Source organism: Pinus tabuliformis, chromosome 4_1 (genome assembly GCF_031772625.1).
Source record: "Pinus tabuliformis cultivar Carrire ecotype Pingquan chromosome 4_1, CPIR1, whole genome shotgun sequence".
Classification (NCBI taxonomy): Eukaryota; Viridiplantae; Streptophyta; class Pinopsida; order Pinales; family Pinaceae; genus Pinus; species Pinus tabuliformis.
This window is the reverse complement of record NC_142303.1, coordinates 805,997,562-806,545,834: the sequence shown is the minus strand read 5'-3', so window position 1 is coordinate 806,545,834 and position 548,273 is coordinate 805,997,562. Positions and strand designations below refer to the sequence as shown.

The 548,273-nt window shown below is 38.7% G+C and overlaps 4 protein-coding genes and 1 long non-coding RNA gene across 6 annotated transcripts; 3 read left to right on the top strand and 2 right to left on the bottom strand.

Annotated features, from left to right (window-relative positions):
* Nucleotides 1–4,496: 4,496 nt before the first annotated feature.
* LOC149178673 (uncharacterized) lies at nt 4,497–5,634 on the top strand. The gene is made up of 2 exons (XM_089423692.1): nt 4,497–4,874; nt 5,269–5,634. Exons 1-2 carry the CDS (start codon nt 4,685–4,687, stop codon nt 5,538–5,540), a joined length of 462 nt encoding a protein of 153 aa, XP_089279818.1. The 5' UTR covers nt 4,497–4,684; the 3' UTR covers nt 5,541–5,634.
* Nucleotides 5,635–44,573: 38,939 nt separating this feature from the next.
* Nucleotides 44,574–45,955, top strand: LOC149178672 (uncharacterized). Of its 2 annotated transcripts, none has more exons than XM_089423691.1 (2): nt 44,574–45,003; nt 45,377–45,955. In XM_089423691.1, the coding sequence occupies exons 1-2, from the start codon at nt 44,814–44,816 to the stop codon at nt 45,637–45,639; spliced, it is 453 nt and encodes a 150-aa protein (XP_089279817.1). In that variant the 5' UTR covers nt 44,574–44,813; the 3' UTR covers nt 45,640–45,955. The 2 variants fall into 2 exon arrangements, with proteins under 2 accessions (XP_089279817.1, XP_089279816.1); XM_089423690.1 differs by having other exon boundaries at nt 45,374–45,952.
* A 28,464-nt stretch (nt 45,956–74,419) lies between these two features.
* LOC149178671 (uncharacterized) lies at nt 74,420–471,412 on the top strand. The gene is made up of 36 exons (XM_089422194.1): nt 74,420–74,495; nt 74,601–74,959; nt 91,564–91,908; nt 131,270–131,395; nt 163,790–163,875; nt 221,827–221,935; nt 238,882–238,977; nt 239,156–239,218; nt 239,356–239,415; nt 262,225–262,330; nt 262,614–262,726; nt 262,850–264,082; nt 264,497–265,492; nt 265,721–266,056; nt 266,269–266,527; nt 266,638–266,860; nt 266,964–267,357; nt 281,300–281,449; nt 281,604–281,825; nt 282,025–282,246; nt 283,511–284,185; nt 298,174–298,437; nt 298,547–298,909; nt 299,992–300,003; nt 306,487–306,872; nt 306,976–307,402; nt 307,561–308,862; nt 309,048–309,308; nt 309,431–309,721; nt 310,063–310,500; nt 421,848–422,279; nt 422,675–422,953; nt 469,694–470,096; nt 470,201–470,349; nt 470,496–470,699; nt 470,818–471,412. The coding sequence occupies exons 1-36, from the start codon at nt 74,420–74,422 to the stop codon at nt 470,935–470,937; spliced, it is 11,580 nt and encodes a 3,859-aa protein (XP_089278320.1). The 3' UTR covers nt 470,938–471,412.
* Nucleotides 471,413–519,496: 48,084 nt separating this feature from the next.
* Nucleotides 519,497–520,485, bottom strand: LOC149178670 (uncharacterized). The gene is made up of 3 exons (XR_016258866.1): nt 520,290–520,485; nt 519,836–520,169; nt 519,497–519,739 (listed from the first exon to the last, which is right to left on the bottom strand). It is a non-coding gene; the product is annotated as an uncharacterized LOC149178670 (long non-coding RNA).
* A 1,951-nt stretch (nt 520,486–522,436) lies between these two features.
* On the bottom strand, nt 522,437–525,477 carry LOC149178669 (small ribosomal subunit protein eS6-like). Its single transcript, XM_089423689.1, has 3 exons — nt 523,907–525,477; nt 523,201–523,786; nt 522,437–523,037 (listed from the first exon to the last, which is right to left on the bottom strand). The coding sequence occupies exons 2-3, from the start codon at nt 523,331–523,333 to the stop codon at nt 522,799–522,801; spliced, it is 372 nt and encodes a 123-aa protein (XP_089279815.1). The 5' UTR covers nt 523,334–523,786; nt 523,907–525,477; the 3' UTR covers nt 522,437–522,798.
* Between the last annotated feature and the right edge of the window lie 22,796 nt (nt 525,478–548,273).

Genomic DNA, 548,273 nt, shown 5'->3' with positions numbered 1-548,273 from the left:
ACATGTGTTAATATTGACGTTAACCATATTAGATTCATAACAAACAGACGAGATTAAATTACCTTTGTCTGCAAGCCATTTCTGAAATTTGGCGCATTCCTTCTTCATGTGTCCCTTCTTTTTACAGAAGAAACACTTGGAATCCTTTTTGATATCGGCTTGGGGAGGTATTTTACCTTTCCCTTTCCGATTGGCTTGAGATTTTCCCTTTCCACGCATTACCAGCATTGCACTCTCTCCCAGTTCCATCACCAGTCTCTCTTCCTCTTGAACACACATGGCCATGAGTTCATTAATTGACCATTTATCCTTATGTGTGTTGTATGAGATTTTGAAAGGTCCATATTGGTGCGGAAGGGTGTTCAGGATGTAGTGCACTAGGAAGGACTCTGATATATCAACCTCGAGTTTCTTCAATTGAGCCACAATGTCCCTCATCTGCATGATGTGCTCGCGCACGCCTTTCACACTCGTGAGCCTTAGGGATGAGAACTTCATGATTAGGGTGTTTGCTAGTGCCTTGTCTGAAGTGACGAATTGATCATCAATGGCCTTCAACAAGTCTCGAACCTTTTCATGCTGATCAACGGAACCACGAATACCAGCTGAAATTTTAGTCTTAATGAACATCATGCTTAGACGATTGGATCGCTCCCATCGTTCATAAAGCGTGATGTCCGCTGCAGTGCTGGTATTAGTGAGTGCCAATGGTTCATCTTTCCTAATAGCATAATCTATGTCCATCCACCCCAAATGAAGGAGAATCCTCTCCTTCCAAATCTTATAGTTATCTCCCTTAAGTTCGAGAATGTCACAATGAATTTCAAAGAAATTTGCAGGTTGTACAACTGCATCAAAATTAAAAATCAGATGCTTATGTTAAAATTGAGGCTTAGATAAAATTTCATGGTTTACCAATGTAATCATGCTCAAAATTGAATTTAATGACATAAAAATTGCCTGTGGGCTAAATTTTCAATTCAAACAGATTCAATAAAACTTTATGATAAAACTTATTAATTCATAACTCCTGTGGGTAGGTTATGAAATTTTATCCTAATTAATTGCATAAATATAATAATAATTCCTGTGGGATAAAATTTATTATATTTAGTCTAATTAATTACAATTTAATGCCTAAATAATATTTATGTGATTTAACCAATCAAAATATATAATTTTATTTAACTAAAGATGTTGTGGCTATTCTCTAATTAATTAAAATTATATGCATCACTAGACATTATTATTATTATTATTATTTTCTTTTACATAAATTGCATAAACAAAACTTAACTAGAGTAAAAATAATGTTTACTGAAAGGAGCAAGTCAAAATGACATTTTAAATAAACTCCATATAACTGTTTCTTGCAAAAAACCGCCATAAATGTCAGCATTACAGTAACAACAGTAATAATTCTTCACAAAATCAAAATTAAAGTTAAAGCAGTCAGCATTACCGTAAATGACTGCAAATTGATTGTTCAATTTTGCACTAATCAAACTCTTAAAAAAAAAAACTTCTTATAAAATTTCCACAAATATATGACCTAGTGGCCATTATTATCATATACCACATTTTTCACAACATATAAATGCATTTTCTTATATAGAATAACAGGTAATAGATTGTAACACAAATAAAGTCATGAAATTTTCTCTCAAAAAGCTCAGGTCCAGTCTTCTCTTCAGCTTGCAAACTCAATCGAGGATTCCATAACCAGTAAAAATACATCTCCTCAATCGAGGATTCCATAACCAGTAAAAATACATCTCCTGAATAATAGCTTGCAAATTCAATCTACAACATAATTATATGGATTCGCCCTCTATTAATGAGCTCTAGACTTTATGTAGCTTGTCAACTAAAACCCTGAATTACTTGAGGTTTGATTATTTCAATGTCTATGCAATGCCAAATAAAACCATTCTAAAATAGGCCACATGGTACAGATAATAAGCTACGTTTTGTTGAGTGCAGAATACTTTAAAATCTAGTCATGCATTATTTATTAAAATATGCACTCGTGTAACGTATTTCAAGAAATAATCCCCTTTGCCATTAGTCCACAAGCTCATGTCCAAGTTTTATTTATTTATTTTTTTTATATTCTGGTTAAAAATGAATAAGTCATAAATTTATAGATTGAAATCTTCACTCGCAGTGTAGTGTTAGATCACGCAATTAAAGGAAATAAAGCTATGGTAAATGGAGTCATCTTGGCAATTACAACAAGCCCCACTTGAAAACGTTTCCAGCCTGTGATATTGAACCCTGTATGGTATTTTCAGAGGTAGACAACATATGGAACGATCCATAGATAGCATAAAAAACTTTTAAAAGCTTGTTAGAACCAAAACGCAAGCAGGTAAGCCATATAAGCCCTGAAGAGCACCCGCAGCTAAAACCCTAACCCCAAATGGTCGTCTTCTCCAAAATACTCGCGTATAAATTTAAACTCCAAATGGGTGTTTATGGAATCACGCAGTATGCAGTGAAATCAAAAATCAAAAGCATTGATAAAAAATTAAAGCAAATGAAATGAAAATCTCCCTAGCCAAGGCGATGCCAAAACCCAATCACAATATCCCGAACTATATGCATACAAATAAAATAATACATACAATAACTCTGCAATAGATTTCCTGCCGATACAGGATGCAGCGAAGGAACAACGAATAAACAAGGACATGTAAAGATCCAAATAATGCATTTTGTAATGATATCTCGCTCGAGACTTTTATCAAACACTTTGCATATTGCCTTTCCATATAATCATTAACGCGCATAAAAATTACAAATACAAAACACTTCAAAGTATTCGAATCGCACAACAAGGCAGAGGTAAATTCAGCTCCGATACCAATTGTTAGCTTTTAACAGCGATTCTATATGCGGAAAAAATTTAAAGAATCGTAAAACTGGAATGAAGGTTTAATGCCCAGTAAAAATAAATTACATCCAGCGATTGATAACGCTCTTGCTGCAAACCAAAACCTTTCTATTACGCTTCCACAGTGCACTTGCGCTCCACTTGGATCCAAGCAAAAAGAAAAAAATACAGAAAGTCTGAATGCACTTCCAAGCTCTGTTCTCTCAGCTAGATGGTGTAAAAACTGAAGGGGATTGAGGTACAAGCTTGGGGACCAAACAGAGAAATTTATAGCCAAGCTTCCATCAAGCTTCTAATGGCTATGTGTCAGGTGTTCCACACATCAAGGTAGAGCACTCCAGATGGAGTAATGGACCACTTCAGTAGCTCCCAACAATAAATTAGGAAAAAATTATAATTTTCTTTTACAATGAAAAACTTTGGCACTTCATAGTAGTAGAGAAGTGCACAATTTTAATAAAAATACAAATAAAAATTCACTTTTAATTTATATAAATTAAAAAACATTTTTAATTTATATTTTTTAAATTTATGAGGGAATTTTTTTTTATAATTTTATTAAAATCTTATTTTAAATTTGTCTTGTGCTAAAAATTTCTATTGAAATAGTATCTTTAAATATATAAATAAATTAGATTTCAAAAAATTAATAAAATTAATAAATAAATATAATTTATAAAATACTAGAAAATTCATAAAATACTATATTAATAATTGAAAATTATAGTTCTAAAATTACTTTTGTTTGGCTAAAAGTTTGTATTCTTGGGAAGGTTATCTGCCCAATATCTATAGGCATCTAGCAGGGGTGAAGCAACGTGGAGGCTACCTGCCCAATACCCAGAGGCATCTAGCGCATCTAGCAAGGGTGAAGCAGGAATGAGGCCCTGTCCCCTTAAGGACCACCAACCAGTATTCCAAGTGGCTAAATTTTTCTTGAATAAAAATGATAACTTTCATTCTCATTACTGTCCTCACTGCTAATTTAACCATTAAATAAAAAACATCTAAAACGTATACTTTCATCTCATTTAATTAATTAGAAACTAAATTGAAATTTATTAATCGACATGAAAATACAAAGCACTACAGTTTTAAAAGCATTTAACGTAATAACTTCAAGATGAGAATCAATTGAAAAGATAGATGTAGAACATTCCATTATTTTTGGCCACATACAGTAAATATTATTCTAAAACATGCAAAGAATCAAATGCATTATAGAGAACGCCAGGAATCAGATTTACACATTGACTCTGACATACAACCTTTCTCGGGCACATTTAGTTTGTTGGAAGGAAAGGATGCTTCGTGCTTTCTTTATTTGTCTGGATATGTGTATGTGCTGATGATATATGCACCGAAAAAACCGGCGGTATCGGTTGGAACCCGCCGAAAAATATGCAACACCTTGCTTTAGGGTACCTTTTAATGCCCTGTAAGTTTAGGTTGCGCACCGTTGGATTTAAAATAACTTTAATCCGATGGTGCGCATCCTTGACTTACAAAGCCGTAAAAGCCTGCAACAGGGTGCTTCTTGCTACCCAGCATGGCCGCGATAGTTGGAAGGGTAAGCTCGCGTGCAGTACCTGTGTGGCTTCTTGCTACCCAGCATGGCCGCGATAGTTGGAAGGGTAAGCTCGCGTGCAGTACCTGTGTGGGGCTGCAGTTTCTTGTGCTTTCCTCGAAATCGGTTTGGGAGTCGGTCGATTCCATCACACGCCATCTGTGATATATATATTCATTCTCCGCAGCGTTTAACTTCACGGCAAAGTATTGATCGAGTCTATGGATGTAATGCCTGCTACTGCCATGGCAAAAGCCAGCGTGGCTGATCATGCTCTGGGCCGGTTATTGCCTCCCGATGCAAAGATTTTGAGATCAGTCGGTAAATCACGGGCTTCCCAAATTCACATGACAAAAAAAAGAGGTCCAATTAAAGCTGAGAGCTCAGGGAGCAGCAACCAATTTTGGTCAGGTACTTTCAATTATTCATTTCCAGCTTAATAGTTTTCATTTATAGATACAGAGCTAAGAAGGATTTTTGCAGGTTAGAGCCTCGCTCTCTCCTACATAATTTGACTGAATTTGGCGATGAAAATTATTGATTTCAAAAATGAAATAACAGTCTAATGTATTGATGAAGAATCGAGATTTAAAAATGAAATTCGGTAATTTCAAAATTCTAGATTTAGTCTCACTTTCAGTAGTAATAAAAATTAGAAATTCTCTTCCAAAATTTATAAAAGGATCCCTGATTCTGTAAGTTTCTGATTGCTACACAAATAGCCTATACCATTCTGCTAGAGTTTTGTCCGTGTCACGAAATTGAAAACAAAAATTGACGGTAATTTTTAAAAATGTGATTGCAGAAGGCGCAAGCAGCGTGGACGCAGAGTTGATAGTGTTGAGAAAACGGATGCACGAGCTGAGATTGCACGAAAGAAACTACTCTCCTCCGCAGCACTGGATGAAATGGGAGAAGGATTGGTCCCTTACTTATGCTTCAGATGTGTGTGAAGTCATGGGATTGTTGCAGAACAAGTTCATGAACACCAGACCTTGCATTGCCATGGCTTCTCTGGTCTTGATATCGTTAAGCGTCCCTGCATCTCTGTTGCTTCTCCTCTCTAGGCTCCTCTGAGCACATTTGGTGTCTAGTTTCTGACCAAAAACTTTACATGTCTAAGCTGTAAAACAGTTATCATCTTAAATAGATAATATTCTCTTAACCCTAATCCCGTAAAATTACAAAAAAAACACTCTTGTTAGCGTTACACGTATATTGTACAGCAGCTCGTTCCTTTTAAAAGAATGGAAAAGGAAATATTATAAAAGGGCAGTCAAATGCATGCTAACAAAAATTATCAGCATAAAATTATATCATAGTTTATGATCTAAATTTATGACAAGGATAAAGAAATTCTGCTTTACTGAATAAATTAGCATTATCCTACCCACCATTTGAGAATATTTGATTTTATGTAATGCGGTCTGCTTTTCTGAATAGATTAACATTATACTGATGCTAACTTCATATTTCAAAAACAATTGATGTACATCCAATTTCATACATTGGCATTACTTTTAACATTCAAACAACGTATTGAAGCAGATATAATGCGTTAGATTTATTGGCATTATATTTAACATTTGAAAAAATATATATATTGAAGTATATGTAATATACTAGATTCATTAACATTATATTAATTAAATGGTAGGTGAATTATTGGCATTATATTTAACATTTGAAAAAATATATATATTGAAGTATATGTAGTATACTAGATTCATTAACATTATATTAATTAAATGGTATGTGAAGTAATCTCAATGATGTTGAGTGGATTTATTATTTACTCAACATGCTTATTCATAATTGCAAGTGGAGTGGGGCTTTTTACTTTTTATATTTATTTTATCATTTTTTAATATTTTAGTTTAAATTTATCAGGATTTTCTTTTTTGGATTTATTTTAATATTTTAATTTAGATTTATCTAATTCCATATTTGTTATATGTCCAGAGAGATTCAATTAACATACAAATTTTTTCTTAAATTAAATTAATATTATTATTATTAATCATATTAATATTAATATTAGATTTAAATGATATTTTTTACATGTCATGTTAATAAATATTTAAGCCTTTGCTATGGTCCTCATGATGAACCACACTTGGTTCCAAAAGCATAAGCCAAAAATTTCACTTATGTGATTTCTACTAAAAGACTTGACTTATGTTAATAAGTATTTAAGCCTTTGCCATGGTCCTCATGATGAACCACACTTGGTTTCAAAAGCATAGGCCAAAAATTTCACTTATGTGATTTCTACTGAAAGACTTTGCTTAATTCATTATGGATCACAGAGCCTTGAATACAAAAAATTATAGTTTTAAATATTTATGTATTTTAATATATCCGTAGGATATGGTTTTTCTTTTTAAAAATTCATTTTACAAATATTTAATTAAAATAAATAGTAAAAGAATTTGGAGTAGTATTTTTTATTCCTTGTGTTGAATTATATTGTAGTTTCTTAATCTATATGGTTATTTTGACTTTTGTTTTGTATCAAAATTATTTTTTCTTAATAAATATTAAAAGAGTTTGGAATAGTATTTTTTATTCCTTGTATTAAATTGTATTATTGTTTTTTTACCTATATAGTTATTTTGACTTTTGGTTTGGACCCAAATTATTTTTTCTTATTTTTCTTATTATTTTATTTGAAATGTGACATAATGTCTCTCTACACAATCAAAGTGGAATTATAATGTACCTTTTTAATTTATTGAAGTGGAATGAGAATGGAATATTGAATAAATTTATTATCAATTAAAAGTTTTTTTTAATAATGATAATAATTTAAATTTATTATAAATACTTTTAAGTTGTTTATTATCAAATTTTTTTTAAATAATGATAATAATTTAAAACTGTTATAAATACTTTTCAGAGGTAATTTAAGGTATGTCAAAAATTAAAGATAAATTGAAAATAAATAAATGAATCATAATATTTAAAAAGAGAAAGAGAAAATGGAGTGCTTTGATTTGAAATATATTCTAGGAAGTATAATATTTTCTTACCCAAGCTTTTTTATAAAATGTTTTCCACCAATTTTTGAGTTAAGTTTTTTCATAACATTTTTTCCATGATTAATAAGGATGAACTACTTATTCAAGGAATGCATATCTAAAGGGAAAATAAATATCGATCAATGTTTATAGATAATTCTTTCATTCCTCATGGGGCATTATTCTCCAATTTTTCTTCTACATGGGTTATGGAAGACCATGTGTGATTCCCATCACTGTTATGCCCATAATTGTTATACAGAATTTTCACTATTGCAGACAAAAGTGAATTCCCTAGATGTAGTGGTCTGATCTAGAACAACAGAAGACAAAGAGATTCGATTTTTCCTTAGAGAGATTAGAAAATGGAAAAGAAACCTACATGGAATCTGTAGCAAGTCTTCCTTTCCTCCTTGCTTGTAAGCTCCAAATCTAGCTCCAAGTGTTATAATTAGAACTTGCATGCATGAATAAAACAAGAAAAAGAACCACAATCCACGTAGCATATTATAAAATATCTTTTCAATGAGTCAGCATGGTATTGAAATACATGAGTGTAAACATAACACAACAAATATAGGAAAACAAGATGCTCTTTGTATTAACAAATATAGGAGAGAGTTACAACCATGAATAAAAGTCAGACTTCGTAGATATCTCCCCAAGTTGACTTGTCCTTCCTTGTCACAAAGCACACTTCAACATAAACCCTAATGCATGAATATAGTGACTCCTTTAGGCTCAAAGCAGTAGCATGAGGGCAGTATCAATCTCCAAAATCCAACCCAAACCTTACGGGAGGCAGTAAATTTATAGGATGAATGTGATCATTTAGAATTTACCATTTGAGGCTTGAGATCCACATATGATGGGAGGATGAGCTCAATGGATAAGAGATAAGGTCTCCAAGGTAGGATCACATAGGAATTCAAGCTCCGTCGTAAATAGTTAAAACTACTTTGGAAGTTTTTGGAAGAGGAAGCTTCAAAGATTTTTTTATTTTTCCCAAACTTCTAGAATCAGTGCACCTGTAGAAGGGAGCAACATGTGTTGTTCGGCATTGGTTCTCAGATATGCAACATGTTTTGAGCGCAGGTGGATAAGCATGCAAGAAGAATTAGGGCTAAAAACAGTTTTTTTGAGCTAATTGTCCTAGAATCTCGGATTTTTTGGAGAAGTGATGCTTAGGGCTTTGTGAAGGGGTTATGACAAAGTGTTCCAGGATGTTGATTGATCTGGTTTGCAGGTATTTTGCACTGATGTGACAAAATGGCCCGTAACAGATTGCCCCCTAAAGTACAAAGTCAGAAGTAATGGCTGAGGACTAAAGCGCTTTACTTTATGACAAGTCCGAATAAAGAACAAGTTAGTCGAGATCATCATATATTACCCATGCTCAACATATAAGCCAATATTACATGTACAATGACAAAGAAGTATCATCCATTGATGACATAGTGTGGACCCGTGATTGGATGATTATCTGAATGATCATAGTCATCATACTTTGTAATATTGTATGAATCCTAAAATTTCAGTCTAGATGGATGGATCTAGATATGGGGTCTTCTATCTTGTTCACTTGATCGCTTGATAGTACAAGTCTAACCATGTGAATAAAAGACTTGGAGTCAAACATGGTAGACACCATATGATTATCGTCCCATGATATAAGTCGTTAACAGATGTGAGAGAAACCATTGATGATGTTAATGGCTCTCAAGGTACTATAGTACAATCTATGTGGTGTGAATAGATGATTTGAAGTAGAACACCACACAGAATCTTCTGGTTGAAGGCCAATGATGAGGACTTGTCGCTGAGAGTGAGTAAACTTGTCATTGATGTATGTAAGCTCCAAGGTACCAAAGGGAGTTTCTAATTCAACTTCCTAGATAATGAGTTGATGTCGACAGGAAGTGACCTGTCGCAAGAGGGGCTTGATGTATCCCCCATCAACGACATGAAACAGGTATCAAGATTAGAGATGGAATAATGATGTGAAACTGGTTTAGGAATGAAAGAAATGAGTGAAGGCTTAAAGGTATTATAACAAATGCCAATTAAAGAACTTGTCTTGAGCATATCAGTGGCACTTAATGGAGTTGGAAGCATTGACCCAAAACTGAATGGGGAGGACTTTTAACATGGTATGATGAACCAAAGAGGCAAGCAGATTTCCCAACCCAAGAGTCTCAGAGATGAAGTGAAGGAGTGTCATGTTCAAGAGCGACTCGCTACCATTAATAGGTCAAGAACCATGTTTTCCCAATTTCCCCAACAATTTATCCTCATTACCTCTTTATTTTTTACAAGCTTGAGGAAGATAATATATGCTAGTTCTATAAGATAATCCTTTAGATGAAGCCCTCTGATTATTTTTAAAAAACCATGAGAAGGAGTGGTTCAATCTCGTCATGTTCGACGAGTCCATCGTTATTGGTTTTTCTTACGAATCCAAAGAAGGTGAAACTCGACTTCTTTTTCATGTTTAGAGAGTTTGAAAAAGAGGCGAAAAGGAAAAATCCAAAGGTTCATTTTCAAAAATTTAGTCTCTTGAGTCTGAAAAGTCATAAAACAATACTTAGGAGAACCTTTTAGTAATGTTCGACTAAAGTATTCATTTTTCGTAAATAGTCTATACCAGTCTGAAAAAAGGATTAAACTTATACTGAGTAGACATCTTTTCATTTAATTTAACGAGTTCAAAAGGACAAGTGCTTGACAATATTTTCATGTTTTCAGAGCCCGAAAAGAGCTAAAAGATGACTCCTCCTAGAGGAACGAATGGTATAAAGGGTAGCAACTAGTTCCAGTCATGATGGAACTGCTCAAAACACGCAAAGGTCAAAAGGAAAGCTAATAATACCACTCATCACAGTGGTTCCTCGGGAAAGAGTAAAAACACCAAGTGAAAGCGTGTGATTGGCCAAGTAGATGGTGACGATAGAATGAGAAAACCAAGGCTCATCTGGCATAAATAGGGTGATAAAAATGGAAATCATGAAGGGTAGGATGAAAATGGTTTCATTTTTACACAAGATTGAAACATGTGGAAACTATGCTTGATAATACTTGAAGACGGTTTCATTTTTTCACAAGCTTGAAACATCAAAAAAACTATGCTTGAGAGTGGTTTCATTTTTACACAAGCTTGAAATAGAGAAAAACTATGCTTGAAATAAGTTTGCATGCCCCTAGCATAATGACTCAATTATAGGCACATGCCCCCCAAGCTTCATTTCATTCACCTAAGTAGACTACTAGTTACTAATAGGTGGATGGAATGAAGGTTCATTTATGAGATCAAGTAAAAGACTTGGCTGGGATTTACGAGATCTAATCAAAGACTCAAATTCGAAGGGGATCTGTTTCATTTTTTAGCGAGCTTGACACAAGAAGAGAAGTATGCTCATGACATCGTGTTTCATTTTTTAAGGAGCTTGACACAAGAAAAGATACTTTGCTCTGAGACCTTGATCATGGCCCCCACAAGGCCATGGCTTCGAAGAGGTTCTCATCAAATAGGATAACAATGCTCTTAGTGAGTGGGGTTTTCTTCACAGTCATCAAAGGGAGTGAAAATCACCACTAAGTTAAACTGGGGGCTAAATTCCAGGGGTTGCGGAAGAGGAGGAGCCTTGGGTGCCCACACAGTGGATACCTCTCTCACCAAAACACTTTCGCACATCGATTTCGAAATCGATGTCTTCAAGAAAGAGAAGATCACACTTGTTAGCCAATACGAGTATATTGTGAGAGGAGGGAGATATATGTTTGATTTGCCCCAAAGGCTGGTACAAATCCAAATGAGAGACAAGTATAAGGGAGATCACAAGGTGCAAATCTAGTTTCAGAGGATTTGTTTCAGGTTTTTATCAAAACCGTTACTAGAAAATCGATATTGTTAAAGGTTTGGGAAGAAAAGTGTCCAAAATATCATAGGTCTTCCTGCTTCATTACAAAGTTTGATTTTTTCCAGAAAAGTGTTGCAGGATCTGGTCCATTTGGAAGATTATGGTATTCAAAGAAAATTTACCATTATCCTGAATTTAAGACTACAAGTTGGTGCCCCAGGAGCAAGCATACCGCCTGGATCATCTTCGATTGACAAGGATCCAGCTTTGTTCAAGGATGCATTAAGAGGGAATGCTGTCACATAGCACACAAAAAATCCAAATCTGATAATCCCAGGTTTGTACATTATAGAGAAGATGGAGAAAGCCCCAGATCTACCCATAGAATTACCAGAAGTAAGTGGTATCTTCTCTACTTTGCAAGAAAAAGCTATCATATGTTGATTTAATGGTTTCTGGCCCAAATCTGAAGATCCAAGTGAGTGGATCTACCTCAATTGGACCAGAGATTGTGAAATTTATCTGTGTGCAAAAGGTTTTTTTGTGGTTCAGTTTGATACTCAAAAAGACTTTGATTATGTCATAAATGAAGGACCATGGTTTTGTGGAAGAGAGGGTCTCTTCATAACCCTATGGTTTCCTGGTTTTGATGCAAGCTCAATGGTGGTTACAAAATTATTGGTTTGGGTAAGGCTACATAATCTTTCACTCCCTTTTGACATAACCAGGTCCTAGAAGGCAATGGAAACTCTTTGGGAAGGTTCTTAAAGATGGATCGAGAAAGAATGGACAAAGATATCTTCACTTCTGTTCGTATATGTGTGGAGATAGATTTAAGAAAAGCCCTTCCGAATTGTATTCACCTGACATATCAAGACTACAAGTGGACATAGTGGTTAGATTTTGAAAACATTGCCTTTAGATGTCAGATCTACCATCAAACAGGGCACTTGTAGAATACATGCAAACAAGAAAAGAAAAGAACAAAGAAGAAACTGCAAAAGAAGAAAGGATGCCAATTCCCAGGCCCTCCTTTTCCAGATGATGAGGATGAAGAAATCGATGAGACCCAGCGACATCCAGAGACACAAAATCAACAAGGTTCTCAAAAGGAGGGAGAAGAGAAGCAGGAGGATCATAACAAACAAGCAGAGAATCCAAATAACTTAGCAGTGGTTCCGATCCTTGAGAAGACACAAAATCAACAAGGTTCTCAAAGGGAGGGAGAAGAGAAGCAGGAGGATCATAACAAACAAGTAGTGAATCCAAATAACTCTGTAGTGGTTCCGATCCTTGAGAACCAACACGAGGAAAAGAGAAACAATCAAGGCACAGGTGGAACTAAGTTATCTCATGTCTCTAAGAGCTCATATTCAGATAAAGAAACCCCAAACATTTCAAGAAATAATGAGTTGGAAATTGTTACTACTACTCCATCACCTGGGGTTTGGAAAAAGTCCAAAAGATAAAAGGCAAAAAATAAAAAACAAATTTATCTAGGTAAATGTAATTTTAATTTTTTTAATTTTTTATAGCCTCCCTATTATGAGTGCTTAAAGCAAATACAATTTATGAACGCATTTATGCATCTACTCTATGTAACTTTTTATTTTATTAATAAAAAGTTGTTTTTTCCTAAAAAAAAACATTTGCATTTCGGTTAAAAGTAATAAAAATAATAAAATTCAATTTGTTACATTGTAATTTTGTTTTTATTAATAAAATTATGAATAATTTTTAGATAAAAGAAATCCATATATATATATATATATATATATATATATATATATTACATTAAAATATATAACTTATAAGTAACAACAATAAATTAAGATACATTTTAAGTGATAAAATAGAGTAATGATTATTAATAAGCACATCAACACTTTTATACTTAAAATAAACTTACAATATAACAATATGTTTGTCATAGATATTATTATCTTGTAAATAGGCTTTGTTACAATACCATGGGGCAATACCATAGCTCATCAATACAATATGCCCATAAACCATTTGTCATTTCACAATCAAAATATTTTATTTGAATTTAATTTTATAACGTTATTTATTAAATCTAAAAGAAAAAAGTATATAATTACTTTTGAGATATATCTACACCTCTATCGCATTAATATAAATAGTAGCTAGAAATTAAGATCCATTTTACCATATGAATTAAAATAATAATTTTTAAACCATATTTAAATTTCTTTAATAAGCACATAAAAACTTAATACTTAAAATATAACAAGATTTTTTACCATGGATATTCACCCCCACTTTACCATGAATATAATTAACCATACCATACCATGGCCAATATGATGGCTCATCAATACCTAATCTGATATTCACCCTATGAGTGACATCAGTTAAAGATTTATGAATAAAGGTATTACAGACTGATGTGCTGGTGTGTGTTCTGTGTTATTGAAGAAACTGATCGATTAGATTGTCAATACACAGACAATTAAATGGAAAGACAGCAGAGAAATACAGTAAGCAAATACAAGAACAAAATAAATTAATAAGGAGTTCACCCTATTCTCCATGGCTGCATCTCCAATCTAGCTTTCAGTGGTGGCCTTGTTTTATTGTGCCTTTAAGCAGAGAATTACAATACAGGACTCAATATGACTTCTCCCGAAGCAGATTTGCTTAGCAGGGTGGTCCTTGGATTCCCCAAGCCACTTGAGTACACATACTTCTTCTTCCTACCAGCTCTGTGGTCTTCTGGTCTACAGTGGAAAGAGCCAAATGCGATGCTCAGTCCAGACAGATTCGTCTATGGGATGGCTTCAATCTTCAAGCTCTCTGGTGTTCGATGTTGTTGCTGGTCAGCTCGGCCCTCTGTCTCTTTCTGCTTTTGCTTCACTGCCTTCTTCTCTGGTTTCTGTCTCTCAGTTTTCAGTCCTCCTCTTGGGGTTCGCTCTAACTGACTTCAATTGTGTATTCTATCTCTGTCCATGGTTTTCACCCATTCGTTCTAATGCCTGTTCGGTTCCTCATCTGCCTCTGTTGATTCACCTTCTGCAGCTGCGCTTGGAGTTCCCTATTCGGCGTCATCATCAGCGCTCAAGGAGTGGCCACTTGTCCTCCTCTAAACGGCGCTAGCCTACTTCGTCGGTTCCTTTCTTTAGTTACATCGTGGATGTGTTCTTCCTCCATCGTGCCGGTCAAACGGATTCCACATCCCTCTAAAACGCGGCTTAATTCCCTGTCAGTTTCGCTTCCCCCATCGGGCGCAATCTCAGCCATCCGATCTAGGCCCTCCAGATCCGACGTCGTAGGCATGTTCCACGCATTTGACTTGCTCGACCGATAGCGTGCGATTAACGGCGGTTTTCTCTCTCCTCCGCCTGCCAAGCGTCGATCGGTGTATGGAATCACTCTGCTCTCGTCCAAAACCTCTTACCATTTAAGGGCGCCCCGATCAAAACCGTTGGTTTCCAAAGCGCGGGTCCCACCATTGTGTTTTAGTGCATTTTTCTTTTCCACACGGGGTCCTCCGGTTCCCCCACACGACCGAGTGCTCGGGCTTTTCCTTCACAACCCTGTTTGCCCAGCGATGCACAATTAGTGCTAATTGCGCATCAAAAACCTCCTTATTTTCCCGATTCGGGCCTCCCAGGGGTTATTTTGACCTCCCGTGTAGTCTCCATGGGCCTTGGTCAGCGCGCTTTGACTGAGGTCCTCGTCGTTCCACGTTGGCTGCCATTGCCACTGGTTCGGGGTGTTTTTGATTGCTGTTTTGGAATTTTTAGAGATTTGTCCCGACCTGATACAGTCATGGTTCTTTGACATTTCTTAATGGATCCAATTCGGATCACAACCTTCCCACTGAAAAGCTTTTGTACCACCAAAAGTTGGTTTTCTTTCAAGTATCGACTAAGTGAGGATACTGCTATCTCACTTGCCCAATCTCAATCCACTTTGCACTACTCAGCTTCGAACCTTTGAGTCCAATTCTGAGGTACTCAACATCTCCTCTGCGCATCGTCCTCACCTTCCTGTCCAAGACTATGTCTTCTTGCAATTCATTAAGATATTCAGGTAGCGGGTCATTAATAGAAGGCAATTGACTTTTCTCTTCAGGATCCTTAATCATTGAAGGTTCAAACAATCTCAAGCAATCTGCATTTATGACTGAGTAGATGTGCATGTAAGCTGGTAGATCAAGGCAAAAAGCATTTTCACCAATCTTCTCAAGTATCCTAAAAGGTCCATGCCTGATAGGCTTTAACTTTTTACCTTCACCTTGCATCTTGTCCTTACTGATATATAGCCAGCCCGGTCTCCAACTTGAAAACTATGCTCCATCTGATGCTTGTCATGCCTAGCCTTGTATTTGGCTTTGCTCTTTTCTAGCTATTCCTGTACTACCTGGTGGATCTCCTAGATCTGTTCAATGAACCTAGTTTCCTTGTCCACATCACTGTGTCCATCAACCATGGTATCTTTACCAAAGACAAAATCTAAAGGAGACCTTGGTGTGAAACCAAAACAATTCTCAAAAGGAGATCTCTGTGTAGAAGAGTGTTTGGCTTTGTTGTAAGCATGCTGCACATAACACAAATGTTCATCCCAAAGCTTAGGATGTTTGCTGCAATATCCCATGAGTAACTGGATCACTATCCTGTTAACTACTTTTGTCTGGCCATCGGTTTGTGGATGAAAAGTTGTGCTTTTCTTCAGTTGGGTGTCCATCAGTTCCCACAGACTTGACCAAAACTTCCCCAAAAATCGGGTGTCTCGATTAGATACAATAGAAGTGGGTAATCCAAAACGAACCCATACATGTTCAAAGAATAATTTTGCAGTTTCTTCAACTGTAATCTGTTTATTACAAGGTACCAAAATACACATTTTGCTGAACCTATCCACAACCACATATAGATAATCATGACCTTTCCTAGATTTAGGTAGTCCTCCAACAAAATCCATGGAAACACTGTCCCAAGGGTGAGAAGGAACTAGTAAAGGAGTGTACAAGCCTAGTTTTCTATTGATGGGCTTGCTTTTAGCACACATAGTACACCCTCTTACATATCTAGAAACTGTCTCATTCATTTTCGGCCAATAACAAAATCTCTGCAGTTGTGCAACTGTTTTACTTACCCCAAAGTGACCTGATATCAAAGAAGTGTGTGCCTCTCTAATTATCTTTACTCTCTCGGTTTGTGGAATGCAGAGTTTCCCACAATGATATAAGAGTCGGTCCTTCACATGATAATCCAATTCTTCCACCTTTTTGCCTTGACTCAAAGTTGCATATACATCCTTAAAATCCATATCCTTAGCATATTGTTCTATGTAGCTTTCATGTAGCACAGAATTATGCTTAAGTATGGTAGATGCATTTATAATGGGTCTAGATAACATGTCTGCAACCTTGTTATGTATGCCCTTTTTATATCTGATGACTAAGTGAAACTATTGTAGAAAACCCATCCATCTGTAATGTCTTGATTGTTGCAATTTAGTTTGGGAGTGTAGATATTGAAGTGGTTGATGATCAGTATGTATTACTGTCTCTTTGCCCATTAAGTAATGTTTCCACTTTTTCACATTCTGGACTAATGCATACAATTCTTTATCATATGTAGGATAGTTAACTACTGCGGGATTAAAAGTCTCAAAATGGTAACATATGGGTTTACCGTGCTGTGTCAACACTGCTCCTATGGCATAGTCACTGGCCTCTGTTTGGATTTCAAATGGTCTTTGTAGATCAGGCAGTGCTAGTACAGATGTTGTACTAATCTTTTCTTTCAAGGTGTCGAAGGCTTTCTAATGTTTGCCTCCCCACTGAAACACCTTGTTCAATCCTGTCAAAGCATGTAAGGGGGCTGCAATTAAGGAAAATTAGAAATGAACTTCCTCAAATATTGTGTTTCTCCTAAGAAGCTTCTCACTTCTGTAGCAGACTTGGGTTTAGGCCAGTTTACAATGACTGCCACTTTAGAGGGATCTATTTTCAATTCACCACCCCCTACTATATGACCCAAATAATTTAGAGATGTTTTGCCAAATTCAAATTTTGAGAGTTTAACATAATTTTTTTCTCTTTTCAAAACATCTAATGTCTGCTTAACATGCTTTAAGTGTTCTTCCCACGTTTTACTAAAAATCAGAATGTCATCCAGATACACAATAACAAAATCATCAAGAAAAGGCCTGAGTACATCATTCATTAATCTCATGAAAGTAGCAGGGGCACTAGTCAAGCCAAAAGGCATAACTAGCCACTCATACAATCCCTACTTTGTTTTGAAAGAAGTCTTCCATGCATCTTTCTCTGCAACTCTAACGTGATGGTATCCACTTTGCAAATCCAGCTTGGTGAAATAAACAGCTTCCTTCAATTGATCTAAAAGATCATCTATGCGAGGAAGGGGATAATGATTTTTTATTGTTATCTTATTCGGCGCTCGGTAGTCAATGCACATTCTCCATGAGCCATCTTTCTTTCTCACTAAAACGATTGGTGACCCACATGGTGATGTGCTAGGCCTGATAAATCCCTTCTCGAGCAACCCCTGCACCTGCTTATTGATTTCAACATTCTCTAAAGCAGACAACCTGTACATCCCAATGTTAGACAATGGAACATCTTGCTGCAAAATAATATCATGTACTATTGCCTTTTTGGGTGGCAGACCTTTAGGTTCTTGAAATAGGACATCATACTCTGAAACAATGTTTTCTATATCAGCTTGCTGCTGAGCATTACAGCCCTCAAATACATTGGTTTTATCAGGTTTCTTTTCCTTTACAACCATTAGTAAGAATTGTTTGCATGAATTTATCGTTCTTTTCATCTACCCAGAATTTATGAGAGTATAATTATTCTTGAGCTTGTGAGCTCTTACAAAGTATTTGATTCCATCTTTAACAAGTAGATACTTGTTCTCGGCTCTATAGAAAATAGCCTTTCTATCATACAAGTAAGGACTTCCTAAAACAATTCCACATATATCCAAAGGAATTATGTCTAACTGAACCTCATCTACAAATGCTGAACCAAAAGAAAATTTGAGTTTGCACTGTCTAGCCACTTGTATTTGTGCTTTATCATTCAACCATCCTAATGGGTATGGTTTCTTGTGAGGTGTAGTTGCTAATCCCAATTTCTTTACAATTGCTTCAGAAATCAAATTTACTTGTGAGCCACCATCAAACAAAGTATCAATCTTTTGATGTTTGGAAATAACTCGAATATGAAAAAGCTCATGTCTTTTTCTCTCATGTTCTTAATCAATAATAGTTTGAGCAGAATTACTAGTAGATGCTTCAGAATTCTTACCTTTTATACCTGTGGCTGCAATGATTGTTTCATCTCCTGTGTCTGACCCCAAATCTTTCTGAATAGCTGCAGCAGTCTTCTTCTTCTTGCCCTTGGAGTTCTTAGGTCTCAGCTCTCGATGCTGAATCTAATAATGCTCATCATCGTGACCCTCCTTTTTACAGTGAGTGGATGAAGCTTTGCTTTTCTGTGCAGTGTTAACCTTCCTTGCTTTCCACTTTTGCTTTCTTTTCTCCTTGCTCTTGCTTGTAGTGGGTTGGGATGGTCCCCCAACTTCTGGATTTCCATTCTTTCCTCTAGCTTCTAAATGAGTAGCTTGTATAGATACCTCATCTATACTAGTGGGATTAAACATGAGGATTGTATGCCTCATGTAGCTGTGTAGACCACCAATGTACTTCAAAAGAGTCTCTGGTGAGTCTAGTGAGATACCCAACATCAATGCTCTCTTTTTGAATTCTTGAGTATACCCTTGCACACTTTGCCCTTTCAACTGCCGAAGAGTTTTCCAACTCATCATGGCTTGTTGCATGTAGGCCAATGGATAGAACTGCTTCTTAATCGTAGAAGCAAAGTCACTCCAGACAGAGATAGTCTCACCATGTCTCTTTATGTCAGCTTGGGTTCTGCCTTCCCACCAAATCAAGGCAGTGCCTCCTAGGCGTAGGCTTGCCAGCTAAATTTTGCTCTTGTCTAAGTCGATGTTTTGCACTCTACAATACACATCAATTTGTCTAATCCAATTGTCCAACTTTTCAGCATTTAGTTCTCCATCATATATAGGCAAATCGAATTTAACATCTAGCTTAATCAAAGATGCTTTCTTATTATGCACAGGGCTATTAGGAGGTGTGAAAAAGCTTTCCTCTTTCCCTTTTCCTTTTGAGTGGTCATGGGAATGAGACTCATCTTCTTCTTTATCTTGTTTAGAACCTGATGAATCTTCGTCCTTATGCTTTCTAAAGTCCCTATACATTTCTTCTACCATAGACTTTATAGCTAGGAAAATTTCTATGAATTGAGGGTCTGGCCCCATAGAACCTTCCTCTGACATTGTCTTTCGAGGATAGACTCTCCTAATTTTAGGATTAGTTTCGACCAACTCTCCTTCTCCTAATTTGAGCTTTGATCTAGTGAGCATTCAATAGCTAAACCAACACAAGCTTGTCTAATCTTACAACCTAGAGCTCTGATACCACTTGATTTGATATTCACCCTATGAGTGAAATCAGTTAAAGATTTATGAATAAAGGTATTACAGACTCATGTGCTAGTGTGTGTTATGTGTTATTGAAGCAACGAATCGATCAGATTGCCAATACACAGACAATTAAATGGAAAGACAGCAGAGAAATACAGTAAGAAAATACAAGAACAGAAGAAATTAATAAGGAGTTCACCCTATTCTCCAGGGCTACATCTCCTGTCAAGCTTTCAGTGGTGGCCTTTTTTTATTGTGCCTTTAAGCAGAGAATTACAATACAGGGACTCAATATGAGTTCTCCTAAAGCAGATTTGCTTGGCAGGGTGGTCCTTGGATTCCCCAAGCCACTTGAGTACACAAACTTCTTCTTCCTACCATCCCTGTGGCCTTCTGGTCTACAATTGAAAGAGCCAAATGTGATGCTCAGTCCAGACAGATTTCTCTATGGGATGGATTGAATCTTCAAGCTCTCTGGTGCTCGATGCTGTTGCTGGTCAGCTCGACCCTCAGTCTCTTTCTGCTTTTGCTTTACTGCCTTCTTCTCTGGTTTCTGTCTCTTAGTGTTCAGTCCTCCTCTCGGGGTTCGCTCTAACTGACTTCAACTGTGTATTCTGTCTCTATCCATGGTTTTCACCCATTCGTTCCAATGCCTGTTCGGTTCCTCGTCCACCTCTGTCGATTCACCTTCTGTAGTTGCGCTTGGAGTTCCCTGTTCGGCGTCATCATCAGCACTCAGGGAGTGGCCACTTGTCCTCCTCTAAATGGGGCCAGCATGCTTCGTCGGTTCATTTCTTCAGTTACATCGTGGATGCGTTCTTCCTCCATTGTGGCAGTCAAACGGATTCCAAATCCCTCTAAAACGTGGCTTAATTCCCTGTTGGTTCCGCTTCCTCCATCGGGCACGATCTCAGCTGTCCGATCTGGGCCCTCCAGATCTAACGTCGTACGCACGTTCCGCGCGATTGACTTGCTCGATCGATAGTGCACGATCAACAGAGGTTTTATCTCACCTCCGCCTGCCACGCGTCGATCGATGTATGGAATCGCTCCACTCTTGTCCAAAACCTCTTACCATTTAAGGGCGCCTCGATCAAAACCGCTGGTTTCCAGAGTGTTAGTGTCAGTCTTTCCAGCCTTCCTACAGTGATCAAACATGCTCTTACAAAGTGATTTTGAAGTGTCAAGGTCAAATTTTGTCATTTCAGTGAGTCTTCAAGCAAAATTTGGTCACTAGGCATTAGGTCTAGGGTTTGCCCAAATGTCAGTCCATGTCATTATTCAGCTGAGTTTATCATCATTCAGAGGGTTGTCATTATCATGTCAGTGTCTAATGAGTCATTTCACACCTTGTTCATGCTTCAGTTGCCACCCAGGCAAGGTCATTTCCCTCTCCTAGGGTTTTGAAGGCAATTTCTCTTGGATGGTCAAATCACTGGCAAAACTTGTTTCCTGATGTTCATACACCTTCCCCTATCCTTAAAGTACCTTATCAAACACTTCCCATCCCTTAGATCCGCCAAATTCCTCATTTTTGCACAAACCCTAGTTTCTAGCTACAACCTGGCAATTTTCTAGGTTTGGCCTGTGTTTTGTCCTTTTCGACCCCTTCCCCTCACTCAATCTCTGAGATTCCACTTTCCCTTGCTTCCTAACATCCCTCCCTACTTCCAAAAATTTCCCCAAGAATTTATAAGCCCCCTATCCCCTTCATTTCGCTCCATTTCGACAAAATCCCTTGTTTCACACATCGGGACAAGTTTCACTCAATGATGTTCCAGAGCAATCAAAGGTGAATTTTGCAAAACTGAGAGAGGTTTTTGTCCATAACATGCCAAAGAAGAAAAACCTCCTTCACTTTTTTCACAGGTGTCATGGTTTTAGAGAAATGTCAAAAATACCGGCGAGAACGAAGGTGCTCCAAGGACGGTTGGCCAAAGCACAAAAACGAAGGAAAACGCCCGATCCACTCCAAATTTTGGCCAAAGCCTCTTTGACTGAGCATGGTACTTGATTGGGGACTCCCAGCCCAAATTTCAAGAAATTTGGAGAAAATTTTGTCATTTGTGAATTTTTTGGGCAATTTACAGGTTTTGGCCATTGGAGTGGTCTCACCCCGCGCGCGACCACTCGTGGGGACTGCTCAGAATCACAAAAAGTTGACATTTTTGGAAAGGGCATGCAAAAACTAGAATTACCTATACTTGGGGTCAACTTGATTTTGAGATTTGGGCCTCCAAAAGCTCAAAATACATCAAAATTTTGACTTTCTGCCCACTTTTTGAGTTGCAAAAAGTGACCTTGGGAGAATTGACTTTTGAGGGGTCAAATCAACTCCAAATCCAGAAATTCCACTTGGGATGGAAAGTAGACACACAGAGCTTTCCAATGAGCCATCTTGCACTTGATTTGGACAACTGGAACCCACTCAAAAAGTGCTGCAAAGGGGCGCGACCACTCGAGCAGGGGGCGCGACCACTCGAGCTAAAATTACCAGTTTTGACTTTTCAGGCCTGCAAACTCTGTTTTTTACCTTGGTTGATCATTTGTACTTGTAAATGATGGATGTATGGATAATTTTCATGGCACATTGATAGATTTAATCTCTCTTAACCCTTCTAGAAGCTTCCTTGATGTAAATAGTGAATATTTAATGCATGGATGAGTTAGCTAAGTTTTAGAGGCAAGTTGTTTTGACTGCCTATTATCTAGTGCTAAGTTTAGAATTAGTTCAAACTGCTCCTAGGAAGCTGAGCTCGACCCCTAGAGGTGGGGAAAGGAGTTAGATGGTCTATATTATGCCTTCTCTTGCTCATTTTCATGGTTGGACTCTTGTGGGAGAAGCATTATTGTATATTGTACATCTATTACTGCAATTTAAGGAAAAGGAAGGCCAGGGTTTTGCAAACATCGTTGTGGATTCTTGTGGATTGTTGTGTTGATGGTGTGTTCTCTACATGTTATTGTAAGTGTGTTTATGTGTTCCATCTCTTTCTTTGTTGCTAATTGAACAAGATGAAGTGATCAAGTTTGAATTCATGCATGCCATGCTCAGCTTTTAATTTTGTTCAATATCTATGTTTTCCACTGTCTAAAGAGGATTCAAAGTTGTTGTTTGCCCTCTTTAGCTCCTCCTCTATCATTCCTGATCATCCATATTAGATTAAGGCATCAGCACTCCCTCCTACCTTGCCCCAAAGATCCACCTGCAAAAACTGAGCTTAATCCCCGCACCCTCAATTGCACTCCCTCCAATTGCCGCCAAAAAACCCCAAAAATCTTTAAATCAACCCCCCCTTATCAATTTACTAGCCTAAAATCTTTATTCCTAATTGGTCAGCTTATCATATTGAAAGATCTACCGAATCTGACCCGAGAGAGCCTTCTCATACCTCGTAGGGCTAGCTACGAGGTGAAATGGTTTGATGTAGCCTTGAGAGTTTGTCTATCTCAGCCTAGGTGAATTCCAAGCGCTAACATATTGGCGACCATACTGGGAAGAACAACTGATCGTTTTCTCATTGATGTGTTATTTCATAAGTCTTAGACGGAGCCTGAAGTTACGCCAGGTAGCCTTCGAAAACGCTCTTGTTTTACATCAGCGTTAGTAGATAAACGCTGCTTCAGTCAATCTCCGTGAGCTTGTGAACGTAGCGCTTCATTGGCATTTTACCCCAGTACATATATCAAGTTCAGATCTGATTGTTGATAGTGGACAACGATCAGACACTTGAAAGGCTGAAATCATTCACTTGGCGACTCCTTTCACTGAAAAATACAGCAACCTATGCTTCATGGTGACTTCACTGCAGAGAGATCAGTAGCTTTGAGCTTTTCAAGATGGATCGGATTGCAAGAAGATACGCTCCCTTGAGCCGAGATCACATTCCAGGTTTTCCGAATAAAATTCCGAAGGTAGATTGGTCAAGGAATTTGCCTATATTTAATGATGATGGTAAGAAAGATGCTGCTTTACATCTAGTTAGATTTCATATGCATATTCGCAAGTTGAAGGTTTATTTTCCTGAAGATTGCTTGATGAAGATATTCTTGGCCACTCTGGAAGGTAAAGCCCAATCGTGGTATGAAAGTTTGTCGCCTGCTTGTATTTACTGTTTAAAGGATTTTCATGCTATGTTCATTGAAAGATATAAGGACTCTTATCCATCATTGAATTTAGTTCAAGACTGTTGCAAGCATGCCTATAGCTTTATTGAAAGCCTTGAGAAGTTTTATGAAGATGATAATTTCATGGATGTTGAGATCATGGAGGCTTTGCATGAGAATCCATTTCAGCAGCATATAGAAATCTTAGAGGATACTTGTCAAGATCAGCAGGTTGAAGATGGCCATATGGCTGTAATTGATGAAAGAGAAGAGCTTTTTTCAGATCTGCCTACAGAAGAAGACAGCGTGCAAGATAGCCAAGATTCAATTCTAGAATGTCATGCAGTCAACTCAGCTATTTCAGATCAAAATTCAGATCATGGTGACCAAGAATACCTTGTGCTGAATCCTGAAAAGGAGGGTTTTGTTGTTGAGATCATAGAAAAGTTCTTGATCCAAATGTCCTTATGCCATCAGAACAGAGCCTGCATGAGGAGATAATTCAGCCAACTCATGAACAACAAGATGAGATCTTTGTTCAAGTAAGTGAAAACTCTTCTTTCAATCATAATTTGGATAGTTTGAATGCCTTGTCATATGAAGATAATTATTGTTTAAGCAAAAGAAACCAAAAGGCATTGTCTCCTTTGTCTGAAGAGGAGATAGATCAACTTTTGAAAGGTCTTGTTACAGCCCAAGCTACAGCAGATTTGCAATGCACACATAGTCAGGAAAGTGTTGGGGAAACTTCTCCCTCTATTGAAGAAGATGATTGTCTTGTAGATCAGTAAACAGATAATGATAATCCGGCTGTCATATCATATGAAGATCACCCACCATATTGTCTGACTACCGAAGATCATAGCATACAGGATTACCTTTCAGATTCTTCATATGTTTCATGTGCTGAAATGTTATTTCAAGAGGAGATCTGCTCATCTACTTGTTCAGAATTTTTTGAGGACCAGGAACATACTCTTTCCGAAGCACATGATGAAGGCATATCAAAATTTGAAACAAAGGGCACCTTGATCTTTCAGCAGGAGGTGGCAGTGGCAAATCTTCATGTTTTTCACGATCCTCTAGCAAGTTTGTTGCAGCCAGCAGTGATAGTGTTTATTGCAGTGTTCAGTGATGAAGGAGATCATGGTCAGCTATGTTTTTGGATGCCCGGTTACCAGTATCTATTGTTGATCATGAGATCTGATTGGGAGAATCAATCAAGAAGGCATCTGCTTGATTGGTTGCATTGGCATTTTGATATAGTTTGATGTATATTGTCTTGTAAGAAACACAGGTGGTTGTCATCATGATTTCAAATCTTGATGGACTTCTGCCCTTCAAAAAGCTTTGTAAGTTCTTGTTTTAGTTCAGTCAGTCATGAGTCATTTGTGTTTGGTCTGTTGAGTGAGTTTTTCAAGTTACTTCAGTTTGCCATTGGGTCAAGTTCCAATTAAGTTTCAGTCAGTTTTCAGTCAAGTTTTCATTCAATAAATTGTGTCAAAGTCTTGTGTCGTTTGCCGAAATAATGACTCCATCGCCCAATGGTTGCAAGCACTGGTCTGCTCTCCCAGATGTCTAAGGTTCTTGGCACCTCCAAGGAGCTACCATCCCCATTGGGGCCAATGTTAGTGTCAGACTTTCCAGCCTTCCTACAGTGATCAAACATGCTCTTACAAAGTGATTTTGAAGTGTCAAGGTCAAATTTTGTCATTTCAGTGAGTCTTCAAGCAAAATTTGGTCACTAGGCATTAGGTCTAGGGTTTGCCCAAATGTAATTCCATGTCATTATTCAGCTGAGTTTATCATCATTCAGAGGGTTGTCATTATCATGTCAGTGTCTAATGAGTCATTTCACACCTTGTTCATGCTTCAGTTGCCACCCAGGCAAGGTCATTTCCCTCTCTTAGGGTTTTGAAGGCAATTTCTCTTGGATGTTCAAATCACCGGCAAAACTTGTTTCCTGATGTTCATACACCTTCCCCTATCCTTAAAGTACCTTATAAAACACTTCCCATCCCTTAGATCCGCCAAATTCCTCATTTTTGCACAAACCCTAGTTTCTAGCTACAACCTGGCAATTTTCTAGGTTTGGCCTGTGTTTTGTCCTTTTTGACCCCTTCCCCTCACTCAATCTATGAGATTCCACTTTCCCCTGCTTCCTAACATCCCTCCCTACTTCCAAAAATTTCCCCAAGAATTTAGAAGCCCCCTATCCCCTTCATTTCGCTCCATTTCGACAAAATCCCTTGTTTCACACATCGGGACAAGTTTCACTCAATGATGTTCCAGAGCAATCAAAGGTGAATTTTGCAAAACTGAGAGAGGTTTTTGTCCATAACATGCCAAAGAAGAAAAACCTCCTTCACTTTTTGCACAGGTGTCATGGTTTGAGAGAAATGTCAAAAATACCGGCGAGAACGAAGGTGCTCCAAGGACGGTTGGCCAAAGCACAAAAACGAAGGAAAACGCCCGATCCACTCCAAATTTTGGCCAAAGCCTCTTTGATTGAGCATGGTACTTGATTGGGGACTCCCAGCCCAAATTTCAAGAAATTTGGAGAAAATTTTGTCATTTGTGAATTTTTTGGGCAATTTACAGGTTTTGGCCATTGGAGTGGTCTCACCCCGCGCGCGACCACTCGTGGGGACTGCTCAGAATCACAAAAAGTTGACATTTTTGGAAAGGGCATGTAAAAACTAGAATTACCTATACTTGGGGTCAACTTGATTTTGAGATTTGGGCCTCCAAAAGCTCAAAATACATCAAAATTTTGACTTTCTGCCCACTTTTTAAGTTACAGAAAGTGACCTTGGGAGAATTGACTTTTGAGGGGTCAAATCAACTCCAAATCCAGAAATTCCACTTGGGATGGAAAGTAGACACACATAGCTTTCCAATGAGCCATCTTGCACTTGATTTGGACAACTGGAACCCACTCAAAAAGTGCTGCAAAGGGGCGCGACCACTCAAGCAGGGGGCGCGACCACTCGAGCTAAAATTGCCAGTTTTGACTTTTCAGGCCTGCAAACTCTGTTTTTTACCTTGGTTGATCATTTGTACTTGTAAATGATGGATGTATGGATAATTTTCATGGCACATTGATAGATTTAATCTCTCTTAACCCTTCTAGAAGCTTCCTTGATGTAAATAGTGAATATTTAATGCATGGATGAGTTAGCTAAGTTTTAGAGGCAAGTTGTTTTGACTGCCTATTATCTAGTGCTAAGTTTAGAATTAGTTCAAACTGCTCCTAGGAAGCTGAGCTCGACCCCTAGAGGTGGGGAAAGGAGTTAGATGGTCTATATTATGCCTTCTCTTGCTCATTTTCATGGTTGGACTCTTGTGGGAGAAGCATTATTGTATATTGTACATCTATTACTGCAGTTTAAGGAAAAGGAAGGCCAGGGTTTTGCAGACATCATTGTGGATTCTTGTGGATTGTTGTGTTGATGGTGTGTTCTCTACATGTTATTGTAAGTGTGTTTATGTGTTCCATCTCTTTCTTTGCTGCTAATTGAACAAGATGAAGTGATAAAGTTTGAATTCATGCATGCCATGCTCAGCTTTTAATTTTGTTCAATATCTATGTTTTCCACTGTCTAAAGAGGATTCAAAGTTGTTGTTTGCCCTCTTTAGCTCCTCCTCTATCATTCCTGATCATCCATCTCAGATTAAGGCATCAGCACTCCCTCCTACCTTGCCCCAAAGATCCACCTGCAAAAACTGAGCTTAATCCCCGCACCCTCAATTGCACTCCCTCCAATTGCCGCCAAAAAACCCCAAAAATCTTTAAATCAACCCCCCCTTATCAATTTACTAGCCTAAAATCTTTATTCCTAATTGGTCAGCTTATCATATTGAAAGATCTACCGAATCTAACCCGAGAGAGCCTTCTCATACCTCGTAGGGCTAGCTACGAGGTGAAATGGTTTGATGTAGCCTTGAGAGTTTGTCTATCTCAGCCTAGGTGAATTCCAAGCGCTAACACAGAGCGCGGGTCTCGCCGTTGTGTTTTAGCGCTTTTTCCTTTTCCACCCGCGGTCCTCCGGTTCCCCCATGCGACCGAGTGCTTGGGCTTTTCCTTCACGGCCCTGTTCGCCAAACTTAGAGCGATTAACCGCGCATCAAAAACCTCCTTATTTTCCCGATTCGGGCCTCCCAGGGGCTATTTTGACCTCCCGCGCAGTCTCCATGGGCCTCGGTCAGCACGCTTTGACCGAGGTCCTCGTCATTCCACGCTGGTTGCCATTGCCACTGGTTCTGGGTGTTTTTTATCACTGTTTTGGAATTTTTAGAGATTTGTCCCAACCTAATACAGTCATGGTTCTTTGACAATTCTTGATGGATCCAATTCGGATCAATACCACATGCCCAAAAACCATCTCTTATTTCACAATCAAAATAATACTTACAATATAACAAGATTTTTATCCATGGATACTCACCCCACTTTACCATGGATATTATTGACCATACTATACCATGGCTCATCAATACCACACCTCTCATTTCACAATCAAAATATTTTGTAAATATGTATATTTTTTAATTTAATTTTATTACATTTTTGGGCCAGAAGTATGAAGAGATGTTGTGATGTCCTCTTAAATTATGTTATCTAAACATTTTGACCAAATCAAATTACATAAAAATAAAAATGAAAATAAATAATAAAATTATTAATTAGAACATTTTGACTTACTGAAATTATATAAAAATAAAAGTGGAACTAAAAAAATAAAATCAATAATTAAACATTTGGAAAGTGACTTTCTTTGTTTGTTAGGGTGATAATAACAACACATTGCAAATGTGGAATACTACCAGTCTTGATCCATCTTAACTCTGGATCTATCAAGTTGAGATGGATCAAATCTCAAGTGCAAACATAGTCCCTTGACCAGAGCATCAAGGACGGCTGACCTAGGGTTTTCACCTCTAGGGATTTGATCCCTTGACCAAAGCATCAAGGACGGTTGGCCTGGGGTTTGCACCTCAAGAGATTTGATCTACCAGTCTTGATCCATCTTAACTCTGGATCTATCAAGTGCTGAGATGGATCAAATCTCAAGTGCAAACCTATTCCCTTGACCAGAGCATCAAGAACGGCTGACCTGGGGTTTGCACCTCAAGGGATTTGATCTCTCTCAGAGCTTGATAAAGCTGGAGTTAAGAAGGAATCTAGACTAGTTTAATTATTAATTTTATTTCTTTAGCTAAATTTTATTTTTATGTAATTTCACTAAGTCAAAATGTTTTAATTAATAATTTTGTATTTTATTTTCATTTTTATTTTTATGTAATTTGAATGGGTCAAAATGTTTAGATAACATAATATACCAGGACATTACAATCTCTTTCATACTCAATTTTGATTGTGAAAGGAGAGATGGTTTTTGGGCATGTGGTATTGATGAGCCATGGTATTGGCCCATGGTATGGTGTGGTTAATAATACCCATGGTTAAGTGGGGTGAGTATCTATGGTTAAAAATCTTGTTATTGAGCCATGGTATTGGCTCATGGTATGGTATGGTTAATAATATCCATGGTAAAGTGGGGTGAGTATCCATGGTTAAAAATCTTGTTATATTGTAAGTATTATTTTGATTGTGAAATGAGAGATGGTTTTTGGGCATGTGGTATTGATGAGCCATCATATTGGCCCATGGTATGGTATGGTTAATAATATCCATGGTAAAGTGGAGGTGAATATCTATGGTTAAAAATCTTGTTATATTGTAAGTATTAAGTTTTTATGTGCTTATTAGTGAAATTTAAATATGGTTACAAAATTATTATTTTAATTTATATTGTAAAATAGATTTTAATTTATAGCTAATACTCATATCTTACATATTTTAATGTGATAGAGGTGTATATACATATCTTAAAAGTAATTATAATTTTTCTTTTCTAGATTTAATACAAAATATGTTATAAAATTAAATTCAAATAAAATATTTTGATTGTGAAATGAGAGATGGTTTATTCTCATGTTGTATTGATGAGCCATGGTATTGGCCCGTGGTATTATAGAAAAGCCTATTTACAAGTGAATAATATCTATGGCAAAGTGGATGTGAATATCCATGGTTAAACATATTGTTATATTATAATTTTATTGTAAGTATTAAAGTTTTTATGTGCTTACTAATTAAATTTAAATATGGTTACAGAATAATTATTCTATTTTATTTGTAAAATGGATCTTAACTTATTGTTGCTACTTATATGTTATATATTTTAATGTAATTTATATATTATGATTTTTTTTTTTTTTTCAAAGGTTGTTAGTAATTTTATTAATAAAAACAAACTTATAATGTAACAAATTGAATTTTATATTTTTATTAAGTACATTACAACATCTCCCCCACTTTATATTACTTTTAATTGACATGTAAATGTTAACCAATCCTTTATGTATTATAAAGTGAGACATATTAATATAAATGGAGATTCCAGATTTTAGACATTTGTGGTTCATTTCTTTTAAATTAAGTTTCGGAATATCCAAAGTAATAACCATATTTCGTCAATGTTTCAAATCCCAACAGGGATCCATCGTCATTCAAAATTTTCCTGATGATGGATCCCCCTTGGGGATTTGAAATGTTCCCGAAATATAGTTATTACTATACCCCAAAGCTTAACTCAAAATAAATTCAACATATTAAGCCGACATGTAAAAATGTTTCTTACATTACACCCAAACATCACCCCTATACTGGCCTATACTGGGTTGTAGAGCACCTCTGCAAAGAATGAAATTGGAAGTCAACATTAGATTCACGTTTGTCTATTTCCAATTCACATTTTGTAGTTTCTTAGCTAACTATCTTTTGTGGAGAACTACACATGCGGTATAATGAGTTGCTTCCATAGTATTACAAATTATTGTTACTAGTTTAGCAATGCAAAACTTTAATATTATATGTTTTTAACAAGGTTTTATATGTATCTTGTGGGGTAATTAAATGGGCATTATTGAATGTGGAGTTTCCAATGTTAATGACTCACGGCATTATTGAGTGCATAAGTAGTTGTGTGGAAAAAGTTGTGTGGCGGGAAAAGCATTCTCTAATAAATGTGGAATAATAAGAATGAAATGTTTGTTGATTTATGGTTTGGATTTAGCAGTTTCTTAGCTAACTATCTTGTGTGGAGAATTGCATATGCTCTGCACCTTCACACAATGAGTTCCTTCCATGGTATTATGAATTATTGTTATTAGTTTAGTAATGAAAAACTTTAATATTATTTGTTTTTAATGAGGTGTTATTTATAGCTTGTGCGGATAATCAAATGGGTGTTATTGAATGCAGAGCTTCCAATGTCAATGACTGAAGGCATTATTGAGTGCCGAAGTAGTTGTGTAGACAAAGTTGTGCGGAGGAAAAAGAATTTTGGAAAAAATACGGAATTTACTAAGATAATAAATATACAAATATCTTATTTAATTTTTATTTAGGAACTATTTCACAACCTATAATCATTAATTAATATAAGTTATGAAGCTAGTTGTTCAGAGGTATCGTATGCAGAGAGTTTCGAATGTAAATTAAGGGTGTTATTGAGTATAAAGGTTGTTGTGGGACGTATTTCACAATGTATAATCATTAATTAATATCAGTTTTGAATGTAAATTACTAAGGGCGTTATTGAGTGGGGAAATAATTGTGTGTACTAAGTTGTGTGGAGATGGTTATGTGTGTGCAGAGGTTATGTGGAACTAAATAAGAATTTATCTATTATTAATAACCAATAAAAATTACCACACTTCCGAACAAAAGATGAAACTGTATGGCGTACTAGGTGAGGACCTTTGGCAATTTAGTTTCTTAGCTAACTATCTTGTGCGGAGGACTACAGAGCTGCCTTTGGAAATTTATGATTCCTTTTTGTCAATTTCTTAGCTAACTATCTTATGCGGAGAACTACAAATGCTCCGCACCTCTGCACAATGAGTTTCTTCCATAGTATTATTATTATTAGTTTAGTAATGCAAAACTTTAATGTAATATTTTTGTAACGAGGTGTTATCTTTAACTTGTGCGGGTAATCGAATGGGCATTATTGAATGTGGAGCTTCCAATGTCAATGACTTGGCATTATTGGTTGTGGAAATAGTTGTGTGGACAAAGTTGTGTGGAGGGAAAATCATTCTCGAATAAGAATGAATTAAATAATGAATAAATGATAAAACACCTATGTAGAAGCAAAAAACAATGAACCATTGTTTAACCTTTTAAAAGATAGGGAAAATTTTTGGGACCTCAAAGAACAAATGTCTGCAGCCATGAGCAGGACGGAGAACATTTTTGACCGTCTGAGAGTCCACAGGATAGATTTCCTCCTCTGCACTAAATGCTTTGGATACGGAGACGATCCCCAATTGCGATATATCGAAAGCACGTATGAATTTGGGAGTATCATTGGAGCAGGACAAACGGGAAAAGTGCGCAGATGCATTTGCAGGAGCACGGGACAAGAAGTGGCCTGTAAGACAATGCGGGACACCCAGAATGGACATGCTGAGTTAATAATACTCCACGACTTGAACTCTGGCGGGGGCCATCCCGGAATCTTGAAGTTTTTAGATGGTATATGGACGGAGTCAAGGCATCCGCTTAGGGTCAAGTATATGCACGTAGTTACGGAGCTCTGCAATGGTGGAGATCTCAGTCACAAGGTAAAATCAGGCGAACTTCTTCCTGTGGTAATGATCGCCAGAATAATCATTGGAACCAAGAAGGATGCGGGGCAAATGTTTGACAAAATGCCCCTTCGAGATTTACTCCAAAACAGGGGCCTGATCTCTATCACAGCTCAAAAGGAATGTGCTGAAAAGGTTTTAGGTCTCCGGCATAACCCCAAAGACTCAGTGGAGGAATGGCCTAAGCATGGCCTTGCAGATCTAACAACCGTGAGTCTCAGGTGTGCTTCGTTCCCAGATAGATGTGCGTATACCAGTCTTCTCTGCCATCAGGGTTACAGCGGCAAGCAGAGAATAGCAATCTCAGAACCATTTCAGACTCTGAGTGTACTCACCTCCGGTAAAACAATGTTGCAATGGGTGAGATCTTCAGATCTAGGGCAACCAGATCTGAAAACCCCACGGGATGGACAAAATAAAAATAACAGGGGAGTGAGTTTTACTTTCCAGAAAACATCCAATCTACTGAAGCCCAGCCACAAAGAGGCCGAAACATTCTGCCAGGGTAAAGATTGGTTCCAAATCTTCATCAAACAAACAGGGGGCAGCCACCATTGCATGCGACTTAGCAAGAGTTTAAACATACAAGAGCTAAAAAAACAAAATACAAAACCAATTTGGAATACCTACAAGACACCAGAACCTGATATGGGCAGGTCGTAGCTTACAGGACCATCTTACTCTACAGGAATATGGGGTCTGTCAGGATACAACCATATATCTTAACCTAAGACTGCGTGGAGGCTGCAACGGATCTGGCTCAAAGACTCCAGGCTCCTTTCGTGATGCAGTAAAGGGGAAAGGAAAAATGCAGGACAAACCAATGTTACCACCAGAGCAACCTGGGCCACATATAGTAGAACAAAAACTGGAACATTCAAGGCTCCAAGTTACTATACCAGAGGTAACTGCACTACACTCTGACTTCTCAAAACATGCTGTAATATGTAGATTTAATGGTTTCTGGCCAAAATCCGATGCTTTACAGCAATGGATATATTCTCACTAGACACCAAAATGTAATATATACCTATGTTCAAAAGGTTTTTTTATTGTAAACTTCCACACAGAGGAAGAAAGGGATAGTATCATCAATGAGGGGCCTTGGTTTTGGGGTAATGCAGGTCTTTTTGTTACCCCTTGGTTTGCCGAATTCGACCCAAACACTACGAAAATCTCAACAACGCCTGTTTGGGTGAGGCTTCACAACCTCCCATTACATCTCTGGCATCCCATAGTATTATATGCCATTGGGAATTCCTTGGGGAAATTCCTAAAAGTTGATGAAGACAGATATAGCAGAGGGATTTATACTTTTGCCAGAATTTGCGTTGAAGTGGACTTGAGTCAGGGGCTGCCTGATCAAATTTCATTAAACTTCAACAACACTGAGTGGATACAACCCCTAGACTATGAAAACACAGCATTCAGATGCCGCAGCTGCCGGCAAACAGGACACCTTCAAAATTCTTGCCCACTGGCCAGAAAGAATACAAAAGGAAACAAGAAAAAGCAAAAAAAGCCAAATGGGTGGCAAAATACAGAACCGCTGGAAGAAGAGGACTTTCAGCCAGAGCATAAAGAGTATCAAGAGGAATCTGATATAAATATGGAACAGAATGGCACACATGAAGAAAAAGCACCAGACCCACAAAGGGAGGACCATGTTCGACAGCAGGAAATGCCACAGCCGAAAGTTAGTGGCAACAAAAGAACCCATGCATCAGAAGGATCAGAATCCGACAAAGAACCTCCAGTGAACACGCAGGAACACTCACAGGCCATCATTGTTCCCCCTTCCGACTCTCAGGGTTGGCGTAGGGTGGAGAAGAAGAAGGGCAGAAAAGTTTAGGTTTTGATGTAATTGTATTTTTTTTATATTTTTTTATAAGTGTTTTGTCCTATTCATGGACAGCTATCTGCATATGCTCTAAGCATCTACAAAATGTAATTTATTTCAATATGAATATAAATTACGACTTTTTCTACGGGAAAAAAAAAGCAGCAAAAAACAATGACATATTGCAAATGCAAAACAACGTTCTCTAATAATAATAAAATGCCGCACTAACGATAAAATGCATAATTAACTGTAAAGACAAGAACTATGTTGCATCGCAACTATTCTCCTTGTTGTAATACCATCCAAAAATGGTTTATGTATAGCTAAGGGAATTGGTAAAACCCTTAGAATATGTTGTGGATTTTCCCTTAATAGTCATTTCCAAAGTATTATTTGTAACAATAAAATAGAATATGATAAAGCAAAATCCTGTTCATTACCCATAAATGTATTAGTAAAGTTTAATAATAATCATGAACTTAGAGCTACTCCTTTCCTTAAGAAAAGCTTCCCTAAAAACCTTTTAGATCCCAAGGTATTATCTTTCAACCATTTCACAATGAGATTTCAAGGTTAGTCTTAAAAACATGTGACAACAAATTCAAAAGGAATATTTGATACTATTTTTGTTTAATAGTGTCTAGCACTAGTGATAAGATAGAGAACCCTTCAAAATAAAATATTTTTATTGAAGCTCTTTAAACATCCAATTATGACTAACTATCTAACCTTTTTATGGTAGGATTTTTCAATTTTTGGATTTTATTATAAAATTGGTTTATTTTTTCATATGATCTTGCTAGTAATCTCCTCCCCATATCCATGGAAAGTTTTTGTCAAATTCTCTTACTTTGATAAAATTATCCAGCATATTGGCTTCATGATGACCTTTAGATATTGGTGATGATTAACTTTGTTTAGATATTGGTGATGATTAACTTTGTTTCCAGTGAAATTTGATTAAAAACTCACCATCCTAATCTGATTAACAAAGATTTTCAGTATTTACCATCCTAATTTGATTAATAAAAATTTTCAGTTTTTACACAAACAACGAAGTCATACTAAATTAGCTAATCATGCCTTGTCAATTATATTGTGAAGGACACAGACGCTTTAAGAAAAATTAACAGAAGCAATACTAAATGAGCTAAGCATGCCTTGTCAATTATATTGTGAAAGACATCGTGGCTTTAAGAAAAATTAGTTGTTTGTCAATTATATTGTGAAGGACACAGACGCTTTAAGAAAAATTAACAGAAGCAATACTAAATGAGCTAAGCATGCCTTGTCAATAATATTGTGAAAGACATCGTGGCTTTAAGAAAAATTAGTTGTAGTCTAATCATGTTGTTTTTTTTGCTCGAAGATTATAGAAATTTGGGCAATATTTTGATAAAATATTGCATGAATTTTTGTAAATCCAGGTTATACAGTTGTTAAATTTCAATATTTTGGGTATCCAGAGTTCTTGAAACTTTTTTGCTCAAATTTCGGCCATTTTTGGTCATCAGAGCAATTCCTCAATCTAAATAACTTCAATATTTTGGATACCCAGAGGTTTTTTATGGTGTTGAATCCATTTCCACCATCAAAAACATGATTGAAACACTGCTACGACAAGATTTCTTGAATTTTTTTTTGCCCACATTCCAGCCACTTTTAACCATTTGAACACTTCCTCAACCTAAATAGACGACCCCGAAAAATTATACACATGTATGTGGTTTTGTGAAATCACTAACGCAATATAAAAATTACAAATGCACTATATACGCAGGCATTAGCAGTATAATGGAACATCTAAAACTTTGAAAATTTTAATTAGTGTCGAAGAGTTGGCGGACAGCAGGGATCCTCCAAGACATTGAGCAGCTTTTGCGTAGGATCGCATACATAACACCAAATCATGTACTACGCAATGGCAATCGGGCAGCCGATCTACTGGCTAATTGGGGTTGTGGGGGGCCGAATAGGAGCGTCGATTGTAGTTGGATGTCAGTGCAAGACGATCCAAGCTGGAATGATTTAAACACTATCTTACACCAAGATTATGACGATGCGACTGCTCCACAGAGGAACTTGCTGGAATGATTTAAACACTATCTTATACCAAGATCATGACGATGCGACCGCTCAGCAGAGGAATCATTAGACGACCTGGGATTATAATACGGTGGGGGAAGGATAGAGCACTTAATGCGAGATTACTCCATCCACTAGTCCGATATTATGTGATTAATGGTCTGAAGGCTGGCAGCACTCGACCCATGGGAAGGTTTAGCATACCAAGAGGAAATTCGGCCAAGGTACCGAGGAGACGTGATGGTTATGGCAGCGACGGACTCCTACCTTCCCATCATGGAGGTGTAACTGGAATGGACATTAATGATAGAGCCAGGCAGCGAAGTTTCACGATGGCAAGGTGGCAGCCTCACGGTTGTTTAAGTAATGCATGTAATAGCCCGAACCTCCATATGCAGTCGAATAGAGTGAAGCGCAAAGAGGAATTGCAGAAGCAGGGGGACTGTAAGATGGCGGAGCACCATGAACGGGGGGTAGGTAGGTGGACGCGGAGTAAAACAGCGACCCCAATGGAAAAAGGCAAGAGCACTGTTGCAGAAGCTATGCAGAGGGTTTATCTTGATATACAGGATGATTCGGAAAATGAATTTGATCTTCGGCAGTTCTTTGCAGAGGAGGAGTTTCAACGGGGAGTAAAAGGCAAAGCGGGCATGGGGAAGACCCAAGCGAGAACAGTGGAAGACAGTGAGGAGGAGAGTGCAGACCTCGAGAGGAATGACGACGATGAGGTGGAGGGACGAGGCCGAGGCAGAGGAGAGCGGGGTAGAGCGCAACAGAGAGGGAGAGGAAGATCTGCTGGGCGAGGGAGTCGAGGGACTAGAAATTCGAATCTGCGTTCGGAAATGGAGGAAGGGGCAGCCAGTGGGGTACGAGGAAGAAAGCGAGGGAAGAAGGATTTGAGGAGGCGATTGCAAGAAGCAGAGGCTGCATATGTTTTGGACACCAATCCCAATATCAGAAGGATGATAGAGCAGATGGAGGACGAAGTTTTGCAGGGATACTCAGAGCCAGAGATGGAGGATTGGGAACAATATCTCCCTGACCCTGGACATACGCGAGGTAGAATGTCATTATATAAACAGTCTTTACATGTCTACTGGGGTATGAAGCGTTTATTAGCTAAGGCTATGGAACAAGTAGCTTTAGAGATGGCTAAATTGCTTCAAGGTATTCCAACTATGAAAAAGGAGCTGAAAAACATTCAAGTGACTCTAATGATGCAAGACAAAAAAATGGATGATATCGTACACCTGCTCCAAGCAGGGGGATTGGGAATCAAGCTAGAGAAAGAACCAAAGGATGCACCGAAGCAGTAACAGGTTGCAGTTGAGGCGTCGAGGTTTTTATCTATGTAGCTGTTTTACTGTTTTTTGTTATATATATTTCGATGATACTATCTCAGAAAGAAAACTTTAAACTGTTAGTAAGGATAGATGTATATTTAGCATGGATAGATAGGTTGGTGACATACTGTTTTTGGATGGCTTTGAAACATTTCAGATGGTAACAAAGCCCGATTTCCCTTAAGGGCGGGTGGAGACCTGTCCAATTTTGTACTTTTCTTCTGGTTTTAGTAATGGAAAATAGAGTACCGCACTAGCTTACAAAAAAAAAGAAAATTTTAATTTATTAAAATTATAAATTTATGTTATTTAATAATCCACTACATGCATTACTGAACTCTAAATCTGATAAAAATGGTCTACTTCCCTAATCCGGCAACAAGCTTCACACTCAAAAGAAACATATTGGATAAAGAAATTTTTTATTTATTAAAATTATAAATTTATGTTATTTAGTAGTACACTAAATGCATTACTAAACTCTAAATCTAATGAAAGTGGTCTACTTCCCTAATCCCAGCAACAAGCTTCACACTCAAAAGAAACATATTTTATAAAGTGGTCTACTGCCCAACAACACCCTTGAGACTCAAAAGAGACATATTATGATAAAGGTCTCATGACGTAGTGACCAAATATTGTCTTTATTATTAAAAAGTTCTACGTTCATTATTAAAAATGAAAAAATATGGCAAAGAGATAATACTTCACATCTAGAACAAACCAGCAAAACAGTAACAACTTAAAATTGACAGTAGATATAATATTTATAAGATTCTAGAAGCTGACTAAGTCAGAATCTTTGCAAAATCAATACGCCTGGAACATGATAACCTCTGAAGATCAGCACATTATTTTTCCGACAACTCATCTCTGTGACAAATATATAACTTCGGTGAGTTCAAAACCTCTCATCATTTTTACCGTAAAAAAATATTTGGAAACTACTTCAGCATCTGGCCATCCAATATTTTTACCGTAAAAATATTTGGAAACTATTCTACACACTTTTTCTGCCACGAAAATATGGTACGAATCATTTTAGAAAACAGTAATTCTTGTGACACCAATTTGATCTCTTTTTTTAAGGTTTAAAGCAGATGGGATACATCTGAGATAAGTGCATATTTTCTTATTTAAATCCCTTATTCCAATCGCTGTATTATACACACTATGTTACACCGATCTAAAGAGGAGTTTGAAATGAGTTTGGAATAAATAATATTGAGAAGATAATGCTTAAAAATGTTTAACCGCAAATAATATCTTTCCTTTAAACATTAAACGTTAAATAGAGGAAATGATATATTTTTTATAATATTTTTTTTTTTATGATTTAAATTGTATTATTAAATATAAATAAATTTAACTTTAAAGTTATGGGCAACCTAAAATTCATAAGCAAAGAGTTCTTCTTAGTTTCATTGTTAGTGTTGTTAGAGCCTCCACCTATGCTTTGAGTCGATATTTAGCCATCAATCTTCAACAATTTATGGGTTCCACGTCTTTATATATCAAAGATTTTGTTGATTTCATTCTTAAAACTAAAAACATTTAGATTCACGAGAATGATTTGTTGGTCAGCTTTGACAGCGTTTCCATTTTCACCAAGATCTCGGTTCCTAAAGCTTTAAAACTAATCTCGCATTTAAATGATGTTGAAACCTTGAACCTAATCCTAGTTTGCCTCATTTTTATTTTCTTTTCTTTTAAAGGTACCATCTATGAGCAGACAGAATGTACAACTATGGGCTCCCCTCATTCTCCGGTAGTTGCTAACATCTTTTTGGAACACTTTGAAGCCAGAGCTTTCAACTCTTAGCATCTTAAACCCAAGTGTTGGTTCTAATTTGTTGACAACACATTTGTCATTTGACAACATGGTTAGTCTGTGCTCAATTGTTTTCATTCCCATCTTAAAAGTGTTTCCCCTTATATTCAATTCACTATGGAAATCGAATCAAATAAGTCCCTTCCTTTCCTTGATGTCCTCGTTACCCAGCTCCTCAATGGCGCCCTCTCCCATCACATTTATAGAAAAAGACTCGCACTAATCATTATACTTGCGCCCTTTCGCATCACTACCCAACCCATAAATCAATTGTTCTTATAACCCTCATTTTCTAGAGCTTTGAAAATCTCTTCCCCAAAGTTCCTTTCAGCTAAAAAATCTCATTTGTTCTAGGCTTTCAAAGCCAATGGATATTCCAATGCTCAAACCTTAAAATCCTTTCAAGATGTCTCTCACCCTAGATCCCCTAATCCTAATTCTTCTCCTTCTTATGGCCAAGTTAAGCTCTCGTACATTAAAGGAACCATGGATCTTATAGCAAATATATTGGCCAAGAAAAACATAAAACCCATATTAAAGCCCCATAAAACCTGCAAGCAATTACTATGATCGGCTAAAGACAAATTTGATCCCATGCAAGGATTGCGGGTCTATCAAATTCTTTGTTCATGTGGAAAATCATATATTGGCCAAACGAGTCTATCTATCAAAGTCTGCCATCGTGGAACACTCATTTAAGTCCAACCATTTGATTTGTTTTGATGAATCAAAGATCCTAGCCTATGTTCCATTTTATAAGTCTCGCATTATTCGAGAAGCCTTTGAAATCAACAAAAACCTAATAATTTCAATAGAGAAGATGGATATAAGCTTAGCCAATCTTGTAAGCCGGTCATCCACCTACTCTCCCATCCTCCTAGGCCTCACCCTTTCATTCCCTAAATTCGTTTTGATTTTTCCCACATCCTCTTCATTTCCTTATGATTCATTATCTATCATTTTTTTCTTCTTATAATCTCTAATTATATATATATATATATATATATATATATATATATATATATATAGTTTGATCTATGCCTTTCTTCTTTATTTCCAATTGGCATGTATTCTCTTTATTCCTTCTAGACTTCTAAATGTCATTTTTTTTCAAATTACTCCAATTTTTTTCTATTAAAAGACTATTTATTTCCAAGTTCCCTCTCTGTTCTTTAATGGAATTTGTATCAATTCTTCATAACTCTCATTTAAAATTTTTAATTTTTTTTAATCATTATCTACATTTTTTGAAATTATTTTAAAACTATCTAATTACTAATGTTTAATTAAAGTTTAATTTAATTTACTTTATCTCTTAATCTTTTAATTCTCAATTAAGAAGTTAGTCAATTTGACTAATTCTTATGTTATTTTTAGTTATTAATTTTGGTTTTAATCTTTCAATCATGTATTATTACATCACCCTAGATCCATTTTAACTCCCGATATATCAAGCACTGAGAGGGATCAAATATCTCGAGGTGCAAACCTCTTTTCTGGGTGCAAAACTTGAAGAAAGGGGTGCAAACCTTGAAGAAAGGGGTGCAAACCTCTCGAGGTGTAAACCTCTTTTCTGGGTGCAAAACTTGAAGAAAGGTTTGCACCTAGAGGAATTTAATTTAATTTTTTCATTTAATTTTTAATAATTTTATGCCCAGTATGGGGTAGATCTCACATAAAAAAGCCAGCTGAGGAGTAGATCTCAAATGTTTAACATTTAACATTTTTAATCTAATGTTGGCCCTATTTAAAAATCAATTTAATTATTATTATATATAAAAACAATATAAATTTAAAATATAAAGAGGTTCCGTGAGAGGATCAAATATCTTGATGTGCAAACCTTTTTGGGTGCAAAACTTGAAGAAAGGGGTGCAAACCTCTTTTCTGAGTGCAAAACTTGAAGAAAGGTTTGCACGTGTTGGTTTAATTATTAATTTTATTTTTTCCGTTTAATTTTTATTTGTATGTAATTTCACTAAGTCAAAATATTTTAATTAATAATTTTATTATTGGGCCTACAACCGAGTATGGGGTAGATCTCATATAAAAACGTAAATGTGTAAATGTAAATGTAAATATAAACGTAATGTTTAACATTTAACATTTTTAATCTAATGTTGACCCTATTTAAAAATCAATCTCATTATTATTATTTATAAACAAAATATAAATTTAAAATATAAAGAGGTTTACAAACAATCAAAAAATTATGGTAAATAAAAAAAATATAAATAAACCACATGTGTGGTAAATAAATAAATAAAAATTTATATTTACTCCATTGTAAATCAAGCTAGATCCATCCGAATCTAAAATAAATAAAACCCGTTTTTACATTTACTCCAAAGGTATAGTAAATTAGCCCAGATCCATCTTTACTTCGGATTTAAAATAAATCAAACCTTTTTTTATATTTCTTCCAGATATAGTAAGTAAATCAGCTAGATCCATCTAGATCCATCTTAACTGTGATCTAAAATAATATAAAACCTCTTTTTATATTTACTCCAGATGTATATTAAATAAACGAGCCTAGATCCATCTTTACTCTGGATCTAAAATAAATAAAACTTCTTTTATATTTACTCCAGAGGTATAGTAAATAAACCAGCCTAGATCCATCTTAACTTTTGATCTATCAAGCGCTAGATCCATCTTAACTCTTCATCTATCAAGTGTCAAGGGGATCAAATCTCTCTAAAGTGCAAAACTCTGTTTTGAGTGCAAAACTTGAGGAAAAGTTGCACATCTAGAGATTTGATCCATTTGCTTCATAGATCCGGAGTTAAGATGGATCTAGGCTGGTTTATTTTCATTTTTATTCTTATGTAATTTGATTGGATCAAAATGTTTAGATAACATAACATAACATGACATCACAACATCTCTTCCATACTCGGGTGGAGAGTGCCTTGGCCAAAAAATGTAATAAAATTAAATTAAGAAAATATAAATATTTACAAAATATTTTGATTGTGAAATAGAGGTATTTTTTCTGCATGTGGTATTAATGAGCCATGGTATTGGTCCATGGCATGTTATGGTTAATAATATCCATTGTAAAGTGGGATGAATATCCATGGTTAAAAAGTTTGTTATATTGTAAGTATTAAGTTTTTATGTGTTTATTAATGAAATTTAAATATAGCTACAAAATTATTATTTCAATTCATATGGTAAAATGGATCTTAATTTCTAGCTACTATTTATATCTGATATATATGTTAATATTAATTATAATTTTTTTTAGATTTAATCAAAAAAATGTTATAAAATAAATTCAAATAATTTATAGGCATATTGTATTGATGAGTAGTGGTATTAGCCCATGGTATTGTAACAAAGGCTATTTAGAAGTTAATAATATCTATGACAAACATGTTGTTATATTATAAGTTTATTTAAGTATCAAAGTTTTGATGTGTCTATTAATTAAATTTAAATATGACTCCATAATCTTTATTCTATTTTATAAGGTAAAATGGATCTTAATTTATTGTTGTTACTTATAAGTTATATATATTAATGTAACATATATACATATATATATATTATGATTTTCTTTTATCTTAAAAATTATTCATAATTTTATTAATAAAAGCAAAATTACAATGTAACAAAATGAATTTTATTATTTTTTACGGACACTACAACATCTTCTCTATACTGGACTCTATATTACTTGTAACGGACATGTAAATATTTACCAATCCTTTCTGTATTATAAATTAGACATATTAACATGTAAAATATTTAAACTTTTTACATTACACCTATCACTCTTATACTAATTACATTTAATTTATTTTGAAATAATTTTTATTTAATTCTTTTTTCAATTCAATTTAATATTATTTTAATTATTAAATATTATTTATTACTAACTTTTAATTCAAATTTATATTACTAATTCACAATTGTGAATTTGGTTAAATTCAAACTTAAACCGTTATTTTTAATTTATTTACTTAATTACTTTTATATATATATATATAATATTAAAAAAATTGTAAATTATTATATTAACCATTCAAATTTATAATTTCAATAAAATTTACCCTAACTCAAAAAAAAACGAAACAGTTTCTACTAAATAGATACTTTTAATACTTACGGAATAAAGCTGATCTATCCTTATTTTGAACGAAAATCAGAAACTAAATCAATTCAAAAGACAGATACTACGACATTCCATTATTTTTGGACGAATAGACTAAAGATTATTCTATAAAATGCAAAAAATGAAAGGAGTTGTCTATAATGCGATGAAAGGAGTTGTCTATAATGCGATTTTTTGGAGATTCCGGTGATGGAATCCGGTGGAAGAAATTGAGGTTAAATTTTGATTTGTTGCAATTAAAATGGTTTTTTAACTGCATATTTGGATTCAGCACCCTGAAAAACCCCGGGGACGCTTTTATTGTGCAGAAACTAGCTATCAAACTTGCGATTCCAATAAATTCCTGCCGGATTTCGACCGGAAAAACCCGCCGAAAAAACTTTCAAAAAGTCGCGTTATAGACAACTGCAAAATCAAATACAATGCAGAGATGTACAGATTGACTGTGACATACAACCTTTCTCGCACACATTTAGTTGGTTGGAAGGAGAGGATGCTTAGTGCCTTGTTTATTTGTCTAGATATGTGTGTGTGCTAATGATATATGCACCAAAAAACCGGGCAGTATCCGTGGGAACCCGCAGAAAAATAACCAACCACCCTGTTTAGGACACTTTTTAATGTACTGTTGCGCCCCGTTGGATCTAAAATAACTTTATTCCGATGGAGCGCAACCCTAGCTTACAGGGTGTTAAATGCCTGCAACAGGCTGCTTCTGGCTCCCCAGCACGGCCGTGATAGTTGGAAGGATAAGGTCTCGTGCAGTACCTGTGTGGGGCTGGAGTTTCTTGTGCCTTCCTCGACATCGGTTTGCCATGGGAGTCGGTGGATTCCATCACACGCAATCTCTTGCATATATACATTCTCCTCTGCAAAGTATTGAATCTTGATAGAGTCTATTGAAACCTTAATGGATGTAATGCCTGCTACTGCAATGGCAAAAGCTAGCGTGGCTGATCGTGCTCTGGGCGGGTTATTGCCTCTCGATACAAAGATTTTGAGATCAGTCCGTAAATCACAAATTTCCCAAATTCACTTGACGAAGAAAAGAGGCCCCATTAAAGCTGAGAGCTTTGGGGGCGGCAACCAATTTTGGTCAGGTACTTTAAATTGTTCATTTCCAGCTTTCTAGTTAGCAAGGATTTCTGCAGGTTAGAGTCTCCGTCTCTCATCAATAATTTGATTTAATTTAGCGATAAAAATCGTGATTTTAAAAATGAAATAACAATAAAATTTGATAAAGGATCCAGATTAAAAGAAATGAAATTCGGTAATTTCATAATTCTAGATTTAGTTTCACTTTCACTAGTAATCAGAATTAATAATTCTCTTCCCAAATTTATAAAAAGACCCCTGATTCTGTAAGTTTATGATGGCTACACCATTTGCATATACCAATCTGCTAGAGGTTTGTCTGTGGCACGAAATTCAATGAAATTTTAGCGTTAATTTTAAAAAATGTGACTGCAGAAGGCGCGAGCAGGGTGGATGCGGAGTTGATAGTGTTGAGAAAACGGATCCGCGATCTGAAATTGCAGGAAAGAAACTACGTTCCTCCCCAGCACTGGATGAAGTGGGAGAAGCAATGGTCTGTTACTTCAGATGTGTGTGAAGCAATGGGATTGTTGCAGAACAAGTTGATGAACACCAGACCATGCACTGCTATCGCTGCTTTGGCGATGATATCGATAATCGTTCCTGCATCTCTGTTGCTACTCCTCTCCCGTTTCCTCTGAACACATTTGCTCTGGAGTTTCTCACCAAAATTTTACATGTCTAATCTGGAGAACAATTATCGACATAAATCTGAGTCCTTTCTTGATTTTATTAACATAAGACTGACACCCCCGGCCCAAAAGAAAATTGCATTTCCTGTTTGCCTTACAGGTGTATTGTACAACACCTCCTTCCTTAGAAAAGATTGGAAATATCATATTTTACAATTATTATAGGGCATTTAAATGCATGAAGTGAAAACAAGATGCATCAACATAAAATTTTACATCATGATTTATGAGAAGAAAAAGGAATTATGCTCTATTGAACAAATTAGCATTATCCTACATACCATTTGAGAATATTTGGTCTTTATGTAATGGGGATCTGCTTTTTTTAATAAACTAGCATTATACTGCAGCTGACTTCACAATTGAAATAAATATTGAAGCACATTGGCATTATATTTAACACTACAACAAGGTATTGAAGCAGATATAATGCATTAGATTTATTTGGCATTATATTTAACCTTCGAAAAAAAACAGATAGAAGCAGATCTAGTGTACTAAATTCATCGACATTATATTAATTAAAATGGTTTCAAATACATGTTGAAGCACATCTGATTTCATTGGCATTACATTTAACATTCCAAAAAGGTATTGAAGCAGATATAGTGCGTTAGATTTATTGGCATTATATTTAACATTTGAGAAAATAGATTGAAGCATATCTAGTGTACTAGTTTAATTGACATTATGTTAATTAAATGGCCTGTCAAGTAATCTCAGATAATATAGTTTAATTGACATTATGTTAATTAAATGGCCTGTGAAGTAATCTCAGATAATAGATAGGACGTTGAGTGGATTTATCATCTACTCAGCATGCTTATTCATGGTTGCAAGTTCAGTTGGGCTTTTCAGTTGCAAGTGCAGTTGGGCTTTTCATTTTTTATATTTATCCCATCGCTCAAAGTGGAATACCAATCTTTTATATTTTTTAATCTATCAAAGTGGAATTACGCTGCACCTTTGATTTATCGAAGTGGAATGAGAATGGAATATTGAATAATTTTATCATCAATTAAAAGTATGTTTCTTATTCTAATAACGGTAAATATATTATAAATAATTTGAAGGTGTAGTTTAAGGTATATCAAATAATAGAGATAAATGGAAAAGAAATAAGGCAACTATCATATTTAGAAAACACTAAGAGAAAATGATGATGTGTGTGAGGGATTCATATATTTTGGGAAGTATAATAGTTTTTTCATGCTTTTCTTAGGAAGAGAAAATGATGTGTATTAGGGATTCACATATTTTGGGAAGTATAATAGTTTTTGTTATGTTTTTCTTATTATCATATTTTTACTTTAGTTTTTTAATAATATTTTTTCATGATTAATAAGGATGAATTATTTATATTTGGGTAGGGCATTATCTTGAATGCCAATGTTATTTAGAAGGGTGTACCATCCTCACAAGTGTCTCCTCCTCATGACAACGTGGCAGCACGTAGTTAATATATGTGTGTTAGATCTATGGTGGGATCACTATTTTAAATCTCCAGATATGGTGAGGGGTTGTATGAGGTATGAGTTTAATGTGAAAGGAAGCAAGGACATCTCCCCATCTTCCATTTCTTGTTTTTTTCTTGGTGGTGTGTCATCTTAATTTTCTCTTTCAGAGGTGGCTTTTTTTAATCCACTCTCATCTAGAATGTGTCTCTTTATCTCTTAGTGTTATGGTGAGTTTAAGTATGTTTGTCTTGGGCTTACAGTTCCATTTGTTGTTTCTAGGTCACCATGAATATGATGCAGCTGCTTTTTTATTTTGTTCGTCCACAGGGGCTTCACTGAATGGACCTATGACATATCACGTGTGATCATGGAATATTAAACAATACCCTTAATTTAAGTACATATTGGAAAATACCTCTAAAAATCACATTATTTAACCCCCTACCAATATAAACCCAATACACCTTCCCAATTTAAAAACCCCCTATTTTCACTAGATATTGTAGGTATCTATTTTTTCATTAACATTTTTTATACCCCTTTATATTTTTTCATTAACTTTGAGCTCCATTTTTTATACCTGTCAATATAAAAACCCTTTACCCCCTATATATTCCCCAATATATTATGTCATTTTTCCCCATTATATATCCCCCAATATGAACCCACGTGCTATGGTATTGATCCCGAAGTGAAGCCCCCATGTGTTCGTCTGGGTATTTAAGAGAAAATTCTCAGTTCACTATTTTTCTTGGGTCCTTGAGGAATTTTTCTCAGTCTCAGTGGGTAATTGTTGTTATTGGGGTGATTTTACAGTGTTTCGTTTCTATGTCTCAGAAGAATTCAGCATCTAAAGCTCTGGTTCTTAGAATATTGGATCCATTCCAGTTTGATCTAAGTGTCATGTCCCCTACCTCTACTGGTAGAATTAGGAGTTTAGGTCATTGTTATAGCATTTTTGTGTCAATTCTAGTTCTAAGGAATTCCCACTAGTTGTCTATGGGTTGTCAAATTGTTATGATGTGGTGAGCTTGAAAATTTGTTAGCTTTTAGACCTATAGTGTGCCATTTAGGTGATGATTCAATTGTCTTCAGATCTAGGGTTCAAGGCTCTGTGTCTTGTCCTTTTTCTAGTTTCATTGGTAGAGGTTCATTTAGTATTTATCCTCGGTGTTCATTTGCATCCCTTCTCATGCCTCCTAGGAAGAGAATGAGTTGTAGGAGGGGTGGTGGAGGTAATATAGGGCACAAAAGTGTTCGTCCATTTGCCTATGACTCTTTTACTACCTTCTTTGATGTGATGCCTCTGGAGATGAGGAAGAAAATCTTATTGTTGGAGATAAAAGAGACAGGGGATCGATCGTCTCACTTAGATTTAGAGTTGGTGGGGGAGGATAAGAAATGGGTTCCTAATCCTGTTAGATTCAGGAAAAGGCAATTCCATTTTATGAATTCTCTGGCTTTACATCAATAAATGGATACTCTATTGTGCCTTATTTCAAAGACAAACAAGTGGAGAATTATAATGTTTTCTCCTCATTGGAGGACATCAAATGCATGCTTTGCAACCAAAGATTATGCTTGGATAATGTGGACTCTCACTTGGCTCGTGTAGAAAGCTTCCTTGTGAGTGGTTCTGCCTCTGGTGACCTCACAGATCCTCTGAGTAATAGTGCCCAGACACCTACTCTACTTTCCTCTTATCACGACTAGAAATGGCAGTTTCAAGTGTTTTTGTCATACATTTTTGTATGTCCTTCAGGTCTAGATTCTTCTAGATGGTCCACATATATTTTGGTTCTAGAGTATATAACTATGGTATTTTTTTGTTTGTTATATTTCTCCACTCCTTTTGGATATCATAGTGTCAAAGTGGATCTGAATGTTGCTCTAGGGTTTCTTTGGAGGGTCTTTAGCCCTTATATTTGGTTTCTTTATAGTCACTCAAATTCATATATATGTAGTTATGGATATGATTGGTATGATGGTGAAATTGTTTTTTCATTTTGTGGTAAACTATGTTTATGGTTCTTATTGAAGAAACGGTTTCAAGGCTATTTGGTGCGACCGCCCTTTCTTTCAATTCTCATATATGTGTTATGTTGAGCATTTTTGGGTGCCTTATGGTTTACAAGAGCTTTGAGTAGTTTCATATCATGGGTCATTGGTACATAGACAAATCTTTGTCTTGGAGGTGGTTGTTGTTTAAAGTCTCCTCTTGGCACTAAAATTGTTGCAATTCCTGGGTTTTTCAACAACGTGTATTTTCTTATGTTTTTGTGCACCTTATGGATTCTTATGGATGATTTTTTGCACCTACTAGTTTTAGGAATTCTTATGGATGGTTTTGTGCACCCTCTAGTTTTTCATGGATGCTTATGGATGGTTTTGTGTGCCTTATGTATGCTTATGGTTTTTCTGTGTGTATCTTGTGCGCCTTAGTTGGTTATATGTTATGATGGTATAGATAGTCTAGTTCGATGTTTTGATGTTATAGATGGATTGTAATTTGATTGTAGTTTTGATCACTGTTAATCAGATGAACATATTTTGGCTCCAATGTCTATTCATTTGGGTGATACTAGTTTGTTGGGTTAACTTTGTTTTCATGTGGGTTTTAGAATGATAACAATGTAATATTTCCTTTGGATAATGAATACAAAATGCAACAATTTACAAAAAAGAAGGATGAACTACATGTGCAAGGAATGCATATCTATAGGGAAAATAATTATTGATCAATGTTTATGGATCATTATTCCATTGTTCATGGAGCATTCCTCTCCCATTTGAATATTGTTCTTCTACATGGGTTATGGAAGACCCTTTGTGAATCCCATCACTATTATGCCCATAATGACAAAGAGAATCCCATGTGCTTGTGGTTCGTAGGAATTTGTGAAAGTTGGAGAATTTTCTCTTGAGGTGATGAAAGGAAATGGGATGATTTTGAGAGTAAACCCATGGTTTGAATGTCCACCACAATTGAACCAAACACCATGCCCATTAATTATATAAGCCAAGTGTTTTCCCTCTAGGTTGTTTCTAGAAAGAAACTAATGGCCGTAGACTCTTTTTTCCTATATTGAAAAGGAAGATCCCTAGAGGATTACAAAGAGGAAATACCTCCCTTGTAATTTCAAAGTGAAAGAGTGCCATGGTGGATTAATTACTAGATGAGGGTCTTGACTACTTTGTAGTGATAAAATTGGCTATGCCATGAGATAAATGGGTTGGGTTGAGTGAGATTAGAACCTTATAGGAGCTTCCTTTTGCTCAATGCTATCATGGTCTTGCTCGGGAGTGCAATCAATAGTTGATTCCTATGATTATTCATTGAACCACTCCTTAGGAACTAGTTTGTTGAGATTTACATTGATTTATAATTTTAAGTAGCAATATGTTATGTCATGCCCTAAATTCAATGAGTAATGTATGAATTTCAAATATGCATGTTCATTTTCATTATAGTTTGTTTTAATTTCATAAGAATCTTATTATGTTGTTCTTATACTTTTAATTAAGCATAGCAATTGGATATTGGAGAAAGGAATTTTAATTCAGTACCTTGATGTCCAAAGGAGGTATATGGGTATGCTACAACACTTATCTCTCTTTTTCCTTTCCAAACACTATTTTCTCTTAACTTTCATTTGATTTTTTTATTTTTATGTGGAAGCATAACAATTACAACAATATGGGACAATAACTCAAGGGCAAACCTTTGAAACAAAGAGTGGAAAATTCCTTTCACTATATAAAGTCAAATATTAACAGACATAAACAAATAAAGAGGGACTAAAGGAATGGATAAGACATTTCAAGATGATGTGCTTGAGCTTAATATCTAATATTCAATTGCAAAACTTCAATTAAATTCAACAAAAGGAAAACTAAAATTAACTCAAAAATAGAGGAGAAAAAAATAACAATAGGGTACAAAACTTAGAGCAAGACTTAGAAGAAGCCAAACAAAATTTACATTGACATCCCACCAATCATGGAGAAAAGAACAAGTTTCTTGAACTTTTCAAGCACAAATTTTAGAAATGGGGTTTTAAACATTATCATAGCTAAGCTAGATGTGACAACATTCGAAGATGTTCTAACCAAGTTATTAAACATGCTTATATAAAACAAATAAATTAAAGACCCATAGATTTTGAAAGTAAAGAGAATTGGTAAAAATATTGAAGGTAAGAGGCATGCAATTCAAATGAAGATGGAACCAATAGTTTAAACGAAGTTTCCTAATAAAAGGAATTAGGTATATTTATAAATAAAAACCTTATTCCCCATGACCAAGCAATATTGAGAAAGGAAGTCCAAAATAACAATATTAGGAAAGTAGTGAAATGGGAAAGAATAAATAGAATAACACCAATAAAGGATAAATTTCAAATTAACAAATGGATATTTAGAAAAACTAGGGTTCTCGCATGGAATTTTCAAGGATTCCATCAGAGAAATAGTGCTAAGCTATGCTAACTTCAATTGATCTTATATTACTTGTTAGATCATGGGAACATGACGAAGCTTGGATCCTTGATTTAGATGGATATACCCTTTCCATAATTTGGAACAAAAAGTCCATGAATAGAGGATATATAGCATTTGTTTCTACATCATGAAGGAGCTTAATTCAAAGATTAAAGTGTACAGAAGTAATCTCTAAAACTAATATATATAGCTTAATATCACTTCCAAATATAAAGATATAATTTCCTTTGCTATTTGTTACTTTACCCCTTTCACTCTTCCTTTTGTAAGAACCCTAAGATATGTTAATACTAGAAGTAGAAGGGATTAATCCAATATTTTAACTCATAATTCTCATATCAACCCTTTATGGATTGAATGGGATGTTAACCTAACTCTCCAATTGAAAAGGGGCATTCAATATATTTAGGTGAATTCATATTGCATTGATATTCTTAAGATGTGATCTTACCATGATCTAATGATTTATAATGTGTTGGACCACTATCATGATTCTCACTTTATGACATGCATTCATAAGAATTTTAGAAGTGTTGTTAACAAGCACAAGGGTTTCACTAGGGGAGCAATATCATACCACGTGCGTTCATATTGGGGAATATCTGTTGAGAAAAAAATGGCATAATACATTGAGCATATAATAGGGGGTAAAGGGTTTTTATATTGGTGGGTATAAAAAATGTTAATGAAAAAAATACCTGCAATATCTAGTGAAAGCAAGGGTTTTTAAAATTGGGAAGGTGTATTAGGTTCGTATTGGTAGAGGGTTAATAATTTGATTTTTAGAGGTGTTTTCCAATATGTTGTCAAATTAAGGGTATTGTTTAGTATGACACGAACACACGTGATATGTCAGAGGTTTATTGAGTGAAGCTCCCGAGTTAACAAGGTTAGTTCACCTTGTTGACTAATATCAAGTATCATTTTCATATATAAAGGGAATTTTAAAATTGTGAAAAATAGGGTCAATATATTATAGCTATTTGGGGGTAAGCATGTAGAGTACTGAGGGCTTAAAGGTATTGGGGGATATAAAAGGGGGTGTTTGGTAGAAATAAGGGATACCTAGTAAAAATAAGGGCTTTTCTTATTGGAAATATGTATTGAGAAACAACATATCTTTGGAACTTATTTATTAATATCTATTGAAATTATAGGAATTCTTTAATATCCTACAAATGTTGGTGTTATGGCACCTGAGAAAACTACTTTGTATAGTACATCTGATCAACTTATTTTTTAAAATAGAAAAAAATTACATTTTGTTAAAACTTTACAAAAAAATTTAATTATGATAATATTAAAGATAAAATTAAAAATTTATATGAAAATATCACTTTGAATATATATTTGTTCTTTAGAAAGTATTCTTGAAAATTATGTATAAGAGGAAACCGACATTTGTAAACATCCCAATTGACTTAAAATATAAAATTGTGAGAAAATATAATAAAAACAAACTTAGATTAATAGAGATGGTGGATTAAATATTATAAGAACTTAATAAAAAGCAGAAAACATCAATATCTAACCAAAAATCAAGAGAGATTTATAGACTTATGTAGCAATAGATCCTAAAATATTGTAGTTCAAATTAAATCGTCGCCATGAGCAAAGTGGGGCTAGCTGATTTCATGTCAAGTTTTACATAAATATAGGGCTTTCCACCATAAATATTAGGGTTTATCCCATTCTTGGGATTTAACACTTCAGGGTCAAATGGAAGTTGGCAGCTACCATTTCAACTCCATTTTTCTAATTTAACTCATTGCAAAGGGCCTACTAGAAGATGGCAATTACCTCTACAACAATGACCGATCAAATAACATCCGCTTGTGATTTTGAAAGTCTCATTATTATTTTAAGATCTACATGAGCCTATATTGAAGTCATCACCCGCTATAATAACTTAGCGTTGTTCACCTATCCATAATATTGCCTGTTGTTTGGGTGGTGAGGGAGCTTTCCATCAACTTGGTTTTATTTCTTCATAAAACATTCATATCTAATGTGGTGGCATGTAACATATATGTTGCTCTAGTTATATTATCGGGGAGGTTGATATTGGATGATTCGTGATGCAGTGACATTTTTGGTTTGTATCTGGGTTTCTTAGTGATATTTCCCTATTTTTAATTTGGTTTGGAGTTAAGTGAGTCCTTTGGGAGGTTATTTTATTATACTCGGGGATATTTTCAAGGAATACTTGAGAACATTTTTTTCGAGTATTCGTGATGCGTATCTTTGGTGGTGGTAGTTATTATTTGATCTGTGGAGATTGATTAGTCTGAGTACATCTCTAGTCCATTATTACTTTTGTTTTTCTTTATCAACATACTTTGTGGTTTCTTGTCGGTATTTTTAATTTTCTTGTTTGTTGCCATTGTTTAGCTCTAGTTAGCCTTCACATTTATGGGTAAAATTAAGATTCTTTTGACTTTCTACTTGTTTATATTTTCAACATTTATTAACAACAACTATATTCGGAAGGTGACGGGAGTTTGTCATTACATACAAGTCTATTCATCTACTTTTGGGATCATGTACTCATGTGCATGTTTAATTTGAAGATAAGTGTCATCGAATGTGGTTATGTGAGGATAGGTGTCCATTTCAGGAGGATCAATGGACATATTTTGTTTTGGGTAAGGGGAAATTGAACGATACGGGTAGTCTTGATTTCATCGGCACTAAGGAGTTATTATGACTGACTGAGTTGGCAGAGATTAATTACAATTCGAAAAAAGAGAATGTGAGTGTTACTCTATCAACTATTGAACACCTTCGAAAATATCCCACTTCGTCTATTGAGGGTTTAGATTCACAACCCTACCAACTATCATATTCTCTAAAGAATCATCGTCATTCCAAGGGGAAACAAATTAAAGCTACTAAGGTTTGTCCAAGGATTGAAGAACTTATCTTTGGGAGGGACATTATGTTTGATAGGGATTCGAGATTGTACAAAAGGGCATCGGTTGGTAAATGGGATTTTGGGAGAGTGGAAATGAAGCAGATGAATATATGGGTGGCACAACAGTGGAAACCAATTCCAAAATATTGTCCAAAGGTTAGTATTTTGATGAATAATTGGTATGTGATTTATTTTTTTAAATATACAGATGTGGAGAAGATTCTGTAGAAAATATGGGTACGGGGTAGGTGTTATCTCTATCTTATCAGGTGGCATGTTGGCTTCAATCTTTTTTCAGAGGTATTGAGGAGGAAGGTAGTGTGGGTGAAGCTTCTTGACCTCCCCATCGACCTCTAGTCTAGAAAGGCTCTGGCCCATATTGGTAATAAGATAGGAACATTTATATTTGTGGATGGTCGTAGCTTGGTGGCGTCAGTTAATGAGTTGTATGGATACTAATGGATATTGATTTCTCAGGGGGTTTGAAGGTTGAATTGGCTCTCAAATGGGATGGAAATTCACAAGAAAGAGGCTAGATTATTGGAGGATTCCTTTCCATTATATGGGATGTCATGAAATGGGTCACCTCCTTAATACATGTCCTCAGAGATTTAAGTGGAAGCATATTAAGGAGTGGTCATTGGGTTATTGGAAACAAAATTGGGTTCATATTTCTCTGAGTAGGAAAAGTGAGTCTACCTCTCACCATTTGGATTTAACAAGTATTGATACTCAGCCTTCTTGAGAAATCTAGGGCATAACAATTAATTGATTTCTCTTATATTAGTAGCTGCTTGTGAATGATTTTTACTTCTTTAGATTAGGATCTTCTTTTACTTAACTTATTAGTGTTCTTATTAATCAAACAACTACCAATGCATAAACCATAAAGAGATAAGAGACACAAAATATAGGCTATCATCCAGGGCCAAAACCTCTCCTACTTGGTAGGAAAACTCAAATAAATTTTTCTTCTTCTAGAGATTCTAATTGACGTATACCAAGACCAAGACCCTTGACCTATTTGCTACTTGAAGACCAAGACACAAGATCCTTAGTCAATAATAGTCAACCTTCAGCTCCTTCTGACTTCTTGGTTTCTTCTTCAACCTTGACTTCCTTATGCTTTAGACCTTTGGCCTTCTTGACTAGCCCTTCTTCCACTTTTCTCTTCTTAGGAGGACTACACTTCTCCTCGGCTTCCACTGCTGCAACACACTTATCCTAGGCTTTTACTACTGCAACAGACTTAACATCGACTTTCACTGCTACAACAAACTTCTCCTTCACTGCTCCAACAAACTTCTTATTCACTTCTGCAACAAACTTCACATATAGAAGGTTTAAGTCCTTAAAGCAGTCCCAAGAACACCCTTAAGAACTTCACTCTTCTCTTTTGTTACTTCGTTGGTTGGGAGTCTCTTCCTTTTTACCCTTTCGCACTTCAAACTACATACTTGTACTTCTCTGAAATTTTGATGATTTGAACTGAGGTCGCGCTGCCTATATATAATGGTTTCCCCCTCAAATTATCTGACATGAAGAGGTGAGCTGATATGTCTATTGGAGGAGATAATTAATTCTATCTTGTAGCCCATATCAAGGAGAGGTCTTGTGCTTGTCTTGGAGGGATTTTCATACCTATTAAATGAATCATATAAAATGTAACATGCCCAAGAAGGGTCCTTATTACATGACATAGAATCAATTTGACTTTTATGACTAGATGACTTAATCCTAAAGGCTCACAATGGGAGCCATCACTAAAATAAAATTCACTTCTCATGAAACCCATGAGACAAGCATTAAAATAATAATTTTATTTTTCTTCTTTTCATCAATTACATAAAATCATAATTACACATGTCATTATGAAGATTGAACCTAGTTACACTTTTCAACGCTCCCTCTTTACTAGGGAGGTATTCATAATGGTACTTGGTCATTCTCAATCTGAAGAATTTTTCATAAGAAGAGTTAGATTGGTAACCCATCTATTTAGCATCATATCAACCAACATTTTCACATAGCAAGGTCTTGACTAACAACTCTATCTCTCCACGATATCTTAGCCCAATGCAGGCAATACCAATGATTATAGACACCCTTATCGTTGTCTCTCTTGGAACATACCCCACTTGGGTTCTCAAGGTGTGTTCCACCAGGACTATTCTTATCTTGGATTCCCAGTCCTTAAAGAATATCGATCCTCAACAACTACTCTTATCTTGGATGCCCTAATACATCCTCAAAGAGCATTGAATGCTAGATGTTTACCCAATCACCATTTTGTCTCCCCGCGTGAAGACAAGAATGATGTGTTTATCTCTCCCTCTTAATTAGGGAGGTCAATCTATTCCAATAAAGGAATGCACTCATTTCTATGGAAGGAATGTACCTAAGCTCCCTCTTGGTTTAGGAATTTCCAAGTTTCTTACAAGTAAGAAAATTGTTTCCAGGCTCCCTCTTAATTAGGGACATACAACAGCTCCTCAAGTGGAGATGATGGGACAACCAACTTCTTGAAGAAATCTTCTTCACAATGCCATGAATTTCTTTTCATTATCTAGGAGTCTTCATGTTTGGGACTTCTACATAGGGCACCGACCATCCATCACTTACATCCATGAGTCAACCATGTCATCATCAAAAAGTGATCCATTAGCCCATATATGGCCTTCCTTCATGCCTTGATGTTTTCTTCATGCCATGTTTACTTAAGGATCTTTCATCCTATTACATGTGCATTGGTGATGGAATATATCCATAGATCTTCCCTTGGCATCCCTCCATAAACCCATCCAGATATTTGTAAAAATAAAGGAATGAACATTAAAATCAACATTACCTTTGTGATGGTCTTTCATCATGAAATCTTCTAGTTTTCAACAACATCCTGCATACATATCAACACATCTCCCAAAGATATATATATTGTCAAGGGTCTCTTTCTTTTTCAGACTTCATCAGATTCTTCATATCTTCCATGGACATATCCTAGACAAATATTCTTGGTCTTTCAAATGTTGATTGCCTTTACCATGATTGCATGTTCCACAATCTCTTCCTTCCTTTCTTCACACATTTCATTCCCAAGAGATTCCAATCAGAGTTCCTCAATTATAGTCAATTCCCTCATAATTCATATGAAGACATATTATGTTGATTTCATCTAGTGAATGTGTGACCCATGCATTCTTGCATTCCTTTGAGGGAGAAGATCCTTTCTTTTGATCATTATCTTAAGATAGAGCATTGGTCCATGTTACCTGCAACCATATGACATGACTCTTTAATATAGGTTGTAAGCATACATACCTCATTTTCCTTTGGGTCATCCAAACTTCCTGCAGCAACTTCCTTGATTGAAAGAGCTTCAATCCCTTGATATGCCTCACTTTTATGTCATTATACCATCATCTCATGAATTCCACAAGTTTTAAATTCTTGATGAAACACTTACTTCCCCTCATGATCAATGAATCTTTTAATGAAGATTCCATAAGAGAATCTTGAGGATATAAAGTATCCCCATCAGCAGATGTTCCCATTTGATAGATGTATGATGAACCTTGTACTAGATTACCTTGCCACTTGTGTTTTCAATGAGATTCCCAAGAGTTATATCCTTGAATTCCATAGACTCTAATTGTTTTTCATGCTTCTCTATGATGATGTCTTGAGATCTTGCTTTTAATGCTTTTATGAAGCGTTGAGGCATTCCATTATTTTACTTAGTGAATCATGATGGTCATATCTTAGAAGACTTGGGAACCAGAAAATAACTTATATCAGGAAGACTATATCAATAGTGGATATCTATTACTTCCTCCTTCTTGGATTTCTTCTTTTTAGCTTCCTCCACTTCCTTGGTGATGTGGGATTCTTCTCTTCCTCTTTTGTTATTGTCCTTCTTGAGCTTAGGACAATCTATCCTATAGTTCCCATATTCTTGACACCCATAGCATTGTATTTTATCCATGTTCTTCTTATTTTTCTGAGGACCAAACTTTCTAATTTGTCCCTTTCTTTTTGTCATTGCAGCATAAGCTTGATTTTTCTCACTTGATACCACATTAGATTTGACCTTTAGTCTAGATTCTTCAATCTTGTACAATAACCATAGATCCTAGAATGGAGTAGCTTCTTTCTTCCCATAAATACTTGAAGTGAAGTTACCCCACTCCTCTGGTAATGCATTTAAAACAACTCTAGTGATTTCTTTATCAGACATGACTTCTCCCAAATCTTGTAATTGATCCAAAATCTCATATATCCTCATAAAGTATGAGGCTATTCCATCTTCTCTTGACATCTTCAACTTGTAAATTTCTTTCCTTAATGAGATGAATTCTCCAGTAGTGCTTACAGAATACAACTCTAGCAGTTTGTCATAGATTTATTTTGAAGTTTCGATTTTAGAAACATATGGGATGAGGGGATCCTTGATGGATTCTATGAGAATCATTTGAGACCTAGCTTCCCCTTTCATATAGTTGGCAAGATCTTGAGCATCTTCCTTTCTTAGTTTAGTGATGGAACCTTTGACATGTTCCATAACCTAATTTTCAATGAGATTTGGATCTGTCCTTTTCTTCCATGCAAGATAGTATGAAGCCCCAACCAATTTGTTGCTTTCCTTACAAAAAATACATTTTGACATATTCATATGTGGACATAAATATACTTACTTGATAGAATTCTCCCGCTTCTTATTTCTTCCTTGATGTTGATGATGATATAGAGGATGGAAAACCTCTTCTTGATGAAGGTATTTTTCTTCAAGAATGATCCTTGATCCCACAAAGAGTGAGATGACACTGCCTTTTGATCTAGCTTCCTTTGGATGAATAGTCTTCAAAACACTTTGACTTGAGTGGATGTAGGGTTTTGGCCTTCTCCCTCCTGATGATGATCCCAATAATTCGTTGTAGACTTCTTTGATCTAGGGTTATGATGATTCTTTTGAATTCAAGATGATCTTCGATTTGATGCCTTCCTTGCAATTTGATCCTTGAGTGTCCCTTGATAAGATAACCTTCCTTGACTTAGTCACCTTAGCACTGATACCATGTTGAGAAACCTAGGGCATAACAATTAAGTGATTTCTCTTCTATTAATAATTGCTTGTGAATGATTTTTACTTCTTTAGATTATGATCTTCTTTGACTTAGGTTATTATTGTTCTTCTTCATTAAACAGCTACCAATGTGTAAACCATAAAGAGACAAGAGACACATAATATAGGCTATCATCCAGGGCCAAAACCTCTCCTACTTGAGAGGAAGACCCAAACAAATTCTTCTTCTTATAGAGATTCCAATTGATGAATACCAAGACCAATACCTTTGACCTATTTTCCACTCCAAGACTAAGACACAAGATCCTTAGTTAATGATAGTCAACCTTCAGATCCTTCTTCCTTCTTGGCTTCTTCTTTAACCTTGAATTCCTTATGCTTTAGACCTTCAACCTTCTTGAATATCCCTTCTTCCACTTTCATCTTCTTAGGAGGACTACACTTCTCCTCGGATTTTACTACCGCAATAGACTTAACTTCGACCTTCACTATTGCAACAAACTTCTCCTTCACTTCTGCAACAAACTTCACGTATAGAAGGTTTATGTCATTAAAAAAATCCCAAGAACACCCTTAAGAACTTCACTCTTCTCTTTTGTTACTTCACTGGTTGGAAGGCTCTTCCTTTTTACCCTTTCACACTTCAAATTGCATACTTGTACTTCTTTGAAAGTTTCGGTGATCTGAACTGAGGTCGAGCTGCCTATATATAATGGTTTGCCCCTCAAATTAGCTGACATGAAGAGGGTGAGTTGACATGTTTATTGGAGGAGATAATTAATTCTATCTTGTAGCCAACATCAAGGAGAGGTCTTGTGCTTGTATTAGAGGGCTTTTCATACCTATTAAATGACTCATATAAAATGTGACATGCCCAAGAAGGGTCCTTCTTACATGACATAAATTCAATTTGACTTTTATGACTATATGACTTAATCCTAAAGGCTCAATATGGGATCCATCACTAAAATAAAATTCATTGCTCACGAAACCCATGAGACAAGAATTACAATAATAATTTTATTTTTCTTCTTTTCATCAATTACATAAAATCACATTTACACATGTCATTATGAAGGCCGAATCTAGTTACACTTTTCAACAAGTCTCTCTCTTTTATGCCTAATGTTGATATGGATTCATCCATTTTAAGAGATACATCCTTAAATGGTAATACTAAATATCCCACTAAGTTGGGGGAAAACATTAGGGATTTGGACCTTGTTAACTATAAAAAAACCTTTGATTAAATCAGGGTCTTTGGGTCACTCATCATTTTTTCAAACCAAACATCTCTTGAATTCTTGTCCACCCATTTTTCCTTCTCTTATTACGAGGACCGAGGAGATACCAGGCCCTAATATTTATCTGATGGTTGTGGTTCCTCTTTCGAATCAAACTTACTAGATACAAATTGGATTGTTCTTTTAGTCATTTATTCTATATTCTTTAACATTGTATTCTCCACAGTTGGTAGTTGACCTATCTATTTGATCTTCTCATTCAAATGTGGACTATCATTCAACCCTTGTTCCCCTGCCAATATATACTTATTCTTTTTCATCTCCTCCACTAGACCTCACTAAGAATGTGAATATCCATAAGAAGAAGAGAAATAAGAAGCGTGATGAACATTTGAATGTGTCAGACACTGGTATAACCCCTTCTATTTCTCCTCCATATTTTGTTGAGATCTCTCCTAGGGCTCTTAGATAATTTACCTTGCATTCTTTGTGCATATGATCATCATTTCTTTTAACATTCTTGGTTTGTAGAATGCCTCGAAGAAAAATTCCCTCAGACATCTTATTCAAAATCATAAGCCTTCGATGATCCTGATACAAGAGACCATGGTTTCGATGAACAAGGCTCATCCATATTTTTTAATATTATGTCTTGGATGGAATTTTTGTGGTGTTGACGCCCATGGCCTTTTTTGTGGTCTAGCTACTCGATGGGATATCGGAATTGCTAATTTTTTTTGCAAATAAATAATGTGTCAACATCTATATTTCAGGTCAAATATGGGGTATTTCTAGAGAACTATGTATCATTAATTGTTATGGGCCATACAAGGAGCAGCTAAGTGTTTGGAATCAACTGATACTGAGTGGGATATTATTAGTTGGTGATCTGATTTTGGGAGGGTCCTAAACCTAGTGAAGTTTAGGGTGGAAACAATTGCCTGGATCCTATGGTTGATTACTTTTTGAATTTATTTAGCTAGTATAACCTTTTAGATGTTGTCCTATCCTTGGTGCAACCTACCTGGAATAATGTCCAAATTGGGGTGGATGGTATTGCAAGATGAAATGATCATTTTCTGGTGAAGGTTTATATTTTAGAAGTTTTTGGAACCACTAGATCTTGCACTCAACATGTGGGTATCTCAGATCATAATACAATGTTCTTATAGTGGAAATATGATGTAAAACTATTATATCATCCTTTCAAATTCAATCATGATTGCATGGCAAAGGAGGACTTTCAATAGGTTGTAAGAACATGCTAGAAATATACATCTGTTAATCAAGTAGGATCACATATGGACTAGATATGCTATAGTTTATGAAGGCTGAAGAGAGTGGTTAAAAATTGGGAGAGGAGAAAAAAGAAGAAAAGTTCCCAGGAGTTACTGGAAACCGATATCAAGCTGGAGATACTTGATGATCCCAAACAACCTAGTTTTATATCAGAAAGAGTTAAAGAGGTAGCTCTAGAACTTGATAATCAAAAAAGATACATCCTTATACAAAAGGAAGAAGAATGGAATTTAAAGAGCAAGGCTATATGGGTCACTCTAGGGGATGAAAACACTAATTTTTTTCATAATTTTGCATCAAAAAGGCATAAGGAGAACACCATATGGGACTTGCAAGATGAAGCTAGAAATTCACTACATAATGGGATCAATTACAGACTAGAGTTGTTAGATATTTTGGACATTTATATTTTTCTATAGCATATACTGAGATTGATACGCAATTGAAGGTGAACAAATCATATCCCACCTTTTTCTCTCCTATGGATTCAAAAGACATTGGTAAGCTTGTCAACAAGGAAGAAGTGAAATCAATCCTGAAGACTTTTGCTAAAGACAAAAGTCTAGGTCTAGATGGTTGAATAGTGGAGATTTTTATCCACTTCTTTGATTTGATGGGGGAGGACTTGGTATAATTGGAGGAGGACTCTGGGAAGAACCGAGTGGTCTCAGGCTCTTTAAACTCAACATTTATTTCTCTTATTCCTAAGACCTCAAAGCCTATTACTTTTAAGGATTTTTGACCCATTTCTTTGTGTAATATTATATATAAATTGATTTCTAAGGTGATTTCCATTAGACTCAAAGATAAACTATCAGGCTCTATCTCACTGCAATAGTTTGGTTTTCTCAAGGGGAGGAAAATACATGATGTCATTGCAATCACACAAGAATGTTTACACATGAAAAAAAGAAAACATTTGAGTACCCTTATTTTGAAATTGGACCTTGTAAAGGCATATGATTGTATTGATTGGGGTTTTCTACCACATTGGCTCTCACTAGGATTGAGCTCTCATTTGGTGTTGTTCAATGAATTATGGGTTGTGTTATCTCCATTCAATTTGATGTCATCATTAATGGTGTCCCATCCAAGTTTTTTAAGGCGGCCATGGGACTACGCCAAGGGTTCTATTTCTCTCCCCTACTATTTATCATTGCCATAGAATGTCTAAGTCATCTTATTCTAGAGGAAAAAGGGATGGGCCATATTGTTGGCATTCAGGTTTCACAAAACATTTATGTCTCCCATTTACTTTTTGTAGATGATGTCCTACTATTTGGGATGGGAACACTCCTTGAATGGAGGTGATACTATATTATTATTGATGTTTTTAGCAAGGTGTTAGTCCTATTGCTCAACAATGATAAGTCATTTTTTATTGAGCATGAGGTCAACGAGGAGATTATTCAAGAAATATCTCATCTTTTTGTTTCCAAGGTGATTAAACATACGCGAGGTTTCACTTATTTGGAGTTTTTACTTAAACCAAATAAATATTTGGTCTAGGATTGGAGGTGGTTCATAGAGAAATTGAGTCATAAGCTGATGAATTAGGCAAATAAATGGTTGACAATTGGAGGTAGACTTACGTTGGTTAAGGTTTTTCTCCAGAATCTACCTGTCTAGTGGCTCCATATTGTTAAGATGCCTACTTCAATTTTCTAGAAAATTAATTCCATGATTTTTGGTTTTATTTGGGGTGGAAATACAAAGCATCATAAAATTCAATACATGGCTAAATTAGAGTATTTTTTAAGGCTAAAATCATATGGAGGTTAGGGGTTGAAAGACCTCGTTTGGTTTGGATGGGCATTGGCATCCAAATTGCTATGGAGGGATCTATTTGAAGCAGATTTCTGGAAATACATTTGCAAGAATAAGTATTTTTCTGAGATGACGATTAAGGACTGGATACGAGCTCCTAACATAGGCACTCATAATCCATCTTTGATTTGGTGATGTATGTTATCAATCATACATTGGATAGCTAGGAATATAAAATGGAAAATTGGAGATGGCTCGAGAGTTAGGATTAGAGAAGGCTTCATTAGATCCTCCTTTGCTACTTTGCCTCAACAGTTCACTCATCTCTTTTAGAATAATCATGTAAATTTTTTCTTGCGTCAACGTTGACACAATAAATTTTTTTTATGTGATTATTTCGAAAGAGATTTAACCAATCATTATGAATCACAGAAGTACGATTTTAGAGAACAAAAAAAATCATTAATCTCTTACGCAGTAGAAGTTATTACTATATTAATCATATTAAGAAGAATGATTTGGAGTACAATGCTAGCAGCACATGAAATATAAGAAAGATTAGTTCTAATTAATCATGGATTACAATTTGAAACTCAAATCAGGCATCCACTTCGAAGAAGTAAACTATGTTTGAAGACCTCATCAGATCCTGAATGCCCAAATTAACGACTTTATTCATTAGTCATTAAATCTTGATTATACATGCATGCATACTAAAATGAATCCATGGACTAGCATTCTGTGAAGATTTATGAAGAAAATTACTCTCATTAACACAACACTTATTGATTTCCTCATAAGGATAAAATATTACCCTGCACACTCATTGAGGTATTTTTACTCCTAATTTTCACCTTGTCACCTTTATAGACCATTACCAGAAACAAAACAATTTCCTTATGATAAATTCTGGTTAGTTTAGCATATTAGCTTACAAATTTCTTATTTTAACAACCATTTCAATATTCATACCTCTCATGGTTGCTTAATTGGTCTTTGTAGGTGAATTGGGAAAGAAAGGGAAGGCTAAGAAGATTAAGCCCATTATTAAGGAGTTGAAGGAAAAAACAATACTGGAAGAAATAAATGCATAAGATACAAACCCAAATGCAACATTCTATAATGATACTACTTATAGAATAACAATGTAGGGTGCCATGTCATGGGAAGAAATGTTCAATTCTTCAAAAAAGAAGAGAAAGCCCAATTGAGGGGTATACTTCAGAAGAAGATCCAAGCTCTAACACATACAATCATATCAATATTCAACAAACTAGGCTTCACAAGCTCACGACTAGACTTGTCATGCTCCCCTACTACGACATGGTACAATGGATAATTTATCACACTAATCATCAAATCTGTACCATTGTTAATTATGTTGGTAAAGTAGTTGGTTCTTGGATGTTAGAGACTTTACGAAAAATATATAAATTAGAAACACTTGAAGTTTGTCTCAATTTCAATTATCTAGCTTAATTTGAAAGTAAAGTGTTATTTAAACATAAAATGTGGCTAGCGTAGTGTATAAACAAGTGGATGGTTGACTCCAAAGGATTCAAAAAGAAAACAAATAAGATTTATCTCATTGGGAGATTCAAATCCCCACACTCCCTAGTGATAGTAATGATTTCTAGATTATATGGCCACCACAACCCAAATCATTTAAGAGGATAATGGGTTCCTTTGTTTCACAACATTGTCCAAAAGGCCATGATTTTCAACTAGGAAAATATCTTGTCCCATAATTTGACTAATGCAATTAAAGAAACACTGTCTTCTCCACCAAGATTGGTGTAATAATATTTGCAATCATGCATTAGATATTGTTGAAGATTACAATAGCCATATCTTGAAAATATTGAAAGGGCGCTACCTTTGATCATTTGCCTACAAGGTGTCGAGGAGCACAAAGAAAAATATAAGGAACATATTGAGGTGTTTTTTTAATAGTTTGTCATAGACATTCAGAAATATTTTTAAACTCCATATGAATGCATGTACTTCATTTTTTTTCTTCTTCTGAAATATTTATTAAAGAAAAAGTATGTATTGAAAAGAATTAGGTAATGTCAGATCAATTTGAGTAATATCAATCTTGTACACCTAACTCAGATTCCTAAGCTTTTCAATAATTAGACAAAATTATTCAGATGCAAAGACAATGAAATAGGCATGTCAAGGATTGGGACTAACCCGATTTAATTAGATGATGAATAACTAATGCAGGTGGATTCAACAACAACTCCAACAACAACTTTCTTTAGGAATTAAAATCCTATATGTTTTAATGAATTCTACTTTATTTTAGTTTCTATGTTTCATTTTAACTGAACAATTGTAGAGATTTGATTATTGTATTTAAAGACTTTTGTCTATATATATGACTGACTCTCCTTGAGCAAGGAGGGGAGATTATATCAGCCAGAAGCTCGTCAAACATAGGATTCTCCTATCAATTGAATTCTGATCATTTTTAAAGATTTGAATGAATTATCATTCCAATCTTGTTCTTGTGTAATGGATCCCTGTGGGTAATATATTATTATATGCGTCCATGTTTTTCCATTGAATGTGAGAATTGATTTTAATGAATTATTTCTTCATATGAATGTTAACATACTAGTTTTGATTTTACAAATGAAATGAGTATTCACGCTTAACGATTTATTTGAGTTTTGAATCATTTTTAAGTACTTAAATCAATCATCTTTCTGCGTAATATTCATGCTTCAAAATGGAATTTGTTATCAAAGCGTTCGTTGGTCTGATGAATTTGTATTCAAAAGAGACTATTATTCCTTATCAATAATTTTGATCAATTTTGGAAGTTCTACAAGCTTTTCATAGAGTCCATCTTATACAATGAAAATGTGTTTGTAGTATATTATTATATATAGTCATGCTTTTATTTGATGCAAGATACAAACTCGGTGGATAATTTCATGTTACGAATGTTAGAGTATTTATTTTGGTAATATATATATATATATATATATATATTTTTGTTTTTTCTCAATGTGTTTAAGTTTTAGATTATTTATGGGTTCCTAGATTAATTACCTTTTATTTGATAATCATGTAATTGTTTATAAACATACTCTAATTATAAGATAGATTATGCCATTCCTTGCATATTGGATTAGAATTGCATATAAATATATTTAAAATCACAAAACATATATTTTCCCTTAACTCTCTCAACCAACACATAAATTTCCTGGGTGGCTTAGCTGAGCCCACAGTTTAGCCACACATGATTGTCATCTCTAACATCAACAAGTCCAACACAAATCTACAATTTGGTAGTTCTATCCTTCCTTACTATTGATAACAACAAGCTTTCATTACATTAATAGTCAAAGAAATCTTAGGTAGCACTAGATATTTAGGTTAGTTAAATTATATTAGTATTAGTTTAGGCATTTAGATTATATTAGGTAGTTAGTATAGGTTAGTATAGGTATTGACAAAGGTACCCCTTGGGCATTTTTTGATGGTGCTGCCCAGCAGCAGGGGTGCGGGGGTGGTTTTATTTTATACATCAACGAACATCATTTCTATAAAGTCCGGATGGGTTTGGGGATTGGCTCAAACAATTTCGCTGAACTCATCACTCTTTGTCATCTCTTGCATTTCTCATTGGGTCATCATTGCATGAACATTCATATATTTGGAGATTCGAAGATCATCATAGATTGGTTCAACAATATTACTGTTTGTCACACACATACACTCAATAACATATTGGATGAAATATATATTATGAAGGCACAATTTATTGACATCACTTGCAATCATATCTACAGGGAACACAACAGCAGTGCCGACCAACTTTCCAAGGAGGCCATGTCACTTCCCCGAGGAGAGTGGATGATCCAGGAGCAGCACGGGTCAAATGCATACCAATACTGTCATCGACCTTATATAGACCCACATTACCATAGGTCGATCAACCCATGAGATACAATATCTGTCATTTTTGCTATCTTTGAACAACGTATTTTGTATATAGTGGACAGAAAACTTTTTTACAGAGCCCTGCATGGCAAATATGTACATATAAATAGAACAACTATAAATGAACATCCTGCGTGATGATTCTGGTTATATACTGATATTATAGATCACATCCTAAGCCCACAGAAGGCTGACTAACTCTATAGCATATGCATACTGCATCTACAACATGTAATTTTTCAAGATTAATGAAAGATTGTGATTTTTCCAGTGGAAAAAGGTTAGTATAGGTAGAGGCAACCAGGCCTTTGTACCGATGAGTACATACCAAGTGATTAAGGTTCTAATTGAGGCCCTCATGAGGTTGTATCTTCTTATTGATAGCAAGAATTTTCCTTCCCGTCAACATGTTTATATCTACAACTTATGCTTCCAATCACACAAACCTCCCTTTATGAGAACAAGAGGGTTATTCACAAATTCATTGGCCATGACTGGGGTTTTGTGAATTTCGGTTTAACTGATATAGATCCCAGATCTAAGATTTCGGGGAATGTTCATTAGTTTTTATTTATTTTCTGGATCCATCCCATTCAAGTTGATTTTTAAATCAATTTGAATGGGATGGATTCGGAAAATCAATTACAACTGATATTGATCCCCTGTAACTCCCAAAAATATACACAAATAAATCTCCTATGATACCAATATGATCCATAAACCGCCATGGATATTCCACTAAATAGTTTGTCACAATAGATCTGATAAAACTATACTTAAAAATACAAAATCTATACCATACAGATTAATTTTAATTAGACTTCTGAATTTATTAAGTTACAATTTCATGCATGCAATATGTAAAATGTGGGAAATAGATATCAGACAAAAATAAAATCACTCACAGCCATAAGAACACAAGATATGGCATGGGAAAACCCTTTCGAGAGAAAAACTACCTGGAAGGTGAGGCTGCTTTGCTCTCTTTATTTGAATGTAAAATGGCCACAAGTATAAAGAAGTAGGCCTTTGACCCATGGGTTGCTACAATGCAAAAATCATCTCTATTTACTATCTCCATATCCACTCTCGGCTACATTCTTACTTATGGAAAAAAATGCACTTGAATACAATGGAACCCTTTTTCTCCTAGTGATCTGATTATAACACAACCCGATAACTTACTAGTGGTTAGGTTTGACTCCTTCAAATCTTAACTAGAGTTACAATATTGACTCTTCTAGAGTATTCTTCATCATTGTCACATGGATAGCCCCTTTTCCATGAATAATGGGGGTTGACGTGACTTCCTCTTGAATTATGTGGTTAAAATAGAAAGGTCAAATTTCGAGTGGCATAAGTTTTACATACAAACTTTGATTGAGGTGATCATTGCACCGTTGGAAATATATCTTTGTAAAAAATAGGAACAAAAACGTTATTCATTAAAGAAGAAAATTTTATTCCCCCCCGCTAAAAAAAACCATTTAATGCCTCAATTTGATCTGAAAAGGTTTTAGACCCCAATTTTCCAAATTGGGTCTCATCGGTAAAAGTGTCATGTGAGATTATTCCTCCACTTTTTCCACTATGAAAGCATTGATATGAATGAAAAACAATATAATTATCCAATCCAGATCAAGGAAATCTTCTCATCTACATTATAGCTACATTCTACCAAGTTTCTTGAATCTGCTGTTAGTAAGTGTTTCTTCTTGGTATCCTTTATATAGTTCTTCAAATTCAACTATGGATGTGGCTTTCAAAACCCGTCTTTGGTGCATCTATCGATATTACATTAGTTCCAGTGGTATTTTGGATCCTTGCATTGATGTGCAACAATAATCATTTTCTAATCTTTAACTGTCCACTACTTCCCCTTCTTGGAAGCATCTTAATGGTCATTATATTCAATACTATTTGGCTATCCTTTGTTATTCCTTGTGTTATATAAGTATTTTTCTTGCATACAAGCCTCATTAGTGGTCCTTGGTTTGAAGAGCATCACTTGATTTCACAAATGACTATGTAGACCCTCCATATACTTGAGGAGTATGTTTGGGTTCTTGGGAGATATACCCAACATGGTTTTCATTCTCATAAGTTTATTGGTGTACCCTTGCACACTTTTTTCCTTACCTCTACTTGAAGTGACACCAATAGATCCACTGATCATCTATATATATATAATAGGGTAGAACTAGGATTTGATGAGGAATTTAAAAACCTCCCACTTTGTTATTAGTGGATTAGCCTCTAGTTTGTGCCTTAATGTGACTTCCACACCAGATTAGTGCATGCCCCTCTAGTTTCAATTGTGAAGATGATTTTTTTAACTTTTCATCTATATTATGGACACTTGAATACACTTCTAATTATTGCAACAAATGATTCAACTTAGCAACATCGATCTCACCTTGGCATGCCTTGATGAGCCACTTTTGCTTCCATTTTAAACAAAGGTTGAGAAGGAGTGAAAAAAATGGAACTTGGTTTCTCTTTCTTAGGATATTTTTTTAATTCATTTTTTGGGTCTTCACTATTTCTCATCTTCTCATCCAATACCACTTATAGGTCAAAGCCATCAACCTCTTTGAAAGGTTCACACTTTTTCACTAGAGCTACCATGAGGAGCGATATTGTGAGAGATATTAGTAACTTTTTCCTGCAGTCTTGTAAATCTTTCTTGTATAACATATTGAGGGCTTTTATGATTGGAATTATATGCCATTTTTTGGGTTCAATGACTTCCTACTTAGGTCAATTACCAGATCCCACAGTTTCCCAAAAAACCCCAAAGAAAACTACTTTGATATAAATATGATCTATAACATATCATGAATATTTCATTGGAGTAGTTCATTAAAAGAAGTCCTATATTATGCAAAAATATTTTTTGTGCATATTTACTTCCTTATATTTCAAATATATTATCACCAACTTAATGCTCAAATTTATGGAAATAACATTAAAATACAAAATAAAAGAATAAGCAAATGAACAAACCATCCATAGAAACAGACATAAGATGTATCTTGGGAAATGGGAGAAAACCCAATTAGAAGGTGAGTGTTGTGTTTTATCCTCTTTTCTTTAGTTATGGAATGCAACCATAAAGAAAGGGACACTCATTATGGAGTTACCTTTGACACTATGGCCTGAATGGTTACCATAAAAACTTATTCTTCCTCTATTATGCTCTGAAATCCCACTCCTAGATTCTCTTCTAAAATATGGAATAAGTACGGTACTAAAGAACAAAACCCCCTCTCCTCCTAGTGGTCCAATATTTAACAAAGCCTAAAATATGATTAAGGTTAGGGTTTTTGCATGCCTCAACCCTCATTTGCATTTTGAACCTTATGGAATCTTCTTGAAAGACCACATATGGGTAGCTCCTCATGTGTGAGTAACGGGGGCTAACATGACATCCACTCATACCATGGTGGTCAATTTGTGTGAGGAATAACTTCTACGCACGAGCTTTGATTGAGGTGATTTTTGCACCATTGGAATTTAGGTATCAATGTGTAGAATAACCTTTAGGGGATGGGAGTCAAGCTCACAAATTTTTGACCCCCAAAAGTGTCATTTGATGCCTCAAAATGACTTTGGAAGATTTTAGAACCCAAATCTCCAAACCAAGACCTACCACTAAAATGGGCCCTATAAGCCAATTCCTCAAAATTTTCCTCCTATAAAGTACCAAGGAAGATGAAAAATTATACAATGGTTCATTTTGAATCAAGTGCATTCAATTATCATGATTGGTGACTCTAGGATTATTACTAATCATATGGTTAAAAAATCAATAACTAGGGATAACTCTCTAGCCTTAGTTCTAAATCAATGCAAGATAACTAGGAGTATTCTTCACCAATATACAACTCCACCATGCCTTGGAAGAACATAACAAAGAGGATGATTGATGGGTAATGCTAGTTCATAACAAAAGAAGGGGGATATTATGGTTAATGGTGTCTATTATCCCACTAATTAATCCCCTAACCCATGCCTAGTACATTGACACATTTATTGTTGGTAATCTAGCATATGGTGAGTACCAACAAACTTTTAATATATCACATGTTATGTAGGTCTACATATCCCATTCAACCTTTGAACATTAATGTGAAGAGATAAGTTTCCTACATTTTCATACCATCAATTCTATTCTTGCATGCTTTTGTTCTACTTCTCCTTCTGCATTTGGATCACCATCTCCTTATGCATTTGGATCACCATGGGATAATGGTGTTTAAGTTTGAAAGACATAGGTGGTTTGTACACCTAAACCAAGTTTTGTTGATGTATATACTACCTATTGTTGTTAAAAGAGATTGCTTATTTTCCTTTTGGATGATATGATGTCAAAGGAGATAGGTTAAGTCTTGACCTACTTCTTTAGTGTATAAAATAAGTCTTAGTACAATGTTTATTGAGGATATTCTATAAAACACGGTACTTCTTTTGTGAAAGTGTGGTAAGCACATGAGGAATGAAAATTTCATTTTGATTATAAAGAGAAGTTATGATATTTGTTTATTTTTATTATTTTTTCTTTATGTGGAAAAAAATAATCCTCATGCAAAAAGCACATTATCTAACTCTAATCTACATCTAGAACAACAAACTAAAATAATTAAGATACTATATATACATGGACTTCTATCATAGTCTATAAGATTTGTTGTGTTTCTTTCTAGGGTCAATGTTGTTACCTACAACTATCTTTGTCACTCACATGAATCTTTTGTAGTTTTCCATATTTACTAAAGAAGATCAAGAAGTATTTACACTTTTTATCCAAAATTTCGAGATAAAATAGGAATCCAATAACCCCATATGTAACTAATAACCTGAAAGGATCTAATAAGATGTGATCATAAGGCCTAGAGTTAACCCTTGGGTCTATATATGTTCGTGTGTGCACTTCCCTTTTGTAACACATATTGTTCAACATGTAAGTGATGTGAAATGATCCTTTTGTATTTAAAAAAATACATATTGTAAATAACTTGTTACCTCAAGAATAACTATATTATTATTATCCAATTTTGGCCTAGAGTTAACCCTTGGGTATATATATGTTTGTGTGTGCACTTCCCTTTCGTAACACATATTGTTCAACATGTAAGTGATGTTAAATTATCCATTTGTATTTAAAAAAATACATATTGTAAATAACTTGTTACCTCAAGAATAACTATATTATTATTATCCAATTTTGGCCTAGAGTTAACCCTTGGGTATATATATGTTTGTGTGTGCACTTCCTTTTGTAACACATATTGTTCAACATGTAAGTGATGTTAAATCGTATAGCATTACCTCACGCTAGGGTTATGATCCACCAACCTGCTAGTTCCTATTATGACGGATCGACTGGACATTTTCATAACTAATCGAAACACGTAACGATGCTTCGCGATTACATAATCAGATGTTATATAGAAAGAACGGACCTCTTGAAGAATTGATCAAAGAATTAGATAGGTAATTCTGTAATGAATTATATATGTCATTACGTGATCAAATCCAAGCATTCATTCATTATATATGTCATTTGTATTTAAAAAAATACATATTGTAAATAACTTGTTACTTCAAAAATAACTATATTATTATTATCCAATTTTAAGGTCACTGCTAAGTCTACAAAGACATACATACTCTACCCCCCTCAAGGAGGAAACACATGCTCTTAACCATTAGGACCACTCAAGATATATATATATATAAGCTTGGTAAGACTGCATCTTCATCATGTCCAACTTTTCACCCCAAGCTGAGGCATAGCACAAGATTTGAACCCAAAATTTCCGGTTCAGTAAATTTTTTCCACAACCATTACCAATTACCTTAAACAAACAAAATATATATTTAATATATAATACTAATAAACTAAATTAAAAAAATATAAATAATAATAAATTAAAAAAATAACTATCTCAATAACAATAAAATAACCTAAATCCATCTCTATTCAATCTTTTAAGTATAAATCGGTGATTAATAAATAATAAGATAACCTCAATCCATCTCTATTCCATCTTTTAAGTATAAATCGGTAATTAATAAATAATAAAGTAATTACTTTCAATTTGGTCGGTGACATTTTCCTCTCCTTTCTCTTTATCTATAAATATATATTTTTAAATGATAATAATAGAAAAATAATCTAACCCACTGTCTTTTCCTTTATCTATGCATCTATCTATATAAATATTTAAACAACAAATTCACCTAACCTATTAAGATCTGATTAGATGAGGTAAAACTTGTACTGCGGAGATATTTCATATGGAACTGGTTGCTAAGAATCAACCCTAAATCAGTAGACTGCTCTGCTCGAGTCCATAGTGCAACGATAGCTCAGTTGAGCTGATGGGCTTTATACTGTGAAACACATATTTTGGAATAATTTTAACTTTGGCATCTGCAGTTGGATTTGCGAATCAATACATCACATTTTTTAAAACCAAACGGTCGGGAATAGTCCAAGAAAATGACACGTATTCAGAACCTGGAGAAAAATATGCACAGGTTATTGGAGCCAAAGTTGTGTATCCTTTTAAGATTTAGTTTATAATAAAATTTCCTTTCTCTTTCAATTTCAATTGCCTTTTATTTATTTTTCCCTTAGCATGCAAATGCAGCATTGCAAGAGATGTATGAGCTGGCCAAAGAAATGGCCAAGGAGCTGAGAGACATTTTAGAGGTGGTGTCCACTTCCCAGCACCCCAAGTTTCCGGACATTGTCTTGAATGTGTTTGCGAGAATTGTGGTATACCGAACGAAACCCCAGGAAACGAACAACGTTGAACACAAGCTGCGGAATGTTAGTTTAGAGATTCTGAGCAGGCTGTCCCACAGCAGGGTAGCTGGGCCTTTGGCCCAGAATATGGTGAAGCTAGCCAGGTACGTTTTGAAGACGGACAACGAAGAGAATGGCAGGGTTTGCTTGCGGATCATCTTGGACCTCCACCGCAAATTTACACCCGCACTTGAGCCAGAGGTTCAACCCTTTCTGGACTTCGTTCGCACTGTGAGTACTCACGAGCACAAATGTTATCATAATACAAGTTTTATTAAGCTGTACGTACTTCAAAAGGTGGTGCATTCCTTAATTTCATACCAGGGGTAATTTTCTACCGAAATTTCCCACTAAAAATTGAGTCGCAACACACCTTGCAGGAAATACCACTGCTCCTGCAAATCACCGAACATTGCAGTACCAAAACATTTCTCTCTGCCACCCGACAATTCCCAAATAAAACTAATCATGACAATGAACGTAACCACAACTTGTTAGAAGTTGTTGCATCGAGGTTTCTGGCTACTAGAAGCTTGATTTACAGTCTTTATATCATACCTTCTCGCATGGTCAACTCTGGTTAAAACCCATATTTGGCTGAACTTTGTGTGTCAATTGTCATTGAGGGTCAAAACAATCATATCTACAATGGCTATGATATGAAATCTAAGACGAAAGTAATTTAACTTGCTAAGTAAGGCTCTATTTGTGCATTTCTTCATTCCAGACATGTAAGAGTCTGCTTTGAGTATGACTTGGTTGAATAGAAAGTGATACCTCCTTTTCTGCACATCTTACCCACTAAAACCCCTGGTTTGCAAGGAGAAGACATTGCCGATTCTACTTGACTTTGATTGCTGAAAGTGTACGAGTTTTATTATGAACCAATAATTGCATACAGCTTCAAACCTTATAGCGTCGAATTATAAAATGCATTCATTATTATCATTTTACTATTATTTGGATTTCGTAAAGTTGCTTGGAGGTTTTATTATTATTATTATTATTTGGGTTTTTTTGGAGGTTGCTTTGACAAACACACTTCAAAGTTAGCGGCTGCACTGCATGGGACATACTTCCTTCCTGCGAAATTATAATGGGATGTGCATTCGATCTCATCCCTTTTTTGATATGCCATTTGGGTGGGCCAGAGAACAGCAAAAATGGAATTCTGGTGAATGGCTTAATACTTTGCCAACCTCACGATTGAACTAAGGCCCTATTGGCAGGTTTGACTTGGTTCTAATTTGATTGCCTAATTGTTCTTTTTTTCAATTGTGGTTAATGGACACTGAGTGGCCGCTACATCCACGGGGAATAATCTGGGCAAATCAACCCGAAAGGATCTACTTGCCGGCTTATCTGGTCGGGCCTAACCCCAAGGGCGTCGAGGAGATTTGACCCAGTGACCTCCCAACTGGCAAGGTATTTAGCAACGGAAACTCGACCAACTGAGCTATCCCTTGGGACTAATGTAATTGCTCTTATTTCATTCATCTTAGTCTATTTTTTCATATTTGCTCAGAACGTGGAAAAATATTTATATCATCCAATCACAGAAACATATTTCTGTCTCGCAATCAATATCTTGTCTATAGTTTGACTTTTTTCCTCATCAATTTGCTCACCTCTGATTACAATCTCCCACAATAGAAATAGAGTCTATTCTTTCCCTCTTCTTTCTGATAATATGGATAGGCATCTTTATTACTCCTTTAGCTTGAATCGATTGTAGAATGTAGCTCTCGTTTCAGGTAATAAACAACTTCACTAGTTTGCTGAAGTGTCCAGGACCCAGGCAGATGCAAGTTCAATAACACTTTCATTATTCATGAACTAGCGTCTATTACAAATGAAATTTCAAGTTATGACACTTGCAGGTTTTAGTTGAATGTAAGGCTGTTCATCATATGCAAGTTTAGGCCTTACAGAATTTCAAGCTGTGCCTTTTCTCATCCCATTGCATGGATTCAATAATGGTTATAATACTCTTTTATCAATTCAGTTTATTGATCCTGTATTCATTCTCCTTGCTAATAGCGTGTTTTCCTCATTCATTAGTGTTAATCACTTAAAATGGTTGTATCCTTAATGGAATGCTTACATTTTTGTGTGATTTTTAGTTTGATTCATATACACCTTCTGGTAGAGATGCATAGGCTTCCTCACCAAGGAGCTATGCTCTTTTTTAAATCTGTAGAGCACAGAACTGTTACTCAAACTTCTAGTTATACATTTTTTTAAACACACACACATATATATATATATATTTTCCATCAAATTGGCAATATAGTTTGACTTACTTTTTGGATTTAGTGCTATACTCTTCGAGGGTGGAGACTTGCCAAATATTGATATTTATAAACGTCTGCATGGTGCTTATTTTAAACAAATCATACTAAAATATTATCAGAAGCCTCATATAAATATTCTTATTTTATGAAAGAAAGGGTTGAAATTTTACTCTAGCTTTTTCCTGAAATCTAAGTTATGTTTTTAAAATATTATTGCATACTTCTGCTGCTTCTTTATTTTTTTTATCCAAAGAAATCCTCATGGGGAATCCAAGGTGTAGAAAATCCATGAAATTCTGCAACTGCTCTAATGAACGATCTGAATACTAGTTTCTTCTCATTAAGACACATAATTTCTCTACTTATTTTGCATCAGAATAGAACAGAATTAAAAACAGTCACACAATTAGCAGGACACAAAAATATCTAGGGAACCCAACTGGGAAAACCCTCTGCTTCTTTGAGAATTTTATTGATAGAAATTTGAGCAATAGATCTCTTACAGTACAACTGTTTCAATCAGAAAGCAATCTGGTTTTCTCTACTTGTACTAAGCTGAAACCCCTGCAAGACTCTCATCCCTGCTTCCCTATTTCCTTGTGCAAATCCCAAGGAAATTCTCCTATAATTCTGCACACAAGCCTCTCTTGGTACACTGATCCTCTCACAAGCTCACACACACAAACACAAATCTGTGTTCTCTACTGCCTTGTCTCACCAACTCGTGCTCACAAGACAATGAATAATTCTGTGCCTTGGTCCTCCTTATAAGCTTTTCAAATAGGCTAAATCTGGCAAGTTATATTTTTGGAACTCAAACTAGTGATTGATGAGTTAACCGAGTCTAACTGACTCATTTAACTCATGTTGCCTTAATTTAGAACTTGAGACTCACGCATGTCAATTTCCAAAACTAACTCGCACTAGGAGACAACAATTGAGCCTCCCACTCCAGTGCATTAGTCGAACTGCTTCATGAATTGTCCTAACTTATAGGAATTTGTCCTAAATTTTAAGATCTCGCCCTAACTTTTAGGTACTCGTGCATGCTAAGGAAAACTGCTTCTTGGTCTTTTTGACTAAGGCACAAGTCAAAGAAGGACCTTTCTCGTTACTATTTTTATTATTTAACACTCTCTTATAGCGAGGAAGGCTCTTCTGGAAGAACCTCGTCCACCTGGAACTGTCTCCAACACTACCATGTTCTCTATTCCTAAAACTGCTCCCTCTGTACTAGAAGATTCCTTGCTTTCTTCTGTGGAATCTGATCTAAAGAATTGTTCCTTCCCACCATTTTCTGCAAGTCCATTGTGAAAATTCCTAGACTCAAAGGAATCCCTACTGCAGCAAATCTGAATCTACTTCACTTACTTGATTTTTTAAATTACATTCATCAAGTTATTCTTTTGAATATTGAAGAAAATTACTTCTGCAACCTACACTAATTAAATATTTGATCTCATGAAAAAGAAAACAGAGCAAAGAACAAGATACATAAGACACTTATTTTTGGACACAATAGTCCCCGGAAAAACCCAATACGGGAAAGCCGGTGCAACAACACTGAGGGTTTATTATTATGCAGGAGAAATATTTGAATACAAATCTAGGATGCTCATCTAGAAATCCTTTACAGAGAAGATACTGGCGGAAAATCTGAGTGAGTTTTACCTCACTTCACCCGACATAATTCCTGCTGATCTGACACAAGGTTGGCTAACCCCAGCTCAATGTTGCACGAAGCGGGAGCGAAGCGGAAGCGTCATTTTCCAAAAATCTAGGAAGCGAAGCGTCCGCGGAAGCGTCTGCTATATATATATATTTTTTATATTTTTTTGCATTTATACTCAAAACAAACATCCCAAATACCAAATTAATTGTAGAAGACATGAAAACATGCATATTTTTGCATAAATCAAGATAGATATGGCATCCATGATTCCATTGTAGTTACTAGTATGTACAACAATCATCTATATTCTAGCTATTACAAACATACATCAAATTTTTAAGCATAGGGTAGATGTAGGTAAGCCTACGTTGTTGAGCGCATGTCAACCGGTATACGACAATCATGTTATTAAATTGAAAACAAGTACATTATACAATTGGAGCACCATGACACGATAATTCGAAGTTGACGTATACGTTAGCCTATTTATTTGTTATGATCTACTTGAAACTAAGGTTTAGCATTTGAAAATCATAAAAAAAAAATTAAAAAAATTGTATAGTACGAAAAAACTAAACTTTGGTGTTATCGCTATCACTGCCTACCATAGTGACATAATAATAGAAATAAAATTTAAATCGGTCAATCATGTTATGTTTAATCATGTTATGTTGATAGTGTATCTGTAAACAAGTTGGTGTATTTTGTAACATCAGTCAATATAGAAAATTATAATAGCCGTATAAAACTAATAGCACAACAACAATTCTATGTTGACATAGCCTATATGATGATTATGCTCTGTTGATTATTGTGTATTGAGTTGGACTTACTAATTATTTCACAGAGAAGCTACAACACCATAACTGATATGCGCAAGAAGATAACTATTCATTTCTGAGCCATGCTCCATTGCTCGATATAGGTCTCTCCGTTAGGGTATTGCATTTCTCTATATGAGAAACTTTGTGGCTGTCAATGAAAGATCATCATTACAGTTACCAATCATATTAAAACCCTTCAAACCCATAAAAATTGTAGTAAGGAATCAAGGTCCAATGTTGTGTCTTAAACACACCACATAAACAATTAAAATAATTATCAAATTTATTATCTGATGACAAGTTATGGATTAAACAATAATTTGCTACACACCGTGAAGTTTCAATAACTCGACGATGCATTGAATGTATGTAAAACATAGTGCGTATTCTTATAAATAACCTTTAGATTTTGAGAATTATAATTCATTACAGAACTCCTCATGGAGATGCTCGCATAACTCCACCACTATCGTAAGCGATCTGGAATCCAACGTGCAAACAACATGATTTTAATAGCGCTTCCGGAGGCAACGCAACCCACATTCCAGGAATCGATTTAAAAATTAGGAATCGCGCTTCGCCTGGAGGTTCTGGAACGCTTCCGTACGGGACGCGATTCCGGCCTAGGATCCGGGGGGGGGGGGCGATTCCTGCAACTCTGCCCCAGCTATTTCTGCGTTGGCTCTGCGTCAGCCTTGCATCACCTTTCACTGCCCTCTGCGTCAGCTCTTCCGGCTGTTCTGCAGTTCCCAACAATTTTAGTTGTTTTGACAGTTTCAGCTATTCCAACAATTCTAGATTCTGCGTGATAGGCAGCTTTTCTGCGTCATCTCTCTCGGTTATTGTGCTGCCTTTGCGTCAGCTCTCCAGGCAGTTTCGACAGTTTCGGTTGTTCCGGTAGTTTTGGATTTTGCGTGACAGACAACTTTTCTGCGTCAGCTCTCCCGGTTATTGCGTTGCCTCTCTGCAAGCTTTCTCCACCTCTTTGTTCTATATTTTCTAGAAAGTCCTCCCAGATTCTCTCTGCCTCTCAGCTGCAAGATCTCCCCAATCAATTTTCCTCTTGAGAACTTCTCACTTCAGAAAATCGATTTCCTTAATCTCTCTGTGTGTATTTCCAAATGAACCCCAAGCCTCCATTTTATACTTTTCTTGTTGAGTCTTCAACGATCGAGATTAAGTCTCTAATCAACGGCTAAGATTAAAACATGACTTGATCCACCTTCTAGATCATTCTCATCCATATTTTGATTAATACCCATTAATATTTTAACTTCCCTAAGTTTAGACTTGGGAACCCCATTAAAAATATTAATTATTTTAATAAAATACAATCTGGGTGGAATTTCACTAAACTGTTTTTGGGTTCTTTAGAACTCATGTGCCTTAGCCTCTCCACCAATTTTCAAGGCTAGAGCACTTTTGATGCTACCACAAACGAACATCCATCACTTTAGTCATAAGTGCCATGTACCCTGTGTACCTTTGTGGCTGTTTCCTTTGGCTAAAGTGCTATTGGAAGATTCAACTCTCTTGTGATCTCCCTTAACCAAATCCTTTGCCCCCTTGGCTCGAACTCTCCATTTACTGGGAGTCTCTGATTGAGTGGATGCCTCCACTTGTTCTGGGCCTCATCATCCTGTTGGTGAGCCCAATTGCCAACTAGCTTGGACTGAAACTAAGATATTGGCTGGGGCTCCATCTTGAGAGTTCTATCCTGCTCTCGCTCAACCACCACTTCTCTACTCTGAGCTCTCCCAGTCTTGTTGCTCAAGGCTGCACCTGTATCTACTTGCAACTTGTAGAGATTCTTCACCCTCACACCTATCTGCTTCTTACATCTAGAAGTTGTGCTGGAGGTATGCCTTACCTCTGTTGAAGATGATATCATAGTCCTTGTCCTCAAGTGTAGCTACCGTAACAAGATTCTACCTCAATCCTGGAACATAGAGAAGATCTCTGAGATGAAGAGGATTACCTAACTCCCTTTGAAAATTGATAGTACCAACTCCTCTAGCTACATACTGACCAACATCTCCTAGCTCAATCTGAAATTGCATGTCCTTCTCCTTTAGGTGGCTAAAACTCTTCTTGTTCCCGGTCATGTGGAAGGATGCTCTTTAATCAATATACCATATATTTCTATCTGTCGAGCTTGCCATGCAAGCAATCAATTAGAAGTCTTTGTCGAACTGGGCTGGAAATGCATCTACCTCTGTTGACGTAGCTACATGATCCTTACGAGACTCCTCCTTTTGCTTAGGTAACTTAGTGGCATAGTGTCCAAACTCATGGCAATGGAAGCACTTGAGCTTGCTTAGACCTTCTTTTTGCCGTTCTGACTGGATTCGACCTCTCCTTGGCTCTTCTCACCCTTGGCCTTGCCTACCAGGGCAAGGTTCCCCTCGCGCACTGTTGTAACTGATCTACCATCTCTAGTCCCTCTTCGAATCTCTTCTTGAATTCAGCCAGTCCAAAACCTTTCCCAATTGGGAAAATTCTCTGTACTGTTGACAACATCTTGGAAACCATACTAATACTTGTGAAGTCCTAGTAAGGCCAAACTCACAATCTCATGATCAGATATAATCACCCACACCACCCAGCTCATCTCGTACCTAAGTGAATATTGAAAATTATGTGACTGTGGGCTCATCCTTACTCATCCAGATACTCCTAAGCTTCTCCTTAAGAGTAAGCTTCCTGGTATCACTAGTACTCTGATATAGTTCTAATATAATTTTGAACAACTCATAAGTTGTCTTCTTCTCATGGATATGAGAAACTATATGATCTCTGACCCCTTCTAGAATAATCCTCCTTACCTTGATATCATTCTTAGTATGATGGGTCAACTTTTGGGGATCTTGTGGTGGTGGTATGGTCTGCTTCACAAATTCTCCCACCCCATTATCCTCCAAAATTATTGTGATCATCCCTTTCCATGGAACGAAGTTCGATGCTCCCTCTAAATAGTGATCTACTCTCAATCCTTATTACGCCATCCTGCTTTTCCAGAGAGCTCTCCAACACCTGCCCAATAACAGCCTTGTAGTCCTTCAAAAGAAGTTGTACTTAGGGCACTTCTTGCACCTCTCTAATAGTCCTTCAACCTGTACATGAACTGCCAACCAAATTTGTTTGAAAGGACCTCACCACCCAATAATACATCAACATGGAAGAACAATAAGCATAGCTCTGCAATGGATGACTTCCATTGCCTTAAATCTCCTCGGCCTGTGCACCTAATCTTGAGGTTTCGACCCTTTGGTTAGGGAACGTGTACATACACAACCCAGATCTCGGCCTCTAAACCTCCTTCAAAACTTGTGTAACCCTTCCTCTACAAGCATTCCTTCATTGCCCTGTAACTCGGCCTAATACATGTTGTTGTTCAAAGGTTATCTACCTTTGTCCAACTCCCATCTAGGGCTTCAACTTTCTTGTAACAAGCACAAAAATCCAATGTTCCACGGGGACTCGCCCCCACCCCTAGGGGTCTAGTTTCCTAGCTCCCCCGCACTCTGGGGACTTGGGGACGAGAAGGGGTCGTTTCCCCACACTCCCAAAAAACAGGGTATGTAGGGGGACGTGCCAGAGGGACGTTTCCTTGTGCTGAGGGGTTGTTTCCGAAAAGGGGGACATGGGGGGTCGAGGGACCCGATTTTTAAAATAAACTTTTGTTTATAATTAAAATTTAACATTAGTTTTAATACTTTAGGGTTTCAATTCGTTTTGTTATAAATTTAATTCATTATTCGCCCTAGCCCCTCACTCCATTCGCAAGATGCTCCTAGTTCCTCTGCAGCAGAGAGGAATTAGTCCACATATAGCTTCATCCACTCTATCAAGAGGAACAAGCTTACCTCTAAAAGAGTGGAGAAGTTAGTTGTTGTGCACAGTGCCCTATGTCTTGAGCATAGGAAGACACCCCAGTACTTGAAGGGACCAACAACACGATGGGATGTTGATCCAGAGGATGATGCACATGTAGATATGGAGGAGAGACTTGATGAGAGACAGATGGGGTTGGTTGGTGTGCCACTTAGCATGTTTCAGAATGCTAGTGATTCAGATTCAGATGGTGATATGGTTGATCCTTATTTATTCATGCAGTAGCTAGATCTAGAGACTAGCAAGGCATTACCTTGAGGCTTGAGCAAAATTATGCCCGTTTATCTTTCGATATGTTGATGTTCTTATGTTATTCTGACTCTATAAAATTTTGACTCTTGATGTATCAGACTTGACTTTTATAATTTTATTTCAATATTCACTGTTCAGTATTCAATGTTCATAGTAGGAAATGGAACATCAATATGGTTTAAACTTTAATCATAATGTGTGATGTATGATTATAAATTAGAATTTTAAATTTATATGATATTTGATAATGATATTCATATCAATGATCATGCTTTGCAGCTTTTCAATTCAAACCCAATTGTCATAGTGGACTCAATTTATAAATTATATTTTATATTTATAAGCTTTTAAGACCTTGACGTCCCCCATGTTTCCTAAAAATTGGCGGGGAGCTTTTGCATAGGCCGCTCCCGCTTATCCTCGCTCCCTCGCCCCCCCATCTCGGAACCTTGGTGGAACATTGCAAAAATCTGCGGCCTGATGCACAGAGAATTACACAACAAAAGTGAGCACAAAATTGCCCTCAACCTCACCACCAACTACCCAAACTCGGTCTGTACCAATCGCAGAAAAAAACACAAGAAAATCGACTCCTCCTTCCTTTGATAAGGATCCTAGAGGTTGCGGCTGATTCAAAAGTTCTTCTTCTCTGATGCTAGCACTCAACTTTGTTGGTCTTAATTCTATCCCACGCTCTGATACCATGTAGAAAATCCATGAAATTTTACAAATGCTCTAATGAACAATTTGAAAACTAGTTTCTTCTCATTAAGACACAAAATTTCTCTACTTATTTTGCAGCAAAAAAGAACACAAATTTTTTTCTAGGGAACCCAACTGGGAAAACCCTCTGCTTGTTTGAGGATTTTATTGACAGAAATTTGAGCAATAGATCTCTTACAATACAACTGTTTCTATTAGAAGACAATTTGGTTTTCTTTGCTTGTACTAAGTTGAAACACCTGCAAGACTCTGATCCCCGCTTCCCGATTTCCTTGCGCAAATCCCAAGGAAATTCTCCTATAAATCTTCGCACGAGCCTCTCTTGGTACAATGATCCTCTCACAAGCTCACACACACAAACACAAATCTGTGTTCTCTACTGCCTTGTCTCACCAACTCGTGCTCACAAGACAATGAATAATTATGTGCCTTGGTCCTCCTTATAAGCTTTTCAAATAGGCTAAATATGGTAAGATATATTTTTGGAACTCAACCTATTGATTGATCAGTTAACTGAGTCTAATTCATGTAACTTGTGTTGCCTCAATTTAGAACTTGAGACTTATGCATGTCAATTTCCAAAACTAACTCGCACTAGGAGACAACAACCGATCTTCCCACTTTAGTGCATTAGTCGAATTGCTTCATGAATTGTCCCAACTTATAGGAATTCTTCCAAGATTTTAGGAACTTGTGCATGCTAAGGAAAACTTCTTCTTGGTCTCTTTGACTAAGGCACAAGTCAAAGAAGGACCTTTCTCACTACTATTTTCAACACAAGGGATGCTTTCCCACATTTGTGGATGAAATGAACTCTAGTGGATGGTTTAACTAAGTTCCTATTGGCAGGTTTGACTTGTGTTCAATGACAATCTTTCTTATTTGATTGCTTAATTAATCTTGTTGATTGCATCTTAGCCTAAGTTCAGGCCATGTAATTTGTTTTTATCATCCGATCATCATCTTGTATAGTGTTTGACTTTTGCTCATCAATCTGTTCACCTCTGATTTCAAGTTCCCACAGTAAAAGCATAGCTTATACTTGCCCTATACTGTCTGATTCTATGGAAAGGCATTGCTGTTGCTCCTTCAGCTTGAATTAGTTGTAAGATGTAGCTCTCATTGTAGGTAATAAACAACTGCACTAGGTTGTGTAGTTCTCCATGGCCGGGGCAAATGCAAGCTCGATTATGCTTTCCCTCTTCTTGAACTAGTAAAAGACATGAGAGATTACAGTAGAAATGAAATTACTTGGCATGACACTGAGGAGGTTTTAGACACTGGAAAATCAAGGTATAAGTATGGTAATGTGTGTTTTAAACCTCATACATGATGATTTCAAGCGATGACCAAGTAATCAACATATGATATAGCAGGACTTCAATGCCATCTCCCAAGCCTCATAGATGTTGATGTTGTATGATATCATACTTCAATGGACCCAAATATTTGATGTCTGAGATGGTAATAACATGACTTGTTCTCAAATTGTCAAGGAAAATTGTGATGAGTGCTGCGATGATTGAAATGATCCCAACCTATGTGGTAATTTTGAAAAGAAAATGGATTCAAATAAGAATGGGAAACAAGTTGGCATAGATGAAAATGAGTAATTTACCTTGAACGGAATAATTTGCAAGCAAATAAATACTAATTTCTTGCATTTCTTAGTTACTGCAATCTAGTCTTAGTAGAGAGGTCCATTCTACTAGTGGCTTGTTGAATCCGAAGAAGTCAATATGCCAATCATCTGCCAAATTTGAAGATGTCTGGATGTTCGCTTACCTTAAGTTTAAAATGAAACGATCTTAATTTTTTTTATCAAATTACTAGTTTAATTCTAAGGTTTTGTTGAGTGCCTAGTTTCCTATAATATAATTTCTATGTCACATGGTTCGACGAATTTAAACCTTGAGGTTCGAAATTTGACAAACCTCAAAAAAATTGTTGGAATTTGTTTAAGTTTGCTCAGGTTTGTTTATACTAGGATGACACATTAGTGAAATTTCATTGAAGTTTAAAATGCCACATATTCACAAAGAAGTCACATAATTTCATAAAATTTTATCCAATCAATCCACAATCTACTATGACGAGATATTTGTACTAGTTTCCCAATATACAACCATCCAATCTATTATTTCTCTAGCTTCCACTCAAGGATGGAGCCTACATCAAATGGACGTTAAGACTGCTTTCTTGCATGGCTTGCTTAAGTAGGAAGTCTACTTGGAACAACCTCAGGTATTTGACGTACAAGATTGAAGGACACATGTATGCAAGTTGAAGAAAGCCCTCAATGGGTTGAAGCAAGCCCCTAGGGCTTGGTATGAGAGGATTGATAACTATCTAATGAAGCTGGGATTTACAAGGAGTGATGCTGATCCTAACCTATACTTCAAGGTTCAAAAGGACATGCCTCTCATTTTGGTCCTTTATGTAGATGATTTCTTTCTGACATGTGTAGGCCCTCTCATTTATCAATGCAAGAGGGAGTTGGTTTTCGAGTTTGAGATGAAGGACCTAGGACTGATGCACTACTGCCTAGGCCTGGAGGTCTAGCAAAAACTAGGTGAGATTTTCCTTTCTCAAGGAATACATTGTGAAGCTACTTGAGAGATGTGTGATGGTGGATCACAAGTCTATGTCTACTCTGATGAAACTCAACTTCAAGAAGTTATGTGGAAGTGCTGCTGGGCCTGAATTGGCAAACCCTTATGAATATAGACAACTTGTGGGGGCCCTGATGTTCTCGGTAAACTCTCGTCCGGACATATGGTACAACGAGGATCTATAAGGCTCCAACACATCAGGATTGATGAGCAGGTTGCAGACATCCTCACGAATCCCTTGGGGAAGGTCAAATTGTTAGCCTTCTAAGAGAGACTTGGAGTCGTGGAAAGACCCTCCCATGAGGGTCCTGCTTGAGTTGGATATTGAGCTTTGGTAGCTCCTAGGGGCTTGGGGTACATCTTGGAGCTATGAGCGACCATAGGGTGAGTGGTTCACTTTCCCCTATTGGTGCGCTGTGTATAGGGTGAGTGGTTCACCTTCCCCTACAATTGACATATGCATAAGATGAGTGGTTCACCTTCTCCTATGTCATATGAGTAGGTTGAGTGGTTCACCTTCTTTTGTTGATGCCCCAACATACATCCTACCCATGTAGTCTGAGACTCATGGGAAGTTCCTCTCATCTGGCCAATGAGTTGGGAAAAGTGGATAGGGACCATAGCACTATAGATGGACGCATCGTGTATAACCGTACTCCCTATGTCTAGGATGCATGGTGTTCGACAACTTGATCTGGGATCAAGTCTGATTGAGGTTCTACCTCTGGACTGACTTTTGTCAATGCAGAGTGGTAAGGTCTTGTGACTCACTCTCGATTGATTATTATTCTTCATTATTCATATCAGTGTTTAGTAGAGCAGAGATGAGATGAGATACATAGATGGTACATAATGACAAGATGGCATGATGATCGATGATGGATTGATAGGTGGAATTCTCCCTAGTTGAGAGGGAGTGTTAAAATTAGCAACTAGGGCCAAATTCCACTTTAGATAGCTCATTTGATGGAGATGATGATTGCATTAAATTCCTCTTTTCGAGAGGACCAAAATTGATATAAAGATATTCTAATTTAGACAAGCAGAAGTGTGTTTTGGAATTTATGACCACACATGTGCAAATTGTTTAGGTTGGCCACATCATCATGTAGGGTCATGAAGCCCAATGGATGTTTCACTTCACCCTCAATGATTTGTATAAATACAAGTGACCTCTCACCTCATTTGGCATCATCATCACTCACACATTCTTCTCTCTCCTTCTCTTGTTGGTTTGTACAACTATTGGGCATTCTCTTTCTCTCACATGTGTGGCAAGGAGGACAAATTTTTTGGGCAGATTGCAGGGCCGAATTTTAAGACTGTTGCAAGGGTTTGACTAGGGGCTGTTTGACCAAGTTTGATTGTGATTTTGGAGGGTTTGACTCTATTTGACCGCAAGGTTGACTTCAGGTTGACCAAGTTTGACTGCAGATCTTGATTGTTTTGCATTGACTTTGACAGTTGCTAGAGGCCGAGTTTGAGTGCCTTTGACTTGAGCTTCAAAGGAAAAGTTTCACTGTTGCGTTGAGCGTCTTTGACTTTGTGGTTAGGGTTGAGTTTGACTACAATTGACTACAAATTTGATAGGGTTGTTTTGGCTTTGATTTGGCAAGTCAACTAACTTTTTGTACTCTCTTTGTCTGCTGAACATTTGATATAATAAGAAGAAGAATTGATCAAAGGGTTTTCCCCACATTGGGGTTTTTCCCTGGCATCTGCCAAATCTAGTGTTCTCGTCTTGGCTTGTCTTCTGCGTTTTATTTTATGTTCTAGCTACGATTACTGTCAATGTGATTTATGGTTGATGTGATTGCTATTGGAAATTGTCATTGGGTTGCTTAAAGTACATTGAAGTAATTGTGCTAAGCATAGAACATACCATTGTCAACTAAATTTAACAGCGTCTCACACAATTCTCAGCTGTCACAACTGATCTTGGCCTGCCTTGATCACTACATGATCTCGGTTCCTACACAATTCTTCCTTTGTTGCCTCCTTGACTTCCTCTGCAAACCATGTTGTCTTGCTTCACTTGAGCCCCCTATTCCTTGCGCTAATCTCTATTTCCTAGTGCACTCGAAGCCCTCACTTGTGCCCTATTTCTTAGCACAGTTCAACCTCCTATTCTTTAGGACCTCGACTCCTCTCTTGTGCGCAACCAACTCCCAAATCCTAGTGCACTTGCGGCTCCTATTTCTTAGGACCCAATTCCTGTGCTCCACAATCAAGGTTGTCTCACAAACTCGTGAGCTCTGTCTTGTCACAAACCTTTGTCCATAAAACAATTGTAATTTACTTGTGCCTTCGTCCTCTTGTTATAGGTGAACTTCGATCCATGCAAGGAGGCCCAACTTAATTTAGAACTTGAGCTTCGATAGCGAGTTAATTGAGAGGGTTACCTACTCTCCTTCCAATCATCACTGGAGTTGTTAACTCATGCTCTCTCCAATTAACACTTATAACTCGCTTTTCCTTCAATCAAGACTGAAGACTAACTCGCTCTAATTGAATTGCTAACTGCCACCTTGTTTTGTAGTCAACCTGATGAAGACTCCACTTAACTGAAGCTACTACTCTATGCATGCTAACTTGATAATTATTCTAGTAAATTGGAAATAACTTAGCCTAAGTGAAGTCTAACTCATGAGGACAACTCAAGGTCTTCACTGGCTAAGGCACAAGCCATATGACCTTGCTTGCTACATTTTCAACAACAGGCCTGCAATTTGAGGTAGGAAAGTTGGGTCTGAGGCTGAGATTTTAGGCATATATAGCACTGAAATCGAGGAGATTCTTTGCACAAAATTCAAGGGGAATCTACTAGTACAGTTGATCGAAATTTGTGGAGAAATTTCTAGATTGACCGGCCTGAATTTTGAGGGATAGTAGCTAACCTGTAGCATGACATTCGAAGGAGAAAATAGCTGGCTGTGGCATGAATTTATGAGCTGATAAGGTTTGATAGTGGCACAAAAACTGAGTGTTAAATTATGGTATGTTCTATGCTTAGAGCAGTTTACTTCTTTTCTTCTTATTAGCCACATATTAGTAATCACATATACATTAAGTAAAGTGCAGATAGAACATTAAACGATCAACAGAAAACAAGCCAAGACACGAGACACAAGATGTGGTGGCTAGCCAGGGACAAACCCCAATGCGGGGAAACCCTTTGATCAAATCTTCTTTTATCTTCAATAGTTCAGCAAAGAGAAAATAGTACAAAATCAGAATTCTGTAATTTTATATCAGTAGCAGCAAACCCTAGATCAGCAGAATCAGACTTGGTCAAATGAGTTGAAATTGACTTCCAATATGCTTGGTCAATTTCCGGTCAACTAGCCCTCGAACAGCTTGAAGAAACAACCCTTGAACAACCCCAAAAACACAGTCAAATTGTTGTTGATTGAAGTCAACCTACTGCCCAAAACTAGGGTAGTTAACGCTAGTCAAACCTGTGGACGGATTGCCTCGATTTTTGTGCCAAAGTCTGCGGTCAGCTTAGGACAGGCAGCCACACCAAAACCGCACCCTTGATGAGTCAACGCTTGGTCAAAGAGAACTCCAACAGCTTCTGCGTCCTCCTTCTTCCCACGTGTGAGCTGCTTCTTGTATAACCCAAAGCTAAGGAGAGAGAGAGAAGAATGAGTGAAATGAGATGATGGCCAACCTTTAAACATATGCTCTTGACAAATGGGCGAGGGGGCATATGACTGACTCAGGGAACGGAGATCAACTGACACAATATATCGGCTACACTGGTGCCTGTTAGGGGCTGCCGGCTGAAAGCAAGTCTAGGAGAAAATTTCTTCTATGGAGTCACCCATTGGTGGTGGGTAATATGCCCAATTGTAACACAACTCAATATCTTACTAGTGGTTAAGTTTGACTTCTTAAATTCTTTACTAGAGTTACAATATTGACTCTTCTATAGTCTTCTTTATCATGGTCACGTGGCTAGCCCATTTTCCATCAATAATGGGGGCTGATGTGGCATCCTTTCGAATCGTGGTGGTCAAAAGAGGAAAGTCAACTTCTAGGTGGCATAACTTTTGCATACAAACTCCATCTGAGGTCTTTCTTGTGCCATTGGAAAGAAACCGACTGCAAATAGTGCTAGGTAGTGTGGCACTTAAACAACAAAGTTTTACCCCCTCAAAAAACTGCCATTTTATGCCTCAAACTGCTTTTGGAAGCTTTCAGACCCCATTTTGCCAAACTAGGACCTGCCAGTAAAAATGGTCTTCTGAGTTGATTCCTCCAATTTTTCCAAATAATATAATGATCCAATCTGACTCAATTATTATAGGCTTTTATCTATTATGAAAATGCTTTTTAATCTTTGGACTGTTGCTCATGGTTTTAAATTTGTGGATTCCTCTATGACATAAAGATGACACGGTATTTTGTATTGTGTGCTCAAATTTTGACTTCTTTAGAAAACAAAGAATAGAATCAGATACACATTTTACTAAAGCTTTTCTCAGTTTGTTTACGTTCTATTTGAGTGTACAAAATTGACTCTAATTGTCTTCAACTTTTTCCATTTGAGAAATTGCAGATTTATCAGAATTTCGAAGATACTGTTAAGTACTTTTTTGATGACTCAAGTGGAAATGAAAATCAGTTGGGAACTAGTCAACATTCCATGGGATATTTTGGTCCACACAGACCATATGTGGGGCTGACTCCTAGGAAGTTGAATCCAAGCACTCGGTCCTTCAGAATTGTTACAGAATTCCCTTTCATTGTGATGTTTCTTTTCAAAGTCTACGAGGGTCATGTTCACAAGAATATACCTGTTCTCTTTCCCTTGATGGTCAATGCCATATCAATTCCTGGCCCGCAGAATGCTCCACCCAACTTGAAAAATCATTATGTTGAAATGAAGCGTGCGCAAGTCAAGGTGAGGTTATCCATCAGTTATTGCCTTAGTAGTTTGTTGAGATCGAGCTTTAATTAACACTTCTCTATTGTATTCTTTTCCTTAAATGACAAGATAAACATATATGTGTGTTTGTGTGTGTATTCATATTAGATGTCAATTCATTTTATATATAAATCAAACCTGAGCTTGATTGCAATCTAACCCAAGCTCATCATTGAATGAAGTTTTACACAGGGAAGTATCCCACAGTGTCAGGGGTGCATCTCCCATATTTCCCATGACCCTAGGATAAGGAGTGCTTACTCCTTGATGCTCATTTGATGTTGAATTCTTATAGTTACTTTTATTTTCAATGTTCACAGGTTTAATTTTTGACTCTGGAAACTGATAACCTACTATTTAGCATTTACTTTTAGTATTTGAAGTTTGTTTAATAATTTTTAGAATGATTGATTTGAATCAATATATTTCATTTATGATTTTCTTATAAATTTTAAATTTCAAATTTGAAAATTTGATGTGCATGTATCTTTGATTCAATATGATATATGATATATCAATAACAATATGATAATAGCAATGGTCATTGGTGATTGAGGAATCATGTTTGTACCATCTAAAAATTTGAATTTAAAGGACGTCTCTGCATGTTCCCTGTGTGCGTCTCCCTGATTCTGTGCTCCCATGCCCTAGCAACTTGAGGAACATTGATTAAATGATCTATGACCAAATACCAAAATTCTTTAGACTAATTTTCTTTCGTCCTAGATATTGACCACACATAGTTCATATGCACAGTTACTGCAAAGCACATAGAATGTAGAAAATATATTCTGCTCATGAATAAACCAACCAAGGTTCTGATTCATAAAATCAAGATTGAAGGTCAACTGTTATATTAGTATTGTTCATTTCTTGGAAAATATGAACAATTTGAGCTTCTTAAATCACCTTTGCAGCCTTTCTATCTCTCTTACTGGGTCCTTGATGTCTGCATAAGCTACATCGTTATTGCTTCCAAGAGCTTCCACCACAATTTGAAATTTCCATGAATACTTAGACGGTTAAGTCCTCTTTTATTTGCAATTTTTAATCCCCTTATCAATTTTTCTGAATTCCTTGCGAGTGTTAGATGGCCTTAAAGAAAGAGAACCAGTTTTGGGACCTCAACTATATGCATATCCTTTTGGACCATTCTTGGTATCCACATTCTTTTAGAAGAATTCTACTTTGAATTTATTTAGCCATTTTAGAGCTCTAGCTTCTTTAAACTCAGATGTAGCTGCCTCTTCTTTAAAAATGTCTCTGAGTGAGGCATACTAATCTGAGGATAATCTGATGGAATGAGCACTAGAAATTGAAATAGAAGTTGAAGGTTATATTAAAGTCTACTAAAGACCATAATAGCTTATAGGGACTTATAGTAATTACAACCAGCAATAGTAGCCCAACCAAAACATATGGGTGTAAAGAACCCCCCTAAAGGTGTACTAAACCAACTTATGTATGTGTATTCCCTTTAGCCCAAATGGGTAATTGTTGTCGTCTCTGAGAATGAGTTTGTTAATAACAGCAGCTCCACAGAATAGATTGAGACATGGCTGAGTTAAAATTTGAGATCACAAACACACACACACACACACACATATATAAATTTATAGCCCTCTTTTGATCAGAGAAAATTTATAGATAATGTAGCCTTCTGTATGGCGTTGGCCTGTCACTGGGGAAACCAGAGCAGCTAGACCATAGATTGAAACTAATTGAGACTGAGCTTGATGATAAACATAACAGAGCCCATAAAATATCATGAAAATACTATGAGGAGGTGGAATCATCCACATCGATGGGCAACTGGTCACCTGGACTGTTCAGAGCAGGATCTTTGCCCTGCAGGATGACCTCTTCTATTTGGCCTAGTCTTTTGTCCATGGCTTTGGATTCTGCTTGAAGCTCATACATCTCACCCAAGATTTCGTCATAATTGCTTTAGGGCAAATAATGGCTCTCCAAGAGAGGCTTATGAGGATTCCTAGACCTATGAGGGATGGATATTCAATACAAGAGATACATCTAGTTCAAGGATTCCTAAGAGGATAAAGGACCTCTCTTAGGGTTTTGTGAGATAACAAACATATGAAGGTTTGGGACCACAAGAGAGACCTAGGAGGATCTAAGCGAGGCCTAGGGTTTATGAAATTTCAAGGACAATAAGATGCCTAGGTCAATCAAGGATGATAGAGGTCAAAGAAAGAATAACTTCCAATGAGTTTTTATGAGCAAATGACCCCAGGAATGCCGCTAGCTGAGAAGGTCTAAGGGAAAAAATGATGTTGGAACTAGGGCTCGAGGTTTCTCTCAATCTAGCCATCAGATTTGCTTCAAATTTTGAAGATGCCTAGAGGAAACCCCAACGTAGTAGCATACCAACTTGCTCTTCAAAATGACCTCCCTAATGCATTTCGCACTAGGCCCTAGTTGGCCTTCTAAGGTTAGGGTAGAAAATGGGAAAAGGTGAAAGAAAAAGGATGAGAGGAAGGGTGACCACGACGGGACTTGACTAGTGCCTAGACCATTGGGAGTATGGAGTCATGGGTGCTTATAGTAGGGTAAATTGACCTTCAAGGAGGCTAAAAGAGGAAGGCCTAGATAAGACCTCCATGTGCCAAGATGAAGAGGAGGGCTCTCATAATGATGACCAAGGGGGTGGCCCCTTGGTTTTCAAGAAAAACATGTGGTGCTCCCAAGTGGCTGTGGGGTACAGTGAATGGCCTCATAGGTCTCCAATTGGATCAAACAAGTCGAAGCTCCATCAACAAAGGCTAGAATGATGATACAAGCTGTCGCATGTCTCCCCGGGTGAGACAAAACACTGTTTGGGCTCTGGATCAGTTGCTAAGTGTATGGTGTAAGTATGTGGATGACTAGGCATTGTGGTCGAAGTGCATCATCATCTCTGTATGACTGGAGCATGAACAAGAAATACATGGTGCTGAAGAAGCCCATGGCATGGCAAATAATGCTCTGCGTGGAGGAGGCCCATGGATCTCAATGCTCATCCTACAAGTGCCATCATGGCCCTCTAGAGGGCTTGGATCCCGTATAGGGAGGTCAAGCCCAAGATGAAGATCCACATGCAACCTGTATAAGATCCAATACGTCTCCTCACCTTCCAGTACAACAATTCATTAGAATAATTGCGTAAATAAACTTGCAAATCAGGGGCCCAAGTGGACACTTCATAGTGGCATGGCCTTCCAAGTGGGCTTTAGAATGTACAAGTGTCCCCAAGCTCAAGAGGGAGGTTAATAAAGGACCCTATTAGGTGGTTTCAACCCTAAAGGGAGTGACAGGTCCATGGTACATCCGTCGAATGGCAGGTGTCATGTGAAATAATGGTGGAACGAAATAGGGTAGGAAGGAAGGCTCTGAGCCACATGCCATGGTACAAGGGCAACTATAATGAGGGAAGCCCACTCATGGGTGTGTAGATGTAGGAGGGAGGAATCGTGGTACATGAGTTACCCCGGCCTTTGTTTTTCCACTCTTCCTCATATTCCTTTTTCCTTTTATTAAGTTTTCTTTCTTTTAATTGCTCGAGGCTCTAGAGAATGAGAGCATGATGCGTATGATAAAGCAGTGAACACCCCCTTAAGGTTGGGCAGTTCATTGCCCATTAGAGGTTGGGACAATCATGGGTTCCTTAATGATGCAAGGGGCTCGCATAGGGGCCCTAGGAACTAGTGTGATGGCCATGATGATAGGGGGTAGAGCTCATGTTTGGCTTTTCCCCACACGCTAAATTTTTATGTCCTGTCCATATTTTGAATTTTATGGTACATTTCCTGTTGTAAGTGGCCAAATTATGCTTTTACCTTTCTTTTCATTTGTATCAACCTCCGGGGCATCGTTCCAAGCCCGACCCAAAGTGTGGACAAGGGGAGCAGGAGGCTAAATCCTTCTGGACCCAATGGACCAATGTAGACCCAGATGGGAGAAGTGTGAAAAAGGGTTATAATGAGCGGAGGGGAGTGATGTATATGGTGTTGGGAAGCGGGACCACGCAACCAAAATTAGGGTTTCTCATGTAGTGCCATTCCTAAAGCTTGTAGCCAATAAATGAGATCCCATAGGACTAGGATACAAGATTAACGACCAAGTTGTGACAAGGGAACAAGAGTACAAATCAAGCCCGTTCTTTTCGCCGAATCTCCCCACTAATCCATGTCCAAATGTGTCTAAGATAAGCAAGCAAAAACACCTAATTGCATAATAAAAATCCATACCTTCGGGGTTGGAAGACCGACGTTTGAACATATGATCATAACAGATGGACAAGGGCACATAACATCTGGCTCGGGTGGCAGAGAATGGTGGTGCATCGAGCTAACTGGTGGCTGCAAGGGGCTGCCGGCTAAAGACAACTAAGAGAAAATTTCTCCTATGGGTGTCACCCACTGGTGGTGGGTAACAAGTCACAAGATATGCATTGAACAATCAAGGAGTAAAGGCTTCCACCTACAGGTATTCTTCAACAGTTTGATTGCCACTTGGATTGTTCATCTTCTTTGGGATATTAGTCACCTACAACAATCTATTGCCAGTTGGGAATTTGTTGGAGCATTGAGATCCTCACCATCTTGCCGCTTGTTTGATGGATTCTCATTGGGTTTTTCTCCCTATTTCTTATAAATGTAGCCCATGAGCGCTCATTTTGTCATGGATGAAGCTCTGGCTTAGGCATACTCTGTTGAAATGATTCTTGCTTTAATTATATTGAAATTTTTTGGGGGTTATCTTGGCTTGTATGGTGGTGAATGCTCTTGGTGCATGAGGTGACTTTGTACATTTCTTAATGGTTTTGATGTTCTTATTTATATGGGCTTTTCCATCTTGCTTACATTTATTTGTATCTCACCCTGAAGGCAATACTGCCTAGGGAGGAGGAACTACAACTACTTGTAGTTCCTCTTAAAACTTGTCCATCTTCTAGACGAGATTTAGACTTGTGGATTCTTGTTTGAACCACAAGTCAAATCTAGTCATTAGAAGGGCAAGTGCTCTTGGTACTGATCATTGTATTGCAAGATTTGATTTGTTGTGTGCAGGCTACTGAATACTTGGAGTTTGGGGACGTTGTTGGCTAGACTAGCCAACTCCAAGTTAGCCAAGGAATCCCACGTACAAGTTGCCTTGATTTCACCCTTGGACCTTCAAGGGGATTACAAGAAAGGCTTAATAGCACCTACATTCCGTCTTCCTCCCATCCTCTGCAATTCGAAATTTCTTTGTTACTTATTAGGTGCAAGTAGTGAAAATTTGAGCAAGAGACTCCGTATCTAGACTGCCATCCCAAAAGTGGTCCTTTTGTCTCAAGAGGGACACATTCATTGGGTTTCCCTTGAGCATGTTAGAGTAGTTATTTTCATTTGTTTAGACTCAATATTTCTGCCAATTAATGGTAACACGCTGAGTTCAACACTTCCTTTTGTGAGTCTTCATTAGCTAATTGTTAACTTATTTCTTTGCTGTCTTTGGGCAGAGTTTTGAGGCAGCTAGAACCATCTTCGAGGCCTGTGTTTGAGTGTTCACTGAGGAAATTCGCTGATTCTTTGGACTGTTTGTGGGCAGCGAAATCCACCTCTTGGACAGTCTTTGGGGCAGAACTTATTGACAGACTTTGACTGTCCTAACCTGCTGATTGTGGACAGACCTTGATTGTCTTCTCCTCACTGATTTGTGCATGGATTGTAACAAGGATTAGGTGGTTTTGGTAGTGGATTTTTCCCCTTTGGATTTAACCAAAAGGGCCTTTGTAATCTCTTGGATCATTCCTAAATTCAAGAAAGCAAATTTTGCTCTCTTTCGACAAGGAGACTTATTGTAGTTTGTTGCTCTTCAAGTGGTTTGATTTCCTCTTTAGGGGTATAATTACTTGTAACTTTCTTGTTGTAACTCATAAAATATTTGGAGAAGGCATTTGTTCCCCCAGGGGACCTCATTGTAAGCCTTTCTCCGAGCTCACTCCTCATCTCTCATTAATAAGAGGGACTCTAACAAAATAATATTTTCTTTTGGGAGCTTGGGGATGTTAGTTTTTGTAGCATCAGAGGTGTTCTAGTCTCGAAATTTTGTGGAGAGGCTAAAACACAAGAGTTCACGATAACCCAGCAATCATTTATGGAAATTCCACCTTGAAGTGTCTCAATTAGACCGTTAGCCTATTTTTAAATGTTTCCTAAGTCTAAACTTAGGAAAACTGGTTAATTAATCAATATTAAATGAGATAAGGTGTGAATCATCTAGAAAGTCACACGAATCAATCAAGATATGATTTCCGCCATCGATTATGTTTTAATCTTAGCTGTTGGAGTCCCAACTAAAGATTATAAGAGGAGGTCGATGGGTAGATGGAGAACATCCCAGTGCAAACACTAAGTGATATAGGAAGATCGATTTTCCAGTAGGAGAGTGAGTCAACAAGAGGATTCAAGCCAGAGATCGAGTATCAGGTGGTAGAGGAGTGAGGCAGTATTCCGATGGAGGTTTCTAGTGCCGGAAGAGTCAGATTGAGTGCAAGTTTGCCCAGAGGGACTACGCAAGGACTGCGCAGGCAACAGTGATAGAGCAATTCGATCTAGATGGAGGAGCAATTGATTCAATAGCTGGTAGCCGGGACTTTGATCAGGAGGACCAGTGAATCATTTCAAGAGCCAAAGAGAAGCAGAGCTGTAGATTGAGGGAGTTACTAGAGGCAGTAGTAGCAAGGCCTGCACAAGCATTGCATAGAGGTTGACGCAGAAGGAAATGCAAATTGCTAAGGGGCCAGTTTCGGGAGCTGAAATTAGCTGTGGAGTGAGGAAAAATCCTCAAAATAATTTTGTTAGTGATTCTCTCAGATTGGGTTGCAAGTTTGGCATCCAAATTATTGTACTCATATTTGTTGCTGAAGAATAATAATAAAACCCTCATCTGCTGCACCGTTTTTCCTGCATTAGGTTTTTCCATGGACAATTGTCCAAAAAAGACAGTGCCAAAATTCTTGTGCGTGTACTAGAATTTCTTAGTTTCCATCATTTTATTTTTTGCAACATTTTTATGGTGAAAATTGCAGTTGTGATTTTATTCATTGTTTGTCGTAGCAAATAAACTGCATAATTAAATTTACAGTTATGATCCGTAAACTGCCATGGATATCCCATTGAACAGTTTGTCACAATAGATCTGATAATATTATATTAAAAATCTGAGATTCTACAATATTACTGTTTTATTTAATTTCTAGATCTATAAAATTAACTGTAATTAGTTCATGCATGTAAAAGTAAATCAAACATAAAAGTAGAGTGAAAAAATAAGCTCACACACACATAATACACAAGATATGTTCCCTGGGAAACCCTTTCGGGAGAAAACCCAGCTGGAAGGTGAGGCCGCTTCGCTCTCTTTCTCTGTCTGGAAATATGGCTGCAGATACAAAGAAGTAATGTCTGTGGCCCATGTGCTGCTACAGTGCACAAATCCTCTGTGTGCTCTACCTCCTATCTCTCTTAGTTATCTTTGCTCAACTATGGAACAAAATGCTCTCGAAAGAATGGAATGCTTCTTCCTCCTAGTGGCCTGGTTATAACACAACCCAATAGCCTACTAGTGGTTAAGTTTGATTACATCAACTCTTAACTAAAGTTACAAAATAGACTCTTTTAAAGACTTTTACATCACAAACACGTGGCTAGCCCCTTTCCATGAATAATGGGGGTTGACGCGGCATCCTCACGAACTATAGGTGTGAAAACAGGAAGGTCAACTTCTGAGTGGCATAAATTTTGCATACATATTCCGATTGACGCGATTCTTGCGCCATTGAAAACCTCTCTGTGTGTAGAATAACATGAAAAAGTGCATCGCTTATGCAGCAAAGTTTTGCCCTCAAAAAACGTCGTTTGATGCCTCAAAACGCTCCCGGAAGGTTTCAGGCCCGTTTCGCCAAAATGGGTCCCACTGGTAAAAACGGTCCCGTGAGTTGATTCCTCCACTTTTTCCACTTGAAATGCATCGAGATGGATGAAAAACAATATAATGATCCATTTCAGATCACACCTCTCCATGTTGAGAGGCTTTTGGTCCCCAAAAACTTTTACTGAATGAGGTGAGGAAATTTTTCCTCCACCTTCTCTAGGGTGTACCATTTAGCTTTGCCTGAAAGTTGCCCCTTCAACCCAATCTGCCAAAGGTCTTGTTTCCCTTGTCTTGTAGTCCTGGACCTCTTCTACAAAACTGTATCCTCTGCTAACTCTGCGTGAGCGTCTGGTGCCAAATCCTCTAGAGAAGTTAGGATCTGTTCCTGATCTAGCATGGAAGGCTCATAGAGTTTCAAATTCTCTACATTTACAACTAAGTAAATGCGCATATATGGTGTTAAAGTGAGTCGATATGCATTATCACCCACCTTTTCCAGTATCTCAAAGGGACCATACCTTAGAGCCTTGATTTTCTTACCAGGTCCCTGCAAGCTCTCCTTGTTCAACTGTAGCCATACTCTATCTCTCACCTTGAATGATTTCTATGTTCTGTGCTGATCATGCTGATGAGCCCCAAATTTGGTAACATTTTGGGCTCATTTGGCCTAACTACCCTTGCTCAATCCTTCATTTTTCATAACTTATGCATCATTATTTTAGTATGTTTATGTCATTTGTACGAATAAGGGTAGTCACTATTCCTAGGTGGCTAACACGTGCTCATTTCAGGATTTTTTGACACATGTTGGAGCAAAACCGAGCAGACAAGGGCTAGGAGACAGCCAAACTGGGGTTGAGGATTCATAGGGGGGTTGTCCACGGCATTAAATAGCCTTCCTCGAGATCTTCACCCCCAACTCCGAGCTCCAAAAGCCACCAAAACCGGATCTAGAAGGCAGCCAAACAGATTTTGTGGAAGCAGCTGTTCACTCCAGTTTGGTCAGCCAAGTCCCATAGATTTAGGAGGCCAGCTTGGGCCTCGTGATGTATAAATGATAAGGCTTCAGCCTTTGAGGGGGACTTTTGGAAAAACTTTTGCACATTCTGCACTACGAGCTGCCAGCTCTGTTTTGTTCTTTTGTAGCCATTATTGGCATAACGCTTGACTTATGATTATTATTTTTTAATGGGAAGCAGTCAGATTTGATCTCAGCTCTGAGTTTCTAAAGGAGCCATAGCTCTCGGGGTTGGGCCCAACCTGAGAGCCTAGGGCCTCCTTCTTTGTATTGATATCTTTCCTTTCAGCATTATGATTTTCCTTGTATGCATTTGAAACGCAGTTTGTTGAGTTGGATTTCATTGTGTGGTTAAGTAGGCCATTGTTGAAAAATAGAGTTGCTTCAGATGTCTAGAATAGAGTAATGAAATAAGAATTGATAAAAGCTCCAGAAAAGGGTTGCTTGCACTCTCATTTTCACCTCTTCCTAGGGGCTGGAATTGCAGACAATGCTGCCCAACAAAAACACTAGTTTGCTCACTCATGCAATCTCTGGTGAAATGTTTTCGTTTGTAGGAGTTAGTCATGCGTTCAGATCTTTTGGAATGTTTCTTTACTTAAGTGCTATACATGGTTCTCTTTAGGAATAAAGTTGTTGTTCATTGGTTTCATTAATAGTTAGGATAGATCAGTTAATGTTTTGATTGTGTGCAAGACGTGGTTGATTTGGTTAAGTATACACTGTACGGTGCATCTCCATCACTCTCTCGTCCATCTAAGCTTTGTCCAGGCCAACTGCTCCACCTCCAAGTTAGGTCCCTCGTCTCACAACTACTCTTTTGCCCACGTCACCCTACCTTCTTGGCCTTCCATTGCCTCTGCCCTCTTTAAGACAAGCTAGCTTTTCACACCCTCTCATCACTTCATCTCTCTGTCACTAAGTCATTGCAGACCCCTATCCTACCTCCCTATCCATTCATGCATCCTCTTTCACTCACCCATCATCCAAAATCCAATCGTACAACATCCTGTAGAAATTTCTGAACATCCTGTAGAAATTCTGAAACATCCTGTAGAACCCCTGCAGACTTCCTGTAGAAGCTCACAAATGAGGTTTCTTGATATCCAAACTTTGTGAAACTCTCTGGAAGGGTGTTAGGGACCCCTTAGACCCTCTCTGAACCTTCCCAACCTTTCCCAGGCATTTCTCCTCTTGATCTACCCCTGCACAGTAAAAAGCCAGTTCAGAGCACACGCATGATAATTCAAAAACTTATTCAAAAATACAAAAAGATGTGTTCTTCAGATAGAGATAGCATAGGCATGTGCATTTTGCCTTTGTAGAAGTAATGGCATCTTTTTCAATAGTTTGCATCCTTTCCTTTGCACCAGTAGGGTTAGTTGGTAGAATTAGGGTTTGCTAGGGTTTGCGTTACTTCTTGGCTTTCAGTTTCTTTCCGCTAGTAGATTAGCTTCCTTTGAGTTAGCTTTCATCCATCAGTTAACAAGCTTCTTCTAAAAACTCATAGAAGTTGGCTTAAGCCCCTAGCGGACTTGTGCCAGCTGACCAAGTGACAGCTGCGACAAGAGCTAGTACTTGTGCATACAGTACCGTCGCTTCCAAGTTTGTTACGAACTACCGGGTTGATAAAATTAAAGAAGGGAGTTCCAGGAGTTGTAGCATTATTGCTACAATACTGGAGCCCAGCACATGCCTGGCCTTATACTTCACCTGCGACTTCTGAAGTGTTTCCTGTACCTGTAGATGGATCTGTCTGATCTTCTCTATAAATTTTTCAGCCCTCAAAGCATCTCCTCTAATGTCTTCCTTCACTCCTTGCTGCCCATATGCAATATCCAAAGGTGAAGGTGAAAAATATCCAAAACAAGTTTCAAATGGGGACTTTCTTGTAGAAGTGTGGACCGCTCTGTAATAAGAATGTTGTATATATACGAGATTTTCATCCTAGGTCTTCGGATGTTTTTGGTTGTAACCTCTTAGAAGTTGCACCAAAATCCTGTTGACTACTTTTGTTTACCCATGTGTCTATGGATGGAATGTTGTAGATCTCTTCAACTTCGTGTCCATCTTCTCCCACAATGTAGTCCATAATGCACTGAGAAATCTTGTATCCCTGTCTGAAATAATGCTCCTTGGTATCCCAAAGTGTACCCAAACCTGTCCAAAGAACAAGTTTGCTGCTTCTTGTTCGTTGATGGTCTTTTTACATGGCATTAGAACACACATCTTGCTAAACCTGTCAACTACCACAAACAAGTAGTCATGTCCCTTTCTGGTTGTTGGTAAACCTCCCACAAAGTCCATGGAAATGCTTTCCCAAGGACAAGTAGGTACATGTAAGGGATGATATAGACCCTGTTTCATGTTGCTAGGCTTGCTAGTACGACAAAGCATGCATCCTCTTATCAACCTAGCTATTTGTTCTTGCATATTGGGCCAACATACCTCTGCAAGTTAGCCACGATCTTCCCTACACCAAAGTGCCCTACAACCTTGGAGGTGTGAGCCTCTCTAATCAGTTGCAAATGATCACCTTTAGGAACACATAGCTTATCCAGCCTGTAGAGTAACCCATCTTGGAGATGGTAGTCAATGGTGTCGTCGCCATCGTGCACGTGACTTTGACTCTACAACTGTTGATACACCTCCTTGAAGTCCTCATCTTCTAAATATGCCTCTCTGTATGCGTCATGGGTGAAAGGCTCCATGTGCATAAGAGTCCCGAAAGCCGTAATCTTTGATGTGGGTGGCCTTGAAAGCATATCAACCAACTTGTTTGTGCTACCCTTCTTATACTTGATCACCAAATGAAACTGCTGTAAAAACCCCATCCACTTGTAATGCCTGGTCTGTTGTAGCTTATTTTGGGCCTGCAAGTACTGTAACGACTTGTGATCAATGTGGATTATTGTCTCATTTCCCATTAGATAGTGCTTCCACCTATTCACAGCTTGCACCATGGCATAGAGCTCCTTATCGTAGGTAGGGTAGTTAAGAATTGCCCCATGAAATACTTCAGAATGATAGCAAACAAACCTTCCTCCTTGCATCCAGGAAACTCCCATAGCATACCCACTCGCATCTGTCTCCACTTCAAAGGTCATTGCAAGTTTGGTAATGCCAGAACTAGTGCTTCACTGATCTTCTTCTTTAACTCATCAAAAGCCTTTTGCTGCCCTTTTCCCCACTGGAAACTCTTGCCACTTGCTGTTATGGCGTGGAGCAGTGCTGCTACCGTTGAAAACGAGGCTATGAATTTCCTCAGGTACTATGTTGCTCCTCCTAACCTCAGTAACATTAGTAGGCACCGACCATTTCATGATGGCCTCCATCTTCAATTCTCCTCCACCAATCACATATCCCAAATACACCAAGGACTGTTGCGCGAACTCGCACTTCTTGAGATTTGTTAGCAGTTGGTGCTTCTTCAATGTTTCCAGCACCTATGTCAAATGTGAAATATGCTCCTCCCAGGTAGCACTATATACCTGTATATCATCCAAATAGACAATAACAAATGAATCTATAAAAGGATGCAGTACATCAATCATTAATCTCATAAAGTTAGTTGGTGCATTACATAGGCCAAATGGCATAACTAACCACTCATACAAACCTTGCCTAGTTTTGAAGGCAGTATTCCATGTATTTTCTTCTTTGACTCGAACTTGGTGATATCTAGACTTCAAGTCCAACTTGGTGAAATACTTTTCTTGCTGCAATTGATCTAGCAGATCGTCTATCTTGGGCAGGGGGTATCTGTTCTTCAGTGTGATTTTATTCAACGCCCTGTAATTTATACACATTCGCCAAGTTCCATCCTTCTTGGTCACAATGATGATGGGTGACCCACATGGTGATGTACTTGGTCGAATAACACCTTTTTCTAGCAGTACTGCAACTATTTCTTCACCTCACTTGCTTCTATAACAAATTGCATGTACAACCCAATATTTGGTAGTGGGGAGTCTGGCAATAGCTGGATCTCGTGCTTCATTGCTCTCTTAGGGGGTAGCCCTTTAGGCTCTCATAACACGTCCTTGTATGCCTATAACAACTCTTCCAATTGTTGTTTTTGTTTCTTAGTACACCCCTCTAGGGATGCCTTGCTTCTTATTGACTCCTCTACAGATTGATTTTTTCTTAAAAACAATAAAACATACTTCTTGCTGGAACCGGTGAAATTTTTGACTTGCCTTTGTGCGCGTTGATGATGAATGATTTTCCATCCTTCATGATTCAGTACTGGTTAGTTGTCGTCATGAATAATTGCATCACGCATGTACATGTATGTACTATGGACTCCCAAACACGACTCCACATACATCAAGGGGAACCATATCCAGATCTACTTCATTAATAAAATCAACACTGGTAACAAATCTAATTTTACACTGTTTTGTTACCTTCAGCTTTGCATCCTTATGTACCCATCTCAATGGATATGGGTTTGGATGTTCACGAACTTCCAACACCAAATTGTTGACTAGATTTGCTGCAATGAGATTTGCTTGTGATCCTGAGTCAAACAGAGCATCAATTTTCGTCTTCTTGACTTGTATCTTTACATGGAAGAGTTTGGTCATTTCTTTCTCTTCCGATTGCTAAAGGCTACTCAGATTCACCTCCTTCTGTACAAACGATCTTCTCATCCACGTCTGAGTTGCTTTTAACTTGGTTCCTCGAATCAGTGGCCATGAAATTCTTCTTCTTATTATCTTTCTCTTGTTCTTCGGGTTTAGCTTTGGATGCAACTTCTAACACTTATCCTCTGTATGGCCATCAATGTTGCAGTGGTTGTTAGGATCTTTGCACTGGTGTGTTGTGGCTGCCGTCTTTTTATCTTTTCCCCTTTTTGCTTCTTCTTCTCATCCTTGGAAGTGTCTTATTGCTCCTTTTGCTTCTATCCACTTGATTGCGCTCTTTTCAGGCCTATGTTCTCCAGGTACTGTGCCTGTACACAAGCCTCGTCCACCGTTTTGGGCTTGAACAACATCACTTTCTGAATTTTGTGGTACTCTTGCATGCTTTGGCCAAGCTTTTTCCTGAAGTAATGCCCTCAGATCCACTGGTCTTCCACGTACCCAATGGGATAACACTGTGACTTAATGAGGGTTTTGAAATCTTCCCACTTAGTCACGGGAGGTTCTCCCTCCAACCTCACGGTTTTCATGTGGCTCTCCCACCAAGTCAGTGCATGGCCCTCCAATTTCAGCCACGCGAATGAGATCTTCTGGCCTTCCTTGATCTGATGGACACTGAAATAAACTTCCAGTTGTTGCAACCAGTTGTTTGGCTTCAGAGTGTCAATCTCGCCGTGGTATGGCTTGATATCGACTTTTGCTTCCACTTTAAACAGGGATTGGTTCACGACACTCGAACTGGGTTGATCTTTTCCCGGTTCTTTCTTTGGTTGGTTATCTGCATCTTCTCGATCTCCCTTTCCCCCTTCTGATTGTCCTCTGCGTTCGAACCCCCTTCTCCAAATATCCACAGCTTATTGCTTAGGGCTGCCATGAGGAGGTTGACATTGCGGTTTATGTCCGCGACTTGTTCTTCGAGCCGCGAAAACCTCACCTTTGCAGGATCACGAGGTTCGTTTACAAATTCATCACCCATGATTAGGGTTTTACGATTTTCGGCCTTGCCGATCTAGATCCCTGCAATCTCCACAAAATACCCAAAGAAACCCGCTCTGTTATAGATCTAACCCGGAAATACTTGAAAATATAAATAAACCCAAGAATAACAAGATCAAAATAGATAGAAATGCTTCTTTATTGTCAAAACCCTTAAGGTAGGGCAACACCATACATTCACTCCTTAAGGAAGGAGAACACTCCACAAGCCATATGCTTGTTCATACAATAATCCTTCACTCTTCCTTGACATGGAGTCTCTAGCCTCTATATAGGCCTCATACATACAATACCATGGGTCATTACCATGGTTCCCTCATACCATCAAACTAATACCATGGGCCCATTACATTATTACTAACTACTTGTGGTCCCTTACATGATATGGGTTAACCATCTTATTTATTACTATGGCCCATCCCATTATTACATTATTACCTTGGGTACCTCCCTTGGTACCCCATATTATCCCCCCTAAGTATATAACATTCCACCCCCCTTAGCATGTTTCGTCCCCGAAACATGGGGAGAACACAAATAATAAGATCTACTCAAAAGAGTAGTCCACTGGTACCATGCACGTGCATCTAGCCATCCAAGAGAAAGGTGAACCCTCGGTCTCGCTAGTGCCTCGCTCGCTTGAGATGGAAGTTGACTGTGGTAGCTCTTCTGTGTTGATGTGTAGTAGGTGGACCTTCGCTCCTCTCTATATGTCCTGCGGGGGTTGTTGTCCTTGTGGCTAATTTGTTGCCATCTTGTTGGTTGTTTTCTTGCTGGGTGGTGTGGGTGGTGATATGCTGACTGTGTATCTTTCTTTAATTCACCACCTAATGGAGCCTGATTGGTATCTGGTACATGTTGTGGTGCCTGCTGTTGTTTCTTATCTTCTAATATTACCTCAACCACTGAGTCCTCATCCAATGTAACATTTTCTGCTTCAACCTCTTTGGACTCTACCTGTTTTTCTGGGACCTGATTTGATGTTTGTGTTTGGTTGTCGACCATCAATGGCTCATCATCTGATATGTCAGTCCCTGGAACATCTTCTGCTTCAACGTTCGTGGATTCTACCTGTTTATTGATGGAAATATCATGTAATATAATTTTCTTCTTTTTATACCAGAGCTTCAGGAATTTCTTCTGCACATTAATAGTGATAGTACCCACCTCTTCCATCCAAGGGTATCCCAAAACAACATCCACATTAGCCATATCTGAAGCATAAAAATTAGAATGCAATACATACTTGTCCATAGAAATCTTCAAATCTTTATAAACTTGAACATCCTCATTATCAATTTGTGCGGTTTCAATGTGTTTTGCTGGAACTTGCAATATTTTTTCCAAATTAACATTGATAAAATTATGCTTGCAACTAGGATTTATAGAAACCATGATCTTCTCCTTTTGAATCAATCCATGAACCTGTAATAAGGATATACCAGTAGGAAATAGCCCCACATGTTTCTCCTTATCTTGTTTTCTGGCATGAGACCATCTGTCTAAAAGTAATTTTTCAAATTCTTCATTGGGTAGGTTGGAACACTTCTTTTGGTTAAGTAATCCCCACCATGTGGCCGCCTCATCTCTAAATTGCTCCACTACCCACCATTTCCAACGGTTGTTCCATAACCACTTCTGTTTTTTATGTATTCTTCAATAGTAGGACCATTATCTTTTCCTGTAAATAATAGAACCTTGCTAGAAGCCATGAAGAGGGTTTTGAAAAAAATTGGTGAAAATTTGAATTTGTCACAATTCCGTCAATATTGCTCAGAATCCCTATTATGACTTGTTTTCAGAAATGGAACAATCATTCTGCATCTGCCCATGTGATAGAAATCTTGATCCAGGCACTTGGAATTTCAGATCTGTGCTGCAACTCTCCCGCTGTCACCAAAATTTCTGCAAAAAAGAGCTGATTTTAAATCAGCGATATCTCCCTCATCCGGACTCCGATTCAACTGATTTTTTTTTTTGAAATTGAGTGTTTTTTCACACAGAATCCAGATCTACAATTAGATTTTGCAGATCTTGCACCAAGACGTCCAGATCTGTGCCGCAAATTCGCTGCCCCGAAAAATTGTCTGCAACCCCACTGATTTTTAAATCAGCGATATCTCCATCTGGACTCCGATTCAACCGATTTTTTTTTGAAATCGGCTATTTTTTCACAAAGAATCCATATCTGCAATTAGATTTTGCAGATATTGCACCGAAATGTACAGATCTGATCTGCAACTCGCCGCCCTAGAAATCCTGCAAAAAATAATTTTTTTTTTCCACTTTTTTGCCCAAGAAAGAGCTCTAATACCACTTGTTATAGATCTAACCCGGAAATACTTGAAAATATAAATAAACCCAAGAATAACAAGATCAAAATAGATAGAAATGCTTCTTTATTGTCAAAACCCTTAAGGTAGGGCAACACCATACATTCACTCCTTAAGGAAGGAGAACACTCCACAAGCGATATGCCTGTTCATACAATAATCTTTCACTCTTCCTTGACATGGAGTCTCTAGCCTCTATATAGGCCTCATACATACAATACCATGGGTCATTACCATGGTTCCCTCATACCATCAAATTAATACCATGGGCCCATTACATTATTACTAACTACTTGTGGTCCCTTACATGATATGGGTTAACCACCTTATTTATTACTATGGCCCATCCCATTATTACATTATTACCTTGGGTACCTCCTTCGGTACCCCATATTATCCCCCCTAGGTATATAACACGCTCTAATACCAAATGATCCATAAACTGCCGTGGATATTCCACTGAACAGTTTGTCACAACACATCTAATAATATTATATTAAAAATTTGAGATTCTACATTATTACAAATTTATTTAATTTCTAGATCTGTAAAATTAACTGTAATTAGTGCAAGCATGTAAAAGTAAATCAAACAGAAAAGTAGAGAATGACCAAATAAGCTCACACATACATAATACACAAGATATGTTCTCTAGGAAACTCTTTCGGGAGAAAACCCAGTTGGAAGGTGAGGCCGCTTCGCTCTCTTTCTCTGTTTTGAAATATGGCTGCAGATACAAAGAAGTAATGTTTGTGGCCCATGGGCTGCTACAGTGCACAGATCATCTGTGTGTGCTCTACTTCCTATCTCTCTTGGCTATATTTTATCAACTATGGAACAAAATGCTCTCAAAAGAATGGAATGCCTCTTCTTTCTAATGGCCGATTATAACACAGCCCGAGAGCCTACTAGTGGTTAAGTTTGACTACATCAACTCTTAACTAGAGATACAAAATAGACTCTTCTAGAGTCTTTTACATCACAAACACGTGGCTAGCCCCTTTACCATGAATAATGGGGGTTGACACAACATCCTCCAGAACTATACGTGTGAAAACATGAAGATCAACTTCTGAGTGGCGTAATGTTTGCATACGGACTTCAATTGACGCGATTCTTGCACTGTTGGAAAGCTCTCTGTGTAGAATAGCATGAAAAGGCGCCGCACTTATGTGACAAAGTTTTACCCCCAAAAAATATCGTTTGATGCCTCAAAACGCTCCCGGAAGGTTTCAGACCCTATTTCTCCAAACTGGGTCCCGCTTGTAAAAACGGTCTTATGAGATGATTCCTCCACTTTTTCCACTCCAAATGCATTGAGATGGATGACAAGCAATATAATGATGCAATTCAGATAAAAACGCCACCGGAAGGTTTCATACCCTATTTCACCAAACTGGGTCCCGCTTGTAAAAACGGTCTTGTGAGATGATTCCTCCACTTTTTCCACTCCAAATGCATTGAGATGGATGACAAGCAATATAATGATGCAATTCAGATCAAGTTAGGAGAATAATTTCCAGTGACATCAATAGTTGAAATTTTCACATGGTATTAGGGCGTGTTTGGCAGACACGAATCTCAGAGGCGAAAGAAGAAAATTTCGTTGTTCAGAGGGAAAAACAGGCCAAAATTTTGTGGGGCTACATTGAGCCTCAAGAAATTAAATCGAATTGCTTGGGGAGCTCGATTTTTTAGTTGTAGACGATAGAAAAATTCGAGTTGTCCAAAAAAGCAATTCTAGCAGGCAACGGGAGCAACAACTCAGATTTTCACAGAGTAGACTCTCAGTCTTGGCACAGAGGGTTTGCAATTGCAAATTCAGTGCTGGGAGGATGAGGAATAGCACACTGAAGAATTCTCTAGTATGGCGATGGATCGATTTGATATTCAGCTATGTTGCCAAGAAACGTGGGTTTGGGGGCGAGGACGGGGATGGTTACATCATTTTCTGAAACAAGGTGTGTGGTTTGTCAGGCGTATATTATAATTTATATATATAATATATAAATATTATATTTTATAATTTATAATATAAAAATTTGTATATTTTTCAACTTTAAACAAGAAAACTAAAATATTTATGATTTAAACCAGTGTTGAAAATATCGGTATCGGCAAAATATCGGCGAGGGTCCAGAAAATATCTTATCGGCAATATCGGCGAAAATATCGGCAAATATCCAATGTTTCACCAAGGTTCCGGGACGAGGGGGTGAGGGAGCGAGGGGGCGCAGGAGCAGCCTATGCAAAAGCTCCCTACCATTTTTTAGGAAACGTGGGGGAGCGTCAGGGTCTTAAAAATTTATAAATATAAAATATAATTTATTAATTGAATCCACTATGACAATTTGGTTTGAATTGAAACGCTGCAAAGCATGATCATTGATATGAATATCATTTGACATTATCCAAATTTATAATATCATATAAAATAATAAATTTAAAATTCTAATTCAGCGTGGTCAAATTCTAATTTAGATTTTGGTCAGACAGAGGGAGAGCTTCAGCTTGATAAGGTAGCCACTGAATTCTGTGAAAAGGTAAATGAACAGATCAGGAACACTGCATTGGCAGTAGAAGGGGCAACTACAATGGGTTGTCCAGCTGTATTGGATCCAACAACTAGAAAGTTTGTTATATTATATATAATATAGACAGTACACCATATGCTGAAAGAAGAGTTTTAGTTCCAGGAGAGATGAGAAGATCACATGAAAGAGTTTCTGACAGTTTACTATCAAATGACATTGACTGCAGGATGACCATCCGCGAACCAACTTGGGTGACCAATGATGGCATGGATAATTTGTCTACCTTATTAGAGCAATGCCATGTAGTTCAAACTTCAAACTAGCAGTGTATTTCAGGGGTGAAAATAATTTTCAGACCTGAGAATTCAAGCTGAGCAACTGTGCTCTGTGTAAATTTTGTAACTGTATAAATTCATATATAACGACAATTCTTGAGATTTCTTGCTGCCCATAGTATTTTGTCATGCTTGCAGTAAACGCATGTTAGTCTATAGTCCACCCAATTATTTCCCACATGACATAGGTGCTGCTTCCATAGTTTGTATGTCAAATGTCATGCAAATTAAAAACACAAACTGAATGTCTCATATTCTTTGCCTGTCACTCCAATTATCTCCCCACTGTAATCCAGCCATCACTTGAGAAAAAAAGGAGAAGTTTTAAAAGGGAAAATTCATGTATGTGCTATATGGTCCAACAAATTTCCATGATATTGACCCTTTAAAATAACGCTTGTTGAAACCAAGAGACAACACAAGACGTTATCCCCATACAGAACATGAGTAGCTTTGTACCACTTTAGGTCTATTAAATCATAAATTATAAGCAAGGCCATTTTTTTGGGAGCGTGGGGAAACGTCCCCTCAGGGAAGGGAAACGTTTCCCTGGCACGTCCCCCTGAGTTTCCTCCATTTTGGGAGCGTGGGGAAACGTCCCCTACTCGTCCCCAAGTCCCCGGAGCGCGGGGGAGCGAGGAAACTAGACCCCTAGGAGGGGAGGCGAGTCCCCGTGGAACGCTGCAAATATCGACAAGCATAAAAAATAATTTTTTCAAATTTTTAAATATAGCCGATATTTTGCCGATATTTTCAAAATATCGCAATATTTTGCCGATATTTGCCGATATTTTGAAAATATCGCGATATTTTCTCGGCGATATATCGTTTTGCCGAAAATATCGCGATATTTCCGAATATCGCCGATATTATCAACAGTGATTTAAACTTTAAATATTTAAACATGCACATCATTGAACATTCAACATTCGCAATGAAATTTCAAAATTTCTAGTTTGATGTCAAGTGCAAATTGGAGTTTACCTATTAATAAGAATCATGATATATGTCCCTTGTCATACTACATTCAAAATTTGCCTTAAGGCATCTCCAAACAAAAACTAGGAAATTTTAAAATACTAAAATAAAAATAGCTAATTGTGAACAACGGCTTCCTCAAGCCATGTCATCAACATCACGTAAATCTTCAGTTAGCATGCTCACCAGGTAGGAATCTCTCTCATCTTGAGGCTCCTACTCATCCATAGCAACTGGAGGTAGCTCAATAAGGCCATCTGGTTGTATCTCCTCGTCCACACACATAGCATCATATGTGTATTGGTCCCATCTCTTGAAAGGACCCTCCTTGTACCCAGGGTCTTTTCGAGATATGAGACAAAGTGTGCTATGAATGTACACTAAGTTCTCTGCCTTCTTTGAGCCCAACCTATTTCTCTTTGTTGAATGGATAAAGGCATAAGTACTTCAATTCCTCTCGCAAGATGAAGAACTAGCTACTTGGAATATTAGGGAAAGCCCATTAAATTAATTAAAAATTAAAAAATAAAAACTAAAATGAGCCCCAAAGAACCCAATTTGGGGTTCCAAGTACCCATCAACAGGGTTCTTCGTACTCGTCAAGACAAAAGAACCCAATATTTTTTAATGGAGAACCTGGTTCTTCATAGAAGAACCAGGTTCTTATGGGTTCTTCTCAAAAGCACCCGTACCCGAATCCGGTACTTTGGGACGAGAACCTGGGATGGGTTTGAGAACCCCACCCCGGGGTTCGGGAACTTGTGCAACATAGATATTCAGGGAGTTTCAGAGTTGTCTTCTTGATTGAAGGATGAATTTGCTTTCTTATCATGCTTAGCTTCACAGGGTATATGGTATATAGATAGTGGAGCGTTAGCTCATATGACAGGGGTTAGATAGTATTTCTCTAGCTACAATGAGAGGTAGATGGATTTCTAGATTACGATGGGAAACAGAATGAAATGTACTCTAGTAAGGAGAGGTACCAACGATTTTCAGAGGGAGTCAGGAGCAAGTACTAGTGCTACAGATGTACTGCATGTCCTAGAATTGGGTTGAACCTGATTTCAGTATCCCAGCTACAAGATAAGGGATATGATGTCCACTTTGTAGGGAAAAAGGTGTTTGTCAAACACCCAAGCTGGAAGAGGATGAGATTGTTAATTTTTGCAACTGCGGTCAAATTCTTCCTTGGACAACTCAAATGACCGAGATGATGATTGCATTAGATTCCTCTTTTCACAAGGACCAAAATTGACCTAAAGATCACCCAATTTGGTCAAGCGGAAGTTGAGTTTTGAATTATTTTATTCATACATGTATTATGGAATGGGTCGGCCCTAACCACATGGGTAATTACTTAGGTTGGCCTTAACCCCAAGTGGAACTTCATGAAACCCTATAAATAGAAGATACTTCAAGCTCATTTGGACACATTCGATCAAGATATATTCTCTTCTCTTATTGTCTTGGTTCGCACAGGTTCGACGGAAGGAGTTCGCGCAAGGGTCCGAAATCACAGGTGTAAGGTTCACTCTGAATTAGGGTTTTCTGATCCCCAGATGCTGGCATAAAACTGGAAATTTTAGCCCCTAGACGCTGGCACACATGCTTATGGGAGTGTCCAGGGAGCCTTGGATGCTGGCATAGTGATTTATGGGAGCATCCAGGGCTTGAGGGTCAAATCGAGCTGTATTAGTCCCTGGACGCTTGCACAGAGTGGTCCTGAGAGCATCCAAGATGCCATAGACGCTCGCACAATAGCCTTATGAGAGCATCCAGGGCTTGAAGTAGGTTTTGGTATGTTTGACCCTAGATACCCTCATCCAATTCATCTGAGAGCATCCAGATCTGTTCTAGACGCAGTCATCCTGTGGTGCAGAGAGCGCCTAGATCTGTTATAGACGCTTACACAACTCCTTGCGTCTGGGACTCATAAATGAGATTTCCATATTCCAAAGATTCCGATCTGTGACAACAGTGTTCAGATCAGTGACAACAGTATCCAGTAGTTGTCTATAGTGAGTGACAACATATTACAGTCATCAAAATCAAGATTTTATTTTCAAGCATGATTAGATCTATTTCATGGATATCATAGTTGTTTTGTTGCATAGATAAAGTTATGGATCATTGTACTCTCTTTTGCTGAATCATTTGATGATAATCTAAGAAGAAGAAGATTTGCAAGGGATTTCCCCATAGTGGTTTTTTCCCTAGTCTCAGACCAATCCTGGTGTCTCTATGTGTTTGCATGCTTTTCTTCTACTGTTCCTTTATGTTCCACTACATTGATGATGGTGATGATGATGTTCTTTCTATATAATTGCATATGCTAATGGATATTGGTGTAGATCTGAATAATGAAATGACGATATGGGGTGAACTTAATGTATTAATGATGAAATACAATTATCAAAGCAAAGAACAATGTAGCCCTATGAAAAATGAACAGAGACAGATTGGAGTTCGAAGCAACGTGTTGTACAGGTTGCAGCTCGATTCTCCAATGGCACTGGTAGGTAGTGACAATAATAGTGGGAAGGAACTGAATGAAATGTGGCATAGGAGAATGGGACACTTACATCATGGAGCACTCAAGATGCTCAGGGAAATAATAACAGGGGTTTCAAAACTTGGCACAAAACATGATGATGTGTGCAGAGGGTGTGTGCTAGGGAAATATGCTAAGGCAACATTCCCAAGAAGTGACAACAGAGTAGATGGCGTGTTAGGATTTATACACTCAGTTATTTGTGGCCCGATGTCTACTAGAGCTCTTAGTGGGGCCGAATATTCGTTAACTTTATTGATGACCATTCCAGGAAAACATGGATCTACTTCTTGAAGACCAAGGATGAGGTCTTTGATCGTTTCAGAGAGTTTAAGGCTCTCGTGGAGAATGCAACAAGGAAAAAGATCAAGGTGCTTCGCTCAGATAATGGTGGAGAGTATATTGATAAAGACTTCACAGATTTTTGTGCGAAGGAAGACATCAGAAGAAAGTGGACAACTCCATACAATCCACAACAGAATGGAGTAGTGGAGCGGAAAAACAACACTATAGTCAGGGTTGCAAAAACAATGTTATATGACCAGGATTTGCCCAGGTTTCTATGGGCAGAGGCATGTAACACAACAGTGTATATCCAGAACAGGACTCTTCATAGAGCATTGGGGAAGAAAATGCCAGGAGTCTTCATAGGGAAGAAGCCAAAAGTTAGCCTCTTCAGGATCTTCGACAACATTGCTTATTGCCATGTGCCAGATGAGAGTGCACCAAATTGGATCAAACTACAGAAAAGGGGTTTCTCGTTGGGTATAGCGAAACCTCAAAGGCATATAGGATCTACATTTCTAGCAATAGGAAGATTGTAGTGAGATGGTAAGTAAAGCTCATGGAAGACCGAGGCTTCAAGAGATCTCGTGAGATGCTTGCAGGTAATCATAATCAGCTAGTAGAAGCTCCATTAGTTCAATAGCAGGGGCAACCATCGGGACCGCTAGTAGTATAGTGACTAGTAACAACATTTCCTCAGGTGCAAGAGATCTAGTGAGTTCACAATAGATGGAGCAACAAAGACGAGATGAGGAGGAGCTAGTTGAACCTCCCAACACTAGTGGTTGAGCCATCAAAGAGGTTTGTCAGACATTGAGAGATGCAGAGGAGTTTATTGGAGCTCTTAGGACAAACAAGAGAGCGCAAACAACCTGACAAGTGCCAAGCATTGGTGGCTCAAGTTGTAGAACCTTCCAGTTTCCAAGAAGCCGCGTAGCATTAGGTGTGGGTAGATGCCATGGTGGAAGAATGCAACTCTATCATGATGAATGATGTTTGGGAGGTGGTGCTAAGGCCTGAGGATAGGTCAGTTGTAGGTTTTCGTTGGATTTACAAGATTAAGTACGTTGCAGACGACAACGTGGAGAAGTTCAAGGTTAGATTCGTGGAAAAGGGGTACGCATAGAAAGAAGGGATAGATTACGAGAATACCTTTGCCCCAGTTGCCAGATACACTTCTATCTGGTCAATTATATCCCTAACAACTTAGATGGGATGGAAAATTCACCATATGGACGTCAAGACAACATTCTTGAATGAGGTGATAATGGAGGAAGTGTACATAGAACAACCAGAGGGCTTCAAGATTCATGAGAGGCACACTCATGTGTGTAGGCTAAAGAAAGCTCTATACGGGCTCAAGCAAGCTCCCGAGTCCCAAGGCATGGTATGGTTGAATTGTCAGCTACTTGCAGTAGATGGGATTCATCAAGAGTGACACAAATCCCAACCTTTACTATTTGATAGTAGAGGATGAGCCACTCATCCTAGTATTATATGTGGATGATCTCTTCCTCACAGGGTCATCATGGCTCATAGAGGACTAGAAGAGGAACCTGGCAGCGGAGTTTGATATGAAGGACTTGGGGTTTGTTACCCACCATTGCGTGGGTAATATCACTAGGAGAATTTTTTTTCTCCAAGATGGTCCTCAGCCGGTAGCCAACAGCCCCTTATAATCACAAACCAGCCCACTGTGCCATTTCTTCGCTACTTGAGCCAGCCATGTGGTCCCTCGCCCATATGCCATGATCATATGTTTGAAGGTGGGCCCTCTCGAACCTAAAATTATGCCTTGTCCTTTGGAAATTGAGTTTTGTAGTTTTCTTATCATAGACACTTTTGGGCATGGATTAATGGGGAGATTCGGCGGAAATAATGGTCTAGGTCTATGCTCTTGTCCCCTAGACCCCTTTTAGATATTAACCTTGGATTCTAGTCTCGTGGGATCTCTTTTACTAACCTTTTGGCTCTAGGGATGGTATTTCATGGGAAACTCCAATTTTGGTTGTGTGGTCCCTCTCCCTTATCCACTTATATTACCCTCTTTCCATTCATTATCACCCCATTCATCATTTCTCCCATTTGGGTCCACATAGGGTTAGCATGCCCCTTTCCCTTGCCCACACCTTGGGTCATGGTCTGGAATGAAGCCCAGAGGTTGATGCAACTAAAAAGAAAGATAAAAGCATATATGGCCACATTCAACAGGAAATGTACCACAAAATGCAAAAGATGGTCGGGACAAACACATTTAGCATGTGGAAAAAAGTCAATACATGAGCTCTAGCCCATCATCATGGCCATCATCTTGGTTCCTATAGCTTCCATGAACCTCATTCATCATATAGGAACACAAATTGTCCCAACCCTTGGTGGGCAATGAACCACCCCACTTTAAAAGGGGGTATTCACTGCTATATCTTATACATCATGCTTTTACCCCTTGAGCCTCGAGCAGTTAATCAAAGAAAATCATAAAAAGAAAAAGACATATAAAGAAGGGTGGAAAATCAAAGGCAGTGCACCTCATGTACCACGATTGCTCCCTCTTATACATCATAAACCGAAGTGTGGGCTTCCCTCTTATTAGCTACCCTTGTACCCTAGCATGTGACCCAGGGCTGTCCCCTCTCATCCCCTACTTCATTCACCCATCTGTCACATGCCACCACCTTTTAAGGGATGTACCTTGACTACATTATCCCTTTAGAAGTAGAAACCACCTAAGGATTATTGGTTAACACCATTTCGAGTTCAAGGGACATTGGCACATCTCGAAGCCCATTATGGAAGGGTAGGCCATTATGAAGTCCCCACTTGTAGTAGGCCATTTACTCGATTTCTCTACTCACTTGTTGTACTGGAAGACTAGGGGATGCATTCGATCTTATGCAAGATTGCAAATGGTCTCCATTTTGGGTTTGGTCTCCCTATACAGGGTTCTAGTCCTCCAAAGGGCTATATTGGCACATGTAGGGTGTGCGTTGAGAGCCATGGGCCTCCACAACAACAGACAACACTCCATGGATCCCCACATCCATTCATAGATTGCTTGTGGTTCACTTATTGGACGAGGAAGATGCACTTGATCCATTATGCCCAGCTGGCCCCAGATTTGCACCATACACTTGGTAGATGATCCAGGATTTGCATGATGATGTGGTATCACCTAGACCATCATCCTAGCCCTTGCAAGTGACCAACATGCATCTTCGATTTGTTTGGAGACCCATGAGGACACTTGTGTGCCCCCACATGTTATTAGGAGCACCACAGGTTATTACAAGGGCCAATCCCTTGTCCACTGCGTTTGAGGGCCCTATTCTTCATTGTGGAACCCATGGACCTCATTAGGTCTCTTAGAAGGCCCTATGACATACGTAGATTATTATTTGACCTCTTGAGAGGCTTACTCTTTCATTTATGAGCTAGTTTGGTGGGCTTGTCACCAAAAGTTGAATTATTAGAACATTATTTTATTTTTGGGGCTTATGTAGACCAAGGAGGCTAATTCAAACTCCTAATTTTTGTGTATAAATACAAGTGAGATAAGTTCATTTTCTCATCACTTTGGATTGGATCTCTTCTCCTCTTGAGAATTTCACACTTTTTCTAGAGGATGAATTGGAGCTTTATGGATGAATTTTGATGTGTGGATATTGGTCTATCTTACCTTGGAGCTTCTCTTTTGTAAATTGTGGATGGTTGGATATATAGTGTTACATGTAAGTACATGATTTTAATGTTATTCTTGTTTTACTTTGTCATATACATTGGATTGAGTTTTGCGCTATTTCTAGGTCTAATTGCTGCATGTATTTATTGCTTAAAATTGTGGAATTTTGTCTCTATTATATCATCTCTCAATGTATGGGCCATGTAATGTGAATGGAATATCCTAGGGGTAATTCTATCAAAGAATTTGACTTTGATAAGCCATCCCCTTTGCACATCGAAGTATAAAAGCTGCAAGATTGCTTCTCCTTGACCTAGAAGGCTAGTGTAGTGGTCTTGAGGCCCCTTTGACTAAGAATCAAGAATACTACTCTTCTTTCATCATAGACTCCATTCTTCTAAGACGAAGGCACTGATCTACCAAGAGGTGGTCACCAAAAATCACATCCTTTCACCCTCATTCAGATCTAGCCAAGTTGGGGCACCTAGGGCATCAATTTCTTGACAAGCTAACCCTCAAAAAAGTTTGATCTCTTAGGGTCTCTTGCGCTAGTGTTTCCTCAAGGTATCCTCTAATTTTGAAGCCATTCTGATGGTGGAGTTGGGAGAAAATCCAAGCCCTAACTCCGGGATCAAACTTTGCCGTAGCATCTCCAAGGCTAGTGCCTCATAGGATCAAATCAACACCTTCAAGTGAAATTTTTTTCTTTGATCCTTTTCCCACCTTGTCTAGGGAAGAACATCATTGGTTGCAATACTCATTCCTCCTATCCTAGACCGGGTCCACTTGGTCCTGTGTGGTCCTGTTCCTTTGAAAAGACAATTCTTCAAGAACCATCTGGGGCACCAATTACAATAAGGATTTAGGGATCGAGAAGTTCCCTCATAAGGCATATCCCATAAACCTAACCCTTAAATCCTCCCTCCCTTTCCCTAGAAGACATTGTACCTTGCTTAGAAATCAAGCAAGCCTTATCTTTCTAACTCTTCAAGGAAAGGGATTATTAGGGTCAGTCTACATCATTTCATTAACTTATTCATCATCGGTGACTCCATAATATACCGGGGCTCCTCCCATCGGTGAAAGTTCGTAAATAGAAGGAAGCCTTAGCTGAGATTACAATGGGCTAATTATCCATTTGTTGCCCTTGGCCTAACATTTACCCTTTAGGTTTCCCCTGCTAGTTTGAGTGGTAATAGGGTTGATGCATTATTTCCTAGGATTGGAAGTGTGGCAGAAGGACGACGGGATCTTCCTTGGTTAAGGGAGATGTGCTACAGATATTCTGAAGAGGTTCATAATGCAGGATTGTAGATCCATGTCTACACCCATGGTCACCAACCCGAAGACGATAGATGCGTTAGACGACAAGGATGTTGACCCCACCTTGTTTAGACAACTCATCGTTCTCTCATGTATCTGGTCAACATTAGGCCAGATATCTACTTCGCGATCAATACCCTTAGTCAGTTTATGGTGGAACCGAAGAGGGTACATTAGACAATAGCGAGGCACATTTTGAGGTATGTGTGTGGCACAATTGCGTATGGGTTGAGATATACCCGAGGAGATGACTTCAAACTGTGTGGGATCACATATGCATATTGGGTAGGCAATTTAGTGGACAGGAAAAGTACCTATGGGTATTGCTTCAACATTGGAAGGGATGGTCTCTTGGTGCAGCAAGACGAAGAAGTTAGTAGCACTGAGCTTTGCAGAAGCAGAGTATATGGCAGCGAGCACAACTACGTGTGAAGCTATATGGCTTCGAAAGCTGCTAGTAAGCTTGTTCAGGCAAAGAATGGAGGCAACTAGTGTCTACTGTGATAATCGAAATTGCATCAATCTCTCTGAGAATCCAGTGTTTCATGACTGGTTGAAACACATAGATATTCAATGTCATTTCATTCGAGATTGTGTGCAGCGTGGAGCAGTTCAGCTATAGTATGTTCCCACAGATGAGTAGGTTGCAGACATACTCACGAAAGCTCTAGGGAGATCTAAGTTTGTTAATTTCAAAGAATAGATGGGTATGATGGAGAACTCATTTCAGTAGCAGGGACAAAGTATTTTAGGATGCTTCTCAGTTGCATTTGCTGCAATAGCAACAACAACAGATGAGAGGGAGTTCCAGTGCAAATGCAGAGTTGACAGCAATACAACAGTAGCATAGATGTGACATCGGAGTTGCGCAGTGGTTGATGGGCAGTGACAGTAGCCAGACATCATCACCGTGACAGAGGGTGGTATAGGGACAGGTGTTGTGGCAGAATGTGCAACACTAGTTTTTGTAGCATCATAGGTGTTCTAGTCTCGAAACTTTGTGGAGAGGCTAAAACACAGGAGTTCTCCATAACTTAGAAATCATTTCTGGAAATTCCACCTATAAGTGTCTCAATTAGATTATTAGCGTATTTTTAAATGTTTCCTAAGTCTAAACTTAGGAAAACTGGTTAATTAATTAATATTAATTGAGATAAGGTGTGAATCATCTAGAAACTCACACAGATCGATCTAAATATGACCTCAACCATCGATTATGTTTGAACCTTGGCCGTGGGAGTCCCAACTGGAGATTATAAGAGGAGGTCGATGGGTATATGGAGAACACACCAGTGCAGACACTCAGTGATCTAAGCAGATCAATTTTCTAGTAGCAGAGTGATTCAACGAGAGGATTCGAGCCAGAGATCGAGTAGCAGGAGGCAGAGGAGTGTGGCAGTATTCCGGTGGAGGTTCCCATTGCCGAAAAAATCAAATTGAGGGAGTGCAACTTTGCCTAGAGGGATTGTGTAGGCAGCAGCAATGAAGCAGTTCGATCTAGCTGGAGGAGCAATCGATTCAGTAGATGGTAGTTGGGTCTTTGATTAGGAGGACTAGTGAATCAGTTCTAGAGCCAGAGAGAAGCAGAGCTGTAGATTTTAGGAGTTACTGGACACAGCAACAAACAAGGCCTGCGCAAAGGTCGACGTAGAAGGAAATGCGAATTTCTGAGGGGTTAGTTTTGGGTGTTGAAATTAACTGTGGGGTGAGGAAAAATCCTCACAATAATTTTTCTAGTGATTCTCTCATATTGGTTTGCAAGTTTGGAATCCAAATTATTGTACTCATATTTTCTACTGAAGAATAATAATAAAACCCTCATCTGTTGTACCGGTTTTCCTGCATTGGATTTTTTCGGGGACAATTGTCCAAAAATAACGGTGTCAAAATTCTTGTGTGTGCTAGAATTTCTCAGTTTCCAACATCTTATTTTCCACAACATTTTTATGGTGAAAATTGCAGTTGTGAGTTTATTCGTTGTTTGCGATAGCAAATAAACTGCGTAATTAAATTTATAGTTAGGAGAATAATTTCTAGTAACTGCAATAGTTGAAAATTTCACAGGGGACTTCTTCCCCTTGGCATCCCACTCCTCCCAATTTGGGGAAAACCTTCATGGTTTGATTGATTGGTTTGTTCATTGCTTCAACACTAGATTAATTAGATTAACATTAGTCACTTTTCAAATTTCATTTCATTTTTCTTTCATTTCATGCAAAGTAGTTCACATTTTCCAAACTTTACATGTTAAACAATTGGATGAGTTTTTTTGTGAACTAGTCTAATTTATTTCAAGCATTTTCTTTTTTCTAATAGTTACCTATTGCTCATAGATTGTTTCATTTGCAATTCCATTTGTTAATTTCCTCATAAGTTGTTATTTGTTCCTTTTCAAGGCATCTTTTGTTTATTGAGGCATTGTTATCACTAGGTTGGGCAATTGCAAACCATTTCTTTCCTTTGAACAATTGACTTGATTTAGTTTCTTAACTATCTAATCTTATTTAGATCTGAATTATTTTGCTTTTAGAGTAAAACTTACCTCCAACATAAGTTGGTTGTATTAGACGATAGGGACCCTCCACCCCTATTGACTCCTCACTCTGATATCAGGGCTCAGGCGAGGTTGAGGTCCGAGGACTAGAGTTGATTGAAGCTTGCTTTAGATTAGGATTAACGAAAATAAACCAAGAAACATTCCATCACATTCATTTTCCAGCACTTTATACTTTATTTATCTTGTGGGAAAATGGTTATTTCAATTTAAAGTGCATTTTATCTTCAAGGCATTTAATATTTCCAAGTACTTTCCTTTTGAGCAACTATCAATTACACTTTTGGCACTGGTATCCATATTCACATCCTTGTTCATTTTGTCAAGTATCTTATTCAAGTATTTACTCATTTTCTTATTATCATTTGTCTATGGTTCATGAATGGTTATGATGCTCAAGGATTAATACTTATTGTTGTCAATCTACATGCTTTGAAGTTCTTGATATATTCTTTGAATGGTGGATTGTTCCTTATAATTGAATTTAACTCCTAGAACTTATTTAGTGAAGAACTAACCAAGCCTTAGTTTCCTTTAGGGTCTAACCACCTTGGCTTTGATTAGGAGCAAACGTAGACGAAGGAGTTGGGAATTGGGTGACAACCCCAACTCACAGCGTGCCCCCAAGGCCACACCAAGTGAAGTTAGTGATTTTCTCCACGCTAACCTTAGGTGTGGATTTGGATGGCAACATTTTTGGCACCATTGTCGAGGATAAGTCCTCTTAAAAGTGAAATACGACTAACTTTGGTTTTAAGCTTTTGGAATTTTTAGAATTAGATTTCTGTCCAAATGGCAACTCCACTTGATCAATGTTCTGCAAGAATTTCTACTAGGAGAAATCCAAGTGGTTTGGTTTGTCCCACTCTTGATCTTGAAAGGGTTTATAGAGCGAGGTTAAACAAACTCTCTTCTTGTAGACTTCTTGCATAGCTTGGGCAGGAAGCTCTTTTTGAACAAGATGCCATGGACGACTTTTTTGCCTCTTGTGACTTTTCTAACATCAATGATTGCCCAAATAACATTCCAGATAAGGCCATTGAGAAATTGCCTTCTTTTCAAGGCAATAATGCAATAAGCGCCAAGACTCACTTGAGGAATTTCAACTTGTGTGTCAACAAATGGTGCAACAATGCCAAATTTGAAGATGTTAAAAATGAGGTTGTTTGTACTTTCGTTGGAGGAGGATGCACTTGATTGGTTTACTGAGAAACCTGCCAATGCATTTGATACTTTGAAGAAAATAATAACTGCTTTCACTGAGAAGTTTGGTGACAAGAAGGAAGAGAGGCATCTGCTCAATTCCATCAGCCATATCAAGAAATAAGAGAATGAAACAGTGGAAGAGTTCAATAAGCGATTCAATGATATAGTGAAATTTTTTCCTGATGATGTCAAGCCACAGGATAAATCTCTCTTTATATACTATATTGATGCTTTTAGTGTGGACACACCTTATGAATTGAGACAAAAAGAGCCAAATGACTTGAAGGATGCTCAAAATGACGCCATCAAGCTAGAAAAGCATAGGAAAACTTTTGGGAAATCTGAAATCCCAAGCTTCAATAGGGGTCATGTAAAATCGCACGAGTCTAAGAGAAAAGCTGAAGCTAAGGAAGTTGAAAATGATCCCTTCAAAGAATTGACTTAACGCATAAAGACCATGGAAGTAAATCACACCAATCAAATTTAATGCCATCCAAAATAAGTTGGTTGCCATGGAAAGATTTGAAGTAGGGAAATTTTAGAATAGAGGAAATGATAAGTGGCAAAAGAGAGGCCCTCCCCATGAGCATAGGCCACATAATCCTCTAGAGTCCTCAAATCTAGTTGATCAACCTCCTTTTTGTAGACCATGTGATGAACTTCATCATGAAGTAACTTATCCCATAGTGAGGAGGATTATTGAAGTGGAATAGTGGGAACAAGTAGCAAATAAACTTAGTTGGCAAAAAAAGTCAAAAAATTAGGATGCTCCCATCCTCATATAGTGTGAATAATTTGAATGAGTTGGATATGGTCACTGAATTGTATGGTGAAAAGCCTTCTCCAAATCAAATTTTGGAGATAGCCCAAGATAGGGGATTGACTTATCAAAGGAAAGGAAAGAATCAAGGAGGGACTCAAAGTGCCCCAAAGGTTTTTACTCCACCTACTTCAAGTTTGAATGTCGATTTAGGAGGATGGATAAATAATGCTAAGATCTTGGTACCAATAACTATGATCCTCAAGATTCCCTCCCAGAAGTCCAAATTGTTAAAATCTATTAAGGCCCCTCATGGAAAAGAGATTGAAAATTTTGCCAAGGATAGAATGGAAGATGCCCTATAATTTTGCAGAGCACATATATGGGTAATAAGGATAATCAACCTTGCTTTATCACCCTATTAATTAATGGTTTGTGTCTACATAATTGTATGTAGGATTCGGGAACTTTTTCTTGTCTTATGCCTAAGAAAGTCATGAATCAACTGAATTTGAGGCTATCCAGGCCTTACCATAACATTTGTTCCATGGATTCGAAGAGAATTGAAGTATGTGGTTTGATCAAGGATCTCCAAGTCCATTTAGCGGTACATCCAGATGTTATGATCACCATTGACATTGTAGTGATTGATGTACCTGATGCACGGGGAATGCTTTTATCAAGGAAATGGGCAGCTGATTTGGGTGGTAGCTTATAAATGAACTTAATCTATGCCACCATTTGTAACAGTGAGGGCACCATGGTAAGGTTAGACATAGAATGGGAAGGAACCCAAGGGAGTCCAATAATGAAATTATGTATGAATTAGATGGATTGGGGAACTATGCCATATTAGCTAACTCTATAACCCCATTAGAAGAAAAGGTTGAAAGTACAAGTAATTGGCTTTGGCACATGGATTTTGATGGAGCTCATTCTAAGTTTGGTAAAGGTGCGAGGATTGTCCTTACACCTCCCCTTGGTCATGTTTTCAATTTTTCCTATAGATTAGAATCTGACATTACCAACAATGTGGTGGGATATGAGGCTCTCTTGTTGGGTTTAGAATTGGTAAAGGATTTGAAGGTTAAATTTCTAAGTATCTAGGGTGACTCAGATTTGGTCATTCTTCAAGTAAAGAATCAGTTTGCTTGCAAGAACGATAGACTCAGAAAATATCAGAATGATGTACGGGATACTATGGAATTTTTTTGTGCATTGAACATTGCGGCAATGCCTCGAGAAAAGAATAATGATGTAGATGAGCTAGCAGTGTCAGCATCTACATTACAACTTGCAAAAAACTTGTTGCGGATAAAGTAAAAATGGAGGTAATTTTCAAGCCATCGGTTCCTGATAATATTGAGCATTGGCAAGTTTTCAATGATGAAAGTCAAGTGATTAGATTCCTCAATAAAATGAAAGAATTCTCAGATTTCCAAGCTAGCTACAAGGAGGAAGGATGTACTTATGTGGAGTGTGAAAGTGACAAGACAAATCCCACTCATAGGGGACTTGTAGCTTTGGAAATGCTTTTTTATAGGAACGATGTGTTGGAATTTCTAAGTCTAACACATTACAAACCCTTCATGCACTTTACTGATTTATTCCTACCTACTTGTTCTGTTAATTAACAAGTTATTTACCATGTAAATACTGGAAATAAATACAAGTACATGCTCAACACATTACAGATCATCAAACTGAAGGAAATAGAAACAAGCATACAAGTGACACCGTTGTTTTTGGACTAATGTCCCCGGAAAAACCCAATGCGGGAAAACCGATGTAGCTATATGAGGGTTTGATTTATTAAGCAGTTTCAGAATACAATCTGGGTGCCAAATCCGGCTCACCCAACAAAGAAAAATCTCGACAGTAGTACCTCTCTACTCAAAAGCAGATATTCTGGTTGAAACCTCGGATAAACACTCCGGCAGTGCCACAGCTCCAATCTGTCCCACGAAACCCCAACGTTAGCCTCTCTGGCCCAGCATTAGCCCATCGTCACTCTGTCTTGGCACGTGTCAGCTTCTGCGGCACTGCGTCAGTCCTCTGGCCCTCAGCGTCACCCATGTTGGCCCTATGAGGCACTGGGCAGCTCCTGGCTGGTTCTGCGTGAGCCCTGGCTGGCTCTGAGTGAACCCTTGGCTGCTTCTGCGTCCCTCTCTCCGACTACTATGCTAATCCTCCCGGTGCTATCTTTGCCTCTCTGCTTCTTTATTCACTGCCCCTCAGCTGCAACTCTAATCACTCTCTCAACTTTCTCAGCAAACCCAGCTCAAGAAAGTCGAAATCTTGATCTCTTGGTGTGTTCTCCAAGTGACCCTCAAGCCTCCCCTTATACTTTTCTCGTTGACAAATCAACGGTCGAGATTAAGTCCCTAATCAACAGCTAAGATTAGATTTGGTTTGATCCATGACTTTTGGACCATGCTAACACAATTTTATGTTTATTCATATTAATATTTTATTTTCCCTATGTTTAGACTTAGGGACTCCATTAAAAATATTAATTATTTTAATATCTCCCAAACTGTTTAGAATCTGCACAAACCCTTTCTAGATATTGGAGATCTCATGTGCCTTAGCCTCTTCACCAATTTTCGTGGCTAGAGCACATTCGATGCTACCCCAAAGCAACACTCCCTCTTAGCGAGGACTGTTCTCTAGCAATACTCCTCACTAAGCATCACCCTGATCATTCGACATCGGTCCCTGTGCTGATGCTAGACCTGCTGCCCAACATCCTCTGCACTGCTGCATCCTGTACTGCTACCTGTGGCCTTGCCACTGCGACTGCTGCATCCATACTGCAACTCCCTCTGCATCTGTGTTGTTGCCCATGGTCTTGCCACTGCCACTGTTGCATCTACACTGGAACCCCTCTCATCATGCTGCGTCGTGCTAGCCACAACACTACCATTGGTAACTACTGCACTGCAACCCAGTTATTGAGAAGTAAGTAACTGATCTCCCAACTTTGACATCTTCGTCAGGCTAGAAACACTCTTGACGCTGAAGCTCCCTCTGTCACTGACAAGTGCTCCCTCTCTACCTCTACGATGCTGCAACAACTCTGTGCATATCGCACCGTTGCACACCTCTCTATGCCATCGTGCACTGGTGAAACACTCTCCTGCTTCTCACACTGCTGCCTCACGCTGTCCTGGGAATTTTGCATTGTAGCTCCCTCTCTCACTCCATCTGCATCTGTCTCTACTGACATCCACTAGCACTGCTACTCCTCTTCGAGGCTCCCATAGCCAGGTATAATTCGAGAGGTTGGGTACCTCAAGGATCCAGCCCCTTATCACCTGTAGTCCGCTTGACTACAGCTCGATGTCTCCCCACTTCCGCTCAAGTAGCGTGTGTGCACTCATGGCATAGTCATCGTTTGTCTCCACTTCCTTCTCTGCCCTCGCTGGCGCAGCCTTGGTCTCGGAGGCCTCTCTCTTGCTCTTCTTCCTTAGACATTGGGTCGCATAATGACCCAACTCCCCACAGTGGAAGCATTTGACCTTGGAGAGGTCCTTCTTCTTCCGTTTCTCTTGCTTTCCCCAGATGCTAGGCCAGCATCCACCTCCTCCTCCTCCTTGATTTTGATCCCCTTGCTGCTGCTTCCCACCTTTCTCAGCCTTCTGATCTCTTCTTGGCGAAGAGAAGCCCACATTTCCTCCCAATCTGGAAGGGTCGCTCTGCCCACTATGCTTTGGACAAACACCTCCTAGTCTCTTGAGACTGCGTTCAGGGTTGTTCTCACCATCAATTCTTGATCCGGTGTGGCCCCTATGGAAGTCAGCTAATCCCGGATCTCCTTCAATTGATCGAGGAAGGGGTTGATATGTTCTCCCTTCTGCATCTGGTATGATCGCAATTGATTTTCTAGTAACATCCTTCTCTACATAGAAGTATGCTGGTACAATTTCTTTAGGGCCTCCCACACTCATTTGCTGTTTCCTTTTCGGCAATATGTGGTACTACATGGTCCTTGACCCCGTCAAGGATGATGCTCTTGGCCCTCGCCATTGCCTCCTCATACTTGTCGTTATCAGCCGGGTCAATTGGGATAGCTATCATCCTCAAGGCGAAGTGCTTGACATGATTCTTGTCTAGAACGGATAGGATTCTAACCTTCCAGACTACGAAGTTTGAGGCTTTGTCTAGTCTATCCTGGTCTCTTACCCCATTCACCGCCATCTCGCTGCTCCTCTACTTCCCTCCTAAAAGTTCTCGGTATGACCCCCTCTGAGCCTCGATTTCCCTCCTGGAAACCCTTCTGCCAATGTCGAGATGCCCCCACTCTGATCTTTAGTGTCGCTGCACCATTGATCCAGATTTCTTGGCTAGAAACCTTTGGTAGCAACTCCCTCCTCCTTGGTCTTGCCCTGTTAGGTACTGTTCTGACTACAGTACCACACAGTGACCAGCTCCACTCTGCAACTTACCCATAACCTCCTAAACCCCAGCAAATTGAAGATTAGAGCTCCTAGGCTCTGCGCAATCCTGGTACTAGCAAATCAGCCTCCTCAGCTAACTACATCAGCCCTCCTGGTTTCTGCGTGGCTCTGCATGAGCCTGCCTTTGCCTCCCTCAGCCTCTGCACTGCCTCTTCCTGGCTCAATCTTGATGACGTAGGCACTACATCACCCCTTCCTTGCTGCTACTTTGCTAGGAACAACTTTTGTCACTCGGGACAACTGTTTTCTGCTGTTGTTGCTCTGCTTGGCTGATGTCCTCAGTTCTCTTGTGATCTACAACCATGCTCTGATACCATGTTGGGATTTCTAAGTCTGACACATTAGAAACCCTTCATGCACTTTACTGATTTATTCCTACCTACTTGTTCTGTTAATTAACAAGTTATTTACCATGTAAATACTAGAAAGAAATACAAGTACATGCTCAACTCATTACAGATCATCAACCGAAGGAAATAGAAACAAGCACACAAGTGACACCGTTGTTTTTGGACTAATCTCTCAGGAAAAACCCAATGCGGGAAAACCGGTGCAACTATCTGAGTGTTTGATTTATTAAGCAGTTCCAGAATACAATCTGGGTGCCAAATCCAGCTCACCCAACAGAGAAAAATCTCGACAGTAGTACCTCTCTACTCGGAAGCAGATATTATGGCTAAAACCCGGGATAAACACTTCGGTAGCTCCATAGCTCCAATCTGCCCCACGAAACCCCAGCGTCAGCCTCTCTCTGGCCCAGCGTTAACCCATCGTCACTCTGTCTTGGCTTGCGTCAGCCTCTGCAGAACTACGTCAGTCCTCTGGCCCTCTGCGTCACCCATGCTGGCCCTTTGAGGCACTGGGCAGCTCCTGGCTGCCTTTGCGTGAGCCCTGGATGACTCTGCGTGAACCCTTGGTTGCTTCTGCATCCCTCTCTCCGGCTACTGCGCTGATCCTCTTGGTGCTATCTCTGCCTCTCTACTTCTATATTCACTGCCCCTCGACTGCAACTTTGATCACTCTCTCAACATTTTCAGCAAACCAAGCCCCAGAAAGTGGAAATCTTGATCTCTTGGTGTGTTCTCTAGGTGACCCTCAAGTCTCCTCTTATACTTTTCTTGTTGACAAATCAACGGCCGAGATTAAGTCCCTAATCAATAGCTAAGATTAGATCTGGCTTGATCCATGACTTTTGGACCATTCTAACACAATTTTATATTAATTCACATTAATATTTTATTTTCGCTAAGTTTAGACTTAGGGACGCCATTAAAAATATTAATTATTTTAATATCTCCCAAACTGTTTAGAATCTGCCCAAACCCTTTCTGGGTATTGGAGATCTCATGTGCCTTAGCCTCTTCACCAATTTTTGTGGCTAGAGCACATCCAATGCTACCCCAAATCAACACGATGCAAATAAAAAGAAAATGAAGGTAAAATTGATCCTGAGGTGGGGGTTAACTTGAAGTAAACATTGGCACAGATCAGGATCCTAAGATTGTAAAGATTGGCAAGGGCACTGGTTTGCTATAGTTTCCAGTTTTGTGTTTCTGATTCTCATGGATGTAAAAAGTTACTAACATATAAGAATTTAATAAAACTATATTTTCATTTTGTAGAAAATAAGAATAAATTTAAGAGAGTTATATTTTATCAAAATGTTATAAATTTTAAACCTCAGTGTTTACATTTAGATTCATCAGTCAGTACCAATTATTTGAAATTTGTACTAATGGCTTTCTTTTCTTGACTGCAGATTGTTTCCTTTCTAATGGCTTTACTCAAGAGCTGTGCTGATTCTATCCAAACGCATCAGGATAGTATATCAAAAAGCATTGTTAATTTACTTGATACTTGCCCAGATTCAATTCTGATTCACAAGGTATAATAATATATGGATTCTCATATTCTTTTTGCTTTTTGAAAAATGCAACTTATGTTACTTAAAATGGACGCTAGAGTTGCAACAGATGGACATGTTACATGAAGATCCTCTTAAGAAATCTAGGAAGGTGTTTGCTCCAACTGAAAAGGAGTATATATCCTTATCAACATATGAATTCTAGTTTTGACATGAATTGCTAAATCGTTTCTAAAAGCACTTGTTTCTCTCAATTGTATGTGGGACTTGTCTCCTTGAAAATTTGGTGTGCATATTCTTTTCCAAAGGAAAGCAATAACAAACAGTTGTATTGTGTGCCATAATTCAATGCAACAATTTTTGATATTCCAAGTGTCAATTAAGGGGGGACCTTGCCAAGGCATAGTCATTGTGAACTGGCAGGTGAATTTTGCTTGAAACGATAACTAAAAGGGCCTGGAAATTGGACACTTCCACAAGACATGCCTCATTAATTCTTCTTTTGACATCGAACACAAAACAGATCAAAGATATTTGCTTTATTGAGCCTCATTTTAAATGTTGGTGCTTTAGAAGCACCATCCACTCAAAATTTTGTATTCAAATGAACTGTTTGCATTAGAGAGAGTTTGCCATCTCTTTTGTGACCTCTTTTTGTTAATTTGTCATGATATGTTAAACAAATCTGCACTTACAAAATCAATTCCCATTTCCTACAACTAATACGTAAAGATCAGGAAACACCTGTCAAAACAATGGATTTGCTTAAAGAAAGTATAAGGAAAATTCAAGAGTGCACACACTGCATATCATGAGGCTAGATCAAATTGGTGGAAAACTGAAGATTATCTCTACATAAATAGCAATCTGGAAATTCAAGACAGCGCACTAGAAATCTGTAGCAGCAATCACATTCCTTGAAATTACACAGCTTGTTATCACACTTCTAACTCAAAAACAATACTATCACACACTAACAGAATCACTCTACTACCCTAACTCACTTTCTACCAGAATTCTTCCATGAACAGTAAATGAACTACAACATAGCTCCATGTCATTTGAAGGTCTAATATATATATATATGTGATGAACTCAGTAAGTACGTCAATATGCAGATCATCACATTCTCCTTTTGAATAAAGAGCCATAGAGATTTTGATTTGATATTACTCAGATTTGCCTAATATACCATGGAGATGAGGCACAAAGATTAAAGAGCTAGAAGCTTGATGAGGCTCAGACTTCCTCAGGTGAGAAAATTTCCATAGTGCAACAACTTCAGACAAGAAAGCTCACATATCATGCCATAGAAAGCCACACATTATAAGTGCCATAGAGAGATTAGAAATTCGGGCTTCATAGAATATATTTGGCTCCTTTTATGACTTAGGGATCTTAACTCTCAGAATTTGCACTTTTATTCACAAAGGTAGCTCGAATGATGTTTCATAATTCGGACTAGAGTTTAGTGTAATAAATTTCACATGATCTCAATAGAGATGGGAGCTCGCATATCATAGATAGGAGAACACACTACAAAATGGCTCACATATTGTAATGTTCCAAAAAGGAAATAATAGTGATAAACAAAGCGAAATACTATACAACATCGAAATATTTAAACAACAATCAAACACCCATAATTTACACTGGAACTGTGCCAAAATTCGGCCATTTTATTATATATGGAGAAGAGTACAATGCATGAAATGTGTGCACCTGGGATTTCCAAAGCAAGCTAAACAATCCCAGGTGAGAAAGATGCTACCCGAATGTAGAGGAAAGACTTCTCAATGTTCTGCACTGGGCTTGGAAATTCTACAACTTCTCGCTGGAAGAAACCCCTGTTTGAGCCTCCAAAAGTGCTTAGAAAATTCCACCAAATTAATCTTGAGATCTCCACCAAAAACCCAAAAAAACTCAAAAAGGATTTGGGAAACTTTTACTGATCACGTAGGACCCAAAATTTAAGCTCACTTTCCTAACCTAAGTCACCATGTTCGTGTTTGAGTTCGGTAACCTTGAAATTCGAGTAAAGTTCGACATCTAAAATTTTGTTGATAAATTTCGGCATAAAATTCGACATATAAAATTTGAAATATTATATACAATTTAAGTTTAAGCAGGCTGAAAAACACATTTAGCCATAGTTCTTCTCAAATAAATAATGTAGATTACCCCATAAAAAGCAAAAAATCACCACTAAGTTTCACTAAATCTATACAGACAATTACAAATTATTCTGCCGACAATACATCACAATGGAATTATATGCTGATTAATAGAACTATAAATTGACAAAAAAATAATTGTTGTTTTAGTTAGTGAATTCTATTAACTGAACTAGACAAAAATTCATTATTCATCCCGATGATTCAACCCTCTCAATGGGTTGGTTGACAGAAACATTAATGAAGAAGATTGATTATTGTTCCCATTAGAAAAGTCTGTCAATCGGATCAAAAACCTTTCTCATTTTTTCAATGATTCCAAATGCCCCAGTGGCCCAATGGCCTAGTTATCCAACTTCCCGGTGGCTAGTTATCCAACTCCCAAAGGCCCGATTATCTCAACGGTTGGTGGTGGAGTGAGCGAGTGTGACTGTGAGTGAGGTAGATTTTCGAGTGTCACCAAGCTTTAGCCTCAAGTTCATTAGGGTTACCAAACTTACCATAATTATAAATGATGAAAAAATGTTGAACCACAAAACCCTGAAATGAACTTCAACGAATTTTTGGCGAATTCCATCGAATTTTTTCGTGTTCGTGTTTGGCATAGAGTTCGTGTTCGTGTTTGGCATAGAGTTCGTGTTCGTGTTCAACATAAAGTTCGTGTTCGTGTTCGACATAAAATTCGGCGAACATAAATGAATTTGTTCGAGTTGTTTTGAGGTTCGACGAATTTTGCATTCGAAGGATTAAATTTGCCGAACCTGGTGACTTAGCTCTTAACTGGCTGCCAAATAATCCTATTGTTTTGGGGCACCAAAACTCCAAAAACTCTGCAAAATTAGGAGCAGATTTCCTGACCCCTAACTGACAAAACCCAAAAAGGAATTGGCCTAATTCCGACCTCCCAGAATTACCCAATTTTGGTGCTACACCCTTCCTCGCAGAAACTGTGTCCCTCACAATTCTGCTGCTAGATTTAGCACTTGGTTTTCCTCAATCTGCTGTAGAACAACCCTGGAAATTACCTCCAGAGAGATGAGTGGATTCCCTTCCTAAAAACCCACACAAGCATGAAGTATTAAACCCCACGAATTTTACCCAGTGTTACTGCTACTGTATTACGTAGGTCCTAGAGTGGCATATTTGGCTCTCACAAAAGTTGCAACTTCCAGTCCTAAAAATATCCACAAATGCTAGTCCAACTTGAGGGAAATTTTTGCTAAATTCTCAAGCCAAAATAACCCTTTTGTCGGCCCCAACTCAGTGTTACGATTTTGATTCTTGCGTCCTCCCTGGAAATCGAACTCACTGAGAAATGGGCTGAAAGGTACCACAATTTCTAGCAGATTTACCTCCCACTGAGATAAGAAATTCCTCCTTAGGGTGGTACTCGAAGTCCATTGAAACAGAGGTTGGAATTCCTACTTGGGAATTCCTTGTGCTAAGCAACACGGGTTGTCTTGGATAAACAACTCAAGAGAACTAGAGTTGATTTGTAAAAATGATCAAAGATGCCAAATGGAGGCCCCCAAGCTCTATTTATAATTGTTGGATCTCTCTCCCTTGGTGGTCCCCACCTTCCACTAATTCGCACCCCTCCATTTTCTCTCTCTTCTCACTAGTGCGAATTGCTACTTGGGTCTGGTCAAATTTCTCTCCTTGTGGTCCCCATTCTCCATTAAAGCTACGATTTCCCTTTTTCCTCCTAAGTCCTAATGCTGGAACTGCCTCCTCTTCCAAAAATCGTCTCTAATGCGGAAAATAAAAATTGGGGATATTACACATGAAATATATATATATATATATATAAAGAGAGAGAGAGATAGAGAGAGAATATTGCCACAAGACTCTAATTCTTTACCTTAAATAATATTGAATAGTGATTGGACTAGATTACTGCCTTCATAGCATTTCATTGAGTCACAAGATCACATAGTCTAGGGAATAGGCCTTTCTGGCATAGGAGCTCAAATATCACAGAGAGGTCTTGCATACAAAGCTTCAGATCATTGTCACAGAATTCAGATAGGACTCAACTCAATTGCAACAAACCTCAAATCAGACTTTGGATCAAATGGATTAGCCTCGAATCAATGAATTAGTCTTAGATCAAATGGATCATACCTTTGATTAGACCTCAGATCAAATGAATTTTCCTTGGATCATGTGGATCAGACCTTAAATCATTTAGATCAATGTCTTAGGGTTTAGGCCAAAGCAACAAACCTCAAACGTCACAACCTTCATTCAACCACAGATGATCACAGACATGTGCTACAGACTTCGTATAGGTGCCATAGAGTTTGGATCAAGCTTGCACAATATTCGAAACTATGCCACAAACTTCAAATAACAAGATGTTGTAGACTTCAACGAGAAAAGAGAGAAGAGACTTCTTGCTTAATTTGACCTTTATATGCTCCTTCAAAGACCTTTGCATGCTCAAACTTGTCTTGAATGTTGGAGAGAGTCGAATGCACTTGATGAAGGATGAATGAGGTCTATATAAAGTTTTTCATGTTATTTGAATGGCACCACAAAATTCGGCCAATCAAAATAGCCCTCTGAAATTACCCTCTGTGCCTTTTTAAGACAATTCGGCCTTGTATCCTTTGTTTTCACTTCGATCAAGTCACAAATTTGTCTTATGAACAAACCTTGCTCTTCAATGCCCCCCAACTCTCATACCATGTTAATTTTACTAAGGCAATTCTACAATAAATTTACTTATACAGATCACAACTTCATCCATTCATTATTAGCATTAATATTTTATATCATCAAGCAGTTATAAGAAAATTCATTCATAAGCATGAAAGAGCAGTAGTAAATCACAGTAGAAATAAAAGAAATAACCAAGAAACCATGAGACAAAAGACACAGAAATTAGGCTGGAGGCCAAGGCAAAACCCACAAGGGAAAAATGTAAAAATTCTTCCTTATGAGAGAGAGAGAGAGAGGGGAGAGTTCAAGATACATCAATACATCAGAAATACCATCAAACCAATGCCCAAGAATAACAAATATGCCAAGCCAAGTCCCATACTCCTTCCTCAGAATTTCAGCCTCCTTTTCTCCTCCTAAAATTCGTTGGATAAGAGATGCACAAGACAAATTTGATGTGCCAAATGAGGAGAACCATCTCATTTATATAAAATTCTAAGGGGGGTTGAATGGGTGCCTTTAGGAGCCCAACCGACTTGAGTTAATATGAGGTCAACTCGAGGATTTTGGAGGGAAAATTATAAATTCAAATTTGCAATTTTAATTTTCTTTTATTCCTTTAATTTTCATTGATGGAAATGCCGACCATGGATACAATTTTCAACACCTGAGTTGACCAACCATGCCTCACGATCTACATGTGTACTTGAAAAAGCCAAGTACACATACCCTCCATCTGAGGAGGTTTTTGCTTTTGTTGAAGGAGCATCTTCAAATCCCTTCCCTTTCTCAAGAATTTTAGATCCATAATTTTTCTTGTAATACCCTTCTTTTCCACATCTTTGACATACCTTTACAAACTTTCCTAGAGATTTAGATCTCCGACTCGAGGACTTATTTTTATTTCTGTCTTGGTTCTCTTACTAACAAGGCATCTCCATTTCATCTTGTTAGTTTTTGTAGCATCGAATGGTATACTAGTCTCAAACTTTGTGGAGAGGCTAAAACATATTAGTTTTCCAAAACCTAGAAATCGTTTATGGAAATTCCACCGAGAGATAACTCGATTAACATTAATTGATCAATAATTAGAAAATGCCTAAGTCGAACTTAGGGAAATCGATTAATTAATAGTAATTAATTGAAAAAGGTGAGAATTCTCTAGGAACTCACACAGATCGACTTATAGATGAAGTCAACCATCAATTGAGTTTTGATTGTGGTCATTGAAATCTCAACTGGAGATTATAAGAAGAGGTTGATGGGTAGAAGTTGCAGATACTTAGTGATCTAGATAGTTCGATTTCCCAGTGCAGGTGATTCAGTTGGAGAGCTCAAGTCAGAGGTCGAGTAGTAGGTGGCAGAGGGGCAACATGGTAGATTTCCGAAGGAGTTTCCAGTTCCGAAAGAGTCGATATAGGTATTAGGGGAGTTTTTAGGTCTAAAATGGTCCTCCTAAGGAAATTATAAAATAATAAAATAATAAAATAAGATTTGATTACATCATCAAATTTTAGAGGGAAAAAATAAAAAACTAATTTTTCAACTCGTATTTTCAACTTATCTTCCTATGGGTTTACTCAAGTTTCAAGCGGCAACACTCGTTGGATGCATAATTTGATTCCTCATCCAAGGATTACCCATGTTGCATACTTTCGATGGACCCTGCTAGACGAAAAATGAGAAATACATGAGAAAAATGAGAAATACTTTCGATTGTAATCACGCTTTTTCATGTTTTTCTCATTTTTCATGTAGCAGGGTCCATCGAAAGTATGCAAAGTGGGTACTCCTTGGATGAGGAATTAAATTTTTCATCCAACGAGTACTCCCGCTCGAAATTTGAGTAAAACCTTAGGGAGATAAATTTAAAATACGAGTTGAAAAAGTAGTTTTATTATTTTATTATTTTTTAATATTTTTACTCCAAAAATGGTGAATTGTCATCCATGGTTGACATCATCATCTTGAATCCTATTGGTTCTTATAAAGTTTATTTCAGTTGTACGTTTTTCTTAAGAGGCCCATTTTAGACCCCAAAAATCCCTTAATGAGGCTATACTATTTCTCCAGGAGGCTACATAGGGGCTGCGCAGAAGCCTCAAAGAGAGCATTCGATTTAGCTGGAGCAGTGGCAGTTTCAGGTGCTAGTGGTTGGGAAGATTTATAGAGGGCCAAGCTAGAGGCTTCCAAACCAACAACAGTCAGTCAATAGCTGATGCGAGCTAATTCCGAGCTAGCGGGATTCAGGCCTGCGTAGAGGTGACACAGAGGTAGTAGGAGAGCTAGTTCGAGTGGCTAGATTGAGCTGAGATTGCTCGTGTAGGAGGGAAAATTCCCTTAGATATTTTTTCGAGTATTTCTCTCAGATAGAAATGCCAGTTTGGCGTAATTTTATTGTACTCTGAATTTCTAATGCTGCATAATAATAAAACCCTCAACTGCTGCACCGGTTTTTCCGCATTGGGTTTTTCCGGGGACATTTGTCCAAAAATAATTGTGTCATTTTTATGTGTGTATGCTAGCATTTCTTAGTTCCTATCTTTTTTTCTTCTACAATATTTTTTATGGTGAAGAAATTGTAGTGTGAATAATTCGTTAGTTTTTTGTAAACAAAATAAACGATATAATTAATTTATTAGTTAGAAGAATTATTTCGAGTTGTTGCATTTCAAGGAATTTTCACATGGTATCAGAGAATATTTGATAGACAAGAGGCTCAAAGTTGAAGAGGAAAGATTTTACTGTTTAGAGGGAGCAACACGGTGATTTTTTCAAAGGTTGCACAATGCCTAGCCAAGCAATGCTAATCGATGGACAGAGTTCAATTTTCCAGTGACAGAAATCATGAAAATTTCATTTGTCTGGGGAAGTGATTCTAGCAGACAGAGGGAGTGTGAAAATTCCCCAACCAGAATCCTATTGCAGCAACTGGGAATTATTCTCCTAATTGTTCATTTTAGTTAACAATTTATTTGTTGTTTGCAACAAAAAATACTAGATAAATCACACTGCAGCCTACACAAATAAAACTGCGGAAGAATAAATGTTGGAAGAAATGCTAGCACACACATAGAATAACACAATTATAGTTGGACAAAAGTCCTCGGAAAAACCCAACTTGGGAAAATTGGTGCAGCAGCCGAGGGTTTTAATATTAAGAAACAGTGAAATAATCTGACTACAATTGGATGCCGAAACTGGCATTCCTACAGAGAAAAATTGACAAGAAAAATCTAGTGAGAATTTTTCCTTTAATATTAAGAAATAGTGAAATAATTTGACTACAACTGGATGCCGAAACTGGCAATCCTACAGAGAAAAACTGACAAGAAAAATCTAGTGAGAAATTTTCCTTACTCCACAGGCAAATCCAGGCTTTGACCTCAACTCAAATTGAGTCGTCCACAATGCACATTGGCTCTGCGCAGCTACTGCGTCACCTTGGTGGAGTCACTTTTGCACTTAGTTCGAACCATCTTATCCTCAAGTCGTCTGGTCTGCTGTTGTCTGGGAAAATGTCTCTCTTGGCCTCCGGAACCTCTGCTCAACTTTTGGCACTGAAACTGGTCTTTCCCCAGTAGAAACAAAACTGCCTCTAGAGGCTACTGTGTTGCTTTGTGTCAACCTGTGCGTGGTCCCTCTGCCTCTCTGCAAATGCACTCACCGGATCTGGAACCCTTACTTCGACTTCACTGTCTCTGCCCCTCTCACTGCTTCGATCTCACTGGCTCTCTCTCCGGCACCTAACTGTTGTTACTCTGGAAATCAATCTGCCAAAAAATTGAACTTCTCAAGTGTCTTCTCCAAGTAACTGGAAAAAACTTTGCACTAAGTATTTTATTCATAAAATAGGATCACATACACAAGCCTGGTTCCATCAATCGACCAACTAACCCCTTCTTCCTTGTCCATCACTATCTTAAATACATTTACATCATAAAGATATCTCATGAGTAGGTTCAATGTATTATCTATCCATTCAAAATGGATTGAACACACACAATTAGCAACCCATTGTTTTTTCATAAAAAAGTAGGTAAAGCAACATTAAAAAACATCTCTGTCTTTTAAAGAAAAACATAAAAAACTACTTTATACCTATGCTTTCAACCTATCTAGATAACAAACTTATCTCACAAGATCTTATCCTGACATTGAAATCTCGGACTGATGATGAAAATAGAAAAGGCAGCTTATGCTGTGCTGCGCAACAATTCCGTGTTGGCATGGTTTCTTGTGTGCTGGAGGACAACTTGGCGGATGGCTGGGTGCTGAGCAGACCTCTAAGTAGGCAATGAACCATTCCTTACATCGTATGACAACTAGCCATCTCAAAATATCCAATCCACCTATGTGCAGCGTTGTAAGGACCGTAAAACAAATGTAAATACAGTAAAGGGGTTTTTTATCATGAACCTGTAATTAATTTTTTGAAATCTTACAAAATTAACTAACAGAATTAATGAAGGTACCTGTGCACTTGCGGTTGCTGAAGTCTCCAGCTACTCTGCTTCGGTTACCAAAAGACTGAATCCACCCAGCCAAACTGAGCAGATCCTCGCTACTTAGTCCAGTGAGCTTCTTAGTTGAAGCAGACTATTCCCCCATTCCCAAAAACCTCAAAACAATCCGTGCTCTTCCTGTGGATAATTTCAGTTTGTGATGTTCTTCCTCCTTCAGTTTTCCTTTCCTCCGTTCTTTTCCTTCCTCCCGGCCCCTCTAAAATTCTGCTCGGTGGTTTTTATCTGGTTTCTTGGCGGTGGCCGCTCTTCCACCAACAGCCCACCGCTTAGCCTTCTGGTGACACCTTCCATGTCACGTATCATATATATCTTTGTTATGGTCACATATGTACTTATTTCATTTATAATTTAATTAATTATATTTCTTTATGATTTATTAAAGTACTTTTTAATATTAAGATTATAACATTATACTAAGTACCCTTTTAATTAATTTCTTATATATATTTTTAATCATTTTATTAATTTATTAATATAATTTTTATTAGTAATCTGAAGTATATAATTTATATAGCCCTCTTTTAGTATTTACTCATTAATCATGATACATTAAGCAATATGGGTGTTGATGGATGAGTAGAACCTCTATTCGAAGAAGTGTCATGATATTTAATACTTATAGTTAATTTAGTATATAAATACTAGTGCGGTGTATGCGACACATGCATATGTAGCTATCATATGCATGCATCGTATGCCTGCTATTATTCTTGTGTTCTCTATATTTATAGATAGGTCGTTACATACACTCCCCCTTCAGAAAACTTCGTCCCGAAGTTAGAGTTTTTATTTTATATGATTACTTATGATAGCAATTAGTACATTCTTCTTAGGATTGTAAATCGAGGTTAAATTCTTATTTAATGTAAGGATACTATAAAATTGGTGTTTTGAATACTTCTAGGTTTATAATTTTAATGGTCATGCCTTGCCCTAACCAGGTTCCCAAGCTATTCTAAAATCATCCTATCCTTCCTAATCTTTTTCGCTCCCATCTTATCCGTCCTCTACTGGAGTATGTCGTGGCTTCAGTTTTACTGACCTAACCATTCATAAACTCTAAGGTTGACAACGTCAGTTATACAAACCTGATTCCCAGTAGGCATCCGACAGTCATCATCACACGTCTAGGGGAGCATGATTCGCACAGTCCTCCCATGACTCCAGGGTTCGGAGGATAAACGGTGGGCAACACCTCCACCCCTCCCAATAGAATTAGGGTTAATACCCTATCATAGAATCTCTTTGAGCCTTAATTGTTCTGAGGTTTCTGTCATCACGTGGTCATTTTGGTAACAGATATTATCTGCAATCATAAACACTTGTCCATGCATTTATAAAATGTGCATTAACATATTCAAAAACAAATAACTTATGTATAATTCACACATGTCAACTACAGTATAACATATTTTGCCATATTCTATTCATGTTATTGACTTTCATATTAAAATGTAATTATTCTTTGATTTCTTTCTCATCAATCATATTGATATGCATAAATAAAACATAATTATAATATCTTAATTCCCGTCAGAAGCAAAATCACTTAAATATTTTAAATTTTACTTTGACAACTATAATTTAGCAAGATCAATAACATATTCCGTCTTGGTATCCATGTACCAGTGGAATTTAAATAGATATTATGTCATAAAAATTCACGTTTATATATGATCATTCAAAATGGTTCTGAGTCTCTGATTTGCAGTAAAGTAAATATATACAAAACATAGTTTAAAGTTCTTCAAAATTGACACAGATTAGGGTATTTTTGACATATGTTCTCTGTATCTTCCCAAGTAGCTGATCCAGGACTATACTTGTCCCACTGGACCTTAACTTGGTCTACTAGACGATTCTTGAGCTGTCGAACCCTACGTTCCAGTATACGTAATGGTTCGACTGATATGATTCCTTCGTCCGATACCTGCAGTTCTTTCCATTGAAGGTTATAAGATTGATCAGCTACATAATGTCTTAATACAGATACATGAAATACATTATGAATTTTATGCAAGTGAGGTGGCAGTGCAAGATGATAGGCGACAAGTCCAACTCTTTCCATGACTTTAAATGGTCCAATAAATCAGGGTGACAACTTTGTCTCTTTTCCGAATTGAATAGTACTTTTATTTGGTTTGATGCGGATGAAAACCTGATCCCATACTTCATATTTTCTATCAGTTCTGTGAGCATCAGCATAACTTTTTTGTCTATCTTGTGCTTTCTTTAACCGTTGTCTAATTTGTCTTACTTGCATTTCCATTTCTTGGATTAATTCTGGTCCTATTATCACTCGATCTTCTAACCTGTCCCAACTTAACGGTGTTCTGCAAGGTCCGCTGTATAATGCTTCAAATGAAGGCATTCCAATCGAACTGTGGTAACTATTATTGTATGCGAATTCGACTAAGGATAAGTACTTTTCCTAGTGTGATTGTTGATCCATAGCATACATTTTCAACATATCTTCAAGTACTTGATTTACCCTTTCTGTTTGCCCATCGGTTTCAGGATGATAAGTTGTGCTCAAATTTAGTTGAGTTCCTAAGGCTGACTGCATGCAAGTCTAGAATCTTGAAGTGAATCGTGAATCTCTATCAGATATAATCTTCTTAGGTACTCCATGAAATCTGATAATTTCATTTATGAATACTTGAGCTACGTCGACAACTTCGTAAGTGTCTCTTACGGGAATGAAATGTGTGCTTTTCATTAATTTATCCACTACTATCAGAATGGCATTGTGTCTTTGAGAAGTAAGAGGTAGTACAGTGATGAAATCCATATAAATGATCTTCCATTTGGTCATAGGAATGTCGTGAGGTTGTAAGAGACCCGCTGGATGACAATGATCTGCTTTTACTTGTTGACATTCCAAACATTTTGCAACAAATTGAACGATATCACGTTTCATGCCCGACCAGAAGAAGAGTTTCTTGGTATCCGCATACATTTTCTTTACTCCAGGATGTGCACAATACACTGCTCTGTGGGCTTCTTTAAGGATAGTGTCTCGAAGATCCCTATTATCAAGAATATACATCCTTCCATGGAATCATAAGATTCCATCATCTTCTAGTTCATACCCTTCAAACTTAGATTCTTTTGCCTTTTTACCCTCAAGACTAGATCTCACCTTTAAATACCAACTATTTTTTATGAGATATTCTAGTATTCGTTGCCTTAAGTCTACTTTGATAGGTATGAGAGAGAATATATGATATGACTTTGAGCATTTGCTACTACATTTTCTTTTCCCTTAATATATGATATTCCAAAGTCATATTCACTTATGAATTCACTTCATTGTCTTTGTCTAGCATTTAAGTCTTTTTGGGTGAACAAATATTGTAGACTTTGATGGTCGCTTTTAAGCGTAAAACTTCGCCCTACTAGATAATGTCTCCAAATCTTTAAAGCTAGTACTACAGCGGCTAACTCTAAATCGTGAGTAGCATAGAGTTCTTCATGAGGTTTTAACTTTCTGGAGGCATATGCTATTACTCGTCTATCCTGCATCAATACTGCACCCAGCCCTTGTTTGGATGCATCAGTACATACCGTAAAATCTTTGTCCATATCAGGGATTCTTAAGATTGGTGCATTGGTTAGTAGTCTTTTGAGTTTAGAGAATGCTTTATTACATTCCTCAATCCATTCATACTTAACAACTTTACGTTGAAGGGTTGTAATCAGCTTTGCAATTTTGGAGAATCCCTCCACAAATCTTCGGTAGTAACCGGCTAAACCCATAAAGCTTCGTACTTCATGTGCGTTTTTCGGTATTGGCCATTCCATGATTGCTTTTACCTTCTCAGGGTCTACTGAAATCCCTTCACCTGATATGATATGACCTAAGTAATGAATCTTTTCCTGAAAGAATGAACAATTGGATAATTTTCCATACAACTGATGTTTTCTAAGGCAGGACAATACTATCCGTAAATGATCTTCATGCTCTTTCTTATTCTTGGAATAGATGAGAATATCATCTAAAAAGACTTGTAAAAATTGATCAAGATATTCGCGGAAAACACCGTTCATAAGATTCATGAATACTGTTGGTGCATTTGTTAATCCAAATGGTACCACCGTAAATTCATAATGTCTAAAACGTGTTCGGAATGCAGTCTTAGAAATATCACTTTTAGAAATCCTTAGCTGATGATAGCCTGATCGAACATCAATTTTTGAAAAGACAGCAGCTCCTTTCATTTGATCGAAAAGATCATCGATTCGAGGCATATGATATCGATTCTTTACTATAGCTCGATTCAAGTCTTGATAATCTATGCATAATCTTAAGGATCCATCTTTCTTCTTGACAAAAATTACAGGAGCACCCCAAGGTGATATACTGGGTCGAATATGTCCTATATCCAATAGTTCCTTCAATTGAATTTGCAATTCTTGAAGTTCTGGAGCTGTCATTCTATAAGGTGTTTTAGAGATTGGTTGAGTACCAGGTTTCAATTCAATAGTGAGATCTAGCTCTCTTACAGGGGGTAATCCTGGTAGTTCCTTTAGAAATACATTCGGAAATTCGGCTAACACCGGATATTGTTTTAAGGATGGTATTTTTTCTTTACTTACTTCTTGAATTACATATGCCTGACAACCTTTTCTTAAGCAACGCTTCATTTTCATTGTGGATATGTAACGTAAAGATACTTTTCTCTTGATTCCTTGAATTTGGATCACTTCTCCTTCATCATTTATGCCTAGAATTCTTTTCCCATAACAATCTACCCAAGCTTGATGAGCTTCTAGCCAATCCATACCTATGACAAGATTATAAGTTCCTAAGGCTGTGACATAAACTTTCAGTTCAGTCGTACAAACCCCTAGGTCAATTTTGCGTTGATCCACACTTAAGTCTATGGATTGGAGTTCTCCTGAGGCCATTTCTACCTGTCTAAAATCATTTTGTCTGCGAGCTGCCAACCCACATTTGTTTAATGCATATGACGAAATGAAACTATTTGTGGCACCAGTATCAAATAAGATTTTGAGTTTTATACCATTAATAATATCTGAAGATTCCACTACAGTGGATTGATGTGTTGCTTGGTCGTTGTTGACTACTGCATGAATTCTATGATTACCTTGATTATTTGATATTGGTTCCTTTCCAGTTCTATGCAATATACTTGATGAAGCTTCTGGACAATCACGTTGAAAATGCGGTCCTCCGCATCCCCAACAATTAACCTGCGTTGATCCTTTTGAATCAGGACGTGAATTTCTAGATAAAGAGCTTCGTCCTCTCATGTTGCTTCCTCTCGAATTTCTTCCTCTATTGGTAGTTCCACGAGATGTCCGTGGACTGGTGTTTGATGATTCAGCGGCTATAGTATTAACTACCATGGGAACTCTTGTTCCTACATTTCTTGAGGTAAATCTATTACCATAAGGTGGCTTTGATCTATCGCCCCTAAAGAAATTTCGGGGAGTCTTTCCTGGAAATCTTGATTGTAAAGGTTCTGTTGGCCCTACATCCTTTTTGATTCCCCTAGGTGTTCTTCTGCATAACGACCACATTCTACTGCCTCAGCGACTGATGATGGTTTCCACATGCTCACCAAGGCCCTGATGCGAGGATTTAACCCAAATATGAAGCATTCATCTTGACGTTCATCAGAATCTAAGTACTGAATGTATTTTACAAGCTCCATAAACCTTATCCCATATTCTTCCACTATTTTATTACCCTGAACTAATGTATGGAAGGCTCTGGCTCGCTGTTGTTGAAAGTATGGAGGTAAATACTTTGCATGGAATCTTTCCTCGAACAATTCCCAAGGGACATTATCTGATGTAATGTGCAATTGTTTTTCCAGATTTCCCCACCAAATTAAGGCACTTTCCTTTAATTGAAATACAACAATTTTTGTTTTTGCAGAAGAAGAATATTCTCTTAATCTAAAACATCTGTTCATTCCTTCTAACCATGCCTCAGCACGTTCACCTGCTCGACCTCCTGAAAATTCTAGGAGTTTAATTTTCTGAAGCTCCCTAGAAAATAAACAATATAGTGCAGATTTTTTTTTTTGGAGCAGCCAAAAGGAGTCTTTAGGTTATAATCAAAATCTAAAATTATGAGTTTGCTGGTATAAGTTTCTAGATCTCAAACAACCAATGAATGGAAAATTTATGCCCCAAGGGATGAATTAATAATTCTGATTTATAAAATAAATTATTCCAAATTTCATTCCAACCAGGAATAAAGAAAAGTTTATGATTTGGTTCATGATTTTCATCAAGGGTTGGAAAGGAATACTGGTGCCTATCTAAGTCACCTGACACATCCCTTCGTAGGATTCGGGGATTCGAGTGTCGGATTCGAACACATTGACCCCTCGGAATAGGACACGTAGGATTCGTTATATATATATATATATAGATATATATATTAAAAATTAGATATTTCTTACACAAATTCTAATTAATGATACAAATTCATTGATTTCAAACATAGATCTTCATCTATAGCATGCATAGTACATACAAAATTCAAATACATGTCAGTGGTCACATAAATCATGATTCATAATTCATAAATGAAAGACAACTTACAACTACAAGATAGTAAGATAAACACACTGACAACTATAGTTTTCTCATTATGAGGAGCATATGCAAACATATCTTTGAGAGCAAAAAATTGTTATTAGATTATGGTAAAGAATTTGCTTTCCTTGAATTCAGTTATCTTGAACCAAAAGCAGAGGTATTTGATGATCATGAAGACATCATTCTTGACCTATCTCAAGATCCTACAGCAGCTTATTTGGAGATCTTCTTCAATTCAAATTCTCCACTATCATCTCGCTGCGAGTGTGATGACCCCATTGGAATTTGGATGGAGTCTTCTGTTTCAAGGGTTCCAAAAGTCAAAATTTCTAGCTTGCTATTAGTTTGTAGCAATAAGTATCAATTGCCCATGGAATTTTTTTGCATAGACTATGTTCTTTTAGTTTCTCAGAAGGCTGCATGCAACCAGGTTTGTCAAGCTATCACATGCTTACTTGATATCATTGGAAATTTGCTTACACATGAGCAAATCAATTGAATTTGCATCAACGTAGTGAATAAGGACCCCATAGCCCAATGGAGAAGTATGATATAGAGCAGTTTGTCTTCAGAAGTCTTGAAGTGTGTGTTTACTTTCTGCATGGTTGCTTTCAGTTGAGCAGAATAGGGTTACAACCTCAAACTATGCAAAATGAAATGAGAAATAAGGTGAATGAGAAAAAGAACAACGTGTTTTTAACCCGCGGAAGTCATATTTTTGGGATTCGAATCCCAGAATCGGGATTCGATGTGCCCGTACGGGATTCGTACGAATCCTGTACGGACACGTCGAATCCTGTTTTGGGATTCGAATTCCTGTCGAATCGTATCTGATTCGCAGGATTCGATTCGACAGGGGGTTTGGACGAATCCGGTTACATAGGTGCCTATATATCATTGGGCATGTGGCGTCTAAAAAAAGCAAGGTCAAAGTGAGCTTATTTCTCTGAATTTAGGTCATTTACAACAATATGAAGCATTCTAAAGCCAACTATTTGCTGCCTTTTACTCCAGATATTATATCTTTATCCTAATGATGGAAAATACATCAAGCTGAGAGAAGAAAACGTCTATAACTGAAAATAGTGAATGAAGGTTAATTTTCGTCGGTTTCATAGTTGTGTGCTGGAATTCTAAATAGATTCCAAAACGTTAACGATGGTGACAAAGACGTTACATACTGAAGAGGTAATGTCCACGTCAATTCCGTCTGGAGAAAATCATGGATTGTGAGATAAACTATAAATAAACTATTCTATTTCTATTTTATTATAATTATTATTATTTTTTTTGTTATTTTTGTTTTATTCATCTCTACTATAATAATAGACTAGTGTTTCTCAGCCTAAGTAATTAGTAAATACTCCGCACCATTATTGTTAGTAACTCTGAACCTTGAGTTGAGTTAAATATATGACGGGAGGTTTTTATTATTATTTGGATGCGTGATTTAATGAAAGAAATATTAAAAATCAATGGAAAGAATGGTACCGACAATATTGATACACATCGATTGATTAGTTTTCAAGGAATGAGTGGCCAACAAATAATGGAACTATGTGTCGGACTTGGCATCTACGCTGAGCTGACGTGGATTATTTTGGTACTAAGAATATTGATACACATCGATTGATTAGTTGTCAAGGAATGAGTGGCCAGCAAATAATGGAACTATGTGTCAGACTTGGCATATACGCTGAGCTGACTTGGATTATAGCAACCGTCAGCGCATTCAAGGGCGGTGGTATTTCATGTCGATTTTCATGCTGAAAGAGAAAGCGAGCTAGATAGTACCCAAGGCACTATGCGCCGTTGTATACAAATTACCACCACCGTATCTAACATCGTCGTTTTCCTGTGGATTCGAAGGTCGCAAATCAATATTTGATTATTATAATTAAAATTTATATGATTTAATTTATAATTAATTTATATAATGTTTTTCGGTGCGGATTGAACACGACACCCCCAGCTTCCAGCGCTACGACTTACATGCATACCCCGCAAGTTCAAACTGCTGATGCGTGTTGAGGCATAGTGCCACGGGTCCATACGTCGGGTGGCACCGAAGAGCAGGTCACCGCTGGTCGAGACTGTCCGCTGTGGTTTAACGGTTGAACGCTGCGTTGTTGTATGGTTTGTCGTGGGTTCGACCCACTAAAATACATATCAAAACTTTAAAATATATAAGATTTAATTTATATGATACAGTTTGGAAAGCCGGTCAAATGGCAATTTTAATGGTGAACGGAAGGCGAGAAATACGGACGGCAAGGGTTTATGGCGTCAGTGTGGCCCTGATTTAGCGGTAAGACACTGCGTTATTACAAAGGAAGTCTGCGGGTTCCATCGGCTACAAATATATCAGTTAACGACAGTCTGGGAGCTCAATTTCGAGCACTTGTAGCTCCGGAGTGGGCCATATACAAATATCACAATCTCGGTCCAAACAGGCGGAACCCCAGAAAATTCAACGAAATTGATAATATCACAGGGAAATCAACGTACAAACCCTTCGGACTGGACAAAGGAGCCAGAAAACTTTAGAACCCTAAGTGCTATGGAGGGGATTACAGGCGATGGCAGATGGAGAAATGTTTTCTCTCGGAGATTTCAATATTACCTGGACAAATCAACGCCACATCCTGTTGGGAGATGGCTTGGATCTCTTGCTGCGGCGATTGTATATATTTGCGGGTTTATTATGTGTAAATACCAATTTCCACGAACCAGTAAGGAATAACTTAAGTTTTATAAATCGAATACAGGCAGGGCAGGGCAGTGAAGGATTTACAACAGTAATACCATTGTATACCATTATTCAAGTCAAAATTCAGGAAAACGCAGGTGGGTGTAAGGCCTGTAAGGTCAAAGGGTTTTAACTTGGCTCTGATACCAAATCTAAGGACTGTAAAACAAATGTAAATATAGTAAAGGGGTTTTTTTATCATGAACCTATAATTAATTTTCTGAAATCTTACAAAATTAACTAACAGAATTAAAGAAGGTACTTACTTGTGCACTTGCGGTTGCTGATGTCTCCAGCTACTCTGCTTCGGTTACCAAAAGACTGAATCCACCCAGCCAAACTGAGCAGATCCTCACTACTCAGTCCAGTAAGCTTCTTAGTTGAAGCAGACTGTTCCCTCGTGCCCAGAAACCTCAGAACAATCCGCGCTCTTCCTGTGGATAATTTCAGTTTATGATGTTCTTCCTCCTTCAGTTTTCCTTTCCTCCGTTCTTTTCCTTCCTTCTGGCTCCCTCTAAAATTCTGCTCGGTGGTTTTTATCTGGTTTCTTGGCGGTGGCCGCTCTTCCACCAACAGCCCACCGCTTAGCCTTTTGGTGACACCTTCCATGTCACGTATCATATATATCTCTGTTATGGTCACGTATATATTTATTTCATTTATAATTTAATTAATTATATTTCTTTATGATTTATTAAAGTACTTTTTAATATTAAGATTATAACATTATACTAAGTACCCTTTTAATTAATTTCTTATATATATTTTTAATCATTTTATTAATTTATTAATATAATTTTTATTAATAATCTGAAGTATATAATTTATATAGCTCTCTTTTAGTATTTACCCATTAATCATGATACATTAAGCAATATGGGTGTTGATGGATGAGTAGAACCTCTATTCGAAGAAGTGTCATGATATTTAATACTTGTAGTTAATTTAGTATATAAATACTAGTGCGGTGTATGCGACACATGCATATGTAGCTATCATATGCATGCATCGTATGCCTGGTATTATTCTTGCATTCTCTATATTTATAGATAGGTCATTACAAGCATGTGCGCAGCAGCTACACAACACCTGTGTAGTGAAAATTTCAAAATTGTGTTTTGCTCTCTTGTCCCGCCTTCAGATCAAACAATATGGTTTCAGCTAATCATCTAAGGTTTTGTGATATACCAGCAACATCCAAAACTACAAGAATGTATGCATAATTCTCCTCATTCACAAACCGAATTCCAAAAATTGCAGAATTTTGTTAGCATAAATTGCGGAAAAGGGACTCCAAGCGACACCTGTAGCTCCCAAACAGTAACACCTGTGTGAAAATGGAGATACTTTTTTGTAGATGAACTTGTCTTAGAGAGAAACCTCTCTCAGTTTCTTCACATTCTTCCCAACTCCTCGGAAATGGTTCCCCAAAATCATGGCTAAAATAGGAAATTACACAGTCCAAAAAATAGGCCTTAAAGATGCATTCGAATATCCTGATCTATGACACCTGTGAAAAAACTGAAAGAGGTTATTGTTCTTTGGTCTATTCTTGAGAAAAACCTCTTTCAATTTTTTGAAATTTGGCTCCATGTGGTCGGAAACAACGTTTCAAAATGATGACTAAAACAAGGTATTTTGTGTAGTGACCAGGTTGGGTAGCACTTGTGCGCAACGAATTTTCCACAGTAAGTGCAACCTTTTTTCTTGTCAATTACTAACTGGGGATCAACATGTGGTCTTCTGAATTGATGGTAGATCAGCACAGAACTAGCATGAAGGTACTGTGCATAAGATTAAGGCGGCATTCTGATTTGAATTACCTCTTGTCTTGTCCTGTAGCACAATGATGATTTGAACTGATGAGTTAGAGCGCTCCACCTGATTTGGCATGAGCATAAAAGCATGGGAAATTGCATGTTATACATGAGGGTCGAGTCATATTATGAGTATGGGAAATGGTAGTGGTATTATGGGGAAATGGGTTGTAAAAATAGGGAAGCAAGGGTAGATAAGAATAGGGAATAAGATGTAGGATATTTTTAAGGACCATATCTCTTGACCATCAAAACTCTGACTGTAATAAAATCAATGGAACGTTTATGATAAATATACGACTAACACATAACCCTTTCGACTTGATTGTACAAGAATGTGCGACCATGACTCCCATCGACTTGACACCCTTTCATGCTTTTGGTGAACCCTTTATGACAGAAATTTGACGATGTCGGACAGTGACCTTTGAGGCTATGACAATAGTTGCGGTCATAGACTCGACTTATTCAAAAACTGAAAATTAAAGGATATGCAAAATACATTTGACGATGAAAATTAATGACCCTAACATTGGCTCCAATGGGGATGTCAACCTCCTAGTGAGGTGCCAAGAACAAAAACTGCAAACCAGTAGCCTATTAAAACCATTGGGCAATGGAGTCAAACATAAAAAGACTAAAACTCGACTGACTAACTAATAACAAAGCTGAAAACTTTAAAATAAATCAGAAATTTGACAACACATCACCAAAGTCTTAGGTCCTTCTCCATGGGCGTCAAACGTTGATGATGGTTGTCCACACCTGCTGAAAGTATATACACTAAGTGATCTCTTCTCTCCAATGTAGCCAATCAAGCAAATGGCTACTTGACTGAGTTTTGCTCATAGTTTCCTTGAGCAGACAAAAGAAGAAAGAGAGTGGCAACTCAAAATTCAACTGATTCTAAAAACCAACATCGATAAAGAGTACAAGCTTCCATAAATCTTGCAACAAACTAGCCATGGGATGACAAACCTCTTCTTTCAATGGTTCCAAGAGGCCAACAAAAGAATCTTCAAAAACATAATTGGTTACCTTCACCTGATGATCGGTAAGAGGACTCTGTTCTAGAGAAATGGGAACACTCAGTTCATTAATCTTGCCCTCTTCAATTGAGGCAACCACCTTATCCACAACAATAATGTGCACATCCATAGGATCCGGGACAACCTGCTCTTCTTCAGCAGACTCTTCATTTTCTGAACCTGGAGGCAGATCTTCATGTGCAAGAGGCTCTAAAACAACCCCTTCTTTTTCGTTGCTCTCCTCTTCTTGATCATTAACATTCTGCTGAATATGTTGATCAGGCTCAAGAGGACAAACCTGCTGCATTTCTTCATCGACCTCTGTCTGATCAGTTTCATCTTCAGCTGCAGAAATCGTTGCTTGCTAGGAATCTTCATGAATATCTGGGCAACAAACCTCTTCTATTTTCTGTTCTTGACATTGGGATGAAAATTCACAAAGGGCTTCTTTAATTTCATCATCCATACATTCTTCATCCCCATAAATATTTTCCAGATATTGGAAGAAATCTTCAAAACATGCACAACATTTTTCAGCTGGAGGCAGGGGAGGACAAAATTCCTTAAAATGCTCATAAAAGACTGTGTGAAAATATGTAAGAGAACACAAACTGGCAAGTGGCAAACCTTCATACTAGGATCTAGCTTTTTCTTCTAAGGTTTCCATGAACATTTTCATTAAACAATCCTTAGGAAACTTAACCCCAAGCTTATGTACATGCAAATGAAACTTGAACAAATGTAAAGCAACATCGTCTCCTTTTTTATCTTTAAATAATGGAAGATAGGTTAACCAATCAACACGAGGCATATGATTTGGAAAACCAAGAATACAAGATCTGTCCATAGGTGCATACCTGGCATTTGTTCTTGAACCCATATTGAAAACAGTCAACCAAAATTGATGACCTTTGACTAGTGGAGTCACCGTGAACGTTTGATCTTTTGGATCCTTTGAAATCAGAGTTGCAAGGTGAATGATTCAACCTTTCTATGTTTGTTTGTTTTTCATCATCAACAACCAGATTTGCAACTTGATAATCTTTCCCAAGGAAGATTAAAAATTTCGCTGGTTCTCGGCAATAGCGCCAATATGTTATCACTCTGTAAATCCATTTAGGCCGAGGAAGGGGCAATAGAGGTAACCACAAGCCTCTTTGAGCTAGAAATTGGTCCTTTCTAACGTGAGGGGGCTCCCTCACCAAAAATCTAAAGATAAAGAATATCGAAGCCCAGTGATTTTACAGAGACCAAATCTAAAAAAGACATTTAAAAGCTGATGAAAATTTGTTGAGAGATCTGAGGAAAGGATATTAGGGTATGAGATCAGAAATATCGCCAACTTAATACATCAGTGCATATATTAACCAACTATAGAGACAAAGACATCATAAGTACATCCTTCAAATTTATATCAATTGTAGTACAACGGGAAAGAGAAAAACACATGGCTATACTCATTCAAATGCAACAGAGCACATTAGAATTCTGTCACCAAATCTTATTATTGAGTATTTAGGAAAATGAGGTAGACAAAGGTATAATGAATTCCATATGAAACAAAAATACACAATTATTATAGAGCATCCATGATGAATTTTAGAAAAATTGTTCTAGTACACCTTTAAACAGGCTTGAAATAAAAGGGATTGAAATAACAATTACACAAGAGAAACACAGATTTAAAGGAAAGAACCACAAGAATCTCTGACAGTAACTTGCAAAAACTTTGCATTGAGTATTTTATTCATAAAATAGGATCACATAGACAAGCCTGGTTCCATCAATCGACCAATTAACCCCTTCTTCCTTGTCCATCACGATCTTAAATACATTTACATCATAAAGATATCTCATGACTAGGTTCAATGTACGATCTATCCATTCAAGTTGAATCGAAACACACACAATTAGCAACCCATTGTTTTTTCATAAAAAAATAGATAAAGCAGCCTTAAACAACATCTTTGTCTTTTAAAGAAAAAACATAAAAAACTACTTTATACCTATCCTTTCAACCTATCTAGATAACAAACTTATCTCGCAAGATCTTTTCCTGACATTGAAATCTCGGACTCATGATGAAAATAGAAAAGACAGCTTAGGTTGTGTTGCGCAACAGTCCCATGTTGGCATGGTTTCTTGTTTGTTGGAGGATAACTTGGATGATGGTTGGGCGCTGAGTAGACCTCTGAGTAGGCAATGAACCATTCCTTACATCGTATGACAATTGGCCATCTCAAAATATCCAATCCACCTATGTGTAGCATGTGCGCAGCAGCTACGCAACACCTGTGTAGTGAAAATTTCAAAATTGTGTTTTTCTGTCTTTTCCCGCCTTCAGATCAAACAATATGGTTTCAGCTAATCATCTAAGGTTCTGTGATATACCAACAACATCCAAAACTTCAAGAATGTATGCATAATTCTTCTCATTCACAAACCGAATTCCAAAAATTGCAGAATTTTGTTAGTAGAAATTGCGAAAAAGGGCCTCCAAGCAACACCTGTAGCTTCCAGACGGTAACACTTGCGTGAAAACTGAGATAGGTTTTTGTAGATGAACTTGTCTTAGAGAGCAACCTCTCTCAGTTTCTTGACATTCTTCCCCAACTCCTCGGAAACGGTTCCCCAAAATCATGACTAAAATAGGAAATTACACAGTCCAAAAATAGCCTTAAAGATGCATTCTAATATCCCGATCTATGACACCTGTGCAAAAATTGCAAGAAGTTATTATTATTTGGTCTACTCTTGAGAAAAACCCCTTTCAGTTTTTTGAAATTCGGTTCCATGTGGTCGGGAACAACATTTCAAAATGATGGCTAAAATAGGGCATCTTGCGTAGCGACCAGGTTGGGTAGCACTTGTGCGCAACGAATTTTCCACAGCGAGTGCAACCTTGTTTCTTGTTAATTACTAGTTGGGGATCAATGTGTGGTCTTCTAATTGATGGTAGATCAACTCAGAACTAGCATGAAGGTACTGTGTATAAGATTAAGGCGACATTTCGATTTGAATTACCTCCTGTCTTGTCCTGTACTGCAATGATGATTTGAACTGATGAGTTAGAGTGCTCCACCTCATTTGGCATGAGCTTAAAAACATGGTAAATCGCCTGTTATACATGAGGGTCGAGTCATATTATGAGTATGGGAAATGGTAGTGGTATTATGGGAAAATGGGTTGTAAAAATAGGGGAGAAAGGGTAGATAAGAATAGGGAATAAGATGTAGGATATTTTTTAGGACCATATCTCTTGACCATCAGAACTATGACTGTAATAAAACCAATTGAACGTTTATGATAGATAGACGACTAACACATAACCCTTTCGACTTGACTGTACAAAGATGTGCAACCATGACTCCCATCGACTTGACACTCTTTCATGCTTTTGGTGAACCCTTTATGACAAAAATTTGACGATGTCGGACAGTGACCTTTGAGGCTATGACAATAGTTGTGGTCATAGACTCGACTTATTCAAAAACTAAAAATTAAAGGATATGGAAAATACATTTGACGATGAAAACTAATGACCCTAACACTCACAATGACTGTTGATCTGTAAGGAAAATCGAACTTCTTGAAACTAGAAATTCCTCGAGGAAAATTTTCCCTCAGTGTGTGCTCTTCTTCCTTCCACCTGATGCTAGCTCTGCTTTAGAAAAATGTTGCAAAACTACTGCATCCAGCTAGAGATCTGCTCTACGAAAATACTGGGCTGCTCCCTCTGCCTCTGGAATCACTTGATCTGGAGAGATCGAATTTTTTTGTCCCTCCCTCACTCAGAAAAAATCGAATCTCCTCAAGTAACTCGACCTTCTGGCAAGGTAACTGTGCTATCCCTGGGAATTTTGATTTGCTGCTCACACTGAAGAATCAGATTCCTTCTCTTTTCGTCTCTGAGCTCTCGGGTTGATCAACCTGGCTGTGATACCATGTGAAATTTCCTCAACAGGAATCCAATTACAACAACTAGAAATTATTCTCCTTATTGTTAATTTTATTTAACAATTTATTTGTTGTTTGTTATGGCAAACACTAAATAAATCAAACTGCAATCTACACAAATAAAATTGCGGAAGAATAAACGCTGGAAGAAATGCTAGCACAAACATAAAATAACACAATTATTTTTGGACAAAAATCTCTTGAAAAACCCAACTTGGGAAAACCGGTGCAGCAGCTGAGGGTTTTAATATTAAGCAGTGGTGAATTAATTGGATATCGAAACTTGAAATCCTACAAAGGAAACTAGCAAGAAAAATATAGTGAGGAAATTTCCTCACTCCATAGGCAAATTTGGGCTTTGACCTCAGCTCAAATTCAGTCGTCCACAATGCACCTTGGTTCTGTGCAACTACTTTGTCACCCTAGTGCAGTCATTTTTGCCCTTAGTTCGAACCAGCTTATCCTCAAGCCGTTTGGTCTTTTGCTGTCTGGGAAATGTCTCTCTTGGCCTTCAAAACCTCTGCCCAGCTTCTGGCACTGAAACGCGTCTTTCCCCAACAGAATTGAAATCGCCTCTAGAGGCTACTGCATTGCTCTGCGTCAGCCTCTCTGTGGCTCCTCTACCTCTCTGCAAATGCACTCACTCGATCTGGAATCCTTCCTTAGGCTTCAATGTCTTTGCCCCTCTCACTGCTTCGATCTCACTGGATCTCTCTCTAGCAACTCACTGTTGCTGCTCTAGAAATTGATCTGCCAAAAATTCGAACCTCTCAAGTGTCTTCTCCAAGTGCCCATCGAATTCTTCCTATAATCCTCTGTTGGGATTCCAATGGCCAAAATTAAATCTAAATCGATGGCTATGATTAACATGAAGTCGATCCATGTGAGTTTCTAGATAATTCACACGTTGACTTAATTAATTTTGATTAATTAACCATATTCCCTAAGTTTAGACTTGGGAAATATTTAAAAAATGGTTAATAATCTAATTAAGTCATTTCTAGGTGGAATTTCTAGCAATGATTTCTGGGTTTTGGAGATCTCTTGTATTCTAGCCTCTCCACAAAATTTCAAGGCTACAACACACCCAATGCTACAAAAACTAACGGGGAGCAGCAAATCAATATTTTGCAGAGCAAATTTCTTGTCTTGGCACAACATGTTTGCAGTAGTTTGCTAGAGCAGATTTAGTGTCGCGTGGAAGAGAAATTGCACAGACAGAGGGAGATTTCTCTCAAGAGGTTTCTAGTTCAGAAATCAAAATTTCCAGTTGCAATAGGGAGATTTTCTCACTCCAGGAAGGAGTGCGAATAACATAGCTATCAACTAGGTAGGTGAAAGAGGGAGATTTATGTCCTAGGTATAGTTTTTGCAGAGATGGCTTCATTAGGACTCCGAGATCAAGATAGATTAGACGATGCATCGAACTATTGTATCTGGAAGGCCAGGATGTCCTTCCTGCTAGATGAATATGATCTGAAGACATATGTAGAAAGAGTTGTCGCAGACTGTAGTACCTATAGATGCGGACCAAGTAACAAATTACAATAAGGAGATGGCCAAGGTGAAGCAGTTGATTCTCGATGGAGTTCGATTTCATATTGTCTCATATGTGGCTGCTAAGAATACAACCAAAGAAATGTGGGACGCTAATGCCTCAGTATATCATAATCCTTCCAAGCAGTGGAAGATACTCCCGAAAGAGAAGGTAAGGAACGTTTGTATGTAAAAGGGTGAAGGCATCAGCCCCTTCCTCACCAGAATTTAGGATATCCGGGATGAACTTGGAGCTGTAGGAGAAGCGCCTCCAAATACGGAACTTGTGCGTTTATCCCTCAAGAGTGTCACCAAGGAATGGGAGAATTTCGTCCAAGACATTCTATGACGAGATCAACTTCCTGGGTGGGACCGGATATGGGTAGATCTCACACAAGAGGAGATGAGGCAAGCTCTAGTAAAGAGATCCATAAGTGGTAGTAGCAGCAGAGGATCGAAGGATGTGAAGGAGGAAGAAAATGTGGCCCTTGCATCGAAAGGGAAAACAAAAGGTCCCAGTCAGGGACAAGGCTCGCAGGGAGAGAAGAAGAAGAAGAAGGATCTATCCAAGATCAAGTGCTTCAGGTGTGGCGAGTTTGGCCACTATAATACTCAGTGTCTTCAAAGGAAGAAGGGAAAGAAGGAGAAGTAGGATCAAGCGATAACATTCATAGAGATAGACCAGGTTTCCTCCAAACTGGATGTTAATTTTTCATAGGGCTACATTGTTCTTTGCTTTGATAATTGCAATTCTTCATTAACACATTAAGTTCACCCCATAACATTATTCAGAGGTACATTATTATGCATCAACATATGCAACTATGTAGAAAGAACAATATCATTGTCATCTATGCAGCGGAATATAAAGGAACAATAGAAGAAAAGCATGCACACTGAGAGACACCAGGATTGGTCCGAGACCAGGGCAAAACCCACTATGGGGAAAACCCTTGCAAATTCTTCTTTGTAGACTGTCATCAAATGATTCAACAAAATAGAGTACATTGATCCATATGTTCATCTATGCAACTAACCAGTAAAACAACTATAACATCCATGAAATGAATCTAATCATGCTTATACTCAAAACCCTGATTTTGAGAACTATAATGCACTGTCATTGACTGTAGTCAACTATTGAATATCGCTGTCACTGAGCGGAATCTTTAGAATACTGATACTTCATCTTTTGGTCTTAGACGCATGCAAAGACTGTGTGCATGCGTCTAAGACAGATCTGGATGCTCTCTAGAGAACTGGATGTGAGCGTTTAGGGCAGATTTGGATGCTCTCTGGTGAACTGTATGCATGCGTTCGGGGATTAAACATACACAAATCTACCCCAAACCCTGGACGCTCCCTTCAGGCCTTTGTGGGAGCAGACTGGACGCTCGCTAGACCATTCTGTGCATGCGTCTGGGGACCAAACTAGATTGCGGGAACCCTAGCCTCCCAAACACACTCTGAGACACTTTGTGCAAACGTTTGAGACTTTCTAGATGCTCTCTTGACCATACTATGCCAACGTCCAGGGATGAAAAACCTTAGTTACGTGCGAGCATCCGAGACTTCCCAGATGCTCTCTTGACCATACTATGCCAACGTCCAGGGATGAAAAACCTTAGTTACGTGCGAGCATCCAAGACTTAGAAACCCTAGACACGTGTGAGCTTCGACCTTGTAGTTTTGGACCCTTTGCGCAAGCTTTCCACCGTCAAACCTGTGCGAACCAAACAATAGAAGAGAGAAGAGAGTGCTTGTTGATTATGTCCAAATGAGCTTGAGGTCTCTTCTATTTATAGGCTTTCATGAGGGTCCACTTGGGGTTGAGGCCGACCTGTCCAATTGTACATGTGCTTAGGGCCGACCTAATCCAATATACATGAGTAAATAAATAAATTCAAAAACCAACTTTTGCTTGTCCAAATAAGGTGATCTTTAGGTCGATTTTGGTCCTCTCAAAAAGGTGAATCTATTGCAATTATTATCTTCATCATATGAGTGGTCCAAAGTGGAATTTGACCGCAGTTGCATAATTTTAACACTAGAGGAACAATTCGCTTTATATGCAGCTATACCTCTAAGAGAGAGGTGGGGAGACATATAGTTCTGGACTCTAGACTTGCGCAGAGTTGGGCAGGGTCCATCAAGGTAAGCATCAAATGGTATTTTCTCTTGGATCATTTCCCTTACTACAGGGGTCCACATTATTCAGTAGAAGGAGGATTAATGTTAACTGGTGCAATTATCTCCAAAGTGACAGTTGCAGACTAGTAGTAGTCAGATGCTAAGAAGCGTAAAGCAGTGTCCGTAGTAGTGCAGGAGGCATAGTGTAGAGTCAACAACAATGCATATTTCCCAGTGGACAATGCAGAGTCTAGTAGCAGTTAGAAACTCAGAAGACAGTTACAATATAAAGACAATTGATTCAATATTCAATATTTTGGATGCTTCTCAGTTGCAGTAGTAGCAACAACAGTGAGAGGGAGTGTTAGTTGGGTTGCAATGCAGATGCAAAACTGGTAGTAGTACAGGTTATACAGTGCAGTGTCAGCAGAAACACAAATGCAACATGGTTTAGCTACAGTCAGTGGCAGATGAATCAGAGTTAGCGCAGATGAATCAGACAACTATAGTTGTCAGGCATTAGTAGCGTGGGAGGATGTTATGGAGACAGAGTTGGAGACATCTTCCTTGCTACGAGGGAGTGTTAGTTTTTAGCATCTGATGGTGTTCTAATCTCAAACTTTGTGGAGAGGCTAAAACACATGATTTCTCCAAAACCTAGAAATCGTTTCTGGAAATTCCACATAGAGACAACTCAATTAAATTAAGTGAGCGATACTTAAAAAATGCCTAAGTCTAACTTATGGAAATCGATTAATTAATAGTAATTAATTGAGAACAGTGAGAATTCTCTAGAAACCCACACTGATCGACTTAGAGATGATATCAACCATTGATTAAGTTTTAATCGTGGCCATTGAAGTCTCAACTGGAGATTATAAGAAGAGGTCGATGGGTAGATGGAGAACACACCAATGGCAGATACTTAATGATCTAGATAGTTCGATTTTCCAGTGTAGGTGATTCAGCAGGAGGGATCGAGGCAGAGGTCGAGTAGTAGGTGGCAAAGGAGCAATGTAATAGATTTCCAGAGGAGTTTCCACTTCCAGAAGAGTCAAGAGAGGAGGCCCTACTATTTCTCCAGGAGGCTGCATAGAAGCCTCAAAGGGGGCATTCGATTTAGCTAGAGCAATGGTAGTTTCAGGTGCTAGTGGCCGAGAACATTTCTAGAGGGCTAAGCGAGAGGCTTCTAGACCAGTGGCAATCAATCAATAGTTGATTTGAGGCAGTTCTGGGCTAGTGAGACTCGGGTCTGCGTAGAGGTGACGCAGAGGCAGTAGGAGAACCAGTTCGAGTGGTTAGATTGAGCTAAGATTGCTCATGGAGGGGGGAAAATTCCTTCAGATATTTTTTCCAGTATTTCTCTCAGATAGAAATGCCAGTTTGGCATAATTTTATTGTACCCAAAATCTTTTCTGCTGCATAATAATAAAACCCTCAACTATTGCACCGATTTTCTCGCATTAGGTTTTTCCGAGGAGATATGTCCAAAAATAGATGTGTCATTTTATGTGTGTGTGTTAGCATCTCTTAGTTCTTATCTTTTTTGCTTCCACAATATTTTTATGGTGAATAAATTGTAGTGTGAATAATTTGTTATTTTGCTGTAAACAAAGTAAACTGCATAATTAATTTATCAATTAGAAGAATTATTCCAGTGGCTGCATTTCAAGGAATTTTCATACATCTTTCCATACATCTTTCCATGTTTTTCCATCTCATCTCCTCTGATAACAAGGATGAGACTTGTTCATCGAAATTTAAAGTAGTTGCGTTACTGCTATGATAACAACCAGGCTATCCCATGAGTCTAGTAAATAATATAACAAATTGATGCACTTATCTTCATCTAAAACCTTAATATCAACAAATAATAGCTGACTTATCACAATATTGAAAGCATTTAGATGCACTGTCATTGAGTCTTCATCCTTCATCCTCAGGTTATACAACTTCGCCATAAACAATTTGTTCACTAGGGACTTAGACTAATGCAAAGCCCCTAACTTGTCCCACAAAGCCTTGTTGTAGCTTCCCCCGAAACATTTAGTAATACTGAATCTGAGAGATACAATCGTACTGTGCTCTTTGCCTTTCAATCCAATTCGGTCCAGTCTTCTGTTGACATCCTTGTTGGTGCAACACACAAATCCACAACGATCCACTAATCTTTGTTCACCAACAAATCTTCCATTTTGAGCTTCCACAACTCAAAACTCTGCCCATTGAATTTCTCGATCTCTATATTTGAAATGCTCACCATTTCCTTTGCAACAAAAGAATCACTTTTGCAGATCTCCCATTATAATATCGTCACGAAAGCGCCCCCTTGGAGCCAAAATAACTTTGATGCCAAAAGTAGGTTTTAACCTTGTACAATTAATTCTTGCAAACATATTCTTAATTAAAGCTGAAAAGATCCAATGGAAAACACACATTAACACAAAGATTTGATCCTGGAAACCCAAAATTGTGAAAATCAACAGGTTTTGGCCAATATATATTCTTCTGTATAGTATTACAATACAATATATATCCCGTGGCATCCATGAACTGTTAATCCATTTACCCTGGATTAGAATACAACTGTGGTTCGTTAACCAAAACTAGAAAACCATGGGCAAAATCACCATGTGCCACAAAACCACTTTTAGCAAAAAACTGTGCTGAAAACCGCCAATAATAGATGCTAAAAACTGCCCAAAATTATCCCGCCTTCCACCCCCTATGACCCCCCTGTTGTGTATTGCGCATTTTTTGAGCACATGGGGATAATCGTGCAAAGAATCTAACACATACCCAACATCCTATCCCACCAATTGTTCATCAATGTTCAGAAATGGAAACTAGTTATTTTGATTTCATGTAGTTGTAGCAAGTCAAGACAGATCAGAGATGAGTTTCCTAACACTCATTCTTTTGGTATCCCTAGAGGCTTCACTAACTAACATTGTAGGCTGTAGAGTTCTGCTTCATGCGCATCCTTTCTAAATCCCTTGCTTTAGGGTTGAAAAATTGTTAAAAAATCTTAATGTGATTGGGGACTGCAAAGGATAAGTGTGGATCTTCCATGCCATAGCTTATTTAATATATCATTATGTGAAAACTTTATAATTTATAATATGCTGAAGTGTTGGATTATCAAGAAATTTGCATTTCCTTGTACTTCTTGCTTGTTTATTTGGAACAATGAGGAAAAAACATTTTTCTTTTTGTAAACCTCAATATCAAGTAAACATGGTAACTGATATGCAGGAGTTACTCGTGGCCATAAAGCATGCCCTTGAAACTGACTTCAAGCAAAGATTTTTCCCATTGATCAATACTTTATTGAAAGAGAGGTATTTTGTTCTCTCTTTGGCTGTTATATTAGGCACATTAGCATAAATGTAAGTTCATATATTTTGGAAAAATATGGATTTTGAATAACGTTATTTTTTTTTGTCCAAAAGAAAAATTTGCAACTTTTTTTATCAAGTTGAAATCAAAAGTGAAATTTCATTGATGATCCTCCGCATCACATCAAAACACCGGAAAGAATAAGTCGATATAAATATGCCCTTCAAAAAATCTGGCCTATAGAAAGTCTGAAGAAGTATAATCATAGACTGTCTGCATTAGACTTGAAAGTCCTTTAAACATGAAAAAACTGGACGTTATCACCCTGACCATACATATTTACCTACTGTTCTAGCAAAAGCCTGAGTAATGTTTTACAACCTGTGGCCACCTTTGCCCACTCAATTACAAAATTGGAGTTCTCGAAAACTTTAATCTTAGAATGTCCCTTTTTAATAGGAATCTTGATCAGAATTAGAAGGGCATGAAGTTTGACCCGTTTGTTTGTAAATCCACCTAAACCCAGTTGTTTGAAGGTTGACCCTCACCCAACAAGCGAAAGGGTGTATAAGTCTCAAGTCAAAAGGAAAAAGGTCATTATTAGGCATCTGTGATGAAGAAGAGGTGCACTAGGGGTGAAGTGTCCCTCTTGGGATCTGTGTTAGTGTAGAAGGTTGCCATGTGTCTTCTGATTATGTATCAAGTAAGAGGAGGGGCTAATGAAAGAGACACCCTAGTTGAGGGTTGAAGGCTATAAATATGGTTGAAGATGTGCAAGGGGGTGTGAAAGAAGTGTGAAGAAGTCTCAAAGGCTTAGTTGAATATATAGCTGGAGCAAGCCAAGTCAAGGGTTTATTCTATGTGAGGTTCATCATCTTCTTGTGATCTATCATGGCTGAGAACTGTTGCTCAAGTTACCTCTATAAATCTGTTGTAAAAGCCTTTTGGAGAAGGGCTATTTTGGTTCATAAGGAGGGTTAAGGTTTAGGTTAAACCCTCCTTGTTCCTTGTTCTTGGTTACTGATCAATATATTGTTTTGCTTTGGTCATTTCTACAATATGAGAGGCTGCTGTTACCTTTACTAGTTGATGATCATGCATCATTATTGCTGACTTGTAATGGTTTGATGAGGTGCACCTTTGGAAGAGATCTTTTATTTTTGTTTTTTATTTTTTATTTTTGCATATTGAGGAAGGCTATTTGGTTAACTAATGCATGTTTTTAACAGCCTCATTAGTATCCATTCATTTTAAATTGCAATCTCTTGAATCTTACCCTAACTCTGTTTCTTAATTGGATTGACATTGGTATATTCTTTCACCTTTTTATATCAAATAATATCATAATCTTTCTTAGGGTTTCCTCTTTGGTAGAGGAGGGCCAGCCTGTTACAAACATAATATTAGTTAGTTGGATACAAAATTTAAAGGGAACTTTTGGAAAGAATTTTGCAAACAAACTGGAATATCCCTTAATATGAGTTTAGCTTACCATCTGCAAACAGATGGTCAAACAGAATTTGTAAATAAATGCTTGGAAACTTACCTCCATTGCTTTGCGACAGATACGAAGAGAAAATGGTCACAATGGTTGCATTTAGCTGAATGGTAGTATAATTCTACCTACCACACATCTGCCAAAATGACTCCCTTTGAAGCCTTATATGGTTATGAACCACAAAAATGGAAGGAATTTGCATTAGTTGACGCTAAGGTCCAAGTAGTAAAGAATCAACTTGATGAAGAACAAAAGATTACCAAAATATTAAAAGAAATTTTAGCAACAACTCAAAATAGAATGAAACAAGTAGACCAACATAGATAAGAAGAAGGCAATTGGGTGTTTGTAAAACTCCAACATTAGAAATAGTTATCCCTTAACAACAAGGAAAAGCAAATTAGCTCCAAAATTCTATGGGCCTTCTAAATCAACCAAAAAAGTTCGAAGAAGGCAATTGGGTGTTTGTAAAACTCCAGCCTTAGAAATAGTTATCCCTTAAACAAGAAGGAAAAACAAATTGGCTCCAAAATTCTATGGGCCTTTTAAATCAACCAAAAAAATTAGCGAGGTAGCCTAGGGGTTGTGTTATTTGCCAGATGTACCTAGCAAATAAAAGAGGAAGAAAATCAAGATTGGACAAGACAATTGTCATATTTTCAAGTGCAGAATTTTGCCCCTTCTTCTTCTCTCTCCTTTTCTCTTCTTTCTCTATGCATATTCTGTATCCCCAAGGTGAATTGTAAAAAATGTCACTAGCTTGGTGATTTTATGTAAAAGACTTAGCCCTTGGGACCTAATTACTAAGAAAGTAGCTCCAGAGTGGTTTTTTTTTACTTAATTAATTATATTTGCTTTTTAGCAATAAATAATTTATTGAGTTTTTTCACTCACATCCTCTAAAGCTGGAGCGCATTTTAATAACTAGGCCATGAGTGTCTTTTCTAAGTCTAGGGTCAATGTATATTACCATGCTAGGCATTATATTGAGTCTTGTGGAATTGCAATAGGTTTTAGTAGAATTTTTTAATGATTAAAATTTTCTTGAATAATGAGAATTTTTAATTAAAATTGATGTAACAAATAAAAAAGTGGTACTAGGAAGACTCATATGGCATGTAGGTACTCGTTTTCATGCTCAGAGTACTAACATTACCTTAGTACCCACTTTTGGGTGGAAAATATTAACTTTTCCTCATGAAAAATCATTTTTACTCAAAAAGGTGAGGAAAAAGACAAAAATCAAGATATTAAATAACTGGGAACATGTCAGAAACAAGTTTTCTAGTCAATTGAGGCTCTCAACCACTTGAGAGGAGTGCTGGGCCATTCACCCTTTGACATCAATGACAATTTCATCCAACACTTTTCTTCTAGGAGAAATTATTGCCAAAAATACAAAGTCAATGTTGGTCAATAGTCAAAATTTTGGCCTACAGTAAAGCTCGGTCCTGTGGTCAGATTTGTACTGCGGTCAACTCTAGTCAATAGTCAAACTCAGTCAAACTCAAATTTGGTCAACTCATTCAATTCGGCCTCTATTTGTTGACATGTGCGGCTGCTTTAGAAGAGAGAGGATGTGATGAATGAATGATGTGAATAAATGATCAAAGTGAAGTGTCACATCATGTTTATATACAAGTCGAATGGGTTGAATTTTGACTAAGGGTCACACCCTTTCATCGTAGGGTTGACTTGACAATTTGGGGCCTACATGATGCCCAAAACATTTTTTTATTATTTTAATTTCCATAATCCTTCTAGGATGAGTTAGAAGGCCTCTTGGAATGCGGGAATACCTCTCGATGCTACACAAATATCAATAGGTTACACTCTTGCAAATATTTAATTTCTTGAGATGAATTTTGTAGACACTTTTCACCTTTACCCATTTATACTTGACACACTCGCTTCTTACTTGTACTCGCTCGCCTGCACTAGTTCCCTTTATCACGCTTGCTTGCACTGGTTCCCTTGATCACACTCGCTTGATTTTTATGTCACCTGATGGTGTCGGGTACTACTGATAATACACCTTAAAGTGTGATTACAATGGTTGACTTTAGATGACTCACTTGATCTCCTTATTCAATTTCAGACAGGTCTTCATAGATCAAAAAATCTTTGTGATTGTCTATGGACTCAGTCTAACACAAAGATACCAATATATGAATTGTTACAACATTTCACTTCATATCATCATATACTGCAGGTGAGAATTGATGAGTTTGTGGAAGTTTGGAACTATTTGAAAACATGAGGAAGTATTTTATTTCTTAGTAGTAATCAAAATAAAATTAAGGGAATGTTCAATAGAAAGGATTGACAAAAGATTTGAGAAATTAAATAAGTATAGAAAATTTGATACCTCGTGTCTTAGTTTGTCCATATAACGCTGAAGATGTTGCCAGTTCAAAGAAATTCTACCTAAGTTGCAATTGGAGAGAAGCTACAACTGCATATAAATAGAAAATGTTTGAAAATTTATTACTATGATGACATTTGATGTGAAAATAACTTTAGCAGGAATAATCCTATTTGACGATGAAAGTAGAAGTAGCTTTTGTTTCATGTTCCTTTTGGCATTTGGCTCATGCCTTATTTGTAGAGCCCTTGGATGAGCTATAAATCTATAAACAAACTCTCTGAATAATTGAATGGATGATGCCGGATTATAGGATGTGAAATTTAGATCCATCCCACGACTATTACTTACGTATTGCAGATGTAGGTTCAATGAGAGAATGAAGATTTTGGAGTTCTCTTCCACTCTGAAGGAGAGTGTAGCCTATCACACACCAAAGTGGGTAACCCTATAGGAGAAAACATTTATCCTTTCTTGGACAACTAGCTAGCTAGAGGCCCTACACATTCGTAAGTGATGATTATATGCCACATTCCTCGGCCATTTGTGTGGGTCATTCACCTCCCACCATTCGACATTCCTCTTGAATGAAAGTGGGTTGCCATTTGGCAAGTGCTTTAACCATTTTGCAATCAAGTGCTTTTACTTAATGTTTTGGACATTTTAGGATTAATAAAAGGGTGATCTAGATGATTGACTAATTTTGATTATAAACTTGTTCTCTCACCTTACTAGGGGGGTTAGTCTTTAGCCCTAGTCCATTGGGACCTCCTCTAAAGCCTAGGGTTATAGGAGGGGCACTACATGGGAAACCTGGGTTGAAGTAGTGTGTCCATAACCATTCCATATTTAAAAACTTTCATCTTTCCCTCAATATGACATCCATCATTCGGATTAACTATTATTGGTTCATTGGGGTTTGGCACTCATACATCCACATCCTTGAGTAGGACTTGTTGCACACTTTTTGTCAAAGTTCCAAGGAAAGAAATATGCCAATTTTTTTTGAAAGGATCGGATCATCAATCACCAGTTTATTGAGTCCTTGTAAACCCATTCTGCAAATTTTTAATGTAAATGATGCTAGCAAGACTGTATATGTATGTAACAACTTAGGCAAGCCTATAATTTTGACAAGAGTTTCATTTTAGGAGGTTTTTCCTCTCGCTGACTCATTTGTGTTTCTAAACACGGATGGCTGACAAAGTTTTTCCCTCCAACCTCACCCCAAAGCTAGGGTGGAATTCTTTGTCAAAGTCTTAGGTGGGTCCTAGTGTTCTAGTTGAGTCTTATGTAAAAGTGATTTGAGAATAATTTAAGCTAATTGGCTAAATTATTTTATCACAAATCACTTGGTCTATTAGATCATATTGTGTCGCAGAATTGGGTGTGTAATTTGTGGGTCTATATTGAACGTGTGTCCCCCCTTTGAGGGTTGAATTTTAAAAATCTCATGTAAAAAATATTTTAGTGCATGGTCCCTCGTACTTAGACACCATGGCTAAAATATTAGAGGGTGGAAAAATTATTAATCCCCTCAAGTGTTAATTAATTAAATTTTCTGGCAAAAAATATATTAAAATCCTAAGCCAGAAATTTAATTAATTAGAGTCAAAATTAAATGTCTAGAGAAATTAAATTCTCCAAGTGGAAAAATTCGTGGGTCTTGAAGGAATTAATTTTTGGAGGTCCTCCACCAAGGGAATATTGGAAATTTCAAGAAAAATTGGACCCTTGGACCTTGGTGGTTAAGTCAAAATCAATTTTTTGAGGAAATTAGTTCAAAATAAAAAATGGGTTAAATGAGAAATTCGAAAATTCCTCAAAAATAATTATTTCAACGACAGAGATTAAAATTTGATCAAGGATTTATCGACGACCGATATTACTTTGACAATGATCAAGCCAACTAAACGTTATTTTTCCACTTGGAGGATTTATCTATATATAGAGAATCATTTGTGTGTAAAAGCAATCAGATGTTTCACTAAGGAAATTCTGCTGAAACATTGATATAACGCTACTGTCCCGTTGGAAACATTATTTGAATCATAATAAAGACTTTGGGGTGCAGTTCATGGTGTTTATTGTCTATTGATTTGTGGTATGCGCTGGGTACAAACATTTCTATATTGTGCTTAAATATTTTAAAGTTTGTTTTTCATTAGATGGGGATAAGATCATTCTATTGGTAGACTTTGGGTTTACTTAGGTGATTTGATTCACCATATGTCTAACAAGATTTCTTGAAGAAAATATATAGTGTTTTTTTATATGGTTTATTTAATTTCTCTAAGGTTGTAGCTTGCATTAATTCTTAGCAATAAACTTAGCCATTTATCAACAAATTTTCTAAAAAAAATTATTTCTCAAAATTTCTTTCAAAAAGCCTTGTATATTTGTACATTTGTAAATAATTTTGTAAGGTAATTTTGTAAATTATTTTTTCTAATTGGAGTTTTTAGAATTTTAAAATTTTTGTATATATTGGGGTTTTGGGCATTTGTGATTTTATTTTGTAGATGTGATCAAGCAAGAAGAGTTGGAATAGAGCTAGATCTAGACCTTTGAGGGTAAGATCCATAGTTTTAAGACTCCGACTCGGCCGAGGATCGACTCCGACTCCGACTCCGAAACGGTAATGACTCGGCCGGCTCGATTTCAATGACTCGGTCGTTGTTAAAAATACATTAAATATATATATATTTTTTTTATAAAAAAACATAATTTTAAAGATTTTCATTCATGTTTCCAAACACACAGCATTATGATATAGATGGAAGACAACATATGATCAAAGTAGGCTCATGAACCAATCCATTATATCAAAATGGTACCCAATGGCAATACATAGTCAACTGTCATACATGATCAAAGACTCAAAACAAAAAACACATAACCAAGGAGGCTAGAAATGGCCTCTACAACAAAAGTAAACTGTGACGGTGACCAGACTCTAGTACTAGTACTACAGTACTACTGGCTAGTAGCTACTGTCAGAGGAGCCAAGATCATGTCGATCAATCTCTGGATCATCATCATCAGAGTTAGACAGGGGGCCCCATGGCTCCTCCTCATAATCATAATCTCCAACTGCAACTGTAGAAGTGGTACCACTAGCAGGCTGTGCAACTGCCGCAGATGCAAGCTGAGATAGAGTAGATATGCGGCTGCGCTTCTGTCGTGGATGAGCAAAGGAAGCACCTACAACTGGAGTCCTTGCTGGCTGTGAGACTGAGGCTGGTGGATTGGGATCTGCATTCAACTGAATAGGCTGAAGTTGAACAACATGTTCAAGTTCAATTGATGTCTCCATATCTAAATCTACATCAAAATCCTCATCAGGATCAAACTCTGCTGGACGACTCTCCACTACCCAATCTGATGTTGGATCAATGTCTTCCAACACAATGGGATCTGAATCAGGTCTTTTGTTCAGCAAATGGTTTCGTCTGAGCCGAAGGTTGTATTGGACATAAACTAGATCATTTAACCATTTTTGATCCAAACGGTTTCTCTTCTTTGTGTGAATCCTCTCAAAGACAGACCAATTGCGCTCACACCCAGATGCACTGCAAGTTTGACTCAAAATATGAATTGCAAACCTTTGCAATTCAGGACAATGGCCACCAAAGGCCTCCCACCATTGTGCTGCAAAAAACATAGGAGTGTAATGAGTTAGCTCAACAAAATTACAAATTATATCTAACTTTCAAATTATAAACGATTTAACAAACTTTAAAAAAGAAGTAAAACTATTAAGAATTTGAAAATTGAAATTTTTGTTTACCTGGCTCATCTGCTTCTCTTGCAATCTTTGCTAGGTTCTTCCCAAAGGTACCTGCTGCATTGCTGAAGATATTGGCCTGTCGGTGTATCTCCAGCTGATCAGACTCCAATGGGATCATGCGTTCAATGCAATCAACCAGTCCATCTCTGACCTCCCCCCTCAAAGCTCCTGACTCCTTAGCTTTATAATGATACCGTGGGTTCAAAAAATACCCAGCTGCATGTATAGGGCGATGGAGTTGATTGTTCCATCTTTGATCAATGATTGCCCAAATGGGCCCATACTTTGCCACTCTATCCTTGTATACCGTCTTTATTTGCTCCTTTGCTTGATCCATAGCCTCATAAATGAAGCCCATAGCCAACCTTTCCCCATCCACCAACCGCAACACCTTAACTAGTGGCTCAACAAGCTTCACAATCTCTGCTGCCTTTCTCCAAAAAGTTCCTTCATGGACTTTCCTTTTCAATTCTTTGCCTTCTGGTTTGTTAGACCAATTGCTTTGATTCCATTCATCACTGGAAAACATCTTTTGCAAGTTTCTATGTTGGGAAAGCATAGATTGCAATGTCAAAAAATGTGTAGCAAATCTAGTGATGGCAGGCCTAATAATATCCTTGCCCCCAGTGTGTTTCCTCATGAGGCTTAAAACCAATGTATGATTGTAGATAAATTTTGTTATGCTTTTGGCATGATCTATAGTGTTTTTGACCCAATCTAATTTTCCAATATCCTCAAGCATGAGGTCTATGCAATGTGCAGCGCATGGGGTCCAAAAGATGGTCTTGTGTTTTTCCTCTAACAATTTACCAGCAAGAACATAGTTAGAGGCATTATCTGTGATGATTTGAACAACATTAGCCACCCCCACCTCCTCAACAACCTAATCCAATAGCTGAAACAACAAGTGGCCATCTTTTACCTTATCAGATGCATCAACTGATTTTAAAAACATGGTTCCCTGTGGGCAGAAGACAAGAAATTTTATGATGGTACGGTTTCTTTGATCAGTCCATCCATCTGACATGATGGTACACCCTGTTCTTGCCCATGAGTCCCTGAACGCTTGCAAATACTCATTATTAGATTGAATTTCTTTCTGCAAACGAAACCCCCTTAGCTCATGCATAGTAGGGCCTTTGAAGCCTTTTTCAGCAGCATGTATGGCATCAAACATAGGCTCATAATATGGTGAACGAGCAGCATTAAAGGGGATATCAGCATCATACCACCATCTAGCTATGTACTCACAAGCAGTCTCCCTCAATTCTTTCTTCCAATGGTCTTCTAAAGTGGGTTGTATTGAGTTTTACTAACTTCAGGACCATGTGCATCTGATGGAGAGGAGGGAGTGAAATAACTTTTGATAGTCACATCACCCTTTTTCATTCTACCCTTTCCCTTATCTTGAACAGAACCAAAAGAGGGAGGAACATATCGGAAAGGGTTGGATGTATCAGTTTGAGGGATAGAGGAAGAACCCTCAAAATCATAATGGGGGTTGGCAGCCATCATTTTTTGTATCTCCCTCTTCCTACCAATTTCAGCCTGTATGTCTCTTTGCCTAGCCTTATCTTCTTTAAATTTCTCAAAGCTGGCCAACAAATTCTTCCTAATCTCCCCAATTTCTGGTGAGGTACATGGGGTAATTTGGCGTCTAATCCCTGCCAAGTGTTGTTTCAGCCTATTAATGCCCCCAGGACCTTCCTTAATTTTCCTATGGCAAAATTTGCATTGCATTTGACTATCAACCATTTCAACATATGCCCAAGCAGGATCTCTTGCTCTAGGTGCCAATTTTGACTAGGAAATGAAAGCAAACAATCTGAAAATGAAAAAAAAAAACCTTGATTCAATGTTCATTTATTTGACAAAAAACGCTCTCTAAGATTTCTAGATATGCACCTAAAATTTACTAAGCAAAAACAGATTTATAGAGGCAAAAAAAAATACCTCCAGGCACAAACTGCCTCTTCAAGCTTGCTCCAAGAATCAGCTCTTCAATGCTGCTCCAAATGGCTACCCAAGAAGCTCCTCACTCCAGCTACAATGCTCTTCCAAGACTTCTCACTGCTGCTCCAAAACAAGCTCAAGAACTGCTCACTAACTCTCAAAGAAGACTCTCACTCAAATGCATAAGACTGCTGTGAGTGAATGAGAGCACTTGGGTGTGTTAAATAGGGTTTGGGGGGGGGCGAAATGGACCCCAAAAATCATTTAGCAAATTCATATACCTATTTGGAGTCCAAACCAACCAAAAAACCATTTAAAAATCCATTAAACTTTTATAAATCCGCTGTAATACGTGTTGCTGGGCGGTTTGCTGTGACTCGGCCGAGTCGTAACGGAAACGGCCGAGTTGGCCGAGTCAGCCATGACTCGGCCAGCCGGACCGTTCCAAAGGCCGTTTCATAGTTGGAGGCTGTGGCTAGGATCAACCCGGCCGTTTCGGTTTCGAAACGGCCGTTTCTTAAAACAGTGGTAAGATCAGGCCTCTAAAACTTTTGCAAGGCCAACCATTGAAGAATTTGCAGCAAAATTGCAGATCTGAAGCAAATAAATTTTACAGAGCTAGGGTTTCAAGTTTTAAGCCCGGATCTGCCTCCTCCAAGGCCAGTGTCCTCCTTCACCCTAACCCTCTAGCCTTCCTAGCCTATCCGCAGGCCAGATCTGGCCTTCTCTTCCTTACTGCAAGCTCTAGGCCTCTCGGCCTTCCCTTTCTGGCCCAACGTTGAGGATTTAAGGCCCTTTTAGGCCTGGCTGTGGACCCCATTAGCCCCAACATTAGCGTTTAAGACCTTTCCAGGCCTTGCTGCAACCTCTAGGCCTCTCGGCCTTCCCTTTTTGGCCCAATGTTGAAGGTTTAAGGCCTTTTTAGGCCTGGCCGTGGGCCCAGAAGGCCTTGTCCTGCCTCCCTTACCCTAGATGACAACCTTTTAGGCTAGCCATGGGACTTCCAAGTCCTTCCCTTGCTTCGACCTCCCTCTTTTCTGCCTCGACCTCCTCCTCTGCCCTTCGCTCTCCCTCTTGCCCCTTTCGTTGGCCCTTTTCAACCCTCCTTTAGCGTCAAATCCTCGCTTCTATTCCTTAGAGGACTTTTCTAGACTAATGCTAGCCTTAGTGGGCCTAGCGTTGCCCTCGTTTGACCCTTGTTTGACCTCTACCCATCTTTGGAATTTTTTTGGACTGAATACCCGATGTGTTTTGCATAAATAATTGGCTCAAAACTTGTGTTTTCAGGTGCCAAGTAGGTTGGAAAAATTTTGACACACTGGGCAAGTTCTCTACAAGGCCTTGGGCTTAGGGTTTTCTCTCTAAACCCTCATTCTAACTCTGTTTTACTACAACTGTAATCAATTCTTCATAACAGTGATATACATGCCCTAAAATATCATCGAAAGAGTCTAAACACACTAAAAATTTTATGATAAAATTTTACTTGTGTTTTGGTTACTTGGGCATTGTTCATTAGACCTAGATCTATTCATTTGCTTGCTGGAATTTTTTTGCATAATCATTGGATCAGATCTGATATTTTTTGAATATCACATCTTAAAGGGCTTAAAAAATCTAATTTTTCAATTTGCAAACTTACTCTAGCATTTGGCAATTTTGGGCACATGTTATTGCATCAATAGCTCACTGTTTTCTTAATTTCTTCACTGCTGTAATAAGAGTTATTCAAATCTGATATATACTGAATATTGCATCATAAGTGGGCGAAAAATCATAAATTTACATTGCCAAGTCATTAGGCAGCTCATTGGTCATTTTATGTTTCTTATTGTTTGGCAATTTTTTGGTTTGAAGTGTTTTGTTCACTGCTTTCCTAAAGGTTAATAAGTGCTAATAATTCTGAAGTGCTACTGCAATTATTGTTTATTTGGAATCTAACATTTATTTGTCTTGTGTTAGCTATAAGAATTATCAAAGTTTGCACTTAAATCACTCACATATCTAAGCTCTAAATCCTCTAATCTTTCTGAAATTGTTTAAGTCACTTTGGCATTAAGATCTAATTGACATTGTGGTTGAAATCATTATTGAATAAATGCTCTCTGTTAAGTTCATAATTTTCTGATCTCTCATAATCGTAAGAAGCTTGGGTAATATGATTGTTTGGCATCTCAAGTTTTATTTTTATTAACCATCCTTCAATATTGGCATTGTCTAAGAGCATAATTGTGGTTTAAGATTGTTAATTGAATACTTTCCCTTGTGGTTTATTAACCATCCTTCAATATTGGCATTGTCTAAGAGCACTTTAATTGGCACTTTCCTAGTTGTAAGATTGCATTTGATTTATAAGTATTCTTGTCTTTAAAGAATCATCATGACTTAAAGTACGTAGCAAATCTTAAACTAAGAATTTATCTCATAACCACTACATTAACATTCTAGGCTTGACTTGCACTAATAATTTACCTCCAAGCATAAGCTTGGTTGATAAATCCCTAGGGCCACCTTTTCTCACTAAGCTTGAGGGATTCAACACCTTTCTAGTGGTTAACACAGTGACCTTGCAGTGGTTAGAGCCACAATCTCTGCAGCACCAAAGGCACTGGGTGGTTGGAACACAGGGGAAGGTATCATTAATCAAAACTCTGCTTGCTTTCTGTTGATTTCCATCTCACAACCTACTCTAAACACTAGTCGCAATACAATTAAGAGGGAGGTTCCATTTAGACTAGGCATATAATCTAAAAATAACCAAGATCCTTGCATTACACGTTGATCTTAGGATTACACCCTTGCATTACACCTAGATTTGGTCTTGAATACATAACTGATCAGTTAAGAGCTGTGGGACTTAGACTTGCCTACATATGGAACAAATGGCATGAACGATCAAGCAAAAACTGTTAGAAAAATTAATTTCTAATTGCTGATTGATTTATGAAAAATACATAGAAGTTTTTGTAGTATATTTAATTGATTGATAATATTTGAATGATGATTACAAGGCTAAGGCGGTGCTCCTTTAATAGGAGTTGACTGGCCATGCCTGATGAGAGGGACTTGTCCTTTGGGACTAATGTATCTTCTTTTTTGCTAATGCAAGAGTCGTGCCTTCTATTCAAAATGTTCAAAGGGTAATATTACATAAAATACAACCAACCGCAGGCTAAACCTTTTAGCACTAGGTAAAAGCCTCACCAAAATACAAATCCACGAACTAGGTCCTAAAGACCCAAACAACAGACTCGTAGTAACTCAAATCTTAAATAAACAATTCGTAAAAGGTCAAAAGACTCGGACCCACCGACATGCACAATAAAAGACCTGGACCAACCAACATGCACGCTTTTATCTGACCGTTGAATCTCCTCGCCTGATCCAACAGCGGAGGATAATATCGCATGAACTAAAAGCTCAGAGAATTACCGTGCGATAAACGACTTGGACCCACCAACATGCACGCTTTTCCTAGACCGTTGATTCTCCTCACCTGATCCAACGACGGAGGATCATATCGCATGAGCCAAAAGCACAGAGAATTACCGCGCAATGAGGGCGGTATTCTCTCCCCAACCTTGGCCACGTGTTGCGTGGTGAGTGGAATCGCTCCCAACTCCGAAAAACCGCTCCCTGCTTTAAGGGCATCTGATAAACCAGAAACCACCCTGAGGGCAGTATTGACACCACAGTAAGTAGGGTTTTGAGTCTGCTGAGAAAGCTTGAAATCCATCCCCTTGCACCATCCCATCTCCTCAGGCGCATGAACCAAAGGAAGATGAAAATCTTCTTACCATTCTTGCTGTTCTCCATCCGTCCATCCGAGAAACACGTCTACTGAGCAACTTCCACCTGAGACTTTTGGGTTTGCGCTTACCTGGGTTGAGGAGGCAGACAGAGACCTGCATCCCAAATATGACATCACTTCTGAAATAACACTTCATAATGAATCCAAATCAACTAGACCCCGTCTTTGTGGCTCTGTTTCGAAATAACGTTTTGTCCTCATCTGCCTGATCGAGACAATGCTCCCTCAATCTATTCTGAGGCATCTCTTGCCAACTCAACTTGACCCTGCTTTTGGTACAGAGCACCCCTTGATTGGCTAGAATGTCCGCCAATTTATTTGCCGTCCTTCGCACATGAGTAAAACTCATGGTTCGTAAGCACAGAAGGTGAAACTGAATCCTTTGAAAGACCTGAAGCAGCCTCCAGTGTCTTGAGACTTTTTCCGGCTCTATGCCACAACAGATTCTCTTGACTGAGTTAATGATTAACTCAGAATCAGCTTCAATTATTATATTCTAGAGATTATCTTGCTTCAGGATTTCTAAACATTGCTCAAGTGCCATTAATTCCACCATATTGTTTGTAGCTCTTCCCAAATGGAAATGAAAAATAAAAAGGATGTAGCCATTTTCATCCCTTAACACCCCTCCAAAACCAGCAATACCCGGGTTGCCTTTTGAGGCCCCATCAATGTTGCATTTCAAAAAACCTTGAGGGGGAGGATGCCAGTAATCTGGCTTATTGTCCAGTTTCTTCACCTTCCTGTCCATGCCCTGTGGTATAAGCCCCTGCATACCCAACTGAAGAAGTATCTGCATTTCAGCTTCTGAAGGTGGATTCTTTGGGGAAGTTCGCACTAAAGTACCTATTGTCTCCTTAAGCTGTCTTAAGATCTGCTCAATAATGCGTTGGGAGGAACTTTTTTCATTTTTGAAGATTCTATTGTTCCTTTCTTTCCAGACATTCCATATTATGAAGCTTGGAGTTAAAGCCCAAGCTGAGCGAAGAAATTCATAATCAGAGAAGTTTCGTCTCCAGTTATTAAGGGTATTGATAATGCTTCCTTTGTCCCTGTCTGTCTGTTGGAAAATTGTGGCAAAAGTATCCCACAACCTGGAGGTGAAAATGTAATTATTGAGAAGGTGCTCCATTGTTTCCTCTTGGGCTTCACAGAGCTGGCATCTGGAAGGTCCCAGAACACCCCTCTTCCGAATGTTTTCCCAAGTCAGAATTTTCTTATGATGTACCAACCACATGAAGAGTTTGATTTTCATCCATCCTTGATGCCTCCATAGGTTCTGCCAAACCCTGTCCGATTCATTGGAACCCAACTCTAGAATTATGCACTTTGCCTCCTTAAGATTGAAGGTACCTTCATTATTGTTGCCCCATCTAAGTTGGTCATGCCCCTCTAAAACTAGAATTTTCCTTTGGTCCAACATTGTCAGAAGTGCATCAGCTTTTGCTTTCAAGGGGCTATCATCCTTGTATTCTATATTCTTCCAGGTTCTCCATTTTCCTTCACTATTGGTTTGATCCCAAAAATCTTTTACCCTAAGTAACCCTTTGGTATCAGTTTCTTTCTTGAGGTCCAAAAAGTCCACTTTTAATAGTGTAGGTTCTTGTTGCTGTTTATCTTCCCAAAACAAAGCAAGATCTCCCTCTCTGATTTCCCAGAAGCTATTTTTTTGCATAAGCCTCTATTTTCCCAGGCTTTATTCCAAATGTAAGAGCCTTTTATGATGCTAGTCATCCTTATGTGATCATTATCTTGCCAAGTGTTGGCGTATTTTTCTTTCCAAATACGAGCCCACTGAGCCTTTGGATCTTTTACCCAACGCCACCATAATTTTGCCCCTAAGACTTTGCTTAGTACCAATGTTACTTGGGAGTGGGAGTGGGAGCGAAAACATGAGCGATTTTTTAAAAATATATACATATATTTTTATATTTTTTAATTTTTGATACATATATGTCAACAAAAACATGTAGAATGATGGATTAGATATAAAAAACATAAAAAAACATAGATTGATCATTGAACCATATCACAACAATCATCTAGAAATTATAATCTTCATCAACCATGTCCACAAGTTAGTAAAATACATATTACAATTGCAACATATTGAGTCTCGTGAATTATGATTCATCAAATTCAATCTTAAAGTTTCAACTTCAAGCTTTCAAAATTGAAAGTTCAATATATAACATTTATCATCATTGATCACCAAAGTTGTACTTGTAAGCTAAGTTTAACCATTACAAGAAGTAATATCTTAGATATTTCTAAGTCCTAACTTCTAACTGTTAACATGAAATGAAATGTTATAAAATGAAACATGAATCATGAAATGAAATGAAATGAAACAACTTTAGCCTTTCACGAAGCATCATATTCATAATTCACAATCATTACCAATGAGTTATAATTGTCAACTTCAAACTTCAAATTTTCATTGTCACAGTCATATATTGTTTACAAAAAATATCATTATGATATGAAAGAGTTAAGAGTCAAGAGTCAAGGACTCAAAACTCAATAGTTATGAAAACTAATAGAAACTAGAAAAGACAAGTAAACTGTAAATCTACATGTGGCCCTTGCCACGAGAGTCTCCAGGAGTATAAGCAGGTCGTGGTGGTCTTCTAGGAGTCTCCCGCACAGACCGACGACCAGAACTAGAAGGCACATGCCCTCCACGTGAGGGTGTAGATGGAGGTGGCGACAACAAAGGAACAAGACTCGGACCTCGAGCACTGCTACTGGATGGTGGAGGTGGAGGTGCATGGCTGCTGCAACTGCAGCTGCTTCATCTTCATCCCTTATAAGTTCTTCTTCCAGTTCTTCAAGATGCACTATACCATCCTCCAAATTGTCATCCTCTGGGTGATTGTCCCAAATTTTATATGTGGGATCCTCATAAGGTCGATCACAGTAATGACCCAACAACCTCAAGTTGTAGTGCACATAAACCAAGCTTTCTGCTCGGTTTTCATTGAGTCTGTTTCTTTTCACATTGTGTATGAAGCTGTAGGTGCTCCAACACCTCTCTGCAAAAGAAGTATTCACAACCTGTGATAGAATTTTTTTTGCTAATTTTGGCAAAAGTCCATGGCCGCCATATGTTTCCCACCATGTGAGAGCATCAAATCTGTCTCTGTCTTCCATTGCATGGCAGGTACCAAACAAACCAGTGCCATTGAAGTATTTGCCTATTTCAAGGCGCACTGCTGCACATTCCTCCCTATCAGGTATCAACTTTTCTAATGCTTGCAAATATCCACTAATTACCTCTGCATCTAAATGGGGTTTGGTTCTAATCCCACCCCCTGGTGCAGGTTGGCCCAACCAAGATGTAGAGTAGTATTTTGGCATAAGGATATACGCTAAGCAATGTAGTGGAAGATTAAGTCTATTCCACCGTTCACACACACAATCGTGAATCAGTTTGTACAAGTTGGGATCTCTGTTATGAACAATATCTTTTATTTGCCCCAACATGGTATCCATTTGCTCATACACCTCGCCAATCACTGGTTTGTCTGTATCTGCAAACCGAATCATGTGATAAATGGGCTTGGTGAAATCTAATACTTGCCTCACACTTGTCCAAAACTGACCATCAAGAGCGGCCTCCTCCACCAGTTCAAAACCTTGCCTGTCAACTGCATTTGTAGCCCTTTACTTTAATACTTGCCAATGTGGACTTGATACCATGCTAGCCAATGACTCTCTTACCTTCAAAAGGTGCCTGAAGGTGAGGTAATAGCTACCAAATCTGGTCTTTGCAATATTCAACAACTCTAATCTCGAGTGACTGTGGAAAAGGCCATGGGTATTGCTATGATTTGTAATAAATTTTATCATTTGTTTGCCTTTCTTGTACGAATCACCAATCCATTTGTATTGTGCATTTTTGTTCTTGACAACATCATGCATCAGAAGGTTCAATGTGTGAACCAAACATCCAGACCAAAATATGTTGGGGTATTTATCCTCAATAATTGCTCTCGCTGCCTTACAATTAGGAGCATTATCAATGATGACTTGGATGACATTGTATGGCCCAATACGGTCAATTGTTTCAAGTAATGCTTCTGCAATGTTGATGGCAGTCCTGAACTTGTCTGAGTAATCATGTGCAGTTAGAAAGATGGCACCACTAACAGACACAGCAAGAACACTTATCAATGGCTTGCCTTTTACATTTGTCCATCCATCAGATACAATGGACACCCCATGGTCAGTCCAAGAACTTGTCATTCTATTCAAAGAATGTGATATTTTTGCTTTTTCATGATAAAGTCCAACGGTTCTTGCCTTGTCATACCCAAGGCTCTTGTATCCTTTAGGGGCATCATTTATGGTAGAAACCATTTCGTGCCAATAAGGTGAGCGAAGAACATTGAATGGTATCCCACATGCATAGAGAAACCTGTAAACCTTTGAATCCACATCATTCCTACACCCCTCATCAAGGAAATCTGATATGGTTCTACGCCTTAAAGCTGATGACCCTGTGCCTCCATATCCACTCTCTTGGGAGGATGCAGAAGGAGTTCTTTGTGCTTGTGATTGTGAGCTTGGTTCAAAGAAACCCCTTGATTTTTTTGATTTGCATTGGGCTTCCTCCTCTTCCCTTATGTATTTGGCTCTATCCGCTGCTGACACCGCTGGACAAATTTTGATTCCTATTTGTTTGTCTCCATCCCATGGCCTTTTCCCGCAGAGGTGTTTTTTGGCACGGGTGTATGAACCTGTGTAATCATTGTTGCAATGGGGGCAATGAAATTTAGTGGTTCCACCCCCTCTCCCTGCTAGGCCTGTTAACATATTTCCACAATGGGGTTTGGTCTTGTTTAGTTTTTTGAGAGCCATGTTCACCCTCTTCCAGCTCCTTCTCACCGGGGTTTTCATCAAATCCACTTTCTCCAGCTTCTTCATCCCCCTCTTCATTTTGGCCCCTCCGTTTCCTACTCTCCAGCACCATAATAACCATAAAAGGGACCAAGAAGAGGAAAATGCCAAGAAATATAGCCAGGTCCATGATGTTTGATATTTGTAGGCTTTTGAATTTGCAAATTAATTTAATTTATTTAGATTAATTAATTTAATTTATTAATTTAATTTAGATTCATGATTTTTTTACTAAATATAGTTAATAAACTAAATTAAACTAACTAAATTACTACCTAACTAAATTAAACTAACTAAACTAACTAAATTACTAAGTTACTTACCTCTTTGCAGGCTTGCTCCTTGCTCCTCGCTTCTCCTCGCTCCCTTTCTCTTGCTCTCCTTTGCTCTTTCTCTCATTCAAGTGATAATGAAATTTTTGTTTGCCCCATTGAGTTTTTAAAACATAATTTTTTTAAAAAATTTGATTTTTTTTGCGTCCACGACTTTTTTTCCTCCCAGATTGCTCTCGGGGTGAAAATTTAACGCTCGGGAGCGATCGCTCCCTGATCACCCCCGAGCTGTAATTATTTCTCCAGGAGCGACGCTCCCGTTGTTGCTCCCGAAATTGGCAGGGAGCGCAAATTTTTTTATCAGGAGCGCGCTCCCGACCCGCTCCCGCCCGGAGCGCGGATTGGGAGCGGGAGCGAGGGGGGGAGGAGCGCTCCCCCGCAACTTTGCTTAGTACTTTCGGATCATCCAATCCAAGACCTCCATGGTTTTTAGGTTTGCAAATCTTATCCCAGGCTACCAAGGCCCATTTCTTTCTCTCCTCCCCCTTACCCCAAAGAAAGTCTCTTTGAATGGTTCTAAATTGTTGCAAAACTCCTTTTGGAGCTGGAAGGGCTAAAAGCATGAAGACGGAGACTGATTGAAGTACAACTTTTGTAATCACTAACCGGCCTGCCAAGTTTAAAGATCTAATAGTCCATTTTCGGGTTTTATCTTGCATCTTATTAATCACCGGCTCCCAAATGCTCTTGTGCAAAGGTTTATCAGTTAGAGGAACTCCCAAGTATTTGGAAGGAAGGACATCCCTTTGAAAGCCCAGAATTCTGGAGATATTCCTCTGGATAGCGATATTAGTATTAAAGAAAAAAATCTTAGATTTGGAGAGATTTACCTCCATACCTGTAGCCATGGCAAAGTCACACAGGATTTGTTTATAAGCTAGTGCTTCTTTGACCGTGGGGATACCCTGTAGCATAGTGTCATCAACAAATTGTTGATGGGTCAAAGCCTGTCCAGTCTCAGAGAGTTGGAGACCCTTGATGTTACCCACTTCTTTCGCATGCTTGATAGACCGACCAAGTCCTTCCATCATGAGGATAAAGAGAAAGGGAGAGAGCGGATCTCCCTGCCTGAGGCCTCTTGAAGGAGTAAAAGTCTTGGAAGGAGAACCATTAACCAGAATTGAAAAGCTGGAAGAAGTTACCAGGGCCATAACCCATCTTACCCAGTTATGGTCAAATCCAAAGGCTAGAAGGACCTTCTTGCTATAGGTCCAATTCACCTTATCATAAGCTTTGGCAGGTCCAATTGCATAATCATTCCCGCCTTCCTATTGCTAACAATGAATGAACCACCTCATGCGCTTGAATGATGTTATTGAGAATTTGTATACCCTCCACATAACCTGATTGCTCTACAGAAACTAGAGTAGGAAGAAGGGGTTTGAGTCTATTGGCAATAACTTTGGATATTATCTTGTACACCACATTGCACAAAGCTATGGGTCTAAATCTGTCTGGAGTCTGAGCATTGTCCTGTTTGGGGATCAAAGAGATGAAGGAAGTATTGAGCACCTTCAAAATGGTTCTATTCATCCTGGAGTCCTCCACTACATTCAGAATATCTTGTTTAACAATGTTCCAGCAAGCTTTAAAGAAATCCACATTGAAACCATTAGGGCCTGGCGCTTTACCATTCTGCATTTCTTTGATGACCTCACTAACCTCCTCTTCAGTCACTAGCCTATTGAGATTGAAATTATCCTCTCTTGTTACTAGCTTAGGTATATGCCTTGTTAAGTCCCTGATAAAATGAGCTTTGTTTGAAATGGTCTCCTCTGCTATACCTCGAAAGTGCTAAACTAACACAGTTCATGGGTATTGAGTAGTTGACCTCCAATGTCCTTGATCGAAGAGATCCTATTATGAGATCTGTTCGCCATGGTGGATTTGTGGAAAAATCTAGTGTTTCGCTCCCCTTCTTTTAGCCATTGAACTCTAGATTTTTGTCTCCAAAATATTTCCTCTTGTTTACATAAGTTCTCCTAATCTTGATGATGTTTGGTGACTTGATCATTTCTGACTCTATCAAAGCCATCCGTGATAAGGGCTTGATTGAGTTCCTGCATTTTATCTTCAACAGCTTTTTTCGCTTCAAAAATATTACCAAATTCTTTCTTGTTCCAATCTTTGAGTCTGAGCTTGATGTGTTTTAGTCTTTTGTGTAGTAGAAACATTCTTGTACCCTGAATATGCAGATCTTTTGTCCACCATTTTGTAATGTTGTTGATAAAATCTGGGTGGGTGAGCCAAATATTCTAAAATCTAAAAGGTCTGTTCTTGGGGGTGCCAATGCCTTGAACCTCAAGTTGTACAGGCCAATGGTCCGAGCCTCCAAAGGGGATAATTCTCACTATCATTTCTTTGTTGGTGAGCATAAGATCTTCTGAGATTATGAATCTGTCTAACTTTGAGGCTACTTGAGACTCTCCTTCTCTCTTATTGTTCCATGTAAAGAGGCCATTACTCATATCAGTGTCAACTAGCTTCATATTGTCTATAAAAGTTTGAAATGCTATAGAGTCTTTGCTTAAAGTTCTGGTTCGCCCTTTTTTTTCCGAAAGTGATTTGATCATGTTGAAGTCCCCACCTATGATCCATGGTACTCCTGCATGTCTATCTCTTAGTTCCACAAGCGAATCTAGAAACCTGAGTTTATCATCCGGTCTTTGGGGGCCATAAACATTTGTAACTAGATAAGTCTCCCTATCTCCCATAGGCTGAATAGCCACTGATAAATAATACCTAGATGCCTCAGCATCTATTATGCCGATCTTTTGGGGGTTCTAAAGAGTAAGTATGCCTCCTGCTGTTTTATTTGCTTTGACTTCTAGAAACTCATATTTATTGAGCCATTTGCTGTGTATTTCTTTTATTTTTTGAATGGAACATTTAGTTTCCTGGATAAAGATCATATTCGGAGCTTCTTGTTTCATTCTATTGCTAAGTATTCTTTGTTTTCTTTTACTACCTAGACCTTTGATATTCCAAGATGTGAACTTCATTATGAAAGATTTGTAAAGGAGTAGCTGGTTAGGTCTTTCATCTTACCTGAATCTATCATTAGCTTTCCACATTCCATCAATAACTCATTCTGCTTTTTTCTGCCTCTTTTCCTTCCTGGATTTCTAGGAGCTAATCCTGGTGTGGTTTTCATAGTTTTCACACCTTCGTTGCCCTGCCTTTCATTGTTTCTTTGCCTTTCCAGCCCTTTAGCCTGAGTTTTCCATAGGAACAATTGTTGTACTCTGTTGAACTCTTCTTGAGGTAGTGAGTCTACCCCTCCCATGGTCCCCTGTTTCAAGAACCCTTCCAGATCTAGGTGTTCTCTATCAAGAATATCCTGCAGTTCATGATCCTCCATTTCCAGCTCACTTTGGGTCATTTCTTGGTCCATTTCCAGTTCTTCATCACTTAGCGTAGTCTCTTTCTGTTTATTAATATCCTGTGTTTGCCCACTATTTTCTTCTTTCTCCTTCTCCCCTGGGTTGCCTTCCATTACCTGATCTACCTTTGTTGTCTCTTCCTCTTCTTCTAGTACTTGGAACCTATTCAGACTGGCTTGTTGCCCTTCTGTTTGATGTTTCTTTGGCCCCCTTTTGCCCCCTTTTCCTCTATATCCCACTTTGTGAAAGTTTTCAGTGTCTTTCACTATGGTAGCTTTACTTTTGTTCTCTATTTTACTGAGAGGGCAGTCTCTAAATAGGTGCCCATGCTCATGGCACCTGCGACATCTGAAAGGAATATGTTCATAATCTACTGTTTACACCCATTCTTCATCAAAAACTTCCAAGATGACCTCATCTAGTAGAGCTCCAGAGAGATCCATCTCCACACATATTTGTGCGAAGGAAGTATATTTTCCCCTTCTAGTGGCCTCAAATGCTTTGACAAAACGCCCTAATTTGTTTCCTATGGCAGATAACGATTCAGTTTGCCAGTAATCTAGAGGTAGGGAATAGAGTCTTACCCAGACCAGGACTGAAGTGAAAGTCTCTCGCTCCGGGACACAATTCATCATAAAAGGCTGCATGTAGAGGCCTGCAGCTGCATAGAAGTAGGGCCCTCCTTCAAACATCCTGTCTTTGTCCTCAATATTTGTAAAGACCACAGTGAAGAAACCCTTTGACCCAAGATGTAGGTCTATGCCTCCTTTTGGTTTCCAGTGGTATTTAATCCACGCTTGTAGTGCCTTTTCTATGGGCCATAATCCCATGAATTTACAAATGATAGCATAGGTCCGCATGTGGTCCCTGTGCGCCTGCAGAGCAGGATCATTTAAAACTACTCTGGGTGTGACCTCAGCCTTGGGTTTACATGGCCCCTTTTGCGTTTTGTTTTTTGAATTTATGTTTCTTGTCTTCTTCCTCATTTTCTTTTGTTCTATTGTCCTCCCTTGTTTTGGTTAAATCCTGTTCCTCTTCAATGTTCCTTTTCCCTTCTCTTGAAGGACCTCTGGCAGTTTCTATCGGTTTCTTACCTCAGTTGGCGACGACCTGACTACAGGAGGGAGTGGAGCTCCCCCCTTTGCACCCCTCCATGGAGTTCAACGCTTGCAGAAGCTTGAAACCCTAACTCTTCGTCCTCAATCCTTCACCTCTGAAAATCAAAATCTTAACTAATGTCTGGGATTAATGTATCTTCATTTAACTAACTAATTATTAATTAATTGATTACAGTTAATCATTTAATTATTTGGGTAATATTTTAACGTTTTAATAATTTTATGAATTTAAATTCATAACATTGCCTTCCCTTTAAGATGCTTTTGTCCTCAAAGCATAGGTAGGTTTGGGTGTTGATGAAGAAAACGGTCAAATTCCCAAGACGAGTCTTCCTCGGGTAACCTCTTCCATTTGATGAGGTATTCCTTTATTGTTTTGGATCATAAAACCTTTTCTTGGGTAGCGAGTATACCTTCAGGTTCGAGGACTATTTTTCCTTCTTCATCGGTCTCTAGTATTTCTGTTTGTGCTATTTGGTTTTTCCCTAATACTCTCTTGAGACTTGATACATGAAAGGTATTATGGATTTGAAAATTGTGAGGTAAGTTTAATCCATAAGCTACGCTACTTATCTTTTTGATTATTTGATACGACCCATAATATTTAGATGATAATTTATTCTTCCCCTATTGTTTTAGTGATAATTGCTTATACCCAAAGACCCAATCTCCCTCCTTGAACTCTCTTTCAGAGTGGTGTTGGTCAGCTTGTTGTTTCATTCTATTACGAGCCATGGTTAAATTTTCTTTTAGTAAGTTTATGATCCTCTGACTTTCTTCTAGGTGGTCTTTAACTGCTGGTACCCTGGAATCAAGGAGTGCAAAGTCTTTCCACCTGGGTGGCTCGTACCCATATAAGGCTTGGAAAGGTGTCATCTTAGCTTAAGTGTGGTAGATGGTATTATAACACCATTCTGCCAGGTGTAGCCACTGGGTCCATTTGTTTTGTTTATCTGTAACGGAACGATGAAGATATGTTTCCAAGCATTTATTAACGATTTCGGTTTGTCCATTTGTTTTGGGGTGATAGGCCGAACTCATGTTGAGGGATATTCCTGCTTGGTGGTAGAATTCCTTCCAAAATTTTCCCTTAAACCTTACATCTCTATCGCTAACGATGACCTTAGGAAACCCGTGTAGTTTGTAAATATTATTACAAAACACATCAACGATTTGTTTAGTGGTGTCAGTCTTTTAATAGCCATAAAATGGGCATATTTAGTGAGCTTGTCGACTACTAAAAATATTTTATCCTTTCCGTCAAATGCAGGTAGTCCTTCAATAAAGTCCATCGAAATCTCTTCCTACTTTTGATTTGGAATGTGTAATGGATGTAGCAACCCTGGAGTTGGAACATATTTGCCCTTGTTCCTTTGACAAATATTACATTCTGCAACATAATTCTGAATTTCCTTGCTCATACCCTTCCAATAGAATCACTGTCGAATGTTGTAGTAAGTCTTGTAGAGTTCGACATGTCCGGCTACAAGCGAATTGTGAGACTCTTTTAGTATTCTCACCTTAAATTTGGATGCGGGTGTTAGGTAAATTCTACCCTTGTACCATAATATATCATTCTTCCACTCGAAGTTGGTATGTTCACTGATATTCTTAATCATGGAATCACAACCCTCATCCTTGGCATACTCTGCTCGTATTTTGTCCAACCATTCTGGAACAACTATCATGGCGGCACATGTTGTGTTGTTGTCGTCCTTACGTGAGAGTGCATTAGCTACAAGATTCTCCTTCCTTTTCTTGTGCAATATTTCTATGTCGAAAGTTGACAATTTCTCCATCCACTTCTGTTGTTCTGTTGATAATGTCTTTTGCTGAATTAAGAGTTGAAGATTGTTGTGGTTGGTTCGGATTGAAAATTTACTCCCAAGCAAGTATTCGTGCCATTTCATTAAAGCATGTATGATGGAAAGCATCTCCTTTTAGTATGTTGATTTTAAGCCTTCTTGTTTATTAAGTTTCCTGCTTTCAAATGCTATAGGGTGGTTGTCGTGCATTAATACAACTCCAATTCCGAATCCAGAAGCATCACTTTCTACTACGAATGGTTTGGAGAAGTCAGGAGTTGCTAGCACTAGTGTGGTTGACATTAATTTCTTTAAATTCTCGAAGCACTTGTTTGCTTGGTCATTACACTGAAAAACGTTCTTCTTTAACAAATTGGTCAGGGGTGCTGTTAGATTTGCATACTTTTTATAAATCTTCTGTAATACCTGGTTAGAACTAAAAATCCTCTTAGATTGGATACATTTTTGGGTTTGGGCCATTCTTTGATTGCCTTGATTTTGTGGGGATCCACTTGGACTCCTTCCCTAGATATAACATGTCCTTGGACACTTTGATAGCTTGGCGTAGAACTAGTTCTTCTCCAATACAGACAATGCTTCTTCCAGATGCTTGAGATGTTCCTTCCATGTCTTGACTCTTACTGTAGACCAGAATATCATCGAAGAAAACTAATACAAACTTCCGCAAATATGGGTGAAAAAGTTCATTCATGGTTGCTTGGAAGGTGGTTGGCGCATTTGTTAATCCAAATGGCATAACTTTAAACTCATAATGCCCTTCATGAGTCCTGAATGCTGTCTTTTCGAGGTCTTCTAGTCTTACTTGTATTTGGCAGTAGCCTGATCTTAGATCTAATTTGGAGAAATATTCTGCACTGTGTAGTTCATTTAGCATTTCATCAATGAACAGAGTCGGAAACTTATGTTTGATAGTGATTTTGTTTAGATCTCTGTAATCTATACATAATCGGAAGGATCCATCCTTCTTTCTGACCAACACTACGGGTGCAGCGTATGGACTTCTGCTTTTCGTAATGATTCCTTGCTTCAACAAGTCTTGTATTAATCATTCTATTTCTGTCTTGTTGTGATGGGGATAATAATATGGCTTAACGTTTACTGGTGTTGAGTCTGGTTTGACTTCGATAATGTGTTCAATTTGCCTTTCGGGGTAATTTCATTGGTAGATCTTGAAAAACCTTCTCGTATTTTTGAATCAAGGATGAAATTTCTGATTTCTGGTGAGTCCCTTCTATCGATAGTAAGTCCACCTGCTGACATTTTGTGACAAACGTTGGTGCCCCCTTGCGAATAAGTTTCTTCATCTGTTTTGTTGCCGCCATTTTGTTTTGTTTTTTTCCTTGAAGACCTATATTGTTTTTTTTTTTAAATAATAATATGTATATATATATATATATATATATATATAATTTTTTTTTTTCAATTAAATAACAATTATAATTTATAATTATAAATTTATAATACAAATATTGTGAAAATGTTAATTAATCCTTACCGACGGATTGGTCGTGTAGGTTGACTGTAGTCACAACTGCTGACTGTGGTCACGTCCGTGGCTATAGTTGGCTTTTTCTGCGGCGATTACCTTGTGCGGAAATGGCCTGCAGAGACAGCCAATGTCACGTTCGTCGATACATTGACCATGGCTAGACGTTTGCGTCTTCGATGGCTCCCGTAACCTACACCACTGCAGTGTAACCACGCAATACCGCCACGCAACCAGCAATACTACTCGCACCGGCAATGCTAGGCATAGACAGTCAGAGGTACAATGATGCGAACACAGTTGAAGCTGTGGACGAGGTGCGGTGCTGAGAAGACGTGGGGAATAGGGTGGATGACGGCGAAGGTGGACATAGTGGAGATTTGGAGGGAAAGGGGGGCACAGGGACTGGTAGATGGGAGGCCCTCCAGGCCTGACAGTCCACAGGGAGACGTGGGGGGGTGTCACCAGATGCTGTTGGCTCTGATACCACTGTTAGAAAAATTAATTTCTAATTGCTAAATGATTTATGAAAAATATGCAGAAGTTTCTGTAATATATTTAATTGATTGATAATATTCAAATGATGATTACAAGGCTAAGACAGTGCTCCTTTAATAGGAGTTCACTGGCCATCTCTGATTAGAGAGACATGTCCTTTGGGACTAATGTCTCTTCATTTAACTAATTAATTGTTAATTAATTAATTAGAATTAATCATTTAGATAATATTTTAGCATTTTAATGATTTTATGAATTTAAATTCATAGCAAAAACACTGTGTGTTGAGTGCTATTGTAATTCAATGAAAGAGACTACTAATGTATGTGATGCGGGCATTTTTGTTTGGAATCTTGGTGCGATGGTTAAATGTACATGTGCACATTGATTGATGGAAGATCTAAGTTATGTATGTTGCATATGGAATGATGCATGATTGACCCTATTGGATTGATGGTTGAGTGAATTACTGTATATCTACACATTGTTGAAGATTTAGTAGCTGATGATGCATTTGTATTGCAACTATCTTGAGATGTGGCTGTGCATTTGAAAGATCGATAAGATTCATATTGATATCATATTCTTTGTATTGTTGCTGTTGCCATGTAAATATGTTGTTCAGTATGCTTGTTGGCCCTGTAATCAGTCATTTATATATGTTGCTGGAAGTATTGTACTGTTGAGGCTAAGGTTTGTTATGAGAGTTAGTATTATAGTTGACGATGATTTATATTTGATAGAAATGCCATGAACCTTGTTTATGCTGGTGATGCATATGTTACTACTAGGGTTCATATATATTTACCGATATCATTAAGGTATTGATAGTAGAACGCAGTTACCATTGTGTGGTGACAAAGTTGGTTAATGTTGATTACTGCTAGGGTTTGAAGTGCATAGTGAAGGTTTGTTGAGTAGTGCTACTAGGGTTTCACTATGAGAAGTATTGTACTTCAGAAATCATATTGGTTAACGACTATTGGATAGAAGCAGAAGTAAAGGCAGTGCAATAGTGGTAGTTGACAGAGATATGTGTATGTCTTCAACAGAGTTGTTAAGACAGGGATGCATTTGACAAAGCTATTTATGCAAGAGATGTTGTCACTGAGTTGTTGAGCTAGGGTTTGATCATTTGAGAAGAAGTTGTTTTTGTTGATGACCTTGTGCCAGTATTGCAGATTGTCAAAGTCAACAGAGTGTCTTAACATTATTTATTTTGTATTGATTTGAGCATAAGTGGATGTAGTATGAAAATATATGAAATGTGGTCCGCTTGTTAAATAGAGTGGCAAGGTGGTGCTAAGGCAGTTTGGAGCCTGCGTAGGGCGTTGGAACGTCCTTCCAGTCGAAGTTGGTAAATTAGGGAGTTGGAGCTTCCTTTAGGTTGGAGCCTGTAAAATAGTGAGTTGGAGCGCCCTTCCATTCGGAGCTAGTAAATTAGGGAGTTGGAGCTTCGTTTAGGTTGGAGCCTGTAAATCAGGGTGTTTGAGTGTCCTTCCTGTCCAGTTGGTAAACATGGTGTTGGAGCATCCTTTCAATTGGAGTTGATAAACCAAGGGGTTGGAGCCTCCTTCATTTGATGTTGAAAATCTTGGAAGTTTGAGCTTCCTAATTGTTGTAATATTTTGAAGACCTATATTAAGAAGTGTTCAATGGTTTTTCTCCAGGAAGGGTTTCCAACTAAAAATCTTGTGTATTGTCTTGATGTCGTGCATTGTTGAATGATGCTTTTTACTGTTCATGTGATGTGATGTTGATTTATGTTTGATATAATGCTAATGTGAATTTAATGCTCTGAAAATTAAAAATTAACTAATTGGAAGGAAATATTGATTTGCCGCCCTTAGTATTTCCAATAACCTTTACAGACAAAATATGTGCCAGGGAGAAGTTTTCGGACTAGGAGCGATTATGGGGTGATTGTGTCCAAAAAGAACTTCACAGACATGCTCAGTCAGGGTGTTTCACCAAGACCAAAGATGAAGGGAACTTTTCCCTAGCCAGTAAAGGGGCCATGTGGAAGGGCAAGAAGAACATTAGTGGTGGTAAGCCAAGCTTCAAGGGTGAAAAGAAGAAGAAATATCTCAACAAGATAAAGTGTTTTTTGTGCCACCAGTTTGGGCACTATGCTACTAAGTGCCCTAACCAGAAGGGTTCAAGAAGGACCATGTAGCAGCCTTTGCAGAGATAGACGAGTTCTCTTCTCATTTTGAGAATGAGTTCTCACTTATTGCTTGCATGGAAAGCTTCATGGCTACCAGCTTATGGTACATAGATAGTGGTGTATCTTGTTATATGACAGGGAACAAGAACTACTTTAGCTAATTGAAAAAGAAGTGTTGAGAAATCTACGAGGCAACAAGTATAGGTGATTTCTCTTACTTTGATCACTGCTTGTGATGTATTTTTACATTACTTGATTAACTTCATCTTTCCTTTATTATTATTAGTGTTCTCTATCATCAAACAACTACCAAATCATAAAGAACAATGATACAGTAGGACACAAGATATAGGCGATCAACCAGGGCCAAAACCTCTCTAACTGAGAGGAAAACGCACTAGAATCCTTCGCTTCTTATAAAACTTCAATTGACGAATTCCAAGACCTATATCCCTTGACCAAGTCCCTCCAAGACCAAGTCATCCTTCCTTCTTGATGAGGTTTCTTTCCAGCAACAAACTTCGACCTTCCAGCAACTTCGACCCCAACAATAATTTTTGCAACTTCGACCTAGTAGCTTCAGCAACTTCGACCTAGCAGCTTCACAACTTCGATCTAGCAGCTTCACAACTTCGACCTTGATGCAATTTCAACAACTTCGACCTAACAACTTCACAACTTCGATCTAGAGGCAGTTTCACAGCTTCGACCTTGCAGCTTCACAACTTCGACCTTGTAGCTTCACAACTTCGACCTTGCAGCTTCATTGCTTCGATGCAACTTCACAGCTTCGACCTTGCAGCTTCACAACTTCGATTCAACTTCAGAATTTTGTCTAACCTAGAAACTGTAGAAACCCTAACGAAAACGCGCGAGAGAGAGAGGCCCAAAAACTTCGATCTTGATCTTGATCTTCTTCTTCTTCATCCTTTTCCAGCTTTTATCTTGAGGAGATCGAACTTGCTTGAGTGAGTGAGAAAATGAGGTCTAATTCCTTCTTATTTATAGGCTTTAGAGGGGTACAAATTGCTACCTTGACGCCGACTTGTGCCTTCATGTAGGTCGAGTTGATATTTGTGCTATGACGAGGTCTTGGAGGGTCTTTTGACTCTATTTTGTCTCAATAAATTTTTATTTACAATATGTTATTAGAATATTCCTATTTAGTATTTAATGCTCATTCCTTTTAGCTGTTGCTATTTTTATTCTTTTAGCAGTTTCTTAGATGAAACTGAGTGTTTCCATATTCTACATAGAAACCTGATGTTTCTATTATTGTAAATATCTCTGTATTATCATTGAGCTGTTTGCTCATTCTGAATTAATTCATTCAAACATTCTTTTATGGTATCGGAGCCAGAAAAAGAGAGTTCTTGAACAGTTATTCTCTTTGCATCCTAATCTCTTGAGTTCTTGTTCATTCCTTTCTAAGGTCGAGCCCTCTGTAAGCCAGGTAGCCTTCACTGAGTCTTAGCCTCGGCTTTGCTCACTGTGATAAAAGCTTACAGTCGTCCATCTCGATATAGAAATGGTTGTCTAAGAAGCTCATATGGTTCAAAGTTTCTTTTTGAGGAATTAGAGATTTAAGAAACTCTTGGATCTGGTTTAAAAAACAAAAATACCGATTCTGTTTGGATAATCGCAGTCGGTTCTTCTGTGTGTTCTCTGTCGATCCAGTCAAGGAACCTGTAATGCCCCGAGTTTCTTAGTTTCCAGCAATTGTATGCAATAAAATTCAAAAAGTGGACGATACTGCCTCATTGAAGGCTCCTGAATTCCATTGGTCGGGGATCGAACCCTCCTATCATCGCAAGTGCAGCGGCGGCGTCCCTCTTCTTGACAGCGAAAGGCGAGATCAACTAATTCTAAGTGGCCAGCTATATCCCGGCGTCCACGATTGGGATCGACACCACTCTGGAACTCTGCAAAAGATCTTTGCGCAGGCTGCGTTTTTAAATCGAGATTTGCTCTTCGAGAAATTCCGCAGAGGCCTGCGAGTCGCCCGTCTGTCCGAAGCGGGATCGTGGTCAACTGTAAGCGGTGTAGACGTGTCAGATTTTTTTTATATATCGGTTTCGAAATCTAAACCTGCTCTTCGAGAAATTCCGCAGAGGGCTGAGCTTCGTCCGTCTGTCCAAAGCGGGATCGTGGTCAATCGGAGGCGGTGGTGTGGCTGACGTGTCGGAATTTTTTTTTATCGACCTCACTTTCGTATTTTCTGCATATCAGGTATTATTCAAATCATCGATTTGTTTGGGTTTTCGCTCTGCGGAGTGAATAAACTGGCACTGTCGACTTGGGCTCAGCGGCAGTCATTATTATCAGCGTTTTTTTTTCTCCAGAACTGATATTTGAATTTCCCGTAGAGCAGCGACAGTCATTAATTTCATTGTGAGTACAGGGAACTCAGGGATTCGAGAAGCGGCAGCAGCAAGAAAAAGATAGCAGCAGTGTGTATGTGCTACTGTCCTCACGCTGCCCCTGTATTAGTTTGTCGTTGCAGAGAAATGAGGCCGACTGATATATAGATTGCGGCCACACTAAAACAGAAAGGTTTGCAATTTTCTGTGGAGATTTTCTGCTGGGTAGATATATATATATTTTTTTTCTTAAACCTGTCTCCCAGAACAAATTCTGTTTTTTAAGCGAGCAGCTACATTAAAATTTGTGTCAGACTTCTGTTTTGAAAATGGCCACGCTCACCAATCTGATGTTAGAAGGAAATCAACGCTTTAATGGCAGCAACTATAACATTTGGAAACAAAGAATGTTGACCATTTTTGAATACAGGCGTCTTGATCAGCTCATTTTGGGCAAAGAGCTTAGTCCCGGTACAGCTGGTACCGATCAAGATAAATTTGATGATTGAAATCGAGAGGCTGTTATGCTTCTCAAGCTCTCTGTCGCTGATGATCAGTTACCACAGATTCCTTCTGGCAAGACAGCTGCCGAGATCTGGCAACAGTTGAAAGAACTGCACGAAACATCTGACAAAAGCAGAGCTTTTTTCCTCAAAAATCAGTTGTTCTCCATCATGATGGACGAACATATGTCTTTACAGGAACATCTCAACAAAATTAAAGACATTCGAGATCAGCTCGAAGCTATTGGTAGGACCATGGAGGAAGAAGATATGGTAGTCATTACTTTGAAAAGTCTACCGAAATCTTATGAACATTTCATAGAAACTCTCAACATTACCACCACAAATGTTGATCTGAAGTTTCCAGAGCTATGCACCAAACTCCTGCAGCAGGATCGGTGGAAACAGCAGTTTGGTAGTGGTGCCTCATCAGTGTCTTCGGAACATGCATTTGCTGCAAAATATCAGTCCTCTCAGTCCTTTCAGCAGAAAGGCTCTTCTCAGCCTTTTGATCCTGCTAGGAAGAAAAGTGTGCAGTGTAATTACTGTCACAGGTTCGGTCACATGAAGAAAGATTGCCGATAGAGGATTGCTTCTGAACAGAAGAAACAGGGAGGGCCCCATCAGACAACAAATGTTGCAGAACATTCCGAGCAGACAGATTTTGCCTTTTACGCCTTTACGGCTAAAAGGTCTTCAGATCATGTTCCTTCCTCTGCATGGTACATTGATTCTGGTGCATCACGCCACTTCTCTCACAGGCGTGACTGGTTTATTGACTTCTCACCTTTCAGTGATTCCGTGGTATTTGGTGGAGGTGAAAAGTACACAGTAGTTGGCAGAGGTACAGTTCAAATTCAGTCTGGTGGGCGCACACTCCTATTCCTGAATGTACACTATGTTCCTGGTATGGAAATTAATCTGCTATCTGTCAGCTAGATTATGAGGAATTCTCCTCAGCTTGATGTAGTGTTCAGTGCCCACAAGTGCTCCATTATTGACAGGGAGACTAGTTTAACAGTTGCTGTTGGCCTATAGGACCATGGTCTATACAGGCTACTTGACACCGGTGACTCTCCAGAAGTGGATCTAGCAGCACGTATCTCTCCTATCAGCACTCTATGGCATCAGCGATATGGGCATCTAAATATGCAGTATCTCTCTCAGCTCTCTCGGGAGGGACTTGTGTCAGGATTACCTGATATTCAGACTCAGCAGTTGGGGGTATGCAGCGCCTGTCAAGCGGGAAAGCAACATCAGTCTTCATTCAAAAATGGAGAATCTTGGCGCGCATCTAAGGTACTTCAGTTACTTCATGCTGATATTTGCGGTCCTATGAATACAACTTCTATCACTGCTTGCAAATATTTTTTACTTATTCTAGATGATTTCAGTAGAAAGATGTGGGTGTATTTTTTAAAAAATAAATCTGATGCTCTTAGTACCTTTCAGAAGTTTAAAACCTTAGTGGAAAAAGAATCTAGTTGTAACATCATGACCCTTAGGACCGACAATGGGGGGGAATTTTGTTCTTCAGCGTTTGCCAACTTCTGTGATATTCATGGCATCAAACGTCAATTAACCACACCTTACACTCCTCAGCAGAACATTGTTGTCGAGTGTCGCAATCGCACGGTTGTTGAAATGGCCCGTTCCATGCTACAACACAGGAGTGTTCCAAACAAATTCTGGGCTGAAGCAGTATTTACTGCTGTTTATCTTCTTAACCGATCACCCACTCAGGCTGTTACAGGGAAGACTCCTGAAGAGGTTTGGTCTGGCCGTAAGCCTAAGATCAGTCATCTCAAAGTATTTGGCTCAGTTGCATATGTTTGGATTCCAGCTGCTAAGCGCTCTAAGTTGGATTCCAAAAGCCAGAAACTCATGATGACAGGGTACAGTGATCATCACAAGGCCTATAGGCTGATAGATATAGCCACTGGTCGTCTTAGCTTCAGTCGGGATGTAGTATTTGATGAAGACAGAGGATTCTTTCAGTCTTCTTCTTCTGAGCAGTGTTCTGAGGATCAGCCTCACAGTGTTCTTCTTCCGGTCGGTCCACCTGATGGGAGGGATGATGTAGCATCAGTATTTGATAATACTCTATCTGAGCTTCCTCCAGAAAAAAACCCTCCTCTTGCGGCCCCTATTGCTCTTGAGTCTTCTCCACCTCCTCCTGATATTGGTTTCTCTACTCCTGATATTGGTTCTTCTACTCTTCGGCCTAAATGGTGGGCTAAAACCATTGGTGATCTCCGGGATGATGAGCTCCTTGAAGGTAGAACTTCTAGACATAAGAACAGACAACCGTCTACAGTCAATTTTGCTCTTATGGCTAACCTACACAGTATTTTTGAGCCTCAAACCTATTCAGAGGCTAAGGGTACATCTGAGTGGGAACAGGCTATGGAAGCCGAATTCCAGAGTCTTCAGAAGAATCACACATGGACACTTTCTGATCTTCCTGCAGAAAAAAAACCCATAGGCTGCAAATGGGTGTATAAAGTGAAATACAAAGCTGATGGAACCATAGACAAGTATAAAGCTCGTCTTGTGGCTCGAGGGTTCTCACAGAAGGAAGGCATTGACTATGAGGAGACTTTTGCTCCTACAGCCAAGATGAGTACCATAAGGCTTATGCTTGCCCTAGCAGCTCAGTTCAATTGGAAAGTTCATCAGATGAATGTAAAGAGTGCTTTCCTAAATGGTGATCTCCAAGAAGAAGTCTACATGACGCAGCCTCCAGGATTCAAGGTTGCTGGTCAAGAACAAAAAGTGTGTCGGTTAGCTAAAGCAATCTATGGATTGAAACAAGCTCCTCGGGCTTGGTACATGAAAATTGATCAGTACGTGACAGATCAGGGTTTTCAGCGGAGTCCATCTGATGCAAACCTGTATATCAAGCATACTGGTGATGATATCTTGTTTGTGGTTGTCTATGTGGATGACCTTATCATTACTGGCAGCTCTGCACATTTGATCCATGGGATCAAACAAGATTTATGCAAAACTTTTGAGATGACAGACTTGGGACTTCTTCATTACTATCTGGGGGTTGAAGTTTGGCAGACTGAAAATCAGATCTTTCTCTCTCAGTCCAAGTATGCCAAAAATCTTGTGGACAGGTTCAGAATGCAGGATTGCAAACCGGCCACGACTCCTATGGAACCAGGGCTCAAACTTTCAGCACAGTCATCCTCTCCCCTTGTGGATGAAACTTTATTCAGGCAATTAGTGGGCAGTCTTATCTATCTTACTGCTACCAGACCTGACATCAGTTTTGCAGTAAGCTACATTTCCCGCTTCATGTCAGCTCCTAAAGCTGATCATTGGCAAGTAGCAAAGCGTGTGCTACGATATGTGCGTGGCACTTCTGATTATGGTCTCCTATACACTCGAAGTTCCAAACCTATACTCCGTGGTTACACTGATTCTGACTGGGCCGGTTCGGTTGATGACCGTAAATCTACAGCTGGGTATGTGTTTAATCTAGGATCTGGTGCTGTTACTTGGACTAGTAAGAAGCAACTGGCAGTGGCTCTCTCCTCAACAGAAACAGAGTATCGGGGAGCAGTTAAGGCATCCTGTGAGGCAGTTTGGCTTCGACATATGCTTGCAGATATGCATGTTTCCAGACAGGGCCTACTTCTTTGTTTTGTGATAATCAGGGAGTGCTCAAACTTGCCAAGAATCCAGTCTTTCATGAACGAACAAAGCATGTGGAAACTCATTGCCACTACATTTGCCAGCTTGTTGAAGACGGCTCAGTTCAGTTGCAATATGTTCCCACAACAGAGCACCCCGCCGACATTTTCACCAAGCCTCTTGGTCCTGATAAATTTGTAAAATTCAGAGGGTCTATTGGTGTTGTAAATAGATTGAGCATTAAGGGAGGGTATTAGAATATTCCTATTTAGTATTTAATGCTCATTCCTTTTAGCTGTTGCTATTTTTATTCTTTTAGCAGTTTCTTAAATGAAACTGAGTGTTTCCATATTCTACATAGAAACCTGATGTTTCTATTATTGTAAATATCTCTGTATTATCATTGAGCTGTTTGCTCATTCTGAATTAATTCATTCAAACATTCTTTTATATGTAACATGCCCAAATGGGTCTTCAATACATGACAATGACTCAATTGACTTTATGACAAACCTAGAAGCACTCAATGGGTGCTTGACCTAAAAATAATTTTTTCTTAAGCATAAAACCCATGCTTCAAGAACACAAATAATAACTTTATTTTTCTCTTTTCATTAAATACATAAAATCATGATTACATATGCCATTATGAAGACCGAACCTAGTTACATATTTCAACAAGAAGGACATGCAATTCCATATTGAGATGGGAGATTGTTAATATTGACAACTAGGGCCAAACTCCATGTGGGTCACCTCATTTATGGCAGCTGATATTTTTCTTGGATTCCTCTCATCGAGAGGTGTAGGATTAATCTAACAATCATCCGATTCCGACATGTATTCATGGAGATATGGATTTATTTGTATTTCTTGACAATTTGTAAGGGTCAGCTAGCAAGCAAAATAGTGTTTTGTACCCCTAGCTTATCCTCAATGTGGCATATAAGAGGAGGAGACCTTGAAGCATTATGACACTCATCTCATCTTCTCATCTCTTCCCTCTCCTAGCTTGCTTGGGTATGCGTAGGAGGAGCCTTTCTCTCTCACGTGGGAAGGAGGACGCAGTTCTGTTTTGGCAGCGTTGACTTGAGTTGATTGAGGTGCTGGAGGTCTGTTTCAGCTGCATTGACCAGCATAAGGGTACCTTTGATTGCGGATTAGTGTGGGGAGCCTCTACCATGCAAGCCGCAATTCGGATCAGCTAACGTTGACCTCTGTTTGACCACAGATTTGACCAGCGTTGACTAGTTAGGGCTGACCGCAAAGCTGCAGTTGCGTTGATTGCTGTTTGACCATATTTTGAGGACTGTTTTGGGTTGCACATCATTTTTGTTGGAGACGGAGTTCTCCTAGGTTGACTTGAGGACATTCTTGAGCTGTTTGACCAACATTGTCATTGCTGGCTATGGTTTTATTGCTATTGTTGTAAAATCACGGATTTGTGATATTGTACTATCTCTCTCTGTGCTGAATTATTGAAGAATATAGAAGAATTGATCAAAGGGTTTCCCCGCATTGGGGTTTGTCCCTGGCTGGTGCCACATCTTGTGTCTCTTGCCTTGGCTTGTCTTTTGTTGTTTACATTTATGTTCTATCTGCATTTTACTATCATGTTATTATGATTTCTATAGTGGAAATTGACATTGGGCTAATAAGAACATACCATAAATTAACAGAGATGACGGGAAGCACAGAGCTGAGGGCACTTGTATAGTAAGATTTGAGAGGGAGTTAGGAAACCCTTTGTTTCTCAGAGATGTCCTTTACGTTCTAGGGCTCAAGAAGAACCTCATTTCAATTTTAGCATTGGAGGATAAGGGGTACGAGATAACCTTTAGACATTGTACGGTGTTTATAAAACCCTCAAACTCTAAAGTGGCCAAGCAAATTGGGGTCAGACTTAGGAGCTTGTACAGATTGTAGTTTGAGATAGTCGCAGTATTGACCAGTGGAAGGAGATGTGACTCAGGAAGGGAGCTTGGAGAGTTATGGCATAGGTGTATGGGACATCTGCACCATGGTGCGCTGAAAATTCTTAAGGAGATAGGGACGGGGCTACTATAGTGTAGCGTGGACTAACATGAGGTGTGCAAGGGTTGCACACTTGGTAAACATGCCAAAACCTTTTTTCCTAGTAGAGACAACATGGCCAAGGGCATCTTGGACCTTGTTCATTTAGATGTTTGTTGTCCCATCTCTTTAGTATCCTGCAGGGGTACAAGTATTATGTCACCTTCTTAGATGTTCGCTCGAGAAAGACTTGGATAATCTTCATGAAGCAAAGGACAAAGTCTTCTCAAAGTTACAGGAGTTTAAGGCCTTGGTTGAGAAACAAATTGATAAGAAAATCAAGGCGCTGAGGTTAGATAACGGTGGGGATTACACCTCAAATGCATTCAAGGAGTTTTGTGCAAAGGAGGGTATGAGGAGGGAGCTAACCACACCATATAATCCTCAACAAAGTGGGTTGCATAGTGCAAAAGTGGGGCCATAATTGGAGCGACCAAAGCCATGTTGCATGACCAGGGGTTGCCACATGACCAGGGGTTGCCAAAGTTTTCCTTTGGCTTGGGTATGCAATACAGAATTGGAGCCCACACAGTGTTGGGGGCCGGGGCGAGTTACACCAGAGGAGGCTTTTATAGGCAAGAGAGCGGATGCTTCGGCATCTTGGTGTACTTCCATGTACTAGTAGAGAAAAGGTCGAAATTGGAGCCCACAACGGAGAAAGGCATCTTCGCGGGCTATACCGAGACAACCAAGGCATACATGGTATATGTACTAGCACTTAGTGAGACAAACATCAAGAGACATGTGAAGTTTGAGGAAGTCCTTAGAGTGTCAGTTGGCTATAGTTTAGGAGGAGGATCAGTAGGATCCCAAGCAGGAGGCTCAACCAACACCTCAGACTACAACTATACACATTGATGTGCAGGTCGAGCAACATGGGGACAATGTTGCACATAGTTGGAGTAGAGAACAACACCCACTTAGTCCATGACACCTTAGACAAGGAGAAGGAGAGCAAGATGGGTAGAGAAGTTGATCTAAGAGGCTCGGGAGTGAGTTGGTGCACCTAGTACATTAGTTCGACGAGCATACAACCACAATCCAAGTGAAGTACCCCTCTTTCCTCTAAATCCTTCTATGTCCCTCTGTGTCAATTTTCCCACACTGGCCTAACATCTAGCTACCCATGCAGTCCTTGCATCAACTTGCCTCTGCGTTGCCTCTTTCTGCGTCACCCTGTTCTTGCTCTGCATCTTGCTGTCTTGCACTCTCAATTGATGCTGTTGCCTTCTCTCCCTTTCTCATCTGCAACTCTACCTCTGATTCAATTTTCTCTTGCCGAACTTCGACCAGTGAGAAAATCAAACTTACTCAGGTAATTGAGTATCTGCCTCTGGTGTATTCTCCAAGTGCCCATCAAGTCTCTTCTTATAATCCCCTCGTTGATCAACCAACGACCCAAATTAGATTCTAATCAATGGCTAGGATCACATTGACTTGATCACCGCCTTCTTCTAGAATTTTCACCCACATTTTAGATTAATACCCATTAATTATTTTAATTTCTTAAGTTTAGACTTAGGGTCCCATTAAAAATAATTAATTATTTTAATAAAATTGTTTCTGGGTGGAATGTCCCAAAACGATTTCTGGGTATTGGAGAATGCACGTGTCTAATCCTCCTTGCGAAATTTGAGACTTAGAGGACATCCAATGTTACCAGAAATCAACAATCCCTCTTAGCGAGAAATGTGTAATATTTCTAATTAGCCATGGCTAATTGGAATATTTGATTTTGCTCAATTTTGCCTTCTATAGTTATTTGTAAATAAAAAGGTGAGGAAAAGGGGACATAACTCACTTTTAGAATAAAAGTCACTTCCTAGTAGCACAACGTTGTAACTTAAAGGGGAGCCAAGGGGGCCAAAGGATCACGTAGAGATGGGGCCCATGCAGACACTTGGAGGGATTGCGCAGATGGGAAAAGGAACACATGGCAAGAGGAGATTACGTTGGAGGAGGTGAGCCTTGGGATTAAGAGAAGCCAATGCTATAAAGGAGAGAGGAGCCTCATCATTTTGGCATTCAGTTATGAGCATTTGAGCTAGTCACTTCGACTTGGAGCACGTTGGCTGTTTAGCCTGTCTGCAGCACTGTTTAGTGCACTGAGTGTCTCCGTTCGGAGATCTCACCCTTAGCCCCGGGGGACTTCGAGTGCCTACTCGGGTAAGGTAGTTTCAACAGTGTTTTTGCAGTAGTCTTGATCTTTGGCATTGAGGTGGAGCTGAGCATTGGAGGACTGCGCAATCTTGAGAGAGAGGGACGCAGTTCTTCTGGGGGCAGTTCCGGATTGGGGGTTTGTGGAGGAGTTGAGCTGGGAGATTGAGCAAGAGATCAACTCTTGCATATTGGAGGGGTTTGGCAGAGTTTCAGGCAGTATTTTGGAGGATTATACTCAGTGGCAGCGCAGAGCCTTGAGGGATTGCGTGATTCTCCAAGGGGGTGAATTTTGAGGGTCGGCCATTTCAGAAAAACTTTCAGGGTTTTTCTGGGTAGAGTAGCTGATTCCAGAGTTTCAGCATTTTCTGAGGAGGGGAATAGCCTCAAATCCTCATTTGATTTCCAGTAGTAGCAACAACACGGCAGTTTCCCAGTAGCATCCACACAGTTCAGAGAGAGGCCATTCCTTTGCTATTCTGAGTGTATTTCTTCACCTGCCTGGTGCAAGTCGAGGTGCCATCTTTCTGATCACCTCCTGTACTCATTCCATTGCTCAGTATAATAAAATGGCTTAGCATTTCTCTCTGCATTTCTCGAGTCTCTACTTATATTTCATGTTTACATTATTATATGCTGCACCATTGTTATTTTTATCATTTTGAGCTTCCCGGTTATTATATCATTTGTGCGTATTTGGTTGGAGTTTACTGGGGTTTTGGCGAATATCTCTGAAACGGGATATTACAATGGTATCAGAGCATAGATCTGGCTTAGCCTGTGGAGCTAGCAATCTATGACACCAGGGGAAAAACCCTACATCTGTTACAAAGGTAGGAGATACAGAGACACTGGGCGTAGGTTGGAGAACACCTACGGAGAGGGAGATTGTGTTTCGGTGGTGGACGCAGAACAGGAGGAGCCTGTGGTGGATGCAAAACAGGAGGAGTCGAGGGTGGACGCAGAGTAGGAGGATCCGATGGCAGATGAGGATGGGAAGACATTTGCGGACATGCTCCTCAAATCAATGCAGGATTTGTCAAGGCAGATCGAGGTGATGGGGCAGAGATTCACGGTAGTGGAGGCTAGACAACGTGAGAACCCACGGGTTTTCCACGTTGGTGAGGGATCGGGCACATCCCACCATTTTCCAGAGCAGGGTGCCGCTCAGCATGATATTACTCCGTAGATGGCCTCACATGCCTCTACATGCTCTACCATGCCCACTTTCCTAGGAGTAGACACGGGGGCCAGAGCCCGGCAGGAGGCAGAGCCCGGTCATATGGGCGATTATTTTGCAGAGTACCAGGCCTATGGGCAGGAGTTCAGGGATGCTCTCTCATTCAGAGACTTTGTTCAGCTCCAGTGGGATAGTAGACCCCGCGACCATCATAGAGGACATCGGCATTATCACGATGGAGACACCCACCGCACAGCTAGTAGGTTCCACTTGCCTACGTTTGATGGTTCATCAAACAGTTCGGCAAGGTCTTGGGTGGAGAAGCTGGACATCTATTTCCAGCTTAACCAGATGTCGAAGGCAGAGGCCATCAAGGTGGCAACATTACATTTGGATGGTGAGGCCCAGGATTGGTGGTTCCATGGGATGGTTACACTCGGACACTCCTCAGTGACGACATATGCCGAGTTCACCAGGAGATTGATGGAGAGGTTTGACCGGAGGGATCCGGAACAACACTTTGTTGAGCTGACGAGGCTCAAACAGACGGGGAGCCCAGAGACCTACATTGCAGACTTCCTGAGGATTTCAGTGATGGTACCAGATCTATCCACGACACGGAGGATCTACATGTTTGTTGAGGGGTTAGTAGAGCCACTTTGGGGTCTAGTGAGATCCACTAGACTAGCCACACTCCAGGATGCTATTAGCAGGACCCGGGACTTACAGGATGCCTTACCCAGGACCCGGACACCTTACCCCCAGAGACAGGCTTTCCAGCCTAAGGGGAAGGATGTGAGGATTCCGCCTCCAAAGGGGAATCCAGGACAAGCACAAATTGATGACGATGCCAGGAGGGAGTTGAAGAAGAAGCACTTGTGCTTTCCCTACCAGGAGCCGTGGGCACCAGGACATAGATGTGCCGCTGGCAAAGCACATTTTATTGAGGTCTTCTTCGAGAGTAGTGGGGAGGAGGATGAGGAGGATGACATGGAGGCAGGAGATAGTCATGCTGTGCAGGGTCCCTTGCCACCTCCACCACCAGCAGCAGGTGGTGCAGCTTTTGCACCTACCGAAGGAGCCCTTACAACATTGCGAGGAGTTCCCAAGTATTTGACGCTGCTGTATAGGGGACAGTACATGGCCAACGAGTATCAGTTTTGGTTGATAGTGGGGCCACCCACAACTTCATCGATGCACAGATGGTTGAGCGGAGAGGTATACAGACAGAGAGCTTCGATGGATTCTCAGTTTTGGTCCCAGGCGATCAGACCATGGCGTGTGCTCGTTATGTTCCAGAGTTATCAGTAACGATGGGCACCTACACACTGACTGACCACTTCTTCGTGGTCAATATTCCGGACACCAACATAATACTGGGTGTTCAGTGGATTATCACTCTAGGGAAGGTCACTACAAATTGGAAGGCCCTAGAGATGGAGTGGGATGATGAGAAGACAAGGAGGCATGAGAAGATACAGGGACAGCATACATATCCGCCTCAGACTGTTTCGGCTCATCGGATGGAGGCAATCTTCCAAAAGGGAGACATAGAGTGGGCAGTGGAGCTGTGTGCATCAGAGGCAGGGACTACAGGGAAGACAGTGCACCCGGGGATACAGTCCATCCTTGACCGGTATGCCACAGTATTTGGGGAGATTTCGCCAGGACAGCCATCGGACCGGGGGTTTGAGCACACCATTGAGCTTGAGTAGGACATATAGACAGTGATTACTACCCTCTATAGGCATCCCAAGGCCTATCGAGATGAGATTGAGCGGGCCCTTCAGGAGTTGCTGGCTCTTGGGCACATTCTGCCGAGCACGAGTCCTTTTGCTTCTTCCGTGGTGTTGGTGATTGAGGATGTGCATTGACTACAGGGCCCTGAACAAGAAGACACTGAAGAACAGGTAACCCATACCCAGGATCGATGAGTTGATGGATGAGTTGAGAGGAGCACGGTTCTTCTCGAAGATTGATTTGAGATCTGGGTACCATCAGATTCGTGTGAGGGAACAGGACATTCCCAAGACCGCCTTCAGCTGTCACCATGGGCACTTTGAGTTTTTGGTGATGCCCTTCGGGCTAACCAACGCCCCAGCTACATTCCAGTCTTGCATGAATCACATCTTCCGCAGTCACTTAAGGAAGTTTGTGTTGGTGTTCTTTGATGATATCCTCATTTACAGCAAGACTTGGGAGGAGCATCTCTAACACATTGAGACAGTGTTGCGCATCTTGGAGGAGCAGCAGTTCTATGCCAAGCTCTCCAAGTGTGAGTTTGGGTTGACGAAGATGTTATACTTGGGACACATCATAGGGGTGGACGGGGTGAGGGTCCACGAGGAGAAGATCAGGGCCATCAGAGATTGGCTGGAGCCGAGAAACGTGATAGAACTTCGAAGATTCATTGGAATTTGCACTTACTAACGGAAGTTCGTCAAGGGTTTCTCACAGCTTGTTGCACCCTTGACAGATTTGACGAGAAAGGCGGCATTCAGTTGGTCGGATATAGCGCAGCGAGCCTTTGACTGGCTCAAGGAGGTTATGAGCAGCTGCCCAATGCTTGCATTGCCGGATTTTACACAGCCATTTGTTTTGGAGTGTGATGCGTCGGGAGAGGGGATCGGCGTAGTGTTGATGCAGGGAGGTTACCCTATAGCCTTTGAGAGCCGGAAGCTCCTTTCGCACGAGAAGTTGTATTCTATATACGACAAGGAGATGCTGGCCATCATGCATGCATTGGCCAAGTACCGACAGTATTTGGTGGGTAACAGGTTCAGGGTGAGGATTGATCACAACAACCTCAAGTTCTTTTTGGAGCAGAAGCAGCAGAAGTGGATCAGTAAGATCTAAGCGTATGACTTTGACATTGAGTATGTCAAGGGTAAGAACAACATGGTAGCAGATGCCCTTTCACGTAGACTAGTCACGTTGTCTCTTATGATCTTGGACGCAGACTAGAGGGCTTGACTCCTAGTAGAGTACTCCAAGGATAGATTTTCATGTGAGGTTCTGGATGGGCAGGTGGTGGATGACAGGTACAGGGTGGTTGATGAGATCATCTACTACAGGGACCAGATCTTCTTGACTGAGGGATCTCAGCTCAAGAAGAAGATACTTTAGGCGTCACATGATTCACCATTGGCAGGTCATAAGGGGTTTACCAAAACCTACAGGGCCATTAGAGAGAGGTTCTCATGGAAGGGCCTCAAGGAGGACGTACTCCAGCATGTCCGAGAGTGTGATGTTTGCTAGAGGAACAAGGGGGAGATGAACCATCCAACAGGACTATTGCAGCCTATTCCTATTCTGGAGGGGAACTGGGAGTGTATTTCGATGGACTTCATCACAGGGTTGCCCATGGTACAGGGCAAGGATTGCATCTTTGTCGTCGTTGATTGGCTGATAAAGTACTCACACTTTTTCGCCATATCTGCACACTACATAGCAGCGTAGGTGGCTGAATTATTCTTCAGAGAGATTTTCAGGTTACATGGTCTTCCTAAGACCATCCCCAGTGACAGGGACAGCCGCTTCATGGGCGGATTTTGGTAGGAGCTTTTCCAGTTGGTGGGGACAGAGTTGACACCGTGTACTAGTTATCACCCACTAACGGACGGGCAGACAGGGATAGTTAACAAGTGGCTAGAGGGCTACTTGCGTAACTATGTTAGTGGGTAGCAGCGAGCATGGCTGAAATGGCTGCATCTGGCGGAGTGCTGCTACAACACTACACATCACATGTCCATTGGTATGTCACTATTTTATGCTTTGTATGGATATTAGCCCTTATCTTTTGCTGACGTTTTGTTTGGTGCTAGCAAGGCTCCAAGAGCCAAGATTTTGATCCAAGAGAGTCAGGATATTCTCGAAGCTCTCAAGGATAATATGGCTACAACACAGAACCAGCAAAAGCTGTATGCTGACAGGGGTCGGGTTGAGAGATAGTTTGAGGTAGGGGACTTGGTATACTTATGATTATAGCCATACTGACAGTCGTCATTGAAGCAGAAGGGGGCTGAGAAGCTCAAGCCCCGCTTTTATGGGCCATACATGGTGGTATGCAGGATTGGACAGGTTGCGTATGAGTTGGAGCTGCCCCAAGGCAGCAAGATTCATAACGTCTTTCATGTATCATGCCTGAAGAAGGCATTGGGGTAGCATGTGACAGTGACAGATGAGCTACTATCCACGGATGATGAGGGGCATTTGGTGTCGCAGCTAGAGGCTATTATCGATACTAGGGAGAGGCAGCTACGAAACAGGACAATTCGAGAATTCTTGGTGAGGTGGAAGAATTTGCCGGATGAGGATGTCATTTGGGAGAGTGAGAAAATTTTGTAGCATCCATCACTTCAGTTGCGTGAGGACAACCAACATTTTGCTGGGGGAGACTATAATATTCCTAATTAGCCATGGCTAATTGGAATATTCAATTTTGCTCAATTTTGTTTTCTATAGTTATTTGTAAATAAAAAGGTGAGGAAAAGGGGACATAACTCACTTTTAGAATAAAAGTCACTTCCTAGTAGCACAACGTTGTGACTTAAAGGGGAGCCAAGGGGGCCAAAGGACCACGTAGAGATGGGGCCCATGTAGACACTTGGAGGGACTGCGCAGATGGGAAAAGGAACACGTGGCAAGAGGAGATTACGTTGGAGGAGGTGAGCCTTGGGATTAAGAGAGGCCAATGCTATAAAGGAGAGAGGAGCCTCCTCATTTTGGCATTCAGTTATGAGCATTTGAGCTAGTCACTTCGACTTGGAGCACGCTGGCTGTTTAGCTTGTCTGCAGCACTATTTAGTGGATTGAGTGTCTCCGTTCGGAGATCTCACCCTTAGCCCCGGGGGACTTCGAGTGCCTACTCGGGTAAGGTAGTTTCAGCAGTCTTTTTGCAATAGTCTTGATCTTTGGCATTGAGGTGGAGCTGAGCATTGGAGGACTACGCAGTCTTGAGAGAGAGGGACGCAGTTCTTCTGGGGGCAGTTTCGGATTGGGGGTTTGTGGAGGAGTTGAGCTGGGAGATTGAGCAAGAGATCAACTCTTGCATATTGGAGGAGTTTGGCAGAGTTTCAGGCAGTATTTTGGAGGATTCTCCTCAGTGGTAGCGCAGAGCCTTGAGGGATTGTGTGATTCCCTAAGGGGGCGACTTTCGGGGGTCGGCCATTTCAGAAAAGCTTTCTGGGTTTTCTGGGTTTTATGAGTAGAGGCTGATTCCAGAGTTTCAGCATTTTCTAAGTAATAGCCCCAAATCCTCATTTGATTTCCAGTAGTAGCAACAACACGACAGTTTCTTAGCATCATCCACGCAGTTCAGAGAGAGGCCATTCCTTTGCTATTCTAAGTGTATTTCTTCACTTGCCTGGTGCATGTCGAGGTGCCATCTTTTTGATCACCTCTTGTACTCATTCTATTACTCAATATAATAAAATGGCTTAGCAATTCTCTCTGCATTTCTTGAGTCTTTGCTTATAGTTCATGTTTACATTATTATATGCTGCACCACTATTATTTTTATCATTTTGAGCTTCTCGGTTATTATATCATTTGTGCGTATTTGGTTGGAGTTTATTGGGGTTTTGGGGAATATCTCTGAACGGGATATTACAGAATGTGCTTTAGTAATGCAACCTGCTGAAGCATCACCCTGTTCTGTAACATCTCACTCTGCACTGCTGATGTCTGACATGTTTTCCACCAACCACTGCGCAAATGCTGCATGTGTACTGTTGTTGACCCTGTCACTGTCAACACTGCATCCGTACTGCAACTCCCTTTGTCACTGTAAATGAGAAGTCATTTGTTTCTGCTACTGCAACAGATTTTCTAGCATACCCATCTTCTCTCTGAACTGAATGAACTTAGCTCTTCCTAGATCCTTTGTGAGTATGTCTACTACTTGATCTCATGTGGGGACATACTGCAGCTGTACTGCCCCACGCTAAACATAGTCTCTGATAAAGTGACATCTGATATCAATGTGTTTTGACCGATCATGAAATACTGGATTCTCAGAGAGTTTGATACAACTCTGATTATCACAGTACACCCTGGTCGCTTCTAAGCCATATAGCTTCGCACATAGCTGTGCTGGCTACCATATATTCTACTTCTGCTGAGCTCAAAACTACCGACTTCTGCTTCCTGCTGCACCAACATATCATCCTTGATCCGACACTGAAGCAGTTTCTCGAGGTACTTTTTCTATCTACTGAACTACCTGCCCAATTTGCATCTGTGAACCCATTCAATCTAACATCCTCCCCTCGGGAGTATTTCAACCCATATTCGACTCTTTCACACACATATCTAAGAATGTGTCTAGCTGCCGCCCAATGCACCTTTTTTGGTTCTACCATGAATTGACGAAGAGTGTTTACAACAAAGCAAATGTTTGGCCTAGTGTTGACCAGATACATAAGCGACCTAATGAGCTGTCTGTACAAGGTGGGGTCCACTTCTTTGTCTCATGATGCATCTATTTTCTTCTGGTTGGTGATCATGGGAGTAGCCATGGGTCGACAGTTCTGCATTCTGAATCTATTCAGAATCTCTGTAGCATATCTTCTTTGCCCAAGGAAGATCTCCCCATTTTTTTGCCCAACATCCAATCCCAGAAGATAATGTATCAACCCAATATCCTTCATGTCGAATTCAGCTTCAAGATTCTTCTTACAATCCTGTATGAGCCTGGATGATCCTGTCAAAAACAAATCATCCACATATAATCCTAGAATAAGTGGCTCATTCTCTACCATCAAATAGTAGAGATTGGGATCAACATCACTTTTGACAAATCCCAACTGCTGCTGTTTAGTCAATTTAGTGTCCTAAATTGCTTGCCTAAATTACCAACCGAGGTTTGTAAACTGATGAAGTGCTATGCACTATATGTGCTTAGTTAACCTTTCTCTCACTTCGTTGTTTTGTATTTTATGTTTGTTTTGGGGGTTTCTGTTCTTTGATGTCTAAGAATGTACAACCTATGAGAAAATTTAAATGAATCTAATGAATTTTAAAGGAAAGGAAAGATTCCTAAGTTAATCTAATTTCCTAAAATTGGACCAAGAACTGTTGATTAGTGAGATCCTAATAAGAAAATAGAGTATCTATCCTATCTTATCATTAGTCCTAATCCATGGATCTAATTCTTAAAACCAAGAGTGATATTGATGCAGAAGGTAACTCAATAATTGCATTCATTAAACATTCAACCATTCAATTTTGGAATATGATTAAATCAATCTCCTTGAAATGATTTTTTGGAATATCAGTGATGCAAGTAAGGATCTAAAAGCAAAAAAGTAAAAGCATTTAAAACTAATAATGCACTGAGTAAATTCAATCACTGTATGAATTAGACAATTAACCATTTAGTTTAGGATCATCATCATCTTGAAATGGTTTTTGAAAACATCCATTAATACAGTTAATTGACAATTCTGTTCTAAGAGAATGAATGAGAAAATAGTAAGAAAGCTAAGCAACTGCGTATTCTTATTACTTCAATCTTCATTTAGTTTGGAAACAAAGTAATTTTTCTCCATGAAATATCTTAGAAGAACAAGGCTGCACAATTGTGGTTTTATCCTTACACTATTGGTTAAAAACTGAAATGAAATATCATTCTAAATTAAAAAACAAAGTTGTTGAAAACAGAGTAATATAAACTAAACTGAAAACAACAAATGAAAAACCTCCTTCAGTGCAGGGGCCCTCTGCAACTGATGTGGATGGAATGCTAGCTAGTTAAGGATGCACTTTACACCATCATTGACAAAACGAAGTTTGTATTATGAACAAAACGAAGTCTGAATACAGAGTATCAACAAAAAGCCTGAGCGTAATTCCCTCTAACTTGGAACTACTTCTCGGTTCCATGCAACCGAGATTTATAGGAAAATAACATAATTGTTATGAGAAAAAACTTGCTACATGTGGCTAATTCGAATTAAATCTAACATCACTGTTTATGAGAAAAACTTGCTACAGGTGGTTTAATTTGAATTGTAATAGGAATGTTTAAACTTTAGATCAGCTACAGGTGGCTAATTCGAATTAAATCTTCAACAGAACTGTTAGACTCTTGATTAGCTATGAAAGAGAAAATCAAGAGTCCTACTGCTTCTAGATAACGTATTTTGACTTCATCTTTGACCATGACCTTAGGCTTACTTTTCTGTCGATCTAGACTGAGTGAATAGGATAGAATCCATGTGAAGATGATTCTGGAAATGCCCATGTGGCCCAGTTCTTCATTTGACACCTGTAACCTGCCAAACCATGAGAGTAGCTATGGAATCCACAGTTAGCTGCAGAATAGGCTGTGTTCTGTAGCTAATTTGCAAAAATCTATTAAAATAGCAAGAACATGAAAATATAATATGGTTATCATTTTAATGCTTTTCCTAAGACAAAACCTAGCATTTATCATTGATTGGGTCTGTAGTCTTATGAGAAAATGAGAGAAAAAGGTGAGAAAAATGTCAAGGAGAGGGTAATTTTGAGGTTCAACAACTGTAAGTAACTATCAATCCGACCATACCATGCTCTGGGTGCCTGCTTGAGCCCATACAAGGTTTTCTTTAATTTGCAAACATGAGTTCTCTTCTCATGAGTTTCGAAGCCTTCGGGTTGTTCTATATACACCTCCTCGTCTATCACCCCATTCAAGAATGTTGTCATGACATCCATCTGGTGAATCTCCCATCCCATTTGAGCTTCTAGGGATATAACAGGTCTGGTAAAGGTGTAACGGGCAATTGGGGCGAAGGTCTCTTCATAGTCTATTCCTTCTTTCTCAACGTACCCCTTTGCCATGAACCTAGCCTTGTACTTTTCTATACTCCCATCTGCAGCATACTTGATCTTGTAGATCCATCTTGATCCTACAACTCATCTCTCTTCTGGTCTAGGTACTATTTCCCAGACATCATTCGTCATGATGGAGTTGTACTCCTCTACCATGGCATCCACCCATACATGGTGTTGAACAACTTCATGAAAGCTAGTTGGTTCTCCAACCTGAGCTACCAATGCCTGGTATCTTTCAGGTTGTCTAGGTTGCCTTTTGTCAGTTCTAGTAGCTCCAACAAACTCCTCTGTGTCCCTTAGTGTCTACCATACTTCTCTGCTAGTTCTACCACTAGTGGTGGGAGGCTCAACCAACTCCTCCTGATCCTGTTGTTTCATCTACTGAGAACTATCTAGAATTCCTCCTCCTAAGGAGATACTGGTACTGGTCACTGTACTCGATCCAAGTGTCTGTCCAACTTGGTGCCCCTACTGCTCCTGGACTGTTGGAACATCTCTTGACTGATCTTCTGTTGGCATCTCACAAGATTTCCTCAAAGTTCTATCCTCCATGAATTTTGCATCCCTTCTCACTACAATCTTCCTGCTGCTAGGAATGTAGATTCTGTATGCTTTTGAGGTCTCGTTGTATCCTACGAGATACTCCTTTTCTGCAGTCTGATCTAGTTTACCATGCTTCTTGTTTGGAATGTGACAATATGCCACGCTTCCGAATATCCTGAGATGACTGATTTCCGGCTTCTTCCCTGTGAAGACCCCTTCGGCGTTTTCTTCACCAATGCTCTATGGGGAGTTCTATTCTAGATATATATTGTTGTGTTGCAAGCTTTTACTAGTGGAACATCTCTTCACTGATCTTCTGTTGGCATCTCACAAGATTTCCTCAAAGCTCTATCCTCCATGAATTTTGCATCCCTTCTCACTACAATCTTCCTGCTGCTAGGAATGTAGATTCAGTATGCTTTTGAGGTCTCGTTGTATCATATGAGATACCCCTTTTCTGCAGTCTGATCTAGTTTACCATGCTTCTTGTTTGGAATGTGACAATATGCCACGCTTTCGAATATCCTGAGATGACTGACTTCCAGCTTCTTCCCTGTGAAGACCCCTTCGGGCGTTTTCTTCACCAATGCTCTATGGGGAGTTCTATTCTAGATATATATTGTTGTGTTGCAAGCTTTTGCCCATAAATACTTAGGTATATCCTGATCATACAACATAGCTTTGGTTGCCCCAACAATAGTTCTATTTTTCCATTTAGCTACTCCATTCTGTTCCGGATTATATGGAGTTGTCCACTCTCTTTTGATGCCCTCCTTTGCATAAAAATCCGTGAAGTCTTTGTTCGTATATTCTCCACCATTATCTTATCGCAATGCCTTTATCTTTTTCCTTGTCATATTTTCAACGAGAGCCTTAAACACTCTAAACCCATCAAAGACCTCATCCTTGGTCTTTAAGAAATAGATCCAGGTTTTTCTAGAGTGATCATTAATAAAAGTGACGAGTATTTGCCATCATTAAGAGCTCTTGTGGACATTGGACCACAGATATTTGAGTGTATCAATCCCAATACACATTTTGCTCTATTGTTACTTCTAGAAAAAGCTGCTTTAGCATACTTACCTAGCACGCATCCTCAACATAAGTCATGATGCTCACTACTAAGGGTTGGTACTCCTATAACAGTGTCTCTGAGCATCCTCAGTGGCGTGGTGTAAGTGTCCCATTTTCCTGTGCCATAATTCATTTCGTTCCTTCTCACCATTATAATTGTTGCTTATTAGTGCCATTGGTGACTCAAACTGCAACCTATACAATTTGTTGCTTCAAATCTCATTTTTCCTTTTCTTCTCCCAGCTTGGATGCTTGACGTATACTTTATTTCCTATGAAGTATACGTTGTATCCCTTGTCTTGTAATTGGGACATGGAAATCAAGTTCATTCCTAATCCTGGCACATGCAGAACATTGGTGGCTTGGACGCTGGTCCTTACTTCCGCCTGAAATGCTATGGTGCCTCTCCCTACTGAAGTACATTTCGTTCTGTTTCCCATAGTAATTTGGAAGTCCATTTGTTCTTCTTGATAGCTCGAGAAATGTTCTTGTACTCCTGTCATATGAGCTAAAGCCCCGCTATCAAAGTATCAAACATCTGCTGACACTGAATTTGCTAAGCATGCAAATTCTTATTCTAATCTGGTAGATAATTCTTAGACACTTTGAGTATCCATCTTCTGCCAATTTCTGATGCTATCCTGCCCCAGCAACTGCTGCAGGAAAAAATGCATCTCACCTGGGATAACCCCTCTCGTTGAATCTTCTGCTGCACTGTTCCTTCCTCCGCTGACAGATTTTGATTAGGAAGACTTACCCCTCTGTCTACTCACTCAGAGAGAGTTTTACCACGAAATCTAATCCTCTTGGCTTGAACTGTGCAAACCCCTTGGAATTTTGAATAACTGTCCCTGCAGGAATTTCAAATTCCTTCCTTCCTTCAACGCTGGGTCTTCCAACTTATTTCTTCTTCTTTACCTCAGCTTTGATGCCATGTGGAAATTTCTAAATAGAAATCTTACTGCAATTATTAATATTATTTCTTCTACTTATTATCTCAGAAATAAGTTATTCACAGTGTTCTTACGACAAATATCGAAATATATTCTACTGCAGCCTTCACATTTAAAATATTGCTGTAAGTAAATGCAAGGAAAAATACTGGTACAAATATAATCACAATGACAATTATTTTTGGAAAATCATCCTTGAAAAAACCGAACATGGGAAAACCGGTGCAACAGATGAGGGTTTCTTTATTATTCTTCAACAAAATCTCATGTACAAATTACAACCAACAAAACAGGAGTGAGAAAATTTACAAACGCTTCCTGACAAATTTATGATCCAAGTGAAGTACCCCTCTTTCCTTTGAATCCTTTTGCATCCCTCTGTGTCAATTTTCCCACACTGGCCTAACGTCTAGCTGCCCACGCAGTCCCTGCGTCAACCTGCCTCTGCGTTGCCTCTTTCTGCATCAACCTGTTCCTGCTTTGCATCTTGCTGTCTTGCACTCTTGAATGATGCTGATGCCCTCTCTCCCTTTCTCACCTGCAACTCTCCCTCTGATTTGATTTTCTCTTGCCGAACTTCGACCAGTGAGAAAATCGATCTTACTTGGGTAACTGAGTATCTGCCTTTGGTGTATTCTCCAAGTGCCCATCAAGTCTCTTCTTATAATCCTCTCGTTGATCAATCAACAACCCAGATTAGATTCTAATCAATGGCTAGGATGATATTGACTTGATCTTTGCCTTCTTCCAGAAGTTTCACCCACAGTTTAGATTAGTACCCATTAATTATTTTAATCTCCTAAGTTTAGACTTAGGGTCCCATTAAAATTAATTAATTATTAGATATCATTTTTGGGATTCAACTGTGAGCATCACCCGATGCAATGAGTGCTAAGTGAACTATTCAAATCATGAGAAATTAGTCACTTACGACTACCTCTCATGGAAATGGTCATACGTGAATGACTTACTTAACGCAGTTGAATCCCAAAAATGATATCTAATATAATGCACTGCGTAAACCCCCTATACTTAAATTCAAAAAGAGTGAAGGGATCTCTACTTGAATGGTTCATGAGGCACAATACTTGCTAAGGTTTTGCAAATGGGGTAGCAAGCTAAGTGGGCTTGATTGTGGGGAAAAACTCCACAGTTAAGCGCGCTTGAGCCAAAGGAGATCTGGGATGGGTGACCTCCCAGGAAATCCTGGTTACCGGGTGCAAGCCCCGGAAGTGATGATTGACGCTATGTGATTTATTTCACCAGTTTCAATCCCACTTCTTCACCCCTGTGAGCATCATCCGATGCAATGAGTGCTAAGTGAACTATTCAAATCATGAGAAATTAGTCACTTACGACTACCTCTCATGGAAATGGTCATACGTGAATGACTTACTTAACGCAGTTGAATCCCAAAAATGATATCTAATATAATGCACTGCGTAAACCCCCTATACTTAAATTCAAAAAGAGTGAAGGGATCTCTACTTGAATGGTTCCTGAGGCACAATACTTGCTAAGGTTTTGCAAATGGGGTAGCAAGCTAAGTGGGCTTGATTGTGGGGAAAAACTCCACAGTTAAGCACGCTTGAGCCAGAGGAGATCTGGGATGGGTGACCTCCCGGGAAGTCCTGGTTACCGGGTGCAAGCCCCGGAAGTGATGATTGACGCTATGTGATTTATTTCACCAGTTTCAATCCCACTTCTTCACCCCTGTGAGCATCACCCGATGCAATGAGTGCTAAGTGAACTATTCAAATCATGAGAAATTAGTCACTTACGACTACCTCTCATGGAAATGGTCATACGTGAATGACTTACTTAACGCAGTTGAATCCCAAAAATGATATCTAATATAATGCACTGCGTAAACCCCCTATACTTAAATTAATTATTCTAATAAAATTGTTTCTAGGTGGAATTTACCAAAACGATTTCTGGGTATTGGAGAATGCATGTGTCTAAGCCTCTGCAAAATTTGAGACTTAGAGCACATCCGATGCTACCAGAAATGAACTCTTAGCAGGTGTGGAGAGAAGCCACGGTGGAGAAGTATGCCTCCATCATGAAAAATGATGTATAGGAAGTGGTACCGAGACCCAAGGGAAAATCCATGGTGGGCTCTTGCTAGGTCTACAAGATCAAGCATGAGGCTGATGGGAGCATTGAGAAATACAAAGCAAGATTTGTGGCCAAGGGTTTCTCGCAAGTAGAGAGCATCGACTATGATGAGATATTTGCCCCTATGGCTAGATATTCATTTGTGAGGACCATTATAGCCATTGCTGCCTAGATGGGGTGGAAGACCCACCAGATGGACGTTAAAGCAACCTTGCTCAATGGGGTCGTTGAGGAGGAGATTTATATTGAGCAAGCAGAAGGGTTTGAGACCTGTGACAGGGGGACTCATGTATACAGACTCAAGGGAGCCTTCTATGGGAAACAGGATCCATGGGCATGGTATTCTCGTTGACAGTTACCTTCAAGGATTGGGCTTCACTAAGAGTGGAGCGGATCCCAACCTCTACCACATTGTTGTTGGAGGTGAGTTGCTCATTCTAGTGTTGTATGTGGACGATCTAATTTTGACAGGCATAGATAACTTCATCTAGGAGTGTAAGAGAGATCTTGCAAGCAAGTTTGAGATGAAGGATATGGGGTTGATGCATTATTTCCTTGGATTGGAGGTTTGGCAGGGAGATGGGGAGATCTTCTTGGGACAAGGCAATTACATTGTGAAGATTTTGAGGATTTTCCACATGCAGGATTGGAGGCCCATGACCATGCCTCTAGTCACAAATTGGAGGAAGGTGGACACGTCAAGATCAGAGTGAGTAGACCCCGCACTTTATCGACAATTGATTAGGTCACTAATGTACTTGGTGAACACGTGGCCAAATATGTGTTTTGCATTAATTGTTTGAGCCAGTTCATGGTTGAGCCAACTAGAGTACGTTGGGTTGCTGCCAAGCACATATTGAGGTATCTTAAGGGGACAATAGAGTATGGATTGTGATATAGATAGGTTGATGGGGTGAGGCTTGAGGGTTTCACTGATGCAGATTGGGTAGGGAGTTCCACAGACAGGAAGAGCACATTGGGTTGCATATTCATTGTTGGATCAATTGTTGTTTCATGGTTCAACCAAAAGAAAAGATCTATTGTATTGAGCGCAGTAGAGGCCAAGTACATGGCTGCCAGTTTGGTAGCATTCAAAGCCATCTGGTTAAGGAAGCTTCTCATGGGCTTGTTTGGATAGGAGCTAGAGCCCACCTTGATCCATTGTAGTCTGTAACAATTAGAGATGTATCAAACTCTTTGAAAATCTATTGTTTCACGATCTCTCAAAACACATTGGGATACACTATCATCACATCAGGGACATTGTTCAAGAGGTACAATTAGACTCCGGTATATACCAACAGAGAAGCAAACAACAAATATTTTGATCGAGGCTTTGCAAGGAGAAGATTTGATTACCTCAGTGACAGGTTGGGTGTAGTGCATAGCACCTTTCTCTCTAAGAGGGAGTGTTGATTGGAGTAGAGAACCAAGGGTTCTGCTTGCCTAGGTGCTAACTTGCAAAAGCTAGCAGAGGGATCCACAAGATGCCACTTTGCAAATATTAATTTATTTAACTGTTTTCTAAAATTTGACATAGGAAAAATCAAAATCCCTAAGTTAGCATATGATTTAATCTCAACACTTCATCAAGATTTAATCTCATCCATTTAGAGTGATGGTGGGGCCCAGGTCAAATTATCAGGGGAAATAGGGAGCAGAAGTGGCAGTTTGATTTGGCATAGGCAGTGTGTGTTAGCTCAACAAGAGAAAAACTAGGGTTTCAACAATCAACAGAAGATTAATGACCAAGAGGGGGAGAAAGAGAGCTCTGAACAACCTCTAAGTCGCCTAGCTTTAACGTGTCTGTACAGTGTGTAGTGGACGCGCGTACTGTGCGTTTGTACAGTTTGTATATGTGCGCAAAGAGGCCATACTATGCGACCGTACAACAACACAAGTGCGCAGGTGCTGATTCAAAGTTTCTTAGAGCTGTTCATTGGATTCTTCTGTTGTAAAAGGGAATTGTTCCCTTGCTATAATTTTTTTCTGAAGATAACTCTTGCTGAAGATAATAAAAGAAACACACATAGTATGTAGGTTTTCCCCGGAGTTGGGGTTTCCTGCGTATATTTGGTGTGTAATGTGTTGCATGTGTTTGTCTTCAGCTTTATTTATTTCCGCTGTGCATGCTATAGCTAGAAAACTTAGAGTATTTGTACTTTAAGTTATCAAAACAACAATTTAGTTGTTTCTGGTTACATACTTATAAAATCATATATTAGTTGGTGGGTTTTAAAGGAAAACTAATAGTGGTCAAAATTTACCAACGCGTTTATCTTCTCCTTTTTCTACCTTCCTAAGCTCTTTAAGGCAAGCCACTAGGGCTATGGCAAGGGCCGAATTTAGTTCCCAGTTTTGGGGCCAATAGGTTCAATCACCGGTCTGGTTCTCATAACATTGATTCATTGTCCATTGTTCATTTTTAGTTTTTAACTTTTGAATCTTGATTCTAGATACTGCTGACATTAGACCAACTTCTTGACTCTGTCACTTTTTGCTATTTTTGAGTTTGAGTAATTTCAATTTTCTATTCCAGTCATCAGACTTTAATCTACCACTTTGCTTAGCACTAATCAGATTTTAGAATAATGAATGATGAATTTAAATCAATGCATACAATATTTTACTATTTCTATTTCATTGAATCATTTACTATTTCCCTAAAATTTAGGAGTGCCCCACCTGTCCCCCCTGTGTGTCTCCCGGTTTCAGCATCCCTCCATCCAGGAAACTTGGTAGAAGATTACATAAATTCAGGAATGATATAGTATGGGAATATTTTTGAAACAAAACCAATATCTTGGCCAATGATGCGTGTATATTTTACAAATTGTAGTGGGATTATACACCAAATCTCGAGAAATAAAAGCATATTCCAAATTCTGCACAATTTTTATTTTGCTGATTTCAATAACTTTTTGAAGAATTTCTCATAGACCAACCGGTCATATTAAATGTTCAATTTCCTTATTTTCCACGATTTTGTATTCTCTTTTTTATGTACTCTCAGGAGTTTGGCCATATATGGTGTAATGGTAGAAGGAAAGAGGTATTTTGTCAGAGAGATTTTATAAAAAGTGAATGTTTTCCTTATTTTTTCATCTTTCAGTTGATTCATTTCTATCTAGTAAAATAACAAAGATAGCTGTGTTTTTGAAAACCTAATGATGTTATTTGGACATGCTTTATAGTCACATTAAACGTTTTTGATGATAATCTATGCTGGATTGTTATCGATCCAATCATAGGCAAGTTATGATATATAATTCATGCAATGATGATAAGTTATGCAGGTTTGTTGGGAGCTCATCTAGAATTATTGTCTTAGTCCACTGTTCTTAAATTTTGTTGTTAACAATGTGATTAGACTACTTATGGTACAAAGCTTCTTTCAGGGTTTTAGTGCAGACTGGTCGGGCTTGTTTTGAAAGATTAATGCCATTGGAATATAGTGTTCTTGAAGATCTTATTGCACATTTTCAAGAGGAGCTTTCTCTTAAGCAGGTTACATATTTCTTTTCATTAGAATTTCATTTTCTTATATGATAGTGGTAATACTTGTTCTTCGTGCTTTGAGTTTGTTGATGTTTGTTGTCTTTTTATAAACTTTATATTGCTTCATTATTGATATTTCTTATTATTTTACATTAGAAGACCTTATAGAGGATCTAAATTGGGCAACAAAAACGGTTTGTCCATCTTGTGTTTTCCCACGTTAACATTATGAAAGCTTTTTGAATCTTCTGTAGTCTTCAAGTGATTTTAAAATTGAGTTGTTTCTGAAATTTGAGAGTGCATGTGTATTGGAAGTTGCCAAAAATTTATATAGGCAAGGAGTTTGAACAGTTGATATATGCTTGTTTTGAATGCCTCCAAATAAGAAACTTGATTAGGTAGTTATAATATCATTCTTTAGTGGTTTGTTTTTTAACATTAAATAACAAGTTTCAGAGTTTAATGTTTAGCTACCAAAATAGGGATGGTCATTGAAATGCATTTAGATTAGGACATTCTTATGGGGGTATGGGACACCTTTTAATACAACTTGATTACAATAGATAGGGTTCCAAATGACTGAAGTGGCCCATAAGGCCAAATTCATAGTATCTGCCAAGAAATGTAGAGTCAAAATTGTTCCTTTGTTAACAGGGTTCTTGATATTGTATTCTAGTGAGGGTATGGGTCATTAGGAAAATTCTAAAGAAATTTATGTTCTCCTTTGAAAACTTTTGATAGGGATGGATTGGACGGTTGATTAATTAAACTTTCCAAATGACAGTTGCAACTATTGGGTAAACTTAGGAAATTCTTTAATAAGTTTTGAGGTTAGAGCTTAGGAGATATTGAGTGGAATGCCTTTGAACAGTAGATTTGTCATAGAAATTTGTTGGCAAGAGTATTGTTGATTGAAAAATGTATGGTAGATTATTTTCATTGTCTATGATTTTTTATAGGTTAAAAAATGTCTTATTGAAATTTACATTATTATGTTGAGAGAAATGAAACACTTCACATCATAGGTAGGAGATGTGTTTTGGATTTGGGACATGGGTTTCGCTAGTGTTTGACAATGTGTGATGACAACCTTGAACTAGTCAGAGTATCATGAGGTGATGTGCCCATCGGATCATGGTGAGTAGTTGAATGAGTACTATTGCCACACAATCTAGCAAGGGACCTAGGAGGGGTACCTAAAGGACAACTACTAGGCTGAATGACAACAATGGGACAAAGACCCACTATCACCTCAGTCAATGTTCCTTGCTCTTTATGGACTTTCATCGATGGGAGGAGTCCCGGTATGAAGGAAATCACCCAAAATGATAGGATCAATGACAAGGTATGAACTTATTTCTAAGGCCCATTCAATGAGAGGCTCAATTAGGGCTCAATGCTTCAAGAGAAGCTAAAAGCTCTCCAAGAAATACCTAAGAGGAGAGTCAAGACCTAGGGTTTAGGAATGTTCAATAATGATGAGTATATCTATGGTCAAGACCCTCAATATAATATAGGACCTCTCAAGAAGCTTTGAAAGATGATTATATACCTTCAAGTAGGCTTTTACTATTCTTGAGAAACCTAGTTAGGGCTTACACTAGACCTAGGGTTTTTAGGATAATCATGGGAGGAAATTCCTCCAAAGCACTTTCTAGGTCAAGGTAAGACAAAGGAAAGGGGTTCTTATGATTTATTCAAATGAATACTAGGCTCATACTACCCTCAAGAAAGCCACCTTGTCAACGAAGGACTACTTAGGTTACCTTTTTAGGGCAACTGCTAGGGCATCAAATATCTTGAGATTCCACTATGATAATTGCTTCAAAATTTGAGATCCTCTAGAGAAAACATCAATACAGATCCCTATCTAGACAGATTTGAAAAATATGCCCTCCAAAGGATTTTGCAGGGTGCCCTAGCTAGTCTTCTAGGAAAAGGGGGCCAAAATTTTGAGAAGAGAAAAAGAAAGGGAAAGGAGAGGGTGATCAACAAATTTCTTGGATCAGTGCCTAGTCCTTGGGCTATGGAGTTTATGTGATTTAAAATTTGGCAGAATTTATCTTCAAGGAGGCTAAAAAGTGATGCCTTAGCACCTACTTTTCAACAATTACCCACCTAAGATCTATGGACTTTTATGGAAGAAAATCAGGTTTAAATCCAGTAGGAACATTCATATACTTGTTATTCAATGAGTAACATGCACAATTTTGCAATCTAAATTTTTTCTCAATGATTTTCACTAATTAGGGCACAAGAAGAGCTAGCTGGTTGTAAAATTCCCACACAACAAACATTATTACATGGAAAAATCTTCAACAAATTCACTTACAAAATAACAAGATATATATCCAATCCAAGATCAAGATAGTGGCTCCAAGAGATAATAAGACTTCAACTTCCAAATATATTGAAATGCATCAAAAGAGCTCTAGTAGACATCTAAAGAAAAGTGCAAAATTCTCAAGAGAGATCTCCAAGTGTGATGATGATGTTTGACACAAATGAGCTTAGCTTTATTTATATGAGCCTCTTCTAATTCGAATTAGCCTAAGATGCCCCTAAAAATATTTAATGTGAAAAATAATATGACTTTGGTGACAAGTCCAGCAAATAGCTCATAAAGTGTAGAATAAGCCATCCAAAATGAAGCCATAAGAGGGAAACAATGGTGTAGGAGGGTCGTTGGAAGGTCTAATCAAGTCCTCAAGGTTCCATGATTAAGAAGAGGGCTCCATGAATGATGGTCAAGGGTGTGGCCCCTTGATCTTTAAGCAAAACATCATGGGGTGCTCTGAAGTGGCTCTGGGGCTCAAGTAGTGGTCTCATGGGTCTCCTAGTGTAAAAAAGCCTATAGACTGCTCCAAATGAGGGCACGAAAGATGGTTTTTTCTGTACCATGTGTCATGGATGAGACAAACCTCCTCTAGGCCTTAGATTAGTTGCCAAACCCTATATACAATGCCAAGGCGGCTGGGGGCACTACTGGTCGAAATGCATCATCTTGCGTATAATGTGGGGAAATAAACAAGTTGTTGAAGGTGCTAAGGTTGCCCATGGCATGAGATAATGCTTTTTCACATGGTGGAAATCCATGGCTCAACGCATCCCCTACAAGGGGCGATATGATCCTCTAGTGGGCTTGGTCCCTAGTTAGTTGCCTAGCCCATGATGAAACCACCTGCCAATCTGTAATGTCCCAAATGAAATAAATTTGGAACATTCCCTTCACATAAAATTTCTACTCATAAACAAAAGATTGTCATGTAAAATATAACATATAAAATGCATGCAAGTTGATAATACGATAAGTAGAAACAATCCGAGCTTTATTATAATATAAGAAATGGGGTTTTACATGCTGGAAAAATAGTTGAGATAGTTGGCCTCAATAGATCTGCAATAATTCCATAATGGGCCTTCCAAAACAAACTGAAAAACAATACATTGCGAGCTGTGAACCCTGAATGGATCCACCAAGGTAAGAGATGGGTGCTCGCCCACTCTCACTGAATCACCCGACAGGTTTCGATTGGCCCCTCAACTGCACATTTGATGCCACGAATACGTACTTTCAGTTCAATCTCGATGAATCAATGCCCCAAACACCCGTAAAGGGCATACGAAGGAATGAAGTTGATAAGCTAATCAAATTGAGCTATGCAAGCATCTACAGGACTCAAATTATCAATAGGTTCTCCAAGAACATTGAAAATTCATCCGTCCCGGGGCTACTAATATAGTAGAGAATCGGGTTCTCAACCTCTCATAGAAGAAACGATAGTCAATCCAAGATGTCCTCCAATGGCCTTCTCCTCCTCTTTTATAGATCTGATGGACCCCTCTAGAATCTTCTATTTTATTATTATTTTAATCATGGAGCTCTTTTCCCTCTTTTATTTTAATTAAAATATTTTTTTTTAATGCGGGAAAAGGGTAAATTGGCTACCATGTTTCACCAGGTCATTGAAACTCCCATCCAAAAGTCCCATCATGTAGATCTTCTTGTTCTGGCTCCGACGAGTTATTACACTGAGGTGTTCCATCGATTAATCTCCTCGAAATGCCACCTTGAGCAATTAATTAAGTTATGCCCAATAATATTGCTGATTTTTGAAAGTTGTCGAAATGCAACCGAACGAAAGGCAAATTGTGCTGATGATGGAATATGCCAAGAGGATGCCATCAAATCCCATAAAAACTCCTCAAAACTCCATTGGGATCCCTGATGACATAAACCTGCTCCACTGACCTGGTCATCCCTTGTCCTGGAAATCCAACCTGGTTGTACTATGAAGAAGAAAAAAATGGGGACGTGACACAATCCTGTATATGGTTTAATGCGTCTCCTCACCTTGGATACAATAATTCATTAGCGCAGTTGAGTGAATAAGCTTGTTAATGGGTTTCCCTTCCAATTTTGGGGCTTTGAGCATGCAATGGTGTTACCTCCCTAGGTAGGAGTGGTTAAGGAACAACCCTATGGACACCCTTAAGGTGGTAGGTGTCATGTGGATAATGATGAGGTGGATTGGGACACAGGGGTCTCAAGGCCAAATGCCATGGGCTTAAGGGTGGTAATGGTGAGGGATGTCCACATATTTGGGTGTATTAAAGTAAGAGGGAGAAATCGTGGTAGATGCGTTACCCCGACCTTTGTTTTTCCACCCTTCTTCATTTTCCTTTTGTCGTTTATTGATTTTTCTTTTATTATATTGCTAAGGGATCCAGGGGATGAGAGCATGATGTGTATGATGTAGCAGTGACTACCCCCTTAAGGTGCGGAAGTTCATTGCCCACCAGGGGTTCAGACATACATGGGTTCCTTAATGATGTAATGGGTGTTGGAAAAGTAACTAGGTTCGGTCTTCATATTTATCTTTGTACTTGTAACAAAAGCAAAAAGAAGAAAAATATTTATATTATTATTATTTCTTTAGTTAAGCATGTTCTTCATGCTTCTAGGTTTTGATTGAGTCAAAGAATTAAATTTGAGTCCATTTGGACTCTTTGTAAGAAAAAAGAACATAATTTTTGTTTAGTAAAAAAGAGTCCAATTTACCTCCATAAGACCAAGTCGAACCTCTAGGTGGTCAGGTCGGCTTGCGGAACATATGTGATTCTTCATAGTGACGAACAACTATATATTGGTGTGAATCCTCCACCAAAATAGATGAATTTTGTGTGTGTATTGAAGCAAGATATGCGAGTTTTTGAGGTAGGATTTGTGAATTTCTTTGGAGCAAAACATGAGAGTTTTCTGTGTCATATAATCTAGGAAAAGAGGCTAATTCGTAATGCTGAAAGAATGCAAAGCTCTTGAAATTTGAAGTCTGTAAAAAGTATGCAACTAACAAAGGCTATTCCTGAGTAGCGTGATGACCTAAAGAAGAACCACTTCCATGATGAAATGTGAGTTAAAGAAGGACAATAATGTGTGCCACAAAAGAACTATAATAACTGTATTATGCGAGCTAGAGAAGTATCTTGAGGTTTGTGAAGAACAAGATATAGGGATGGCGAATTTCTCTGTGAGACAAAGGCATGTAAAGGATAGGCCCATGAAAATTATTGGAGGGTTGACTTGGATATCTTACTGAGGTATTGTCTTGGTCTAGGTCTTGGAAATCTCATTTGATCTGATTCTATAAGAAGAGGGTTGTTCGTGTTCTCCCCAGTTGTGGGGTTTTTCCCTTGTGTGGAGCCTATATCTTGTGTTTATTGTCTCTTTTGATCATCATGCTTATATTTTTGTAATTGCTTGATGAAGAAAGAGAACACAAAGAATTTAATAAAAAGCCAACAAAATTCACTAGTAATTATCAAGTAAGGAAAATCAACCTTCATCTACAATTTCCTTGATTTTCCAACAAGTGGCACTCATACGGGCCCTAGGAACTAGGGTGATGGCCTTAATGATATGGGGTAGAGCTCATGTTTGACTTTTGCCCATATGCTAAATTTTATTGTCTCAGCTATCTGTTACATTTTGTGGTATTATTTCCTTTTGTATGTGGCCATATTATGCTTTTATCTTTTTTTAGATGCATCAACCTCTGGGGCAACGTTCTAGGCCCGACCTAGACATGTATACAAGGGGAGGGGGAGTACCAGATCCTTGTGGACCTAGTGGTCATGTGGACCCAGAGAAGGAAGATGATGAAACAGGGTCTATAATGTGTAGAGGGGAGTGAAAATTGTGAAACGGAAAACGAGAACACCAACCAAAATTAGGGTTTCCCAAATAGTGCCCATCCACGGGACTAGGGTTGAGGATTAACCCCCTAGTTAAGGTAAGAGAACAAGACTACAGTCAAAACCATTCCTCCTTCCAAGTCACCCAATAATCCATACCCATGTGTGCCCAAGAAAAACAAGCATAAACACCTAATTGCATAATGAAAAATCATACCTTTAGGATTGGATGGCCCACCTTCAAACGTACGATCTTGAAAGATGGGGCGAGGGGTCATATGATTGGCTCAGGGAGGAGAGACATCTAGCACAACATTGACTACACTAGTGGCTGTCAGGGTCGCTGGTTACCGACTGAAGAAAAATCTAGGAGAAAATTTCTCCTATGGGGTCACCCACTGTGTGAAAATTTACAAGTCTAATTGTAGCAACTGAAAATTTATTCTTCTAACTATGTATATTTTCTACGAAAAATATCAAATGAATCACACTGCAATTTTTCACAATAAAAATTCCGCGAAAGTAAAACACTGGAAACTGAGAAATATGCTAGCGCACACATAAAAATGACAATTATTTTTGGACGATTGTCCTCGAAAAACCGAATGTGGGAAAACCGATGCATTAGTTGAGGGTTTTATTATTTTGCAGTAGTGAAATTATGAGTACAATTTGGATGTTGAAAGTAGCAATCCAATCTGAGAGAAATATTGGTTGAATCAAACTGCCTCTTGAGGCTACTGTGCAATCCCTGCGTAGCCTCCTGGAGAAATAATACGACCTCCTCTCTTGACTCTCCAGAACTGAATTCCTCCTCTGGAATCACTGTCTCTACCCCTCGCTGTCTCTACGTCCTCTCTCTAGCTTGAACTTTTCTTTGTTGAATCATTGCAGCTGGGAAACTCGATCTTTGCTAAGGAATTCACTCTCCAAGTGTGTTGTCCATCAAACCCATCGACCTCCTCTTATAATCTCTAGTTGAGACTTCAACGACCAAGATTAATCAATGACTGAGATCATCTCTAAGTCAATCCATGTGAGTTTCTAGAGAATTCTCGCCTTTCTCAATTGATTCCTATTAATTAATTGATTTCCCTAAGTTAGACTTAGGCATTTTTAATTATCGATCAGTTAATTTAATTGAGCTGTCTCTAGGTGGAATTTCCAGAAACGATTTTTGGGTTTTGAAGTTCTCTTGTGTTTTAGCCTGTCCACAAGGTTTGAGACTAGAATACCATCCAATACAAAAAATAACACTCCCTCTTCGCAAGGAAGGCGTTCTAATGTTGCACTGCTCCCTGTCTCTGCATCATCTTCCCATACATGTTTTTGATGTTTGACAACTATAGCTGCCTGCCACTGTCCATCAACCACTGCACTAACTTTGGTTCATCTACTACTATGAGGAGTTCTATTCTGGATATACATCGTCGTGCTGCAAGCTTCTGCCCATAAGAACCTAGGTAGATCCTGATCATACAACATAGCTTTTGTCGCTCCAACAATAGTTCTATTCATGTGCTCTGCAGCTCCATTTTGCTCTGAATTATAGGGAGTTGTCCATTCTCTTTTGATGCCCTCCTTTGCGCAGAAATCTGTGAAGTCTTTGTTTGTATATTCTCCACCATTATTTGAACGCAAGACCTTTATCTTTTTCCCTATCATGTTATCAACGAGAGCCTTAAACTCTCTGAACCGATCGAAGACCTCATCTTTGGTCTTTAAGAAATAGATCCAGGTTTTTTTGGAGTGATCATCAATAAAAGTGATGAAGTATTTGCCACCGCTAATGATAATGATTCCATAACCATATTTAAATTTAATTAATAAGTACATAAAAATTTAATATTTACAATATAACAAGATTCTTAACCATGAGTATTCATCCCCATTTTATTGTGGATATTATTAACTTCTAGATAGGCTTCCTTACAAAACCATGGGCCAATACCATGGTTTGCCAATACGACATACCACATACCAAAAACCATCACTCTTTTCAAAATTTAAAAAAAGATTATATATATTTTATTTTAATTTAATTTTATAACATCTTGAAAATTAAAACTTAATACTTACTATAAACATACAATATAACAAGATTCTTAACCATGGATATTCACCCCCATTTTACCATAAATATTATTAACTTGTAAATATGCTTTGTTTACGGTAACAAGGGCCAATACGATGGCTTATTAATGCCACTCGCCCAAAAACCATAACTCATTTCAAAATCAAAATATTTTATAAATTTTTTTATTTTAATTTCAGTTTATAACATTTTTAAAATTAAATCTAAAAGCAAAAAGCTATGAGGAGATGTTGTAGTAGTGTAAATGCTTGTATTTGTAAACATTTACATATGGGCTCATTTAAAAAATAATAAAAGGTTAAAAGTAATTGCCTAGAGAGGTGCTCTTAAGCCTAGTATGTAGCAGTGTTGCGAACATCTTGATAACATCCCAATTTTATCTCTAAATCACAATTTTTTGGCTGAGCCGATGTTTGCTGATTTTTAAAGATATTTTTATGGTATCTTAATTTTTCCGTTGTTTGCCGATTTCTACCAATATTTTCCCGATTTTCCTGATTTTTTGTTTTCCAGACCCTTGCTGATTTTATCCCGATATCGATAATGTAGAGATGTTGAAATGTCCTGTAAACATTCTGACTTGGTGAAAATAAAATAAAAATAAAAAAAAATTATAAAATAAAAAAAATTAATAATGATAATTATCAATAAAACATTTTGACTTGGCCAAATCACATAACAGTAAAAGTAAAACTAAAATAAATAATTATATTATAACTATCATTAATAATAAAACCAACCTAGATCCATCTTAACACCGGATCTACCAAGTGCCGAGAGGGGTCAAATCTCTTGAGATGTAAATCTCTTTTAGAGTGAAAGGAAAGTTGATCCCTCTTGGCGCTTGGTAGGTCCGGAGTTAAGATGGATCTAGATTCTAGGCTGGTCATAGAAAAAAACATGTTCTTTAGGAAGAAGGCTTTGCCCTTGTTTGATTTTTCATGCAATTCTTTCAAATGTTTCCAGATCACTGAGAAAGCCTTAATTGTTTGGACCTTTTGATGCATCTCATTTGTCAAAGACAATTTAAACAGCATCACAACTTCTTTGGCTTCCTCATTAAACTTATCCTGGTGTTTACCCACACTTTTAGGCCAGGTAACCTTATGAAGCACAATATTTGCTAGGCACTTGTACTAAAAATGGTCATCATTTGCTTCTGTGTTGTAGTTCTTACCTGTGAACCTTTGACTCCCTTCCAATGTGATGTTGGATAAAGATGCCATACGTGAAGGTTAAAACTAACCCAATAACACAGTAATCAAATGAAAAGGTTGTGGATTTATGATAAATTTGCCCACAAACAGCCCAAAAAGATGCAGATCTAGCGAATCTGCTCACCGCCAGCCAGGTAAGACTCAGATCTGCTTTCAAGTAGCTGAAAAATACATAAGAAATAGCAACCAAACAGTAAATTCCTCTTTGGATTTGCTAATAAATAACAAATCAGTAAAAAGAACTTACCGATTTGCACATCTGGGCCATAAATTGATTTATATGACACTTGCTTGGGCAATTTCATACAATTCCATACAACTATATGGAGTACTGCTGTACTGTATGGCTGTTCTATACATTGAGTGGGAATGGGGAATGAAAACAGCGGCTGAAGATTCCGTGGCTGTAGTTTCACATCAAGCACATAAAGAAACCAAGATAACTTGAGAGAGGTCTCTGTATTGTGTTGCTTATTGAGAAGGCGAAAGCTTTCTTATATAGGATTATGTTGACACCTAATCCTTGTGATTGGGTGAATTTATGTAAATAAATAAGTTAGAAATATGAACAGTCATCGGGAGATGAATTGAACAGTCTCTCCCTCATGTATATAATGAAGATCTATCTTGTGGAATAAGATACGAATCGGGTTTTGCTTTGTGGAGTTACTGCCTGTCCTAATATGGTATCAGAGCCAAGTTCCCAAAATAGTTGTAACTCCCTTCTGGCTACTGCTCTCTGTCCTCTGCCCCTTTGGAGTCTGCCTACTGAGCACTCTGTCCACTGTGTACTATGCTCTCTGTCCTCTCTGACTACTGCGCAGTCTATCTACTCTTCTTCCTGCCTAAATTCAGAAAGCGTCGAGAGAGGGACGGCTTCAGCACAGGAATATTGTCTGAAGAAGTTTCGGTGGAATATTGTCATGCTGCGTTGAACAGTTGATTTGTGCACTGCTCCTGTTTTGTAAGAAACGCAGGTATTCTAAATTTGTACGCTGCTCCTGTTTTGTAAAAAAACGTTGGTCTGAAGTTTATTTTGGCACATAACCATGTGATGAATTGTTACGCTGCTCAGACTTTACTGTCTGTTGGAATAACCTCGGCGATACGCAGTTTGAGCCAGCGGCATGCCGTCCATTGCCTCGACTCTTCATCTTGTATATATACCACGCGATCTCATTTGTAACAGCGCTCAGCCTTACCGTTGCAGCAAGTCTCAGAACTTCATCCTGTATATATACTCTTGGAATCAGAGCTAACGACAAAGAACACTTAGGCGGCGTGAGATCAGCAGGCTTCTTCAACAACTAGCTGGAGATCTTTAGCTGGGGAGCGGGGTTAATGTAAGGAATTACTTTCTGTCTTGTCATCAAACAAAACCAGCGGTTTTCATTTGCTTCGCCCATTCTCACCATCAACTCGTCCATCCACTACCTTCCCTCGCTCACAATACGCATTTGTGTCGCCCCCATTTCATAGTCTTTGTCATTTTCACATAATTTTTTTGTGACATTCATTTGTAAATCATAGAACAGTCGCCGAGATTGCCATTGATGTTGCAAAGGATGTAGGAAAAGATAGCGCATACAACGTTGTGTTTTATGTAGATTTATGTATTTGACATATAAATGAATAGGGCGAGTATGAGTTTTTGTGTATGCGTTATTTCCTCTATTCATATGATCCGTTCCTTCGTGGGTTGTCATCTTATTCCATCGATAAGCCTTTCTTGGTGCTCACTTTTCCAAATTCAATTATATTCTATCCAGATGAATGTAAATTGACATTTGATTTTGCTGTCTAGTCACATCAGAAGTATATTTTTTTTAAGAGTAAAAGTTTTGCAGCAGAATTTTTTTTGCTACAATATGCATTCAATCATATTCATGGTGGGAATAGTTCTCACTGGCAAGGAGAACTATCCTGAATGGTCCCGGATGATAAAACACACCCTCATTTTCAATGAGTTGTGGAAAGGAGTGTGTGTTGGAGACGGAGACAATGAACCAGTATAGCCTACCTCAGACAAAGAGCTCGTCATTTGGGAAAACAAGAACAACAAAGCTTATGCATTAATCGCAGCATCTGTAAATGAAGAGGTGAGTCGCCATATTTCGTCATATTCAACTGCCTTTGAAGCCTTACAAAAGCTGAAAGAACTCTATGACTCACATTTTGCACTTGAAGTTGTTCAACTCATGATTAAACTCTTCACTCTTGAACTGCAAAATAATGATTCTCTTGCTCTTGCATCTGAAGTAAAGTCTATAATGCATGATATCAAATCCACTAAGGTTGAATTGGATATTCCTCTTATCGCTTTTCTCAAGGCACTTTATCCTACTTCAATTTTCTTGAGTCATCGCAATCAAATGGAAATCTCAAAGATATAACCTTTGACTCTCTTGTGAAAAAGTTTGCTGAAAGAGAGAAAGCTTTTGGAAAGAAGACAACCCCTGAATCTTCTGAAGAGGCTGTGTGCCTTGCTCATAAAGAAAAGCATCTTGCTCAAGATTCTACAAGAGGAAGAGGTGGACGAAGAGGAAGAGGAAGATACTTCAGAGGCGGGGCGGCAGACATTCTCAAGGAGAAAAGGCAGATTTGCACTGCATACGCTGCAAAAGAAATGGATCACATGATGCCTCTACATGCAAGCTACCATGGGACAAAATTGAGCAGAAAAAAAACCAACAGAAAGGTAAAACTGATGATACAGACAAAGGTAAAGCACCTGAATCCGCTCACTATGTTGTGGCACAATGTAACATTGGAGTAAATGAAGATTTATTTAATGCTTCACTTGCTTCTTGGAAAAATGATTGGTTGCTTGATTCAGGAGCAACCTGCCACATGACTCATAGAAAAGATTTTTTTAAAGATTTCATTGACAATGTTGATGGAGCAGTATACTTTGCAGATCAATCAAAAATCAAGCCATCAGGGCTTGGCACAATCAGGCTTAAACTGCCTGGTCTTCCAGAATTTCTTCTGGATCATGTTCTATATCTCCCACAGCTCAAGAGAAACTTGCTGTCCTTGGTCCACATCCACCAGCAAGGTCACTCCATTCATATGTTTGATGGCAAGCTTGAGGTAAGAAAAGCATCTGACCACTTACTTGTCATGAGGGGAATAGAAGAAGAAAGGCTTATCAAGCTGCAAGGAACCTCTGCTCATGCACAACATTTCTCATACAATTCTCATCATGAAGAAGGTACACTTCCATCAAGTTTATTATGGCATGCTAGATTTGGACATTTGAACTATGACAGTCTCCGCTTGTTGAAGAAAAATGGTGTTGCTGGTTTGCCTACAATTCCTAGGAAACTTAAGCAATGTGATGCTTGCATTCTAGGAAAGCATAGAAAACAGTCTTTTCATGATTCACATTCAAGAGCACATAGGAAACTTGAACTCATTGATTTAGATTTATGTGGTCCAATGCCTGTTCCTTCTGCAAATGGAAATAAATATATCATGACATTTATTGATGACTACACCAGAATGTGTTGGGTTTATTTATTGAAAACAAATCTGATGCTTTTCAAACATTTAAGAATTTTCATAAATGGATTGAAAATGATGCACAATCTCATATTGGGTCTATTCGCACTGATAATGGAAAAGAATACACATCAACGCCAACATGGGATCAAACATCAAACAACTGTGCCTTATAATCCCCAACACAATGTTGTAGCTGAAAGAATGAATAGGAAAATCTTAAATATGGTATGATCCATGCTCTTCTTCAAAAATGTAAAGATAATGTTTTGGGTTGATGCTGTTCTATGTGCTGCATATATAAAGAATAGATGTTCATCTAATGCTATAAGAAACAACACTCCATATGAAATGTGGTATGGACATGTTCCTTCGGTAAAGCATCTCAGGGTCTTTGGTTCCACCTGTTATGCCTTGATACCAAAGGTACATAGAAACAAACTTGGTGCTAGAAGTCGTAAGTGTATCTTTCTGGGGTATTCAAACACCTCCAAAGCATACCGTCTCTATGATGAAGTAAATGAAAAGTTTGTTGTATCTAGAGATGTAATTTTTCTTGAATCATCCAAAACTGACAATGTTGTTGAGCGGCAACTTGATCGCTTGGATAGATTCGCAAAAGCAAAATCATTTCAAGAATTTGATAATAAGATTCCACATCTTGAAGGGGGGATTCCTATACTAGATCAACATGTGGAATCTTCTTCTAAATAACACTCTCCCCCGCATGAAACTCCAACAATGGATGACGCTTTAAGTGATGTAATTGATAGAATTGGGAGACTCAATCTTGATTCAGTCCCAACTCAATCAACAGAGCAGCCTGGACCATCTAAAAAGGTCCCCCAAAATGGGTGACAAAGACACTTGAAAGTGTTCATCCTGATGAAGTTGGAAAGACAGGAACCAGAAATTCAAACCGGCAAAATGGAGGTGATGTAGATGACTCTAATTCACTTGTTGATATGGATGTTTCTTATGATTGTGAATTGAACTTGTCTACAAATTTTGAACCAACTTCCTTCAAAGAAGTTGCTTCTCATGATGAATGGAAAGAAGCGACGCAAAAGGAGTATGATGCCCTCATAAAGAACAACACTTGGAAGTTGGTTGATCCCCCATTAGGAACCAAACCATTTGGCTACAAGTGGGTCTACAAGAACAAGTATAAAGCTGATGGCTCACTTGACAAGCACAAAGCTAGGCTTGTGGCAAAAGGTTTTGCACAGAAGGAAGGGGTTGATTATGAGGATACTTTTGCCCCCACAGCAAAATCGGCTACCATCCGGACACTCTTTGCACTAGCAGCTCAGAACGGTTGGAAAGTCCATCAAATGGATGTAAAAACTGCTTTCTTGAATGGAGATCTAAAAGAGAATGTTTTTATGTCCCAGCCTTAAGGATTTGCTGTGAAAGGACATGAACATAAAGTATGCAAACTTGTGAAATCCTTGTATGGCCTCAAATAAGCACTGCGAGCCTGGTATGAAAAACTAATTGAGCATCTTCTGAAACTCAATTTCAAACATTATGATCTTGATGATGCAACTTTATTTGTCAAGAAAGTTGGCAAAACAATTGTATATCTTGTGGTATATGTAGATGATCTTTTGATGACAGGGAACAATGAAAACTACATTGCATCCATAAAGAAGGAATTGGGGAAAAGTTTTGAAATGACTGATTTGGGCTATGTTCATTACTATCTTGGTATTGAAGTAACTCAACATCCAAAGTCCATATTTATTTCTCAAAAGAAGTACATTGGAGATCTATTGAACAAGTTTGGCATGACAGAATGCAATCCTCTTACTACTCCAATGGAACAAAACTTAAAGCTCACATCTATTGAAGGAAAAGAATTTGAGGATGCAACAAAGTATAGACAACTTGTAGGAAGTCTCAACTACCTAACTACTACTAGACCAGACATTTTGTTTGCTGTTGGAATCCTCTCCAGGTTTATGCAAAAGCCTTGTGAGGGACATTGGTCTGCTGCAAAAAGAGTTCTAAGGTACTCGAAGGGAACTCAAGACTTTGGAATCAAGTATACACGGGTGGACAACTTCAGCTTGATTGGATACTCTGATTCAGACTTCGATGGAGACAAAGAAACTGGGGTATCTACTTCAGGATATGCTATGAGTCTTGGATCAGGAGCTGTCTCCTGGAGATCACGCAAACAATCGATTCCAGCAGATTCCACAACAGAAGCAGAATACGTGGCAGCAGCTGAAGCAACAAAAGAAATTGTGTGGCTCAGGAAAATTCTTGAAGATTTGCAGGTAAAACAAGTACAATCAACTCCACTCATGATTGACAATACCTCTGCAATAAAGTTGGCCAAGAACCCAAAGTTCCATGATCGAACGAAGCACATCAATGCTAAATATCATCTGATTCGACATCATGTTGAGGCCAAAACAATCCATCTCCGTCATTGTTCCACAAATGAGCAAATTGCAGACATCTTCACCAAAGCGCTTGGAAGAGAAAAGCTTGAACGATTCAGAATGATGCTTGGACTCACCAACATCCCTTCAAATTAAGGGGGGAATGTTGACACCTAATCCTTGTGATTGGGTGAATTTATGTAAATAAATAAATTAGAAATATGAACAGTCATCGGGAGATGAACTGAACAGTCTCTCCCTCATGTATATAATGAAGACCTACCTTGTGGAATAAGATACGAATCAGTTTTTGCTTTGTGGAGTTCTTGTCTGGCCTGACAGATTACAAGCAAGTTGAGTCAATCCATTTTATGAGTGTGGGATAGACCAAAAAACACAATAATTTGAAATAGGACATAAAAGTATAAAATAACTTTAAGTTGAATTGACTTTATTAATGCATAATTCTAATATTTAATTGACCATTATAAGCTAATATTTTCTTTAATGAAGTAATTAATATAAGTTGTCTACATGATATAATGCCTATAATAAAGAAATTAATATTAATTATAAGCATAATATTATATACAATCAAAGCCTTTAATTTTCATAAGGATATTTCATAAAGTATATTTACAATTGGCTATACTCATTGTAGTTATTTTATCATATAAATCAATGATTGAATATATTATTTTATATTATATAGAAAATATTGTTTGCATTATGTATGAACACGTTTATGCTTATTATATCAACATCGAAACCACTAATTCATATATATAACTATCATTCCCCATTATTCTTGACCTTGATTTATGGATGTGGATCAAGATATCAGAGTAAGAGGAAACGAAATGGAACCTGCGATGGGAATGAGAGGAAGGGAACTGAGAGGAAGGGAATGTGTACTTGATAATCATGCCTTGGGTGATAGGCATAATTTATAATTAGTTGATCTTTGATTGAGAACATAGGAAAGTGAGTTGTGGCATTGACCAAGAGGCTATTTCCTGACATAAGTTTATGAATGCAATTATGCTGTTGCTTTAGTACATGCGCTTGTCAGTAAAAACTGAAGTAATTGTGGAAACACAGTATACCAGCAATTCTTGTAACCAATATTCATTATTGGTCAGAGGTAAACGTAATCGAGCTTCTTTCTATGCTATGTACATTCTCATATCATCCTGTAGTTCTCAACTTGGTTCTATATTTTTCTATTGTTTCTTGTGTCCATTTATATGTCTACTACTTTCTCATCTTTTCTCATGATTGGAGCTGCTTGATTTCTCTGCTAGTTGAATTTAAATAAAAATATACTTTTTGTATGCCGCTGTTTTCTTTTTCCTTGAAAATGTGTATATGTGGATTCTTGACTTTTTGTTTCACTAGGGATAGCTTCTACTTCCATTTGTTTTAAGCATCCATTGTTGATGCAAGTGACACCCTTTTCATAACAAATTTCTCTCTTTTGGTCTGTTGCACACAAATCTAATCTTTGAGACTGGTCTTTTGTACTAATACAGAGGAGTTTATCTTCTGCAGTTATCTCAAATTATATACTTATTTTCAAGAAATATGCATGAACCATTGCTGCCACTCAGCGTGCAGACGACTTGTGCAAAATTGATGCTTAATTTGGTATCATCTTGTACAGAAATCGCTTAATAATTTCAACATAGGCATACTGGTTTTGAAGAGCACTTTTTATAGCTAGGTGTTCCACCTTATATTGAATTAAAGGGGTCATTGTTCTTTATACTTTTGAAATTGTAATAGCTGGATAGAACTACCAAACTATTCTGAACAATATATGCAGGTTGAACTAATCTTTAGCAGAAGTGTAGAGCCTACCAGCAAAGAAGACAGTCGAGCATTACTGGTGAGATCGTTTTGGAAGAAGCTGTGTTTCTATAACTATAATTGCTTTTCTTCGTTGTTGTAACTCAATAAATTATTGTAAATATAGAATCTGTCTTTTGTTGATTAGTCTTACAATTTTTTATACTCTTGAAATAGGTGCATATATTAGATGCCTGCAAAAGAAAGTTTCATAAAATCAGGCGCACCATTCATCAGGTATGTCAAACTTCCCCTTGCTCCTCTGGTTATCGATATTTATCGTTGGACAGTATGTCCATTATCGACACTCAAGGTGAATGCAAAATAAAATATATGAAAAATTATTATGTTGTGCAAGGGAATAATTCTTTATCAAACATTATGTAACATATAGTGTTCAATGTATTCCCTGTTGAATGGTGTTGTCATTGATGCCAACGTTGGTTCTTGAACGCTCTTAATATATGTCGGGATTGCATTAATTGAAGCTCCAATGGTCAAGAGGCCCTACAAGCCCCACATTTGTTGATGACCTTGAGGATGAAGATCAGTGGATCTGCTCCTAAGACCATCATTGGATGCTCTTCGTCATGCCGATTCCAATGATATATGGTACGACTCGTAGCTCCTGATGGTTTGAAAGATATGCCCTTTGGAAGGTCAAAGACCCCTTTGTTGTGGTCATTGTCCCCATAAGCTAGATGATGTGGCAGTTTCCTAATAGCCAGCAATTACTCAAGTCATGAGGCCAAGGAATCATATTGAAGAATTAAATTAATTTTTATGGTCCTATCACATTAAAATGGTTCCCTCCACAAGTGCAAGTTGGCCCCAAAATTGAATGAGGGCTTTTCCCACCAAAAACAAAATTCAAATTCAAATTTCCCTCCCATTGGCATAAGTCGGCCTCAGCATGGGCCCCTTCTCTTCACTGTGTAAAGTGACTTGATTCACCTCAAAATATATGCATTCAACGTCTATTCTTTTGTGATTTCAGTGGCCTAAGCTAAGTCACCTGACACGGGGATTCGGGACACGTAGGATTCGGGACTCGTGGTGTCGGATTCGGGACACGCTGACCCCCTGGAACAGGACACGTTATATATTATTTTATTAATATATATATATATATATATAATATATATATATATATTAAAAATTAGATATTATCATATTTCTTACACAAATTTTAATTAATGATACAAATTTATTGATTTCAAACATAGATCTTCATCTATAGCTATTAGCATGCATAGTACATACAAAATTCAAATAAATGTCAGTGGTACTGGTCACATAAATGATAAATCTATTAAAAATTTAAATCATGATTCATAATTCATAACTGAAAGACAACTTACAACTACAAGATAGTAAGATAAACACACTGACAACTGTAGTTTTCTCATTAAGTCATCAAATCAAAATGTGTTACATAGGTAGTGTTGGTGCAATGCCAATGGCAAATAGAAATAGAAAATATAAAACAACTACATGTATACAAGCCTCAAGGCATCAATTAGCATCAGAATCAACATCACTGTCCCCATCATCATGGTCCCCACTGCTCTCCTCTACATCCTCCTCCCCTGTATCCATAGTCGCCTTTGCATCTGCTGGTATGGAGGCTGACCCCTCTAAGTCATCAAATCTAATAGGCTCTAGCACTGGATCTTTGAGATCCATGTTGGCCAATGCCAACTCAACAATGGTGTCCAGACCCATATCATCAGGAACAGTGTTACTTGGGAGCGGGAGCGAAAGCGGGGAGTGGGAGCGAAAACGGGAGCGGGAGCGACATATTCAGAAGCTCTTGGTTTGGTGCTCTTGATTAAATACGAGTTCCATACCCTAATACATGAAAAAATTCAATGGAAACATTGCAATCCCCCAATCCTAAAATTCTGAAAAACTGATAAGTCTGCTGGATTTTGAATGAAATCTAAAATTCTACTTTCTCCATATGAAATCCAATGAGGCCGGAACCACTCTCAAACATCCTGAGTCATTTCATGGTAATGTTAAAAATTTAAGTAAAAGTGACATTCTCCTTAATCTTCATTTTCATCCTTTTACTTTAAGAATTTAACATTACCATGAATAGCATATCAATACTAGGGCCTAGACTTGATTATGAAGCTGCCAAAATGCTCTACTCCTTGCTGCAACAGCACAAATCACTTACCAAATGAAAATATTAATGAGCAAACACGCCCTTTTCATACCCGCGCTGAGCTTAGCAAGTCCTGGAAACCGGATACGCCCCTGAAAATCGCGACACCCCTGAAAATCGCGACACGCCCTCGGACACGACGTGTCCTGTGATTTGGACACGAATCCAGACCGAATCGTGTCGGATTCGCTGGATTCGGGATTCGCAGGGGGTTTAGGACGAATCCGGTTTCCTAGGGCCTAAGTAATAGTCACAACTATCTGGTGCAGGCTGATGTTTGGAGGTTTTTGTTTGGGCATTTTAAATTCTATCTGTTGCACAGTGGTTTCTCGCTGGGTAGGTAAGGACAGTCGGCCTCTCTCAACGGGACAGTCCGAGATCTCTGCGGCCTTAAGCAATATCAACCTTCTGAAACAACACGCCGAAATTTTAGAAGAATTCTGGGCGGATTTTATATCCTTAGTTATGGTGTTTGGCTGGAATTTTTGAGCATGCCTGAGACTAATCCAAGTTCTATTTGAAGCCTGTGTCTGAATCTTTTACAAGCCCTAATCAGAGAATATGTGTGTTCAAGCATTAAGGTCGAATTCTTGAAGCTTTTTTTATTAAAGGTTTAATGTTTGATTGGTACTGGTAATTTCTTGGGGTTTTGAATGACAGATCTGTGCATATGCTTAAATGAACCAGGGCATTCTTGATATTGGTAAACTCGGCCCTCTTAGGGCACAAATATTGTGGCTCGTTTTCGGCAGAACATTTGTATTCCTCGTGGTCTATTAAAATTTTGGAAGCTGATCTATTGTAATGTTCCTTGAATGAAAATATCCCAAATTGGTCAATAAATTTTCTGAGTTTCAATGCACTCTATCTGTGTGAGGTTTTAACAAACATGTCGCAAACATACTGCTGTAGGTGTACTTTATTTATTGGTACTGAGTGTGAACATAAAATGGCATAGATTTATGGAGAAATCAACTTCAGTCCAGCAACTGATATTCCATGCAAAACTCAGGGAATGACTTCAATTACTGATGAAAATTATATCATTAACCCACCGGAAGTGGCGTGACCATCATGTGCAAATTTCAGAATTTCTTTCAATAAACAATATAGTGTTTTCGTCAAACAGTTTGATAGGCATTTATAGAGAACTCAACGAATTTCAGACTCAAAATCTGATTATTTCATTGATAGCAATGTTCAGAAAATTACAAAGGCCATTGTGAGATAGCACCTGGAAAGCGCTCCTTACTGAAAGGGAAATCAGATTTAGACAATTCAGCCCTTAGTTACCAGCTGCTACAGGACTGGTATTTTCTTGGTCACACTGGAAATGCTGCTACATGAATATACTTCAGTCAAGAGATAAGACTCAATTTCTGGAAATGACAGTGGTTCTTCCTTAGATCTGGTCACAGAAATTCGAAGAGAATGTGTCCCTTCCTCCTTGGCATAAATCACTGAAAATGGGTGCCAAATACTTCATGCAACATTGTTCTCACAAACAACTCGGCCTTGGAAGTTAAGTGCTGGTGTTATATGAATTCGGCCTCATTAAATGCTAGACCCATGTAGAAATCAACCTCCTTTCTCTAATTAAATTCGTCCCCCTGGATGACAGAGATTGGGCTCTTGTTTTGGAGCTAGAAATTCTGAAAAATGACTTCGATGGACACAACAACTCGGCCCTCCTTGAGGCTGTGGAAAACCACTGAAAATGACACATGCAAATATGCCCTCAACTTTTGAACATAAATAGTGCAATGAACACACCCTGGATACTATAGTGTCTTGGCACAAAGACGCTATATGAAGTTCGAACTCCTTCCTTCAACTTGAGTAACTCAGCGTCTAGCTAGTGTGGCCAATTAAATTTGTCCCTCAACAGACTGCTTGGTCCTCTTGGAGATGGGTTCGATCCTTGGAGTTTGACAATGTATTTGTCCCTCCAAATTATACTACTCGTCCTCTGATAGGCTTGGAAATTCGACCCCTTACCTGCAATTTTTTCTGCAATAAACCCAAATAGAGCCTCCTGCAATCAAATTCGTTCAATGACTAAGACTCTCTGCAGTATGCCCAATTGGAGTATCTGAAATGATCTTCCCCAAGAGCTAACTAGGGTGGCACTCAAAGTCAACTGAAATCAGCTATTGAGTTTTGCCTGAAACTCTTAAATTCGCTTGAGTTTTTTCTCAATTTCAAATAGAAATGATAGGAATAGAATGATTTCCAATTGAGTCCAATCCTCTATTTATAATTCTCCATTGAGCCTCCTTCTAGCTTCTAGATTCTCCTTTTTCCCTATTATTTTATTGGTGGGGCCCATTTTCCACTAGGAGACTTTTTGTCACCATTTTAAATAAAATAATAATTTGCCTCCTTTCTCAATAAAATATTATTTTGCTGCCATTCTCCAGTAAAGTAATGATTTTCCTTCATTCTCCAATAAAATATTATTTTACCGCCATTCTCCATTAAAATAATATTTTGCCTCCCTTCCTCCAATAAAATATTATTTTTCTGCCATTCCATTAAAATAATAATATCTTTTCTCACAAAATAATATTTTCCCTTTTTTAATAGCATAAAAAATTAGCAAAACTGCTATTTTTGCATGCACAAAATTTGGGAACATCAGATCTATGATACGGTTTATTGAAGCTTACTCGTGGCAACTTTGTGACCCTAATCTTTATGTTTCTGGGCAGTCCTTTATTGGGAAAAAATCTGAGGACTATTTGAACAGTGGCACTAGATTCTCAGCTTTCTGGTCCAAACTTCCTAAATTCCACACAATCCAAATTGAAGAAATATTTTTGTTGTGACCTACCACTGTGAACCATTGTCTCCATCTAAAGTATGAAATCTAGGACGTGTACCATCAATCACCAGGTCATTGGATGAATTAAGGAACGTTCTTTGGCTTATTTGCTAACCTAGAATAACACTCAACTAGTGTGGGTTGTGCATTGAATGAAGGCTGCTTTCAGATACTTTGATTTGGGCTTATTGTTACTATTAACAGCTGAAAGAACAACAATCGAACTCCTGCCGATAGGATGCTGGCGCTTCTCAACAGTTAAAGAAATATGTAGCCTTGGCATTAGCATGGACTTCTGCCCAATGTCACGAAGTATCAGCATGATGAGAATGAGCTGTATATATCTGGGAATGATTGTGTTCCTGTTGGCTATCTTCTTCATGTAGACTTTGGGATAAAGGGTATTGAATGAATGTGTGGGCCATGCGCTGTATAATCTACTCATAGTGCGATTTGTATTGTACTTCCGTGGAATATGTGGGTTTGACCTCTGACAGCTGTCAGGTCGATTTTTTAATTTTAATTTTCATGTCAATTTGTAGAAGCACACCTTGAGATGAACGATTTGTAGAACACCTACATTTTGTCAAATGAATAGTGAACTGGTGGTACACAATTTGTATCACTGTTGTTAGAAAATATACAATGCATAGAAGCACATCTTGAGATTAGTAATTTGTAGAAAACCTAACTTATTAACTGGGTCCACATGTTCTTTTATGAGTTCTTGGATCAGTATTTGCTCTAATTGGAATATGAAAGAAGCATAGCAATCGGGGCTTAAGGTGGATGCATTAGGAGACGTATAGAATCTATTTTGCATAGAAGTTTTGGATACTATATAGATTCTAATAGATTTGTTGAGCATGGGTGGCTACCAGTGATAGTGATTACTATGAGGCAACACTTGACTGCAGAATTGTGATAGTGTTGATATGGTTATATATATGCTGCTAGGGTTTGGTAGTTCTTTTACATATTGCTGATGTGAGATGACGGTTTGATGTTGTGGTGACAGTATACCAGTGTGAAAATTGTGAAACATATGAGCTGAAGGTTGCAGCCAAGTCTTGCTTCAAGGTCGTGCTAGCAGGTTAGAGCCTGCATTGTAGCATTGATTCTTGGTCAACTAGTTGGAGCGTCCTTCCAGTTGGAGCTAGAGCAAGGTTGAGCTTGTATTAGAGCCTCCTTCAGTGAGAGTTGAAAATCTTGGAAGTTGGAGCTTTCTAATTGATGTAAACTATTGAAGACAAATATTAAGAAGCGTTTGGTGGTTTTTCTCCCAGAAGGGTTTCCACCTAAAAATCTCTGGTGTACTGTCTTTATTGTTGTGCATTGTTGAATGGTGTTGATGATTGCTTTATGTTTATCTGATGCTAATAACAATTAATGCTCTATGAAGTTAAAATTAACTAATTGAAGAGAAATATTGATTCAACCCCCTCGCAGTATTTTCAACATTCCCAAGTTCAAAGATGCGATCACGCTTAATGCAACAAATTTTGGAGGTAGGTGCATTAAATGATGCAAGATTAAGGAAGGTACAAGTTATACAAATTTTATCTCTAAATTGAATATTTTAGCTCACATACTAGTATGTGTGAGATCTATTTTGTGTTGCTTTTGGGTAGCATCAGATGTGCTCTAGCTCCGAAATTTGGTGGAGGGGCTAGAACACATTAGATCTCCAAGACCCATAAATCGTTTGAAGAAATTCCACTCAGATGGAGAGCTATTAAAATAATTAATATTTTTAATGAGTTCCCAAGTCTAAACTTAGGAAAATAAAAATATTAATATGTATTAATAAAATATGGGTAAGAAAGTTCTAAGTGACGAGGATCAAACCAGTTTTAATCCTAGCTGTTGATTAAGGACTTAATCTGAGCCATTAAATGTTGATTTGGGGTAGCATCAGATGTGCTCTAGCCATGAAAATTGGTGGAGAGGCTAAATCACATGCCAAGACCCAGAAATAGTTTGGGCAGATTCTCACCAGTTTGGGAGATATTAAAATAATTAATATTTTTAATGGAGTTCCTAAGTCTAAACTTAGGAAAAATAAAATATTAATGGGTATTAATATAAAACTGGGATAGAAGGTTCCAAAAGTCATGGATCAAGCCAAATGTAATCTTACCCGTTGATTAGAGATTTAATCTCAGTCGTTGATGGACCAATGAGAAAAGTATAAGAAGAGGCTTGAGGGTCAGTTGGAGAATACACTAAGGGAGACTAGTCAGTTCGATTTTTGGAGTGGGGTTAGCTGAGAAATTTGAACTAGTGGTTTGGAGAGCAGCAGGAGGCAGCAAGTACGGAACAAAGAGTTGGGAACAACACCAGAAGACCAGCGCAGACGTTGGAGAGGCAGACGCAGAGGTAGCAGTAGACTGCACAGTCATTGGAGGGCCTGCGTGGGTGATACAGAGAGGCCTAGGTCTGACGCAGAGAGGCAGAGGCTGATGCAGATTGTCCGGGAGCTACGTAGAGGTCAGCCAGGCTGACGCAGAGACTGGGAGAAGTGCTGGAGAATTTTTCTCTCTGTTGGGTAAGCCAGTTTGGCACCCTGTGTTATTGAAGAATTGTTGAATAATAAAATCCTCCCTTGGTGCACCAGTTTTCCCACATTGGATTTTTCCGGGGACTGTTGTCCAAAATATCTGCGTCAATGTGTTGATTCTTGTGCATGTGTTTGTTTTTGTATTATGGTGTGATATCTGCAGTGGAATTTATTTTAATGTTTATTGAAGGAATTTCATAAATAACTTATTGGAAAATAAGTAGGTAAAGTAAATCAGTTGTTGCAGTGATAGAATTTTCACATGGTATCAGAGCAAGTAATCAACAATAGGAAGGGAAAATCAATCATGGGTTGAGACCATGATGCAGAGGCATCTACGTGAGGAGACTCACACAGATTTTTGGAAAATTGCACAAGAGAAAGTGATTTCAATTTCTCTATGAGCCTCTTGGCATATGACGGGAATCCGGGAATGTTTCTTAGATTATCGGGAGGAGAAGATGAACTTTCAGATCACCATGGGGAACAAGGCAAAGTGTACTGCAGAAGGGTGGGGTACCATAGTTTTTCAAATAGAATTGGGAGAGCGGTTCCGTGCTACCAATGTGTTGCATGTACCTTATTGGGGATGAACTTACTTTCCGTGTTGCAATTTCAAGGCAAAGGCTATAACACCTTCATTAATGAGAAAGCATATGTCAAACATCTGAGCTGGAAAAAGAAAGTGCAGATCAGGGTCAAAAGTAACAGGTTGTATAGACTACAACTAGAATCACCAATGACACTAATAGGCAGTTATGGAGACAAGCATTTGAACGAACCATGGCATAGAAGAATGGGACATTTGCACCATGGGGCTTCGAAAATTTTCAGGAGCATTGTAACAGGAGTTCGGATCTTAGTACATAACGAGATGATGTATGCAGAGGATGTGCTTTAGGAAAGTATGCCAAAGCAACATTTACTAGAAGTAAAAACAGGTCCAAGAGTGTACTAGGATTGATACACTTAGATATCTGCGGATCTATGTCCACTAAAGATCTTAGTGGTGTCGAGTACTTCCTTACCTTCATTGATGACCACTCCAAGAAAACTTGGATTTGTTTTCTAAAAACCAAGGACGAGGTTTTCTGTCGATTCAAAGAGTTCAAGGCTCTGGTGGAGAATTTGACTGGGAAGAAAATAAAAGTTTTGCGCTCAGATAATGGTGGAGAGTATGTCGACAAGGATTTCACTGATTTTTTGCGCTAAGAGGGCATCAGAAGAGAGTGGACATCTCCTTACAATCCGGAGCAGAATGGAGTAGCAGAAAGGAAGAACAAGACTATTGTAGAAGCAACTAGGGCCATGATGTATGATCAGGATATGCCAAAATTCCTGTGGGGAGAAGCATGCAACACAACAGTCTATGTTCAGAACATGACTTCTCATCGGGCATTGGGCAAGATTACTCCAAAGAAAGTTTTCACAGGGAAGACACCTGAAGTCAGTCATTTCAGGATATTTGGGAGTTTAGCATATTGCTGTGTACCCGAGGAAAAGAGGAAAAAGCTGGATCAAACTGCGGAAAACAGATATCTAGTGGGATATAGCAAGAACGCTAAGGCATACAAAATCTATCTTCTAGGGAGTAGGAAGGTAGTGGTTCGACGAGACGTGAAGTTCATGGAGGACAGGGCTTTCAGAAAATCTCAAGAAATGCCTTCCGAGGAGCAGTCAAAAGAGGAGTCATTGGTTAAACCTCTTCAACCAACGAAAGTAAAATTCTTCCTCGGATTAGGGAGATTCACAGGATGAGGAGGAGCTAACAGAAGCACCTGCTGGCAGAGGAAGAACTAGCAGGTAACTTCGTCAGATTCTGCGAGATGCAGAGGAATTCATTGATGCGCCAAGAAACAATAAGGAGCGAAAACAGGCGGATAGATATCAGGCATTAGTAGCTCAGGATGGGGAGCCTGCCAGTTTCCAGGAGGCAACTCAACATCAGGTTTGGCTAGATGCGATTGGAGACTCACACAGATTTTTGGAAAATTGCACAAGATTTTTGGAGACTCACGAATTCTGCTTAATAATACAAACCCTCTATATGCTGCGTTGGTTTTCCCAAATTGGGTTTTTCCGGGGACGATGGTCCAAAAATAACGGTGTCTCTTGTGTTAGTGTCTCTTTGTATTTCAGTGCATGATCTGTATATTTGTGAAGGTTGCAATGGTGTTTACTTCGATGTTTATGCAATTAAATAACTTGTTAACGTAAAGAACAAGTAGGAGATTGTAAACCAGTAATTGTAGTAGGGATTTTTGATGTGTTAGATTCAAGAATTTTCACACGGTATTAGAGTGATTGCAGATATAGACGATTGAAGACACCAGCCGAGAAATCTGAGAATTTGCAGTAGAGAAGCAGCTGTCTCGAGAGATAGTGTTGTTCCAGAGACGAAGAGGCAGAAGGAGGAGTGGCGCAGTGCAGAAGAGGTGACACAGAGGCTCACGCAGTGCTTGCGCAAAGGCAGAGGTGGGTAGATTTGGCTCACACAGAGCCACGTCGTCCTTTTGAGCTAGGAAGGATTGACGTTGTTGGCCGGGAGGAGAAGATTCAGCCCACTCAGAGATTGTGCAGAGCCTGAAGGGCTCAGATTCATCGAGTTGTCGGGGCTAAGGGAGCAATGCAAATTTTGATTTGTGGAGTGGTGGGACGTTGTTTCTGTAGGTGCAGAAGATTGCTTAAGGAGATTGAACCAAGGTAGAGGGAAGCACTACCTCGACAGATTTCTAGGCAAGAAATCTAGATCCGGGTTGCAACGGCAAAGGAGGATTGGAGAGGAGTGATTTGGCGGTTGGCTGGAGGATTTCCGAGAGGGAAATCAGGACTCAGAGGGATTCTAGAGAACAGGAGCAGAGATGGCAGTGAACGGATTGAGGGATCAGGACAGATTGGATTGGGCTTCCAATTTTGTCATCTGGAAGGCCGAGATCCTGACAGTCCTGGGCAAACATCGCATCAAGGACTATGCCTCGAAAGTAGTAGCTGTCCCAGTTGATGTTAATGCAACTGAGAAGTATGCGTAGGCCCAGGAGAAGGTGAAATGCATGATCCTAGACAAGGTCAAGGATTGTGTTATACCACATATTGTTGAGAAGACAACAAAAAAGGAGATGTATGACACCCTGAATGCCTTATACCAGGGCTCTTCCATGCAGCGGAAGATGTTATTGGAGAATCAAATGAGGTCATATCAGATGCAGAAAGGAGAGGAGATAGATTCCTTCCTTCTCAAGTTGTAGGGGATTCACGACTAGCTTACTTCTGTGGGGTCTACTCTAGATCCAGAGTTCTTAGTCAGGATCGCCCTGAATGTAGCATCGGAGGAATGGGAGATGTTTGTCCAAAGTATTTTGGGTAGAGCAACTCTCCCTAGTTGGGAGGCGATGTGGGCAGCGCTTCGACAGGAAGAGCTTAAGACATTGACCAAGGCAGGGAGTAGCCGTAAGGGAGTTTGTATCAAGGAGGAAGAAGATGCAACTCTCGCATCAGCGAAACAATAGGGGCTACAAAATAGGAAGAAGAAAGACATCTCCAATGTCAAGTGCTTCAACTGTGGGGAGCTGGGACACTATGCCTCTCAGTGCCCTAGGAAGAAAGGCAAGGGAGAAGCTTCTGACTCAAATGTTTCTCCAGCAAAGGTGGAGAAGAATGTCGAGACTGATGATGATTGTTCCATGAGTGCTCATGCGCCTCTAGAGAAGAGGTGGGGAGACATGGAGCTGTAGTCGAAAGGACTACAGATAAAGGGGCAGGATCCATGAGGTGCCCAAACTCTTGGATCACATACCACTACGGGAGCCCTTAAGGACAATAGCATGATGACAGGTGTTGGGTGGAGTAAGGTGCGATGGAGCAACAAGGCAGTGCTAGAGTGTAGAAGTCTATAGCAGCGTAGTCGAGGTTGTAGCAGTGCGAGAGGCACATATGAGGTTGCAGCAGCACAGTGGAAGCAGAGGGAGCACAAGATAGCAACAGAGGTAGATTTAGCATCACGAGGCTTCCAGATTGACCAGGATGTCAGAGTTTGGGTGAAGTCCATTACTTCTCGGTAACTGAGTTGCAATGCAGCAGTTAGCAGTGGCAGTGCTATGGGAAACATGAGGCAACATTTTGAGAGGGAGCTACAGTACAGATGTAGAAATGTCATGGGAAGCAATACAGGAAGCAGTAGTGCGGTGGATGTCGGGTAGCGGGCCAAACATCAACACAGACGACTGGTGCGGAGGATCAATGTGATGCTTCTATGGTGAAGCATTGCTAGTGCACATTCCTCGCTAAGAGGGAGTTTTGATTTTGGGTAGCATCGGATGTGCTCTAGATCCGAAATTTGGTGGAGGGGCTAGAACACATGAGATCTCCAAGACCCAGAAATCGTTTGGAGAAATTCCACGCGGACGGAGAGTTGTTAAAATAATTAATATTTTTAATGAGTTCCTAAGTCTAAACTTAGGAAAATAAAAATATTAATGTGTATTAATAAAATATGGGTGAGAAAGTTCTAAGTGACGAGGATCAACCCAGTTCTAATCTTAGCTGTTGATTAGGGGCTTAATCTTGGACGTTGAACACTCAACAATAAAAGTATAAGAGGAGGCTTGAGGGTCAGTTGGAGATACACCAAGAGAGATCAATCAGTTTGATTTTCTGGGGCGAGGTTTGCTGAGGAAATCGAGCAAGTGATTAGTTGCAGTGAGGGGCAGTTCGAGAAGGGATTTTCATCTGAGGTCGAAGAATACATAGCAGAGAGGCACTGCAGTGTCGGGAGAGATAGCACGTGCCCTAGAAGGGCTGACACAGAGGGCGAAGACCTAATGCAAAGGATGTAGAGGGCTGATGCAGAAGTCGTAGAGGCTGACACTGGGCCTCAGAGGCAGCGCTGGGGAGATTCTGTGGGGTAGACTGGGAGCAGATCAAAAAAATCGAATTTCTGAGCAAGGGAGGCTCACTGTCAGGGTGACACAGCTCCTGGGGGAGTGACACAGTTCTAGAGCAGCGCTTGGACTAGCTTTCGTTGTCTAGCATAGGGAACAATTGGAGTCGCTGTGGGGTTTGATCATTCGCTCGCTGATTTGCCGGAATATCCGTCTCTTGATAGAGGTACTACTACCGCGTAAATTCTCTATTGGGTGAGCCATTTCTAACACCCTAGTTGTATTTACGAAATCTGCTTAATAACACAAACCCTCTATATACCGCACAGATTTTCCTGAATTGGGTTTTTCCGGGGATGATTGTCCAAAAATAACGGTGTCCCTTGTGTTATTGTCTTTGTTTATTTCAGTGCATGATCTGTATATTTGTGAAGGCTACAATGGTGTTTATTTTGATGTTTATGCAATTAAATAACTTGTTAATGTAAAGAACAAGTAGGAGATTGTAAACAAGTAATTGCAGTAGGGGTTTCTAATGTGTTAGATTCAAGAATTTTCACATTTTGCAATTACCAACTTTAGATGCAAGGTTTAGTGAATTTTAAATATATTTATTTTGCAGTTACCACCTTTAGTTGTGATTGTCCCGCCTTTGTACCCACTATTTTTGTATATGTGGTCATAATTGTAAAGGCCAATGTGGCAACCATGACTGGCTGAGACAAATCCTATAAATGATATAAATATTAAATTTTCTTCTCGAATTTAATAAAAATATGAAATGTTGGCCTGAATGGAGGGACACATGAATCCAAATATGAGGGAAAGCAGAGTAGTGGGAGAGTGGTGTCCAATGGCATGAAAAAGCAAGTCACCACTTGACACATGGCGAAGAGGTGATTAGGCAAGAGGAAATGTCAACATCTTCTTGATTCTAGGACGTGAGGGAAACTTGGTAGTCTCTCGTAGGAATGCAAAGGGGCTAAAGGAAAATCAAGGGTGAGAAGGAAGAGCGAGTGCGAAGGAGGGGTGGAATAACAAAGAATGAATCCCCGAAAATGTTGGACTGGGAGCACAAAAGCAACACTGGAGATGGAGTTGAGCTCAACACTCTAAAACTTGGGACTGTTTCACTTGTATTGATGGGTTGCGCCACTGTACTATGGTGTCCAAGCCTGAAGGGCCAGTGGGAGGCTTAATTGAGGATTGAACTACTAGTTCACTATTAGTGCTTGCTAAGTGATAAACCACCAAGTTGCTGAATAAGCTGATAAACCACTTAGTGCTCGCTGAAAGGGTTGATAAACCGCTCGGGTGCTTGTTGTAAGGCTGATAAACCACTAGGCAAGGTAGCTGAACCACTGTGGTGCTTGTTGGAAAGCCTAATAAACCACTTGGACAATGGGCTATGGGCTCCTCCACTACTTTCCTTGAAAATATAGCCGATAAACCACCTAAATAATAGATTTAGACTCCTGGAACTGAGCACTACACCAGTTGGGCCTTGGGTGAATTCCTTGAGAAAGCATCCCCTCAAACTTTTGATCTGCCTTAGGGGTGGTCAACTATAAGAAAGTTGTGGTGTAGCTAACCTATGGTTAGGTGGAGAGTTGAAGTCCCTCCTTTAGTTGTCAGCTATCTTTAAACACACAGATAAGTGTAAATTTCTTTTGTATACTGTCTTATGGATTGTGCTGGTTCTTGTTATATGCGAATGTTGCAATACTTTATGTCTTGATAAACATAAATGATGCATGAGCAGTGAGGCTCATTGTTATGCTCTGATTGGAATGATATTTTATGTATTCATGAATTCTGATGTCTGTTTGGACTGTGTTGTTCGTGGTTATATTCATGATGAATGCGATACTATGCATTTCTGAATACTCCAATATATTCCGAAAGTTTGTGAACGAATAAACTTATGAATCAAACTTGTACCTATATTGGTTACTTTGACTAAATCAAGAACTCATGGGTTTAGGCCATAGGGGCCATAATTTTCTAGTATTTTGGTGGTTTAAGTTTCCCCTTTGTAACAACTATTACAGAGATGAGGGCTTGAGGCTTTAGGCATTGGGATATAATTCGTAGTAAGACCTCAAATAGTTAGACACGAGTGAGGGGCCACACTCCCTGTTTCATCCAAACCCAACCTTGGATTGATTGTATTATACTTCGGTCGTGCGACTAGTGGGTGACAGATCTCAAATTATATGCATATGGGCAGGACCAACCCTAACGGGAGCACTGGTGGAACCCTGACCCAGTGGAATTATGTGCCACAGGCTTATATATATCAACCATTTGTTATAAGCCTGTGTGCTCAAAGAGTTCAGGTCAATGCATAAAGGGGCTAGAGAGTGGGATTAGACAAAACTCAAAAAATCAGAATTGTGCTATTGCCTCACCTCTCACCACCCATCACCCCCACCTTATTTCATGTCAAACGCTGCGGGTTGTGGTAACCATGAGGACATGACATGGATTAGGCATAGATCCATTGCGGAACCTCACTATCGCTCGCCACCCACTGCTAGATCTTGGAGCTTACTTGCGAAGGGTGGAAGTAAGCCCTAACAACATGACATGGAATCGAATGCGGTTCCAATGTGGAAACTTACCATTGGTCACCGCCCACTGAGGGTGGTACCAAATTCAAACGATGTGATGTGGGTTTGTAGACCTCACTGGAATCAGGAGTTGGACTAAAACTCATATAACGGGAAAACCTCGCAAGATACCCTATCGAGAATGATCCTCTTAGCTCTTGCCAACTCTGCGTTGTACTTCTTGAGCGAATCTGCATCGGCAGGTACAACTACCACACTATCGACATAAGTTTTGAGATCATGCTCATCTAGAAGGCAGGAGATCCTAGCCTTGCAGATCACATTGTTGGAGGCTCCATCCAACCGATCTTGATCTCTCAAGCCAGTTGATGCCATCTCTCTTGAAAAAGTCGAACTGCTTCCTCTTCTCCTCTGCGCAGTTGCTGCCCGACTATTTGCACTCCCTTCTGGAGTGAGAGATCTCGCACACAACCACTGTTGCTTTGCTAGAAAAAAATGAACTTCTTGGTTAGAAGTCCTTTGAGGAAGAAATTCCCTCAGTGTGTGCTCTCCTCTCCTTCTGATGCTATTCTGCCAACAATTGCTGCAAAATAACTGCGCCCCATTTGAAGATCTTCTTTGCAAGGAAAATGCTGCTACTCCTTCTACGTCTAGCACTCTTCGATCTGGGAAATTTATTCTCTGTTGACTCACTCAAAGAAAAAATTCCCACTAAAAACTGACCCTTTTGGCCAAGGAAATATGCTGCCCCTGAGGGTTTCGATTTGTTGCCTACGTAGAAATTTGAAATGCCTCCTTCCTTCTGCGTTGAGCTCTCTGACTTACGATCTGTGCTCGGATACCATGTGAAAATTTGGTAACCCCAAATCCTACTTATTGACGGTGCTGGACTTGCCAACATTCAGGGGATCACCTAGGTATGAAGTCCCAACTAGACCTCACATCGTTTGGTGTGGGAGCCCCATCTGGTATGATGGCTCGGTTGCCATTATCTTAAAGATTTGCCTCAACTCACTCTTGTTAGCATAGGAGAGTGGTCCGCTTTGTCTTCGAGAAGTGAGGTTCGCATGCTTGTTGATTGTGAGTGTCACTTGTGTCAATGGTTCTTTCACCGTAGAGGGAGAGGGTGGGAGTGAGTCCCAAGTTGGTTGGGGGAAGCCCCAACTCTGCTAGGAACACACAACACAACAGGACGTGCACAACTTCCGGAGGAACAGTCCACACGGATGTGGCAGTCACAACAGACAAGGGAAGATAACACATACAACACTCAGTGGATTAGTCCGCGTGAGTGCAACGGTTGTAATAGCAAGTTTTATGTGAAAGGTCTGTCTGATGTCTAAGGGGTAGCCGACATGGGCGAGACAGTGTTAACAGCATGTACAACACATTTTCATTAACAGATATGTATTACAACAAGTGAATGAGTTCAAGTGTTAAACACAGGTTAAAGCAACATGCATTACAAGTGTTCAAGATTAGTCTTACAACAGTTACAATACATATGTGAAAATGTGCTGGCCTAATAGCGGGCTTCTGAATTAAGAGAAAGTTCCAAGACACATCATTACACCATACATCACTAACCCCATGAGCGGGGCGTTGGAGCCACTACTTACTCCTCAAAGAAAAGATTACAGACTCTCAAGGTTATGTGGGAGGAGCCGAGGTGAAAAGTCCTTTACATGTACAAATGAGGGGGTATTTATAGCCAAGGGTGTAACTGACCCTTGTGGCTGTTCGACTACCCACATGACTGTTTGATTTCCATGACTTTTCGACTTTACTTGACTCTTCATACAACAAGTGGGTCTTTTGGAATTCCACGTTACATTACATTGATTGACAGCATGGCCCACAGTTGAGATGTAGATGACATGACTCATGACAAGACTTGACATGATAGTGCTAGTACATTCATGTTGGTGGTGGTGTGCATGTCGAGTTGCAGTGCCGCTGGGTGATGGATGTCCTCATGGTGTGTCACAACTTCATCTCTGCATGGCAAAGTGTGCGGAGTCTTCGATGGTCGTTGGTTCGCTTGATGTTGCATTCACACATTGCTCCTTGCTTGTATGTTGGTAAGCTTGATAGGTTCATCTGTTCGCGAAAGGTGCATGGTCGTTTGTACGTCCGTCCATGAACACATCTTGCATGTTTGCTTGTTCGTCCGTCCGTGAACACATTTTTGCATGATCATCCGTTCGCAAGCACATCTCTTTGCATGCATCGTTTGTTTGTCCATTGGCGAACATGTCTTCTGCATGTGCTCCCTTTGTTCATCCCATTCGTCATCGTGCCATGTTTGTTTGTGTACTTGTATTTGCAGTCATTCATGAAAAGATGACAAATCCATAAACCTCCTAGTCTACCATGATGCATGTTCATTTCGGATTTAGGTGACCGGGAGAGGAGGCGAGGTTGCGTGGTGAGATGGGGGCTCTGGGCACTGCTAATGAAAACTGTGCGGTAGTCACTGGTGATGGAGGTGGGCCATCTAGATTGACAGTGACTGTTCGCGGGGTCTAGCTTAGCTAGAAGACAAAACTGTGCAATTTTTGAGAGGAACAGTCTGGGTTGCAGGAAGGTTGGGCAAGCTAAATTTGCGCAATTTCCGGACCGAGCAGGCAGTGGGAGCTTGATAGCCAAAAACTGTGCAATTCCTGGAGGAAACTGGCAGCTAGCTGCTAGGTCACTGGCAGCAAAAACTGCGCAATTCCTGAGGGGAACTAGTAGCCAGCTGGCGGGAGCTTGGGAATAGAAATTGTGCATTTCTTGGAGGGAATTGGCAGTTCGCTGTTGGAGCTTGGCAGCAAAAAGCATGCAATCCCTGGAGGGAACTAGCAGCTGGTTGCTGGGTCACTGGAAGCAAAAACCATGCAATTCCTGAGGGGAATTGGCAGTTAGCTGCCGAGAGTTTGGCAGTAAAAACTGCGCAATTCCTGGAGGGAAGTGGCAGTCGGTTACTAAGAGCTGCTGGCAGGAAAACTGCGCTGATGCTGGGAGGCTAGCTTGCTGATCACCTCTGCGTAGTTTCTTAGCTGAGCAACTGCTGGGTAGCAGAAGGCTTGCTCATGAAAACTGCGCAGTTTTCATGGTGAGTAGCCGATCGACTGACTGGAGGGCTGACTGGAAAAACTGCGTAATTTCTGAGGTAGACAGGGACAGGCACTTGGTGTCTGTCTGGCCTGTCTGCACAATTTTCTCAGTGAGCGGAGTGGGCAAGGCTTGCAACCTTGCACAATTTTTGAGGTGAGTCAGTCCTGGGGTGGCTGCTGGGTCAAACTCTCTAGTTGGCCAGCTTCAAGGTTGATTGATTCGCTTGCGGGCAGCACAACTTGAAATGGCTTGACAGTGCTTTTGCGCTGTTTTGGATGATAGTCGATCGAGTCGATGGCGGGGTGAAGGTCCGGCTGTTAGAGGGGAATCTGGTCATCAGAACTTCAGCAAAGTGACTAAGTGTGTGAACGAGTGAAAGATGCATACGTGATCTTGCGAACACACACTTACATGACTAAACGATGAGACGACTCAAACCATCCAGACACACATGCTCAACATGATTGATCGACGGTGTGAGCGACAAGCGCGACACTTGTGATTAATCGTTGGTCGCCCGTGACGATGCTTGCGCGACAGTGTATGTGACTCCGTGTGTTAGTGCGACAGATGTTTACATAGTGAACACAACATGTACACACGAAGTGAAGACCTCGAGTATGACCAGAACTCGGTCACAAGCATGACAATAACATCAACATGCAACAACTTGGGTGGAATGATCAAGCAAGGTGGTGCGAAGACTCACATGAGCTCACGGAGTGAACCCGAGTGCGTGCAGTCATCAAGTGAAACTCTCAAAGGAGGCTTCGAAGTTGGAAGCAGGCCAAAATTTTGGAGGGTGGTTGTAGCCGCTACAACACTACTACAACAAATTGATGATATGTCTCCTATTTGTTAAATTGCGTTGAACGAATTACTTGCAGTTTTCTATGGCAAATATTGAAATACATACATTGCAACCTACACAAAACAAATATCGTGGAAACTAAATACTACACTGGAGAGAAATAAACACACATATACACTATTGTTTTTGGATAGACGTCCCCGGAAACCCAATTTGGGAAAACCGGTGCAACAACTGAGGGTTTTATTATTATGTAGTAGTAATTTGAGTACAAATCATTAGATGCTCAAATTGACAATCTGATATAGAGAATAAATTGGCAAAGAGGTGGTGAGAAAAATATCAAACTGTCACTGGCGATCCGACACTGATCCAGGCTCTGGATGGCCATCCCCACGTTGCCTCTGCACAGTCTCTGCTTCACCCTACGCAAATCTGCGTCACAGCCTCTAGGCTCTCCATCACCTCCTCTGATCTTCAGCTGACTGGAATTTCGAACCTCTGGCCCTCTGGTCTCACACCCCGGATTCTGGCTCTAGATATCGACTTTCCCATCAGACTCCCTCTGAAGCTTTGCGCTACCTCTATGTGGCACTGCGCTACCTCTCTGAACCTATCTTTGCCTTCTCTGCCTTGCGCTCTCCCAGATATGGAAAACTCTCCTCCGGTGTACTATCCCTGTCCCTCTCTCACTGCTTCGACTTTACTGAGTCACTTTCGGCAACTCACAGTTGCTACTCAAGAAATCGACTTCCCAACGAAATCGAACTGCATAGGTGTGTTCTCCAAGTGCCCATAGAACTCCTTATAATCTCTCATTGGAGCTCCAATGGCCACGATTAAAACATAATCAACGACTAAGATTAACTGGGAGTTGATCCTCGTTTTCTTCTAGAAGATTCACACCAGATTTAATTAATACCCTTTAACTAACCTGATTTCCTAAGTTTAGACTTAGGGAACCATTTAAAAAAGTTAATTATTTTAATTAAATCATCTCTAGGTGGAATTTTCCCAAACAATGTTTGGGTATTGGAGAATGCACGTGTCTTAGTCTCTCTATAAAATCTTGAGGCAAGAGCACATCCAATGCTACAAAAATCAACAATCCTAGTTTTTTCTATTTGTTGTTCTAACACTTGTCTTGCAGATTTCATTACATTTGATCTTATTATATCGTGAAAGAATTTCCATTATTGCAAGTACCTTCATTTATTTGAGCATACTTATTTTCTTGCAAGATTGTATTATTTGGCACTGGTCTAGTTACATTTGCCTTGCTAGATACATTGTTGAGTCATATTGATCTATCTACATTTTAATGTTGATTTCATGCTCATGATCATTTGTACTTGCTAAATTCTTTATTTATTGCTTCAAGTTATATTTCAAGTTATTGAATGGTTGGTGCTCTAATTTAATCTGCTAATTATCTCCTAGAACTTGTTAGTTTAACAAGCCTTCTTTAGTATCTTTCTTAGGGTCCATCTGCCTTGACTTTAGCTAGGAGAGAGCCTAGATGGAGAGAGTTGGGATTAGGTGACAACCCTTTCTCTGAATTTTTCCACCAAGGCCACACTTCGTGGGGTTGAGGATTTTTCCCACATTAACTTAGGTGTGTAAGAAAGACAACAACAAAGCTCTCATTTGGAGCATTGTACACGCTTTTCTTTCATCTAGAGACCCATGAGACCAACAATTGTGCTCCAAAACCACTTTGGGGCCCCACATGATGACTTGCATGGAAAATTAGGGGCCATCCCCTAATTCATCTTTATTGGAACCCTCTCTCTCATCATGGCACTTAGAGGACTCAACATGGCCCTCCAACGACCCTACATCATCATGATGTCATCAACTTGACTTGCATATGGATGGCTAATTCATAATTTGTGATAGCTACTTGGTCGGCTTGTGAGTAAGACTTGTTTTTAGCACACTATTTTATAATTTTTGGGGCTAATTAAGTTAATTTGATTTAGAGAGGCCTATATAAATAGAACTAAGCTTCATTTGTATTTCATCAACATCATCACTTGGATTCTTCTCTTGTAGAAGAACTCACACTTTTTCTTTGGAAGCTATTGGAGTATCTTACACGCACTCTGATATTTGGAGCTGATTTTCATCTTGTCTTGGAGCTACTTCTTGAATATGGATGGATATATTGCATGATTATCTTGTAAGTTCTTTTGTTGATGAAATCTTTCTCTTGAAAATGTCTAATGTATGTAATTGTTGCAACTAATGTAAATGCTATTGTGCCCTAATTTTGTTGAAGAAATTTTGGGAAGCTATTTGGTTGGCTCTTGCATATGTTACTCATGATATAACATGCAATGAATGTTCCTAGTGATGAAATGTTATTTTTCTTCATGAAACTCCATATTTTAATAGTAGGTAATTGTTGAAGGTTGGTAGCTAGGGCATCAACTTTTGACCTCCTTGAGGACAAATTTGGCCAATCTAATGCATCTAGGACTCCATAGCCCAAAGGACTAGGCACTAGTCCAAGGATTTTGGTGATAAAACTCCTCTTTCCCCATATTTTCTCCTCTTAAATTTTGGTCCCCTAAAGAGTAGGGGGGAAATCTAGGGCTTGCAGCAAAATTTAGGGAGGTTATTTTTCGGGAATTCGAGGGTCCAAACATCAAGCTCGGGGTCTAGGCTACCTATGCTCCAAGTTCGGTGAGCATCTGCTCGAGTTTCATCCATAAAATCTCTTGCCCTAGGTTCTATTCTAAGAGGGAAAACCTAGGTATTTCTCTCTCACCATGGAGACTTCTTTGAGGGTTGTATGAGCAAAGTATTTGTTGGAATAAATCATAAGAAACCATTTTCTCCTCCCTTGCCTTGACCTAGTGAGTACCTTGGAAGTATTTTTTCCCACGATCATTCATAAAACCCTAGGTCTAGCACAAATCTTTCCCAAGTCTCTCAAAGGAAGCAAAGAGCCTCTTGAAAGTGTTAAAACATTACATCGAGCTTCTTTGAGAGATCCTATCCCATCACTTGGGGTCTTGACCTTAGGAATACCTATTATCATCATAAGTCTGAAACCCTAAGTCTTGATCTCCCCTAGGTCTTTCTTGGAGAGATTTTAGTTTCCTTGAACAATTGAACCATTATTGTGAATGGGCTTTGTGGAATCTCTTCACACCTAAATCATTATTTGTTCACTCTAAGTGATTCCCTTCCTACCGAGACTCCTCCCATTAGTGAAAGTCCATAAAGAGCATGAGACTTTGACTAAGGTGACTGGGGGTCATAGTCCCATTGTTGTCACTTAGTCTAGTAGCTGTCCCTTAGGTTTTCCTTTCATTACGACCCTTCTAGATTGTGTGGTAACAAATCCTAAAGGTGTATTGCTAAATCATGGAATTTGAAATTAACCAAGAACATGTTGCATATAGAATCTTGGGTCTAAATTTAGGATGAAATGATATTGCCTCTTACATCTCACTCTCCTTTGGAATCTCTATAGATAGGCAATCTGACAACCTCTCAACCATCTGACTTTGAGCATGTTTGGCTTTGACCATCGCTGGTCCTTGCTTTGACATCAATGACAACATCTCAACAGAACTAGCCAAATGCCCAACAATTGGCATCAACTGTTTCAGCTAATTGCTTCGGCTTTGTGTGTGTGTGTGTGCGTCTGTGGATTAGGAATAGATTTTACACATCTCCCTCATACTGGACTCTAGAATGCATCTCGCTTCTCTCAGTGGAATGGATATGTCCATAATAGTATTAACTTTACTTTTGAATTGAAAATGGGGGCTTGACACTAAATTGAGTATCATGAAATGCCACTAAATACACTGTTTTAAATATCAATGAATTTTTTTTATTACTTGAATTTGGTTTTTTCAGTTGCATATTTAGTTGTAAAGCCTAATGATAGGGTTGAATGCAACTAAATTCACTTTTTCAAATATCAACAGATAAATATTTTTTACATGAATTTGGCTTGTTCAGTTGCATATTTAGTTACAAAGCTTAATGAAAGGGTTGAAGTGCTAAATACATTGAATTCCAAAGTTTAATCTACTCAAAAGTTGATAATCAAAACAGATCCCTAATTAAACTATTGGTGTTTTATTGTACTCATTTTTTTTTCTCACAGCATGGTGACATCCAATTTTATATGCAGGAAGTTTTGAACCTGCAGCCTTCAAAGCAATTGGAGGAATTAAGAAGTCACAAGCAATTAACCAAGACTTTGTTTATGGGTATGTATTTCTTATGATTTTCTATGAATTTTTTGATTTGTTTCAACTGATTACTCCTTGTATATTGACATCACTTCACATTATCTAAGGCATTAGAGATATGATGTTTTGGTCTATATGTCCTTTCGGACATATGTGAGTCTCATCTTCATATGATCGTGGCATGCTTATCCTTCTATTTTAAAACATTGAAGCTTGTAAAGTATCGTTGATAAATTTCGAATAAAGTACTATGGAAATGTAGCTCCTAGTGGGAATGTTACTCCATACTACATTTTTGCAGGAATGAAGAAATTAGTTTGGAGTATCACTCATCTCAATGCATCGCAAATGCAGCTGCATCAGTCAGTAAGTGCTGATAATCGAGTTGGAATGGAAGGCATGAGAGAAGAGGAGGTATACTGAAAGTGAGCTGTTATCTGCGTTTCAAATCTATCTGAAATGGTTGGAGGTAGTAACAAAAATTAAGCATGTTGTAGGAATGTACATCTTTCTAATTTGACATCTTGTTATGGTCAGGTACGGCTTGTCTCAGGAGTATTAAGAACTGGAGTGCATTGCCTTTCAATATTCAAGGATGAGGAGGAAGAGAATGAAGTGCTAGAGCATTTTACTCAAATTTTTGCTGTGATGCAACATAGAAACCTCATGGACATGTTTGCTATGTGCCTGCAACATCTTTTTGAATACATGCTTAACAATAATCAGTTGTTGGTTGTGTTTTCTGCCCTTCTTCAAACAGCCACTGTTGTACGATACTTTGCAGATGTGCTTTTGAATTTTCTTATTAGTAACAAACTGGATTTTCTTAAACAACCAGACACACCTGCATCAAAACTAGTCCTACATTTATTCCAGCTTTTATTTGATGAGGTTGTGAAATTTCCTGGGGATTGTGAGTATGTGTTACATCTGTATTCATCAACTATATTGGATGCATGTACGAAGAATGCTACTGAGATAGAAAATCCACAAGGATACATGCAACTGCTTTGTACAATGTTTCGTGCTCTTTCAGCGGTGAAGTTTGAATCGTCGTTCAGGAACTTTGTCCCTACTCTGCGACCTTGTCTTAACATGTTGTTATGTATGATGGAAGGACCAACTTTAGTTGATATGAAAGACCTTGTGCTTGAGCTTTGTCTAAGGTTCCCTGCTCGCTTGAGTTCATTGCTTCCACATCTTCCATGCCTCATGAAGGCTTTGGTCTTGGCTTTGAAAGCAAGTGATGAACTTATTAACTTAGGTTTACAAACACTTGAATTTTGGATTGACAGCTTTAATCCAGTGTTTTTGCAATCAAGTATGGAAAATGTCATCTCAGAAGTAGTCTTGACTTTAGGGTCTCATATTCGACCAAAACCATATCCTTGGGGTGAAAAGGCCTTACAACTGCTTGGCAAACTAGGTGGTAAAAACAGAAGTTTTCTAAAGGAGCCTTTAGCACTCGAGTGCAAAGAAAATTCTGAAAATGGTCTAGAGCTCATTTTGACATTTGAGCCATCTAAATCATTTCTGTTGCCTTTAGATCGGTGCATTCATCTGGCTATAGCATTTGTTATGCGAAATAGATTTGGTGTGGATACATTTTACAGGAGGCATGCTCTCAAGCTCCTGCATGTATGCTTGTCATCAATTATGAATCCAAAGATAAATATTGGAGCCGAAGAAGTCACTATGGAACTTTTGGGCACAATTCTGGTGTCATCCATTGATCTTTCAAGGGACAGAACTGAAACACCAAATATAAAGGTTTGTCCTTTCCCAGTATCCTTCAGCAATAGTATGGTAACCTTTCATTTACAGTTGAAGTGGTCAATAGCTTGTTTGAATTTTCTTGTTTTTAATACATCTTATTTCTCAAGTATAAATCAAATTTTCAGTATTCTACATCGTATGGCACATGTTACTCATTAGCATTCATAGGAAAGTGGTTTTTAATACACTTTGCCAGAGAACTGTGAGCATAGGCAGTTTTGTCAACTTAATTTTGGGTTGTGATAAAATGAATATCATCTAAACTTTTGCACCTCATGTCTATTATGTGATTCATGTGTGATTAAACAGATTATAAAACGAGCATTGCTTGATCATATCAAGCTGTAAAAGAATATTGTCAGTGTCTGCATTATAAATGCAAGAAAATAATATTATATTATGGTGCAGGTTGATGTAGGGGAAAAGACAAAGACACAATTCCTGGCAGAGAGATCTGTATTTAAAGTTCTTTTAAAGGCTGTAATTGCTGCTAATGCAGAAGAAGAACTTCAGGATCCTAAGGATGATTTTGTACCCAATTTATCCCGCCATTTTGCTATGATATTTCATGTTGATTCATCAACTACTCCATCACTAACAACTCATCAACTTGGGAACTTGATGGTGACAGGCAGTGGGAGCTTAAGTTGTAAGAGATGGAGTTCCTCCCATGGCAATTTGCAAGAGTTAGATCCTTTGATATTTTTAGATGCATTAGTTGATGTGCTTGCAGCTGAAAACAGGGCACATGCTAAGGCTGCTTTGAATGCAATGAACATTTTTGTGGAAACACTTCTTTTACTTGCTTTGTGCAAACATATGGGTGTTCGAAGGGTGGGCACACTTGGTACTTCTATGATGGGTTGTAGTCCATCAATGAATCCTGTTTACTCACTACCTCCAGGTGTTCGTATACCCATCTTTGAGCAGCTTCTACTGCGACTTTTACACTGCTGCTATGGAAGGACATGGCATCATCAGATGGGTGGGGTTATTGGTCTTGGAGCTTTGGTTGGGAAGGCTGCTGTAGAGACTTTATGTCTTTTCCAAGTCCAGGTAGTACGTGGCCTAGTATATGTCTTAAAGCGACTTCCTCAGCATGCAAGAAAAGAGCAAGAAAAGACAGGTCAAGTACTTGCTCAGGTATTGAGGGTTGTGAACAATGTAGATGAAGAAAACAGGAAACACCACAGACAAAGTTTCCAAGGTGTTGTGAATTTTTTTGCTGCAGAGCTATTCAATCCAAATGCAACACTTGTTGTGAGAAAAAATGTGCAGTCATGCTTAGCATTGCTTGCCAACCAAACAGGCAGTGAGGTTTCAGAGTTACTTGAACCACTGTATCAACCACTGTTGCAGCCTCTAATGATGCGTCCTCTTCGTAGTAAGCACATTGAGCAACAGGTATACCGACATAACTGTAATAAAATACATCTTATAGCTTTCCATATTGTCTTCAATGCTGTTTTCCTGTTGACGACCCTGATCTGCATTCACCGTTATCAAACTGATCTCTACCAGAAATCTTATTTATTTTATTATCCTAGAGCTATCTACAATTCTTCTTTAATATAGATTTCCATTATATCCACGTGTGTTTTCTGAGGTTAATGAATGTTAGTGTTGGTGCAGGTAGGAACTGTGATGGCTTTAAAATTTTGCCTCGATTTACGGCCTCCGCTTCTAAAGATGACTCAAGAGCTTGCAAATATCCTGCAAGAAACATTGCAAATTACGGAGGCAGATGAAACTGTTTTAGTTGAGAAATTTATGAGTCCAAAGTTGGCTGAGACATCGACCAATCTTCGAATTGTGTGTATTGAGCTTTTATGCACAGCTATGGACTGCACTGATTTTAGTACTCTGAACCATACAGAGTTAAGATCTCGGATAATTTCAATGTTCTTCAAGTCGCTCACGTGTCAGACACCTGAAATTGTGGCTGTTGCAAAGCATAGTCTTCGTCAGGTCATTTTAATATATATATTTTTATTATTATCTGTGTGTCTTTTTTAAGCAATTTGTAAATGGTTTGAACTTTGAATAAAGTAAAAGACAAAGGTAATATATTCATTTTGTAAGACTAGGTGCTCTTATCAAGTGAAAAATGGATATAAATATCATTAGAAAAGAGATAGTTGTGCTGTATAATGGGGGTGGATTGCTTTTGTTCTGTACAGGCTATTCGGCAACAGAAACTGCCCAAAGAGCTCTTAGAGACAAGTCTTAGGCCAATTTTGCCAAATTTGGGTGACATCAGAAACCTCACCATACCCTTTATACAAGGTTTAGGTCATATACTTGATCTTCTACCTAATCGTTTAAAGGTAACATTGGGTGAAAAATTCCTAGAGCACCTGAGAATGTGGCTGGAACCAGAAAAGCTTACCCAGTGTCAAAAATCCTGGAAAACTGGTGCACAACCAAAACTTGCTGCAGGTAAATAAATGTATTAAAAAGATTTGTTAATATTGAGTATGTGCCATCTGAGATCCTTTAACATTAAGTAATTTAACGATAATTGTCTATTTGTTCCCTGTTTACTGCAGCAATCATAGAGGTTTTCCATCTTCTGCCACCTGCAGCAGGAAAGTTCTTGGATGACCTTGTGGTACTAACAATGGAGATAGAAGCAGCACTACCTCAAGGACAAGTGTATAGTGAGCTGAACAGCCCGTATCGTCTTCCACTGACTAAGTTTTTAAATCGTTTTGCATCAGATGCAGTAGATTATTTTCTTGTTCGATTGAATCAGCCAAAACATTTTAGAAGGTAATTTTTATAAGATACGTTGTGAGATTTGGTTCTATTGTTTTGATGATGTGAGAAGAAGCCAACAAAGGGTGTTGTTTCCTTTTGTTTTCTTTGGAATTAGATTCATGGATATCATCAGGTCAGAAGCGGGACAACCCTTAAGAGAGGAACTTGCCAAGTCACCAAATAAGATAATTACTAATGCATTTCTTCAGGTAACAAAGAAGCCTGTTGAGCCTGTTAACTCAGCTGGGATGCCATATGTAGCAAGAAACAATGGTACTTTAGTTCCATCAGGATCAGATAATTTTGCTGTAATGCAGTCTACTGCAGCAAGTGTGGGCCAGATGCCAGATGTCCATTTCCAGGGAATTTTACTGGTCTCAGATTTGGTTAAGTTGATGCCAGATTGGCTACCCAATAATCATCCTGTGTTCAATGCTTTAGTTCTCATGTGGAGATCACATTCCAGACAATCCCAGGTAGGTGATGAACAAAGTTTCAGCTTGGAGCAAGTATGTTGTATTTATTTTCAATGTTTTCAGTATACAAGATACTTATTAGTACTGCAAAAGGCTATTCTGTATCAGTAGAGAAAAGTAATATTTTCATATTTGGTATTTCACTCTGATTTCCTTGGAGACATGCTTCACAATAAATGTATATCATGGCATTTTCCCACTGCCGTTGCAATGGTATATACTGTAGCGAATTTGCTTTTTCAGTCACCCTGAGTAGCCAATTTGACTTTTTATGCTGCACATTAATATGTGTTAAGATTTCTTTTTCTTCCATTAGTTAAGATGCTTGGCTTTCAGTTGTTAATTTTTCATCAATTTGTTCTATGCTGCAACTATTACTTCAACAAAGTTCAATAGCATCCAATTTAACAATTTCAATTGTTCAATTATCCAATAGTAGATAGAACAATTAAGTAAATGCACAATAAAAGATATCCAAGAGACAAGAGACACAAAATTTGTCAAAGACCAGGGCAAAACCCACTGTGGTGAAAACCCTAGCATATCTTCTTCTTATTAGACTGTCTTCAAATGTTCAGCAGAGAGAGTACATCATCCATATCCAATATCCCAACAATGTAAAGTCAAATATATGCGAAAATGATGAAGAAAAGTCAAATTATGGACAAATTTTCTCCAATCTAATTCGGTCAAAGCCCAGGCAATGCGGCCTCTTTTGCTGGTCAAGGATCAGTCAAAACAGTCCCAAAAACTTCAGTCAAACCCAGTCAAAGGAGAGAGAAAGTCTGCTGTTACAGTCTGCAATTTTCTGTGGTCAAACCAGAAAGTGAACGACAGTCAAACTGCCCAGAATTCCTTAATTTTGGTGTCCTTCAATGTGGCCAGCAAAAACCGAATTTTCCCACCCAAAACCGAAGTCAAATGATGTGAATTTCTCCCAGGTTAACGCTGGTCAACATTCTGCAATTTTCTGAACTTCGGCTCTGTAATTCAGCCGTGCAGTCAACCCTGTAATTCGGCCACCTGCACTTCACATTAGAGAGAGATAAGACTTCTATTTCTGAGCTGTACGAACCAAATATGAGGAGGTGAGAATCTGAGATAAGATATGTGTGATGATGAAGTGCCAAATGAGGATGAAGGCCTCTTGTATTTATACCAATGTGGGCTTCTAAGCCTACATGTCATTGAAGCCGACCTTAACAATTTGTACATGAGTGAAGATAAATTAAAAATCCAACTTCTACTTGTCCAAAATGGGTGATCCTTAGGTCGATTTTTGGACCTCTCAAAGAGAGGAATTTAATGCAACATTTATCTTCATCAAATGCACTGTCCAAAGTGGAATTAACCCTAGTTGCATAATTTAACACTCCCTCTCAACCAGGGAGAATTCCACCTGTAAATATCTGTCCATCGATCATCATATCCTCTTGTCATCATGTACCATCTCTGCTTGTCTTTGCTCATCTCTTGCTGGACATTCTCGAATCTAAAGAAGAAGAAATGCTGCAGGGGAGCTCCAACTACCACCCTGGCTCTATCACCATCGGGGAGACTCTGCTACTGCTCAGATCATCATCATCATCTTTGTCATCATCGGGGAGCCTGTGAAAATTTGGTTATCCCGAATTCCACTGCAGTAACTGATAATATTTCTTTTATTTGTTAAAATTACTTAAACAAATTATTTGCAGTTTTCTACGACAAATATCAAAATACATACACTACAGCCTTCACAAAAAAAATTCTGCGGAAAAATAAATACAAGGAAAATACTAACACATATAACCACAATGACAACTATTTTTGGACAATTTTCCCCGGAAAAACCCAATGTGGGAAAACCGGTGCAACAGATGAGGGTTTCTTTTATTAATCTTCAACAATAATTTTCTATACAAGACAAAATAGAGGAAGAGTCATTGAGAGAAATTTACTGGTGACTTTCACACACTCCACAACAATTTTCTGACTTCGAAGAGGACCTCCTGCCCCTTTCGTTGGCCCTTCTGCGTCACTCTCTGCGCAGTGACTGCATGGGCCTTGCGTCAACCCTTCTGCTGCGTAGATGTGTGTCCCTCCTCTGAGATGCCACCTGCAGATTTGTCCTGCACTCTCTGACTTTGCTGATGCTTCTCTCTCCCACTTGCAACTCACTCTCTGATTTGATTTTCTCTTGACAAACTTCAGCCACTGAGAAAATCGATCTACTTGAGCAACTGAGTATCTGCTCTGGTGTATATTCCATCTACCTATCGACTTATAATCTTTTGTTGGAGCACCAACGGCCAAGATTAAAACATAATCTATGGCTAAGATTAATTGGAAATCAATCCATGTCTTTTTCTAGAAGATTCTCGCCTGATTTAATTAATACCCTTTAATTAACCAAATTTCCTAAGTTTAGACTTAGGAAACCATTTAAAAAAGTTAATTATTTTAATTAAACCATCTCTACGTGGAATTTCCAGAAACGATTTCTGGGTTTTGGAGAATACATGTATTTTAGCCTCTCCACAAAGTTTCCTAGCTAGAACACATTCAATGCTACAAAAATCAACACTCCCTCTTAGCGAGGAACGTGTTCTAGTGCTGCAACCCATTGAAGCATCACTCTGTCTCTGCATCATCTTTTGTTGCACTACTGATGTTTGGCCCCACTGCCCACCAACTACTGTGCAACTCGGATATGAGTTGCATTTGTGTTGTTGCTGACCCTCTGTCAACTACTGCCTTTGCATTGCAACTCCCTCTCATCTGCTGCTGCTGCAACTGAGAATCAATCTTCTATTGAAACGGGTTTTCCACGATACCCATTTGTTCCCTGAATTGGATGAACTTAGCTCTCCCTAGAGCCTTTGTGAATATTTCTGCCACCTGATCTCTTGTGGCAACATAGTGCAGCTGGACTGCCCCACATTGAACACAATCCCTGATGAAATGATATCTGATATCAATGTGCTTCGACCTATCATGAAATACTGGATTCTCAGACAGTTTTATGCAACTCTGATTATCATAGTAAACAATGGTTGCTCCCATTTTTTTCCTGAACAAACTCACCAATAGTTTCCTAAGCCATATGGCTTCTCATGTAGCTGTGCTAGCCGCCATATATTCTGCTTCTGCTGAGCTCAATGCTACTGACTTCTGCTTCCTATTGCACCAAGAGATCATCCCTAATTCGACGTTGAAACAGTACCCAAGGTATTTTTCCTGTCCACTGAACTACCTACCCAATCTACATTTGTGAATCCGCTCAACCTGACGTCATCTCCTCGAGTATATTTCAACTTGAGTTCGACTATTCCACGCACATATTTGAGAATGTGCCTAGCTGTTGCCCAATGTACCCTTTTCAGTTACACCATGAACTAACTAAGGGTATTAACAACGAAACAAATGTCTGACCTAGTGTTGACCAGATACATGAGTGACGCAATTAGTTGTCTGTAGAATGTGGGGTCGACTTCCCTGTCCCCTAAGGCATCTATCTTTTTCCAGTTGGTAATCATGGGTGTTGCCATGGGTTTGCAATCCTACATTATGAATCTCTTCAAAATTTTTGTAGCATATCTTCCTTGCCCAAGGAAGATTTCCCCATTCTTCTACCATACTTCCAACCCCAAAAAATAGTGCATCAGCCCCATATCCTTCATGTCGAATTCTGCTACAAGGTTCCTTTTGCAATCCTCTATGAGCCTATGATCTCGTTAAAAACAGATCATCTACATATAAAACCAAAATGAGAGGCTCATTATCCACCATTAGATAGTAGAGATTGGGATTTGCGTCACTCTTGATGAATCCCAATTGCTGCAAGTAACTATCAATTCGACCATACCATGCCCTGGGTGCCTGCTTGAGCCCATACAGGGATTTCTTCAATCTGCATACATGAGTGCTCTTCTCATGAGTCTCAAAGCCTTCAATTTGCTTGATGTACACCTCTTCTTCTATCACCCCGTTCAAGAATGTTGTCTTGACATCCATCTGGTGAATTTCCCATCCTATCTGTGCTACTAGGGATATGATGGATCTGATAGAGGTATACTTGGCAACTGCAGCAAAGGTCTCCTCATAGTCTATTCCTTCTTTTTGCGCATACCTCTTCGCCACAAATATAGCCTTATATTTCTCTACACTGCCATCTGCAACATATTTGATCTTGTAGATCCCCCTGGAATCCACGACTAGTCTATGCTTTGGTTTAGGTACCACCTCCCATACATCATTTGTCATGATAGAACTGTACTCTTCTACCATGGAATCCACCCACACCTGATGTTGTGCGGCTTCCTTAAAACTGGAGGGTTCTGTAACTCGAGCCACCAAGCCCTGGTATATGTCAGGTTGCCTGCGATGCCTCTTGTCAATTCTAGGAGCTCCAACAAGCTCTTCTGCGTCCTTCAAGGTCTGAAGCACTTCCCCGCTGGTCCTACCACTGGTGGTGGGAGGTTCAATCTGATCCTCTACCTGTACCTACAGCTCTGTCTGCTGAGAACTTCCTGGATCTCCTGCTCCTGAGGAGATGTTGGTGCTAGTCTCTGTACTCGAATCCCGTGACTGTTCCCCTGCTTGTTCTACATGCGGTCCATGCTGATGCTGCTACTATACTAAAGGAACATTTGATGATTGATCTCTTGCAGAAATCTCTCGAGACCTTCTGAAAGCTCTATCTTCCATGAACTTTACATCTCGCCTCACTACAATCTCTCTGCTGCCAGGAACGTAGATTATGTATGCCTTTGAGGTCTCGCTATATCCTACGAGATACCCCTTTTCTATAGTCTGTTCCAACTTAATCCACTTCTCATCTGGAATGTGATAATAGGGCACACTCTGAAATATCCTTAGATGACTTACCTCGGGTTTCTTCCTGGAGAAGACTCCCTCTGGTGTTTTCTTCCCCAAAGCCCTATGAGGTGTCCCGTTCTGAATGTACACTGTTGTGTTGCATGCTTCTGCTCATAGGAATCTAGGCAAATCTTGATCATACAACATGGCCTTTGCTGCTCTAATTATGGTCCTATTCTTCCACTCCGCTACTCCATTCTGTTGCAGACTATAGGGAGCAGTCCACTCTCTTTTGATACCTTCCTCGACACAGAAATTTGTTAAGTTTTGGTCCGTGTATTCTCCACTATTATCTGAATGAAATACCTTGATCCTTTTCCCTGTCATGTTTTCTACGAGAGCCTTGAACTCTCGAAATCGATCAACGACCTCATCCTTGGTCGTTAAGAAGTAGATCCCGGTTTTTCTGGAATGGTCATCAATGAAGGTGTCGAAATATTTTCCACTGCTAAGAGCTTTGGTGGACATAAGGCCACAAATATCTGAGTGTATCAATCCCAACACCTCATTGGCTACGCTATCACTTCTGGGAAACGTTGCTTTTGCATACTTTCCAAGTACACATCCTCGATATAGATCATCATGCTCAATGCTGAGAGCTGGAACTCCTATTACAGTCTCTCTAAGCATCCTGAGTGTTCCATGGTGCAAGTGTCCCATCCTCCTATGCCATAGTTCATTTAGCTCCTATCTACCATTGTTATTACTGCCTATTAGTGCCATTGGAGAATCAATTTGCAATCTATATAGCTTGTTGCTTCGAACTCCAATCTGTCTCACCTTCTTCTAGGTAGGATGCTTGACACTTTCTTTCCCATAAAGTATACATCGCATCCCTTGTCCTGCAATTGGAACACTGAAATTAGGTTCATGCCCAATCCCAACACATGCAATACATTCGTGGCCCTAGTACTGGTTCTTGCTTCCGTTTGAAAATCTATGGTTCTTCTCCCTACTAGAGTACACTTTGTTCTATTGCCCATAGTGATCTGGAAGTCCATTTGTTCCTCTTGATAGCTCGAAAAATATTCCCTTACTCTAGTCATGTGAGATGAAGCTCCGCTATCAATATACCAGACACCATCTGAAGCCGATCCTGAAAGACATCCAAACTCTTCTTCCAACACAGAAGATAAATCTTAGACTTCTTGATTATCCATAATTTTTTGTGTTATTTCCTTCCCAACACTGAATTCGTTGCTCTGCGTGGAAACTGCTGCGTTGCTTCCTCTGCCTCTGACAAATCTCGATCCAAAAACTATTATTCTCCTTCGACTCATACAGAGAATTATTTTCCACGAAAATTTGCTTACTTAGTAAAAGGACTACACAGTCTGTCTGAGGTTTCAAACTGCTGCTTACGCAGTTCTTTCGAAATCCTTCTTCCGCCAGCAACTGAGCTCTTCATGCTTTTACCAACGCTCTGATACCATGTGAAAATTCGGTGATCCCAAATTCTACTGCAATAACTGATAATATTTATTCTATTTGTTAAAATTACTCAGACGAATTATATGCAATTTTCTACAGAAAATATCAAAATACATACACTGCAACCTTCACAAATAAAATTCTGCGGAAAAATAAATACAAGGAAAATACTAGCACATATAACAATAGTGACACAGTTAGTTTTGGGCAATTGTCCTTGGAAAAACCCAATGTGTGAAAACCGATGCAGCAGTGTAAGAATTTACAAGGTAAGTTCCTTAGATAGAACACCAAAGGACACCGCTGACAAACAGATCACAGATCAGTACACCCGTATTCTTGACGTGGTTAAAATCCTCAAAGAGGGAAACAGTCGATGACCTGAGCCAATGCGGCCACTTCAGGCAATTTATTAATGTAAAAGAAAGAAAATTTACCTAAACTTCTCTCATGAACAGTCACCTGACAAATTGTTAATTTTAGGTAACAATGGTATGTTCTATGTTTAAGAGCAATTTTACTTCAATTTCTTTATTAGCCCAATATCAATATCCAGTTTAGCAATCACATCAACATGATAGTCAAATGCATATAGAACATAAACATAAGCAATAGAAGACAAGCCAAGACGAGGACACGAGGTGGCACCAGCCAGGGACAAACCCCAATGTGGGAAACCCTTGATCAATTCTTTGTATATTCCTCAATTGTTCACCAGAGATAGAGATAGTACAATTTACAAATCTGCTAATTTATGATAGCAACAAGAAGCCCTAACTAGAAAAGTCAACGTTGGTCAACAGGGCATAATTCTTCCTCTACTTAGCTTGGTCAAACCCAGTCAACTTCAGCCTCCAACAACAAGTGTAATCAGCCCAAAATAGTTTGAAAAAGTCCAGTCAAAACTGGTCAACGAAAGTCAACCCTGTGGCCAGCCCTAGTACAATCAACGCTAGTCAAAGGAGAGGTCAGATTGCCTCGGTTTTAGTGCCCAGATCTGCGGCCTGCTAAGACAGAGATGCCTCACCCAAACTGAAGTCAAAACAGGTCAACGCTTGAAGTCAACACAGTCAAACAACCTCCCTGCAGCTCGGTCAATGCTGGTCAACGCAGTCAATAGAAATCTGTCCTCCTTTCCTTCGCACGTGTGAGAGAGAAGAATGCCCAGAAATGCGTACCCAATCACAAGAGGAGAGAGAGATGTGAGATGAGATGATGGTGAAAATGACTTGAGGTCTCCTTCTTTTATATGCAACGTTGAGGATGAGTTGGGGGTTTGAATGCCTGTTTTGCTTGCTCGTTGACCTTGACAATTTGTCCATAATATAAATAAATTCATATCTTTATTTGTACATGTCGGAATCAGATGATCTTTAGATCAATCCTACACCTCTCGGAGAGAGGAATTCAAGAAAATAATCAGCTGTCATAAATAAGATGACCCATGTGGAGTTTGGCCCTAGTTGCCAATTTTAACACTCCCTCTCAACTAGGGGGAACTTCATCTGCTAATCCATCTGCCGATCGATACTATCTCTGCCATCAATGTACTGCTCTGCTCTGCTTTGCTGAAATATGAAGAAGAAGTGATCGAGAATGTATCATACCATTCTCTACTGACCCGAAGTCAATCCCAAATAAAAGAGAGTGTCTCATACCACTCTTACTAACCCGAAGTCAGTTCCAACCAAAAGAGAGTGTCTCATACCACTCTTACTGACACGAAGCCACTTCCAATTGATCTTAGATCAATATCAGTCATCCTAGCATAGGGAGTACGGTAGTACATGATGCGTCCATCGGTAGTACTATGGTCTGTATCCTTATTTCCCTATTCATTGGCCAAATGAGAGGTACTTCCCTTGAGTCCCAGACTGCATGGGTAGGATGTCTCAGTAGGAGAAGGATGAACCACTTATCCTGCCTACATGTTGCCACGGGGTATCACATGAGAAGGCTGAACCACTCACTGTATGGTTGCTCATTGCTCCACGAAGTACCCCAAGCCCCCTGGAGCTCCTAGAGCTCAATGTCCATATCATACAGGACCCTCACAAGAGGGTCTCTCCACGACTCGAAGTCGTTCTCGGAAGGCCAAGAATTTGACCTTCCCCAGGGGCTTTGTCAGAATATCGGCGACCTGCTCATTAGTCCCAATGTGATGGAGCCTTATTGCTCCTCATTGTACCATATCCCAGATAAAGTGGTACCTGATATCTATATGCTTGGAGCGATCATGAAACACGGGATTCTCTGATAATCGGATCCCACTCTGGTTGTCACAGAGGATCACGGTGGTGTCCATCACATGTCCAACAACTCACTAAAGAGGTTCCTCAACCAAACAGCTTCACAGGAGGCCATACTAGTAGCTATGTATTCGGCCTCAGCAGTGCTCAAGGCATCCGATTTTTGCTTCCTGCTCATCCAGGATATCGCAGCAGAACCCAAAGAAAAACAACATCCAGAAGTGCTCTTGCGATCCACCACACTGCCGGCCCAATCAACATCAGAATAACCATGCATCCTCACATCTCCGGCAGTGTATCTCAGTCCATGAGTGATTGTGCCCCGAAGATATCTCAAGAGATTCTTGGCACCAATCCAATGTATATGATGACACTCAACCATATATTGGCTCAATGTGTTAACTGCAGAACATATGTCCCAACAGGAGTTCACCAAGAACATCAGTGCTCCTATGAGTTCACGATACTCAGAAGCATTTCCCAATTAAGGTCTAACTACACTACCACATAACTTCTTAAAGTTAAGTTCCATCGGGGTAGTCACGGGCTTGCAGTCCAGCATCCCAATATCTTCACAACATATTTTACTTGAGATAGGAAAATTTCTCCGGGCTTTTTCCAAACCTCCAACCCTAGGAAGTAGTGCATGAGTCCTAGGTCCTTCATCTCAAATTCAGAAGCCAACTCCCTCTTGCATTTTTGAATGAGAGGGGCTGCACCTGTCAGAAAGAGTTCGTCCACATAAAGTACCAGTATGAGAGGTTTATCATCTTCAACCTTAAAGTAAAGGTTCGGATCGGTTTCACTTCTACTGAATCTCAGCTTCATCAGATAGCTATCAATCCTCTCATACAAATCCCGGGGTGCTTGCTTCAAACCATAGAGAGCTTTCTTCAACCTGCATACATGAGATTTCCGGTCATGAACCTCAAACCCCTCGGGTTGTTCCACATAGACTTCCTCTTTGATCAAACCATGCAATAAAGCAGTCTTGACATCCATCTGATGTAGGTTCCATCCTTGCAAGGCAACGAGGGCTATGATCGAGCGGATAGTGGTGTATCGGGAAATAGGTGCAAATATCTCATCGTAATCTACACCTTCCTTTTGAGAGAAGCCTCGAGCAACAAAGCGAGCCTTGAAATTTTCTACACTTCCATCAACTCCATGCTTGATTTTGTATAGCCACTTAGAGGTGACAACTGATTTGTCTTGGGGTCTAGGAACCACATCCCAGACATCATTCTTCATAATTGACTCGCATTCTTCATTCATAGCATCCTTCCATACTTGTTGCTTCATGACTTCTTCGAATGATGAAGGCTCATTTTGAATGATAGTGCTCATGATGGTCAAGATCCTTGATACCTGTTCGGCTTCTTGCTTTCACGAAAATTCCCCCTTGGCGCAATATGCCTCTTGGCATCTTCGAGAGTCTCCCTAAGCCATGAGGGTCTCCTCTTGGAGGAGGCGGGCTCTTGAGGAGGAGGATCCATAGGTTCATTAACATTCGACATCGTTTCATCTTCTTTTGCACCTTGTTTTCTGGTGTCATCTTCTTTGTCCTTCCTTGGGATTGAAATATGCAACAAGGGATAGGAAAAAGATGGCTGGGAGCTAACGCTAGGCAAAGGAGGGGGATCAAAGGGGAGAAAGGAAGTAAGGAGGAGTTGCAAAAGGTTTGAACAGGGGGAAACAACATGGAAAAGGGCCACGCTGAAGGGAGAAGGCCACGACAAGCTTGGACAGGGATGCGAAAACAAGAAAGGAGGTTGCCGAGGGCTAGGGGTGATCTCAAAAAAAAAATTTGAAATTTTAAGATCAAAATTCTATTTCCGAGCTGATGTATTCAGTCCTCAATCACTCGCAAATTTTATGAGAAAAAGATCGAGATTTGAGGCTTCAAATGAGTGATCTTGTCCTTTTTAACCCTGCAAACAAATTTCTGAGCCTAGATCTTGCCCTCTAGGGTCTAGATCTAGCTCAGATCTTAAGATATCCTTGGATAAATTTTTAGATCTATACCTGCAAACAATGTTTGAGCCCAGATCTTCCCCGCCAAGGTCTAGATCTAGCTCAGATCTGAAGACTTCCTTCGCTGATTTCTCAGATCTATTCTTGCACAAGTGAAAAGAGAAAAACCCAATACCCAATATGTACAAAAATAAAGAAAATCCCAAAAATCCCAAGTGTTAAAATTCAAAATTATGTTGCAAAATTTCAGATCTACACAAGTAAATAACAGATCTATACAAATAATTTACAGATAAATACAAATAATTTAGAGATCTATCAGATTTGAGGAGTATGAGTCCAACTCCACTCCTAGATCTATAGATCTAAGGCTCTTCCTAGCCAGATCTATACAAATAAATTATAGATCTATCAGATCTGAGGAATATTAGTTTGAATCCGCTCCCAGATATGTAGATTTAAGGCTCTTTCTAGCTTGATCTAGCTATTTAGTACAAGTTTTGAGAGAAATACATTTTTAAATTTTAGGTACTCTCCCAGAAACACCTTGCAAAAAAATAGATCGTTAGATAAATCCTAAGGCTTCGATCAAGTAGGCTCTTTAAAAATTATGCTTTGAGAGTTGCTTGGTCCAACCGAGGACTATCCCTAAATGCTCAATTAAAATTCGAATGATCTTCTGCAAACACTAGATCCCACTGTCAGATCATGTAGAGAAATAAAATAATAATATAATTTTCGAGAACTAGAGATACTTGCTAATTCAATCAAATTAAAATTGTTACCTTAGATCCAATAAACTGAACAAGATACTTGTGCCCAAATTATTCCACGAGAGCTATTGATTGACAATTTTCAAATAATATTTAGCAGAAAAATTTAAAACAATATTACCATAAATTCGAGAAGAGGAATACCACCATCTATTGAAACCCCAAAGTCTTTTGCATTATATTCCAGAAATGTTACAAGAGAGTTTCGAGAGCTTAGTACACGATTCAAAGATCGGATGGAGAGACAGACTGACACTGAGCTTTAATTTATAGGTAAAATCTCCAATGGCTAGTTGGCTTGATCTGTGTCAAATTATTCTCAACCATTCATAAAGATTTAATTAATCTTTAATCATCGCCTCAAAATTTTATAATTTTTGAGGAAAAATCGATTTTTTCATTTAATTGATTTTTAATTAGCTCAAAATTAATTATTCCGAGTTAATTTCCTCAAAAATTTGACTTTGACTTAACTGACAAGGCCCAAGGGTTCAAAATTTCTTGATTTCCTCAATATTCTCTTGGTGGGGGACCTCCAAAAATTAACTTTTTAAAACCCACGAATTTCACCATTGGAGAATTTAATTTTACCTAGGACACATAATTAATTAAATTTTTATCTTAGGATTTTAATATAATTTGGCCAGAAAATTTAATTGATTGACTCATGAGGGGATTAATTATTTTTCCAACCCTCTAATACTTAGCCATGGTGTCTAATTATGAGAGACCATGCACTAAATATTTTTTACATCAAGATTTTACATTTTAATACATGAAGGGGGAAAACCCGTTCGTTATAGACCCTCAAAAAATATCCATTTCTAAAATTCTACCACACAAAATATAATTCAGTAGACCAAGTGACTTGTAATAAAATAATCTAGCCAATTAGCTAGGATTATTCCCAAATCACTTTTACATAGACTCGATCTAAAACACTAGGACTCGCCTAAGATCTTAGCGACAAAATCCACCCTAGCTTTAGGGTGAAGGTGGGGGGAAAAATTCTGCCAATCATTTGTGTCTAGGGACATGGATGAATCAGTGAGACAAAAAACCTCCGAGAATGGAGATCGTCACCACAACCGTAGGTTTACCTATGCTGTTACATACAGACGCGGTCATATTGAGATTATTTACATTTTACATATGCAAAATGGGCTGACATATTCAAAAAATTGTCGTCTGATGATGAAGTCTGAATCACACGGGTACTCGAACATGATGGATTCCTTTTGCGAAAAAAGAGGAGTGTATTGCTATGGGGTCATTGACACAGTGGTCAACTAAACCCATGGTCATAGATCTGGTCAAACAATCAGATTGCAGAAGTAGGTATCTTTAAAAGTTATCTCAATGCCCTTTTTCCTTCACCAAAGCTCTAATACCATGTTGATCTTTTTTAGAATGCGATTAAAACAAGCACAATTTTCTACCAAATAATTACTTCCAGTGATACAATTATATCTTTAGTACATTCCAGATCATTAGAAATTACACTAAAGAAAATTTCAACCATAAATACAGTAGGCCATTAAAGATCATAGTAGAACAATGATTCACAAGAGACAAAAATTTATCCAAGGAAAACCCAAACCAGTGAAATACCCAACAATCTTTTCTTAGGAGAAATTGTCCAATTCAATCAAATGTACATCTGCATTTTCCAGTCAAAACATAGTCAAATTGACCACACCACTTTCCAAGTCAAACCTGGTCAAAGGAGAGAAATGTCAGACTCTTGTTCAGCTGTCAAATCTGGTCAACAGGCTGAATTTCAGCCTCTTCTGCTCCTGGTCAACTGTGGTCAAAGAGGCTGAATTTCGGCCCTGTAACCCCCTCAGAAAATTTGGTCAAATAGCCTCAGTTGACCCACAGTCAACACTGATCAAACAGGTTCGGTCAACATCCAGATTTCTGCCCAGAGATTCAGTCAACAGTATGACCAGAGATTCGGTCCAATAACCAGTCAAATATTTTAAGTCAAAGCAGCCCAAAAATGCCAAGTCAACGCTGTTCAAAGAGATATAAAGCTGGTCAACTTCAAGTGTCCTTCTCCTTAGCATGTGTGAACAGAAGTCCTCTTCTGAATTGGTGAGATGCCAAATGGGGAGGTCCAAAAATGTCAATAGGTGTCAAACCATGTGGGTTTTGACCAAGGGTCAAACCCTTTCAAGAGGTGGGGATGACCCGTCAAGTTGGGGCCGACATGAGCAGTAAAATAATATTTTATTTCTCTTTGACTTTGTTGACATAAATACCGACCACAGCTACATAATTTCAACAAGGCAATGTGGTAGGTACTTTGCTTGTAACCAGATGTGTAAATTTTTTTGAGAAATATTTTTTATAGAACCTTTTTGTCTAAGTTGCTGCAATATGAGATTGTGTTCTAGCAGCAAGCAGTGAGGTGATTGTGCTTGTATTAATGTGGAGACTTAGGTTCAAATCCCTCTGAATTGGTGTGGATGAGCTGTAATTATTATATTATTATCATATAAGTCCCTTTTGGTTGGGATTTATAGTCCATTTATGAATGCTTGATTGAGAAAGAGAAGGGAGCAGGGGTTGAAAATGACGGGAAACTATGCATCATTTATTTGCAAGAAACCAATGATATTTCTAATGCTATTTCTTAATACTATGGTCTTAATGCTATTTCTAATACCTGAACAACTAATGCAGGTGAAAGAAAGCAAGAGGCTTGTCAAGTGTTTTCTAAATTATCTAAGGCACAATAAAAGTGAAGTTGGTGTTCTTTTTGATATGTTATCAATTTTCTTGGTCAGGAGTCACATCGACTACACCTTCTTAAAAGAATTTTACATGGTTGAGGTTTGTTAGTTACCAGCTTCTGGCATTTCAGTTTATGGTTGAACCTTATTATAAGTATTTGTAAACTGCAGATGTTTACTAGAAAGAAAAATTTGATATGATTTGGTCTTCTTCTTAAGAAGAGTCTAATGTGCAAACTAATTCACGGAAACAGGTTGCAGAAGGATACACCCCTCAAATGAAGAAGGAAATTCTGATGTACTTTCTGAATTTATTTCAGTCCAAGGAACTGACACAGGATGAAGTAGTCATTGCTATGCAAATTTTGATCCTTCCTATGTTGGTCCATGCCTTTCAAAATGGACAAAATCGGGATGTTGTTGGTCCTTCTATTATAAAAACTATTGTTGAAAAGATGCTTGATCCACCTGAAAAGGTATAGAATCTAACTTATTTGTTTCACTCTTGTCGTTACTTTGGACTCTCCATCTGTATTTTAGTCATTTTAATTTCTGACCATTTAAGATTGATATGAAATATAAAAGTTAAAATTTTGTTCCTTGTAATGTTTTGAACTATACAATGTTTGCAAAGTCTTTTTCAGCAACTTTGATGTCATATTATTAGCATTCCAGGTAATTGCAGAGTACAGTGAGGCATTAAGGACAGAGCTTTTGCAGTTAGCAACCCTTTTGCTGAAGTACCTCCCCAATGATCTTGTGGACTATAAAAAAGAACTTGAAAATTTATTGGCAAACTCTCTCACTCAAGATGAAAGTGCCAGCAAGCTGTGGGCATTTGTTATGGTTTGCCAATATCTTCAGGCTTATGCAGTTCCTGTGAAACCCATACTTCAGGTAGAACATAACATGTACAAGAATTCTTTTCATTGTTCAGTTAAACTGGCTGAGTTTATCAGTGTTATGGAAACTTTGTATTTACTTTTACTGGCGCAAGAATTTCTAGTGGTTGAACTTGTTTACAAGAGGAGCTTATTGTTCTCTGGTCTTCTGGCAAAAGCACTGACAGGTTTGAAAAATTAAAAAATGTAACGGACAAATTATTCTGCTTTAAAAGATATTTTGGGTCCGGATAACTGTCAAGTTGACATGGTGTCCTTAGGATTGCTTTGCTTATGTGAGTGTCTAGTACCCTGCACTGTCATGTTTATTGGTTCTGCAATCAAGGACATTGTATTCACAGGCATTGTAGTAAGAAAACTAATTAGGGTGGCTGTGCAGACAATTGGTATAGAAACCAATGCTTTCTATATACGAGTTTCTATACGTCTGCATTGTCAAGTTCCTTGCTTCTGCATCATAAAAAGATGGAAATACAAGTCATTAGGCACTATAGGAGAAGACAGGAGACAGACTACACAGCAAACACTAACACTGAAACAAAATTTCGTGAAGATTACCAGGTTGGGTTTGGAGAATAAATGGAGTCAATACTTGCAAAAAAATATATAAATGCTTTTGGCACGAAATATATAAAAATATATAAAAATACTTGCATGAAATATATAAAAATATATGGGACAAAGAAAGTGAAAATTATATTTATTGACATTTTTTTTAGATGCATTGTACACCTGTAGCTTTTTCAGTACTTTGTGCAATTTTTGGGCTGTGCAAAGGGTTGTGTTTTCTTCTGCAGCTACTGGGAGGTGTTCTGGAGTAGATGAAGTTTGAGTGAATGGTATATAAAATGCCAAGTTATGCTTCTTGTCATGTGCAAGTTTGCACAAGAAGAAATGCATGGGATATGAGTTCACACAAAGGAATGGAACAAAACAGGGATAGAAATAAGAAAATAAAAGGGTTTAAAAAACTTTAGATTTGTTATGATGAAGAGTACAACACATAATCTACTTCCTCTGTTGTCTGCACATGCCTCTTATAAAAACTATTTGACCTTCAAATCTTGTGCCTAAAAATTTTGATTTGTGTTATTTACACATGTGCCACTACATCTATATGCTATTAATTGGTGGATTGCCTATGTTTTTGCTCTATTCTTCAAGCCATGTGGATAGTCAAAAGCAAAGAGCAAGTGATTGTGCTCGATTTACATTGTTTGAGAGTGTTGGTGGTGACTTAACATTTGTGCTTTTGATAGGTATTTCTTGAGCTTTTAAGAATGTCCCAGCCAGAGAACAAGGACATAGCTAACCGAGCTCTGGATATACTCATACCAGAACTATCACGAAGATTGCCCTTGGGAGAGAACAAGATACCTATATGGATCCATTATATGAAGGAAATCCTGGTTGAAGAGTGGCATTCAGTTGCTAATTTGATTCACATTTTCCAGCTTATTTTGCGGCATTCATACCTGTTTTATAGCTACCGAGACCAATTTGTGCCGCAGATGCTAAATTCTCTGTGTTTCCTTGGACTGCGTCAAAACACTCCCCCAGAGAATAGACATCTAGCTATAGAGCTTGTTGGGCTTGTTGTTGCATGGGAAAAACAACGTCAAGCAGAAGCAAAGGCAGCATCGGATACAGAGGGGCATGTTCAGCCTATGGATATGCCAATTTTGACTCCAGCTACAGGAGGTTACATGATTAGAGTAACAGTACCTGCAAAACGTCCATCTGATGCTTCAGGCTTTCCAGATTCTTTGACCAAGAGAGTTAAAACAGAAAGTGGCCTTCCTAATTCTGGTATGATGTCTCCTGGTGGTACCTTTAGACAAAATATTGATACGCTACTGTCGGCTGGTCAACCTTATGAAGAGTATGAACCAAATGCTGCAATGCAGGAAATGGTCATTAACTTTCTTATAAAGGTGAGAATCATTGGAGCACATTATTCTGTCTCTCACATACAGTAGGATGCTATTCTTAATTGTTTTCTTCAATTTTGCAAAAGTTTATTTCTCCATATCCTGTTACCATTTTGTTTTTTTATTATGAATTCTGATGCTTCATATGTTGTGCATGCAATGTTGGTTTTTTCCTGTAAATATTATAAAAAAATGTAAGGCTGTACCTGGCGCTGGTTCTCCATCTTTCTAAAATCATTACAAACAATTAAGAAAAGTCTCTATCTATTACATAGTAGTTTCAATCCCACAAATGGATAAACTCAAGCAATCACGGCAGTATCAGTTCCCCAAATGGATAATCTCAGTAATCATGGTAGTTCCAATCCCAGAAATGTAACAAGATTGTTGATAGTGTAAAAATTGGCTGTCCTAACACATTGGGGGATTGGAACTACTGTGGTTGCCTGTGAAAAAAATCATTTTAGACTCTATTAGTTGGTCTATTCTAGCAATTTTATGATTTCAATAGCTGGCTTTTAATCATGGTCTTTTTTGTAGTGAAACTTTGCTTAGTGAATATTTTCTGCAGCATACCTAACACATAGGGCTTCCCACTTTTCTTTTAGAATGCACTGCAGTTAGATTTATAATAGAGGCCAGGCAAGTAAATGCACATATGGGACAAATGATCAATGTTTTCATGGTTAAATTTGTAGTCTGTTGACACTTTCCTATCTTTAATTCCTTATCACAGAAATTGGAATCAAGTTCTATAAAGATATTCAAAATCCTTGAGGGTGTTTCAGCAAGAAACCTGGGCAGGACTCCCTCTAGCAGATTTCCATGTAAAATTTGAATATTTTCATACTATCTGGCAATAGAGAGAGAGACTTCTCACCTTAAAACACCTTATTGCTATCTTATAGTAGATGAGGTGGAGATCGGACATACTTTTAAAGTTCATTTTATTGCTTGCAATGGGCTCGCTCTTGCTTCAAGAAGACTTGGCCTTCTTGCTTGCTTCCTTAACTTTGCTTGCAATGGGCTCTTAGTTGCTTCAAGAGGACTCGGCCTCCTTACTTTTCCTTCAATCTAACCAATGGTTTCCTTGCTTGATATGCTTGTTCTTTGACCTTGAATTGACCTTGATTTGGTTGCTTTTGACCTCGGGGCTTACTTCCTCACTAAGTGCTTCATTTTTGACTTTATTAATTGGTCTATTCTGGCAATTTTATGATTTCAATAGGTGGCTTTTAATCATGGTCTCTTTTGTAGTGAAAATTTGCTTAGTGAATATTTTATGCAGCATACCTAACACATAGGGCTTCCCACTTTGATTTTAGAATGCACCGCAGTTAGATTTATAATAGAGGTCAGGCAAGTAAATGCACATATGGGACAAATGATCAATGTTTTCACAGTTAAATTTGTAGTCTGTTGACACTTTCCTATCTTTAATTCCTTATCACAGAAATTGGAATCAAGTATTATAAAGATATTCAAAATCCTTGAGGGTGTTTCAGCAAGAAACCTGGGCAGGACTTCCTCTAGCAGATTGTCCTGTAAAATTTGAATGTTTTCATACTATCTGGCAATAGAGAGAGCGGCTTCTCACCTTAAAACACCTTATTGCTATCTTATAGTAGATGAGGTGGAGATCGGACATACTTTTAAAGTTCATTTTCTTGCTTGCAATGGGCTCTTACTTGCTTCAAGAGGACTTGGCCTCCTTACTTTGCCTTCAGTCTAACCAATGGTTTCCTTGCTTGATATGCTTGTTCTTTGTTAAGTTATGGTATGTTCTATGCTTATAACAGTTTACTTCTTTTTCTTATTATATTCCACCGATTAGCAATCACATGTACATAAAGTAAAGTGCAGATAGAACATTAAACGATCGACAAAAAACAAGCCAAGACAAGAGACACAAGATGTGGCGGCTAGCCAGGGACAAACCCCACAATGTGTGGGGAAACCCTTTGATCAAATCTTCTTTTATCTTCAATAATTCAGCAGAGAGAAATAGTACAATAAATCTGATTCATATCAGCAGTAGAAAACCCTAGATCAGTAGCATCAGCATTAGCGGCTTCATTATCAAACTACGGCAGACCATATCTCACAAACCGACAGTCGGATTGACTTCATTCCACCACCAAAAGTTTCGGCTTCCAGAGGAGGTTCAGATGAACCTACAGCGCAGTTCAGATGATGAGATCTTCTAGGCCACGCAAGTCAATCTTTGCTTCTGCAGTTGCAGCTTCAGTTTCAACAGTTTCCGGCTTCAAACTAGGGCAGTCGATATCTTGCAAACCGTTCGTCGGATTGACTTCATTCCACCACCAAAAGTTGCGGCTTTCAGAGGAGGTTCAGATGAACCTACAACGCAGTTCCAAAGAGGAGATCTTCTAGGCCACGCAAGTCAATCTTTGCTTCTACAGTTGTAGCTTCAGTTTCAGCAGCTTCCGGCTTCACATGTGTGAGAGAGAGAGACCCATTTCAGCGCAGTAGAGAAGAGACTCATATCTGCGCAGTAGAGAGAGAGAGATGTGATGAGATGAGTGAGTCTAAATGAGGAAAAGTCCTCTTATATTTATACACAACGTTGGTGGGTGAATAGATGCGACTGTTGGGCTTCTGAGCCTACATGAGTTGTAGGTTGGCTTGATAATAATTCCATAATCAAAATAAATTCATATCTCCATGAATACTTATCGGAATTGGATTATCTTTATATCAATCCTACACCTCTCGACGAGAGGAATCTAATAAAAATATTATCAGCCATGAATAAGATGACCCACATGAAGTTTTTCCCTGGTTGCCAATTTTAACATTCTTTGACCTTGATTTGGTTGCTTTTGACCTTGAGGTTTACTTGCTCACTAAGTGCTTCAACGTCTAGCTGGGAAGGACCCTTGCTGCTTTATTTGATGAATTCGGTTTGCCTATTTTGCTTCAAATGTTAACAGCCCGTTGCCGCAAAATCTAGTAGATCTTGTAGCGAGGTACCCTACAAGGCAACCACTAGACTAAGTGACAACAACGGGGTTATGGCCCACTATCACCACAACCAAAACCCCTTTCTCTTTATGGACTTTCACCAATTGGAGGAGTTGTGGTATGAGGTCACGTATGATGGATATTTTCAGTATAAAGGTATATGATGACTAATAGGATTCTAAGGGAAAAGCTCAAGTTAGTACAAGGTTCCAATCACCAAATGGAGGCAAATCACTTTTCCAAGATAGGCCGGATTTTTGAGGCACAATACCTAAGGCTTAATTAGTAGGTTGAATGTTGGGATGGCCAAAGGTCAAGGTAGCGAGAAAGGGTTTCCAGCAATGTGTTTTAGCAAGGACAAGACACATGTGACCCGCAAAACACTCCTAAGTTGAAGCTAAATCCAAACTAGGGTTTACCATAGGGAAAACAACTAGGACAAGAAAATTTATGGATAAAGTTGAAGTGCATGCCTACTAAGAGGATTCATTTTGAGGCAATCAACTATACCGTTGAAATTTAGACTCTTCAATCCCAAAAATCCTTCTTTCCTAGAAATTCGCACCAAGCCCTAGCTTGGATGCTTGGCCTTAATGGGGCTGAATTAGGGCATGAAAGAGAGAAATTTTATGGACAAAAATTCAAATTGATCACCTACAAGGAAGGCCAGTTTTGAGTCTTAGGGTCAATGGAGTCTATGGGCTCTTAAAATTGATATATTCTTGTAAAGAAGGATATTTTGAGGCCCTAGCATCAAAACCCTAACTATCACCTTTTTGAGTTATCAAATTTCATTTGGGAGACCTAACATGAGATCACCAAGGGAATTGCCATTCACATATCACACTGTGACTAATCCATGCAATAATTTGACCTAGTTTTCATTCAATTGATATTCAACAAATTAGGGCACAAATTTAACCTAGATCAGCAATTTATTCCATACATTAGACATGAAAAATCAGAAATTTAAAATAAACATGGCACTTAGAAGACAATATGCATGTACAATCCAATTCTTGATCCAAAGCAAGGATGCTTGGAAGAAGGCGTGAGAGCGACAATTTTAAGAAGCATCCGGGTCGGGAGTGTTTTCGGGAGCGTTTTTTTTATATATTTTGATGCATATATGCCAACAAAAACATGTAGAATGATGATTTAGTAGGAGACACATGTTGGATAGGGAGGATACAATGCAGATAAAATATCCAGTATAGCAATCACATCAACATGACAGTAAAATGCAGGTAGAACATAAACAATAACAATGGTAGCCAAGCCAACACAAGAGGACACAAGATATGGCACCAGCTGGGACAAACCCGAATGTGGGGAAACCGTTGACCAATTCTTCTTATAATTCTTCAAAAGTTCAGAAGAGAGAGAGAGTACAATTTACAATATTCAATTGCCCAAACTGATCAGTCAAAATGGCAGAAACAGAAATCCTTAACCAAAAAGTCAACACTGGTCAATAGGGCTGAAATTGACCTCCAAAACAGGTCGATCAACCTTGGTCAACTCAGCCTCCAATAGAAATATAATGCAACCCAAAACAACCCAAAAATAGCTAGTCAAATCTGGTCAACAAAAGTCAACACAGCAACTAGAATTAGGGCAGTTAATGCCGATCAACATAGGGGTCAAACTACGTTAGTTTTGTGCCTAGAATAGCGGCCTACCCAAACAGAAGTCTCCCTCACAGAACTGAAATCAACAGGGTCAACATTGGTCAAAGTCAACCTCCTGAAATTTCAGTCTCCTAACATTTTGGCCTCCAAAAATTTCGGCCTTCTGAAATTTCAGTCGAATCTGGTCAATGCAGCAGTTAGAAAAATACAATCTTCCTTTCACACGTTTGGAGAGAGAGGTCCAAAAATCCAAACCTAATCAAGATGAGAGAGAGAAATATGAATGAGATGAGATGCCAAAATGAGGAGGCACCTTGTATTTATATGCAACGTTGAACGCTGGAGGAAGCTAATTTGATGGCTGGCCGACCTTGACAATTTGTCCATAATCAAAATAAATTCATAACTTCATTTGTACATGTCAGAATGGGATGATCTTTAGATCAATCTCACACCTCTCGGAAAGAGGAATCCAAGAAAAATATCAGCTACCTCATAAGAGTTGTCCAAAGTGATGTTTGGCCCTAGTTGCCAAATTTAACACATGCCCATAATACATCCTTTAAGAGGTAGGCAGAAAGTGATATAATAATGGAATGGAGTGGTGAATCAATGGAACCATCCATACCACATGTCAAGGTACATGGGTAGCTATAATAAGGGAAGCTCACACCTGGGTATATGAGTGTAAGAGGGAGCAAATCGTGGTACATGAGTTACCCCAACCTTTGTTTTTTCACCCTTATTCATATGCCTTTTGCCTTTTATTGATTTTTCTTCATAACTGCTCGGGGCTCCAGGTGATGGAGAGCATGATGTGTAACATATAGTAGTGGATACCCACTTGAGGTGGGGTAGTTCATTGCCCACAAGGGGTTGGAATAATCATGGGTTCCTTAATGATGGAGGGGGCTCATCTAGGGCCCATATGAACTAGGTTGATGGCCATGAATAAGGGGTAGAGCTCATGTTTGGCTTTTGCCCATGTACAAAATTTGTATGTCTCGACCATCTTTTGCATTTTGTGTTACATTTCCTGTTGAGAGTGGCCAAATTATGCTTTTTACTTTCTTTTTAGCTGCATCAACTTTCGGGGCATTGTTCTAGGCCTGATCGAAGGGTGTGGATGATGGGAGGGGGAGGCTAACCCTATGTGGACCCAGATGGGAAAAGAGATGAATTGGGCTCAAATAAGTGGATAGGGAGTAATGTAGTTGGTATTGGGAAGTGGGACCACGCAGCCAAAATCAATATTTCCCATATAGTGCCAACCTTAAAGCTAATGGCCAGTAGAAGAGATCCCACGGTACTAGGATACAAGGGTAACCACGAAATCGGGCAATGGAGACAAGAATACAAACCAATCCCACTCTTTCTGCCGAATCCCCCCGCCAATTCATGCCCAAAAGTGCACATGATAAGTAAGTAAAAGTGCTCAACTACACCAATGAAAAACCATACCTTTGGGGTCGGGAGGCCCACCTTCAAACATACATTCATAACAGATGGGCGAGGGACCACATGGCTAGCTCAAGTGGCGGAGAAAAAGGCACATTGAGCTATCTGAGGGTTGCAAGGGATTGTTGGGTGTCGACTGAGGACCATCTAGGAGAAATTCTTTTTCCCATATATACTACCCACAGGGGGTGGGTAATAGTCATTGTGATATATCTTGGCATGTTTTTTTGAGTGGGGTTTTCACTTGTTGCTCTGTGGGACTAGTGGCGTCAATAACTTCAGAGTAAGCTTTCGAAATGACAATATAAAGAATTTTTATTTGTTGAGAAGTTGACAATGTTTGATGGATTCTTCAAGCCTCTCATGTTTTCTAACTGTCTTGTTGGTTTCTTATTTTGAACCCAATTGGGCATTTAGAGTGGATCTTGTAGTACTACTTGTGGTCGATGTATGTTGGAGAGAGGGATTTTTCACTGGTCTCATAGGATGTGTGTATCATGCCCAAGGAATGGGGAGGGGATAGGGTTTGCTGATGTTTTCACCAAGGGGAGCATTCTTGTTTCTAAGCGGTTTGTGTGGTTCTTGGATGAGGTTGCCCCTTGCAAGTTTTATATCAACATCTATTGGTGACATCAAAACATGTTGGCAAGGTATGGAGAGTTTTCTATTTATGTGACATCATCTCCCCCCTCCACTTGTTCTAGGTCTTTTTTTATTTATCTGCAAGAGTATTTGGATAGCTTGGAATACGATGGAATGTTTGGTCAAGTGGAATATAGAGGATAACAAAGCATGTTGGGACTTGCCAAGATGTTTTATTTGGAGTTGAAGGATAGGGGGTACTTGTATTTCATAGTTCCATCATTTCTAGGTTTGTTATTTGAGTAAGAAGGGCATTTTATTTTGGCAGGGGTCATGGGATTTAGTGGCACTGTTGTCGCACAAAGTGTCTAGGCACCGCAACAATGCTCAGAGTAAGGGTTGTCACTCTAATCCTTACTTCGTTTAAACTCTCTCCTAGACAAGTCAAGGGGGGTAGTCCCTAAGGTGAATGAATGAGAATAACCTCTGAAACACAGGCTCTAGGAAACTTAAAGATGGACAACTTGATGAGTGTAAACGAGTCCTGGTTAACTGAGATGATAGACCTAATAAAATAAGACAACCACAAGATAAAAATGATTTTAGACCAATGCCTTATGTTCAATTAACTAAAGACTAAATAAAAACAAGTTACCCAGAGCAATTTATAATGTGGAAAAGCGACGATCATAATTAAATGTCAACGCCCAAAACTTTATCATGAAAGAGTTTCTAGAAATTAGATCTTGTGAAGAATTATGAAATTTAAATGCTAAGCAATGATTCCAAATTTAAAATGATTTTCATTAATAACCCATATCTAGAATAATTTATCATTCTCCAATAATCAACGATTTTAAAACATTAATCGCACCTGACAATAGAGAAATCACTACCACGAAAGGACACCAAGGAAAAAATCACTACCACGAAAGGACACCAAGGAACTTTAGATTAAGAATTTAATTATTCCTTAGACAATTAATTTAATGTGGTAAAATGAGGAAATTAAATTTTTAATGTGACTAAAAATCAAATCAAAAGGCCTTAATCAAAATTAATTTTTTATGGATCGTAGGCCACATAAAAATTAAAATTTCTTACATGTAGAAGCTCAAATTCCTCTTTTGATTTAACCTTAGCAATTCTAAAGTCACCAAACAAGTTTTAAAATTTTTAGACTTTTTTAATGTTTTTAAAATTTTTAAAATTTTAGATTTTTTAGTTTTTTTAATGTTTTTAATGTTTTTATTTGTTTTTTGAATATTTAAAAAAATAAAAAATCAAAACACAAATCTAAGTCAAAGTCATAACAAATATCAAAAATGAAAAAGAAAAGCAAAATTAAAATGGAAATCTAAATGAAAAAGAAAAAGAGACAATTAAAAGTCAAAATTTTTTGTTTTTAGATTTCTTTTTAAGCAAAAAAAAAATATCAAAGCAAACTAAATAACATAAAATCGAATTTGGAAAAACCCTAAGAAACTAAAACCTAAAGTAAAATAACAAAGAAAATCAAAGTTATGTTAATGTTTGCATGTAGGTTGACAACAGGAAAGAAGCTCGAAGGGTTTTGACAGTGGCTGCAAGAGAGGAGAAGGGATTGCAGGTCGAGGGAGAGCTTGGCAGCACGCAAATGGCAGCGAAGGGATGGAAGGCTGCAGATGAAACGAAGGACTGTGAGTAATACGACAAAGGAGGAATGACGTGGGCAGCAACAGACAAATGAGAAGGGAGGCAAGGGTTTGCAGCAAGGGAAGAGAAATCTAAAGTTGGGAGTTGCAGTAGAAATCCACGGGGATAGCAGGAAGGGATACAATGGCAGCGAGTTCAAGGGAGAAAAGACCCACGCAGCAGGGAGGGACATGGAGGAGGGAGGAAAGGAGCTCCACGGAGGGATAAGGGAGCTCGTTTTTGCAGGCAGAGAGGAGAATGCAGGCTAGGAAGAGGAGAATGCAGGTGGGGAAGGGACTAACACAATAGAAGGAGAGAGCTATGTGGGGGGAGAAAATTGGAGGGATGAGGGCGTTGGTTATATGAGGGAGAGTCTGGGCAGCGAAGGGAGAGATTTCGAAATCTGCAGCAAAGAGAGGATGTAGATATGAGATGCAAAAAAACCCAGGCAGAAAGAGGATAGGGTTTCTAAAATAAAAACGATTTTTTCTAGAGAGAAAAAAACTCAGCGAAAAATGGTAGCTAGAAAACCCTTTAAAACATTTCCAAATATAATTTTGTTTTAGATTTCTTGGGATCCTTATAAAAATGTCTAGATTTGCAATTTTGGAACCATTGCACTGCAAAAAACATTTGAATAATATCCCTAGAAAATTATGTTGATAAACCCCAGAGATCCAGATCTTACCCTCCAGGGCCTAGATCTGGACTCTAGAATAATTTCTTCCTTAGATCTATAGCTGCACGACAACAAGAAAACACCCAAATGATATATAAAATGATAAAAACTAAAACCCAGTAATTGTAGGCTCTAATCAGCTAGATCTATCATTATGCTGCACAAAAATAAAATAAAATTTAATGGAGGTGCTAACTCGAAACCCTTCGTGTATCATCAATAAAATCTTATGATAAGCCCAGAGCTAATTTAGCTGGGCTCTTCAGAAAACATGGATTGGGAGTTCACTGGTCCAATTGAAAGCTTCCCCTAATGCCGGAGGATTTAAAAATCAAGATTTCTCTGCAAAACTCAATCCAACCATCAAAATAGAGCAAGAAAATAATAATAAAATTTAGACAAATAGAGATACCTGCTATTACGTTCAAAATTTAGATTATTATTCAAACCCCAACGACTGAGCAAGATACCTGTACTCAAATCACTCTTCAGAACCTATCATCAATGGATTTATAAAAAATTATGCATGAAAACAACACATCTTACAGTATTCCCATGAAGAATTACACCAGAAAAATTTAACCCCAAAGTCTTTCTTTATTATCCAGAAAAAGATTACACGAGTTTCTTGCTAAGCAAACAAATCAAAGGTCAGATCCACCGATTGACAAATAACTTCCTATTTAAAGATAAATCCTCCAACAGCTAGTTCGAGAGATTATTGTCAAAGAAATCTCGACCGTTGATGAAGATTAAAATTTATTTTTAATCTCATTTGTTGAAATATTTAAATAGTTGGGGAAATTTGAAATTTTTCATTAAATGCATTTTAATTAACTCAATTTTTTTTTTTGAGTTAATTTCCCAAAAGATTTGATTTTGACTTAACCCCTAGGGATCAAAGGTTTAAAATTTGGCAAAATAATTAATTTAACTTAGTCCCGAGACCTTTTAAAATTTAATTTTTAAGGACCGATGAATTTTGCCTTTGGAGAATTTAAATTTACCTAGGATCTAGAATTAACTAAATTTCTGGCTTAGGATTTTAATTAAGCTTTTGCCAGAAAATTTAATTAATTAACCTATGAGGGGATAAGTTATTTTTCCAACCCTTGAGACACTATACGCCATGATTTTCATATTTTTTACATCATAAGGGGGAAAACCCATTTGTAGGAGACCCTCACAGACTACCCATTTCTGCGACACATATAATCTAGCAGACGAAGCAATTTGTAATAAAATAACCTAACCGAATAGTTAGGATTATTCCCAAATTACTTTTACATAGACTCGATCTAGAACACTAGGACTCATGTAAGATCCTAACGACAAAATCCATTCCAGCTTTGGGGTAAGACAGGAGGAAAACTCTGTCGACCATTCGAGAATGGATCGGTGAGACAAAAAACCTCCCAGAATGGAGATCGTAACTAGAAAAGTAGGTTTACCTAGGTCATTACATACGTTACGTGGATCTGCTGAGATTATTTACGTTATGCACATGCAGAAAGGGTTTACATAACATCTTGGCAGTCAAGCTGATGATGATAACTGGACGACACAGACACATCGATCAAGTGCTATCCCTTTTGCAAAAAAAGGGGGTGTACTGCTATGTGTCGTTGACACATAGTGGTCAACAGGCACATTTTTGAAAGAGTGGTATACTACACATGGGAGTGTGGTCTATTGGCAAGTAGTGAGGTGATTGGATTTGTATTAACATGAAGAACTTGGTTCAAAACTCCCTGAGTGGGTGTAGATGGGTCAAGTGCATGTCTTGGGTTACTTTGATATCATAGAAATGCACCCATAGTGCAATATCTTAGCAAAATAGATTCTATAAGATGTAATTCTCAAAAAAAAATATTTGTTTACTTTGACACACGATGTTGTTTTTCTCCCCTCAAATAGATTCTCTCATGGAGTTTGTTGGGTTCATTCCTTAGGAGGACATCTCAAAATGAATGTTGTGATGCCAGGACCATTTTGGCAGGATTGGGGGTGGGACTTTGGTTGCCCTTTGCAGTGGTATGATTATAAGAGGATATGTTCATTTTGAAGATGTCCTCTACTAGTATCATTCTAGGAGGATATACTCCATTTTGCATCAACGACATGCACTAGAATTTGTTCTTAATGCATGCTGGGTTTCCATTAATTCAAAGGACTAGGGGCTTTGCCAACTTCACAATTCAGCTTTTCTATAAGTTGTTGATTTTTGTTTGGCTTGTTTTTGTCATGGAACGCCCTCCAAGGCCAAGTTGGCAAAGAATGGGCTCATTGTAGTTTGCTAATGTTTTGAGACGGTGAGGCATGCCTTTTGGATTTTCAATTCACCGAGAAGGGTTGGAAGCTAAGTAACCTGATACTTGTATCCAGGATTCGCCGGATACGGGGATTCGAGTGTCGGATTCGGACACGTTGACCCCTTGGAACAGGACACGTTCGGATACGTTATATATATATATATATATATATATTAAAAATTAGATATTTCTTACACAAATTCTCATTCATGATACAAATTCATTGATTTCAAATATAGATCTTCATCTAGATGTAAGTTTCACTGTTTACAACATAAGTTAGTAACATTATAGCATGCATAGTACATACAAAATTCAAATACAATTGCAATTTGTGACATGTCACATAAATGATAAATTCTAAATTCATAATACATATTCAATTCATCAATGATCCAATAGGAGAAAGACAAGATAGTAAGATAAAGACACTAACAGCTGTAGTTTTCTCATTAAGTCATCAAAATCAAAATGTGTTACATAGGTAGTACAATGCCAATTGCAAATAGAAATAGAAAATACAAAACAACTACAAGTATACAAGCCTCAAGGCATATAAACATCACTTATGACCAAGTCAAAGCTACCCTTTCTCTCTCGGAGCATTGATAATGCAACAGTTGCATGGGAACATGTTGTAACTACATAGCATAAACAGTGAATGATTTAGAACAACCTCCATTGATAGAAATATCAAAAAGTTCACATCAATACAAAAGTGCCACTATTTCCACCACCACCAGCAAAGACAACTACCAAATTTCAAAATGAAAGCAGTGTTTAGCAAACTTCAACTGCAAATAACCTACTTCTGAAGTGTTTAATATGCAAAACTCTAAAATTACACCTGAATGCTTCAACATGACACTTATATTATCAACTGTAATAGTAAATATTTCATTACATGAAACTGTTCAAAGCAATGAAATAACTAACAATAAAAATCATTTCAGTCACTGCAAACTAGGTTCTTCCAGTTTAATTAACTATGATACCTTACATATGTGTTTCCTTCTTAAAAACCAATCAGGAAGGGCAAATCCATGTCAAACCTTGATCACAGAGAACTTGAGGCTAAAACAACAATTAGAAGAACACATGACTGAAGAACATTTTTAAAATGACAATACCCCTGAGAACAAACTAATTCTTTATGAAGATTAGGATAAGATCAAACCAACAAAGTTAGAAATTGGTAGAGGAACCCATAAAGTTGAATAGGAAAAAAGAAGTTTAGACTGTAATGATCAAATGAGTGTTAACTAAATGGCACATTAGGAAGTTGCATAAAATATGTGCACACTAGATGCAGAAATACCCTTTGCTCCTTGCTCCAAACCCCTCACAGCAAACCCACAGCAAACCTACTGCAAAAGAGAGAAGAGAAAATGATAAAAAAGAACAACAAAGTTGCCTTTTTTAGGCCATGCGGGTCACTTTTTCTGGATTCTTGTCCGGAAATCGGGACACGATCCGGATTCGATCATGTCCCAATCGGACATGAATTGGCACGAATTGTGTCTGATTTGCCAGATTCGGGACACGTCGACCCATTTCAACGAATCTGGTTTCAGAGGTTGGAAGTATGTCCAAGATTGTAGTTAAATGGTTGACTCATCTTTCCTTGTGATTTGGCAGTGCATGAGGACTTGTGCTTTGTTTATCCTCTAGAAAATCTGTTGCAGGTTTGTTTTTTATCATGAAGGTAGTTCTTTGTCTGCTTTTTGCACCATGAGATGGGATGAGATGCATCTTATTATTGTTGGCCAAAATCTACTAGTTGATAAAAAATGCCAAAGCCTTAGATGCAATACCTTGTTTTGATTTTATTTTAACACTAGTAGTTTCGTATATCCTCTTTGTCAAAACTACTAGTGTTAAAATAAAATCAAAATAAGATACTGCATCTAAGGATTTGACGTCTTTTATGATTTATCAACAAGTAGACTTTGGCTAACAACTACGGACATGTTTATATATATATATATATATATATATATATATATATATATATATATATATATATGGTGGCTAAGGAAACTTTTGTGACATTATGGACCGTAGTTCAAAAGAAACTATATATATAGAGAGAGAGAAAACATATTTGAAAAGGAATAGTTGGTATATTTAAATATATCAATTATACAAGGATTTTATACAATTTCTAGAAATTTTTGGCAGTATCTTAATAAAACAATTTAATACTATAGAAATTGGGCAAATTGTTTTTGGAAGAAAGATGGAAATTAGCAAATCTTTTTTGGAAAAAAGAAGAAGAAAAGAAAAGAAAGAGAAAAGCCAAATGACAGAATTTAGCCCTAAAATTTTCCCAGAAATAAATTCACATATGGGATAAATGACCAACATTTTGGAATTCATATTGTGTAGCATCTAAGACTTCAATATATTTAGTGCCTTCTCACATAAATCAATTTCCACAAAGACTTTGAAAATCTTTGATCTGTTCCACCCAGAAACCTAAGTAGGACTTTGGCAGATTGCGGTGTAATATTTGAATGTTTGCATGCAATTTCTTATTTGAGATGTACAAAGTACTGCAGTCTACCATGTGACAATAGGGGGAGTTGTTTTCATTGTTACAAGTTCGGATTTTACTGTAATTATACTTAATATCGAGATTCTAAACACTGCTCATGTTATATGATGCAGGTCGCATTGTTTACAGAACCTAAGGATAAAGAAAACTCTGCAATGTATAGAGAGGTGTTAGAGCTGATATCACAGGCTTTGGAGGTTTGGCCAACAGTTAATGCAAAGATTAATAATTTGGAAAGGCTACTTGGCAGTTCACAGCCTTCGGGGAAAAACAAAGATCCTTCAACAGTTCTTTTACAGGGCCTTGATGTAATGAATAAGCTGTTAGAAAAGCAGCCACATCTCTTTATCCGAAACAATTTTCAGCAGATAACTCAAGTATGTGCTCAGACAAATCAGATGCTCCAGCATTCTATGTTTGAAACAGTTAATTTTGATTTGGTTATAATTTTAGTTTGACAATCATTTATTTGTATTTGTTTGGCAGTTGCTAGAGCCTTGTTTCAACATCAAGCTATTGCATATACGGAAGCCATTATGTGCAATGTTAAAAATGGTCTTTGATGCATTTCCAATTCCATTAGATTCTATAAATACGCCAGAGGAAATTAGACCATTGCATTCTAAGGTTGAAGAATTGATACAGAAACATCTTGCAGCAGTTGCTTCTCCTCAGATTTCACTTGAAATTACTTCAGCTAATTTGATGACAAGATTTGCATTTTCTGTTATAGAAACCCTAGCCGAGGGGCAGGAGAGCTTTATTGACCCTTTTATGATGCCCTTAATTTGTGTTCTTCAACGTCTCACAGGGGAGATGGTGACACTTACTAGCACTGTTGCAAAGCAAGTATGGCTTATTCTTCCTCCTCTTTTTATTGTTATTAAGGATAGTTGTCTTTTGTTTTTCATTGTCACAAGCCTGATATGATGCATCTCTGAATAACAAATTTCTTTATTATTAGTTTACCTCCCTTTTTATTTTCTCTGTGTTAATTTAAGAGTATTATGTTTATGGTCCTTATTTCTTGTATCCTAACTAAAATATATGCATCTTTTCTGTATATGCATAGTGCTTTGTAATTGTTTCTGAGCTTTGAAATTGACATAAATAAAAGCCTTTTTATCAGCCAAGATTATTTGGTTAGTGTTTTGTACTCACTTGTGACGGTACATGTGATTATTAGGAAATACAGCAAACATGTGTAACGGTTGTCCTTAAATCTAAAGAAAAATAGTTATGATATCCATTATACCAACCTGATGTATGATAACATTTTACGTAGATATCCTTGTGACACGAGACTTACATATGACATTTTATGGTGAGATAAGGATAAAGTTGTGATTTTGTACAGAAAATATGTTTTACAGCAGTTTGGGAATAGGAGGATGGTATTGTATAGTACGTAGTTCGGGAATGGGAGGATGGTAGTGTATGGGACATAAGAACGCCCCCCTGCAACCATTCTCATTCATCCCACACACCAAAGTAACTTCATTTAAAATTTTAAGATGATCTAATAGAACTGATCCTTTTTCCAATTGGAAGTTTAATGCTACAATCTTTTCAGTCAAGAGAAGATGTACTCGAAAAGTGATATTGCAAAATAAATTTGGAAAAATATAAAGTGATTGATAAATTAAAAGAGGTCTTCACTTGTTCTTTCTCCATGTTGAGGCTATCAAATGTGTTAGAAATTTTGGTGTACCAGCACTGTAATTTTTGCACAAATTCTCCAAGATGCAAACAACTTCTGTAGCTAACTTAGCAAACAATTTAACTACTAATTCTGGAACAAACCCAAAATTGCTACAGCCAAACTCATTCAGAGATTTTTACAAGCACTTGCTGGGCAAACTGAAACACATGCTACAACCATTGATTTTACTCAGAAAATTACATACTCAACAAGCATTTTTGCATTTAAGCCACAGAAAATAGTCTTTTACAAGGGAAAAGGGAACCTGGTAATTAAATTTCAGTGGCTGCTCCTTCAAAATTGGTCCCACTGGAATTGCGCATGGCCCATAAGAAATATCAGCTCGTCCTTGTGAAAGTAACCCAACAATGCTTCCCTCTGGAAATAGGTTCTGCTGTCCCAATTTGGTCACCTTAATTTCTGGAAATGAGGCTTGGCTTGCACCTCAAATTCTGAGTATATGCAGGTCCCTTCTCAAGAAATTCTGCTCTCAATTATTCAGCCCACCAGTTAGCAAACCCCTCTGCAACTTGGGCCCATGCTGATAAATTTCAGCCCTCTCCAAGGTGGTCTTGGTGTTGAGAAATCTACAGGGAAACAGGTGTAGGTGATTTCTCTTATTTTATTAAGAACAATGAGACAATAGGACACAAGATATAGGCAATCAACCAGGGCCAAAGCCTCTTCCACTGAGAGGAAAATCCACCAGAATCCTTCTCTTGTTGTAGAACTTCAATTGACAAATTCTAAGACCTATGACCCTTGACCAAGACCCTCGAAGACCAAGTCATCCTTCCTTCTTGATGAACTTTCCTTACACAACTTCCAGCAACAAACTTCAACCTTCCAGCAACTTTGACCCCAACAACAAATTTCTGCAACTTCACCCTAGCAGCGTCAGCGACTTCGACCTAGAAACTTCACAGCTTTGACCTTGATGCAACTTCAACAACTTCGACCTAGCAACTTCACAACTTTGATCTAGAGGCAGCTTCACAGCGTCGACCTTGTGTGAAAATTCGGTTAACCCGAATCCTATTGCAGCAACTGATGTTATTTCTTCTATTTGTTAATTTAATTAAACAAATTATTTGTTTTGCGCTACGGCAAATAATGAAACAAATACGCTGCGACCTTCAGAAATAAAACACTGTGGAAGAAATAAAAACGTTGCAAGAAATTGATGCACACACACGAAATACACCGTTATTTTTTGGACTAAGTCCTCGGAAAGGCCCAACTCAGGAAAACCGGTGCAACAGTTGAGGGTTTTAATATTATGCAATAGTGAAAATCTAAATACAAACTATGGATGTTTAATCTAGCAATGCAAATAGAGAGATGACTAGCAATAATAACTAGTGAAATTTTTCTCTCTCTCCACAGGCGATCCCACATTGACCTCAGCTAGAATTGAGTTGCTCCTTGCTCCCTCTGCGCAGTCACTGCATTAAACTACGTAACCACTACGTCCCACGAGCTCGGAACTGGGTCTCCTTGGGATCCTCTGCCCAGCTTCTGTCTCAGAATCTCGACTACCACCCAACAAAATGGAAATCTCCTCTAGAGGGCTCTGTGTTGCCACTGAGCTGCCTCATTGTTGCAATCATTGCCTCTTTGCAATGTACTCGCTGGAATTGGAGAAGCTTCCTCTAGCCTCAGTACCTCTTTTGTAATGTTCCAAACATGGATAAACAATGATATATAAAGCAAAAACGATTCACAACACAAAATTTTTAAACAATCAGCAAATACTCATAATAACTCCAGAAGTAAGAACCAACTGAGCTATTTTATTAATCAATGGAGCAAGTACAATAGTATGGAGGAATGTACCTGGGCTTGCCTCAATAACAAGCGTGATGGAACCCAGGTGATAAGACAACGATCTCAAATGCTGGCAATGAGTGCTCCTCTAATGCTTTGCGCTATCCAAAAACTGCACTGTTGGCTGGAAAGGAATTGCTAGAAACTTCACCTCCAGTGCTCAGAAAATGATGCAAAATTAACTCCAAGCTCCTTCGCCAAAACCCACCAAAACTGATAATTGGTTTGGCATGGTTCCAAACTTCCAAAATCAACTTCCAAGAGGCTCAATGCCCTCCTAGACTGCTGGAACACACGACCTGCAAAGATATCAACAAAATCATCCTCCAAGGCTCCAAAAAGGTAGCAATCTCCTCCACAAGTGTTTCCCCGAACTCTCCCGACCAAGACCAGCCTCAGTAACTGAAATTCCAACTCCCACGTGTGCACAATATGTTGCTTCTGCATTGGCCCAGGAAGTGCGAAAGTCACACTAGATGGGAGCTCTCTCCTCTAGCTCCAAAACTCTTCAAAATGGCAGCCCAACAACTATGCCTCCTTTACAGAATTTCTCTCGATCAAATCTCCTTTGGAAGATGTCACAATCACAACCCGAGCTCGCTTCACTGCGTTCTCTAGAAATACACACCACCTGGAGACGATGGATGCAACTGCTAGAAATCACAACAAAAACCTCCTCCAAAAGACTGAAGATGAACCTCTCTAAGGTGGCATTCAAATTCCCCCGAAGAAAGGGTGAGCTCTCTGCTTGAAGAACTCTTGCTAAACAACAAGTGACTCGGCTAAGCAGCTTGAGCAACCAAAGAGAAATTCGATATGCCAAAGATGACGAAATGAGGAGAGCTCTATAGATTTCGTGGAGCACTTTTCCCTCCATCGTGGGTCCCTCAGTTAACCATCAACTTCCCCTCTTATCCAATTCAAACTAGTGAGTGCGTATTCTGCTAGTGTGGGTGGCCCCCACGAATAACTTAACCACACCAAAATATCGTGGGTCCCTCAGTTAACCATTGACTTCCCCTCTCATCCAATTCGAACTAGTGAGTGCGTATTCTCCTTGTGTGGGTGGCCCCCACGTATAACTTAACCACACCAAAATAACTTCTACTAAAGTCTAAGCCTCCTAATAAAATCGAATGGGCCCCATCACCACCAAAATTGGCCCCAAAATGTAGTAATTGACTCTGTTCCAAATTAATTTAGGAAGGGACATTACAGTCCTCCCCTCCCAAATGTTGCTTGTCCCTAAGCAACTGCAATGTTGGATGCTCAAGTATGTGTTCACCCTCCCAAGTAGCATCCTCATCTAGTAAGCTCTTCCAACGCACCAAGTACTCTCTGATGATCCTCCTTTTGAGCTTCCTTTCCCTGGTCTTCAAGATGGCTATAGTTAGTGACTATAGTCTTAGGGAGTCATGCAGGCGAAAGGCCTCCCTGAAGAACAACTTTGCCACTTGTGAAGATGAATATCGTGTCGAAATTGAAAGAAATGTGCAAACTTGGTCAGTCGGTCGACCACCACAAAAACACAATCCTTCCCTTGTACCGAGGGAAGTCCAATGATGAAGTCAATAGAGATACTCTCCCATTTCCCCTCAAGGATGGGAAGAGGCTGCAATAGTCCTGCTGGATGGGTCAACTCTCCCTTGTTCCTCTGACAAGCCTCGAACTCCTGCACATGTCTCAACACGTCCCCTTTGAGGCCCTTCCAAGTGAAGCGCTCTCTCACGGCCATATAGGTCTTCCTAAACCCTTGATGTCGAGACAAAGGAGAATCATGAGCTACACGAAGGATGCACTCCCTCAACTGTGACCCCAAAACCAAGAATATGTGCCCTTTGTAGTATATAACCTCATCCATCACCCCGTAGCGCTCATTTGTATGGCTGCCCTCCAAGATATCGCAAGCTCGACAATCCTTGGAGTACTCTACTAACAGGTGTGCCTTCCAATCATGGTAGATGCTCATGAGTGAAAGTCCTGCGGGTCTCCTGGATAGTGCAACCGCCACCACATTGTGATTTCCCCACGCATACTCAATATCAAAATCATAGGCCTGCACCTTGCTGACCCACCACTGCTGCCTATCATTGAGCCTCTATTGCCCCATGAAGTGGCGAAGACTGTTGTGATCCGTCTTCACTCGAAATCAGTTCCCCACCAAGTTCTATCTAAACTTGGCCAATGCATGCATTATGGCCAACATCTTCTTGTCGTAGATGGAATACAACCTCTCATGTGGTAGGAGATTCCGACTCTCAAAAGCAATGGGGTGCCCTCCTTGGGACAAGATTGCCCCTATCCCCACACTCGATGCATCGCACTCCAATGTAAAAGGTTGTGTGAAATCCGGAAGTGCTAATACCGGACATCAACTGATCACCTCCTTGAGGCGATCAAATGTAGCTTGATCTCAATCTATCCATGCAAAATCCCCCTTCTTAGTTAGATCAATAAGTGGTGCTGCCAATTGTGAGAAGCCCTTCATGAACTTTTGATAATAAGTACAAATACCCAAAAATCCTCTTAGTGCTGTCACATCTCGAGGCTCTGGGCACTCCCGAATGGCTCAAATCTTCTCCTCGTGCACCTTGACCCCATCTGCGCCTATGATGTGCCCCAAGTATAGCATCTCCGTCAGCCCAAACTCGCACTTGGACATCCTGGCATAGAACTGCTACTCCTCTAAGATACGCAATACTGTCTCTAGGTGTTGTAGGTGCTCCTCCCACGTCCTGTTGTAGACCAGGATGTCATCAAAGAATACTAGTACAAACCTCCTCAACTGGTCTTTGAACACTTGGTTCATGTACGACTAGAAAGTAGCTGGTGCGTTGGTCAACTTAAAAGGCATGACCAGGAACTCGAAGTGTGAAAATTTCTAAATCTAGACACATCAGAAATCCTACTGTAATCACTGGTTTATCATCTCCTACTTGTTTTTGGATTCAACAAGTTATTTAATTATTTAAACAACGATGAAAACACTATTGCGAACTACACATACAAACAAATCATGAAATGAAAATAGAATGAGACAAATACACAAGGGACACTGTTATTTTTGGACAAACGTCCTTGGAAAAACCCAATGCGGGAAAAATGGTGCAGCATATAGAGGGTTTGTATTATTAAGCAAGCAGAATCTGAGTACAACAGGTTGCCTCTCACACCGGCTAACCTTTTAGAGAAATATCGGCAACAAGAAATACATACAAAGGTTTACCTCGTTCTCCAAGTCACAACTGATCCACTGAATGGCCGACTCCGGCAAGCATTGCGAAAATCTCAGCACACTCTGCTCTGTGTCGGCCAACATCTTGCCTCTGGGAGACTACGTCACTACTACTATGCTACTTGAGACAGTGATATGATAACAATTCTCCATGGACTTGTTTGATTATCAAAGATCAGAGCGTTTAGTTTACAAATGTTGTTGTGAACTGACCTGGGTTGGCCCTAGGAGGCTTGATGTATCTCATGTTATTGAACTTTGTATCTCAGCTGAACTTTGATGAACATATAATAGAAGAAGAATATGGTTGGGTTTTCCCCCTTGTGGGGTTTTGCCCTGGTCTTTGACCTAAATCATGGTGTCTCTATTGTGCATGATTTTCTTCTACTGTTCCTTTATTGTTCTGCTGCATTGCTGATGTTATTGTTTTCTCTACATAATTGTTAATGATGATATGATGCTATGGGGTGAATATAATATGTAAATGATGAAAAATAAAAAATTGCAATTATCTACAACAGAGAACAATCAAGCCCTAAAATTAACATTTTGAGGATTTCATGTGCCTTGTTCTAGTTGAAAATCATTGCTGGAAATCCTTTTCCTTGCCTTGACCTTTGGCCACAACAACTATCAACTCATTGATCAAGCCCTAGGTCTTGGTTTGCTTATATTTGGTCTCTCTAAGGAAAGTGTATTGCCTCTTGGAGCCTTGAGCCTAAAATTGTGTCTTTCCATTGTAGATCTCTTTGTGTCACTTCACACCTCAAACCTAGAATACCTATTAGGTGACCTTCCACATACCGGGACTCCTCCCATCGGTGAAAATCCATAAAGAGCAAGGGGTTTTGGCTGTGGTGACAGTGGCCATTACCCCATTGTTGTCTCTTGGTCTAGTTTAAACCTAGTAGGGCATCCCTCTCTTATGCCTGCTAGATTTTGTGGCAACAGGTATCAATGAGTATGTTACTGAAATGGATGGGATAAACAAGGAATGTTTCTAGCTGGTTCAGAGTTGTTTGTGGTATAGCTTGAACTTAATCTGGCTTTTATTGATGCTATTTTTGTACATCTTGTATAAAATGATAAAATTAAATTCAGTTTCTTCAAGTTTCCATACAGTTTGATTTTATATAATACTGTTGAACAAATTCAATAGTTAACGGATATTCTTTGTTTACTGCCTTTCACTTGTTTCAGAGTTTCAGCAAGTACTTCATCGTATATCATGAGCTTAAATCTTCCTTTTATTGATGCTGGTTTTGTATATCTTGCATTAAACCATAAATTAAACTCATTTTCGTTGAGTTTCTATACAACTTGATTTTATATAATACAGTTGTAAAATTGCAATAGTATTAATATGTTATTTGTTTACTGTCCTTAACTTGTTTCAAAATTTCAGAAAGTACTTTGTACTCCTTAAATTGCAGCACACTAAATTCTTCAATACTGTTTTTTCAATTACCATTTCTCTAACCGTTGTATTTTGTATTGATTGCTTGAGTGATTATTCTGTTGCTCCTTTGTTGTAAGATCAAGATTTCAGTTTTTTCTGGTTAGTGATTTGTTGTGACTTTCCTTATCTCCATATTCTAGAAACACGTTGCCATTAATTAGAAGAACATTACTGGGCTGGTACAGGTTCACAGTACGGATCAGGAATCTCTATCTCCCACTGTACATTTGGAATCTGTTCTTGGTGCTGTTACATCCAATTTGAAGTCAATACTTAAACTTGTTAGTAGAAGAGTAATGCTTGTGCCTGAATGCAAGAATTCGATTAACAAGATACTGCAATCTATACTGTCTGAGAAAGGTACAAATGCCAGTCTACTTCTCACGATACTTGATATGATAAAGGATTGGGTTGAGAATGACTTCAGATCTAGTTCTGGAACATCCAATGTAGTCCATCACAAGGACATAATTTGGTACCTACAGAACTTGTCACAAGTTGATAGACACAGTCTATCTACACCATTTTTGGAAGAGTGGGATAGGAAATATCTCCTACTACTTTATCGACTTTGTTCAGACTCAACCAAGTGAGTGGTTGGCCTTTACTTTTGAACTTCTGAACAGTTTGAAATTTACGCAGCAAGAAAACATGTTACAGATTATCACTAATGCCCATGGTGTCTTTGTCAGGTACACATTGCCTGTAAGACAGAAAGTATTTCAAAAGGTGGAAAGGCAGTATATGTTGGGACTGACAGCAAAGGATCCTGAGATGCGAAAAAAGTTTTTTGCACTTTATCATGACACTCTTGGGAAAACTTTGTTTACACGATTACAATATATAATACAAACTCAAGAATGGAAAGCATTAAGTGATGTGTTCTGGCTAAAACAGGGCGTAGATTTTCTTCTGGCAACTTTAATAGAGCATGAACCTATTACACTTGCTCCATATTCAGCACAGGTGCCCCCTCTGATGGCCACAGGATCTGTCACAGGGCATGCTGGAATGTGGCAAGTAGGTGATGCTCTAGGAGGAAGTGATGGAACTCTCCTTACTTTTATCGAGCTTGTGAACAAGCACACAAAGTTCCTGAATGAGACAGCCAAGCTTCAGGTTTATATTCTTATTCTTGCTGCATGTCCATTGTAGAGTCATTTCTATGTAGCATTCATTCAAGGAATCTACTTGCTTAAGAATGTGTTAGCATGGAATTTTCTTCAATTGTGTATGGTAGAATTTAATGGTATGCATAATAAAGTGCATTGTTTCAGGTTGCAGATGTCGTGATTCCCCTGAGGGAACTTTCACATGCAGATGTGGATGTGGCGTATCATTTGTGGGTATTATTGTTTCCAACTGTTTGGTCTACTTTACAAATTGAACAGCAAATAATGCTGGATACACCTATGATGACCCTGTTGTCTAAAGACTATCATCGAAAACAAAAAGATGTGAGACCCAATGTTATACAAGCACTACTAGAAGGATTGTCTTTGAGTTGGCCTCCAGCTCAAATACCATGTGAGCTGATCAAGATTCTGGCAAAAACTTACAACGCATGGCATATAGTTGTTCCTTTATTGGAAAGTCATGTTATGCAATTTCCTTCTGAAACACATGGGTCTGAGGCACTTTCTGAACTATATTGTATGCTTAATGAGGAAGATCTACGTTATGGATTATGGAAGAAAAGGGCAATCACTACTGAAACACAGGTCGGAATTTCCTTGGTTCAGCATGGATACTGGCAGCATGCTCAAGATCTTTTTTACCAGGCAATTAGTAAAGCAACCCAAGGTACATACAGCAACAATGTTTCTAAAGATGAAATGTGCTTTTTGGAAGAGCAGTGGGTATGTTGTACACGGCATCTGAACCAATGGGAAGACCTTGTTGATTATGCTAAAAATATTGAAAATTATGAAATATTACTTGATTGTTTATGGAAGATTCCTGATTGGGTGTTTTTGAAAGACAATGTGTGTCCAAATGCCCAAGTGGAAGATACATTAAAGTTTTGTATAAAACAAGCCTATTTGGCTCTTCATAATGGAACTGTTACTGGAGTTACTGAAGCTGAAAATCGATTGGAGCAAGGAGTTGATATGGCATTAAATCATTGGTGGCAACTACCTGACATGTCTGTCCAATCTCATCTACTTCTTTTGCAACAATTCCAGCAGTTGGTAGAGCTTCAAGAGTCAGCAAGGGTTCTTGTAGAAATTGGAAATTGTGACAACCAACAGGTTGGAACTGGTCCACTAGGAGGGGTTAATGATGGCTATGTGGGCCTTAAGGCTATTTTTGAAACTTGGAAGTTGAGGACTCCTAACAAGTGGGATGTTTTTCCTGTTTGGTATGATTTGCTTCAATGGCGGAATCACATGTATGACACTGTAATCAATGCATTTAAACATTTTTCAATTACAAACTCTCAGCTTCATCAACTTGCATATCGTGGCAAGGCATGGAATGTTAACAAGCTTGCTCATGTTGCCCATAAGCAAGGACATTATGATGTCTGCCTAACTGTGCTGAACAAAATGGATGGCTATTCAACAATGGAAGTTCAAGTAGGTAACTAATATCTATATCTATATCTATATCTATATCTATATATATATATATATATATATATAGTTTTTTCACAATTTTTTCTTTTTTTTTGATATATTTTGTTGTTTGTCCTTACATATTTTACCAAGCAACTTAATTGGCTTCTAGTGATATAATTTTGTGACCAATGAAACTCGTGCAGGAAACATTCGTGAAAATAAGAGAGCAAGCAAAAGCTTCCTTAGAAATGAGACATGAATTAATAAATGGGATTAATTTGATCAATAGTACTGATTTGGGATCTTTTCCAGATCGATACCAGGCAGAGATTTTCTGCCTTAAAGGAGAACTTTTGCAGAAATTGAATGAAGGTAAAAGTGCTGATTGTGCATATTCACATGCAATCAGTGTCTCCAAGGATTTTTCTAAAGGATGGATAAGCTGGGGCATTTATTGTGACCAGGTATTTCCTTGTTTGTTACAGGGTTCATCTCTTCTCTAACACTAGGTTTGATCTTCGTTGCTGCCTTGCAATTGATTTTGCTGTCATCCATCGGTAATTATTGTCTTCTACATTGATTGTAGGTTTATAAAGAGACAAATGAAGAGCACTGGCTAGAATATGCAGTATGCTGTTTTCTTCAAGGTATTAAACATGGGGTTTCAAATGCTAGAAGTCACTTAGCACGTGTTCTGTATTTGTTGAGCTTTGACACTCAAAATGAACCTGTGGGGAAAGCATTTGATAAGCACTTGGATCAGATACCGCACTGGGTTTGGCTGTCATGGATACCTCAGCTATTCCTTTCGCTGCAAAGGCCTGAGGCAGCTCATTGCAAGCTCGTTCTGCTCAGAATAGCCAGAGTCTATCCACAGGTTGGTAAATACTTTTTAGATTTTGGAAAGGCTATTTTCCAACGTAAAGTAGTTTATTATATTTCTAATAACACATTGGATGTAATATGCTTGGAAGTAGTTGTCCTTTCATCTAGAGATGCATATAACATATCGTTCTAGTACAAAGATGGATGGATAGAAATAAAAGGCATGTACTGTTCTAGATATACTTGCTATATGTGACTATATATGCTTTTGCATTGGAAAATTTTTAATCTAACCTTGTGGAAAAGAGAACGGTAAGATGTATATAGTTATTCATGGTAGAAGATTTGAGGTGAATAACTCACTGGTCTTCTGATACACTGTAACTTATGCAGGCTATTTATTATCATCTGCGGACATATTTACTGGAACACCACAACATTGCTAGAAAATCACAATTGGGAAGGGAATCTGTATCTGCTCAGCACCGGGTTCAGTGGATGGCTGCCTCAGTTGCAAGTTCAGCTTCTCTAAATTCAGTTGAAACTAATCCCACAGGCTCACATCCAAGTACAACCAACCTGACCTCTAAAGTTGTAAATAATCAACTTCCCCAGGGTGGCAATTTTACTCTTCCTCATGATGGCTCAAATCGTCAATGTCAAGAGTTAGACAGAACAAAAGCAATTCATGGGAATATTTCTGCAGGATTGGAATCATCTCAGACAAATTCTGCAAGTATGGGAGCATCAGCATTGATGGCATTCAACAATGCCAATGATATCATGAATGTTTTGAGGAACAAACACCCAAATTTGATGAGTGAACTTGAGGTATGCTTCTTTTTTACAATCCAGCATATTTCGATTCTATCTATTTCCTGATTCATTTTGAGAATATTATATTGTTATTCTAAATGTTATTATCTTATATTTAATAATCTTTTGGTACAATAAATTCTTTTAAATAAAAATTTTACATCTTGCTTTCTAATCCAATGTATTTTTAGGATTATTTATCCTTTCAATTTTATCTATATTTTCTAATTTTTCTGTTATTTTCCTTTGTAATAAATTGTTTGACCATGTAATTCTATCCTTTCCATTATCCTCCTCAATTTTCTCTAAAGAACCCATCCCTTTTATCTATTTTAATTCTCTTTTAATTTAATTTAATTTAATTAATCATTTATTTATTCAAATCTTTTGACTTGACCCTTCCTCTTAACAATTATTTATATATTTTACTTTATTTAATCTATTGACTTGCCCCTTTCTCTTAACAACTAATTATATAATTTATTATTATTATTATTATTCTTTAATGGCTACTTTCATTATTATTTTAATATTATTCTTTAATGGCTAATTCTGGATGCCTCCTTATATTAAAGGATTCATAGCTCTTGTTTCTAATCATTCAACTCTCAAAGTCCCTGACAATGGGTGGAGTGTCCACTTGAAAGATTGGACAGGATTAAACATCCTCAACACAGTTTCTTCCAAAAATTTCTCTCAAAACAACAGTCTTACTGTCTCAATTCGAGTTTTTAACTATTTGTTAACCATCCATCCCATTTCACAGGCATCCACCATACAATCCATCAAAGGATTTGTTGCCGACTTGCTTACACACGTAAGTTAATGTGGAAAAAATCCTCAACCCCACTAGGTGTGGCCTTGGTGGCAAAGCTCAGAGAAGGGGTTGTCACCTAATCCCAACTCTCTCCGTCTAGGCTCTCTCCTAGCTAAAGCCAAGGGGGGTGGACCCTAAGGAAGATTTCTAAGGAAATTTTATTAAACTAACAAGTTCTAGGAGATAGTTAGTAGATCAATTAGAGCATCAACCATTCAATAACTTGAAATATAACTTGAAGCAAATAAAACTTAGCAAGTACAAATGATCATGATCATAAACATCAAAATATAAATGGATCAATATAACTCAACAATGTATCCAGCAAGGCAAATGTACGTAGATCGGTGCCAAATATAATATTGCAAGAAATGAAGTATATGCTCAAGTAAATAATAGTAGTTGCAACAACAGAAATATCTTCAAGATACAACAAGATCAAATAGAATAAAAAGCTCCAAGACAAGTGTTAGGACAAGAAATAGAAAAACTATGATATGATGGCACAACTTTGAAAAGAAAACACTTAAATAGAATTGAAAAGCTTGCAAATAAATATTGCTTGTACTTGACAAGAGGAAATATGCTCACTTATAACAATGATATAAAACTTTAAACTTGATCCAAATGAGCATAAACAAAGTACAAGTGTGAGTCTAAAACTCTTGCAAATGAAAGAGATGTAAGTGCTTTCAAAATCTATTGTAGGTATTTGAGAAAGAGCTTAAATAGTGAGATGTTCAATGAGATTCGAACTTCAAATGCATGCAAGAAGGCCTTTCAAAATTATAAGGTGTTTGTGTGCTAAACTGTTCTTGGTTGATTTTAGTTAAGTGCATATCTAAGTTGTTACTTCCCATCAATTCCTTCAACTTGGTAGGACTCAAGGTGGTTGCAAAAAGGCTAGAATGGAGAGGCGCAAGAATTCATTAACAATATCCACCTAGTTCTTCAAAACAACCCGCATGCCTTCGTTCCTACAAGGCACTCAACCACACAAGAGAACTGCGAGGTCATGCGTTTTACCTTTACCTCAAACTCAAATCTCGAGAAATTGAATGAAAGTTGAGGAAGTTTTTATAATAGTCTATCAACCAAGCTTATGCTTGGAGGTAAGTTTAAGAGAAGAAAAGTGATGAACTGCAATTATTAAAGGCTGCTCAAAATAGAATGACAAATTGTAAAACAGCCTGTTGATTGTAAATTTGCTCCAAATGAAATATTACTCAAAGTGAGGTTGTGAGTGAAATTGCGGTAAGCTAATTGAAAAGTAGATCAAACACTAATGCATGTGAGTAAGCAAGTGGAAATTAGCAAAAGTTGAAAGAGATGAAAATTAGATAAACTTTCAATATGCTCAATATGTAAAGATTACTCCAAATAAAACCTTCAAATGAGACAAGTTGCAAGTAAAAATGAAACTACTAAGCTTGAAATTAGAAAGCTTGCAATGTAATTGAAACTATTCTAATCATGTAAGGACAATGAAATGGAAATTGCAATTAGATTGTTACTATGAGCAAGATGAAACTAAACTAGCACATTTAGCATGGAAAATAAGAATTGTGTGAGCAAAATAAGATGTCCAATGAAACTTAGCATGAAATGAGATGAAGCATGAACATTAGCATGAGATCAAAGCATGTGAATGAGCATGAAATTGAAATGAAGTGATATGAGCATAAGGAAATTAGCATAAAAATGAAAATGCTAGAAATTAACAAGTTAGATCTACTTGAAAGAAAGGAAATAAAACTCAAATCAACACCATGCAAAGGAATCCTCTCTCAAAGGAGAGGAGTGGGATGCCAAGGGGATGATCCCCAAGCTCCCTCAAAGAAAATTTTACTTTATTATTGAGTATGAAGCCCTCTATTAGAGAATGAGGGACTTTGATCTTGAGGAGAGTTTACAAAATAGCTTCAAAGAGCAAATACTCTTGCTCAAGAAAGATTAATGCAACAAGAAAATAAGTTACCATTCCTATTACAAATATACAATAAGGAGTTCCCAATGGAGGAACTCGTTTTCCTCAAGAAGATACAATCTTAATGGCTCAAATCCTTGATCTTCCAAAGAAATCTTAGCGCATGAGGAGAGGAGAGAAAAGTGGTTAAGAGACAAAGGACTGAGAAAGCTCTAATGATATCCTTTTAGTTTTCAAGCCTCCATCCACAAACTCTTTCAAATAATGCTCCAACAAGCCTTTCAACCCTTCTTAGCAAACTAAGGTAATGTCATGTCCCTTCTCAAACACATTAGTCACAGGGTGCAGCTACACATTTTTGGCATCATTTTTGGCTTAGGAGGAGGACCCCACATGTAGACTTAGGAACTATAGGGGAATTCGACTTTATTTTTGTAGCTAGTGGAATGTGGGGGCCACCCACATGAGTATTTCGAACTTGGCCATTCGATGAGCTTGGAGGGAATCAAATTACTGGATGGAGGGGCCCACATGAGGCCAAGTGGCCCAAGGTGATAAAAGGAGAAGGAGCTCTCATTTTCGACCATCTTGAACATTTGCAAACAAACACACTTAGTACGCTTAGCTGCTTAGCGAGTCTACTAGTTGTTTAGCCACGAATCTCTCAAGTGGGAGATTCAACCTCTTCTTCGGGGGACCATCCGTGCCCACCCTAGGGAGGTTGTTCCATGGGGGTTTCAGAGAGTTCAACAGAGTCACACACCTTAGCCAACAACGTAGAGCAGGGGACTGCGTATTTCCTGGGCAGCCAGAAACACGTAGCAGGAGTTAGAGCCAGCAATGAAGTCCATAGCTTGTTGGGAGTTCTAGGAGTTGGGAAGGTTGTTTGTTGAGGGAATTTTTGCTGGGATTTGCAACCAGCTAGACCGGTGTATCAATAGTATGAATTTCTGGGCAGAGGGATTGTGTAGAGGCCTCTGGCAGCAATTTTGTGGTGCTTGGGAGAGCAGTCATCTTGGCCAAGAATCATCCGGGGAGCAAGGAGTTAGTTAGCACAGGTGAATCCAGCATTCCAGTGGTGTTTTCAGAGGGATTTGCAGGTTGTTTCCTGCAAGTCAAATTTGGCAGCAGCAGCTGGGGAGAGGCTCCAAGGAGGCCGAAAATCCAAAGTCAAAACCAGAGAAATTCCCTTCTGGGTTTTTTTGGGTTTTGTCCAAGGAGTTCGAGGTTGAAAGGATATAATTTTTTGGGCAGTTTTTGGGCACATTCCAGTAGGTCAAAGTTCAGCAAGGCAATAATTTACTAGGACAATGTAGTGCAGAGTGGTGTAGCAACTGGGCAGCCTTCAGCTCAGCTATTTCTCACCTGGGTTTTGTCAAGCTTGTCCTTGAGACAAGCCCAAGTGCACCATTCCATTTTATATTGTACCTAGCTCTCTGATTTTATAATATATGGCTCAACAGTTCTAGATTTACAGCATTTTCATGGATGTCTAATGCATGTTTTTATTTTTATGTTGCTGCACTATTTATTTGTTTAAATATCACTCATATTCCTACTTAGGAACATTACAGTGGTATCAGAGCCTAGTTCTTGGCTCAACTGTGGGCTTTGTTTCCTATGAGAGAAGAGGACTAGCAGAACATCAGCTACTGTAGGCAGAGGTACAGGAGCAGAGAAAGGGAGTTGGAAATTATACCAGACACGGAGGAAAGAGGGAAGGCAGTGGCTGGAGAGGAGGAAATGGCAGAGCCCAAGAGCAGAGAGGAGATGAATTTCGATAGCCTCTTGAGGGCCTTGAGTGACTTGGCCAAGGGGCAGAAAGACATGTTGGAGGAGATCAAGTCACTAAATAGGAATAGGGTCACGCTTAGAGGGTTTCTATGTGGAGAAACTTCTGAGGCCTCTCAATCTTTCGACCACCCCTCACTAGCAGTGCAACGCCCTTCAGTTAGTGTGCCGACTCGGGCTACACTACCTTCTTTCGTGCCAGTGGCAAAAATCGAATCAGCAAGGGAGGAAGAAACTCCTCAGATGGGGGATTACTTTAGAGAGTGGCAGGTGATGGATGAAGACTTCAAAGAAGTCCTCTCCTTCATAGATTACTGCAAGCTCAAGCAGAGTACGGAGGACAAGGGACCCAAAACTATGAGCTGTAGAACTATAGGGAGGATGTATTTCCCTACATTTGATGGCACTACCAAGTGCACAGCCAGGGCTTGGGTTGAAAAGATGGACACATACTTTCAACTCAACCAGATGACGGAGCAGGAAGCCATTAAGATGGTAGCACTACACTTGGAGGGGGGAGCCCATGACTGGTGGTTTCACGGCCTGACCATTTTTGGGCATGCACAGATAGTTTCTTATGAGGACTTCACCCGGAGGGTGGTGGAGCGATTTGATCAGAGGGATCCAGAGGAATCTTTCAGGGTGCTGACACAACTGCACCAAATAGGCAACCCAAAGCAGTACTTCTTAGATTTCCTACGTGTGTGATGGTCCAGGATTTGTCCGAGGCAAGGAGGGTATACACCTTCATTGAGGGCTTGCTTGAGCCCCTGCGTGGATTGGTGAAGTCACGCAGCAGGAAGTGGTTGTGTGTGCCAGAGATTTACAGGGGGTCATCCCCAAGACCAGAGTGCCATTTCTTGCATGGACCCCTTTCCCACAGAAGGGGCATGAGACTAGACCCCCACCACCGAGAACCACAAAGGGAGGGGGCAGTTAGATGAGGAGACATTGAAGGACCTCTAGAGGAAGAACCTATGCTTCACATGTAGAGAGCCCTAGGCACCTGGCCATAGGTGCACTGCAGTTAGAGCGCATTACATTGAGGTCTTTTCTAACAGTGACTAGGAGGAGGAGGTGGAGCAGGATTGTGGTGGGACAGATGGAGAGAGTCCGACAGATAGGGGGGCGCCACCACCACCTCCATAGGGGGGGGGCATCTCTTGCCCCATCAAGAGGAGTCCTTTCTTATTTATGCGGGATTCCTAAGCTTTTGACACTCAGGATCAGAGGCATTGTATAGGGATAGAGGGTGTTGATGCTGGTGGATAGTGGGGCTACCCACAATTTCATAGATGCACAACTGGTCCAGAGGAGGACATTCCACCAGGGCAACCACCAGATAGAGGATTTGAGCACACCATTGAGCTGGAGCCGGGTATACAGGCAGTTATCACTATTCCTTACGGGCACCCCAAAGCCTATAAAGACGAGATAGAGAAGGCTATCCAAGAGTTTCTAGCATTAGGCCATATCAGGCCAAGTTCCAGTCCTTTTGCTTCTTCAGTTGTGTTGGTGAAGAAGAAGGATGGAACCCTCTGGATGTGTATCAACTATCGAGCCCTCAACCGAATGACTCTCAAGAATCGGTACCCCATTCCCGCATTGATGAGATGATGGATGAACTTAGAGGAGCCAAGTACTTCTTTAAGATTGATCTGCATTCAAGGTACCACCAGATCAGAGTACGAGATCAGGACATCCCGAAGACAGCTTTCTGGTGCCACTATGGGCACTTTGAGTTTCTGGTCATGTCGTTTGGGCTGACCATCGCTCCAGCCACTTTCCTATCTTACATGAACCATATCTTTTGGGGACAGCTGAGGAGGTTCGTGCTAGTGTTCTTCGATGACAACTTGATCTATAGCTGGACATGGGAGTGGCACCTCCAACACTTGGAGGAGGTATTGCGCATTCTAGAGTAGAAACAGTTTTATGCCAAGCTCTCCAAGTGCAAGTTTGTATTAATAGAGATGCTTTATCTTGGGCATATCATTGGAGTAGATGGGGTGAAAGTTGACGAGAATAAGATTTGGGCCATCTGAGATTGGCCAGTACCTCGAGATGTAACTATGTTGAGAGGCTTCTTGGGTATTTGCACTTATTGCAGGAATTTTTTCAAAGGGTTTTCGTAGCTGGCAGCACCTTTGACCGACTTGACCAAGAAGGGGGCCTTCGCATGGACTAATGGAGCACAAGCCGCCTTTGATCGCTTGAAGGAGGTGATGAGCAGTTGCCCTATTTTGGCATTCACAAACTTTTCCCAGCCATTCACAGTGGAGTGTGATGCATTTGGGGTAGGAGTTGGAGCCATATTGTCACAAGAGGAGCATCCCATAGCTTTCGAGAGTCGGAAGCTCCTACCACATGAGTTGTCATATTACATATATGACAAGGAGATGCTGGCCGTTATGGATGCATTGGCCAAGTTCTGGTAGTACTTGGTGGGCAACTGGTTCCAAGTGAAGACTGATCACAACAGTCTTCAACATTTCATGGGGCAGCAGTGCCTCAACGACAGGCAAAAAAGATGGGTCAACAAGGTGCAGGCCTATTATTTTGACATCGAGTATGTCTGAGGGAAGCACAATGTGGTGGCCGATGCTTTATCCAAGAGACCAGCTGGGTTATCTCTCATGAGCATCTGCCAAGATTGGAAGGTTTCGCTGTTGGTGGAGTACTCCAAGGACAGGAGGGCATGCGAGCTATTGGAGGGGACACATGCAGATGAGAATTACTATGTGATGGATGAGGTCATGTATTACAAGGGGTGCATTTACTTGGTGCCCAACTCGCAGTTGAGGGAGAGGTTACTCCAGGCAGCTCATGATTCACCACTGTTTGGACACCAAGGGTTCCAGAAACTTACATGGTTGTTCGGGAGAGGTTCACGTGGAAAGGCCTCAAGGAGGACGTGCTGCAGCACATACGCGAGTGTGAGGCCTGCCAGCGGAACAAGGCGGAGTTGACTCGCCCTACAGGGCTACTACAACCACTTCCCATTTCGGAGGGGAAATGGGAAAGTATTTCGATGGATTTCATCACTAGGCTCCCCATGGTACATGGGAAGGATTGCATATATGTAGTGGTCGACAGGTTGACCAAATTTTCCCACTTCTTCGCCATCCCCACTAGGTACACGGTTGCATAGGTTGCCGAGTGTTGATTTGGGATAGCATCGGATGTGCTCTAGCCACAAAATTTGGTGGAGAGGTTGGGGCACATGAGATCCCCAATACCCAGAAAGGGTTTGGGCCGATTCTAAACAGATCAGGAGATATTAAAATAATTAATATTTTTAATGGAGTCCCTAAGTCTAAACTTAGGGAAAATAAAATATTAATGTGTATTAATATGAATCTGTGTTAGAATGGTCCAAAAATACATGGATCAAGCCAAATCTAATCTTAGTCGTTGATTAGGGACTTAATCTCGGCCGTTGAGATGTCAACAGAAAAAGTATAAGAGGAGGCTTGAGGGGCACTTGGAGAACACACTGAGGGAGACCAGTCAGTTCAATTTCTAGAGTAGGGTTTGCTGAGAAATTGAACCAGTGGTCTGGAGAGTAGTAAGGAGGCAGCAAGTATGGAACAGAGAGACGAGAGATCAGCGCAGAAGAGGCAGACGCAGAGCCAGAGGAAGCCATGCAGAGGCAGCAGGGACTGCGCAGAGCCAGAAGGGCTTGCGTCATCCACGCAGAGGCTACATGATTGACGCAGAAGCCTAGAGAGGCTGCGCAGAGCCTCAGTAGGCTGACGCAGAGGGTTTCAGGCTGACGCAGAGGGTTTTAGGCTGACGTAGAAGGTTTCAGGTTGTAGCAGAGGTCAGTAGGGCCTACACTAGGTTTAGGAAAGTGCTGGAAGTTTGTCTGTGGGTAAGCCAGTTTGGCACCTTCATGTACAAGAAAGTTGTTGAATAATAAAATCCTCCCTTGTTGCACTGGTTTTCCCACATTGGGTTTTTTCAGGGACATTAGTCCAAAATAACCATGTCAATGTGTGCATATTTTTGTTTCTGTATTACGATGTGATATCTACAACAATATTTATTTTAATGTTTGTTGAAGTAATTTCATGAATATCTTATGATGAAATAAGTAGGAAAAGTAAATCAGTTGCTGCAGTGATAGAATTTTCACACCGAGTTGTTCTTTCAGGAGGTTTTCAGGCTACATGGGCTCCCCAAGAACATTGTGAGCGACAGCGACAACAGATTCATGGGTGGTTTTTTGCAGGAGCTCTTTAGGTTGGTTGGGACATAGATCACTCCTAGCACCAGTTATCACCCTCAGACGGACAACCAGATGGATAGCTAGACGGACAGAGTCAACCATTGGTTGGAAGGGTACTTGAGGAAATATGTGACAGATCAACAGAGGACGTGGATTCGGTGGTTGCACTTGGGCGAGTATTGCCAACACAACACACCACATGTCTATTGGTAGGACTCCTTTCCGTGCCCTCTATGGATATGATGCACTAACTTTTGTTGAGGTTGTTTTTGGAGACAACCGAGCCCCAAAGGCCAAAGACTGGGTTCAAGAGAGCCAAGATATCCTCAAGGATAATTTAGTGACAACCCAAAATCAGCAAAAACTGTATGTAGACCAGCACAGGATACAGAGGCACTTTGAGGAGGGTGACTTAGTGTACCTGTAATTGTAACCTTACAAATAGTCTACGCTGAAACAGAAGAGGGATGAGAAGCTACAACCACACTTCTATGGACCCTACCGGGTGACTAGGCGGGTTGGGGAGGCGGCTTATGAGCTGGAGTTACCTCTGGGGAATAGAATCCATAACATGTTTCATGTCTCATGCCTGAAGAAGGTGTTGGGACAATAGGTGACGACAACAACTGATCTACCCCCTTTGATGATGAGGGCCATTTGGTGTTGTAACTAGAGGCCATTTTGGAGAGCAGGGAGAGGAGACTAAGGAGTAGGACCATCAGGGAGTTCTTGGTATGCTGGAAGAACTTGTCGGATGAGGATGCCACCTGGGAAGGTGAACAGATACTGTTGCACCCAACTTTGAGGTTGCTTGAGGGCAGGCAAAATTTGGGAGGGGAGGATTGTCATGTCCCTTCTCAAACACATTAGTCACGGGGTGCAACTACACATTTGTGGCTTAGGAGGAGGATCCCACACGCAGGCTTAGGAATTATAGGGGAATTCAACTTTATTTTTGTAGCTAGTGGAATGTGGGGGCCACCCACATGAGTATTTCGAACTTGGCCATTCGATGAGCTTGGAGGGAATCGAATTAGTGGATGGAGGGGCCCACATGAGGCTAAGGGGGCCCAAGGTGATAAAAGGAGAAGGAGCTCTCATTTTCGATCATCTTGAACATTTGCAAACAAACACACTTAGTACGCTCAACTGCTTAGCGAGTCTACTGACTCTTTAGCCACAAATATCTCAAACTGGAGATTCAACCTCTTCTTTGGGGGACCATTTGTGCCTGCCCTAGGGAGGTTGTTCCACAAGGATTTTAGAGAGTTCAGCATAGTCACACACCTCAGCCAACAACGCAGAGCATGGGACTGCGTATTTCCTGGGCAACCAGAAACACGTAGGAGTTAGAGCCAACAGTGAGGTCCATAGCTTGCTTGGAGTTCTAGGAGCTGGGAAGGTTGTTTGTTGAGGGCATTTTTGCTGGGTTTGGTAGTGAGCTAGACCGGTGTATCAGCAATATGAATTTTTGGGCAGAGGGATTGCGGAGAGGCCTTTGGCAACAATTTCATGGTGCTTGGGAGAGCAGTCATTTTGGCCAAGAATCATCCGGGGAGCAAGGAGTTAGTTAGCACAGGTGAATCCAACATTCCAGTGGTGTTTTTAGAGGGATTTGCAGGTTGTTTCCTGCAAGTTGAATTTGGCAGCAGTAGATGGAGAGAGGCTCCAAGGAAGCTGAAAATCCAAAGTGAAAACGAGAGAAATTCCCTTCTGGGTTTTTCTGGGTTTTATCCAAGGAGTTCGAGGATGAAAGGGTATATTTTTTTGGGCACATTCTAGCATGTCGAAGTTCATCAGGGCAGCAGTTTACTAGGACAACGCAATGCAAAGTGGTGCCGCAATTGGGCAGCCTTTAACTCAACTATTTCTTACCTGGGTTTTGTCAAGCTTGTCCTTGAGACAAGGCCAGGTTCACCATTCCATTTTATATTGTACCTAGCTCTTTGATTTTATATTATATGTCTCAATAGTTCCAGATTTATAGCGTTTTCATGGATGTCTAATGCATGCTTTTATTTTTATGTTGTTGCACTATTTATTTGTTTAAATATCACTCAGATTCCTACTTAGGAACATTACAGGTAAGGAGACTCCCTTCTCAATCTCGTTGGATTAGCCCCTTGAGAGTAGCTTGCTTTGGTATTGGTCCTTCCACCTTTGCCTCTTGAGAGTGGGTTTGTCCAACCAAAGACTTACCCCACGCTCAAACTTGTTCAAACAATGTTAGATTTCTACACACTTGAAAAGAGTGTTAGCATTCACAAGGGATTAAATTGCACAATGAAGGAGGCTAGGGGTTCAACCAAAAACCCACTAGTGCTCCTAAATCTAGAGTGGTCCTTTAATCCAAAAATTAATGCAAGAAAACTTACATAAATTAATCCAATGAAAGGCAAATGAAGCTAACAAGATTTAGAACCAATGTAGAACATTAAGCACAAATAGTTGAAACAATGTTACCTCACAAACATGGAAGGAGAACACCACACCAAATCAAACCCCAAAGTCTTTACTTTATTTGCATAAAATAATTTAGTACAAAATTTGCCAGACTTTCCTCAAGCACAGTAGCTCGTCTAAGAATTATTAATGAGGAGCCCAATGGCTCAATTTATAGAGAGACGGGAGAAAATCCCAATGTGGAACATGTTGATTTTTGTAGGGAGGCTTAGACACATGTATTCCAAAGAACCCATAAAGCATTTTGGGAAATTCCACCCATAAACAATTTTATTAAAATAATTGAGTATTTTTAATGGGACCCTAAGTCTAAACTTAGGAAAATAAAATAATTAATGGGTATTAATCTAACTATGAGTGTAACTTCGAGAAGAAGATGAGGATCAAGTAGAAATGATCTTACCCATTGATTAGCTTCTAATCTGGGTCGTTGAATGTCAACGAGAAGATTATTTAAGGAATCTTGAGGGTCATTTGGAAACACACAGAGTGAGTTCAGAAGTTCGATTTTTTGAAGCAGAGTAGTTGCCGAGAGAATTTTGATACTGAACTTTTGTAGTGAGGGGTAGGGATAGTTTGGTTGGAGAATCCTCTCCTAAGCCAAGGATATGCAATTGAGAGGCAGAGAAACACCAGAAGGAGGTAGCGTAGTACCTAGGAGGGGTTGACGCTGAGCCATAAGGGCTCACGCAGAGACAACGCAGTCCTCCAAGCAAAAGTCCGAAAATTTGTTGGGGTTTGATGTTCTGAGCCGGGAGGGTTGACGTCAGAGCTCTGGGAGAGCAAAGCGATCCAATGTTGAGGTGATGTAGTGCCTTTGAGGTTGACGCAGCGGCAACGCAGAAATAGTTGGGGAACTCGCAGTTTAGCGGCCAGATCAATCGGGACTTGCCGGGTAGAATGAGGTAATCTCACAAATTTCTTCTGGCAGTCATATTTCTCTGTAACTAGAATGCCGGGAGGGCATCCAAAAGTTGTATTTAGAAAACTACTGCATAATAATAAAAACCCTCACATTTGCTGCACTGATTTTATTGCATTGGGTTTTCCGAGGACATTTGTCCAAAAGCAACTGTCTCATTTGTGTGTATTTTTCTCTATTGTTCAGTTTCTTGTTTCGACATATTATTTAAATGGAGTAGGTTGCAGTGTTTGTATTTCAATGTTTGTCATAGGAAATTGCAACTAACTTGTTCATGTAAATCTAACAAGTAGACGAAATATCATCAGTGCTACAGTAGGAATTATCAGGTTTAAGGAATTTTCACATGGTATCAGAGCTAGTGCAGGTGAAGCAAGAAGAACAGTGCCAGAGAACCCAACGCTGAGTAGAAAACGAGGTCGAAAAAGTTGCAGGAGGCAGCAGTTGGAAAACCTAGAGGGTTTGCGATAGAGAGAAGGGCTTCCAGATCGAAATCTTGTTGTGGCCAAGGAAGCAGCGTTGAGCCTCAGTGTGAGGAAGAGCTGGTGGGACGCTGTTTTTCTGTAGATCATTTTTGCTGGGTAGAAAGACGTCAAAAGAGAGGAGAAGCATAGTGAAGGAGTTTTTCCTCAGTAGAATTCCTGGCAAGAAGTTCATTTTCTTATTGGCTGAGCAGTAGTAGTAGGATGTAGAGAGGAACAATTCAATAGTTTTCGTGGTAGAAATGGCAACCAGTGACTTGAGAGATCAGGATAGGTTGGATGAGGCATCCAACTACGTCATCTGGAAGGCGAGAATGTCATTCCTTCGAGATGAGCATTCTCTTAAGACATATGTCGACATCGTGGTGGCTGTGCCTATAGATGTAGATGCGCTGAAGAAGTACAAGGCAGAAATGGCGAAGGCAAAGAGAATGATCCTCAACGGAGTGAAGGATCATGTATTTTGTCACGTTGCTAGTAGAGGGACTGCTAAGGAGATGTGGGATGCATTGTCTCCATTGTATCAAGGATCTTCTTAGCAGGGGAAGATGTACTCAGAGCAGAAACTATGATCTATATAGATGCAAAAGGGGGAGGGAGTAGATCTGTTCCTCACGAAGCTTCAGGAGACCTGAGATAAGTTATCAGTTGTGTGCTCTACACCTCAAGATTCCGATTTGGTTATACTAGGCTTCAATTCTGTCTCAGATGAGTGGCAAGTCTTTGTCCAGAGTATCTTGGGCAGGGCAACTTTGCCGAATTGGGATGTGGGCAACTCTTAAGCAAGAAGAGCTGAGAAAAGACTTGGTCAAGTGTAAGCTTGGTGAAAGCAACAGCAGTGGGTCGAAGCCTAAGGACGAGGATGAGAATACAACCTTTGCATCAAAGGGGTAGCAGGAGCAGCGGAGGCGGAGGCGGAAGAAAGACGTCTCTAAGATAAAGTGCTTCAGGTGTGGTGAGATTGGGTCACTACGCAACACAGTGTCCTCTCAGGAAGAAGGACAAAGATGAGAAGCACGATCCGAAGGTTGCACCTGCAAAGATCGAGGAGGAGTTCACCATGACAGTTGAGATACCTCTAGGAGGGAGGTGGGTTGATTTAGAGCTGTAGTTCGAAAGAGCTACAAATGGGCAGGATCCTTGAGGAACCCACCTCTCGGATCATTTCCTTGATATGGGAGCCCAAATCAGAAGTAGTAGGGTGGACTAGTGTCGAATGGTGTCAAGGAGTGTAGGAGAGACAGTTTCAGTGGCTAGGAGCTCCAGAGATTGAACAACACATAGTAGAGTTGGTAGCAGTGCAGATGGCACAGAGCAAAGGTCAACAATAGTGCAGAAGATTTAGAGGGTTAGTGCAGAAACTAGCTGCTGTCAGGCTCCAACATTCACATGCTATCACACTGAACACAGTTAGTTCAGTAATTTGGGATGTTTTTCCATTGCTAATGCAGTAGCAACATCATTTTGCAGTGCAGGGGTAGTTGGCAGTGGTAGTGTCAACAACAACACGGATGTAAAAATTCAAAGGGAGTTGCAATACGGATGTTGACAGTGGCAGGGTTAGTAGCAGTACAGATGCACCATTTGTGTAGTGGTTGGTGGACAGCATGTCAGACATCAACAACGCAGAGGGAGATGTTACGGAACAGAGTGATGCCCCAACAAGTTGCATTGCTCGAGGACATTCCTCACTAAGATGGAGTGTTGATTTTTAGTACCATCGGATGTGCTCTAAGTCTCAAATTCTGCAGAGAGGCATAGGCGCATGTATTCCAAAGAACCCAGAAAGAGTTTTGGGAAATTCCACCCAGAAACAATTTTATTAAAATAATTAATTATTTTTAATGGGACTCTAAGTCTAAACTTAGAAAAATAAAATAATTAATGGGTATTAATCTAACTGTGGGTCTAACTTCTAGAAGAAGACGAGGATCAAGCAAAAATGATCTTAGCCATTGATTAGCTTCTAATATGGGCCGTTGAATGTCAACGAGAAGATTATTTAAGGAATCTTGAGGGTCATTTGGAAAACACACAGAGTGAGTTTAGAAGTTCAACTTTTTGAAGCAAAGTAGCTGCTGGGAGAATTTCGATAGTGAACTTTTGTAGTGAGGGGCAGAGATGGTTTGGTTGGAGAATCCTTTCCTGAGCCAAGGATACGCAACAGAGAGGCAGAGAGACGCGAAAAGGAGGCAACGCAGTACCTAGGAGGGGTTGACGCTGAGCCAGAAGGGCTCACACAAAGGCAGCGCAGTCCTCTAAGCAGAAGTCCGAAAATTTGTTGCGTTTGACATTATGTGTCGGGAGGGTTAACGTCAGAGCTCCGGGAGAGAAAATTGATCCGGGGCAACGCAGAAATAGCCTGGGAACTCGCAGTTCAGCTGCCAGATTAGCCGAGACTTGCCGGGTAGGGTAGAGTGAGGTAATCTCACAAATTTCTTCTGCCAGTCATATTTCTTTGTAACTGGATTGCCGAGAGGGCATCCAGAAGTTGTATTCAGAAAAATACTGCATAATAATAAAAACCCTTAGATCTGTTGCACCGGTTTTCCCGCATTGGATTTTTCCAGGGACATTTGTCCAAAAACAACTGTCATTTGTGTGTATTTTTCTTTATTGTTTAGTTTCTTGTTTGAGCATATTATTTAAATGCAGCAGGCTGCAATATATGTATTTCGATGTTTGTCGTAAGAAACTGCAAATAACTTGTTCATGTAAATCTAACAAGTATAAGAAATATCATCAATGTTGCAGTGGGAATTGTCGAGTTTAAGGAATTTTAACAGAACCCAATGCCATGTGGATAATGGTGGAAATATCAAGAAGCCAAATCAATTTCCAAGTGTATCAGCAGCAGGCCAAGTGTGAGGTCGAATTTGCACTGTGGCAATGTTTGCCTTGAGCCTGGACAGTGTATTCCCATGTGTAAAATCAAATTTCTCTTGTTGGTTGTGTTGATATGGCGAACTTTTGCTATACCAACAAAGGGGAACTAACTCGATCACAGACCCCAATTAGGCCTGCTTTCGTTTGGGATGGCTAGTTCCAATGGGTTTTAAGGGACACCGTGAACCGTAATAGGTGTTGAAGGATTGGTTCTGGGAAGAAGACTTCAATTAAATCAACCACATAAAACAGTTAACCACTATGTATTAAATCCTATCTACACTACTTCTAACTACTCTAATCTAGTCCTAATTATCCTAATCTATCCTGCAGGAGCTTGACAAAGAGAGGTTAAACATCATATATGAATTCCAAGTCTAAATGAATCAATTACTGGTTCATGTAAGAACAAGGCTGCATTAATACTTAATTACAATCCAATCATTCATACAGGAATACACATTCCATTTTATGGAAGAGAAGCTTGCAACTGATGTCCAACAGAGTTTTGAGTCAACAACCTTTCATGATTTAACCCTGATATTGAATCATATTCAAATAACTAGGCATAACCATGAACTGAAAGTCATCAATATGCACAAAACAAATATACATTTGCATTTATACCAGCGACAACATTCTGATCAAAACACATGATAAAAGTGGAAAATAAATCTAAAACACAGGCTTCTTATTGAGCTAAATAGTCTCTCTTTATTGTGACATCTCAAAACCCCAAAAAGCCCCTCTCTTCTATCCGGAGGTAATACTTATATAGCTCAAAATGACTCTTCCCTACTAACTTTTCACCTCCTTTCTTTTCATTACACAGATCGAACATACAGAGGAGAATGGTCGGTGAGGCTATTGACACGTCGAAGTCATCTTTGTTGGTGCGTTCTACTTCCCAGGGGAGGGACAGAAAATGACTGCATATCATTTCGTTGCACTTGTGTGGGATGGCTATTATTCCATGTCATTTCTTGAAGGAAACTGAAGATGCCGCTCTTATCATCCCACATCTGGCATGCCTTGAGATTTATCTGGAGGGAAAGACATCTTGGTGGATCAACGCTGTGCTCCCCTTTTGACACAGAACGTGCCTTCATTAAGCATTATGGTGGTTCATCCCCCTTTTTGCAAACTACGCTTTTGTAGTATCGACACCGGGGGTGCAGAGGTGTCATCTTGACATACATTGTAATATCCCGTGTCAGGGATAATCTCCAAAACCCCAGTAACTCCAACTAAATACGTACCAATGAAATAATAACTGGGAAGCTCAAAATGATAAAAATAACAGTGGTGCAATATATAATAATATAAACGTGAAATATAAGCAGATACTCAAGAAATGTAGAGAGAAATGCTAAGCCATTTTATTATACTGAGCAATATAGTGAGTACAGGAGGTGATCAAAAGATGGCACCTCGACTTGCACAAGGCAAGTGAAGAAATACACTCAGAATAACAAAAGAATGGCCTCTCTCTGATCTGCTTCCCAGCTGCTGGAGAACTGCCGTGCTGCTGCTGCTGGTGGAAATCAAATTAGGTTTGGGGTTGTTCCCCTCCTCAGAAAAGGCTGAAAATCTGGAATCAGACTCTACTCGAGAAAGCCATAAAGCTTTTCTGAAATGGCCGAATGCGAAAATCACCCCCTTGGGGTTCTATGCAGTCCCTCAATGCTATGCGCTGCCACTAAATGAAACTCTCCAGTAATCTGCCTGAAACCTCTGCCAAAACCCTCCAATATGCAAGGGCCGGTTCCCTGCTCAATCTCCCAGCACAAATCCTACTGCAAACCCTCAATCCAGAACTCCTGCCAGAAAGAATTGCGTCATCCCTCTCAGTGCTGCGCAGTCCTCCAAGATGCTCAATCCTCCTACCAAAACACTGATGAAACTACTACAAAAATGTTGATGGAAATACCTTGCCCGAGAAGGCACTCGAAGTCCCCTGGGGCTAAGAGTGAGATCTCCGAATGGAGACACTCGATGCACTAAACAGTGCTGCAGACTAGCTAAATAGCCAGCGTGCTCTTAGTCGAAGTGACTAGCTCAAATGCACATAATCGAATGCCAAAATGAGGAAGCTCCTCTCTCCTTTATAGCCTTTGCCTCTCTCAATCCCAAGGCCCACCTTCTCCAACGTAATTCCTCTCTTGCCATGTGTTTCTTCCCTTCTGCGCAGTCCCTCCAAGTGTTTGCGTGGGCTCCATCTCTGCGTCCCCTTTTGGCCCCCTTGGCTCCCTCTTTAAGTCACAACGTTGTGCTACTAGGAAGTTACTTTTATTCTAAAAGTGAGTCATGTCCCCTTTCTCCTCACTTTTTTTTTTATTCATAAATAACTATAGAAGGCAAAATAAGCAAAATCAAATATTCCAATTAGCCATGGCTAATTAGGAATATTACAGTCTCCCTCGACAAAATGTTGCTTGTCCTCAAGCAACTGAAGTGATGGATGCTGCAAGATTTTCTCACTCTCTCAAGTGGCATCCTCATCCGGCAAATTCTTCCACCTCACCAAGAATTCCCGGACCATCCTACTCCACAGCTGCCTCTCCCTGGTATCTATAATAGCCTCTGGCTGCAACACCAAATGCCCCTCATCATCCATGGGTGGTAGCTCATCTGTCACTATCACTTGCTGCCCCAATGCCTTCTTTAGGCATGATACATGAAAAACGTTATGAATCTTGTAGCCTTGGGGCAGCTCCAACTCATATGCAACCTGTCCAATCCTGCGTATCACCCTGTATGGCCCATAAAAGCGGGGCTTGAGCTTCTCAGCCCCCTTCTGCTTTAGTGGTGACTATCGGTATGGCTGTAATTGTAGGTAGACCATGTCCCCTACCTCAAACTGTCTCTCCACCCGACCCCTCTCAGCATACAACTTCTGCTAGTTTTGTGCTGTAGCCATGTTATCCTTGAGAGCTCGGAGGATATCCTCACTCTCTTGGATCCAAATCTTGGCTCTCGGAGCCTTGTTATCACCAAACATCATGTCAACAAAAGATAAAGGATGATACCCATACAAAGCATAGAATGGTGACATACCAATGGACATGTTATGTGTAGTGTTGTAGCAGTACTCCCCTAGATACAGCCACTTCAGCCATGCCCTCTGCTGCCCACTGACATAGTTACGCAAGTAGCCATCCAGCCACTTGTTAACTATCTCTGTCTGTCCGTCTGTCTGTGGGTGATAACTGGTGCTCGGTGTCAACTCCGTCTCCAGTAGTCGAAAAAGCTCCTGCCAAAACCCGCCCATGAAATGGCTGTCCCTGTCACTGATGATGGTCTTAGGAAGACCATGTAGCCTAAGACCTCTCTCAAGAATAGCTCGGCCACTTGTGCTACTATGTAATGTGCGGATATGGCAAAGAAATGTGCGTATAGTCGGTCAACGACGACAAAGATACAATCCTTGCCCTGTACCATGGGCAACCCTATGATGAAGTCCATCGAAATACTTCTCCCATTTCCCCTCCGGAATGGGAAGAGGCTGCAATAAACCCGTGGAATGGCTCATCTCCCCCTTGTTCCTCTGGCAAACGTCGCACTCCCGGATATGTTGGAGTACGTCCTCCTTGAGGCCCTTCCATGAGAACCTCTCTCTGATGGCCTTGTAGGTTTTGGTAAACCCTTGATGTCCAGCCAATGGTGAATCATGTGATGCCTGGAGTATCTTCTTTTTGGGCTGAGATCCCTCAGTCAAGAAGATCCAATCCCTATAGTAGATGATCTCATCGACCACCCTGTACCTGTCATCCACCGCTTGCCCATCCAAAATCTCACATGCAAACCTATGCTTGGAGTACTCTACTAAGAGTCGAGCCCTCTAGTCTGTGTCCAAGCTTATAAGAGACAACATGGTTGGTCTACGTGAAAGAGCATCTGCTACCACATTGTTCTTACCCTTGACATACTCAATGTCAAAGTCATATGCTTGGATCTTGCTGATCCACTTCTACTGCCTCTCCTGTAGTTGCTTCTGCTCCAAAAAGAACTTGAGGTTGTTGTGATCAGTCCTCACCCTGAACCTGTTACCGGTACTTGGCCAATGCATGCATGATGGCCAGCATCTCCTTGTCGTATATAGAATACAACCTCTCGTGCGGAAGGAGCTTCCGACTCTCAAAGGCTATAGGGTGTCCTCCCTGCATGAATACTGCACCGATCCCCTCTCCCGACGCGACACACTCCAAAACAAATGGCTGCTTGAAATCTGGCAATGCAAGCACTAGGACAGCTGCTCATAACCTCCTTGAGCTTGTCAAAGGCTCGCTGCGTTGTATCCGACCAACTGAATGCCCCCTTCCTCGTCAAATCTGTCAGGGGTGCAGCAAGCTGTGAGAAACCCTCGACGAACTTCCAGTAGTAAGTGCAAATGCCAATGAATCCCTGGAGTTCTGTCACGTTCCTCGGCTCCGGCCACTCTCTAATGGCCCTGATCTTCTCCTCGTGGACTCTCACTCCGTCCACCCCTATGATGTGCTCCAAATACAACATCTCCGTCAACCCAAACTCACACTTGGAGAGTTTGGCATAAAACTGCTGCTCCTGCAATATATGCAACACTGTCTCAATGTTCTAGAGATGCTCCTCCCAAGTCCTACTGTAAATGAGAATGTCATCAAAGAATACCAACACAAACCTCGTCAAGTGACAGCGGAAGATGTGATTCATGCAGGACTGAAATGTGGTGGGGGTGTTGGTTAGCCCAAAGGGCATCACCAAGAACTCAAAGTGCCCATAGTGACACCTGAAGGCGGTCTTGGGAATGTCGTGCTCCCTCACGCGAATTTGATGGTACCCAGATCTCAAATCAATCTTTGAGAAGAACCGTGCTCCTCTCAACTCATCCATCAACTCGTCGATCTTGGGTATGGGGTACTTGTTCTTCAGTGTCTTCTTGTTTAGGGCCCTGTAATCAATGCACATTCTCAATGTGTCGTTCTTCTTCTTCACCAACACCACGGAAGAAGCGAAAGGATTCGTGCTTGGTTGAATGTGCCCAAGAGCCAACAACTCCTGGATAGCCCGCTCAATCTCATCCTGATAGGCTTTGGGGTGCCTATAGGGGGTGGTAATCACTGCCTGTATGCCTTGCTCAAGCTTGATGGTGTGCTCAAACCCCCGATCCGGTGGTTGTCCCAGCGGAATCTCCCCAAACACTATTGCATACCGGTCAAGGATGGACTGTATCTCTAGATGTACCGTCTGCCCTGTAGTCCCTGCCTCTGATGCACGCAGCTCCACTGCCCACTCTATGTCCCCCTTCTGGAAGACTGCCTCCATCCAATGAGCTGAAACAGTCTGAGGCGGATATGTGTGTTGTCCCTGTATCTTCTCATGCCTCCCTGTCTTCTCATCATCCCACTCCATCTCTAGGGTCTTCCAATCTGTCGTGACCTTCCCTCGAGTGATAAGCCACTGAACACCCAGTGTCACATTGGTGTCCGGAATATCGACCACGAAAAAGTGGTCAGTTAATGTGTAGGTGCCCATCATCACTGATAGCTTTGGAACATAACGAGCACACATCATGGTCTGATTTCCTGGGACCAATACTGAAAACCCATCGAAGCTCTCTGTCTGTATACCTATCCGCGAACCATCTGTGCATCGATGAAGTTGTGGGTTGCCCCACTGTCAACCAAAACTGATACTCGTTGGCCACGTACTGTCTCCCGTACACGTAGCATCAGATACTTGGGAACTCCTCGCAATGCTGCAAGGGCCCCTCCGGTAGGTGCAAAAGATGCATCACCAGCTGCTGGCGGGGGAGGTGGCAAAGGTCCCTGCACGGCATGACTATCTCCTGCCTCCACATCATCTTCATCATCCTCTTCCTCACTACTCTCGGAGAAGACCTCAATAAAATGTGCTTTGCCAGCAGCACATCTATTTCCTGGTGCCCACGGCTCCTGACAGGTAAAGCACAACTGCTTCTTCTTCAGCTCCCTCCTGGCATCATCGTCAATCTGCGCTTGTCTTGGATTCCCCTTTGGAGGCGGAATCCTCACATCCTTCCCCTTAGACTGGAAAGTTTGTCTGTGGGGGTAAGGTGTCTGGGTCCTGGGTAAAACATCCTGTAAATCCTGGGTCCTGCTAATGGCATCCTGGAGTGTGGCTGGTCTAGTGGATCGGACTAAACCCCGAAGTGGCTCTGCTAACCCCTCAACGTACATGTAGATCCTCTGTGCCGTGGATAGATCTGGCACCATCACTGAAACCCTCAAGAAATCTGCAATGTAGGTCTCTGGGCTCCCTGTCTGTTTGAGCCTCGTTAGCTCAACAAAATGCTGCTCTCGATCCCTTCGATCAAATCGCTCCATCAATCTCCTGATGAACTCTACATATGTTGTCACTGTGGAGTGTCCGAGTGTAACCATCCCATGAAACCACCAAACCTGAGCCTCACCATCCAAATGCAATGTTGCCACCTTGATGGCCTCTGTGTCCGACATCTGGTTAAGCTGGAAATGAATGTCCAGCTTCTCCACCCAAGACTTTGCCGAACGGTTTGATGAACCATCAAATGTAGGCAAGTGGAATCTACTCGCTGCACGGTGGGTGTCACCATCATGGTAATGTCAGTACCCTCTGTGATGGTCGCGGGATCTACTATCACGTTGGAGTTGAACAAAATCTCTGAATGAGAGAGCCTCCATGAACTCTTGCCCATAGGCCTGGTACTCTGCAAAATAATCGCACATATGACCGGGCTCTGCCTCCTGCTGGGCTCCGGCCCCCGTGTTTGCTCCTAAGAAAGTGGGCATGGTAGAGCGTGTAGGGGCATGTGAGGCCACCTGCTGAGTAGTATCACGCTGCTCTGGCAAATGGTGGGATGCACCCGATCCCTCACCAACCTGGAAAACCTGTGGGCTCTCATGCTGTCTAGCCTCTACTGCCGTGAATCTCTGCCCCATCACCTCAATCTGCCTCGACAGATCCTACACTGATTTGAGGAGCATATCCGCAAATCTCTTCCCATCCTCATCTGCCATCGGATCCTCCTGCTCTGCGTCCACCACAGGCTCCTTCTGTTCTGTGTCCACCACAAGCTCCTCCTGTTTTGCGTCCACCACCAGAACACAGTCTCCCCCTTCGTAGGTGTTCTCCAACCTACGCCCAGTGTCTCGGTATCTCCTACCTCTGTAACAAATGTAGGGCTTTTCCCCTGGTGTCATAGATTACTAGCTCCATAGGTTGAGCCAGATCTATGCAATGATACCACTGTAATATCCCTTGTCAGGGATATTCTCCAAAACCCCAGTAACTCCAACCAAATACGTACCAATGAAATAATAACTGGGAAGCTCAAAATGATAAAAATAACAGTGGTGCAATATATAATAATATAAACGTGAAATATAAGCAGATACTCAAGAAATGCAGAGAGAAATGCTAAGCCATTTTATTATACTGAGCAACATAGTGAGTACAGGAGGTGATCAGAAAGATGGCACCTTGACTTGCATAAGGCAAGTGAAGAAATACGCTCAGAATAGCAAAGGAATGACCTCTCTCTGATCTGCGTCCCAGCTGCTGCAGAACTGCCGTGTTGCTGCTGCTGCTAGAAATCAAATGAGTATTTGACGTTGTTCCCCTCCTCAGAAAAGGTTGAAACTTTGGAATCGGACTCTACTCGAGAAACCCAGAAAAACCCAGAAAGCTTTTCTGAAATGGCCGACCCCCGAAAATCACCCCCTGGGGTTCTACGCAGTCCCTCAATGCTCTGCGCTGCCATTGAATGAAACTCTCTAGTAATCTGCCTGAAACCTCTGCCAAGACCCTCCAATATGCAAGGGCTAGTCCCCTGCTCAATCTCCCAGCAAAAATCCTACTGCAAACCCTCAATCCAGAACTCCTGCCAGAAAGAACTGTGTCATCCCTCTCAGTGTTGCGCAGCCCTCCAAGATGCTCAATCCTCTTGCCAAAGCACTATGAAGCTACTGCAAAAACGCTGATGGAAATACCTTGCCCGAGCAGGCACTTGAAGTCCCTCGGGGCTAAGGGTGAGATCTCCGAACGGAGACACTCGATGCACTAAACAGTGCTGCAAACTAGCTAAAATGCACATAATCGAATGCCAAAATGAGGAAGCTCCTCTCTCCTTTATAGCCTTTGCCTCTCTCAATCCCAAGGCCCACCTTTTCCAATGTAATTCCTTTCTTGCCACGTGTTTCTTCCCTTCTGCGCAGTCCCTCCAAGTGTTTGTGTGGGCTCCATCTCTGCGTCCCCCTTTGGTCCCCTTGGCTCCCCTTTAAGTCACAACGTTGTGCTACTAGGAAGTGACTTTTATTCTAAAAGTGAGTCATGTCCCCTTTCTCCTCACTTTTTTTTTATTCATAAATAACCATAGAAGGAAAAATAAGCAAAATTGAATATTCCAATTAGTCATGGCTAATTAGGAATATTACATACATCGCCTTTATCTGCTACTAGATCCACTCGAATTTGCCTGCAGAGATAATTCATATTAGCTGTGATTCTGAAAATATGATAAAAATGCCCTAGAACAGCTCTCGCCATCATTGAAACTTTAAATGATAAGACGCAATGAAATCAAATGGAGCGAGCGTGAAAGAATCGGCCCTTGGCTTAGCCAACGTCTTGCTGCGACCAAGTCGCAATTGCACATCTCAACGGGCAATCATGTGCGATATCACCCCTACCGGATTTCCTTTGAGAACCCGGATCATGACATCTTATGGAAAACACAAGAATACATGGAAAAGACCGCATTTGACCACAAGGCCAGATGTCAAAATTTATAAGCCTGGACGCATAGTTACCGGCGAGTCCGCTTCATCGAATTGGACCTTATGCATAAGCGTTAGACCTCGCCGATAGTGATTTAGCAATGGGGGAGGCGGACCCGATAACATATATATTTTGTTTAATAAGATCGACGGGTCTACCAAATCGCATATCGCAATGTGCACAGGCCTAGGACCCCGCCGATTGCGATATGCGATTCGGCCAGACCCGATATATATATAGGTTGTGTCCGCCATATCACATTGCGTTTTGTATATGATCCCGGGCTCTGCCGATATGTGATATGCGGTGGGGGCTCCAGACCCGAAATTATATACGCTATGGTTAATGACCTCAGCAGATCTGGTGCATTGTGGTTGCATTATGAATAACCCTTGGGTCTTGCCAATTGCGATATGCGATGCGATTGAGGACTTAATTGCATCGCAATTATTCATGATAAACAAGCCTTTGCCCTTGATCAAGGCGACGTGCGATAAGTGATAAACGGGTATGTTAAACGTGTTTTGTGAAGCATTTCCCTTGTGAAGAGTTAAAAGGGGGATAAAGATGCGATAGAAGGTTTTGCGTGTTAAGTGCACGAACGGCCATAGTAAAGGTAGGGGCGATTATATGTGCGGGCATAAATGTACCATGAATACTTATGAGGATTGAAACCCTTGATGAAGGGACTGAATAAAGGGCTAGGCTGGGTTACGAATGAACTATGCAGCAGAGATTTATTAAGGGGGCCTTAACCATTTAGAAATTGAAGATTTGGCTTGGCAAAGAGTTAAAATCCTTGGGATAAAACAGATCATTCGAAGGAGTGCAAGATCAACCTCTAGGGGACCCATTCAAAATTGCTACTAGGGAAAATTTTAATAGGGTGGTGGTTGTGGCCACAACAAATGGCGAACTGTTGGGCGAACCAGTTGTCTCTGTTTCCAAATAAACCTTGGATTCATAAAACATTAGGGTGTTAAGATAAACTCTAAATGCAAACTGTACAGATGAACAGACATGGGTTCCACTTCAACATTAATTGTTTCAGGCAGGATAAAGACAAATAACTTATTCTCACTGATAAGGTTTTGATAGGCATTCTCCAATGGTCATATTATGGGGTTTATTGACCTTCCTTTACCTGTTTTCTACTTTCAAGATCCTTTCAGGGCCATCACTGGTCTGTCAATACTCGTTTAGGTGTGTACCTCAGCTCTTTATTTCTCATCAAACTTGATGTAGATATGTTTATCTACACTTTATATAGAAATTTTAGTGCTATACTTTCATATGATTGAATGGGGCGCAGTCATGGATCTTGCCATATTTTTAAACTGCTTAAGGTTGGGCTTGCTGTATCAACCAGTACTTTGAGCCCAGAAACAGTCCCTCTAACCGGCTTCCCAAACAACGTGCCCTTCCAGGTTGGCACAAGGACTTGACATTTCATTTTCTTTTTAAATAAGTCCTTCCAGTTTCAGGCACAAGGACTAGAGCACAATTGGATTTTCCACAGGTATATGACAGTGAGTTTAGCCCATGAAAGGAGGTTTACTGGTAGATGACAGGTATTGGAAAACTTAGTGTGGTGGATAGAACCAATGGAGAATGACTGCAAACCTGACAGCTAAGTATAATCTAGGTCTGAGTGGGATTTATTCAAAATGCAACGTCCCTCCATGCCAGTCTAGTTGTAGTTACACATTCTTTTTTTATAAAGATGCCCCTACATGCTCCAGATATCCAAGTTATCAACAAATCTTACCCAGTTCTCAATAGATGCCAATGAGTGGCTTGGTTTGAATTCTACAGTTGATTTTCAAGTTCTCATGGGCTGATAGAAAGTTTGTTTGATTTGCAGGGTAATGATGGATTTAGGAACAACATAATCATTAGCAGGTTAATGAGGAAGGGAAAGGCTGAAAGTGGTAAATGAGGGCAAATCTGAAAGGTAGAACAAGACTAGAGGACCGAAATCAGCTGACTGAAATAGACTGCAATTCAAAAACAGAAGGAAGATAAAATTTGCAGGGAACAAAAGAAAAAGACAGAATTGCAACTAAACTAACAACAAAACTAAAATGAATTCTAACCTGCTAAGGAGGTAACCACCATGTGGTGGCTACTGGAAGTATCTCTTCAGATGCTGGCCATTAACAGGGAGTTTTTCAGTTTCTCCCTGTAAAGTTTTCAACCTGTAAGTTCCTTGACCAATTTTTTCCACCACTTGGAATGGGACCAACCATATGTGTTGGAATTTCGTGTGTTTACCTTTTGGCTCATTTAACTTGTCCCATTTTAGGACTAGCTCTCCTATTTGGAAGTCTTTATCTCCTGCCAGATGATGATCAAACCATCCTTTTATAATCATTTGGTGGTTTTTGAATTTAATTCTGGATTTATCTCTTAATTCCTACAGCCTCATCAGTTGGTTGATCCTTTCTTGAAGCAAGGCTGAAGGGGTTCCTCTTGAAGCTTGGGAGAGCTATAAGGAGGGAAGGGTAATGTTTGGAGGCAAGATGGCTTCTTGTCCATAGACGAGGAAGTATGGGGAGTTTCCCAAGGCCGCTTTATGGGTGAACCTATCGGCCTAAAGGGAATTTGTTAGGGCATTGTGCCAGTTCCTTTGGTTGTCAGCAACAGACTTGCGGATTATGCAGATAAGGTTTTTATTTGAAGACTCTGCAACTTCATTTCCTTGGGGGTAATAGTTTGCTGCATACCTTATGTGGATTGATTTATCAATAGCAAACTCAGTCAATTTCAATGATGAAAAGTAAGAAGCGTTATCAAATATGAGAGCGTCAGGGATGCCATACCTTTTGATAATGAATTTCTCAATGAATGATATTACCTCATCTTCGTTCACCTTCCAAAGCGGGATGGCTTCGGTCCATCAGGTGAAGTAGTCAGTCGCTGTGAGTATATAATTATGCTGTTGTGAAGAGCTTGGAATGATCTCACCTATGATGTCTAGGCCCCATTGCTGGAACGATCGATGAATCATAACAGGCCTGAGGGGAACAACAGGTTCCTTTCTCGTCCTGCGGTGGTTTGACAAACCTTGCATTTGCGAGCGTAGTTATGTGAGTCTCTAAACACTGTGGGCCAATAATATCCAGCTCTTAATATTTTGTGAGTAGTGGTCTCTCCGCCATAGTGACCACCTGCTGGGCCATCGTGCATTTCTTTCAATACATGGTCGGTATCATCCTTTTCCAAACACCTCAGCCAGATTCCATCGTGATTTTTTCTGTATAAGACATTGTTGGCCAAATGATACTGATTAGATTTCAATCTGAGTGCTCTCCTCTGTGATGCATCCATGTGTTCAGGACATGATCCCCGTACTAGATAGAAGCGTATGTCGTAGTACCACGACTCAGGGTCCAAAAAGGCTTCCGACGTTTCTCGCTCATACATTAGCGCTTCATTAATCCATAAGGGCTCCTCCCTGAGTTCCATTTGTGCATATTGCATGCTCAGCGTTTCTGGTTCTTCGGACACCCCTTCTTTGTTTGCCAAGGCTTCTGTTGCTAGCCTGCAAAGTCCTTGCCCTCGAACTATCTGTGCCGACTTTATCTCGAGGTCGAACTCTTGAAGGGCGGTTATCCAATTCCCTCTTTGTTCACCCATTTCCTTCTGCACAAAGAGGGCTCTTACAGCAGGATGGGGGACGATTACTTTGGTCTTGGCCTTCAGTAAATAAGGGTGGAAATGTTTTATGGCCTTGAAAACTGCATAGCCCTATTTCTCCACGTCTGGGTAGTTGAGTTCTGCCCCTTGGAGATTAGAGCTCATATAAGAAATAGGGACTTCGTTGCCTTTGTTATTTTTCTGAGTGAGTATTGCAGCGTATGAAACATCAGAAGCAAAAGTGTACAAGAAGAATTCCTTGCCGAAATCGGGGCTGACCAATGCAGGAGCTTCAGCTATGGCTTCCTTGATTCGCCGAAACGCTTTCTTGGCTTCATCACTCCATTTATACACAACGTCCTTCTTCATCATCAACTGTATGGGGCGCACTATTTCCGCGAAGCCTAAGACAATTTTTCTAACGAAATTAATCCTCCCGAAGAAAGATTGCATGGCCTTCTTATTTGCAGGGGGTTGTATTCTCATGATGGTCTCTATTCTTTCAGGATCAATAACAATCCCTTCTTTAGAGAGGATATGACCCAGTAGTTTCCCCTCTGTGACTACAAAGATGCTCTTCTTGGGATTCAATGAAATTCCATACCTTCAGCATCTTTCGAAAATCTGTCTCAAGTGATAAATATGATCCCTTCTGTGATATGAATACATAGTGATGTCATCCATGTAAACCACTATTGATTTGTTAATCAACCCTCGGAAAGCTATTTCCATAGCTCTCTAGAATGTGGGGCCCGCGTTAATGAGTCCAAAAGGCATTTTACGATATGCGTAGGTGCCCCATTTAGTGTTGAATGTTGTCTTAACCTGATCCCCATGAGATACCAATACTTGATTATACCCTGAAAACCCATCTAATAGGGACAACATTTAAGACCCAGAAACGCATTGAAAGATGTGTTTCATAGAAGGGATAGGATAGTTATCCTTTTGAGATGCTTTGTTTAGGTTTCTGAAATCAATACACAGCATGATGTCTCCATTTTTCTTTCTTACTGGCACGAGATTGGCTACCCAATGGGTGTGTCTAACCGGGAAGATGATTTTGGCATCCAACATTTTGTTTAATTCTTTCTTCACCAACAGTTCTAGGCTTGGATGCATCTTACGTAGCTTTTGTTGGTAGGGCCTGGCCTCCTTTTCCAAAGGGATTACATGCTACATAACACTGGTATCAAAGGTCTTTAGGTCTTCATATGTCCACGCAAAGACGTCCTTGTAGTCTTTAAATAGATTGATGAATGTAGCATTTTCTTGTGGAGAGCACCTAAGGCCCAAATTGACATTTTTTGGGTCTTCTTTGGTCCCAAGGTTGACTGTTTCATACTTCATGGATGAGCTATGCGTTTTGCAGTTAGTCGGTTTCTTGAATTTATCATGCAAGTCATACAAGTGCTCCATCTTAACAACTGATTTGGGAATCACATTGGGCTGATCCTTTTCCTCATCTTCCCTCTCGTTCATAAGCATGTCGTGTTCTCTCTCATCAATGACTGCATTCTTGAATGTCTCCTCGCAATGCAAGAACTCAAGGATTTTCTTGTCATCTTCGAACACCTGCCAATTTGAGATGTTATCAGGCACAGATGGTCTGAAAATCAATTCAACATAACATTTATTCTTCTTTAATCTGAAATCAGGCAAAAGTTTAGCAGCCATACTAGCCATCAAATCAACATCTTGGTTTTGCCTTCGAGGTATGTATGTGATATTAAAGGAATCAAAACTGTCAATTAAGCTCCATACCTCATGCTTGTACCTTACCAGGTGTGGCAAATTGCAGTGTATCCTTTTCCTTACCTGATCCACAATTATCTGTGAGTAACCAAAAGCTTTAAGATTTTTCACTTCCATATCAATGGCTTTCTTCAGGCCCTGCAGCGAGCCTTCATATTCTGCTGTGTTGTTGGTGCATGCAAACTCCATTCGACTGGCCATCAAATGTTGGTTCCCTTCTGGGTCAATGAGAATAAATTCAGCACCTGCACCTTCAAGGTAGTTAGAGCCATCAAAATAGAGTGTCCAGAATATAGAATCTAATGTTACATCAATTGAACTACTATCTAAGAAATTAGTCCTATCGTCTACTATAATACAGGGTAGTTCATCAATTGGATTATGGGAGGGAATTTCCAACTGTGTGTATGTCAAAGTTTCTTCAATTGTTTCTGCATGGAATTCTCCAAAACAGGTTTCTGCAGCACAAACATCGAAACTATAATTCCCAAGGATGGAGTTGGTAAACATTACAAGCTCAGTGGAACCATTTAGTTCCGTTACCACATACTTCATGTATCTTTCTCGATCAACTCTTAGCATATCACCTTTTCCCTTCTAAGGCAACAAGAGATGGGACCAATCAGTTGAGAAATATCCATTGAGCTTTGCTGACCAATCCCTACTAAGTAGCATTCCATAGGGCTCGGGTATATCGACTACCACTATATTAATGACTTGTGTGTACTGTGGTTTAGCAGCCATCCGAATCAACACATCTTTCAATTCTCCAATTACTTTCACGTTTGTCCTGTCCAATTGCATAATTTGAGTCCCAGTTTTCTCAGGTATTGCATGTATTCGTTTAGCAACAACATAAGGCATCATAGTGGATGAGGCACTGGAATCTACCAGGCAATTGTGTACATTCATGTTGAGGATTTCAAATGTGATAAGAAAAGGCAAGGTCATGGATTTTGATTTTCTCCCTACCATGGCTGCATTGACATCTTGGGGGTTTCGATTCATTTTGGATAGAGTGGCTTCCATAGTTGATGGCATTTGGGTTGCAATGCAGGTGTTGACAACTCTGGACACTTACTTCTTGGTTTGGCTGCTTGGGACGGTGGGAGTTTTGGAATTTCTCTCATTCATAGCTTTCAAGAGCAAATCTCTTTGCTGCGTTAATTTCAACAAATCAAAGTATGTGATATTAGCCCTAGATTTCTTAAGATCATCCACAATATTGTAATCAATGTTATAAACAGGATAGGGTAGAGTAAACATACCGGTTTTGCCATTCTTAGGTGGGAGTTTACCATCTTGAGTAGCCTTCGTTGCAGTGGGAGATGCATTTTCTTTCTCTGGATGGTTTGCAACAGGGGTATTCTTGGATTGACCACTAGGTCTACTCTTCTCAACAGGAACTTTGGGAGCAGGTGCCTTCACAGGGCGAACATCTTTCTTGGTCTGATCTACAGGCTTCATCACACCTGCAAGTGGCCCTTTGCTTCGTGTGTGGATTTCATTAGTGTGGATTTCTGCCATACTGTCTCATCGGTCATCATTGTTCTCATTTGTATAGAAATCCCATAGTACGTTGATTTGAGATGCTTCTTCCAAGGGCTCTTCTACTTGGTATTCTTCCTCATCTTCTTGTTCTGGCTCTAGCTCCACAACAGGTTCTTCTTGGTTAAGGAGCGATCTGATAAGAGCCATCTCTTCTGTGTTTAAATTCCCTTCATTGGGTGGAGTAGGCAGTACAAGTGGACCATGACTACCTTCTGTCTTCTTACGATAGAAAGGTTTGAAAGGTTTGTTGTTGTTATACTCTCCTCCACTCCCGCTCGTACTCTCTCCATAATTTGTTTTCACATCGATCACTGTATTTGTCAGCGTCTTAATGATCTAATGCAAACTTTCTACATCTGTGGTATCCTTTTCTTTGGTTTCAGCCCCTTTGTTATCACTCCCATTAATATTTTTGGATGTTTGAGAGGCTTTCTTTTGTCCGGTTGAATAGTGGCATGCTGTGAGACTGAGCATTTCATTCTCGACTTTTACTGCTTCATCGATAGCACCTTGTAAGGTCTATGCGTTACTCGTTTTGACCCACATCGCAGTAGGGACAGGGAGAGGAGTGATGTAGAATTCCATGAGCACCTCTTCTGTTGGTCTGGCGATGGCCGAGATTTTGTTGAACAAGGTGTTGAACCGGATATTAAAATCCTTAACCTTTTCTTTGGTTTCCATTTTCAAACGGGATAGTTCTGGGACTAAGGCAGCAGGGGTTTTGTCATTGCCATACTTGTATAAAAAGGCCTGTTGAAAGGCAGCCCATGAGGTGATCGATCCAGTTCTCAAGCTAAAGTACCATGTGGAAGCTACACCAGTCAGGGTAAAAGGGAATAGGCGACAGACTATATCTTCATCAACTATCCCCAGCATGTGCACGGCTAGGAAGAACGAATTGATATGGCTTTCACCGATGTCTCCCCGCACAGGGTTGAATTTAGGCAGTACGTTTTCTGCATTCTTGGGTAAGGGATGCTGCTACCTAGGTATCGCCATGGCATCCTGAGCGAGCCAGGGAGGCAGTGCCCCTGGAGGAGGTGGGAGTTGGTTCCCACCCGGTTGAGGAATATTAGCCATATCAAGGATAGGGATGTTTTGGTTGAGGGTTTCTTCGTTAGGATTTTCCCAATCAGGCCAGGGATTGCCTTCAGATGGGGAATCCTCAGGGATTTCTTCCCAAGGAGAGTCGATACTCTGTAAAGAATCAAGCACAATATCTTCAAGAGAAGGGGCTGCAAACATTTCTTCGTTTATGTGATAGACCCTTGGCTTTCTTTTTGCTATTGGAGGTAATGACTGAAAGATAGGGAGCTGTGATAGGGAACGAGTGTAAGCCCGAGTAAGTCTTCTGACTGGTTGTTCCTGAGTGACAAGATACTCCCACAGTGTCTCTTCTTTGAAATGAGGCTTTTCCAAATGAGAGGAAGGGTCTTTTGAACCTTCACTATCCATGCATTAATCTTTTCGATTCCATGCGGACATTTATAAATGAAATCATAAAAGCTGTGGACGACGGTTCATGCCCACCTGCTAGCACCAATTTGTTGATATGGCGAATTTTCACTATACCAACAAACGGGAACTAACCCGATCACAGACCCCAATTAGGCCTACTTTCATTTGGGATGGCTAGTTCCAACAGGTTTTAAGGGACCCCGTAAACTGTAATAGATGTTGAAGGATTGCTTCTGGGAAGAAGACTTCAATTAAATCAACCAAATAAAACAGTTAACCACTATGTATTAAATCCTATCTATATTACTTCTAACTACTCTAATCTAGTCCTAATTATCCTAATCTATCCTGCAAGAGCTTGACAAAGAGAGGTTAAACATCATATATGAATTCCAAGTCTAAATGAATCAATTACTGGTTCATGTAAGAACAAGGCTGCATTAATACTTAATTACAATCCAATCATTCATACAGGAATACACATTCCATTTTATGGAAGAGAAGCTTGCAACTGATGTCCAACAGAGTTTTGAGTCAGCAACCTTTCATGATTTAACCCTGATATTGAATCATATTCAAATAACCAGGCATAACCATGAACTGAAAGTCATCAATATGCACAAAACAAATATACATTTGCATTTATACCAGCGACAACATTCTGATCAAAACACATGATAAAAGAGGAAAATAAATCTAAAACACAGGCTCCTTATTGAGCTAAACAGTCTCTCTTTATTCACAATAATCAAAGTTGTCCATCTCAAAACCCCAAAAAGCCCCTCTCTCCTATCCGGAGGTAATACTTATATAGCTCAAAATGACTCTCCCCCACTGAATTTTCACCTCCTTTCTTTTCATTACACAGATCCGAACGGTCGGTGAGGCTATTGACACGTCGAAGTCATCTTTGTTGGTGTGTTCTACTTCCCAGGGGAGAGATAGAAAATGACTGCGTATCATTTCATTGTTGTTGTGTGGGATGGCTATTATTCCGTGTCATTTCTTGAAGGAAACTGAAGATGCCGCGCTCATCATCCCACATTTGGCATGCCTTGAGGTTTATCTGGAGGGAGTGACATCTTGGTGGATCAACGCTATGCTTCCCTTTTGACACAAAGCGTGCCTTCATTATGCATTGTGGCGGTTCATCCCCCTTTCTGCAGACTACGCTTTTGCAGTATCGACATCGGGGGTGCAGAGGTGTCATCTTGACATACATCGCCTTTATCTGCTACTGGATCCACTCGAATTCGCCTGCAGAGATAATTCATATTAGTTGTGATTATGAAAATATGATAAAAACGCCCTAGAATAGCTCTTGTCATCATTGAAACTTTAAATGATAAGGCAGAATGAAATCAAAAGGAGCGAGCGTGAAAGAATCAGCCCCTGGCTTAGCCAACGTCGTGTTGTGATCGAGTCGCAATCGCACATCTCAACAGGCAATCATGTGCCATATCACCCCTGCTGGATTTCCTTTGAGAACTCGGATCATGACATCTTATGGAAAACACAAGAATACACGGAAAAGACCGTATTTGACCACAAGGCTGGATTTCAAAATTTATAAGCCTGGACGCATAGTTATCGGCGAGTCCGCTTCATCGAATTGGACCTTATGCATAAGCGCTAGACCTCGCTGATAGTGATTTAGCAATGGGGGAGGCAGACCCGATAACATATATATTCTGTTTAATAAGATTGGCGGGTCTACCAAATCGCATATCTCAATGTGCACAGGCCTAGGACCCCGCTGATTGCGATATGCGATTTGGTCGGACCTGATATATCTATAGGTTGCATTTGATAACGCGGTGGGTTCGCCATATCACATTGCGTTTTGTATATGATCCCGGGCTCCACTAATATGCGATATGCGGTGGGGGCTCCGGACCCGAAATTATATACGCTATGGTTAATGACCCCAGCAGATCCGGTGCATTGTGGTTGCGTTATGAATAACCCTTGGGTCTTGTCGATTGTGATATGCGATGCGATTGAGGACTTAATCGCATCGCAATTATTTATGATAAACAATCCTTTGCCCTTGATCAAGGCAATGTGTGATAAGTGATAAATAGGTATGTTAAACGTGTTTTGTGAAGCATTTCCCTTGTGAAGAGTTAAAAGGGGGATAAGGATGTGATAGAAGGTTTTGCGTGTTAAGTGCACGAACGGCCATAGTAAATGTAGGGGCGATTATATGTGCAGGCATAAATGTACCATGAATACTTATGAGGATTGAAACCCCTGATGAAGGGACTGAATAAAGGGCTAGGCTGGGTTACGAATGAACTATGTAGCAAAGATTTATTAAGGGGGCTTAACCATTTAGAAATTGAAGATTTGGCTTGGAAAAGAGTTAAAATCCTTGGGATAAAACAGATCATTTGGAGGAGTGTAAGATCAATCTCTAGGGGACCCATTCAAAATTGCTGCTAGGGAAAATTTTGATAGGGTGGTGGTTGTGGCCACAACAGGTTGCCATGTGTGATGAATGGTGGGTGAGATGGGAACCATCTCCCATGAATTTCTCAACCAAATTCCACGAACTACTGCTCTTTGACACCTCTGTTAATGTTGTGCGTAGACTGCTGAACTGAAGTGCGTTGAGTTGAAGAGAGGAGCAATGTATTTCTTGAAATTGATGGGCAACGTACAAGTGTAATCTTTGGTGGAAACATTTCCCATAAATTTCTCAAAGTATAATATTCAACCAAATATTTCATGCGTTTCTTTTCCTTAGGCAAACTGAGCTGCCAGGAATTCGTGCCCCAGGTTAGTGCACCAAACAATTTACCCATGTGCAATATTCTTGTGCTACATCACCTTCCAACTTGTCCCTTTGACTCACTTTAACTTGAATTTATTTTCTGACTCATTTCCACCTTATTCTGGTATGTGGGAATTTTATTTTCTCCACTTAATTATTTTCAAAGATATTTATATCTCATTTTCCCACTAAACTTAGGAAAAAATGGGTTTTGAGGGTTTAAAGTGATTTTTAACCCCTCAAACTATTTCTTAGTAGAAGTTGTAGGTGTAGAGCTTTAATTTTGATTACTTGTACCCCCTACAACTTTTCTAGATATCACTTATTACGATTTACATTCAAAATTTATTAAAAATCTCGTCTTTGTGGGAAATTTTTAACAATTAAAAAATGACCCCTAGACCTAATCAAATTCCGCAAAATTTTACAAGTGATGTAGCATCATAATACACATTGACTGTAGACACTAAGATGGACTTAAGGCATGATCTTCAAGTCGTCATCCCGATTTTGTGTAATGTTCCGAATGCAAATTTTGGGGATTTATCGAAAATTTAACTCAAAGATACTTCAAATAAAATTTCTAGCCATAAACCGAAGATTGTCATGTAATATTTAGCAACATAGAACTGCAAATATAAATAATGAGAAGAAATAATCTTAGCTTTATTTATAATGTATCAATTGGGGTTTTACATGCTGAAACAACTGCTATAGTCGAGATAGAATAGGCCTCAAGAATTTGCTCCAATGTTGCACTGGCCGTCCACCAAAACTAAATTGAACTGCCACTGCTAAGCTCTCCTGTGAATTATGGATGAATTCACCAAGGGGAGATGGGTACTCGCCTAATCTCAGTAATCACCCAAAGGTTTTCGTCCTGGGGTTACAACGAAGTAGAGAATTGAATTCTCAAACCTCTCATGCAGGAATAAAGATCAAATCCAAGATATCCCCTAATGGCCTCCTCCTCCCCTTTTTATAAATCTGATGGACCCCTCTAGAACCTCCTATTTTATTATCGTTTTAATCATGGAGCACTTTACCCTCTTTTTATTTCAATTAAAATATTCTTTTTAATGTGGGAAAATGGTAAGTCCCCTATGTTGCACTGTGCCCCACTCACGCAACTCTATCTGGTCTGTCAACAATATTCGTCGATAAAACCTTGCCTCTCTCCTTGTAATGGGTACAAGTGGAAAATTGTGTTGCAAGCCTTATCTATGTATTCCTGGAGAGGGTTGCTCCCTGAAAGTACTGTAGCTTTGCTAACTGCCTTTGCATCTACTCGCACCTCATTAGTGGGTCGACCCAAAGATGGATGCACCACCATCTCCAACAACTCCTCCTTCCTCTGATTGGAAACTCCATGCTCCCCCCATCTAATAGCCTCCTGCAAAACTACCCTATCAGCCTCCACCACCTCTTGAGGACAAGTGTCTGCAAACCCTTCTAGTTGTCTGTACATCTGTCTCTTCCTCATCGATCGCTGACCGCAAGGGTGGTTGCTCATCCTCCTCCATCATGGGCTCAATATGAACCTCTAAATGACTCTCCCTAAAAGGCTCATCACGCATACTCTGCACGTTATCCTCCTCCGCTGACTCATGCTCCACCATATGCTGCTCATGTTGAATCATCACTGGTGACTCATCATCCTGAATGTCTCCCATAGGATCCACTGACTGCTCACCATACACACCGAAATATAAATCAGGCCTGTTGTCAACAAATTTGTAACATGCCTCCTCTCACATCTACCTTAAGGAAATGGAGTTGACACAACTAAACCTTACAGATCTTCCTCAGGTGCCACCGGACCCTCAGGAATAACCCAACCCCTCCAGGTGTCTAATCCCTGAGACAATCACCTTTTCCCTACCCTAGAGCCCCAGTCAATCCCTTGCCAAGGCCTCCATGCGGCTATGGGTTCCCAGTTTCTCCCATAGGCTTGCAGCAGTGTGACTATGGCCTTTTTCTGCGAGTGTTGCGCCAACGACTACGAGGATTAAGGCTATTTTCCAGGTTTAGGGCTTAGCCTCTACCCAGAAATCTATGAAACTTCCATAACTCATAAAAGACATGAAGACAATACTTATAAACGAAAACTGAAACTAGGACTTGACCTGACCATCCCCAATCGAGACTAACATTCTATCAAACACTTGGTAGATATGCAACCTACAGGTATTGAATGCAAGTCTAAACATAAGGGAATGGAAACTTATCTGAGGTTTAACAAGAACGGTCACTACCTTCTCTCATTAGCTGTCTTAACACCAATTAGGTCTTGCATTCATTATTCATTCAATTATAAGTGAAAACATGAAAAGAACCATGACTAATATTTGTCATAAAACGATGCTTATAACCAGCATATAACCAGATAAATAACAATAAGAGAACAACCATTAAAGCCACATAATAACAAGTAAATTTCCTTACCAAAAGCAAGAGAAACTTAGCTTTTATTAAGCATAGGCAATTACCTACTAGGTTTGGGACTTCCACGTACAACCCAACTTTAGATTGGCTGAACCATATCTTTCTTTCAACAAATCACCCCCATGCTATTCCAAGCATGAATGTGGGATCTCATGGGATAAAACAATCCAAAGACAACTAAGGGAATCCAGAGATTAAACCACCTCCACCCTCTCCATACCGTGATCACACCTAAATTGGTGTCAAGATCACAAAACCGAACTGAGCTTGGATGCCTCAAAATTTCTTCACCATCCTTGAGGATTTTTGATGTCTCCACCCTCATGGTTTACCGTGTATCCCGCCATTACCGGTCAAGGGAATCCTAGGCCTTTGGGAATTTTCCTGAGACCACCTCACCCCGGATTCTGAAACCATCCGACAATCAAAAGTTCAAACTGAGAACAATCCCATCACACCACGACTATCCAGAAATGGCAAGGCTAGGCTAAAATCCAGTGTCGAATCCTGGAAAAATCCATGCCAATGACAACAAAAGAACCCAATACCAACATGCACATACCATGCATATCAAAACCAACGAGGAAGTCACACATGCAATCTATTACCGACAAGTATTGCTATTGAAGTTGCTTGATCCTTGCCTCTCTTTGCTTTCCTAGTCCTTCTTTGCTTTTCCTTTCCTCTCTTTGCTTTTCCTTTCCTCTCCTTACTTTACCTTTCGGCTAGTTCCTTGCTTGCTTACTTTCTTTCTCCTCTTGGTGCTTTCTCCTCTCTGAGACAAATTATAACACTAAACTGACAAAACCTACCAACTGATGCTTTGAGGTTTTTTTATTGATGAGGCCTCTAATTTCTTCAATTTTCTATTATTTTCCTTCATTTTCCTCCTCACGTGCAACCTATGACCTTTCACCTTCCTTTTCTCCTAATTTTCATTATTTTCATAACTAATGTGCCAAAAATACCTTTTTTCCTTTCCAAGGCCTTTGCCATTGCCTTTTCCAATATTCCCTTAGCCATAAAAGACAACAAGTGAACTCCACTAGGATATTTTTCTCAACATTCAACTTGGAATAAGTGTTCCTTGCTCGTAGTCTTATTTTACCTTTATTAACTTTTATTACATGAACTTTTAACCCGGGGCTGTTACAGAGCCTTCCCCCTTAGGGGAACAATGTCCTTGGTGTTAAACCACACCTAGACCCAGCAAAACTGCTGAAGAGAAAAAGCACACTGCCTATGAAGCTTCATAACCCAACTCATTGCGCTATTTACAATAACATCCTGCTCAAAAGCAAAACCTTCAAGTAAAACATGACAACATGACAACCATACTGTTTATTGGAGCTTTATAACTTAGCTCATTGCGGTATTTATAATAGAAACCATACATAAATATGTACAAATACCAAGACTCATTTTCCTTCACCGGCAAACAATGAAGGATACATAGCTCGCATCTGATCCCCCATCTTCCATGTAGCTTCATCTAGCCCAAAGTGCTTCCATTGCACTTTAACCTGCTCGAGTGCTCTGTTCCGGAGCACGAGATGTTTCCACTGCAATATGCATTGGGGTTCCGGATGGAATTATCCTTCTTGTTCCACCTGCAAAGAAAACCAATCGATAACATGGTCAACATCCTTTACATATCTTTTAAGCAACAAAACATGAAAAACATCATGGAATTTCACTGTTAGAGACGGTGCAAGTTTGTAGGCCACTGGTCCAATCCTCTCAAGGATCTCAAAAGGCCCGCAATACCGTGGTGCCCACTTGACACATGATCCAATCCTCAAGGAGCTCTTCTTGGGCTTGATGCGCAAATACACATGCTCCCCAACCCGTAACTCCTTAAATGCCCTATGCTGGTCTACATAACTTTCCTGCTTGTCTCGTGTTGCCTTTAGATTCTTCTTTATAACTTGCATTTCATGTTCCATGTCTCCCAACATGTCTGGTCTAATAAATACCCTGTTCACTAGATCACTCCTGCTGATGGGAGTGTTACAACTTCGCCCATGCAGCGCCTCAAACAGAGTCATCCTCAGTGGCTCCTGATAACCATTGTTGTATGCAAACTCAACCAATGGAAGGTACTCCTCCCATCTCCTCTGCTAATGCATGACATACATCCTCAACATATTGCTGATTTGGGGTAGCATCGGATGTGCTCTAGCCACAAAATTTGGTGGAGAGGTTGGAGCACATGAGATCTCTAATACCCAGAAAGGGTTTGGGCAAATTCTAAACAGTTCAGGAGATATTAAAATAATTAATATTTTTAATGGAGTCCCTAAGTCTAAACTTAGGGAAAATAAAATATTAATGTGTATTAATATGAAACTGTGTTAGAATGGTCCAAAAGACATGGATCAAACCAGATCTAATCTTAGCCATTGATTAGGGACTTAATCTCGGCCGTCGATATGTCAACAAGAAAAGTATAAGAGGAGGCTTGAGGGTCACTTGGAGAACACACCCGAGTGATCAGTTATTCTATTATCTAGAGCAGGGTTTGCTAAGAGAGATAGAATTACTGATCGGGAGTTGCAGCTGAGGGGCATTGAGTACAGAGAGACAAAGAGGTAGAGATAGTGTCGGGAGAGCAGCGCAATAGCCGGGGAGAGTGACGCAATAGCAGCCAGAGCTCATGTAGAGGTAGCCGGGAGCTGCGCAGAGCCTCAGAGGGGCCAGCATTGCTGACGCAGAGGGCCAGAAGTTTGATGCAGGGCCTCCTAAGGTTGATGCAGACCCATCTGGGGTGACACAGGGCCAGCGCTGGGCAGAGAGGGGTTGACGCAGTCCAAAAAAGGCTGACACTAGGGTTTCTGTGGCAGATTGGAGCTAAGGAGCTACCAGAAGGATTATCCGGGGTTTCAGCCATGAGATTTGTCTCAAACTCAGAGGTATTACCAATGTTTTAAAACTCCGACTCGGTCGAGGGTTGACTCCGACTCCGACTTGGTATCGACTCAGCCGGCTCTATTTCAATGATCCGGTCGTTGTAAAAAATACATTAAATATCTATTTTTTTATAAAAAACATAGTTTTAATGATTTTCATTCATGTTTCCAAACACACAACATTATAATATAGATGGAAGACAACATATGATCAAAGTAGGCTCATGAATATATCCATTATATCAAAATGGCACCCAATGCATTGTCCAATACATACATGATCAAAGTTCAAAACAAAAACACATAACCAAGGAGGCTAGAAATGGCCTCTACAACAAAAGTAAACTGTGACGAGTACCACTGGGCCACTGGCTAGTAGCTACTGCCAGAGAAGCCAAGATCATGTGGATCAATCTCTAGATCATCATCAGAGTCAGATAGGGGGCCCCATGGCTCCTCCTCATCATCATCTCCAACTGCAATTGTAGAAGTGGTAGCACTAGCAGGTTGTGCAGCAGATGCAAAAATCTGAGATAGAGAAGATATGCGGCTGTGCTTTTGTCATGGCTGAGCAGAGGAAGCTCCTACAACTGGAGTCCTTGCTGGCTGTGAGGCTGAGGTTGGTAGTACAAGTGGATCGGGATCTACATTCAATTGAACATCATGTTCGAGTGATGCCTCCCTATCTAAATCAAAATCAAGATCCTCATCAAGATCAAACTTTGTTGGATGACTCTCCACTACCCAATCTGATGTTGGATCAATGTCTTCCAACACAATGGGATTTGAATCAGGTCTTTTGTTCAGCAATTGGTTGCGTCTGAGCCAGAGGTTGTATTGGACATAGACTAGATCATTTAACCGTTTTTGATCCAAACGGTTTCTCTTCTTTGTGTGAATCCTCTCAAAGATAGACCAATTGTGCTCATACCCAGTAGCACTGCAAATTTGACTCAAAATACGAATTGAAAACTTATGCAATTCAGGACAATGGCCACCAAAAGCCTCCCACCATTTTGCTGCAAAAAACATAGTAGTGTAATGAGTTAGCTCAGCAAAATTACAAATTATATCCAACTTTCAAATTATAAACGATTTAACAAAATTAAAAAAAACTATTAAGAATTTGAAAATTGAAATTTTTGTTTACCTGGCTCATCTGCTTCTCTTGTAATCTTTGCTAGGTTCTTTCCAAAGGTACCTGAGGCATTGCTGAAGGTCGTGACCTGTCGGCATATCTCTAGTTGATCAGACTCCAATGGGATCATGTGATCAATGCAATCAATCAGTCCATCTCTAGCCTCCCCCCTCAAAGCTCCTGACTCCTTAGCTTTATAATGATACGTTGGGTTCAAAAAATACCCAGCTACATGTATAGGGCGATGGAGTTGATTGTTCCATCTTTCATCAATGATTGCCCAAATGGGCCCATACTTAGCCACTTTATCCTTGTATGCCCTCTTTATTTGCTCCTTTGCTTGATCCATAGCCTCATAAATGAAGCCCATAGCCAATCTTTCCCCATCCACCAACCACAACACCTTAACCAGTGGCTTAGCAAGCTTCACAATCTCTGCTGCCTTTCTCCAAAAAGTTTCTTCATTAACTTTCTTTTTCAATTCTTTGCCTTCTAGTTTGTGAGACCAATTGCTTTGATTCCATTCATCATTGGAAAACATCTTTTGCAAGTTTCTATTTTGGGAAAGCATAGATTGCAATGTCAAAAAATGAGTATCAAATCTAGTGATGGGAGGCCTAATAATATCCCTGCCCCCAGTGTGTTTCCTCATGAGGCTCAAAATCCATGAATGATTGTAGATAAATTTTGTTATGCTTTTGGCATGATCTACAGTGTTTTTGACCCATTCTAATTTTCCAATATCCTCAAGCATGAGGTCTATGCAATGTGTAGCACATGGGGTCCAAAAGATGGTCTTGTGTTTTTCCTCTAATAGTTTACCAACAAGAACATAGTTAGAGGCATTATCTGTGATGACTTGAACAACATTAGCCACCCCCATCTCCTCAACAACCTGATCCAATCGCTGAAACAACAATTTCCCATCTTTTACCTTATCAGATGCATCAACTGATTTTAAAAACATGGTTCCCTGTGGGCAAAAGATAAGAAAGTTTATGATGGTACGGTTTCTTTGATCAGTCCATCCATTTGACATGATGGTACATCCTGTTCTTGCCCATGAGTCCTTGAAATCTTTCAAATACTCATTAATGAATGAAATTTCTTTCTGCAAACGATACTCCCTTAGCTCATGCATAGTAGGGCCTTTGAAGCATTTTCCAGCAGCATGTATGTCATCAAACATAGGCTCATAATATGGTGAATGAGAAGCATTGAAGGGGATATCAGCATCATACCACCATTTAGCTATGAATCACAAGCAGTCTCCCTCAATTCTTTCTTCCAATGGTCATCTAAAGTGGGCTGCATTTGACTTTTACTAGCTTGAGGACCATGTGCATCTAATGGAGAGGGAGTGAAATAACTTTTGATAGTCATATCACCCTTTTTCATTCTACCCTTTCCCTTTTCTTGAAAAGAATCAAAAGAGGGAGGAACATATCGGAAAGGTTTGGATGCATCAGTACGAGGGATAGAGGAAGAACCCTCAAAATCATAATGGGGGTTGGTAGCCATCATTTTTTGTATCTCCCTCTTCCTCCCAATTTCAGCCTCTAACTCTTTTTGCCTAGCCTTATCTTCTTTAAACTTCTCAAAGCTGGCTGACAATTCCTTCCTAATCTCCCCAATTTCTGGTGAGGTACATGGAGTAATTTGGCCTCTAATCCCCGCCAAGTGTTGTTTCAGCCTATTAATGCCCCCATGACCTTCCTTAAATTTCCTATGGCAAAATTTGCAATGCATTTGACTATCAACCATTTCAACATATGTCCAAGAAGCATCTTTCACTCTAGGTGCCATTTTTTGACTTGGAAATGAAAGCAAACAATCTGAAAATGAAAAAAGAAAAACATTGATTCAATGTTCATTTCTTTCACAAAAAAACACTCTTTAGGATTTCTAGATATGCACCTAAAATTTAATAAGCAAAAACAGATTTGTACAAGTGAAAAAAAATACCTCCAGACACAAACTGCCTCCTCAAGCTTGCTCCAAGAAATCAACTCTGCGATGCTGCTCCAAATGGCTACCCAAGAAGCTCCTCACTCTAGCTACAATGCTTGCCTAAGACTCCTCACTGCTGCTCCAAAAACAAACTCAACAACTCCTCACAAACTCTCACTGAAGTTCTCACTCAGATGCATGAGATGGTTGTGAGAGAATGAGACGAGTTGAGTGGGTTAAATAGGGTTTGGGAGAGGGGAATGGACCCCAAAGACCAACTAACCAATTAATAAAACCATTTGGAGTCCCCCACACTCAGCAAAAACATAAAAAAATAAAAAAAGGCGGTTTTATGGATTTACTGGCCGTTGTCCGGCCTGCCGAATCGGTTCAAAGGCTGGGTTGCAAATTTTTTTTTTCCGGCTCGGACCAACTCGGCCGAGTTAGTTCCGAACCTGCCGACTTTTAAAACAATGGGTATTACTGCCAAGGAAATTCTCTGTTGGGTAGGCCAGTTTCGGCACCCAGATTTTACTCTGATATTGCTTAATAAGAAAACCCTTAGATAGCTGCACTGATTTTCCCACATTGGGTTATTCCGGGGACATTGGTCCAAAAATAATGGTGTCATATGGTGTGATTGTTTTTGTTTCCTTTAGTTATTGATCTGTAATACGTTGAGCATGCACTAGTGTTTATTTTTAGTATTTACATTGTAAATAACTTGTTAAGTAACATAACAAGTAGGTAGGAATAAATCAGATAAAGTGCATGGAGGGTTTCTAACTAATTAGACCTAGAAACTTCAACACATATCCTCCAGTATCTTGTTAACCCTCTCTCTCTGTTCATCTATCTGTGGACGATAAGTTATGCTAAAAGCCAACTCTGTCCCCAATCCTGCAAACAAATCCTTCCAAAACTTGGAAGTGAACTTGGCATCCTTGTCGGACACAATCTTCTTCGGAACACCATGCAATCTCATGATCTCCCTGATGAAGACCTGTGCTACCTCACTAACTGAATAAGTAGTCTTCACTGGAATGAAGTGAGCTACATTGCTCAACCTGTCTACCACAACCATGATAGAATCATGTTGCCTCGATTTTTTCGGAAGAACTATAATGAAATCTATGGAAATGACCTCCCATTTCCACTTTGGAATTAGAATAGGCTAAAGCAACCCACCTAGATGCTTACACTCTACTTTGATATGCTGACAGTCCAAACATCTCGCCACAAACTCTGCCACTTCCTTTTTTAGATTCAGCGAACAGTAGAACTTTTTCACTGTGGTCAATGTCTTCTAATATCCTGGGTGACCTGAATATGGTTTTACATGAAACTCCCTCAAGATAAGCTTCTTGAGTTCACTGTCATCCAACACATAGATCCTGTCCCTAAATCTCACCAAGCCATCTGCGGTAAGATGATAATCCACATATTGATCACCTGTACCTTTTGTAACCTAAGCATAAGTTCCTTATAGCTTTCATCTTGATATCCTGCCTGTAAGATCTGATCCTGTAGATCTGTCCCATATGAGCTCACTGCTACAACATGGTTCAACTGCACCTTCCTACTGAGAGCATATGCAACCTTGTTCTCCTTTCCCTTAATGTACCTGATCTCAAAGTCAAACTCACTAAGGGTAGCCAACCATCTAGCTTGCATGGCGTTCAAATTCAGCTGGTCAAACAGATATCTCAACCCATTGTGATCGCTCATCAACACAAACCTCCTGTCAAGAAGATAATGTCTCCACATCTTCAAAGCATGAATAATAGCCGCTAACTTAAGATCATCAGTCACGTTGTTCTGCTTGGGCTCATTCAGTTTCCTGGACTTAGCATATCACCTACCCCTCCTGCATAAGGACTCTACCAAGCCCTCTCTTACAAGCATCTATACACACTATGAACTCTTTATCCTAATCTGCAATCTTTAACACTGCAACATTTGTCAAGAACTGCTTCAACTGCTCAAAAATGGTTGCACACTGCTCTGCCCATTCAAACTTCTTACCTTTCCACTGCAATGATGTAATAGGATATGCAATGAGTGAGAAGTTCCTGATAAACCTCCTGTAGTAAAATGCTAACCCCATGAATGATCTGACTTCCTCCACATTTCTAGGAGCTTCCCCCTCCATGATAACCTTTATCTTTTCCAGGTCTACTGCTATGCCATTCTTGGAAAAAACATGTCCCAAGTACTGTACTTTTGTCTGAAAGAAACTGCACTTGCTAAGATTAGCATACAACTGATGCTCTCTTATCAATCTCAACACTATTGCTAAATGTTCGACATGCTATTCCTCATTTTTAGAATATATCGAGATGTCATCAATGAATACAATGACAAACTAGTCCAGATAAGGACGCAACACACTATTTATCAAACACATAAAAGTAGTTGGAGCATTAGTCAAACCGAATGGAACTACAACAAACTCATAATCTCCATAAATGGTCCTGAAGGAAGTCTTGTAGATGTCTTCTTCTTTAATGTGTGCCTGATGGTATCCAGATTGCAGATCTATCTCTGAGAACACCACTGCTCCCTTCAACTGATCAAACATGTCGTCAATCCTCGGCAATGGATACATGTTCTTGATTGTCACCTTGTTCAACTGCTTGTACTCAATGCATAATCTAAGAGTACCATTCTTCTTCTTCACGAACAATACTGGTGCACCCCAAGGCGATACACTTGGTCTAATGTACCCCTTATCAAGCATTTCCTTCAACTGCGATTTCAACTCTACTGACTGTGGAGTGCTCAACCTATAAGGTGCTTTTGATGTTGGTGTTGCCCCTGGTACCAACTCAATAGAAAAGTCTACTTCCCTGTGCGGAGGAAACTCCGGAATCTCTGTTGGAAACACATTCTGAAACTACTGCAATACAGGGTACCTCTTGAATATTTTTGCATCCTCAACATCCTTACTCTTGTCACTAGAAATATGAACTGCAAACGTCACACACCCTTTTATGGAACTGTGCTTAGCCTGCATCGCTGTGACCATCCTCATTGATGTAGGCTTCTTCTTCCCCTACAAGATTCTCTTCTCTCCATTGTCATCCAGGCACTCAATAGCCTTGTCATAGCAATCTACTATGGTCCTGTGAAGATACAGCGAATCCATACCCAAAAGCATACTATACGATCCCAATGGAAGTACATTCAAATGTGCTACTGTAGGCATACCATTCGACTCAAATGCACAAGCTTTTACTCAGTGATGAACTCTTTTCTTCGTACCTGTAGCCAACTACACCAACCAAGACTCTGCATGCACTTATTTTCTCAAGCCACACTTAGCCAGTAGGTTAGGATTAACATAACTATAATTAGATCCAGGATCAATCAAAATAGAAATAACTTGATCACAAAGCTTATCGTCCATCTCAATAATAGATTCCTGGTGATCCACTTGCTTCCTGTCCACAACCGCATAAATCCGAGGAATACTATGACCAACATCCAAAACTGTTTGCGCTCCTGAGCGTTATAGATCTCAGGCCTACCTCCCTGGTATGATGGAGAATCCTTCTTTCGATGATCTTTTCCACATATCCAACACTGCAATGGTGCTCTACTATCACCTCTAGTCTACTGCTCTCTAGGTTGTAACACATGTCCTTTCTCAACTACACTGAACTTCTTGTAAGGAGAAACATTTTCTTTCTCACTTGCATCTTGAGGTCTTCCCCGCTTCGGTGGCCATTTTCCTTTTACTTTCTCATTTCCCTTCAAGTCACGTTTAGGCTCAGCTTTTCGCTTTGACTGCTCATAACAATGCTTCAATTTATGGATGGCTTCCTCTAACGATCTAGGCTCATCAAACTCAATATGGTCTCTATATGTTGCTGGCAATCCATTGATGAATCTCTGAATCTTAGCCTTCTCCTCCTTGAGATATGGCACATACCTCAACAACTCCAAGAATCTGCTAGTGTACTCATCATCTGTCATAGAACCCATCTGTAGCTCATAAAACTCCTTAGCTCTATCATCATAGTACCTCTCCGATAAGTACTTCTTCTTGAAGATCCTCTCGAAATCATCCCAAATCAAGTCTTCTTCCTGAATGCCCTTGACATTCTTCACATCTTCCCACTAGATATTTTCTTTCCCTTTAAGACTGAAGGTGGCTATCTTGGCTTTCATGTTCTCTGAGTAGCTATGCAATCTGAAGAATTTCTTCATTCCAAGCAACCATGCCTCTGCATCTTCTGGCTTCTTCATCTCTCCATCAAATGTAGGAGGCTTCACCTTCTTGAACTCCTCAAGTAAATACTCCCTCCTCCTATAAGGATGATGACGATGATGACTGTAATGATGTCTCTTAGATGAGGAACTAGAATGATGCCCATACATACCAGTCCTCCTATCAGGTGTATCCAATGATCTGCCACCTCTAACTGTGTCCCCTCTATCCAACCTATATCTAGATCGAGATTTGCTACCATAGGCTCCATTATTTTTCTCTTCCCGCTCTTGACTGATTCTCATTTTTCCATATCTCTGTAACTCTGACAAGCCTTGAAGGATTGCTGCATTAACCTCTACTCGCTTCTCTTGAGCCATTGCAAGTCTTTCCTGAGCCTCAACAAAATTGTCATTGTCTACATTGCAACCTCTGATCTCTGCCCTCAAGCTCCTCAATGTATCTGCTATACCAAGAGAATACTCTTCTCCTTGTTGCCTAACTGATCTATAGGAAGTGTCACGGGAACTGTAGTTTACCATTTTGCTTGTAATCTTGAATTCTCTTCTTCTTTCAAGTATACCATGTTAGATAAACCAAATAGATACCAAAATCAAATCCATACCTTAGTGATGTTCAAGAGAGGCTTATCTCATTTGCAAGATTAGTGCAAATTAGCATGTGCATGTATAATCATAACCATATCCATGTAATAACATAACATCACAACAACATTGGGCATGATCATACCAACTGTATACCCTGATCCTATGCATGACAACGATAACCTTGACAACATTAGACTTACCCAAAGAGAGTGAAACCATGATCTGATACCACTTTGTGGAATGAGATATGACCCAAACAGAGAGCAACCCGCTATGATACCACCATGTAACAAGCCTCCTCTCACATCTACCCACTTTCACCAACTTACTATGAGATGAGGGGATACTATGATATGAGTGAACCTCCTAGATGACCTTAAGGAAATGGAGTCGACAAAACGAGACCTTACTGACCTCCCTAAGGTGCTAGAAGACCCTCAGGAGTAACCCAATCCATCCAAGTGTCCAATCCCTGAGACAACAAACCTTTTCCTTGACCTAGAGCCCCAGTCGCTCCCTTGCCAAGGTTTCCATGTGACTATGGGTTCCCAGTCGCTCCCATAGCCTTGGATCAGTGCGACTATGGCCTTTTTATGCTAGTGTTGTGCCAACAATTGCAAGAATTAAGGGTATTTTCCAGGACTGGGGCTTAGCTTTTGCTCAGAAAGCTATAAAACTTCAAAAACTCATAAAATATATGAAGACAATACTTAAAAACCAAAATTGTAACCGAGACTTGACCTGACCATGCCCAACCGGGACTGACATTCTGTCAAACACTTGGTAGATATGAAACCTACAGGTAATGAATAAAACTCTGAACATAAGGGACTCAAGACTTATCTGAGGTTTTACAAGAAGAGTCACTACCTTCTCTCATTAGTTGTCTTAACAATAATTAGGTCTTTCATTGATTATTCATTCAGTTATAAGTGAAAACATGAAAAGAGCCATGACTAAGATCTGTCATAAAACCATGCTTATAACCAACATATAACCAGATAAATAACAATAAGAGAACAACCATTAAAGCCACATAATAAAAAATACATTTCCTTACCAAAAGCAAGAGAATCTTAGCTTTTATTAACAATAGGCAATTACCAACTGGGTTCGGGACTTCCACATACCACCCAACTGTAGATTGGATGAATCATATCTTTCTTTCAGCCAATCACCCCCATTCCATATTCCAAGCATGAATGTGGGATCTCATGGGATAAACCAATCCAAAGACAACCAAGGGAATCCAAAGGTTAAACCACCTCCACCCTCTCCATATCGTGATCACACCTAAACCGGTGCCGAGATCACAAAACGGAACCAAGCTTGGATGCCTCAGAATTTCTTCACCATCCTTAAGGAATTTTCCAGTCTCCAACCTTAGGCTTTACTGTGTATCCCGCCATTACTAGTCAAGGGATATCTAGGCCTTTGAGAATTTTCCTGAGATCGACTCACTCCGGATTCTAAAACCATCCGACAATCCAAAGCTCACACTGAGAACAATCCCATCACACCATGGCTATCCGGAAATGGCAAGGCTAGGCTAAAATCCATTGTCAAACCCTGACAAAATCCATGCCAATGACAACAAAAGAACCAAATACCAACATGCACATACCATGCATGTCAAAACCAACTAGAAAGTCACACATGCAATTTGTTACCTGCAAGCATTCCTGCTGAAGCTACTTGATCCTTGCCTCCCTTTGCTTTCCTTTTCCTTATTTGCTTTTTCTTTCCTTTCCTTACTTGCTTGCTTTCTTTCTCCCCTTGGTGTTTTCTCCTCTCTGGGAAAAATTCTAACACTAAACTGACAAAAGGCTAACAAAAGCTACCAACTGATGCTCTGGGGTCTTTTTATTGATGAGACCTCTAATTTCTTCAATTTTCCATTATTTTCCTTCATTTCCCTCCTCACATGCAACCTGTGACCTTTCACCTTTTGTTTCTCTTAATTTTCATTATTTTCGTAAATAATGTGCCAAAAATACCTTTTTTGTTTCCAAAGCCTTAGCCATTGTCTTTGCCAATTTTCCCTTAGCCATAAAAAACAACAAGTGATGCCCACTAAAATATTTTGCCCATCATTCAGCTTGGAATAAGTGTCCCTTGCCTGTGGTCTTAGTTTACCTTTATTAACTTTTATTACATGAACTTTTAACCTGGGACTTCTACAAACTCCACATGACTCATGCTCCTAAGAGGCATCCTCATATAAACCCATGGATTCATCCAAAGAAGAATCCTCAACCTGAAAGTCAGAAGGAATCTCCTCCTGCTCTACCTCTGTCATCTCCTCAGCGTCACTCAGGCATGAATGGCTAGGGCCCCAAGGTCCCTTGCAGATGAAGCAAAGACCCTTCCTTGTTAACTCATTCTTGCTACATGATTCACCAAACCTAAGCGGTTCCTTCCCGGTCAATTGTTTTCTAAACAACCCAATGTTCTTCTCAACCAACCTTTTGGCTAGTTCATAAGCAGCAAGTGAGATCAGTTGTTCTCTCCCCCAAATTGTCAACGATCTAGTCTGCAACTCCCTGCAAATGGCATCACAACCTCCCATACATGAAGACAAAATGGACTACATATCTGTGGTGACCACGTCAGGATGATGCTTCCTAATGTTGAAGAAGTATTGGAACATTTGGAGAATCAGGTCATCGCACCCCAAATCAAACATGATGCCATAAGATCTAACCAAGGCCATGACTTATAGAATCTCAAGCTTCTTCCCAAATGTAGGACCCTCACTGTTATCCAAATTCTAAAAGGTCTATACTATTAGCCTAAAGACTCTCTTCATTATGTCATCACTGTAAGGAGGTATAGGTTCGATCAACATCATGTGAAAATTTGGCTAACCCCGAATCCTATTACAACAACTGATGTTATTTCTTGTATTTGTTAATTTAATTAAACAAATTTTGTGTTGTGTGCTACAACAAATATCGAAACATATACACTGCAACCTTCACAAATAAAATATTGCGGAAGAAGTAAAAATGATGGAAGAAATAGATGCGCAAACACAAAATACACTGTTATTTTGGACTACGTCCCCAAAAAAATCAAATGTGGGAAAACTGGTGCAGCGACTGAGGGTTTCAATATTATGCAGTAGTGAAAATTTGAATACAAACTATGGATGCTTAAAATAGTAATCCAAAGAGAGGAAAACTGGCAAAAATAACTAGTGAGGAAAATTCCTCACTCCACAAGAAATCTGACACTGACCTCAGCTCAAATTTGAGCCGTCTCTTGCTACCTCTACATAGTCTCTGTGTCAGCCTACACAATCACTGCATCCCTCTAGCCCAGAATTGTGTCACCTCTCATTGTCTCGTTCGCTGTTGTCTAGGAAACTGATTCGCCTGGCCTTTGGAACCTCTATCCATCTTTTGGCACTAAGTCTCAACTTCTCCCAAGCAAAATGGAAATCTCCTCTAGAGGGCTCTGTGTTGCCTCTCTATGGCAATCATTGCCTCTCTGCAATGTACTCGCCAGAATTGGAAAAGCTTCCTTGGCCTCACTATCTCTGCCCCTCTCTCACTACTTCGACCTCACTGAATCACTGTCGGCAACACACAATGGTTACTCTGGAAATCGATTCCCCAGCAAAATCGAATGCTCAACTGATTTGTTGTTTCTTCTCCAAGCCCCATCGACTTCTTCTTATAATCCTTTGTTGAGGCTTCAACGACCATGATTAAATCTTAATTGATGGCTAGGATTAACTAGAAATCGATCCATGTACTTTTGTAGAACATTCTCACCATGACTTAATTAATTATGATTAATTAGTCATATTCCCTAAGTTTAGACTTAGGAAATATTTAAAAAATGATAAATAATCTAATTAGGTCGTCTCTAGGTGGAATTTCCAGAAACGATTTCTGGGTTTTTGAGATCCCATGTATTCTAGCCTCTCCACAGAATTTTGTGGCTAGAACACATCTAATTCTATAAAAACTAACACTCCTTAGCGAGGAATGTGTTTTAGCGCTGCAACTCACTGAAGCAACACCCTGTCTCTCCACCACCTCTTGTCATGCTGCTGATGTATGGCTACTGATGCCCACCAACCACTGCACAACTCTGATATACGCTGCATCTGTGCTGCTCTTAACGCTGCTCAACCGCTGCCAACGCTGCATCTGCAATGCAACTCCCTCTCCATATGATGTTGCTGCAACTGCAACATCAGCAACTGAAAAACATCCAAAATACTGAATCAACTGTGATTAGTATGATGCTTCTATCACCCGAGTATCTGACTATTGCTGGCATCTATGTTGTCACTAAGGCATCTGCGTTACTGCTAACTTTGCACTGTACCACTTGCACTACTACCAACTTTGCACTGCGCATCTACCACCGCTGATCCATCCTGCTACAAAATACCATGGGCCCCGTAGCAAGTTATTGATTCAAGAGGTGGACCTCCTCAAGAATCCTACCCCTCTGTAGCACTCTCAAGCTACAACACCAGGCCACCCCACTTTACTCCTGGGGTTGTGTCAGCAAACATGGCGAAGTCTTCCTCCAGCCTGGAGGAAAGCCTATCAATCTCTGTTGATGCTGCCTGTTGGTCCTGCTTATCCTCCTTGCCCTTCTTCCTGAGAGGACACTGGGTGTTGTAGTGGCCAAGCTCACCACATCTGAAGCACTTGACCTTTGACTAGTCCTTCTTCTTTCGCTGCTCCCCTTGTCCCTGACTGGGACCCTTCGATGCGAGGGCCACATTCTCCAACTCCAAAAATAATGGTGTCATATGGTGTGATTGTTTTTGTTTCCTTTAGTTATTGATCTGTAATACGTTGAGCATGCACTAGTGTTTATTTTTAGTATTTACATTGTAAATAACTTGTTAAGTAACATAACAAGTAGGTAGGAATAAATCAGATAAAGTGCATGGAGGGTTTCTAACTAATTAGACCTAGAAACTTCAACACATATCCTCCAGTATCTTGTTAACCCTCTCTGTCTGTCCATCTATCTGTGGATGATAAGTTATGCTAAAAGCCAACTCTGTCCCCAATCCTGCAAACAAATCCTTCCAAAACTTGGAAGTGAACTTGGCATCCTTGTCTGACACAATCTTCTTCGGAACACCATGCAATCTCATGATCTCCCTGATGAAGACCTGTGCTACCTCACTAACTGAATAAGTAGTCTTCACTGGAATGAAGTGAGCTACCTTGCTCAACCTGTCTACCACAACCATGATAGAATCATGTTGCCTCGATTTCCTCAGAAGAACTATAATGAAATCCATGGAAATGACCTCCCATTTCCACTTTGGAATTAGAATAGGCTAAAGCAACCCACCTAGATGCTTACACTCTACTTTGACCTGCTGACAGTCCAAACATCTCGCCACAAACTCTGCCACTTCCTTTTTTAGATTCAGCCAATAGTAGAACTTCTTCACTGTTGTCAATGTCTTCTAATATCCTGGGTGACCTGAATATGGTTTTACATGAAACTCCCTCAAGATAAGCTTCTTGAGTTCACTGTCATCCAACACATAGATCTTGTCCCTAAATCTCACCAAGCCATCTGCTGTAAGATGATAATCCACATCTTGATCACCTGTACCTTGTTGTAACCTAAGCATAAGTTCCTTATAGCTTTCATCTTGATATCCTGCCTGTAAGATCTGATCCTGTAGATCTGTCCCATATGAGCTCACTGCTACAACATGGTTCAACTGCACCTTCCTACTGAGAGCATATGCAACTATGTTCTCCTTTCTCTTAATGTACCTGATCTTAAAGTCAAACTCACTAAGGGTAGCCAACCATCTAGCTTGCATGGCGTTCAAATTCAGCTGGTCAAACAGATATCTCAACCCATTGTGATCGCTCATCAACACAAACCTCCTTTCAAGAAGATAATGTCTCCACATCTTCAAAGCATGAATAATAGCCGCTAACTTAAGATCATCAGTCACGTTGTTCTGCTTGGGCTCATTCAGTTTCCTGGACTTAGCATATCACCTACCCCTCCTGCATAAGGACTCTACCAAGCCCTCTCTTACAAGCATCTATACACACTATGAACTCTTTATCCTAATCTGCAATCTTTAACACTGGAGCATTTGTCAACAACTGCTTCAACTGCTCAAAAATGGTTGCACACTCCTCTGTCCATTCAAACTTCTTACCTTTCCTCTGCAATGATGTAATAGGATATGCAATGTGTGAGAAGTTCCTGATGAACCTCCTGTAGTAACCTGCTAAGCCCATGAATGATCTGACTTCCTCCACATTTCTAGGAGCTTCCCACTCCATGATAACCTTTATCTTTTCCAGGTCTACTGCTATGCCATTCTTGGAAAAAACATGTCCCAAGTAGTGTACTTTTGTCTGAAAGAAACTGCACTTGCTAAGATTAGCATACAACTGATGCTCTCTTATCAATCTCAACACTATTGCTAAATGTTCGACATGCTCTTCCTCATTTTTAGAATATATCAAGATGTCATCAATGAATACAATAACAAACTTGTCCAGATAAGGACGCAACACACTATTTATCAAACACATAAAAGTAGTTGGAGCATTAGTCAAACCGAATGGAACTACAACAAACTCATAATGCCCATACATGGTCCTGAAGGAAGTCTTGTAGATGTCTTCTTCTTTGATGTGTACCTGATGGTATCCTGATTGCAGATCTATCTTTGAGAACACTACTGCTCCCTTCAACTGATCAAACAAGTCGTCAATCCTCGGCAATGGATACATGTTCTTGATTGTCACCTTGTTCAACTGCTTGTAATCAATGCATAATCTAAGAGTACCATCCTTCTTCTTCACGAACAATACTGGTGCACCCCAAGGCGATACACTTGGTCTAATGTATCCCTTATCAAGCATTTCCTTCAACTGCAACTTCAACTCTACTAACTCTGGAGTGCTCATCCTATAAGGTGCTTTTGATGTTGGTGTTGCCCCTGGTACCAACTCAATAGAAAAGTCTACTTCCCTGTGCGGAGGAAACTCTGGAATCTCTGTTGGAAACACATCCTGAAACTACTGCAATACAGGGTACCTCTTGAATATTTTTGCATCCTCAACATCCTTACCCTTGTCACTAGAAATATGAACTGCAAACATCACACACCCTTTTCTGCAACTGTGCTTAGCCTGCATAGCTGTGACCATCCTCATTGATGTAGGCTTCTTCTTCCCCTACAAGATTCTCTTCTCTCCATTATCATCCAGGCACTCAATAGCCTTGTCATAGCAATCTACTTTGGTCCTGTGAAGATACAACCAATCCATACCCAAAAGCATACTATACGATCCCAATGGAAGTACATTCAAATGTGCTACTGTAGGCATACCATTCAACTCAAATGCACAAGCTCTTACCCAGTGATGAACTCTCTTCTTCGTACCTGTAGCCAACTACACCAACCAAGACTCTGCATGCACTTATTTTCTCAAGCCACACTTATCCACTAGGTTAGGATTAACATAACTATAATTAGATCCAGGATCAATCAAAATAGAAATAACTTGATCACAAAGCTTATCGTCCATCTCAATAATAGATTCCTGGTGATCCACTTGCTTCCTGTCCACAACCGCATAAATCCGAGGAATACTATGACCAACATCCAAAACTGTTTGCGCTCCTGAGCGTTATAGATCTCAGGCCTACCTCCCTGGTATAATGGAAAATCCTTCTTTCGATGATCTTTTCCACATATCCAACACTGCAATGGTGCTCTACTATCACCTCTAGTCTACTGCTCTCTAGGTTGTAACACATGTCCTTTCTCAACTACACTGAACTTCTTGTAAGGAGAAACATTTTCTTTCTCACTTGCATCTTGAGGTCTTCCCCGCTTCGGTGGCCATTTTCCTTTTACTTTCTCATTTCCCTTCAAGTCACGTTTAGGCTCAGCTTTTCGCTTTGACTGCTCATAACAATGCTTCAATTTATGGATGGCTTCCTCTAACGATCTAGGCTCATCAAACTCAATATGGTCTCTATATGTTGCTGGCAATCCATTGATGAATCTCTGAATCTTAGCCTTCTCCTCCTTGAGATATGGCACATACCTCAACAACTCCAAGAATCTGCTAGTGTACTCATCATCTGTCATAGAACCCATCTGTAGCTCATAAAACTCCTTAGCTCTATCATCATAGTACCTCTCCGATAAGTACTTCTTCTTGAAGATCCTCTCGAAATCATCCCAAATCAAGTCTTCTTCCTGAATGCCCTTGACATTCTTCACATCTTCCCACTAGATATTTTCTTTCCCTTTAAGACTGAAGGTGGCTATCTTGGCTTTCATGTTCTCTGAGTAGCTATGCAATCTGAAGAATTTCTTCATTCCAAGCAACCATGCCTCTGCATCTTCTGGCTTCTTCATCTCTCCATCAAATGTAGGAGGCTTCACCTTCTTGAACTCCTCAAGTAAATACTCCCTCCTCCTATAAGGATGATGACGATGATGACTGTAATGATGTCTCTTAGATGAGGAACTAGAATGATGCCCATACATACCAGTCCTCCTATCAGGTGTATCCAATGATCTGCCACCTCTAACTGTGTCCCCTCTATCCAACCTATATCTAGATCGAGATTTGCTACCATAGGCTCCATTATTTTTCTCTTCCCGCTCTTGACTGATTCTCATTTTTCCATATCTCTGTAACTCTGACAAGCCTTGAAGGATTGCTGCATTAACCTCTACTCGCTTCTCTTGAGCCATTGCAAGTCTTTCCTGAGCCTCAACAAAATTGTCATTGTCTACATTGCAACCTCTGATCTCTGCCCTCAAGCTCCTCAATGTATCTGCTATACCAAGAGAATACTCTTCTCCTTGTTGCCTAACTGATCTATAGGAAGTGTCACGGGAACTGTAGTTTACCATTTTGCTTGTAATCTTGAATTCTCTTCTTCTTTCAAGTATACCATGTTAGATAAACCAAATAGATACCAAAATCAAATCCATACCTTAGTGATGTTCAAGAGAGGCTTATCTCATTTGCAAGATTAGTGCAAATTAGCATGTGCATGTATAATCATAACCATATCCATGTAATAACATAACATCACAACAACATTGGGCATGATCATACCAACTGTATACCCTGATCCTATGCATGACAACGATAACCTTGACAACATTAGACTTACCCAAAGAGAGTGAAACCATGATCTGATACCACTTTGTGGAATGAGATATGACCCAAACAGAGAGCAACCCGCTATGATACCACCATGTAACAAGCCTCCTCTCACATCTACCCACTTTCACCAACTTACTATGAGATGAGGGGATACTATGATATGAGTGAACCTCCTAGATGACCTTAAGGAAATGGAGTCGACAAAACGAGACCTTACTGACCTCCCTAAGGTGCCAGAAGACCCTCAGGAGTAACCCAATCCATCCAAGTGTCCAATCCCTGAGACAACAAACCTTTTCCTTGACCTAGAGCCCCAGTCGCTCCCTTGCCAAGGTTTCCATGTGACTATGGGTTCCCAGTCGCTCCCATAGGCTTGGATCAGTGCGACTATGGCCTTTTTATGCTAGTGTTGTGCCAACAATTGCAAGAATTAAGGGTATTTTCCAGGACTGGGGCTTAGCTTTTGCTCAGAAAGCTATAAAACTTCAAAAACTCATAAAATATATGAAGACAATACTTAAAAACCAAAATTGTAACCGAGACTTGACCTGACCATCCCCAACCGGGACTGACATTCTGTCAAACACTTGGTAGATATGAAACCTACAGGTAATGAATAAAACTCTGAACATAAGGGACTAAAGACTTATCTGAGGTTTAACAAGAAGGGTCACTACCTTCTCTCATTAGTTGTCTTAACACTAATTAGGTCTTTCATTCATTATTCATTCAGTTATAAGTGAAAACATGAAAAGAGCCATGACTAAGATCTGTCATAAAACCATGCTTATAACCAACATATAACCAGATAAATAACAATAAGAGAACAACCATTAAAGCCACATAATAACCAATACATTTCCTTACCAAAAGCAAGAGAAACTTAGCTTTTATTAACCATAGGCAATTACCAACTGGGTTCGGGACTTCCACATACCACCCAACCGTAGATTGGATGAACCATATCTTTCTTTCAGCCAATCACCCCCATGCCATATTCCAAGCATGAATGTGGGATCTCATGGGATAAACCAATCCAAAGACAACCAAGGGAATCCAAAGGTTAAACCACCTCCACCCTCTCCATATCGTGATCACACCTAAACCGGTGCCGAGATCACAAAACCGAACCAAGCTTGGATGCCTCAGAATTTCTTCACCATCCTTAAGGAATTTTCCTGTCTCCACCCTTAGGCTTTACTGTGTATCCCGCCATTACTAGTCAAGGGATTCCTAGGCCTTTGAGAATTTTCCTGAGATCACCTCACTCCGGATTCTAAAACCATCCGACAATCCAAAGCTCAAACTGAGAACAATCCCATCACACCATGGCTATCCGGAAATGGCAAGGCTAGGCTAAAATCCATTGTCAAATCCTGACAAAATCCATGCCAATGACAACAAAAGAACCAAATACCAACATGCACATACCATGCATGTCAAAACCAACTAGGAAATCACACATGCAATTTGTTACCTGCAAGTATTCCTGCTGAAGCTACTTGATCCTTGCCTTCCTTTGCTTTCCTTTTCCTTATTTGCTTTTCCTTTCCTTTCCTTGCTTGCTTGCTTTCTTTCTCCCCTTGGCGTTTTCTCCTCTCTGGGAAAAATTCTAACACTAAACTGACAAAAGGCTAACAAAAGCTACCAACTGATGCTCTGGGGTCTTTTTATTGATGAGACCTCTAATTTCTTCAATTTTCCATTATTTTCCTTCATTTCCCTCCTCACATGCAACCTGTGACCTTTCACTTTTTGTTTCTCTTAATTTTCATTATTTTCGTAAATAATGTGCCAAAAATACCTTTTTTGTTTCCAAAGCCTTAGCCATTGTCTTTGCCAATTTTCCCTTAGCCATAAAAAACAACAAGTGATGCCCACTAAAATATTTTGCCCATCATTCAGCTTGGAATAAGTGTCCCTTGCCTGTGGTCTTAGTTTACCTTTATTAACTTTTATTACATGAACTTTTAACCTGAGACTTCTACAAACTCCACATGACTCATGCTCCTAAGAGGCATCCTCATATAAACCCATGGATTCATCCAAAGAAGAATCCTCAACCTGAAAGTCAGAAGGAATCTCCTCTTGCTCTACCTCTGTCATCTCCTCAGCGTCACTCAGGCATGAATGGCTAGGGCCCCAAGGTCCCTTGCAGATGAAGTAAAGACCCTTCCTTGTTAACTCATTCTTGCTACATGATTCACCAAACCTAAGCGGTTCCTTCCCGGTCAATTGTTTTCTAAACAACCCAATGTTCTTCTCAACCAACCTTTTGGCTAGTTCATAAGCAGCAAGTGAGATCAGTTGTTCTCTCCCCCAAATTGTCAACGATCTAGTCTGCAACTCCCTGCAAATGGCATCACAACCTCCCATACATGAAGACAAAATGGACTACATATCTGTGGTGACCACGTCAGGATGATGCTTCCTAATGTTGAAGAAGTATTGGAACATTTGGAGAATCAGGTCATCGCACCCCAAATCAAACATGATGCCATAAGATCTAACCAAGGCCATGACTTATAGAATCTCAAGCTTCTTCCCAAATGTAGGACCCTCACTGTTATCCAAATTCTAAAAGGTCTATACTATTAGCCTAAAGACTCTCTTCGTTATGTCATCACTGTAAGGAGGTATAGGTTCGATCAACATCATGTGAAAATTTGGCTAACCCCGAATCCTATTACAACAACTGATGTTATTTCTTGTATTTGTTAATTTAATTAAACAAATTTTGTGTTGTGTGCTACAACAAATATCGAAACATATACACTGCAACCTTCACAAATAAAATATTGCGGAAGAAGTAAAAATGATGGAAGAAATAGATGCGCAAACACAAAATACACTGTTATTTTGGACTACGTCCCCAAAAAAATCAAATGTGGGAAAACTGGTGCAGCGACTGAGGGTTTCAATATTATGCAGTAGTGAAAATTTGAATACAAACTATGGATGCTTAAAATAGTAATCCAAAGAGAGGAAAACTGGCAAAAATAACTAGTGAGGAAAATTCCTCACTCCACAAGAAATCTGACACTGACCTCAGCTCAAATTTGAGCCGTCTCTTGCTACCTCTACATAGTCTCTGTGTCAGCCTACACAATCACTGCATCCCTCTAGCCCAGAATTGTGTCACCTCTCATTGTCTCGTTCGCTGTTGTCTAGGAAACTGATTCGCCTGGCCTTTGGAACCTCTATCCATCTTTTGGCACTAAGTCTCAACTTCTCCCAAGCAAAATGGAAATCTCCTCTAGAGGGCTCTGTGTTGCCTCTCTATGGCAATCATTGCCTCTCTGCAATGTACTCGCCAGAATTGGAAAAGCTTCCTTGGCCTCACTATCTCTGCCCCTCTCTCACTACTTCGACCTCACTGAATCACTGTCGGCAACACACAATGGTTACTCTGGAAATCGATTCCCCAGCAAAATCGAATGCTCAACTGATTTGTTGTTTCTTCTCCAAGCCCCATCGACTTCTTCTTATAATCCTTTGTTGAGGCTTCAACGACCATGATTAAATCTTAATTGATGGCTAGGATTAACTAGAAATCGATCCATGTACTTTTGTAGAACATTCTCACCATGACTTAATTAATTATGATTAATTAGTCATATTCCCTAAGTTTAGACTTAGGAAATATTTAAAAAATGATAAATAATCTAATTAGGTCGTCTCTAGGTGGAATTTCCAGAAACGATTTCTGGGTTTTTGAGATCCCATGTATTCTAGCCTCTCCACAGAATTTTGTGGCTAGAACACATCTAATTCTATAAAAACTAACACTCCTTAGCGAGGAATGTGTTTTAGCGCTGCAACTCACTGAAGCAACACCCTGTCTCTCCACCACCTCTTGTCATGCTGCTGATGTATGGCTACTGATGCCCACCAACCACTGCACAACTCTGATATACGCTGCATCTGTGCTGCTCTTAACGCTGCTCAACCGCTGCCAACGCTGCATCTGCAATGCAACTCCCTCTCCATATGATGTTGCTGCAACTGCAACATCAGCAACTGAAAAACATCCAAAATACTGAATCAACTGTGATTAGTATGATGCTTCTATCACCCGAGTATCTGACTATTGCTGGCATCTATGTTGTCACTAAGGCATCTGCGTTACTGCTAACTTTGCACTGTACCACTTGCACTACTACCAACTTTGCACTGCGCATCTACCACCGCTGATCCATCCTGCTACAAAATACCATGGGCCCCGTAGCAAGTTATTGATTCAAGAGGTGGACCTCCTCAAGAATCCTACCCCTCTGTAGCACTCTCAAGCTACAACACCAGGCCACCCCACTTTACTCCTGGGGTTGTGTCAGCAAACATGGCGAAGTCTTCCTCCAGCCTGGAGGAAAGCCTATCAATCTCTGTTGATGCTGCCTGTTGGTCCTGCTTATCCTCCTTGCCCTTCTTCCTGAGAGGACACTGGGTGTTGTAGTGGCCAAGCTCACCACATCTGAAGCACTTGACCTTTGACTAGTCCTTCTTCTTTCGCTGCTCCCCTTGTCCCTGACTGGGACCCTTCGATGCGAGGGCCACATTCTCCAACTCCTTCACTTGCTGCGACCCGCCACTGCTGCCACTGATGGATCTCTTCAAAAAATATCGTCCCATCTCTTCCTCCTGCAAATCGGCTCACATCTTGTCCCAACCTGCCAAGGTTTCTCTGCGAGGATACTTTGGACAAATACCTACCACTCCTATGAGACACTGTTGAGTGCCAATCGTACTAGATCTGTGGGTTGAGGCGTTGCCCCAACAACTGACAATTGATCCCGAGTCTCTTGAATTATGGTGAGGAAGGGGTCTATGCCTTCCCCCTTCTACATCTTGGTGCATCTCAACTTTTCTTCCAAATACATCTTCCATTGCTCGGAAGTGTCCTGGTATAGTGTGGAAAGTGTATCCCACATCTCTTTGGTTGTTCCGTTGGCCATTGTGTGTGATACACAGACACCATCTAGGATCAATCTCTTCACCCTCACCATCTCCTTGTATTCTCTCCGATGATCTTCATCTTGGGAAATAGATACCATTGCATCAATATATGGCTTAAGGCCATATTCATCCAAAAGGAAGGACATCCTTGCCTTCTAGATGACATAGTTGGAAGCATCGTCCAACCTGTCCTTCTTGTATTCTTTCTGCTAATCTACATCCCGGGGAATAACTACCATTACATCAATATATGGCTTTAGGCCATATTCATCCAGAAGGAAGGACATCCTTGCCTTCCAGATGACATAGTTGGAAGCATCGTCCAACCTGTCCTGATCTTGTAGTTCGATAGTGCCCATCTCAGCAAAATAAGTCGAAATCCTCCTCTTCTCTTCTGCTCAGTTGCTGCTAGGCTCTACGCACTCCTTGCTAGAGTGAGTAAATTTGCTCACAAAGACTACTGATTTGCAAGAGAAAATTGAACTTCAGATGCTAGAAGTCCCTTGAGGAAAATTTCCCTCAACGTGTGCTCTTTCTTCCTCCTGACATTATTTTGCACTAGCAACAGCTGCAAAATACTGCGTCTAGCCAGAGATTTGCTTTGCAAGGAAAATACTGGCTGCTCCCTTTGCCTCTAGTAATCCTCGAATTGGAGAAATTTGATTTCTCTATCGCTCTCTCAGAGAAATCGATTTTTCCTCAAGAAATTGACCCTCCTGGCCAAGAAACTGTGTTGCCTTTGAGGGTTTTGAACTGCTCCTTATGCAAATCTACGAAATTCCTCTTCCCTTCTTCTACTGAGCTCTCTGTGTTGATTTGGGGTAGCATCGGATGTGCTCTAGCCATGAAAATTGGTGGAGAGGCTAAAGCACGTGAGATCTCCAAGCCCCGTAAATGGTTTGGGAAAATTCTGCCCGGTGAAGGAGATATTAAAATAATTAATATTTTTAATGGGTTCCTAAGTCTAAACTTAGGAAAATAAAAGTATTGATGGGTGTTAATATAAAACTGGGTTAGAGGGTTCTAAATGACATGGATCAAGCCAAATGTAATCTTAGCCGTTGATTAGAAATGTAGTCTTGGTCGTTGAAGACTCAACATAAAATGTATAAGAGGAAGCTTGAGGGTCAGTTCGAGATACACCAGAGTGATCAGTGAGTTCGATTTTCTAGAGCGGGGTTTGCTAAGAGAAATTGAACCAGTGATCAATGTTGTAGCGAGGGGCAATGAGTGCAAGGCAGAGAGGTAGATATAGTGTTGGAAGACTAGCGCAGAGGCAAAGAGGCAGATGCAGAGCCAGAGGGAGCCACGCAGAGGCCAAACGGGTTTGCGTGATTGACCTAGAGGCTGCAAAAGCCACGCAGAGGGCCAGAGAGGCTGCGCAGAGCCTCACAAGGCTGACACAGAGGGTTTGTAGAGCCTCACAGGGCTGACACAGAGGGTTTCAGGCTGACGCACAAGCCAGGAGGGCTGATGCAGTGCCTCAGAGAGGTGCTGTAGAGGGTTTCGTGGAGAAGACTTTTAGAATATCTACTTCCGAAGAGAGGTATTACTGCAGATTATTTTCCCTGTCGGGTGAGCTAGTTTGGCACCCAGTGTACTCAAAAAAAGTTGCTTAATAATAAAACCCTCAGAACTACTGCACCGATTTTCCAAAGTGGGCTTTTCCGGGGACGATTGTCCAAAAATAACGGTGTCCCTTGTGTGTTTGTCTATATCTTTCAGCTGTTGATCTGTAGATGGTTGAGACTGTATTGTGTTTATTTCAATATTTATATGGTTAAATAACTTGTTAGTAATTAAAACAAGTAGGTGAAATAAACCAGAGAATACAAAAACATTTCTAACGGGTAATACTTAGAAATTTCAACACTTCGCTTACAATCTGTGCTCTGATACCATGTGAAAATTCGGCTAATCTCGAATCCTATTGCAACAATTGATGCTATTTCTTCTATTTATTAATTTAATTAAACAAATTTCTTCTTTTGTGCTACGACAAATATCAAAACAAACACACTGCAACCTTCACAAATAAAATACTGCAAAAGAAGTAAAAATGCTAGAAGAAATAGATGCACACACACAAAATACATTGTTATTTGGACTAAGCCCCCAGAAAATCCCAATGTTGGAAAACCGCTGCAACAACTTCGAGTTTTAATATCATGCAGTGTTGAAAATCTGAGTACAAACTATGGATGCTTAAACTAGTAATCCAAATGGAGGAAAACTATCAAAAATAACTAGTGAGGAAAATTCCTAACTCCACAAGCGATCTGACACTAACCACAACTTGAAACTGAGTCGTCCCTTGCTACCTCTGCGCAATGTTTGCATTAGCCTACGCAGTCACTGCGTCCCTCTAGCTCAAAACTGCGTCACCTCTCACTGTCTCGTTAGCTACTGTCTGGGAAACTGATTATCCCGGACTCCAGAACCTCTATCCAGCTTTTGGCACCAAGTCTCGACTTCTCCCCAGCAAAATGGAAATCTCCTCTAGAGGGCTTTGTGTTGCCCCTTGCTGTGGCAATCACTGCCTCTTTCCAACGCACACATTAGAACTAGAAAAGCTTCCTCCGACCTAACTATATCTGCGCCTCTCTCACTGCTTCAACCTCACTGAATCACTTCTGGCAACACACAACTCCTACTTTGGAAATCGATTTCCCAGCAAAATCGAATGCTCAATAGATTTGGTGTTTCTTCTCAAGCCCCATCAACTTCTTATAATCTTTCGTTGAGGCTTCAACAACCACGATTAAATCTTAATCGATGGCTAGGATTAACTAGAAATCGATCCATGTACCTTTCTAGAACATTCTCACCATGAATTAATTAATTGTGATTAATTAGCGATATTCCCTAAGTTTAGACTTAGGAAACATTTAAACACAACTAATATTGTAATTAAGTCGTCTCTAGGTGGAATTTCCAGAGAAGATTTCTGGGTTTTGGAGATCCCATGTATTCTAGCCCCTCCACAAAATTTCGTGGCTAGAACACATCTGATGCTACAAAAAATAACACATCATGATACTACTGAGACAAGGAGGACATTGGGACTGTGGGCCCTTCACAAGGGTACTCTAGGAACTTGTTTTGTATTAGGGCAAGCATAGCTAGTTTTAGGGCCCAAATTAAGTTTTTACCATCTGATTGATGCAACTTGGAGAGGAGTGAAGCAAGTTCTTCTAGTTTGAGAAAGACTTTCACCGTGACCCTCATGTGTTTCAAATCTGTCCCAAGTTTAAAGATTTTGTGTTCCAACTCATTCTCTTTCTGTGGTAGCTCTTGCTGTAGCAATGTAAGTATCCCATCGGAAAGGGATTTGTTGATAGTTGCTGCTAGTTTATTAAGGGAGTCTATGAAGGTTTGATCCATGTATTTGTTTAATGATGGCAAGTATATCAAGTTGTTTTTATATGACTATGACTAACAAACTCCCCCAACATAAGATACAGGGCATGCTCATCAATAAAATTAAACCCTAGCAAAATAGATGATGCAAGACTCAACCAATACCATAGCATATGACCAAAACATACAAAACTTATGCTGAGACTCAAACTCTCTAATGCCCAATAGTGAAAATATATCTGTCTTTTCAAACATTAGCCCCAACCGACTTATGGATCATGACATGCTCACTTAGCATTCACTCTGGACCTCTCATCATGTGTGAGCCATACAACAAGAAAATCCCCACTCTATAGCAACAATGCAAATATATAACTTTGACAGGAAGCATAATTTTTTTTTTGCAATATAGAACAAGACCTTCACAATTGACTAGTGACTTCCTGCTATAAAACTTAGGCCATACATACAACAAATTATCAAAAACATCAGTTGACACTGACCATTAATGTTGTGATCTCTACTAGTCTGATTTTTAATATCAGAATACAAGTATCTGAGTAACATATGACAGAAAATGATATAGCCATGTCATACCTTGTCGTACAACATGTTTTGTACCCAATAATTATGTTCCTGGGAGCCAAGCGAACACACAGTCAAAACCACTTCTGTCCATGCCCCGACAAGATTTGGAGTGCTCCTCTTTGTGTGATTCAACAACTATGCAGACTCTCTTCACATTGATCTTCATTCTGATGCAGTCACTTAATCCTTGTACCCAAGTGATGGCGATCGAACAATGAACACATTTCTCTGCGGTCAGACCATGATACATATAGCTCACATGAAACCACAATATATCAACATCTTTGACACTGCCCAAAACTCGGGTTACAGTTCAGTATAGAAGAAAGCCACAACCTGCTTTGAACTGTGCTAACCACCAAAAATGTAGCATGCCCCACAGCCAGCAAATGACACTAAATCGATCCCTTCAAAATGTTGCTATACGACCCTCTCAAATTGAGAAGATAGCTATAGTGAAGTGGGATTCTGCCTATGTCCAAACGACTTCATTTTTCCTTTGACAAACTCGAACAACGTCCACAGGCTGCCACGATTAGCGCACTTCTCTGTCACCTCAGACGCATGTGCTCTGGTTTGTACACAGTTAAATATCTTCAGCACACAGTGCAACAAACAAAGAATATGAGACGCTTGTCCCAAGTGTATTCCAATGACTTTGACCAGATTTACCTCAAGAAACTAATTCCAGGGGAAATTTCGTTCTCGACAATACTTAACCTCCGGCAAATAAAGTGACAACTGATCAATGCCTTCCTCCTCTCAACAATGGATCGAGACCTTGCCTTCAGGGAGAGACTCAGTCACCAAGGTTGTGATCAACAATTTTGGATGTAAAAGAATCGGACCATGCACACGTCGGATGAGAAGTTCGTGGGATTTGACCTAGCGCATTCACTTCTTGGTTGTTGTTCTGGTAGACAAACTTGGACCAATCTCAGATCGAACATCATAGGTAGTTCACTTCATTCTGTCCCTCTACATATGGCTTGCCTCTGAAATTAGTTATGACGGATTTACAATGAATATGATGACTCTACATACACCGATTGGTCAGACCAACACGACCACAACCATGGGTTTTTCACTGGTAACATTTGTCTGCTTTAAATTCGGCTCCAACACTTCGACTACTGCTTGATGACACAATGAGATTCGGCCTTATGATAATAATTCAAGGTTGGCCCACTTTTAAAATAATGTGCCACGATTTATTAAAAATGATATTCGAACCCCTTTATAAAATAACCTCTGTATGGTCTTTTTTTTTCAATTTACTCAAACAACAAAATACAGTTCTTTAAATGAAATAATAATTCGATTCTTAAAATTTTGGCCCTTTGCAAAATGGAAAAAAAATTGATATATGTGGGTTGCTTGCAATAGCCAATATGTCGTACAATCATTAAGTAGAAGACAAATTAGAGAAAATTTCGAAATAAGCAAGCAAGTTTAAAAAAATTGACACTTTTTGGAGTCATTGCAAATAATCCCGAAACCCTCGAATCATAACAGTTGCAACTGAAAACCTGCAGGTTGAGCCAAGATTGATGCTCTGATACCACTGTAATGTTCTGAATGCAAAATTTAGGGATTTCTCGAAATTTTTAACACAAATATTTCAAATAAAATTTCCATTCATAAACAGAGGATTTTCCATGTAATATTTAGCAACATAAAACTACAAATAACAATAATGAGAAGAAGTAATCTTAGCTTTATTTATAATATATAAATTGGGGTTTTACGTGCTGAAACAACTGCTATAGCTGAGATAGAACTGGCCTCAAGAATCTGCTCCAATGCTGCATTGGCCTTCCATCAAAACTGAACTGAACTGCCATTGCTAAGCTCTCATGTGAATTCTGGATGAATTCACCAAAGGGAGTGGGTACTCACCCAATCTCACCAAATCACCCGAGGGTTTTCGTCCTGGGGCTATAACAAAGTAGAGAACTAAATTCTCAAACTTTTCTTGCAAGAAGAAAGATCAAATCCAAGATGTCTCCTAGTGGCCTCGTTCCCCTTTTTATAAATTTGAATGACCCCTCTAGAACTTCCTATTTTACTATTATTTTAATCATGGAGCACTTTTCCCTCTTTCTATTTTAGTTAAAATATTCTTTTTAATGTGGGAAAATGATAAATTGGCCACCATACTCTCTCCGACCACTGAAAGCCACTTCTTAGCATCCCAACCTGTAGATATTCTCGTTCTAGTTCCAACGAGCTATTACACTGAGGTGTTCCATCAATTAATCCTCTTGGAATGCCACCTCGAGCATAATTAATTAAGCTAGGCCCCTAATGCAAATTGTTGAAAGTTGTCGAAATGCAACAAAATGAAAGGAAAATTGTGCGAGTGATGGAATATGCCAAGCAAATGCCATTGGATCCATAAAAACTCTTCAAAACTCCCTCGGAATCCCTGGTGACATAAACCTGCTCCCATGATCTAGCCATCCCATGCCTTGGAAATCCACCCTGGTTGTACTATGGAGAAAAATAAAAATGGGGATATGACACTTCGGGGTATGTGGTGAGTGAAGATACCTAGAAAATTGTTCACCGCTAAAAAGTGTGAATACTTAACCAAGTAAGAAAATAAACTCCAAGGTGTATTCGCTTGTTGATCAAGTCTCAACATCCTCGGTTTGTTACGTTATACATAGCTTTATTCATCATGCTAGTGTCATGTTTACAATGTCCCTGCAGGGTTGCAGAATCTAAGTACAAAATGAAGAGAGAAGAAAGGCGCTTAAGAGCCCTGATGAAATATGGAACTCTGAATGATATGAAAGTGCAGGAGCGCCCTGAGATGTACTTTGGGCATGGAGTTTAAAAAAAAAAAATTCAAATGCATCTTTAGCGGTCCACATTTGGCTCCACATGGGGACATGTGCTTTCATGAAAGCATGTGAGAAATTGGAATTTGCATTCAACTAAAGTATATTAGTAGAATCCATAATTCATAATATAAAATGAAATACTAAAATGGAAACACTAATCTAACATGCTGAAATAAAAACTACTCTAATAACATGAAATAGAAACTAATCTAATAGGAGAAAATGAAATCTAATCTAAGAACAAAAATGACAAGGAGTAGGGTTAGAAATACCATACAAAGATGCCCCATGTCATCAGATGTCTTTGGTGAAATCCATTTTGAGAATTAGCCTACTCACAAGGCAAATCCATAGGTTCTTTCTCTGATGTGCCCTGTCCAATCCTAACTATCTTGGGACTTTGACTTGCCCCAATGTTAACTTGTTTATAGACATTAGTTTCATTATTTTTCTCTTCCTTTTCGTTTTTTGATTGCCAACTTGTTAAGGCTTGACCGTATTTATCATTGATGATTTATCTTTTACATCTCTCTTCTTCTTCTTCTTTTCTTTTCTTCTTGGTTAGTGTAATGATGATGAAACTACTATCAATCCCTCTGCCTTGTCTTGAAAATGCTCATATGGAAGATTTGGAATACCTAAGATTTCTGTGCTATATGCCTAAACTCTTCATTCTGAATCTGTTCTGACATGGGTGGTGGATGTTAGTTTTTGTAGCATCGGATGTGTTCTAGCCACAAAATTTTGTGGAGAGGATAGAACACATGAGATCTCCAAAACCCAGAAATTGTCTCTAGACATTCTACCTAGAAGTATCTCAATTAGATTATTAACCAATTTTTAAATATTTCCTAAGTCTAAAGTTAGGGAATATAGTTAATTAATCAGTGTTAATTGAGATAAGGCGTGAATCATCTAGAAACTCACACTGATCAACCCAAAAATGCTCCTAGCCATTGATTAAGTTTTAATCTTGGCCGTTGATGCTCCAATAGTGGATTATAAAAGAAAGTCGATGTGGTGATGGAGATCATCTAGTGTAGATTCTCAGTTGCCTAGGGAATTCGATTTTCTCAGTACCAGGCTGCAGCAGCTCAGCAGAGAAGATAGAGCTAGAGGGTGAGTAGCATGTGGAGTAGGAGAGCAACAACATTTCGGGAGAAAGCTTTCAATTTTTCGAAGAGTAAGGAAGGAAGGTCGAAATCTTCAGAGGGCCAACGTAGGGATTGCGTAGAGGCTGACGCAGGCATCTCACACAGAGCTTGGAGAAGCTATTTTGGAGGCATAAAATCACTGTGGGGTGAGAAAAAATTCTCACAATATATTTTCCAGTGTTTTCCTCAGATCAGATTTCCAGCTGGGCATCTAAATTATTGTACTCATATTTGTTGTTGAACATTAATAATAAAGTCGTCATCTGTTGCACTGATTTTCCCAAGTTGGTTTTTTTTGGGGCAGTTGTCCAAAAGTAACTGTGTCAATTTTATTGTGTGCGCTAGAATTTCTCAGTTTCCAGTATTTTATTTTCCGTTGTATTTGTATGGTGAAAATTGCAGCTGTGATTTTATTTGATGTTTGCGTAGTAAATAAACTGCAGAATTAATTTCTAAGTTAGAAGAATAATTTCCAGTAGCTACAATAGATAGAATTTTTACATGGTATCAGAGCTTAATTGATCAGCCAGGAATCTCAGGAGCACAAAAAGGAATTTTGTTGTTCAGAGGGAGAAACAGATGAAATTCCCAGAGAGACTGCGCAGAAACCATATCAGGTAGTTCGAGTTGCTAAGGCAGCAGTTCGATTTTTTCAATTGAGAGGAGGCAGGAAAATCGAATTGCCCAGTTAGTGATGCGAGCAGTCAGAGGGAGTAGTTATAGCTCAGTTCTTTTCCGATGAGCAAAACACTGTTTGGACGCAAAAAAGTTTTGCTGTAGGCTACAGAATTCATGTTGGGAGGATAAGAGAAATAACACACTAAATTTGTTCCAGTTTAGCCATGGACAAAAGTAACATTCAGGAGACTTCGGATTTGTCTTCTAGATTGGAAGACAGATTTGCTCGCTTAGTAGGATCAACTTCACAGTGAGTTTGGTACATAGATAGTGGAGCTTCAACTCACATGACAAGGGTTAGAGAATATTTCTCTAGCTACAAAGAGGAGCAAATGGATTTCCAGATTAGTATGGGAAACAAAACAAAATGTACTCCAGTAGGGAGAGGTACCATAGATTTTCAGGAGGAGTCAGGAGCAAGCACCAGTGCTTCAGATGTATTGCATATACCAGGATTGAATATGAACTTGATTTCAATATCCCAGTAACAGGATAAAGGGCACAATGTTCACTTTGTAGGGAGGAAAGTGTACGTCAAGCACCCAAGATGGAAGAAAGTAAGACAGATTGGAGTTCGAAGTAACAAGTACTAATTACAAATCGATTCTCCAATGGCACTCATAGGCAACAACAATAGCAGTGGGAAGGAACTGAATGAATTATGGCACAGAAGAATGGGACATCTACATCATGGATCACTTAGGGTGCTCAAGGAAACCGTAACAGGTGTTCTTGAACTAGGGACTGAACAAGATGATGTGTGCAGAGGGTGCGTACTTGGCAAGTATGCTAAGGCAGAATTTCCAAGGAGTGACAACAGTGCTGATGGCGTGTTAGGACTTATAAAATCATATTTTTGTGGCCCAATGTCCACTAGAGCTCTTAGCGGTGCTGAGTATTTCATCACATTTATTGATGATCATTCCAGGAAAACTTGGATCTTCTTCTTGAAGACCAAGGATGAGGTCTTCAATTGTTTCAGAGAGTTTAAAGCTCTCGTGGAGAATGCAACAGGGAAGAAGATCAAAGTACTTCGCTCAGATAATGGTGGAGAGTATATTGATAAATACTTCACAAATTTCTGTGCGAAGGAAGCCATCAAGGGAGAATGGACAACTCCATATAATCCATAGTGGAATGGTGTAGCAAAGCGAAGAAACATAACCATTGTTGGAGCTGCAAAGGCAATGTTATATGACCAGGATCTAGCCAGATTTCTGTGGGAAGAAGCATGTAACACAATGGTATATATTTAGAACAGGACTCCTCATAGAGCATTAGGGAAGAAAACCCCAGAAGGAGCCTTCACAGGGAAGAAGCCTGAAGTTTTCCACCTCATAATTTTTGGCAGCGTTGCCTATTTTCAAGTGCCAGATGATAAAAGGACCAAACTATATCAAACTGCAAAGAAGGGGTTTTCGTTGGGTACAACGAAACCTCAAAGGCATTCAGAATCTACATTCCTAACAGTAGGAAGATAGTACTAAGACGAGACGTGAAGTTCATGGAGGAACAAACTTTCAAGAGGTCTCGAGAGATGCCTGCTAGTGATCAGAATTAGTCAGCAAAAGCTCCTTCAGTCCAGCAGCAAAGGAAGCCACAGGAGCAACCAGTGGGACAAGAAGGAGGACAGTCACAAGGGTCAAGTACTGTGACCAATACCGGTATGTCCTCAAGGACTGGAAATCTAGGGAGTTCTCAGCGGATGGAGGAGCAGAGATAGGATGAGGAGGAGCTGGCAGAACTGCCCACAACTAGTGGTCGAGCTAGCAGAGAGGTTCGTCAGACATTGAGGGATGCAAAGGAGTTTATTGGGACTCCTAGGACAAGCAAGAGACAACATAGACAACCTGGTAGATACCAAGCATTGGTAGCTCAGGTTACAGAACCTTCCAGCTTTCATGTGGCCGCACAACATCAGGTGTGCATAGATGGCATAGTAAAAGAGTATAGCTCTATCATGACAAATGATGTTTGGGAGGTAGTGGCCAAGCCAGAAGACAGATTAATTGTAGGTTCGAGATGGATCTACAAGATCAAATATGTAGTAGATGGCAGTGTGGAAAAGTACAAGGCTAAGTTCGTGGCAAAGGGGTATGCACAAAAAGAGGGGATAGATTATGAGGAAACCTTCGGCCCAGTTGCCAGATACACTTCCATCCGATCAGTTATATCTCTAGCAGCTCAGATGGGATGGCAGATTACTAGTTGGACGTCAAGACAACCTTCCTGAATGGAGTGATAGAGAAGGAAGTGTACATAGAACAACCAGAGGGATTTGAGACTCAGGAGAGGGGCACGCATGTGTGCAAATTGAAGAAGGCTTTATATAGGCTCGAGTAGGCTCCCAGGGCATGGTATGGTAGAATTGACACCTACTTGCAGCAGATGGGGTTCGTCAAGAGTGACGCAGATCCCAACCTTTACTATTTGATGGTAGAGGATGAGCCCCTCATTCTAGTTTTGTATGTGGATGATCTATTCTTGATAGGATCATCAGGGCTCATAGAGGATTGCAAGAGGAACCTGGCAGCAGAATTTGACATGAAGGATTTGGGGTTGATGCACTATTTCCTAGGATTGGAGGTGTGGCAGAAGGATGGGGAGATCTTCCTTGGGAAAGGAAGATACACTATAGATATTTTGAAGAGGTTCAGAATGCAGGATTGCAGACCCATGTCTACACCCATGATTACCAACTGGAAGAAGACAAATGCATTAGATGACAAGGATGTCGACCCCAACTTGTATAGATAGCTCATTGGGTCTCTCATGTATTTGGTCAACACTAGGCCAGACATTTTCTTCGTAGTTAATACCCTTAGTCAGTTCATGGTGAAACCGAAAAGGGTACATTGGATAACAACAAGGCATATTCTAAGATACATTTGAGGCACAGTCGAGTATGGGTTGAAATATACTCGAGAGAATGACGTCAGACTCTGTGGGTACACAGATGCAGATTGGGCAGGTAGTTAAGTGGACAGGAAAAGCACCTTCGAGTACTGCTTTAATGTTGGATCATGGATGGTTTCTTGGTGTATCAGGAAGCAGAGGTCAATAGCATTGAGCTCTGCAGAAGTAGAGTATATGGAAACTAGCACAACTACGTGCGAAGCTATATGGCTTCGAAAGCTGCTAATAAGCTTGTTCAGGTAGAGGATGGAGGCGACCAATGTCTATTATGATAATCAGAGTTGCATAAAGCTCTATGAGAATCCAGTGTTTCATGACAGGTTGAAGCACATTGATATTCGGTTTCACTTCATCAGAGATTGTGTATAGCGAACAACAATCCAGCTACAATATGTTCCCACAGAAGAGCAAGTTGCAGATATACTCACAAAAGCTCTAGGGAGAGCTAAGTTCGTCTATTTCAGAGAACATATGGGTATGGTGGAGAGCTTGTTTCAGTAGCAGAGACATGCTATTTTGGATGTTGCAGTTACAATAGCAATAGATGAAGAGGGAGTTGCAGTGCAGATGCAGTGTTGGCAGTGTTTTTGCAGAGTCAGCAGCAGCATAGATGCAGCGTATGTCAAAGTTGCGCAGGGGTTGGTGGGCAGTAGTAGTTAGACATCAACAGCGTGATAGGAGATGATGTAGAGACAGGGTGTTGCTATAGGGGGCAACAACGCTAAAACACATTTCTTGCTAAGAGGGAGAGTTATTTTTTGTAGCATTGGATGTGTTCTAGCCATGAAATTTTGTGGAGAGGCTAGAATACATGATATCTTCAAACTCAAAAATCATTTCTGGGAACTCCACCTAGAAGTATCTCAATTAGATTATTAACCAATTTTTAAATATTTCCTAAGTCTAAACTTAGGGAATATGGCTAATTAACTAGTATTAATTGAGATAAGGCACGAATCATCTAGAAACTCACACGGATCGACCTAAAAATGATCTTAGCCATTGATTAAGTTTTAATCTTGGTCGTTGGTGCTCCAACAGTGGATTATAAAAGAAATTCGATGTGGTGATGGAGATCATCTAGTGTAGATACTCAGTTGCCGAAGCAATTTGATTTTCTCATTAGCAACAAATCAGCAGAGAAGATAGAGCTAGAGGGTGAGTAGTAGGTGGAGCAGGAGAACAACAACATTCCAGGAGAAAGTTTTCAGTTCTTGGAAGAGTTGAAGGAAGGAAGGCAGAAATCTTCAGAGGGCCAGCGTAGGGACTGCGCAGACACTGACATGGGCATCTCACATAGAGGTTGGGAAAGCTATTTCGAAGGCAGAAAATAACTATGGGGTGAGAAATAATTCTCAAAATATTTTTTTTCAGTGTTTTCTTTAGATTAGATTGTCAGTTGGGCATCTAAATTATTGTACTTTGATTCACTTCTTAACATTAATAATAAAACCTCATTTGTTGCACCGGTTTTCCCAAGTTGGGTTTTTCCGGGGACAATTGTCCAAAAATAACTGTAGAGTTTATTGTGTGTGCTAGAATTTGTCAGTTTCTAGTATTTTATTTTTGGCATTATTTGTATGGTGAAAATTGCAGCAGTGATTTTATTCGTTGTTTGTCATAGTAAATAAACTGCAGAATTAATTTCTGAGTTAGAAGAATAATTTCCAGTAGCTGCAATAGATATAATTTTTACAGTGGAAAATTTGTCAACACTGCATCACTCCCTGGCTTGTATGACCCATGAATAATTTCATTTTTGGGTTTCCTTGTATCCTCAACATGATATCTTCGCTCTAAATCCCAATCAAACCTAACAAAGGTATGATCTATCATGGTGATGGTGGCTTATGATAGGTCCATTTGAAGGCTACCACCTAACTCTGATGCTCATTTCCTTGATAGGAGCATCCCCCATGCATCAGGCACATCTATGACAACAATATCCATAGTCATCATTTTGTTTGGGTATGTTGCTAGGAAAACCTATAAATCTTTAATTAAACCCCACACTTCAATTCTCTTTGAATCCATGGAACATGTGATAGGGCCTGTCTTAAGTTATGGTATGTTCTATGCTTATAACAGTTTACTTCTTTTTCTTATTATATTCCAGAGATTAGTAATCACATGTACATAAAGTGCAGATAGAACATTTAAATGATCGACAGAAAACAAGCCAAGACAAGAGACACAAGATGTGGCGGCTAGTCAGGGACAAACCCCGCAATGTGTGGGGAAACCCTTTGATCAAATCTTCTTTTATCTTCAATAATTCAGCAGAGAGAAATAGTACAATAAATCTGATTCATATCAGCAGTAGCAAGCCCTAGATCAACAACATCAGCATTAGCGGCTTCATTATCAAACTTGGGCAGACGATATCTCACAAACCGATCGTCGAATCAGCTTGATTCTACCACCAAAAGTTGCGGCTTCCAGAGGAGGTTCAGATGAACCTACAACGCAGTTCAGATGAGGAGATCTTCTAGTCCACGCAGGTCAATCTTTACTTCTGCAGTTGTAGCTTCAGTTTCAGCAGTTTCCGGCTTCAAACTAGGGCAGTCGATATCTTGCAAACCGTTCGTCGAATTGACTTCATTCCACCACCAAAAGTTGCGGATTTCAGAGGAGATCCAGATGGACCTACAACGCAGTTCTAAAGAGGAGATCTGATGGTCCACGCAGGTCAAACTTTGGATCTGCAGTTGCAGCTTCAGGTTCAACAGCTTCTGGCTTCACATGTGTGAGAGAGAGACCCTTTTCTGCGCAGTAGAGAAGAGACTCATTTCTGCGCAGTAGAGAGAGAGAGATGTGATGAGATGAGTGAGTCCAAATGAGGAAAAGTCCTCTTATATTTATACACAACGTTGGTGTTTGAATGGATGCAACTGTTGGGCTTCTGAGCCTACATGAGTTGTAGGTCGGCTTGATAATAATTCCATAATCAAAATAAATTCATATCTCCATGAATACTTATCGGAATCGGATGATCTTTATATCAATCCTACACCTCTCGACGAGAGGAATCTAATAAAAATATTATCAGCCATGAATAAGATGACCCACATGAAGTTTTGCCCTAGTTACCAATTTTAACACTCCCTCTCAACTAGGGAGAATTTCATCAGTAATCTGTCTATCGGTCGTTACTATTCATCCATCAAATGCACAGCCTTGTACAGCCTGTCCCCTACCCTGCTCTACTCTATTCTGCCTGTTCTACTTTGTCTTGTTCTGCCCTATACTGATATGTATTGTTTTGCTCTGTTCTGCTCTGCTCTTGCATTGTTCTGTTCTGCTCTGCTTTTGTCCGAATTATGAAGAAGAAGAAATGATCAAGGATGTATCATGCTAACTCAAAGTCAGTCTCAGAGTATGTACCACTAGTCCCAGACTAGTCTCAGCCGACCCGAAGTCAGCTTCATAGTAAGTACCACTCCTACCACTGGTCCCAGACCAGTCTTAGCCGACCCGAAGTCACCTTCATAGTAAGTACCACTCCTACCACTGGTCCTAGACTAGTCTCAACCGACCCGAAGTCAGCGTCATAGTATGTACCACTCTCATTAGTCCCAGACCAGTACTGCACTGGCACGAAGTCAGTCTCAGAGTATGTACCACTGGTCCCAGACTAGTCTCAACTGACCTGAAGTCAGCGTCATAGTATGGTACAACTCCTACCGCTGGCCCCAAACTAGTATCATTGATCCCAGATCAATGGAGGTCATCCTAGCGTAGGGAGTACGATAGATACAACGATGCGTCCATCAGTACTACTATGGTCCCTAACTTCATTGCCCTGCTCATTGATCAGATGAGAGGTACTTCCCATGAGTCCCAGACTGCGTGGGTAGGATGCCTCGACAGGAACTAATCAATCCTGTGCTCAGAGGAGAACACATCAATCCTGCTACAATTGCCATGGAGAACACATCAATCCAGGCCTCACAGGAGAACACATCAATCCTGCTACAATTGCCATGGAGAACACATCAACCCAGGCCTCACAGGAGAACACATCAATCCTGCTACAATGTCGCCACAGGGTGTACATGTATACCACCAGGGGATAGTGAATCATCCCGTGGTCATATGCTGCTCCAAGAACCACCCCACACCCCCCTGGAGCTCCCAGAGCTCAATGCATCATACATGACCCTCATCGGAGGGTCTTTGAACAACTCCAAGTTGTTCTCGGAAAGTCAGAAATTTTACTTTCCCAAGGGGTTTTGTCAGAATGTTGGCGACCTGTTCATGTGTACCGATATGTTGGAGCCTTATAGCTCCCTGCTACACCATATCTCGAATATAATGGTATCTGATATCGATATGCTTGGAGCAATCATGAAATACAAGATTCTTTAACAAATGAATCCCACTCTGGTTGTCACAAAGGATCACGGTGGTATCCAATGTAAATCCAAACAGCTCATTGAAGAGCTTTCGCAACCAAACTGCCTCACAGGAAGCCATGCTGGCAACAATATACTCTGCTTCGGTGGTGCTCAAAGCTACCAACTTCTGCTTCCTGCTCATCTAGGATATCGAAGCAAATCCCAAGGAGAAACAACACCCAGAAGTGCTCTTACGGTCCTCCACATTGCCTGCCCAGTCAACATTTGTGTATCCAGATTCCAAATAGTCTCACGTCTCCGACAGTGTATCTTAACCCATAAGTGATAGTGCCACGAAGATATCTCAGCAGATTCTTCGCACCAATCCAATCTATGCGGTGGGGTTCAACCATGTGTTGACTCAACATGTTGACTGCAAAGCACATATTTGGACGGGAGTTCACTAAGAACATTAATGCTCCGACGAGTTGCCGATACTCGGTAGCATTTCTTAAAACAGGTCCAGCAGCACTACTGCTTAACTTCTTAAAGTCAAGCTCCATCGGGGTAGTTACAGGCTTGCAGTCCACCATACTGAATCTTTCCAATATCTTCACCACATATTTTCCTTGAGATAGGAAAGTTTCTCCTGGCTTCTGCCACACTTCAAGTCCTAGACAATAGTGCATCAGTCCTAGGTCCTTCATTTCAAATTCAGAAGCCAACTCCCTCTTACATTTGAGAATGAGAGGTGTTGTCGCGCAGATTGGCACGACAACGCTCAGACCGGGGGCTGTCACTCTGATCCCCGATCCCTCCGTTTAAGCCTGTCTCCCGCGGCTAAGGGGGGTAGTCCCTGTGAGATGATGAGACCAACTGTCAACAAGTTGGTTGGGAGACACGAGATACGATATAAAAAGCACTCGATGGATTTGATTAATTGAGCAGACCAGTGCCTTAAGAGATTATTATTGCAATGATTACTCGTTAAATAATAAGAAAGATGAATCGTGAACAACAATCATTTGTCATCAAAAGGTATCAGCGAAATCACATGACCAAAACGATATTCGGCAACTGAAAATTTTGAAGAGATAAATGCCTTAAAACACCCCGAGAATCGCAAATCATTAACCAGAAATCGTATTCGTATCTCGACTTGAAAATTTTAGATCTCAGCATGAAAGATGATAATTCCCAAAAATCGCTGGATCTAACAAAGAAAATTTCCACAATATTTTTTATGCTTTTCAAATTTTTTTTTATTTTTATTTTTTTAATGATTTTTTAATTAAAATATTAAAACTAAAAAATCTAAACTAAGCAAAATTTCAAAACTATATTAAAATCTAAATAAAATAAAACCTAACTTAAACTAAAAGAAAGAATTAAAATCTAATTACAATCTAGGCTAACCTTTTTATTTTTTTTTATTTTTTTTTTTTTATATTTTAAAGCAAAATAAAATGAAACTATTTAAAATAATCTAAATCTAGAACTCTAAATTTTTTATTTTCTATTTTTAAAATTAAAAGATCCTAAACCTTTAAAATAAACTATATCTAAAATTAAAACTTAACAAAAAAAATACCTAAATAAAAAATAAAATAAAAATCTAAACTAAACTAAGGTATAAACCAAAATCTACAAAATGTAAAATTAGTAATCTAACTCTTGATATATACAACAACAAAAAAAACTAACGTAAATGTTTCCCTTTATTTTTTTTTTTTTTTTTGTTTGATTGAAATATAACTAAACGAAACTATTAGAAAAAAAGAATTAAAATTAAAAGAACGCAGATATATACATGACCACAAATAAAATCGATTTACCTGAACGTGTTTTTTTTACGCATGCCCACAGAACCTCGGCCAGCACAAGAGGAATAGGAATAAGCGAATTTTACCTGGTTTTTTAAATCGGTTTAGGCACATTGACAGGTTTACCAGATCGATTTGAGCTCAGAGAATACTACCTCAAGCCGTCAAGGAGTTACGTTGTACGCCCCTTCAGCTTACCCTATGATTTTCATAGCCTGCTCTGACTGAAAACGTGACTCTGGTGTTTGATTTTGCTCTGCGCAGATGTGTAAAACAAACCCATGGAAGACAGCTTACAACAAAACGCATCCAAAACTGGTCACGAATATTGCGTGGGAACCCTAGCCGTCAATCAGAAAACGATAAACAAGCGCTGACCAAAACAACGCATCACCATTCCAGCAATGTCACCTGGCATGCGATATTTCTCAACTGAATCGGAAGCAATTCATGTTATCACCTGTGTAACTTCACCAGAAATTCGATGGCCAGAAGGGGACGGATTTCGTTTTAGATTGGACCTGCTACCTGACGCTATGCATATACAAACCAACCCCGTATAGATTTCGTTTTGCAGCTCTTTTCTCTCGACGGCTATCAGCTACATGGAGCAACGACGTGGAGGGACTCACGCAAATTTTGCAGGCAGCCTAACATTTTTTTTACGTGGGTAACAGAACAGCGAAACCCTTGCATCCAAATATGTTCCCTTCAATACGTGATTTCTGGGCCTTAATGCTTCTACGGCCAGCCAAACAAATAGTCAATAAATCAACGCAGCACCCAAAGGACCGAGAAAACTCCAGATCTTGTCTCAAGTCTGTAACCTGCAAGAAGAAAACAAAACCCGACAGATATACACAAAATTTTAAAGTAAAACCCTTCAAAACTAACCTAAAATCAAAAAAAAATTGCAGTAAACCCTAAAACAGCTAATAAATTTACAGATTTGGCCCCTTAACAGCCAGATTTCAGCAATAGGCACAGGAAAATTTTAAAGAAAAGAAATTTCAGATTGTCACTGTGAAAAAACTTCAGAAATTCTCTCATGCAGATCAGAAAAATAAAATCGAATGATAGACCCAGGATCAAGTCCACTGGGCTCAGCAGAAAACGCTTGCGGGAGTTGGCTGGTTCAGCCGAGAACTTCCCCGAACGCCCACAAAATTCCTTCAGAAAATGTTATTCTGCACAGCTCAAAACAATCGTCAATAAAGAGGGCAAAAATGCTGCTAGATCTCAAACAGTAATGGAGATACCTGCCATTACTCCAGAAACCCTAGCAGCACCCAAACCCTAGCAAGTGAGCAAGATACCTGTACCCACAATACTCTACAAAAGCTATTATTAACAGCTGAAAATAACATATGCAGAAGATTAAAACAATCTCACAGCATTTCAAGAGAGTAACACCAGCAAGATATGGACCCCAAAGTCTTCTTTATTAACCAGAAACAGATTTACAAGAGAGCTTCTTCGGTCTTAGACTCACAGATCGAATGATCTAAAATGACTCCCTAAGACCCTATATAAAGGAAATGATCCTAACGGCTAGTTCGAGTGATCCATGTAGAAATGATCTCGACCGTTGATGAGGATCAAGACATCTCTTGATCTCATCCGTCGATTTATTAACTTAAAATATTATTATTTTATTAGTTAGGGTTTTTGCTTCATTTTTTAATTTTTTATTATTTTATTATTTTTATTCATTTTTTAATTTTTTAATTCATTTTAAAATGGATCACTGAACTAAGCCTTTCGGAAACATCACCTAGGACCTAGGACTTAGGACTCATGAGGGGATTAAAAACATTTCTCGACCCTCAGGACACATTACATCATGACTTTTACAAAATTACATCTTAAGGGACAAACCCATTTAATACAGACCCTCACAAAACACCCAGTTCTGCGACACAACTATAATCTAGCAGATTTAACACACTAGGATTTTCCTAAAAGTTCTAATGACAAAATCCATCCCGGCTTTGGGGTCAGGTTTGAAGGAAAACTCTGCCGATCCGAGGATCGGTGAGACAAAAAACCTTCCGGACGTAGATTATCATTAGAAAGTTAGGTCCACCTAGGCAAATTACATACATGACTTCATGTCTGCTAAGATTATTTACAGCTAATACATGCAGACTGGGTTTACAATCAGAAAGATCAAACTGCTGATGATGGTAGGCTGGCACGGACACGTCGCTCAGGAGCTGCCCCTTTCTGCCAAGCAAAGGGGGGAGTACTGCATGGGTAGTTGACCAGTAGTGGTCAACATCTGGCTCCACTTGGGGACACGTTGCTGCTTGCAGGAATGTGAGAATCCAGAATCTGCATCCATACAACACAAAAATAAGTAGCGTCCATCCAAAAATCATCATATAACATTAAGCACAATAAAGATAAAAGCTCTTCATTTATTAACTATCTAAAGCAGAAATGAAAATGCGGAAAAACAAGGAGTAGGGTTAGCAATACGATACAAAAGGATGCCCTACGACATCAGATGTGTTCAATATAGTGCATACTAAGCATTTGCCTGCTTTCAGGCAAATCTGTGGGCTGTTTGTCGGATGTGCCATGTCCAATTTTGCATATGGTAGGACTTTTTCCTATCCGAGAATCAAGCTGCTCACGGCCGTCTGATGTATCAAATCTTCGTCTCATCTTCTTTCTCTTACGTTTTTTCTTTCTGGCAGGTGGAATTATTGATGACCTGGAACTTTCTGTTTCAAAACTATCAGATGAAGTACGCATGATATGTCCTTCTTTAGCCCGCATCTGATCTTTATCATTCTTAAGTCTGTCCGGATCACCTTCAATTAACCATCTTTCAATCGAATCAACAACCTCCTCATAATAAGATGGATCTTGTTGCAGCACATGAGAAGGCTCCTGATCTATTGATGTCACCTGGTTTCTTTCATCTTCCAATTGCTGAAACCTTTGAACTTGTATTCTAAATGCATCTATCTGACTAGAGTGTTCAACCTTTACAGCACTGATTTGTCTGGCATGGTGCTCTTGCATGTCTTTTATTACTTTATCATTCACTTCCTTTATGTCCATCAAGCAATGCTGCATAAAATTTGCTTCTTCTTTATGATTTGCTTGTATGTCAGCCACTTGATTATTATGATTGAAAGTCATGATGGTCATTTCCTCATCCATGGTTAATAGCTTATTTTGCATAGAGTCAATTTCCCTATCATGATCAGTTTTCATGGTCACCATATTTTCCTCTAAGACTGACATCTTGCTATGCATGATTCTAATTTCTGTTTCATAATTAGTTTTTATGGCCTCAATTTCCTTAGCATGCTGATTTTGTGTGACCTCCAACTCCCTATTACGTTTTTCTAGGTGGGTGCATAAAGTTTTGACATCATTGATAAGACTAGTTTGATTGCTTTCCATATTTCTTACCAGCATCATTAGATCTTGTATAATTTGCTTTTGTTCTTCCTTTTCACTATTATTTGTCCCTGATTTTCCACTATGATGATCTGCAATATTTCCGGTTGATGACACATTCTGATCTTGAAATCTTTCTTCAACAGCTGAATTACTTTCTTTCTGATCAACAATTTTAGAAGGCAATCTGTTTGGATAACCATATCTATCTTTAAAAGCATCAACAATGTCTTCTAAAGAAGTGAAAGAATCCTTAGGAAAACTGTTAAACCAATTTAAAGCATCATCTTCTAAAGTAAGGACAAATAAACGCATTTTGATATCTTCATGATTAAACTGAGGGGATCTGCAATATATGATCATGATGCGATCAAACAAGCCTAGATGCCTTCTAACAGCGATTGGATCACCACCTGAAAAAATAGGTAATTTAGGAGTGGCCTCCTCCGGAAGATCATGGAGACAGTGAGTAAAACGACATGGATTAAATGAATAATCCATGATGAACAATAAGGGATCAGATGAATGATAGAACTAGCTCTTTGCTCAAGAAAATCAAAAGATGAAAGAAGTGGAGTCGCCACTTGAACAATAAAACTGATTCTAAGATCCAAGAAGTAATCAACAAACAGATATGCGGGAGGCTTCTTGTCTGGGAAAAATAAGAAAATGGAGTCGCCACCCAAACAAGAAACACACCGAAGATATGCTGATGATACGTGATGAAAAGATGCCAAAATATTGAATTTGCCAGCTCAAATGAGAGATGAGAAGATGTGAAGATGAATGTCGATGAAACCCCAGGGACAGAAAAAACTCTATCCCCGGCAACGGCGCCAAAAAATGTTGTCGCGCAGATTGGCACGACAACGCTCAGACCGGGGGCTGTCACTCTGATCCCCGATCCCTCCGTTTAAGCCTGTCTCCCGCGGCTAAGGGGGGTAGTCCCTGTGAGATGATGAGACCAACTGTCAACCAGTTGGTTGGGAGACACGAGATACGATATAAAAAGCACTCGATGGATTTGATTAATTGAGCAGACCAGTGCCTTAAGAGATTATTATTGCAATGATTACTCGTTAAATAATAAGAAAGATGAATCGTGAACAACAATCATTTGTCATCAAAAGGTATCAGCGAAATCACATGACCAAAACGATATTCGGCAACTGAAAATTTTGAAGAGATAAATGCCTTAAAACACCCCGAGAATCGCAAATCATTAACCAGAAATCGTATTCGTATCTCGACTTGAAAATTTTAGATCTCAGCATGAAAGATGATAATTCCCAAAAATCGCTGGATCTAACAAAGAAAATTTCCACAATATTTTTTATGCTTTTCAAATTTTTTTTTTATTTTTATTTTTTTAATGATTTTTTAATTAAAATATTAAAACTAAAAAATCTAAACTAAGCAAAATTTCAAAACTATATTAAAATCTAAATAAAATAAAACCTAACTTAAACTAAAAGAAAGAATTAAAATCTAATTACAATCTAGGCTAACCTTTTTATTTATTTTTATTTTTATTTTTTTTATATTTTAAAGCAAAATAAAATGAAACTATTTAAAATAATCTAAATCTAGAACTCTAAATTTTTTATTTTCTATTTTTAAAATTAAAAGATCCTAAACCTTTAAAATAAACTATATCTAAAATTAAAACTTAACAAAAAAAATACCTAAATAAAAAATAAAAAAAAAATCTAAACTAAACTAAGGTATAAACCAAAATCTACAAAATGTAAAATTAGTAATCTAACTCTTGATATATACAACAACAAAAAAAACTAACGTAAATGTTTTCCTTTATTTTTTTTTTTTTTTGTTTGATTGAAATCTAACTAAACGAAACTATTAGAAAAAAAGAATTAAAATTAAAAGAACGCAGATATATACATGACCACAAATAAAATCGATTTACCTGAACGTGTTTTTTTTACGCATGCCCACAGAACCTCGGCCAGCACAAGAGGAATAGGAATAAGCGAATTTTACCTGGTTTTTTAAATCGGTTTAGGCACATTGACAGGTTTACCAGATCGATTTGAGCTCAGAGAATACTACCTCAAGCCGTCAAGGAGTTACGTTGTACGCCCCTTCAGCTTACCCTATGATTTTCATAGCCTGCTCTGACTGAAAACGTGACTCTGGTGTTTGATTTTGCTCTGCGCAGATGTGTAAAACAAACCCATGGAAGACAGCTTACAACAAAACGCATCCAAAACTGGTCACGAATATTGCGTGGGAACCCTAGCCGTCAATCAGAAAACGATAAACAAGCGCTGACCAAAACAACGCATCACCATTCCAGCAATGTCACCTGGCATGCGATATTTCTCAACTGAATCGGAAGCAATTCACGTTATCACCTGTGTAACTTCACCAGAAATTCGATGGCCAGAAGGGGACGAATTTCGTTTTAGATTGGACCTGCTACCTGACGCTATGCATATACAAACCAACCCCGTATAGATTTCGTTTTGCAGCTCTTTTCTCTCGACGGCTATCAGCTACATGGAGCAACGACGTGGAGGGACTCACGCAAATTTTGCAGGCAGCCTAACATTTTTTTTACGTGGGTAACAGAACAGCAAAACCCTTGCATCCAAATATGTTCCCTTCAATACGTGATTTCTGGGCCTTAATGCTTCTACGGCCAGCCAAACAAATAGTCAATAAATCAACGCAGCACCCAAAGGACCGAGAAAACTCCAGATCTTGTCTCAAGTCTGTAACCTGCAAGAAGAAAACAAAACCCGGCAGATATACACAAAATTTTAAAGTAAAACCCTTCAAAACTAACCTAAAATCAAAAAAAATTTGCAGTAAACCCTAAAACAGCTAATAAATTTACAGATTTGGCCCCTTAACAGCCAGATTTCAGCAATAGGCACAGGAAAATTTTAAAGAAAAGAAATTTCAGATTGTCACTGTGAAAAAACTTCAGAAATTCTCTCATGCAGATCAGAAAAATAAAATTGAATGATAGACCCAGGATCAAATCCACTGGGCTCAGCAGAAAACGCTTGCGGGAGTTGGCTGGTTCAGCCGAGAACTTCCCCGAACGCCCACAAAATTCCTTCAGAAAATGTTATTCTGCACAGCTCAAAACAATCGTCAATAAAGAGGGCAAAAATGCTGCTAGATCTCAAACAGTAATGGAGATACCTGCCATTACTCCAGAAACCCTAGCAGCACCCAAACCCTAGCAAGTGAGCAAGATACCTGTACCCACAATACTCTACAAAAGCTATTATTAACAGCTGAAAATAACAAATGCAGAAGATTAAAACAATCTCACAGCATTTCAAGAGAGTAACACCAGCAAGATATGGACCCCAAAGTCTTCTTTATTAACCAGAAACAGATTTACAAGAGAGCTTCTTCGGTCTTAGACTCACAGATCGAATGATCTAAAATGACTCCCTAAGACCCTATATAAAGGAAATGATCCTAACGGCTAGTTCGAGTGATCCATGTAGAAATGATCTCGACCGTTGATGAGGATCAAGACATCTCTTGATCTCATCCGTCGATTTATTAACTTAAAATATTATTATTTTATTAGTTAGGGTTTTTGCTTCATTTTTTAATTTTTTATTATTTTATTATTTTTATTCATTTTTTAATTTTTTAATTCATTTTAAAATGGATCACTGAACTAAGCCTTTCGGAAACATCACCTAGGACCTAGGACTTAGGACTCATGAGGGGATTAAAAACATTTCTCGACCCTCAGGACACATTACATCATGACTTTTACAAAATTACATCTTAAGGGACAAACCCATTTAATACAGACCCTCACAAAACACCCAGTTCTGCGACACAACTATAATCTAGCAGATTTAACACACTAGGATTTTCCTAAAAGTTCTAATGACAAAATCCATCCCGGCTTTGGGGTCAGGTTTGAAGGAAAACTCTGCCGATCCGAGGATCGGTGAGACAAAAAACCTTCCGGGACGTAGATTATCATTAGAAAGTTAGGTCCACCTAGGCAAATTACATACATGACTTCATGTCTGCTAAGATTATTTACAGCTAATACATGCAGACTGGGTTTACAATCAGAAAGATCAAACTGCTGATGATGGTAGGCTGGCACGGACACGTCGCTCAGGAGCTGCCCCTTTCTGCCAAGCAAAGGGGGGAGTACTGCATGGGTAGTTGACCAGTAGTGGTCAACAAGAGGGTCTGCACCTGTTAGAAAGAGGTCATCCACATACAACACCAGTATGAGAGGTTTATCATCTTCAACCTTAAAGTAAAGGTTAGGATCAACTTCACTCCTAGTGAATCCCAACTTCATCAAGTAGCTATCGATCCTCTCATACCATGCTCGAGGTGCTTGCTTCAGCCCATAGAGAGCCTTCTTCAATCTGCATACATGAGATTTTCGATCATAAATTTCAAATCCTTCGGGTTGCTCCACGTAGACGTCTTCTTTGATCGAGCCGTGTAAGAACACAGTCTTGACATCCATCTGATGTAGGTTCCATCCTTGTGAAGCGACAAGGGCTATGATCGAGCGAATGGTCGTATATCTGGCAACAGGTGCAAATATCTCATCATAGTCTATACCTTCCTTCTGGGAGAAACCACGAGCAACAAAATGAGCCTTATACTTTTCCGTACTTCCATCTGTTGCATGCTTTATCTTGTAAAGCCATTTGGAAGTAACAACTGTCTTGTCCTGGGGTCTGGGAACTATTTCCCAGACATCATTCTTCATGATAGACTCATATTCTTCGGTCATAGCACCCTTCCATACTTGATGCTTGACGGCGTCTGAGAATGATGAGGGCTCATTTTGTATGATCGTGCTCATGATGGTCATGTATCCCTGATACCTATTAGGTTTCTTACTTTCACAAAAGGTTCCTCGGGGTGAAGCCATGAAGGCCTCTTCCTAGAAGAGGAAGGCTCAAGTGGAGGAGGATCAATCAGATCCATGGGTTCTTCTACATCAAGCATTGATTCATCATCGTTTTCTTTCGGTTCCCTGGTGTCGGCTTCTTGAGAGCTCCTCAAAGTCGGAAGATTGTTCACCTTGCTAAGAGCCATATCTTCGTCAAAGGTGACATCATGACTAATTACGACTTCCCTTTGACTGGCTACATAGATTCTATAGCCTTTAGTATTTTCACCATAGCCCACGAAAATTCCCTTCTTTCCAGATGCACCCAATTTATTTCTTTTCTCTTTCGGCACATGAAAATATACAAGGCTTCCAAAAATTCTAAAATGAGAAACATCAGGTTTCTTACTGGTGAACTTTTTTTCAGGAGTCTTGGAACCCAATGCTTGATGAGGGCATCGATTTTGTACATATATGGCAGTGTTTGCAGCTTCAGCCCATAGAAACTTCGGAAGTCTTTGATCATGTAGCATGGCCCGGACAACTTCCATAATTGTGCGGTTCTTCTTTTCTTCCACACCATTCTGTTCAAGAGTATATGGTGTAGTAGTCTCGCTCTTGAAGCCAACCTCTTTACAAAAATCATGGAACTCATCAGATTCATATTCAGTCCCATTATCAGTTCTTAAGATCTTGATCTTCTTTTCGGTTTGATTCTCAATTAGGGCTTTGAAGTGTCGAAACCAAGGGAACACTTCATCCTTCTTTTTCAAGAAGTATATCCAGGTCTTTCGAGAATAGTCATCTATAAAAGTGAGATAATATGAATATCCTCCCAAGGAGTTCACAGGCATCATACCTGATATGTCTGAGTGAACTAGTTGTAATATATCGGAGGTCTTGCTTTGACTTGAAGGGAATGGTCCCCTTTTGAGCTTTCCTTCGGCACATCCCGGACACACCTTCTTTCTCTACTTGGAATTTGGGCATCCCTGTTACCATCTGTCTTACATTAGGTAGAGCTTTGTAATGAAGGTGAGCAAACCTCCGATGCCAAAGTTCGGACTGAAGCATTGTGTCACAAGACATGACACCTAGCGGACTTCCACCAACCTGATATAAAGAATCAACTCGAAACCCAAGAGTGAAAGCATCTTTAACATTATTTTTCCATATACGTACCTTACCATCGCTGAAGGTTACCTTGTAGCCTTTGTCTTCCATTACCGAGATGGATACCAAGTTATTTTTGAGATCAAGTACATATAATACATCTTGTAAATGAATCGTATTACCTTGATTCAATTTGAGAGAAACATTGCCTACACCTTTCACTGGGTATTTCATGTTGTCTCCAAGGACAATTTCCAGGTTAGTTTCTTTCTCTACCAGATTATGGAGTACTTCTTTGTAAACAGTGAAGTGTCTTGAGGCACCACTATCAATGAGCCAAATTCCCATTGAGTCCGAAGGAGCGGAGGTAGATAGAGCAGCTGGTAAATAATATTCAGCCTGCTTATTGTCAACAGTGTTAGATTCATACCTGGAATTCCTAGCTTTCTTGAATGGTTGCCCTCTTCCTTGATTTCCAACATTCCTTTTACTTTTGCTGTTGAATTTTCCATTCCTTCGATTACCATGAGAGGGATTTTGATCATCGTCACGGTGAGAGTCCTTTCTATCAGGGCATTCCCTTGCATAGTGACCTGCTTTATTGCAAATGAAACATCGTCCTTTTCTTCCACCCTTAGATCCAGCCTTTCTTTTCGATTTAGACCTAGAATTATTTCTTTTCTTAGCATGAGAAGAAAAAGCAACAGGAGGACCTTTAGGCAAGGGCATTTCCTGCTCTTCTACCCTTGTTTCTTCTTGAATGCATCTAGCCATTAATTCCTCGAAACCAGGAATTACATTATTGTTCAGAAGAGTAGTCCTGAACACATACCATTCGGATGGTAATCCTCCAAGAGTTGTGAGTGCCATTTCTCTGTCAGTAATAGTTTCCCCAATAGATAGGAGATCATTCTTGATCTCGGTGATTCTTAAGAAGTATGCTTGCATACTCTCATCTTTACCCTTCTTGATTTCCCTCAGCTTATTTCTAAGAAACAAAACTTGATTTGCATCATTAACTTTAAATAAACTCACCAGTCTATCATAGATTTCCTTGGAGGTGTCTAGATCAGAGATGTAGGCCACCAAGCACTTGTCGATAGAGTCCTGGATGATCTTCTTCGCTTTAATTTCTCCATTCTTCCATTTGTTCCTAGTAGCAGGAGGTGCATTTGATGGAGTCTCAACAATATTGCATCTCACGTGACCCAACACTCCTTGATCCTCAAGGGTTAGATCGATAGACATCTTCCATTCGTGATAGTCAGCTTTCTCACGAAGCTTGTCTTCGGCAAGAAAGAGTGTTGAGGACCCCATCGCTCTTTTAGGATAGCCTTGCCAATCTTCTCTTCGGTGATTGCTCTTGCTCTTGCTCCGGCTTTGTCTTCACCTCAGCTCTGATACCATGTTAGTTATGGTATGTTCTATGCTTATAACAGTTTACTTCTTTTTCTTATTATATTCCACAGATTAGTAATCACATGTACATAAAGTGCAGATAGAACATTTAAATTATCGACAGAAAACAAGCCAAGACAAGAGACACAAGATGTGGCGGCTAGCTAGGGACAAACCCCACAATGTGTGGGGAAGCCCTTTGATCAAATCTTCTTTTATCTTCAATAATTCAGCAGAGAGAAATAGTACAATAAATCTGATTCATATCAGCAGTAGCAAGCCCTAGATCAACAGCATCAGCATTAGCGGCTTCATTATCAAACTTGGGCAGACGATATCTCACAAACCGATCGTCGAATCAGCGTAATTCCACCACCAAAAGTTGCGGCTTCCAGAGGAGGTTTAGATGAACCTACAGCGCAGTTCAGATGAGGAGATCTTCTAGTCCACGCAAGTCAATCTTTACTTCTGCAGTTGCAGCTTCAGTTTCAGTAGTTTCCGGTTTCAAACTAGGGCAGTCGATATCTTGCAAACCGTTTGTCGGAATGACTTCATTTCACCACCAAATGTTGCGGATTTCAGAGGAGATCCAGATGGACCTACAACACAGTTCTAAAGAGGAGATCTGATGGTCCACACAGGTCAAACTTTGGATTTGCAGTTGCAGCTTTAGGTTCAACAACTTCCGGCTTCACATGTGTGAGAGAGAGACCCTTTTCTGTGCAATAGAGAAGAGACTCATTTCTGCGCAGTAGAGAGAGAGAGATGTGATGAGATGAGTGAGTCCAAATGAGGAAAAGTACTGTTATATTTATACACAACGTTGGTGTTTGAATGGATGCGACTGTTGGGCTTCTAAGCCTACATGAGTTGTAGGTCGGCTTGATAATAATTCCATAATCAAAATAAATTCATATCTCCATGAATACTTATCGGAATCAGATGATCTTTATATCAATCCTACACCTCTCGACGAGAGGAATCTAATAAAAATATTATCAGCCATGAAGTTTTGCCCTAGTTGCCAATTTTAACAGCCTGGATACCCTTAAGTTCAGTTTCTCCATGACTTTCTTGGCCATGGCATTTGATGAAGCCCTGAATCTATCATGCAATTATGTAAAAGATCATTCACGATCAAAGAAATAGAGAACGGTTGATAATCTTCATTCCCCACATAACAATTCATACTCTTTAGTATAATTTCCTCATCTTCAGGTACGCCGTTAGGAAATTCTTCCCTTTGAGCAACCTTCAACGGCACTTAGCAACTTTTCCCTCTGAGATGGTATCTTCAAAAGCTCTAATACTAGGATGGAAACCTTTTCACTATTTATCCAATCACTCAGGTCAAAACTCAATTCTGAAGTAGAAGGAGAAATATTGTTGTAATTACTTCAATCTTAATTATCCCTTCTTTGATAAGTCACCCCTTTATGTTTGGCCATGGCAAGAATCAGTCCAAATGTAGGCTTTTCGCCAAAAAATTTAGTCACATTATCAAAATTTGCAATCATATTATCAACCCCACAAGCATAAGACCCATGATCGAACTCTTGATTTCTTTCAATAGTTCCAACTTGATTTTCAATGGAGAACATATTGATTTGACCACTTATTCCCATGTGTTCACCTCCCATCATGCCACTTTCAATGATACTCCTTACAATGGGGCATGCGGCTTCCTTGTGAAACTTATCACATGGTCTACAATATGGGGGAGCTTGATCCACCATATTGGTGGACTCCAATGGATTTGGAGGCCTATAGTCTTGTGGAAGGTTGTTATTCTTTTGCCATCTATCATTGGACCTAGGTTGGAACCTTTTTACTTAAGACCTTTCCATGTTGACTAACCTATTTTGTATGGCACTTATTTTTTTTTGCATGGCCTTTATTAGTTGGGCTTGGTTGAGCTCCATGTTCTTTATCATTTGTGTTAGCTCCTTGATAAGATCCTTATCAACCTCCTTTGCTTCAGTTTTCCCTTTGGATTCATCTGATCTTGTAGCTCCTCTATTGAAAACAGGGATCTCAGACTTTCCCAACTCCATTCTATATTTTTCTAGTTTTAAGGCTTTTGTTTGGGCATCATTCAAATTTCAAGGCCCCTTTATCCTCATCTCATAGGATGTATCAACACCAAAAGCGTCAATATAATACATTAAAAGAAACTTCTCGGGAGGTTTAACATCTTGAGGTAAACTCTTCACAATATCATTAAATATCTTGTTAAACTCCTCAACTATCTCATTCTCATTCTTCTTAATATAGCTAATGGCGTTGAGAAAATGCCTTCTCTCCTATCTCCATACTTCTCATTGAAAGGATTAATAATCGACTCTAAAGAATCAAAAGAGTTAGTAGGATGCTCAGTGAACCAATAAAGAGAATCCTCATCTAAAGAGAGGATAAAAAGTCTCATCTTAACATCCTCATCGTTAGCATTATTACACCACTTGCTCACAGAAATTCCTAAGCTAAGTCTTGACACAAATGGCATTGTTACCTTGAAATGAAGGAAACTTCTCAATAGCTTTATCTAGAATATTATTTGGATGGCCATTGATGTTAGCCAAGTTACAAGGACGAAACAAGTCATTCATGATGTCTTGTTCAACTTAACCTTGAAAGAGAAAATGGATATTAGAAATAGATTCCTGCCCAAGATTAGCAAGAAGTTTACTATGAAAATTTCTAACTCTATTGCAACAACTGGAAATTACTATTCTAACTATAAATTTAATTATGCAATTTATTTGCCATGACAAACAACGAATAAAATCGCAACTGCAATTCTCGCCATAAAAACACTATTGGAAATAAAATGTTGGAAACTAAGAAATATGCTAGAAAACACACATAAAAAATGACACAATTATTTTTGGACAATTGTCCCTGGGAAAACCCAATGTGGGAAAACTGGTGCAGCAACTGAGGTCTTTTATTATTATGTAGCAGTGAACTTCTGATTACAAGAAAATGATGCCAAACTAGCATTTCTATCTGAGAGAAATACTAGCAAAATCAATTGAGGGAATTTACTCCCCTCTCCTAGCAATCCCGATACAATCTAACAACTCCAAGTAAGTTGTCCAAACCCTCTGCGTAGGCATCTGTATCACCTCTGTTCAACCTGTCACATGCTCAGCCCAGAACTACTACTAAAGTCGTTCTGCCTGCTACTTCTCTAGAAACAATCCTCTTGGCCTTCTGCAAATTTTCCCGACCTCTGGCAACTGAATCCACCTCTAGTTCAGCTAAATCGAACAACCTCCTTGAGGCTTTTGCGCTGCCCCTGTGAAACATTTTGGAGAAATAACTCAACCTCCTCTCCTGACTCTCTAGAATTGGAATCCTCCTTCGGAATCGTTGTCTCTTCCCTTCTGTGTCCGTTCTAGCTCGAACTCTCTTACTTTGCTCGACCTTTGAAGCTGGATAGATTGACCTACCAAGGAACTCACACTATTGGCTCTCACTCTATGTTTCTCCATCTTCCCATCGACCTCCTCTTATAATCTCCAATTGAGTCTTCAACGACCAAGATTAAAACTTGATTGATGACTGAAATCATCTCCAAGTTGATCCATGTGAGTTTCTAGATAATTTTCACTTTTCTCAATTAATTACTACTTATTAACTAGTTTTCTTAAGTTAGACTTGGGAAAAATTTAAATGATGGTTAATTAATTTAAGTGAGCTATATCTAGGTGGAATTTCCAAAAATGATTTCTGGGTTTTGGATAACTCATGTGTTTTAGCCAATGTTGCAAACATCTCGATAACTCCTTATTTTATCTCGAAATCAGGATTTTTTAGTCTAGCTAATGTTTGCCGATTTTTACCCATATTTTCCCAATTTTTACAATTTTTTGGTTTTCTAGACTCTTGCCGATGTTCGCAACATTGGTTTTAGCTTCTCCACTAAGTTTGAGACTAGAACACCATCTGATGCTACAAAAACTAACACTCCCTCTTAGCGAGGAAGTTGTTCTCTAATTGTCTCCATAACATCCTCCCACGCTGTTGATGTCTGGCAACTGTCTATCAACTACTGCACTAACTCTGATTCATTTGCTACTGATTGTAGCTGAACCATGTTGCATATGTACTACTGTTGACACTACACTATACAACTTGTATTGCTACCAACTCTGCATTTTCATTGCAATGCAACTAACATCCCTCTCGTTGTTATTGTTGTTGCTACAACTACTACAATTGAGAAACATCCACAAAATATTGAATCAACTGTGATCACATGTTGCAATTGTCTCCTGAGTCTCTGACTACTACTGGCCTCTGTGCTGTCTACTTGGAAATTTGTGCTACTACTGACTCTGCACTGTGCCACCTTCATTGCTGTTAACATTGCTTTGTGCTCCTCAATAACTGATTGCAACTGTCACTCTGGAACTGACTGCACTATTTGACATTGATCCTCCTGCTATTGAATACTGTGGGCCCCTGTACCAAGGGAAATGATCCAAGAGAAAACACCATCCAATGCTTACCTCGATGGACCCTGCCTAACTCTGCGCAACTCTGGAGTCTAGAACTCTATGTCTCCACACCTCTCTCCTAGAGGTATAGCTGCACACAAGGCGAATTGTACCTCTAGTTTGGAGGACACATGTTCTATCTTTGTGGATGCTACCACCTGATCCTTCATTTCCTTCTTGTCCTTCCTCTGAGGACACTGAGTATTGTAATGGCCAAACTCGCCACACTTGAAGCACTTGATATTGGATAGATCCTCCTTCTTCTTCTTCTCTCCCTACGAGCCTTATCCATGGCTGAGACCTTTTGCTTTCCCCTTTGATGCAAGGGCCACATTTTCTTCCTCCTTCACACCCTTCGGCCCTTTGTTACTACTGCCATTGATAGAGCTCTTTACTAGAGTTTGCCTCATCTCCTCTTGTGCCAGATCGGCCCACACCCGGTCCCACCTAGGTAACTAATCTCGTCCTAGAATGCCCTGGACTAAGGTCTCCCACTCCTCAGTGACACTATTGAGGGCTAAATGCACAAGATTTGTAGCTTGAGGTGCTTCTCTTATGGCTACAAGCTCATCTTAAATATGTTGAATTCTAGTACATTGAGGCAATAGCGTCCCACATTTCTTTGGCCGTATTTGCTCCCCCACATGCGATATAATGTGATCTCGAACACCATTGAGAATCAACCGCTTCAGCTTGGCCATCCCCTTATTGTAATTTTCTAGCTGGTTTGCATCTGTAGGTATTGCGACAACTCTTTTTGTGCATGTCTTCAGACCATACTCGTCTAGCAGGAAGGACATCCTGGCCTTCTAGATACAATAGTTTGATGCACCCTCTAATCTGTCTTGATCTCGAAGCCCTGCTGAGGCAATCTCTGCAAAAACTCGAATTGATACGGAGATCTCCCTCTTTCACCTGCTCGATTGTTAGCATTGCTATTTTCACTCCTTGGAGTGAGAAAATATGTCTGCTGCTTCTTGCTACTATAATTGGAAATATATTATTCTTGAACTAGAAACCCTTTGAGAGAAATATCCCTCTGTGTGTACAATTTCTCTTCCACCCAACGTTGATTCTTCTATTGCAAACTGTTGCAAAATCCTACTGCGCCAGACAAGAGATATGCTCTGTGAAATACTGAGTTGTTGCTCCCTCCACCTGTTGGAATCGCTTCCCCGAACAAATCAAACTTTCCTACCTTCTGCTACTAGAAAATCAAACCCTATCCAACAATTCGTACTACCTAGCTAGGCACTACGCAACCCCTGGGAAATTTGTCCTGCTGCACCATTTGAATAGCGAAAATTTTCCTCTTTGACTCTTAAGATTCCTATCCATCAACTATGTTGTGATACCATGTGAAAATTTCTAACTCTATTGCAACAACTGGAAATTACTCTTCTAACTGTAAATTTAATTATGCAATTTATTTGCTATGACAAACAACGAATAAAATCACAACTGCAATTTTCGCCATAAAAACGCTGCGGAAAATAAAATGGTGGAAACTGAGAAATATGCTAGCACACACACATAAAAATGACACAATGATTTTGGACAATTGTCCCTAGAAAAACCCAATGTGGGAAAACCGGTGCAATAGCTGAGGGTTTTTATTATTATGCAACAGTGAAATTCCAAGTACAATAAAATGACGCCAAAATGACATTTCTATCTAAGAGAAGTACCAGATAAATCAATTGAGGGGATTTACCCTCCTCTCCTAGCAATCTCAACAAAATCTGACAACTCCAAGTAAGCCATCCAAACCCTTTTGCGCAGGCTTCTGCGTATCCTGTTAGACACTTAACCTGGACCTACTGTTACTCAAGTCATTATGCCTGCTGCCGCTCTGGAAATAATCCTCCTGGCCTTTTGGAAATTTTCTCGGCCTCTGGCAACTGAATCCACCTCCAATTCATCGAAATTGAACTGCCTCCTTAAGGCTTTTGCGTTGCCCCTACACAACCTCCTAGAGAAATAACTCTGCCTCCTCTCCTGGCTCTCCAAAACTGGAATCCTCCTCTGGAGTCACTGTCTCTGCCCCTTTATGTGTCTTTTGACTCAAACTCTCTTCCTCTGCTTGACCTCTAAAGTTGGATAGCTTGACTTTCCAAGGAACTCGCACTACTGGCTCTCACTTTGTGTGTTTTCCCATCTACCCATCTGCTTTGGAAATAATCCTCTTGGCCTTCTGGAAATTTTCTCGGCCTTTGGCAATTGAATCCACCACTAGTTCAGCGAAATTGGACTGCCTCCTTAAGGCTTTTGCATTGTCCCTGCACAACCTCCTGGAGAAATAAATCTGCCTCCTCTCCTAACTCTCTGAAACTGGAATCCTCCTCTCGAGTCACTATCTCTGCCCCTTTATGTCTCTTTTGGTTCGAACTCTCTTCCTCTGGTTGACCTCTGAAGCTGGATAGCTCGACTTGCCAAGGAACTCGCACTACTGGCTCTCACTTTGTGTGTTTCTCCATCTGCCCATCAACCTCCTCTTATAATCTCCAGTTGAGTCTTTAATGACCAAGATTAAAACTTAATTGATGGTTGAGATCATCTTTAAGTTGATTGTGTGAGTTTCTAGAGAATTCTCACATTTCTCAATTAATTACTACTAATTAACCAATTTTACTAAGTTAGACTTAGGAAAAAATAAATGATGGTCAATTAATTTAATTGAGCTATCTCTAGGTGGAATTTCCAGAAACAATTTCTGGGTTTTGGAGAACTCATGTGTTTTAGCCTCTCCACAAAGTTTGAGACTAGAACACCATATGATGCTACAAAACTAACATCTACGAGAAGAGAGCTTGTTTAGTCTAACTCTAAAAACCCTTTCAGGATCAAGAGTGGGGTTTGTTGACCACACTTTGTCAACAATCCAAGGAAGTAGAGTACAAAGAAGTGATCTTTTTCGAAGTTCAAAGTCATCATCTAGCAATATTGTATCATTCTAAGCCTAATTTTTGCAAGTTGTATTATAAATTATGTTAGTTATGATTGTTTAAATATGTAACAACACCCAGGTTAGCCTTTGACTTTGGCAAAGGACTTCATCCTAGGAAGTTTTTTAACCTTACCGAATTATGTGTGTTTCTAAACATGGATAATCGACAAATTTTTTCTTCCAGCTTAAACTCCAAAGCTAGGGTGGAATCCATTGACAAGGTCTTAGGTGAGTCATAGTGTTATATCGAGTCTTTTGTAAAAGTGTGTTTGGAAATAATTTAAGCCATTTGGCTGAATTATTTTATTTCAAACAAACTTGGTCTATACTAGATCATATGTGTCGCAAAATTGGTTAAGTTATTGAGGGTATGAGTTTAAATATGTATTTCCCCTTTGAAGGGTTGATATTGTAATAATTTGATGTAAAAAACATTTTAATGCATGGTCCCTCATATTTAGACACTATGGCTAAAATATTTAAGGGTGGAAAAATTATCAATCCCCTCTTGAGTCAATTAATTAATTTTTCTGGCTAAATTAAATTGAAATTCTAAGCCAGAAAATAAATTAATTTTGAGTCAAAATAATTATAGAGAAATTAATTTATTTCTAAGTGGAAAATAGTCAAAAATTCGTGGGTCAAAGAGAAATCAATTTTTGGAGTTCCCCCACCAAGGGAAAAATGGATATTTAAAAAAAATTTAAGCCCTTGGACCTTGGTGGTTAAGTCAAAGTCAATTTTTTGAGAAAATTAATCCAAAATATTAATTTTTGGATTAATTTAAAAGTGGGTTTAAAGAATATTTTGAATTTTTCCTCAAAATTAAAAATTCGACAATGGATATTAAAAGATAATCAAGCTGTTTTCAACGGTTGAGATTATTTTGACGAGGGTCAAGTCAACTAGCTGATATTTTCCACTTGGAGGGATTTCTCTATATAAAGAAGTCATTTTGCTTCTATTGCATATCTTTGGATGATGTAATTTTTGAACGTTGGTATTGAGATGTTGCTCTACTCAGAACATTTTGTATCATAATAGAAAGACTTTAGGGTTCAGTTCATGGTGTTTTTCTTTCGTTGACCTGTGGTGTGTGTTACCTATGTGTGATCCTATATTGTGCTGAATATTGTTAAGTAATTGTTATTTTATTTGTCACTGATAAGAACATTCTATTGGTATATGCTATCTTAGGTGATCTAATTCACCATATAATCTAACAATTTTGTTTGAGAATATTATAGAGATTTATAGGTATGCTAGCCCATTGCCTCCAAGTTCACAGACTGTGGGGAAGAGCTGACTATGTTTGGGCTTTGAGATTTCATTGTGGTATTTAATTTTGAAGGAGGGTTTGGCCAATATCTGTTTTTCGAAATATATTCATCCATTATTATTTACCCAAAATTATTTCTCCAAAAAATTATTATTTTGTAAATATTGTAAATTGTAAATTATTTCTAACTCATTTGTTTTGTAGCACTTGGGGTTTTATATTTTGTGTATATATTTGGGTATTGGCATTCTTTGATTCATTTGTGCAGGTGGAATTTGAGTTGATTAAGAGAATTTTGCTATGGTTTTGAGGTAGATCTAGGCCTAGGAAGGAAAGATCTTGCTTCCAATCGTCATCCAGGCTCAATGTCTAGCATTTTTGCAGTGATTTTTGGCGAATTTTCGTGTTTGTAGGGGATTGAAATTTTTTTTGGGCCCCAAGGCCTAGCCGTTTTCCTTCTTTGGCCTAGTCGTGAGGCCTCGAAGCCTCCTAGGGCCCTTGACCCTCCCTTTTCCCTCGGTCACGAGCCCTTAAGGGTTGGTCGTTGCCCTTGGTGGCCGTTTGACCTAGCCATCAGCCCTTCTAGGGCTTATTTTCCCCCTCGACCCTCCTTTAGGCCTGTCATCCAACCTCTAAAAGGCCTCAACCCTGCTCCCTCCTTGTCGTGACCTCTAATAGGCCTTTCTCCTCCCCGACCCTCCATTTGGCCTTAGTCGCATCCTCTAAGGGTCTTTTCCCTTAGCCGTAGCCCCTACAAGGCCTCCCCTTGGCCCCACGTCAGCCTCTTAGGGCTTGACATCAGCCTTTGTGGGCCTGCTCTTGGTCAAGTTGTACAGGCATGGTGCGATAATGACTCAGGTCGGGGGCTCTCACTTTGATCCCTGACCTCTCCATTCTAGCTGTCTCCCAACAACAAGTTATCGGGGGTAGTCTTTATGGAAGATAGAAATGCAAGACTCATTGGCAACCAACAAGTTCGGGAGGGACGATTGAATGGCCTGGCCACTTGGTTGATTTAGCAAGCTTTTAGATATTAGATTGAATTCTATGAGACCAATGCCTAATGGAGTCAACTTGCTTTAGATCAATTAAGAACCAAATGACTGGATGAACTGTTGATTTCGGGTAGCATCTTGCTCTAAGCCTCAAATTTTGTAGGGAAGCTTGGGCACATGTATTCCAAAGAACCCAGAAAGAGTTTTGGGAAATTCCACCTATAAGTGATTTTATTAAAATAATTAATATTTTTAATGGGGTTCCTAAGTCTAGACTTAGGAAAATTAAAATATTAATGGGTATTAATCTAGTCATGGGCGAAACTTTTAGAAAAAGACACAGATCAAGACAAAACGATCTGAGCCTTTGATTAAGATTTAATTTAGGTTGTTGGTTGTCCAAAAGGAAAATATAAGAAGGGGCTTGAGGGTCATTTGGAAAATACACGAAGCAGATACTCAGTTATCCAAGTAAAACTGATTTTCTCACTGGTCGAAGTTCAGCAAGAGAAAATCGATACAGAGGGAGAGTTGTAGGTGGTGGAGAGAGTGAGAGGGTTCAGCATTAGTTAGGGAGACAGGGACGAAGACGCAAAGCAGTAGAAGGGATAGCATTGGGCAGATTGATGTTGGGAGAGGAAACGCTAGCTTGAGTGACGTAGGCGTTACACAGGCCAGTTTAGACTCCAGAGGCCAGAGAAAGTGACGTTGGGTAAGCCGGAGAGACACAAAGGGTGGAGGAACCTCTCTCTCAGGTCAGATACTTGTTCAGGAACATTTGCAACTTTTTCTCAGAAAACCTTGTTCTATACTGCTGGGTGTAATTTGTACATGATGAATTTTGCTGAAGAATAATAAAACCCTCATCTGCTGCATCGTTTTTTCCGCATTGGGCTTTTTTGGAGACAATTGTCCAAAAATAACTTTGTCATTGTGATTTGTGTGTGCTAGCATTTTATTTACATTTACTTTTTGCATGTTTTAATTGTGAAGGCTGCAATAGAATATGTTTCGATATTTTCCATAAGAATACAGTAGATAACTTATTTATGAGGTAATAAGTAGAAGAAATAATATTAATCACTACATTAAGATTTCTATTTAGAAATTTTCACATGGTATTAGAGCTATAGGGAAGCAGAAGAGAGAAGTCAGAGGATGCAGCGCTGAGAAGAGAAGGGAATTCGAAATTCCTACAAGGGCAGAAATTCTAATCTCCCAGAGGATTGCACAGTTCAAGCCAAGGAGATTGGATTTCGTGGAAAGACTCTCTCTGAGTGAGCCGACAGAGAGGTAAGTCTTTCCAATCGAAATTAATCAATGGTAGAAGGGACAACGCAACAGAAGATTCAGCAAGGACGATTATCTCAGGTGGGACGTAGTTTTTTCCTACAGCAGTTGTTGGGATAGGTTAGCATCAGAAATTGGCACAATATGGATACTCAAAGTGTCAAATTTATCTAGCAGATTAGATGAGGAATTCACATGCCTAGCTAATTCAGCATCAGTGGATGTTTGGTACATTGATAGCGAGGCTTCAGGTCATATGACTAGAGTATGGGAACATTTCTTGAGCTATCAAGAAGAACAAATGGACTTCCAAATAACTATGGGAAACAGAACGAAATGTACTCCAATAGAGAGAGGCACCATAGCTTTTCAGACGAAAGCAGGGACCAACATCCAAGCCACCAATGTTTTGCATGTGCCAAGATTAGGAATGAATTTAATTTCAGTGTCCCTGTTACAGGACAAGGGATATGATGTATACTTCATCGGGAAGAAAGTATACATTAAGCATCCAAGATGGAAGAAGAAAAAGAAAATTGGAATTCGAAGCAATAAGTTGTACAGGTTTCATCTTGAATCGCCAATGGCACTGATAGGCAACAACTATAATGGTGAGAAAGAGCGAAATGAATTATGGCACAGGCGAATGGGGCACTTACATCATGGAGCACTGAGGATGCTCAAAGAGATTGTTATAGGGGTACCAGTCCTAAGTAGTGAACATGAAGACTTGTGCAGAGGATGTGTGCTAGGAAAGTACGCTAAAGCAACTTTTTCCAGAAGTAACATTAGAGCAAAGGATGTATTAGGATTAATACACTTAGATATCTGCGGTCTTATGTCCACAAGGGCTCTTAGTGGTGGTGAATACTTCACCACTTTTATCGATGATCACTCCAGAGAAACCTAGATCTATTTCTTAAAAACCAAGGATGAGGTCTTTGATCGTTTCCGAGAGTTTAAGGCTCTTGTTGAAAATATGACAGGGAAAAAGATAAAGGTATTGCGCCCAGATAATGGTGGAGAATATACATACAAAGATTTCATAGTTTCTGCGCAAAGGAGGGCATCAAAAGAGAGTGGACAACTCCATATAATCCGGAGTAGAATGGAGTGGCAAAACGGAAGAACCGAACTATTGTTGGGGTAGCTAATGCCATGTTGTATGATTAGGATCTACCTAAGCATATATGAGCAGAAGCTTGCAACATGACAGTATATATCCAGAATAGAACTCCTCATATAGCATTGGGGAAGAGAATGCTCGAAGGAGTGTTCACAGGGAAGAAGCCGAAATCAGTCATCTCAGGATATTTGGAGGTGTGGCTTATTGCCACATTCCAGACGAGAAGCACAACAAACTAGATCAGATTGCAGAGAAGGGGTATCTCGTAGGATACAGCGGGACCTCAAAGGCATCTAGAATCTACATTCCTGGTAGTAGGAAGATTGTAGTAAGATGGGATGCAAAGTTCATGGAAGATAGAGCTTTCAAGAAATCTCGTGAAATGCTTGCAGAAGATCAGTCGAGAGATGTTCCGTTAGTCCAAGAGCATAGGGGCAACAAGAAGGACAGGCAAGAGAGTATACACCTGGGTTGAGTATAGTGACTAGTACCAGTATCTCCTCAGAGGGAGGAAATGCAGATGCTTCTCAATAGACGGAACGATAGGATCAGGAGGAAGAGTTGGTTGAGCCTCCCACCACCAGTGGTAGAACGAGCAAAGAAGTGCGACAGACACTGAGCGGCGCAGAGGAGTTTGTTTGAGCTCCTAGGGCCGAGAAGAGGCAGTGTAGACAACCCGATAGATACCAAGCATTTGTAGCTCAAGTTGGAGAACCCTCTAGCTTTCAAGAAGTTGTTCAACACCAAGTATGGTTGGATGCCATGGTGGAAGAGTACAAATCCATCATTACAAATGATGTATGGAAAGTAGTACCTAGACCAGAAAATAGATTAGTTGTAGGATCACGATGGATCTACAAGATCAATTATGCTGCAGACGACGGCATAGAGAAGTACAAGGCAAGGTTCATAGCAAAGGGGTATGCTCAGAAGAAGGAATAGACTATGAAGAGACCTTCGCCCCAGTTGCTCGATACACCTCTATCAGATCTGTTATATCTGTAGCAGCTCAAATGGGATGGGAGATTCACTAGATGGATGTCAAGAAAGCATTCTTGAACAGAGTGATAGAAGAAGAGGTGTATATAGAACAACCCGAAGCCTTCGAAACTCATGAGAAGAAATCTCATGTTTGCATGTTAAAGAAAGCCCTGTACGGGCTCAAGTAGGCACCCAAAGCCTGGGATGGTCGAATTGATAGTTACTTGCAGCAGTTGGGATTTGTCAAGAGTGATGTTGATCCCAATCTCTACTATTTACTGGTAGAGAATGAACCACTTATTCTGGTACTATATGTAGATGACCTGTTCCTAACTTGGTCATCTAAGCTCATCCAGGATGGCAAGAAGAATCTTGAAGCCAAATTCGACATGAAGGACTTGGGATTGATGCATTATTTTCTGGCATTGGAAGTTTAGCAGAAGAATAGGGAGATATTCCTTGGACAAGGAAGGTATGCTACAGAGATTCTGGAGAGATTCAAAATGCAGGATTGTTGACCCATGGCTACTCCCATGGTCACCAACTAGAAGAAAATAGATGGATCAAAGGACAAAGAAGTAGATCCCACCTTGTACAGACAGCTCATTGGGTCGCTCATGTATCTGGTCAACACTAGGCCAGACATTTGTTTTGTTGTCAACACTCTTAGTTAGTTCACGGTGGAACCAAAAGGGTGCATTGGTCAGAAACAAGACACATACTTAGGTATGTACGTGGAATAATCAGATATGGGTTAAGTACTCTAGAGCGGAGGATATCAGCTTGAATGGGTTCACCGATGTAGATTGGGTAGGTAATTCAGTAGACCAAAAAAGTACCTCCGGGTATTGCTTCAGTGTTGGATCAAGGATGATATCATAGTGCAACAGGGAACAAAAATCAGTAGCACTGAGTTCAATAGAAGCATAATATATGGCATCCATCATAGCTACGTGTGAATCCATATGGCTTAGAAAATTTCTTGTGAGCCTATTCAGAAAAAGGATGGAAGCGACCAAGGTTTACAACGATAATCAGAGTTGCATCAAACTCTCTAAGAATCCAGTATTTCATGATCGATCGAAACATATAGATATCCGTTGTCACTTTATCAAAGACTGTGTTCAGTGTGGGGCAGTACAACTACAGTATGTTCCCACAGGAGAGCAGGTGGCCGATATACTCACAAAGGCTCTCGGAAGAGCTAAGTTTACTTAGTAAAGAGAGAAGTTGGGTATGGTTGAAAATCTATTTCAGTAGCAACAGCAGTTTGCAGTGCAGGGACGGTTGGCAATGACAGTGCCAACAACAAGACAAATGCAGAAATTCAGAGGGAGATGTAGTATAGATGTAGCATTGACAGTGGTAGTGTCAAAGGCAGCAGTACAATAACAACAACGCAGTAGTTGGTGGATATTATGTCAGACATTAGAAGCGCATAGGATGATGCTTCAGAGTCAGAGCAGTATACAGTAGCAGTGTATTGCTAGAGCACATTCCTCGCTAAGAGGGAGTGTTTATTTGGGGTAGCATCAGATGTGCTCTAAGCCTCAAATTTTGCAGGGACGCTTGGGCACATGTATTCCAAAGAACACTGAAATCGTTTTGGGAAATTCCACCCATAAGTGATTTTATTAAAATAATTAATATTTTTAATGGGGTTCCTAAGTAGGAAAATTAAAATATTAATGGGTATTAATCTAATCATGGGTGAAACTTCTAGAAAAAGACATGGATCAAGCCAAAATGATTTGAGCCTTTGATTAAGATTTAATCTAGATCGTTGGTTGTCCAACAAGAAGATATAAGAAGGGGCTTGAGGGTCATTTAGAAAATACACCAGGCAGACACTCAGTTGCCCAAGTAAAATCGATTTTCTTACTAGCCGAAGTTCGGCAAGAGAAAATCAATTCAGAGAGAGAGTTACAGGTGGTGGAGAGAGAGAGGGTTCAACATCAGTCAGGGAGACAGGGACGAAGACTCAGAGTAGTAGAAGGGGCAACGTTGGGTAGATTGATGCTGGGAGAGGCAGCACTGGCTTGAGTGATGCAGGCATTGTGCAAGCCAGTTCAGAGGCCAGAGAAAGTGACGTTTGGCAAGCTAGAGAGACGTAGAGGGTGGAGGAACCTCTCTCTCGGGTCAGACACTTGTTCAGGAACGTCTGTAAATTTTTCTCAAAAAGACTTGTTCTATACTGCTGGGTGTAATTTGTACATGATGGCTTTTGCTGAAGAATAATCAATCCCTCATCTGTTGCACTAGTTTTCCACATTGGGTTTTTTTGGGGACAATTGTCCAAAAATAGTTGTCATTGTGATTGTATGTGTGCCAACATTTTACTTACATTTACTTTCTGCAATGTTTTAATTGTGAATGCTGTAGTAGAATATGTTTCGATATTTGTCATAAGAATATAGTAGATAACTTATTTTTGAGGTAATAAGTAGAAGAAATAATATTAATCACTGCAGTAGCATTTCTATTTAGAAAATTTCAAATGAACAATTGTTGCTTAGATTCTTAACCAATAGGCCTAGAAGATGATCCACTTTCTTGCCCAAATTCTTCTAGTGACTAGACCAGCTGCAACCATCAATGTTAGCTCAAAATCTCATGAATATTGCTACAACCACAAAGAATTAGTGACAAAATCAACTATTAACCCAATGCAATGACTAAATGAGGCAAAGAGGGCTAGGAGAGTACAACACTAAGCTTAGAAAGCCAAACAAAATTCAACCCTCCACAAAAAATTCAAATTATGCTTTATATCTCCAAAATCACCAAAATTCATCACGAAAATACCACCAAAGGCTGGCAGCTTCTTCCTTTGCTTGGGATTTGAGCTTGGAGGAGAACTAGAGAGTGGATCTTGCCTTCCTAGGCCTAGATCCACCTCTAAAAATCCCAATGAATTTTTTAGAGGCTAGAAACCTTGAAACCCTTCCAAAATTTCAGATTTGTCTTGAGAAATTCCCTGCACAAATGAAAATAAAATTTCCCCAAAACCCAAATACATACAAAATTCAAAATAAATCCCAAAACCGCAACTGCTGCAAAACAAGGGTTAGACATATATTTACAAAATTACTTTACAAAAATATTTACAAAATAATTACAAATATACAAGGCTTGTAAATAAAATGTTTTCTCAAAAATATTTTTTGAATAATGATAATGGATCAATGTGTTTTCGAAAAGTTAGAGTATTGGTCATAGTCTTTAGCGAAGTAAGAAAAGCATACAAAACTTCCTAGAGCCCAAACAAGGTCAGTTCTTTCGCAAAGTCTGTGAACTTGGAGCCCAAGGGTCGGTGTACCTGCAAATCTCTATATATTTTCTCAAGTAAACTTGTTAGATCATATGATGAATTAGATCACGTAAGATAAAACCAAATTTTACTAATAGAATGTTCTTATCACTGAAAAATGAAATAACAAGCTTATAAAAATATTTTAGCACAATATAGGAAAGCACGTAACCAGCACGTACCACAAATCAATGGACAAACATCACCATGAACTAAACCCAAAGTCTTTTTATTATGATATCAAACATTCCCAACAGAGCAATGGCTCAATACCAACGTTACAAAATTACATCATCCAGAATCATTCATCCTTTTTAAGAAGCAAAGACAGGCTTCTATTTATAGAGAAATCCCTCCAAGTGGAAAATAACGGCTAGTTGGCTTGATCCTTGTGAAAATAATCTTGATTGTCGATAGGTCCTTGATCATCTTTTAATCTCCACTGTCGAATATTTTTTGTTTTGAGGAAAATTCGAAATTTTCTTAAAATCCACTTTTAATTAATCCGAAAATTAATATTTTGGATTAATTTCCTTAAAATTTTGACTTTGACTTAACCGCAGGTCCAAGGGTTTATTTTTTCTTAAAATATCTAGTTTTGCCTTGGTGGGGGACCTTCAAAAATTAATTTTCTTTGACCCACGAACTTTCCACTTGGAGAAGAATTAATTTCTCTAAATTAATTAACTTTGTCTCTAAATTAATTAATTTTCTGGCTTAGGATTTAATTTAATTTTTGCCAAAAAAATTAATTAATTGACTCTAGAGGGGATTTAATTATTTTTCCACCCTCAAATATTTTAGCCATGGTGTCTAAGTATGAGGGACCATGCACTAAAATATTTTTTACATCAGATATTACAAATTCAACCCTCAAAGGGGGAATACACATTCGTTATAGACCCTCGTGACAGTACCCAATTTTGCGACATAATATGATCTAGTATAGACCAAGAGATTTGTAATAAAATAGTTTAACCAAATAGCTTAAATTATTCCCAAACCACTTTTACAAAGACTCAGTATAACACTAGGACTCACCTAAGATCTTGTCAATAAATTCCATGCTAGCTTTGGGGTTTAAGCTAGAGGAAAAACCCTATCGATTATCTTTGTTTAAAAACTCTCATAATTCGGTGAGGTTAAAAATCCTCCTAGGATGAAATTTGTCGCCAAAATCAAAGGCTTACCTAGGTTTTGTTACATAATTAAACAATCATACTAACATCATTTACATTATTACTTGCAAAAATTGGATTTACAATGATACAATAACGTGTTAGCTGATGATTCTGAACTTTCAAAAAAATTGTACACTGCTTCCTTGGACTTGTGATGAAATGGGTGCAACACCTCCCAAATTTCCATTATTCCTCCATAACCACACCATAGATTCTCCTTTCCCAAGTGATTGCACAATAATGCCCAGTGAGCCCCTGCGCAGACCAAGCACTGGAGCGGCTCAACTCTCCGAAGCGCCTCACCAACATACCTGCAAATTGACAAGAAACTCCAACCTTCTTCGTGGAAGGATTCTTTGCTAATTGGCTGGCCCAAATTCCCCTTTTTGTTGGCCCTCCCAAGAGCCACAAATTTCTCTCCTGCATCCAAGGAAAACTCGCTCCAGTTGAAGAAATGATGTAAATGTGCCCAATGGAAACTTTGAGCTGAGCTCCCCAATTGCCTCACTAGGGATACACTCGAAATTCTCTGAAATGAGGGTGGAATTCCCGCTCAGGAATTCCTTGTGCTGAACAGCGCAGTTGTCTTGGCTAAGCAACTCAAGGGAACTAATGTTAAATTGTTAAATGATCAAAAGTACCAAATGCAGGCCTCCAAGCTCTATTTATAATTGTGGGCCCCCTCTCCCTTGGTGGTCACCCACTTCCCACTAATTCACACCCCTTCCTCTCTCTCTCTCTCTCTTCTCACTAGTGTGAATTGCTTCATTTGGTCGAATTTCCTTCTCTTGTGGCCCCCACATTCCACTAGAGCTATAACTTTTTATTTCTCCTAAGTCCCATACACAAAAAATTGTCTCCAATGCCCAAATTACAAATTGTGCTATGCTTAGCACCTCCCCAATAAACTCCATTAATCCCCTGAAATGAAAAATCAAAATTGGGGATATGACAGCACTCATGAAGGGTTATGATGAAATATGTGTGCTCCATCATCCAGGCCGCATCACCTCTTATGCTTAGCTGACACTCCCAAGGCTTAAAACCTCCATTGGTTGCATGAAAGACAGATCTGGTATATAAACAAAGTATTTCCAGCAAGCTAACCTGCAACACCAAATCCTGTTAAATGCACACCTCATGTAATCTAAACATATAATAGGAGTAATTTCACATGGGATACAGCTTCACGTAATCAGAATTCCCAAAATTATGTTCATCTGAAAGTTATGGGGCTCCAAGAATGACAATTTCAATACTTTCGCTAGAAATGGAAAACGCACTCCCATGTTTCAGTATGTATCCAAATGATGACAAGGAACTTGCTGAGTGTTCTTCATGAAATTCTTGACCTTTCGATGGTGTTGTATTTTCAATCTCAAACATAAAAACCTGTGTTGTTGCAAAATACATTGAAGTGTCTGGACAGAAGCTGCAAATCAGGCTGACATGGCCTAAAAACATGCCAGCAATTGAATCTGCATGTCTGATGAAACTAAAAGGTACTAGGATATAGTATTCCTTGTTAAGTATCCTTATGCACTTTTATATGGCATCAAACTATCCTCAACTAGAAGTTATAAATATCTGAAAATGCCACTTTGACTCTTTTTGCTTGTTTTTATCTATAGTTGATGCATTCCTGGGAAGTATTATGCATACCGGGTGAGATCTGAAGCATGGAAATGGTTAGAATGCTTCTGTAGACCTTTTATTGTGCTCAGAAATCATTATCAAGCCTTAAAATGTCAAATGTAGTGTAAAGGCTCAGACTTCCAAAAACTTAGGAATTGCACACCAAGGCTTTTTCTAAGATGAGATCAACTCAAAAACAAAAGGAACAAATGCTAAAGAACAAACTATACCCATTTTTTTGTTGTTGATGCAATATTTCCAAAGCCGTAGGGATCCTCCTGCATCAAACACCCCTAGTTAATATAAGCATCTTGCTCATGGGGTTGTTGACAAATCAAATACTGTAGGATGTCTTGATCTTTTTCCTATTCCTTCTTCCTCCTGCTACAAACTCGTTATTAACCACTCACCACTCTCCTCTGTCTACTTTCCTTACCAACATAGGCTAGAATGGCCAAAATATTTGTTGCTTACTCCCTGTTGCCTTTTTTTGTTTTTTTGTATGGAAACTTATTTAGAAATGCAGAACCATTTATTTCATATAAATGGTTTCTTTCTATATTGCTCTGCAAAGTCATGATAATTTTTCCCTCCAACATAGGCCAAAAGGGAAAACATATTTGTTGCTCTCTTGGAGCTATTTTTGTTTGTATGTTTTGTACTACCATCTTACATAAAAATGCATAACTGTTTGTCACATATAATGGATTATATCTATACTGCTCTGCATTTTTTATTAGTTCACTATTCCTGATACGCAGCTTTCCAGGTTTTTCTCACTGAAATTGGTTCAAGATTTCTCCCCATGTCTGAAGAGAGACTTCTTGCTGCAGTGCATGAATTACTTGCCAAATGTTATAAATATCCTACTTCAACAAAAACAGAGGTTCCCCAATCTCTCAAGAAGGAACTTTCTGATATTTGTAGGGGTTTCTTCCGAACAAATATTGTGAACAACCATGTTGAGTTTGTGAATAAGTACAAACAGAACTTCGAACGTGATCTTGATCCTGACAATACATCAACATTTCCACCTACGCTATATGATTTGATTAACCATTTAATACTTTGGAAGAATGTTCTACAAATCGATATCGAAGATATATTTCCTGCTGTCTTCAAACTGGAGGAAGAATGCAGGAAAATGTGTGACTTTCATGCGGTTGATGTGGAAGTTCCGGGACAGTACTTCGCAGATCAGGTATGATGTTTATTAAGCATATTTAACTACTGGCACTCTATGCCTGAGCATTTGTGGAATATGAAGGAAGCATTCTTGTTTTCCATTTACATACAAGAATTCAGATTTTGAATTGTCTTGTAAACATTTATTGAAGGTTCTAGAAGTTAACATGAATTTATTAAATCAAACATTGAAAAATATAGGAAAATTAATACCAACACGTTTAGGTTGCTCTATTTTCCTGCAGTTTCAAGAGGCTTATTAAATTACTTAGAAAATTATATTTTCATTACAGTTTGTGAGAACGTTCATTTATATTGAAACTAATCTTCTGTGGGTTATGATTTATGTGTGTATAGCATTCATGAGGATGGGACTATGGCTTCTAAATCACCTTTATTGTTATCTTTCAGGAGATTGCAGCTGGCCATAGAGTGAAATTGGATAGATTTGGGGCTGATTTGCCCATAGTGCGCAGACATGGTAGCAGCTTCCGTCGATTGACGATAGTTGGTTCTGATGGTTCAGAGCAACATTTTCTTATACAGACTTTACTAACTCCTAGTGCCACAAGTGATGAACGAATAATACAACTGTTTCGTGTCTTTAACAAGTTGTTTGACAAACACAAGGAGTCAAGATGTAGGCATCTTGCCTTTCACACTCCAATCATTGTACCAGTTCAGCCACGGGTGCGTTTGTATTCTTACCACTCAAAATGGATCGGTCAACAAGTGCTGCTAATTTTTTGACATATGTTTATTTTTATTTAACTTTTGTGATGTCCTTATGATGCATAGGAATAAATTTTAGCATACATGTTTCTAGTAGAAGAATGAAATTAAGACCGATTTCTTATAGTTCATCATATTGCATCATCTAAACAAATTTTAAGTTTACAAATATAGATGAACTTAATTTTCTTTCTTCGTTCATTAACATGGATAACAATTGAATCCACATATCTAATTTGGTTTTATGCTACTCATCCTTATAGTATAAGTTAGTTATGTATTATAATTCTTGCTGTTTAACTACATAATCAGGTGAACGGAAATTAATGTTTAATAGGAATGATTTGGTGACCTGGTGAAAAAAGTAGTAGATGGGTATCTACTTGTACTATTCTCTTGAAATGCCATTGCTTCAAGTATGTGAAAGGAATTTCTCATAAGCATGAACCATTTTGAGCTGACAGGATTTTCTATAATGGTTTTGAATGAAGCTTTATTTTTGGATTAGATATTTACCTGGCACCATTGCCTCACCATGTAATGTTGTACTCATTTACTTGATATGGGCCATAGTTTTAAAAAACGGCCGTTTCGAAACGGAAACAGCCGAGTTGGTCCGTTCCATTGCCCTCTGGAGTGACTTGGTACTTGGTACAAAAAACGGCTCGGTTGGCCGAGTCAGCCATGACTCGGCCAAGTCATGGCTGACTCGGCCAACTCGGCCGTTTTCCGTACTGACTCGACCGAGTCACAAACAGCAGCCCATAACCCACTAAAACAACGATTTAACATTATTTTAATGAGATTTTAAGGGGTTTGCTGATTGGTTTGGACTTCAAGGTGTTTTATGAATTAGCTAAATGTTATTTGGGGTCCATTTCCCCCTCCCAAACCCTATTTAACACACTCAAATGCTCTCTACTATTGATATGCTATTCAAATTTCATGGTAATATTAAATTCTTAAAGTAAAAGTGACATTCTCCTTAATCTTCATTTTCATCCTTTTACTTAAATTTTTAACATTACCATGAAAAGACTCAGGATGTTTGAGAGTGGTTTCGGCCTCATTGGATTTCATATGGAGAAAGTAGAATTTTAGATTTCATTCAAAATCCAGCAGACTTATTAGTTTTTCAGGATTTCAGGATTGGAGGATTGCAATGTTTCCATTGAATTTTGTCATGTATTAGGGTATGGAACTCGTATTTAATCAAGAGCACCAATCCCTCTATGTACCTTGATGTTAGTGACATTGGTTGTCGAACTCCTCTGAGATTCGCTCCCAAACCAGGAGCTTCTAAAAATGTCAGTCCCGCTCCCGTTTTCGGTCTTGCTCCCAAGTAACACAAAGAAGAGAAATCGTTTGGATAAAAAACGGTTAAATGATCTAGTTTATGTCCAACACAACCTCCGGCTCAGACGAAACCATTTGCTGAACAAAAGACCTGATTCAGATCCCATTGTGTTGGAAGACATTGATCCAACATCAGATTGGGTAGTGGAGAGTCGTCCAGCAGAGTTTGATCCCGATGAGGATCTTGATTTAGATTTTGATATCGAGACATCAATTGAACTTGAACATGTTGTTCAATTGAATGCAGATCCCAATCCACCAGCCTCAGTCTCACAGCCAGCTAGGACTCTAGTTGTAGGTGCTTCCTCTGCTCAACCACGACATAAGCACAACTGCATATCTACTCTATCTCAGCTTGCATCTGCTGCAGTTGCACAGCCTGCTAGTGGTACCACTTCTACAACTGCAGTTGGAGATGATGATGATGATGAGGAGCCATGGGGCCCCCTATCTGACTCTGATGATGATCCAAAGATTGATTGACATGATCTTGGCTCCTCTGGCAGTAGCTACTAGCCAGTAGCTGTATTACTAGTACTGGAGTCTGGTCATAGTTTACTTTTGTTGTAGAGGCCATTTCTAGCCTCCTTGGTTATGTGTTTTTTGTTTTGAGTCTTTGATCATGTATGACAGTTGACTATGTATTGCCATTGGGTACCATTTTGATATAATGGATTGGTTCATGAGCCTACTTTGATCATATGTTGTCTTCCATCTATATTATAATGTTGTGTGTTTGGAAACATGAATGAAAATCTTTAAAATTATGTTTTTTATAAAATATATATATATATATATATATATATATATATATATATATTATATATACCGAGTCACTGAAATACGAGCGGCCGAGTCACCGTTTCGAGTCGGAGCCGAGTCGATCCTCACCGTTTCGGAGTCGGAGTTTTAAAACTATGATATGGGCACAGAATGAACGCAAAGAATTTGGAAAGGTAGGCCACTTAACGTTCCACAATTATATTACCAAATTAATACAAAAAATCTGATATAGATCTTCTTTATTATAAAACCAACCAAAAAAGATCATCTTCTTATGAATATTGTTTCTCACTTTAGAAACACTAGAAATAATTCAGTGCTAAAATTTTACTAAAATAGACAAAACAGAAATTATTCGTGAAAGGGATAATTTGCTTATCCCTACGTTTTCCTTGGGGTGGGGATTTTACTCAAAGGGAAAGCTCCCTTTCAAACCAATTATATAATAATCTAATTGGCTCCAATAGTTCTGGACTTGGCATGGAGCGATGCTTCTTTTGGAAGTAGAGTCAGAAAATAATTCTGATGTTGATTACTAGTGGTGGAACCTTTACAGGGTGAAAAAACTTGGAATGGTCAATGATTGTCCATCTCCTCTACTTAAAAATATTGTTTATGGAAAATGGATATTGTATGGTAGGAAGTGCAAGCACTAGTGGAGAACGAACTGTAAGGCTTTTCTATTGTACTTTATTCTTGAGCCATTTTGACAGTTTAAAGTGAAGGATTTTTCTGAATGATTTCCTTAGTGAAAACAGATGGATCAATGGATGAAGATGCAATTTTGTACACCTTATGAGTTCTACACATGCAAGCATGGACAGGAATATATACAAGTGGAATGATACATCTATGTTCGATGATGCAATATCTCATTACATTGTAGGAGAGGATAAGTATGTTACATAATTCCCAACGCTTAACCATTTAAGTTTTTAACTACTACATTAACTATTACATTAAATAACTCATTATTACATCATTTATTTATTAAGACTTTATTATACACAAGTTTTATTTTACTTTTTTAATACTTCATATATATATATATATATAATCTAATTTTAAGGTCATGGCCAAGCTAGACACCAAATTGGTGTATGAGACCCCCTTGTTTGTGCATGAAGGGTCAACCTCTGCATATATACAACAATATTTACATCCTTTTCCTAAAAGCAATAAGAACAAAAATAAAATCAAATAGACAGTGTTGCCACAAATTCTAGCAAGCCTTGAAGAGGGAAACCCTACAATGTATAAATTAAACAATGGGACAACAATCAGGTAGAGGCCCAATGTCACCTCAGCTAAATCCCCCTTCTCGTTACAGATTTTCATCAATCGGAGGAGTCCCCATTGAGAAACCAATAGGCTAGCAAATTAAGGTTGATTTCTCTAACTTGATAATTGCTTGTGAGTATTTGTTGGCTTCTTATTTCTTTTATTATGTTCTCTTCATCAAACAATTACCGAAACATAAAAACATGAAGAACACAAGAGACAAACAACACAAAAATGTAGGCTCCAAGCCAAGGCAAAACTCCATAAGGGGGAAAACCCAAACAACTCCTCTTCTTAGAGAATCAGATCAAAATGAGAAATCCAAGACCCAAAAACCAAGACCAAGACCTCCCACAAGACCCAAGTCACCCCTCCTTCAATCCTTCTTTACACAAGTCAAATCCAACAAAGTCAATATTGGCCAACACCCTTCAAATCTAGTCAAACTCTAAATTTTCAGCCCTTGCAAAACTATTGGAATTTTCGGCCTTGTGGTAAATCAATTTTGTTTGCATGTGTGATAGAATTAGGGCATAATAGTGTGAGTTTCTCTCTCCTTTGACCTTCATTCCTTCTCCTTTGATTTTCTCTCTCTTTCCTTTTGTCTTTCATTGATCTTCTAGCTTTCATTGCACAAAAATCGATGTGGTGAATTGGTGCTACAATGAGGTCGAACATCTCTTTATATATACACATCTGGGAGAATAAGTGCCTTTTTGGGCCAACTTGTCCAGGCTAGGCCAACATGGTCTTGTGGGTGAAAATTTGACTCCAAATGGGACTTTGACTCATGACAAATTTTCTTATGACTCAATAAACCTTAGAAGCATGAACAACATTCTTTGACTAGAAAATAATAATAATAATTTATTTTTCATCTTTTGCTTTTACATGAAATATATAATGACAAAATTACAATAATAATAATTTATTTTTCTTCTTTTGCTTTTACATGAAATATATAATGACAGAATTACAATAACAATTATGAAGACCGAACCTAGTTACATTTCCAACGCTCCCTCTTAAGTAGGGAGGTATTCATAATGGCTCAATAAGATACAAGGATACTCTCAAATTGAAATATTCTCATAATAAGATTTTGGATTGATAAGCATTATCAAGCATCATCATAACCAGCATTGTCAATTACAAAATAGCAAGGCCTTGAATAACAAGCTCTATCTTTCCACTAGTTCAGAGTACAATGTTGGGAGGCATACATTTGGACAACGCCACATATCCCATCCAGATGTTCACTAGATATGTCCTTACAAGACTATTATTATCTTGGATATCACCACATCCTCAAAGAATATCAGTCGCCAGACAACTCTTATCTTGGATTCCCAATCCTCAAACAGTATCAGTCCTCGGGACTACTCCTATCTTAGATACCATTCATCAAGGAGTATCGGTCCCAAATTCTTATTCAATTCACCATTCTCCCTACTAGTGCCTTCACTAGGCTTACGACTGTTAGTCCTAGCCATAGTGCATGACACATGGAGAATACATTGTTCACCATCATTCCCTCTCAACGAGGGAGGAGATCGTTACTCCCTCTCAACAAGGGAGACATAGCAACAAAATAGTAAGGCCTTGAAGCTCTGTGAGAGTTGACAAATGTTCACCACATACCCCATCCGGATGTTCACCAGATATGTCCTTACAAGACTATTCTTATCTTGGATATCACCACATCCTCAAAGAATGTTAGTCCTCGGGACTACTCTTATCTCGAGTTCCCAATCCTCAAAGAGTATTGGTCCTTGGGACTACTCCTATCTTAGATACCATTCCCCTAGGAGTATTGATCCCAGATGCTTATCCAATTCACCATTCTCCCTACTAGTGCCTTCACTAGGCTTACGACTATTATATCTGGCCATAGTGCATGACACATGGAGAATACATTGTCCACCATCACTCCCTCTCAACGAGGGAAGAGATCGTTACTCCCTCTCAACAAAATAGAGAGGCCTTGAATAACAAGCTCTATATTTCCACTAGATCAGAGCACAATGTTGGGAGGCATACATTTGGATACCACCACATACCCCATCTGGATGTTCACCAGATATGTCCTTACAAGACTATTATTATCTTGGATATCACCACATCCTCAAAGAATATCAGTCCTCAGGACTACTCTTATCTCAGATTCCCAATCCTCAAAGAGTATCGGTCCTCGGGACTACTCCTATCTTAGATACCATTCCCCAAGGAGTATCGGTCCCAGATGCTTATCCAATTCACCATTCTCCCTACTAGTGCCTTCACTAGGCTTACGACTGTTAGTCCTGGCCATAGTGCATGACACATGGAGAATACGCTGCCCACCATCACTCCCTCTCAACCATGGAGACATAACCACAAGCCTTAACTTATCTCATTCTACATCAATACATCAGCTACTTGTTCTTCCATGGAAATCTAGTTGTAGTTGCTTGGCTCCTATCTGTATTACATTATAACGAGCTCCGACCTTCCTGGATCTTTGTCAACTTTCACGTAGCTTCAACACATCATCATGTAGTACTATCAAACATCTTATGGAGCCAAACTTCCTCACCACTGATTGCACAATAATTTCACAACTTCTTTCTTCGTAACAAGGTTTTGTTTTCATGCTTTTCCAAAAATTCGTATCAGCTCCCAATCGTCAATGGTATCAGCATTAGTAATATCAATTATGTTAATTTTCCACTGCTCTATGGTATATCAATTACTTTTGTCCAATTCAATCCTTCATTAAGAAATCTTTTCAGTAACAATTAATTCTTCCAATAATCAATAGTAATGGAAGACATAACAGTAAATGCAATGACAATAGGAGACAATCAAGAACATCAACAAGATACATCAATTTGGTCAAAGACTAGGGAAAAACCCCACAAGGGGGAAACCCTTTGAAAATTCTTCTCTTATTAGATTGTCATAAAATGTTCAATAGAGAGTACAATGAGCCCAAACAAATAAATATGAGTCAAAGTCAACGTTTGACTTATACAAAAATCAATGATCCAAAAATCAATATGCCAATGAACAAAGTCAAATCTGGTCAACTATCAAAATCTGCAATTCTAGTCAACAATCAATAGCAGTCGACATGCCCTAACCAATCCACAATCCTATGGTCAAAGTGCTCCAAACAAACTCGATCAAAGGTCAAATAGTGCGGCCTCAAGTGCTAGTCAAACAGAGCCAAAAACAATGCAAAAACACCAAGTCAAACTCGGTCAAATGAGAGAAACTTTTGCCGTCAAATCTACAATTTTTTTTGTAGTCAACCCAAGTCAAACTTCTCCAAATGCCTTGGTTTTTGTGCCAAAATATGCAGTCTGCTGAGACAAATACCCAAAAAAATCAAAGTCAAACTCTCTTCCAGAGGTCAAATTCAATGTTGGTCAATGCTAGTCAAAATTGCAGATCAATTCAAATATTTGACCACCTGTAATTTCTTCCTTCTTTCTGCCCACACGTGTGACAAAGAGATGCCTCAGACATGTACGAACCAATCAGATTGAGAGAGAGAAGATGTGTTGATGTGATTTGATGTCCAAATTAGATTGAGGTCACTTGTATTTATATGCGTTGGAGGAGGGACAATTTGTCCTTAGGCCGACTTTGACAATTTGTGTACCTGTGGGCTTGATTTCAAAAACAAATTGTTTTCTTATCAAATTCAGTGCTTAAAAGGTCAATTTTGGTCCTCTCAGAAAGAGGAATCTAGTCCAATGATTGGAATTTGTCACTGAGCTGCCAAATTAACACTCCCTCTCAGTTAGGGAGAAATTCCAATTGCATCATGTGATCATCACAAATATAAAATCATGTATCATCTCTTCTCGACTCTATCTATTGAATCATTCTTGAATCTAAAGAAGAATCATAGGGGAGCTTCAACTACCACCCTCTATTTCCATCGGGGAGCTACTACTACCACCCAGAATAACTGCCAGCATGGAGCCAATGCTACTACCAGGCAATCTCTGCCAGCGGGGAGCCAATGCTACTACCCGGGAATCTCTGCCAGCGAGGAGCCAATGCTACTACCCAGGAATCCATAAACAATAGGAGGGATGCCACTTACCTTATGAGGTAAGGATCACACCTATCCTTCTGCTTAGCCATAATAGGAGGGATACCACTTACCATAAATGGTAAGGATCGTGCCTATTCTATTATCTATTGATATTCCCAACTTGACCCTCACTGCAACTAATCTTTAACTCGATTTCCTCAGCAAACCCAACCCCAGAAAATCGAATTCTTGATCTCTCTTGGTGTGTCTCCAATTGACCCTCAAGCCTCCTCTTATACTTTTCCTATTGACGATTCAACGGCCACGATTAAGTCCCTAATCAACGGCTAAGATTAGATCTAGCTTGATCCTCATCACTTAGAATTTTCTCTCCCATTTTATATTAATACACATTAATATTTTAATTTTCCTAAGTTTAGACTTAGGAACTCATTAAAAATATTAACTATTTTAATATCTCTTCATCTGGGTGGAATTTCTCCAAACGATTTCTAGGTCTTGGAGATTTCATGTTCCTTAGCCTCTCCACCAATTTTCATGGCTAGAACACATCTGATGCTACCAAAAATCAACACTCCCTCCAAGCGAGGAATTTGCTCTAGCAATGCTTCACAATATAAGCATCACACTGATCATCCGCATCGGTCCTCTGTGTTGATGCTTGGCCTGCTGCCCCACATCCACTGCATTGTTTCTTCTTATACTGCTGCAGTGACACTGCTGTGAAAATTTCTAAACTGAAATTCTACTGTTGCAACTGATTTATTTCAATTTTCATCTACTTATAATTCACAATAAGTTATTTATGAAATCCCTTCAGCGAATATTAAAATAAATTCTACTGCAGTTATCACACAATTACCCAAAGAAAAATACATGCATAAGAACCAATGGAAATCACATCAACATAGTTGTTGTTGGACAATTGAACTCGGAAAAACCCAATGTGGGAAAACTGGTGCAGTAGATGAGGGATTTATTGAATCTTCAGCGAAGCTTATCCCCCATCGTCTCACTTGTTGACCCTTACCCCCTTTTATTGGGGTAATCTAGTATTCAGAGTTTGCCTCGATTTGGTACCGCTCTCGCGGAATCTATGCACCCAATATTCACGTTGAAGGCCTTCCCGCTCCCACTTCAGTAGAAAGTTCCTGGATTTCGTGCTTTTGTTGGGGTTGTCCAAGAATCCCATATTTATACCCCCGAGCATTTAGTAATCTCAGATGTGCCCATATGAATGGAACTGATGACTTCTCTCGATCACTAGTTTAGCAATTACTTTTACAAGGATGATTTTATAGAGAAACTGAAAGAAAACACCTAAGACTTTCCCTTTGAGACTTTTTGACACTTTAGAGACCTTGATCCTACTCATGTGTCACCTCCGCGTCACTCTACGTGGCTCAGCGTGGCCCTAAGTGGCTCTGCGTCCCTCTACGTCAGCTTTTGTGAGGGTTGCGTCTCTCTTTGCGCCGTCTCCCGCTGTCCCTGCGTCACCTCCTCCTTAGTCACTGCCTACTACTGATGCCCTCTGCTTCCTCCACCCTGCAACTCTCCCTCTGAAATCAATCTCCTTTACTTGAGAATCGATTTTCTAGAGATACTAAGTATCTGTCAGTGTGTCTCCAAATGATCCTCAAGACTTCTCTTATACTTTTCTTGTTGACGAATCAATGATTGAGATTAAGTCCCTAATCAACGGCTAAGATTAAAACAGACTTGATCCTCCTCTCTTAGAAGCTTCTCACCTATGTTGCAGGAAACGTGTTATAGAGGTCCGTTTTCGTACGGAAACTGGTACGAAACGTGGAAACGCATTTGGTATGGCCGTGAAACGCGTTTCCGGTCGTACTGCCACGTTCCCCGAAACGGAAACGTGGCCAGTATGGCCAGAAACACGTTTCATGGCCGTACAACCCACGTTTCCTCATTAACTTGTGTTTTTTTTTTAATTTGTTTTTTAATTTATTTTTAGGGTATGTTAGTGACTTCTAATTGCTTCTAGATGCGTGTCTAAAGTTATAAAAGTGAATTTTTGCCCTAGTGTTGATATGCAGTTCATCAGGAAGTTTGAGGCATATGCAGTTCATGGTAATGTTAAATTATTAAAGTAAAAGTGATATTCTCCTTTATTTTTGATTTTCATCCTTTTACTTAAATTTTTAACATTACCATGAAATGACTCAGGATGTTTGAGAGTGGTTTTGCCCTCATTGGATTTCATATGGAGAAAGTAGAATTTTAGATCTCACTCAAAATCCAACAGACTTATCTGTTTTTTAGTATTTCAGGATTGGGGGGATTGCAATGTTTCCATTGGATTTTATCATGTACTAGAGTATGGAACTTGTATTTAATCAAGAGAACCAAGCCCTCTATGCAAGGGAAACTCCCAATAATCAAGATCATGTAGGGTACTAGGGTATGAAAATTGTATTTAATCAAGAGCACTAAGGTCGTTCGACTATGTAGGAGGAGACTCCCAATTCAACAGTGGTCCTTCTAAAGAATGGGATGTGGATGCAGAAAATCCTGATTTGGATCTCTCTTTGCAGCCTTATAGTCTTTATTGTACTTGCAACCTCATATATTAATATAAATAAACGTTGATTTTAAGATTTGGATATATAATAAAGGTTGCTTTTGGATATTCCGATATTTTTATTTTCATTATGTGATGATTCATAAGTAAATGTGATGTAAATTAAATCTTAATGTTTAAGTGTAATAAATTATAATGTATCATTTATGCTTTATGATTGACACACACACACACACACATATATATATATATATATATATATATATATTTTCATATATATATATATATATATATATACAATATATATATATATATATATATATATATATATATATATTCGTGTTTCCCCGTTTCCAAAATTTGGGGAGGTCGCGTTTCATATCGCTTCATGTTTCGGAAACTCGTACCCGTTTCCCCGTTTCGTGCAACCTAGCTTTTCACCCTTATCTTTATTAATACCCATTAATATTTGAATTTTCCTAACTTTAGACTTAGGAAGCCATTAAAAATCTTAATTATTTTAATAACTCCTCATCCGGGTGGAATTTCTCAAAACGATTTTTGGGTCTTGGAGATCCCATGTCCCTTAGCCTCTTCTCCAAATTTCAAAGCTAGATCACATCCGATTCTACCAAAAGTCAACACTCCCTCTTAGCGAGGAATGTGCTCTATCAATGCTTCACTATAGAAACATTACACTGATCTTCCGCATTGGTACCTGTGTTGATGCTTGGCCTACTGCCTCACATCCCCTGCATTGCTGCTTCCTGTACTGCTACCCAGACATTGCCACTGCCACTGTTGCACCTGTACTGCAGATCCTGACACTTATCCATTTATGCTACTGAAATGGATTCTTTACCATCCCCATCTTCTCCTTGACATAAACAAACTTTGTTCTTCCTAGAGCCTTAGTGAGGATGTCTACCACCTGTTCTCCTATAGGAGTGTACCTCAACTGTACTACTCCTCGTTGGACACAGTCTCTGACAAAGTAACACTTGATATCAATGTGCTTCGACCGATCATGAAATACTGGACTCTCAGAGAGCATGATGCAACTCTGATTATCACACATGATCCTGGTCGCTTCCATCCTTCTCCTGAATAGATTCACAAGTGATTTCCTAAGCCATATGGCTTCGCACAAAGTTGTGTTAGCTGCCTTATATTCTGCTTTAGTTGAGCTCAGAGCCATGGATTTATGTTTCCTACTACACCAGGAGGTTATTCCTGATCCAATGTTGAAACAATACCTAGTTGTACTTTTCCGATCCACTGAACTTGCAGCGTAATCTGCGTCAGTGAACCCACTCAACGTGATGTCATTGCCTCTGGTGTACAATAGTCCATGCTTGACCGTTCCTTGTATATACCTGAGAACATGTTTGGTTGCTACCTAGTGCGCCCTCTTAGGTTCCACTATGAACTGACTGAGGGTGTTGACAACGTAACAAATATCTGGCCTGGTATTGACCAGATACATCAAGGACCTTATAAGCTTCCTGTACAAGGTGGGATCAACGTCTTTATCTTCTGATGAATCAATCTTCTTCTAGTTGGTGATCATGATCATTGGAGTAGCCATAGGTCTACAGTCCTGCATCCTGAATCTCTTCAAGATTTTTGTAGTATATCTCCCTTGTCCAAGGAAGATCTCACCCTTCCGCTGCCAAACTTCCAACCCTAAGAAACAATGCATCTGTTCCAAATCCTTCATGTTGAATTTTGTGGCTAGGTTCTTCTTGCAGTCTTTGATGAGCCTGGATGATCTTGTCAGCAAGAGATCATCCACATATAACACTAGGATTAGAGACTCATTCTCTACTACCAGATAGTAGAGATTAGGGTCTGCGTCACTCTTGACAAACTCCATTTTCTGCAAGTAGCCATCAATTTGACCGTACCATGCTCTAGGTGCCTGTTTAAGCCCATACACAGCTTCTTTAATCTTCATACATGAGATTTCTTCTCACGTGTCTCAAAACCTTCTGGTTGTTCAATGAATACTTCCTCTTCTATTACCCCATTCAAGAATGTCTTCATGACATCCATCTGATGAATCTCCCACCCCATCTGTGCTGCAAGAGATATCAAGGTTCGTAATCTATCCCTTCCTTCTAAGCATACTGCTTAGCCACAAACATGGCTTTGTATTCTCCACACTGTCGTCTACAGCATATTTGACCTTGTAGATCCATCTCGAACCTACCATTGATCTGTCCTGAGGCCTAGGTACCACTTCCCAAACATCATTGACCATTATAGAGTTGTATTCCTCCACCATAGCATCTACCCATACTTGATGCTGAATGGCCTCTTGAAAACTAGAAGGTTTCCCAACCTGAGCTACTAAGGCCTGGTATCTGTCTGGCTGTCTTCGCTCCCTTTTATTAGTCATGGGTGCACCAATGAAGTCCTCTGCATCCCCTAGAATCTGATGGAATTCCCGTCTCGTTCTTCCACTGGTAGTAGGCACATCTATCATCTCTTCCTCTTCCTGAGATTCCTCCTGTTCTAAAACTTTGTCTTCAGGAGAATTTCTGGTACTAGTTTCCGCTGGTCGAAGTGGTTTGACCAACAACTCGTCTTTTGACTGCTCCTCAGAAGACATTTCTCGGGATTTCCTGAAAGCTCTGTCCTCCATGAACTTTACATCCTGCCGAACTACTACCTTCCTACTCCCTGGAAGACAGACTCTATATTCCTTAGCATTCTCGCTATATTCCACAAGATATCCTTTCTCAATAGCTTGATCTAATTTCTTTCTCTTTTCTTCGGGTATACGACAATACGCTAAACTCCCAAATATCCTAAAATGACTAACTTTAGGTGCCTTCCTTATGAAGACCTTCTCCGGAGTGATTTTGCCCAATGCCCTATGTGGAGTCCTGTTCTGGACATAAGCTGTCGTGTTGCATGCTTCTACCCACGGAAATTTAGGCATATCCTAATCATACAGACTTGCCCTAACAACTTCCACAATAGTCCTGTTTTTCCTTTCTGCTACTCCATTCTGCTCCGGATTGTAGGGAGTTGTCCACTCTCTTTTAATGCCTTCTTTAGCGCAGAAATCGATGAAGTCCTTGTCAACATACTCTCCACCATTTTTTGAATGAAACACTTTTATCTTCTTTCGTATCAGATTCTCCACTAGAGCCTTGAACTCTTTGAATCGACCAAAAACATCATCCTTGGTTTTCAGAAAGTAGATCCAAGCCTTTTTGGAATGGTCATCGATGAAGCTGAAGTATTCGGCACCACTAAGAGACTTTGTGGACGTCGGTCCATAGATATCAGAGTGTATCAATCCTAGCACACTCTTAGGCGTATTGTTACTTCTGGAAAACGCTACTTTGGCATACTTTCCCAAAGCACACCCTCTGCATACATCATCCCGTTTGGTACTTAGTTTTGGAACTCCTGATACTGTTTTCCAGAGAATTCTCAAAGCCCCATGGTGTAAGTGTCCCATCCTCCTTGCCATAGATCCTTCAAATATTTGTCTCCATTACTGCCTATCAGTGCCATTGGTGATTCTAGCTAAAACTTGTACAACTTGTTACTTCTGATTCCAATCTGAGCCTTCTTTTTCTAATTCTGGCATTTGACATATACTTCTCCTTAATGAAGAAAACGTCATATCCCTTGTTTTGAAGTTGAGATACGGAGAGTAAGTTCATCCCCAATCCTGGCACATGCAACACATTGGTTGCTCGAAGCCACTCTCCTGCTTTGGTTTGAAAGACTATAATACCTCTTCCTATTGGAGTACACTTTGCCTTATTTCCCATGGTAATCTGAAAATTCATTCTTTCTTCCTGATAATCTAAAAAAAATTCTTGGATTCCTTTCATATGCCAAGAAGCTCCACTGTTTGTACTACCAAACCTCAGAGGAGGCAGAGGTTGCTAAGAAAGCGACTTCTTCTTCCAATCTGGAAGCTAACATAGAATAATCATAATTCATGTCCTTGTGCATGCTTCTAGAAATGTGCACAAGTCCCTTGAGTGGATGCCTCTGCATCATGCTCTTGACCCATAGTTGATTTCCCTCCCCTGTTGTCGAATCTCTGCTTTGATACCATGGGAAAATTTCTAAACTGAAATTCTACTACAAAAACTGATTTATTTCACCTACTTATAATTCACAATAAGTTATTTACAAAATCCCTTTGGCAAATAATAAAATAAATTCTACTGCAGTTATCACACAATTACCCAGAGAAAAATACATGCACAAGAACCAATCACATCAACACAGTGGTTTTTGGACAATTGTCCCCAGAAAAAACCAATCTGGGAAAATAGGTATAGCAAATGAGGGCTTTATTAATCTTCAGCAGCAATTGATTCTACAAGGAATGATTTTATAAAGAAACTAATAGAAAACCCCCGAGACTTTCCCTTTGAGACTTTTTGACACTTTGGAGACCCTACTCCCACTCCCGCGTCACCTCGGCGTCACTCTACGTGGCTCTGTGTCCCTCTATGTCACTCTACGTGGCTCTGTGTCCCTCTGCATCAACCTTCGTGAGGGCTGTGTCTCTCCTCTCGACTGAGTCTCTCTCTCTGCTGTCTTCCACTATCCTTGTGTCACCTCCTCCTCAGTTACTCCCTGCTGTTGATGCCCTCCTCTTCCTCCACCCATCAACTCTCCCTCTGAAATCGATCTCCTTTACTTGAGAATCGATTTTCCTAGAGATATTGAGTATCTGTCGGCATGTCTCCAAATGATCCCAAAGTCGTCTCTTATACTTTTCCTGTTGACAAATCAACAGCCGAGATTAAGTCCCTAATCAACAGCTAAGATTAAAATAGACTGATCCTCGTCTCTTAGAAGCTTCTCACACTTATCTTTATTAATACCCATTAATATTTTTATTTTCCCAAGTGTAGACTTAGGAACCCATTAAAAATATTAATTATTTTAATAACTCCTCATACAAGTGGAATTTCTCAAAACGATTTCTGGGTCTTGGACATATCATGTCCCTTAGCCTCTCCTCCAAATTTCAAGGTTAGAGCACATTTGATGCTACAAAAAATCAACAACTTCCACTACTACATCTGTACTGCAGCTCCCTCTCAACATGCTGCATCATGCTTCCCATAGCACTGCCACTACTAACTACTGCACTGCAATTCAGTTACTGAGAAGTAAGTAACTAACTTCACCCAATCATTGACATCCTGGTCAGTCTGGAAGCCTAGTGATATTGAAGCTACCTCTGCTGCTATCCTGTGCTCCCTCTGTTGCCACTGTGCTGCTGCAACCTCTTCTGTGCCTCTCGTGCTGCTGCAACCTCCACTGTGTTGCTACAGAGTTCTGCTCTCTAGCACTGCCTTGTGGCTCCATCACTCCTTGCTTGAAGCATAAAAACTGATACTGAAGTATGAAAACTGATAGTCTGGATACTTGAATGTAAAAATATACGAGGTATTTAAAATAATAATTTATTAATATATATAAAATTGTACAAGTGATGCATGTTACAATGAAGACCCGCATATATATACCTAAGCAAGTGTCCTTTCGTGAATGGGCGTGTCTTTTAGACATGCCTTCTCACTTAACTTAATGATTATTTAACCTCATCAATATTTGATTATTTAATATTTACCTTTATTTTATTTATTTACTTGTTATGAATTATATTCATAACATAGCCCCCTCCTTCAGAAGCTTTGTCCTCAAAGCTTATTGTTGGCAGTTTCCTTCAATTTGCATTTGTCATCTCAGCATATGTAACTCGATGCCATTAGCACCTCTGCTTTTATAATTCACTTGGTAACATTGTCTTGAATCTAGGGTTATCGAGTTTTTTTTTCATAACTCTAATTTTATTTTCTTTTAAATAACTCTAACTTTTTTTTTGGTTATATATATTGAACTCCCATTATTTTTTTTTTAATAATATATATATATATATATATATATATATATTTTTAACTGACCTTCCATATTTTTTTTATTTGATTATAATAAACTTAATTAAATTAATTAACTTAATTTAATTTTATATAATCGCAATAACTAATATCGATGTATGCTCACAGAATCTAACCTTTAACACGTGAATATATATTATCCCTTAATCATTTAAAAAGAAACACGTGACGATCAAGGGGGACATGACATTTTGAGGCCAGTCCCAGGTTTCCTTAGCAACGGACAGGGTTTTGACGGCGGCGGCTTCAGACAACACAGACGTGGTGGGAGGACCGAAATGTGGACGATTAGCGGAAATAGGAAACGCCAGGGTCAAAGGAGGGTCTACAGTGGACAAGCAACATGGAATAGACTTTTAGGCGAAAGTGTGCCAAAGACACGGTGAGTCAGCAGGGACGTGGAATAGATTGTTAGCCTGTGGGAACAGATAAACCAACGGCCTATTTGGTGGCTCGGATGGGAAGTGGAGAGGGATGACAGGGCATGTTCGTGAGCTACGACAATTTTTTATTGTGGTAGGGTAGACAAAATTCGCATTCAAACCCCACGACGCGAATGAATGTGACCACGTGTGATAAGGAATAGAAGGCCTTCTATATAAACGCTTCACAACAAGATTATTTGATAAGCTTATCTGAATATAATTTGGAACCCTATCCGAGGTATCAAAATTCAGGTTAATATATTGCCAATGCCATCTGCTATTATTTTCTCCACTTCGCGAGAGTTTTCGTATTCCATCTGCTTCTGATGAAATTGCACTCATTCGCTGCCATATGTAGCTCTCTTCCTCACAATTGGCTACATAAATATGTCTTCCCAATCTTGGCAAGGAAGGGATTTTCTTCCAACGAATGTTGAACTCTCTTAAATCGAGCATCCACACATGGTACATGTCAAGCTGAAATGTTTTCTCTTTTGCTATAATGCCTGGAATGAGTGCATATGCATGATCACCGTCGTTCGCAATTTCAATTTTGTGTTTTGATATCAAAGCAATTGGAGAGGTGGGGGAAGCATACTAGTTAAGTTAATAAAATGATTCGACACCCACAAACTGAAATGTTCATTGCAATGCATCTTGGATGTATCAACTAAAGCTTCAGACTCCACATGTCTCACAGAGACAAGTGTTTTGACGTATTTAGAACTTGACCATACATCATGAACAACTTTACTCTTAAAGTCAACACCTTGGTTTGAGGTTTGGATTTCTGCAACAATATAATCTGAATCTTTCCTGTTGTCATTTTCCAAGGTTCCACTTTTAGTGTTCGTCACTGAACTGTATTCTCCTTCTCCACTTCCTATGTGGAAGTCCATTTTGTCTTTTTTCTTCCTTGCAAGGGAATGTGATTGAGTGTGCCACAGATCTCTCATGGCTCGATAAATATAGGATGAGCTTTCACTGGGAGATTTTGGTTTGTGTCTTAACGCTAAAGGCTTCTCATCCTCGGAGTCAACACCACGCATATGGGAACCTTCACTGGGAGGTTTTGTCAACTGTTTTACCTGAAACCTCATACACAAGGGAACATTATCATCTTGATCTACATCATTCTCATCCACATCAAGACCAGATTCATTTGTATCATCATCCTGATCTGTATCAGGGTATCAGCTTCATCAGGATCATCATCTAGATCATTTTCTACGACATCTTCATCTTCAACATTATAATCATCTGATGCTTCATCTAGTTTTGATTCACCATCGCTATCATCTTCCTTATTATCGATTTCCTTTCGACATGATTTAACTTTTGCATATGATTTTTCTAACTTCCGAAATGCTTCTTAAAGTTTACTAAAATCCTCCATGAATTCAGGATGTGAGCGTAATGGCATACTGTGTGGTGAACAACGTTCAAATATTCCCATGATTATATTGTCCACCATGGCTCTAATACCACTGAAGCATAAAAACTGATACTGAAGTATGAAAACTGATAGCTTGGAGACTTGAATGTAATGCACAAGGTATTTAAAATAATAATTTATCAATATATATAAAATTGTACAAGTGATGAATGTTACAAAGAGGACCCGCATATATATAACTAAGTAGGTGTCCTTTCGTGAATGGGCATGTCTTTTAAACATGCCTTTTCACTTAACTTAATGATTATTTAACCTCATCAATATTTGATTATTTAATATTTACATTTATTTTATTTATTTACTAACATTGCTCCACCCGACACCTATCATCATGCTATTGTCATTAAGGGCTCCCGTAGTCGTATGTGATCCAAGAGTTTGGGCACCTCAAGGATCCTTCCCCTGTTTCTGTAGTCCTCTCGACTACAGCTTTATGTCTCCCCAACTCTTCTCTAGAGGCACATGAACACTCATGGCACAATCGTCATCTGCCTTGACATCCTTCTCCGCCTTTTCTAGAGCAACCTTTGAGTCAGAAGCCCCTCCCTTGCCTTTCTCCCTGGGGCACTAAGAGGCATATTGTCCCAGCTCCCCACAGTTGAAGCACTTGACCTTGGAGATATCTTTCTTCTTCTTCTAAACCCCCTGCTGTCCCGCAGATGCTATAGCTGCATCCTCCTCCTCCTCTTTCTTGATTCGAACTCCCTTACTACTACTCTCCACCTTAGTCAACTTCCTGATCTCTTCCTGTCGAAGAGCTGCCCACATCTCCTCCCAACTGGGGAGAGTCGCTCTGCCCAAAATGATTTGGACAAACATCTCCCAGTCCTCGAAGACTGCATTCAGAGCAGTCCTGGCCATAAACTCTGGATCCGGCATAGACCCCGTGGAAGTAAGCTAGTCACGAATTCCTTGCAACCTGAGAAGGAATGGATCTGTCTCCTCTCCCTTCTACATTTGATATGACCTCAACTAATTCTCTAGTAACATATTCCGTTGCACGGAAGAGCCCTGGTATAAGGTGGTCAACGTCTGCCACATCTCCCTTGCTATATTCTTCTCAGCAATATGTGGTATCACATGATCCTTGACCCCGTCTAGAATCATGCATTTCGCTTTCGCCTCTGCCTCCTCATACTTCTCATTTGCATTCGGGTCAACTGCGACAACTATGGTTTTCAAGGCACAGTCCTTGACGCGATGTTTATCCAAGATTGCCAGGATCCAGGCCTTCCAGAGGACAAAATTGGAAGCCCCGTCCAATCTGTCTTGATCCCTTAATCCATTCACTGCCATCTGTGCTCCTCTTATCTAGAATCCCTCTGCATCTTGATTTCCCTCTCTGAAATCCTCTGACCAACTGTCGAATCACTCCTCTCCAATCCTCTTTTATCGTTGCAACTCAGAACTAGACTTCTTTGGCAAGAAATCTGTCGAGGTAGTGCTTCCCTCTACCATGGTTGGTTCAGTCTCCTTAGACATTGTTTTGTACTCACAGAAACAACGTCCCACCAGCTCCACAAATCAAAATTTTCTCAGCTCCCTTAGCCCCGACAACTAAACAATCTGAGCCCTTCTAGCTCTGGGCAATCACAATGAGAGCTGGATCAGCTCCTCCTGGCCACTGCATCAATCCTTCCTGGCTGAGAAAGATGACTTGGCACTACTCAGGTCTGATCTGCCCCCCCTCTACCTCTGCGCTAGCCTGGATAGCTAACGCAGCTACTGTGTGGGCTCTTCCCAGCTACTGCATCACCGTCACCCGACTCAGAGTGCTGATGCAGGTATTGCGTGAGCCTCTGCGTCACCTTCTCTGCACTGCATCACCCTTCCTTCTACGTCTTTAGCTCTGGAACAACACTGTCTTTCGGGACAACTGCTTCTCGGGAAAACTCTTAGATTTACCAACTGGTGCCTTCAATCTCCTATGATCTGCAATCGCTCTAATACCATGTGAAAATTTCTGAATCTAACACATCAAAAACCCCTACTGCAATTTCTGGTTTACTATCTCCTACTTGTTCTTTACATTAACAAGTTGTTTAATTTTATATCTGAGACTTTTGTGATCCATAATGTAGATAAATGTCTTTCGGATTAATCACATTCTTAGGATTTGGTTGACGTTTCGAACCAACTAATGTGATTCATCCTCACGACAAGGTGGAAAAAATCATACAATCTTCATGAATAAATAGTAAGGATGCATCATTGCCCAGGGTCAGTTGATGAAAAATAGCCGTTGAAAACTAGCCATTGAAGACTAGCCGTTGGAGATTAGTTAAATGGGAACTAGAAATCCTAAAAAGGAACTATTTAATATTTTAAATAAATTATTTGATAATCTAAATTAGTTATAAAATCTATTTAATATTATAAATTTAGTTATAAAATTGGTTTTAAATTTAGTTATAAATTGGTTTTAGGAGCACAATGATAGTAATATAGTTAAGCAAATTAATAAGGGGGGATAAGAATAAGTTTTAATAAAAATAGTTGTTAAGATGTAATATTAGATCATAATAAAGTTATAAGTATTAATAAAATAGTTATATAATTTTAAATAATAATCCGGTTTAGTTTAGCATATTAAAACGAATTAGGGTAAAGAGAGGTCAAGCACGGGTTTCAAAATATTCTACAAGGGAGAATGGAATTATTTACTGTAATAGATTTTAGATAGAAACTAATATTAAGAATACTCTATAAATTAATAAGAGGGTTAGGAGTAAGTTGTAAAAACCGTTGTTTGGAGTTTATAAAAACCGTATCCATAACTTATTAGTGTTAGGAGTTTATAAAAACCATATCCATAACTTATTAGTATTTTAACAACGGTTTTTATAACTTACTCCTAACCCACTTATTAATTTATAGAGTATTCTTAATATTAGTTTATAACTAAAATCTATTATAGTAAATAATTTGATTCTCCCTTGTAGAATATTTTGAAACTTGCGCTCGACCTCTCTTTACCCTATTCGTTTTAATATGTTAAACTAAACAGGACTATTATTTAAAATTATATAACTATTTTATTAATACTTATTACGTTATTATGATCTAATATTACATCCTAACAACTATTTTTATTAAAACTTATTCTTATCCCCCCTTATTAATTTTCTTAACTATTTTACTATTATTGTGCTCCTAAAACCAATTTTATAACTAAATTTATAATATTAAATAGATTTTATAACTGATTTAGATTATCAAATAATTTATGTAAAATATTAAATAATTCCTTTTTAGGATTTCTAGTTACCTGTTTAACTAATTTCCAATGGCTATTTCTCAACGGCTAGTTTTCATCAGCTAACCCTGGGCAATGATGCATCCTTACTATTTATTCATGAAGATTGTATGATTTTTTCCACCTTGTCTTGAGGATGAACCACATTAGTTGGTTCAAAATGTCAACCAAATCCTAAGAATGTGATTAATCCGAAAGACATTTATCTAAGTTATTTAATTGTATAAACATCGAAGTAAACACAAATGCAGCCTTCATAGATATACAGATCATGCACTGAAGTAAACAGAAACAATAACACAAGGGACACCGTTATTTTTGGACAATCGTTCCTGAAAAAACCTAATGTGGGAAAATCAGTGCAACATATATGAGGGTTTGTATTATTAAGCAAATTTTTTAATACAACTAGGGTGCCAGAAATGGCTCACCCTTCAAAGAATATCCTTGGCAGTAGTACCTCTCTCCGGAGATAGATATTCTGACAAATCAGCATCTAGATGATCAACCCCACAATGACTCTAAATGTTCCTTGTGCTGGATAGCGAAAGCTACTCCAAGCACTGCTCTGGAACTGCGTCACCCTCTCCCGACTCAAGATCTACTGATCAGCTCCTAATCTGCCCCAAAGAATCTCCTAGCGCTGCGTCTGAATCCCTCTACATCCTCTGCGCAGGCTCCTCAGGCCTTTGCGCTAGCGCTTCTTAGGCCTGCGCTGCCTCTTCTGGCACTTCATTGCCTCTCTACTATGTATTCTTCAGCCTTGGATTGAAATCCCTCACTGAACTGCCCCTCACTGCAACTGATCTCTAACTCTATTTCCTCAGCAAACCCATCCCCAGAAAATCGAATTCTTGATCTCTCTTGGTGTGTCTCCAATTGACTCTCAAGACTCCTCTTATACTTTTCCTGTTGATGATTCAACGGCTGAGATTAAGTCCCTAATCAAGGGTTAAGATTAGATCTGGCTTGATCCTTGTCACTTAGAACTTTCTCACCCATTTTATATTAATACACATTAATATTTTAATTTTCCTAAGTTTAGACTTAGGAACTCATTCAAAATTTTAATTATTTTCATATCTCTTCATCTGGGTGGAATTTCTCCAAACAATTTCTAGGTCTTGGAGATCTCATGTTCCTTAGCCTCTCCACCAATTTTCATGGCTAGAGCACATCCAGTGGTACCAAAAATCAACAATTTGAGGCTTAGAGCACATCCGATGCTACCCCAAATCAATACACACATGGCTTCTTCCCTATGAATGCTTCTTCAGGTGTCATATACTCAAGGATTCTATGAGGACTTCTATTTTGTATATATATTGTTGTCATAGTTGCTTCACCCGATATAAACTTTGGAAGATCTTGATCAAATATCATAGTTCGTATACATTCTTCAATTTTTCTATTTTTCCTTTCTGCAACTCCATTTTGTTCGGGATTGTAGGGAACAATGAGCTCCCTCTTAATCCCTGCTTCTTTACAATATGCAACCAATTCTTTTGAAGTGTATTCCCCACCATTGTCAGATCTCGAGGTCTTTATCTTTCTTTCAGTTAAGGTCTCCATGTCAAATCTAAACTCGTCCTCAATCTTGAGAAGGTAGAGCCATCTCTTTCTAGAGTGATCATCAATGAAGGTCACATAATAAATATGACCTCCAAGTGATTTGTTAGACATAGGCCCACACACATCGGAATGAATGAGGTCTAACATTTCTTTAGACCTTGTATCACTACTTGTAAAAGGCTTTCTTGTATTCTTTCCCAAAGCACATCCCTTACATACTCCTTCACGGTCTTCCTTGATGTTAGGGATGACATTTACCATTTGATTGAGAGAGGGAATGATCTTATACTGTATATGCCATAGTTCGATAGGATTGATTTCCATGTGAAATCGGGCTTGAGGAGATAGTGTTATAACTCTATATAGTCTTTCTTCACGAACTTGAATAACCTTCGTCTTTTCAATGCTTGAATCCTTTCCCCAAACCAAGACTTTACCATCTAAAAAGGCAACCCTATCTCCTTTATCTTCTAAAGAAGAAATTGAAAGTAATTCTTTTGCAAACCTGAAACATAGAGTATATTGTTGAGGTGTATCTTTGGTCCATTTTTCAGCTTCAAAGATGTAAATCCAAGGCCCTTGACTACATAATTGTTGTTGTCTCCTAGCTCCACTGCATGAGACGATTGTTCCTTTGATAGAGTATGAATTTGTCCTCTTTATCCTATCATATGTCTTGATGTGCCACTATCAATGATCCATGTATTGTCATAATCAAGAGTACCTGTAAGTGCAACCAAGAACCCTTCGCTTTTGACTTTCTTAGATAAGTTGTAGATGATCCTTCCAATCCAGCTTCCTATGATTCTTATGATATTGAACCTCATCTTCAAGTAACTTGTCATAGAGGGAGTAGCCTTCTTTTTCAAGCCAACAAAGTGATCTCCAACCTTTTTCGACCTTAGCTTCAATAACATGTTGAGAAATCAATGCTAGTAGGAATTAGGGTTTTGATTCCTCTTCTTGATAATTACTTGTGAATTATGTTGGCTTCTTTTACTTCTTTATTAAATTATGTTTCATCAAGAAATTATCAAATTATGTGTGTATGAAGATCACAAGAACAAGAGACACAAGATGTAGGCGGACAGCTAGGGAAAAACCCCTATGAGGGGAAAACCTAGTCAAAACTCTTCCTTCAGTAGATTCAAAGACAAGATGAGATAATCCAAGACTCTTTGACCTAGACACAAACTTCCTCCAATCACCAAGTCAACCCTTCCTTCTTCTCCAAGTGATAACTTCCGAGTAGCAACTTCGACCTAAAACTTTGACCTTGCAGCAGCATAATTTCGGCCTCCCTGCAATAGAACTTCGACCTGCAGTAAAATTCAGATTTTCGACCCCTGCAAATGCCCAGTAACTTTGCACGTGTGAGAGATAGATGGCCCAAAACTTCGATTTTGTCTTTCCCTACAATCTTCTTCCTTCTCTAGCAACTTCACACTTTTTTTGCCTCTCTTTCTTGTGTATAGAACTTGTTGAGTGAGTGATGCAAATGGATCAAACTGCCTCTCTATATATAGCCTCTTATGTGGGTCAAATTTCCCTAATGTAAGCTGAATTCATCAAGATAGGGCCGACTTGGTGTGGAGATGTCAAATGACCTATTTGACTCAAAAATAATTCTTTTTACATGATAAAAAAGCCCAAGAAGGGTCTAATAAAATTGACAATGACTCTATTGACCCAATTTAAAACCTAGAAGCCTACAATGGAGACTTTGTCCTAAAAAACGATGACCCAAGCATGAAACCCATTCTTCAATAAGTCATTTTTATTAATAATAAAATGTCTTTTTGACAAATAAATTACATTATACAATTATGAAGACCGAACCTAGTTACATTCTTCAATAGGGTCGATGGTCAATAGGTCAAAGCACCCATTGAGTACTCTAGGATATTTGTTGAAGTCAAAGTCAAATTTATTATGTAAGAAACCCTTCTTGGGTTCTAGATGTTAAAGAAAGAAATTTATTTTGTTGTATCAAATCCTCCATCCATCAAGTCGGCCTAAAACTTCACCTTCTACAAGTTGGCTTCTCTTATTATTCATGTCGGCACATTTACAGGCAGAAACAACTATATATACCCTAGTGAACTCGACCTATTTGGGGATGCACTTGGATCTGCAATTTGAAAAAGGAGGATGAAGTGTGAATGACAGAGAAGACTCTATTTCAGCATGAAGATTTCTATAGCTGGTCAAAGGTCTATATTGCAGGAGGGAGATACCATTACAAGATGTTGTTACTGTTGCAGAATGAAGTTGCAATTGCAGAACAAAGGTCGAATTGCAAGAGGATTGTTTCCCTATTCAGTTGGCTTGATGGATAGAGGAGAAAAGTATGTGTCAAAGGTCTTGGTTGTCTTAATTTGATATGGATATACTAAGGAAGAGTTTGACTGGGTTTTACCCTGGCTGAGTGGCTACATCTGGTGTCCCTTTGTTTTATGTTCTTGGTAGTTGTTTGATGAACAAAGAAACAGTAACTATAAGAAGAAGAAGAAAAATTAATTAAAAAATCACAAACATCCATCGAAAGTAAGAGAAATCAATCCAATAAAAGGACCTGATCTCATTGCCTTGGATTTCTCAACATGGTATCAGAGCCAGGTTCGTGTAAGGGAGGGAAGAAGATCATCAAAGGCTTGTAGGCATCAAAAAGAATCTAATTACCTAGGACCGAACTCCTAGAGGCAGAAAATAAAAATTCTGGGCATATCTAGAAGCCCTAGTCACTGAGTTAAAAACCACAGGCCTAAGAAGAAAATAGCGAAGTTTTTTATTAAGAGGTTCAAAAGCCATGTTTTGGAACACCAAAAAGCAGATCTGATAGTCTATAGAAGGTTGAGCACTTTGAAGAGGACAACACAGTTCTGGGCACAATATAAAAGGCCTGTAATAATCATTAGTCTGAATTCTCTTAAATCCGAACTTCAGTAGCACCATATGGTTGATCAAAGGTTAGAAGCAGTCTCCATCATAAACATAGGAAGCAAGCAGTCCAATTTTATTGAAGACCCTATGAACCTAGTTAAAAATCTTGAAGAGAAGCTACAACTGAGTCAGGTCTCATAAACTGAAGTTTTGTGCATAAATATATTTTCGGAAGACTTCAATCACTTGAAAAGGGAGCCAATATTCCTCATAAAGCTCGAATATATAGTCACTGTCATCTTGTGAGAGGAACAAGACCCTTTCTAATCTTGAATCACTACAAATCGAATTATTCTGAGCATAAATACATCCACAGTAATACTCAAAAGGAGGCAAGATCTAATCTATAGACCTGTGCATCTAAACCTGTTTGAAGACACTCTAGCTCTATCTTGAACACGTCACCTTCATCTTGCAGAAGTATAAAAACTGAATCCTTGCATTAGAAAGAAGCAATTCTGGGTATATTTATATACTGGAATAGACTACAGAGTCATATAGGAGGCCGACCTTTGTGAGGTTTGGACAGTGGGATAGGAATTATCACTTCTTTTACAACCTGTTTTGTGTTCATTGAGTAGACAGTGGAAGTCCCTAAGCTACGGTGTTTCGCAAAAAGTCCTATTTATAGGATCTTCACAAGAAAAAGACAGAGTGGTCATATTTAAGTTTCTCTGGTCTTCAAAAGAAAATTATAAGAAAGGAACTTGCAGCTATAAAAATATTCTACATCAAAGATCATCAATGTCATCAAACAAAGAAATAGACAAGCAGGATGCCAAGGAATGGAATAAACACTTCAAAATGAGATCGTGTGAAGCCAGCAGTTCTGTGATGGTATCATGTAGCAGGTACTTTATAATGGTTTCTCTAATCATGAGGTACGTATAACATATATATTTAAGATCTATCAAAATTGATAAAAGGTTAATTTCTTGTGTGGTACTACGGTATGTTGTTTTCATTATTAAATGTTGTTTGTAATCCCTAGATGGTTCATGAGAAACCCTAGTAAGAAAACCCTTATCCTAAGTTTCTTGAAAACCCTATATCTAAATTTCTAGGGTATTCATCATAAACCCTAGTGATGATTGATAAGGATGATGATTTGATTTTATACTTAGAAACCCTAAGGTTCCATCCTTCATTGTTACAAATAAACCCTATAAGGTTTGTAAAGGAATCAACTCCACGTATGTCTAAGACAATAAGAACATCTTCATTAAAGGATACGATCATTTTGAAATTTATTACTAACCCTTATGTTTAAGTTTTGAATCACAATGATTCTTGTTAGGGTGATTAATCATTAGATTAAATATACTTTCGTTATCATGTCATTAGATCATTCTTATGAAACCCTAACCCTTAGGGTTCATTGTAAAACCCTAGCCTCTCATTGCTAAGGGTATGTAATTGTTGATTAACGAAACCTTAATCTACTTAGGGGTTGTTGATAAAGTAGAGAAATCCTATTCTTTTGAAGTTTAAGGTTTTGAAAATGCTATGATTAAAAGAAAACTTAGATTTTTAGGGTTTGGTGATTTAGGGTTCATGATTAAAACCTTTATAGTAAGATCCTAGGAATGAGACGCTAGGTGTATATTCATCTGTATGATCAAAACCCTAGCCTGAATAAAATTGTTGTATATCTAACTTTGATGTATTAATGTTTTTGTCTTGGGTTTACCTAGTAGATATCGATATGAAATGCATCCTAGATATGTATATGCAGGTATGCTAAGTTGCTAACTTAATTGTTGATGCTCATAGTTTGTAAAATCTAGGGTTTGCAACATACCCTAGTAGAAGTCTGAGATGTAAGTGTATTGTTGAAAGTTGAAACCTTAGATGTACAGTAGGATTGTTATTTGATTGAATTGCTGATATCTAAAGCTTTGTGTCTCAAATATGGAGTCTAGTGTTCATGACAAAACCCTAGCAAGAAGTTGAAGTCTAGTATGTAAAAAGATATGTTTCTTGTTGATTATGAACCTAACTAGGTTTAGGTGTTTGATGTCTAAATTCTTCCATTATAGTAACTTGATTTTGATATAGTAAACTTCATGATTTTGTATGTTTGGTTGTACTTGCTATTAAAGTTTTGCAGGTACATAATCTTCAAGATGATGAAGATGTTTGTATGATAATAATAAGCATGATGAAGGAAGTTATATGAATGATGATGATCAAGATGACCTTGATGTCGTAAGAAGGAATGAAGCTGTGAAAGGTTCTTCGATGTTATAGAAGAAGGAAGTGGTTGATCTCCCTAAGTTGAGAGGGAGCCTAGATAGAAGAAAGGGTATATCTCCCTAGTTGAGAGGGAGGGCATATTATGACAGTGAATACCTTGAAGTAAGCAAAAGTACTACAGATGAATGTTCATGTTTCATGAAGTTAGAAGATTTGAGGATGTATTTGGTGTTGTTGAAGAAATGAAGGAAGAAGAAAGCTTTCGACAAATTATGGATAACTTGATGATGAAAGTAGCATCAGAATGATTGAGGACCTCAAAGGTTTGTGTTTACTTATATTTGAAAGTTTATTACTGATTAGGGTTTGTGTTTGTACAGGTAAATCTCTCCATAAAAAGGTTGAACACTCTAGAAGCATGCTTGGACAAATGGATATATCTGATTTAGTTGATAGGGAGAGATGAAGCATCTTATGTTAAGATGCTTGGGAGGACATCTAGTCGACCTATGTGTTGATGTCTAGATCTCGAAGAGGGAGGGTGGCGTTGGTCATGGAGCTCCAACCTTGGATACACACCTAAATCCCTGGGTTGGTGATAGAGTTTAAAAGCCTGATGGTACCTAGAGTGGCTAAAGCTTGAGTCCCCTTAGTCCCACCCAGATAGAATACCCTGGTCAGGTATCTAGTCTGCAACACTGAGTGTGCTATGACTCTTCATAGAGCATATCATTTTGATATCTTCCATGTACCCCTGTATATATATGTAATTATGAATACCTCCCTAGTTAAGAGGCCTTGTTGAAGAATGTAACTAATGTCGGTCTTCATAATTGTATTTGAGTCATGTATTTATCAAAAGAAAGAAAAATTATTTATAAAAAAGGAAATTTTCATTGACTTATTAAAGAATGGGTTTCATGCTTGGGTCAATGGTCAATAGGTCAAAGCATCCATTGAGTGCTCTAGGATATTTGCTAAAGTCAAAGTCAAATTTATTATGTAAGAAACCCTTCTTGGGTTCAAGATTTCGAAGAAAGAAATTTATTTTGTCGTGTCAAATCCTCCATCCATCAAGGCATCCTCAAACTTCACCTTCTATAAGTCGACTCCTCTTATTATTCATGTCGACTCATTTACAGGCAGAAACAACTATATATACCCTAGTGAACTCGACCTATTTGGGCATGCAATTGGATCTGCAATTTGAAAAAGGAGGATGAAGTGTGAAGAACAGAGAAGACTCTATTGCAGGATGAAGATTTCTATAGCTGGTTGAAGGTTTGTATTGCAGGACAAAGATACCATTACAAGACGTTGTTACTGTTGCAGAATGAAGTTGCTATTATAGAACAAAGGTCGAATTGAAAGAGGATTGTTTCCCTATTCAGTTGGCTTGATGGATGGAGGAGAAAAGTGTGTGTCAAAGGTATTGGTTGTCTTACTTTGATATGGATCTACTAAGGAAGAGTTTGATTGGGTTTTTCCCCTTCTTAGGTGCTTTTCCCTGGCTGAGTGCCTACATCTGGTGTCTCTTTGTTTTATGTTCTTGGTAGCTATTTGATGAACAAAGAAACAATAACTATAAGAAGAAGAAGAATTTAATTAAGAAATCATAAACATCTACCAAAAGTAAGAGAAATCAATCCAATAAAAGGAACTAACCTCATTTTCCTAGATTTCTCGACATTTTAATCAGTATTTTCCACATATAAATTGCAGAAGACAAATAATCAAATTTGATAGGTGAATAATAACCAGTAACTGCAATAATATTAAAATTCCACACATTGTTGCATATAACTGAACATTGAGCTTCAATGTTGCTCTCTTCATGCTTAGTGCAGACACAATTTGCACACCTCTCTTTTGTTTTCTTGTAATTGTGAGAACAACCCACATCTTGCTAACACCCAAGATAATGAGTTGATACATCCACGGTATCAAAACTACCTGATTTCCTCCTCGAAAATTCTTGTCCTAATATCACCCTCAAAATCATCCACAAGCATCACTGTAAAATCCAACAGTCCCTTCCATCCATAAATTTGAACTGACACATTTGTTTCCAATCCTGTCATTGTTCCAGTCATGGAGTTTACTTTTGCCACTGCAATCTTCCTTGTGGTTACTTTCAAGTTTCAGCCCAAACTACTCTGCCAAACCTGCCTTCATGAAGTTGTGCGAGGCACCTGTGTAAACAAGTCCTAGTACTGCCCTTTTGATGATCTCCATGTTCACAAAGCACAACTTGTGCCTTTGGTTGTCATGTTCCTTCCCCAAGACATCTATCCTCATAAGAGAATCTCCATGTGAACAAGAACCCTAAAACTCAAACATACCTCTTTGCTACATATCTCCATCTTGGCTACACTGTTGAACTGGTTTGATACCACTTGTCACCACCACAGGGTCTCTGCACAGTTACAATGTGTGCTAGGTGCACCCTGACCTCTCAAGCGTGTGGCACTGGCGTGTTTTACAACTGCCTAGTGTAGCACAGTGTTATTCCACCTAGACTACACCTCACAAAATGTTACTCTTATCGTAGCCTATATTATTATGTCGTGGAATCACCAATATTGAATAAGTAGTACATTGTCACATTCACCACATATCATAATTAAACTTGCAACAATAACATCCGAAAAATATGCCATACACATGTACTCAAATTTATGTAAATGGCCCACTAGCCTTCAAATCTTTTACAATAAGAACTTGAGACAAAGGCTTGGTCCACTCTTACAATAAACGAAACCAAAACAAAAATTACTCTTGCCAAAATCCACCCTCTCGTTCGTCCACCCTGTTGGGTTGTCTCCACTTGTCTGGAACACTCTTCAGTTGGCTCATCCCTGGCTCACTCAGGATTCTTCCCTACCGCAGACACTCCCAACCTCTCCTTTGCATCTTCCAGTTCAATTATGTTTACTCTCCACTTCACTCTTTTGTTCCACCACTTTGTTCCATGCTTCCTCTTTTTGTTTGCTCCTTGTCTCTCACACACACACACATATATATGATATATGTGACCAACGACAGTGCACTACCCACGACTCTTTTTCTACGCGGTTGGTCTGCTTATTGTATCGTGTGTTTAACCCACACTTGTGTTGGCTCACACCTGTTCTGCCCGTGTGCTACCTCTCACTAGTTTGGGTCGACGTGCAACTTTAGGGTCTCAAATTTCAATCCATTCCATCCACTCGTTCGATTCTCCATCTTTTAGGCCGACTCATCCTCGTTGTGCATTTGGGCATGTCGTTTGGTCATGACATGTCCTTGTGGCACCCATGCCACCAAGCTAATATGTTGTGTGCTTTCACGTGCCCAAGCAGAAACCTCAATGTACAATTATTTCAACACTCAGTTGGGCGCATCCTTGCCCAAGGGGACCACACCTCTCAGTATTTTGCCTCAACAAGGCGTCTGACATGTGTGTTTGGCACACAGATGTGATGTGGGCATGCCTTGGTGCCCTGGGGCCTGATAGCTTAAGACCAACCACAATAGAAGAGTATCCAATTAAACATGATGGTTATAGTGATCAAAATTCACGAAATTTCATCCAAGCTTGGTAGTTGACATAATCTAGTGCAAAAGCCAGTGTACCTTGTTAAAAAAGAGATTGGCGTGGTGACACTTGCTAGTGAAATAACCACCAAAATTTTATCAGCTTCCAAGGGAATTGTAAAGCATAAAGGAAGCATGCCTTATACAATGGACACCACACAATTGTTTTATTTTAAAACATGGATTTAAACAAGGGTTGAAATAACTATTGATTTGACATTTACCCATCATTGGTTTATTTAGCATAGAACCCTAAATGCTCAACAATTTTAACACAAAAAATTGCTAAAAAACATTGATTTTTGCAAAAATTCATTGCAAGGCACATCCACTAGACAAAGTTTCCTTATCAACGTCCCATGCGAGGCACATAGCTCTCAATATCATTTAACGACTGTGAAAATTCCTTAAACCCAGGAATTTCTACTGCAACACTAATGATATTTCTTCTACCTGTTAGATTTACATGAACAAGTAATTTGTAGTTTCCTATGACAAACATCAAAATACATACACTGCAGCCTACCAGTTTAAATAATATGTTGAAACAAGAAACTGAACAGTAGAGAAAGATACACACAAATGACACAGTTGTTTTTGGACAAACGTCCTCGGAAAAACCCAATATGGGAAAACCGGTGCAGCAGATCTGAGGGTTTTAATTATTAAGCTAAAGTATTTATGAATACAACTATTGGATGCCCTCTTAGCAATCCAGTTACAGAGAAAATCACTTAGCAGAAGAAACTGGTGAGATTACCTCACTCTACACTGCAAGTCCCAGTTGATTCGACAGGTGAACCACGAGTTCCCTAGATACTTTTGTGTTGCTCCTGCGTGGGCCCTGAGTTAGCCTCTAAGGCCCTGCATCTTCTCAAATGAGAATTGGTTTTCCCTCAGAAGCCTTTTCCAGCCCTCCCAACTCAGAAACGTCAGCCTCCTTAGCAAACTCGGACCTCTGTGCTGCTCTACATGGGACATGCGTGAGCCCTTCCTAGCTCCGTGTCACCCTCTCTGCCGTCTGCACTGCCTCCTATGTGTTCCTCTCTGCCTCTCTACTGAGTATTCTTGGCTTCGAAGAAGATCCTCCAACCAAAACTCCCTCTGCCCCTCTCTACAACATCTCACTTTGAATTTCTTTTCCGGCAGTTGCTCTGCTTCAGAAATTCGATCTTCTGAACTCTCTATGTGTCTTCCAAATGACCCTCAAGCTTCCTTAAATAATCTCCTCTTTAACATTCAACGGACCAGATTAGAAGCTAATCGATGGCTAAGATCATTTATGCTTAATCCCCATCTTCTTCTAGAAGTTACACCCACAGTTAGATTAATACCCATTAATTATTTTAATTTTCTAAGTTTAGACTTAGGGACCCATTAAAAATAATTGATTATTTTAATAAAACTGTCTCTGGGTGGAATGCCCCAAAATGCTTTCTGGGTTCTTTGGAATACATGTTCCCAAGCCTCCTTGCAAAATTTGAGACTTACAGCACATCCGATGCTACCGGAAATCAACACTCGCTCTTAGCGAGGAATGTGCTCTAGCAATGCCTCCCACTAAAGCATCACCCAACTTCATAACATCATCCTCTACGTTGTTGATTCCTGACATGGTGTCCACCAATTACTGCGCAAATGTTGCATATATACTGTTGCTGGCCCTGCCACTATCAACATTGCATCCGTACTGCAACTCCCTCTGGATTTTTGCATCCGTGTTGCTGCTAACGCTGCCACTGCCAACTACCCCTGCACTGCAAACTGTTGCTGCCACTGCATTAGCGACGAAGAAACATCCCAAATTTTTTTAGAGGAGGAATGACCTGTTATAGAGTTTTGTGAACCCAACGTTTCGGACTACTTAGTGAGTCCATCATCAGGGGATGCGACAATAGATTTTAAGATATTAGTGATGTATCCAGGAGCTGTATTTCAGAGTATAAATATGAGGTATGAATACTATAAGAAATTTAGCGGGCTCATATCTGATCAGTTTGTTAATATATATATATATATATATATATATATATATATATATATTTAATTTGATGAAGGATTTACTAACGTATTTAATTGAATATCTAAACTCTAGTGTTGACTAAGTTTGATTTCTTTTTAATTTGAATTATTCCAACTCTTTCTTCTTTTCTCTATATGTTGCTTATAATATTATAGTTCATGAATTTATGATTTTATTTTTATTTTTAATACATGATTAGTAATGAAATAAAATTAGAATTGAGAAAATTTTATGTTAAATAGGATGTTCATTTATTTATTTTTATTATTCTTATTTATAATTAATAATTATTAAGCATTCTTGATTTTAATTTTTAATAAATGAACTGAAATATGTTGAATCTTAAACCATTAAGGGTTTAGTTAGTTTAAATCACTGAAATTTGTTAGAATATCTAAATTCTAGTGTGTTCTATATATATATATATATATATATATATATATATATATATATATATATATATTTAAATTTCTCCTATCATATGTTACTATAATTTATAAATTATGATCCCAAATTACTGAACAAGTGTTCATCATGATGCATCTCGATGTAGAAAATCTGACTGTTGCTAGTACCACGCTATCCCTCTGAAGCCGCTGCGTTGTTGCTGCTATTGCACTGTGTCTCCTTGCACTGCTGCAACTCTGCACTACGCTGCTCAGACTCGTTCTAGACATTGCATCTGTCGCTCGAACACTCCTCTGCACCAACTCACACTGGTCCATCTTGCTACTTCTGATCTGGGCTCCCGTAGCAAGGAATTGATCCGAGAGGTGGGCTGCTCAAGGATCCTGCCCATCTGTAGCTCTTTCGAACTACAGCTCCAAATTAGTCCACCTCCTTGCTGAAGGGATCTCGGTGGTCATGGCAAACTCCTCCTCGATCTTCTCAGGTGCAGCCTTCGGATCGTGTTTCTCATCTTTTTCCTTCTTCTTGAGAGGACACTATGTTGCGTAGTGACCCATCTCACCACACCTGAAGCATTTGATCTTCGAGACATCCTTCTTCCGCCTCCACTGCTCCTATTGCCCCTTCGATGCAAGGGTTGCATTCTCATCCTCCTCCTTGGGCTTCGACCCACTGTTGCTACATCCGTCAAGCTTGCACTTGACTAGATCTCTCCTTAGCTCTTCTTACTTGAGCGTTGCCCACATACTATCCTAGTCTGGCAAAGCTGCCCTGCCCAGGATGCTCTGGACAAAGACTTGCCACTCTTCTGAGACTGAGTTTAGGGCCAGTCTCACCATCTCAAAACCTTGAGGTGTAGACCCCATAGTTGCCAACTCATCCCAGGTCTCTTGAAGCTTTGTGAAGAACGGATCTATGCGCTCCCCTTTCTGCATCTGTGCATATCTCAATTTTTTCTCTAAGTACATCTAAAGCTACTTGGAAAATCCTTGATATGGCGTACAAAACGCATCCCACATCTCCTTAGCAGTCCCTCTACTAGCTATGTGACAGACCACATGATCCTTCACTCCATCGAGGATCATTCTCTTTGCCTTCGCCATGTTGGACTTTACTTCTTTAGCAGATCTGGATCTACAGGCTCAGCCACCATGCTATCAACATATGTCTTGAGGGAGTGCTCATCTAGAAGGAATGACATCCTTGCCTTCCAGATGACATAGTTGGATGCTTCGTCTAATCTATCCTGATCCCTCAAACTACTAGTTGTCATCTCTGCCACGAAAAACTATCGAACTGCTCCTCTCTGGTTCTTACTACTGCATCTCAGCCAATAAGAAAATGGACTTCTTGGCAGGAAGTCTACAGAGGAAGAATTCCCTCACTGTGCTTCTCTTCTCTCTTCTGACGTCTTTCTGCCCTGTAGAAAAACTGCGTTCCACCAGCTCTTTCTCACGCTGAGGCTCAACGCTACTCCCTCTGCCACGAAAAGATTTCGATCTGGAAGCCCTTGTCTTTGTCGACTCACTCATAGAGAGACTGCCTCGAAATTCAACGCTTCGACTAGGATTGCGCAAACCCCTCTTGGAATTCAAACTGCTGCCTCCTGCAACTCTTTTAACCTCCTTTTCTGCTCAGCGTTGGGTTCTCTGGCACTATTCTTCTTGCTTCACCTACATTGCTATGGTACCATGTGAAAATTCCTTAAACCCAGGAATTTCTACTGCAGCACTGATGACATTTCTTCTACTTGTTAGATTTACATGAACAAGTTATTTGTAGTTTCCTACGAAAAACATCGAAATACATACACTGCAACCTACACCAATTTAAATAATATGCCAAAATAAGAAACTGAACAATAGAGAGAAACACACAAATTGTAGGGTTCCAAATTATTTAATCAAATAAAGAATGTAGGACTCCAAATTATATAATCAGATATCTATACGAAACAAAATATGAACGCTGCTTTAAGGTTTAACTAACCAAGATTCATATCATCATAATTCCTTAATTTGTTGTTGAGTACCTACCTGGTTTGTTGTAGTTGAAAATACTTCAGAATTTGCTCTTTGTTGTAGTTGAAGATACTTCAGAATTTGCTCCTGCTCTCGCTCTCACTACCAAAAGACCAAAACCTCCCAGCCAAACTGGCTACAACCTAGGTACTCAGTCCATAATGCTTCTCAATTGATGCAATCTGTTCCCCCGTGCCCAAAAACTTCAGAAACAAACAAGGCTCAGTCCTTATCGTCTGTGTTACAAATTTTCCTCCTCTCAATTGTGCTCCCCCAACAGCAAAATATTTCCCCCCTTTTCTGTCCTACTCCCTTCTCCTTTTATTTCTTAGGACCACCACTCATTCATCCTTCATTGCCTTAGTTGTGTGCCCCCTGTCTAATACGTGGCTCCTCATAGTGAATTAAAGAGATAGTCACACTTTATATTGACACTCATCACTTTATAAGGTTGTAGGTGATACTAAACTATATCACGTAGTCCTTTTGTTAATAAGTTGTATTTAATATTTTATTATATTATACCTCTTTTAATATTTAACCTTTAGTTAAGAGTTACTACTTTTATAATAATATAACTCCCTTTAAACTTTAATAATTTAATTTAGAACTTTTGGATAATGTTCTATGGTTACCTATTATGAATGACGACACATACTAAAATACATATTCCAATATATTTTTGCAAGTTAGATATTTATTTAATATCTTCAACAATTATGTCTTTTATCTTATGTTTGGAATTTCTTCATAATTTAATACTACTAGTGCAGTGTAGGCAACACATGCATATGTAGCTATCATATGCATGCATTGTATGCATGCTAATAATTCACATTTTGTTTGTACTGGTAAATGGGTCATTACATACACCCCTCCTTCAGAAAACTCCGTCCCAAAGTTAAGGTTTATATAGTATACTAGTAATTATAGTGTATTATTATTTTAGTAATTAGTGCAGTTATATAAAAATTATGTTCCGTGATTACATACTTATTTAATGTGAGGACATTTTAAAATTTGTGATTTGAACGTTGATAGGTTTATAATTTCAATAGTTAAGCCTGACCCCAACCAGACTCCCAAGCTATTCTAGAATCACCCTATCCTTCCTAATGTTTTCCGCTCCCATCCTACTCGCCCTCTGCCAGAATATGCCATGACGTCAACTATACTGATCTATCCATTTTTAACCTCAAGGGTGATAACATCAATTACATCGACCTAATTTTCCTATAGGCATCTGGCAATCATTATCACATGTCTAGGGGAGCATGACTTGTACAATCCTCCCATGACTCCAGGTTTTGGAGAATAAACGGTGAGTAATACCTCCACCCCTCTTAGTGGGACCAGGGTCAACACCCTATCATGGAATCTGTGAGCCTTAATTGTTCTGAAGTTTTTGTCATCACGTGGTCATCTTGGTAACGATGTTATCTGCAACATAAACACTTGTCCATACATTATAAAATATGCATCAATATATTCAAAATAAACAGTTTATGTATAATTCATACATGTTATCTATAGTATAACATACTTGGCCATATTCTACTCATGTTATTAGCTTTCATATTAAAATGTAATCATTCTTTTATTTCTATCTCATCAATCATATCGATATGCATAAATGAAATAAAATTATAGATATCTTAATTCATAACATAATTCATGATTTAGATTTTATAGTTAGATTAATCAAATACTAAACTTCTTCTTGGTATCGATAATTCAATAAGGTTAGTTTAAATAACATATTTCATATTGGTATCCACGTACCAGTAGAATTAAGCAAATAACATATATCATATTTCAGTAATATAAAATTCACTTTTATATGTGATCATTTCAAAATAGTTTTAAGTATCTGATTTAAAGTAAAGTAAATATATACAAGATATGGTTTAAATTTCTTCAAAACTAACATAAGTTCGGGTATCTTTGATATATGATTTATGTATCTTCCCAGGCAGTGTTACTTGGGAGTAGGAGCGAAAATGGGTGCATGAGTGACATTTTCAAAAGCTCCCGGTTTGGGAGCGAATCCTGGAGCGTTTATATATATATATATACATATATGTCAACAAAAACATGTAGAATGATGAATTAGATATAAAAAACATAAAAAAAACATAGATTGAACCATATAACAACAATCATCTAGAAGTTATAATCTTCATCAACCACGTCCACAAGTTAGTAACATAGTAACATTCAACATATTGAGTCTCATGATTCATCAATTTTAAAGTTTCAAGCTTTCAAAATTCAATATATAACATTTATCATCATTGATCACCAAAGTTGTACTTGTAAGTTAAGTGTAACCATTACAACAAATAGCATCTAACATGAAATGAAATGTTATAAAATGAAATGAAATGAAACAACTTTCAATTTTCATGAAGCATCATATTCATAATTCATTGCTAATGAGTTATAATTGCCAACTTCAAATTTAAATTGTCATATATTGTTGAAAAAAATATCATAATAAATATGAAAGAGTCAATAGTTATAAAAACTATTAGAAACTAGAAAAGACAAGTAAATCTATTATATATTTCTTATGCTTGGGCCTCTTGCCACCACGAGAAAGATCTAATTTTTTAGTCTTGTTGGAAAATCATGATCTTTGTCATTAATATCACCCTCTAAGCATTAATATCCAGAGGTATCTTTGTCATTACCTCTGTATCGGTATAGGGATCTTTGTCATTAATATCACCATCTAAGCATTAACATAAGATAAAAAAAGCATAGCATGTCAAGTCAAGATTTTGTTTGAGTGATGCGTACATTTTTAGGAGGGTCATGATAGAGGAGTTCGACAACCAATGTCACTAACATCAAGGTACATAGAGGGATTGGTGCTCTTGATTAAATATGAGTTCCATACCCTAATACATGACAAAATTCAATGGAAACATTGCAATCCCCCCACCCTGAAATCCTGAAAAACTGATAAGTCTGCTGGATTTTGAATGAAATCTAAAATTCTACTTTCTCCATATGAAATCCAATGAGGTTGAAACCACTCTCAAACATCCTTAATCTTCATTTTCATCCTTTTACTTTAAGAATTTAACATTACCATGAATTGCATATCAATAGTAGGGCTATAGGCTTCATCATTAAGCTGCCCCACCCAAAACTTATTTGTTTCTTTGAAAAAAAATTGCATTTGGAACATTAATGAAAATTTTTTTTGGAAAAAAAGGCTAAACGCTCTCGACCCGCTCCCGAGTCGCTCCCACCCAGAGCACGGATTGGGAGTGGGATCGAAGGGTGGGGGGGGGGGGGGGGGGCGCTCTCCTGCAATGTTGTCCCAGGTAGTCGATCTAAGGCTATACTTGTCCCACTAGACCTTAACTTGGTCTACTAGACGGTTCCTGGGTTGTCGAACCCTACGTTCCAGTATACGTAATGGTTCGATCGAAATGGTTCCCTCGTCCAATACCTGCAGTTCCTTACATTGAAAGTTATGAGATTTGTTAACTATGTAATGTCTTAATACAGATACATGAAATACATTATAAACTTTATGCAAGTGGGGTGGACAATAGACGACATGTCCAACCTTTCCAGCACTTTGAATGGCCCAATAAACCAGGGCGACAACTTTGTTCCTTTTCCAAATCCGATGGTGCTTTTGTTTGGTTTAATGCATATAAAAACTTGATCCCCTACTTCATAATTCCTATCTGTCTTGTGAGCATCAACATAACTTTTTTGTCTATCTTGTGTCTCCTTTAATCGTTGTCTAATTTGTTTTACCTATTCTTCCATCTCTTGAATTAATTATGGCCCTACTGTTACTCAGTCCTCTAACCTGTCCCAGCTTAATGGTGTTCTGGAAGGTCGGTCGTACAATGCTTCAAATAGAGGCATTTTGATTGAACTATGGTAGCTGTTATTGTATGCAAATTCAACTAAGGGCAAGTACTTTTCCCAATGTGTTTGTTGTTCCATAACATACATTCTTAGCATATCTTATAGTACTTGGTTCACCCTTTCTATTTGTCCATCAGTCTTACGATGATAGGTTGTTCTTAAATTTAATTGAGTTCCTAAGGCTGACTGCATACTAGTCCAAAATCTTGAAATAAATCGTGAATCTCTATTTGATATGATCTCTTTAGGTACTCCATGAAATTTGATAATTTCATTTATAAATACCCGAGCTGTGTCAAGTTTCAACAACTTCGTAAATATCTCTTACGAGAATGAAATGGGCACTTTTTGTAAATTTATCCACCACAACCAGAATTGCATTATGCCTTTATGGGGTAAGAGGTAGTCCAATAATAAAATCCCTAGAAATCACCTCCCATTTGGTCATAGGAATGTCATAAGGTTGTAGGAGACCTGTTGGGTGACAATGGTCAACCTAAATGGTATCACTATGAACTCATAATGCCCAAAGCTTGTTTGGAATGCAATCGTGGAGATATTGCTTTCCTTAATTCTTAGTTAATAATAACCTGATCATAGATCGGTTTTTGAAAAGACGGAAACTCCTTTCATTTGGTCGAAGATGTCATCAATTCGAGGCATTGGATACCGATTCTCTACTATAGTTCGATTTAAGTCTCGATAGTCTATTCATAGCCGCAAGGAACCATCTTTCTTCTTGAAAAATATTTCAGATGCACCCCAATGCGAGGTACTAGGTCGGATGTGTCCTATATCCTGTAGTTCCTTTCGTTGGTTTGTAATTCTTGAAGTTCAGGAGCCGTCATTCTGGAGGGTGTTTTAGAGATTGGTTTTGTACCAGGTTTTAATTCTATTATAAGATCAAGCTCCCTTTCAGGAAGTAATCCTGGTAGTTCCTTTGGAAAAACATCTGGAAATTCAGATAACACCGGATATTTCGCTAACAACTTATCTATTAATGCATCCCCATTAAAATAGAAACATGATTTTCTTCTCCATCAGTGCATATAAGAACACCACCATTCATGGTTTTAGCGCTTATTGACTAATTGAAAGGTAACTAGGGATGGTGTGTAACGAAAATGCCGAGAGTATAACTTCATATATATATATATATATATATATATATATGAATGAATGAGTTGAATACATTGCGTTCATGACCATATGCCCTTGTAGGCATTGACGGGTCATGAGAGTGAATATACGTGACCTATGTCATTTCCTTAAATATTTACTAATTTATTGTTTATTAATATTTATTATGTTTGTAAGATTTCCATCTCCTTAAAATTTGTTTTGTCCTCGAAGCAAAAGTAATGGGGATATTGAAAACATTCATAGGTAATAAGGAGTAAAGCATGCACTCATAAGACCTAGCATCATTCTTTTAAGCCAAAATAGTAGATTGTGTTCAGTATTCTATATGAAATATAGATCATGCAATTTTTCTACATGCAGTTCAAATAGCAACTGACCAAACGACTATTATAAGAAAACTGTAATCAATCGATGCCAAAGTCAGCATAACTCCCAATAGTTATAATCATGGCAGTAGTAGCTTACTAGTTCCTTGAAAAATCAAAGTTTATAAAGATAATTACTGATGAGCTCTAAAATTTTTGAAACTCAACTTATTAAAAGTCCAACTTGGTTCATCTATAATGAAATTAACAGCTGTCTAAAGTACATTAAATCAAGATTCAATCAATTGAATCTTGTGTAAGCCTTTACAGTGCAAGCTATATGAAGTTACAGTAAAACAAGATAAATTACACTGAAATTACGTATCGAACACCTTCACGAATTAAAGGCCTTTCCACATCACAAAATCCAGATTAAATAATAATAATAATAATATACAAAATTTCAACCCATATTTATATATTCAATTTTATTTAAATAAGAGTTATTAAATTCATTTATTTTGGTCACCATTATAGCACTGGGGTTGCACTTGATAAACAAATCACAGATTTGAAGCTCCCTACTAACCGGATCCCAAATACATATGAAACCCACATTAGATATATATAATAGTAAAATCTTCATTGTTCAAAATAAAAGTACATAACTCGAACAGTTTGTCACAACAGATCTTGCAATATGAAATATTTTTATGATGCAATTTATTTGCTTAAATCCCAGATATATGGTCACAAGTAATTACCATGATTAGAAATCATTCTATCATCTATTTGAATTTTTAAATTTCAACAGTCCGACTTCTACAAATTACAAGCTTCTCCATGCGTAAGAGAAAATTCAATATCAGTAGTAATAGATGTTATAAAAGATTGTTTTGTATTATCAACTCATTTATAATTTTATAGCTGACATTAAGCTCCTTCAAATTGTTGATCATGGTGACCCCAAAGAAAGAATGGAGAGAACAATAAAAGATCTGAAGGAAGCTAGAGAAATGCACCGAATCCTTCATGTTGGTGGAAATGATGGATCTCCAGAAATTTTTGAGGATCATCCACAATTGAAAAACCTTGTTGAAGACTGACTTGTCCTAAAATTATGAATTATAAAATATAAATAAGAATAGCATTCCATGGCATTTCAATGAAGTTAAGGTAGGCCTCTATATATATATATATATATATATATATATATATATAATATCCACAATAATAAACCTCAAAACTGATACAAACTTACTCCACTTTAATTGAGTAACTTCTACCATTATTACGCTAATGAACCATCGCCAAAGGAGATGTCAAGTCAGGTTTCAATTCAATACGTTTATTTTATTGACGCTTAGTTTCCCTATCTCCCATTCACTACAATGATGTTTCCAAGTCTTCATTACCGTGAGATATTTTCCTACTTCACCCATCGTATCTTATGGGTTTCACTTCTCTATCTCTCATTCATTTGTTAATGTGGATTCTCTTTTAACTTTTCCAGAAAACTTTGATTTCATTTTATTTTATTTTTTAATATAGCGATGTTTCCTAGAGTTATTGTTTTTTTAATATTAAAATAGAATTAATTGATCTGGTGTTGTGCTGGTATTATCGTTAGGGAACTCCATTGAGAGAAGAAATTGTCACAGATTTGTGAATATTCATAGATACTCTTTGTACTGTCTTTGAGCTTTGGATTTGTCGGTGTGGCATAAAAATGTAATCACAGCGATGGAACTAAAAAGGAGAGAAGCTACAGTAATCTAAATAGAGCTAATTTAATCACAAAGTGCATAGTATACTGTGGAAACAATAGTATATGACACAGTTTGCATACTCAGTGATAAAAATACAGCGGGCCTACAATAAGATATGATCCCAACAACCTTGGTAAGGTCCGAGAGTTTGCAACCTCGCTCTGATACCAAAGTGTAGGGTTCCAAATTATTTAATCAGATAAACAATGTAGGACTCCAAATTATATAATCAGATATCTATACTGGACAAAATATGAAAGTTGCTTTAAGGTTTAACTAACCAGGATTCATAACATCAGAATTCCTTAATTTGTTGTTGAGTACCTACCTGGTTTGTTGTAGTTGAAGATACTTCAGAATTTGCTCTTTGTTGTAGTTGAATATACTTTATAATTTGTTCCTGCTCTCGCTCTCGCTACCAAAAGACCAAAACCTCCCAGCCAAACTGGGTATAACCTAGGTACTCAGTTCAAAATGCTTCTCAATTGATGCAATCTATTCCCCCGTGCCGAAAAGCTTCAGAAACAAACAAGGCTTAGTCCTTACTGTCTGTAATCTCTTGTTACAAATTTTCCTCCTCAGAACTGTGCTCCCCCAACAGCAAAAGATTTTCCCCCCTTTTTTGTCCTACTCCCTTCTCCTTTTATTTCTTAGGACCACTGCTCATTCATCCTTCATCGCTTTAGTTGTGTGCCCCATGTCTAATACGTGGCTTCTCATAGTGAATTAAAGAGGCAGTCACACTTTATATTGACACTCGTCACTTTATAAGGTTGTAGGTGATACCAAACTATATTACGTAGTCCTTTTGTTAGTAAGCTTCATTTAATATTTTATTATATTATACCTCTTTTAATGTTTAACCTTTAGTTAAGAGTTACTACTTTTATAATAATATAACTCCCTTTTAAACTTTAATAATTTAATTTAGAACTTTTGGATAATGTTCTATGGTTACCTATTATGAATGAAAACACATACTAAAATACATATTCCAATACAATTTTGCAAGTTAGATATTTATTTAATATCTTCAACAATTACGTCTTTTATCCTATGTTTGGAATGTCTTCATAATTTAATACTACTAGTGCAATGTAGGCAACGCATACATATGTAGCTATCATATGCATGCATTGTATGCATGCTAATAATTCACATTTTGTTTGTACTGGTAGATGGGTCATTACACAAATGACACAGTTGTTTTTGGACAAACATCCCTGGAAAACCCAATATGGGAAAACGGTGCAGCAGATCTGAGGGTTTTTATTATTAAGTTGAAGTATTTTTGAATACAACTACTGGATACCCTCTCAGCAATCAAATTACAGAGAAAATCACTTAGCAGAAGAAACTGGTGAGATTACTTCACTCTACACTGCAAGTCCCGGCTGATCCAGAAGCTGAACCACGAGTTCCCCGGCTACTTCTATGTTTCCCTTGCGTCAGCTCAACTAAGAATCGATTTGCCCTCAAAAGTCTTTTCCAGCCCTCCCGAATCAAAAACGCCAGTCTCCTCAACAAACTTGGACTTCTGCGCTGCTCTGTGTGGGGCTTGCATGAGCCCTTCCTGGCTCTGCGTCACCCTCTCTACCCTCTATGTTGCCTCCTCTGTGTGTCTCTCTACCTCTCTGTTGAGTATACTTGGCTCTGGAGAAGATCCTCCAGCCAAAATTCCCTCTCCTCTTTGCAAAAGCTCACTTCTAATTTCTCGTCCGGCAGCTACTCTGCTTCAAAAATTCGATCTTCGAAATTCTCTGTGTCTTCCAAATGACCCTCAAGCTTCCTTAAATAATCTCCTCGTTGACATTCAACGACCCAGATTAGAAGTTAATCAATGGTTAAGATCATTTATGCTTGATCCTCATCTTCTTCTAGAAGCTACACCCATAGTTAGATTAATACCCGTTAATTATTTTAATTTCCTAAGTTTAGACTTAGGGACCCATTAAAAATAATTAATTATTTTAATAAAACTGTCTCTAGGTGGAATTTCCCAAAACGCTTTCTGAATTCTTTGGAATACGTGTGCCCAAGCCTCCCTACAAAATTTGAGACTTAGAGCACATCCGATGCTACCAGAAATCAACGACGACTACATTACCTATTATATTAAATCATTTTTAACTATATTATTTATTCAGTCAATTGTTGTTGTAAGTTTAATCCACTAGACTGACCTGCCCTAGACCAGCCCTAGGCTGACCATTATTAGTATAGGTCCTTGACCACACCATTATTAGGCTGGTCAGTCTAGGGATGGAAACCTCCCCCTATACTGTTGATAACTTGATAGGTTTACTCCATATACAATTTTTTCTTGGCTTTATTAGGAAAGGTTCACGATAGCTGGCTTCGTGAACATTATGTTGGAAAATAACATGTAGGAAGTGTTGGGACTCTGGACACCACATATCTCCACAATGGTATGATATTGTCCACTTTGGGCCTAAGCCCTCATGGGTTTGTTTTTGGGCTTTACCCCAAAAGGCCTCATACCAATGGAGATATTTGTTCATCCTTATATACCCATGATCATTCCCACTTCTACCACTTCTAATCAATGTGGGACTTTGTTCGTATACCCAACAATCCTCCCCTCGAACAAAGGACCATCGAGCCTCCCCTCAAACCATCCGCAGGATTCTCCCCTGTCTACCAACCAGGATTCTCCGCTCCAATGCGTTGGAAGCACACGCCTTACATGGTAGCACCACCTGTCTCGAGAGCTTGCTCCATCCCAGGTCAACTCCTCTTCACCATGTTGGAGAACAAGACACGTCCATGAAGAATCCAGAGCACACCGCCTGTTTAACCGAGCTCACCCACAGGCTTACGGGGGCTCACCATCTTTGTTCGGCATTCCGAGGATTCATCCACTTGGGTAACCTCGAACTTGGCTCTGATACCACTTGTTGGGACTCTGGACACCACATATCTCCACAATGGTATGATATTGTCCACTTTGGGCCTAAGCCCTCATAGGTTTGTTTTTGGGCTTTACCCCAAAAGGCCTCATACCAATGGAAATATTTGTTCATCCTTATATACCCATGATCATTCCCACTTCTACCACTTCTAATCAATGTGGGACTTTGTTCATATACCCAACAGGAAGAAAAGATCAGGATAACAATTTTTTTTGTTCTCTCATAAATTACACCGTAGATATTCTGTTAGGATTTTTCATTTCCGCTAAATTGTTTTGATGATACCACTGAATTGAAAAGTATTGAGTTATAGTCAAACTGCCTTATTTTTTGACTCACGTTATTTTGTTTGTTAGAATAAACAGGTTGGCAAGTTAAAGGAAAGAAAGAGTTGGAAAGGAAGTCACCAAAAATTAAAGAATCATCTATGATGCTTTTTGGATGTTTACACTAAGAGAATCCATTTTCATGGCTGGCATAGTACTCAACGCCTCTTCTCAAAGAGTTGGTGAACATTGATTATTTGTTCTTTGCCACCTCTGCAATTATGAAGAGCTTATTATGTTGGAATATTATTAAATTGATACCCTATAACTTGAGTTCAGCCTATTTCTATGATACAGAGAAGTGAAAATGCTGTAGCCAAGAATGGTTGAGTTCAAGTAAAAATACTTTTTTAAGAACTGGTTTAGATTATTAGGCTGTTTATGCTCTCGTTATGACCATTCTCTCATGCACGTATTGCTCAACATGTCCCCTTTTAATTTTTGATTAATCATTTTATGCTGAATATTTAATCTGTTTTCATATTCAGGTTCGCATGATCGAGGATGATTTGATGTTTAGTACTTTTGGGGAAGTTTATGAGATCAACTGTGCTAGACATAGCCGCGAAGTTGATCGTCCAATCATCTATTTTAAAGAAAATTTGGATCAAGCTATTCTTGATCATCTCCCACTTGAGTCTGTGGCAGACATACGATTGCATATATACAATGAGATAACTTCAAAATTTGTCGAGGAGAATGTATTTTGTCAGTACATGTGTAGAACACTTCCAAGCTGTAGTCATTTGTGGACTTTCAGAAAACAATTTGCAGTTCAGTTAGCCTTGTCAGGATTCATGTCATATGTGTTACAAATTGGTGGGCAAACTCCAAACAAAATTTTATTTGCCAAAAATACAGGCAAATTATCCCATATTGACTTCCACCCTGGTAAGTTGATACACTGGATAGAAAATTTAATTAATAAGATTTGTGCATGCCTTCTGAGTTTCTTTTACGTTTGGAGACTTACTTGAACTCTTCTTATTTTGCAGCTTATGATGCAAATGGAATGACAGAACTTAATGAGCCAGTGCCGTTCAGGCTTACGCGTAATTTGCAGACTTTCCTCACACCTTTTGGTGTTGAAGGTATTTTTGTTTCTTCCATGTGTGCAGCTGCACAGTCCGTTGTTGCACAGAAGGTGAATATACACATATTTTGAGAAATAACATTATTCTCTAAAACAGAGTACATTCAACAGAAGTGTTTAATTTCTGTTTCGAGATCAAACATCATTTTGTATATGTTGAGATAACTTGTTTGAAATCATTTATGCTTCATAAACAGAGTCAGCATGTTCAGCACCATCTTGCAATGTTCTTCAGAGATGAGCTTTTGTCATGGTCCTGGAGAAAACAATCTGCAATGCCATCACAAACAGCTTCAGCAGGGGCTATAAATCCTGTAGATTTCGAGAAAAAGGTGGCAACAAATGTTGAGCGGGTCATAGGCCGTATCAAAGGCATTGCTCCTCAATGCTTCCTAGAAATGGTGATCAAAAGCAGACAGCTAAAATAGATGCCTAGATTTTTAAGATTTTTTTTAATTTATAGAGTAGTATTCTAGTTTCTTTCAAAGAATCTCATTTTTTATTATTTCAAAATTTCAGGACAAGAATGCTACCGAGCCATTACAATCTGTACAGCGAGGTGTCACAGAACTGGTAGAGGCGGCCTTGCAACCTAAGAGCCTTTGTATGATGGATCCTACATGGCATCCATGGTTCTGATTGATTATGCCCCCAGAATTCTGGCTACAATGAATAGCTTTTTGTATATTCTATCTCTGTATTAGTTTGATTGAACAAGCTTGGATAAATTTCAGTCTAAGGTTCTTGGCAGTTCAAGATTACTCCCCAAGGACCCCCCAGTCACAAGTTCTTAGGGTGGACATTGATGTTCCTGGCTTTGATGACGATAGTGATAGTGACTGACCCTTCTTACTTTGTGTATTCCTCTACTACCCCTGAGAATATAGGATTTCTTTTGTGCTCTTGGGAGATGAATTCTGCACTCCCCTTATTGCCCAATTTGGGAGATGAATTCTGCACTCCCCTTATTGCCCAATTTGGTCAACCAGCTTCTTTTTCTAATTCTAGATTGGTTCTCGGTTCAAGGGTCAGCTGGTTCGGTTTTGATAACATTGTTGGTGCTTACTCATGTTGTTGTCTTTCTTAGGCATGGAGGAATCAATAAAGTGTTGTCTAGACTATGACGAGTCTATGACGAATCGCTTCTTCACTTTATATCATTCAATGATTAATAATATTCCAATTTCTAATCGATTTATCAGTGCAATACACAATTTTGTTTTCATACTTGAGAACAAGATTCGTCTCTTCATCCTTAGTGAGAAAATGAGTAATTAGAGTGTTGTACTAGCTATTTTAATCATCAATTTATTGGTCATGGTACTCATGCATTTGTCTCCCATTCTTGCACATATGTTTTCTATGCATCGAAGGATAGAATTCCTCATGCATCACTTTCACAAAGTTGACCCATGTAGCCATGTGCTTACTGCACTCTTCACACTATTGGTTGTGGGCTTCCTACCATACCTTCACATTGATTGGCCTTTTAACTGTCTTCATCATCATGTTCTTGGCATCATAGCAATATTCAACATCGTAGTAAAATTACAGGGTATTGAATCATTATTCCAATATATTCAAGCCACTGTCATTTTGAATTAATGATATCCTAGCTTTCGGTGAATTTTTTATGTAAATCTATCTTAAAATTTAGAAACCTTGGTGAATCTTACTAGTCCCTACTATGCAAAATGTGAAATGTTTGGTAATATTTTTACAAAAATATTCAAATTTCTAACGATTTTATAGTCTCCATATAATTTTGACGATTTCTAAGATAAAATATTTTCATACAATAAAATTTGGGTGAATTAGTCTTAGAAAAAAATGAAATTTGGTGAATATTTTTTTCGGAAAAAGCATGGGAAATTAGACCATTGTGAATATTAGCCCCTAACATTTTCTCTGAATATTAGCCACTAAAATTTTCTCTGCTAACATTGGGTTTTTGTTGGTTGTGTATGCTAAATAAATGAAATGAAGGTTCATTTTTGGGGCAACACTCCCTTGAGCATTTATGCAAATTCGGTTAAATATTTCTCACATTGTCTTCAAAGAGCTTCTTCAATAATGTTACACACAATTTTACATTTGGTGTCAAACTTCTAATGGAATTTTTACAATCTCTAGCAACAATAAGTGTATATAAATGCTTTTATGGGAAACTCCTGACCTTTGATAAGTCAAGTGTGTCCAAAATGATATTCACTTCTTCCATGGATATTTTGTACTATGTATAAAACAGTTCTTAAGTCATCAAATTGTCTACTAGGTATTTTCATTGTAGAACAATGAAATCCTTAGTAGTGGTGAAGAATCAGCTTGTTAAAACCTATTAATCCCAACCATTCACTTGTTAGAGATGTAGTCTTCAAATGTTTTGTTTAATCTTAATCAATCATGATTGGTCAAAACAAATGATTTTGGTCAATCAATCATCTTTGGACATAACAAATGGGCTTTGTGTTAATCACTAGGTTGGGTTATATCTCAAAGTTAAGTTTGATTTTGCCACTTCAATGCCAATCATTATATTATATTATGTCAAAAAATATATAGGGACCAAATTTGAAGGGAAATATGATATTTTAATTTGAAGGGTTAATTTCATTTTAACCATTCTACATTGATATGTTAAAATAAACTATATTTAATGAAAATTGTTTAAAAATTTTATGCATAAAATGATTATTTTACAATCTAGTAATTGTGAAAAATCTACTTTTCATAGATCATTCTCTATATCTAACTTCTTCACAATAGAATTAAATTCAATTAATTTATCATGTCTTCATTTTTTGTTAACTAAATACATATAGTGATCATGCTTTCACATATTGACATAAAATACTCATTTAAATGCATTACTCAAATTATTAGGCATTACACAATTGCATAAATATTATAACAACTAAATTTCCCTCACGTAGTGAAATAGGTGGTTGTGCTTTCATTCATGTCCAACTCATAAATTGTTTCAGTCTACCTCATGCATTTTTTAAAGTGCTAGTAACGACAAAAGCATCGAAGTGTTTAATGTGTATAGAAAAAGTCTAGGTCTATTATCATTTTTATATGATTAAACTTAGAGAATCCTCTTTTGACAACTAGCACTGTTAGTGAGAAGAATACGATCAATTTTCCATCATTTCATTAAATTTGAATAAGGCTTAGGTTTTCCTCCCCATTGTTCCCATGCTCCGATCCTATTTTTCTTTGGATATCCTTGACGTAAGGTACCATAAAAACTTTCCAATTCATCTTTACATTTTTTTGTATTAATTATTGATGAGTCTTCAACGTCAAAATTTTCACATAGGCGTTTTGACCATTATTTTATTTCATAATCTATTTCATTCTCATATTCAAAGTAAGGCTGTGGGTTTAATAATTTCGCTACATTGAATATTGGCAAATCTATAAACCTATGATTGAGACAATCGATCAACTTTTAGAAAATGTTTTATCCAAGTGAACATAATTTTCCATAGCACCTAACCCGAGTGATTTAGGTATAAGTTCAAATCCTAACATATGCACATGTAAAGCACCTCCATTATTAATAAACTTCAATTTTCTATGTTATGATTTCTTCTAGACATGAAACATGTTGAGAAATTGTTCCAAACATCTCACAAGAATATTCTATGAAGTTCAATAAGCATATCTATTACATATCAATAGATATTATATGAGAATGTTTCTCTTGAAATCGTTAATTAACTTATTTCAGTTAAAACATTCACCAAAAAATCAACAAAAAATTGAATTTGAAATACTGTTCTCATTTCATACATCTCTCTCTCATCATGTTTCCACTCTTGTAATATTGTTGGGATCATTTTGTGAAACTTATTCATCACATCTCCTAAAAAGCCATCAAATTTGATAAATTTGAGGTACTTGTAGCTTATCAATTTGTAATAAGTAGGATTTTCCAAACAATAATATATTTATTGGGAAACATCAATATAATTAAACTCGAAAAATAATTTGAAGCATTTGGTCTAGTCTGTGCCTCACAATGTGCTAAACAATGAATGTCACGAAGCAACTTAGCAACCAATTTTTCATAGAAGCTTTGCTTAGATGAAACTTCGTATAACCCAAATCTCACCATTTTGTACTTTGATCAATCCATTTTAGATAATAATCCTAATAATGATTCATACATTGGTTGTGTAGTGCCATCCTTGATTTGCAAAACATGAGTAAATTTTGTTGCATATGGCCCTCTTAATCCGTTAGATATGAAATATATATAATAAAGTACTCCTCCATCGTTTTATCTTGCAAATTTCTGCAAAGTAATCGCTTTTCCTAGCAATCTACGCAAGTTGTGTAAATCGTTATACAATTTTGAAATAAAGTGTTTTATGGCCACAAAATACATAGTTTCCATGACACCAACTATTCTAAATTTCTCAACATCCAACATGAGTTAAACATATTTCGTTACGGGTAAACATGTTTGCCTTAATTCGCTCTCCAATAGTTGAATTGAATGTTCATGAAATTCATATACACATGACCATTTAATTGGATTGTACTACTACATTCATTTGCACATGATGTATCTCCTTTGAAAGTGGCATGCCATGGACATTCAATGTGCTCTTCATCATTTGAACCTATTATAGGATATTCCCATTCTGTATTAACTTCCATCTATCTTTACATGATCTTGTGAAAGCTACCACCTTGCATTCTTTTTTTATTTTAAGACTTTCAATATTAATCTCAACCTCATAATCAACATTTTTTTATTTGTATCATGTAGACTATATTTTAATGCATCAACAAATGTTGTTTGTCTTCAATGTTTTTTATGTTGTCAAATTTAAGATATTTCTTCTCAATAAATTACCTTATTTTACATGGAAAAAAATCATGAGAAAAAAGATGAATAAATGTCATGTCATATCATATCATAGATGAATATAATAGATAATAAAAATGTTAAATTATTACATCATGTAGAAATTGTAAAGAGCAAGTGTAAATAATCCAATCTCTAGAATCTTCTATTAGTTTAGTTAAGATAACTATACATATTTGATTTATTTGTTACATTTTTCAAATAAATTGTTTGTGAACATGTACACGTAGGTTATGAAACTTTACATTTTAGAAAAATTACATAACCCACATTTAAGATAACTATTTAAATCATTTTTAGATTACATTCTTAAATTGTTATTTTTTAAGAATAAAAATGGATAAATGAACTTGGTATTATAATATAAATCAGTTCAGTAACACACGCACACAAACATATATTCCCCAAGAGTTACTCAAGTGGTCTAGAGCCAGACAAGAAGTTATTTGATATTGTTGCTTATTGTTGTTGATCATGGTTTTGACTCTCTTTGATTCCCTTGGGGTGAGGCCCTGTAATCAGGGCCGGTGGTTTACCTAGTTTACTATCCACAAAATGTTTGGAAGTACTCGAAAAAAATTTGTGCTTTCATTCCAAGTATATATATATAACCAAAAACATTCAGTGCATAAAAAATATTAAACCATTCAATTTTCTATTGTGCATGATTTTGGCCAATCATGTTTTGTAAACCTTATTTATCACTATCATCATCTTGGTTTTCAAATCCATATACACCATATATACATCATGGTTCACATCTTTTGCATGCAAGTTGTTGGGTATTTACTTTTCAATTGATGAAGTCATTCGTAGATATAGGCATTTTTTATCTTATTGAAAATCCTAAGTCTCATTAATCTAATTATAAATAAATAACTTCATATGTCACAACATGGAACATGAATAGAACTTGTTATATTTGAGAAAATGAAAAGGGATGGACCCTTAAATAAGTTTATATGTCACGACATGGAAAAAGAATTGAACTTGTTTCAATTAAGAAAGACATAAGAGATAGACCCCTCTTTCTAGGTTTCCTTCCTACACTATCAGTCTATTTACTAGATACCATACATAAGAATGGTGATAACAATAGCAAGAACACAACCAATGAAAACACTACCAAGGGCCATGGCAATTTTCAAAACATGACTGGTGGAAACATTCTTATTAGCCATGTGAGAAAGAGGCAATGGGGTTAATATATATAATATATCAAAGATCATTACATGAGAAAAAAAAGAACATGTTCGACATAGTAGAGGAGGAATCAAGAGCAATTAACATTGTAAGGAACTTCTACTCTCCCACCCTCCACCTCGATAATGTTTGGGGCTACATTGCTACCACTATGAGACTTCCAAGCCCTTTATCAATTTCTCAAGAATCCAACACCATTAAATAAGTGAAGTCCTATACACAATTCACATGAATTATGGAGTAGAAGGAGTGAGTGATTACAATAGCATGAGTTTTATTATTCGCATCATAGGAAGGAAAAAAAGGCAACAAGCAGAGAAGTTAAAGGTTAACTCAAAATAGAAAATTATGCAAGAAAATATTTATGTATTTCCAATTAAAAATAGAGATATACAAGGAATTTTTTCTACTCTACTTTTTCTTCGAATTCAATCTTCAATCTTTCCACTTGAAGTGATCATCAATGTCTCCTCAAACCTCTTTGATAGCAAGTGGCTTTGTGGTAGGCTATAGTAGGTTGTAACTTACAAGAAAAACAATATAAATATCTCAATTTAAGATGTTAATAAATAGGTGATACATACATGCCTTAATAGTAACATGGGGATGAGCTTCATGAAAATGGTACTACATTATATAAAATTTATAGCAACTCGTGTTTTGGACTATCATGGAATAAGAAAAGAACACTAACGTTCCTTCTTTTCATTGTTATGGCTCAAGGAAAAATGCATAAAAACCATGACTAATAAAGGGAAAAAGCCCATAAAAACCATGACTAATAAAGGAAAAGAACCTATAAAAAAAATGATGAGTGAAGCTTGTTATGAAAAGTTATCTTTCCTTTCAATTGAAAAAAGAAAATAAAATAAAAAAACATTTCAAATTTGACAAGTAATTCTTTACTTCAACTTTCATTTTCATGGAAAATAATCGTATGCTCTTCTATGACAAGACAAAGGTCACTTAATGGGCAATGACTACTCCAATTATGATCTCTAGTTTAAAGGGAGCTCTTCATCAATTTAGGCTTTGATACAAATCACTATATAGGGTAATATCTTAGAGTTGAGTTTAATACTATCAATGTGATATCAATGATCTTGACACATGACAAGATTGGTCACTTAAGGTTCATATTCCCTTCACTATGAGGATAATGGTTATATGAAAATTAGGAATTAGAAAGATTTTGTATGAGGAAACTTATTGCACCTATTATTGTGTGTGACTTGAGACATTAGGTGTGAGATCATAACCAAAGAGGAAACAAAAGAAGAGATAACAAACCCATAAGAAAGAACATATAAAATAATGCAAGAGTTGGCTTAATTGTTATATTGCATTCTCATTACATAGAGTTGTAAATGAGGTAAGGATGGAAGCAATGTAGTAGATCAATGCGGCTTTAGCTTTTGAAGATAATTGCAGTAGATTTGAAAACTGAATATAAATCACTACAAATTTGTGTGCACAATTTACACTGATATGATCCTATTACAATACTATACCTTTCCATCTCTCCCTGTTTTACAATCGGAGGGGCTACACATATATACAACAAGATTATACAAGTTTTTCATCAAATTGACAATTGCCAAGCTAGTCAAGAAAAAATAAGATCTACCAATTATTATGGGATTTGGTAGGTGTCAAAATTGAATATAAATCACTACAAAATTGTGTGGACAATTTACATCAATATGATCCTACTATAGTAGTGTATCATTTCTTTCTCTCCATAGTTTACAATTGTAGGAGTTATATATCTATAGCACAAGATTATACAAGTTTATCATTATTGCGACAATTTCCAAGTTAGCCAAGAAAATACGATCTACCAGTTATTATGGGATTTGGTGCTTATGTGGCCAAATTTGAACACTAGACTTACTAGTCACACAAATCTTGTTAGTTTTGAGACCCATTTACAATGCCATTGAATTTGGAATTGAGTTTCCATGGTATTATACATGTTGAACTATTGTAGATTTTGCATGGATGCCTCATTGAAAGATAACTTATGACATGTTTAGGATTAAATAGTGGTTGTGATTTAAGAGAGTGTGATCAGCAACATATGTCTATTGTTGAATTTGTTCTAAGAAATCCACAAATTGTGATTCAGGATGTTGCATGTATGTCATGGTCCAAGTCTAAATTGATGCATGGATCAAGGATTTAGTGAAGATATCCTCGTCAACAAAAAATGTATACAAACCTTTAAAAACATACAACTCATATTCTAGAGTGAATATGACATTGAGGATGAAGACAATTGTAGATGCTACGTTAATCATTGAGCACAAGGGATCTACAATCATCAAGTGAAGCACCAATCAATGAATGATTCCTTATAGGAGATTTGATTTTTTTTTTGTGATATTCCATTAAATTTGTTGAGATTACCATTAAAGTGTTTACACCATGTTTGACAGTGTTTCTTGTGATGTTGAGTGTATGGTCTGTGATGAATCTTGGTTGTGTCATGATGGAAAAACACAGTGGATTTGAAATTCTCATTGATTGGTATATCATGTATGGATGTTCATATGGGATTTTTTCATAGAGTGTTAGAGACTTTCTCATGTAGTCGGCATATGGAATTTGATTTCATATTCAGAGTGTTGGAAAATGTAACTTTGTTCGGTCTTCATTAATATACTTGAGTCATCATGTAATGTACTTGTCAAAAAAATAAAGAAAATAATTTTTATTATTATTATTGTGACTTATTAAAGCATGGGTTTCATGCTTGGGTCACCATGTTTTAGGTCAAAGTCCCCATTGAGGACTTCTAGGGTTTATTTTGAGTCAATAGAGTCATTGTACTTTTAAAAAGACCCTTCTTGGGCTTTTGGATCATGTAAAAAGGCTAAGTATTGAGTCAAACATGATTTATGTACCCTCCACACCATGTCACCCTAGAAGAAGATCAAGTCAGCCTAAGGACCCTAATCAACCTCACATGAAGCCTATAAAATCAAACTCATCAAATACATTTGGATCGTCATTCTCACACACAAGTTCAAATTCTATTGTAGCTGGGAAAATGTGTGAAGTCTGTTGTAGGGAAGCCAAAGTGAATGCAAGTTTGGGGAATTCTAAGGAGAAAAGAAAAATCGAAATTTTGGTGTTTCTCTTTCTTTGTTTCATGCTCTTGATTGGGAGATCGAAGTATTCCAGGTTTGTCTGCTTCTGGAAGCTGCCAATTATTGAAAGTTTTTGCCTAATTGAAGTTGCTGGAAAGAGGTTGAAATTCTGGAAGGCTGGCTTAGTGTGGAGGGAAGGTTTTGTCTTGGTCTAGGGTGAAGAGTATTAAAGAATACTATTGAAAGGAAGAATTTCTCGACTAGGTTTTCCCCTCGAGGGGGGTTTTTCCTTGGCATAGTGCTTACATTTGGTGTCTATTGTTTTAAGTGTTGCTACTTTGGTAATTGCTTGATGAACTAAAAGAAATAAGATATAAAGAATCACAATAACAAGAAACATCACAAGTAATTATCAAGAACAAGAAAATATTTATGCCTTTTTTATTTCCTAACATGGTATCAGATCTTTGGTGAAGAAGGAAGAAAAAGGTAGTCTCAAGCCCTTGATCAAGGAACCATTGAAAGGGAGTATCTCAAGAAAGGAGTCTACCATATTCAAGTAAGATGTATAACGCAATAAAAGGAGAGAAAAAACTTGAAGGAGCATCAAACTACAGGTCCTGGAAGAAGAGGATTGACCTCATCCTTGAAAAGAACATGGTATTGGACTTGGTAAGAGGAAAAGTAAAGAAACCTACACAAGATTCCAATGATGTTGACAAAGTGAAATACATGGAAATTAGAATTGGTGGTCATGACTCTGATGGTAGAAGGAATAAAGGACAGTCTTGTCCCATTCATAACTAACATTGATCATGCTCATGAAATGTATGAAGCCTTGTCGAAGTTGTTTACTATTAAGAACATTGGTCAAGTAGAAATTTTGAAGAATGAGCTAAGGACTACGAAGATGACTAAATAAGACATTATGGCAACCTTGTTTGTGAAGATAGCTAGGCTTAGGGATGATATCTTGGCCATTGATGAAATTTTTCCAGACAAAGAACTTGTCATCACTACTCTATTAGGATTGCCACCCTCTTGGGGTGCATTTTATGTAGGTCTCAACAGTTGGAAGGTAGCTCCCACCTTTGAAGAATTATGGACTGTCTATAGTCAAGAATAACTAAAGATATCAATGGTTTCCAATCTGTAGGGAGTATCAAATGCTTACGTTTCTCAACATAAAGGAAAGAGATTGAAGGGACCAAGGAAGAAAGTTAACATGTCCAAAATAGAGTGCTATCAATGTCATAAGATGGGTCACTACAAGAGTGATTGTCCCGAAAATCCAAAGAATAAGAAGAGAGGAAGGGATCAAGCCAACTTTTCTAAAGAAGGAGACTCAAAGAAAGTCAATCTCGAAGAATCTGACATTAGGGACTTACACTATTAAGTCGTTTGCTTGTAGCTTTATATATCTTGTTTTATATGTTTTAGAATTTATATGTTTTTAACATATTTTGGAAAAGACGTATTTTTTTTTTAAAGCTTGTAGGTATCCCTCAAGCTTTGGAGGGAGCCCCTAACAAATACCTATGGTGATTATCTCATTTCTTTTCATTTTTATGTTCATGTATTCATTTAGTTTTGATTATATTAAATACTAATCACCTTTCTCCATCTATTTTCTTGATTAGGAAAAATTGCAACAAGCATAAAGGAGGATCTCTCAAGACAAGGTTGATCAAGGAACAAAGGTATGTTTAAATACATTGATTTCTTTATATTGAAAGGATTATTCATTTAATAATCTATTACTAACATTGTTATGTCTAGCTATATTGAATCATAATGGTTCTTGTTTTGGGTGATTCATCTCTTGATAAATCTACCCACCCCAGTCATATTCCTAACTAATTTTGTAGAACCCTAGACAGGTTCTGGAAAACCCTAACCAAAGGGTATGCTAATGTGAATGTATGAAACCCTAAGCTAATTAGGGATATTGTGAAATGTTGTTTGAAGTTTTTATTGAGGATGTCATGTTTTGGATTTTGTTATGATCGGGAAAACCTAACTTGTTAGGGTTAAATGATAAGGTCTAAAATCCCGAACCTTTGAAGTTTTGGTAATGTTGGTTTTTATATGTTTCTACATTGAAACCCTAGCCCGTAAGGGTTTGGTGGAATGTGTGAGAAATAACCTTATATTGTCTTAGAAATGTTTTCCTTGGTATGGGTGTGTTTGTCTGATCAAACCATAGTGTAATCAAGATTGGTGTGTCTAACTCTTATTGATCATTATGAAGTTGCATTTGACTAAAACATGATATGAAATGTATTTGCATGATGTTGAAATCTAGGCATATATAGATATGTTCTTTTGGTTGAAACCCCAGATTGGTCTAGGTCAAATGTATTAATGTTGTCGGGCATATGATATGCTTATGAATGATTATGAATTCCTAGATATGTGTGTTGACCTAGTCATTGATGGTCATAAGTCCTTAACATTTAATGGAAGTCCTTGTCTGAGACTCTAGGATAATGATATTTGAAAATCTAGGGTTTGTAGATGAATCCTAGTAGTAGTTGCATTGTCTAGTATGTCTGATATAATAATCTGAGATATATTTAATGGTTGTTGAGATTGTGAAAATGGAATTCTAGGGTTTTGGAGTTTAACCTTAGTAGAAGTAGAAATCTCTAATGTATGATGACAACATGATAATTTGATATTTGTGTAAGATTGTTGAAATATGAGTTTTAGTTTTGATTGAAAATCTAGGGGTTGGAACTAACCCTAGTGGAAGCTAGTCATGTTAATGACTAAGTTGTGATTGGTATTGATTGACTCATTTGTGTGAAATCTAGGATTTGTATGAAACCCTAGTGAGAAGTCTAACATATGAATTTTGAAAGGTTGTTGGATGTTTTGTATTTGTATGAATTTTTTTCTAGGGTTTTCTATATGTTGAAGTAAGGTATGTCATACCTTTGGAAGAAACATTGAAACCCTAGATGGAATGAAAGTTATTATGAAGTAGTCTAGGGTTTATGACAAAGTTCCTAGAAAGATGATGAAGAGTATATGTCTCTTGTTTGTAATTGAGTTTGGGTATTCGATATGTATAAAGTTGAAATGCTTTCAGGATCTTGATATAGCTAACTTCATGCTTCTATAGATTTGATTGTACTTGCTATTTAAGTTGTATAGGTACATAATCTTCAATATGGTGAAGATGCTCGTTGATGTGATAAGCATGATATGGATGCTAATAAATCTGATGTAATGTTTGGAAGCCACGAAAGATTCTCTGATAACGAAAAGAAGAATTTGATCTCCTAGAGGAAGCCTGCATAAAAGAGATCTCCCTAAGATTAAGAGGGGGTCCAGATGAAGAGATTATTTTTGGTTGAGAGGGAGGGCATAGCTTGGTGTTAATTGAAGAATGTATTTAGGAGGATATGTTTCTAGATATGAAGTAGGAAAGGAAAGGATATATTGAGGAATCTCTTGTCTAAGATTTAGTTGATAGTCCTACTGAGTTGAGGAGAAACATATAGAACGACCCCGGAGGTTTGTATTTGATTATGTACATGTGAACATATATTATTGATTGGGGTTGTGTTTGTACATGTGAATATCTCAAAGGTTTTGATATCATTCTAGTTACCAATCAGTTTGATTGGGAGAGATTGGTAATTCTTGATCTGTTGGATCAAGGGGTGTTGAGGCTTTGTGAGTAAAGAATTATCTAGGAAGACATTTGGTCGGCACTTTGTGTTGATGTCTAGATCCCGAAGTTGGTAAGGTGGAATTGGTCATTGAGCTATCACACACACCTAGATTTCTAGTTTGATGGTTAGCGAGTATGCCTGATGGTAGCTAGAGTGGCTGAAAGCTTGAGTCCATCTTAGTCCCACCTGGATAGATTTCCTTGGTGGGGAATCTAGTCCATGGTGTTGCGGTACCTAAATTGTTAAGATACCACTTGGATAGATTTCCCTGGTTAGGAATCTAGTCCATGGAATTGCAGTGCCTAAAGTTCTTCATGGTTCAGATAGTTTGAGATCTTCCATTGTATTTTTAAATTATGAATAACTCCCTAGTTATTGGAAAATGTAACTCTGTTCGGTCTTCATTAACGTACTTCAGTCATCATGTAATGTACTTATCAAAAGAATAAAGAAAAGATTTATTATTATTATTGTGACTTATTAAAGCATGGGTTTCATGCTTGGGTCACCATGTTTAAGGTCAAAGTCCCCATTGAGGACTTCTAGGGTTTATTCTGATTCAATAGAGTCATTATACTTTTAAAGAGACCCTTCTTGAGCTTTTGAATTATGTAAAAAGGTTAAGTGTTGAGTCAAATATGATTTGTATACCCTCCACACCATGTCGGCCTAGAAGAAGGTCAATTTGGCCTAAGGACCCTTTTGGACCTCACATGAAGCCTATAAAATAAAGCTCATCGAATTCATTTGTATCATCATTATCACACACAAGTTTAAATTCTATTTTAGCTGGGAAGAAGTGTGAATTTCTCTTGTAGCTAGGAAAAGGTGTGAAGTATGTTTCTGGGAAGCCCAAGTGAATGCAAGTTTGGGGAAGTCTAGGGAGAAAAGAAAAATCAAAATTTTGGTGTTTCTCTTTTTCTATTTCATGCTCTTGATTGGGGGATCGAAGTCTTTTTCTGTTTCGTGCTCTTGATTGGGAGATCAAAGTCTTCCAGGTTTGTCTGTTATCAGTTGCCGGAAGTTGCTGCCTAGTCAAAGTTGTTGGAAAGAGGTCAAAATTTTGGGAGGTTAACTTGGTGTGGAGGGAAAGCCTTGAATTGGTCTAGGGTGAAGAGTCTCAAAGAATACTACTGAAAGGAAGAATTTATTGACTGGGTTTTCTCCTTGAGGGTGGTTTTTCCCTGACATAGTGCCTACATCTGTTGTCTATTGTTTTATGTGCTGCTACTTTGGTAATTACTTGATTAACTAAAAGAAAGAAGATATAAATAATCATAATAACAAGAAACATCACAAGCAATTATCAAGAACAAGAAAATATTTTTGCCTTTATGTTTTTCTAACACGGAGGACACCTTTCTTTAGTGCAAGGGTAATAAGGATCTTAGAGGAAGTTGTTGAGCCATATATGGCATGTTCACACTTGATTGCTTGCATGGAGGCATGTACTTAAGTACACTTGAGTTGAGGAGGTGATCATGTAAATATGGTGGACCTGAAGGAGCACATGCATTAGGAGGAGCTGTCACACGGAATAAGTCAATCTTGCGGACAAGATAGACCTTCCTAGAATCTAAAGAAGACCTAATGACAAGCAAACCAACCAGACACTATCTTTCTCTAAATATGCTTTTATGAACAATAGCAAACAAGTGTTTTTAGGGCCTACCTTAGGTCCAACGCTAGCTTGTGGATTCCCTCGCTCCTTCGATCCAAATGAGCTCCTTTTCGCGAATCTGCAAACACAAACAAGGCAAACAAATTAAATAGCACCTGAAAAGCCAATTGCATAAAACATATTTAACATGAAAGTCAAGGAGTCCATGAAACAAATAACATAAGATACTTGTTGAGAAAAATGAGTTTGATTGTATTAATTCAAAAGATGAAGAACTTTACAACCTTTGCCTTGACGCTGTACAAGCTCCTCCCAGGGTCCAGCAAGAAGTCTCCTCTACTTTTACAAGTTTCACTCACTCCCCAATGAAGCCAAAAATATGTGTGATCTCTCCTCTTAAGCTCAACTAGGAAGTCTTGATTTCACCAGCATTTACCCTAAAAAATGTTCAGCTTCTAACCTCTCTAGCAACCAGCCCAATGCCTGTATTTATAGTGCAATGGAGGGAGGTTACTAGGTCCTCCTTCAAAGGGATAAAGCCCTCCTTCAAAGGGATAGCTCCTCTCCTCAAGGGATTAGCTCTTTCTCTTTTGGGATGCATGAACCACCTCGGAGCGAACAATCCACGTCAAAATTCCTTCTAGAAACCTCTAGAATTAACCCAAAGTGAGTTTTTTAAGATAAAACTTGCGCCTTTTGACTTTCACAGGGGTCCGCACCTACACCGTTAAGGACAGAGTGGGCAGGTCCGCAGTTTTTGTACACAGAAGGTGCAGGACCGCAGGTGACCATGAGAGAAAGTGCGGAACCAGAGTTACATTGATTTTTAATGTCTTTCTCTCATTTCCAAAGCTTGATTTGAAGAGCTGAGGTCTGAGACTTGCTTAGGAGGACAGTACAAGTGATGATAGACCTATACTGACTGCAAATAATCATGATAACGATATTTTTGTGTAACAGATTGCCCCCTAAAGTGCGAAGTCTGTAGTAGATGAGGATTTCTTATCATTTAGGAAGAGTGAAGTACTTTATCATTTCGAGGATCATCTTGTGGAGAACCCGGTTGGAACCTGTAAAAACATTCAATGCAAAATATATGAGATCATATCATTTCTGAGGTAGGCATTCCCATGCTCAGATCAAAACTGACTAGAAAAACTAACTACTTCTCTGATATAGGAATGATCTTGTAAAACATCACAAGTATAGACTCATGTGGACACAGTATGGACGCAGCCATCTGTTTATGAATAGTCCATTATATAATCAATACAAAATTCCTCGCAGCCTGGATTGTGGAAACTAGATCCAGGGTCTTCATTTCTATTCCCCGAAACAGTACGATTCTATCCATGCGAATGAATGTGTTGATGTCGAACATGGTAGAAACCACTTGATTACCAGTCAATGATGTAAATTGTTAACAAGTGTGAGAGAAACCACCAGTGATGTCAATGGCTCTCAAAGTACCCAGTGCAATTCATGAGATGCGAATAAATGTGTTGATGTCGAGCATGTCACAGAATCCTTTGATCGAAAGTCAATGATGTAAACTGTCGTCAAAGGCGAGAAACCTGCCATTGATGCATGCAGATCTCAAGGTACTGACAATTCCTAGACCATCTTTCTAGATAATGAGCTGATGTCGATAGAAAGCGATCCGTCGTAGGCAAGCCCACAACACGAAATCATAGATCAAGTTGAAGAAATTTAGTTGCAAGGACTGACTCAGGGATGGTCAAGATGGATGAAAGATATTTTGCAGATGAATGGCTTATTGGCAGTGACCTCTTGAACACATAACGACACGACAGATGGTTTGGTGACAATTGACCCAAAGTTAATACCCAGAAACCGGCTGAAGACTTTCAATGTGGTTTGATCAACTGTTAGGCAAAGGATTTCCAACCCAGGTGAATAAAAGTGTCGTGTTCAGGAGTGGTTACAAAGTATGACAAACAGGCTCATTTTTCTCTCTTTTCCCCCACCATTTCTGGCGAGTACCTCTTTATTTTTGACAAGCTTGAGGAGGATAACATTTGCTTGATTATAAGCTCATCCTTCGAATGATTCCAACTTAGTTTAAATTCGAACCCTAAGAAGGAGTGGTTTGTTCCTGTTTGTAATTGAACAGGTCCTTTACTGTGAAATTTTAACGAGTCCAGTATAAGAGAAACTCAGCGTTTTTCAATTTTAGAGAGTCTAAAAAAACTTAAGAAGACTCCAGGGTTGACCTTTTTCGTAAATTTGTGTCTCTCAAGCTCGAAAAAGTATAAAGTAATACTTGAGAGAACCGCTTGACCTTTTACGACCAAGGAGTACTTTTCGTCATTAGTGCCTTTGACCCGAAAAAGTAAAAAAACGATCAATGACACGTCGTTTTATAACCAATATCGAATTTGAAACGACAAAAATCTGACAATCTTTTCATGTTTTTACGGTCGGAAAAGAGCTGTAAGGGGACCGTCTTTTAATTCCATTTTAATGAGTTTAAAAGAAACACTCGGCAATCTTTTCATATTTTAGGAGTCAGAAAAGAGCTTAAAGATGACTCTACATGTTTTTTTGTCGAAAATGGTAGATTTCACCTGAATAATCCTTTATTCTGCACAAAAACACAAACATTACTCATACCTGTTTGAAATGGATAAAAATGTCGCAAAATACCTTTTCAAAGTGAAACATAAACAAATTTGCGATTTATTTACTCAAAAAACTTATAAAAAGGGCCTTTGTCAATTCATTTTTACCGTTTGAGTTTGGGTGAGAAAATAGTGCTTTTGCTCAGAAAACTTCCCGTGAAGATTGCGGAAAATCCAACCGTCGGAATCGAGCGCCGTCTTCTCCAGGTAATCCACATCATCCTACTCTTCATTTTCAACCGTTTAGTTTTTTGTTTTAGTCCTTCATTTTATTTTTGGGAGGGTTTTTAGGCGCAAAACCCGCGCGCGGGGGCCTGCAGGTTTACCATTGCGGGCCTGCGGACCCCGACTTTTTCTCCATTGGGAAAAAGCTCGGGGTCCGCACCTTCCGTGTAGACAAAGTGTGGTCCCATGCACTGTGTCTAACCCGGAGGGTGTGTACCCTGCCGCAAGGGTTTTGAACCCAAAAATTCTCAAAAATGGACCAATCAAAATATTTTCTAGAAATTTAATTAATCTTTATACTTGATGCAAAGAGTACATCATGCTAGATTGGCGTGAACGAGAGCATGAGGACGTGGATGTTGCCGCATGGAATCATCAGCCTTCACTTGATGCTTTGAGGGCATGCAGATTGTACAAATTCTGGGCCATTCTTGGCATGAGGGCTCAGGTGGATTTCTTACAGTGGCTGGTTGACAGATGGAGCATACAGGACCAGTGCTTCTTCATTGGCGGCCACCAGCTCGAAATCGAGCCGACGAACATTTATTTCTTGACTGGTTTGCCTAAGAGAGGCGAAGACTTGACTCTGCACAGGACTAGGCTAGGTGGCCAGTCTGTCGATAGCCTCCGGCTAGAGTACTGCAACAGCTAGGCTAGAGACAAAGGGATAGACATAAAGATGATATCCCGTCCTGAGCTCATGGTGATTGCATTCACTGCCACCAGAGTTTGCAGAGCTGCCGCATTACATATTGCCACCGGATCCCAGATGTGTATGGCAGTTGATTGCTTTTGAGGCACCATCTTCAACTGGTGCGATGCCGTGTTGGCCAATATGAAAGGCCAACTGACCAGGGCCAATAACGGACGACTGAAGACCTTTGGTTATGGGGCTTTGGTCGTGAGTTTTGGCCTGGAGAGGGTTCCTATGTTGATCCAACAACACCTTACTGTTGGAGCTGGGCTTCCTCGAGAGACCAAACTGATGCGATGGGTCACAGTGATGGCCCATCACCCGGACGAGAGGACAGAGGTTTCTCGCTTCAAACCTGAGTATTTCCAATGGCTGGAAAACCAGGTCTTTTCCATTCAGGACTTTCCTTACGCTGGGATAGATTTTCGTGGTGACCCAGACATGGTTCTTCCACCAGGAGAGCAGTGGGACAAGTCAGGTAAAATCCTTTCCAACATTTTTCCTATTTAAATTTTTTTTATTTTTCCATTGTCTCAAAACTGATAGTAAAAAATTTTAAAATGTAGATGTGGGTCCACAGCGACCAGCCGCTCTCCAGCCTTTCGAGAGGAGGCAACCAGTTGCACCCGCGCCAGTCCCACGGGACAAGTCAGCAGAGGTTTTGGCCGAGTTGGAGGGTCATCTCGAGCGCTTGACAGGAGATATTCCTAAGACCACTATAGACGACATTCCTCGTCGACTTCAGCACTATGTGATTGGAGTCCCGGGACCTTTTAGGAGGTTCCTTTGCAAGGTGGCCCGTGCAGTGGTTTCTTATAGAGATCATCACCAGTGATAGGATGATCGCCTATTGTGGGCACATGTGACATTTTGTTTTTTGTACTTATCATTTTTGCCGATCATAAGGTGTTTTTCAACCTATGATCGAGGACAATGTATTTTTGACACACTCCTATATATATATCACTATTACCGGCTTATCTTGTTAATCATGTTATGGAATGATTTTAAATTTACATGTATGATTATTGCAAATGTCTATTTAACATTCGAGAAGCAATTGCATCTACTAATGTATTTAAAGATCTCGGAATATGTTGATATTCAATGTAATCAAATTCACGTTCCAAGAGACGCACTCTAAAAAATAATCTTAATAACACTAGATTTCTAATGGCATACACTCTATTAAGCTGTAATACAACGAGTTCAGAATCTAACCTCACTATCAAACTCCAAATCCCAAATGAAATAGATTCAGACAATAACTCAATCACTGCACTGTACTCGGCAATGTTGTTCATTGTTTGACCGAGGCTTACCCCATGCATAGATACTAACTCGTCAGAGGCGAATAGATAACCCAAGCTGCGGAAGAGATGTTTCGTGTATTACGACAAGCACCATCAGCGAAACCAATGTATGTTTGGAGAGGCATCGACATCTGCAATATCAAGAGTAAAACCAAGATAAGTAGGAATAATGACGAAAAAACTCTCTCTAAGTTAAGCACACTGTTTAAACTAACACACCAGCTAGAAAGAAAAACTATCCTAACTAAAAATCTCCATACCCATTCTTTTAAGCATAATACCTCTTCAAGTAAAGGCCATTTCTGGGTTTACCCAAAGAGTCCCCATCAAAGTCTACCAATTCATAAGCCCCTTTGGCTAGTTTTTGCTTGACAACATAGGGACCATGCCACATAGGAACAAATTTTCCAGTGCCTAATTTATCATTAGCTTGATCATACACTAAGACTAGGTCTCCTTCCGAAAAATTTCGAGGGGTCACATTTCGATCATACTGAGCTTTCATCCGTTTTGCGTGAGTCTTGATCGCCAATGCAGCATCACGTCGATTCTCATCTAATTGAGCCAAGTATAACAAACACTTTTCCTCTTCGGAAGTGGCTGGAAGTAACTCGATGGCCATTTGCAGTGATGGGATTTCGCATTCAATGGGTAACACGGCTTCCAAACCATAGACTAGTTGGAAAGGAGTGAACCCTGTTGATGTTTTTACTGAAGTTCGGTATGCCCAAAGCGTTGAAAATAGCATGTTGTGCCAATTCGACCGATAAATCCCAATGATTCGTCGGATCATGATAACTAAAACTTTGTTGATGGACTCAACCAGACCATTCGCTTGTGGATAATAAGGGGTTGAACTATCATGACGTAAACCAAGCTGGCCTGTAAGTTCGGTCATCATAACATTTCGAAAATGACGCCCATGATCAGTGATTATCGCTTGCGGGACACCAAACCTAGCAATTATATGATTGAACACGAAAATTGCAGTTGTCTTGCCGTCTGCCTCGAATGTAGGCATCGCCTCGGCCCACTTAGTAAAATAATCTACCGCAAGGATGATATACGCATGCCCCCCGGCCGAGTGAGGGTTACATGTAATAAAGTCGATACCCCATTTGGCAAAAGGACCAACGGCAATTATAGGGTGGAGAGGAGCAGGTGGAGCGCGCATCTTACGATAAAAAATCTGGCAGTTGTGGCATTTTCGGACCGCCGTAATACAATCTTTAAATAAAGACGGCCAAAAGTAGCCAGCGCGCAATATCTTTGGGTTGTGGCAAACCCAGACATATGACCGCCACACGCTCCAGAGTGACAGTCATTTAGAACCCTTTCAGCTTCCTCGTGAGTTAAGCAACGTCGAAAAACAGAGTCCGCCCCACGGCGATAAAGAGTATCTCCAATAATTCTGAATTGTTGGGACTAGAAACGAATTTTCCGATGTTCTGACCTTGAAATTTCTGGCCGAAAGGATTGGGTCTGAAGATAAACGATGATATCCCCATACCATGGATCTAAAGTGCTGATTAGAAACAAGGATTCATCCGCAATGGGCTCCTCCGCCACAGTTTCCGTGTCAGCACGCGGGAAGTCACACATTAACTCCGCAAAAACTAAAGATTTCTTAGACTTAGATTTCTCAAATTCCAAGTCGAACTCTTGCAGGATAACGATCCATTTAGAGTACTTGCCCCCTAGCAATTGCTTGGTCAAAATGTAGATCATAGGGTTGCAATCCGAAATTACCGTAGTTTTACGTAGTAGAATGTAGTGACGAAAACGTTGGACAGCTTGGACGGTTGCCAATGCCAATTTCTCCACATGTGAGTATTTTAGCTCAGTTGGATTTAATGTTCGACTAAGGTAATATATCACATGTTCAGTTCCTGATTCATCTTCTTGAACTAAGACCATTCCAATGGTAATGAGAAGCGGCGAGATACAAGAAGTAATCCTGGTTGTAGTTGGGAGGATGCAACAACGGTGCATGGGTCAACGCGTGTTTGAGTGCATCAAAAGATTTCTGAGCTATCTCATCCCAATAGAATTGAGTGTTTTGCTTCAACAACCGGGTAAAACCCTTTGTAACCTCGGCGTAGTTAGGAATGAATCGTCGTAAAAAGTTTGCTTTCCCTTGCAAACTTTGGAGTTGGCGAAGACTCGAAGGAGGAGGCAATTTGATGATAGCTTCGACCTTCGAGGGATCAACGCGAATGCCGGCTTTTGAAACTACAAACCCCAGCAATCGACCCGTTTCTATACAGAAGACACATTTGTGTGGGTTCAACCGAATACGATAATGCCTACACCTCATAAAGATTGCTCGTAAATGGATGAGGTGATCAGCTCGATGTACTGAATGAGCAGGCAAATCATCGAGATAGGGTTGCACAATGTGCTTGATGTCATGAAACGCATAAGACATCGCCCTTTGAAAAGTTTCCCCGGCATTCTTAAGCCCAAAAGGTAATTTGCAATAAGCAAATGTCCCCCATGGACAAATGAAGGCGGTTTTTGGTTGATCGGCAGGTAGAATGTTGATTTGATTGTATCCGGAAAAACCGTCCATAAAGGAGAATATTTCGCTGCCGGCACAATCATCAATGATTTGATCGATATAGGGAGTTGGGTAATTGTCCTTTGGACAGGCTCGATTAATGTCCCTATAATCGATGCATATTCTTATTGTTCCCTGCTTTTTGTTAACCGGAACAATATTCAATACCCAATTCGTTAACGGGATCAGATAAATGAAACCTGCTTTCAACAGTTTTTCAACTTTTGCTTTAATTGAAGCAACTTTTCGTGGGTGAATCTGACACAAACGTTGCCGGACGGGTTTAGCGTCCGAGTAAGTCTTGATCTCATGAACAACAATCACGGGATCAATCCCTGGCATTTCCTCATAGGACCAGGCAAACACGTCGCGGAATTCTTGAAATAGGGCCTTATATAATTGAATTTCGTCATCTATACACGAGGCACCTATATGAATGTTCTCAATAATTCTGAGCTTAACCGAAATGTCAATAGGAATAGTTCGAGAGATGTTTCCCAAGTTTAACTCTGAATCAGGATGTTTCATTGGATTCTGAGGTTCCTTGACATATTCAGTTGTAAAAATTGATGAGAAATCATTTTCAAAACGATCCTCCTTAGGTAAAAACGAAGATATGTGATGGAGATCTTCCCATGGTAAATCATCTACACATAGGATTTCACGAATTTTCTCATCAGAGTGAACAAGTTCAGAAAACGTAGTTAAATCCGAGGTTGATGTGAAAAATGATTCCTCACGGACCACATTCATTAAGTCATTTTTGGTTGAACACAGGTCGGCAAACGACTACACGACTTCATAGGCAATTTCATATGGACTCAAAGGCATGGAATTACCAAATGAGTCTATCTCAGATTTAGAAGGGACAATCCAAGGATCATCATAAATAATGGTGTCTGATGTGATCATATGAATAGTTGCAAATGAAGATGATGCGTTGATTGGAGGAAAAGGAAAAGTTCCCAGTAAACCGGCATCTTTAACTAATCCTACTCCAACATCCTTATATGGGATAGTCGTTTTTCCAACATGCTGAATACTCTCCGAAGAGGCTGGGTCGGATGAAAAGTAAGCCAGCTGGTCTATTGTTACGATCTTTCCATTGTGTGGAAATTTTATTACTCGAAAGACCGATGAAACGACCGCTGTCATAGCGTAAGACCAACTTCGACCCAAGAGAAGGTTGTAGTCTAGAGGGGCATCAACCACCTCCACATCTAGACTAACGGTTTTTCCTTCAACCCCTATAGGCAAATCCTGTAGAATGCCAAAAGGATGAAACCCACGGCCATCAAAGGCCTTTAGAATCGTCGAGGATTGATTTAGTGAAGGAGAACCAAGCGATCTCCAACACTGTATCGACATAATACACGTTGAGGCTCCCTCATCAATTACAGTCCGATGAATAGGCCTGTTTTTTACTATTACTAGAATCTAGAAAGCCATTTGATGAGGCAAACGCGGTGTACTATTTTCTAGATCGAAAATTATTAGGTTCAGGTCCTGAACATCAACAACTCCTATAGCCGACAAAAGTAATTTATGTTGTGCTGGGCATGATTGCAGCACTTCCAAAGCCGACATTGCTGAGGGTGAAACAGCTAAATCCTCAACAATGTTATAATTCTGAGCCGCTCTCGCATGTGGATTGAAAGTTGACTTTCGAAGTATACCCTTGGCAGGCGGTTTGATTACCAAGTCTGGATTAGGTTTCTCGATCTGTAGTGGATCGGAACCGAGAGCTGAGGTTGATGGATTAGAATGAGAAGATTCTGCTTCTTTACCATCAACAGGACTCTTACTACCATAATCTTGCGATCGAGTCGCAATCCTAACATGGGACATCATCAGTATGGGTTCTTCATTGGCACTCGAGGATGAACCTATCATCTTGCTATCTTGAGCCGGAAAAGGATCCTTCAAAATAGCAGGAGTTTGGGAACCCTTGAAAATCTTTGCAACCTCTGCACGATGAGGGAAGTCTCTTGTAAAATGTTCATCGTCACAAATGAGACAAGGATAACGAGGTTTGCGCTTTTCGTCATTGGATTCCGCCTTTTCAGGTTTCTCCTTTGAACTTTTGTCCGTTTTGTTCTTCTTCTTTCCTTTCTTCTTCCCACCAGATTTTGATTTAGCTGTAGATGACTCTACAACGTGAATATTGGCGGAAATCTCTGCAGAAGAATCTCCTGTTGAGGAATCAGGTAAGGTTATGATAGGAGAAGAATTCTTGGAAGACTTATTCTTACTTTTAGTGTTAACCATGCCAATCATACCATCAGCGGCATGAGATCTCGAAGGAGCTGCAACGATTTGATTTTGCTTGGGAAGATCGAGGATTTTTTCGTGTAACGTACCCGACTGAGTATATACCAAGTCAAGGTACTGTGCTTGAGCAATGACTTGCTCCTCAGTAACAACTCCGGCTTTAGCAACATCTTCAGTGATCTTTGGCAACAAAGATTTTACAAACCACTTAGCCAAGATCTGATCCGGAATAAATACCTTCACTAAACGACGTCGACGTCTCCACTCATGAATATGATCTGAAATGTAAGTGGATGTCGATTGTTTTAGCGAAGTTAACAATTCCGTGCCATTGTCATATCGGACTGGCAACTGAAAATGAGTTAAAAACGAGGTAGCTAACTGACTAAAATTATAAAAAGTGCCTCGCAGTAACTCAATGTACCACTTGGCCACGAGACCAATTAGAGTGCGCTGGAAAAGTCTAAGACGGATTGAATCATCTGTGATGGAGTTAGATGCACACCAGAGGTGGTAAGTCATCACATGGTTCGACGGGTCCTCTCCTGATTTACCTTCGAACTTGGGAATGTCACTGGGCAACTTATTCGGCATTGGCGGCCAAAACGGAAGATAGTTAATGGGATCGTTCGTTAGGCGCGACAAGTCAGGTAAGTCCAAAGTTACGATAAACGGTAACTGCCGATTAGGATCCCTAAAACTCTGGGTCATGAGACCAGCCCCAGGAGGAGGATATCCAAGATAACTAGGAATAGGAATCGCGTTCGGGATATTGTATCCTCTCGGCAAACCAGGATTAACCGGACCATACTGGGGTTGTTGAGGTTGTTGATAAGTGTACCCAAGATACGGTTGATACTGATAAACTGGCTGCTGGACAACAGGACCGAAGTGGTACTGTCCCTGGTACGGTTGATAGGTGAATTGTGGTTGACTTGTGACAACCGTACTTAAACCAGGTTGTCCTGCAGGCATCTGAACCGAAGTTTGAATCGTAGATCCAGACGGTGGTAAAGATGTCTGAGGAGTAGATACAAGAACATTAGAAACCGGAGTTGTCGATACTCCAGAAGTAGGTGGGGTAGATTGAATAGATGTAGCGGCAGTTGTAGCAGTCATTTGAGGCGGAGTACGAGGTGTACTAGGCCCAGGCTGAGAAACTACCGAAGGTACAAAAGTTTGAATGTTAGACTGAACTGGTTGTTGGGGTGTACCAGAAACTAGGGGTTGTCCAGTTTGAGATGACAACTGTACACTTGGCTGCAACACCTGTTGGGTTTGCGATGGATCCCACACTATATTCATTCCGGGGTACTGACCCATAACTGGTTGAGAATATTGAGGACCATAACCGGGTTGAGGGTAGGATTGATAGTCGAAAGGTACATTTCCCGTTCCTTGAACAAACGCTTGACCTTGGGGTGGATGGAAACCTTGGTTCGAGTATTGACCTTGGGGTTGATACCCTTGAGGCACATACTGATACTGGGGTTGATCTTGAGGTATAAATTGATATTGGGGTTGACCTTGGGGTACATATTGAGTCTGGGGTTGACCTTGAGGAACGTACTGTCCTGTAGGTATGTACTGTCCTTGAGGTTGCCCCCCAGATGCAAATTGTGTACCTTGAGGTTGCCCCCCAGGCGTTAACTGGCCACCTTGAGGTTGAGGATTGGGAATAGAACCTGACATCATAAGAATGTCTTCTACGCTCAACGGTTTATTACCATTGCTTCCAGTTAATAACCCTTGCTCAATGGGTTCAGGAAATGCTCCCAAAAAGGTACCAGAAAGAGACTGATACCCAGAGGGAACAGATGGACCGCCGTACAAAAAGGATTCGGGCGATTGAGTAAACATGGACGACTATCCTGACATATTCACGGGAGTATAAAAACCTCTAGGTGTTGAGTGATAAGGAGCACGAGGTGGTGAAAAACTTAACCCTGAGTTTTCTAAATAATTAGTCAAAGAAAGATACCAAGAACTACTCCTAGGTGGACTGTAAAAAATTGATTCACGCTCCCTTAGTTCAATGACAGGTTGATTTTTAGGGATAGGGATGCCTACTTCTTCTTCTTCCGGAGCAAGTTATTCAATAGAAATAAGTCCAGAAGGAAGATCTTGAGTGATTACTCTTTCTACCCTAGGTGAATCAGGACCACTAAAAGTTGGAGAAACAAACCTCGATGTTGGAGTAGCAGAAAATTCACTTTCAGGCTCGGATATTTCGGGTTCTTCACCTATATCACTAGTAGATGAAAAGCTACCAGTGATTTCGGAGACAGACACTGACTGTGGATTATATTCTGCTACTGGCGTTTGAAAATCAGAATGTACTATCAAAGAAGATTCTCCTTCTTTCGGTGACCCAACTCTACTGTCTCTAGGAGTTACAAGGACTTTTAAGCCTTCAAGCTGGCTCGGTACTTCCTCAGGAGGTTGGCCCCGAAGTCTACGGGACTTCCTCAGTAACTCAACCACGTTTATAATCTCAGGAGACTGGCCCCGAAGTCTACGGGACTGTCTTGGTAATTCAGCCACAGTTAAAGACTTTTAACTACTTCACACGCAAACAAAGTAAAATCTCAATGAAAAGCACCTAAGGTCTCTAAAGAACCAAACAAATTTGAATCACATGCCTAAAGAATCTAGGAGATCAAACACACACAAACAGTAACTTTCCGGACCGAAAACACTAGTTGGTGATGAAATCCAACGTCGCAGAGTTCAGTACAGAAATGGCAGTTGGAACAGTTACCCCAGCAACCTGCTTAATGAATAGACTGGCACAAGTTCCTCCACTTAACCGTCTCGAGTGAAGTGAACCCCCCAGAAAATCCAAGTGAATCTAGCCGACGTCTGCTCCAGGTATAGTGGGATCTTCCCACCACTGTCACCTCAGGAAGAGTCCTAAAGAATATGGCCACTAAGGTTACCAACTGAGACAAATACACCTGGGGGAACAGTCTACGATCCGATATGCAAGCAAGGGCAGAGTAGCAAGCTCAATCCCCTTGAAGGCTCCTTGACATAATCCAAGGTTTACCAACAAGTGACCCCAGGCTCCTCGACAATGGTTAATCTGAGGTTTACCGTTTTTAATACGTGAATATCTGGCTTCGTTCCCAATGAGGAAGGATTGATTCCCACACTGGTTCGGACACGATCTCGTGCTTCTCCTTTAAGAGGAGCTTTCCCAGAGCATAAATGCAACAATTGGATTTCTTCCCTACCACAAGATACAACTACTTGTTTGTTTTTACTGTCTTGGAGAGTTAATTACTCTCCTACTCCAAGACACTAGCCTAAGCTAAGTTGGTGTATCAGAGCCCTAGAAATAAAAATGTTACTAGGTGAATTTTACTTTAAGCGTTAATTTTAGTGGTTTTTGTTTAAGTCCAAAGGTGCGGAGATGAAACTCATGGTATGAAGACTCGACTCAAAATCACTAAAAATGCACCTAAGATGATCTAAACAATCTTTTTCTCTTCGATGAACTTCTAAACTAAGAAAGAGTTTGAGAATGCAAATACTTTGTAAACACAAATCTTTCTCAATTAAACAAATTAAAAGAATAGCTTTTCTTTTCCAAAGCACTCAAAACGAGACAACTAGTTATTTCACAAAAATTTCTCTTTTCGTTTCAAAGCACTCAATCACTACAAAAACAAACTTTTTCCGAAAGAGTTTTTTTTTATATTTTGTAAGTAAAACACTCAAAACTATGCAAATGACTAACTTTGAGAGCTACAAACTATAAAAACCTATTTGAAGTCAAAGCCTACTAAAAGTCTTTTTAAAGGATGTTTTACTCAGCTAGATGCAAGCTAAGGACTAATTTATGCAGAATCACAAATCAGTCAAGAACAACCAATTTCGTTTTCTTTTTGAAAATGAAAATCCAAACTCTCAAACACAAGCTTTTCGAAGTTTTGTAAAGAGAAAACTCAAAGCGGATTCCTCAAACAAGGGGAGATTTCATTAATGGTCAGACTCATAAGAAAGCTGGTAGACACTAAGGTGATCTGAAGTCCCTACAACCTCTAAGCTCAGAGCCACTACACAACCAAAATGAAAAACAAACCCAACAAGCAAAACTCCTAGGAATTTCACCTAAAACGCTAACACTAATGAAATCAATCCAAGGAAAGTTTTTGACAGGGTACAAGCAGGTCTGGGCAATGGCTAAAACCTATAAACAAATTCTAAACTGATAAAAAAGAGAAAAATTTAAAATTTCTCAAAATTTTGACAGGGTATGCAGGCAGCCTGTTTACACAGGTGCGTTCACGCTCTGTGCACAAAGCAAAAGCGCGTACAGGTACTCACTGTGCTTAACTCAGAGGGTGCGTACTTCTCCCAAAACTATGAAAAATAAAAACTAACTCAAAATTAACTAGATCACCCAATCCCACAATCATCAAGCCAAAAACAGAAACAAAAAAATACAGTTTCTCAAGTGAAAGTATAAACAAGGAAAACAATCAAGTCCCCAGTGGAGTCGCCATTTTGTCACACGGAATAAGTCGATCTTGCGGACAAGATAGACCTTCCTAGAATCTAAAGAAGACCTAATGACAAGCAAACCAACCAGACACTATCTTTCTCTAAATATGCTTTTATGAACAATAGCAAACAAGTGTTTTTAGGACCTACCTTAGGTCCAACGCTAGCTTGTGGATGCCCTCGCTCCTTCGATCCAAATGAGCTCCTTTTCGCGAATCTGCAAACACAAACAAGGCAAACAAATTAAATAGCACCTGAAAAGCCAATTGCATAAAACATATTTAACATGAAAGTCAAGGAGTCCATGAAACAAATAACATAAGATACTTGTTGAGAAAAATGAGTTTGATTGTATTAATTCAAAAGATGAAGAACTTTACAACCTTTGCCTTGATGTTGTACAAGCTCCTCCCAGGGTCCAGCAAGAAGTCTCCTCTACTTTGACAAGTTTCACTCACTCCCCAATGAAGCCAAAAAGATGTGTGATCTCTCCTCTTAAGCTCAACTAGGAAGTCTTGATTTCACCAGCATTTACCCTCAAAAATGTTCAGCTTCTAACCTCTCTAGCAACCAACCCAATGCCTGTATTTATAGTGCAATGGAGGGAGGTTACTAGGTCCTCCTTCAAAGGGATAAAGCCCTCCTTCAAAGGGATAGCTCCTCTCCTCAAGGGATTAGCTCCTTCTCTTTTGGGATGCATGAACCACCTCAGAGCGAACAATCCACGTCAAAATTCCTTCTAGAAACCTCTAGAATTAACCCAAAGTGAGTTTTTTAAGATAAAACTTGCGCCTTTTGACTTTCACAGGGGTCCGCACCTACACCGTGAAGGACAGAGCGGGCAGGTCCGCACCTACACCGTGAAGGACAAAGCGGGCAGGTCCACAGTTTTTATACACAGAAAGTGCGGGACCGCAGGTGACCATGAGAGAAAGTGCGGAACCAGAGTTACATTGATTTTTAATGTCTTTCTCTCAATTCCAAAGCTTGATTTGAAGAGCTGAGGTCTGAGACTTGCTTAGGAGGACAGTACAAGTGATGATAGACCTATACTGACTGCAAATAATCATGATGACGATATTTTTGTGTAACAGGAGCATTGAAAATTTCAAGGTTTGTGGAGGAGGAGTGTTGAAGACATACCATGGAGCATTTGTGCCTTAAATCCTTGTTTGTTGATGTCTTCAACAAGTAGCTTGAAATGTTCCCTTGCAAAGATAGTGCTCCATTTGGAACCCTACTTGTGTAAAGTTAGGTTGATTGTAGAGTTTTATGCCCACTTTATGATATTTTCCTCCCTTACCTATCATAACTAAAGGAGAGAGTACATTTCCATTATCATCATTGTAATATATTCTTTGTACTTGTCTCATAGGGAGAAATATTTTAGGGTCTATTGAATAACCCTAGGAGAATATGTGAAGAAGAAATGTATGCATGAATTGTTCTTGGAGAGAATAATATGTAATATGTTATGGTTTTCTCTTTTGAATAACATTACACTAGAGGTGATGATCACTTGTACACAGACGTCCATCATTTTTTTTATAGATGTGAGGAGTGTAGAACACCATCCTCTCTTTGTCTCTATTTTTGTCTTTCTCTCTCTTTTCACTAGCCTCTGAGTGTTAAGGTTCTTTAGAGAAGTTCAAGGGTTTTATTTGGTTATATTTTTAACCCTAAATAAGGCAAGGATGGTATTTTTTTTCCCCTGGGAAAAATCATAATTTTCTATTATAAATGGAAATTTACATGTTGTAGATGCTGGTGGCATATGCTATATGTGTGGCCATATCCATCAAAATATACAAGTTTGTACATAAGTACCCACTAAGGGTATACCTTTAGGTTCAGTAAATAATTAGGGCCTGTCAGCCCTCTGCTGAGGCAAAGACGATATTTTTTTTGCTAACCTAGAGGATAAAAATCATTTTTCTTGTAGATCTTGTGAGAGAACAAACTAGGGTTTTGGAAACCCTAGTGCTACTTACATAGATTAAATAGAAAGTCCTCCAAAAATTGGAGCTAACTTTTGCATAAGTACTTGCATTTTTCAATGATTTCAATCCAAGTTACAAATGGAGAGAGAAAACTATGAGGTCTCCACTTAGTGAACTTGTAGTATATCACCTTAATTCATGGGATATTAAATAATACACCTATTCTCACTATATATTGATAAAAACCTCTCAAGATACTTTTGTTCAACCCCCTCCAATTACATATTTCTAATAAAAATAACCCCTTTTTTTATAGATAATCCTTACTTTTAATGAATAATCCTTTGTATACCCGCTAATGCCTATAATTCCCCAGTATCCCACATTCCCCATCCCAATACTTACAATATATTGACTCTATTTTTCACAATTAAAAAAATCCCTTTATGAATGAACATGGTAAGATATTAGTCAACAAGGTGAAGCACCCATGGAGCAAACCCTTATATAGATTTTAGTTCCATTGCCTTCATATAATAAAAAATGATTTGTTTCCTTATATCCTTTAGTTCCCATAGGAATAATGATAAAATATTATCTTTGACAAAATTTTTACTAAAAGGAGATAGATCTTGTTGAGATCTACAATACTCTCTAGGGGGTTATAATAAAATAATCTAGGAAAAAACTCACTAACTCCAACCAGTTAGTCAACAATGAGTGGATAATGGAGTTCATTGTAACATTGTCCTAAAATAGTAAGAATTAGTAACAATTTCCTTCACCATTTTCCCAAAAAATAGCCAAAGTGTTTATAGACCAATTCACTGCTTCAGTGAATAATAAAATATGTCAATATCTCCTCAAATTTGGAAAAAACCTCCCTTTGAACACTAATTATTTGATCATTTAATGGATGGATCACTTCCTCAAATGCCAAGTGTCTTTTCCCAAAAACATTGCAATCATGTCAAGCTAACAACCAATGGAGATACTAGATCATGGCTCAAAGGTGATACAACAACTCCAAAACATGTATGATGGCTCCCCCATACTTTATAAGAGATGGTGATCTACACTCCTCATGTAAACAATTGGCTTGATTGTTCACAATAGCTACACATAATGTGATTGATAAAAATGTGGCTTGAATGAAAGAAGTCGACCAAGGAAATGTGGTGGCTACATATTAGTTTGAAATGCCATTCACTCATAGTAGAGGATGAGCTCATTAATAATAAAGTGCCAATTTATATCAAAATGTGCCATTACATTGGTTAAAAACTCATTAAAATTTTTTGATGGAAATATCATTTATTTGATTAAGTTCATTCATCCTACAAATCCATGACCAAGCATTCTCAACACATTTTATAAAGGATAGCCCGAATATAATGTTTGATTAACAAGCCATATCCAATGATATGTCCATTACAAGTGATGGTGGCTTATTGGGAAGTGTAACCTAGCTATAATGTGAGGGTTATCCTCTTCTTTCTTTGCTTCAATTATAAAATTGCACATACAAAGGAATAGGAATGCATATGGAGTTACCTTTTGACACATTGGCCTAAATAATTGTTACAAGGTCCCCCTCCTTTTCTACTCTGCTCTGAAAATCCCACTCTCAAATGTTTTTCTCAACAATGCAACAAATACAATACAAAAGAATGGAACCCCTTTTCCTCCTAGCGCTTGGTATCTAACATGCCCTAATAGCCATCTTGAGGTATATTTTTGACTTCCTCAACCCTCAATTGCGATAAGGTTTGTATAATATTCTTGAAAGTACTCACATGATTTTCCCCACATCATGAGTAACAGAGAAATGATATGACATCCACTCATACCATTGTGGTCAACTAGGTAGGTTAACTTGTAGGAGGCATAACTTCCACATATGAGTTGTAACGTGTTTGTCATTAACAATGAGTGGATATTCCTCCTTACTATGTATGTAATCCCATGTACTCAAAGTGCATTCTCAACTTGAGGAATGCATTTTGCCCAAACAAAGTGTGCATTTTCCTCAAAAGCCTATTTTCATATAATTTCATAATGTCAACATATAAGTACCAACACAAGTAATGCTTTTTTCTTCCTAAAGTGTGCATTTTTCTTTCTAGGGTGTGCATTTCCTCGATATCCCTAATATCATCATTCGAATTTCACCATTGAGCATGTATTTCCCTCAAATCGTCATGCAATTTAACAAGGCTAGTTTTAATAATTTGAGCTCTTTGTTTACAAGGCAATTTTTAGCCTTTATGCATAACAAAAAGCTTTTGGTATGAAAATGCACACCATACTCTCTATTGAGGTAGATTTTATTGTTACATAAAAAATAGGATATGGATTTCTATTATTTCATAAAACCCTAATTTAATCTTTTTAGAGCCTCCACATCTAAAAATGCAAGCACACTTAAGAAATACATATTTTTCTTTTAAATTGTAATTGTTAACCTTGTGAAAAATGCACGCGAGAATTTAGAAATAATGCACACCCAAGTCTCAAAACACCTCCAATTTGATTGATTCAAGTTTATGAGGGTGTAATAGATCATTTTACACTTATCTACATAATTATAATTTCATTTGCAAACCTAAAATGGTTGTTGTGTGAAAGAGGAAAGATCTACCTTGTGAATTTAGAGACCAAATCAATAGAAAGTGACATATTGAGAATGCATTTATGTGCTTCTATACAGATCCAAATTTAGTGATCTAAAATTTTGGGTTTAATTAATTCAAGATTTTTTGCAAAATGGAGGGTAAAAACTTAGTGTTAAATACATACCTAAGACTTGCATGACCTCCAATTTGATTGACTCAAATTGTGGAATTTTTATTTGATATACCTTCTATATGGGTTTATTTTATTCCTAAGAATACTCTGTCATTCAATCACAAACCTAGGTTACTCTCTAGTCAGATGAGACACTTAATGGTAGAATGACATAAGATGTGATATTCATAAATAAAACAAGTTCTAATTTTTGAGACTAGTTAATGGCTTTCCTTTGATTCAAGCATGTGATATGGATATCACAAGTGCTTACCCAACTCTAAAATTGATCCCAAAACCTTTTACAAGAAAAAAAAAATTCTTATTGTTGAGAAACCTTAATGATACTAATGCAATCAAAATTAAACTTAAAAACATAGCATAGCTCTTTCTTACATAAATAGAGATCGAACATCTAGAGTAATAATTCTACAACACACATCAACATATCAATAGTTAGAACATGAATAGTAACTTGCTACTACCTGCAATCACACATACCAATAGAAAAAAAAAATAAAAAAATACTATCATACATACAATTGGTAGTGTGGCTCCTTGGAGTAGGCCTTGGCTCCAAGGTCCTACTACCTCACACTTTGTTAACTACAAATGTAAAAATTTAGGATTAAGCATGAAGAAACTCTTTATATTAGGAAAGTTAATCAAATTACAAAATAAGTGTTCATAACTATCCCCTCATTTATCAAAATGTATTACATTATATAACACTAGCTCATGTCCAATTTTAGAAAAGGCATAAAAACTAGTAAATGCAAAAACAAGTTGTCCTTGCACTATCCACTTTTGGTTAAAAGATAGTTCTAATCCACTATCCATTGCTGCTATATATATCACATGGGTCGAAGCACAACTAACTTTGTTTGGTTGTTCATCGTTGGTGATAGTTTCAAATGTGCCCAAAACGCCCTTGACCCTTGAACAATGAATGAAAGATGAGATCCTTTTATGCACATGCTTTAATAGTGAATGAGGAATGGGATTAGTTTTCAACCAGTTGAAAAACTTCTCACCAATTAGGTGGATTTTTACTATAAATAAGGTTAATGATTTCCAAAAGTCCATTAAAATAGTAATGGTGCCAAATTGTTTGAAGATTACTCCAAAGTCCTGTCAACTTGTTAGCACTAGAACTTTCACACATGATCAAAATCAACTTGCACTCACACCATGGTTTAATATTAAGTAATCTAGGAAGTATCACATGAAAATAATCATTTTTATCATACTATAAAGGAAAATAAATAGACTATTATTCACAAGGTTTTATTATCCAAATTTATGACTAGTTTTAGCAATAGGTAAGTATTCAAAGGAGTAAGGAAGGATGTAAAGAGGGATTTTGTAGGTTGACGTAATACCATTTAACGAGTCTGGCATCTTCCCCCCCCCCCCAAGCTGGTGGCATGTCCTCATGCAACCTTCTAGTCTCTATCAGGGAAGCCTGAATATAGGTTACCGAGTTGAATTTTGGATGAAACAATTCTTCGAATGTATAGAAACCCAAAGTTCTCTCTACATGTTCCAAATGATCAGGTTTTATAATTTCATCCCATTCTATGACAACTATGTAATCCCTTGTTGGAAACCATATTAGTTGAAATTGGAAGAGTAGGCCTAGCCACAGACTACCAATATTTTTTAAGTGAATTGGCATAGATTTTTTATTGTGCCATTAGTAAATTAATTAGAGGGTAGGTTGTAGGATATTTGTTTTTTAGGTAGCTATACATTCCATCTAACATGGGAATCCATGGTTGTTTGGATAACATACTAAAAAAGGGCTTCTTTGTAATATGTGAGTGCCAACCTTTGGTTTTTCTTAATAATAACTACATTTCTAGGGTTGGAAGTCATCTTGAAATGATCCTCATTTCTAGGGTTGGAAGTCATCTTGAAATGATCCTCTTGAATCACCATTAGTATGGGATACTCATCTCTAACAAAGAGGATGGAATTGAATTCCACATTTGTATAAATCTTTCAGGCTTCTTTCCATAAAATTTGATTGTACACCAAAGAGGAAAATTCTCTAAGTTATATGTTTCTAACATAGGGGTTAAGGTTCCATCTTGTATTTTTTGAAAAAATGAAGTTGAACTGATACAATTCACATAACATATCTTGGTCATGTTTGGAAGTAGTAGAGAAGGTTTCTAAGATCTGATATTTAGTGAGTATTCTATAATCTTTCCCTACTGTAATTTGTTGGATCCTAAATTTGGCCCATCTCTCCTACAAAACGACTTCATATATTATGGATGGTGTTCTACACATTATTCCTTGCAATACAAACTCACAAGTTTCATGGAGTCGGTGTTGACATTTAGTTATCATTCCTTATAGTGCTTAATCCTATCCTTCCACTTATTTTCCTAAATAAGATACATCTGAAACAACTTTTGTTTCAACTTTTGAATGGCTATGACTTTCTTTATTAACAATTCCAAGATCAAAGATCTTGTCCTTGTTCCTCTAGTTAGGGAGGTTGGGCTTGAGTTGTAAGAAAGAATAGGTATTCATCATCACATCATCTTGGATTCCATTAATGAGCTTATCAGTGAAGGTAATGATACTGTTAGTTTTAGGAGTAGGAAAATTATCTGCATCTAAGTAGTGTACATGGTTTTATCTTGTTGAGACGTCCTCATGGTCATCCTAGGATGTATTGTTCTAAAATTGTTCTTATGCTATTTATTTTTATCCCCACTTAAGTCATTATCATCAATAACTTTTATTATCAGGTTTAGGTCCCTCTTCTAGGTTGGTTGTTTTACCAGTTTTTCCAACTCAACAACTTGTTGCCTAGTATCGAAGTTGCATTTCAAGTTTTGAATCCTTTATTTTAAGTCATTCTATAATCCTAACCAACTTAAGATAGGTGGGATTCTAATATAATTGAGATTTAGATAATTAAAAAGTCTTACCTTGTTGTTTCTTAGAGGAAAATCCTTTGACACATTTCTCATGTGCATGTCCACAAGCTCGAGGTCTTGGGGTCCTTTACACCTATTTGTTTTTATCCTCTGATATATTAATACACATGTCATGAAATTCACTTGACCTTATTTTATAGTTTTATCAGTGAATGACATTTTCTTATCTTTACATGCCCTAGCCCATGGATAGGACCTAGCTTCAATTGCAATCTTGGCTTGGATATGTTGAGACCAAAGCCTACTCTTGAGTTATGTCGTTGTTTCATGGGAGGCTAAGTCCAACACTACGGTTTATCTTGATAAGTCAGCATACACATATGGTAAAATTGTTTCCATCAGTTACTTAGTTAGCACTCTACCTGACATGAAGGCCCCCCCCTCCCATCCTCACTCCCGCAATTCACTTACCACAAGGATATTAATGAGCCCATGGAGGTAAAGACTACTCTTGGGGAACCATATATTTAGTTCCATGCTTTCCATTTTCAATAAGATATTATGCAAATAGAATGGAATATTAAGATATTGATATCATTTTAGGTGCAACATCAACTGTATGTGGTAGTAATATACTAGAAAATATCATCCCTCACATGTGATGAAATTTTGAATAGTAGACTACTTTTTCTTAGGGAGAATCTACTAAACTTCTACCTATATATTTATGGAAGTTCTTGACGTGCTTGGGTGTTAGAGGAATAGCGCCCAATTATGCTTTGGAGACTTGATGTTCTTGGCCAATATTTACCCAATTTAAGGTGGGATTGACACCTTTTTAATCAGTTTTAGTTACAACAAACCTTAAACTTCCAACTTTATCCTAAACCCTATCGAATGAATGGATGAAGTTGAGAGTAATATAAGGGTTGTTGTATTTGAACTTCTATAAGAACTAGAGCCACCCAACATGAGAAAACACAAAGGAGATATTGGAATAAGCTAACAAATCTTCCAATTATCTAGCTCTCATCAATTGATATCCCGCCCACAATGAGGAAATTTTAGCCTAAAAGTGCCCATGAAAATTTCATGTAATTTCCATGTCATAATATGTAAACAAATAAAAATATTTTAAATTTAAAAAGAGGTACATTAAAATATTTTGGAGGGAAAAGAAGAAAATCTAGTTTTTTTAATTGCATTTTTTGCTTATCTTCTTATATTTTTACTCAAATTTCAAGTGTAGACACTCGTTAGATGCGAATTAAATTTTGTATCCAATGAGTACATATTATGTATGCTTTTGAGAAGACCCATATTGATAAAAATTGAAGATACATTAAAGAGTGAGTTGAACAAGCTTTTTTAATGTATATTTTTTTTTTATCAATGTGGGTCTTCTCAAAAGTATGCATAATTGGTACTCATTGCATGCGGAGTTCCGTATCCAACGAGTGTTTATACTTAAAATTTGAGTAAACATATAAGGAGATAAGCCAAAAAGTACAATTAAAAAAGTAGTTTTTTTTCTTTTCTTCCAAAATTCATCTCTTATTTTATTATTTTAACTATTATTTTATTATTTTTCCTTAGAAGGCCACTTTTAGGCTAAAATTTCCTTTAATGTGGTGAATACAAAGACAATGTCTCTATTATGCTTACTCTTTTAGATGGAATTCAAAACATAGAGATAATATTAATCTTGCAATTCTTGTTTTGGCACACTATTTTTCAAACTTGATACAAATGTACTCCCCAAGAAATTTCAATATCCAATGTTGCTATATGTCACTATTTATCTTAAGAATCATACATCAATCATGTTTTGGTGATGTAGAATTATGATTGCACCCACCACCTTATGGGTAATGATGCTACACGATTGAGTATACTTAAGGAGATAATGCTACAAGAATTCATATAATTCTCACTCCTTTAAAAGGTTATACTATAAATGAATTTAGATATAAGTCTTTCAGATTAATCCCAATGATGTGATTAATCTAAAAGATTTATATCTACATTATGGATCACAAAAGTCTTAGATCTAATATAAATGAATTTTTAGACCAAATCATTTTGCACTATAGAGGAATCATACCAGTCACAATGGTAAAGTTTTTCAATTGGTACGAAAAATAATCATATAGCTTAAAACTAAACTTTAAAAATGAGAACCTATGGATTAATATAATTATTATAGCTTATAAACTTCTTTTGTTGGGACCAACCACGAATGAGGCTTTGATGTGTAGATGAAGAAATTGCCTTAGCAAAATTTTCCTTGCTTTTCACTTTTATGTCTTCCTTGGAAAGGATGTTGATCCCAATCTTGGTGATAACCATACAACTAGTTCAACATTCTGTCATCCTTATTTGAAATTATTAACTTTTGCATATAATAAAAGGTGTGATAACCATTATAATACTCTAATAATTACCCTATAACTTTATGAAACATTTCCAGAATTGACACTTCCAACAAAGTATAATTTAATTATTGGGATGAAAAAAATGGTGATTATAGGGAGTGTTGTGTGATAGGTTAATAGTGTCTATCTTGTTGGGTACCAATGTTGGAGGGGAGAATTATTGACTTGAGGATTTGCATTGGAAAATTTGAAGGGGAATTATTTAATATTTATGAAGGGGATTAAGGTTTCATCAAATAACATTATTTGGTTCAAAGAATATATGAACTAGTCTAGCTACTTTAACTTTACAGAAATATTCAAAATCTATTTTGGTTGTTACCTTCCTTGTTACCAAATTTGAGTGAAGAAAAGTTCCCTTATTCTTGGTTTTTCCTACCCTAGAAAAGAAATAAGTCACTTCAGTATAGAACTAGGTTGTAGAAAATCCTGTAAATTCACAAGCTAATGCAATTTGCTAAAGCAAGAGACAAGAATCTACTTCTACTCTTTACAACGGAAACCCATAAAAATCGAGAAAACAATTATCAATAGAGGAAGAGTACCAAAAGAACATAACAAAATAAATATTCGGGGAAAGCCACAACTCAAAACCCCACTATTTGTTTTGTATTAATCTGGAAAATCGAGATGAAATTACAATGCTTGTTCTCTTAAGAACAATCCCAACACTCAACAAATTCAATATCCAACTCATAAGCAAGATCAAGGCCAAAGCTTAGCCTCTTCACAAGCTCTCCAAGTCTCTATTCCAATTTTTAATTCCTATGGAGGATAGCTTGTATTTAAAGGGAAATAAAGCCTCTAAAAACTATGCAATCCCTTAAGAATCAGTTCTTAAATGCGTTATCAGTGCAACTCAAGAAAATCTAAAACAAATAGCACACTATCCCTGCACTATAGTCTCAACTTGTCTTTCTTAGAATCGACATGCGTGAGTTTCTGATGAGTAAATATTGAGTTAACTAGAGTAGCACTGGTGGAGTTCATTAGTGACACCACTGACTATTAACTCACTATTAGTTCTCTCAATTAGTTTGAGAACTAATTTAATTAAAGTGACTCTTGAAACTGAGTCTTCTATTTTACAAGTCACAATTAACTCATACTAGACTCCTACAAAGTAGGGAAAACATACACATGATAACAGAAAGACTTCCAACTCGAATTTCCTAAGTTAAATAAGTTTAATAAACTTAATTTAACTATTTTAAGTTGCTATGACAATAGAATTCGAATTTAATTTCCAATTTAATTCAAGGACAATTTAAACTGGACTCTCTTGTTGCCATTTCTCAACACACGTATTTTGAAGTATCAAAAATTATTGCATAAGTTAAGCATTATGTCATCCTTGGAAACAATGGTATTGTATCAAAAGAACTTCAATCAAAGAAAAATATTTTATCTCTATTATTCTAGAATAGAATAATTTTCTTTTGATCTTGAAATTTGAAAGTGTAGGAAATACTGAGAGGGGGGGTGAATCAATATTTCTTTTCAATTTTTCAATTATGCCAGTTAAGATCATTAATTAAACTAGAGCACAAGATGTACAAAAAAATAATAATTTTATTAATAAGAATGATAAGGACTTCAATCCTCAAATAAAAACTCAAGTTCCAATTTGTACAATAAAAACCTATAACTCCTTCAGGGCTCCAACCCTAGATGAATAATCCAATCTTCAATCACAACCTAGGCTCCAACTTGTACAACAAATCTAAGCTCCAACTTGTTCTACTTGAGGACTCCAATCCTCTCAATAAATTCAGGCTCCAATATGGTTTTACACAAGGCTTCAACCTTTTGTGAGGACTCTCCAACACTCTTAATATATTTCAATCCTTCAAGGTGGCTTCAGTGCTACTTCAATACTTCCAATATCTTCTTCAACAACTCCTTAAATATATCTTCAACAAGGTTTCAAGAATGTCTCCAAAGGGTATTCACGATAAACTTCAACATGTTTTCCAAATCAACTTCATGTTTGGAACAATGGAATTTATAGGATGATGCTCCAAGTATAAATAAGAGTGATCAAATCAACAATTTCCTTCAATAATAATTTTCTTCAAGTTTTCAACAAGGCATCCAAGAACATCTCCAATAATACCTCAACAACTCTCAAGAAAGTTTCCAATATGCTTCAAGATCCAGTTCAATTTAACAAGACTTCAATATTCATTGAAGCAGTCTCCAATGCTCTTCATGACTTTACAAGGAATAATTCAAAAGTATTCAACGATTTCTACACTATCAACTCCAAAAATGTGTTAGCTAATCCAAGATCAACATGAGTCTAGAGTTTCTTAACTTGTGACATCAAAAGGTTTCAAGCTTCCATAACAAGTTTGTTGCATTATCACAGAGTTAAGATCTATCAAAGAGTTAACATCTAATCCAAGGCTATAATTTCTCCAAATGGACTGTATAAATGACACTGCTATCAATAATATCAGAAGTGGTGGATGTAATAACTCTAAAAATTACACAGCTCTAACGCAGACCAAGTCAAGATGTGAAATTAATTCAAGACACGGTTCATTCTCTGCGCAGGTCTCAAACTCGATATCTATTCCACACAACAGTCTACAATCATTTCACTGGGACAAACATCGTTATTCATCTAATTTAGCTGAACGTCATACGTTGGATAGAAATCACAATTTGAACGAGTTTAATCAAGCATTTTCTGCGCAGACCATTTCTAGGGATACGGATTTTGAATCAAACTGTTGCATTTCATCTGCTACACAATACACTATCTCTTCCGATATCTCTTCCGAAAAGCCACTTCATAAACCTATCACAGGATCCTACGTATGCCATGACAAGCATCGTATTTCTTCTAACTCAGCCCTGAAATATCATACATTGAATATAGATAAGGAATTGAGCGAGTTCAATCAACCTCACTCTGCACAAACCAGTTCTAGGGATACAGAATTCATTGGATTATATAACTGCATTTCATCTTCTACGCACAATCCGACTTGCACAAACCAGTTCTAGGGATACAGAATTCATTGGATTAAATAACTGCATTTCATCTTCTACGCACAATCCGACTAACATTAGCCAGCCAAAAAAAAATTGCGTCCTCACATAACCCTAATTCTGAAAGCGTCAAATTAATATCCGCCCTTGATACGTGGTACCCTAATCTTGTTGAAACACTCCCACCTGTGAATTCTTCTCTCTGCAATCAAACCATTTGAACGCATTCAACTTATTTAAATTTTGAGATTACCTTCTCCTCACATAATAAATCTCTTTCAACTCATATAACAGAACCATTAATTTATCCAATCTCATTTTAGATGAATCAAACTTTTAGGTAAAGGGCTAAATTTCTCTATGACTCCTAAAACTAGCATTTGCACAAAATGTTGCAAAGGAAAAGGGGTAGGAATAATCAGGACATGGGAATGGGCAAATCTAAATGAAATGTAGAGATGTAGCAGAAATGAAATTGATTTAGGGTGCCTCACACTATTTTTTATTAATTATTGAATTAATATTGCATATAAATAGTTGTTCACACTATTTTTTATTAATTATTGAATTAATATTGCATATAAATAGTTGTTCATGACTATGAAGCTACCAAGTTGCTCAATGGGAAAGGAGAGGAGAGGTAGGAAGAACATTATAAATTGTACGTGTGAGTTAATTTGAATTTACTTTAAAATCATAGTAATTTAGTTTCAATTTGAATTTATTTATTTCTAAAGTCACTTTTATTCATAAAAATTAATTAATGATTGTGTAACACTGAAAGTATGCTTTAAAATCATAGTAAACAATCTAATAAGATAAAGATGATTATTAGAACTAAATCATAATTTTAATTTGTTTTATTATTTAATTAATAAAAATAATTAGTCATGATTTTTTTTTTCTCTGTAAGACTAGGCTATTTATATTACAAAAAATTCAAAAATTACAGCAAAAATTACACCAGGGCCGTGGCCCTGCATCTCCAGAGAGATTTTTCCCCATAATAGACCTTTCAGGGCAACATCATTACAAAATTGGGACATCTGAATCGACATAGCCAGCATTTGAATCGACACAATAAACATGTAAACCGCCACGATGGACATATGAACCGACACGATGGACACATAAACCGACACGATGGACACATAAACTGACACGGTGGACATATAATCCGGCATGGTTGACACATAGACAAACCGACAGAGAGAGCAGTAAATCGACAAAGAGCATGAAAGACAAACAGAGAGTTGCTTTCCTGGCAGCGAAAGACAGAGTGACGGAAGTGCTAATCCTCATCGGTTGTATGAGGCTCATCCTTCGCTGGTCCTTTGAGTTTCTTTGATTCCTCCATGTCCGAGCGCAACGACCTCTGAACCGGCTCACTGGGCCAGCATCCACAGCTTGAGTGGCTTGGGGAGAGTCTGCTCTGGTTGGCCACCGCATATCAACCGTGGGAACTTGCATGTCAACCACTGGCACATTCAGGTTGTCCAAAGGCCCCCTGAGATTGCTGCAGTGTTCCACCATGACTGAGATAATGAGAGTGTTGTTCTCCAGAGTGCAGGGGATCCGGTAGCGAACAATCGGATGTTCCACATGACCACAGTCCGGAATTTCTCCCCACCCACGCACATTGCCGCGGCCTACAAGTCTGTTCGAGCCCTTGTTATGCTCAGAAGTGGTTTCCACCGAGGAGGAAGGCGAATTGACTGGTCGCTGAGTAGCAGAGCGACCCCTGGAACCGCCACGGCGACTGCTCATTCTGGGCCTCTCTCTTTGCATCTTCGAATTACCCTTCAGACATGAATTCCTCTGAGTAATTTTGCACTAAGCCAGAGAATGTTCCGTCTCTGCCAGCTTCTGCTCGGATCGCTTGCAGGAATGAAGACAGGCGACATGGGGTGCGAAAATATTGAGCGCCATTTGCCTCGATCGCTGCTGCACATTGAATGTCGTCTGAACCAGCAGTAAGACCCAAATAACTATACCTCCCATCGTATTTAATTCACCTGCGTTCTGGTATGTCGTGGCTCGTCTGGGCTTACACCTGCCCATGTGACGAGCCACACCTGACACCTGCCCTTCACGCTGCATAGTCACCCGCATCCGGGAATGAAGATGATTATTAGAACTAAATCATAATTTTAATTTTTATTATTATTTAATTAATAAAAATAAGTAGTCTCTCTTGTATCATACCCGTGGTTGGGAATCTTCTACATCTCATAACTTATCCCAAAAAAAATTCTACTCATAATTTGAATTTATTTATTTGTGAAGTAAAATTTATTCATAAAATTTTAATGGTTGCTTAACACTGCAAGTATGCTTTACAATCATAATAAATGAGTTTTAATTATTTTACTAGATTATTTACATTGATTTTAAAACATACTTTCAGTGTTACAACTATTAATTTTTTATGAATATATGTGATTTAATTTACTTTTTATTATTATTTAGTTAATTAAAATAATTAGTCTCTTATTTGGAATTCTATTTTTCTCCTCCTTATTCAGGTAAGAGAATTTATATTGCACATAATTTTGGGCCTTGCTAATTAAGACACAAGATAGATATTGCCATTGGAGTTTATTCAGCTCAGGAGTCCAGGGATATTTGTTAAGGTTGACTCTTATTTTTCATCTTGGTAACCTGAACTCTTTATTTTTGACAATTTCTAAACCCAAACCCATAATTATATTATGTTTTATTAATGAAAATACAAAAACACAGTGTGCGTGAGGGTGAAAATGCATATCAAATGCACGATTCTTCCATGCGGTTGAAGGATTTCTGGAAAATTGACGATTGTTTTGAAAAGTTTTTGTTTTATTTTTTACTAGGGTTTCGATGGCTTGTTGGGTTTACAATTTATAAGGCTATGTCATGTTGTGTTTCATTGTCTCTCTTCTTTTGTAGGTGGATCAAACTTCTCATATGAATTATGTCTGCGAATCAAACTTCTCAAGTTAATTACATCTGCAAATTTCCTAAGACACATGTGCTAGCCGTTGTTCAGAAACCCTTTTTGAAACCTTCGGCCCTCATCAATGACACATGCTCTGATATGTTTGCTGAGGGTTCTTGTGGAAGAGTATTGAAACTACTTACGGTTATATGAATCTTTTGGTAGATCTGACAAGAAGACAAGGGTTTCTGGTATTTTTGGTTTCTTCATAAAGGGTACCGTTGGGTTTCAATTTGCAAGATTATTTTCCCTGGAAAAATGCTGGTAGCACGGATCTGTAGTTGTTCTCCATATTACTCAATTATCACAATGATTTTCCTCTGAAATACTCTTTGGTGAATTTGAATTTTCAGTGTTAGATTTTGCTGGTGATAAATCTAACAACACTGATGGTTACAGGTGTTTGATTTTTCATTTCTGAAATCTAAATCATCTTTGGCAAAATCTGAGGAACGAGGCTTTTTTCAAGGTCCTTCTACCATGAATCCTTCATCAGAGAATGAATTATATAGAGGTATAATAATTGAAATCGATTCCTGATTCTGTGAGCTGAAATTGTTTGAAGCAGATTGTCCATTGAAACTCCCATCTCCATCTTTGTCTATTGAATATATCCAGCTCTTGTTTCTCAATAAGTCTGAGCATTATATTGACCTCAGAGCTCACTGTTTTAATATCACAAGTGGCTACTCAGAGTGTACATTGCCCCTCAGAAAATAGAAAGGAAGCAATGTACAATTTTGTGTTGTCATGCCTTAGTAGCAAACTTAGAAGCACCATTACTTGAGAAGGCCGAGCTTTTCTTTGGGTATCTGTGATATTTATCTTCAGATTAGGAGGCTCTACCAGTTTCTTCTCTTCAAGTTGTGATCATAGGTCTGAAGCTTCACCAATAGCACTAATAGCTAAATACCTTGACACATGACAGAAACCTTGTGTGACAGATCCTTGACGATTTGCTGATGCTGTAAGAGTAACACTGATTGCATGACATTGACTTATGCGTGACTGTAACACTGATAGCAATGAGCATCCTATTGATTGGTTGTATATTGCATATTCATCACCCTCATTTCTATCTAATTCTATCTTTGTAAGCATGGCTATTTGCATGCACAGTTCATTTCTAAGATTGTGAAATATGGATTATTGGAAACAGTGAGCCAAAGCAATAAGTCATCTCTAAAGAGATTTCTCACCTTTGGACTGTTGAAGAATGATATGTTTGCTGAGGATTCTTGTGGAAGAGTATTGAAATTACTTACGGTTATATGAATCTTTTGGTAGATCTGACGAGAAGACAAGGGTTTCTGGTATTTTTGGTTTATTCATAGAGGGTGTCATTGGGTTTCAATTTGCAAGGTTATTTTCCCTGGAAAAATGCTGGTAGCACGGATCTGTATTTGTTCTCCATATTATTCAATTACCACAATGATTTTCCTCTGAAATACTCTTTGGTGAATTTGATTTTTCAGTGTTAGATTTTGCTGGTTATAAATCTAACAATAGTGATGGTTACAGGTGTTTGATTTGTCATTTCTGAAATCTAATCATCTTTGCCAAAATCTAAGGAACGAGGTTTTTTTCAAGGTCCTTCTACCACGAATCCTTCATCAGAGAATGAATTATATAGAGGCATAATAATTGAAATCGATTCCTGATTCCGTGAGCTGAAATTGTTTGAAGCAGATTGTCCATTGAAACTCCCATCTCCATCTTTTTCTATTGAATATCTCCAACTCTTATTTCTCAATAAGTCTGAGCATTATAATGACCTTATAACTCACTGTTTTAATATCACAAGTGGCTACTCAGAGTGTACATTGCCCCTCAGAAAATAGAAAGGAAGCAGTGTACAATTTTGTGTTGAATATTTCGTAGTTAATATTTTTCCACGGATTTTGGATCTGAAACATACATAATATCTCTATAAAAAAGATGAAAAAACATATGTAATATCTCTATAAAACAGATGAAAAAAAGGACAAAGGGTTCGGTTTCAGAGAGAAAAAATTACTGTGTAAATTTGAGATTAATTGAATCTAATTGGACCAAAAATTCTTGATTTTATGGTCCAAAGATTCTTGAGATGCTACTTTCCTATCTGTGTCTTTATGTTGAATTGTTTTCTTTCTAGGTGATTTTATTTTATATGTAATCTTCAATCTTTTATTGAAAGTAAATATTTTGAAATTTATCATTGATGTCTTATTTTCTTACAATCAAATACTTTCATTTTTGGAAAGCAAATATTTTAGAATTTCTCATTGATGCTTTATTTTCTTACAATCAAATACTTTCATTTCCTTCTAAAGCTACTTTAGAATTCATCCTCGTTGGATGCTCTACTGTAGTGGACTATCATCCCCATTCAACTTTCAACTACACCGATAATCTAAGAAAGTTTCATCTATCCTACTTTTAATATCTATAGCCAAGTAATGGAGGATCTATCAGATTTCTTGCTAATTATCATGACTCCATGCTCAATGGATATTTCACTCTGTCCTACAACATTTTAACCCTTAATATCCCTAATATCCATACCCAGGTAATGGAGGATCCATCAGATTTTGGGCTAATTATCATGACTCCATGCCTAATGGATATTTCACTCTGTCCTACAACATTTTAAATGGATCCATCAGAATTCTTGCTAATTATCATAACTCCATGCCCAATGGATATTGCACTGTCTTATAACATTTTAAATCTTATCGTACATAATATCTAGCCATTATACTGATTAAATAACGAGTTATTGAGGTGACACAGGGTGACTGAGTTATGAGAGATAACTCTCTCTAAGCTGGAAAGGTCCACTTCCAATCTAAAAACTAATTCAATGTTACCTTGGGATTTTCCTTTACACAACCCGGTAAAATTCCCAGTGATAACATGTACTTTAAACCATTAATAATAAATTCTATTAATTACCACAATTAAAATGATGTACTTTAAACCATTAATGTAAATGTAAGTACAAATTCTATTAATTACCACCATTAAAATGACCTAATAACAGATAGTGGGAATATTGGGTGGAACCCACTTGTTATAATTCTATTAACTCCACCCATTTAAAAATTCAATCACCATTATTGATATTCATTGTTAGATTCACTGGAATGTAACTTATGGTTAAAAACTCTGCAAGTTACAACCTAATATGAATATTCACCATCAATCTCAACTCACTCTGACCCTTCAATATATCAAAAGTGTAAGTTGACTTTAAGTTCTATGTATGTTACGATATGGTATGAATATAGACCTTCAATCATGGTTTTCTGGTGAGTACAAAATTCATTTTGTTGCCCCTATTCATAGGGATTTTCTGGGGAAATGGATAGTTCAATTGGGAGGAAGAAATATATAACGTGTCGGAAAACAAATAAAAGGCTACGAGAAAGCTTACCTTCCATTGAAGAGTATAATATGGGCAAGTGTTGCAACAATAGCAAATAAATTTCACAAATACATTGAAAAAACATAAATTGTGTTTTAAGTTCAAAGTTGTGCTTTCAAAGTACAAGCCAAGATGTATGGTTATTAAGTACTCGTTGCTTTTTGCAGTTAAACTAGGTATATAAGAAAATATTTTGGGGAACATTACCACTACCTGAGTTTCACCTCAGATCAAAGGGTACCAAAAATAATCAACTTGACCAAATTACCAATATAGCTTGTGCTGGACTCAATTTATAATAAAAGCATCACACAATGCCAAAGTATAGAAAATAATTATCATGATGTATTTTGAGGAGCATAAAGGCAGGGGGGTGCACCATACATATCATAAGGGTTGCAATCCAAAAGTAACATCAAGGAAAAGATACAAGATATATAACCCTAACTGTTCCAGCCATAGCAAGAACTCGAATTACTAAATAAAAACACTTGAATTTAAAAATAAAAATAAAAAGTACTTTGCTTTTGTCCAAAGCTGCAAAAAATGCTTTTGAATTACAGTTGCTAACATATATTCAAAATCCTGCAGTCTGAGCCTTCATCAAAATATACCAAGACTATATATTCTCAAACAATACTCAATAAGCAAATCATTGCTTGCCGATTTTAAAATTGCACTCAGTACAATGCCATGCAAAGCAAGGGAGTTCACCTCACATAAATAGATAAAAGCACATAATACTAAGAAACTGATGGTTTTGATCTAGTTGAAACACGGGATGCTCTCTTTTTTGCCAAACTCTCACTCTTGCGATCATGCTGCTCCTTCAACCTTGAAGCAAGGAGATTTTGATATTCAGCTGCCTCGCTCTTGGCCTTAGCAATTCTTTTTTTCTTTTTTGCAATTCTAGCACACTTCCTTTGCAAAGTCAATGGTGTTACAAGCCTCTGAATCTTTGGAGCTTTGCTCCGTGTCTTACTTAAAAATAGAAAAATAAGAGAAAATGAATTCTTAGATGACATCATACTTACTGCTATTAAGATGCACTTATTCAATATAGGTGATGTTCCCAAAAGAAAAAAACTGTACAAAACAAATCAAATTAGGAGAAATTAACGCTAACATCAGGTACAATTGTAGACCTGATTTAGAATGAAAAGTTCAACGGTATGTGTTGACATATTTCCTAACATCATCCTCTTTGGAAAGATTGAACAATTTTATGATTTTGGATGCCCTTTTAGGTCAAAGCATCCTTGGTTTTCCAGTGTTCGTCAGACCCGGAAGATCATTTTCTCCTACAGACAGAAGGTCCACAAATTCATGCAAGCAATATAGGGGATCAAGAATTGTAACATATCCACATCAATGAAATAAATAGATTCAGTAGTTACCCTTCTTAACAATGACCAGGTTCCAGACAGAAAGATCAGGGATAACAATGCATCCCCTAACAGATTTTCATCTCCTCTCACCATTACGCCTTCCATACCCACTAAAGCAAGGGGTGCCCAGAGAAAGAGAATAAATATTGATCTAAATAATCTACTAAATTGCTGGTATGAAACTATACGATAACATATCATACAAGAATAAAATTCTGAAGATTAATATTTTACCTCTGTGCAATAATAGGCGTACATGACCTGGAGTAAGAACTCCTTGTTTCATGGGAAAACCTTGCTTATCACATCCTCCCATAATTTTGAAGACATATCCCTTGAACTCCTGGAAAGTGACTGCACAACATATTACAACTAGTTACAAACTTTCCCAAACATGAGAGAGTTATAGAAGGATAAAGATATATTAATCACAATAATAAAAAAATGATAAAGCAACCCATACCTCTCCAAGGGCAACACCATTAACCTCCTGTGCAAGACTCTTATCATAAAATGCATGATTCTAGTTCACTTCAAATAACAAGCTCTATTACAACCCAATGGGGCATCAAAAAAAACATAAGCTCACACTTGCTTTACTGGCATGGGTAGGCATGGGTCTGATCTGATTTCTACAACTTTGATCCATAGGTTCTCTCTCAGATATTTACAGCGATAAAGATCAGCTCTGGAAAACCCCCTGAAGCATAGATCACAGACACAAAAATCAGAGGGTGTAGATGAAACAAAAAGGCAAGGCAAAAAACCTGCAACAGGACATGTGAGATCAACTCCCAATCACCTCGAGACTGCGATAGACCTGCATTTCTGATGGTCAAGACAAAAATAATAAGTAAACCTCCCCGCTGCTGCAACAAAAAAATCATGACATGGTTACTGCTTGAAAGATGGAGGAAAGGAAAGAAGTTAAGTCTCAGAATCATGAGCTGAGGTATTACCAGGCTTGGTGACCTTAGAAAACCATCCGAGAACCTGCATCTCAAATAAACTGAACTGGTTTCACAGCCTATATAATTTTGCCAAATTCAGAAACTTAGCAAAGCAAAATTTATTATGCCAATATCAAAAAAGAGAAAACAACAAAGCAACGATAAGTAAAAATGTATTTCATGTATATGAATACCATAATTGGGATGGAGATTGAATAAGAATTCTTTGGGGTTTTGTGGGCTTCTTTTATCAACTTTTTGTTAGCCATTATAATCAGTGATATTATAATTGAAAATTGATTTTAATCACTACTATTGTAACTTCAAACTTACTAATGCAACCTCTTGTATTACATAAAACCTAATCAAAATTTTGAATTAGCCCCATGTGACCGATGCATCAAAGGCTACTCTGTCCTTTAGACATGTCCAAGGGTTGTCAGGAGGTAGAGAGTCCACATCACAAATATTCTCTATACCTGTCAGCATCCACCATGTAATGCAGAGATTGATTGTACCTGCAACTATTGTGCCCACAAGCTTTGTACATCCACAAGTTAGCCCCTGGACTCAAATATAATTAATAAAAAACTGAACCCCATGAAAAAATGCTACTTATGGTTTATAAATTATTTTATAAGATTGAACACTATAAAAGAAGTGAAAATTGAAAACTATAAGAGCCACACCTAAGCAACATACATGCAACGTGGAGGAATCTTCATGTAGTGCCCAAGCTTCAAGTCTACAAGAAAAGAAAGAGCATGTACTATACTAATCCTTCCATAAGTCTTGAAAAGGATATTGGCAATTGGTTTTCCAGGCAATAAGTACCCAATAATAAATTCCGCAACAACATTGTAACCTAGTTGTTGTTTTCACAACAATAGCAAATAAATTTCAGCACTAGCCTAGTTCACTTCAAATAACTAGCTCTATTACAACCCAATGGGGCATCAAAAAGAGCATAAGCTTACACTTGCTTTACTGGCATGGGTAGGCATGGGAAAGGTTTTGATGTACTGATTTCATTTTATGTACTCTTGGAAGGCAAGATAACTGCATCTCTTATAGTATCAGTTTTGTTCAAAAACGAAAAAGGAAACAACATAAGCTCATTTTCTTTCAGTTTTAGAAAATTTTATTGATCTCTGGAAGTAGCATGGTTTTTTGGTGAGTACACAATTCATTTTGTTGCCCCTATTCATAGTGATTTTCTGGGGAAATGGATAGTTCAATTGGGAGGAAGAAATATATAATGTGTGGGAAAACAAATAAAAGGTTACGAGAAAGCTCACCTTCCATTGAAGAGTATAATATGGGCAAGTGTTGCAACAATAGCAAATACTTTTCACAAATACATTAAAAAAACATAAGTTGTGTTTTAAGTTTAGAGTTGTTCTTTCAAAGTACAAGCCAAGATAAGTACTCCTTGCTTTCTGCAGTTAAACCAGGTATATAAGAAAAGATTTTGGGGAACATTACCACTACCTAAGTTTCACCTCAGGTCAAAGGGTACCAAAAATAATCAACTTGGCCAAATTACCAATATAGCTTGTGCTGGACTCAATTTATAATAAAAACATCACACAATGCCAAAGTATAGAAAATAATTATCATGATGTATTTTGAGGAGCATAAAGGTAGGGGGTGTGCACCATACATATCATAAGGGCTGCAATCCAAAAGCAACATCAAGGAAAAGATACAAGATATATAACCCTACCTGTTCCAGCCATAGCAAGAACTAGAATCATTAAATAAAAACACTTGAATTTAAAAATAAAAATAAAAAGTACTTTTCTTTTGTCCAAAGCTGCAAAAAATGCTTTTGAATTACAGTTGCTAACATATATTCAAAATCCCGCAGTCTGAGCCTTCATCAAAGTATACCAAGACTATATATTCTCAAACAATACTCAATAAGCAAATCATTGCTTGCCGATTTTAAAATTGCACTCAGTACAATGCCATGCAAAGCAAGGGAGTTCACCTCACATAAATAGATAAAAGCACATAATACTAAGCAACTGATGGTTTTGATCCAGTTGAAACACACGATGCTCTCTTTTTTGCCAAACTCTCACTCCTGCAATCACGCTGCTCCTTCAACCTTGAAGTAAGGAGCTTTTGATATTCAACAGCCTCGCTCTTGGCCTTAGCAATTCTCTTTTTCTTTTCTACAATTCTAGCACGCTTCCTTTGCAGAGTCAATGGTGTTACAAGCCTCTGAATCTTTGGAGCTTTGCTCTGTGTCTTACCTGAAAATAGAAAAATAAGAGAAAATGAATTCTTAGATGACATCATACTTTATGCTATTAAGATGCACTTATTCAATATAGGTGATGTTCCCAAAAGAAAAAAATTGTACAAAACAAATCAAAATAGGAGAAATTAACACTAACATAAGGTACGATTGTAGACCTGATTTAGACTGAAAAGTTCGATGGTATGTGTTGACATATTTCCTAACATCATCCTCTTTGGAAAGATTGAACAATTTTATGATTTTGGATGCCCTTTTAGGTCCCTGCATCCTTGGTTTTTTAGTGTCCATCAGACCCGGAAGATCATTTTCTCCTACAAACAGAAGGTCCACAAATTCATGCAAGTAATATAGGGGATCAAGAATTGCAACATATCCACGTCAATGAAATAAAAAGATACAGTAGTTACCCTTCTTAACAATGACTAGGTTCAAGACAGAAAGATCAGGGCTAACAATGCATTGCCTAACAGACTTTTGTCTCCTCTCACCATTACGCCTTCCATACCCACTAAAGCAGGGGGTTCCCGGAGAAAGATAATAAATATTGATCTGAATAATCTACTAAATTGCTGGTATGAAACTATACGATAACATATCATACAAGAATAAAATTATGAAGATTAATATTTTACCTCTGTACAATAAAAGGCGTACACGACCTGGAGTAAGAACTCCTTGTTTCATGGGAAAACCCTGCTTATCACATCCTCCCATAATTTTGAAGACATATCCCTTGAACTCCTAGAAGGTGACGGCACAACATATTACAACTAGTTACAAACTTTCCCAAACATGCGACAGTTACAGAAGGATAAAGATATATTAATCACAATAATAACAAAATGATAAGTCAACCCATACCTCTCCAAGGGCATCACCATTAACCTCCTGTGCAAGCCTCTTATCATAAAATGCACGAGTCTAGTTCACTTCAAATAACTAGCTCTATTACAACCCAATGGGGCATCAAAAAAAGCATAAGCTCACACTTGCTTTACTGGCATGGGTAGGCATGAATCTGATCTGATTTCTACAACTCTGATCCATAGGTTCTCTCTCAGATATTTACAGCAATAAAGATCAGCTCTGGAAAACCCCCTGAAGCACATATCATAGACACAAAAATCAGAGCGTGTAGATGAAACAGAAAGCCAAGGCACAAAACCTGCAACAAGACACGTGAGATCAGCTCCCAATCACCTCTAGCTTGCGATAGACCCGCATTTTTGATGGTGAAGACAAAAATAATAAGCAAACCTCCCCACTGCTGCAATAGAAAAATCATGACAGGGTTACTACTTGAAAGATGGAGGAAAGGAAAGAAGTTAAGTCTCAGAATCATGAGCTGAGGTATTACCAAGCTTGGTGACCTTAGAAAACCATCAGGGAACCTGCATCTCAAATAAACTGAACTGGTTTCACAACCTATATAATTTTTCCAAATTCAGAAACCTAGCAAAGCAAAATTTATTATGCCAATATCAAAAAAGAGAAAACAACAGAACAAATCTAACATACACCCAAAATATAGCCATGCAACAGCTTGGAAAATACTGGACAATTTAATCTGGTCTAGAACTGTGCTTAAGACCATACATGCATAAGATCTCAAATCTGTCAGCAGCCAGTCTAGACCTTAGGGCATGGTGAGAACGCGGATGCGTAATAAATATGGAGTCAATTTAATCCCTGAGCTTCTTCACAAAAGAAAAAACAAAAAAACATCTTAAGAGAGCTCATTTCTAGAGATCCATGGAAAACAAACCAGTGAAGACATTCTAATCCTATACAGATCTGATTGATGTCTTGTGACCGAAACCCAGATGCAAATCTATGCCTAAAACACCTAAAGTGATGCTAGAAAAACAAGAAAATGTCCAAGAACAAAATTGGATCGGGATATCACAAAAGAACCACTTTGGAATCACTGTGGGGGAAAAGTCATTTGCTTCAAGGGTCAAATAAGCTGGTCTTGGGATTTTATCAAAATCTCTATAGGATTCCTTGCAATGGTTTTTGCCTGCTCTCTGAGGCAGCAGTATAGTACTATCTACACATGGGTCTGATTTGATTTCTACAACTCTGATCCATAGGTTCTTGCTCAGATATTTACAACAATAAAGTTCAGCTCTGGAAAACCCCCTGAAGCATAGATCATAGACACAAAAATCAGAGCGTGTAGATGAAACAGAAAGCCAAGGCACAAAACCGGCATCAGGACACATGAGATCAGCTCCTAATAGGCATGTTATGTGGGTATTTCACTGTTAGGCATCAATTCCATGGCAGCCATGAAACAGAAGCACCCAGATAGAAAATCAACCAAAAACATCACTGAGCAAACAAGATAGCAGGCATCCGCAAGGAAACAACCCATGAAAATCAACACATAAGCACTAAAAGTTCATAGAAATGTAGAAAATCACGAGGCAATCAATATGAAACCTGGCCAAACATTCACGATAACAGAAACCCATAAGGAAAATCGCCAAATAACCAACACCCACCTAGATCCCTAGGCCTGAAACCTTAAAAAAAAATTGCAAAAGACACACCAAATCCAAAGCAGAATCACCAAATCACCATTTACAGCCCGGAATCATTGAAGGCATGAAGTAATCACCATGCTATAAGTAGCCTTAGCTCCCAGCGATGGCGATGGGTGTGATGAAGCCCAAAATCTGTGCCTTGTCGTTGATTTTCGAGAGTAGATTAGCAATGCTAACTCTTGTGTGACAGGGGGCACTAGAAGCCCAGTAATCTTCAGATCTGCAACACCCACAAATATGCCTCAATTTCAACACAAAAATGGGCAAAACAGGCACTACCTGCAATGGCAAAATCTCATAGAACTTATGCGTGAGAACCGGAGGAGGTGATGGCGCAGAAGAATTGGAGATCGCGGCTGTTGAGTCCTTCATATCGACATCTTGAGTAGCCATCCTGGGCTTGCTCATTAAACCTGAAATGGACCATTTTCGATTGTAAATATGCCGGGATTAATGGAGGAAAAATGGTGTTAACCCTGCACCCACCCTTACCTGAACGATTCTTTCCTTTGCAGCAAGGGAAACACAGAGCATCACAAGGATCGACGGTTCAAGTCTTTGTAATCATCTAACATCTAATCGTATAGTGTCCAAGAATGATAGGTAGGCAAAAAGGGGGATGGATTTCAGAGGGAAACGCCTTACGGTGTAAAAATTCTCTTAGAAGACATTCTTGGTTACATTGAATATGGCATAAAACACATGCCTGATAATAGCAAATAACAAATTAGATAAGATTGTTCTATCATTCTTCGAAAATCCAAACCGCCAAATAGAAACATCACAAAAGACAAATACTTAGCTCTAAAAACATTAAATTCCAACCCTAACATTATAATATTAAAAGCAAGCAAGGGAAGGGCCACAGTCATAATTAATAAGAAATACTACAATAACAAAATGATTGATCATCTCAACAGCAATGGATGCTACAAAAAGTTAGATAAAAATCCTTTAAAGAACATTACTAAAGAAGTTTCCAATCTAATCAGAGTAAGCAACATCAAGGATAACAAGACCCTCAATGAAAATTGTCCTTACACCCCTAGAATCTATGGTGCTTCTAAAATACATAAAGAAGGGATTCATATTAGACCCATTGTAAATACTATTGGAGGTCTTATGCATAATCTCGCTAAATACCTTTCCAAAAAGCTAAAACCCTTAGTCAGAAACACTGAATCATTCGTCGAAGATTCTACCTACTTCATAAATGAAATCAAAGATATCAAGCTTGATAAAAATGGCTTATTAGTTAGCTTTGATGTCACTGCTCTTTGTACTAACATTCCCATTGATGGGGCTATGGAGGTTGTTCGAAAAATCACTGATCCTCACACGTCAAAACTTGTCGAAATTTTACTCAAATCCACCTTTTTAGTTTCTTGGGAAAAGTTTATGAGAAAACTTGTGGGGTAGCAATGGGTTCTCCTCTTTCCCCTATTATCGCCAATTTATTCACGAAATTTTTTGAATCCAAAGCCCTTGAAAGTGCTCCCCTAAAACCTAAATTATGGAAAAGGTTTGTGGATGACACTTTCATCATATGCCCTCATGGATGTGAAGATTTAGAAGCTTTCAAGCAACATCTAAATAATCTTTCCCCATTAATTAAGTTTTCCATGGAAATAGAAGTCAATGATAGCCTTCCATTCCTTGACATACTCATCACTAGAGATTCTAATGGTTCCATATCTCACTAGGTCTACCGAAAAAAGACCCACACGGAACAATATCTCCATGCCTCTTCTCATCACCATCCCAACCAAAATTAGGCGTTTTAAACACCCTTGCAACTAGGGTTGTTCAAATCCCTGATGAAAAACACTTAGTTAAAGAGAAACCCCATCTAATAAATGTATTTTTTAAAAATGGTTACAAAAAACATCAAACTATCAAAGCCTTAAATAAAGAAAACAAAGAAACTTGTCGTATAAATAAAAGAAAAATTTAGACACCTTCATCAATAAAGTCAACCTTCCTTACGTTCAGGGCACCACTAATAAAATCTCCCATATCCTAAGAAAGAATAATTCATGACGACCTTCAAACCTATTAACACCATTTGTAGCTGCCTCAATTTTGTTAAAAATCCCATTGACCCTAAAAGCCAAAAAGGACTTTATCTAATTCCTTGTTCTTGTTGGATTCCATATGTTTGGGAGATAGGTCGATCCATTGTCCTGGATCATCCTGCAGACATATGACATAACCGATTAAAAAAATCAGCCCTTGGAGAGCATTCCAATAATACAAAACATCATATATGCATTGAGAAAACCCACATTCTCACTATAGTTGACCACTGTTTCCACATAAAATTTAGAGAAGCCATTGAAATCAATAAAGATCTTAAAAACCTCAATAAGGATGGAGGGGTCATAAGCAAAAATTGGGTCCCTACATTAAAATCGAAATCCATAAATCTTGATAGCCTTAAATATTTTTTCAATCATTTCCAACTTACCTTCATGTTTAGTTACTATTTTAAACTTTTATTCATGAATTATTTAACCCTAATCCCTCTTTTAAATTTATTATAATTCTTTATAAATTTAAAATATTAAAAATAAGTACATTAATTATTCTTGTAATTTAAAAATACACTAATCATTATATCATATTATTAAGAATAAATACTTTAATAGCTCTTAAAATTTAAAAATACCCTTATTGTTTCATATTATTTCTTATTATTAATATTAGTATATCCCAACCCTAATTATTTGATGTTATATCTTATTATTAATCTTATTATATTCACACTCTTAAAACATTACAATTTTTTTTTTAAAATTAATTTGTTACATTTTTTTAATAATTATAACTTCTATCATGAACATTCTCTTTGTCGGCCAAATTTTCAAACTATTCCATTATGAACATCTTCAAGTCAATATGGATGGGATGTGTCCGTAAAATTTATTACAACAAGCTGCCAATCCCAAAAATAAAAAATCTGAAATTCTTGAGTTCACCAATAGCTTGGACAAGAGACTTGTACAACTGAATGATTTGTGCATAAGTTTTGTCCCATTTAGAATTTATTTTCTTGGGAATGGGTAATGGCATTACATTCATAGATGCACCGTTATCGACTAAGCAATTATGGACATTGTAATTGAAAATTTCAAATATTAACAAAAGGGAGGGCATGGAGTGTTTGCTTCTAATGTTAAAACATTAACTACATATTCAAGGGAACCAGAAGACTTACTAGACACCTTATGGTAGGTAGAAGCTTTGTCACCTGGCGAAGGTTGTGAAAAGGCTTAGACTAGAAGTTCACATTGGCTTGTTATCTTCGTGAGCTCTAAGATTGAAATATTGGCTCAAGCTCTCTTTAAATATTCAACTATATTGTACTCAATTGTCTCACCTTTAGTAGGCAGAGTTGAATTTTCTAGAGGAGTGGATTTGTTTTACACTACCAAAGTGATGGAATTACTTTTGTTAGTGGGGGAAGTGTTCTTGGATGTGGTTGCACTTCCAAACTTATTTTGTGCATTTTGAGCAAGATTAACCGATGGTGAGATCCTTCATAGAAATTGTTCCTTGAAACTTTGTCTCATCACGTCCTGTTTAGAAATGGGCCCTTTTCTCCTCAAACAATATCGACCATTTGGTTTTTGAGGAGGGGCTTCAATTTGTGGTGGTGCTTCAACACTTCTCTTGTCAGCATAAAGGATATAATCAAAAGAATTCACTGCATGTCCAATACCAATACTCTCTTCAGTCGTTGTAGGTTCTTTTGTTTCTTCCCTTGGTTTCGTATGCTTGCCTGCTAGTAAGGAATCCACAATGTGTGCGACCAGAGCATTCATGTTGTGGTTCCATTGTGGGCATTTCTTTTCTGAATGATATTCCTGATGGAAAGAGAAATAGTTGTCCATGCCCATACTTTCTATATTCAACACAACATTTAAACTTTGGGTAGACTTGGCAAGCTGATTATTGTTGTTATTATTATTATTCCTTTGGAATGGGAAAGACTTGGGAGGATTTCTACTAGTAGAAGTCTCGCTTGACCTTCTCTTTAATTCTAAAATTTCATTGGTAAGTTATTTTATTGTCCTGGTCAAGATTTCAATATTTGATGAGTCCTTATCTTTAGCCTTACTTGAAGAATGCTAAGACTTCTTACTAGTTTCCTTGGAGTCTTTTGATTCATAATCATTAGTAATAAATCCAATAGCACACAAGTATTTTTCAATGATGATTTCTTCTGCAAAGTTTAGTGTCAATGTTTCCTTTGCAACGCTTGTAACGAACGAGGAAATGTTAGTGGGAAAGGAATTTGTGTAATAAACAATCATAATTTCATCGTTCAGTTGTGTGCCTAGGGAAACTTGTTCAATATGTGATTGAAATTTTGATTAAAATATTTCACTTTCTCCTTTCCCCCATATTATTATTTCTAAGCTCTTTCAGTAACATGGAGGGAGTCTTGTCATCAACAAATTTCTCCAGATTTTTTTTTAAACTCCCTCCAACTGTGGACTGAATTGACAGGAAAACTATGGTACCATGTTGTTGATCTACCTTCTAATGTGAAAGGAAAAAGCATGCAAGCAACATCATCTTACCTTACGTCAAACATTCGTAGATGCATGTAGAAATCATCGATGTGATATTATGCCTTTGTCTTCTTATCTGTATCAAACTTGGACAACAAATTTTTTGGATGTCTAGGCATCTTATGAAGATTATCTGGAATAATTAGAGGCCTTTGAGCCATCCAATCTAGTTCCTAGTCAACCATGTCTTCTTCTTTAAGTTCCTCCTCCTTTTCTTGGAATCTGAGGAGCCTTCTCCTTGACTATCTACACCATCTTTGAACTCAAAAACTCCAACAGACATGACAATGTCTTCCTCTTACCCTTCGTTATGGGTGGAAGTGGATCGTGATGCATTATGTCTTCCCAGGACTCTACTAACTCTTAAAGAGTGGAAAAAACCAAATCTTCCATAGTCAGAACTAATATACCAATATTTGTTGTTTCTTTCTTCTTTATATGATGTGGGAGATTCTGAGAAATAGGAAGTAAACCGATAGCTTTTGCAAACCGATGGGTTATAGGTCGAAGCTCTTGGAGCTTTTTATAGGTAACCTCGTATGAAAAATCCAAACCAGACTGAGAATAACCTCCTACTTCAGGAATAGGATTTGGAATGGTGTTTGGAATTTTATTATGTACCTTTTCCAAAAGATGAATGGTTATGATGTGAAAAGTTGTCAACCATAAAAAACTTGTTTTCCTCCTTCTAGCACCAGAATGTCGACAATAATGGATACTACCAACATACAGGGGATCTCCTCAATATGAGGTCCCAATTAGACCTCACACTATCTGGTGTAGGAGTCCCATCCATAATATGGCTTGATTATCATTTACTTAAATATATTCCTTGTCTTTAGCTATTAGCATGAAAGAGAAGTGCACATGTGCTTTTGAATGAGAAAGCAACTGTGCCTTTTGAATGTTCAATTGTAGATGTATCAAGGTTCTTTCAATGTGGAGGAGGAATAAAGTGGGTCTCTAAGAGAGAATTAATAGTAGTAACTACCTAATGGAGACACACATGAATGAGAAAGGCTTGTCTAACATCAAGCAAAATAATTCACATAGATGAGACGATCATTATAAATATTCCAACATATTTCTAATAAGTTAAGCACCAAAGTCACTAAAATAATTAAATTACTCCAGTACATGTGAAAGAAAACATGAATCATAAACATTCAAAGAATAGTCTTAGAAACATCCATAATCCATGTGTGAAAATGTGTTTTCCTAAAAAAGCTTTGATATTAAGCAAAATTTCTAAGATACATAAATACAATGAACATCACTAGATCCAATAGTGGAGCGTTAAAGCCACTACTTTCTCCCCAAAAGTACTAACTCTATTTCTCTAATGCCTTGTAGGAGAAGCCAAGGTTAAAAGTCCCTTCATGAGTAATGAGGATCCTTTTATAACTTAAGGCATGACCTTTCACATCCCCATGAATCTTGACTTTCCAACTTCGGATGAACTTTGGACTTTTACAATCTTTGGACTTCCAAATGACTTTTGGAATTATATATGACTCTTGGTATTACATGTCCTTTGGACTTCCATGACTCTTTTTTCCATACATGACTCTTGGACTTCCACTTATATGTCTTTTCAATTATTACATCATTACATCATAACTTTCACATCATCATGTGATGAAGATGTGAAGTGTCACTATCCTTGATGACTGGAACTAATAGTGACTGATGACATGGACTTTCTTCAATGGTGACATGGTTTCCACTCGTGTCTTTGTTCTCCATGTGGCTTCCGGTCCTTGATGTCTTCACCCTCCAAAGGGTATTTGATTTAATGGAGTCTTTAGTGTGCATTGGTCATCAATATTTCAATGTGTTCTTTGTTTTCCAATGCTTCTTTTGTTTGCCTACTTTTCCTGGTCTTTGTCATGTGTGTTTTCCATGTCATTGTGGAATACTTGTATTTGGAATCACTCATGACAAGTAACCATCAGCCTAAAAATATCCTATTCTACCATGTTTTATGCATATTTTATGTTCACACCTTATCAATGTGCTTGAAAGGAAAAGGAGAGCTTCTATGCGCACAAAAGGCTAAATGGCTAAATGGTGGAGGCTTCAAGCCTTCGGTATGCACTCATGCACTCAAGAGGAAGAGGAAACCAAGGTAGGGCACATGGCGCAAGTTTGAAGGATGGAGGAGAAGGCTTTAGGCTTCCCAAGTGTGATGTGTACTCAAGGGAGAGAAGCAGGGCACAAGGTGCACTCCTGAAGGCTAAAGGAGGAGGATTCAGGGTGCACTCATGCACTCAAGAGGCCTAAGAGGGTGCATGGTGCAAGTCTAAAGGGTTAAAGATGAAGCATTTTGCCTTCGATGTGTGCTCATGTGCTCAAAGGGTAAAGAGGGTTAATGTCACATTGTGGAAGGTTGAAGGATGGAGCTTAAAGCCTTCAGGGTGCGCTCATGTGCTCAAGGAGGGCTCATTCCTTCGAGTCAAAGGAATGTGCTCAAAGTAAGGCTTGGTTTCTAGAAGGGTGCAATTCAGAAAAAGGAAGGGGAAGGGCTTAAGGAGTGTGCTTTGCGCTCTTGGAGGGTGCATGGTGCAATTTTTAATAATGAAGGATTCACGATCAAAGCTTTAGAGTGTGCTCATGTGCTCTTTACATTAATGGGTTCGCTTTGAAACCAAAAAATTGTCTAATTTTGGAAGATAGGAAAAGTGGGGAACATGATAAGTTTAGACATAAAATTAAGTGTGACACATACCTCTCATCAAGAAAAATTAGACAAGCTTGAACAATGATAAGTAAACATTAAAACTCTACTTTACAAACATTCTCCATGCTTAATGGGTGAAGTGCGTGTAATTGCGACCAAAAAGTGTTGTTTTACAACAACAAAGGTGTTATGACCATGAAATGCACTAAATATGTTCTAATAAATGCAAAAACACTTGAGAATGTTAAAGAACACTTGAAACATAAAGGACGACATGAAACGACACTTGAAAACTAAGGAGACACTTTATATGATGATAAAGTAGGCTCCAAACTTTGAATGTAGTGAAATTTTGGAGGGTGTTGTAGCGACGACAACACCTTCTTCTTCTTATCTAGAACTAGAGCTGGTCTTCTAGCTGTAGTTTTATTATTAATATTTCCAAAATTTATTCTTCCCTTTCCTTTATTTGAATGACATACAAGTGCTTGAGTTTCTTCATCTTGAGGTCTCTGAAAGTTGTTCTTGGAAAAAAATATGGTCTCCTCTTGGACACAATTAGTCCATAGCTTATTAAACTCGGGTAGATTTTCTTGAGCACAAATTCCCTAAAAAAATGGCTCCGTGAGGAAGGAAATTCATTGAGAGTTACAATAACAAGATTTGTATCATCAATTTTATCTCCAATTGATCTAAGTTCATCTCTCAACTGGGAGACTCTTATAAGAGAAGAGCTAATAGAATCTAAGCTACACGTCATGACACTACAAAATTGATTCCTCAAGATCAATTTCTTATTGTTGCTACTCTCGTAGAATCCAACCAAAGCATCATATACTTCTTTGGCAACCTTCAACTCAACAACACGTGGAATCAAGTGGTCCTTTATGGAATATATTAATATTATCTTAGCCTTGGCTTCATTTTTCTTATACTTGGGTTTCTCCTTAGCTCCCTCTAGCTCTGGAATGACTTCCTTCACATGATCTTGAAGCTCATTTTCTTCCAAGACAAGGAGTATCCTAGTATTCCAAGATTTGAAATTAGTAGCATCATCCAACTTGTCTTCAACTCTGATACTTGGCACCATTTTGACAAGAGATAAAAAAAAATCAGTCAAGTTGTTGAATATTATCTCTTAGGATGACTTCAATGGTTGATATTTCAACAAAGCTTTGATACCATGTTGAAATTCTATGATAAGCACAGTTAGATACAAATTTTTGCCAGATAATTACTACCTGATGATTTCACACAGTGTTTTATGCCACTATTATCCCTAAATAATTACACTAAAAAAATTATCAATAGTAAATGCAACATAACTAATAAAGAGCATATAAAGAAAACCATTCATAAAACGGACAATATTTTTACCCTGGGAAACCCAATCTTGGGAGAAAACCCAACAACTTTTCTTAGGAGAAATTAGTCTTCAACAAGATTTACAAATCAAATTTTTTCCTAGAAATTTGTGCCAATATCCAAGTCAAAATACCAGTCGAACTTGGTCAAAATCTATGTTGGTCAATGATGGTCAAACCAACTAAAAAAGTCAGAAATTCAACATTGGTCAACTCAGATTGGTCAAACTGAAATGTGGTCAAACTTCATCCCTACGATCAACTATAGTCAATAGTCCACACATGCATCCCTTCTACATTCAACTATAGCTCATTCAACTTTGGTCAACTCAATCAAACATAGATTAAACTCACTAGTCAAAATTGTTCAAAAACTTGGTCAAAGATTCTTCACACATGCAACCAAGAGAGAGATAGAAATGAGAAAGAAGTTCTCCAAAACTTATTTCTCCTTTTGTCATACTGCTTCTTTGTTGGTTATTTAAATGAGATGTCACATCATCTATTTAGACATGATAAAGGGGGTGTGACAACCCAAGGGACACGTCCTTTCACTGGCTAGCTAACTTGACTTCGATCTAGGTTGACATTCCTTCTTCATTTATCAGAAAATGATCCTAGATGACTTTTTAATACTCAAAAATGACAGTCAAAGGATGATCTTGGAAATAGTCTCATTGCATTGGTCTCTTCATTCTGAATTTAAGGGAATTTGAATGGACCAAAACGGACTCCGTATGGAGTTATTGTAAAGAGAAATTTGCCCATTATACTTAGAAAATGAGGCAATTTCTTATAAATGGGACTTAATGGAGAATATGTGTTCCTCAAGGAAATGTCGCATCAGAAAGGTTCCATGGGAGGACTTACACCAAAGGCCTTAAGGACCCTCGATTAGCGATCTCTGATATATCGCATCGGAGGAAGGCCTGCATGCGATATCGGAACCTCGGGCAGAGCCGATTGCGATTGTGATGAAGTGGGTTGGCGATTGGCGAATCGGTGATATCTATATATCGCATCAGAACAATGCATCGAACGTGGTATAGGCCTCGGGCCGTTGGACAAAGCGATTGCGATGGGCCGATAGCACTGATCAGTGATCGGCAATCGAATCACAACAATGCAAAGGGGAGCACCATACCATGCGACAATGCGATTGTGATATGCGATCGGAGTGCAGAACTGATAGGATTATAAATGCGACTGTATATCATTTGAAATCCAGTTTATGTGGATTTATGTGTATTCCTATGTATTTTGGTTTTTGGCCATACGCAATGCGATTGCGATATGCAATAGAATGATGGACCCGAGAGGATTATAGGGGTGATTGCATATATTTTGAGTTTCGGATCATAGCTAATGAACGTGTTTGCGTGCGTTTGCCTGTTTATTTCCGTTATATTGTTATTTCTGGATTAATGATAGGAGGAAGGCCAAATGACTGGGTTGCCCGTGCCCGTCAGTTCATTTCAATTGGAAAACGGATTCTTTGGTCAAACGATCGGTCTTCCATGCTCGAAGACGCGTAACTAATGTGTATTAAAAACACAGAGAACAAAATTAAAGAGGATTCGCACAAAGGTCGAGCGAAACACAGAAAGCACAGAGAAGGAGGATTCTCAGAGGCACAGGCAGAGGAATGCTCAGGGAGAGCTCAGAGAAGCTCGGGAAGCCCAGAGATGCTTCAGTGAATACGTAGGCAGAGTAGAGAGGCTGCGGAATCCATGGGAAGGCCCAGCGAACTCTCGGAGGCTCAACAGATGCACAGAGGGAGCTCCAGAAGCACAGAGATGCTCGAATGCTGAGCGTAAGCTCAGAGAAGATAGTCTACAGAGTAAGGATGCTCGGTGTAGAGTAAGAGGAGCTCGGAGAGGCTCGAAAGCTCAAGAAAGCCACCAGAGGTTGGGAAGGCAAGCGAGAGGAGCAAAGAGCAAAGCCAATAGAGGTTGGAGGCAATGAGGCTACAATGAAGTTGCAGGGAAGCAAAGAGATCAAAATGATCAAGTTGTTGCTGGTGACTGTTGTACTGAAAATAGAAGAAGGATTCCAGAGAAAATACAGAATTCTAAGGGAGTCAGAGAGTCTAGAAGCTCAAGAAACTCAGAGCACTGACTGAAGGAGTCAAGTCCAAAGAAGCCTAGATGTGTCTGCAGAGTAAGGACAACTAGGGGTAAGATGGCATTCTAAGCCCATTGGTTCAATTATAAACCTATGGAGTTGAGTCAAATACTTGTAAAATAATTCAAGCCATAATCCTAAAGAGCCTAGTTGAGTTGATTAGAGATCAAGGAGACGTAGCTCAAGATATTAGGGTGAACTCGATGTTATATTGTTGTTTCATGTGTTTTCTTATTTACTGCATCGTATTTACTATTGTGTGCGTTTAAATATCAGCAAAGAAAATGAATTTAAGGCACTTGAACAGTTTAAAGGCAAACAAAGACATACACCTATGTCAAGTACTTAATTCCACAAATTGTCAATCATAAGCATAGATCTTGGGAATATATAAGCTTTGGAGTGGGAGTGGTTCTTGTAAGCTGATAAGAAGCCTTTAGAGCCCCATTTTAATCATTCATACGCTGATTTTCCTTCTTCATAGGCTGATTTGTAGATATGCTGGATGATGCTATGAAAAAATCAGCATTATTTTCATCATAACATGTGATTACATGTTTTGAGGGCATTGAATAGTTGTAAACTTGTTATAATTTAATTGAAATGTTATATGAAAAGCTGATGGGGTTGGAAATATAGTTTTGTGATTTGACATAGATGAAAATCCCATGCAATTAATTTAAAAAGAAGTGGGCATTAATGATGTCAAATTTTCATCTTGCCACTCTTGTAGTTTATTAGGGTTCATTTGAACTATACTTATTTTTAATTTTGGTCATTTTCGAATTTTTTTAGTTGCATTTTAGCTCTGTCTAGAGGCTTGGAACTAAATTGGTGACTCGGGGAGTTGTTCAAAGGCTTTCAATATGTTTATGAGCTCATAATTCACTTGGTAATTGACTCTAGTTGAAATGTGTACTTTCTATGGTTGTTTTTGTACTATAGGATTCAACAACTAGGCCAGTTTCATACTCGCGTGACACACAGTTCATTTCGACCACTACCATTATAACTTTAGGTGCTTATATATGCCCCTCTTGCAAGGAGTTTATCAACAAGGATTTGGACCTTAAATCTCATAGTTTACATAATACTGCATATCACAACAATCACCAATTGAGCTGCACCAAGGGGTTTAGCACTTTTTATGGTTTAAAGGCATTAAATTAGCTATTTTTTGCTCATAAATTTTTACGAGCTCGATCTAGGCATAGTTTACTTGGATCTGCTTGTTTTTCCTTACTATATCCCTATCATATTGTTACAATGCATTGGTATGAAGTTGTTAATATACCATTGTATTGCCTTTACTATATTTATGTTAAAAAATGAATACTATGTACAATTAATGAGAAACGCTTAATTTTGGTTATTTTAGGTTACATTTCTTTAACTCATCCATAATCATACTTTTTATCCCTTATTACTTTTTGATCTTGATTTACTATGTTAAGTGAATAGATTCAAGATTAAATAATTTGCTATATAGTTGGCTATGGCATCTATGGAAAAGGAATTATGTAAACCCTCGTAGATATTGTATGTAGTTAAGAAATGTAAAAATGGATTTTTGAGTCTAAAATTTTATTATTCGAAAACAAGTGGAACCTTGGCTTTTCTCAAGAAGAATTATTAAAGAATTATGTGTATGGGTAAAAAGAGCAAGAATGTATGAGCTATAAGCTATAGTTAACGTCGAAGGTAAAGATATTTCATTTTACTCATCATTATCCAAATGATTGATATAATAAATGTTGTATAAGTTTAGGTTTGGGTTATTTTATCATTCTAAAAATAAAATATATCTGCACATGACTATGCCCTATGCTTCATTCCAAGATATTACAATCAATTATGATAGTTGTTATGAATAAAGGAAACCCTACAACTATGATTAATGTTTGATAATGATAGTGTTTACTTCTCATATGATTTGGTGATTATTCTAAAGTGAAAAATACAATATGGCTTTTTTTCAAGGGTTATGATAACCTCAAATAGATACACGGTGTGTTGCGGGGCAACATGTCCTTGCCCAAGAACATGATGCCAAGAGCAAAGGTGGTCACAATTACAACCAGAGTTGGCAAGCAAGAATAAAGTTTTTGTTTCTACTTGCCGTGTGGATAGAGATTTTATAACGCATTGAATGTCGTGTGCATAGAGATTTGACAGCATTGAATGAAGATGAAATCTCTGAACGCAACAAGATATTTTTGAGCAGTAGAAAATTAACATCGCTTTTTGAGTCTTTTAAACATCTACAAGTTCATTCATTGGTAATGATGTTCAACACAGATTTAACTATAACTCAATGATGTTCAACACAGATTTAACTATAATTCCAATAAGGGTAATAGGAAGAATGGTCTCTCTTAAGGTTTTGAATTTGTGTAAAATTTCAAAAAAGAAAACACATTTAAGTAAATTTTCTATAAAAACTTATCAAATATACAACTCTAGATAAAAGGAAACCAACAACACTATAAAAACTTATGAAATATATAAAAACTTATGAAATAAACTCCAGATAAAAGGAAACCAACAGAAAACATAGAATTCTAGAGCGCTTATATGTAAAATTCACAGTTTTCATTGTCTAACCAAATTCTGCTGATTGTAATAAAATAAAATAAAAAAATTCCCACGAAAAACATTCGAACCACATTGATGCTTGTTCACTTGGAAAATGCTTTGCTCATCTGATTTGTTTTTTTATTGAGCCCATATATGGGAGACATATAACAACAGATTCATTAATAATTGGATGCAGTAGTTATAAATTTTATGGGAGACATATATAACAATAGATTCATTAATTAATTGGATGCAGCAGTTCTGGAGACAGGATATAAATTATAACCCAATTTTCTACACCTTGGTCTGGGGCTGGCTTGGTTTCTTGTTCAAAACCAATAAGAATGCAACCAAAATTGTTAGAACATACTCTGTTTCGATCATATTTGTTTCAAGACTTGGCTGCTTCTTTTCTCATTCGTGGGTGGGCCGAGAAGACTGTATTGAAAACCGTATCAATCAGGTTCATCCCAGGGAAGTTGAAGTTGGTTCCCGGTCAGTGTTTATTACCCAGAAGTTGCGAGCTGGGTTAGGACCTATGAAAACCTGTTTCTTGCATGTTCATGATGGGTTAAAGTATCAGGTATACCCTTAACGGGTCGGGATTCATTGATTCCAGCAAGATTGATCGGTTAGGATTCATTTCAACCCGCAACACAGGAAGGTTAGCAGAATCACCTGCCTCATATCATAACCACCCACCTCATGCTTTCAGGGAAGGTCAGTCGTGTGATCTATTTCATTATCTCTACAACTAGGGGGATTGACGGAAGGAACAACTTCGACTATGGGGTTCAACATTTGAGAGTGATAAGGTGGTGGTAGGGAAGCTAAAATGGGTTCTAAAACTGAGTCAAGAATGGCTGCCTTTGCTATCTCCTTATAGGCTATCTCCATTGTTTTCACTCGATCAACCAGATCATCAACTTGTGGACCCGAATCCCCAATGATAGGCCCATAAGAACTCGGTCAATATCAATCGAGCTGAAGAACATCAATCGGGCTGAAGGATCTCTGTAATGCTGAGTAAATTACCCAATGCCAACGGTCTACTCAGTCGACTGGCTCTAGTTCAAATGTCAGTGCTTCTATCTTCACTGCATGTGGTGTCTGTGGTTCTATCTTCACTACGCGTGGTGTCCGTGCCTTTTCTTCCACAGCCTTAACTTCTGGCTATGAAACTGCTTGCTTTGTTGCCTCTGTTAGTCATTTTCTGGGAATTCAAGCAACCGAGGCCATTCGGTAGTATTCCAGCAGAGATATCTAGGTCCTCTTCCAATTAGATAGAAAAAATAGTAGAAATTGGAGAAATAAAGGTCGGTCATGCCTTCACGCTTGTTTCGGGAGTAACAGGGAAGATATAGATATAGATATATCTAGCTAGCTCCAGAAAATAGACAAATCATGAGGGGATACAGGGTCACAACTGCAGTACATCAGTTGCTGCGAAGTGCCGATATGATATGATCGAAATAGAATTATGAAGTGACTCAAAAATATGTAGCTAGCGAGTGCAAGAGAGGTTTTGTGTTGACTCCAGTCATCTCTTGGCGACGCCTTCCTGCTTTTTGAACCAATAAAATATTCTCAACTGAGAAATGACTTCGTCCACCCCATGCGAATGACAACACTGGAAACATGCATTTAGCATCCTTCTTTTGAGGAACTCTTTGGTTTTTATCGCGTTTTCGCAGTGACAATTGAAGCCCAGATAACTGACTAATTTGTTATTATAAAAAGAGATTATGCGTTGTTGTTCATCCTCCTTGGCTTCTTCTTCGATAATTGAGCCAATCAAGGGTTTTCGATCAGACTCTATTCGTTTGATTTTGGCCTCAATTCGGCCTATCAGAGTGAACAGACCCAAAGCATCCACGGAATAAGTTCTGACTATAATGCCTAGAGAAAGGAATGAAGTTCCTGGACCATGAACAGAAATGGACCAGCTCAATCAAATATCTGCAATAAATGAAGTTTATAGACTAAAATTTTATGATGGACCGGCTTCACTCCAAAAAAAGCCAATCAGTAAGTCATCAGCGTAGCAGACGTAATGGACTTAATACCACCCCCGATAAAAAAATATTCACCTGCATGTCCAACTGGTGCATGTATATATTCATCAGAACTGGCGATAGGCGGGCTGCCCGGTAGAATTCCTGACGATAGGGGGTTGCCCGATAGAATTCCCTCGTTCGTTCCTCCATAATTATTTCCAACCTTGTCGGTCATATCTACCTTGAAGAATACAGATATAAGATTGAGTAGGCGGAAATAGCCAATAAAATAGTTGGGTGTGTGGAAGATGGTCGAAGCACCCCACTACAAGAGTGGGGATGAAATAGTTGACGTCTTTCCAACTTAATATTTCCCAAGAGCATGTCCTGGTTCCTCTTTCCTTTCTGAACCCATGTGAGCAGTTATGAAAGACTGGCTCAAAAAACTCATTTAATACTGTAGCTAAAGCTTCCATTACTATAACGTCTTTTGGGTTCAGAATGGTTATAGGTTGAAACTTGTCAGGCCTTCCTGGTTTGGGGATGAAGATATTGTATAAGGGAGGGCCCTGAACGAAGAATCATGAAAATGCGATATAAGGGGAGCTTTTAGGATCTGTTTATATTCTGCCTTGTCAATCTCATACATATATCGCTTTGTATCAATATTATGTTCAGGATACAAGGTTGTGATTTCGGAAACAATGAAAGGGAAAATACGAAGAAATCGGCCATGTCCAGGATATTGCGGGAAAATCAAAGTTTAGAGTAGTAAGGTGTGTAAGCAAGCTCGACTATAAAGGAGAGGGTCCTTACTTACCTGAATCTGCCTGACCTAATTATGCCTGATGTGGAATCTCCCTCGCTTGACCTTACCTTACCTTACCTGAACCTACCCTGACCAGAGCCTGCCTGACCTAAGTCTGCCTTCTTACTAAGTGGTAGAGACCCCAGTAGCGGATTCATTAGCTCGAGTTCGAATTCGAGTTCGAACAACAATCCCACCGATAAATGGAATATATTCTTGCTTGGAACTGCCTCTCCTGGCTTTCCCTTTGGCTATGAGACTAGAAATGGTAAGAGTTGTACTTTGAGGTACGCATATGTTGTCTTCTTTGCCTCTGCTACTACAGGTTCCGTTGATAGCTCTGTAATTGGTTACACTGGAACAGTATCTTAAAGATGAAACTCAGCATTGCACTTAGAGGAAGCCTCAACAAACCAAAATCAAATAACTGTGATCCTTCGGTCCCTCATCTGCTGTCATCCTCCCATCCCTATTTTTTTTCATCCTCTCATTTTCCCATCTCCCATATGTTGTCATCCTCCCATTTCCGATTCCCGACAGCACAGCTACATGCACTGACCACACCTGGCAATTATTTATCAACCGCCCCATTATAATAACACAAATATTTACTCATAATAACATAACATTTAATACCTGTGAATTAATGTTAGCATTAGTTCACAATTACGTTTATACTTGCGAAATAAGAACGAAACAAATTCCTATAATATATGGTTATAGCTGGGAAGAGGCCAAATAAGACCATGGAATGTAATGCAATATGATCAACACACGCAAGGTTATGGTTAGTGCACGACAGAGCAGGAATTAAGAAGCTTCAATTAATGCTAAGCAAAACATTTTGATTTCTATAGTCCCATGCCAGACGGCGGGGACTAATAAGAGTGAGTTGATTTTTATTGATAATTGGATACCCTATCATGTGATTGCTTAAGTGAGTCATTGTATACCCTATCATGTGATTGTTACTCAAGGGAGCCATTGTTATTGATATTCATAATAATAAATCTTTTGGAAAAAAAGTTGATTGGTCAAAGAATTTAGGATATATTTGTTAGAATAATGTTCATTTACAGGAATTTAGAATTATTATTATTATTATGTTTTTGTTACAGTGAGTCATTGTTATTGATATTCATAATAATAAACTTTTTGGAAAAAAAGGTTGACTGGTGAAAGAATTTAAGATATGTGTTAGAATAATGTTCATTTTCAAATATTAGAATTATTATTATTATTATTATGTTTTTGTTACGATTATTATGTGTTGAATTTTTATTTTAAATAAAAAGTTATTAGTTGAGAGTTTTGTGGAGAGATTGTAGAAAATTGTTAAAAGTTGTAAGAAATAATTGGATCCAATATTTTCTTGTAAATAATTGATTTTTTAACATAAATGTTTTAACTTGTTTTGTTATTGTTTAATTTATTCATTTTTCTATAATTGTTGGTGTGTATTTCTTTAGTTTGATATCAAAGTCAATGTTTTGTATAGTGTGAAGATTGAGTTGTGAGTTTTTGTCTCAACAATTTGTTTGGAATATTGATACCCATCATTCTATAGTTGTTAAAAAAAAAAACGTTGTATCGAAATTGTACAGAAATTTATTTTAGCATAGTGGCCTACGTGTGGACAGATCAACAAACCTAGTGTGTCCTACATGCTCTCTCTTCCAAGAACCAACCAACATAGAGCATTAAACAATCAACGTTAATTTTCCTGGAAGTGGGAGAAGCTTTGTAGCACGGAACGATGAACAAGCTAGAAGTAGGAAAATGTGTTGTGGGGAGAAGTCATGTAGTGTGAAGTGTAGCCTAGAGTGTGTGACTTGTGACCTATCATTGGAAAGTAGAGTTGTGGAGCATAGCAAGCCCTAGATTCATGGACAAGGTAGTTGTGTAGCAACAAAGTGTTCGTAGTGGAGTATTTATTCAAGTAGTGAAGTGAACACAATTTTCAAAGGTGTTGTCTAATGAGGCCAAATTTTGTCTAGATGGAAAAAAAATTGGGGGAATTTTGCTAATTTTTTTTTGAAGAATTCTAGGTTATTGTTGAAGCCTCAAAAATCCCTACGACAACATGGGGGAAAACCACCCGGTCCAGACCTTGAAATCAACTCCTTTTCCGTTTGGTATAGTGGCTTCGACTGGGGATAATGGGACCAATTTCCTAGAAAGGGTTGATTTGATAATGTTGATGGGATGATATAAGATGTAACGGGAAATGATTCAGCTAAGTGTAATCTAATCTAACTACTAAACACATGCATATATCTTAATCTAACATTATCTAACTATAAATATACCTGGGAATAAAATAATATATGCGATCTACAATGATTTCTTACAACAATTGGTAATAAAGATCATTCAATTGCCAAAAGAGATGAAATCAATTAACGATAATTGTTTTGGATAAATAGTTAGACAAAAAAATTGAGAGAAATATATCGCATATAAAAATCGTTCATGTATTCAAAACGGAATCAGAGCTAACATCATACAGAAGTGCAATAATGTGAAACTATAATTCTGACTTTCGTACATAAAACAATTGAAATTATTGCTTAATACATAAATAAAACGTAATCATAAGATAAAAGTACAATCTATGATAAGTCCTGCTCATGTGATTCAGTAATATTGACCCAATTTCATTAAATCCAACACATTCTAAGAGTACAGAAGGGAATTTCAGTAGAGAATACTAGATATTTAAAGAAAAATAGATCTTGTTCCATTCATTTCATCAAAACCTCCTCAAAAGTACAAAAGTTTAATGTCTTGAAAAGTGCTTTTGATAAAATTTCTAGACCCCTCTCTAAATGCTTGAGAGGGGTTTAAATACTAAAATACTTGCCTAAAAATACAAAAAATAACTGAAGAGGTTTCAAACAACCTTCCTCGGAATGGGAAAAAATAAAACTAAAAACAAAATAAACTAATGATTAGCTCCTTTGAACTTCATCTCTGAGATCACAAATATCAATCATTGGCTTGAGTTGAGGCGGCTGGCTGATTGTAGATTTTAACTGCCCAACAAATATGGCATTTGTCAATGATGACACCATCTTTTGTGTAGAAGTTGTTAAACACCTCAGAATCATCCACTCGCTGTGTGGTTTCACTAGAAACTACCATTATGTCTCCCAATTCAAGCTAGTTAGTTATTTAATAGCCTCTTCCTTTTCTTGTGCTGTCTGTTTCCATTGCTGCTCTAGTTGCTTGACATTTGGTAGAAAACCTGGTACACACTCTTTGACAAGGTTGGAACCATGAAGGTTTTCATTTACGGCCTCTATTATGCTGCTTGTTGCTCCTGCTACTATCGTTGTTGCCCTTTCTGCCTGTTTTAACTGAGAATCCCAATATGTAGATAGAATATCTTTGTGGGACTCTTCCACTTTTGGTAGGTCAACATTCCTTCCATCTTCTGATTCTTACTAGGTGATAAATTCAGAAACCTTTTTGTGGATTTCTTCATACTCAAACCTCATATCAATTACTTGGTTTTTTAATTTATCATTGGTCTCGCAATAAGGAATTATTTGCGAGATTTTCTGGCAGAATATTTCCTCTTGTTGCATTAATAGGGAATTGAGGCTGACTGCTTCTTTAATGAATTCATCAATTTACGGATTGTCTCGGAGTTTATCCACTATAGCTTGCATTTGATGAATTTGCGCATCCTTTTATGATAAATTGGCCTGGTGCTGTACTCTCATCTACTATAATTCCCTTTGAAATTTGGCTACCTGTAATTCTGTTTGTCGATTAGTTTTTTCTTGGTCCAGTTGTTGTTCTAGTAGCATAATTTTTTGTTCATTTTCCTTCAATAACATTCAGAATTTTGTCGCCTTGTCGATAGTGGTTATGGCATAATCTCCTGTGAGCTGCGACAATTTTGTGAGATTCTCTGATGGGTCATGTTATGAAACCAGATCAAGAAAAGATAGAAAAGATAGATCAACGCCTTAGAATTCAGCCTCTTCGAGGGGGCAACCTCCTTTACATTACATAAATGAAAAATTCTTAGATGATTCAAATGACAAAACCTCCTTTCTATATATAGGAGTCTAAGGAGTCACAATATAACCTAGCCGACCTAACAATAATAATATAAAGCCACAAAAATAACAATAGAGGGATTCTATGGGGCACAGTAATAACAATATGGGATAATAGGGGCACAAAAATATTAATAAGGGATGCAACTACAATAGTAATGGGGTAATCACTAGTATTATAGGGACCCAACATGCCCCTCTCCTTCAAAAAAGTGTTGTACTCAACGCTTGAGTAGTTCTAGATGATTCTGTATAAAATTCTCATCCTCCCATGTGGAATCTTCAGCGGATAAGTTCTTCCACTTGATAAGATATTATGAAATTGATCGATTTCGTAGCTGTCGAGTTCTTGTTTCTGTGACTGCTTCCGGTTCCAATATAATTTTTCCTTCCTCGTCAAGTTCTGGAAATATTGTTTGAACTGGGAGCTTGTCACCTATAACCTTCTTTAAACATGAAACATGGAAAACTGGGTGCAATCGAGAAGCTATAGGAAACTCCAATTTGTATGCCATAGTACCAATATTTTGCAACACCTTGTACGGACCATAATACTTTGGTGATAATTTATTATCTTTCTTAGCTTGCTTGAGGGACATTTGCTTATATGGTTGTAGCAGTAGGAATACCCAATCACCTACATCAAAACTTCTTTAGCTGCGATGTTGATTTGCCTGTTGTTTCATTCTATTTTGTGCCAACACAAGGTTATCCTTTAAGAGTTGGAGGACTTGTTGTTGATGTTCGATGTGATGTTCCACTGCTTGAACCTTAGAATTTTCTCTTAAATATGATGTGATGGATGGTGGCTAATATCCATAAAGTGCCATAAATTGGGTCATTTTTGTTGTTGTATGGAAGGAAGTGTTATACCACCATTCAGCCAGAGGCAACCATTTGACCCATTATGTCTGTTTATCAGATACAAAGCAACGAAGATATCCTTCCAAACATTTGTTTACTATCTCAGTTTTCCCATCAGATTGAGGATGATAAGATGAGCTATGAGCTAACTGAGTACCAAGACAAGAAAATAATTTTGTCAAAAAATTTCCAGTGAAAATGGGATCTCTGTCACTTACAATAATCTTTGGGTTTCCATGTAGCTTTTGAATTTTTTCCATAAATGCAATAGAAACTGTACTGGGTTTAAATGGATGTGATAATGAACAAAAGTGTGCATACTTGGTAAGTTTGTCAACTACCACCATGATGACACTCTTTCCCTCAGACTTGGGTAAATTTGTGATAAAATCCATTGAAACCTCCTCCCAACGTTGGCTTGGAATGGATAAAGGTTGTAATAGACCCGGTGTCTTAATTGTTTCAACTTTATTTTGTTGGCAAACCAAAAATTCCGCCACAAATTTTTGAATATGCGATTTAAGGTCATCCCAAAAAAATTCCTTCTTAACCCTGTGGTAAGTTTTTAAAAATATTGAGTGCCCTCCTAAGGGAGAAGTGTGCAATTCCATAAGAATCTTTTGTTTTAGTTGGGAATTCTTACAGAGGTATAAGTGATCTTTGTACCATAAAGAATCATTTTTCCAGCTAAATGTACCAGATGTACTGGAATCTTGTTGTAACTTTCGAATAAGTGCCCACACTTCTTCGTCATTCTTCCATTCCTCCCTTGCTTCGTTTATCCAATCTGGTTGGATAATAGAAATGGCGCACAACAATGCTTCCACATCCTCATCCTTTCTTGAGAGTGCATCTGCCACCACATTTTGCTTCCCTTTTTTGTAGATGATTTCAAAGTCATAACCCAACATCTTTGTGACCCACTTTTGTTGCTCTTCAGAGGATAATCTTTGTTCTAAAAAGTATTTAAGGCTATCATGATCTATTTTTACCTTGAAGTGTCTTCCCATTAGGTAGGGTTGCCATTTCTTAAGTGCATGGGGTATTGCCAACATTTCCTTCTCATAAATAGCTTTGTGTAAAAACTTTCCCTTGATTGGATGACTTTCAAAAGGGATGGGTCTTTCATATTGCATTAAAACAACACCAATTCCATTTCCTGAAGCATCACATTCCACAATAAAGGTTTTTGTGAAGTCTGGTGTAGCTAAGACCGGGGCTTGGCACATTGCCTCTTTAAGATGTTCGAAGGCCTTTGTTGCTTTTGGAGTCCATGAAAATTCATCTTTATTCAATAATGTTGTTAGAGGTGCTGCTATTCTCCCATAATTCTTAACAAACTTGTGATAATACCCTTTCAACCCGAGAAATCCTCGCAGATGCTTTATGGATGTGGGGATTTTCCATTCCTTAATGGATTTAATTTTGCTAACTTGTACAATGTGCCACGAGTCACTGTTTCGACCTTTGGCTCTGAAAAATATCTACAAGAAACTACAGTCCGTCCTATTTCTATAACTTCTTATGAAATTTCAATCCGATGCTCAGAGGGAAAGTTATGACGATTTTCCCCAGGTCACCTGTTTGGAATGTAATTCAGGAGTCTGCAAAAATACCA

Coding starts and splice junctions, on each gene's coding strand:
- LOC149178672 (XM_089423690.1), top strand. CDS start 44,814: ATGGATGTAATGCCTGCTACTGCAATGGCAAAAGCTAGCGTGGCTGAT. Junction 45,004..45,373: donor CGGCAACCAATTTTGGTCAG/GTACTTTAAATT, acceptor ATGTGACTGCAG/AAGGCGCGAGCAGGGTGGAT.
- LOC149178669 (XM_089423689.1), bottom strand. CDS start 523,333: ATGGACACTAAAAAACCAAGGATGCAGGGACCTAAAAGGGCATCCAAA. Junction 523,038..523,200: donor AACTTTTCAGTCTAAATCAG/GTCTACAATCGT, acceptor TTCTATTTTCAG/GTAAGACACAGAGCAAAGCT.
- LOC149178671 (XM_089422194.1), top strand. CDS start 74,420: ATGACACGTATTCAGAACCTGGAGAAAAATATGCACAGGTTATTGGAG. Junction 309,722..310,062: donor TAGCCAGAGTCTATCCACAG/GTTGGTAAATAC, acceptor TAACTTATGCAG/GCTATTTATTATCATCTGCG. Junction 310,501..421,847: donor ATTTGATGAGTGAACTTGAG/GTATGCTTCTTT, acceptor GCAGCTTTCCAG/GTTTTTCTCACTGAAATTGG.
- LOC149178673 (XM_089423692.1), top strand. CDS start 4,685: ATGGATGTAATGCCTGCTACTGCCATGGCAAAAGCCAGCGTGGCTGAT. Junction 4,875..5,268: donor CAGCAACCAATTTTGGTCAG/GTACTTTCAATT, acceptor ATGTGATTGCAG/AAGGCGCAAGCAGCGTGGAC.